General features: G+C 42.2%; 6 protein-coding genes and 1 long non-coding RNA gene across 12 annotated transcripts; 2 read left to right on the top strand and 5 right to left on the bottom strand.

The window, feature by feature from the left end:
* Positions 1 to 162,296: 162,296 nt before the first annotated feature.
* CPE (carboxypeptidase E) lies at positions 162,297 to 262,748 on the bottom strand. Its single transcript, XM_054030043.1, has 9 exons — positions 262,247 to 262,748; positions 185,561 to 185,757; positions 182,377 to 182,544; positions 181,171 to 181,288; positions 178,464 to 178,646; positions 171,193 to 171,332; positions 169,525 to 169,624; positions 166,995 to 167,113; positions 162,297 to 165,181 (listed from the first exon to the last, which is right to left on the bottom strand). Exons 1-9 carry the CDS (start codon positions 262,548 to 262,550, stop codon positions 165,083 to 165,085), a joined length of 1,428 nt encoding a protein of 475 aa, XP_053886018.1. The 5' UTR covers positions 262,551 to 262,748; the 3' UTR covers positions 162,297 to 165,082.
* A 9,024-nt stretch (positions 262,749 to 271,772) lies between these two features.
* Positions 271,773 to 294,226, bottom strand: MSMO1 (methylsterol monooxygenase 1). Of its 2 annotated transcripts, none has more exons than XM_054029956.1 (6): positions 294,153 to 294,226; positions 286,253 to 286,562; positions 283,947 to 284,095; positions 276,880 to 277,006; positions 274,527 to 274,681; positions 271,773 to 272,797 (listed from the first exon to the last, which is right to left on the bottom strand). In XM_054029956.1, exons 2-6 carry the CDS (start codon positions 286,505 to 286,507, stop codon positions 272,590 to 272,592), a joined length of 894 nt encoding a protein of 297 aa, XP_053885931.1. In that variant the 5' UTR covers positions 286,508 to 286,562; positions 294,153 to 294,226; the 3' UTR covers positions 271,773 to 272,589. The 2 variants fall into 2 exon arrangements, with proteins under 2 accessions (XP_053885931.1, XP_053885930.1); XM_054029955.1 differs by lacking the exon at positions 294,153 to 294,226 and adding an exon at positions 293,512 to 293,838.
* A 5,897-nt stretch (positions 294,227 to 300,123) lies between these two features.
* On the top strand, positions 300,124 to 307,258 carry LOC128838102 (uncharacterized). The gene is made up of 2 exons (XR_008445099.1): positions 300,124 to 300,216; positions 305,974 to 307,258. It is a non-coding gene; the product is annotated as an uncharacterized LOC128838102 (long non-coding RNA).
* KLHL2 (kelch like family member 2) lies at positions 307,059 to 429,583 on the bottom strand. Of its 3 annotated transcripts, XM_054029951.1 has the most exons (15): positions 429,381 to 429,583; positions 422,127 to 422,252; positions 410,237 to 410,343; positions 406,179 to 406,300; positions 362,422 to 362,584; positions 343,164 to 343,273; positions 336,457 to 336,573; positions 334,473 to 334,622; positions 332,227 to 332,344; positions 331,417 to 331,614; positions 330,574 to 330,675; positions 327,664 to 327,792; positions 309,346 to 309,486; positions 308,991 to 309,134; positions 307,059 to 308,190 (listed from the first exon to the last, which is right to left on the bottom strand). In XM_054029951.1, the coding sequence occupies exons 1-15, from the start codon at positions 429,401 to 429,403 to the stop codon at positions 308,162 to 308,164; spliced, it is 1,779 nt and encodes a 592-aa protein (XP_053885926.1). In that variant the 5' UTR covers positions 429,404 to 429,583; the 3' UTR covers positions 307,059 to 308,161. The 3 variants fall into 3 exon arrangements, with proteins under 3 accessions (XP_053885926.1, XP_053885927.1, XP_053885929.1); XM_054029952.1 differs by lacking the exon at positions 327,664 to 327,792; XM_054029954.1 differs by lacking the exons at positions 410,237 to 410,343; positions 429,381 to 429,583 and having other exon boundaries at positions 422,127 to 422,211.
* Positions 429,584 to 463,986: 34,403 nt separating this feature from the next.
* Positions 463,987 to 508,948, top strand: TMEM192 (transmembrane protein 192). 2 transcript variants are annotated; one of them, XM_054030419.1, is made up of 6 exons: positions 463,987 to 464,177; positions 484,999 to 485,145; positions 489,197 to 489,461; positions 494,038 to 494,172; positions 503,637 to 503,739; positions 508,451 to 508,948. In XM_054030419.1, exons 1-6 carry the CDS (start codon positions 464,133 to 464,135, stop codon positions 508,572 to 508,574), a joined length of 819 nt encoding a protein of 272 aa, XP_053886394.1. In that variant the 5' UTR covers positions 463,987 to 464,132; the 3' UTR covers positions 508,575 to 508,948. The 2 variants fall into 2 exon arrangements, with proteins under 2 accessions (XP_053886394.1, XP_053886395.1); XM_054030420.1 differs by lacking the exon at positions 494,038 to 494,172.
* Positions 508,949 to 521,381: 12,433 nt separating this feature from the next.
* On the bottom strand, positions 521,382 to 525,459 carry LOC128838385 (E3 ubiquitin-protein ligase TRIM39-like). Its single transcript, XM_054030528.1, has one exon. It carries the CDS (start codon positions 523,730 to 523,732, stop codon positions 522,308 to 522,310), a length of 1,425 nt encoding a protein of 474 aa, XP_053886503.1. The 5' UTR covers positions 523,733 to 525,459; the 3' UTR covers positions 521,382 to 522,307.
* Positions 525,460 to 531,298: 5,839 nt separating this feature from the next.
* APELA (apelin receptor early endogenous ligand) lies at positions 531,299 to 540,625 on the bottom strand. Of its 2 annotated transcripts, XR_008445172.1 has the most exons (4): positions 540,379 to 540,625; positions 538,529 to 538,618; positions 536,099 to 536,155; positions 531,299 to 532,262 (listed from the first exon to the last, which is right to left on the bottom strand). XR_008445172.1 is itself a non-coding variant. In XM_054030529.1 (3 exons), the coding sequence occupies exons 1-2, from the start codon at positions 540,452 to 540,454 to the stop codon at positions 538,530 to 538,532; spliced, it is 165 nt and encodes a 54-aa protein (XP_053886504.1). In that variant the 5' UTR covers positions 540,455 to 540,618; the 3' UTR covers positions 531,299 to 532,262; position 538,529. The 2 variants fall into 2 exon arrangements, 1 of the variants encoding a protein (XP_053886504.1); XM_054030529.1 differs by lacking the exon at positions 536,099 to 536,155 and having other exon boundaries at positions 540,379 to 540,618.
* Positions 540,626 to 576,716: the final 36,091 nt, after the last annotated feature.

Raw genomic sequence — 576,716 nt, forward strand, 5'->3', positions numbered from 1 at the left:
ACACTGTATAAAAACTTATCTCCTCAATTGGACTATATCATCAGAAATACAACAGCTCATCATTTAACCTCCCCTTTCCTTCTTCTCTTATCTCCTCTCCAAATTCTTATTCATTCATATTAGTTAAAATGTCTTCCATTTATTCTTCCATTTTTATTTTTAAAAGCTCATTTTATTTAAATTGTACACTTAAAAAACCCCTTCTCCTTCTATTCAGATCCTGTTCTCTGTGCCAAGACTACTAACAAAGTTAGCTGGCAAATCTGATGGGCCTAATGGGTTTACCTAACTATTAGGAGTTTGATCCTGCCCCATGGAATATAATGGGAATTCTGCATTGCCTGTAAGGGAGCAGGCTTACCTCACTCCAGTTCCTAGGGTCTATCAGCTCATTTCCAATATGCCATAAAACTGCCATAAGAGAATGGCTTTCAGTCACCACCAATCTGGATCAGATTTGAAACCAGTGAGGAGAAAAGTTCTGTATTGCCATTACTAGTCACTTAAGTCATTTGGTCCATGTAAAAAAATTATACGTATACACAACTATAAAATCTCAATAGAGAAACTTGAATTCAGACTGATATATACGTGGTTACCTTAGAAGTCAATGACTTAGTACGGTTCAGCATTGGGAAATGCACAGTACAGCAATAAATCTTTCATAATAAATTATTTTCTTAAATTATTGTTTTGTTGTGTATGCAATGTAATATAATTAAACCAAGCTGTTCCACTATTTATTGTATTAGCTATAGAGATACAACTAGCAAAATGTACTGATCATTATACATCAGCTGTTCTCAACCAGTCTTAGTTATATTATTTAAAAAATGTGTGTGGAAAGTCTGTATAAAAGAAAACAAACATGTATAATGCAAAGTGTGCATCAAATTTAATATGAAAGTGTATTTTACTTTGCTTTTGAGATAATTGAAATTTTTGCTGACATAGAAGTGTGTTGTACAGGGAAGCACATATTGCATCTGCCCGGACAAAGCTGCAACCCTTTCTGCTGAGTTAAGTGGAAAGGTTGGTTTCAGCTTAGCTCTGTGGTTGGGCTGTGCACCAAGTTAGCTGAAAACAGAACATTAGTTTGTGCAGTTCCTGTCATGGATTAATTTCTCATGTAAAGTGAGGAGGCTGCTTTGATTGAGAGAGGGAATGTCACAAGAAGACTGACTTCAAATTTATTTTGCTGTCTATTGGCATCGCAGTGACTCATTGAAACAATGCTGCACAAGAGACCAAGAGCAGGAGCAGATTCATTGGTAGCAACCCAGAAAAACCTTGAATATGCCATTCAAGTAATGCCCATACCCATAGTGTCTATATATCAGAGTCTGGGGGCATCAGCATCCGATGGAAAGGAAGGAGAGAGCTCCTAGAGGGAAAAAATGGCATATCAGTATATCACAGTGCCTAAAGAATGACATGGATAATACATAGTGGAGATACAGTTTTCACATTTCTATAAACCCAGACCATCTGTACTACATTTCTAGTGATTAAAACTATGATTTTGTTACAACATTTAAAACTTTTGTAACGGTCTTGTTAGCTGCTAACATAAATTAAATGCTATAAATTGACACACAGTTTTAATTACTGAAATAAAGTGCAGATGTTCTGGATTTACTGTAAAATACATGACATTTCCAGAAGCCAATAACTGGAGTCTTTTACTTTCATGACATGCTATGGTCAAGACCTAAGACAGACTATAGTTTGAGGGGAGTTTTCACAAATGTCATAGATATGAAAATAGCATATATTTCCTATGAGGAGAAGTGTTTCATCAGCTGATGTGTTATTGGTGCCCCTATTGTGCCTGTTAGGACCTATTGCTGTATCTCCTTTTCTAGGGCTCCCTTTTGTTGTATGTAGCATTCACTCCATTGTATTGTTGTGCAGTGTACAGGAAACATCTTGTACACCAAGCAGAGTGCCAAGGACAGTGCCACTAAATAGTATATACCCCAAACCTTGGAAACATATTTGTATTTATCAACAAAAGCTCAGCTCAGATAAAAATATTCCATTTTCAGTAAAGTCACTGAATTTACATCCAATTTTCAGCCGTGTTGAAAGAAAGGCAGGTAAATTGCTTAAGGCCAAACAGTGCAAGTTACTCAACTGGCATTTGGAATTTGGACTGAATCTGGTGTGGTTCACAACTGTGAGTACCAACTCAGGGCAGACCATCAACAGGTAGGGCAGACACCCCAAACTGCTTGTGTTCTCTATAATTAGATTTCACCCACCCAGTAACAGGTGTGAACTACTGAAGCACTATAACAGTCTTACCATGGTGTCACAAACAGTCTCCTTGGGCACTCCAGTCTATCTTGCCACCCAGGCAAGCTGGACTTAGTGATAGCTGGTGGCAATACACCAAAGATCACAAAATATTCAGGTTACTTCCAGTCCTAAGAGACAAGTCACTTTATCCCAGGACAATCTGTACCCTAGGTGTCTCACCAAAGACAACGCTTGTAGCCAATCCTGTTATAAACTAACTAAAGATTTATTAACTAGCAAAAAGAAATTAGGGAGTTATTACAAGGTTAAAGCAAGCAAACCTATATACACAAATGAGTTACAGTCTATGGTTTTAAAAGGTGACAGAACTGTAGTAAACAGTCAGCTCTGAATGGCTTTTAGGGCTAGCCTAGGTTGATCCTGGGGATCTGCTTCTGGGGATCTGCTTCTGTTTCATAGCTCCAGCCCTTTGAGTCTCTAAAAGAAAGAGGACATTTTTTCTTGTCAGCTATTTTTATTTCCTTCTTTCAGAAGTCAAGATGATGGGATGAGCCCTTTTGCACATAACATCTTTATGGCTGTGAAGGGGCAATTAAAGTATTTGTATTGTGATGTCCCACAATGGCCTGTTCAGTTGTGATAGCCCTTCCTGATGGGCAGGAGATGATTCAACCTGACCAGTTTCACAGTTTCAGAGCAAACATTTTTTTACAGTTTTAAAGCAAAAACTTAAATATTACCTTTAGCATGTGGTAAAGATATTATAAGTGAGATTAACAAATGTCGTAATTTACAAGCATTTCATAAAGTTTAAACATTGTTACAAGTTCACTACCCATCGTAACCATACTAACGCCCAGGTGAAACAGACTGTTTTCCAACAATGAATTTCTCAGTGCTTGGCTGGGGTCTAATGCCTTGGTAAGAGCCAGTCCCTGGTCTGCCAGTGTCAAAGATACTTCTAACTCCCAGCTCTTTTCTCTAACTACTGCAACACAACCTTATACAACAACCCATATGTGCACACAACAGTATGATCTAAGATAATACTGCTTTGTTTCCAACCTCACACCCATTTTACATGAGGATAACTCCATTTACCACAAAGGCATTTTACTCCTGATTTACAGAAATGGTAACCTCTATTACAGTCAGGTTCCATGGACCAAATTCTCTACAGGGGTAACTCCCTTGACATTAATGGAGTTATGCTAGCAGAGATTTTTACTTAATTTATCTTCTGTGAAGCAGTACCAGAACAGATGAATGAGTTCAAGAGTATCAGAGGGGTAGCCGTGTTAGTCTGAATCTGTAAAAAGCAACAGATGGTCCTGTGGCACCTTTGAGACTAACAGAAGTATGGGGAGCATAAGCTTTTGTGGGTAAGAACCTCACTTATTCAGATGCAAGTTCAAGAGTGATATCCTGTTGAAAGTTATGATGTTTCCAGGGAATAATGAAACTGAATAGTTTAGTTTATTTCTCAAATTATCTCAGAAATCTCTCTCACGAGCCACCCAAAGATTTTCATAGTCTTAGAACTTGTGTAGGACATGGACTGCATGTGAGATAACGTTCTTTTATCGAATCCACCTGCAACTTCAGCCTCTCTTACAAAGAAGCCAGTATTTTCTTTATGGCAAAGTTTTTAATCACACACATTTTTCCTTCTATCTAGTTACTTTAGCATATTATCACTTCCATATACATCAAATTGCTTATTTGTATATTGAACAATTAAAAAGAAATCAAGAGTAATGCTTCTTAAAGTCAGAATTTGATTTCCCTATAAAACTATTTGTCTTCATTTACATAAACATATTGCAATAACTGAACTGAAAATACTCATCCTCTCTTCCAAAAAAAACTCATGAGACTTATAAAGCAAAATTGGCAAGACATTGTTTTTTCTGCATTTTAAAAACATTTGTTAATCCTGATGTAATGTTCAATACATAATTGTTCCACTAGAGTAGCAACACTGGGAAGCTAACTCTAGATATAAAAAGGTTTCTCTTTCCTCGGGAGGGGGGGGGGGAAGAAATAAAAAATATGAAGAAAAAAAGAAGTTTTTAAAAAGTCTGACTATCAAATAGAAAAACTTGTCCTGTTTTTCAAAGGATATCCCTTGTGCTGACAGTCTTGCATGCTTGATCTTGCTAGTGTCAAGTCAAGAGAACCAAGTGAGCCAAAGAAAACTCAGCTGATACTGTATTTTAGCAGGTCACTGAGTTTTTCTGGTTAAAAAGAGGCTGTGAAGCTAATCCAGATGAGATACATAATCTCTTGTTTATGTTTCACTGTGATAAAACCATTTCAGAACAGCAATAATGAAAAGCTAGGAAGTGAAAGAACACACACACACACACACACACACACACACAGGATTATTTTACAATCTTATGGTTTTGGCAGATGCCAATGCAAAATTGAAGGTCCATGACACCTAAATAATTTTCCTGAAACAATGAAAATTTGATCTTTTATGAGGGAAATAGTGAAGGACATGCCAAATAGTGGGCAAAAAAGTGTTTGGAAAAGAGTGTCCATTTCTGCACATGAAATATCAAAAGTGGCAACAATTTCAAGGCAAAATTGCCTACCCTTTAATTATCTTTTGATTATAACATTCAAATCACTCACTCTCCCCCTTCCTTCCCATCTGCTTTTAATTTTTCTTTACACCCAAGTTGGTCAATAAATCAATCTAGAGCCAGCAAATGAGCACAGCTGGAAAGAGTATCTTAATAGGCTAGGTTTTGATGGCTTTCAGCACTGAATTCTTGCAAGCATTTGCAAGGATTTGTGGGCAGCATATCTTTCACCTACCATGATCCTGTAGACACTATAGTAATAATGAAAGCAGCTGAGCGCTATATAAACTATTCACTCCAAGTTCAGCCTTATGCTGTTCCCATATAAAGGTAGTGTATAGTAAAATTTTCTACCCATACTTAAAATTCCTGTTTAAGCATCAAGCCTGTTCAAGACAGGAGAGCAAAAGGTGCTCAGCATTTCTGGAAATCAGGCCAGTTCTTTCTCAAGATTGGTGTACATTTATTCTGGTTGGAAAAGATCCACAAAAAATCATGTACAGGTTTTCAAGAAACAAATGATTGAGACCACAGGCCAAAAATTTCAAATGTTGGTGCCAAAGTCTGGCACCTAAACCCAGGGTTAGTTGCCTTCCAGTAACTTGATTATCAACGTTACAGCAGTTCCACAACTCCCATTAACTTCAATGGGATTAGAAGATATTCTACATGAAGCACCTCACACATGAAAGAAAGATCAAGTCTCGGTGCATGATCATTCAGAAAACAGCAACCATACCTCCTAGTGATCTGAAGTACAAGGAAGCATGTTTTGTGGTTAACAATTTAATGTCTTGAATTATTATACAGGAATCTATCAACAGTCAGAGAATCTACTGAAATTAGAAAGACTTCTGCAGATACCTTCTTAGGCCACATGGGCAGACCCCTGAGCTTGTGTGGAGCATCAGTTACATCAATGAAGCTCTGTATGGGTGCAAGAACCTATCCATGGGGTTTACTTTGCAGGATCAAGGACTCAGTCCATAACAAGGACCATGGATGTGTTAACTGTAGCCATATTACAAAGGCTTTCCCCCCCCCACACACATGTAATCAGTTATAATTAAGTTGGTTAGTTCGGTGTGTCCCTAGTCAGGCACAAACCAGATCATGTGCCTAATATCACAGATTAACAGCTGTGGCTGTAACATGTCCAAAAGCTCAATAGTGTTTAGCAATTTATAGTGCATACTTGTTTTTAAATGTGGTTTGCTTTTAATGTTGTTGCCTTGATTAAATACTTTACCGGACATAAGAGAATTCTACTTTGATGGCTTTTTGGCATTTCTAGAACATTGATGTATGTGACAGAATCAAATATGGAAGTAAAAAAAAATTCAACCCTTATAAACAGATTTTTGTTTCTGAATTTGTCCACTGTTTTAGAACATTTTGCTGATTGGGAGCAGGGTGAATACTGCAAGGAAAGTACTTGGAAACATGCTTTAGAATGAAAACCATTAATTCACCTCAGTGGTATTCATGACCCTTTTGCACTTATTTTCAGAAAACATTCATATGAGTATTTGTTAGCAAGAATGCTAGTGGAAAGCATAAGCCTCGAGAGTGCTCATGTTTGTGCAAAGACTCATGCTAGGAATGTTCATTTCTTGAAACCTATGATTTTCCGCCTGATTATAAATGTTTCAGTCATTTAGTCAAGGAGTAGAAACAATACCATACACCATGAATAATGAACAGTCAAAATCAGAGCTTAAGTAAGTAGTTCATAAACCTCCATTGGCCCGTAGTTCCTGAAACATGGTCCAGGGACTATTTTTTCGTTATCCAGTGAGAGCTAGCTGGTCATATGTTGCTGGTTCTCTTTTTTCCAGCTGCTCAATTGCATTAAAAGAAACAAGAAATGTAGTAGATGCTTTTCTAATGTTACTTTTCTATTTAAACAGTTGCTATCTAGTTGTCACAGCAATGTAATTTGATCATAAATGGGAGGAGAGGTGTCCATGACACAATCTCGCTATTAAGACATGGTCCACATGAAAAAATTAGAAAACCCTCTGTCTTAGGTAAAATATGGGAGTTAAAGTTTTAAAAGTTTGGAAATAGTCTTTGGTTTTTACAGACAATTCACAAAGAGAAAAAGGGAGCTACTTTAACTGAATAAACCGTTTGTTACAAATAATTTGCCCAGCACTTTTTCTGATGAGCAGGGGGAGTCCTTTAAAAATTTAGCATCACCCAATAAAAGTAAGGAAAAAAACAGCAAGATGGTTGGGATTTGTTCAATGATCTTGAGACAATCAAGCAATTTGAATCAGCCTTTCTCACAGATTAACTACTTAATTCTAGCTTTTTATTTACAAATCTTACATCTGTTTTCCAGCACTCTAGCAAGAATTGACACTCAATGCATTTTTTCACATGTGCCAGTCAAGGTAGAATTACTTACGTTTTCAATTAAATGAGATATTTCGGGAGAGGAGGGATGATCTATGTAATTAAACTACAAAAGGAAAAAAGCTATGTTCAAATAGGGTAAATGTTCAGACAAACTCACAAAAAGGATGAAATTCAGGGTTGAAACTCCATCCCATTGTGCCAAAGTAACACAACACATATGGCCTGTAAGTTCATGCACTGTTTTGAAATGCTTGCATTTCTTATGTGAATAAGGTGGTTTAGGGTGTGCTCAAAAGTCAAAGAAAAAAAAGTTGGCATTAACATAATATAGAGTATAAGGTTTCTTTGGACCCAATCTCAACTTCGATAATGGATAATTGAATACAATTGCTGTCAACTCTTTGCCCAGCTCTAGCTTTTTTTTTTTTTGGATGGGGGAGGGCGGATTATGGAGATATACATAAGTAAATATCCTTATAAATTAGTTACTGCGTGTAACCACTTTTTAAACCTCACTTTCTTTGGAATGTTCAAATATTGCACAATAAAGTAAAACAGCAGAGTCCAACTTACTGGCAAAGTGTAGTAAATAAATTTGAAGGTTCACATTTTGAGAAAGGAGAACAGACTTAAAAGTGATGAACATTTTAAATTTACAGTAGTAAAAAATAAAAATATAGAAGTGGCAAGTTTGATTTAAAAAATCATAAAATCCCTTCCCAGTGGTAGTTTAGCATTCATTCCAAGATACAGCCCAGGCTGAATGTTTATAGCCAAGTTATAATAAACACCAGAACATAGAAATTAATCATGTAAAAGCGGACAGACCTTTAACTTTAGTGGCAGAGTTTGTGGTTCCTACAATGTCTGACACTGTGTGTTGATTTCTAAGTTACTTAAGTGGAGGGACAGAAGAAAAATGTTACCATTTTAATCAATGTAGTGCCACATAACCCCAGTCCCCAAAACTTTGCCAAAATTCTGTTCTGTGGGTTGAAACTACAGAATAAAATCAAATTCAACCTAGCTGTATCTACAGTGGGGCTTAGATTGGCCTAATGTAGGCCTGTAAGATACTTGAAATTTTATGCATAAACAAAACACAGATTGGTATTGGGTGTATAACAAGAACAGTTACCAGTCAGTACCTAACTGGTTATGTGTGAATGCAAATTCAAGCATGTGAATTGAACGTACCTAATTTTGACACTGGACTACAGTATACACCATCAACATTAGGAATGGACAAACCTGATATGAATAAAGTAAAAACTCATCTGAACCTTTACCCACCACTCATCTTTGAAAAATCTTCAATCATTTTAGTCTGTTTGTACTATTCCACCCTTTTACCTTAGGTTTTTCTTTAGTATCTGTTTTCATAGTAGCTGAGAGTTCCACCTGTAGTTGCTACACATCACCTATTCACACAGCTACACACTTTATCCTTCTCCAAAGGGCACCATAACAAGACTAGACTCGTTATTGTAGCAATCCTGCACTGATAGGTGTATGTCCATACAGGACTTTTCCATCTCTAAATTCTATGTTTCTATTATCCAAACAGTTTTCTATTATTATAAGAGAAAAATCTCACCTCTTTAAATGCAAGTAAAAGCATATTACAACTAGTTTTCTTTCAATAGACTTCACAGGACTTTGGACATCCACATTAATCACTAAGAAAGTCATCATGCCCAAATCCGGATGAGTAAAAATCTTCCATTCAACAGCTCAATCAAACCAGACAGAATGCTACCTAATACATAACTTAAAAAAATATTTAATCTTGACCTTAGATAATTGGCACTGACTACATTGTATATACCAGCACAGAAGGTATATCTACACTACAAGTGCAACAGTGACAGAAGGGGATTTTCCATCACTGTAGTAAATACACCCCCTTGAGAGGCAGTAGCTAGGCTGACAGAAGAATTCTTCCGTCAACCTAGCTGTGTCTACAGTGGGGCTTAGATTGGCCTAACTACATGACATGGAATTTTTCACAGCCCTGAGTGATGTAGCTAGGTTGACCTAAGCTTAAGGGGTAGATGAGGAATTACTGATTTCCTCTTTTCCCAATGGAACAAGTTAGAACAGCTCTTTCATATCTTGGGACACTGTACAGATGAGTTTAACAACCTCTCTCTCCTTAATCAAGTAAGCTGAATGGTTCCAGTAGCCAGGATAATAGGGGACTTAAGAACATGCAGGAATTAAAACTCAAAAACAGAAATGTCCAATTTAAACTAACAGGACCTAATTCTGATTTTTCATATCGGTTTTAAAATGATGTAACTCTACTAACCTCAGTGAAATTAATGTGGGTTCATCCTGTTATATGTACTGTAAGTCAGAAAATCAAAGACCTGTAATATGTAAAATGTTCCCCATTGACTGGATTTTGGGTATAATCATCATAAGTTACTAAAACTGAAGGAAGTTTTGGTAAAAAAATTTGCACTTCACCTAGGTGACTGGCACCAAAGAAGACAGTGCGGAAAATGCATCATTACATCATATTAACCTCGTCCAATAGCTTAAAAAAAAAAACAGACAAAATATGGGAGGGAGAGAGAAACGTAATCTGACCTCTGCTTTAGAGCAAATTTCTTAGAAATGAGAAATCAATTACTATTCCCTTTTTCTTCTTAGACAGATCTGGTCAGTTTTCAATGTGAAATTATTAACTCTTAGTTACTGCTTGGGCCTAAGAGGTTCAGATAATCATTGAAAAATCATGCAAACATTGGGCCCTCTAAACTTTTGAAATTTCTCCCACTGCTAATCAGAACAATCTCAGTTAGCCTAGTTCAGAAAAAAAAATGACTGTGGACAAACACAGGATCACATCATGTTGCAGCACAAACTGCAACATGACATTTTGTTGGGGGACCTTTTGCCACAACAGTGTTTTGTTGCAGAACATTTTATCAGGGATTGTCTTCCTCATTATTACATGGAGCAACCTGAAATGCACACTAGGCATAAAGTAATGTGGAATTAAAATACAATAATGAAAAATAAAACACTGATGAAATGTTGCTTAATTTGTTTTTCACTAAACTATTGTTCATCTCCCCAGTGCGTTCATGTGTGCACAAACACATTCTCTCTATATATTCTCACACAAAAACTTTGTTGACTTAGAGTTGGAGTTGCTGAAGTGTATTTCCTTATAAAAAATACAAACAGTTAAAGTTATAAAGTTATAAAGGAATAATAAATTAAGGTGACATCTAACACAAGACTAATCAAACTTAAATCTACTATCATCATAATATTCAGCCAGTACAAATAAGTGATGGCCAAGTTAACACCACCCTATACCGAAAACCCACCGACCGCTATGCCTACCTTCATGCCTCCAGCTTCCACCCCGAACACACCACACGATCCATCGTCTACAGCCAAGCACTGAGGTACAACCGCATCTGCTCCAACCCCTCAGACAGAGACCAACACCTACAAGATCTTCACCAAGCATTCTCAAAACTACGATACCCACACAAGGAAATAAGGAAACAAATCAACAGAGCCAGACGTGTACCCAGAAGCCTCCTGCTACAAGACAAGCCCAAGAAAGAAACCAACAGAACTCCACTGGCCATCACCTACAGTCCTCAGCTTAAACTTCTCCAACACATCATCAGTGATCTACAACCCATCCTGGACAATGATCCCTCGCTTTCACAGACCTTGGGAGGCAGGCCAGTCCTCGCCCACAGACAACCTGCCAACCTTAAGCATATTCTCACCAGCAACCACACACCGCATCATAACAACTCTAACTCAGGAACCAATCCATGCAACAAACCTCGATGCCAACTCTGCCCACATATCTACACCAACAATACCATCACAGGACCTAACCGGATCAGCTACAACATCACCGGTTCATTCACCTGCATGTCCACCAATGTTATATATGCCATCATGTGCCAGAAATGCCCCTCTGCTATGCACATTGGCCAAACTGGACAGTCACTACGTAAAAGGATAAATGGACACAAGCCAGATATCAGGAATGGCAATATACAAAAACCTGTAGGAGAACACTTCAACCTCCCTGGCCACACAATAGCAGATGTAAAGGTAGCCATCTTATAGCAAAAAAACTTCAGGACCAGACTCCAAAGAGAAATTGCTGAGCTTCAGTTCATTTGCAAATTTGACACCATCAGATCAGGATTAAACAAAGACTGTGAATGGCTATCCAACTACAGAAGCAGTTTCTCCTCCCTTGGTGTTCACACTTCAACTGCTAGCAGAGGACCTCACCCTCCCTGATTGAACTAACCTTGTTATCTCCAGACTGATTCTTGCCAGCATATTTATACCTGCCCCTGGAAATTTCCATTACATGCATCCAACGAAGTGGGCATTCAGCCACGAAAGCACATGCTCCAATACATCTGTTAGTCTTAAAGGTGCCACAGGACTCTCTGTTGCTTTATTCATATATATTACATCACAGCCATGAATAGTGAGATGTCATCAATCAAAACTACTGGGAGAAGAAGATGAAAGTTATTTCACCTTTGCAATAAAGAGTGCAAAGAGAGAATAACTTTGATGCTGAAGGACTTGCCACTGCAATGGAAGGTGGAGGTCACTCTTCCATAGAAGGAAAGGTCACAAGAGCTGGTCCATGGTGGTTTAAGAAAAACAGATAACAGCTATCATGGAGAGAGAGCAGGAGAGGCAGATTGGGGAGTTTGTGCCAAAAATATAGATCTAATCCATTTATTACATAAAATTAAAACCTGTGAACTTTGGAATTATGGGGCAATAATTCCATTTAAGAGTTCTGTTAACTACACAAATCACTCAAGCTTTGATTTATGATATCACCAGAAACTTTAGATGGCATTATAGCCTCCTATGTCAGAATTGTCCATTTCATATATATCTCTATATAGAGACTCCTATGTTGATTTTAAATATTTTACAACCCTAATTTCTCAAGATATATTCCAAGAGAAGCAGAGAGAGAGAGATTCAGGCAAACAAATATTCTATATAATATTCTTAAATCGCACTGATAGAACAGCAGCCTTTTCTTGCATAATTTGACCACAAAATTTAAGATGAACAATTCAATTTGTTTTTCATTAGCACATCCTGACTGGGTAACACTAATTACCATATTTACAGCCTGACAGGAAGGAGGTGGAAGAAGGGAATAATTTCCATTAATGCTGTCTTGCCTTCGTTTATTTTAATTTATAGATTTGGCCAATTTATGACAAATGGATATAAAACTAAATCCCATTCTAAAAACATGTTACATATTGTAGTCCATTTTTTTTCTAATAGTGGGAGCATACTATAGTTGATAGAAAAAAGTGAAATTGAATATTCCATATTCATTATCCACATTGAAAGAAATGCAAAAAGTAAATAGCATAAAAAGTGAAAATGAAATTTGAATTTTACATTTTTCTCAGTTTTAGAAGTTTCAGATGTTATTTGTAAGATAGTGAAAGGAATTTTTAAAAGGTATCACTAACTTATTCAAAATGCACATTATTAAAATAAGAAAACAAGTAGAAGCATCAGAGTAGCCACAGAGCAATAGATATGTTAGTAATCCTATTTTTATGGTTAACAGAGAACCCTTTCAGATAGCCAGTACTGTATACAATGTCATTTGGGAAAACTATTATTAAAAGAGTAGTGAATAAACATTTAACATACCCCTCCACCACCACTTCTTTTGGCATAAAAATTAATTCATAAATTAGATGTATAGACAGTTTTCAGGTGTGCTTCCGGGAAAGAAGAAAATATGTTAGGAACTGCCAAACAGTTCAGTTGTCTTCACCATATTCTTAAGATGTCTTTATCCCTTTAATGATATTTGCTTGACCCAAGAGTAGGGTGAAACTTTGATATGCTGTAAGGAGAAGAGAGATGACAGTATCCCTCTTGAGCTCTGACCCTGCAAATTCTTCAGCATGTATGTGACTTCACTGAGACTACTCATACAAGCAAAGCCACGCACATGAAGCATTGGGCCTTTAGTAAACTGAAGTCTGGGCTTGGCAAGGAATAATCTGTGACCTCAGACAGGGTTGTAGTGATTTTATATATATAAAAATTACAAACCCAAACTGTACACAGTGACTCATTTAGTGCCTGATAGTGGAGTCTCTGGCTGCAGAGTCCTAAACTGTAGGCTCTGTCTTCTGCAGAGCTCCAGGAAGTGTTCTGTACCACACTGCCTGTCATACCTTCTGCCTAAAAACAAAAACTGGCCAGAATTCCAAGTTCTCTAATTAGTGAGTGGCTACAGGTAAGTCCACACACCTTACCTGCCCTGAGTTGTGAACAGATGGCTAACAACATTGTAGGAAATCTAAATCATTATGATGATTTGCCAAATGTCCAAGCTGTGATAAGTGCCCCCTTGATACATGCTGCAGCTCAAACTTCCAATTTTAAATGTTATTGACATTTAAACCTAAAGTAATTTTTTCCAGTGTGGTTTTGGTAAGGGTGTTTCATGTGTCTACTGAATGCAGTTCTTTGTCTAAATTAAGTGTGTATGAGAGGGAGAATGACCTTGTGAATTATGAAGTTATAAAACATAATTTTGGATAAGATTTCATACCGCAATCAAGCCTACAGACAATTTGGCATGAATTCCCCAAGAGATTTATTGTAGTTACAAATTAAAACACTTTGGCACTTTTCCCATTAATAATTTATCTTCCCTGGGTGAATCATTATATTTGCTTTGCTTGCATTACACTGTGCATTTATGTGGTTATTTTTAAACATTTGGATTCCCCAATCTGACTAACAGTTTGCATTCATCGCAGCTGGCACCAGATATAATACCAAAAATCCTTTTAGTATTGGCTACTAATTGGAAATGAGCACATTCTTTTTATCAATTTTATAAAATTGTTAAAAAAGAGAGACAGGCAACTTCCATGGTTTCTCAAACCTTTTTAAAACAACAGCGTTTATCTTCCCAAACCATAAGTGAAGAGTTAGCAGTATAGGGGCTGACCCTGATCTTCTCTGTATATTCTCTGCTTAAAGGACATTAGCAGGAAATGGTCAGCTTGAGGACACAATGAAAGGAAACACAGCAGCAAAGGTTTCACTGATAACATGTGATTTCAAGTCAGTGAACAGATTCAGCCAGCCATCCAGCTGTTCAGGCCAAAGTCTATATAGCACTCTGCTGACTCCAACAAGACTGTGTCATGAAACCAGGGTGGAAGACTGACACTTGACATAGCAGGTGGGGGAGGCGGAATGTTTTCACACACCACCAGGTTCCGTGGCTGAGTTATTATTTTATGTCATAATCAACGAAAATTATGCTGTTTCAGTTATATTTATTTTCTGCAGATTTATTGGGTCGAATTTAGAGATTATAGTGATTACACTGCATGTCAGTAAATGAGGGTAAGTATGTATAATGAAGTCCAGGTCAATGCAGTCTACACACAAAAGCCAGATTTTTCAAAAGATCTGAGCACCCACAACCAGGGACAGATTTTCAGAAGAGCTCAACTCCCATTTAGCTACCAAAGTCAATGGCTAAATTTTCCAAAGAGCTCATCACATTAGAAGCTGGGCTCTTTTGAAAATAGGACCACATGGGGACAGCAGAGTGTATACAATAACTTCTGCTTTAAAACTTACAGCCTCCTATTTGTTGTCTTTCCTGCCCTATGTCCTAGGCTCTCAGCATTAGTTATACCCATTTAGATTTAAGGTACTTCTGCACTAGCCATTGTACACATGGCCATGTGCATGGTTGTACCATAACCCCCCTATTGTTCACATCTATGCCCCAGAAGCACATTTCGGAAGGCAGGTAAGCTAGCATGCCTGAGGGGGTGTAAGTACTTGCCTCAGGCTGTGGCATGGCCCCGTATGGACGGGGGCAAGGGGCATACATCTGGTCTCGAGCTTCAATAGTCCTCCACTCCCATTCCCACAATGCACTGAACCCTTTTCTTCCTGACTCTTACCTAATCTATAAGGGTCCCTTGTCTCTCCCACCCCCATTTTTACCAGCAGTAGCAAGCTGTATTGACCACTTCAGAACAACTTTCTGCTGCACTCTCTTGATCAGTACAGGTGAACATGGATCCTGCTCTGAGAGCAGCTGCCTGACCCGTGAACCACACCATCCTCCACAACTTCATCACTTGGAGGAGCAGGAACGTACACCTGCACTGGGAAATTTCACACAGGCTGGAGCAGGCAGCCATTTACTAGACTCTGTCCCAGTGCCAGGAATGCATTAAGTGCCTGAGGTTCCTGTACAGGAGGGCAAAAAGACTCAAACAGTTGCTCTGGATGGACTTGTCATACATGCCCCTTCTATGATGAGCTGGACTGGGTGCTGTCAAGGGCTTCTCCTACAGAGCCTGAAGTGGCTCACAATTCCTCCACTGGCCTCATAGTCTGATGGGATGCCAATAAGCGCCAGGGCGAGGAGGCAACAGGGACCGCAGGGGATGTCACAGAAGACCTGGAGGATGAGGAGTATGTGATCTGTACCTCTACCCAGAGAAGCAGATTGAGGAAGCCCCCCAGCAAACCCAAGGAGGACCCCAAGTCCTCGCAGGAACTAGAATCTGAGGCTGGTAAGTTACAATGCACTCCCACGCTCCCAGCCAATAACCCCTCTTGCCTGGAGCTAAATTCTTGATTTTAAGATCCAGGGTATTTGAAGGATCATACATTGACGTTTCCCCCCCAGACAATATGCCATGCATTGCTATGTCTCTGAGTTTGAACAGCAGTGCTCAAGCCATGACATTGTCATGCCTCATCCCCTTACCAACCTCCTCCAACTCCACCCTGCATCCAGCCCCTGCTCTGCTCCAGCCCTAAATGATCCCAGCCAAGATACTCCTATAAATCAATGATTTTACTGATTTCTGATGAACCACTGCTATGCCTTTGGCTAAAGCAATGTCTTAAAATCAGAATATTAATGAAAACTCATTGTTCCCCTGTGTCTGTACATGTTTCAGGCAGCAATGATCTTGGGGCCAGGTGGACTGGGGCAAGAGTAGTTGGGTTAGAAAGGTCCTGGTTGGGGATAGGAAAGTTGTAGAAAACTTACAGTGGGTTGTCTACGGTTAGTAACAGTTGCCTTTTCTCTTGGAAGATTACACAGTTTCAATGTTTCTCCCCCTCCCTTCCCATCCCCCACAGTCCTGATGTTACCATCCCCTTACAAGTGGGAGACATGCAGAAGATTACAACATTTTTACCATCCTTGTCCATGGTGCCTTCACTTTCCCCACACTGAGCCATGCTGCACAAACCAAGGGAAACAACAGTGGGGGACGGATCCGGTCTAGTGGTTGGATAAACACAGTGCAGAGTCCCTGTGCAGTGGGGAGGCAAAGGGCTTGTGATGCTGATCTGAAACTTCAGGGAATGAAATAAAGTTGTGGAGTGTCTCTTTCTTTCTCTAGAAAGACAAGAAAGAACTCATCTGTGTAAGCTCAAAAGCTTGTCTCTCTTACCAACAGAAGTTAGTCCCATAAAAGATATTACCTCACAGAACCCTGTGCTACTGCCCCTGCAATGGTAGCACTAACATCACATAACAGCAGCAATGTGCACACCACTGTAAGTGGGTGCACAGCATTATACCTGTGTCTAGCACAACAATGTGGACAGTCAGTGTGGGTCCTGGCAGCATGTATACAGTCCCAAAATCAAGTAAGTGTACCAGTTTAGACAGACTTAGAGAGCTAAATTAGGATGAGACATACAAGGGAATGTAAGCTACAAGTAAATGTTAATCTAAGTAAGTCTGTTGTGTAATTTACACACTGAGGGAGCCAGAAGAGCCATTAAACTTAGCCAAGAAAGTGACAGCAGGCCAAAACCAGAAATGAGTCTTTGTTGTGTTTATATAGTTTTGTAAAGCCTCTTCTGGGCATGACTTTGCTCCGACAATCACTGCATCCTCTACATTTCTGAGAACAGAGAGAACTGATTCTTGTGTGTTGAGTAACACCCACGTTACGTTTATAAAATCTTTAGAATAGAACCTGTTGGGAATTTTTCAATACTACTTTTTCTTTGGACAATGCCAATATGTCAAAACTAAAGCTTTTCGTGCAAACATATTGTTTTCTATTAAAATGTCTTTGGGAAGATTTCTCACATCCAGGATGGACTTTCTGGTCAAAGTTAGAAAGAGGGAGAGATGCACCTCAGAATAGCCAATATCATGGTGGGATGTGGGATTCAGAGCAGGAATTTGAACCTAGATCTCCCATATCCCAGGTGAGTGTCTTAACCACTGGGATATTGGCTAATATGGGATATCTTTCTCTCTGGGTTTTTCATTACTAGAAGTCTCAGTTTGTTCTGCTGTGAAATAAAAACAAATTTCAATTCCTCAACCTGTTTTGCAAAATGAGATTTTTTTTTTCTGGTCACCACCTACTTTAGGGCTCTTTTCTTAAGAAGCCACATCAGTGTGAAATGAACTGAAATAGCGGTTTAGTGTTATTTTCTGCTGGTAGTGATAGTGTTCTGCATTATATTGGATGTACTGAAGTACAACAGCATTCTATGACTACTGTCCCCTGGGATCTTCACATATGTGAGAGTCTAGTTTTGCACACATCTCATGAGGTTCCCTCAGACCAGAAAATAATTAAAACAATAAATGAATGTTTGTATGATGAGGACTCTTAATGGTTCTGGGGTTTTGCACCCTGTGAATGAGTTGCCACCCTTGGGCATCCTCTCGTGGCCTCAGGGAAGCCCTGCAAGCAGCCCCTTGCCTTGGTTTTCCCCTTCAAGTGGCTCCTTAGGTAAACTCCACCCAAGCTTTTTGTTTACTAATGCCCATTTTCAGAGGGTCTAATTTATTGGCAGAAAAAACTCAGCCCTGAGACATCTCTTCTCCCTGCCTCAAGTCTGCTCTCTGCAGCTCTTCCCTGCTTTGGCAGGCCACTCTCAGCCCTGCCTGGCTGGACTCTTTTCTTACTTCTGCTTCTCTTTCCATCCAAACCAGTTCAAAATAAAGTCTCCTCAAGTCTGTGCATTTACTAACTTATCAGGGCTCCTCCCAAGCCTGTCTTGCCAGTAGTCTCAGTCCCAAATCCCAGGTCTCTCTGTTGGAGCCTGCTTGCTCCTAGCAGCCTCTAATCTCCCTGAGCATCCCCCACCCTCTGCAGCTTCTACTGCTCTTTAGACGGGAAACCAGGTTATCCCAGGTGTGCCTCCTTAGTATTCAGCATTGGCTGGCCTCTAGCCCTTAAGTGGCAAGCCATTCTGTTGCATGCTCCACAATCAATAATAGGCTCAACATTGAATTTACAAAATAGGAGGCCAGGATCTACTTTGGAAAAAAAAATTTAAAATATGCTGCATCGAGCCTCACAGCCTGGGGGAACTGACTTGGGCTTTCAGGGCTCATGCTACAGGTCTAAAAATAGCAGTGTTGATGTTCCTGCTTAGGCTGGAGCCCAAGCTCTGAAACCTGGTGGGGGAGGTGGATTAGGGGGTGAGTCTCAGAGCCCAGACTGCAGCCTGAGCCCTGGAGCCTGAGTCAATTTACCTGGGCTCTGATTCTCACTGCCACAGGAGTATCTTGCTTTGTAGATGTATCCTCAGATCCCACATTAATACCATATTCATTTTATTTATAACATAAGTCTCCTAAAACTGGAGGTATCACCTTAGTTCATGATGGATCTGATCTGCTGGGGTGCCAGGTGCTGTCATTTCTGCTGAATTTGCAAAGGGGAGGGGAGTATGCTTGGATGCAGCAGAGACTGAATGGAGTTTTAGATGCTCCACAATTCAGGTGAATTTTCAAAGCTAAGCACATAAAATTGTGGAAACTCACCTCCTGTTATGGGCACCTGTAAAATGCAAAAGCATCTCTCTATCTCTCAGAGCCAAGCTCCAGGCAAGTCCAGGTGGGGTCCATGTCGTGACCAGTGGGTAATAAAACCCCAAACAGACCCAGGAAACACACGAAACATCAGAAATGTCAAAATTTTTGGTAACAAATTTAGGATTCTTCTCAACTTCAATATTCTCAACTCTACACCTGCCTACATATGTCATCACCTCCTCCTATGCCCTCTCCATTCCTTTCCCTTTGTATCCATTGCCAGTATTCATCTCCACATCTTCTCCTACAATATCCAATATATCTGAAATAGCTTCCCTGTTAGCATACATCAAGCTCTCACTGTCTCCTCCATCAAGAATCTTCTAAAAACCTCCCTGCTCCATAGAAAAGCATTCAGGCTCAAATGCCACTCTTCATTCTGTGCTCTTTCTTCTCTTGTTTTTGGTTTGTTTGTCCCTTTAGACTGTAAATCCTTCAAAGGAGAAATGTGTTCTGTTTGCCACCAACCTCCAATGGTACAGTGCTATATAAGTGACACATTGGGATACCCTTATTCAGTCTGAGCAGTACCTTACTCCACAAGTAGTGCCATTGAGCACACCAGGACTATTCATAGCATACAGTATTTTTCAGCATGCCTGAAGGTTTCATAGAGATTGACTTGCATAGGAATCCTACATTCAAACCCCAATGCCTTTAAACTTGAGATAAGTTTGGATATGAATTCAGGGTAGCTCAATCCCACTAAAACAGGCATGAATCAGAAGCACAAATCTGAGCAGCCTCAAACCTTCAAAAAGTCTGAAGGATTCGTAGCTAAGTCCAGATGAAACCTTCATGGCTGGATTCCTGCTTCTATGTCCAGGGAAGGTTTTGAAAGTTGCTAAGGATTCACTAAGAAGAGAAAGCTCAAGGGTCTAAGTTCCATAGAAAAGGGGGAATACGCTAATGTATTTGGAAGTTTTAAAAATCAAGTCCTTCCCTACCACAAACTAAGTGTGGGGAGAAGTGAGGAGAAGCTTCCTTGCACGTAGCTGATAATTTGCATTCTATTTCAGGCACCCCATCTCAGCTTGGTAGAGCCAGTGTGACATCATTTAAAACCCCGTTTGAGAAGTAAGGCAAAGCTGCTAAATAAGGACAAATTCAGAAAAGGCATTGGCCACTACTAGCACACTATGTCGACGCTTGAGCTGTGCAAAAAGCAAATTGATCGAAAGTACAAAGTGTTGCCAGTGGTTATTGAAAAGAAAGGTGCAGCAATTGGAACTTGATACTCTAGGAAATACAGTAGTTGGTTTATAGTGCTTTGTAAAACTGTTAATATATTTGGTTTAATGAAGCGGACAATAAGAATTATTTCATTTGACTAGATCCTACTTGTTAGACTGGCATTAAACAGCATACAACAAATGGTGCACAATTTCTTTCATAACTTGAATGGCCTTTATTAGCCTTTTAATTTCAAAGATTTGCAAAGTGGGCATGGAGCTTGTTGAAGAACCTCTTTGCAAAGCTTCCTATTTTTCCATTTGTCATGAAAAGGGGCATAAGACTGCATGACAGAACACACTAACAGAACATAATCACAATTAAATCTTACCTTCAGTCCAGCTCCAGACAAGACTGAGATAATATAGGTAGATTGCGGGAAAAGCCACAGGGAAGGACAGAAACGATTCAACTCTCTGACCGAGAGGATGCATCCTCCACTTACTCAGGTTTGCCATTTAATGATCCGGGTTGCCAACTTTTGTGCTTTTAATCATGACTCTCAGAATATCTGGTGTTTTCATTAGGATCCGAGCAACATGAGAACCTCAGCTTTCATCTTTAAAAAGTTTCAAGCCCTCATGATTGAGGAGAAAAGCTTGAAAACATGAACCCCAAAGGCTCAAAATCATAATGCAGATTCAAAGAACTGAAAATATATTTGTTAAAATCTCATGATTTGGGGGGTCCTAACTCATGATTTTTGAACACATGGAGTTGGCAATACTCCATCTCATTGGATCTCCAGCTGCTCCTGGGTACTCAGATAAATGCTGTAGCCATGACCTTCCTACCCCCCGCCAAGTACTTTTGGAATCACAGTCAAAGGGATACAGCTTTTCTTTAACACGTGGCCCTCACTGCAGTTAGCCATGCCTTTATCACTGCCAGATTAGACTACTGCAATAGGCTATGGGGATAATAATATTTTCCTATCTCCTAGGGAGGTTAGGAGGCTAAATTCACTCATGTTTGTAACACATTTTGAGATCCTGTCATAGATGGTACTATAGAGGTGAAGTATTATTCGCAATTTGCAATTACAATTCTTCTTATGTTTCCATGCTTTCAATTGTAATGAATGGGGGGGGGGGGTCATGTGGAAATCCCTTAACAATAAACAAAGTTTATTAGTCAATGGGAGTTGAGGATTTTGTAAGATGGCACCATAGCTATTACAACAAATGGCAGATAGTTTATTGGGCTGGAGCTCTTACAGTTGCTTTAGTAATATTATTTGATTTTGGGATCCAGCACTTATGAAGACTTTAGCTTGTGTAAAACTGGTTATAACATTTCAGATTGCACCCAAAAAAAAAAAAACTGTTTGATGGATCACAAAGGCAGACAATTATTGATAGATGGAGCCTTCAAGCCAAGAGGAGTTTAACACATCCAAGATGGTAGCACTGGGATTCAATGGAAATCCCATCAGTCATCAAAAGGCAATCTTAAAAATGTATTTCAATGTAAAATAAGTAGTCCTCCTCTGCCTGTGCATCGCATGGGGGCCTGAGGATCACTCTGTAGACAGTATCAGAGGGGTAGCCGTGTTAGTCTGAATCTGTAAAAAGCAACAGAGGGTCCTGTGGCACCTTTAAGACTAACAGAAGTATCGGGAGCATAAGCTTTCGTGGGTAAGAACCTCACTTCTTCTGAAGTGAGGTTCTTACCCACAGAACCCTCTGTTGCTTTTTGTAGACAGTGTCCTTCTCTTCTTAGCAAGCTAACCAGAATGCTCTGTTTTATCTGCACAAGATCAGATCTAGGTCAGGCTGCCCAATGAGGCTTTATGCAGCTCAGAAGTCACTAATAAGGAGTTTTCATTTTTCGTGCTAGCAAATATAATGTCCAAAACATTGAGTTTACTTTGGAGCTTTCTCAGAACTGTCAGTCAAGCAAAGCTCTGTGAACTTTCATCTGTAATGGAGCTTATAACCTTGTGCCAATGAAAGGACGGCAGATTTGTGGAATGAAATGATGATCCCAGAGAGAGGTTGAATCCATCTTGGCTGGATGCCTTGAAGTCCTGGGGTCTGAATGAGAAAAGAAGGGAGAGGGAACAAACACAGAATAATACAAATTGTATTCTGCCTTTCTAGGACAATGCTCTGTTTTGCTGAGTTGCTGGTGATTCAATTCCAGTAACTGCTCAAAAATGTGCACCAGCTACAGTGTGCTAGTTCCTTAGCACAGATGACTGTGTTATTTCAATAGTGTTTTCCTTGTTGCAATGTATCTTTTTTAAAATGTAAGAGAGGAGGGTTTGGATTGTACAAAGAGTTGAAAGCAGGATAAAGAGCCTCTTGAGATTAAGAGTGTACATTCAATTCCAATCAAGCTCGGTAATGAGCAAGAGTTGTTACCCTCTAGTTTTTATTTGATTTTCTATGATAAAATGAGTTACTGTACTTAAAAATACCCAATATGTAGGGCAAAACCTGAGGTGGATTTTCCCCCATGTACTAGATAAATTCAGCAGTACCGCAGAGCTTAGTAAACTAAAGAATCACTTGTAAAGAAAGCCAGCCTGGCAAACTCTGCTAAACGAGCCTCTTGGCACTGGGTGGGCCAGGAGCTCTCCCACTGGTATTTAATCCCTTTTGCATTGGTTCATCGTGTCAGGAAATCCCACTTCCTTGCTGCAGAGAACTAAAGCAAGGACTGCTGGCATACTGGATTATGGGCACCATGCCCTATCAGTCAAGATCTGCTGTTTTTAAAGGGAAAAGGTGTATGAAGTGCAGCCTAAGAAGTCCTAACCCACAACCACCCTCTGTGTAACTGCAGCTTTTAATGTTAAAATGGATCAACTGCTGACAAACAGAAACAATTTCTAGAAGAAGATGCAAGTAAACTGTATGTTTGTGTTCACTTATTTGCAAAGTGGGTGTGTATCTCCACTCCTGGTAAGCTGTCAATATAGCCACGAGTGCCACAAAAATTGGGCATCCCTGTAAAGAGACTACACAGAGAGAAAACCCATTAGACATGTTTTCTTTTTCCTTTGAACTACCTGCCTTACACTGGAGAACAGTCAAAGTTTAACAGAATAGAAGCTTTATGCTACGTGCAGGGATAAACTAAGAGGACACTCCAGAAGGAACCTAAATTTATTCAACATATACTTTGTTACAGCCACCCTAGTGTGTATATCATACCTAGACTCCCTCAAGACAAATGTAGTATTATTTAAGATTTATATTGAAATAGCACCTAAGTCCACAATCGGGTTGGGGCTCGTTGTGCTAGATGCTATCACAAACATAATAAATGAGAGCCCCTCTCCCAAAGACCTTGCAATCTAAAAGACAGAGACTTAACAGGTGGAGAGACACGCAAGCAGGCCAGGGTGGGGCTGGTGAGACAGGTAACAAATATAATAGCATATGTGCAATTCTTAGCCAGACATCCTCATTTTAGAGCCACCCTTACTCATATTACATAGTATTTTACTCCTCAGGTAATCCCATTAAAATCAGTAGGACTATTTGAGGAGGAAAGTACTAAATGTCTTGTAAATTACACCAAGTAAGGGCATGTCTACACTGGCAGAGTTACACCGCTGGCAGTTACAGCACCGTTCAGAGAGTGCTGAAGGGAAACCGTTGTTGTGTGTTCACATTGTCAGCTGCCCGCACAATAGCATGTTCATGCTTGCGGCACTTGCAGCAGCATTCAGAGCGGTGCACTGTGGGCAGCTATCCCACCGAGCATCTCTTCCTCTTCTGCCACTAAGAGTCGTGGGAAAACAGAGGGGGTCGTGGGACATCCTGGGGCCAGTCCCAATGCCCCGTGATGCATTGCGTCACATCCCAGCAATCCCTGTGCTTCCATCCACATTTGGCGCCATCTTTCAATGGTTTGTGTAATGTGCACTCTGCCTCTTCAGTCTGCAGGAATGGATCCCAAGCTGTTGTCCACAATGCCTCTCGCTCTGACCAACACGTAGTGAGTGGCAGTGGAGTTATTCCTTAAACTACAAAGGCAAGAGGAGTGTGACATTGATCTCACCACGTGTACTAACTATGACAGGAGGTTGCTTGTGGCATTCACAGAGGTGCTGACCACATTGAAACACCACTTTTGGGCTCAGGAAACAAGCACTGAGTGGTGGGATCACATCATCGTGCACATCTGGGATGACTAGCAGTGGCTGCAGAACTTTCGGGTGAGGAAAGCCATATTCGTGGGACTGTGTGATGAGCTTGCCCCAGCCCTGCGGTGCAAGGACATGAGAATGAGAGCTGCCCTGCTGTTGGAAAAGCACGTGGCAATTGCACTGTAGAAGCTGGCTACTCTAGACTGCTACCGATCGGTCGCTAACCAGTTCGGAGTGGGAAAGTCGACCGTTGGACTCGTGTTGATGGAAGTGTGCAGTGCTATTAATCGCATCCTGCTCCGAAAGACCGTGACTCTGGGCAACGTGTGTGACATTGTAGATGGCTTTGCGCAAATGGGCTTCCCTAACGGTGGAGGGGCGATAGATGGCACGTATATTCCAATTCTGGCACCTAGCCACTGAGTACATTAATCGCAAGGGGTATTTCTCAATGGTTCTCCAAGCGCTTGTGGATCACTGAGGGTGTTTCACAGACATTAATGCAGGCTGGTCTGGAAAGGTGCATGACGCATGCATCTTTCGGAACACTGGCCTGTTCAGGAAGCTGCAAGCAGGGACTTTCTTCCCAGACCAGAAGATCACTGCAGGGGCAGTCGAAATGCTCATTGTGATCCTGGGAGACCCCGCCTACCCCTTAATACCGTGACTTATGAAGCCATACACGGGGCAAGTTGACAACAGAAAGGAGCAGTTCAACAACAGGCTGAGCAAGTACAGAATGACAGCACATCAGGTGACAGTTCCTGCCACAAGGCAGTCATTGTGACCAAACCTGTCACAGTAACAATGTAATAAAGGCCAATAAAGATAATAAAGACCACATTTTGGAGCCCTTATTAATAGATATATAGATAAATCTACACCCCTACTCAACCTGAGTAAGGGTCATAGATGTGGAGCCATATACCAAAATTTTAAGCATAAAACCAAATATAATAGTACAAGCCAGAGTGGCATCACTAAAAAGGAGGAATGGGGATGATCACCCAAAAGGAGCCAACAGTGATTAAAATAGAAAACACTTTTAGAGATGAACCCGAACGCCTGTAACCTTGCAGTGTTCACACTCTGGATCTTAATTTTCTGACTTCAGCCCATCTCTAAAACAAAATCCATACAATGTCCATTTCAATACAGATGAAGCCATAATGTATAAAAGGAATTTTTAAAAGAGTCAGTGCCAGTTCACTGGCTCTCAATTCTTTACATTAGAATAATTTGTAGTATATATAGTAGAGCGTGATTTGAAAGATCATTCACTAGATTTAAGGGAAATTTATGAGGAAGGAGTTGCTGTTCCATCATTTTGCTTTATGTGTTGATAGAGGTGCTAGAGGGCATAGGAGGAAATTCTGCTTATCCCCCTGAAACTCCCATCACTGCAACTGACTTTCTACAGCCCTGATCCAAATCCCTTTGAAAGCAATGGGAGTTTTTCCACTAGCCTCAGTGGACTTTGGCTCAAGCCCTATGTGATCTTGGGAAGGTCAATTAAGGGGAGACTTTCAAGGCACAAAGGTGAGTTAGCACTCCCATTTTGTGCCTTTGAAAGTCTGCCCTTAACTTCCCCATATATCAGTTTGACCACCTATAAAATAGGGGAAATAATGCTTAACCACACTATAAAACATTGTGAGAACTACAGATGAAGAGCTCTATACAACTGTTGAGTATTAGTAGTAGAAGCATTTTATTATTCTCTACCTTTTGAATTAATGTTCAGGGACCTCCTATTTTTAATTATTGCAGGACACTCATATTGTACACAAATCCCTTTATAATAATCATCCAGGGGGGAAATGATTCATTTGATTATTTAATTTGGGGTATGATTTACTGGCTGACACAGCCTGAATTTCATAAAAGTGGCACATCCATCACACTCGAACATGCCAGTACAATTAAGTTACGAGGATGCCAGCAGTAACTCAAACTGGGTGGCAATATTAGACACTGTGCAGCCAAGCCTGTTATTGTTTTATTCTTAAAGTTGGATTTCAAATAATCATGTCAGCATTAATTCGGAGTCTTGATTACAGCTCTGCTGGTGCTTTTTTCATTGCCAACTTTGCAGTCCTACTGCTGACCTGAAATATTGGACTTCTGCAATTTTGGATTCCACTTGCAATTGTAGACTTTGCAAGGCCGAGCCATATCCCTTGGCAGGGGGTGCAATAAAACAGTGGGCAGTGGGTATTCATATCTTATTGAATTAGTCTCCTGCCAAATTCCACTTGCGAATATATGTTCACCCTTTTAGTGGGTAGAAAATTACATTTCCCCCTGCTCTCGTTTGAAATGTCTGTTTATTTGAAACTACTCTACAGGCCACCATTCAATCAAATATATTAAGAGTAGAGAGTTATGCAAAACTATGGCAAGTTCTGTAAATTAAATCAGACAATCTGTTTTTAAAATAGTTTTGCGAAAAAGGCAAAGTAACGCAAATCTTTTGTTTTCAATCTTTCATTGTGGGCAAAAAGCTGTTTTAAAAAACAAATATTTTTGCTGAATTTATCACAATAAAAGGATGAAGGTGAAAGATCAAAGTTCAAATTGAGTTTCCTGTGTCACTGTATGTCTGCATATGTCTAGTGTGCTAATTTCCATGCTAGTGAAGCGACAAACGCTGGGTGCTGTTAGATGTGAGATTTGAAACCATGCATTCAAGGGAGACTGCTAACTTCATGCCAAATCGGAGATCTCCTGGAAACCATGACTTTTGCACTTGTATTCAAAATCCATATCTTACCTTTGGGACAAATGGTACTTTTATAAAAGGGTGCAGATCTAGAAAAAGGAGGAAGTTTATGCAGGCATCAACTCAAAATAAAATCAGAAGTCAAATAAATTAATAGGAAATTGGCAAAAAAAAATCTGTTAAGCTCCTTGCTGTAGCTTTACTCTTGCATATACTGCAGTTTTTAGAATTACAATTATTAATATAACTATTATCCCACCAGCTGTATGATCCCTAAGCTGGGGCACCCAAACTTAGCCCAACTTTGGGCTTCATTAGTAGTTTCCCAGGAGCCCAAGGGTTTTTACTTAATTCATCTAAAATGGAGCTGATTACAGCTGTCCTCCCCTTCAATAGGGAGGCGTACTGTATGGATACAACAGATCACACATGCACTGACCCATATCACCTACTCACAATGTAGAACTTTGCATGCCCCATTAGACCCACTGACCACAATTTAGACACCCAACACTAGATGATAGGCATACAATGAACACGATGGTAAACTGATTCAATGCAGGTTAGTGTCTGTAGTTCAACTCGCTTGTTGCCGTGAAAAGTTGTAAGCCACCTGTGCAAGGAAGGCAGGCTTCTCGAGTGAGATCAAAATGAGAATAAGACAGAACTATGGCATCAGAGCTGCTATGGCTCATTGTAAATGTGAGGAAGTGCTGATTCACTTTGCTCTGGTCATTAGACGAATGTGATTTTTTTCATCATTTAACATAACTTTGAATATTATACTGTTTCATACATTCTGCATGTCCTGCAAAATGTTGTGTCATTACAAACTGGGGCCACCAATATTTCTGAAGATGGCTTCTGGAGTTCCACATAAAGATTTTAAAAGGTAGCATTTTTTTTTAGCCTAAATATGGCAGTTTGAAGAAGTTGAGTTAGGTGTGGGTGAAACTAACAATTGTGAATGCTGAGGAAAGAGTTTGGAGCAACAGGAACTGAACATTGGGGGTCCCTCATCATAAAAATGTGTAGCCTCTGAAAAGGCTTTCTAGTAACTGTCCTTCAAATGTTGCATTAAAAATAATTAAGAAAATAGTATCTGTTTGTCAGCGTACCGCATCTTTCAACAGCTGTTTAGAGCAGGAGGAATAGCAAAGGCCTGATTCACCGCTGACATAAGTGGGTCCAACTCTCTTAATAGTAATGCCAATATTGTGTATGCATAAAATGTATGAGCCTTTCATATTCAATAACCTATTGATGAATTCCCTAATATTTGGAGGTTAAATGATCAAAAAGAGGTAGAGGAAGGGAAGAAAATAGGTACATCCAAGCCTACAAAGGTAGCAGCTTAGATGCTTTCAGGCCTGCATGCACTTGGCAGATAACTGGCTTGACAAGTGAGCACAGTCGGGATTCTGAGCTGATAGGGTCATCACTAAAGTGAGGGCAGGAGCATTGTGGAACTGCCCTGGGGGACTAATTGCCCCCATTGCAGCTCTACAGGCAATGTGGTGGTGAATAAGAAGGTGCTTAACTTTTCTCAAAGCTAATGCAATCATAATAGTTGTTTGAACACTTGTGCACTCTTGCAATCACTTGTGTCATGCAAACGTGAAGCGTTGCAGGTACGGGAAGGAATTGCAGTGGCAATATTAACACTAGTGTAGATAGACGGGATGGGAGAAGGCTGGCTGGATTGGAGGGCTGAGATTCAAGTGAAAGGGAAACAGGATTTATAATAAAGGCTTGGCCCACATTTAGAGAGACTGATTGTGCAGTTTGAACACAAAAGGAAGAAATCATCCCTTAGACTCCAATAGCAACAAAAAAGAAGCTACTTCTTCATTCCATTTACTAAACACGGCCCCAAGGGGAGGACTCAATTGTAAAAAATAAGTGAGGTAATTTTAAATTTAATCTACTGTATTTAACTGCTGGGAAGGACCAATCATTACTGCAGAATAGGAGGAGGATGGGCCTAAAAGGTATAAAAACAAAATATTATGTACTCAGACTGTGTCAGCTTCCAGATGACATGACCTCATGAGATGCAGATGGCTAGATAAGATGTCAGAGAGAATGGGTTGTAGCGCGTCATAAAATGTACTCTCCTTATCGTTCCTTTGTCTCATAAATTTTCTGCAATGTAGATTCTGTAAAATCCTATTTTTGTCTTTCTTCCATTGTATTTTGGCCTTGTAAATAATGTAAGATACTCCATAATCTTTTCTGAGTGAACTGTGTTTCAAGGGAGTTCACTCTTGGCATGCTTCTTGAAGGCATATTACCAAAAGCACATCTAGTGTGGGTGGGTCTGTTTGTCCTCATTACTTGGAATAAACAAGAGAGTTTTGAATTGCAGAACCAGGGTGAAATCCTGGTTCCATTGAGGTCAATGGCAAACCTCCCTTTGATTGCAATGTAGCCAAGATTTCACCTCCAGTGACTAGGAAGACCCCCAGTTTTAAGTTCAAGGCAAGCCAGGCAGTTTTGAACTGCTCTTATATAAAATGGGACATCTATTAAAGCTTTCATGCAACAGCATATAGGCAGCTCTGAACAAAGATAGGTCTGAAGTTTTGAATGGATAAATCAAGATTTTTTTCACTAGTAATAATAATTAATAATATTTCTATTAAAATAATGCCTCTAGGCCCCAGCTGGGATCAGGACCCCACTACGCTGGGTGCTACACAAACATATCATATAAGATTGCCTCAGATAGATTAACAAGATGCTGAAGCCTGAGCTGCTGCACCTTCATTGCTATTTTAGTTGTGCTAGCAGGGGCTACTCTAGCTACAGGCAAACTAGGCAGCTGCCTAGGATGGCAGACTCTGCCTAGGGCAACAAGGATGACCAGGTCACACCTGAGCAGCATTGTGACTCCATATGCCAGGTCACAATGCCCCTCACTCAAATCTTGCCCAGCAGTCCCCGCCCTCCCAGCCACATCATGACAGGTTTCACCCAGCTGCCTCTTCTAAGTGAGTGGCGCTTGGCACCCTCAACTTCTACCATAACCATTAGAAGGCTTGCCAGGCACCCTCCCCCAAAAGTCTGACATGCCCCAATCCCAAGCGGGTGCCCGCCCCTCTGGTTGAGAACCTCTGTTTGGAGCAGGGGGTGAAGGTACACTGAAGTTTGGCCTAGGGGAGCAGATTGTCTTCAGTAGGCTGTGTTTGCCAGCCAAGCTGCAATCAAACCCCCTATTGACTGCAGCGTAGACAAATCCTCAGTGGCTTGCCCAGAATGAGGAGTTGAAGCCAGGTCTCCTTAGTCTCAGTTCAGTACTGTAAACACCAGACTATCCTTCCTCTCATACTAATGAATATCACATAGGTGTTCTGATACTACAATAGTGAGTGCAGTATAAGAACCTAAACATCCATCTATACAAGTGATTGTTATAAGTAAAACATTTTTTCCAATAATACATAAACCTTTCCTTTCTTGTTAAAAGAAAATATCCCTTTTTAAGCATGCAAAGGAAACTTGATGCTATCAGTTAGCTAACAAGATATCTCTAAAGAAATAGTATTTTACGGAAGCCGGAAACTGAGAAAGAAGACAGAGGAAACTGGTACTAGAATATTTCATTTAATGACTGTATGACAAGTCCATCGTAGGTCATTATTTATAGGTCACTTTCCTGCTAGCTGTAGGATTTCTGGCCTTAATCGTGTGTGTCAAAACACATTTCCGAATAAAAACTTCCAACATGATACTGATAATTCGGAGCAGGACAATGAACGTATTTGACCATGCCTCTCTTTCCTTTTTACTCTGAATATGCCAAGATATTCCTTGTTAACTCCATGGCCTTTTGTAGTCCCTACTATAGACATCAAGCAAGAGGTGTTGCACGAGGAAGATCCAGGCATGGACATGAAAGGATGAAAACCCAAAAGTCAGCATTAAGCTTAAAGAGACTAACAACTTATAAATATATAATTGTACTGTAATGCCTTTTGCATTTTGACACCTTCTTCAAACCTTGAAGATATATTTTCTGTCCCTACTAAGTTTCTGCTTTTTAGCAAAAATTGACTCTTGTTCTTTTTTTCCTTCTGTCCATATCTCATGACAACAGCACCCTCCCACGTCCTTAGTCAACAAAAGTGGAAAAATAAGGCTGAGAATTAGAAATCTGACCTATAATAAATTTTAAAAATCTAATTAGAGTTTTACAATAGAAGGTCTCAGATCTGTGGTGGAGATGGACACAGGAGACCTAAGTGTTGAAAGTCTCTGGGTTAGGCTAAAAGGGGTAAAAAACAAGGGTGATGTCATGCTAGGAGTCTATTACAGGGCATCTAAACAGGTGGATGAGGCTTTTTTTAAACAACTAATAAAATCATCCAAAGCCCAAGATTTGGTGGTGATGGGGGACTTCAACTATCCAGATATATGTTGGGAAAATAACACAGTGGGGCACAGACTATCCAATAAGTTCTTGGACTGCATTGCAGACAACTTTTTATTTCAGAAGGTTGAAAAAGCTACAAGGGGGGAAGCTGTTCTAGATTTGATTTTAACAAATAGGGAGGAACTCATTGAGAATTTGAAAGTGGAAGGCAGCTTGGGTGAAAGTGATCATGAAATCAGAGTTCACAATTCTAAGGAAGGGTAGAAGGGAGTATAGCAAAATAGAGACAATGAATTTCAGGAAGGCAGATTTTGGTAAGCTCAGAGACCTGATAGGTAAGGGTCCCATGGGAATCAAGACTGAGGGGAAAAACAACCAAGGAGAGTTGGCAGTATTTCAAAGGGACACTATTAAGGGCCCAAAAGCAAGCTATTCCGCTGGGTAGGAAAGACAGAAAATGTGGCAAAAGACCAGCTTGGCTTAACCACAAGATTTTGCATGATCTAAACAATAAAAAGGAGTCATATAAAAAATGGAAACTAGGACAAATTACAAAGGATGAATATAGGCAAACAACACAGGAATGCAGGGGCAAGATTAAAAAGGCAAAGGCACAAAATGAGCTCAAACTAGCTACAGGAATAAAGGGAAACAAGAAGACTTTTTATCAATACATTAGAAGCGAGAGAAAGACCAAGGACAGGGTAGGCCCACTGCTCAGTGAGGAGGGAGAAACAGTAACAGGAAACTTGGAAATGGCAGAGATGCTCATTGACTTCTTTGTTTCGGTATTCACCGAGAAATCTGAAGGATGCCTAACATAGAGAATGCTAATGGGAAGGAGGTAGATTTAGAAGATAAAATAAAAAAAGAACAAGTTAAAAATCACTTTGAAAAGTTAGATGCCTGCAAGTCACCAGGGCCTGATGAAATGCATTCTAGAATACTCAAGGAGCTAATCGAGGAGGTATCTGAGCCTCTAGCTATTATCTTTGGAAAATCATGGGAGACGGGAGAGATTCCAGAAGACTGGAAAAGGGAAAATATAGTGCCCATCTATAAAAAGGGAAATAAAAACAACCCAGGAAACTACAGACCAGTTAGTTTAACTTCTGTGCCAGGGAAGATAATGGAACAAGTAATTAAGGAATTAATCTGCAAACATTTGGAAGGTGATAAGGTGATAGGGAATAGCCAGCATGGATTTGTAAAGAACAAATCGTGTCAAACCAATCTGATAGCTTTCTTTCATAGGATAATGAGTCTTGTGGATGTGCTATACCTAGACTTTAGTAAGGCATTTGATACGGTCTCGCATGGTATTCTTATCAATAAACTAGGCAAATACAACTTAGATGGAGCTACTATAAGGTGGGTGCATAACTGGCTGGATAACCGTACTCAGAGAATAGTTATTAATGGTTCCCAATACTGCTGGAAAGGTATAACAAGTGGGGTTCTGCCGGGGTCCGTTTTGGGACTGACTCTGTTCAATATCTTCATCTACGACTTAGATATTGGCATAGAAAGTACGCTTAAGTTTGTGGATGATACCAAACTGGGAGGGATTGCAGCTGCTTTGGAGGATAGGGCCATAATTCAAAATGATCTGGACAAATTGGAGAAATAGTCTGAGGTAAACAGGATGAAGTTTAACAAAGACAAATGCAAAGTGCTCCACTTAGGAAAGAACAATCAGTTTCACACATACAGAATGGGAAGAGACTGTCTAGGAAGGAGTACGGCAGAAAGGGATCTAGGGGTTATAGTGGACCACAAGCTAAATACGAGTCAACAGTGTGATGCTGTTGCAAAAAAAGCAAATGTGATTCTGGGATGCATTAACAAGTGTGTTGTGAGCAAGACACGAGAAGTCATTCTTCCTGTGCTGGGTAGGCCTCAACTGGAATATTGTGTCCAGTTCTGGGCACCGCATTTCAAGAAAGTTGTGGAGAAATTGGAGAGGGTACAGAGAAGAGCAACAAGAATGATTAAAGGTCTAGAGAATATGCCCTATGAAGAAAGGCTGAAAGAATTGGGTTTGTTTAGTTTGGAAAAGAGAAGACTGAGAGGAGACATGATAGCAGTTTTCAAGTATCTAAAAGGGTGTCATAAGGAGGAGGGAGAAAACTTGTTCACCTTAGCCTCTAAGGATAGAACAAGAAGCAATGGGCTTAAACTGCAGCAAGGAAGGTTTAGGTTGGACATTAAGAAAAAGTTCCTAACTGTCAGGGTGGTTAAACACTGGAATAAACAGCCTAGGGAAGTTGTGGAATCTCCATCTCTGGAGATATTTAAGAGTAGGTTAGATAAATGTCTATCAGGGATGGTCTAGACGGTATTTGGTCCTGCCATGAGGGCAGGGGACTGGACTCTATGACCTCTCGAGGTCCCTTCCAGCCCTAGAATCTATGAATCTATGAAAAACTTTTGAACAAGTGAGAAATACAAAGAATAAGATAAAAACAGGATAGAAGGTTTCACTTTGTGATTACTCTATAGTGAACCCAGGTTGAAGAGCATTCAACAGTATCCAAGCTACAGGATGAGTGGGAAACAGAGTGCATTGAACAAACGAAACTAGAGGATCAGATGGAAGTACAACAAGATTATAGAATAGCTGGGAGAGAGTACTCTGCAAAGTAAGGAGGTACAGACTCTATGTCAGGATAGCTAGTAAAATAAGACTAAGTAAAATAAAGAGGAAGAATATTCCTTTTATCTGTGAAGAGAATGTAATCATTTAATGGGAGGTTCTGATGGTGGGATAGGTTTTTTCCTCTCTCATAAATGATGTATGAGGGGCATACAAGTTAGCATGAGACAAAAGCAGTTTAGAGCAAGTGTTCCGCTTTGCATGCTGGTGTTGATAAATTAAGCTAAATGTTAGTGTGAGACATCATGTCAATAAGGCCCAGTACTCCAAACCTGCACTCACGTCAGAGAAAGGATTTGCAGGATCAGACCCTTACTGGGTATATGAAATCACAAATCATCAAATCATATTAATTTACAGATGTCAGATCCATTCCACATGAATGACAAATGGCTTCCATGACCTCATTTAAAAACAACGCATTGCAGGAGTATAACAGCATTACAAACCGTTTGGTAAACAACTCTTTATGTTTTGTCACCTCTTTATCTAAATAATAGCAATGACATCAGAAACAATTAAATTATTTCTTGAACCAAGACTATTTGCCAACCTTAGCCCCCAAAATGTATTTACTAAGCTAAAAAGCCATAAAAAAAAAGTACAGGGAGTGCAGTGAAACTGCTGGCAGACCTTTAATTTCACAGAGGCTAGTAAGCAAGTATAGTAATGTTGGAAATGATAAATTAGCCAATTTTCTAAGAGAGCTGCCAAAGGGTTTGGGTGAACTAATTCTTTTGTAATTTTGTAATTCTTTTATAGTTTTGTTAGAATGAGCAGATATATCACTACTGCTACCATATATGATGAGATCTGCAGTGAGATCTGAAAGTTGGTTGTGATTTTTATTTTTGTAAACCTTCCCTTCAGAAAGAGAAAACACTTATTTTGTTGTGCTCATAAGAGACCTGAGGTGGTGTATATATATCTGGCTTCTGCATATGGCAAAAACAAATTAGATATAAAAAATATTTAAATAAAAGGAAGCCTTACACAATGTTGACTCAAGCTTTATTGATTCATTGAGTAATAATTTAAGACCAAACCTTCTCTCTCAAAGTTTAATTAGAAATTTAGATGAGTCTATGGATTGGAAGTGGAGATTTAGAAGAACAGAGAATTAACCTGCCAAGAACAGGCAAGACGTATCTCCAACCTAAAAATACTTACAGTATAGATATTTTATGTAATCACCTGCATCTCAATAGACTTATAAATTCTTACAATAATGATCCACTGACAATGGATATGGCAACTTCACTACACCACCACCATCATCTGAAACATTTAGTGATTCAGGATGATTAAGTGATTTTCCCATTGTAACTATACGATCAGAATTTAGTCCAACCCCTGATCCCTTTGGTGAATAATTGTGATGCTACCCAGGGCTGTGAAGCACCTTGTTACCACCTGCCCTTAACATGAGGAAGATGTGTCTGTGCCTGCCAGGGATCAGCTCCCCAATTCCACTAGCCACAGGCAACACAAGGACTCCCTCTAGGCTTATGTGGGCCCTGTTCTCTCGTTAAAGGATAACTGTAGGCACTCTCCAAACCCCAAGCATCTCCCTGGAGTGTCCAGCCCGTTTCACTGGAACCCACAGTATTTAGATTTGCTGCTTCCAAAGGAGCAGTACACCACAGCTCACCCGTTATACCTCAGATCACTGCTCTGCTTCACACACAGCACTTAGGTAAGTAAGTATGTTTAACAAAGAGGAAAGATTCAAATGGTAACATGTAGCAATATTGAAAACAAATGGTTGCATATAAAATCAAATCAAACACATTCTAAAACCTAGACCTATTTATTTAACTAGATACTTTAATGTCTTATAGCATAAAACTCACTCCAAAGTCCTTCCAGTATTTTTCAGCCAGGCCTGTCTGTGATCCTTTTTTCATGAAAGAGAACACATTGCCAGCTTGTCTTCTTAGTGAAGAATACAGGGCGTCTCTTGGTACCTGTTGCAGGATAGGTACCCCCCCATCAGGGGGCATCGGGTTGTGGGAGGATCTCTTGGAATAGGACTGTTACTGATTTTTTTTCCTCAGACATTTAAAATATATTATTTTTTATTTGAGGTCCTAAATGTAAAAGGGTTTAGGGACAAAAATACATTTATTCTCCTAATTTTAAATATAGTTTATTTGTCTCTATTCAGTAACAGATGCAAGAAGAATCTGAATGAAATACCATTAAGAAGATTCTTGTAGACACATCTGATTTAAATTAATTTTAAAAGATTTTAAATAATAGCTTGAACCAGCAGCAAATGTTTTGATCTAGCTACCATTGAAAGCTTTATGGCCCACTTGGATTTACTAATGGTGACAGCAGCTTTTTATTTTCTGGATCTAAGCCAAGTTATATTTTTTTAAATAAATTGATTTTTTTCATGATAAAGATTTTCTCCATCTGGGAAAAAATAAATGCTGTATACATGTGTGTCATTTTCAATGATGAATATACAAGATTACAGTGTTATAGAGAAAGTAATAGCATATGTAAAGCCATCAAAGATAAAAACAGTAGGGCAGATGCAGCACAAGTTTATTCATCACATTTCCTTTTGTAATTGCACCCCTGTATTCCTTGCTACCACATGCAAAGCACACCACCACCATGATTCATTGGGGTAAAAGGGACAAACACCAAAACTAAACTCTGTTTTCAGTTACACTACAGTTTATAGCCTCATTAAAGTCTATGAGCCAAACTCAATGCTGATATAGTTGTAACAACTGTCATTGATTTCAATAGGAATGGTATCCACTCACACCAAAACTAAATACACCTCTACCCCAATATAACGCGACCCGATATAACACAATTTTGGATACAACACGGTAAAGCAGTGTTCTGGGGGGGAGGGGAACTGTGCACTCCCGTGGATCAAAGCAAGTTTGATATAACGCGGTCTCACCTATAATGCGGTAAGATTTTTTGGCTCCCGAGGACATCATTATATCTAGGTAAAGGTGTATGGTGTGGTGGGGTTGCACAAGTAACAGAAGAATTTGTGCTCCTGAAACAAAATGATCACAATTATGTGTGCAGAAAGGGACTTTGATCTATGAGGAGGTCTTGAAGTGAGAGTACTCTCCAAACAACTTAATGTTTATACCCAGCACATTTTCCAGTGGTAATTGTGATAGTTTTGGGGTTAATTTTAGTCAGTCAATCTGCTCTCATCCCACTACTTATTTCATTGTTCAGTTAGCCTTCTTCAGGAGCTCAGTTTTCTTACATGGACTGTTCGCTCTTTGCTAGCTCTTGATCACCTTTTTATATCCAATTTTCTTTTAATAAAATATACACAATATTTGAAAATTATATCCAAAATCTTAGTCTGTGGTAAACTGGATTTACATTTTGCAACTGAACCACACTCACCCTTCCTACTAGTATCTGGAAACAACAATGGGACACCTACCTTCTAGAGGAGCAATGTCTTACCACCACTGATATTTGAAGGATTTAGCCCTTGTTTACAATACAGAATTATTTTGGTTATAATTATAATAATGTGAATAATCCACACCCCTAAGCGCTGGTGTAGACAGCACTATGTTGGTGGGAGAGCTTCTCTCACAGACACAGTTATTGCCTCTTGCAAAGGTACATTAACTAAGCCGATGGGAGAAGTTCTCTCCTGTCAGCTTAGAGCATCTTCATTAAAGCACTACAGCATTTTAAGTGTAGACCTGCCACAGGGATTGAAATACTGTTCTGCTCCAGCACAATGTAAGCAGAAGCTTTGTGTGAGTGAAAGTGAGGTTGAGCATGAGGCACAGTGTTCTGTGCAGAGCAGAAATCATTGACAGCCTTCTAACAAGTTCATAGTTTTATTATAAATGTACAAAAGGGGAGAGAATTGACATGTTTGAGAAGACATGGATTTGACAGAGCCTCACCAATGCAAACAAAGCTCATATAATATTGATATTCATGAGACACATGAATCCTTTACTGGACCAACTTCTGTTGGTGAAAGAGACAAGCTTTTGTGTTTACACAGAGTTTTTCTTCAGGTCTGGGGATGGTACTCATGGTGTCACAGCTGAATACAAGATGGAACAGATTGTTTAGTGTAGGCATTAACATGCTGTAAGAGACCATTAAAAGTGAAGTAGGCAATTAACACCTCTAAAGTCATAGGACAAAGAAGGATTAGAAGGTTATAGATTGTTGTAATAAGCCATAAATCCAGCATCATTATTGAGTCTGTGATTTTTAGTGTCTAACAGAGTTATGAATTTAAGCTCTTTTGAAGGTGTTATGCAGGTTTCCTTTGAGGACGAGGACTGAGAGGTCACATATGGAGTGATCATTTTGTTTATCCAGGGATGATGGGTGTTTGTGTCTTATTTTCTGTAAGAGTTCATTCAAGAATGTAGTCATTGTCTTGTTTCACCTATATAGTTGTTCATGTATTTAGTGCTCTGGATATGATACACTACATGTTGTTATAGGCACATGTGGGACACTGAAAGGTATGTTGTGGTGGGTATTGATCATCGTAGCCGTGGAAATATATCTGCAGGTTTTGCATCTGTTGTTATGGCAGGGTCTGGTGCTCCTTTAAGTTGATGAGTGCTGGTTTGTGGGGAACTTGCTTCTAATGATGAGCTTGGTGGAGTTGCGGGGGAGGAGGCTGTTTGAAGGCCAGAAGAGGGGGTTTGGCAAAATTTTCTTTCGAGATATGGTCCCCATCCAGTATGGGATGGAATTGTTTAATGATACTCCATTTGGGTTCCAGTGTGGGATATTACTAGTAGGTGACAACTAGGGGTGTGAGGTAATTTTTTAATAACCTATCCACTCAATATATTTCTGGAAATTCTTGACTAAAACTGATAAATAGATCTGGTGATCTTAGGTAATTTTCATTGCTCCCTAGCAAGGGCCCCCCCTACCATAACCACCACCTCATGGAAGAAATTAACATAATTTGTGTAAAATGTTACAAATACACTTACTTGAATATTAACAGTATGGTTGAAATCCAATAAAAACATTCTGCTGCTTAAGCAGTGATATATTTAGGCAGCTGCATGATGCATTACAAGTGTTTGATCGTGGACTCTTAGAATGTTAGTGGCAAAACATCAGTTAAGGAAAATGACCTCATCTCAACCTCTGCCAGTATAGCACTTCCACAATGCTTCAAGGAGATATTTGTGATTTTATATCTACTAACAAGCTACAATACTACAGCAAAGGTAGTTCAATGTCATTGTTCTGAATTAGTGCATAAAAATCTCTTTTTCAGATAAGTTGTTTATGAAATGCTAGTTAAGTACAAAGAAACAGTAATACTACATACTTTTGCCACATATTTTCTAATACAGAGAATTCTTTGCTCCCTTGGAATGCAACACGATTAAAGCACAGAACAAAACTAAAACTAGCACAAAATAATAATTAACATTCATCCTCATGAAAAATAATATCCTAATTATAAAGAAAATCCCCTGAAACTGATACACACAATAAAACCTTGAATAAATTTAATTGCTGAGGCAGACATCTGTTAAATAATGGATTTTGCAGATCTGGCTTGCATTGAAAAATGAGTATATAGAATTAATAACTAACGTATACATAACGTATTAACTGTATGATAACCACCTACGTACCAACCGTTAAAATTCAGCAAAAACAATAGGGTATGTTTTATCCCCTACCCGCTCCCTGGAGAGAGATTGTACCAATGGCTAAGTCTGAAGAAGTCTGCTGCTGGTGAGTCATTCAACTTTGTCAGCTTGCAACTTTGTGAAAAGCAGGCAGAATTTGTGAGCTAGAGCACATTCTTCATTCCCATAAATACAAGAAACAACTATTATCAGTAGTAGTAATTATGAAGAGAACTCTGGCTTGGTTTTTATTTATTTTATTTTAGGGTGAGAAGAGAGATTTGTAAAAAAATGTCTTGTCCAAAGGGAGCAGATCACTTAGATTTCAATTCAGATATTGGTGGTCTAAGTCATCAATTTAAATCTAAGCCAAGTAAGTAATGGCCAAAAGTTGCTACTATCTGCTAGCTGGTTGGCAATCTTCCCAAGTGGTCAATATTCATCCGGCAGAACCACATTTAGCAATTAAGTTGTATCCATTTTGACAGTGTCAGAAGAATGTCCAAGGATAGAATGAGTAAGCCAGAGAGACTGAAATACCCTCTCACTGCTTGAATTGCTGTCTTCCACGTCAGGTTTGAAGCAGGGAGAGTGGGGAATATACACTGCCAGTGTCTGTGTTGTATCGTTTTTATACATTATTGACAACATATTGCAGTTCTAAAGCACCTTTCATCAGAGGATCTCACTTTATCAATATTCATGACTTTAGAGTCTCATAACACTACAAGAAAGCCAAGTTCTTACTCAGACACATAACATTCATAGGAAGTCTGTGGCAGAGCTGCGGATAAATCACAACTCACCTAGCTCCCAATCAGTCATATGCTTTAACCACAAAGCTGCCCTTAATAAATAAATGTTTCAGTCTTGAAGACTGTCAATGGGAACCTTCCATGAGCTCATGAAAGTTTCTCATCAATAACATATATACAGATATGGATTTCTTACCAACCTTCCAGGGTCAATTTTTTTAAAAAAATCTATGGGTATGTCTGCACAGCAAAAGCTGTGCATGGGCTAGCTTACCTGAACTAGCTTGAATCTAGCTCGCTTGGTAACAACGGCCAGGCTTCAGGGTGGGCTAGTGAGCTAAGTACATATCCAAGGTCTGTGCAGGACTTGTATTACCCACGCTGAAGCCTGCCCTGTGCTGCGCTGTCTTCACTCATGCTGTGTTACTCACTTAGGTGCCTACATACCTTTCTTTCTTACAGGACGGAGCTCTCCTGCATTGAGAAAGTGTCAAAGTCAACACAGGCTTGGTGATTTCATGATTATTAATGCTTATTATACAGCTGGTCAAAAATAGCAAAAAAAATTGCAAACAAAAATAAAAATCTTCAAAATTGTTTCCGTTTCACAATAGAACAATATTGTGAGGTCTTTTCATTTAAAAATAGTTTTCAAAATTTTGGACGTTTGAATTTTTATTCTCGCCCCCCTTTTTTAAGATTATTCATTTTATTATTCAATTGCAAAAAGGAAACAATCTCAAAAGTTTTCTCTTTTCCCTTCACTTTTTCCATTTGCCACTCTGCACCTCTCAAAACTTCTCCCACTTTTCAAGTTACAGAATGGCTAAGGTACAGTGTTTCATTTTGCCACTTGAACTTTCCCCATCTTGAAGAAATTTGGAAGTATTAGAGTAGTAAAAGGAAAATGAAAAACAAAAAAAAAAGTAAGAATGTAAAAATACCCTAGATATCATTCGTTCTAATGCATCAAGTGACAAAAAAGGAAGAAGGGATGGGGGACACACAAAAAATTCAAAATCTTGAAAGATTTTGGTTTCCAAAAAGCAAAATGAAATTAAAATGTATTTCATTTTTAAATTTCCATTTGAAAAAAAAAAATAGTTGAAAACAGCATGTTCCCATCGAAGAAATAAACATTTTCAATGAAACCCTGTTTTTCAGTGATAAAACTTTTTGGTCAAAAAATTTCACCAGCTCTAGCTTACTCTGAAATTATATATATTTTAATTTGATCACATAGTATTAAAATAGACATATATGGGATTTGTATAGAACTTTTGTTCAGTGCATTTTTCTTCTGATCTGATGGGAAAGCCAGTCTAACACATCATGCAAATTAAAGTGATGAATGTCTCTTTAGTGACATTGCTAAGAAACACACACTGACCATGATTATTGTCACAGTGACAAGATGCTAGCCACTTTTAAAAGTAGAATATGTGAAGATACGTTATAGTCAATTGATCTTCTCCCCATGTGCATTTAGAATCCTAATTGCTTATTTAAGTGACCACAACAAATTTTAACTCTTGACAAAGGAAGCTGATTTCTCTTCTGGCATGTGCATCATCAAACAGATCTGTTAGCTAAATTCTAACTGCAATATCTTCATTACTGGTGATGAACATGTGACAAAAAGAACCCCACTTGACTTTCAGATGCTAACCAGAATTTGCAGAACTGACAGTTAAAAAAAATACATCTTTTTTTGTTTGTAAACTGAACACACCGAATCTTCAAGTCATTTGAATTTCAAACATAGAAGTCCATGATGTCCTTTGTATAGTCATTTGGTGTAGAACTGTACTTTAAGACAAATCTGAGATGCAGAGGGGTAACTATATTGACATTATTCAATGGCACAGAATTTGGAAAACTGAATTCCTGTAAGACTGAAAATATATACAATTCCCATTTCAGTATTAGCTAATGCACCACTACGGATGTGCACGACACTTTACAGGCAAAAGATATGTCCCCAAAGTTCCTATAATCAAGTTAACTGTGATAAGGTATCCTAAGTTTGCCACAAATCTCTTTCAATATCTATTTTCACATTAAGATGGGAGTATAGCATGATATTTATATTCATTGATTGAGCTGAAAATAGAATTATCAAGCAAAAAAATATCTCAGAGGACATGCTATGCTGCCAGCTTTGGACTGAATCCAAAGAATGCTGAACTCATTTTCTTGTCATTCAGAATTCAGTTGTTAACACTAGGACCTGACTATACACAGGGCCCTCCAGACCTACTTCTGCAGCAGTCAGATGGAAACTTTGGCAGAAAACTCCACTGCAATAGGGACACAGAGCCGCCACCACCACTCTTGGAACTACATACACAAGAACAGGGAGGGAGAGAAGGCCAAGATCCACCTTTTTCACTCAAAACCATTCCTACTATTGCTCAAGAAGATGAGACAAATGGTGACCGTCAGCCTCCCTTATTTGAACCAGATGTGGGAAAATTCTGTGGATATTTTCCAGTCAGTGGCTATGGAGCCACAGATTGCACCAAATTATCCATATGGAACATCCCTAAATCTGACTGAAATGAAGAAACTGGCTACAACATTACAGATCTACCATATTAAGCAATAATGTCCTTTGTATAATGATACTGAAATATTTGCACATCACTTGATAATGTATAAAGATCACAGACAGAACCCAGCATTAGAGTTGGTCAAAAATTTTCCAATTAAATACTTTTTTCTGGGAAAATGCCAATTTATCAAAAACAAACCATTCGATGGAATCACGTCAATGCCAACGGAAACCAGGCAGGGTTTCATCAGAAGCCTGCTCGGCTCTGTGGCAGTCTGCCTGGGCTGATGTGGAGCCAAGATTTTTGGAAGCGTAGGTTCATGGCTCCTTGAGAGCCTAGGCTCCTAGCTCCTGGGCAGCCTGAGCTCCCAGGCTCCAGGACAGCTGTTGTGATAATTGAGCCTACAAATTTACCATAATTAAGAGCTTAATTGTAAAGTAAGTGAGTGTAAGTTAAGATGTCAAATAAACTAGAACAACAAATGTTGATGGGAAAAGATGCAAAAGTGAGACAGAGAGTGAATGAGTACAAACACAGAGGCCTACTAATATAATTCAAGGACTGTGTTAAAATCGTGCTTTGTAAACAAAAAGTGTGGAACTGGAATCAGTGGATCAAAATTGGTGTGTTGGAAACTTGGCTTACCTGGTGGACAAAATAATGAGGGAATGAGCTACTCCACCTCTCATTCCCTTTTGGGAACTTTAAAATAGAAGACATTAGGGATGAAATTTAACTTTAGGAGAAAATTTACTACCCTAGCAAGCTTCACCATCATGGCCACCACTCTCCCATATCTCCCGGGACTCTACACCTTTTTCATCCTAGTCATGGAAGATGTTCTGACCAGATTGGGCCAGAAAGCAGGAGCCAGATGACATTGCTAACTCCACCACCTCTGGCTAAATCCCAAATGCCACCTGGATATGAGACTTTATCATCTTTCTTCTACCCAATGTATTGGGCTTTCCCCCCATCCCTCTCCTTTTTCCTTATGTCTAATAAGAGACTGGCTTAGCTGCCAAGACCACATATTTTGAAAGAAGCAGCCAAATGCAGTGCCCTACACTGCTTGATGCTGGTTTTGGAGTGGTTGATAAGGCAGTGCTGTGCCTGTGGTTTTCCAGCAGCAAAGCTGCAAGTGAGAGTCAACACCAGAGACGGAAACTGCATTTTCTATCTTTGCTGTTCTCTTCATTTCCCTCCCCTCTTGTGTGTGTTAATCTTGGTTTGTCTTTTAGGAAACCGGATCAGTGTTTAACAGCAGCAGCAATAATGACAGCCCCAGCCTATCTTAAATAACATTTCTTTTCCCCAACGGACAATTACCATGTTTAATACTGGGGGAGAGGGGGAGGGAGGAGTTTCCCTTCTAAAAACTTTCTCCAGATAAAGGTAAAAGGAACAAGGTATGTTGTTAAAATGAAAGTCTGTTGAATGTTTTATATTTTAACTACATTAACTCTTCGCCTTTTTATTAAAGATACAGAAAAGAAGGTAAAAGGATTTTTAATGATATATTCGCCATAGTAATAGGACATGCTGAAGTCTCTATATACCAAATTCCACAACTTGCTTTATGCTGTTTAATGTTGGACAGTGACTGGATTATGTTAACACTATGGATTCTTTGGACCCATATATCCATCTAAATTAATACAAACACAGCCCACCACATGGACTGCCCCAGAGCCAGGGGTCTCAGGCTCCCAGCTCCTTGACAACCCTGTAGCTGTCTGAGATGCCTTTCAAAAAAGGAGAACATAAAGTGTCATTTTTACTTTTTCCAAACAAAATTCAGAATTTCCATTCCTTAAGAAATTCCATTTTTGGTCTGTTTTTTTTTTTAATTTATTTTATTTTGGAATTTCCTGTGGAATGGAATTCCAGTTTTTCCACCAGCTCTCTCCAGTGGAGAACCCTGGAGAATTCTCCAAGTAATCAGAAGTGCCTAACATTTTGTCCATAATCCAAAATTCCTAAGTAAGCGAATACCATATTTGTTAGGACACTGGCTATGGGGGCATTAGTCAAGGCCAGGGGTTGGGTTGGAGGAGACTCGAACGTGGTCCAAGTTCAGTCTAGAGGGTAAGGGCCAAAAGCAGCAATCCAGACTAGTGTCATGTGATAGGATCAGGTCAGAGTCAAGGTCAAGGAGCCTCAATGTGATGATCAGAGCCAAGTGAGTCAGCACACGTAGGGTTAGTGCAAACAGGCAGGATGAGAAGTCAGGAGCAGAGCAGAGGACCTGGAATGATGAAACAGGAGTGAGGCCAAGTAGCAGGAGTATGCAGCAGGGTCTGCTTCCAGCAGCAAGACAAGGATCCACCTAGTTGCACAGACAGCCTCTGGGTGTTTTCCCTAGGCCTTAAATAAATGTGCCTGGGCCAATGAAGGAATGAGGTAGGCTGTGCCAGTCAGGACCTCCATGGTTAGGACATCCATAGGGCTCATAGTTTGCTGTTCCCCACTTTGCCAGAATTGTGAGGTGGTGCTGTGGACATGGCAACCATCCAGCCTGGGCTGCAGACCCATGGATCCTCACAGAATCAGTCCATGATGAAATACTTGAGCCAAGAAGACCTCAACTTTGTAAAGTAGGTGTCTATAGTATCAAAGACCTTAGACAAATAAAAATTGCACCAAAGATTTGTTCACCATTCACTGCATTATAAGTGTCTTGTTACTCAAAGTAACAATGTAGCAGATCTTTTTCTTTGGCCCAAATCCAGACTGGAGTTATAATTTTAAACAAGTCAATGTTTGAATCATACCCTTGATAGGTATATTACTAAAGGTTTCCTGACAATGTCTAGAGCACAAAAATAGAAGGTTAATTAGATACAGATTTTACTTATTGTCCAAATATAAAGTTCTCCCTCTCCACTCACCCCCTACACCATATATCATAGTAGTTTTCTATATAGATGATCCTGTCCCTGATGCTTCAGGAAAAGTTAAACAGTGCACTCAGTGATCTTTAAATTGAACATGCAGCAAGACAAAAATAGAGGATCAATATTATAATTTACCACAGATTTATGAAGATTTGAAAGTAAATACTTTTCAAAACTGGAATAGACTTTAATAGCTTGTAGACATTTAGCTCTAAGCTATTTGAAACCTCATTGGTTTGTGTATATTGATCCAATGTAATTTTTGTATGTGGTTTTTAAGAATAATGTATAAGCGCCTAGTGCCACAGATATGTGCTCCTGATAAATGAGAATAAGAACATGAAATAAATACATTTAAAGCAGGTACCACACTGAAGTGCAACTTTAGATCAAAGTGTGACTCTGAAATTGGAGAAGTGATTTAATGTTGAAAATAGTTACAAAACCACTTTTTTTCGAGGTGTCTTTGACTAACAAATTTCTAGCATACCATTTAGAGCAGGGTGGGCAAACTATGGCCCGTGGGCCATATCCGGCCCGCAGAACCATCCTGCCTGACCCCCGAGCTCCTGGCCCCGGAGGCTCGCCCCCGGCCCCTCCCCCGCTGTTCCCCCTCACCTACAGCCTCAACTCGCTCGCTCCGCCGCCGGCCACAATGCTCTGGGCGGCGAGCTCCTGGGGCAGCACAGCTGCAGAGTCCAGCCTGACCTGGTGCTCTGTGCTGTGTGGTGGTGGTGGCGGCAGCGTGGCCCAGCTCCAGATGGGCGGCACGGCTGTAGCGCAGCCAGCCACTGGTGCGCCAGGCAGCGCGGTAAGGGGGCAGGGAGCAGGGGGGTTGGATAGAGGGCACGGGAGTTTGGGGTGGTGGTCAGGGGAGAAATAGGGGGTTGAATGGTAGCAGGGGTTCCAGACGGCAGTCAGGAAGGAGGGGGGGTTGGATGGGGCAGAAGGGGCCTGTCAGGGGCAGGAGTTCTGGGGCAGTCAGGGGACAGGGAGGAGGGGTGGTTGGATGGGGCAGAGGTCCCGGGGGGGTGTCAGGAAAGAGAGGAGAGGTTGGATGGAGCGGCAGGAGTCCGGGGGCAGTCAGGGGACAGGGAGCGGGGTGTGTGTGGAGGGGACAGTGAGCCCAGAGGGGCCATCAGGGAACAGAGGGGGTTGGATGGGGCAGGAGTCCCAGGGGGAGCAGATAGGAGGTGACCCCCTCCCCTAACCGGCCCTCCATACAATTTACAAAACCCGATGTGGACATCAGGCCAAAAGATTTGCCCGCCCCTGATTTAGAGATATTAATCTGAGAAGAGCCGTCTTTGAATCCTTTTGCCAGCTTCCACAATATACAAGGAAACAGAAGGACAAGGAGGGAGTGTCCAGAAACTAGTGCTGTGGTTTTGCAATACAAAGTAGGATCCATGAAGGGACTTAGGTGTTGCAACACTGAGCTTCATGGTGCCTAAATTTTTGGTGCCTACAAAATCACTGAGAGCAGGGCCGGCTCCAGGCACCAGCCTACCAAGCATGTGCTTGGGGCGGCACCTGGAGGGGGGCGGCGCTCACGCAGGGAGAACGGAGCCACAGCAGGCTCGCCACCCTCCCCCTGGTACTCTGGCCGGCCGGGGAGAGCGGGGCCGTGGCCGGGCTCACTGCCCTCACCCCGGGGCTCCTGCCAGCTGGGGAGAGCGGGGCCGCCCTCCCCCGGCGCTCTGGCCAGTCGGGGAGAGTGGGGCCACGGCCAGGCTCTCTGCCCTCCTCCCGGCACTCCGGCCGGCTGGGGAGAGCAGGGCCCCGGCCGGGCTCTCCGCCCTCCTCCCGGCGCTCCAGCCGGTCGGGGAGAGCTGGGCCCCGGCCGGGCTCGCCGCCCTCCCTGCGGTGCTCCGGCCGGCTGGGGAGAGCGGGGCCGCTGGTCTGCATTTGGGTTCACAAATCATGACTTACAAAGGAAAACTGTGCTGATTCTGATCTAAGGGGCCCACCAGCTTGATACATTATGAGAAGTATTATGCTAGGCCTGGTCTAGACTGCGGGGGGAGGGGGGATAATCGATCTAAGTTACGCAACTTCAGCTACATAAATAACGTAGCTGAAGTCGACATACTTAGATCTACTTACCGCGGTGTCTTCACTATGGTGAGTCAACCGCTGCTGCTCCCCCATTGACTCTGCCTGTGTCTCTCGCCAAGCTAGAGTACAGCAGTCAACGGGAGAGCACTCGGGGATCGATTTATTGCGTCTAGACTAGATGCGATAAATCAATCCCTGCTGGATCAATCAGTGCCCGCTGATCTGGCCGGTAGTGAAGACATACGCTTAGAGTCTTTCCATAGACAATGGCTCTGAACTTTGAGATGATTTTGCACCTTTTTCACGGTACACAGTCAATCATTATGCTTGTACTTAAAGACATTTACAAGATGAAAAGGCTAAATCTTGTCCCACTGAAGTTAGATTGGTCCTCCTTAAAATCAGACCCATCTGAATATACTTGTAGCTTCGTGAGCTATTGTAGCCCTAGTAGATTACAGATCTCAGCTCTGTAACAAGCTGACCCATATACTGAAGTAACTATTGTGCAATGAAAGGTGAGAACTTCGGGCATGTCCCGTCACACTAGGTTTTATAAACAATGTCTTTGGACAGTCTTTGCCCCACCTAGCTTCCAGAGTACAATATTTCCTGTCCCTAGTGTCACATCAAGAACACTGATGAGGGCAGTCTCCTAACCACTCCATTGCCCTAATGGAATGGATTAATTTTCAGGCTATGCGTGTGTGATAAATAAAGGTGGGAGGGGAGTAGCTCCCTATTATGGACACCCAGCCAGCCAGTTAGCTATAAAGTCTCTCTTGGTGGCTGCTTGCTTTACCTGTAAAGGGTTAAAGAGTTCCCCAGGTAAATGAAAGGGAGTGGGCACCTGACCAAAAGAGCCAATAGAAAGGCTAGAACTTTTTAAAATGGGAAAAAAGCTTTCCCTTCGTCTCTCAGTTGTTCTCTCTGGGCTGAAGTGACCGGGGGGGGGTGGGGAGCGGCGTGCTGGAATACTGTCTAAAGGTTGGGGAAGGTATGGAAATTCATCGTCGATACCTAGAAGGATTCATTGGGACAGGGAATGTTTAGATAGATGTGATTAGGGTTATTTCTTTTATTTTCTGTAAGGCTTGTGGACTCCTCTGTGCTAAGCCCAGATGCTTTTGTTTGCTTGTAACCTTTAATCTGAACTCCCAAGAAAGCTATTTTGGGTGCTTAATTTTTGAAATTGCTCTTTTAAAATCTAGCAAAAGCCTAAGTTCCAGATATATTTGTTCTTTTTGTTTTTAATAAAATTTACCTTTTTTAAGAACCTGATTCGTTTTGTGTCTTAAAAGGTCTATGCATATGTTTTTCAAATAGCTGGTGGCAACAGCTAGGTTTTCCTTTTGTTTGTTTTCTTTCTCGGCTTCCCTGAGGGACGGGTGGAAAAGTGAGGCCTCAGGGAAAACTTCCCAAGTGAGTTTTTCCAGGATTTGCAGAAGGCAGTTTTTCACTTGGGTGGTGGCAGCATTTACCAAGACAAGGTCAGAGAAAAGCTATAACCTTGGGGTTTAATACAAGCCTGGAGTGGCAAATATTCATTTTTTAAAATCCTTGCAGGCCCCCACCTTCTGCACTCAAAGTGCCAGAGTGGGGAATCAGCCTTGACAGCATGTTTTCTCATTGCCCCAACCAACCTCAAGCATGGAGTTGCAAACCAGGTAAGAGTGCAATAATTTTTGCACACGGCCTTTTTAAAACAACTTTGCCAGCAGACTAAAGTTCAAACCAGATGAGAAGGAGCCCCTCCTATGTTTGTAAGAGCTTTCCTATCAGCAAGCACGTGCGGGTCTGAGGTGTGAGGTGATGAGGACTGCCTCAGGTTGATAGTGATACCCTGACTAAGGCCTGGTCTACACTAGGAGGTTATGTCGAATTTAGCAGCGTTAAATCGAATTAACCCTGCACCCGTCCACACAACAAAGCTATTTAGTTCGACATACAGGTCTCTTAAATTCGATTTCTGTACTCCTCCCCAACGAGGGGAGTAGTGCTAAATTCGACATGGCCATGTCGAATTAGGGTAGGTGTGGATGGAAATTGACGCTAATAGCTCCAGGAGCTATCCCACAGTGCACCACTCTGTTGACACTCTGGACAGCAGTCCGAGCTCGGATGCTCTGACCAGCCACACAGGAAAAGCCCCGGGAAAATTTGAATTCCTTTTCCTGTCTGGGCAGTTTGAATCTCATTTCCTGTTTGGACATTGTGGCGAGCTCAGCAGCACTGGCAACGATGCAGAGCTCTCCAGCAGAGATGTCCATGCAATCTCAGAATAGAAAGAGGGCCCCAGCATGGACTGATCGGGAAGTCTTGGATCTGATCGCTGTGTGGGGCGATGAGTCCGTGCTTTCTGAGCTGCGATTGAAAAGACGGAATGCGAAGATCTATGAGAAGATCTCAAAAGCCATGACAGAGAGAGAGGATACAGCCGGGATGCAACGCAGTGCCGCGTGAAAATCAAGGAGCTGAGACAAGGGTACCAGAAGACCAAAGAGGCAAACGGACGCTCCGGATCCCAGCTTCAGACATGCCGTTTCTACGAGGCACTGCATTCCATCCTAGGTGCGGCCGCCACCACTACCCCACCACTGACCGTGGACTCTGAGGATGGGATATTGTCAATGCCCGCTTCCTCGGAGATGGTAGTGGACGGGGAAGATGAGGAAGGAGATGAGGAGGACGAGGCAGTTGACAGCGCTTACAACGCTGATTTCCCTGACAGCCAGGATCTCTTCATCACCCTCACAGAGATCCGCTACCAACTGTCCCCAGGCGTTAACCTGGACCCAGACTCAGGGGAAGGATCAGCCAGTAAGTGTTTTAAACATGTAAACATTTATTTTGAACAGAACATTAATATTAACTGTGGGTTTTTCATGATTATATTGTCCTAGGCACTTAAAGTTTTAGTCTTTGGCAGTGCAACTGCTGCAAAAAAATCAAACAATGCCCGGTTTCTCTTGATTGGTTTGCCCTAGGCGCTCTACTGTTTAGTCCTTGCCAGTGCAGCTACAGTAAAATTCGGTCTATATGTCCAGGGATAGAGCAGAAATCCTCATGGGACATCTCCATGAAGCTCTCCTGGAGGTAATTGGAAAGCCTTTGCATGAGGTTCCTTGGGAGAGCGGCCTTGTTGTGTCCTCCGTAGTATGAAACGTTTCCACGCCAGCTATCATCAAGTACTCCGGTATCATTGCCTTGCACAGCATGGCGGCATAGGGCCCTGGTCTTTGCAGGCTTTCACGAAGCATGCGTTCTTTATCGCTGTCTGAAATCCTCATCAGAGTGATGTCGCTCATGATCACCTGCTTTGAATTAGGGGAATGTTAGTATTGGGACTGCTTGCCTGTTCCTTTACAGAACTGCAACCAGCGGTTTACAACCATGCGGTGGAGGCGGGAGAGGGGCAGCATAGAGGGATCTTTCCCGGGGACAGCCACGAGGGGGTGGGACAGGGGCACAGTTCATGCTTGCCGGATTGCTGGCAGCAGGAACTGGCCAACGCTAGGAGCATTGCTTTGAACGTGAAAGTAGGGCAGTGATGTTATTAAAGTTTTAAGCTGCCACAAGTCTACGACTTACCATGTCAGCCTGCTACCCAAATTCCGCTGTCCTGTTCCGCTTGTGTGATCTGCACTGCAAGACCCCAGGGACTGAATACAAAGGCCGAAAATTCAACCTTGTCCTGAGTGCGCATGTGATAGGTGCTGTGAATGGTCTTGTTCACAGAGAAAGACTATTTTCTTTGTTCACCAACAAATTTATCTTTCTGAGGAATTCACTCCCTTTTTCCCATCCCACAGCTGTGACTGTCTCCCGACCTACCCGGTCATCAGACTCCCAGAGGCTGGCGCAGATTAGGCGTAGAAAGAAAAGGACACGGGACATGTTCTCAGAACTTATGGGCTGCTCCCGAGCCGAGGCAACCCAGCAGACCCAGTGGAGGGAGAACATGTCGCAATACCAGCGAGCACACAGCGAACGGGAGGAGAGGTGGCGGCAGGAAGACCAGCAGGCGATTCAAACGCTGCTTGGACTAATGAGGGAGCAAACAGACACGCTCCGGCGCCTTGTGGATGTTCTGCAGGACCGGAGGCAGGAGGACAGAGCCCCGCTGCAGTCTATCTGTAACCACCATCCCCCACCACAAAGTCCCATACCCCCCTCACCCAAATACCAAGAAGGAGGGGCTGCAGAGTCCGTGAAAACTGTCACTCTACCCCTGCAGAGTGCTCAAGTACCAGAAGGCTGTCATTCCCCAAAATTTGAGAAGTCCTTTCCTTCCTGCCTCACCCAAGCCCCCATCCCAGTTTCATCCCCTAACTGTCTAGTTGCTAATAAAAAATATGTTTCTGTTAATCACTGTTTCCATCATGTTTTTTTAGAGGACACTCTGTTTGAAGGGGGGGAAGGGGGTTGGTACAGACACGGGGGCAGGTTCAGCAGCAGGTCACACACACAGTGCAGTCACTAGGCACCCTGGTCAGTCTGGGAGGTGGTTTTCATTTTCTGGGCGGGAGGGAGGGGGCTATGTGACTTTGTGGCGGGGGAGGGCGGTTACAGATCTTATGCAGCGGTCCTTATCCTAGATCACAGAGCCATGCAGCAGGGGATCTGTAACCATCCTCCCCCTGCCACAAAGTCACATAGTCCCCACACACAGAGTCCAGAACGGGAGGGGTGGCAGGCTCCGTTGAAACAATCAGTCCACCAGTGCGGACCACTGTAGAAGCAGGAGCCTGTCATTCCTCGAGTTTAGAAGCGTCCTTTGCATCACTACACTACACCCGCTCCCCACCACAGTCTGCGTCCCAGTTTCAACACTTTACCGCAAAAACAGTAATAAAGAAAACGTTGTTCATTAACAAATTTTCAGTGATTTTATTTTTAAACGTGGGTTGGAAGGGGGTGAACGGGGTATGAAACTGGAGAGGATAGTGAACATTCACTGGGTAAAGAAACGGGGGCAGGTTCAGCTTCTCTGTAAACGAACTAAATAGTCACAGGTTACCCTGGTCACTCAGGAACCTAGCTTTCAAAGCCTCCCGGATGCACAGCGCATCCCGCTGGGCTCTTCTAATCGCATGGCTGTCTGGCTGGGCGTAATCAGCAGCCAGGCAACTTGCCTCAACCTCCCACCCAGCCATAAAGGTCTCCCCCTTGCTCTCACAGAGATTGTGGAGCACACAGCAAGCTGCAATAACAATGGGGATATTGGTTTCGCTGAAATCAGAGCGAGTCAGTAAGCTTCTCCATCTCCCCTTGAGACGTCCAAAAGCACACTCCACCACCATTCTGCACTTGCTCAGCCGGTAGTTGAAGAGTTCCTTTTCAGTGTCCAGGGCGCCTGTATAGGGCTTCATGAGCCAGGGCATTAGCAGGTAGGCTGGGTCCCCGAGGATCACTATAGGCATCTCCACAGCCCCCACAGTTATTTTGTGGTCCGGGAAGTAAATACCTTCCTGCAGCCGTCTAAAAAGACCAGAGTTCCTGAAAACACGAGCGTCATGAACCTTGCCCGGGCATCCAACGTTGATGTTGGTAAAACGTCCCCTATGGTCCACCAGTGCTTGCAGCACCATTGAAAAGTAGCCCTTTCGGTTAATGTACTGGCTGGCCTGGTGGTCCGGTCCCAGGATAGGGATGTGAGTTCCATCTATAGCCCCACCGCAGTTTGGGAATCGTGGCGAAGCCATCTATGATGACCTCCACGTTTCCCAGGGTCAGTACCTTTGACAGCAGTACATCAACGATTGCGTTGGCTACTTGCATCACAACAACCCCCACGGTAGATTTGCCCACGCCAAAGTGGTTCATGACTGACCGGTAGCTGTCTGGCGTTGCAAGCTTCCAGAGGGCTATGGCCACTCGCTTCTGAATAGGCAGGGCTGCTCGCATCCGGGTGTCCTTGCGCTTCAGGGCAGGGGACAGCAACTCACAAAGTTCAAGGAAAGTTCCCTTCCGCATGCGAAAGTTTCTCAGCCACTGGGATTCATCCCAGACCTGCAGCACTATGCAGTCCCACCAGTCTGTGCTTGTTTCACATGCCCAGAATTGCCGTTCCACGGCATCAACATGACCCAGTGCCATCATGATGTCCACGGCGCGGGGTCCCGTGCTTTGTGACAGGTCTGTGCCACTCTCAGACTTCATGTCCTCATCGCGCTGCCGTAGCCTCCTCACCCGATTTCTCAGCATCTGCCTCTGGAAAAGGTGGCTGATAAGGTGCGAGGTGTTGACAACGGCCATAACTGCAGCGATGGTCACAGCGGGCTCCATGCTCGCAGTGCTGTTGCGTCCGCGGTGTCACTCACCAGAAAAGTGCGCGAACTGATTGCCCACCGGCACTTTCAGGGAGGGAGGGCGGGAGTGACGGTTGGATGACGACAGTTACCCAAAACCACCCTCGACACATTTTTTCCCCAGCAGGCATTGGGGGCTCAACCCAGAATTCCAATGGGCAGCGGGGACTGCGGGAACTGTGGGATAGCTGCCCACAGTGCACCACTTCCAATGTCGACGCTTGCCCCGTTAGTGTGGACTCACCCAGTCGAATTACTGTCCTTAGTGTGGATACACACGTTCAACTTTGTAATATCGATTCCTCATATTTGATTTAAGTGAAATCGAACTACTCTTGTAGTGTAGACATACCCTAAGAGTTCAGGAAACAGCAAGTTCCAGAAGAAGCCATGTCCAATCCTCCTGTAATGGAGGGAAGTCACTGTGAGATGGGATCTTTTATAAAGGGCAGGTAAAGAGTGGGATGGCAGGAATATGAGTTACCTAAGCTCAGGACACTGTCCAGGAGAGAAAAAAAAATGGAAATCTTTTTATCTTTTTGAAGATTTTTTGAAATCTCTGTGGTTGTAAAGTTCAGGCAGCTCATGCAGCATCTGCAAGCCTATATAGACATAGAAATTCTGCTGGAGTGGGTCTGTGAGGGCTCTTACAAACATTGCAGGCATTTTCTTCATATAATTCATACATATGGATTAGATACTGAAGCGTACTGCTGTACTTTAGTTACATCTTGGTAGTAATTCTATAGTATTTTAAATTTCTATCATGGGCACATAGAACATATGGGATGGGTACTCTTTTTAGCATGTATATAAATCAAAAGAAATAATGATAATAGCTATACCTGGTTAACCTGGATTTCCCATGTAAATCCTTCATAGATTTTTACTGACATCCCTCTAAGAATAGTGGACATATAATAAATGCAGCTTTCAAAGGATGTGTGTGACGGCAAATTTGACATTACAATCTGGATCTAAATATGGACATTCCCAACCGGTCTAGTAGCAGCAAGCAGTTAAATCACAATTTGGAATAAAAGTTAAAATAAGTTCCCAAAGGAGTGTGAAAAAACCAACTGTTAATATTAGAATGCTTATAGATGCTTTTTTGCAAACAAATATTTTAAGAACCTTTATCTACAAACAGAAAATTTAGATGATGTAAATACAAACAACTTGAATAATAGACAAATTGAGATGAAAGATGTACTACTAAATCATAAAATTGAACAAAATTCTGGCAGTGACTTTAAGTGCCCCAAGCATCTTATTTCACAAGCTTCAGCCCAAAGGAATTTGAAGAGTAACTTAGAAACCCTTGCAAAAGTATATTATAATAGAAATTTTGAACAGCCCAGTAGATGAACTTTTCTCTGCATACCATCATAGTAGTTACAACCATTGGCCAGAATCACTAATGGTCACATTCAAACTGCTGAAACTATTCCATACTGATTGAAGAATGTGCCAATAATAATAGTTTGGAGTACAGAGAGACCCCAAGAGGAAGTACTTGATGTCAGATATGCATATGCCATTTTAAGAGTGATCAAGTTAGGAAACTGTAAATATGTATCTGACTACAGTGCAAAACCGCACATAGCTGGTGAACCTCAGGTTACAGTGGTGAATTTAGCTTTTGTTCCCAGTGAGCTTTGAACTAAAGGAGACCAAGTTCTGAAAAGGGTGAGTTTTTATTTGTGGGTGTTTATGGCACATACATCTACCCTATCACAATTGTGTGTTTATCCTAGTGAAATTGAGTTTATCCTTTTATATATGAGAGGTATTCTTTTCTGGGATTTTTCTTTCAGCTTTGCCTCCAAAAGGAAATATATATTGTGTGTATGCAGTGTGGGTGGCAGCATGTTTAAGTGCAAGCTCCTAAATCTCTAGCTATCATGTTTTATCACCCATTAGCACAAAAATAGTGGTTTACTGTAACTGACTGACACCCTTAGCAATTGTCCTTATTTAGGATTAATACATTGTTAATTTTTAGCAATTGGGACTTCTATTCTAGATAAGTTCTTCTCCTATGCTCACTGTAGTATCCGAGCACCTTCCAGTACTGCATTAAGCAACACAACCAATGTCTGTCACATTTGTTCTCTCATCCTCTCCCAAAGGGGGAAAAGTGTGTGCAGTGTTTTGTTTTGAATTTTTAAAAAGTTCTATATGTAGATATAAATATTAAAATGGCACATGTGTACACACACACACACAGCACTGTGTGTCACTGCCTATTGCTGTGGTCTTTTGAGGTGTCTCAGCTTCTCCTAGCTAACCCTCCTTAGTTTGTTCTCAAACAGGTCAGTTCCTGGACCCTCACCTCCAATTAAGTCTATCAGCCCTTCAGTTTTAGGGCTTGCAGTCTTCTTCAGTGTCCTGATTGTTTTTTGGAGGCAGCCTGGTGCAGAGCTGTTGCCCCTTTGCTATCCCAGGCCATTCTGCCTCCCTTTCCTTCTTTGCACTCTCCCCTTTAAAGCAGGTCTCGTTTTTGCTATCTGTTGCAGCTGTGGTTGACTGCCTGCATGATTGTCAGTTCTTGCAGCTGCATGGGGATGTGATCAAGCTGCTTGCTTGTAAACAGGAGAGACTCATTTCCCATCTGTCTATGCTCAGATCCCATAACATATTCTCCAAGGCTATGTCCCACCTTTGGCTAGCGTAGGCTACTTCCCTGAACAGAAAATCAGAATTTCGATGCAAATTTCCTGCCTGGTGCTGTATCTGAAAAAGCACATATTTGTAGTGAACGATACCATCTCATGAACCTTGGGTTTGTCTCCTCACATTTAGCCAGTGCAAGGAAACATAATCAATAACTTGTGTGAACTTGTTTCCTTGGAGATAGCATCATAGGCACTGTATTGCCCATTTGGCAGCCAAGCACTCTTTCTACCACGGAGTATACTTTCTCAAGGGTGAAGACTTACCAGCTGATATATACTAACAGGTCTCCATCTACCTCTTGAGAAAGGATTGGGGTGATTCTACCTCTGACGCATCCATTTGTAGTACAAATTCCTTTACAAACTTCAGGCTATACAGCATTGGCTGTCTGCAAAGTACAGCCCTGAGTTTTTAAAAGGCACTTTTGCAGGTGGGTGTCCACAGCAGCCGTCTTGGGACAGCATCCCTAGTTAGGTCAGTTAACGGGATTGTTACGGTGACAAAATGGGGTATGAACCAGCTGTAGTAGCCAGCTAATACTAAAAAGGCACACACTTGCCTTTTAGTCATGGGGGTCTTTTATGCCTGTAAGGCATGGACTTTATCCACCAAGGGGCGGACTTGTGTCCCAGGTAACTGGCTTCTTCCTTTCTTTTTGCAAATATAGCGGGGTTTGCCATTAACGCAACTTCTCACAGTGATCAGAGAACAGGAGCTACTTTGTCCAAAGGGGGGAGTCCCAATTCTTGCTATAGATAACTATGTCCTCCAAGTGTACCACTGCACATTGACTGTGCTTTTGGAGTAATCAGTCCATCAAACGTTGAAAAGTGCCCATTGTCCTGGGCAACTCAAAATGCATAGTCTTAAAATGAAATAAGCCGAGCAACGTAGAAAAAGCTGTCTTCTCCTGGGAATCCAGCATTTAGGGGATCTGCCAGCACCCCTTTGTCAACTCTGAAGTGGTGATATATTGGGCTTCTCTCAGTCAGTCTGAGTTCATCCATTCATGGCATAGAATAGGTGTCAAATTTAGAAATTGTGTTCACTTTTCTGAAATCTATACAAAAATGTAGTGAGCCATCTGGTTTTGGGACCAGCATAATAGGACTCCTCCAATAGTTCTGGGATTCTATCACCCCAAATTCTAACATGGTCCTGATCTCTCCCTCTCAGTGCCCCACAACTTGTTGAGAATTGATTGAAGCACTTCCCATATTACTTTACTTGGTTCTGTATTAATTCAATGTTGTGCCAGCAACATCGTCCTGGAGGAGCTACGAATACTTGTGGGAAAGCATCCACCAATTGGAGTGCCTGTTCCTTTTGTTTATGGTTTAGGTTTTTTTTCCCCAAGGGGTAATGAGCTTACTTTTAGGTAGTCATTAACTTGGCGTCCTAGTTCTGGTTCCTCAGGATATGGTGTAATGAAAAAGGTTCTCTCTTTCAAAACAAAAAGTTTTCCAGGGCTTCAACAAATTTACATGATAAATTTGTTGTTCCTTTTTCTTTGCTGGTTCCTTGATTAAGCAACCCACAGTCCTCACTTTATTTATCATCTCAAAAGGGCTTTGCCCCTTGTCCATTAACTTTGATTCTGAGCTTGGAAGAAGTAACAAGAGTCTGTTAGCCAGCTGGAAGATGCGTATCTGTGCCCCTTTATTATACTTTTGGTTGTTCCTGTGCTTCCTCGAAATTTTGTATTCCCCCCCCCCCTCTTCCCCCAATGTATTCCCCCATATTCTCCAGTATCTCCTGTAATTTTAAAACATACTGCACTATGTTTTCAGTTTTTGGTGCTTGGCTTTCCAAGGTTTCCAGGACCAGACTGAGAATAGCCCATGGTTGTAATTCACATAGCATTTTGGAAGGCCGAAAATCCTGTTGAGGCTTGGAACATACTTCTCTGGTGGCAAAGAGTAAGGCTAGGAGTAGTTGGTCCCAGTGTCAGGGATCCTGGACAATGAATTTTTTCAGCATCCTCGAATGTCTAATTGAATCTTTCTACTAGGCCATCCATCTGCACGTGGTACACAGATGTGTGTAATTCTTTGATTATGAATAGTTCCCATACTTCTTTTGTCAGCCAGGATGTGAAATTTGTCCCCTGCTCTGTCAGGACCAAGTTGGGAAACCCTACTCATGTAAAGACCTTCAGCAGCTCATTAGCAATAGTCTTGGCATTCACAGACCAGAGCGGTTTGGCTTCCGGGTATCTGGTGACATAGCCCACAAGGACAAGAATATGCTGATTTCCAGAGATGCTCTTCTCGAGGGGGTCAATAAGGTCAATTCCTATTCTTTCAAAGGGAGTCTACACCAAGGGGAGTCTCCACCAGTGGAGCCCTGAGGATTCCCTTAGGGACTGTTAATTGGCATTCAGGACATGATGCACAGAAATTCTCAACTTCCTTAAAGATCTCTAGCCAAAAGTATCAAGCCAGGATCCTAGACTGCATCATGTCCTTCCCAAGATGTCCCACATATGGGCTTGTGTATGCCAGATGCAGTAATTCACAATGATATACCCAAGGTGCGAGCAGTTGTGTCTGTAGCTCGTGTCTGCTTGTTTTGGTCTAATAGGGTGACCACCTTTTCAAAATGCAAAAACGGGACACATGCAAGAGCCCTGCCCCCTCCGTAGTCCCGCCCCCTGCTTCTCCTATTTCCTGAGGCTCCACCACTGGCCAGGCCAGTAGCTGGAGCTGGGCAGTATAAGAGCCACCCAAGGAGTCTGGACCACTGTGGGGAGCCCTGGACCCTCCACCTGCCCTGGGTGGAGGGGGGGGTAGGGTGCCCAAGAGAAGCCCCTGCCCATGTTCTTGCCCCCTTTAAGGGATCCATCTCTTCTTCATCTATTGTGGCTAATTGTTCAATGGCTCAACTCAAAGTTTTGCCATTCCTTTGCCCCCATGAGGAAATCCAAGAATTCTGTTAGCTTCTCCATGTTCAGTTGCAGAGGGGGTGTTGAATTTGGGCACGTGGACACCCCTTCTCCAGGATCTTCCATCCTGCCAGCATCAGCTCCAGCATCTGTGATATCTATTTTGCCTACCGAGCAGATTGTCTCTCTCTGCTCTTACCTTTCTATCCATTTTTCTTTCCAGGATTTTTTTTTCTTGCCTGGGAGGTAAGAAACTCAACGTCCTTAGAATGCAACAAGAACCCTGACATTTCTTCTAGCGTGTCTTCTGTGCGTTCCTGAGTTAAGGGGAGCTTATGCAAGAGCTCAGGGAAATACAGTCTCAGTCTAATATCACAGGATAGGGGAAGTCCAAAGACTTGCATATTGCAGCTCATCTTGGTTCTCACTAACAGTCAGTCTTATTGCCATGCTGGGATATCACAAAATATCTCCATTGATACATTTAACAGGGATTTCCCCTTTCTTGACTTTCCCTACACTTCAGCTATCCATTCCCAGAGAAGTGTCTAATCACACCCTGAGTCTATGATCCTCAACTTTGACTGGGATTGTGAGTTTCCCTTGGCTTTTTTTTCTGGGCCCTATTCTCTCCATGTAGGGGCAGGCATGAAATCTATGAACAACAAGGGCACAGAAGTAATAGGCTAGCACACCTGTCCCGTGTTTTCAGGTGGCTGGGTTACTCTCTGAATTTCCCTGGGCTCTTGTTCCTGTTTAGGCATAGGGCAGGGAGGTGAGGCAAGTAAGGGTGCGGACACTACTGTCATGGGAAAATATTATCCATGGATCTTGAGGTGTTTGTCTGCCCCCTATCCTGTCCATCGACTAGTCATCTTTCTGTGTTTTCTTGGGGTTTATCCAAGAGGGCCACCACACTTGGATCCCCATCTCATTTTTTTCCTCTCTGGTGTATCTGTAGCAGTTACTACCTCCATAGAGAGTCCCTGAATGGCTTGAGTAGCCATATATTCCTCCATGAGGCGGGTAGCCTTGGCTAGGGTTTCTGGTCAGTCTCTGAAAACCCTGTCTCAGCCATCAGGCAGAAGAATCTCTGTGAATTATTCCATACCTACAAGTTCAGTTATCTGGGGACCCATTCAAGACTCTGGCTTTAAACAGATATCCATAAGCCTTTGGGTGATTGCCCATGGTCATGCCTTGGGGTGTAGTGCTCGTGATAATGCACTGGCAGTAGGTCTCTTAATCTAGGCCTAACCTGACCAATATGGCTGCCTTCACTTGGTTGTAGTCCTAGACTGCTATGTTGTCAGTCTCTGGTATACTGAATAGGCTTCCCCAATGGGGAGTGGGGCGAGCCAGATTGCCCATGGGAAAGCAGTGGCTACACACTCAAAGGTTACCAAGAATGATTCCAGGTAATCATCTGTCATTATCTCAGTGAACATCATGGCTGGAGTGGTTCCCTGAATTCTGGGGGAGATGCATTCCCTATACTGCCAGAACTCTGAGGTGTAGTAGCTGGTACTTGTTCTGCCACCCATTACTACAACTGTTGTTGATGGGCCGCCATCTGTTCGAAAAGCTGTTGTTGTCTCTGTTGTGCTTGTGAGTCAGCCAGCCATTGCAGGCGATGATTCACCTCCATAGTTCTCGTGTATATAGAAAAAAGTAGGAGAGGTTTTTTTGTTTTGTTTTATGGCATCCCTTTTCTGCAGAGATAGTTAAATGAAATCCCACTTCTGGTACCACATTGAACCCATCTGTAGCTGAGACTCCTCAAAAGACAACAGCTTCTCCTGACTGATCTTCCTTAGTTTGTTCTCAGTCAGGTCAGTTCCTGGATCCTCACCTCCAATTAAGTCCATCATCCCTTCAATTTTAGACCTTGCAGTCTCATGGCTGTTTTCTTGCAGGCAGCCTGCAGTGTGGCTGTCGCCCCTTTGTTATCCCAGGCCTTTCTCCCTCCCTCCCTTCGCTGTACTCTCCCCTTTATAGGAGGTCTTGGTTTCCCTAGTGGAGGCAGGCACCACAGCTGCAACCAGTTTTGGTAGCTGCATGGGGGTATAAGCAAGCTGCTTGCTTGTGAACAGGAAAGACTCTTCTCCCACTTCTGCCCACACTCAGTATGGGGTTTATAGACACCATTATAACGTCTTTAACACCCTTGTGGGGATGGGGGTGAGAGAATATCAAATGCTGCTGTGGAGGATTTCTTTACCTTCAAAAATGGGAACTATACAAAAATGAGTTTGCTAGTTAAATGGAAATTAAAAGGAACAGTCACAAGAGTGAAATGCCAGCAGGCTTCATGGAAACTTTTAAAAAACACCTTGATAGATCTTCAAACTACACACACACACACACCCAAATAATAATAAAAAAAAACAGTAAGAGGATCAAAAAATGCCACCATAGCTAAACAGTAGAGTAAGAGGCAGTTAGAGACAGACAGATATCTTTTAAAAATTGGAAGTCAAGTCCTACCGAGGAAAAGAGAAAGGAGCATAAATTCTGGCAAGTCCAAGTGTAAAAGTATAATTTGTAGAACAACTAGCAAAAGACACAATAACTAATAATTTATTTGGTTGATTACATCAGAAGCCAGAAGCCCGCCAGTCAGTGGGGCCACTGGAAAATCGAGGTGCTAAAGTTGCACTCAAGAAAGACATGGCCATTGCGGAGAGGCCAAATGAATTCTGTGCATTGGTCTTCACTGCAGAGGATGTGAGGGAGATTCCCACACCTGAGCCATTCTTTTTAGATGACATATCTGAGGTACTGTTCCAGATTGAGATGTCAGTTAAGTAGTTTTGGAACAAATTAATAAATTTAATAAGTCACCAGGATCAGATGATATTCACCCAAGAGTTCTGAAGGAACTGAAATGTGAAATTGCAGAACTACTAACTGTGGTTTATAACATACCATTCAAATCAGCCTCTGTAACCAGGACCATCCCTAGTGGCGTGCGGGGCCCAGGGTGGAAGTGATGAAACTGTCACTTTCAGAACTGACCCTGCTGGCCAATCGCACCAGGCGCGGAGCCCCGAAGCGGTCGCCCTGATTCACCGTACCCAAGGGATGGCTCTGTCTGTACCAGATGACTGGTTGAAATGCCGATTTTTAAAAAATGTGAACCCAGAGGCGATCCTGGCAATTACAGAACTGTAAGCCTAACTTCAATACCAGGCAAATTGGTTGCAACTATAGTAAAGAACAAAATTATCAGACACATAGCTAAACATGATATGTGGGGGAAGAGTCAACATGGCTTATGTAAAGTAAAATCATTCCTCAAGTTTATTAGAATTATTTAGGGAGGGGGTCAACAAATATGTGGACAAGAGTGATCCAGTGTGTAGTGGACCTCTCCCGCTCGGAGGGAGGCCACTTGTTCTGGTTGCCTTCGGGCTTGTCTGGCCAAGGCACAAAGCTGCAGAACAGTCTAGGGCCCTTGTCTCCACTCGAGGTGGAGCAAGGCCCCCAGATCCTCTAGTTCCCAGCCCCACAATAGGGCTGGGCACCAGACAGTCATGGCCCAGCTTTAGCCTGGGCTTGAGGAGGCTCAGGCTGCTAGCAAACAAACAGTCTCGAGGCTGGCTTTAGGATTGGCTGCCCCTGCATTGGCGGGGATCCAGCCACAACACGCCAACTGAGCCACACCTGGCTCCGCAGTTGACTGCTCTGTGGCTGCCCTTGGGCCACTTCCTGCCTCCCCGGGGTTTGGTACCTCTGGATATCTGGAAAAAGGGGGTAAACAGTGAGGTGGGAAAGTTTGCAGACAATACTAAGTTACTCAAGATAGCTAAGTCCAAAGCTCCCTGTGAAGAGTTAAAGAGAGATCTCAATAAACTGGGTGACTGGGCAATAAAATAGCAGATGAAATTCATTGCTGATAAATGCCAAGTAATGAACAATGGACAACATACTCCTAACTGTATGTTCAGAATGAGGGAGTCTAAATTAGATGTTAGCACTCAAGAAAGATCTTGGAGTCATTGTGGATAGTTCTCTGAGAAACATCTGCTCAGTGTGCCGTGGCAATCAAAAAATCTAACCATGTTAGGAACCATTAGGAAAGGAATAAATAACAAGACAGAAAATATTGTAATGGCACTATATAAAACCATGGTGTACCCACACCTTGAAGACTGCATGCAGTTCTGGTCACTTCACCTAAAAAAAAAAAAAAAGGTATTGGAATTGGAAAAAGGACAGAGAAGGGCAAGAAAAATGATTACAGATATGGAACAGTTTCCATATGAGGAGAGATTAAAAAGACTAGATCTGTTCAGCTTGGAAACAAGCCAACTAAGAGGGAATATGATAGAGGTCTAGAAAATCATGAAAGGTATGGAGAAAAAGTGTTATTTATCCTTCCACATAAACTCAAGAACCGGGGGGGGGGGGGGTCACCAATGAAATTAATAGGCCATAAGCTTACAATGGACATGAGGAAGTACTTCTTCACACAACATGCAGCTAACCTAAGGAACTTTTGGTCTTCACATTGCTGGCAACAACTATAACTAGGTTCAAAAAGGAATTAAATAAGTTCATGGAGGATAGGTCCCTCAATGGCTATTAGCCAAGATGGTCAAGGATACAACCCATATTCTGGGTATCCTTAAACATCTGACTTGAAGACTGGAGATGGATCACTCAATAATTGCCCTGTTCTGTTCATTCCCTCTAAAGCAGCTAGCATCAGCCATTGTTGGAAGATAAGATACTGGGCTAGATGAACTAGACCCAGTATGCCCATTCTTGTGTTCTTAAGGCAAGGCCCAAAACATGTCTTGCACACCAAGTGGAAGGTGGTAAGGATTATGATCATCTTTTTTTTTCCCTGAGGGAATTCATTCCACCATCTTGAACATTCCTCCTAAGCATGAGCTTTCACCCTTATTGTAGAAAGTTCCATTGTGGCAGAAGAGTGAAGTTGTCAACCACAGTCTTCATCCCAGAGCTTTAGATGATCTTTTACATATCCTGAGCCCCGTCCATTGAGTACCTTGAAATACAGACTGATTCAATATTCCATTGAAAGCCATATTAGAGAGCAGAAGACAGTTTGATATATTAATTGTATGTTGCTGAGGAGATGCACTGCCGTGTTCTGTACTAGAAAACTCCAACTAAGTGCTGAAGCCTTCATGCCCAAGTATATTTCATTGTTGTAGTCCAGATGAGATGTGACAAAGGAATAAATAACTGAGGCCAAGTCATCATCTGCCAGGATAAGATGGAGTCTCCCAGCCAACCTAAGTTGATAGAAAGCTTTCATCAATGACAGAGCTGTGCAAATACCTGATTTTTCAGTTTGCTTGCTGTTCAAAAAAACTGGGCCAGAGGAGCAGTTTTAGGTGAACCAACAACTGGACTATTTTTAGAATTTTAAGCAAATCAAAAAGTTGAAGAAATGTATTTGTGTTGAAATAAAACATTTTATTACAATGTTGGGCATTTTTAATGGAGGCAGGATTTGTTTTGTTTTTAATAAAAGCAAAGGAAATTTGTAAAGAAAGGACTAGATTCACACTTGCGCATCTGACTCCAACATTTAGGCACCATTCACAAACACCAGGAGGAAGTGGTTGTGACACCTCCACAGATGCCTTACACCCAATACTCCAGTGTTAGAACACTTACTCAGGATGCAAGACCCCACCCCCACCCCGTTTCAATCCATGCATGAATTAAATATTCAGTGCAGCTGGGACTGGAACATACGTGTCCCCTCCAGAGGAGTGTCCTACCCAACAGGTTATGGAATCACTCTCACTCTCTCTGACCCAATTAACTTTAATTATTTATACAAATTGGAACAGCTTCAATAGGAGAAATTGAGTGAGCCCCACATCAGAATATACTACAGCCTAGTGGTTAAGGCACTTAGCTGGGGAGCGGGAAAGACTTGGATTCAAGTTCCTGCTCTAGATCAGGCAGAGGAGGAACTTGAACCTGGGTCTTCCACATTCCAGGTGAGGGCACTAATCACTGGGTTAAGTATAATGACATCTAAATCCCCTTGTGAATCTAGCCTGAAAAAAGTGAATAATTTAATTTTGAAAAAAAAAAGTGTCAAAAATGAACCATTTCAACATTTCCCAAAAAATGATTCAACTGAAACGTTTCACTGAAATCAACACAAATCTACAAAATGTTTTGGTCCACCCAAACCTACATTTCTTGATAAAAAAAATATTTCAGCCAAAAATTGTTGCCCAGCTGTATTCATGGATGTTGCTATGTGAAAGCTTACCATCACTGAGCAATCTAGAAGTATTCCTAACCTATGGGCTGAACTGACCAGTTGTGGGCACACAAGTTCAACCGAAGGAGGCTGCACCATAGTTGCTTTCCTCTGACTACAGTCACCACTTCTCTCTTGCTCAGGTTCAGCTTTCAGTAGCTGTTGTCTATAAACTGATCTTGTCTAAGCACTAGGCCATCTTAATGGTAGCGTGGTCATATGTGGTGACAGATCGGTAGAGTTGTGTGTCATATGCATATAGTCCATATTTTCTCAGCAGTTTACCTAGTGGTTGGACATAGATCTTGAATAGGACTAGAGACACAGAAAAGCAGACTTTGACTCCCTCAGGGAACAGATGGGCAGGATCCCCTGGGAGAATAACATGAAGGGCAAAGGGGTCCAGGAGAGCTGGCTGTATTTTAAAGAATCCTTATTGCGGTTGCAGGAACAAACCATCCCGATGTGTAGAAAGAATAGTAAATATGGCGGGCGACCAGCTTGGCTAAACAGTGAAATCCTTGCTGATCTTAAACACAAAAAAGTAGCTTACAAGCAGTGGAAGATTGGACAAATGACCAGGGAGGAGTATAAAAATATTGCTCAGGCATGCAGGAGTGAAATCAGGAAGGCCAAATCACACTTGGAGTTGCAGCTAGCAAGAGATGTTAAGAGTAACAAGAAGGGTTTCTTCAGGTATGTTAGCAACAAGAAGAAAGTCAAGGAAAGTGTGGGCCCCTTACTGAATGAGGGAGGCAACCTAGTGACCGAGGATGTGGAAAAAGCTAATGTACTCAATGCTTTTTTTGCCTCTGTCTTCATGAACAAGGTCAGCTCCCAGACTGCTGCACTGGGCAGCACAATATGGGGAGAAGGTGACCAGCCCTCTGTGGAGAAAGAAGTGGTTCAGGACTATTTAGAAAAACTGGACGTGCACAAGTCCATGGGGCCGAATGCGCTGCATCCGAGGGTGCTAAAGGAGTTGGTGGATGAGATTGCAGAGCCATTAGCCATTATTTTTGAAAACTCATGGCGATAGGGGGAGGTCCCAGATGACTGGAAAAAGGCTAATGTAGTACCCATCTTTAAAAAAAAGGGAAGGAGGAGGATCCGGGGAACTACAGGCCAGTCAGCCTCACCTCAGTCCCTGGAAAAATCATGGAGCAGGTCCTCAAGTAATCAATTCTGAAACACTTAGAGGAGAGGAAAGTGATCAGGAACAGTCAGCATGGATTCACCAAGGGGAAGTCGTGCCTGACTAACCTAATTGCCTTCTATCATGAGATAACTGGCTCTGTGGATGAGGGGAAAGCAGTGGATGTGTTATTCCTTGACTTTAGCAAAGCTTTTGATACTGTCTCCCACAGTATTCTTGCCGCCAAGTTAAAGAAGTATGGGCTGGATGAATGGACAGTAAGGTGGATAGAAAGCTGGCTAGATCGTCGGACTCAACGGGTAGTGATCAATGGCTCCATGTCTAGTTGGCAGCCGGTTTCAAGCGGAGTGCCCCAAGGGTCAGTCCTGGGGCCGGTTTTGTTTAATATCTTTATTAATGATCTGGAGGATGGTGTGGACTGCACTCTCAGCAAGTTTGCAGATGACACTAAACTAGGAGGCGTGGTAGATAGACTAGAGGGTAGGGATCAGATACAGAGGGACCTAGACAAATTAGAGGATTGGGCCAAAAAAAAAAAAAAAAAAAACCTGATGAGGTTCAACAAGGACAAGTGCAGAGTCCTGCACTTAGGAGGGAAGAATCCCATGCACTGCTACAGACTAGGGACCGAATGGCTAGATAGCAGTTCTGCAGAAAAGCACCTAGGGGTCACAGTGGACGAGAAGCTGGATATGAGTCAACAGTGTGCTCTTGTTGCCAAGAAGGCTAACGGCATTTTGTGCTGTATAAATAGGGGCATTGCCAGCAGATCGAGGAATGTGATCGTTCCCCTTTATTCGACATTGGTGAGACGTCATCTGGAGTACTGTGTCCAGTTTTGTGCCCCACACTACAAGAAGGATGTGGAAAAATTGGAAAGAGTCCAGCGGAGGGCAACAAAAATGATTAGGGGTCTGGAGCACATGACTTATGAGGAGAGGCTGAGGGAACTGGGATTGTTTAGTCTCCAGAAGAGAATAATGCGGAGGAATTTGATAGCAGCCTTCAACTACGTGAAGAGCGGTTCCAAAGAGGATGGAGCTCAGCTGTTCTCAGTGGTGGCAGATGACAGAACAAGGAGCAATGGTCTCAAGTTGCAGTGGGGGAGGTTCAGGTTGGATATTAGGAAACACTATTTCACTAGGAGGGTGGTGAAGCACTGGAATGCGTTACCTAGGGAAGTGGTGGAGTCTCCTTCCTTGGAAGTTTTTAAGGCCCGGCTTGACAAAGCCCTGGCTGGAATGATTTAGTTGGGAATTGGTCCTGCTTTGAGCAGGGGGTTGGACTAGATGACCTCTTGAGGTCCCTTCCAACCCTGATATTCTATGATTCTATGAAAGAGAACTAATCCTTATGGACTTGACAAATAAAGGGTTTAGAGGTAGAGGTGCAGCTCATTGGGTGTGCCTCCTAGAAAGGATTTAAAACATTTTAATATATTACCTGGGAGCCCTGCTGCCTCTCTCAGGTGAGACAGCAGTATCAAATGTTGCAGAGAGATCAAGGAGGATGCAAATGCATGTCTGTCCTCTATCCATTGATAGCAGGAGTTCATACTTAGTCTCTCTATGAAACAGTCTCTAACAATGGAATCCATCTATGCACATTCAGTCAGGACAGCCATCCCACCTGAGCTAGTCTGAAGAGCTACACAATGACTAACCAGGAAAAATTAAGGTGCTTAAGCAGGAGTCATTCTCTTGAAGGTTGGTCTTGGGTTCTGAATTTTTCAACTCACTTTTTGCCTTTCCCTCTTGGCAGTTCAATGTAGAGGCTCAACATTGGCTTCAGCAAGCATTTTAATTTGTTTCCTTGTTCACACATCAAGAAAGATTAGAAAGCCATTTACGATGATGAAGAAAAATAAAAAACGAAGTCTGTATTGATCCTAGCAAGGATGGTCAGTACTGGTGGGTTGACCAGCACCACTGATTTCTAACATATTTTTGCTTATAAGAACTGTGAACTTTGCTTCATGCTTTGGCCCACATCTATTTGCATGAGTGCTCCCAATGAAGTTCTAAACTAACTTCAAATTCACCACAGTTTCCAATAAATTAGTAACACAAAATGTTTTGGTGACTTCTAGAATTTATTTGGGAGCTTTAAACCTAGTTTTAAGCTCCTCACACCAATGCAGATACAGAAAAGAAAAACAGGCACAGGACATTATGAACAAACATCTGAAAAAGAACTGCCAACAGCTATCATAGCCCAGTGTGCCTGTGTGTGGGTGAGATAACAGAAAGAGAGGTGCCATTCTAGCAGTTTTGTCTCATTTAGGCAGAACACTTAGTTACTGGCTGAAAGTCAGTACAGATGGGATTCCATAATAGGAAAACCTGGTTTGACATAGTATTCCGACACCATAGTCAAATGGATTTGCTATAGAAAAAAAAATATATTCTAGGAGGGGTGGAGCTCATAACACTAAGGTACTTTGAAAGCATTAAAATATAGTTATAGGTTCCACTGTTTTCCCCCGGCAGATTGTATGATGCATCATTATAGAAATGTGACTGGACAACGCATTACAGATTTTTCTTTATTTTCTGTCTGTTGTGGGCTTCAGTAAAATATGGCACCCATTATGTAATAAGCTTTTCTTTCAGATAATCCTAGTACATTTAATTATTTAAAAAAAAACACGCACCCACACCCAAACACTGGTGTTTCAGAAATAAATATGTTTTGAAGTAGCACCATAGGGTATTAGATGGAATAAAGTAATATATTTTTTTTTTGCTTTGGGTTCCCCCACCAAATCTATGTCAATAACATTAACTAAAAACAGATCTACAAATATTTACTACGTAGAACAGAAGCACATACAAGATACTTCAGAGAACTCCATTCAGCAATATTTATGTTATTCAGTTCAACACTGATACACTGGGATCAGTGCCAAGGTTATGAATGTTGTTGAATGAATCCCAGAATGTCCTTTTCCACTACAGTTTGAATCCCCATTAGTTGGGTGTTCACTGCAACAATAAACCTCACCCTCTTCCCCCATCCTTCTCCCTATGGAACAATACATACTTTACTCTAGAGCCGTCATCTAAAGAGAAACATGTTGATAATATGTTCCCAGCAGGTGGCGACTAATATTGGGGCGAAAATAACAAGCCTTATATAGGCATCTGAGATAGTGACACAACAAATATTTATAATAAAGATAGCGCATATGTTTATAAACATAGTGCACCAAATTTGGCACTTAGTTACACCTGTGTAAATCCATCACCTCAGTGGGGTTGCATGGCTGTTACTGCGAGCAGAATTTGATCTAGTAACTATAATACCAGGAAACACAAGATATATATGTCTTATTGGTTTTCCCCAAGCATCAGACATTCGTGAAAGGGCTGTAGTTACTAAAGCTGGTCAGAAAACGTCAATTGTTTTCCCCCCATTTTAAAAGCAGGTCTAGTAAGGGCTTAGGACCAAATCCAGCCCTTTCCTCTGTAGGTATAGAGTCTCCCTTGGCAAATGAACTGGTGCTGTTCTGCTGTGCAAGGGTGCATCTGGACATCATCCTCCACACCCCCTGGACAACCAAATGGCTCTCACCACAAGCTCCTCTCATGATGGCGTACAAGAGGCTGAAGAGGGGACAGGGGATCTGCCACTTCACAGATGCTCTCGGCATTCTCTGTGCAAGGCAGTGTATAGGCTATTCCAGCCATCGAGTACAAATTAGGCTGGAGGACGCTTTTCAGGACAGTTGTGGAGCTTTTCAGTTGCTGTAGGACAGGATTCCTTCCTCCCTCCCCCATCTGGATACTCTGGACAGGTACCGAGCAGAGGATTCGTCCCTTCATGTCTCAATTCCTAGAATGGTGAATTATGAAGAAGCTCAGAATTCCTGGTCCAATTCCTATATTTGCATAGTACAAATAAGATCACTTCATACAAATGTTTCCATTCAAGAAGATAAGAAATTCTGCCTTACCTTGTATTAAGACAAGTTTTATAAAAATGCTTGACCTATAGATATAAAACCAATGGTCAGAAAAATCAATGCTCTGTAAAGTCTGCTTTCCTTATAAAGAAAAGATTATTTTGTTCCTTCCTAATTTCACTTACTTTTTTGGTTTCTTTCCTTTGAGAACATGGGAGCAGCAGTGCTCTCATGAACTTTTTGGGATCACTATCCAATTACCTATCAACACCCAGCAGTGATTCACACCCTGAAGTTAGATTTAGTAATTTAAAATTTTACTTCCAGCTTAGTTCAAATGAAACAGGTCAAGGGGACACATGGCTGGTAATTCTGAAAGCACAGATGTTTAACAGAGACAAGTTTAGACCTCAGCCTGGCAACATTGTAGAATTTGTACACATAACAGAGCTCAGCCTGGGTAGCAACAGCGTATCCATGACAAATTAATTTTCATCAGTTTGTTCTGGCTTGTAACACTTATGCCAATGGTGGTGTTCTTTTAAATCACCAAAAATCTACTTTGGAAGAAAACTGTATAAAATTAGCTTATTAGTCTTTGTAGGGGTTCCTTAAAACAAAATCAGAGACAGAGTAGCACACAGCCCTTACATGTGGTAATGTTTTTCCATCGTCTTAATGCTTCACAAATATTACTTAGGTATAGAAAGCACCCCTGCAGTACTGTGAGGGTTAAGTAGAGGGCTGACCACCATAACAAAATCTTGTAGTTAAGACACAGGAGTTGGGACTGCCAGAGACTTCTTCAGTGGCTTTAGGCAAATCACTTAGTGTAGATCTACACACGGATAAAAGACCCATGGGCAGAGCCGGGACTGGCCCAGGTCAGCTGACTCGGGCTCATACTGTGGGGCTAAAAATCACTGCCTAGACATTCAGGCTTGGACTAGAGCTCAGCCCCTGGGACCCTCCACCCTCGCAGAGTCCTAGGGCTCAGGCTGGAGCCCAAACCTGAACATCTATATTGTGATTTTTCAGCCCTGGAGCCTGAGCCCCGCGAGCCTGAGTCAGCTGAGCTGGGCCAGGCACAACTCTGCCATGGGTCTTTTATCCCTGTGTAGATATACACCAAGTGATTGCCCAAAGCCACTGAAGAAGTCTGTTGCAGTCTCAACCTTGTACCTTAACTACCAGATTTGATTATTTTGTTTTTATCCCAGTGTAGGCAGCCTTAATGTCTTTGTGACTCAGATTATTCCCCTTTAAAATGGAACAATACTTGCTTGCATCACAGAAGTGTTAGACTAAATAAACTAATATTTGAGATCCCAAAGTTTTATTTTAATAAAATACACCATTTAGGAGGCAATTTCAGGGGACTGAGAATTTAATAAAAACAAGTTTAATAAAACAAAGGGGGACAAACTGACAAACTGTGTGAAGTCTGACTGCCAAAGGACCTTTGGGCCACTACAATAGTTTTTCTGAAATTCAAATAAAACAAGAGACCCTTTAAATGTCAAAGCCATAGTTATAATAAATTATTCTGCAAATTAAAATGGTCTGGTTTACATAATGCAGGAAATCTGCCATTAATTTGCCTTTCTCCAATTAAAAACATATTATCCCATTCACATGAGATGTCAAAAACGCTGCAGCTTTTTTTTTAAATTACTTCAAACAGCTTTACAATAATTATATCATACGTAGATGGGAAAAGTAGGAGACCCTGCAGCTTGCAATATAAATTACTTTGCATGGCTTTTGTTTTTAAAAACACACCAGACCCAATTCTAGCCCCAAAAATAAATGCATGAACTATAATATGTGCCAATGGAAATTGTGTGTGTGTATTGGACAGTATAAATGGGTCCTCTGCGTATTTCTCTCTCTTTATAGTTGCCCTCTGATTAAACTTCAAAGGAGAACACGTACTGTGTTTGCTGGAGAGCCACAGCTTTAAATGGTCAATTTTACCTTTTTGTTCTGTGTGTGTTGTTTGTTCTGAAGGAAGGGAATGTGTGGAGAACATGAGAGTTTTGTTTTAGTGTAGGGGTAGAAATCAGTAAATCCAAGTTATGTTCCCAGCTTTGCAATAGACTTCATGTGTGACTTTGCTTAAGTCAGATTTCAGAGTAACAGCCGTGTTAGTCTGTATCCGCAAAAAGAAGAACAGGAGTACTTGTGGCACCTTAGAGACTAACAAATTTATTAGAGCATAAGCTTTCGTGGACTACAGCCCACTTCTTCGGATGCATCCGAAGAAGTGGGCTGTAGTCCACGAAAGCTTATGCTCTAATAAATTTGTTAGTCTCTAAGGTGCCACAAGTACTCCTGTTCTTCTTTTTGCTTAAGTCACTAAACCTCACTTCCTTATCCTCTCTCCATCTCCCCCCCACCCCATAAAATAGGGATAAATAATACATCCATTACATCTTACAGAATACTAACATTTTGCTGTAGAGTTCAGGAATTGGGCCCTATATATCACATTTGCTTTTGTAAGTCTTCATTGAAAAACAGTTTTTATGACTAACTCCAAATTGGAGGTATTTTTCCCATCCCTCACTGACAGTGTTCAGTTTACATTGACATATATTTCTGCAAGGAAAGTGGATAGGCTTTCCTTGTACACATCGGTGCCCATTGCAATTTGTCACCCTCCTTTGACACCAACAGAGCCAATGTGACATTCTTATGTTTCTATTTAAGCTGTTAATAACTTTATAAAGTTAGAATTTAAATAAACTTTATTTTAAGTATTCTACTATTTCTGTTCTTTTGCACGGTTTCTATCATGAGCCAGTGCCAATACACACTCAGGGAAACACATTTGTGTGACTATCTCTCAAGAAGTTTTCAAGAAAAGGACCAAAGCTAGAAGGCAACTGCTGTAGTCATCATCATCTCCTGGGAAAAGGATGGCACATCCATCAGAAATTCCAGAGGGAATTAAAACTGCATGTTGAAGCTCTGTGCCCTCTGTTATCCCCATCCCAAACAGGGCCGGCTCCAGGTTTTTTGCCACCCCAAGCAATAAACAAATAAATAAATAAATAAAAGCCGGAGTGCCGCCCCCAAAGGGCCAAAATGCCACCCCTTGAAAAGTGCCGCCCCAAGGACATGCTTGGAACGCTGGTGCCTAGAGCCGGCCCTGATCCCAAAGAAAGCTGGGTGAGGGATATGATACAGACATGGACACGTAGCCAGTAATAAATTCAGTGGGTCTGAATTGTGTTACCTTGGGATAGAGGCAAGTGCAAATTAGTAGCTAGGGGCTGGTTCTCCATGTAGATACCTCAAGATCAGTTGATTTGCACATGGATCTTGGAGCATCAGTGTGATTATAGGTTCTTACCACTCCCACAGGAAGGACTTGGTAGTCTCTAAAGAGCCGCAGATATTTGATTGTAATAAACCAAATATTTATTTTTAGCTAGTGAGCTGAAATGGCATCAGATTTGTTGCAAGAGTTAAGCATTTGAACTGTTTGGAAGAACCAGGGGTTAGGAATTTATCTTTGTCCTTGATCACTTTTGTGGGATAGGTATTCAACATGAAATTTAAAACGTCTTTTTTAGTAGTTCATATCTAATCAGCACTAATTTAATATGTATCTTATTTCATGGGATGTTAATATAAACACAGGTGTATAAGTACAGATTTTAAGAATAAGTACTTCCATGAACAGAAAGATAATATTAAGAAATAAAATATCCAGAAGCAAATGGGTTCTGATCCAGGAAAAACTAGGCTCTGTGGCCTCCAACCAATACAAATTCCTTGGGCTATGCATGTATAATGGCCACTTTGTAATCTGAAGACTATATCCATCCCCTTTCTGCAGCTAAGAAATTAATCATTTCACATAACCTTCTCCCTAAGGATGAATGTTTTCATCCACCCAATGAAAATTAAACTCTTGGAAACAATAGCCCGTGTATAAAGTTAAACTGAAATGCAAACTAAAATGTGGTTTGGAATCCAAGATGAAAAGGAGAATTACAAATATAAAAATGTAATAAAATATTTTTTCTCTCCCTCCTTTTAATTCTGGGAGGCAATGAAAGAACTGAATATTAATTGATTGCAAGGGAAATTTAGGGCATTCCACACCCTGCAGAATGCACTTTGCAAGATCTGGTCTTCTCTCTCTCCACACACAATAAATTAATTATAACTAGAGATGTGGGGGGGAAAACTGATCTTTTTAAATGTACCAGCAGTTCCAAAAACTCAAAAAGGCAGGTCACCTGAAACCAAATTCTTTGGGAATTTTTTGTGACTCAAGAAGTCAGAAAAAGATTTGTTTCAAGTTGAAACAAATGTTTTATTTGGCCTGAAGCTAAATGTTTCATTTCAATTTTGGACATTTTTAACCATTTTTTAAAAATAAAAGCAATAGAAATTTGGAAACAAAGAGCTAAATCCTCAAGGGGACTTACATTCCTACTGCCAATATTTAGGCACCATTCCCAAAAGTGACGGGGTGGGGAGAAGAAGAGGTTCCCTAGTTATACCTAATATGGCTGTGGTACTCACCTGGGATGTAGGAGACCAGGGTTTAAATTTTCATTCTGAAGCAAGCACTTGAACCCAGGTCTCCCCCTTCTGAGCAGAGTGCCCTAAATTATAGGCCTCAATCTCTGCAGCTGAAGCTGTTCCACTTTGTATAGATAATTATCTATTGATTGGAGCAGGGACCAGAACCCGGGTGTTTTCCTGCCAGGTGACTACCGTAATCAGCAGGCTATTGAGTCATTCACACTCTCTGGGCCAATTATTTATACAAAGTGGAACAGCTTCAACAGCAAAGCTTAGGAGAGCAGGAATTCACAACCCAGATCTTCCCTTCCACATCCCAGGTGAGTGCCCTAACCACTGGCATATTGGGGCCCATCAGCACCTCCTCCTCCTCCATTTTGTGAATGGTGCCTTCTCAAGGCTGATTCCCCACTCTGGCACTTCAAGTGCAGAAGGTGGGGGCCCGCAAGGATTCTAAAAAAATAATATTGGCCACTCCAGGCTTGTATTAAACTCCCAAGGTTACAGCTTCTCGCTGACCTTGGATGAGTAGATGTGCAAAAAACAAAACAAAAAAACCCTTTTGACCCAGGAAGGCGCACTTGGGAATTCCTCCCTGTGGGGGCCCTCAAGCCCTTTCAGCCCCCTCCAAGGAAGAGCTGAGAAAGAAAACAAAGGAAATCAGCTGTTGCCACCAGCTAATTAAACATATGCACAAACCACTTAGGACACAAAAATCCAATCCTTTGATTAAAAACTTTTGCTTTTTTTTTTTCAAAAAAAAAAAATCCTCTAATTAAAATGTATTAGTAAGAAACAGATGCTGATACTTTCCCTGAGCATCTTGCTCCACAAGTTGTCTCACTGACTTCAGTTAAGCTACTTGTGGAGTAAGGTGGTACTCATTGAATTAGAAGTCGGTAATGAGTATTTTTCAATAAAATTTCTCCACTAAATTTTACAATCTCATTCCAAACCATGGCCAAAAAAGTCAGCTTTTAGAAGCCATTATGAAATAGCATGTTTTGTACTGAAGCACAAACTACACAGGATTGGGACCCCATTGTGCTAGGATTTGGCAATATAGTTTCTGCCCCAAAGAGCTTAATTTTAAGCACACAAGTAGTCTAACTCAAGTAAAACTGAAGATTCCCGCGAACAACTAGTCAGAGAGCATCCTAGATAATACAGCTAATGAATATTAGAAATATGATACATTGAGAGACCCTTCACTTAATTGTTGTAAATTGTACTGGAAACCTTGGGTATACTTGAATGCTTAAAACAGGAAGTTGTCTATTGGAGATTGAAAGGAAAGGGTGAGCTGGGGGAGGTGAAATCCTGGCCTCATTGAAGTCAAAAGCAAAGCTCCCATTGATTTCAATGAAATGGTGTAATAGTTAAAAGGAGGAAGTGGATGAACTAACCTTTTTGGTGTTCCAAGCCGGGAAGTGGCACGGTAGGCACTAAGGGTGTGGACTCCATATTCCCCAAATAAGAAGTGGGTAAACTCTGTTTGCCTACATTAACCCACAACTATGCTACAGCTTCAATGGGGTCAGAACTTCACTCTGAATCTTTAGTGCAGCCTAGATATAGATAGATAGATAGATATTGTGTGTGCCTTTATATGCCACAATCATTTCTATTTAATGCACTTTGGAAACATTTTTGTAATGATTTATGGTACATCAGTTCTAGAACTACAACTACAATGTTGTGTGTTCCAAAATTCCTCTATCTGCAGTGAATGGTTTGAGATGTTCCCAAACCAGAATTTTACCCTGAAAACAAACATTGACTTCTGGCCTTTATAATTAATCGCTCTTTAAAACTCTGGTAGCAGAAGGCATGCTTAAGAAAATATACTTCTTTCATCTCTGTGTGGCGGTGTTACATAGCTTTTCCTGCAAAGCTGGCAGCTTCTGACTCACTATTATATTTATGAGAAAGACTGAGTAGGCAACTTCTAGCACTGGTTCTCAGCATTATATTTCCTTTTCTACTGAAAATAAGGAAGTGCATTACGTAAGAAAGCAAAAGATGAATAACTTATTGCCCTTTCAGCTAGTGTGGATATTTACAAATCTACATCCTTGCTGACACAGTAAAAAAAAAAAAAAATACAAACTCGTCAGGACTGGTAATTTTACTGGATTAGCTATCCCAAGGCTTTTGGTTGATCTACGCAGAGTAGAATTGTGGTTATGAACAGCTTTCTTCCATATGCAGAGAGATAAAATTCACAGTGAGACTTATACTTCAGTTCATGGGAGCCAATCCATTATTAAAAAAAGTGTGGTGTAAGTAGCTATATAATTGAAAAGACTCAGATGTCATTTTGTTTTCTGTGGACTGCCTTTTTAAATATGAAGGATTCCCTACACCACTCCTTTGCTACAGAGACAATTGCCATTTTTGTTTCAGCTCATTTGCAGAAAGTTATAGACAGTCACTGTGTTTTCCTTCTGCTTTTCTACACACTTTACATTTGTTCTTTCTCTGTCATTCTTTCAGTGTTTAAATCTCTTATGTTATTTGTTGTTTTGATACATGCTTCCAAGAGCTGGGACTAAATTTGGAATAATCTTAGCTTTCCCAAAAAAAAAAAAAGTTTCTTCGCCTTTATAGTTAAAGAGAAATGCTGAACAACATGAATCCCAATGTTTCAAACAACAGAAGACAAAACAAAAGGCCCAAAGATTTCACTTTTTTAAAATATCATTTTTAAGCCAGTCTCATGATTTTTGGAACCTGGATCATATCAGAACACTTGGGGCTGGTCATGCTGATCTCTAATATCAGATAGTGCAAAATATATATGGTAGTTAATTTTTCTTCATGGAGAATCTGAGAAATAAAAACTTTACTGTAAAATGAAGGTAGCATTCTAGTAGGTAAAGCATAGCACCAGATATCCAAAATCCTGATTTTCATTCCCAGTTCTGCCACTGACTCTCTGTAAGCTTGAGAAAACAACAAACTGTCTACATGAAAGTGACTCATCTATACCCTGGGTATAATATTTTTTCCTACTGCCCACATGAATATTGTGAGCCTTAAGTAATGTTTATAAAGCTAGTCACTGTGAGATCTTCAGATGCTACATGAGTGTATATTATTTTGGGTATTGTTGGAAAGCCTGCAAAGGAGAAAAAATGAGAGATGTCAGCACCAATAATTGTTTATTTCAACAATATATTTTTCAGTTAGAGGACTGAAATTCCCATGTGTAGTTATTTTTATAGACTTTTGATTAGAATGTAACTTTCAACTGCACATGCATTGAGTTGCACACAACACTCAACTTACCCCTTCTACTAAAACAAAATAGAGAATACTGGATTAAAAAAAAAAAATCAGGCTCTTTCCCTTTAGCCTTGGGAGTGCTCAATGACTTATGAGCAAACTCAAATGCCAAGCAAACCACCTTTCCAAGTAGCAACAATGTATGAGTTTTTCTGACTAGCTTCATACTAATGAAATCTTGATAACTGTATATTTGGAATGCAATAATAATCTAGAATTACCTGAAATAACTATAATCACTGATAACTCTTCTTATAACACAAAAAAGTTACCAATAGTGTCCCAAATTTTACACACCTACACCCCCTTGTAATAACTGTTGCAGCTAATGCCTATCTTTGCGGTTCCAGAATCCAGCAAGAAAATTGTTAAACTTGCTCTTCCTGAGTTCACAGACCATATTAACAACAACTAGAGACGGGCCAAAGCCACAAAATTTAGATCAGGATTTCAATTCACCAGAAACCCAAAGTTATTGAGGTCATTATAGAGATAGTGGTTACTCATAAAATGGAAACCCAGGTCTGGATTCAAAACAAACATCTCCACCCCTTTTAATGTTAGGGTGTGTTCAGATCCAGAGCTATGTCTGAAATCCATCTCTCATAATATTGCAAATTCTTTAGATCACCACCATTCACAGTCCAATTAAGGGCTAATCCAATTTCCATTAAAGTCAATGGAAAGACTCCTATTAAATTCAATAGGAAATGGATTAGGCCCCCATTTGATAGTGTTATCTAGGCTCAGTCCTTAAGCAAAATTCTCATGTTTCCATTTTTAACAGTATAATCTAACAAAAGCACATAGTCCATTTAAGAAGTCCGGTGTTCCCAATCCAATGCACACATCAGCCAATGCACACTAAGATACAGAATATGTTTAAATAAAACCCCATTTTTATTCATGCATTCCAGAAGAATATTAAGGGTTTTAGTTTATATTTCTGATGCAAGTGCCTAGCACAAATTTTCTGTCATCCAACTCACTAGAAACACTATGCACTGCAAAAAAAAGCAAACATCAACATTTTAAAAAGGCTCTGAAAGAAATAATTGTTCATTACAAGCTGTCCTTGTACAAATTGTTTTACTATTAAAAATAGAACAATTTTTTTCCCTTTCAAAAACTTTCAATGACCTGGAACCTTATTTTCTTCTTATTTACACCGGTTATTCCAGTGGAGTTGCTTCTGTGTACACTTAGGCCATGTCTACAATTACAAGCTTACAGCTATGTGTGCGGGAGAGCATCTCCCACCAACATAGCACTGTGCACATAAGCACTTATGCTGGCAAAACTTGTTGCTCGGGGGAGGAGGGGGTTTCCACTCCCCTCAACAACAAAAGTGAAATCAGAATCTCACACGGAGTATTCCAAAACAAACAACTGACATGTTTAATTCACCATCTACTTCACAGGCAAAATCAGCATATGATCAAGGTAGTAACACATAGTAGTCACCTCATTGGATCATGCAGATTATATTAATTTTTGTTCATATCTGCATTCCAGTGTGTTACATGGTCATATTTTTATCTTCATGAACACAAATGGTTCCATTCAAGAATTATTAGGTAGGCTGCAAGTAGGATCATCTTATTTATAGCAAAGGATAGAGTCTGCCCTTTGTTCATAGTGTAACACTGATTACTACCTTCCTTGATTGACATTAAATTCAGTATGTCTTACTTAAAAAAAAAAAATATATATATATAAAATATGGGTAATTAAATTTGTATTTATTTCAGTCAGAATCTGCTATACAAAATATCAGATCAAGAACACGTCGAACAATATTAACACTGAACAGGTATCTACAGGAGAAATATTATACGTGGTCATTATTAGGGAAACAATTTGGTCATGGAGGTTATGGATATTGTGATTTTAACAGATATCTGTGACTTCTTTGGCTTCAGCTTCAGCCCCATTTGGGCTCCAGCTATCAGTCCCGAGCAATGGGACTCGGGCTTCAGCCCCATTGTGACCATATCCCAATTTTCTACATTTTCTCCATGACTGTTCTGTGATTTTGCTTCATTTTACAGTGAAAAATCATATCCGCAGTCATTATACATGGTCAAAGAATGAATGAACTAAGAGCCTAATTCTGATCTTGGATACAATGCATGGGCATGCATATATGTACCTATAACCAGTAAACTCAGCTATCACACATTCAGTGTCTATATATGGTGATGCATGCCCAAGGCTGGCCTTAGGGTTTTTAGTACACCATGTAAAGCCAAAGATTAGCAACATTTCAGCAGGGATTTTCAGACAAAATTAAACTATTAAGAATTCACTTCACTACAAAAACACCATAGAAACTGGAGCCAAAAGAGACCTGTTTGGTCATTTTATCCATCCCCTGCCAGACAACCATTCTCCAGGCAGTACCATTTCTATCTTTTCATTTTGGAGATCATTGAACAATAGGCCACTATTAGGACTTTTAAAAAAAAAAATACTGCATTTAATTTTTCCCCTCAGTTTCTGTGACAGGATCTCTGGGGTACAATGTGGAACTGTAGGACCACTGTGCCCCCTTAACTCTCCAGGCTGGGCTGTCTCATACAGTATTATGCCAGCAGCCAACCTCCAGGTATGGTGATCACTCAGCCATCAGCATGTGGAGCCCCACATCGAGCTAAATTGCTGGAAGGCTCTCTAAGCCACTCATGAATTATTCAGTGAGGCACCAGCCAATCACTCCACCCTCAGCCTTACACCCCAGAAATATACCATCTTACACTGCTCAAGACTCCCTTGGACAGTACAAGCTCATTAAATTTGTTCGCCACTCCTACAAAGGGGAGTGGGCATGCAACAGCCTTTGTTAACCTGAGCTGAGATTCCCCAAGCACTTCAACCAAAAACCCACTGTTTTAGATAAAGTATAAAGCAGATTTATTAACTACAGAAAGATAGATTTTAATTGATTAGAAGTAGCAGGCATAGTTTGTTACATAAGAAATAAAAATAAATACATTTGCAGTCTAAATGCTACACACTAAGCCAGATTTTAATCAAGCAGTGTCTCACCCTAATAGATGCTACAGGCAGCTCACAGTTCTTAATACACAGGCTGTACTGGTCCCAGGCTAAGGAGGCAATCTCCCAAGTTCAAAGTCTTTGGCCTTGTCTAGACTACAGGGAAAAGCCAATCTAAGATACGAAATTTAAGTTACGTTAATAGAATAATTCAAGTCGACGTAGCTTAGAGCTACTTATCGTAGGGTCCACACTACGCTGTGCTGATGGGAGATGCTCTCCCGTCAACTCCCCTTACTCTTCGCATTCCAGTGGAGTACAGGAGTCGACGGGAGAGCAATCCACGGTCGATTTAGCAGGTCTTCACTAGACTCGTTCGATGCGTGGCGATCAATGCATCGACGGTCAATGTATTGATTGCCACGCGTCGATCCCCCAGTAAGTGTTCAGAGGGGAGAGGCCAAACGATGTCACTGTCCCTCTGTTATACTTTCTTCCAGCTGCTAGGAAGATCCTTGCTGTGGGGATTAGGTAGCTCCATTGCATACGTGCTCTCTTTGAGGAGTTCTCTGGGAGAGTGGAATCTTCTTGATGGGCCATCAACGCCTATCTGGCCTGTGATAAATGTTCCTTTTTTGCCACTAAAAGGCTGGCTGTGGGTGTCACCCCAACCTCACAATATATTTCAGTAACACACATATAGCAAAACTTCAGATACAATGATAATATATACAATTCAACAGGATATTAAATGTTCAACAGATCAAGACTTCTTAAATGGTACCTTACAAGGCATGCATTGTACAAAACATATCAGAGTGGTGAATACGGGGGTCTAGAGTGCTTTGATATACAAAGTATCACAGTTTCATTCCAATACTTCTAGCTACACTGCCTTATGGTCACTAAGGAATGCCACTCATTTGTATTCTGAAGATTAGTGTTTGCAATGCATTTTAAAGGTTAGAAGCTCTATAGAAGTTTTAAGTACAATATTCCTGCTTCTGCTGTGGTATACTTGTAGAAGTACCATATTCTGCTTTAAGGGACAAATCGTCCTGTTGCACCTTATAGACTAACAGACTTTCGAAGCATAAACTTTCGTGGGTGAATACTCACTTCGTCAGATGCAGGTAGAGGAAATTTCCAGAGGCAGGTATAAATATGCAGGCAAGAACCAGTCTAGAGATAACGAGGTTAGTTCAATCAGGGAGGATGAGGCCCTCTTCTAGCAGTTGAGGTGTGAACACCAAGGGAGGAGAAATTACTTTTGTAGTTGGCTAGCCATTCACAGTCTTTGTTTTAAATTTTTTTTATTTAAATTTGTTTGATTTAAAGGTAGCCATCCTGCAACAAAAAAACTTCAGGACCAGACTTCAGAGAGAAACTGCTGAGCTTCAGTTCATCTGCAAATTTGGCACCATCAGCTCAGGATTAAACAAAGACTGTGAAAAATCCATTGCTATCTACATACTGCACAGACCACAGTGAGAGATTATGCCATCAAAGAAACTGAAGAACCACCGGATCAGCATCCTATACAGCAAACAGGAAAACATCAAAAAAGAGCTCTCCAACCTGGAGACTTTCATAAATAACCAACCTTCCACACAAACGGACTTTACTAAAATAAGACAGGAGCTCTACATTATACACTTCACCTCTCTACAAAGGAAAAAGGACCATAAGCTGTCTAAAATTCTACCTGCCACATGGGGCCACAACAGTGGTACCCTTAACTCACCCAACAATATAGTCCATTTATCCAGCTACACACTCAACCTGGCAGAAGAGTCTGTCCTATCTCGGGGACTCTCTTTTTGCCCCACCACCCCCACGAACATGATACAGTTCTGAGGTGATCTGGAAGCCTACTTTCACCATCTCTGACTCAAAGAATACTTTCAAGATTACACTGAACAGTGCATTGATAAACAGATACCCTCCCACCAACAGCACAAGAAGAAGAACTCCCCATGGACTCCTCCTGAGGGTCGAAATGACAGTCTGGACCTATACATAGAATGCTTCCGCCGACGTGCACAGGCAGAAATTGTGGAAAAACAACATCACTTGCCTCATAACCTAAGTCGTGCAGAACTCAATGCCATCCACAGCCTCAGAAACAACCCTGACATTATAATCAAAAAGGCTGATAAAGGAAGTGCTGTTGTCATCATGAACAGGTCTGACACCAAAAGGAGGCTGCCATACAACTCTCCAACACCAAATTCTACTGGCCACTTTCCTCAGATCCCACGGAGGAATACACTAAGAAACTGCACCATCTACTCCGGATACTCCCTATAGTAACACATGAACAAATCAACATACCCTAGAAACCTGACTGGGGTTATTTTACCTACTACCCAAGATCCACAAACCTGGAAATCCTGAACGCCCCATCATCTCTAGAATTGGCACTCTCACTGAAGGACTGTCCGGATATGTGGACTCTCTACTCAGACCCAACGCCACCAGCACTCCCAGCTATCTCCATGACACCACTGACTTCCTGAGAAAACTACAATGCATCGGTGATCTTCCAGAAAACACCATCCTAGCCACCATGGATGTGGAGGCAGGGCAGCTTTAGCAAGAGCGGGGCCCAATTCCTGGGGGCGTGGCTTGCCGCAAGCCACGCCCCCAGGAATCGGGCTGCGCTCCGGCCGGAGCTCCAGCTGGGGTTGTGGGGCTTGGGTCTCCAGCTGGGGTCGGGCTGGAGCTGAGCCGGGGGGCTGGGCCCGAGCCGGACCGGACCCGAGCCGGGCCGGGGGAGCCGGACACGGGCCGGACCCGAGTCGGGCCGGGGGGCCGAGCCGAGGGGCCGGGCCTGAGCCGAGCCAAGCAGCTTACCAGGTGCTGCCTGCCCGCCCCTGCTTCTTTTCAGACTTCCCGCGAACCTCTGATTCGTGGGAAGCAGGGGTGGGGGGAGGAGCAGGGGGCAGAGCGTGCAGGGGAGGGGAGGAGGGGGAAGTGAGCTGGGGGCGGGGTGGAGAGCTGTGGCGCAGGGCTCTCTTAGCGCGGGGCCCAATTCAGCCAAATCGGCTGAATCGGCCTAAAGCCGGCCCTGTGTGGAGGCTCTCTACACAAACATCCCACACACAGATGGAATACAAGCTGTCAGGAACACTATCCCTGATGATGCCACACTATAACTGGTTGCTGAGCTCTGTGACTTTATCCTCACACACAATTATTTCAAATTTGGTGACAATATATACCTCCAGACCAATGGCACCACTATGGGCACCTGCATGTCCCAATATGCCAACATTTTTATGGCTGACCTGGAACAACGCTTCCTCAGCTCTCGTCCACTCATGTCCCTTCTCTACCTACACTACATTGATGACATCGTCATCATCTGGACCCAGCGGAAAGAGACTCTGGAAGAATTCCACCACGATTGCAACAGCTTCCACCCCAACAGCCTGGACCAATGTACACGGGAGGTCTACTTCCTAGACACCATGGTACAAATAAATGACCGTCACATTAACACCTCCCTATACAGAAAACCCACTGACTCCTTATGCCTACTTTCATGCCTCCAGCTTCCATCTCGGACACACCACACAATCCATCGTCTACAGCCAAGCCCTGAGGTACAATCGAATTTGCTCCAAATCCTCAGACAGAGACCAACACCTACAAGATCTTCACCAAGCATTCTCAAAACTACGATACCCACATGAGGAAATAAGGAAACAAATCAACAGAGACAGAAGTGTACCCAGAAGCCTCCTGCTGCAAGGCAAGCCCAAGAAAGAAATCAACAGAACTCCACTGGCCATCACCTACAGTCCTCAGCTATAACCTCTCCAATGCATCATCAGTGATCTACAACCCATCCTGGACAACGATCCCTCGCTTTCACAGGCCTTGGGAGGGAGGCCAGTCCTCGCCCACAGACAACCCGCCAACCTTAAGCATATTCTCACCAGCAACCACACACCGCACCATAGTAACTCTAACTCAGGAACCAATCCATGCAACAAACCTTGATGCCAATTCTGCCCACATATCTACAACTTACACCATCACAGGACCTAACCAGATCAGCCACAACATCACCAGTTCAGCTGGAGAGCTGGCTGTATTTTAAAGAATCCTTATTGCAGTTGCAGGAACAAACCATCCCAATGTGTAGAAAGAATAGTAAATATGGCAGGTGACCAGCTTGGCTTAACAGTGAAATCCTTGCTGACCTTAAAAGCAAAAAAGAAGCTTACAAGAAGTGAAAGATTGGACAAATGACCAGGGAGGAGTATAAAAATATCGCTCAGGCATGCAAGAGTGAAATCAGGAAGGCCAAATCGTACTTGGAGTTGCAGCTAGCAAGAGATGTTAAGAGTAACGAGAAGGGTTTCTTCAGGTATGTTAGCAACAAGAAGAAAGTCAAGGAAAGTGTGGGCCCCTTACTGAATGAGGGAGGCAACCTAGTGACAGAGGATGTGGAAAAAGCTAATGTACTCAATGCTTTTTTTGCCTCCGTCTTCATGAACAAGGTCAGCTCCCAGACTGCTGGACTGGGCAGCACAGTATGGGGAGGAGGTGACCAGCCCTCAGTCGAGAAGGAAATGGTTCGGGACTATTTAGAAAAACTGGATGAGCACAAATCCATGGGGCCGAATGCGCTGCATCCGAGGGTGCTAAAGGAGTTGGCGGATGTGATTGCGGAGCCATTGGCCATCATCTTTGAAAACTCATGGCGATCGGGGGAGGTCCCGGATCACTGGAAAAAGGCTAATGTAGTGCCCATCTTTAAAAAAGGAAAGAAGGAGGATCCGGGGAACTACAGGCCAGTCAGCCTCACCTCAGTCCCTGGAAAAATCATGGAGCAGGTCCTCAAGGAATCAATTCTGAAACACTTAGAGGAGAGGAAAGTGATCAGGAACAGTCAGCATGGATTCACCAAGGGGAAGTCGTGCCTGACTAACCTAATTGCCTTCTATCATGAGATAACTGGCTCTGTGGATGAGGGGAAAGCAGTGGATGTGTTATTCCTTGACTTTAGCAAAGCTTTTGATACGGTCTCCCACAGTATTCTTGCCGCCAAGTTAAAGAAGTATGGGCTGGATGAATGGACTGTAAGGTGGATAGAAAGCTGGCTAAATCATCAGGCTCAATGGGTAGTGATCAATGGCTCCATGTCTAGTTGGCAGCCAATTTCAAGCGGAGTGCCCCAAGGGTCAGTCCTGGGGCCAGTTTTGTTTAATATCCTTATTAATGATCTGGAGGATGGTGTGGACTGCACTCTCAGCAAGTTTGCAGATGACACTAAACAGGGAGGCGTGGTAGATACGCTGGAGGGTAGGGATCAGATACAGAGGGACCTAGATAAATTAGAGGATTGGGCCAAAAAAAACCTGATGAGGTTCAACAAGGACAAGTGCAGAGTCCTGCACTTAGGACGGAAGAATCCTATGCACTGCTACAGACTAGGGACCAAATGGCTAGATAGCAGTTCTGCAGAAAAGGACCTAGGGGTCACAGTGGACGAGAAGCTGGATATGAGTCAACAGTGTGCTCTTGTTGCCAAGAAGGCTAACGGCATTTTGCGCTGTATAAGTAGGGGCATTGCCAGCAGATCGAGGAACGTGATCATTCCCCTTTATTCAACATTGGTGAGGCCTCATCTGGAGTATTGTGTCCAGTTTTGGGTCCCACACTACAAGAAGGATGTGGAAATATTGGAAAGAGTCCAGCGGAGGGCAACAAAAATTATTAGGGGTCTGGAGCACATGACTTATGAGGAGAGGCTGAGGGAACTGGGACTGTTTAGTCTCCAGAAGAGAAGAATGAGGAGGGATTTGATAGCTGCTTTCAACTACCTGAAGTGGGGTTCCAAAGAGGATGGAGCTCAGCTGTTCTCAGTGGTGGCAGATGACAGAACAAGGAGCAATGGTCTCAAGTTGCAGTGGGGGAGGTCTAGGTTGGATATTAGGAAACACTATTTTACTAGGAGGGTGGTGAAGCACTGGAATGCGTTGCCTAGGGAGGTGGTGGAATCTCCTTCCTTGGAGGTTTTTTAGGCCCGGCTTGACAAAGCCCTAGCTGGGATGATTTAGTTGGGAATTGGTCCTGCTTTGAGCAGGGGGTTGGACTAGATGACCTCCTGAGGTCCCTTCCAACCCTGATATTCCATGAGTCACCTGCACATCCACCAATGTAATATACGCCATCATGTGCCAGCAATGCCCCTCTGCTATGTACATCGACCAAACTGGACAGTCCCTATGTAAAAGGATAAATGGACACAAGTCAGATATTAGGAATGGCAATATACAAAAACCTGTAGGAGAACACTTCAATCTCCCTGGACACACAATAGCAGATTTAAAGGTAGCCATCCTGCAGCAAAAAATCTTCAGGACCAGACTTCAAAGAGAAACTGCTGAGCTTCAGTTCATTTGCAAATTTGACACCATCATCTCAGGATTAAACAAAGACTGTAAATGGCTAGCCAACTACAAAAGCAGTTTCTCCTCCTCTGGTGTTCATACCTCAACTGCTAGAAGAGGGCCTCATCCTCCCTGATTAAACTAACCTCGTTATCTCTAGACTGATTCTTGCCTGCATATTTATACCTGCCTCTGGAAATTTCCACTACATGCATCTGATGAAGTGAGTATTCACCCATGAAAGTTTATGCTCCAAAATGTCTCTGAGTCTATAAGGTACCACGGGACTCTTTGTCGCTTTTTACAGATCCAGACTAACACGGCTACCCCTCTGATATTCTGCTTTATTTGTCATTTAGCCAAGTTCTTTAATTCTCAGCCTTTAGTCTGAAAAACCAGCCCTTGGATTTTGTTTTTACACACCTCTAAAATTTCCTTAGTTTTGTTGACATCTACCTGCCATTATGGAGCTCAGAACTGAATACAATATTCTAGGTGCAATCAGACCTTGAGTCACATAGAAAGGGACTGTCATTTCACTGCTCCATGACACTGTACTTGCATAAGCAGTCTAAATACAACATGGCTTTTCTTATCACATTGCAAGCTCATATCTAATATGCAGTCTAAGACGCTTTTTTTTTTAAAAGCATTACTGCTTTGCAATTTCTTCCTTCCACTGACTGTTAATTTGCATTTTTCCCAAGTTGAATCCCAGGGTACTATTTTATATACAAGTTGTTAACAATTCTAGGTCCCTTTGTATTACTCCTCTGTGCTCCAGTGGTGTTGCCAATAAAAGCATTAGACTTTCTTATTGCCTTGGTAAGATCAAATACCATTAACTTCGCTGACATGCAAGCCTTGGAAACGAGAGACCATAAACCTTGGTCAGTGTGATTATGAATAGACTTTTAGGCAGTGCCAGTGCATGAGCTATTTAAGCCTTCTTCTTAATGAGGCTTTTCCGTCTTTAACGTCTACAATTTTCTGATTTCTCAAAGTGTGATTTTTTGGAGAACTTTGAAATAGTGTACTATATCGCTACAGTATTGATGATCCAGTGCCATTATGAACAGCAAGTTCAAATAAGTGTTAAGATGATAACTGAACTTCCAGAGTACATGGTTTCACAGTTGGGTACAGTGTTATGATGGAATAATCAGTCAGTGGCGTGAGACAACAAACAGGGATTGGTTGCTGCAACACTGAATGATATTAGTTTCAAGTAAGTTCTAAGAAAAATGGTAAAGTAGAAACTAGCTTCAGGGTGCATTCTGTAGGGAAAAGGAGCAAACCAGCTCTGAGTTACCTGGAGGAAGCAATACTGGTGATGGTATTCTTCTCAAGCTGAGGGTGTCTGCAGTGTTAGCTACTGCCTGAGAGGCTCTATTTTGAAACAAATGGAGGAAGCTGATTAGTCAGAGCCTACCATGGGAGAAGCTTACATGCTATAAAACATGCTACTGCAGTCTTGAAAGATTCAAAGTTGTAACATGCTTCTACATAGCCCAGATTCTCAAGCTGAATGAAAGTCAGTTTAGCTTAGCAGAAACTGGCTGAAGAGATTTTCTTTAGTCTGGACAAAGGCTTGTTCTAATGCTGAAGGTTGTTTGCTTTAGCTAGGAGCTATACTATTGTGAAGTTGCTATGAGATTTTGTTTTGTTTTTTCAGTTCCAATAGGACCTAACCGTGACACTGCACCCCATATTCTTCACAGTAATATTATGATATAATGATAAAATTATAATGCATTTTGTACAAGTCAAGTCATGTAAGGTGTCATTGAAAAGGTTATGATTTGCTGAATATGATTATCCTATTTGCATGCATGTATCATTTTTGTATCTGAAGTTATGAATATTGACTATGTATCTGTATTTCAAATGTAGTTACACCTGGGTAAGGCCCACTAGACAAGATGCTTTCAGTCTAGATAGCTGGTTGGGAAGGGCTTATTCAGGGCAATGAGCCATTAGAGAGAAGCTTATGTCCCACCTGATGAGCCTCTCTGAACATGCTAAACAACCTGTGAGTGATGACTGCTATGATTCTACAAGGACATGTGACCAGGCCACATGATGCTGGACTCCATCTTGAGGTGTCAGTATTTTTCCCACACAGACTGGTCTGGGAACAAAGGGTCCCCGCCCTATGCAAAAGCTATATAAGGCAGGGAGTGAAATCATCTAGAGTTCTTCACTCCCTGCACAAGAAGACTCCTGAAAACACCTGAGGACCAAAGACTGAACTGGGGGAAGTGCTGGACCCAGGCTAAAGGGATTCCTAGCCTGTGTATGAAATACCTGGTGATTCCAAGCAAGTGCAGCTTGCTCCTTAAATACCTTCAGCCTGCTTATATCATTTCTCGGGGTGAGAATCTGTTTATTCATATCCAATCTATTTAGTATATTAAGCTTAGTTGGCATGTTTTTATTTGCTAAGTAATGTGCTTTGATCTGTTTGCTATCATTTATAATCACTTAAAAAAATCTCTCTTTTTAGTTAATAAACTTGGTTTTGTTTTAATCTAAACCAGGGAGCTTTAACTGGAGTGCTTGGGGAAAATCTCTGCTTAGGTACCAAAAATGTCCATTGTTCTCATTACCTGGAGGGAGAGGCGGACCGGGTATTAAACCCATATACTGGCCAGATTTGACCAGAGTAGGAGGGTACTGCTCTGGGGTCCCAGGCTGGAAAGGTGGTGGTTAGAGAACCTGTGTTTAACTGCAGCTGGGTGTGTCCCTACCTGTATGAATGTGTAGGCTGGTGGGCTTTGCAGCTTGTCACAGCAGTACAGTGTGAGAGGGAACCCAGGCTGGTGGGTCCAGGGGCTCAGTGGTACCCCAGTTCTAGGTAGCACCCTGGGGGAACCCATCACATTAACATTTTAAAATCTACATCTATATTTTAAATGCTCTTTGGTCTTTTTTGGCTTCTTTGTCCTTCAGCCCAAAATTCACACATCACACTGTCAGATGCCAACTTTTTCATTTTTATTTCATCTTGTTTGAAGCTGGGTTTCATCATTGGGCTTGCAGTGGTCAATATAGTATAGAGTAGGGAAGAATAATTCACTCTAGTGAAAGAATTACTGAATGACATTGTAAAGCCTGTGTTATGCAAGAGTTCAGACAAGATAATCCTAGTAGGTCCTTCTGGCCTTAAAAATTATTAACTTCTGCTATCTTATTACAATCTCTACTTCATTTTGGTCCATTGTTGGTTCCAGGTCCAAATGGGTAAAATTGTTTAAGAATAATTTTCATAGCCGTGGGTTTTGGTTTGTTTGTTCAATTGGTTGGGAAAGAGAGTGGGCTCCTCTTTCATATACTCTGAAAAACTAAATTGTTATGAACTACTGTTACTAGCCTAGCAAGCAGCAGTATTAACTGAATTTCAACTCCATCCTCCTATTCCCCCTAAAAAAGTACCCACAGGCAGATTTATACTCCCGAGATTTAAATAATGTAGGTCAAATAACTATGGAGAAGTTGCTTCAATCATGAAAAGGTCAGTCATGGGGGCAATGGTACTTACCTTTATAAAGTGTTTGAGATCATTGAATGAAAATTATAAGAGTTCAGTGTATTAGTATTATGGGTAGATGGAACAAACAAAGAACAATATTGACAAACTCAAAAATTATTTGTTGTAACAAAGTTCTTATTTTGAAAGAAAATTTCTTATGAGCAGAAAGAACATTGGGTAATTTATTATTATTTGCAGTGAGTTACCCAAAGGTACCAAGACCTGTGCTTTCCTTCTTCACAGGCATTTCTGCCAAAAATATTAAGGTGAAAAGAGAGGGGGCCACTGCTTTATGGTCAGCAGATAAATACTGATCCCACCTCCGCAGACTCTCTGTATTTGTCTACAACAATAGATTCTTCATGCATTTGCTAATCTTTAAAAGCCCTTTTACTAGAGCTACGTTGTCAAGGCTGCTTCCCCACTCTGAACTTTAGGGTACAAATGTGGGGGCCTGCATGAAAACTTCTAAGCTTAACTACTAGCTTGGGAATGGTGGCAGCGGACCAGATCTAAGTGGATTCCCTTCCCTGGGAAGCCTTGAGAAACTCTTCACCAATTCCCTGGTGAATACAGATCCAAACCCCTTGGATCTTAAAGCAGGGAGAAATGAACCATCCCCCCTCCTTCCTTCCATCAACACCTGGTGAATACAGTTCCAACCCCCTTGGATCTTAAAACAAGGAAAAAATCAATCAGGTTCTTAAAAAGAAGACTTTTAATTAAAGAAAAAAGATAAAAATCATCTCTGTAAAATCAGTATGGAAAATAACTTTACAGGGTAATCAAACTTAAAGAGCTCAGAGGACCCCCCCTCTAGCCTCAGGTTCAAAGTACAGCAAACAGAGAAACTCTAGTAAAAGGTACATTTACAAGTTGAGAAAACAAAGTAAAACTAACACGCCTTGCCTGGCTGTTTACTTACAAGTCTGAAATATGAGAGACTTGTTTAGAAAGATGTGGAGAACCTGGATTGATGTCTGGTCCCTCTCAGTCCCAAGAGCGAACGACCTCCCAAACGAAGAGCACAAACACAAGCCTTCTCCGACCCCACCCCAAGATTTGAAAGTATCTTGTCCCCTTATTGGTCCTTTGGGTCAGATGCCAGCCAGGTTACCTGAGCTTCTTAACCCTTTACAGGGAAAAGGATTTTGGAGTCTCTGGCCAGGAGGGATTTTATAGTACTGTACACAGGACAGCTGTTACCCTTCCCTTTATAGTTATGACATATGTAAACACTACACAAAGAACATTTGAATAAAAACATGAATTCACTCAGTATTTATGACTCTTCTTTTCATTCATTGTTTCCCATGAATGCAGTGACTTTGTTTACAATAATATTCAAAGAAAGAAGAAGTTTTGTTCATGTGTTTGCACTGGTCCCATTAATTCCAGTTTGAAATCTCCAATTTACTAACATTTCATTTATCTAATCCAGGAAGCAAAGTAACACAAAGTGACCTAGCTGGCAAATCACACAATAATAATCTAATGCAAAATTTAAAAAATTGTTTAAAAAGTCAATTATGTAACAAATTCTTGCTAAGCAAGATAAATTTGAATTTATGTACTTATGTCCTGGCTTTTTAGTGCATGGGTTTTATAAGAGGCATATCCAATAAATATATTGTCACTTAATAACCTTAACTTGTTTGTGTAATGATGTTTGTTTTTGAAGTTGTCCAGAGTGGCTGGAGATGTTTTGCACTAACCCCTTGTTTGTGTTATAGTTTTTAAAATTTAAGTGAGGTAACCAAGTCAACAGATTAATAAATTAAAGGAATGAATGCCAAAGTAATGGCCACTGTGGAGCCATGTCTCATTCAGTGCACTCCTTACAAGATGTGTACATTCACTATGGCTAAGTTAGTGACACATGCATGCATAGCTTTTATCTAACATATAACCCTCCACCCACCATGATATAGGAGCATCTCCCCCATCTTTGGATGTATTCTTCCCCTCACAGCACCCCCGAGAGGTAGGGGAGTGTTATTATCATCCCTATTTTATGAATCTTAAGGGGGTCATCAAACAGAAACAAAGTGATTTACCTAAGGTCACGCAGGAAGTCTGAGGCAGAGCAGGGAGTTAACTCCAAGTCTCTTGCGTCCTAGGCTACTGCTCTAACCATTTGGACCATCCTCTCTTTAATTTTAAGAGTAAAACGTAGTTAAAAGTGCCAAGCTTGGGGCAGGAAAATGGGAGCGTTCTGTTGCTGTACAGATCTAGAGAATGATCATCAGGTACCAACCGTCATCTGATGAAGTGCAACTCCTGCCTAAACAAAGGGGCAACCAATGGCTCATTTTAGTTACATTACATTCTTTCTTTAGTAATTGATTTATTTTACAGTTGAAATGCTTGCTTTGTCACGCATTTTATCCAGGAATCTGAAGGTTTCCATCTGATTTATGAGTACTTGTCTATCTACTCCTCTTTGTGTTTCTCCTCACTTAATGATTCACCTCTGGGAACCAAACATTAGATCATAAAATAAGTTTGAAATATTAAAGAATCTCAATGTAAGGATTCCATTTCCAGGCTGTAGTTCTTCTAAATACTTTGCTAAATCTTTAACCTCATAAAAATGTTCATCGTTCAAAAATCTAAGTTTACGCAAGATTGACAATAGTTGGTTTACAGTAAATCTGTTTCTATGCTAGTAAATTAAAATGACTCACTCTCCACAATAAGCTTGTTCCCAGGAATATTTGATTCTTTTGATTAAGCAACTCGTTATGACTGTATAACATTCATGTTTAATTATACTATACCCTAGCAAGCTTTGTAAATGTCACCAGGAAAATGGACATGTAGCAATCTGATAGTCTGAGGACTGATGCTCAAACTCCGATAAGCAGTGGAAATTAAACAAGTCACAGTTTAAGACTTGGTCACATTTCCATGATAACAATTAGAACTAAGAAGTAGTATGCATGCATTCATGGACAGATAGTTTAGGTGGGAAGAGATAGATATGGGGGAAAAGTGAGCATTCAGCTCCGAAAGGCCAAGCTCAGTTTCTGATTAATAAGAACTTGGGTTTTACTCATTCACTGATAAAACTGTCTTGCTCAAGGGGTGAAGGGTTCTTTAATATAACTCAAGCACCATGAAAATGGGATAAAATACAACCCCTTAATTATTGTCAGGTTCTTACAATAGTCAAGTTTCTACAGCTGTCACATTCACCATTCAAAACAGCAAACAGCCAAGTAGGCTATCCAGAGGAACAAAAGTAATCATCACATCCTTCACTAAGGATCTGAAAGGCTCCCATTAACTTCAATGGCCATTAAAATTAGACCTTATCCCTCTTGTGCTTCCACTGTGTGTACATCCCCTATTGACTAGTAAAATTCCTTAGAAAATGTTGATGGTAAGTCTGTTTGAGATACAAAAATTTGTATCACTGATCACGGTAATCTTGTTTTCAGCAATATTTAAATAATAATCTTGTTTCAAATGTACATCATTCATGTTTAAATCACTATATCACAAGATTAATAATCTATATCACAGGAAACAGAACAAGGATTTGAAGACTTGTTGGAATGGGGGTACTATCCAACCTGTTACTAGTAGTTCTTGCCTGGGAGGGCAACACCAGGTCCTTCAGCATCTTTCCTGGTCCTTTCAAATCTGTAAGGCTGCATTTCAGAAGAGGACACTACTGTGATGAAATTGGTGATTTGCTGGCATTGTGATGTGCTTCCCAGTACTGGCTAGTGCCTTCTAGAGACCATAGTTTCAGGAACAACTTCACAGTCAGATACATGGGTGTTTGAGGAGTACTAATACAGCAGCTACAGCCACACACCAACATGCCTCTAAATTAGGAACTTTGGGTTTGATTCTCCTCTCAGACTGGCGTAAGTCATCCCAGTGTAAAATCAGTCTGAGAGCAGAACCAACCCCATTGTCTTTGTTTATTTGTAAGAAATTAACAAGGATAGAGAAATACTGGACTTGTTTACAACACATTGCTTCACAAAGTGCTACATTCATAATCACATGCTAAAAAGCTTTTCTCTACGTTTGATCCTTTTCACCTGCTTTCTTTCCTTTGTGTCAGACAATAGCGGAGTAAGTAAAACTGTTTTTTATTTCACCCTTTTCATTAAAGGAATGGCAAAATACCACGTAGAACTCTCATGCTTGTGTGGTTAGACTTTGGCAGAGGCTTTATTATCTTAGACCAAAACATTTACAGTGAAGTTGTAAAAGGAACCAATAATTTTAATGCAACTAGCTTCTTTAGGATTGATGCACAGAAAATTAGGAGTTGTACAGGAAAGTTAATCTTTCTTGGGCCTCCAATCCATGGAGTAGGACCGGTTGCAAGTTGAAGACCAAGCTTATTTTTAAGTAGCCAATAACGAGGTAGGGTTTGGACAAATGAAACAAAACAGAGGTTACTGCCATTTATAGCTTGAAGAGATAGGCAATACTTGCCTATTGCTCTCGTTGCCCTGTGCCAATCTTTCAAAAATGCCAGAATCCCATTGACAGACAACACGGCCTGTACTGCAGTGATACATGTGAAATCTAGAGGTAGTGGGAAGTCTTTTTTAATCCTTCTGTGGTCTCATAACATTGTACCAGAGACCAGACTACTAATCTTTACTAATTCATTTGCTAAATAAATTACAGTATTTTCAAAGTCTATAGGAAATCTATAGAAAGTCATTAAATGTTTGATATACATTTAAGAGTGAATTTAGTACTCTCAAAAGTGAGGGATTAATAGTGCTGATTTAGGTCAGGTGTTATACAAGTTTCCCCACATGCTACTCTGTTTGCCACTGTGCCTTAATTCTTAAGTACAACATTCTTTACAAATGTTATAGGGTAAGGCCCCACAAAAGATGGACTCTTTGGGATTTAGCTATGACCCTGGGTTGCCAGGTGTCTGGTGTTTTACCAGAAAGTCCGGTCAAAAAGGGGACCTGGTAGTGTCCGGTCAGTACTGCTGACTGGACGCTAATAATCCAGTTACCGGAGTAACAACAATCAGCCTCCTGATCAAGAGGGTGGGACGAGCAGCAACTGCTGCCTGGAGTAGTGGCTCAGCTGCTGACAGAGAGAACTGGCTGAGAGGTAGGTACCAACGCTGCTGCCTGAGGGAGATCCTGTCCACCTCTCCCCTCCACCCCACCATGCCAACTGATTGCCCCAGCCCCTCGCTCCAGGGACCAACCCATCTCTGCCCCGCCATGCCCCCAACCCCTTGCTCCTTTTCTGAGCTAGGGTCCAACCACTGTGCCCCAACTGAGCAGGCAGGCTCCACATTAGCTCCTCCCAGCCGGGCTCTGCAGGTGTCAGGTGAGTCCCGGGGAAGGCGTGGGGGGCAGCGAGCAATGGAGTGAGGGGAGCCTCAAGGGAAGAGGTGGGGCAGGGGTGCCCAGTTTTAGCAATTAAAATTGGCAACCTTACCCATACCATGAATCAGATCAATAAACAGTTTATTCAACCTAGGTGCCATTTAGTTCGGTTTCAAACCTTCTAGTCTGAGCTGAATGGGGCAAGAACATAGATGGACTGCCACTGGATCATAGATTTTTCTATTTCAGCCATCCCTTATTCCTCACTAGGAAGGGAGATTACCACCATATTTTCACCGGTGAGATCATTGCAATGCAAGGTAAGCAGAGAAGATTCATTTATCTATCACTGAAATACTGCTTCCTTCAGGTGGAACGCAGCAACAGAATACCACAGCAGCCTAAGCTTGACTAGATAATGGAAAGCACACACTGCACAGGTACTGGCCCTTATTTTTCTGGGAATAAACAGCTACTCTGAATCTGACAGCTACTCTCGTGCTACTACAGTCTTTATGTAAAAGAACAAACAGTTGGGTGTGAGAGATCACAATAGGCAGCAATATTGAAAAAGTAAGTTGAACAAATCTTTTATTCTTCCTGTTATTTTCAGGACAAAAACAGTGATCTCAAACTGAATCAAGATGACAACATATATGCTTTGTCTACAATCAGATTTAAATTATTTTCATATTTGCTCAGTTACTTTTTTCTTAAGCCACAGAAAATATAGGATGGTAACTAAAGGCTAGTTAGCATTTTCTTAATAAACTCGTCAAGACCAACAACAAGCCTTTAGCAAGTACTGAGCATTCAGATATTAGCCAGCTGAAATAATACCACATAAGAACATGGTAGCATCTCATACTTCTGCAAGTTAAAATTACTATTTCTATAAAACATCTGATTATTAAGAAGAGACATTTCCCTGCCCTCAGGAGCATGCAATCTAAGCTAATGGTTAGCAAATCATAGAAATGGAGTACTTCCTAAGTATTGCTTATATTGAAGTTGTGGTACATTAAAATACGGAACCAGGAGATAAGTAGCCTGAAAAAGATCCCAAACTAGCAGATAAGACTCAATCCCCAAATGTGTTTCTGTGCAGTGGGCCTAGGATTTGTTTTTTTGGTGATGACACCCGTTTGTTGTAATGGATAGGAAATCCATTTGCACACATCTTACTTTAAGGTAAAATCCTTCCTGGCTGAAGTAAAGAGGTATCTGACAGATCTGATACACAAGCACATGTTGCTAAAATAAATTTCACACTCTTGTATTAGGTTCACAGACTTAAGCTGCCAGAAATACACACTCACATATAAAAATGTGTATGTAGATATCTAAATTAGTAACAACCACCCCTGCTAGTAGACTCTCAAATGCCAATTAAAATGAAAAGTGGGGGGGAATGTACATTTTAAATTTTAAAAAGTCAGTTTCTTCATAACAAGTGATTCTGTTTACCCTTTGAATTTCCAGTTTCCTAACTAAAGAAAGATGTAATTTTTCTTTTAACCTTGGACATGCAACTAGTTTCCTTGTATACTGCAGACAGCTGAACTGCAATGCTGAAGAATGGTAGGAAAGGGTTTCATAATCTACTATTTGTAAAATAGTAAAGGAACACTTTACTTTGTCTGAAGTAAACTGAATACAGCCAAAGCCAAACTAAAAAGTCAACCATCAACTACATTTGCAGCTTCACCACAGGATGAAATGCAGAGGATATTTGCTGACCATAGTACCCCTTATCTCTGATCAAATGAATGGGACAAAGAAGGGAACCACTGAGAGAATGGCACACACATCCATTAGCAAAGACAAAACAAACTCAGTTCTAAGCAATACATGAGTGGAATGCTAAAACAGAGAGAGAATCTCACAAGAGTCAGGAAATTCAGAGATAAGGTTGCTTAAATTCCAATCTCTCTTATATTTCCCTCTGCTTTAGTAGTTCTCCATTTTGCCTTAGTTTTTTGTTTGTTTTAAATAAAGGAACAAAAGAAAGAAAAGACAAGGCCCAAACTTTTCTAAGTATTCCACAAAACCATAGAGAGTTCTACATTATGTATGTTCAGGACTGTTCACCATGCAGTAACAGCAAGCCTCCTACAATCCATCTTTTCACTTAAATACCTCTTTACTAAAAAGTACAAACCAAAATTAACAGCAAATAAATGTGTCTATGGCAATAAAAGTAAATTATATGATCATGAATAGCAGAGGTCGTCCGAACTGAGGGACAATAACCAAGCAAATCAAGTGAAGAATTATCTATATTTGGCTTTTTAAAAATCACACTCTTGGGCTAACTTCTGTGCTCAGTTAAATCTGTGCAAATCCAATGAAGCCAATGGGTAAGACTGGAGGCAACAGTTCATCTCTATAACTAATTGTAATGAAATTCTATGAAACAATTTTCCTCATCTGATGTGTCTTTACTTGGTTTCTTTGGGTTAAACCAGTCCCAGAAGCAACCTAACCTCATATCTTCCCAAAGGAGCAGCTTTACCTGTTAAACTAAAGAATCTCTAGTTGACATTAGTGGTATAGAATCATGACCAAATTACATTCTGCATACCTATATTCAAGTTGGGAATAGTATTTGTATCACAGTAATACCCAGAGAATCAAGAGTCCATAGTGCTAGTCATTCTACAGTATAGATACATAATATAAGAAACTCCTTGCTCTAAGAGTTTACAGTCAAATTTAAGACAAGATGTAGAGCTGATTGGACAAAACAAATTTTCCTATGAGAAATCTGAGTGAAAGCTCTTCAATCAAATTTTTGCACTTGAAAAAAAAATGTTTGTTTTCCCATAGGAAGATTCAAACCAAAATGTCATTTTGGGTTTTTTTTTTAAATGAACAAAACTAAACCAAAATGTTTTAAATAGAAATGAAAATCTTCATTTTAAGATTTTCTACAAAAAAGCCAAAATTTAGACAAACATTTTTCAGTGAAAAAAGCTTACTGTCTGAAAAATGCCAATCATCTTAAAACAAGATGTAAGAAGTTGATGCTATAATGAAATAGAGGGAATGAGAAGGCACATAGTTGCTGTGTGACGCCACAATGCACTTCATGATTGAAATGCAACTATCTGACCAGGTTGTGGCCTAACAAGTGAATTGTGGCTTTTTCTGGATATGAAGCCTAAAACACCAGACTCAAACGTATCTCTAATTGATTGAAACAAAACCTTAGATCCGAACCCTCCCAGAGTTTAGTGTCCAAAAATCTAGATCTGGACCCAGAATTCCCAAATGTTGATGTTTTCATATCTGACTCAGTATAAAGTAAATGATTCTTTCCTTGTGCTCCCTGTCTGTCTATCTGTATTAGCCTCTTGCCTTAGAGACTACAAACACTTTGGAGGAGGAGGCTCAGTCTTTGTGTTTGTATAGCACTTAGCATAACGGGATCCTGCTCCATGACTGGGGCTCCTAGGAGCTACCATAATACAAATGAATAATACATTTGATTGAAACTTAGATCTAGATTCAGGGTTCAGAACCAAGGTTTTGGTTCTATTCATAAGACATTGTTGTCCCATTTTGACCTGAGCAGGTAGTCAAAGTTCAGGGCACTGGGGTTCCAGCTGAAATTGATTAAATCTGCTTTAAAATAAATAAATAAAAGTACAAATTTCTGCTTCTCCAAATGCAGGAGGAGCCAAGGGAAAAAGGCTTACAGCCCTAAGCCTCTTCAGCCAACAAACCCAAATGCTGTTTCTCTAGCTTTTTCCAGGGTCACACAGTGCTCACTGGCTAATGCTTGGCTTCCTTGCTTCTTGCCTGTGGCCCCCTCCATTTTCAGTCTGTGTGTGTTTTGCCTTGCCTCAAATACACCTGGTCACATTACCCAGTGCAACTCCCCACCCTCATGGTGCTAGTTTATGGGCAGACTATTAGACTTTGTTATAGGGTGTGGCCCCATAAGTGTTTCTTACAACTATCTTAAGTGAAAGTTCAGTTACATCTCAGTTTGAACAAGTTTTTAACTCAATCCATAACAAGGTTTGGCTCAGCTCATAATATTATGAAATAAGAAAATAGGCTTGCCACTGTACTAGCACCGACTCATGTTAAAATATTAATAACTTAAAGAGTTTCCTCCCTCCCCATCCTCCAAAAAAGTCAAAGCAGTTGGTTCTCACTGGGTACTAATTACTTGTAAAGTTTGGATTTGAAGAAGAAAGCTGTCTTCAGCAATGTGCATGCCAAGAAAATCTGAACCTCTCCAAAAATACTGTACCCTTATTGTTAAAGTATGACTGAACCCTACCTTTTTTCATACTTGAGGGTCAGAGGGGAGTTCAACCCTACCCTGGGTTGAAGTTTTAAATTATCCAAAGTGGATAAAAGGTAGCAAAATGATCATATTAGCGTATGATGTAAATGTGGTTTATTTAAACTAAAAACAGTTGATTAAGCATTTAAGATTTCTGGAGAGGTTACACAATTGTTTTAGCAACAAACCAGAATCATCTTAAAATGAAGAGACATGCATCAGGAACTTTTCTGGGTAATTTGGATAGGAAATGGTCTTTTGTCCTAGAAGAATCTGGTTTAGGCTATGGCTATACTTAAAATGCTACAGTTGCACAACTACAGCTCTACAGTTACACCACTATACTGCTTCAGTGTAGACACTCACTATAGTGATGGGGGGAGTTCTCCCCTCACTGTACTTAATCCACCTTCCCAAGAGCCAATAGCTAGGTCAACAGAAGAATTTTTCCATGCACCTAGTGCTGTCTACAGGGGTGATGTTGCCACAGCTATGTCTCTGGGGGGTGTGGATTTCTCATGCCCCTTAGAAATGTAGCTATATCAAAGTAAGACTCCAGTGTAGACCAGCCCTTAGCCAGTCCAGATTTTACCTTGCAACAGTTGGCTGTGACCATTTTGGCAAGATAGAAGCAGCACAATCTCAAGTGAAGTGTTGCCTTCCACCAACTGGCAAAGAGACAAAAAGCAATCTAGATATGTATTTTGTAAAGCCGGGGTCCCAGAATGTTTAATTTGTTAATAGGTGCTAGAAGATGACCAGATGAACTACAAACCAGACATAAATGCTGTATTTTCCTATTCTCTACCTCCCCCAACCCCAATTTGTGGGCATCTCTCAACAAGAAATTGAATCAGACTTTAACAACAACAGCTGAAACCTAAGGGCTGACACCTAAAATTGACTTTCCTTCATCAACAAGGACATTTAATACCATATAAGGGACCAGCAAGCCAGTTGTTTCTAACTTCTAAAGACTGTGCAATGGGCAAGAAGAAATTAAGAGACTGCTAAAATAAAGATTTACTTAGGGGTTTGTGCTTAAGTGTTTTACTTGTTATATTCTCCCCCCACATATTCTTCAGGTTTCATAAATGTTCTAAAGATTTTCTTCTTTGGTGACATACAAACAAAACCAAGTTCCTAGTAACAAATCCTTGAACAGAAATTACTGTTAACTGTGTCAGAAAGCTGATCCTCAATGGGGGAGTGACCACATGTGTGTCAAATTTCAGTCTCAAAGCTGGACTGAAACATTAGGTTTATTATGAAAGTTCTGTCAACCTAGCACAGAGCTAAAGGGAGAACACTACTGTGCATACATTTTGTCTCATTGCACAATGAGAAGATTTTTTTTTTTAAAGCCAGTATCACAGACAACAGGAGGAAAAAGTCCCTGTTAACTGACAATTTGTCCAAGAAGAGAAGTTACTTTCTCAACGAATAGTTATTGGTGTCACCTCTGCAGTCACATTACCTGCCCATCTTCCCCTCTACCTAACAGTTCTAAATAACATCAAAACTACAGATAGGGAGAAGGAACTGAAGGGGCTGGAGGCTCAGAGCTCTCCTTTTACGTAGAATAGAGTGAGGATATTATTCTTGTGCTAAATCTCTCAGGCATCCCCCACAGACATGGCTTTTCAAGACAGTCCTGAAGCTTGACACCAGCAGTGCAATATCACAGAAGCGGGAGTAGACAAAGGGTCCCAAAGCAGAATCAAAGCTTTCATGAAGACAGCTCATGTCCCAAGCATTTGTTGCCACACATTTAATGTACACAGGCTTTAAACAAACAATCCCCAGTTGTTTATAGCCTGGAGTCTCTTGAATTTAGTCAATTTTAATAACTATGTGTGGTGATCACCAGAAGTAACCTCAGGATTTGTAGCCATTATTAAAAATAAAAATGGCTACCACCCTTCTTCTCAAGGGGAGAGAAATCAGGGGGAGGGATAGCTCAGTGGTTTGAGCATTGGCCTGCTAAACCCAGGGTTGAGAGTACAATCCTTGAGGGGGCCACTTAGGAATCTGGGGCAAAATCAGTACTTGGTTCTGCTAGTGAAGGCAGGGGGCTGGACTTGATGACCTTGCAAGGTCCCTTCCAGTTCTAGGAGATAGGATATCTCCATTAATTTATTTATTTTTATTTTATTTAGGCTGCCCTCACTTACAATGGCTACCATTTCCCTAAAGACTTTTCAGTCTGCAGTGAGGCTGCCATGGTTTCCAATAGGTTGAAAGCCAGGCTCCCCTTACTTATGATGTTACCCCTGTGCTGATAGTGGGCAGAAAGGGACACTCACCATATGTCCACAGTGCAGCTGAGGGCATGCCTCCCAGCCCAGATAGACAGACACACACATGCTAGTTCAAGCAGAACTAGCACATTAAAAATAGCAGTGTAACATGGGCTAACCACCAGACTATGGACACAGGCAGTCAAGGAGGCTTGTACCTGATGGGGAAGAACACACGGGCAGAGAGAAAGTAAGATGGCAGGTTCTCCATGTCAAGGAACATGAGCAGCCAGTCAAAAAATCTCTCATTTTAAGTCAGTCTCATGATTTCATGGGATCTCACTCATGATTTCTGAACTTTTAGGATGGCAACACTGTGCCTAATTCTAATAATGACTTCATTAGGACTACCTCATTAGACACATGCTTAAGTTGAAATGGGGCCATTGTTATCACTTAACAGTCTAGAAAGATGACAATGTTTCACTCCTGCTTTTCCCTATGACTTTTTAACTAAAACATAAAAACAAAAAATCTCCCAAGCATTTTTCTTTAAACCATTTTACTTTTCTTCAGTCAATACTTTGACACTGCTAGGGAAAAAAATGCACTTCTTGCTTTGAAGAGAGCTTTTCTTAGAAAATGCAGGGGATGTAAAAATGTACATCAGAGGTTTTTCAATAGAAAAGGCAGATTCCTCCATTATCCTTTTTCTATACTATACTGCATTATTAAACACTTAAAACACAGCTGATGGAATGTATTGTATTAATAGCATTATGGGGGGAAGTTCTACTTTTTTATTCAGGATAATTTATTCCATATTGGGCTAACTGGAAACCTTTATCAAGGCTGTCAGTATCATTAGCTCTTTTATTCTGAGGCAAAAAGCGAGGGCATTGGATGCTTATTGATCTGATGTTATTCCAAAACTTGGACAAGATTTGTAAATTAGAGAAGATAATTCACATTATCCAAACTTTGATGCTAATTTGATTTGGGATTTCTCATCCACAAAATTTTACTTTTCTTGATATTATTCAGATATGTGGATGAAACTCCAGCAGTGCAAGAGAAAAATAAAGAATGAGAACAGGGTGTTAACAGCAGTCTCTATATATTTCATACGTAGCAGTCTCATGAAAATTCATAGGTACAAATTATTAATGGGCCCCCTTAACTATGGACATAATAAGAGATTGTCAATTTGCAGGTGAAAACAGCATGCTTACGGTTCTGTCTACATATGCACTTACTTGGGCCCACTCCTACAAACTCTGATTTACAGAAATAATCCATATCCAAGTAGTCATGTTTGAATAAACAACATTTTTAATTACTCATCAACATTTATATTGCACATTTCATCTGAAGATCTCATATCACTTTGTAAATGTGAATACTATCTCCCTTTTGTAGAGGGGGGAAACCGAGGCAGAGACCTAATGATGTGCCCGATGAACTCAATTACGACCGAGAGTAAGAAGTATGCAGAGTCAGGCCCAGATATAGTTTTTGGTATAGGCAAGTAGATGTGCTCTCAGATAATGCTTGATCCTGCAAGGTGGTGAGCACTCTGGCCCCCATCCAGCAAAACACTTAAGCTCATGCTTAATTTTTGATACATCCATAACCCCATGGATGTCAATGAGATTAGGCACATGTTTAAAGTTAAACATGAACTTCAGAGTTTTGCTGGATCAGGGCCAGTGTCCTGAGCACCTTGCAAGCTCAAGCCCATATTGCAGATGTTGAGAATTTGGCCTCTACTATATAGTTATAGAATACTCTGAACTGAACTAGTTTGTGTGTTTAAAAAAAAAAATCAAGTTCAATCATAAAACATTCTGAAAGCCAGCCAATCCATCATCCTGTCAAAATGAGACTATCATGACAGCTTTGAACGCTCCTTTACCTTTTAGCAGTGCTGTTGAGTACTGAGTGTGGAGTTGGTTTGTTTCTTCACCTGTTCAATTGGTGAGATTTTCTGCAGGCTTCTCTTTGTTTTTTAATCTTCTCTTCATCTGAAATTAAAAGGATGTGATTAGGCTCATGACCAGCAAAAACTCAAGTGTAAGATTTTGGAGGGGCTTCAGAGCTGGCAAACAACTTGCTGCAGCTTTAACTGATTTAAGCATTTGGTTGAACCTTTCAAAAAAAGTGAAATTCTGAATCTTTCATCCAATTTCAATAAACTATTAGGAAAGCGGTACATGGACAATGTTATACCATGGAATCTCTGGCTAAGTGAGAAATTAATAACTATTCAGGGCCAAGTTTTTCTGAAGTTGCCTGCCTGCACTTTCACCATTTTGCATACATACAACTTCCTTAGGCATGCAGAAAAGGGGTGAGCCAAAGCACATTGAAGTCAAGAGGAGTCTTTCCACTGACTTCATCAGGCTTGGATCAGGCCCAAAATGAGCATTTATTCATTCAGTCACCCATTTTGCAGCTGTAAGTGTAGCAAACTTAATTTAGGTTACCAGGTTGAAAAGTTGGTCCTTAGGAGTCACTCTAAGTTTCTCAAATATTTTAATGACACCTATTTTATATACTATACTTGTTCTAATGTGGTCTAATAACTGTGCAGAGCCATGTGATGAAATCTTCTCTCCATTCAAGTCAATGGGAGTTTTTCCATTGACTTCAATGGGTCAGGATTTCACTCAAGCTCCCAGCTTTCAGTCTTAAATTAGACCAAAAAAGTAAACACAAGGATCACAGACAGCAGGTTGTGGGAAACCAATGGCAAGTGAAAGAAAGGAAATAGAATTGTTTGGGTTGGGGGATGCAATCCCCCACAAGGCTTTCCAACAAGGAAAGTGATCTGAAAGCTACTTTAGTAGCTTATAGTAGTACTGCTTTAAATCCCCAAAACTGGCATTTAAAAATCTAATCACCATTGCTGAAAGCAGTATCTTTATATTTAATAATTAAGTTATATGTTAAATATTTTACTATCAAAATTGTATTGAGGTTTTACATCTCTATAGTAAGATATGTATATAGAGTTTTATATATTGGGAGTGTAATCTCAAATATACTCTTAAGAAAGAGATTTAAAAAAATATAAATTAAATTACTCATATAATTTATGTACTTAATCATATTTAGGACACTATATCAAGTGTCTCCCAGTTCAAAGCTCACTGAAGTAAATTAAAGACTCCCTTGATCCTTCTGACATACTATCTTTGAAAGTCTCTCCCTTATCCAAGAACAAGAACGGGTAGATAAACTAGATTATGGAAACTGGGTCAAATACAGCTAGTGGTGCCGTAGAAACTGAAAACACATGACAACTCTGGTCTTTCAAATGGTTGTTCCCTGAAGCAAGTCAACTGATGCATAGCTAGTAAAACCATTTGCTTCATTATACAGTCTGGAAAGAAATACATTAATAGACAACATTTGTTTAGCATGTTGTTGTATGCCATTTTCTTTTGCTGTCCAAGTGATTTTATCAGGAGTTTTTAAAAAGATAATCAATTTCCAGTTATTAATACTGTATTGCTAAAACTTAGGATAAATACAATTCATGTATGCATTACTTAGAGATAAGTACCACAATGTATAGAAAGGAACTACCCTAGGAAGCAGCAAATTGAATGGACAAGAACAGCAATGGATGAAAAATGCATATGCGTGTTGTTGGTTTTTAGATACACTGTTGTTCACTTGTTCAGCATAGTATGTTTCACTGGCTCTGCCAATAGTTATGTTTAAAAAAAATCCCAAACAATGGATTAGCAATATATTGTTGAGGGAGGAGCAAAGGGTACTTATTGGGGTTAAGGACAAGATGAATTAATTGATGGCCCTGTGCCTGAGACTATTAAAGCCCAGCATGTTTGAACCACAGCAAAGATGGTTATATTTATGACACTGTAACCTTTTTTTTAAAGCACCTTTGTGTTTTTTGCTGTGTGTCCTGTTGTGAACAAGTTAGGTCATTGTCACACATGTGACCTGTCGCATGTTAGGTCGCATATGGCATTGACAGAACTTGAATGCTCTCTTTGTTGGCCAATCTCATTGTGCAATTTGTTTTCAACTGCACCCTTCTGCTTATAATTAATAATAAATAAAGTTAGTTGTCTTTTGAAAGTCTTACAGCTGGCTCTTTGTAAATCTAAAATGCCAATAGCTACTTAGTTTTGCATTTACACTTTAGTGACAACAACCCAGCTGTTTAGTTCCTAGGTTTTTGTTTGTTTGTTTGTTTTTGTTGTTTTGTTTTGTTTTGGGTATTTTTTTAGAAATATGGTTTGAATATGGTTTTATTACAGAAAGATAATTTGTGTTTTAAAAATCCAAGCAAAGTTAAAAATATCTGGGAAACTAAATAGAATTTGCATTGCTAAAAGTTCTCTATACCATTGGCACTGTTTCTAGTATTACCATAAGCAAAATCAGAACAGTTCTTCTGACCCATTTTAATCGAGTTTCCACCTACTGCAATTTTAGAGCAAAAAAACAAAAACAAAACCACCAAAAAACCACCAAAACCTCTTGAAAACAACATGATAAAATGCTGACAGACCTTTAAAGGGAGCAATATAATGGTCTATAGAAAGGAAAGATCAGTCTAATTACTATCATACTGCAGAAAAGGTAAAAAAAAAAACCTTCCTGTTAAGGTTGATAGACAACTCTAAACCTGTCTTCACATTTTCTTATTTTCAAACTATGCTGTACAAATTTTCAGTGCTCTCTCCACGTCATCTGAAATCTGAGTCAGTACCAAACCTGAAATATAGAACTATTCTCTTAATCTTCATTCTTCTGGTACAATATCCAAGGTCCCGATGACAACTGGAAGTCAAAGACCTCTTCACTTCTATTGCTAAGTGGACTATAGGCACTAACAAATGTTCTGCTGTACAAAGTATTCTTATTGTGGGTACACTGGGTCATGTCAAGAATATGGAATGATTCTGAATTACTTACCTGACATGTTTATGAGTTGCTTTGGTGATTAGATTATCCATCTATACAGCAATTCTTTAAAAATGGGGATCCAATATTCCACAGGATTTGCACATAGAGCACATTTACAGGGCAAAGATGGTGATCACCACCAATTACATTTTCGGACTGCCCTTAAAATAAGTCCTCAGTGGAAACAAAGGGGACAAGAGACAAAGTGGGACTCTGGTGAAAAAGAAGGGTAAAATGCAGATAGGACAAAAAAGAGAGAAAAGGATTAAAACTAAAAGGAGAGGAACAAAGCAGAAAATAAAAAGGATAATCAGAAGAGTAGGACAGAAAAACAAAGCAACAGTTCTGGAAAAGCTGATTCAAGCAGAAGCTAGCAGAGGTGACCTGAATCATCTGACAAAGAAAGGGCAGGGGGACAGTATAACAAGGAAAATGAAAGACAAATGAGGGGACGGAGAGCAGAAGAATGTGTGTCATGAAACTTGGTTTTAAACTGGCTTTAGAATTCTTTGCCAGACCAACTTGCTCTTTAAATCAGTTTTGTATAAGGGGAACTTTGAGAAAAAACAGCATGGATTAGATTTTATTGTATTGTTTCCAAATTGGAAATAAAATCTTTGAGCACCATTCCCCACTTCATCTGAGCTGCATGCAGCCAGAGAAGATGGGAGGACACACATTTAGGGCCTCCACGGGCAGCTTTATATCAGAGTAATGGAAGATCCGGGGTAATGGAGCTCCTCCCATATCTGGCCCACCTATTCCACATGCCTGACATGCCCCTCCTTTCCTTTACACTGAAGCAGGAGGTAGGAAATTTCCCTGCACCTTCTCTAACCACTTGAACACCACTATTGTGCTTAAAATGGCCTTACCAGTCTGGAGAATCTGGCCCTGTTTTTGGAATTCCTCATTTGCAGTCATAATTAACAATGGAGGAATGAATGCCTGGCCAGAAGGAGGCTGTTTTCAAAACAAAGCAAAGTTGATAGTTCAAAGTTTTGAAAGAATCCAAGCATTAATTCAGGGCAAACAATAGAAGATTGCATGCATCCCTGACTTGTCTGTGCATAATTGTGTGCACGTGCCACAGATTAGCTGTGCAGTATTGTCTTCAACTGTTTTTCTGGGAGCTTTTCCTTAAATTAATATTGCTAACAATCATGTGGATCCTCCAATCATTCTCCATTGCTTTAAAATATAGCTTGTAACCTTGAAGATCCTGCAGTATTTCTTCACTGCTTGTCTTGCACATTCCATGGAAGCTTCTAGTAATCCTCAGCTAGTCTTGAGTACAGTCACCCAATCACTGAGGTTTGCAAATGTTCCATGGTGTAATGGTGCTTTTAAATGTCATCCAGACATTTTGCAGAGTACCTGAATTCTGATTATCAGATCAGAGATCCCCAGCAGCAAGACAAGGAGAGGCAGTAATATGTTGTACAGGCAGCACTGTTCCAACCCCTGATGCAGCACCAGATTGGGCAAAGTGCTCTGCAAGATGCTTTTTGTTTTAATGACATAATGGAAGCCAAAAAGAAAAGAGGGCAGGGGAGAAGAAACCCATGGGAATAACTGGTAGAGAGGCAGTCAGTTAAGTGTTCAGAAGATAGAAACAAGCAAAGTACACTAGTTATCTAGTTCATGTCTGCTATCTTGATTATACCACATGGCTCCCCAAAAGTCTAAAAAACCTGTTCTTTGTAGAGTACTATTCCTCAATGACACCATGCAAACTAATCAGCAAGAACCCAGTAAGCTTAATGCAGACCAAAGCCCAAATTTGCAAGAAAGGAGTTAAGGGTGGGGGGCGGGGTAGAGGGGGATGAAGAGGCTGAAGCAGAGTTCCTCTATGTCCAGCCTCCCACATAGTTCAGCCCACATGAACATTATTAATGATATTCTATAGCAGCTTTTCTTGGACAGTCAGAGCACTTTACAGACATCAACAAAGTTTCAGAAGTTCCTTGTGAGGTAAGTATTTAAAAACTTCCCCATCTGTAAAATTGTGTCTAAGCTCAGCAGAGTCAAGGGATTCTCTTAGGGTCACACAGTGAGTCAGTGGAATGAGTTAGGATCAGAACCCAGATCCTCTTCCTCCCAGTCCTCCCAGTCCTACCACTCCACACTCCTAAATTCTGCTGTACTTAATTTGGCCATTTCAGAAGAGGAGTGTACTGTTTATATGAACAGCACTTATGGGAGAAATAGAAGCTATGACTCTCACACCGCATGCTTCGAGAGATAAGATTATCACTAGTTATAGGCATAACTGAGCTTTTCCATTGACCACTGTCCTAAAAGACTAGTTAGGCCATTGGTCTGTTCATTATACCAAATCTTGCTTTATTAATATTCTGTTCTTACCCACTTTCAGATTGCACCAGTCTCAACTATTTAGATTTGGCGCTCGGCACTCAGGAAAAAGATTTCCAATGGCATTTACAGCAGCTCTAATTTTAGGTGAACATTAACCAGACAGCGACAAAGAGTCCTGTGGCACCTTTTAGACTAACAGACGTATTGGAGCATAAGCTTTCGTGGGTGAATACCCACTTCGTCAGACAAAATAACTGTTCTAGAAAAATTACTAACAGGAAACTCATTCACTGTAGTCAGACGGGGGAAAAAAAACCCATCAACAGCGGAATCACCTTAGTTTTCCCATTAAAAAAAACTACATTTAAACAAGAAATGGATACAGTTGCTTTATATCTTCCTGTTCTTTAAAAGTTCTATTATCACACATTGATGTTGCTTGCTTGATGATAAAATAGGACAGTGAGGGTGCTTCCATAATATCACCTTGACCAGCAGTTTCCCTAGTAACAGTAACTATGCTACTTGCAAAACAGACTCTTGAATACACCAAGTACTCTTGAATACACCAAGTTATATCCAGTGCTGTATTATCAAAGTCAGCATATAGAAAGGTAGCCTGTCTGGAAATCATGGGTGCCCAGAATCCATTAGGGGATATTCAGCTGTTCACTGGCCTCAGGTCAAAATCATCTCACAGAAATGTGAAATCATCAACTTAGCATACATGCATGTCTCCTGAATAGGTAAACGTTTGAGTTAGATATTGACTTCTGTTGAAGTGAAGATCAAATAGCATTTATCAGTTTATCAGAAACTTTGCAGTGGAATCCAGAACTCTGGACAATGGGAATAATTAAGAATTGGTTTAGCTATTGTCAACTTATGTTTAAGAGTACTGATGCAAATACATGTTGAAGGGCTGCCAGATGCAGTACCTGCTGGACCTGTCCAAGTTTGGATTCTATTGCACATTCATTTTGCTGCTACAAACCTTTGGTGAAAGTTGTCCCTGTACTCACAGGATTAAAAGAATATACTATCTGCACTTAGAAATCACCTTGGGAATTACTCGTGTCATGATTCTTCAAATACTTTTGTTACTAGACTTGGATGAAAACAAAAACCACTTTTCTTTTAATATATTTGCCTACATGCTAAAGGATCATTATATAACTGCATGTGTCATTCACCCTTCTTCTAATGTTTTAGGTCTCATCGTACGGAGCTGTTAAGCACCCTGACATCTGTGGGAATGCAGCATCTTGCAGGAAGCATGCATCACTTCCCAAGACTGGGAGGGACACCCAGGGACCACCCAAGCAGCAGACTGTGTGCTGGGTATCTCTGGGGGAATCTTCCATCCCAAGCTGTGAGCAATGCTGCGATCCTGCTCCATGGAGGCTATTTCATCCCCAAGGCACCAGCCCAGTCTCACTGTCATTGAGCAACAAAATATCCTTTGGTTCCACCCATGCCCTACATCCGCCTGCCCCCTAAACATTGATGCTCAGGTAGCCTTGAGAACTGAGCTTTTTACCATACAAACATGAGCCCTTCATGGCACCCAAAAAGCTAACTCCCCAACTACCTCACAGTACAGTGGAAACCAACCAGATCTGCTATTGTGGTACCTCCATAGATGTGGAGATGGGGTCTGGATTTTCCCCTTATAAAACATTGCATTTAATTGTGAAAGTTTGAAACCCTAGGTAATAGCCATCCACTAATATTTTGATCAAACTGCCATGCTGATTACGCAAGTGTCTTTAAGCCTGTTCCTCCACCCCATCCCCTCTCTCACACACACACTTTTGAGCTTGAGTTTAGTCACTCCATGTATCAGAAGAGCAGGTGTAGAATCAATTTTCCTGTTAAACCAGGACCCATAGCTATGTGGTAACTCAAATTGAATGGAAAAATATATGACATACAAAAATGTTTAACTTTTCCAATAACCACTAGGAAACAAAAACAGGCATGACAATATCAAGAGAGATAGCAACTTCTCTTTGAAAAGTATCACCCTTTATTATCAAGTAAGCAGGAGCATCTGCTTTCAGGAAAAGAAAAACTTTAAAAACTGGTATCTGGGGTGGGGAGGGGGATGTCATCTTGACTCCTTCAAAGGTCATCCTTATAGAGCCTGTTAACAGACAGCTTTCTAAAAATAATAGCACAGCTAGAATCACTATCAGACATTTCATTTCTCAGAGACTGGTAGAAAATAATCCTGATGCTAGTCTATCCTGCTCAGAACATCATTCTTAAATTTACCATCCAGATGAACAATTCTGTTAGCATTTAAAAAGAATTGAAAACATGCAACTTCCCACCACCACCCTGCCCAAGAAACTGGAACTTAGATCTGGCAGGCAATACACATTTGTCCAGTTTAATTCTGTGCTGGCAGCCACACCAGTTTTTACCTTGTAGCAGCAGAAACGGCTACTGAAAATTTATGATTATTCATAACACATGTTCAGTATATTTGATGAGATTCCCTTCTTTTTTCCATTCCATTGATTTTCTAAATACACCCAAGTTCAGAAGATAAAGTGGTAAGTGAATAATAATTGTATTATACCATGGCACCCTGCCAGCTACTACATATTTAATGTTGACATGGTAGTTCCATTCTAAGGGTCCACTCCTGCAAGGAACTGTGTGCCTTCGGCTCCCACTAAGCTCTTTGAGTGTTGAGGATATTCATACTAACAAACCAATAAGTACATACACCTAAGAAGCTGGAACTAGAACACTGATCAGTCTGCTCCTTACATACAAGACTGTCATCTGAGCTATAGAAAAACTCCATTGTCCAGCTCAGTAGACCCCTTAAACTCCATGGACCAGCTACTAGAGGACATCACCACCCATATACACAAAGGCACTACACTAACACCACCTTCCAAGGACGTGCTCATCACCTCGCATGACTGGGCCCCAAAGCACTATTTGCAGTTCCTTAAAACTTTGTCAAAGAATTACCTTTGACATTGAAATTTCTTACATGTGGGTCTCCACTCCAAAATGGACAATCTGTCACAGGAAAAACGTTTTATAAAAACCTATTTGGCCATTTAAGTTATTTGGGCCATGAAAAAGGTGTCAATTTTTTCCACACACATGGACACAGAGAGAGAGAGAGATGCTATTTATTGTATCCCGGTAAGTACAACATAGAATTGTGAGTGTCCCTGAAGGCAAAAATATTTGATTTTTAAATACTCAATCCCATAAAATGTTGGTGTATAGTTAACCTCAGGATTCAGTGTTCCCACTGTTTGCTGGTGCACATATCAAATTACTTAAAAGGTCACAACAGAGAGAAATTAGAGATTAGGTCCAGAGGCCTTTCTAGAAACAGAAAATGTACAAGCCTCTAAACATCTTAGGCCTTTTGTTTAGAATACAAACGTCACATTGCCCTGCATCTTGTCATCTGTTCAGCAATTTATGAACAGTTTAAGGTAATGGTATAAAAAACTTGAACCCCAATCCAGCAATGTGATGCATGCAAATGTGGCCCTGTTGTGGCACCCCAGTGAAGACACACAACTGTCTCTAAATACATGGATACCTATTTCGCATGTTCATTAGTAATACCGTGTGAAAACAGAGATCAAATTTTGATTCACATATGCACATGCCTGAGGCCAGGTAGGTGAGGTAATCACTTTCATTGGACTAACTTCTGTTGGAAGAGAAGTTTTTGAGCTACACAGAGGTCTTCTTCAGGTCTGGTAAAGGTACTCAAAGTGTCACAGCTAACTACAAGATCAAACAGATGACTACTTATGCTAAACTAGCACACATTCTAAGGGACCATTCAAGGTGAAGTGGGACCGACACAGCTACAACAGCCCTGCATACATAAAGTGAATCAGTACCTTGGCTCATGTACGTGCATCAGAGTGTATATGCAACTCAAAGTGTCTCACAATTCAAAATTTGAATTTTCAGTATATAATCTTGACGTACATGTTTAAATATACCAGCTACCATAGAATCATCCTTTACAATAGTAATGCACAGTCAGCAATAAAAATAATTCCCTCAGATTCTCCCATTCCTTTATTTTATAGGAGGAAAACAGATGAAAATCAGGCTGTATATATAAAAGCTGCTAGTTCTACAACTTATAGAATATTTGAGTTTATAGTCTCTTTCATACTCAGAGTAATATGAAAAATTAAAGTTCAAGCACCACTATTTTCTAGGTGAGAGATCAAACTTTCAAAACATCCAAGACTGAAACTTGACTTGCTTCCCAGCAGCAAGTAGTAGATACAATGGAGACTGCTTTAAAATGTTGACCTGCATTGCAGGATCTGAGGATTCTACTGAAAAAAAAAATATCAAAGAGAATCTGTTACAATACATGTGTCTTGCTGTGATGGAGCTGCAAAACAGACAGTTGTCTCCAGTGTGCAGAACTGATATGGATGAAACCTCTCAGAAGCAGCACTCAGTAGTTCAACCAGTGACGCCTAAGATCATGTTCCAGCAGTTTCAAACAAAACAATTAAGTACAAGATTTTACTTTTCTTCTTTCACTCTTGGGGACCTTTTTATGGGAACAGATGACTGTTCATTGAAAATAGACTATTTTGTATCAACTCTCAGGGGATTAAGAGATTTGTTAAAAAGACCTTTTCTTAAAACACACACAAATAAAATTTTATTAGAAAAAATTATTCAAAGTGGCAAAAGGCACACTGCCCACAAACTCAAGTTAAAAAAAAAAAAAGAGAGAGACCGACCCTAAATGTAGTTTCCGTGGAATCAGTGAAAGGTACTGACATAGGAAAAAAAACACAATTCCAAAAAAATAAAGTCATCTCACCCAATGATATGTAAACCTAACAGATGCCAAAGAATATCAGAAGGAGATGACCATACCACTCTAGGAAGTCCTGAGTGAGGACATTGCATCAAGACTGTTAGCAAGATTGAAATGTTTGAGACTGCAGTGGCTCTTCATTCCCATGAATCACACAGGAGTTTGTTATCTGTGAGAACAGCTTTCTCCCTAAGAGAGGAGGAATATACAGGAAGCACATGTCCAGGCTATTTCTGAGGATGTTGCCAGAAACTGGTGTAACTCTGAACATGTGAACCCAAAACCTAGACAGAGTGGACATATCATAGGGATAAAAAGGGGACATACAATGGATATAAAATTCTGAGAATATATGGTAATTGCCAAATCTTTATTTCATCGGGAAAAGATTACCCATCTTACTGCAGCTGTTTAACTCCCACCTTGCTCTTCTCTCACTCAGAAGCAGTAAATTCAACACTTATTTGGAGTTGCAGATGCTCAACGCTGCTGAAAGTGAATAAGGAATTACTAGAGCATATGCAATGCTAGGTTCTAAATTAATAGGAAGCTGCAGATACTTAGCATCTGAAAATCATGCCAGGAAGTATACTGCTAGATATTTGTTTGTGAAAGGTGTCATTAAGAGTAAATAATATGTCAGCTTGCACAGACTTCTACACAACTGATTTCTATTTAAGTGAGCAAGAAAAAGGTCAACTAGCTGCAATGTGATGGGTAATTAAAATGCAATATACCTTTTTTCCAGTTAAATAAAAAACAAGAACTACTGTCAATATAACATCCACTATGTGTCCCCTTTTGTCCCTACTATATATTCCCTTTTATTTAGTTTTTTGCTTGAGATCGGAGATACAGGTGCTCAGCACCTCGGAAGAACATATCTATGTTTATAATTAAACTTTGGCCCCGCACCTCCATCCTACCCAGACACTGAATTTGAACATTTTTAGAAACTCAGGTTCCCAACAGATGGATTTCAATTTCCAAATGTCAGTGTTGTTTCTTGCATAAATATCATTGTTTTTTCTTTGGCTCGCAGATCAGCTGTGATGCATTAGTTAAAAAAAGGATTGTAAAGAACCTGAAAGGTTCTAAATTATAAAAACCAAAAATATTTAACAAAAATTGAATAGGTTCTAAAGTGAATATGTCTCAATAGGCTACTCTATATGGAGAGCTAGAACTAGAATTCTCATCCATGTGGTTTGCCATTAAAAAAAGTCTTATCCTGTTGAACTGATCTAGATACGCTAGTCAAAACTCATGAGCTGTGCATATCAATTTTTTTCTGGATTGGTTGATCAATTGGCACTACTGATTGATCATATAGTCTTCTTTATGGTCAGGCAGTTTTACTTTGCACAAGTATACTAAGCATAAGTTTCTGAAATAAAGCCACAAATAGCACAGATGTGGATTTTAGCAAGAAGGAACTCTGTTGAGTCCTTCATTCCATTTACTTATTATGGCAGAAACAGATGGAATTTAATTTCCTATAAACTACTATGAGCCATGAATAACTTTTCAAATCAGTACTGAGTAGTAAAAGAGATACAAACGAAACACTGAAATATAGAAATAGGATTCAACATGCAGAATAACTGCAACTGCCATATGATTTATTGATTTCATCATCCACTTCCCTCATATAATAGACAATCAGCTAGTAAAAATAACTTAAAAACTAAGCTACTTTACATATTCTGGCATAAAACAAAGTTCAAATCAAATGGCCTAACCCAAAACCCACTGAAATCAACAGGGGCCTACCAATTGACTTCTGTGCATTTTGGATCAGCCCGAGTGAATTGGTTTCCTGGTGTCAGACTCCTTTATGTTGGTTTTTCAGGTAATCTTGGTCCTCTCCTTTTGCCCATGGCTCCCTACTGGAGCCTCTGTCTCCTCTAAGTCCTTTTCCTACTGCCAGGACCCCTTCCATAATGCCAGTTATGGCCTTTCTGAATGTGCTTCCAATTGTTCAAATTCAAATTCCTGGTATACAGTTTGTGACTATTTCTGCTTAAGCTACCACCATTTCTAAGGCTATGCCTCTACACTGAGCTCGTATGTATACATGAGCTGGGAATCACTCCCCTAGCTTGTAGTGTAGATGCCTAAGTTACATGTACACCAACTTTAAGGTTGGGCTAGAATTTAGCTAGTGTGGCCTAAGGGATAGAGTATGACTCAGGAAACCTGGATTCTATTCCTAGTTCTGCCATTGGCCTTCTAGGTGACCTTGGGCAAGTCATTTCACCTCTGTGGCTCAGTTTCCCCATTGAGAGATGGGAATAAAGATACTTGCCTCCTTTGTAAAGCACTTTGAGATCTGTTGACGGAAAATGCTATATAATAGCTAGGTATTATTATAAGGCCATTTTACACTACCAGAGTGCTATAAAGTATCAGAGGGGTAGCCAAGTTTGTTAGTCTGTATCCACAAAAACAATGAGATGCAAGAAGTGGGTTTTTTACCCACGAAAGCTTATGCCCAAATAAATCTGTTAGTCTTTAAGGTGCCACCAGAGTGCTATAAAGCAACTTTAATGAGAGACTCAGTCCTAGTAGGGTTTAGGTTGAGTACAACTCAGGAGCCATGCCAGCTCAGGAGAACTGATCATGCGAGAATGGAATATGGCATTGCAACTTCCTACTCTGCAGTAATTCCTTACTCATTTTATAGTAGCACAAGATTTAGAGCAGCTTCTTCAACCTATGGAGACCTACCTTTGCTCTATAGTAATTGTTTTCTTGGGCTATTGCATGGGGGGATAAAAATGAAGCGTTAAAGGCATTTATCATATAATGTGAAGTTCTAGACAAAATAGTTCTGGACAGTTTTCTAACATGAGGGGCAGAGCACAAATGACCACTGAGCTACAGTCATATTTTTATGCTGAATATCCCCCATCACTAAACCGTGGAAGGCTACCAGAGCAGAAATGCATTATGTTTAATATTTCACAATTCTTTTTCCTCCTCTCTGTGAATGCTTCCTTCTGGATGACTTCATGAATTCTACACTATAATATCAAATACAAATAATGAAACTTGGTATTTGTGATGTTACCTCATGAACTATAGTTTGTAAAAAATGTTTCACAGAAAGGAAAAAAGAATGCTTAAAAAGAATTAGTTAAACTTCTTTTGGTTCTGAATGCCCCCAGAACCTGCCTAACTTATGCACAGAAATATCAGTAATTCTGTTTTCAGTTTTGCTTTACACCTCACCTATAAGTTTTAGCTGCTTTAGATGTGTTTCATATTTTCACTTAAAAAATTAAATTTAAAGTTCAGGCTTTAATTTCTTTGTGCCGGATTCTTCTCCCATTGAAGTCAATTGGAGTTTTGTCACCCACTTCAATGGGAGATGGATGAGGCTCTAAGTCAACCTTTTCTGAAATGTAACCCCAGCTCAATATTTTTAAAAAATATATATATCCAATTATTTTTCAGCCTTTGATGTTAACATTTTAGTCTAGAGTATAAATCAAAGGGTTTCTTTTTGTTTATACATCACATCATTTCCTGGAAAAATCTGTACAAATAATTTCAAAGAAAGGTTTATAAGAATATTGATGGCACACAGAAGATATGTACACACATTTTCTTTACCTTCATTTCTAAGGTGGTCTTCACTATTCCAAATTTTTTCCTATTGTATGCTAAGTGACTCATTCCAGACTTGGCACCGTTCATTATTTTCCTGCTGTTTGAGAGAAGTGAGTCTAGCGGGGCCAGTACAGACTGGCTCCATCTGTGCTTCCTCACTGACTCCTGAGCTGTCAGAATGTCAAGGACAGCCAACACTCCTGATGTTCCAGTATCACTTACTCTTTGGGCCATTGTTTCCCCACACGGCATTATTGTTTTAGGTTGTAATTTAAAGTTGGCATTACATTTATGGTTAAGTCAATGGCTTTAAGTCACTGTGTCTTCATGGGGCCCAGGTAGTGATATACTGTCACTTAAAGTCTACTCCAAGTTGTGGTTAGTTGACACTGCTGTAAACTGCACTTAAAGGATAGTTTTAAAAGCCACAAAAAGTTATAAACACATTATTTCAATATGGTAACCACAATATCTTGGGCTAAATAAAGTCTGAGAGCAAAGGAGGAAAATCAATACCTGGTTAACAACCAAAACGGACGTAACAGGAAATGTCCTTGAGTTATGATGTTGGAATGTGCTCTCTAGCCTGTCAGGCTTCTTCCTCAGGAATCATCATTTCACCACGAAATGGTCACAGCTACTTCTTTCTCCACCATTTCATCAACTAATTCCAGGCTTTTCGCTGTCAACTCACTGTTCTACCTTGGTCCTTAAGTAAAGCTTAGAGTGCCATATCCATCACAACTGAGTAATTCTTTTTTAAAATGATGCTTAATATCTAGGGTTCAAAGGAGTCAGCATCTGAAGCTACCATATGATGCAAATACATGTTTTGGGAATCTGCATGGAGATGTCTGTAAGCAGCAGCCAATCACGCCAGAGAAATTTGCATAGTTACTGTATAGTTTAACTAATTACAGCTCTCTTATATTAATAATAAATCTGCAAGTCAGATCTACTCAGCCAGTGCAGGAAATTGTATGACAGAAATAATTGTACAGAAGAGTCAATAATTATACAGTATCCCTTTGATCTGACTGGCTCAGACAATTTTACTTCAATACAACTAGATATTCTTGGAGTGACTCAAGTACAGGTAACAATTTATAATGCTTGTGGACAAAATAAAAAGCAGATGTTCCTGAAGTTAAGTATAAAAAAATAAAGAACTTTAAAAAGGAGATAAAATATTTTCAGTCTACAATAAATTAAATATTGAACATTTTAAAATTTGCAGGAGTTGCAGAATTGCAGTTTTGTAAAGTATTTTTTCAGCCTCTTTATACCAGGTTTTCAGGATGCTTGGCTTACAAGACCATAGCGTGAACCAACCACATGAGTTTCTTGCCCAAGAGCTTTCAGCTACTTTGAGCACCAGTTATGACTGTTTTTGTTCTTCTCTGAAATATATGTCCACGTGCAGAGGAAAAATATGTGCATTCGTATGACATGAAATTAATGAAAAAAATACTAATTACTATTCTTACATACAGGGACCATCAATAATAGTGATAGAAGCTGTCCCATTAACTTCATAGGACTTTGGAACAGGCCTACATTTGTAGAAAGCTCACTGTGCCTTTGGTTGGCTACATGTTCAAGTGGGAAAGCAATCCCATGCTCTGGATGTCCCTAAACCTCCAACTGCCAGAAGCTGAGACTGGATGACAGAGGATGGATCACTTGAAATTGTCCAGTGTTGTTAAATCGCTCTCAAGCCTCTGGTACTGGTCACTGTCAGACAGGATACAAGGCTAGATTGACCATTTGTATTGTTAAGTTTGCGGATGATACCAAAGCTGGGAGGGGTTGCAAATGCTTTGGAGCATAGGATTAAAATTCAAAATGATCTTAAACTGCAGAAATGATCTGAAGTAAATATGATGAAATTCAAAAAGGACAAAGGCAAAGTACTCCACTTAGAAAGGAATTATCAGTTCTATATTCTATGAGTTGCACACAGACAAAATAGGCAATGATTGCCTGGGAAGGAGTACTGTGGAAAGGGATCTGGGGGTCATAGGGCATCACAAGCTAAATAAGAGTCAAAAGTGTAACGCTGTTGCCAAAAAGAATGAACATCATTCAGGGATGTATTAGCAGGCGTGTTGTAAGCAAGACACAAGAAGTAGTTCTTCCACTCTATTCCTCACTGATTAGGCCTCAACTGGAGTATTGTGTCCAGTTCTGGGTGCCACATTTCAGGAAAGATGTGGACAAATTGAAGAAAGTCCAGAGAAGAGCAACCAAAATGATTAAAGGTCTAGAAAACATGACCTATGTGGAAAGACTGAAAAAACTGGGTTTGTTAGTCTGGAGAAAAGATAATAAGGGAAGACATAATCACCGTTTTCAAGTACATAAAAGGCTGTTATAAGGAGGAGGGAGAAAAATTGTTCTCCTGAACCTCTGAGGATAGAACCAGAAGCAATGGGCTTAAATTGCAGCAAGCCTGGTTTAGGTTGGACATTGGGAAAAGCTTTCTAACTGTCAGGGTGGTTAAGCACTGGAATAAATTGCCTAGGGAAGCTGTAGAATCTCCATCATTGGAGATTTTCAAGAGCAGGTTAGACAAACACTGTCAGGGATGGTCTAGATAATATTCAGTCCTGCCATGTGTGCAGGGGCTGGACTAGATGACCTCTTGAGGTCCGGTCCAGTCCTATGATTCTATGGTGCAAAGACATGAATTTAACTACTAATGCAACACCAAAGAGCTAGATTACTGCCACAAGAGACTCCTTCACTCATGAATATAAGTGGCAAGATAAAGTATCCAGCAATATTGTGGTTTCACAATCAAGCAATTCTGATGAAAGTTTCATTTGACTGGACTGCTCATGTCCACAAATGGTTAAGAAGAATATATCAAAGCAACTAATTTATTGTAAACTGGCTGTCAGAAAATCGATGTCAGCTGATCAAATTAAATGTCATAAAGCTGCTCTCAAAAAAGCCTTATAGTTATGTAATATTGACACATAGATATTAAGTTATAGCTGCCAATTGAACTAATTGGCAATTAATATTATGTGATGGAGTGAAGTTGTTTGAAAATAACCTTCTATGTGATCAAGGAAAACTCCAACTGCACCTGCAGCATTTATCAACCCCAGTTTATCAGCCTCACACTATTTTGTGCACCTGACAGCCCATTTTGAAGAACAGAGTGACAGTGTAACTCAGTTTTTTAAAAAAAGGGTACAGACAAGTTGAGCAGAACATCTTTGCTTGAACTGCACTTTGCAACCTTAATTATAGCTAAATTTATGGTTTTGAAATATTGAGGACCCTATGCTCCCCTCCAATTTGAAGCATGGAGCAGAACAAAGGGTAAACAAGAGAAGAAATACCATTGAACCTGGAGAAGTGGGGAGCAGAGGTAATTGAGAACCTGTGAAGGCCCTTGGTTCTCACATGGAACATTCCAGGCTCCACAGATCTGGAGAGGGAAAGCCATTGTGCCTATGAAGCAGCTGCTGTATGTGGGATATGCCCATTTGACACAGGGGCTGTTTCTGCTTTAAAAATCCAGTGAGCGTTAATGCTGACAACAGCTTAACTTCCACTCCATGCTATCCACTCACACATTTGATGTACATGTTCCTTCACCATTACCGTATTTGTACAAATGCACAATCTATGTACTATTACTTGCACATGCAAATGGTTATTTACATTAAAAATTCCATTTGCATGGAGTTACCTTGTGCTCTCCGATTCTCTTGTATCCACTCATCTTTCATTCTGTACTTAGGCCATAAGCTCTTTGTGGCAGGGACCATCTTTGTGTTAGCCATTCTGCACACACAGCAAAAAGGAATTGCCATGCTCCAGGTTTGACTGCCACAGGTCCACTAGATTTGGGGCAGATTGTTGCCAGAGGAGTTCTTTAAACCCTTCCTTACTGGGATGGGAATCTGTCCTACCACAACATAAGTAAGGAATTGAGCAGCAAAATAATTGATAATGAATTTAATGAATATACGCTTGTCCAATAACACAAATGATCTAGATGAGGCACTAGAACTAAATTAACACAATATTGCCAATTTCCAAGTATAAAGAAGAGTGCAGGAATTCATGCAGGAAAGACTTGATGTTAATCAAAGGAAACTTGCTGAAGCAGAGACACATAGATGGCCATAATTCAGGGCCCAAACACCACAGAATAAGTCACTACTTGGGTTGAAATGAAATTTCTATGTATGCTGATCTGCCCTGTAAAGGACAAAGAGCAATTGTGCCTACTAGGAAGAAAAATGACATGTTAGAAAGACTATGTGCAGCAGATTTGGAATGTGCCCAGAGAGGGCTCAAAATTGGCTTCTCTTGCCAGTAATGAGCAAGCAGATTGATATCTTTGTAGCAGAGTGTTCAGTCAATATGAAGTTAAAACAAAGTTCCGAGGTGAAAAGATTTTGGTAACTGAGATAGTAGTAAATGTAATATCTGATGCTATTGGATTACTACTATACACATTTTTGGTATTAGATATAAATTGCCAAACAAGATGCAAAACTATTCTCACTTTCACCTGATGTTAAGAGGAAATTACCAAATGTTCAAACTAGAAAAAGGGTTTTGCAAAGGAGGCACTTAACTGGATTCAAGTGATCTGGGTTCTCTTCCCAGTTTTGCAACAAACTGCTTATGTGATACCGGGCAAGTCATTCAGTCTCTGTGCTTCAGTTTTCCCTCTCTAAAGTATAAATAGTAATAATATTTCCTTTCTCCTGCCCTTTGTTGGTCTTGTGTATTTCTCCTCTTTAGATCAGGAATTATCAGTTGCTATGTGTAAGTATAGCACCTAGCACCATGGGTCACCCATCTCAGTTGGGTCCTTTAGGTGACATAATACAAATAAATAAGATGGTTATTTTTGACACTTTACATGGGTGACAGAGAAGGCAATTAAGACAGCAAAAGATTGGCCTAGTAATGAAATGTTAGGACTTCTAACATTGGCACATGCTGAAGGGAAAACTATTGTTTAATGATTCTTACCATGACATTTAAATGGTGTTCTTAATTCTGGTGCAACATGTTTTGACCTTACATTGTGGAAGGACTACTTGTTTTGAGCAGGGCACTACAACTAGTAGAAGGTAAGAGTGGTTCTGGCTTGTGAAGATTATATTGAGAGATCATGCCTTTGAACAGATCCCCCGAAATCAAAGAGAAGCAGGTTTGCCTGGCCAAAAATCATAAATACTATGGTTTATTAAGGTACAATTGCTGCTGCTTTAGAGTGAGAGCTATTTCCCTTTGATGTCATTTTATGTTATTGTACTACATTAAACTCTGATCAGTGAAATAAGGTCTGAGGCAGGCAGACCAGAACTGGTGTGTTTACTTAGAAACAGAAGTAGGGTCAATACAAAGTGTACTAGCAAGCACTTTCTATGCCATCAGCACATTTTCAGATTTATTCCTCAACAGTGGACGATATTACATTGTCACAAGTTATCTACACAGGATGTGTCAAAAGTACCTATATCAAGTAAACACTGGCATGACTTTTTTTAAACAACCGCTTCTCTTCCTTTGCTTCAGACAGAGGAGGAAACTGTAAGTGCCACATAGACCTTTAGAAAGAGGATGCTGTGAATTAAGAGCTTTAATTACTGTACAATTCTCTTTATTAAAGGAGACAAAAGCCATCTGTAGCTTCCTTGTCATTTCTGTCTAGAAATGATTCAGGAGACATGGAAAGTTTTACAAATAGCAGTTCAAAATTATATCAATGGCTGCAGTAGTGAGTAGTTCACTGCTCTCTCCGTTGCAGCCAAGGGATTTTTACCATATCAATTTCAGTTTAGGCTCATAATTCAAGGAGGTCTAGGTGCTGCAGATTAAGATTTCCCAGTAGAATCCTTTAATTTGATATCCCTGGCTCTCTGTGAATACAACTGGTAATGAAATATGGAGTCAGTCACATAATCCACATTTGATTATTGAGAGAGTCTTGCAACAGTCTTGTTCACTGCCAAATATCCAGAGCAATGGGAGCGGTTAGAATTGTATTCAGATATCTAAGCACTTAGGGCTACGTCCACAAAAGGACATGGGCATCTAACTGCCCCTTCAGGTATCTAAATCCAACATGAAGGTGCTACTGATATCAAAAACTACCATTCAGCTGCCACCTCACCCCACAGACACCTAAATTTCTGTTGGTGGGCATGTGCTAAGCCGCATAAGTGCTGACGTTGCCCCAGGGCTAATAAGCTGCTTGGAGCCCTTGCTGAAGACAGAGCCCTAATGTGACCCCAAAGCAGGATTCTCAAACTAGGTGTTCTCCCATGTCTCTTACTTGTGAGGCCCAATCCCATAGGCATTCTCATGTCATGCCTACAAGATCAGACCCTGCATAAAAGGCAACCAGATCAAGAATTTTGGGGACTAACTAGTATGTTCTGACCTGATGGGAGACCCAAGTTCAAGTTGCTGCTCCATCTGATTTGGAGCATAGACTTGAACCCTCATCTCCTACATCTGATGTGAATGCCCTAACCACTGAGTTATTGGCTATCATCAGTAGGGGGTGGGAGTGGTTCTCTCTGGTTTTTCACAAGAGAAGTCTGGGTTTCATGTGCTAGGGGACAAGCTGATCTGGCCTAGGCACCCAACTCCAGGAGAGGGTTCAGGGCCGAGAATTCTAACTCTTCCATATGAAGAGCCTGGGCACCTAAGGGCTGAGGATTCCATGAAGTTATAGGGTGCCTAGGGGTTAGGCATTGCAACATTTAAGTATCTTTGTGGATATAGTCTTTAGTGCCTCATTCAAAGCCCACTGAAGTCAACAGGAGTTGTTCCACTGACTCCAGTGAGATTATGGCAATGAACAATAGAAAGGCTCTAAACTGGTCTTTTCAGTTTTTCATAGTGTTATCATCCCAATGTTCTCCAAGATTTTTCTATCTCATACGCCCATAAAATTAAAGGAGCCTGTCACAGACATCTCAGTACTCCCTCCGTGGACACCCCTTTCAAGTTACAGACTCAATACGTACATTTCTCTCAGAGTGAAATCTCACAGCTCACCCCATTTTTAGACTGGGTTATAACATCCCTGTTTATCAGCTTCTTCAAAAACAAAATATTTATTCATAGGAACAGAGTAAACAGAGAAAAAATGTTTAAAACAACCAAAGGGTTTCACATACATTAGCATTACCCAACAGCTTAAGTAGACCTAGTTTACCCAGACATGGTCTCTCCCCTGAGCTACAGGGAGTGTGCATTTTTAAAATAAGGCAGACCCCTTTGTTCTTTGTCTGCAAGCTGGGACTCTTGCCCCATGTAAACCCATCTGGTGAGCATGCCAGGGTGTTGAGATAGGACAGTTCCCTTTGGTCTGACATTGTCTTGTAAGTGCTGGTAGACAGCAGACTATCTGAAGTTATCATAGTCCTTTCCTGAGGATGTGTGAGGTAAGCCTCATGGAGGTTAAAATTTTAGCTAGCAGCATAATTACCATCAAACATACGTAAGTACACAATGTCATGGTGTCTGGAGCAATTAATGACCATGAGTTCCAAACTCAGGGCAGACTGTCAAAAAGTAGGGCAGACACCCCAAACTGGTGATAGGTTCTAGAATTAGATTTCAGCAACCCACTAACAAGTGTGAACTCCTGGATCACTATAACAGTCTTACTACGGAGCCACACACACACACAGTCCTCTTGGGCACTCCAGTCTATCTTGCCACCCAGGAAAGCTGGACTTCATGATAGTTGGTTGCAATACACCAAATATCACAAAATATTGTTGTTTCTAGTCCCAAGAGACCAGTCACTTTCCCCAGGTGAATTTGTACCTGAGATCTCACAAAGACAATGATCATAGACAATCCTATAGTAAGTGAACTAAGGATTATTTAACTAGGAAAAAGTGAGAGTTATTACAAGATTAAAGCAGGCAACATCTATACACAAATGAGTTACAGTCCATGGTTCCAAAAGGTGACAGAGTTGTAGTAATCTGTTAGCAGTGAATGTCTTTTAGGGCTAACCCACATTGACTCTGGAGATCTCTGCTTCTGTTTTGTATTTCCAGTCCAAACAGCAAAAGGAGGAGAGAAAATTTCCCCCCGTTTTATCCCCTTCTTCCATCATTCAAGCTGATGGGCTGGGCTTTATTGCACATAGTGGCCCTCTCACACTCTTAAAGGGGCTAAGTCTTGTATTGTGATGTGCCACAATGGCTCATTTAGTTTTGATAGTCCTTGATGGGTGCTGGACCATTCCTCCTGACTGGGTTCACAGGTTCAGAGCAAACATTTTTACAGTTATAAAGCAAAATTTGTCTAAACACATTCTTCTAAGTCTAATACCCATCTTGAACAATACTAACTACGTGAGCTAATCTGGTTTCCAGCTATGAATTTGTCAGTGCTCTGCTGACATCTACAGCCTTGGCAAGAGCTGGCACCAGATCTACCTGCATCACACACACACAATAATTAAAACAACACAGATCTCCCCCATGTTCTTTACAGGGATTTGTAACACTGATAATATGAGAACACTCCTGCTATGTGAGGGAAACAACAGTATCCTGGACTAAAAAAACTCCAAGGTCAAAAGCTAAGATATTCATTAACTCAGGCTAGAGTTATTTGTGTCAACACAGATCACTTAAAGTAATAACTTTCAAATGTTTCCTTTCCTTTCCAACCTGTGCTGTGTTTGGCTACTAGAAAACTCTTCCGCCCTCAAAATGCTCCATCAATATGCCCACAGCAAGCAAAGCAACCTCAATCTCAGATACCCATCACATTCAGATCAAGATTTTTATTACTATCCTCCTCTGCCTTTTCTTGCCTCTTGAGTAAGGCCCAGGCTATCATCTTCCACTAAGAGTAGCTACTTTAAAAATCAATATCTGGGTTTAGGCAAGGTGTAAAATGGGAATGGTAATTAAGAAGCCCAGCTATGTTGTGGACATGTGGTTCTGCAGCAAAAGCCAATCACCGTGCAAGGGCATATGGTAAAGAGGATAGAAATACACAAACTAGTATTAGTTAATATTTGAATGCTAATTATTAGACAAACTGCTGCATTCTGGTTGTTAATACACCTCAGAGTATAAGTATTCACATATTGTGTTTTTGGTGATAAATAACTTTGTAGTCATACTAACCAGCCAAACTCATCTAATATGCATGTGGGAAATTGTGTAAATGAGCTATCTGCAATTTTGGTTTGGTATCTGTGCAGCATCCAGTGCTTCAAACTAGCTAAGACAATTCAATTTTGAAATAATCAAGGTAAGTTCTAAGAATGTAACTGAAATATGCTTCAGACTTTCTGGGCGTCGCCAATGATGATGAGATGGGAAGTCTGTGCAACAATGGGTCGTCAGGTTTTTTTGTTTGTTTTTGTTTGTTTGTTTGTTTGTTTTAAAGAATAGGCATCAGTGGTTCCCTGAAATGTCATTACTATTTGAAACTTAAGAGTACAATCCAAAACTGCATTGATTCAGGCTTATGGCTGGTAGATCACATTGTCCTTGTTTCCAGACTTGTGTCCTTGGTATCTTAATAAAGAAAACATCACTACATTTAAGAATAGGCCACTGAAATTTTGACAAGATAAAAACCACTTTTTTACTATCCACTGAAAATATCTATTGTTTGAATGGTTTCATCTCTGGAATACATCAGCTATTTGGTTCCAAACTTCACTGATCATATTTTTGTTTTCACCCTGTTGTGTGAGCAAAACTATTCTGTAGAAAGCAGTACAATGCTAGTCAATGTACAAATCAAGCTTTAGTAGCAAGTTTCCAAATTTGTTACTGCTGCAGAATCTGTATAAACAATTGTGCATGACTTTATACCCTCTGAGACTTACAGGATGAAAGGGTTCTAAAGGCATATTCAACACATAGGTAGGCCAAGTCATTAAACTATTAACTTTGAATCCAACCCTAGTGTTGATTTCCCAGAATTCCTGCAACCTATTCACTCTGCCACACCTGTGTTAACACTGCAATGCAAGTAAGTGTGCTAACTTAGTATAGCCAACCCTGTCGTTTCTTCACAGATAGCCTGCAGCCACTTCTAAAAGAAGGAAGAAAAGAATTGACTGAGATTTTAAAAAAATGGGTTACATGTATTCACTTGAGAGCAGGGATCTCCAATAATGTTCAAAGGCTGGTTGGCAAGGAAAGCACTGACGTTTACCTCATCTGGCTTCAAACAAGTGGGTGGTGTCTTTCATAATTCTAAAAGTCTTGCCACTGAAAGTGCTAATTCCACAAAATATCTCTTGAACAGTGAGGAGAGTCAATACAGCAAACCCAAAACCATAAACATACTTGCCAGATCCAGATCTACATTGATTTACACCAGTTGAGGATTTGGCCTACTATTTACACAAGTGCAGATAGCAAGATGGAAAAATGGAAGAGAATAATTTACCTCAGATCTCGGACTGCAAATTTTAAGCACAAAAATAAAACTTGAGAAGTTGTGTTATGAGTGTATTATTAATAAATCATCATATTCAATTGGCTGCCTATAGTGAGACCAAGTCTTTTTCAGCATTATTGCTTTCCTGGTTTCTCTCCTATTGAATATTTTATCCCTCAGTACTTCCCTCCTTCTCTCCCAGATGCCCTGCAAAATTATGACTGTAATCCTACTCATTAAAGTCAAAGGGAGCTTTGCCACTGACTTCAATAAATGTAGAATCAAGCCCTATGCCAAGTTCCATAAGCTTTCTCCCTCTTCCCTTCTCCCCAGTTCTCTTCATTGCTTATTATTTCTCTGCTCTGACATCTATTAATCTCCACACTCTCTTGATCCTATCTGTTATAACCATCTTTTTTGCCAGTTATGCTGTCCCAGTTCTAGGGCTGGAATTAGTAGAAGAGTGTGAACTCAATTCTATAAAGTGTTACTTTTCATACTGCCAAGCGTATGTCACTACATCACATAACAGGAGCCCAAAATGGCATACAATTTCTCCTCAAGAATCTGGATCTGATTTTAACTTTACTTCTAAGTCTCACTTGAAAAATGACCAATGTATATAATTTTTCTAAATGTTCTCAAACCTGAGTGTTAAATCTTTGCCCTTTGCAATTCCTTGAACCCTGGCATTCCCAAATTTAACAATTGTACATTATTATTTCTGCCAAAATGTTTCTATGTACAAACATTAGCAATTCTTCATTCCCCCTGCCAAAACCACCCTTGGATTTTTCTTTTAGTCTTCACAAGTTTAATTAAAGCTGTCTCTACTGAATATGCCTATTAAGGCAGGTAAAGTAATGAAGCTATTTTAGAAAAACATACGGCTCCAGTTGTAGATTAATAGTTGTCATTCAGAATGAATGTGAAGAGTATTGCTTTGAAAAGCCTCTGTTGACAATATTAAATATTGATTAAGCATGAAAAACCCCTAAACAAACATTAGCTGGTTATTGGATCAAGACCTGCTGTTCTCCCTCTTTTATATACTCTGCTATTTGTTAAAAATCTTGCATTGGTTGTGTGAATGTACTCTGTTATCTTATCTCCAAAATGCACTACTTCCCAAACAGCAAGTGAAAGGGCAATCTTTATTCGGTTTATGGTGACCTTGACTTTATTAACAGTAATGCACCATGCAGTGTTCAAATTAATAGCTATTCTAACAGCTCTGTTGTATGGTTTGATTTTGTTATCAAGTACTCTTGAATCTTCCTGCATACAGAAATGAAGTATACTGCTATTATCAAAAAATTGAGTCCCTTCCCTACTACATTTGTTCTGTAGATGCCAGTTTTTTTAATTGTAGATTTAAGAAGTAAGATCGTCTCTTTGTTCTTGACTTCTCTTAGGCAAGAAAAATATGAGCAGCTACAGTACTAACAAAATATAAGAACATTGTACCTCCTTTGCAAATATAGAGTTGCATATACTCAGTGCATAGCATCCATTCTAGATAAAAAATTGTTCTGGAAGGTGGATGGTTATCCAGGAGTTACTACAATATAGAACACTAATAGTGTCTTTACAGGTGAGCACTTTTGCCTGTGCCACAATCAGGCAGTTAATCTGGATGTGGGGCAATAGAGCTATCTGTGTATAGACCAGGATTAAAAAATGAACACTGAAGGGGGAAAAAAGAGGAAACTTTGCACACCTATGTGGCAAAGCTTTTTAGTCAAATCAGTGTAGTGTATATTACACCTCATCCTCTTCTGCCTACCCTTTGGTTCCAAAAATATGAAAATGCTAACTTGCTCTGTAATAGATATTCACTGAGGCAATGGGATTAACTACTATTTAAGAATATGTAAATACTTATGATTTACAGCATAAGGCAATGCATATAAAGTTATTATCCCCTTAAATAGATTCATCATCTGGTACAGTAATTGAAGAAATTTCACTCCATTGGTTTGTTTTTGCTTGTTATTCACTTGGAGCAGCCTATACAATATTGCAAATTCTCATGATTTAACTGAGTTTCTAATATTTCAGACATTTTAAGGTCTTCATTAATTTCTGCCTTCAGTCTCGCAAAGTTTTGCCCTTACCTGAAATGGCCACCATCTCCCATGGGACTGGCTTCCCTCAGCAAGATAGCTACCATCTCATTTGAACCTCTGCAGATCAAAGTGAGGCTGCTCCGGGGGGGCGGGGGGAGAGGGGGAAGGGGAGGCCAGCATCTACCAAGGTTTCTGGTGGGATTAAAATCAAGATGCTCTCAGTCAAGATGGTGGCCCCTTAGTGGACACACAAGGGACAAGAGAATGTTGAAGTCCAGGGAATAAGACTGAGGGGGGGGAGGCAGCAGCCCTCTACTACTTGTGCTAAAGTTATAATTCTGTTGGCTGGTAGTAGTTACAAGGCTTTATGAGGACATCTCTGAGAATCAATTACTAGACTGGGCCAAGGTACATACAGACCCCGATCTAACAAATCTGTGAGGCATATTTCCAAAGGTATTTAGGCACCTAAAGATGCAGATAAGTAAGCATCTAGTAGAATTTTCAAAACCAGCTAAGCATGTTAAGTGCCTAACATGCTTAAGTGTTTAGCTGAATTGGGGCCTTAATATGTTATACATAGCACACAAGATTATTCAGTAGATACTGAGATTTTTATGATTACACTATTCTGAACATAATTTATCCATCTGTTATTATATAGTACTTCATTTATTTATTTTACACCATTTTTGTTATGGACTTGTAAACTCAATTTTGGATGATGCTGTGACGTTGTGCAGTCTATATGGTTTTATAAAAACTTGATAATAAGTCAATATAATGTAACTGAGATAGTTTTAGAGAAAATACGGTAATAAGTGAATGTAAGTAACTGGGATATGCCTCATGCAAAAGGTCTCTTGTAAGGTATCATTACAAAGTTTATAATCTACTGAGTATGATCATCTGATTTGTAGAAATGTACCACTCTTGTATCTAAAACTAGAAATATAAAATGTAACTCTGAGGGCCTATTGTAATTGTGTAAAGTGTGGACCATTAATGATGGTTTGGAATCTTGATGACTCCCATTGTCTGCAGATGGCTGTATTTACCTGTGAGTCTTCCTGTATATGTGTGTGCTGGCAAGTGAGTAATGAAGTCTTGCAGTGACATGTGATCATGTCACCTGACCTGGAATCCATCTTTAACCTGGTGCTTTTCCAGTGAGGGGGGGTGGAAAACCAGAGAGACAAAGAGTTCCCGCCTTATGCAAAAGATATATAAAGAGGGGAAGAGAACAGAGAGGGGGAGGAGCCATCATGAAGAATCCCCAAGCTACCACCTGAGCTGCAACAAGAGCTGTACCAGGGGAAAGAATTGTGCCCAGGCCTGGAAGGTGTCCAGTCTGAGAAAAAACTTACTGAAGCATCTCTGAGGGTGAGATTATCTGTATTCAGTTTGATTAGACATAGATTTGTGCATTTTATTTTATTTTGCTTGGTGACTTACTTTGTTCTGTCTGTTACTACTTTGAATCCTACTGTCTGTATTTAATAAAATCACTTTCTATTTAGTAATTCACTCAGAGTATGTATTAATACCTGGGGGAGCAAACAACTGTGCATATCTCTCTATCAGTGTTATAGAGGGCGAACAATTTATGAGTTTGCCCTGCATAAGCTTTATGCAGGGTAAAACAGATTTATCTGGGTTTAGACCCCATTGGGAGTTGGGCATCTGAGTGCTAAAGACAAGCACACTACTGTGAGCTGTTTTCGGGTAAACTTGTAACTTTGGGACAAGTGATTCAGACCCTGGGTCTGTGTCTGGAGCCAGACGGGAGTGTCTGGCTCAGCAAGACAGGGTGCTGGAGTCCTGAGCTGGCAGGGAAAACAGAAGCAGGGGTAGTCTTTGCGCATCGGGTGGCAGCTCCCAAGGGGGTTTCTGTGATCCAACCCGTCACAGATGCTTAGATATCTATGTGACACTCTAGATACATCAGAAAGATCTATCTGATCTTTACTATCTCAACTTGGTTTATTCCTCGTACCCACTACTCTGTAAAATAATAACTGTTTAAATTGTTCTTGTATATTTTCTCCTAAAACTAAGTTATTGTCTACATTTCTGGGATTCAAACTTGGGTAACTACATTGATGTTGTTAGACTGGGCCAAATTCTCAATAAAAATGCACTGAATTAACACAATTCAGGGCTTACACCAGTGCTGTTAATTTTGGTATAAACCGCATCTGTATAAATCCCCACTTTGCACACTGATGTAGTGATACTGATATGAATTAGTATAGTGTAGACAGGGCATAAATCCTCTCAATCTAATGAGGATAGATTATGTAAATCATTCCTCAAAGACTAAAATGTGCATAGGTAAGGCATTAAATTTCAACCATCACTAGCGTAAATGCTGCAGAGAGATTTACAAATATAAGAATGTTACAAGCTTGCAAATCACCAAGCCTGGCAATACCACTAGCCATTCTTTGTAAATGTTCTCTCAGCATTCTGTAGTGGGTATTTTCCATTTTTAATCTTTTATACCATTTTGAGTTCTATACAGTTTGCTAGGACACCGCCCATTGCAGCACAAGAATTCATCAGAGGAAATTTAAACAGTATTTATGTAAGCAGGGTCTGAATAAATGCTTCCCTGACAGCTAGCTGGGAGGAGGGAAGAGACCCTGGGTGTGTTTATGTAAATACAGTTTGATCCTGCTTTGCTTAGATTTGCTAGATATTCCGCTGATGGAGCAGTGTTTTGCTCATTGTAATCAACTTGGCTGGTGTTGGGTCACAAATTATGTTAGTACTGAATGCAGGGGTAGTGCAATATGCTTACCAATGTTTGTAATTATTGTGGGAATACAGAAAAAAAGGACTGTGCTTAACCTGTCCCAAAGGAGGGAGTCAGTTTAAAGAACCTTGGTAAAACAAGGGCTTGAATATCCAAGACCTGTGAAAGTAAGGGGGGGGGAGCAGATCTCCCCAGCCAGGAGGCTGCACACCCTCAAACAAGGTCCTCTGTAAGACTGGTTCAACCTGTTCCTCCCCACTGTTTAAAAAATAGAGCTAAATAGGCTTCATTGGGAGTCACTTTTGTTATGTTAAATGGCCCACTGAGAGCTGAAACCAGTTGTGGGGAGATTGTGTTCCTGCCCGAAGTTAAAATCACTTGTGGCAAGACTGTTTCTGCCCAGAGCTACAATAACTAAGAGACTGCCCAGCGGCAGCAGCAGCAAGCAGGTGGCCGGCGGGAGCTGCCAGCAGGGCGGCGGCAGAGAGGCACAATGAGCGAGTAAGATGCCTCTTATCCCCCACCTAGGCTGGCAAGTGAACTCTGCAGATTCACCTCTGAACTCTGGGTCTGCACTGACCAAGGGCAGCAACTACGAGTGGGGTGCAGAGAAGGGTTGGGCATCTAAAGGGGACTTTGGGTTGCTGGACTTAAGAACCTGAGGGGAAAAGGACACTGCCCAACCTACTTGGGGTGGGTCTTTTACTCATGGTTTATGTTTATGAACCCTGTTTGTGGTGTTTTCCCAAATTAATGCCAAGTTTCTTCCCTCCTTTTATTAAAGTTTCTTTTCTACATTCAGACTCTGTGCTTGTGTGACGAACTGGGACTGTTCTTAATGTGGTCTTTGAATGCTGAGTGGGGAGTGTGGCTAGGATGGTCTGCATTGCAGGATGGGAGACTGGCCTTGAGGGAGAATACCTGAGCATGTAATATGAGAACCCAGGAAGGGGTTAGAGGCCAGGTGACACCTTGGCCTGGGAAACTGAACAAAGGCTGGGGAGAGAGTTTTCAGGAATGGGCTGGTAATGGAGGGAGCCCAGATGGGGCTATGCCCCCCCCAATGGGGCTGTGGTGCCCCTGGGACCCCAAGATGGACCTAACTGGGGGGTCCTGTTGTCTGTGCCTGCAAGACCTGTCTTGGACTGTATTCCTGTCTTCTAAATAAACCTTCTGCTTTACTGGCTGGCTGAGAGTCATGGTGAATCGCAGGAAGCCAGGGGTGCAAGGCCGTGTGTCCCCCCACACTCCGTGACAGCTTGCAATTGGGGAAGTATTGCCTCTCAGAGGCGCCTAAAGGTTATGTGTAAATTTCCCAGGTTACTGGGTGGGGGGTCAAGCTGGTTCTATGTTGGATCGATGGAAAGGAACCTCTAGATATTGAACCCAGTCCCGGCTGCTGCTGGTTCCACCTGGCAGAAGGGTTAAACTTACAAAATGTATCCTTTTTGATTTAAGCAATGTTTTGTAATTACATAACTTTCCTGCTGCACATTGTCATATCCCGTGTTATTCTGAAAACCTGCTATCCAGATCTCTCTGGGGAGATCTAGATAGTAGGAATTGACCAGTCCCACCACCCAGTGTACTGTAGAGTTCATTAGATTCCTTTTTTAAAGTGGCACAAACAGCAGAGTAACTTTGCCAGAAAAGTCAGGGGGGGTGGCAGAGAAACTTACAGTACCATGTGCCTCCCCTTATCTACACCTGCTTACCCCCCCCCCAAAAAAATGATGGTTCTTCCTTTGCCTCCTAGTGATAGAGCGGGGGTGGAGGTGTAGGAGCGTTTACTGTCTTGTCTTTCCCGAAACATTCCTCCCCTCTCTCCCTCCAAGCAGGGCTGGCTCCAGGCACCAGCGCAGAAAGCAGGTGCTTGGGGTGGCCAACGGAAAGGGGCGGCATGTCTGGGTCTCTGGCGGCAATTCGGTGGCGGGTCTCTCAGTCCCTCTCGGAGGGAAGGTCCTGCTGCTGAAGAATGAAGCGGCAGCGGTAGAGGTGCCGCCGATGTGTCGACAATCGCGGCTTTCCCCCCTCCCCCCGCCGTGTGGGGTGGCCAAAAACACAGGAGCCAGCCCTGCCTCCAAGTTTCCAGTTTCCCTTCCCCACCAAACTACTTTCATTTCCCATTCCCTCTCCCATCACCTCCCCCAAAAAATCCTCCCTCTCTCCCATAACACACTTCATCTTCTCTAACCCAAGACTTCCCCCAAGCCTATCTTCCCTAAAGGAGTCTTGTGTTCTGACAATGGTGGTGTCCCCCCCAAAAAATGCCCCCCATGCTTATGTCCACAGCAAATCCCCTCGTCAAGATATCTCATCAAGACTGAATTCCCAGTAAGCCCACCACCACCAACACACTGCCACCACAAAACTCACTCCTGACCTAAGCTCCATTCAGCTCCCTGCCATTTGTCCTCCTGTGTTGAGTTCTGTGTGCTGTCCTAATACCTGAACCTCCTTCATGGGGTAGGAAGGGAGTGGAGGAGCTGCTGCTGGGGATCTGGGATCAGTCTTTCCTTTGGAGGCAGTTCAGCCCCCTGCCTAGCTGGGTTCCCTGCTCTGTAACTTAGAGCTAGTGAATAAAAGGTTGTGGTGAGGGGGCCAGCCAGTGAGTTGTGACTCCAGAAAAGTCTCCTGTCTGTTCAGCAAAAGAGATAGACTGGCCCCTAATATTAGAGGCCATTTTACCTCCTCCCTGCACATCTAGTCATCTCAACAAATCAGATGGGGAAGGAGATAGATAGAGCTGCATGAAGCAATGGGCTCAGACTGCTCCCTCCTACTGCCTCCTTCCCTCACCTCCAAGTGGGGGCTGAAAAGTGGGTGAAGTTACATTACTTCTGAGTTCTGCACGTACCCAGACTAGATCACCACACTGGTCCCTTCTGGCTTTAAAAATCTATGAAATCCTAAAGATGTCTCTGCCCACAAAGTCTAAAGGGAGAGCTTATTAAGAAGAATGATAACATTCACAAAAATGCCATCAAAACTTTTCCCATTTATTTTTCAAAATTTAGAAAATTCATAATTCAAAATTTTCACCGAGATTACAAATGTCAACAGAGGTTGACTATCTCTATTCCAAAGGTCCCTCCATTAAGAGACTCAACAAACAAGGTAACTGTGCTTGTTCTCCTCAAATAGAGACTGTCTTGGCCAGTTGCAGCACAAAATCGTTATCTATTTCCTCTCAGCCCAAGAATCTATCAGGCCCCATGGATTGCAAAGAAGCCATCCTCGTTTTGGACCTTTTTTACTTCTCTTTCCCACAGAAGCAATCATTTCTTCAGCAGAGATTAAGACACAAAATTGAAGTAATACACATGGCCAGGATGTAATTTTCAACAACATTAAAAAGAAAAGGAATTCTTCAGATATGTCAAAGGGACTTCTCACTGAGGTCTAAAGGCCTGATTTTTAAAAGGTATTTAGATGCCTAACGAGCAATGGGAGTTCAGTGCAGATAGGTGCTTTGTGGGATTTTTAGAAATCCCACTAAAAATCCCACTAGGCACCTATCTGCATCTTTAGACACCTCATGCTTTTGAAAATATGACCCTATGTCCACAGCAAGTAAATCTGAAAACTAACTCACTTTAAAAAAATCCAAGTACAAAAAATTCTTTATAGAAAAAAGGAATTGGTCTCCTTACTAAGAGGTCTAAAACAGTTGATTTCAACCATTAATAAGTGATACCAACTGTATCCCCAGTGTTCCATCATAGCCTATAATGTGGTGTTAGTAATGTCACCCTAATGGCCAGAAACTAACTCTTAACACTTATTCATCAAGGTAATCCTGTTGATTTAACTGAGGTGTTAAGTCAAAGGGACTACTCACTGATTCAGGATTGCTTGTGGGTTGCAGTATTTTCCCTTAAAATATACAGATCAAATTTGATAGAGAAAGATTTTTTCACTCTTAAAATTCAGTACTGCTTACTTTTTTCAGTCTATAGCTGTATAACTTTTTTTTGCTCTTTTGGAATGTTTCAAAAAAGTTTTGTTTTTAATATGTTTGGTGAGAGACCTTTGCAGATCATGTTTGTAACCCATGTATTTTTTTAAACTAGATTCATCAAGATTTGCGGTAATTCCAGAATTGACCCATGTTTCTCCTGGGCACAGAAAAACAGATGGGACGGGAGTCTGATCTGGACGTTTTAACTGCTTGAAAGGGGAACTCTGAAATCACGTGGCTGGGTGTAAAAGGATTTTAACCAGGCATGATTTTAATAAATATTTAGAAATTCACTCTTTTTAACTATAGACCCATCCTTTAAGTTAAAAGAAACCTTTTAGAACTTAGACCCACCCTACAAAGTAAGAAAAAAAAACACTCCACCTACTTCAGAACATTATAGGCCACTGTGAATCCAGAATAACTCCTTTGGCTTCAATTGAGTTATTCCATATATACATCAATGTAACTGAGATCAGAATCAGACTGTGTGACTAACTTAAACCAAAGAAGAACAGAAAAATAAAGCCCACAAGAGACAAACTGCAAAATGTTACTCCTTCTTACATAATGCTTTGGAAACAACAAAGCAATGAGAACAAAATTTCAGCAGGAAATCCCAGGGGAGTAATGGGATAAGATTTTCTGTAGAAGCCTGTAACTGTAGCAGTGTCCCAAGCTGGCTTGAATTCCATTGCAAAACAGTTAGATATTTTAGCACTTAACCATCCAGAACTAAATAGATGCTTCTAACTCAGAGTGTTGATGGAATTGTGCACATAGAGAAACATGTGCATGTGTGTGTGTTTTGGTTCTGCCCCAAAATTCAGCCTTTTTGGAGCCAAATCAATGCATCACTAGAACAAGTTTTCAACAGTGATTTTCCTCTCTCCCTTGGAGTTGTTTCTGAAAGCCCTTCTGGAGAATTTGTCAATTTATACAAAATAATATATAATGTTGCACTATTCTGAAACTTAACTCAGTACTTCTTGCTCCTTCATCTAACCTACCTCTTTATTTATAAAAATGGAAGAACATACAGAATAACTCCTATTTTGGTTAAGAAATGGTACTATGCTGTAACTCTGAAGCACAAGTTTCACAACTTGTGATATATCTCCATTGTCATTTGCAGTGTTGTTGTAATCGTGTTGGTCCCAGGATATTAGAGACACAAGGTGGATGAGGTAATAGCTTTTAGTGGACCAGCTTCTGCTTGTGAAAGAAATAAGCTTTCAAGCTAACAGATCTCTTCTTCAGGTGCCTTACCCACCTTGTCTCTAATATATTGCCCAACAGTGACACACAAACAATGGGTATGCACAGGTTCTGTTGCTTTCTGCAAACTGAAGATCACTACTCATCTGTGAATAAGTGTAATTCCACTTTATAAATATCTAATTTTATATACAGGTCTGGATAAGATGTCTTTTTGAGATGGATTATTTCGATACAAGACTGGTGGCACTTTTAGGGACATCTTTAATTTGGAGAATTAAGAGGACAAAATTTCATTTCTTAATATTAATAAACAAACAACACCATCAAAGAAAATTTAAATTGAATTAATCCCAGAAATGTGCAAATACCTCCACTAGCCAGGCTGTGGGGGCATTAAACCAGAAATAAGTCGTAATAAGCCTTTTAAAAATTCTTATTTCCTGTCTGTGCCATCTTTTGTACTTCCTTAGTACTATCACACAATGGAACGTCACAAATGCCAAAAATGTTTTACAGCCCATGCAATCTGTGGTATTTTTGGTATCACAAGTAGATGCATTGTGGAATGCCTTCAGCAAATCAAAGTTCTAAGCGGGTTTTCACAGAGAACTTTTTTAATGACTTAATTTAAGCCGCCACCACCTGGCTAGGGGAGTCATTTAGCATGTATTACTGGCTTAACTCCATTTTCACTTTTGCTTTGTAGGTCACCTTTTAAAAAAAATGAAAATTAGCAATATTATGGTACACTGTACTGAGAATTACAATGAGGGGAATACCCTTGTGGGATATTAGAGTGGCAGACATCCTATGGACAAGTATCAGAAGTATTGAAGTGGACTATAGGTGCAGCAAATTGATGTGAGGAATTAGGAAACTGGAGTAAAGAACAGATTCTCAAGGCTTGTTTTCACTAGTGTGTCAGACAGCAGAGTTGGGGAGCATCAGCATGTCAGATGTATCACATGAACAAAGCACTGTGTTCTGGTCTGTGACCCAGACAGCCAGGCCCTGATTGGTGTTATGTTGAGGAGAGGACTGTAGATCAGAGATCTGAATGTGTGGCTGAACAATGGGCACAAACAGAAGGAAACTTTGTTTTGGGGGGCATATAACAGTTGAAGAGGTTTATACTTGTTGGAGGTGGTCTAAATCTTTTAAATGGTCTAAGATGAGGAGTTATATAGAGGAGACAATGGGCCAAGGCTATGCAAACGCTACAACCTAGGTCAATAAGTTTCCTAAACCACGTGTGCATTATGTGTGTCTAGTCCCTGCTAATGAACTCATACATGATGGTTTGTAATGGAGGCTCATGTTCATACAGCTCTTAGAACCACCAGTAAGAGCATGACCTTGAAGTGGGTGGAGGCTAAGGATGAAGCATGGATCAGTGAGTTTGTGTGATATATTAGAAGACAAGGAGCATATTCTGTTATTGGGATTCAGTGCTAAGCAAGGTATTACAATAACGTTTATACTGATCTCTTGATTAATATTCAGGGACATACTTAAGGAAACAAATGTCTTCTTGGTCCCACACCAGAGGCAAACAGTCACCCCTCTTCCTTCACAAGCCACACTAAATCTTGAGCGAAGAAAATGAGTGAATTCTTGTCTGGGTTCCCTCAAATCAATCTGCTATGTAAGCCCCTGGTCCCTGTGAGTAAGTTCCATACAGAAGCCAGCAGGGAGGAAGGAAGAAGTAGCTAAAATAAGCAGATGGGTGGACAGGGCGGAAATAATAAACAGTGAAAGAGACTTCTATACTGGGGAAGAAACTAGAAGAACTAATCACCGACAGAATAAATGAACACTTGGAAAGTAAAGATAAATTAAACAATGGGATAGAATGCAGAATGGCATTTGACAGAGTGCCTTTTTGAGAAGCTTGGGGTGATTATTGCTTAGATCTTCATACCTGCAGCCACCAAAGAAGTAAAATGTTACTCATAAATGTTGCTGTCAAGCACATTTTGTGGTTTCTTTAAAATAACTGAATTGAAAATTCAAAACAACATCTCTCTAAATAAAGATGTTTCATACAGATTATAGGATGAGAATGCTGCCCGTGGAAAAAGATACAATGTATTGAAACAGAACAAAATGATGAAACTCCACACACTCTAAGTTTTATGATTTAGAGAATATGTATTTTGGGCTTATAAACACAAGGGCTATCGTAGAAGGGTTTCCCTACCTGATTCTTTTTGATATTATAACGCTGTCTTCAGAACTATCTGGACAATAATCAGGTGCTCTGCTGTGAACCACAGGACAGCAGATCACACTATAATATCACTTAAATAATAAGCGAGAGCCCTTAATACCACCAAATAGGCAAATAAAACTTCTAAATATATTAAAAGCATCATTGAACAGTTGCATACATAAGACAAAAACTTGTCATAATATTCAGTCAGCTGAGTGAGATGTTATCTGAACACACACAATCTCTTAGTTATTGTTGTTAAGTTAATTATCAGTTTTATTGAGCCCCAAACCAAATCCAGAAAACTACAGCAAGGGGAAGAAAAGGGTGGGTAGACAGAGTATATCAGCCACATAGCCTCCTTATATATCCCAAAATGCTACTGTGCTATTAAATAGGCATAAATTCACCAGAAAAGAGGAAATGAAAAGAGAACATCTGTGATGTATAAAAGATTCTAAAGGGTATTCACAGAAGGATGTTACAAAGCTATTTGAGCTAGTGTCAAATAGGAGTAGGGGATACAAACCTAAATGAAGGATTTTAGGCTAGATTTCTGTACGCTGGTAGCAGTTAATATGTGGAACAAGCTACTAAGGGCCAATAGACATGAGTAGCATAGATAGTTCTGAAAAGAACTAGACAGAATCATATTAACGCAGTCACAAGCAGACACAACTGCATCAGAATCAAGAGTTGCACCCTCTTATGCCTGGTGGGAATTTGACCCATATTAGAATAAGATAAAATACTGTAGTGCACAACTGCAGCTTCAAAAGAACTTCGCAGAATCTACTTGAAAAGAAAGTCATGGTGTGCTGTTAGTAGTAATTTCTTTGAACAGGTGTTGTACTGCCATCTAGTGATCACTGTGTATACTGTGTACAGGCCAATAAAGAAATTAACAGAACGTCGCTAGCCGTCACCTACAGCCCCCAACTAAAACCTCTTTAGCGCATCATCAAGGATCTACTACCTATCCTGAAGGATGATACCTCACCTCTCACAGACCTTGGGGGACAGGCCAATCCTCACAGACAGCCCCCCAATTTGAAACAAATACTCACTGGCAACCACACACACCACACCACACAACAAAAACACCAACCCAGGAACCAAACCCTGCAACAAACCCCAATGCCAACTCTGTCTGCATATCTATTCAAGGGACACCATCATAGGACCTAACCACATCAGTCACACCATCAGGGGCTCGTTCACCTGCACATCTACCAATGTGATATATGCCATCATGTGCCAGCAATGCCCCTCTGCCATGTACATTGGCCAAAGCAGACAGTCTCTACGCAAAAGAATAAATTGTCACAAATCTGACACCAGGAATCATAGCATTCAAAAACCAGTAGGAGAACACTTCCGTCTCCCTGGTCACTCAATAACAGACCTCAAAGTGGCAATTCTTCAGCAAAAAAACCTTCAAAAACAGACTACAACGTGAAACTGGACACCATTAGATTAGGCCTGAATAAAGACTGGGAGTGGTTGGGTCATTACAAAACCTAAACCTAATTTCCCCAATACTAATTTCCCCCTACTGTTACTCACACCTTCTTGTCAACTGTCTGAAATGGGCCACTTTCATTACCACTTCAAAAGTTATTTTTCCTCCCTTGGTATCCTGCTGTCACTTGAATTGTCTTGTTAGACTGACCTCACACTTGGTAAGGCAAATCACATCTTTTCATGTATTTATACCTGCTCCTGTATTTTCCATTCCATGTATCTGATGAAGTGGGTTCTAGCCCACGAAAGCTTATGCCCAAATAAATTTGTTAGTCTCTAAGGTGCCACAAGGACTCCACATTGTTGTTGTTTTGTGTATACTGTGAAACCCAGGAATCACTAATAATCACACATCTAAATCACTTCAGGCCTTGCAAAACTGAGTGCAGCAACACATACAAATACCTTTAAAAATCTGGACATTAGTACACATATAGATCTGTACTTGTTGAATAATCTGTACAAACCTTAATCTTCACAACATCCCCTGTAAGGTAGGAGAAATACCTGCTTATTTCACAGATGAGGATGGGTGGACTAGCTTGTTTCAAATAAGAAATTATATAAACCTGAGACAGAGGTTAACCCTGTGCTTTATCCAAGGCTACACAGTGAATAAACGGAGGAGCCAGATTAGAACCAAGGAGCTCCTAGTTTCCAATTCTACATGTAGTCCCCTGTTCATGCTGCTGCTCTAGTAATTGAGTAATCTCATCCTCCTATCAGGACCTCCCCGAATGTTGATATTCATTGAAATACCCAAGTCAATGACCTTTGTCCAATTGTCCTGTATGGCAATTGGCCTAAAAGAGAAATATATCCTGCACTGGAGATAGGGAATGGGAAAAAGTGCTTCATGTGGCCAAAGACAGAATTTTTTTAAAATGAAACCAAGGAATCAAAGTCAGACTTTCTGGCTGTGCAGCCAAAGAACCTACTATGATTCCATCACTTAGTTTCTACCATTGGCTACATATGCACACTTTCATAGTGGTTTTATACTGCCTCATATAACCGGTGGATTTTATCATCCCACCTCTACCTCTTATTGCTTGTACTAATAGTTTGCCTTGTTAGCACACTATTTTATTTTTTCAATTTAATTCTTTACTTTATGCTGTTGCATAGGTTGCAGTATCAAGAAATGTATTTCATAGCCTGTTTTCTGTTATTCAGTCATCCTATTTTTGCAATTGTATTTGCTATTACTGCAGCTAATATTCAAAATATTTGCCCTTACCTAAATTCAATTTCAGTTTACTACTCAACAGCACACACTGCTTAAATTATACTTCATAAAATTACAACACAATTTATGCTGTGGTTTTAGTAGCAGCCCACTAGACTATAGGAGACATTTACATTATGTCCTCTCTATGGGAAGGATGATCTTATGCTTAAGATACATGAGTGGGACTCAGGACACTGATATTGTCTGTGCTTTTTCCACAATCTGCCTGTCTGATGCTGGGTATGTCACTTAGACAAAGGCTTTTCAACATGGTGCCCTTCAGTTAGGTACTAACATCTCTATGTAGGCACTGAAAAAAAACAGTGCTCTTATTTAAGAGGTGGAGAACCAAATCAATGGGGAGTTCTGCATTAGTTGTGATAGCGTGATATGACACTATGACAAGGGGAAAATGTCCTGATTGTAAATTAAGTTTCAGGATGGATAGAAGTTAATTCTTGTGTACCAGATGTGTTAGGCTCTGATTCAGTAAGCTACGTAGGCACATGCCTACCTTTAAATGTGTGAATAGTCCCATTCATTTTAATAGGACTACTCATGTGCATAAAGTGAAGCTTGTGTGTACGTAGCTTGCTGAATCAGAGCTATAATCTTATGAAAACATAAAAAAGGTAGATTATTTAATTAAAAATGGGCAAAGTAAGCCACTTGCAAAGATTAACTTATTGATATAGTAATTACATGTTTTATCTAGTGAATTGAATACAGAGACACTTAAGAAAATAACATGGGTAACAAAAAATGTTAACTGCCATATTTTTGGTAAAAAAAGTTGTTTCCTAAATAGTCAATTGGAATGGTAGTGTAGGCCTGAGACCTGATCAACCTCATCCCCCACCCCTGCCATTAAACTAGCCTTGGGTGAAACTCAGGGAGTTCACCACTAAAATTGAAAAAAGGAATGTTCTGCTACTGATAAAGCACCCCCACCCCAGGAATGTCCCTAACGAGAGTTATAACCACCAAGGTTGTGAAGACGCTAGGAAATTAGGGAGGATACAGAAAGAGACTCAACAAATGGCAAGATAAGCTCTGACTAGGGTTACCAGATAGCAACTGTGAAAAAAACGGGACAGGAGGTGGGGGATAATAGGCACCTATATAAGAAAAAGTCCCAAAAAACATGACTGTTCCTTTAAAAATGGGACATCTGGTCACCGCTCTGACCACCGTTTTATACTGACCATCTGCACAAACTGAGAAGGTCACAATTAAGTTATCTTTCATGGCCAAATTGTAAAATGTAAATAACTTGGGCAAGAAGGAGGATACATAGGTGCCAGTGCATAATTGGTTAAAAAAAAATTATTTAGGAGTGTGGGATAATGTGAAAGGTTTAGTAAATGTGAAGGAAGGAGCTAGTTTTACCTATATAATGTAAATGAAAAATAAAGCTCTTTGGGAACCACTTCCAGACTGCGGTTCAACATCAAACTGCTGGAACTCTGACCCCTCTGCACGACCATGACGTGCAGAGGCATCGCCGGGAACCCCCAGATGAATGAATCCTGACTGGCCATCAGGTGAAATTTGTCTGTATATTGGGAGTGGTGAGCATAAGAGATTTGCTTGGTCTATGTATTCTGTGTGTGTTGCTCACAAATAGATGTTTAGAGCACAGCTGTGTAAGGCTCTTTCACTGGGAAAAGGTTCCACAGACCCGTAGAGCCCTGAGCCCCGAGGGAAAGGGCAGGTACTTATATTGACCAGGTTTCTTCCTGAGCCCTGTGGGTAAGGATAGGTGCCTTACACCCTGAGCCCTCAGAAGGGAAAGGATGTGGGGTGCCTAAATTGATTGGGTAACGCCTTGAGCCCTCAGTAGGGTATAGGCTGATAACTTAAGGTGGGTAATGAGAGGCTAGTTATTATAACAACACTATTTGGCACTCAAACTAGCAACCAATTTTACCACTTTTAGGCAATTGTTACAATACTGTACCAGCATGGTAAGGATGTGTGACTCTCACAATCAAGAATTAGGGCAAGAAGCTTCTCAGTATTAGCAGGATATTAAATGCTTAATCTGTTTTAAGACGGGTAAAATATGATGAAAACTGACCCCAAGTGTACCTTTATGTATCAATTTTGCATGTCCACCTTCACCAGCCTTTTTCACTGGATTCAAGGAAAAGTTCTTAGCCCCTCTAAAGCGCATATGTATGCAAACACATACATACACACCCCTGCACTTGAAGGGACCTGTTAGTTTTACACAACTCTCATCAGTTTTCATTTTACAGAATCCAGCATGCAAAACACATATGCTACAAGAATGTCATTATTTCCACCAGTAAAGCATTTTTAATGTGTGAAAATTATGAATTTTGTTCAGTTTTTAACCATTTGGCTCAGGTGTAAATTGGCCATTTTCAGAAAAAAGTCATTACTTACTCAGCAAAATTTCCACTGAGTTCAGTGGTTGGCAGATTAGACCCTTAACTGGGAAAACAGTCTTGTATTGAAATAGAAGATTTTTCAACTATTCAAAGAAAATAAATTTGAAGTTGAAACCCCTTATTAAAAAACTAGGGTATTCTAAATTGTAGTCCTAAACACTTCATCCCAAAGCTGTCCTTCTGTGGTGTTTCAGGTGCTTACTGTCACATTTCTGTTTTATAAGGGAAACAGTCAAATTTGAGATGAGAGTAATATATTTAGGAAAACAGTGTAATTTCGAAGAACAGAAGTACTTGTGGCACCTTAGAGACTAACAAATTTATTAGAGCATAAGCTTTCGTGGACTACAGCCCACTTCTTCGGATCTTCTCTGTGTCAAGGTGAATTTTTTCACCACAGCTCCAGTATCTACACCAACTGATTCTGATAACCAGTTGTTTCTGGAACATTGCTCTTTCAAATATTTCAGGCATGTGGCACTTTCACAACATGACACATTAGGCCAAATCAGCAAAGAGTCCTTTGGCACCTTATAGACTAATAGACGTATAGGAGCATGAGCTTTCGTGGGTGAATACCCACTTCTTTGGATGCATGTAGTGGAAATTTCCAGAGGCAGGTATAAATATGCAAGCAAGAGTGAGTCAGGCTAGAGATAACAAGGTTAGTTCAATCAGGGAGGATGAGGCCCTCTTCTAGCAGTTGAGGTGTGAACACCAAGGGAGGAGAAACTGCTTTTGTAGTTGGCTAGCCATTCACAGTCTTTGTTTAATCCTGAGCTGATGGTGTCAAATTTGCAGATGAACTGAAGCTCAGCAGTTTCTCTTTGAAGTCTGGTCCTGACGTTTTTTTGTTGCAGGATGGCTACCTTTAAATCTGTTATAGTGTGTCCAGGGAGGTTGAAGTGTTCTCCTACAGGTTTTTGTATATTGCCATTCCTAATATCTGATTTGTGTCCATTTATCCTTTTACGTAGGGACTGTCCAGTTTGGCCGATGTACATAGCAGAGGGGCATTGCTGGCATATGATAGCGTATATTACATTGGTGGACGTGCAGGTGAATGAACCGGTGATGGTGTGGCTGATCTGGTTAGGTCCTGTGATGGACTCCTTTGATACTATTATGCCAAATATTCATACACAAGAGGAAGCAGGTAATTGTGAGTGCAATATGCCATGCCTGATTACATTTGAAAACTGGGAAGGTGGATGGTTGTAGGACAAAAATATGGACACAAGGTCATTTTCTGCTCTCAGTAATAGCATTGTAAATCCAGAGAAGTCTGAAAACTGAAGTTGATGGATTTACATATATAACTGAGAGCAGAAGTTGGCTATTTACTTTGATGGGAGCAAGATTGGACCATAGGTCTTGATCCTGTGATATGCAGAGTCCTATTAACTTCAGTCGGAGTTGGGGAGCACAGCATTTTGTACGGAAGTGAGCAACAGCTTGTTTGCTTTAATATCACCCCTCTTTCTATGATGAGTTAATGATTAAATTAAGTTTATCCTCCCCTGGCAGATAGCTAAATTTCTCTTTTCTTTACATGTTTTCCTCAAACAGTAGATTTGGGAGAGCAGGGTGTGAGTTTTTGGGGGAAGTGGAGAATTTCCCTGGCCCTCCCAGCGGGGGTCAGGATCTGGGAGTCACTGCAGGAACCAGTTCAGATGGTGGAAGTTTCCCTCACTTGAGAGAACAAGGTCCCAGAGCAAATGAGAGATGCATGTGTGTTTGTTAGTACTGCAATTCTAGCAGTAACAGTTAGACTCACAATATCTGACACCTTCTTTAATCTAGGACATGGAGTCAAATACCGAGTTTAAGGGCCAGATTAAGCCATTTGAAATACAGTATTTATGTAGCCCACGACATTTAGATTCTCCAGCATCTATCCTTTCAATATTTTTTAAGTAGTTCGTTAGCCCTTGTGGTTTCAAAATAGAGTGACCAGATGTATCGATTTTATAGGGACAGTCCCGATATTTGGGTTTTTTTCTTATATAGGCTCCTATTACCTCCTACCCCCATCCTGATTTTTTACACTTGCTATATGGTCACCTATTTCAAAAAGACAAACTTTCCGACCATCACCTGACTGTAACAAATGCAGATACCCTGCAGAGGGCTGAATCAAATGACCCATTGCGGGTATTTACTCGAACACCCAATTATGGCACTTTAACATAAGCATTAACTATTTAAATTGCTTATTGTTTTAGCAGACAGCAGAGGGAAGGAGGTGGGAGGGAAGCCCACAGGGTGTTCAGATTTGAAAGTTGCTTCAGGAGAGGAAACGCAGAGGGATAAAAAGAGGACTAACACCAAGACAGGGAAGAGGGAGTGAAACAGAAAAAGATCGATGGGGAAGTAAAAGAAGCAAAGGACAAAAATAGCATTGTTCCTAAAGGGGAGAATATTTTCCCCATTGAATGATGCTGAATGAGACAAAGTACAGAACAAATAATGAAAGTTTACTTTCCACATAAAGGCTATAATTTACACTTGATCTAAGTCCCATTGACATTAAGGTGAGTGGGTTGTGGAGAAAGGGTGGTATCTACAATAGCCCTAAATTGATGTTTTGGTCCACAGATAATTAATAATGCAATTGGGCCCTCTATTATAGGTCATACTAAAAAACATATCCCATTGATATCTAAGCACTACCAGCATTATAATGGAGGCAGATATATAGTCACTTGGGTATTATTATTACAAGCTGTATTAGTAAAGTGTTAGTTGATAGTCACATGCAGAAATTTCTTCAGTTTCTGAATTTTGAAAGCAAGATTTTGATCCAATCAAATCCATTCACAATTTATAATAGTCACAGAGATATCATCCTCTCTCTGACTGGGAGTTACACAAGCAATAAAAACCTACATGCCCACATGGGGACGACAAGATAAGACTTCTTAGTTGAGCACAATGTATATCCTCCTTGTTTTTCTATATGAACAGCTTCTGGCAATGCATTCATACAATGTTAAATTCAGAACAAACAAACAATCTAACATTTCCATATCATCTGCTAAAGCAGCTAGACAGGAATTTGAATCCCAAGGGCCATCCTTGTTTTACATGAGAAAGTAAAAGTGTCACATCTAGTCTGCTTGTTAACTACTTTACTCCCATGTCAAATTTTAAAAAGTACAGTTCAGGGAACATTGCAGAAGGGAAACTGAAACCCCACCTAACCCATTCCATTTCACCTTGAGTGACATTTAAAGAACCTTGACAGTAAAGAAATGCATTGAGGAGATCCCTTCGGGTCAAGCTAGTGAGCACTGAGTTTCAAATTTTAGTATCATTCTGAACATCTTTAAAAGAAAATGTTATCCCCTATTAAGTCTGTGTGCATGGGGAGGTATAGTGAATGTAAACAGGGGTTTATAGTGAACAGTATATATATATATAACAGTTTATAGTGGGGGGATAGCTCAGTGGTTTGAGCATTGGCCTGCTAAACCCAGGGTTGTGAGCTCAATCCTTGAGGGGGCTACTTAGGGATCTGGGGCAAAATAAGTACTTGGTCCTGCTAGTGAAAGCAGGGGGCTGGACTCGATGACCTTTCAAGGTCCCTTCCAGTTCTAGGAGATGGGATATCTCCATTATTTAAAAAAAAAAAAAAAAAAAAAAAAAAACAACACTGTGTAGCCTCAACTAAATACATAATGTTTGCTACTGCAAGGGTTAACATGATAATGTACTCAAAATAATAGAATCATAGGACTGGAAGGGACCTTGAGAGGTCATCTAGTCCAGTCCCCTGCACTCATGGCAGGACTAAGTATTATCTAAACCATTCCTGACAGGCGTTTGTCTAACCAGCTCTTAAAAATCTCCAACAATAGAGATTCCACAACCTCCCTAGGCAATTTATTCCAGTGCTTAACCACTCTGACAGTTAGAAAGCTTTTCCTAATGTCCAACCTAAACCTCCCTTGCTGCAATTTAAGCCGATTGCTTCTTGTCATATCCTCAGAGGTTAACAATTTTTCTCCCTCCTCCTTGTAACAACCTTTTATGTACACCTCTACCCTGACATAACGCGACCCGATATAACATGAATTCAGATAGAACGCGGTAAAGCAGCACTGCGGGGGGGAGGGGCTGCGCACTTTGGCAGATCAAAGCAAGTGCGATATAATGCGGTTTCACCTATAACGCAGTAAGATTTTTTGGCTCCTAAGGACAGCGTTATTTTGGGGTAGAGGTGTACTTGAAAACTTATGTCCCCCTCTCAGTCTTCTCTTCTCCACACTAAACAAACCTCATATTTTTCCAATCTTCCCTCATAGGTCATGTTTTCTAAACTTTTCATCATCTTTGATTAATCATTAATGATTGTTTTATCATTGCAGAAACAGACTGTCTGAAGCAGTCTATGAACTTTGTTGAACAAAATGGTTAATTTGCCTCCCCAGGTGGAAGTATAGTTTCCATTACCATTAATGGACATTATGAGAGTTTAATTATAGTATACACATGGCTAGGTGAACCCCAGCATTAGGAACTTCAAAGGGGGATTTGAGTTGGAGGCAGGCACATTGTAGGAAATACATCTCTACCTAAAGGAGGGGGTGTAAGTAAGGGCAAGCAGGGAGAAACAGTTCCCCGTTCTGCTAAAAGATAGTTTTGTGGTTAAGGCTGTGACAGGGGATTCAGGAAATTTGAGGTTTTGTACTGATTTAATTCTCACTCCCCTCACTGAAAAATTACATGAGTAGCACCCTTAGTGTATATGGACATGTGTTATTCAGAGATAGAATAGAATTTTTTTTCTTTAAATATTAGCCATCAGCTTTCTACCTAAATTTCTGCATGCTTATTGTGTTCAGTTCCTCATTTGTCTCTGTAACTTCAGTATACTTGGGCCAGATCCACAGCTGGTATTAACTGGGGTAGCTCCTTTGACTTCTATAGAGAAGGGCTTCTTTACATCACCTGAGGATCTTTATCCTATACTCACATCAGCATAGTTTATACTGAAGAAATGTTCACCTAAAAATATAAATTATATAAGCTTAAAAAAAAGTAGCTACTAAATGACAGCCTTTCTGAGCTCTGAGTTAGGAAAGTTGGCTCTGCGAATTATTAGTTGGTAAACCGAGATGTTTGTAGGTGCAATTTTTTTTTGTTAAAATCACCATTCTTAAAATGATATGTCTTACTAATATTCTAGTCAGTTGTGAAAATTCATGATATGATTGTTTGATGACCCCGAGTGGAACCTCTCTTTGAAGGAGAAGAATTAGTCACAGATTAAAAATAATAGTACAACCTTATATTTTCCTTAAACTTTATATTTATGTCCCTGTCAGGAGGTTCCACTCACCCCTGGGGCACGTCTTCCTGGCCACTACCAGGGATTAACTCCTTTCAGTTGTTACACCTTCCTCTGGAGATATCTCCAGATAACACTGCAACACCAAGGGCTCCTTCTTCATGATGGCCAAGTCAATATGCTTGTTTACCTCTTCCAGAGGTAGCAAAGTCTGGGGGGGAGTAGGAGGGGGAAAGAGAGCCGGGGAGGAGGACAAACTATCTCAGTCTTCCCATTCACTACCCAGCCAGTACCACCTCCCTAGTATATTCTCTGCAGGCCCTTTCTGTACTCAGCTTCTGGGCTTTATATAGGCCTGTAGAGGAGCAGACTCACCCCTGCAGCGCCTCCTGCTGGTCATCTCTGGGAACTAGCTCATTTCAGTGTTGGAGTGCCCCCTGCAGGCCGGTGGTCCGCCTGTCCTCTGCCCCCCACCATCCCTCCCTGGATCCCACTGCCCTTGTACCTGGGGTGCTGCCCCCTAGCAGTAACCCCTTTCTCTCAGGGTCTCCCCTCCCTGGGGAACACCCACCCACTACTCCCACCTCACCTCAGTATAGGGCTATTACCAGTCATCATCTAGCCCCACACCCTGGGGCAGACTGCAGTATCAGCCTATTCATCACTGGCAAGGAGGGTTTGGACCTGCTGCCTTGGCCTACCCCTGGGCTGCCCTCTGCAACCCCCAGTACCTTTTAGCCCAGGGGTCGGCAACCTTTCAGAAGTGGTGTGTCGAGTCTTCATTTATTCACTCTAATTTAAGGTTCGCATGCCAGTGAACATTTTAATGTTTTTAGAAGGTCTCTTTTTATAAGTCTATAATTATAACTAAACTATTGTTGTATGTAAAGTTTTTTAAATGTTTAAGAAACTTCATTTAAAATTAAATTAAAATGCAGAGCCCCCCAGATTGGTGGCCAGGACCCGGGCAGTGTGAGTGCCACTGAAAATCAGCTTGTGTACCACCTTTGGCATGCATACCATAGGTTGCCTACCCTTTTAATAAATGGAGATATCCCATCTCCTAGAACTGGAAGGGATCTTGAAAGGTTATTGAGTCCATCCCCCTGCCTTCACTAGCAGGACCAAGTACCGATTTTGCCCCAGATCCCCAAGTGGCCCCCTCAAGGATTGAACTCACAACCCTGGGTTTAGCAGGCCAATGCTCAAACCACTGAGCTATCCCTCCACCCTTGTTTTAGCCCATTGCTAGGCCACAGCCTGGGGCTTTCCAGGCTGGAGCTCTGCAACTCCTCTGCCTTTCCCCAGCCCTGCTCCACTCAGCTATCCTGTCTCTAGCTTCCAGCAGCCAGTCCCTTCTCTCTCTGAAGACAGAGAGAGGCTACTGAGCTCTTGGCTTCTAGTCTTTTTATACAGGCTAGCTGTGACCTGATTGGGGTGTGGCCCAGCTGCGGCAGCTCCCAGCCACAGCCTTCCCCCAGGGCTGTTCTAAGCCCTTCAGGGCAAGAGCGGGGGGGCCACCCCACTACAAGGCCCCTCCTGTTTTCATCCAGCTGAGCATCATTTAATCAATCCCTGCTCCCTGCCTCCTCCTCCTCCACCTGGAGAGTTAATTGGTCCAACTAGCCATCTTAACCCCTCCAGGGCTTGTAGGGGGTGGCTACCCCATCATAAACCCCCAACATTAGAGTTAAAGGAGTGGAGAGAACTCAAATTCCCAATACTACTTAATGACTGAGAATATAGTCATGCCACTGTAGCCACCTGGCTGCAGTTAATACACTGTCTCCTACTATTTCCCCCTAGAAAAGTTGTTTGGTTTGGACCTGTGATCCAAACTATCCGAAAGGCCCAAGGCAAAAAAAAGGAGCAGTTTAAACTACTCAAAAGGACTGTTTTCGTTAGGTGGAAAGGACGGTGGATTAGAGACTGTGGGCTGATGGAAACCATTTTGAAAGGTTTTTCTCTCTTTAAGACAAATACATCTTGCAAGGTAAGCTGAGAAGTGTAATACCAATAAAAACGTGGTCAGCCATTTTGAAGGCTAAATTATCCATTCCTGAATGGAGTGTGCTAGAAAATTAGAGGCAGCATTTCAGCATGGTTGACTTAATGATTTTCACAGGGCCTTTTTGTAAACAGGACCCCTTTCCCTGTAGACTGGTTCAGTGAGGAACAGGACGGTGGGTAAGCCAAAGAGCCTATTGCTGCCCAAACAAAGAACAGAAGCTCTGAGGCTCAACATCAGATATGTTGTTTATTTTAAGTTCCACACAAAATCGTAGATTAAAAGAACATTGAGGTTGCAAAGAAAAGCACTCAAAGTCAGAGAAAGCTGAAATTAAGGATGTATGCATGACTATCTTTGCTTTCCTTGTGTGACTCTATTACCACATGGCCTACCTATTTATCTACCCCAAAGCTTATATACGAGCTCATACTATAGTTTGCCATGACATTGGAGTCTTGATGGTGTAGGAAATTGTGAGTAAATGGAGACAGAAAGGGGGATCCACAGTGGTCTGTAAGGACACGAAGGAACACATCATTGCCCATATCTGCCATCTGCATCCCCTCATCCTAAAGAAGCTGCCCCATCCCTCAGGAAAAAAACAACTTATTAAATCAGGATTTTTTAACTGGACTTACTTTTCATTAGAAACCAGGAATCATCTCTTTAATAATTCTTGCACAGAGGCCCAGAATAATGCACCACTTCTTACAAATGCTGAGAAGTGGATGTTCTGTGACTGTTCTGCCTACTGCTACCAGCATATCCCCACCTTTCAGATGCTAAATTTGTCACTAGCAATAGATTCCATCTGCCTACCCGAGCAGCTAGAATCCAGAACTAGAGATGCTACCTGCCTGAGCTTATAGATGTTAAATGAAGAGGAGACCATTATGCTCATGTAGTCTGATTTTTGGCATAACATAAGCCATTGAATTTCACTACGCGGTTTCTGTGTCAAGTCCATAACTCATGGCTAGGTTAGAGCATATCTTTAAATCAAGGTTAGATGTCTTACTAAAAGACTTCAAGTAATGGAGAATTCACCACACCGATTGAGTTGTTTCAATGGATAATTACCCTTAGCATAAAGAAATTGTGACTTGTTTCTGTCTGAATTTGTCTAGCTTCAGTTTCCAGCCATTGGATCTTGTTATGTCTTTGTTTACTAGACTGACCAGCCCTCTTTTATGCTTTGAAAGCTTTGTTAGTGAGGGTACGTCTTCACTACCCGCCGTATCAGTGGGTAGCAATCGATTTATCCGGGATCGATATATCATGTCTCGTTAAGACACGATATATCAATCCCCGAAAGCGCTCACTGTTGACTCCAGAACTCCACCAGAGCGAGCGGTGGTAGCGCAGTCGATGGGGGAGCCACGGCCATCGATCCCGTGCCATCTGGACCCCAGGTAATTCGATTCAAGATACGCAATTTCAGCTATGCGAATAGCGTAGCTGAAGTCGAAGTATCTTGGATCGATCTCTCCCCTCCCTCCCCCGCTCCAGTGTAGACCAGCCCTTAGAGAGAGATTTCCCATTCACATACCAGGGAACACTGATGGAACTAATGAAAAAACATTTTGCTGCTTTGAAAGTTGTGTTTTCACTGTACTCTAGCAGTTCAGAATATTTTTTAAAATTTCAGATTCTTGTTTAAAAATAAATGAGTCAAATTGAAAGAGAATTGGGCACGGCCTCTTCCCAGTGGGGGGGAGAGGGCTGAGGTGGGCCTTAGCCCCCCTTCACCATGAGACCCCAATCCTGCCCCTCCCCTCCCCATAAGGCCCTGGCCAGGCCAGAGGCCGGAAGCTGGAGCCAAGCAATGCGCGATGTTGTCTGATTGCAATTGGTAAGGCCACCCGTGCAGCGGGACCTGGCTCCAGGGCGGACAAAGCCCTTGCGGTGCTCAGGGAGCAGCAACAATGGGGCAGGGCCCAGGGGCAGGTCAGTCCAGGCCAGAGCAGGTTAGTACAGGCCACTGTGGGGAGCCACAGACTCTCCACTGCCCTTGGTGGCGTGACTCGGTGGGGTGGGGACATGTGCTGCGGCCTGCCCTTGGACACCCCTGCCCCCCTCCCCCAGGGCTCACTCCTGTGCTGCTGCTGGAGCTGCGTGCTCAGCCAGCAGCCACTGCTGCCTCCGCTCTGCTTTCAGAGTTGGGCGGCCAGAGAGCGGCAGCTGCTACAGGGTGGCTAATGCACATTTTTGGTGGCTGTAGTTTCCACAACCCCCGCCTCCCGTCCTCCAAATACCACCCCTGGATTTGGGTATTTTATTTTTTCCAGCCCTGTCCATTGAGTCATTTAACAGCCTGTCCCTCGAACCTAGGTTATATATATACATACATAAAATATAGGGAAATATGTACCACAAAGATTGATGGTGAGGTTAGAAAGGGAAGACCTTTGAGAACTACATAGTTCTCATGTAAATTTTTCAAAAGCATTATCTTTTAATAATATGCACTACAGTAAATATTTGTTTGCCCATGCAGTGGACTTTCAATTTGACTTAGCCCCTAAATCACTTAGGTGCTTTGGAAATAACTCCCCCCCCCCCCTTTTTTTTTTTTTCCCTTTAATCTGTGTATTTCTGTCCTAGGAATATTTGTAGGTTAGAAATCACAATGCTTTATAGCTAAGATGAAAACAGAAATGTCTCAGATATAAAGTAAGGAGAGAAATTAATTTCAAAAGTCTATGTGAAAAAAATTTTGAATTTAGCTGCTTTTCAGAAGAAAACTTCCATTAGATCAATTTCTATATTTCAGTGACAGTTGTTCACATTTAAGTGTGCTCTGTGTGTCTGGTTTTCCAGGAGACTATTAACTAAGCACTCTTGTAAGGTAATATGCCAGAAATGTATGTAAAGCTATACCTAACAGTAGTGAATACTTGTCTTGTTAATTTGGGTTTATCCTGGCAACTTGTAATACCATCAGCAAACAAATATCCACTGCCCTAATTGATGTCTTCCAAATTTTTTCCTTCTTAAAAAAAAAAAAATCTATTGCAAGCTATGTCTAACTTTTAAGATATTACAAAAATGATCACAAGATTGTGCAAATGTTTCATGTCTTGAAACTGAAATGGCATATAATCATATATACAAAAAGGCATTTGATGCTGGGGTTGTAGTGTATATTTGGGTCTAGATGGAAGGAGAGAGCTCAGGATGGTGTTTCTGCCTTTATTGGGGCAGGAACGTATCATGTGTTGTTGTGATATGGTTTAGCAGTAATTTCCCTCTTCACTCAGTCTTGCAGTCTGCTGCAGAAGGCTCAAGACAATTATTCCCTTCTCACAATTCAAAATCAGCACCTTAGTTTTCTCCCTTCCATTTGCTCACCTGTGCATGAGAAGCAGACATGCAGAAAGTTCTAACATTGGCAGGCCAAGTCGGAAGCCACGCCTCCACTCCGAAGCTTTCCTTTTCAGAATACTATGGTATCAAGTCAACAAAGCATTTACACATGTAATTAACTTGAAACACAAGAGTAGTCCCACTGAAGTCAATGAATTTTGTTGGATTGGGACCAATGTGATCTGGCAGTCACACAAACATGCCTTTCAGATGACTATTTTTAATAAACAAGTCTCATTAACAAATTCCTATCTCCTATCTTACCATTACTTACAATCCTTTAGTGTTTGGAGTTTGTTTACCTTCTCTTGGGTGCTAATGTTGTTGGAATGTGGAAGAGGTTTGTTGATATTGCACAGCGGGTGTTAGATATTTAAGTCACAGAATGTGCTGAGTACAGAGCGAGAACTTGGCCAACACTGCTCTCTCTGTGCAAGCGTGCTGCTTTTGCTTCCCTTCACTATTGACAGTAACTGCTCCTTCTTTATTATTTACACTGTTTTACAGCACGGTCACGAGGCAATGTGGTTTTCCTATTATTGCTTAGTATTTCTACCGAAGTAGCTCCCAGAGGCCTCACACAGCACCCTTCACTAGGTTCTGTACAAACTCGTACAAAGACACGGCCCTAAGGAGCTTATGTTCTAAGAAGTGGTCTAATGGACTACGCATAAATTAATTCATCGATTAATGAATGCTTGTGTGCTACTCTGTGCTATCACAATGACTACCTCTTCAGCCTTGTTAAGGGTCTTTGGGCAAGATTACACACTGTGCTGATGCTCAAGAGCAGAGGGAGGGCACAGGGTGCCTTCTATTTGTACCCAGGTGTGATGAAGTAGGAATTTTTTGTAATATTTTGATGAATCCTATGTGTACCTCAGTTTTCCTTTGTGCACTGCATTGCTATCCAGAGGTGGGGGAAAAAAAGGTTAAATAAATAAATTAATGGAGATATCCCATCTCCTAGAACTGGAAGGGACCTTGAAAGGTCATTGAGTCCATCCCCCTGCCTTCACTAGCAGGACCAAGTACTGATTTTGCCCCAGATCCCCAAGTGGCCCCCTCAAGGATTGAACTCACAACCCTGGGTTTAGCAGGCCACTGCTCAAACCACTGAGCTATCCCTCCCCCCAGAGTTAAGTCTGCTCTCGGGGCAGCACAGGAGGCATGAAAATGTATGTTGCCATCTCTCTGGGCACAATGAATGGGTCAGGAAGGAACTGGCTGGAATGTGCTGAAAGTGACCCATATCAGTACAGAATCCAAAAGAGACCATGGGAAGCCCCAGTGACCAGAACATCCTAGCAATCAATGACAGAGAGGAAGGACGTCCCCCCAACCTCTCAGCAGGACACTGAGAGGAGACCAGCAGAGGTGCATTAGACCCTGAAGTGTGTACAAGCCTCTGACTAGGAATCTATCTCCATTGGCCTCACTGGGAAGAGCTCATGATACAGGAGTTTCTTGAGCCTCAAGCCTCAGTCTCCGAAGCATTGAAGCTGCATCAGTGCTGTAACTACACATTTTAGTGCCCAAAGTAAGCAAGCATATTTGCGCTCCCTCCTAGACCTAGACATGGGATTTTTTTTATTCCCGCTCCCATCCTGTCCGTGTCCCACCCTGCAATTCCCACTCCCACTTACATTGTTTGGAGAATTTTTATCCCACTCCCACTATTATGGCAATGGGTCCTGACAGTCCTGCAAGACTCTACCATTTTTCCATTTTCCCCCACACACACATTTTTGCACCAGGGGGGTTGCCCCACTCACCCCACACTGGTTACGGCTCTGGGCTGCAGCCTGCATGGCCTATCCTGAAGGAAGAATGAGATCCCTTAGGAGTTTTTATGATTGAAGTGGTTCCTCCAGAGACTGTTGAGTCTGGGGCCTACCACTGATCCTGTGGATCCATGACATCAGGGTTTGGTTCTGGGCACAGTGTGGTTTTTGTGTTCCTGTGAGCCCAAGGACTATGCAAGACTACAACCCAAAGTGAATGGGGAGATGCCAGGGCCAGAGCCCCCTTCTCTCTGTTGTGACTGGCCCCCGGCTCTAGAATGCACTATGCATATTTCAGTATATTGGGTGAAATTCTGGCCCCATTAAAGTCAATGGGAGTTTTGCCAGGGACTTCACTGACATCAGTATTTCATCTATTGTCTTAGTAAGCTCCCACTGGGATGGTGTACCACCACAGTGCCCCCAGTGTGGGCCCAGACCTTAGGAGCACTTAATAAAGTCCTTACCTATTCTGACTTAATTTCCCCCATCTGTAAATGCATATAATACATGCCTAAGAGATATTGTAATAATTAATGAGCCAAGGTTTATAAAGCACAAATTATTAATAGGAATAAATGGGAGACCACTATCAAGACAATGGGAGAGATGGTAATCCAAAGACACTCCTTCCTTTGCTATAAAATTTGACAGTTAAATTGTTGCAGAGGAGGAGAAGGCATGCATTTATTTTGCTTACCCTATAAAAGTCTAGTAGGTAGCAGGTATCCAGTTCTCTGATGAATCAGACATGGAAGTGGGCTTAGGGAATGATGTCCCCTAAAGAACCTGGGGAATAGGTTTGGGGGTCCAAATATCTAGAACAGCAAGGAGATAATCCCTCCTTCCCTATACACTCAGCCCTCTTATGAGGGCGCATAGTAGGGTTCCAGCAATGGGCTGAGACCAGCTGTGGTGGGGTAGGGGACTAATGGCAAACTTCACCAAGTGGAGGGTTCCATGATTAAGGAAGGAATCATGACCTGTACTATACGAGTTTTTGCTAATTAGTTCCCAGATGAGTGAAGCCTAATTAAACCACACAACCCGTCCATTTTGTATTTCTTCCCACATGTCTGGGACGATCATGTAGATCTCTGACTAGGAACCTGAAACAAAGTCCAATTAAAGGGGTTTCTATTGATTTCTCTCAGCTTTAGATCAGGCCCTAAATGTACAGATAAGATATTGATTGCACTGATTCTAGGGCTCCAATCTGCTTGTAGCATTTTGTTGCTGAATATTTAGCAGAAATATCTAGCTCAGGGTTTCTCAAACTGAGGGTCGTGAGCTGTCAGCCTCCAACCCCAAACCCACTTCACCTCTAGCATTTATAATAGTGTTAAATATAAAAAGAAGTGTTTTAATTTATAAAGGGGGTCACACTCAGAGGCTTGATGTGTGAAAGGGGTCACCAATATAAAACTTTGAGAACCACTGATCTATCTAATATCACAATGCTGAACTGTTTCCAATAACCTTCCCAGATGCTGACTGCCCCAACTGTCCCCTACACAGTTCCTAAAACTGCCAGCTTCTCTCCTAGATGACTTCTTCCAGGCAATCATGTCTTCAGTATAACAATCTGTAGTACCTTGAGATAATAGAAAATGTAATATAAAGGCCATAAAGATACTATACAGAATGCATTATTCAGTCTTGCATTTAATTCAGTGTAGATCTAGATCTGTAATAAAAGATGCTTATGTGCTGGTCGTAAAAATTAATGTTGAAATATAATATCTAGGGCTCAGAGGAGCAAAATGAAGGAGACAGGCTGAGCAGAAATCAGTGTCTGAAGGCCACACAATACAGTTATACTATAAGCCCCTTAATCACTATTGCAAAGATATACAGCAATATTGCCAACTCTTGCAATCTTGTGGTGTCTTTCTTAGAGCCTTTGCTCCTGGAGGCATAGGATTATGTGAGACCCTCTGTTTCGTTTTTCTTTTTTTTTTTTAAAGTAAGTTTCTGGCCCACATGGTTGTGTAGAAAAAGCTTGGAAACATGAACTGAGTGCATTTTAGAAGTTCAGAAACCAAAAGGTAAAGAAAAAGAACCCAACATGTTTTTTTTTTTTTTTTTTTTTAATCTCATGACTTTTAAAATTCATGATTTTTGAATGCTGGGGTTGGCAATACTGAAATAGTGAGCATATTACTAGCTGGACATTTGTCACCTGCAGTATTGTTAACCATGGTATCTGCCATTCTAAATATAGGGATTCCCAGAAATACTGCAGTAAGGTAAACACCTGAAACATGGCACACATTCTGGGCCCTTTCAGCATTCAGGAAATGAAAAGGGGGCGGAAGTTGGCCATAGAATGTACTCATACATTTTACATTTTAAATAGACCTATTTATTGTACAATAGTACAGTATGTGCCTTTTTCAACCAAAGAACTCTGCATCACGTAACACACTTTTAATCTTCCATTGCAACGTACACAATCCTACAGCACAGATCAGTTCAGCTAGAGAAGCTACATAAACTATTTACTGACACTCCTGGTTCTGCTGTTCTTAAGCATTTTTACATACAGTAAGAACAGTGGCAGTGGTTCTGGTGCTGTAATATTTAATTACTTCAGCCTGTTTCAGTACAACTAATAGCAAGCAGACAACTGAAGTAAAACAATGATAGCTTAGGGGACATTACATTTCATTTACAAATGCATAAAACAATAGACCAGATAATGGCATGCATGGAATACAAGCAAGGCTTAGAAATACATTATGAGATTCAGTTTGATGTAATGTCTGCACTATATCACAGAATTCCCTATGCAGAAAAATTGGCTACATGATAGGAGTTGCACCATATAACAGCACCTTCTGGCCTAACATTATGCTGTTTTATGTTGTATTTTGTACAAATGTACACTTGCCTTATTACAATAATTTACAGGCTGAAAGCAACTCTGTAGCCATTGCCAAATGCCAGCACTCCTTTGTTTTAATTCATACCATTTTTTTATTTTGCCCATTTTATCTAAACCCACTATCAGTTGTTCCATACATATAATCATACAGTCAAGTGGTTTTGTATTTAATGTCTCTACATTTTAAGCTACTATGTAGTAGGTGTTTGTGTCTATGTGTCTCCTCGACTTTTTACACACACTGGGGTGGGAGGTGGAGGTTACACAGAGATTTTGGTAAAAAAAAATGTATCAATGTTTTTTTTGTGTTTGTGACAAAGGTTCTTCAGCATGACTCTTACTAAAAGAGTTCCCTTGGGATTTGTAGGCCAGTGTCTACTACTTTACTGTAGCAATGATCTACATGTTACACAGTCATTTTTTGGTTCAATAGGAATCAGGTTATTCGTTTTCATTACTGTTCAGTATAGGAACATATGCAGTATCTTGGGCATTTTATTTTAAAAGTCAAAGAGCTATGTTTGTTTAAGAAATGCAGGAAGTCCAAGGACACAATTTGCTGTGAATGTCAAGCTAGAATCTTAAGCAGATCAAGTTGGGGCCTCTTCCTGAACACATGAAGTAAATGGTAGTGTTCATATTGACTTCAATGGGAGCAAGACTGGGCACTGATAATCTAATTCTGAATCCTGCAACCCCCATTGACTGAAAATACAGGCTAATAAAACTACAGATTTATTTGAGAGAGGATGATACAATATTCTATTTTTTCTGTTCCATTACTTGTTGGGGGGGGGGGGGGGGGAGTCAAACACCTGATCCTAAATTAAATGACACACAGCAATACACTCTAAACTTTGTCAGATCCTAGCTGGTATAAAGTGGCATAGTTCCATTGATTTCAATGTACCATGTCACTTTACACCAGCTGAGGATCTGGTAGTCTATGTTTATACTTTTATGTTTAGACACCTGAAAGTTTCATTTTTCATGGACTAAATAATGAAACAAACTGGTGCAGATAATTAAAAATAAATTGGAGGTCCAAAAATTTGTCCAGAACTGAAATGTATATTTTTTCCTTGTAAAATATTTTGGTAAAATTTTAGTATACATCTATATTTCACTTTTACCCACCTGTGTTTCTCCTAGATTTAGACAAGACCAGCAGCAGAACAAACAAGAGTTTCAAACAACACTACTACTGCCTGGCTCAGACCATTGAGCATTAGAAGGAATGCCTGTCCTTAGTAGATTTCCAACCCATTTTGTAAATTGAAGAGGGTCAGGTGGCTTTGAATGAGCACTGGAACTTTTGGCTGCTCACCCAAACCACACTGAAACCTTTGGCAGTTCTTCCATAACTGGGTGTCTAGTAGTTATATATCAGCTGAAACACTGAACGTTTTCCTCACAGGAACACCCCACAAGCACAAGAAGCATATTAACAAAATGCACACTTTGCAGCGTTTCTTTTTTTGCCATTCAGAATTTTAATTTGGTTAGTGAGTGACCGAAAAACCTCAAATCCAACCTTGGAGTATCAGTAACAGATTAAGGGATAAAGTAACATTATCCCCTGTTATTAATATTGGGTCGTCTTCAGTAAAAATATGTATACAAGTTCCTTCTACATTACTAAAATGAAGCTATAAGTTTGTTTCTTATTTATTTAAATAGCTTCCACCACCAAAGACAGAGAATTTTATACTGGATTTTAATTCTTGTAAAACATTACTTACAACACCAAACTGTTGTTATATACCTTTTCGACTACATTCATTATAACTCAATACAGAACATCTTCTGCTCATATGCATTGCCAGACATTTCTGGCAGTATCTGAAACTGACTAAGAATTATGGGTATTTTTAAATCCAGAGTTAACCTACAAATTCTGGACTTGCAAATTACACATAGAAGATTGTATTTCCACTTTGAATGTCTCAGCAGCCTCTTTTTTTTCTTTTTTGTGTGTGTGTGTGTGTGTGTGTGTGAATCGTATATGTAGGAGAGTGAATTTTCTATAACAGTATGAAATAAAAATTAATAATTTTTATTTGTCTAGTTAGTAGCCTAGTCATTTTTTTAACTAGTGCTGGTACTAATCAAAAGATTACTGAAAAAAATCAAAGTTAAATATTGTGAACTGCACAAGATCTAAAATATAGGGTCTGTCCACAGCACATTATACTAAGTCAACACATAATAGATTAAAAGCTGAACATTCAAATACTTCATTTAGAAATTTAAAGTTTCTGACATCATCTTCCACCACTCCATCAACTCTTCTTTCTCCTCTTCTTTTCTTTCAGACAATGACTCCAGCTCGAAATCAACCTGGGTCAGAGAAACAATCCAAAAGGTGAATTTTTAAACAATGCTGCAGGGAATGTAGGGCAGGGAAGGGAAGTCCATGTTTGGATTAATTAACTGAAAGGAATTATAGGAGAACAAATATTTATTGGGGGAAGTTCCCTCATTTTAGGCTGGGTTTTTCAAAAGACTCTAAAGGAGTTAGGTGCCCAACTTCTATTGAAATTCAATGACAGCTGGACACCTAACTCCTTTAGCATGCAATGATATGAATTACCATTGTGGCTTTGCCCACCACCTACCAGTACAGGGAGAAAAACACCAAGATCAGAATTCAGGTAGTTGTCTGCTGCATGGCAGAGCAACACATATGCTACCTTATGCCACCACAGAGTTCCTTCTCACATACATCACATTATTTTAGCTATGTAATAGGGTGACTCGCCCACTGAGGGCTGGAGCTAGCCAAGGCTGATTACAAAAGCAGACACTTGGGAGAGAGTAGGGATTGCCCTAAAAAGAGCAGCAGGAGGAAGTAATGAAGTCTTGAAAACTGTAAAGACTGCAGTGAGTGTGACAGGCTTCTGTAGGGAAGACCTTGAGAGTGCTCCGGTGGCTCCTATTAGAGCCCTGATTGAGAGAATGGTTTGGGCCTAGAAGCCAGACCAGAAGGCTGAATTTTAGCCAGGTGAAGCCTGAGAGTACTGGGCCCAGCTCCTTCTAGACACCCTGAGTGGGAGAAGGATGTGGGGGCCTGGAAGCCAGAGAAGGCAAAGCTCCTGCCGGATACAGCTAAAAGACTGAATTGGAGCTAGATCTGGGAAGAAGGGCTGAGGTATCTCTACCTATAGGAGACTGACTAGACTGAGGTTGGGGCTGGAGGGGAACATTTTAATTACCTATCAACTGTGAGTTATTAAGGGGTCCTGAAAAGGGGGACGGGACATTGGTAGCAGGATACGGTGGGCCATGAGAGGACACTCAGTAAACAGCAACCCTACTGAAATGTACTGCAGTATATCCTAATAAATGATGTCATATTAGGTTGACTCACTGTTTGTCTACCAGAAATAATTTTAAAGAGAGGCACTGATCTAAAATCTTCCCTGATGCATCTTCTACAGAGTTACATCCAGGATAGGTTTGTCCCACTTTAATTTTTAAGGGGGAAATTTACCTTTGTGCGGAGGGTCAAACCAAAACCCATACATCACTTACGTCCCACTAAAGTGCCAAATAAACCCCAAAGTAGGACTTAAGTGGTGTAAGTGTTCTAGTGCTGGCCCTCTGCACAGAGGTTAAGGAGATTTTCACCTTAACTGAATATTCAGTTGCCAAAAGAACATAAGAATGGCCATACTGGGTCAGACCAAAAGTCCACTCAGCCCAGTATCCTGTCTACTGACAGTGGCCAATGCCAGGTGCCCCAGAGGGAGTGAACCTAACAGGTAATCATCTAATAATAAACATCAAATCTAAACAAAAATGCTAATGTCCATCCGTGTGTGTGTGTGTAATTTTTACCCATCTACATGTCTCCCGCTTGGAGACAAGACCAGTAGCAAAAGAAATGAGACACCTTCAAACAACACTACTCTTGCCTGGTGGAAGCCAACAAGCATTAGAAAGAAAGAGTGCACAGTCTGACTAGATATCCAGCCCGTTTTCTAAACTGATGAGGTTTGGGTATATTGAGAGTTATGAATGAAAAGCAGCTAGGGTTTTGCTTCAGACTTGACTTTATGAAATATAGGAAAATACATATAATATAAATAACAATACTCCACTATTCTTTTTACATAAGGAAAGACAAGCCAACCAATGAGGAAGAACTTACCCCAATGGCAGGGCTAAAGGGAACAGCCACTTTTTTAGTTATTGCTAGATAGCCTGGTGCTGAGGCTGTAAGTTTGTAGTTTCCTGGTGTAAGCAATCTCCAGTAATCACCATCGTTGGCTGAAGAGAAAGAAAAACATTGAATCTGAAGAAATGAAACACATTATCCCAGGCTAAAAAAGATGGGCTGTAAATGCCATTACAATATAATTCCAGAAATATCAGCCTGGATTTCAATATCCAGGCAATTATACAGTGATATGAGCCAATTTTAATTTATTTATAAAAAGTTGTTTTCAACAAATATAAGTCACCCTTCACTACTGATACAGCTCTTGTGGAAATAGATAAGCTGAGAACTGTCACCATGTAATAAGGAATCTCTTTAGGTATATAGTATCTTTTTATGTATATAGTTTGTCTTGGTGTTTCCCATCAACATGTGTGTGAGTTAAGGAAATAAATCCCCATCCATCAAGATTAGAATACTAGAGATTATATAGCCAGGTGAGAGAAGCATCATTTTTATCAGGCTGACCAATAAATGAAGGGAGGGACCAGATTATTCTATGTAATCTTTCCTTACAGTGAACCAATGAAGGGAAAAATAAAAAAAGTACAATCCCAAAACTGCACAGTAGGACTAACCCTTTACTCCATTACATCAGTTTTACACCAATGGGTGGATAATGAGGCCCACTGGGCATTGTTTATAGTGTAGTACTTCTTCAGAGTTTACAAAAGTCACTTTGACAAAAATTCTCCATCCCTGCATACTACACAGAGTTTAGAAGAACCTTTGGAAGGTCACTCAGCAATGCCACTTGAAATCACTGCCATTTTCCTAAATGCTTGCTGAGCAATTCTGCAACTACACCAGCACTTTTTAAAAAAACATCCATGCCTAGAGGGGAATATTATATAATTGTTCACAAATAAAATTGACAGTGTCAGTACAATCGGAGTTGGTGAAAGTTCTATTGAGAAAGCTTCAGGAGGCATCAAACTAAAGTGCCCTCCATATTTTTTCTTTAAAAAGACAGATTCTGTGAAAAAATATGATCTATTATATTAGCTGGCACTGTAGCAAGACTGTATGTTAAACATACACAAAGGAGCAGAATTAAGGTTCACCATTCACTTTTGAGATTTCCTGACTTTTGACCACTTTATTCCTAAACCTTTTGATATTGCATTGCTGCTATCTTTTTGCGAATATCCAGCGATATGAGATGATGGGGTGATGGCTATGTGCATTTATCTACTATAGAAGTGTGGGGTGCAATATCAGACATCTTAATCTCCTAGCACTGCAACAGAGAATAGGGATTAGATTTTGACCTTTCAACTGGAGGACATAATCCTCTCTCTCTTCCCCCCTGGCTTCTTTCCTTCTCTCAATCCCTATGCAGCTCAGTTCTGGTTGGTAGCACTGCTGTCCACTTTGCCTGTAACATGTGGGCACATCACGAAGGGAAATACTACTCGGACTGGGTGGAATAATGGGATTCAATGCCAAGGAAATGACTGTAGCATACAGTCTGTAGCATATAGTCCACAAAATATGGGAAATGTATTTATTTAAATTAGCACCTTGCACCAAAAAAAATTCTGTTTAAAATTACAAACAATGAATGTATAGGTAACACTTCATACATTGTCAACATGAAACTACCTCTGAATCTATCTCTAGGGTAAGATTCAGCAAAGATAAAAAGGTACAACACTACTAAATAGCATGTTTAGAACAGGAAATGAAAAAGTACACCATCTCGCTGAAGCAGCAAGGAGTTTATCTAGGCAGAAAACAATTACCCAAATTGGAATTTGGCAAGGAGATTAGGTGTTAACACTCCTAATCCTACAAAAGTACAATGGAATCTTTAATGATCATAAGGGATTTGGACTAGAGTTTTAGGTTTCATCCTTGACATGGCATTTCCAAAAGTACATTGCTCAAGAACACAGTCTGGACATACCCCAAGTCACTATGGAATTGTCACTGGTGTGTTTGCAGCTCAAACCGACATATCCAGACTAGTTTTAATCTTGCTAGGTCATATCCCAGAGCAGTGAAGCCACAGCAGCTAGCTTGGAGATGTCAGCCTGAGCTGCAATCACACCCCGTGATTACAGTCTAGACATATTCTCAGAGAGAAAGGTGTCATCTACTGAGTCACCAATAATACTTCATATAGCATGTGGGATTATGACTAAAAGTATTGGCTCATTGGATCAGACCAGTGATTTATTTAGTCCAGACCAGTCTCCAACTGCAGCCACTATCATCTCCTTCAAAGAAAGGTACAAGAAATTCTGCAGATGGCAGATATGAAATATCCTGCCCACAAGGAAAACTTCTTCCTAACCCCAGGATATCTCCCATCTAAGTACTGATGCAGCCTGACCACATTTAGCTAATAATATCTGATTAGATCTGAGATGCTGTGACTCCAGGTTGCATGCTACAGAGGCATAGCAATACATTCTAGCACTCCTCCTTAGTTAATCACCTAAGGTGTGACACCCACCTGATGTAATGTCATGGTTTATTCCCTCCACAGAAATGGTAGCATTTGCAATCGGGTTTCCCTGAAGATCTCTAACAAATCCTTTCACTCCCCGATGTATCTGAAAAAAGCCAGAGATACATGGGAAATTACTTATGCTTGTTTTCTAAAGGAAAAGGCAGCTGTTTTAGTCAGTAAAATATCTGAAACTGCATGTTATCCGCCCCATAGCTACATGCTGAAAATAAGCAGCAAGGATAATTTCTAAACCTCAAACTGGAATATTACAAAGTGATGAGCCAACGGAGTTCAGCTGTTGATATGACTAATTTGTTTTTTTGCTGTGCAGCATTCATCACAAATGTGCAGCAAACCATGAAGGGAAGTATGCATTCCCTTGAATCCTTCTGTTACTGAATATTCTCACACTCGATGAAAAGTGTTGAGAGACAGCCTGATGCACATCTTTCCCACAGGCTGGGAAGTTTTTGCAAATATAAGAATTTTTGGTCTGATCCTGCAAGGCGTTAAGAACTTAAGATGAGGTGTGAGCAGCCTCAACTCCCAATGAAATCAGCTCGTTTACATGAGGCAATCAGCCCCTTGGAGGACTGAGCCCACAATATCCAATCCTGCTCCTATTGTAATTAATGGTAAAACTCACATTAACGACAGTGGAGCATGAATCCTCATTTGGAGACTGTACCCTGGGTCCTCTGGTGCGATGTGGCCCTTTTGTGTTGCAATACCATTAGACTGTGGCTCTAAAAGCAGCATCACCAGCCAGTATAGGGCATTTAGCAGACATAGCTACTACCAGGTGCAGCAAGTACAGGTGGGGATAGGGTATGCAACCGAGGCTTCTGTACACTCTGTTGATCTTCAGCTGTGCTTTAGGCACCATTAGCAGCTGGTATAATTTAGACAAGAACATCCTTTAGACAGCTCTAATTTATGACAAAGGATTAGCCTGGCACATAGCACAGGAGAGCAGAAAGGCCATGTACCCTCTACTGGGTAACACTACACTCTCCTCGGCCATAGCTGAGAAACTGACCAGTAAGTATCATGTAGGAAAGTCCAGAAGGTGAGTAAAATCCTCTACCAGATGAAAGCAACTGAACTTCAGTGATCTAGCCAACAGTTCAGCAGAAGCAGGCAATTTAAGGTGTCACGGTATCTACAGTTCTGAAAATTCCTTGTCAGGCCATATTTTAATTAAAATTAATCCATGTGCAAAGCTGAATTTTTTTTAGACAGTTAATTGGGGGATCCTGTAGCAAAAGGGTGAAATTCTGTAGTGCAATTATACTACCTCTTCATCCCACATAAAACTAACAGGCAAAACTCCGTGATTTATTCATTGCAAATATTTGATCTGGCAAACTTTGGCATTTTTTTCATAAATAAATTATTCAAGAATAAATGTGTCCCATTCATCAACAGCTGTACTAACAGGCTAATTTTCTCATCATAATCACAGGCATATACTTGTTAACTATAGCATATCAACCAAAAATCAGGTCTAGATCCAGATGGGTTTGAATTTTTAACAACCTCTTAGTTCTGGATTTACCCCAATGGATGTGTGTGGAGTAATCGTAATTACAACATATAATCAGATTAGCATAGTTGGCAGTTTCTGTTTAGTTGCATTACTCTACAGACAACTCTATTTTGACCATTTACCTGCTCAATATAATTGACAAGTGAGTTCTTGTTGTCCTCCCAGTAGGTCTTCAGAGTTTCCTCTGATGGGAATTTTTCACAGCTGAGTTCCACTGTGATTTCAAAGCAGTTGCTGCTGAGGTAATTGAAGTCCTGCATTCCTGCAATATCAGCATAGAGGTATATTGACACTGTTTGCATTGCTCTGAGGTAAGATGTACTGACAGTGTCCAGTGTGGAAAGTGGAACTCCTGGCAAGGAGGGACTTATGAAATGCTATGGGGAATTAGGAGAAATCTGCATTAAACACAATGGGCCTAATTTTCCTCTCCCATTGGTGTAAATCTAGAGCAGTGGTTATCAACCTGCGGCCTGATCAGCACACGGCTGTGGCCCATGGGACATCCTTGGGCCATATGGGTAGTATATATATTGTGTGTATACGGCCCACATAACAGAGAGCTGTATACATGGCACACAATGGTAAATAGGTTGAGAACCACTGATCTAAAGTAATTCCACTTAAGTTACTGGAGTATAAACCAGAATAAGAGAGAGGCGAATCAGGCCCAATATACTGTTCTCAGGGCGGAAAAAAGGGAGTTCACTAAAAATGCTCATTTAACAGAAAACACTGAATTTCTTGGCAGTCATGACTGCATGTAATGATTGTACCAAATCTGACCGTGCATCTGGCCTGCATATTCCTATGGGACACTTGGCATGGAAAGCCCTTTTTTTCTTCCATAGGAACTAAAAACAATTTCCAGGTGTGGTTCAATTATTTCCAGATGAAAAAAGAAACTGACCATTATGTGCACTGTAAGCCTGTGAATGACAGCTAATGACAAGGCAAATAAAACATCACATAAATACTTTGAAAGAGGTATTTATTAGGGCTGATCAAATTATGCTTTTCAGCAAAAAAATTGCTTTTCATCACAATTTTTAGAGTCTACTTTCCATGGAAAATTTTTTCAATGATTTTCTGCAAACAAACAACCCTCACCCCCAAAATGAAATGTTTTCATTTTCACTGAAATTTTCAACTGCGGTGGGAGAATGGGGAAGGGAGGCCCATAATTTCCAATCAGCTACAGCATTTATTTTTCTTGTTTTTTGTTTGTTTGTTTGTTTGTTCTTTCAAACTCAGCACCAGAGTAAAAGAAATGGGGAATAGACTTGAATATGATAAATGAAAAACATTGTTAATGCAACTTTAATTAGGAGAATTTAAAAATGTACAGTAGTATTTTTGATTAGCTATGCATTTATATGTTCATCTGCCTGACCTCAATGAGTCATTATATTCACTGAACCAGTTTCTGGGACACCCACTCCACTTTCTCTGCACCACTCAGGCAGCACAAAGAGGAGTGGAAGCCAGTCATGTTTCCCAGGATGAGGATTCTCCCAGTGTGGGGGAGTTCCCAGAAAGCACAGGGTTTGTATAGCCAATTCCTATGCCGCCTCTTTGTGGTTTTCAGTGTAGGGGTAGGAAGAAGCCTGACTGAAGTACAGTATACCTTGGCAATCCCCTGATGGATTATTGCCAAAGGGCAATTACAGTAGTCCCTAGGCGGCTCTAAATTCCCCTGTGACTGGGATCTCAAAACTAGTCTCAGACTCAGGGAACTGCAGTCAGCTTCCTGATGCCATCCTGCCCCTTCTTGGTGGGCACAGTAGAGAATCTGGTCCAATACATGCAATGTGACTGAATTCATGTTACCTGTCAAGCTATGACTTTCAAATGTCATGACTTGTTTGTAGCCTACTTCTATAGCCTCTAGTAGCTGGGCAAAACCTTCATTTATTCCAAAGTCCAATTTACTTTCCCATGATTATATTAGAGACCATTTGGACACAACAGAAAATATCTGCTGTACAATTTCTGTTTTTATTTTATTGCCTAAAAAATAGGGGCGAGGGGGTTGCTGTTTTTTACCCAAAGCTCTCAGCTGTGGCCCAGGACTGCAAAGGAATCTGAGCAAATAGACTTGTATAATTCAAAACTCATACACACGTAGGAATTGCAATACTCTACCAGGCTGTGCTAATGGGTTACACAGACTAACTGTGTGTTGTGTGAAAGCCTTTTCTTTCATACAGTTTTGAATCTGCCACTTTTCAACTGAAATGTCCTCCTTTATTTGTACTGAGGTTGCACCTAAAGGCCCAAATAAGATTTGAGCTCATCATGTTATGTGCAGTACAGACAGAAAGCGACAATCGAGAGAGAGAGAGAAAGTGGGAGAAAGTATCGTCATCCCTATTTTACAGATGGGGAATCGACACACAGAGACTAAATGACTTACAAGGAGAGACTGAGGGAACTGGGGTTATTTAGTCTGCAGAAGAGAAGAGTGAGGGGGGAATTTGATAACAGCCTTCAAATACCTGAAGGGGGTTCCAAAGAGGATGGAACTCGGCTGTTCTCAGTGGTGGCAGATGACAGAACAAGAAGCAATGGTCTCAAGTTGCAGTGGGGGAAGTCTAGGTTGGATATTAGGAAACACTATTTCACTAGGAGGGTTGTGAAGCACTGGAATAGGTTACCAAGGGAGGTGATGGAATCTCCATCCTTAGAGGTTTTTAAGGCTTGGCTTGACAAAGCCCTGGCTGGGATGATTTAGTTGGGGTTGGTCCTGCTTTGAGCAGGGGGTTGGACTGGATGACCTCTGGAGGTCTCATCCAACCCCAATCTTCTATAATTCTATGACTTGCCCAAGGTCACACAGGATATCTGTGGCACAGCCAGGAACTGAACCGAGGTCTCCTCAGTCCTAGTCAAGTGCCTTACCCATGCACACATCTTTCTAGTTACATTTTTAAACAAACTGCCCTTAACCATTCCCTCCCATTGTCTCTTTTACCGTAGCTGACTGATCATTCCATCCCCATTCCATCCTACTCACCTCAGAGAGAGAGAGACACCTAAAAATAAAAAAGTGAATAATAAAAGATCTTTGGTGTGTACGGTAACTGAAATTCTGGAGAGGAAATGGCCTCTCCTATCCAGCTGTCCTGTATCACTTCAGCCCCTAGCCATGACCTCTCACCCTCCTGGAAGAGAGGGGATATTAGGAGGCTCTGTGCATGGGGGACAGACTTTACCTTTTACTATAATGCAGTGGTCATATTGTACATTAATGGTGGGAGGGTCATTGCAAACTTCACACTATCACCTACAACTTTGATTCACGTCCCTCATTGCTGGTTCAGAGTGGGGATTTTCTAGGGAACCAAGTGAGTTGAATGTCCCTTTGTTCTTTTATTCCACTCCCTTGTAGTTAAGGGCGTTTCACAGGATTTACGTTGGAATAAATGAGTTTAGAATCTGGACAAAACAAATTTTCTTCCAATTTAAAATTTAAATATTATGTTAGGGGACAAATCCTCAGAGCTGCTGAGCATCTGCAATTCCCACGTACCTCTGTGTTCCTAGTTAATATATGAACTAGTAGTATAATACTTTATTAGTATGTAGGGGTAGTATATGAAGACAAAGCACATCAGAGCATTCGTTCTTAGGATGGTACAAACTAAAGCTTTGGGGGTGATATGCAGAGCATGAGCATTTTACCTATCTGCCTCATGGTAAAACCCAAAAGAAAATGTCCTCGGCTTTGATTTAGCAATAGGTAACATGAAATGTGATTTATGTCAGCAATGAACTGACGAAGTGCCAAGCACAACTTACAGCACGCCTGAGAATAAAAAGACATTTAAACAATAGACTAATTACAGAGCAAGTTAAGCTGCTTTGAGATGCTATTTTTATGCTCATACAAGAATCTGATCAGACTCAGTTGATCAAGTGCCCTTGCACGGCTACTTGGAGTACTGTATTGTACATATTACAGTGTTAAACTGTAATGAGTGAATAACTGCCATAGGAGACTTATGCTTGGGAATGATTTGCTATTAGCTCTTGATCTTGCCTATATTATACTGTATATAGATATTACACAGACAAAAACTACTTTAAGAGAACATTATTAAGATGGCAGAGTCAAGCACTCAAAAATTTTGGAAATGCCAGAATTAAGGTTCCTTCTGTAAGCTTAATTCAGCCCCCTTATGTGTATGTATTATGATACAGTCTTTAATTGCAAGATCACACATTATTTTTTCCACAGGGCCACACCTCATTCAATACACAGGAAATGAATCAGGATTTGCAATGAAGAGATTTTTCATCCTTCATCTAATCTCAGTCTCCCCCATCGACTGGCTCCAGTCTTCATCCCCCATTTCCTTCCCTGGCTCCCAGTTCCAGTCTCTTTGCCCAGTCAGTCCTACTCTTCCCCCTGGATCCTAGTCCCATTCCCAATCTCTCCCTTGCTTCTAGTTCCCTGTCCTAATATTCTTGACCAGCAAGTCAGTCAGTCTTCCCCAACCCCAACTCCACCAGTCTCCAGTTTTCACACCCCCTGGCAGCTCCTCCCAATCTGTTTTGCCACCTCTGAAAATCTAGCTGTTGTCCCCTCCACATTCAAACCAGGCAGCTTCCTCTTCTATGCTTCCTGAACCCAGTAGTAGGGGCATTGTGAGTGTATGACAGACATGTTCCCTATTCTAAGTTCAGATGCCTGGACCCCGCCCAGCTCACAGCAGCCCAGAGCTGCAATTGCAAAGTCCTGTGCAGTCCTGGGCTCCAGCATATCCAATGTGGATGGAAGCATTTGGAATCTGCAGGTGGGCTGCCCTGGAGCTGCAAACCCTGGAATTGCCAGAGAGCTGGGCAGACAATCTGGCACACAACTAGGCAGGTTTCCAGAGGAACTTAATCAAAACTGAACCCTCTCTGCCAAATATTTCAATAAATATGCAAATTCTGACCAAAGAAGTTTCATTGGAATTTTTCCAACCAGCTCAAGCTTCCATTGACTTAAATGGGAGTTTTGTCTAAGCAAAGAACTGAGTTAAAACTAAAGTCTAATTCATGCCCATGAGGCCTACGAGTGGAAGTATTTCCTTTCCCCACATAGTAAAGGGGGTCAACGACCTCTACCACATTGTCCCGCTGTGACGTTGCACCCCATAATGCTTTATGGAAATATGCTTATGAATGTATATATGACATAACATATTCCAGTTATGTGGCATATTTAGCATAAAACATATCTGTAAAGGTTATTATCTACTGAATATATTAATCCTATTTGTATGCATGTATCATTTTTGTATTCAAAGTTATGAATATTGGCTGTGTACTTGTTTGATTTTAAGTAACCTTAGTAAGGCATTTGGGAAGCTTCTTTAGAAAGGTTTCAGAGTAGCAGCCATGTTAGCAAGAAGATATTTATATTTATACATACAGAAAACATGAAAAGGTGGAAGTATTGATTGGCCTGTTGCAATTGGTATGGCTACTTCCACCTTTTCATGTTCTCTGTATGTATAAATATCTTCTTGTTGTATATTCCCTTCTATGCATCCGATGAAGTGGGCTGTAGCCCACGAAAGCTTATGCTCAAATAAATGTTAGTCTCTAAGGTGCCACAAGTACTCCTGTTCTTTTTTCTTTAGAAAGGAATTTGCAAGTTAAGTGCCCAATCAAGAAGCACTTAATGGACAATGGATCTTGGAAGGCTTCAATCCACATAAGAAGTCTACTTGAGGATGTTCAAGGTAGCATGTGAACCATGTCTGCTACCTGTAAGTTCTGAGTCATGCATGGACATGTGACTCCAAAACTCCATCTTGGAGCTGGACTTTGCATAGGAGAGAGGAGGGGGTCTCCACCCACAAGAGAGTCTATTTAAGTCGTTGGAAGACCCCTCCATTTTGTTTTAAGCTGACTCAAGAGATAGCCTCTCACCCCTGAAAGAAACTGGAACAAAGGACAGTAACCATGGGGGTGTGAGTGATTGCTGGACCCAAACTAGAAGGAGGCTAGTCTGTAAAAGAGGCTTATTGGAACAACTCTGAGGGTGAGATTTTATCTGTATTCAGTTTCTTACTGTATTAGGCATAGGCTTGCATGTTTTCTTTTATTTTGCTTGGTAATTCACTTTGTTCTGTCTGTTATTACAAAAAGTAGGATTTAAGTGGTTCCAAGTATTTAACAAAATCACTTTTAACTTATTAATTAACCCAGAGTATGTATTAATACTGGGGGAGAGGGTGCAAACATCTGTGCATCTCTCTCTATCAGTGTTATAGAGGGTGAACAATTTATGAGTTTACCCTGTATAAGCTTCTTAAGCTGCTTTCAATTAAGCCTGTAGTTTGTGGGACGTGGTTCAGACCTGGGTCTGTGTTTGTAGCCAGCAAGCGTGTCTGGCACAACCAGGCAGGGTTCTGGAGTTCCAAGCTGGCAGGGAAGGCAGGGGCAGAAGTAGTCTTGGCACATCAGTTGGCAGCCCCAAGGGGGTTTCTGTGATCCAACCCATCACACCCGCCACCTCCACTGGACCCTGCAGAGAGCTCTGAATGAGTCTGGGGATCCACTGATAGGGAGGAGACAAGAAGTGAGAAAGGGATGCAGGAATCTAAGGCGCTGATTGGACTCCCATTGAAACTGATGGCAAAACTTCCGTTATCTACAGTGGTGTAAAATCAGACCCTAAACACCTCCTAGAAGGCACTCTGCACCTTTCAAGATTGGGCCCACAGTGAATAGCAGTCAGCAGTCTGCCATCCCTTACCAGGTATCTTTCTTTTTTCTCTGAGATAGTCAGTAATGATCAATTACTCCATACGCCTATAAGCAATAGTGTAACTGTGTTTAGTGTCCATTTTTCTACTGTGCATGTGTAAAATCAATATTTTGATTGTTTATACATCCATTATTTTTTAACATTTATTCTCTGAATTATCTGTTCCAAACCTGGAGATAAAACAGTTTTCATACCTCTTGGGGGAAAAAGGACAAAATTTTTAATTGCTTTCTAACTGTAGAAAATGGCTTAATTGCCGTTGTCTGAGAACTGAATTGCTTAAACATTCTGAGTCTGCTGGGTGTGTAGTGTGAAAGATAACAAATATTTTAACAGGCATCCTGGTCAGCTTCCCTTTTCACTGTGTGTATGTTCTGAGCTGAGCACATAAGGAGTTCCATGCTTACCTCCCATTTGCTTCATGGGAGTCTTGTGGCTACAGTAGTTAAGAAAATATTCCCTAAGGATCCATCTGAGATTCAGCTTGCATTACACCAGCAAACACTGAAGAGCTTTGCAATTTTGTTCTATTAATTTGTCACTGAATATCTGATTTTAAAGTAACCACAATTACTGACTATCCTCAAAAACAACTGAATCTGTATTGTACCATGAAGTGGCACTGACCTCCAGGAACACTGTACCAAGCACCACCGTTGGTTGTTCCATCTACAAAACTACTGTCGTCATCATTCTTACGACATGGTGGTCTGTTTTGATCAGACATGGCTGGGTTAAAAGATGAATAGCTCCGAGCTAAGCTTTGAAAAATCGCATCATCAGGGCAAGAGCTGTATTCATGAGTGCTACCTAGAATAAAAAGTCAGACACATGGATTAGCAGGTTAGTCTTACAGACTAGGACTACTGGATTATGAACTCATTAGGGCAGGGACAGTGTCTTTTACTTTTCTGTAATTACCCAGTGCACATATAGCAAAATAAAATTAATATTTAATAATAATACTATTACTTCAAATGTTAATACTATCTGTATTGCTGTCATTTAAAATATTCATATCAATATTAATAATATTCCTTATTGATGTACCAGTATTAATATTATTATTATTATTATTAATTTTACAGTACCAAACACCCCCAACATGTGCTAGGCATTTTATAGACCAAAGAAACAAAAAAAGTCTTTCCTTAAAGAGTTTACAATCTGATACTGAATGATATGATGAGTGAGAGTAACAAACAATAGGGAGAAAGTGAGTTGAAGAAGGACAAGGGTTACAAATAAGATCAGATGGTTATTCAATTTAAGCCTGTGCACATGTTAGTGGTTGAAGTAATAAAACAATAATAATACTATGTGCAAACTGGTAAAATGATTCTGCTGGAGAGTGAACCATTTTATAACAGACTACATAGTGCCAAGCAGTGATAGTGAAGGAGAAACTGCAATACAGTTATTTTCACTAACATACACATCACTTCCATGACTGCATTTATTAAAGTACCAACAGTTAACTCTTGACATCATAAAGAACCCTTTCAACTAGGTATGTCACGAATGTCTTAGTTTGCAAGCCATAAATAAACAGCCTCTGCTTACTTGTCAGCTATTGTACATACAACCGCTGGTTCATTGTCATGTAGTAGTTACCAAATATGTGGACTATACTTCAGACAGATGATGAGGATGATATGGAGAGTTATACATTGTGGACAGAAAGGGTGAAATCCTGGCTCCACAACAGTTAATAGTAAAAGTCCCATTGACTTCAGTAGAGGCAGGATATCACCTAAGCTGCGTTTGCTATTATACCATCTAAGTCACTTTGCTTGGGAAGTTCCTAGACTCATGACTCAATATTTAACTACCATTTCTTCACTGACAGGTGTCCAGACCCTCAAAACCCATTCCCCTCTCCCTAATTAGGAAAATCTGGTGTATGACTAAAAAGGATATAATGTATGGCAATGGTCCCCAAACTGTGGGGCACGCCCTCCGAGGAATGTTTGGGGAGGTGCACTGTGTAGCGGGGCTGAGGCCAGCCCCTACTGGGGACAGGGAGGGAGTGCCACTCCAGTCCCAGACCAGCTTCGTCCCCACCCTTGCTCCTCCCCTAGCCCCATTCACCCCACCGTCCTGCTCCGCCCCCCGACCAGCTCCAACCCCAGTCCTAGCTCCACTCTGCCCCCAGCCAAGCTGTGCCCTCATTCACTCTCCCCAGACCACCTCTGCCCCCAGTTCCAGCTCCACCCCCCACCCCACCCCCGCTCAGCTCCCAGCCCGGCTCTGCCCTCATTCCCTCTCTGCCCCCAGACCAGCTCCCCCTTTAGATCCAGCTGCTCCCCCATCCCTATTTCTGCTCCCAGCTCCATTTTCAGCCTACACTCCACTGCCTTGGCTGTGCAGTAATGGGTGGGGCATGGACAGATTCCAAGAATGGTAAGGGGGGGGCACAATTGTAAAAGTTTGAGCATCACAGATGTAGGGTAACTCTTTCAGGATCTTTTCAATTAATTCATCATTACAGGTTTGCACTAAAATTATAGTGCAAATGGATAAAATTTTCTGAACCTAATTCTCCATTGTGTTATACCAATTATATGCCAAGTAATCCCACTGAAATCAGGCTCTTCTAACTGTAGAAAATGTATCTTCAAAACTAGAGTGAAAGATTACATGTTAACTATCTTTGAACCAATAAATATAACTAATTAATGAATAATCTACTTGAATGGGTCATTACTATATAGTTACATGGTATTTCCACTCCACTCCTAGCTGATTAGGCCTCAGCTAGAATATTGTGTCCAGTTCTGGGCACCACATTTCAGGAAAGATGTGGACAAGTTGGAGAAATTCCAGAGAAGAGCAACAAAAATGATTAAAGGTCTAGAAAACATGACCTATGAGGAAATATTGGGGAAAAAAATGGGTTTGCTTAGTCTAGAGAAGAGAAGATTGAGGGGGGACATAACAGTTTTCAAGTACATAAAAGGTTGTTATCATGAGGAAGGTGAAAAAAATGTTCTCATTAACCTCTGATGATAGGACAAGAAGTAATGGGCTTAAATTGCAGCAAGGGAGGTTTAGGTTGGACATTAGGAAAAACTTCCAGTTAAGCACTGGAACAAATTGCCTATGGAGGCTGTGGAATCTCTGTCACTGGGGGGTTTAAAAGCAGCTTAGACAAATCAGGAATGGTCTAGATGATACTTAGTCCTGCCATGAGTGCAGATGACCTATTGAGGTCCCTTCCAGTCCTACACTTCTATGATTTGGAAAGTGAATCTTAGTTAGCAGCCATGGAAGGATAGCGTGTCTACATCCTATTTGTGTCTTTGGACATATGAAGCTAATGTATAATACACACCACTGCGCGTTTCATCATATGGATAGTTTGCAACAAGGTCTCCTCCATGAAGATTGGCTGAGAGGACAAAGGGAATATCCATAATCCAGTGAATGATACTTTTAGTTTCAGGAGCAAGCTATAACAAAACAGATATTTTCAGCAATTAACCTTGATAGTCCATGTAGTAACATACCCAGCAGTCTAATGCCTTTTAAATACAAGTTACAGGCTTGATTCTGATCACACTTATGGCTGGATCCATCTAAGTCAATGGGAATTTTTAAACTGGCTTCAAGGCAGCTTATTGACATTAGGCCCTTGCACAGATGTCAATCTGGAGTAGCTCCATTGACTTTGGTGGATTCACATCAAAGGGAAAAGGTGTAAATTAGATCAGAATTAGACACTATATTTATTGCATCTCAGTGTTTGACTTTACCCTGCTACACATAGCATAGGAAATATTGCAAATATTGTGATAGTTTTGAAAACCATGAAAAAATTAATGTTGATTTCAACAATGTCCACTGTACATTCTATGCTGTACAATGGATAGATAGTAAAATTAAACCTGTGCTGAGCCGGTAGCCACTTTTCATCAACAGGTTGTCAAAATTTGTAATCAAAAACTGGCTTTTAGAGCCATAGCCACTTAAGAGTGTATGTCAGTGTACCAGGAGTAGTTCCTGAAACATTCTGCATGTGAAGAAGTAGACAGAACCCCTCCAGATGTGTTAAACCCATATATATTTAAGAATATGGGTACATAAACAAGAGCTGAGTTTCCAGCAGGGAAGATCAATGTATAAGTGAATTCTGGCAGTGTTCCACAGATGGCAATACCAGGACTGTCTGATCGACCAGGGAAATGTAGGAGACAAAGTCAAGGATGACGCCATAATCTCTGGTTTTAAAAAATTAAGGTTGGAGTTAAGGAGAGTGACTGTGAACTAACAGAATGGACCAAAGAAGACTTGCTACAAAAAAGGAGGAATCCAGTTTATGAAATGTTCAATAGAAGGAAATTAATGGTGCACGAGGAGCTGACAGATTTAAGTCCAGAAAATAGATTAGTTTAAGTAACAAAATAATCCAAGTCCAGAACATTGTCTTATTTATTTAAAAACATAGGCTTCTTGATGTAAGAGCCAGCAAGAGAGCTCTCTATGGAAAAGGATGAAACACACTCCAATGATTTGGTGGAAAGTACAGGACATTATTTACCTTAGGATTCTGGTCCACAGCTTTCCTCATGTTTTTCAGTAGGTGATTGTTTGGGCCACCTTCTCTCTCATTAATGTAAACTATTCTATCCAGGTCAGGGAAATTACGGTTCAGGTCTATTCCTTGAGCATTACTTCGGCCAACAAACCAGTCTTTGAATTCACCAGGCTGAAAGGGAAGAGGGAACAGAAAAGGAAAACAAAAGTAATTCAGGCCATCTGTACAGACCAACACATATGTATTAATATTATTTATTTGTATTACTGTAGCACACAGTGGCCCCAGTCCTAGCCCAGGACCACAATGTACTAGGCACTGTACAAAACAGAACAAAAAGATCCTGCCCCAAAGGGCTTACAATCTAATTATCAGAAAGAGACAACAGATGGATAAAGATGGGGGAGTACAAGTAAACGAGATGATATAGGTGACAGGCAGTGGTCTTTGCACAATGGCAGCCTAACCATTGTCATGGTTTTTGTAGACATCATTGCAAAGGAGAGTTTTGATGAAGGAGTTAAAGGTAGCTTTGTGAATGTTTAAGGGAACCACCTTCCAGATGTGAGGGGCAGCATGGAAGAGGGCATGAAAGTGCTCGTGATGGTGGAGGTCAGCATCATCTGCAAATCAGAAAGCAGCAACAGGTGGATAGTGAAAGAGAGATGATAGATAGGGTGGGATTGACTATGACGTGTCTGGAAAGTGAATACTAGCAACTTATATTTGATGTGACAGGGAAGGGAGAGGCCAGTGGAGAGATTCAAAAAGAGAGGTGACATGGGCTAGGAAAATGATCTAAAGAGCAGCATTCTGAATGGATATGAGCAGGGCAAGATTGCATTTGCCAAGGCCAGAGAGCTCCGGCTGTTGCAGTAACTGAGACACAAGATGATGACAGCTTGGATGAGAGCTTTAGCTGTATGATGGACAGGGAAGGCTGTATCTTCAAGATGTTATGCAGACAGAATCAGCACAAACCTAAAATAAATTTGCACTCTGGACCAAAGCCTTTAATCGTCAGTTACTAAGGCAAAATTCCCACTGAAGTCAACAGTGTTTTATGTGAGTTTGCACTGTGTGAGGAGTTCGGGATTTGGCCCTAGAGTTGGATTATTGCAGATCAGTGAGTGTTAGTAGCTTAAAGCTGAGGTTAAAGGCAAATTCTCTTAGGAAGGGCAGCCTTGCATGGCAGAAAGTTCAGATTTGTATTATCATGCTTCAGGTCACATTATTTCTAAAAGATCAAATACTGAAGTTCTTATGCAGACAAACTCCTATGAAAGTCAATGTTCCTCATCCAGAGGAGAGCTGTAGTTGTTCAGAATGTCTCAGGGATCAGGAACAATGTGAGTTTTGCATTAGCAAGAACTTCCAGATTTGGCTATGATGCTTTCAATTTGCATTAAAAAACCATATCAGTTCCCTGAAGCTGACCAGTGACAGCATGTACTCTCTGATGATTATTTGTATTCTCTCTCATTATGACTTTAGCTAATGGAAAATTCATGGCAAAGATATCATTTTGGTTTAATTTGTAGGGTGTATCAAACCTGTCATAAATCTCTGTGTACTGTAGCACTATACAAATAAAATTCAAGTAACACTAAAAGCAATACATGTAAAGACCAGTTTCTTTCCGAAGGCAGGAAAGAGGTTCTTTCCCATTTTAAATCAAAGTTTTACAAAAGGTGATTTAACATGAGTAGTACATACGGCCACCAGCTGGTAATTTATGGGAAATATAGCTTCCGCTTTGCTGCCACTAGAGGGAGTGCTACTACTGAACATTTTTTAGAAATAGTGATGGTAGCTGATTCAAACACGACTGTTTCATTTCCATGAGTTAACAATATTTTAAGACACAGAATCTTGCTTATTTAATAATATATAAGCGTTCACGTGGTAAGTTTCAAAATTACTATAGTAGTAATCTTTACAATTTAATGTACTCAAAATCTAATAAAAATATATTTTGTTGGTGACCTAAACTATAGCTATTTGATATTTTATATTATAAATCATAATAATGATCACGTCTTTATTAAAGGTGGAATTATAGTTCTGAGTAGTGACCATACACTAAAGCCCCAATCCTGAAAACACTTCTGCAGATATTTAACTTTAAGCATGTCTGTAGTCCCATTCATTTCAATGGGTATATTCATTGGAGTAAAATTACCAGTGTGCATAAGTGCAGAACTGCAGAAGTGCAGATGAAACATCCATGAGTAATCCATTAATACAATTTTAGATCTGCATGATAAGATCACAATTTTCTTGACTGTATTCATTATCCTAAATTTGCTGAATAATTCTTGGTCAGTAGTCGGTTTAGAAGAAGCTTGTTCAGAGTCTTTGATATTTGAAATTAAAGCAGTTTTATGAGACATATAGGTCACGTAATATGTTTCTGTTCCCTGATTGGATGTATGTAATTCTTAGAATCAGGTTTCCAGTGAGAATACTCTTAATCAGGGCTGGCTCCAGCTTTTTTGCCGCCCCAAGCGGCGAAGAAAGAAAAAAAAAGAAAAACCCGATTGAGCTGCCGCCAAAGTGCCGCGGAAGGGGAAAAGAGGGAGTGAAGGACTTGCCGCCGAATTGCTGCCGAAGACTGAAGTGGAGCAATTGGGCTGCCCCCCGAAGTGCTGCTGAAGAGGAAGGACCCGCTTCCGAATTACCACCACAGACCCAGAAGTGCTGCCCCAACAACGGACAGAATGCTGCCCCTTTCTATTAGCTGCCCCAGGCACCTGCTTCCTTCACTGGTGCCTGGAGCTGGCCCTGCTCTTAATTATTACTTAAACTTACCCTTCCACCAATATTTTGCAATATTCCATTAAAATTTGCTGTTTGGGGGGAAAACATTCTGGTCAGTGAACTTATTTGATAGAATATTTATGAAATGTGACAACAGACAGGTCATGAATACAGTGAATTAGTTAAACTAAAATGAATATTTGGAGACAATTTTTTGGAGTATTTGCCCAGCTGTATCATATACCTTATTAAAGGGGACAGCTACAATGCATTTTACTATTAAAAATAGTGTTTAAGCTGGACTAGTCAAAAGTCATGCAGTGAAAATTCATATATTTATGAGCTTGTTATATTAGTGGTGTTTTTCACTGAGTCTGAGGTAGATACAGACAGTGATTACAATTCTTATATACGTTGGCTTACAAACCTGGGATGCTGCCTTCTCAAACCCATCTGGATTAAAGGATGGCATGATATGGATGCGTGTGCTGTGGATCAAGTTGATAATTGTCTCGTTTCCCTTCTGGTATTCATTACATAGGTACTGAGCTAAGAAAATAAGCAGCTCCCTTCCAACGGCTTCATTCCCGTGCATATTCCCGATATATTTAAATTCAGGCTCCCCTGCAACACAAAGAAGAAACATCCCTTAGACAGATGCAAAGAATATTCACCAAAGCCCATGGAGAAAGTGTGAATCAGGTCCATATTACAGCTGTTTCTAACACTATTATTATAGTTCTATGTTCCCATCCTTTGTTCCTGAAGATCTAAGAGAGAGAGATTGAAAATTTCCTTCAGGACAGTGAATTTAGATTTTCAAAACAATCCAGCTAATTAAATAAAGTAATCCTTATTCAGGAGTTGAGAAAAGACACCAAATTCTGATCCAGTATACCAGTGTAAATGCACCATTAATATTAATGGTGTGTCTCTGCATTTACATTGCATAACTGGTAAAATCCAAATGTAGCCCATACATTTATTGTTTATAAAGAATAAATTCACTTTTCAAGAAAGGAAAAGTGTTGCTAAATGAATCTTTTAATTGTTAATGTCATTTTAGGGCTAGGTTAAAACACCCACTACTTGCAAATATTTTAAACTGGAATGATATTTTTTATAACACTCCCAATGAATAGCTACTGCTCCTAGTGGTCTGAAAGTCCTATTTAACAACTGTCTGGGACATTCACTTCAGATTTATACACTTGGTGCATTACCTTGATGAGTAGAAGGTGTGTTTTTTCCTTAATTAAATAAAAACTCCAATCTTCCCAAATTATGCTTATTGGTCATTATCATTGCAGCTCTAGATACAAGAGGAATGTGCAGGAGAGAGTTTGTGGTCCCTAGAGGCATGAAGAATTTATATGTATTTATTATTTTTAAGGTAATATCTTGGGCCCTGATCCTGCAAACATTCAGGCATGTGTTTAACTTTAAACACGTGCGAATTCTAACTGAAATCAAGGGGACTCTCGTGCTAAAGGTATGCATATTCCTAAGTGTTTGCAGGATTTGGGGTTTAATTTTCTTTTGATCTGTGTTCATCTCTAGATATGAATATTTAATTTTTTATTCCATTATAATGCTCTCGTTTGATCAAGGAGTATTTCAATGATATGCTTTGAATATCTAATTTTGAATACTTGATCTGATCTGTATTATCCGGTGTGTCATATGTAAGATATAGGAGGTAATTGTCCCACTCTATTTGGCCCTGGTGAGGCTCCAGCTGGAGTATTGTGTCCAGTGTTGGGCATCAGGAAAGATGTGGACAAACTGGAGAGAATCCACAGGACAGCAGCAAAAATGATCAAAGGTTTAGAAAAACTTTATCACTGAACCTGTAGCAATTTTAAAGGTTACTACCACTAAACCCAAACATTCTTGTTAAACCCTCTAAAACCAACTCCTCTTCTTCTCTTCATTGCTTTATCAGTTTTCTATCAATAACATTCCTCTTGACAGTGTCCATTTGGTACTTCAAGCAGAGGAACGTGAGCAGTAGCACAGTGATATCCGAGGCAATGTAGCCAATCATCACTCACTCACGCCAATGACCCTAATCTTTAACCCTAACCCTGCTGCCTGCCTGGGTCATGTCTCCCCTTAACAATGCCCATTTAGTGCTGCAGGCGGAGGAATTTCTGCCTATAGCACTAAGTGGGCATGGTTTAGATGAACTAAAACAGTTTTGAGTAGGCAAAGGTAAATGATCTTGCCTAAACCAGGCATAGTGTGGAGGGGGCCACAGTGCAAATCTCTAGTCTCTTTCCTACTCCACCTATATAGCAACTGATCTGAAGCAGCCCATTATTCCTGTCCTGAACTCTTTCAAAGCGCCTCAGTCCTGACCTGCAGTTTCATTTACTGAATCATTTCAAGCAATGGGATTGAAGTATGCTAATGAACTGGAGGGAGAGAGTGATGGCTGGCTGAGTTACCTCTGTTGTAACAATGATCCATTCAGTGGACTAGATTCAGTTAGCGGTGGCTCTAGGCACCAGTGCTCCAAGCGCATGCCTGGGGCGGCAAGCCGTGGGGGGCACCCTGCCGGGCCTGCGAGGGCGGCAGTCAGGCAGCCTTTGGAGGCGTGCCTGCGGGAGGTCCGCCAGTCCCGCAGATTCAGCGGCAATTCGGCGGCGGGTACGCCAAATCCATGGGACCAGGCACCTCCCGCAGGCGTGCCACCGAAAGCCGCCTGCCTGCCGTGTTTGGGGCAGCAAAAAAGCTAGAGCCGCCTCTGGATTCAGTGATGAATCCTGATTGCATGCCACCTGAGGCACATTGCGCATATGCTAAGACTTCATTTACCAATGTGTTTTTCTATGTGACATGATAATAAACCAATGTTCGGACCCTTGCAGTTTACTGAATATTACACTGGAGTATTTTAACTGCATAGCTCATTCACATTAAGCACACGAACATGCAATTTACCTGCCGGAAACAGAATTATTTTCCCTATAATTTCAGGCAGGAAAAGGTAGTAACTTGTCAGTGTTTTAAGGTACCACATGTCTGTCTGTCCAGAAATCCTTTAAGAGCCAATAGAGGTGTCTGCTGCTTCCTTTCTGAATACAGCTACTACAATTATAATCCTTCATAGAACATCATGTTTTTGTGAAAAGACACTGTCAATTCAAATTTGATGTAAAATGTTGATTTTTGTAAAAATTAACTTCCCCCAAACCAAAGACCAGTGTAAGTATTTCCATGTTGTTGATTTTTTAAAAATTTGTAGACAAGTTTTCAATGAAGAATTCCAGTGTTAGCAATCCAAAAACCTAAAAGTGAAACAGACTAAAAACAAACATGAAATTGACTCCATTGATTCCCAGGGCTCAGGATCAGAGAAATGCAAGAGTAATTTCAATTAATTTTCAAAAACAGCATCTAAATTTGAGCGCTCAGTAATTGGATGTCTAATGTTAGACCTCCCTAGATATCTGAAGTTGGGCACTCAAAATTAGAGTTAATTTCTGAAAATGTGGCCTAACCTCTCTGTGCCTTAGTTTTACCTATGGATGAAAAGTCCAATATAAATGCTATTATTATTAAAAGATAATCTTATTACCATCATCATCATCTAGTAAGGTCATCACAAAACAGAAGCAGCTTGCCTCAATTTCTGCTTCCAAAGAATTACTTTTTTTTAGGACTGGCTCTTGATAGTAAAAACTAAATGAAAAGGTGGCAATACACCTCTACCTCGATAGAATGCTGTCTTTGGGAGCCAAAAAATCTTACCGTGTTATAGGTGAAACCGCGTTATATCGAACTTGCTTTGATCCGCCAGAGTGCGCAGCCCCGCCCCTCCCGGAGCACTGCTTTACCGCGTTATATCAGAATTCGTGTTATATCGGGTCACGTTATATCGGGGTAGAGGTGTATTTTTGTTGGCAATCCAGTACTCAATATTTCTAAAATAAAATAACTTTGGTAAAGCACAAATTCTTTCAGTTACTCTGGCTTTTAGAAGGCTTTTACATCAATCCTGAACTGACCTCAGAGTACATTAGAGCCTGCGAACTGATTAAGGAAGAAGTGTTTTAAAATGTTAAGCTTTTCAAGTGACAAATTGACAAGCACTGCTACATGTTACTAACCACTTCTAAAGACACTGTCACCTAAGGTCTTGTTCAATTATTTCCTAGAAACACAACGTACGGAACTAATGTTAGATTGACCAACTAAAGATAATTTATACAATAACCACTTATTTTCAAATAAGGCTATATCACAAATGCAAGTTTAAAAAAAAAATAAACACATCCAGATAATTCTTTGAATGCCTGTTTAAAGGCAATAATGCTATTGGTTTGGGAAGTTCCTGAGGCTTTAAAGTGTTTGAACTCATAGATGGACAGATGCATTTGGCATCTATTAATCAAATAAATTATGAGTCCAGAGGATTCCATTCAGTTACATTTGTTGTAATGTTAAGAGCTAACATGGAAGAAATGTATAATAACTCATGTCATGGAATGGGGGGGGTATCATATGAAGAAAGAGTAACTGCTGAAAGATTAAAGTGGTTTATAAATGGCTTTGCAAATGAGTTGGAAATAACCTTAGAAAGGACAGACTCCTTGTTCTGCTTTCTCATATCCCCCGTGGAAAAGCTAGCAATATTTCTTAGGTAACAGGGTTAGTGTTTCTGATTACTTCCATTTGCCTGTCATTTTTAAATATCACAACCTGTAAACTATTCCTGCAGCTACACAATGTTGCAAATCTTGGAAATCTTGCCAAGAGGAAATTCATTACTCTAACTGTATTTGAGGACTTTTTCATGCTCTATGATTTTGTTTGTAGTTCAGAGAGACAGAAATTCTCTGGGGATCAATTAAATGAAAGATCAGGGAGTTATGTAATGGATTTCTCTGGTCCATATGAAAAAAATGAGATTGAAAGAAAGATTTAGAGAAGGAGAAAAAAAGAGAGGAAATAACTAAATGACTGCAACCTGACTGATCTCTCTCTGTGAGTTGTGTGAAGTCAATGCTAGTATGTTTCACTTAAATTCTGCAATGCAATGTTATTTTCTAAATCATTATATATTAGCAGCCACAGATAATTTTAGGGTAGGATTTTCAAAAAAGCAATGTTAGCCTAACTCCACTCCCACTGAAATTAACAGGAGTGTTACCATTTAGTTAAGTGAGAGCCAAGTTAGGTCAACATGGAATGATTTTGGAAAAATCCCATCCTTCATACCCTTGTAATTAACCACCAGAAAATAGTCAGAGCAGAAGACAACAGAAACAGAAAATTCATGAAGCCCTTGGCAGATGGCTGCTTTGAAGCAAAGTAACAGATCCATTCTTTTTATCTCATTGAACTCAAGACAGGTCCCAACTCCCATATCTGAATTTGAAAAGTAAATATTAAAATAATCCTAATTTAATATAAAAGTGAAACTATAACTTTGTTTAGCATATTAAACTATGAGATAAAGAACAGCTGAACTTGTACAGCTCATCTTGGCATTTATAAGGTAAGAAGCCTCCTCAGTACTATTGGATGAATGAACACCCAAAAAGGTCAGAGGGCCTAATTATGCCTGTAAAATGGTGTCTGAAACATTAGCCAAACCACTTTGGTTTGGAAATGAAGTTCACAAAATTACTTTTCTCAGTGTATTCCCACCTCTTTCACCACTGAACCAAACCAGGAAATGCAGAGGTGCATTGTGCTTCATATTCAAGCTAGTCATCTCCACCATAAAGGGTCTTCATGACTCTGTGCTTTTCTGCCTTACAGCTCTTCTCTAATAACCTGTCACTCACTGCTAAGGGCTTGTCTACACTTGAATGTTATTTAAGATTAAGATAGTGTGTAAATTTAAAGCACAATAGCTATTCCTGAATAACTTTGTTTGTGGACACTCTTCTTCCAGAATAAGAGTGCCTGTAGGAATATAGGACCACATTAGACCTGAGTAAATTGAGTTTGGATTTTGACATAAGCAAAAGGCCAAAAGCATGTGCACAAAAAGAATGAATTTATGAGAAAGAAGAATTGTTTGTGTCAAACTTGTAGTGACCTTCAGAATATCAGTATGATCTTATTTTAAGATTTGGGCTAAGCAATAGAAATAAAGAAAACATTGTCAATTGGGCACCAGGTGCAGAAAATTGGTTAGAAATGTGTAGTCCAGCAGCTAGGGGAAAATACTGTCAAATAAGATAAGAAGAAAACCTTGAAGAAAGTAGAGTATAATCCTAAACTGATTCAGCTGGCTTTAAAGTCCAATTACCAGTAATGACATTGTTTGTTACAGTGTATAAAAAGCAAGATTTTCTAGGGGTTCATCAGAGCTTTTCCTTACCCCTTTGGCATCCCACCATGATGGGAAGGTGTCCCCAGGCCCGATCTGACTGTGAATATTTGGCCAATGCTTATAATTGTATTGTTGCTAAGGTATAGGATATACAGGTGTATATACTTATATTCATATATTGAAGGTAACCAACACCAAATGGCCTTGGAACTAATAAAAGAATGCTTGTGTGGCAGCTGAGTCATGGTAAACCCTAACATACATATCGGAGAAATTATTTCCAACAGTGCCTCATTCCTATTAACTATGGCTAGGTCTATACTACCCGCCTGAATCGGCGGGTAGAAATCGATCCCCGAATCGGCGCTCTTACTCCACCAGCGGAGGTGGTAGTAAGCGCCGCCGACAGAAAGCCGCAGAAGTCGATTTTGCCGCCATCCTCACAACGGGGTAAGTCGGCTGCGATACGTCGAATTCAGCTACGCTATTCACGTAGCTGAATTTGCGTATCTTAAATCGACTCCCCCCTGTAGTGTAGATGTACCCTTAGTCCACTTTCAAACCTATTCCAGAATAACTCCATATGCAGACAAGCCTTTACTATGCTTAGAACAGCCTCCCCCATGATGTGGGCCAAGCATCCTCTCGCTCTGTTTCTAGAATCCCTCCTTAAGACCTATTCTTTCATGAACATTCCAAGGCTGATCTCTCCCTGATGATGTGCCCTCTGGTACTTACACTTCAAGTGTTAATTCAGATGGGTACATCAGATAGACTGTCAGATATTGTGGACAGGGACCACTTACTTTAATGGATGAAAGGATCAAACTATATGTTTATTACGTGTCCACATAAGCCTTGTCGTCACTGCTAAAAAAGGTGTACTTTTTACCTCAGGGTAACTAACACACATGATCTGTCCTGAAATAAACACACAATGCAGACCAGGCACTTCAGTTTTACCATGAGGTAGACTCACCTTGAAGAGAGTAAAGGGCTGTTTACTTTGCAGTTTATCTCATGGTAAAACTGAAGTGCCTGGTCTTCACTGTGTTTTTACCTTGGAGAGATCATGGATATTATTTCCCCATGAGATACAAGATGTGCCCTTTTCTTAATTTATTTTTTAGCAATGAAGAAAGGGCCATATTGCCTTGTGAACACTTCCGGTGCTATGTAAATGAATAACCATGCTTTCACATTATAATAAATAATTTGAAATAATTTCTAGCTGCATTAATTTACTGAAAAACTTCATCTAAATAGGAAGCAGTATAACTCAATAGCCACAAAGTCCTGGTTTCTTAAAAACTGAGAAATTTAGTAAATGATGGTTAGAATTGTTTATTTTAATTCAAAGCAGATAAATAATGAGTAAAAATTAAATTAAAATTTTAAAAGCAATAAATCTCTCTCTGATGGGTTTGACCAAGAGACTAGATTAATATTTGTTTTTGTATTGGATTGATCATATTCAAATTCTTCCCAAATGCTTTAGAAAGAAAATTTATAACAATACTTTGCACTCATATTATGCCTTTATCCGCCATATCCTTATGATGGCAGGTGTTATTAGCGCTACATTAAGGATGAGGATAGTAAGGAAAACAGAGGTTAAGTGACTTGACCTGGTCAGTGGCAGAACTGGGAACAGAACCCAGCTTTTCTGTCTCCCACTCCATTGTTCTAACTGCTAAACAAGACTGCCTTCTCTGGAGGTAGATGCTGGTAGTGCAGTGACTGTGTGAGCAAGTGTTCACATATCACCATGAATATTAGCTGTGGAATACAACAGGTGCTGCTCACCTTGTCCTCTCTGTTTATTAATACCAGCGAACTTTTAAATTAATCACACAGTCTGCACAGTGGTTAAGTGTCATTTCAAAGGGATTGGCTGTATTCCTATAGTTTGGCTGGCACACATCGCAAAGATATTTCTTTAATCAGTCAATTTATCATTACAATGTATCTTTTTATTACAAGGAAGTTAATACATATGACAGGTTTAGGTGGGTGTATGCAAGATGGTTCATTATCAAGTTCATCTGACAAGCTTTTATCTCTTCAGAAGACTCTGAAGTATCAGTGATTTTATTTCAGCTATAGAAATGTCTGACACCATCACTGTGGTTCAAAAGAATTGGATTAACAATTCCATTCCTTATTCTTGGGGTAGATACGTAGGAAATTTAAAACTAAATTGTAGCTCAAATCCTTTTTATAATACACTGCAGCTGTTACCAGTGGGAGACATTCAGAACTTCGGGGTCTATTCGCCTATTGTTGTGCATTAATGACTGATAAGACTAAGAGGATAAATCACCCTCACTTTGTTCATGAGACAAAAACTTAGCTGAAATAGTCCATTCTGTTCAGATGCAATCTTGTGTGAGAGGCATCAATAAGACAACGGACAAAGAAAAACAGCAAGAAATTAAATGAACTCTCTCTACTATTTTTGTAAGTTATTCACTGGAAACAAAGAAAATCGCTACTTACACCAAAATATTTCCTATCCAGGAGGGACCCATGCAAAGGGAAAACATAACCAGGAAGTGGTGCAGGCCCAATTTAACATTGCCCTACAGTTTCTTTGTAGCAGCTAGGCTGGCAAAAAGGGCAGGGACAAACCAGCTCACGGAATTTCTGCATCACCTCCGCAGCAGCCCCCGGAGCAGTGGGACCAGAGGAGAGAAGGAACATAGTGAGGGAGTAGGGGGAAAAGTCAGGGCATTCTAGGGTTGCCACCCATCCAGTTTTTACCCGGACAGTCTGGTTTTTGGCTTGTGTGTCTGAATGCCATTTAGGGTTACAAGGTGCCCAGTGTTTGGGGACCTGGCAACCCTAATTTATAGCATCCAAACCCAAAGTCCAGGTACTGCAGGGCAGGGAAAGGCGCCATGTCATTAACCCATGCCAGTCCCTGCTCAGCCGAGGCTGCCTTCTACCTGCAGGCATGCTTCTTGGGACAATCCTGTGAGCAATGGGAAGAAGGGAGAGAGGAGTGAGCGACAGGGACCAGGCCTTTGGGGGAAGAGGTGGAGCAGGGGGCAGGGCCTCAGGGGTCCGGTTACCAGCCCTTAGAAAGGTGGCATTCTCATGCCTCAGTAATTCTGTGCCCCTGGTACAGGCCCATAGGCATCACTGCAATAGGGATGAGTTAGGGCAGCCTTCAGTACTGCTTTAGCCTGAGCCTTCCACTGCCACTACTAGTGCTACAGCAGCTACACTGTTATTTATACTCACGCTAGCTTGATGAGAGCTAGCACAAGTATGTGTCCATGAGCAGGGACTAGAGCAAGCCTTAGAGGAGCATTCTTAAAACTATAAAAAAAATACCCACCTGCTGAAGTGAAAAAACAGATTGACAGAGCCAGACAAGTACCCAGAAGTCACCTCCTACAAGACAGGCCCAACAAAGAAAATAACAGAACACCACTAGCTGTCACCTTCAGCCCCCAACTAAAACCTCTCCAGCACATCATCAGAGATCTACAACCTATCCTGAAAGATGATCCTTTACTCTCACAGATCTTGGGAGACAGACCTGTCCTCGCTTACAGACAACCCCCCAACCTAAAGCAAATACTCACCAGCAACCACACATCACCGAACAAAACCACTGACCCAGGAACCTATCCTGTAACAAAGCCCGATGCCAACTCTGTCCACATATCTATTCAAGTGACATCATCATAGGACCTAATCACATCAGCCATACCATCAGGGGCTCGTTCACCTGCACATCTACCAATGTGATATATGCCATCATGTACCAGCAATGCCCCTCTGCCATGTACATTGGCCAAACCGGACAGTCTCTCTGCAAAAGAATTAATGGTCACAAATCTGACATCAGGAATCATAATACTCAAAAACCAGTGGGAGAACACTTTAACCTGTCTGGTCATTCAATGTCAGACCTGCGGGTGGCTATCTTACAACAGAAAAACTTCAAAAACAGACTCCAACGAGAGACTGCTGAGCTGGAATTGATATGCAAACTAGACACAATCAACTCAGGATTGAATAAGGACTGGGAATGGCTGAGCCATTACAAACATTGAATCTATCTCCCCTTGTAAGTATTCTCACACTTATTATCAAACTGTCTGTACTGGGCTATCTTGATTATCACTTCAAAAGTTTTTTTTCTCTTACTTAATTGGCCTCTCAGAGTTGGTAAGACAACTCCCACCTGTTTATGCTCTCTGTATGTGTGTATATATATCTCCTCAATATTTATTCCACTCTATATGCATCCGAAGAAGTGGGCTGTAGTCCACGAAAGCTTATGCTCTAATAAATTTGTTAGTCTCTAAGGTGCCACAAGTACTCCTGTTCTTTTTCCTTAGAGGAGAGGGATTTGTCACTTCAGGGAAGTGAAACAGCCATCAAATCCTGCAGAGCCTGAGAATCCTTGCTGAAAATAGACTCCAAACCTGAGAATCCAGGGGCATCCCTCCAAATCCTGTTCCTTCCTCCAGATTTCTTCCCCCATTTCCCTGGTTGCTCTCTCAGGAACCACAATGGCAATTTTGCCCACCACTGCAGCAGCCCATTCCTGATCTTCCTTGTCCTTGGGGAGCTAATGCTGATTGGACCTAACAGCCGCTTGTCCTGCAGTTTACATCCCATTTTCAGTGGTGCATGCCGAGTAAAGCAACTGCTCCTCAGCTTTATCCCTGCACCCTCATCCCCATCACACCCCAAGCTCCAGCCTCCAAGTTCTAGTGCTGGGGGGATTTCTGCTAACTTTGGCTGCACTTTCTTTGCTGGTTTCAGGGTCTTTCTTATTCCATTGCTTCCCTTGCCCCTGTAGGAGGAGTGAGAGGAATCTGGCCCTCAGAGATAAAAACAGAGCAGCACAGGTAAACCACCTTTGTAAGTGAATTGTAACTAGTGAACAGGGGCTGGACTGGCAGCACTGGAATCCTGAAACAAGCCCACAGAACAAGTACAGCACAGGAGGCAGCAAGGGAGGCTTCCTGACACTGCCCCAACAATATGCCTCAGATGCAATCATGGATGGACTCTTACTAGCAGTGACGGCAATTTGTCTCTATGGCAATTCAGTGTGTTTTATTGAAAATAATCTCTATCTTCCTCTCTCCCTCCCTATTGAAACTCTGCATTTCAGCAGCATGATGCATTTTAAGATAGTAATTGTTTCTGGAAATTGCCAATGACTGAGGACTTGTTTACCCAGGGAAATTGACAGTATAGCTCCCCTGGGTAGACACTCTGTTCTGGAATAAAATTTACTTTATTCCAGAATAATTATTCCACTTTCCCCACATAGACAAGCCCTAATGCTCATTAGCTTTTGCTTGAATTTACTGTTATTTGTCAGGAAGTTTGTGAAAGGATTTTTAAAGTGAAAAGCCATCTTTATTTAATCAATTATAGGAAAAGCAAGCTGACAGAGCAAAAGCTGACCAGTAAAAAAAAAAAATCTACCTTTATGAACCACAAACCTTTGATGACTAACAAAGGACACACCTCAGAATATTACCTCCGAATATTAGGTTTTATGATTTGATGTGCTTCAGTACACACAGTGACCAAGAAAGATTGAGGGGTAAGTTATCTTCTTGTAACATCCAATATCTTTTGGGGTACTTTGTGATGCTCTCTTAAAAGAGGAGGTCACATAATAAGAGTGGTCTCTTGCACACTTTTCATAGTACCAAGTAATATCATGTAACCACTTCAGAGGATTCGTTCTTCCTGTCTTCACTGTCAGTGGTTATTGCCACATTACAATGCTAGAACATATCTCTCTTTTTTTTAAGTCCCTACCAATTGCATCTGCAGACCCCTTTTGGTTTAAAAGTGAAGAATCTTCAAAATCAGAACCCTTTGCTTGTGCAAATTGTCTGACCCTGATTCAGGAGCTAAAACCTCAGCAGCAGTGCAGGAGTCAAACCTAATGAATTAAGTGAAATCCCTGTGGGACACTATGCCCCCATATTCTTCATAGAGATATTGTTACAATATGATTATGGTGTAACTATGATGTATTTTATACAAGATAGTCACGTGACATATCAGTGATTTACTGAATATGATTATCCTGTTTATATGATGTATCACTTTTGTATCTGAAGTTAGGAATATTGTCTATGCATCTATTACAAATGTGTTTGCATTTGTCTAGTGGGCATTCCCCAGGTGTAATCAGTTTAGATGGCTGGTTGGGAAGGGCCATCTGGGAGAACAGTAGGTCATAGAAGATGCTAATCTCCCACCGGGGAGCCTTCCTGAGAAAGTTACACACAGCCTCTGTCTCATGATGGCTGCTATAGAGGCATGTCACCAAGTCACCTAGTACTGGACTCCATGATAATACTAGCGTTTTTCCACTGACCAGGTCTGGGAATCAAACTGGGAGAGACAAAGGATTCTCGCCATATGCAAAAACTATTTAAGGCAGGGGAGTGACATCACCATGGTTGGCTCTTCACTGACTTCCCGCCCAAGAAAGAAGACTGCTGAAAACACCTGAGAAGAAAAACACTGAACTACGGGAAAAGGGCTGAACCCAGACTAGAGGGTTGTCTGGCCTGTGAAAGGAATAACTGCAGTTTTAAGCTGTTGCAAGTGCAGCTTTCCTTCAAGAATCTCTGCAATCTGCCTAAAACAACATTTAGGGTGAGAATTTGCTAAACATATCCAATTTCTTTAGTATATTTAACCTTAGGTTGCGTGTTTGTTTTATTTGCTAGGTAATCTGTTGTGATCTGTTTGCTATCCCTTATAATCACTTAAAATCTATCTTTTGTGGTTAATAAACTTGTTTTTGTCTTGTCTAAAACCAGTGTGTGTAGAAATCATAACTTGGGGCAGAAAGCTATTCCTCTCCATGTTGAGGGAGCGGGCGAATTTCATGAGCTTACGCTGTACAGTTCTCTGTGCAGCGCAAGACAGTATAATTTTGGGTTTAACACTCCAGATGGGGTGTGCACCAGAGTAATTGGGCAGTTCCTTAGCAGAGCTGATCTCAGCATCTGTGTGCTGGATGTGTTCCTACTTTTATGCGTGCTGGTAAAGTGCAGTCTGAATCCTGGGGAAGGGCTTGACAGGCTGCATAGCAGTATGGTGTAAAGGGAACCCAGGCTGGTGGGTCAGGCAGGCTCAGTGGTACCCCAGTTCCAAGTGGCATGGGGGTAGGGGAGGGAACCCGTCACACCCTTCTTCTTAAATCAGGTTGTTTGTGATCAATTCCAGCATGTTTTAGCAGCTAATATTCTCACAAGCTTCTGAAGTTACAGATGAATGTTTTATGCTTTCTGAAAACTGAGATTAAAAGCTTTTAGATAATGTGCAGCTTCGATAATAGCTCTAATCATTCTTGAGACAGAAACCACTACAGCAGGCCAGAATTGAAGTGGAAGGAAAAAAGAGGCAAAATGGTAATCAGAATAATATGATTTTATGCTCAAATACTATATCTTCAAATATCCTGTGTGATACACTATTGCAACATTGGGATTCCCAGCCTCCATACAGTATGGAGCATTTGTTTTTAACCTCTTGGTTAACTTGATATCCTTCCTCAAAGAGTTATTTACCACTCACATTAGGCAGAAACACAGACCTGGATGGCCAGACCAACATGCAATGCTTCCTGGGCCGATATGTCCCTACTCACATATCTGTTAGGAACATGGAAACCCTTTATTAAATGCCCTCCTATGTTCCTGTAAACAATAAGACAGGAAAAGAAATGATAATTTAATGTAAGCCAAATCTAAGGAGAGGAAGCCAGTCTGATGTAAAAGCTAACTTAATCAAGCTTGGTGCGCAAGAGGAAGAAGTGAATCGTATTACAGTCTGTTGACTCAAGAATAATGATATCAGCCTATTGAGCTAGGTAAACTCTTTGCCTCAATAGCAAATGGAAAAAAGGAAAAGAGGCTGTTTCTAGAGGTTTGTTTGTTTGTTTTTCCTCCTCACACAAGGGACTGCCAGACAGAGAATGCCAGATGGACAGTGACCTTGGAACTGGAAGCTGGGACACAGCATTGCAATTGTGAGTCACTATAGGCCATTAATATATATGGATTTCATCTTGCTTAACAAACAGTCTGTAACAGCTTTAGCATCTGCTTAGGGAGACACATCATAGTGACCTGCTAACAGCCAGATTGTTCGCTATACAGGAAAAAATGTCAGGGATTGGTAAATTCCCTCAGGTTTCCCTCACAGAATTTCCATTGGAGTTTGTCTTCAGAGGAGAAAGCAGTGAGTTCTAAACTCAGAGAAGGCTGAGTCAGGCATGGGATTACAGTCCAAGTACCCAGGAAAGGACAGCAGAAATTGCAGTATCCGTCACATCTATGGGGATGTCTACACTGCAACATAAGCCTGTGTTTAAGCCCAGCTCAAGCCTAAACCCCTTGCGTCTACATTGCAATTGTGCTAAGTCTCAGGACCCTGCAGGGCTGGAGAATCCGAGCTCAATTTAAGCCAGGACCCAGCATCCAAACCTTATTGCTTTGCAGTGCAGACATAGCCCCACCTGACTCAGGTCTAAAGAGTCAACCACAAATATCCCACAATTCAATGGGACAACTTCCTTAGTCCTCTCTATCCCAACAATCTACTCTACTGAAAACAGAAGCCACCCCCACCGTTTGCTAATGGCAGCAGCTGAGGTCAGCATTAATCCATTTTCTTCTGATCTCTGATCTGCAAGCACACTGTCAGAGCACCTCCTAGATTTGCAATGGAGAGTGAACCTATCAAGCCTTTTGCAAAGCAAGCTGCTTCCTGGCAATGTGCAGCGTGGGCAGCAAAGTTTTCCCACAGTGCACCATGGTCCTAGGGTTAAAGTGGCCATATTTCAAGGCGGCAGCACTAGGGACTATGGGATATGGTTACTTTGACTTGGGCCTGTGCACAACAGTGTGGATGCCATAACCCTAGGTTCAAGCACAGGTTAGAACAGTGCTAACATAGGGTTAAAATACTGTGTAGATCCTCAAACCCGGGGTTCCCTAACATAGGTCAGCTGACTCAAGTCCCACTAACCCCAGTGTATACATTGCAATGTATACATACCCTAAGAGAGTAGTGAATGAACTCCAGGATGAACATCATGAAATTTATAACTAGACAATTGCATGGTGATCTCTGCATGTGACAATCCTGTTTCATGCAATTTGATACAATATAAATCTACATGATTTATACCCCCCAGCTGCAGACAGGCAGAAGGGCTAGTTAAAAATAACAAGGCATATTCTTTACAAAAGGATGACTAATAACCATTTCCTACAGTTATAGCCAGTCTGCCTCCATTAGACTACGCATATCCAAGTACAGGCAACAGCAGGATCAGGAAGTGAATCTCTCTTTCCAGCACCATCTGATTTTTTAATTCCGCAAAGAAACATTAAAAGCTACAGCAAATCCAGATTTTGTGGTCTCTTTCATCTTTTTCAAAAGTTTCTATCCCTTTTATGTTGTTAGCAACACATCACAGAGGCTTTTTCTTGCCAATGCATCAAAAAACAAGTCAAGCTGGTGAGAATGAACATTTTCTTTGCCGTTATCTAAGGGCACAATCCTGCACCAATAAAATCAAGGAGAGTTTTGCCACTGGACTTCAGTGGCAGCAGGATCAGGCACTTTGGGCTTGATTGGTCTTCTACCTTGCATCTAGTGCAGTCTTAAACACCCATGACAAGGGAGTGCAGAACACTATGGGCCTGATTCTCCAGTCACACTAGTGTCAATCAGAAGTTCTGAAGTCAATGGGGTTGTGCCAGACTAAAATCACTGCAAGCAAAAAGGCAATTGTGCCCTACCATTCTGATCTGATAGCGTCTTACACTCATGTTATACAGGTATAAATGACTACACAAGATGCAAGGCAGTAAAAAATCAGAGCCACGGCCCTTTTAATGTGCCTGTGGTGTATATTGTATGCCTGCATACATTAATAAATATTCAATATTAGAGCTGGTTGGAAAAGTGAGGCAGGGATGTTTCCCACAGATCATTTTGATTTATTGGTGACAAATCAAAACCCAAGCTTTTTTAGCTGAAAACCAATGTAGTCTGGCCGGGAAGCCTGGCCATTGAAGAGAATGGGGCCACAAGGCAGCTGAACTACAACTCCCATGAAGTACCAGAGTGGCAATTCAAATCAGCATTTTTGGTTTTCAGATGTTTTGGGTTTTTTGACAAAACATCAAAATTATCCAAAGAAAGCAGAAAAATTTCATTTAATTGAAAACCAAGTTTTCCATTGAAATACAAAAATTTTCCATCAAAACTGACCAGCCCCATTCAATAAAATAAGAATAATACCATTAATTATCCACCTGCTTATTGAACAGCAAATTGGAAATGATTGTTCCCTGGTTATAGTATTTTCTGCTTCCTCTGCTCTCTAGAGATACACATACCACCCTGTTTTGCCTAAGTCTCAAGTAGACGACAGTATAATTCATTTTTTTATAATTAAAACAGGAACTTGATGAAGTGCAAACCAGTAACCAGTGTGACTTATGCAAAACCTGTACAGGAAACAAACATGGGAGCAGATTTTGATTTTAAATTTTTATGATTGGTCTTTGTAAGTTTTGCTATTTTGTCTTTTTTTTTTTTTTTTTTTTTTTTAATTGTAGCTCTAAGAAGCAAATGAAAAATGGGAAAGACTTTTAAGATACATAGGAATAGGAGACGTTCTAGGAGCCCTTTAATCAGACTTCATTAATCACCTTGCTTCTGAACAACTTTTCCAATTGCACCTTTTGTACACAACAGCAGAAGAGAATTAATAGATATGACGTGTCTCCGGAAACTGTGTGGGTGGAAAATGTCAAACAGCACCAGCAGACAAAGAGAAGTGTAAACTGTAGCTAAAACTTCAATGCACAGATAAGGAGATACAGCATGCAGATGGCCAAATAATCTCTGTAAGCAAAAGTGTAAATTCATCAAAGCTGTATGAACAATTTCTTCACAAAAGGGCCTAATCCTGAGAAAGCCGCAGAAATCCAATCTGGAAGTGACAGCTTAAAGGCCAAACAGATTTACCAAATACTTCTAAAGCTTTAAAAATACATGTACATGGACCACCACACACACACACACACACACACACACACACACAAACACACACACACACACAAAGATCACTATCTTTTTGGGTTTGGTTAATACAAAACCAACAAAATGAACTCCAGACTCTCAGCATGTGGCTGAGAGCACTGTGGAGATGATGTCGTCCAAGCAGCATTGTACTTATGCTAAGACTCATCTTAGGTACTTCTAGAAGCAACCCTGGTACTTTTCATGATGGACTGCCAGGTGAAATCAAAGTGGGCCTTTTTCCCTAGTTGGCTCTGTCTTTATCCTCCTTTTCTCTCACTTCTCATTCTATCTCATCCCAGCCTCTAGCCTGGACAAAGCACTAGTAAATATAATGGATTAAGTCTTGGTCCTACTGAAATCAATGTCAAAACTCCCATTGACTTCAATGGGGCCAAGATTTCACCCACTATTGGGAACAATCCCACATTAGCAGGGGGAGAATGAGATGATCTAATAGATCATTCTGCCGCTGCTGCTTTTTCAGTCCACTTCTCTGCAGTTTTTTTCTTTAACACCCCCATTGCTTGCACTACCCCAGCCAGATGACTCTCTTCCCCATATTTTACTTCTCTCAGACTATTGGGGCAGAGAATGACATGGTTATGGGAGAAGCACCGTATTCCTAATGTGAGTTGAAGAGAAAGTTTACAGAAATCATTGCTTAGATCAAGTAGGAGGAAAGGTGTGGTGTATGGCTAAATACACATTTGATTAACTGTTTAGCCAAAGCCAATAATTTATAGAACAAAGAAAAATTGTGGAGTAGTGTGAAAACTGAAATCCATCTTTTTTTCAACCCACTGGTCTTAGATACATGTTTATACATTATTGGATTTATGTATTATATGCACACATACCCGATGTCCTTCACTCTTCTTCTCAGGAGTTAGGAAGGTCATTCTGAGTTCATGTAAATATGTTTTATACCATGCTGTTCACTAAGTACTCCTTATATATAAAACAAACACCTAATTTTAAACAAAAGGAGTAGCATTTACAGATATTTAAAATGGCAAGAAAAAGAAAAAAATTGGCACATTTTGAAAACTAAATGCAAACCACATGACTCCAGTGGAGAAAGAAATAGAATTCTTTTAGGGAACAACCCAATAATCACTGGTCTTCATTAACCCCCCTATGCCCTCCGATTGAGTGGTTTGTTTTTATTTAATTACACAATGTGAAAGAAAAGCCCTATGTGCCAAGCTATTGTTTCAGTATATGATTAACGTAAAACTGCTGGGATCATTTTATAGAATGTTATAAATCTGGTTCTTGACATATTTTTATTTCTTTTTCCTTTTTTAAAATGCACTTTACTTAAATTTCTCTAATCTTGAACTTAAGTTTTATGACTGAATCTATGATGACTGCCAAAAGCATGTTTCAGTATATTTTATCCTGCTGTCTGCCAAGCCACAAAAGGAAAAGAGAACTTGGGCTCAAAATTAAAAGTAAAATTTAAAAAGCATTCAAATTATAGGAACACAAGAACATGAAGGCTAAGGGGCACAAGATTACCACATTGTCCATTACACCCAGTACTGAATGGAATATCACAAACCTACGAAGGAGAAATCAACATAGATCTTATCTAAACACTGTGTTAGCTCAATAGGCAGTGATACGCACAAGCAACTCAAATCAATTTCAAAAGGAGTAGCACAGCTGTAGCTAAGGGCAAAATTGACTCCTAGGAGCCTTATTCCTTTTCTTATAAACAGGAGGGAGCTGAGTTCTCCAGGAAATACCCTGGACTTTACAACTGCTCTCCTCTTGATCTGCTGGAGCCAGGACTGGCTCCAGGGTTTTTGCCGCCCCAAGTGGCAGGGAAAAAAAAAATGCCGAGATCGCAATTGCAATCCGCGGCACTCTGGCGGCAGCTCCACCACGCCGCTTTCTTCTTCAGCGGGAATTCAGCGGCAGGTGCTTCCCTCCAAGAGGGACCCCCCGCCGAATTGCCGCGAACAGCCCGACATGCCTCCCCTTCCCCTTGGCCGCCCCAAGCACCTGCTTGCTGGGGTGGTGCCTGGAGCTGGCCCTGGCTGGAGCTTAGCATCCTGTACAGTCCATCTTTTTTTCTCAGGCTTTTCTGGAGGGGTTGATCTGAGGTTTGGGTTTATCAATAATTGGTCGACATTGATTTCTGCACAAAGGTGGGGAAAAGCAGTTCTCTGTGTTCTATTTTGTATTGTGTGTTGTAGTTGTATATAAATCTAAATAAATATTTCTGCATTCATAGCACACCCAAAGCCCACTGAATTCAATGGGTGTGCTTGGAATATAGGATTGAGCTCTGTATCCATGCAATGTGTGTGAGGACATTATGACAACTTTAATTCAGGCCTCTTGCATTCTTGTATCTTCTGACTTGTGTGTGTTTAAAACTGAAACCTAAAATTACTTACATTTAATTTATAATTAATATACAGAAATTATACACCAGCTGCTTCAAAATTAAAGCTTAGTTTAATTTTAATTCATAGTCTCCTCTTAGCTTTTATTTTTCCAAATTAAATATAATTTTCTTTCTTTCACAATTTGTATTGCAGTTAACATCTACAGCTCAGATGGCTGGAGAACTTACAGAAGTTATTCATTACCACTTCCAGTATGGGAGAGGCAGATCACAATCTACCAACTGTAAAAATGTTTGGCTATTATTAACATAAATTATGTAAAAAACTTCACTGGTTACAAAAAAAAAGAAGAAAAGTTAATATTTGTCCCTCAGCTGGTTGACTCTACCAGAAAAGTCTGAGCATCTGAATCCCACGTTTTTGCTGCTGATGTCATAGGCAGTTCCTAGTTCCACATTCAAAAAGAGCTGCAGTAGCACTGTGAGGTAAAGTACACTTCATTAACTTTCTTTTTGCAATGTTGAATATATTCTCAACTTAATTTCACTAAGCAGTTGTAGCTCTTTTTGAATATGGAAATCGGAACTGCTTATAATGCCAGAAACAGTAGCATAATCATCAAACCTAATAAATGAGATGACACCCAGACTTTAAAAATCAGGTCATTCTGATCACTGGCTTGTTGCAATTTCAGCACGATTTAACAGTCAGAAAGGAAGGTTAAAAACTGGGATTAGAAATTTATAGATGTGCAGCATTGGTTCATCAGAATGTGTTATACTGAGGTCCAATATCTTGCAAACCACCAGGTTACAAGCAACACACTACATAACATGGAAGAACTGGTATTATCAGCTTTACCTTGGAAGGTATTATTAGTTTCTATGCATGGTAGTTCATGAGATATCAAACCTTAAAGTATTCACTGCTCCCTGCAGCCAGGCAAATATATAGATCATTCACCAGAGAGAACAGGATGTTTTCCTACAAATAAAAAATTGCTAGTTGGAAGCTAGGGATTAAATAATGGTATGCACAAATATGAATTAACACAGGGTAGTCTACACATAAAGTTCCATGGCAGCAAATCTCAGACAGTCTCCGCTTCATGGGGTTTGTGCTATGGACTAAAAAAGCAACGTAGACATTCCTTCTCCGGCAGGAGCCCAGGCTCTGAAATCCAGAGAGCAGGGTAGGTCCCAGAGCCCAGGCTCCAGACTGAGCAGGAACATCTACACTGCTAGTTTTAACCCCATTGTGTAAGCCCCACAAGCCCAAGTCGGCTGACCCAAGCTCTGAGACTTCTTGCCGCAGGAGTTTTTTTGCAGTGTAGACTTACCCAGTTTTTCTTTTATTGCTATTGAAACAATGTTCTCTTCTTAAAATACTTGACCCATCCATTTGCCCAGACTCACTGTCTGTCTGTCTGTCTGTCTCTCTCTCTCTCACACACACACACACACATACTCTCTCTCTCTCAAAATTATATAGCTTTGTCAGATATATTTTATGTTCTTCCCAAGACTGCCACACTAAAGCGTGATGATTTCAGTGTTATTATTATTATTTATTATTTGTATTACCGTAGCACTTAGAATCCCCAATCCTAGACCAGGACCCCATTGTGCTAGGCACTGTACAAACACAGAACAAAAACATGGTGTCTGTCTCAAAGAGCTTATCATTTAAGTATCAGACAAGAGACAACAGATGTATATAGCAGGCATACAAGAGAGTACAAAGAATCAGTGAGCTAATATTTGTCCGCATGTTAGGCAATGTTCTCAATGCAACAGCAGCCTCACTGCTGTCCCATTTTTATAGGCATCGTGGCAAAGGAGAGTTCTGAGGAGGATTTGAAGGAGGATGATAAGGCAGTTTTGTGGATATCTACAGGGAGTTCCTTCTAAGCATAAGGAAAGGCACAAAGGTGTTGCTTTGAGATTGCCCAGAGATAAAGTGTAGAGGGAGAAGAGACAGGGACCAAGGACAAAGCCCCACAAAACCCTCACAGAAAGTTGGAGAGGGAATAAAGAGTATAACCTCTAAAGGACACATTGAAGGAGCAATTAGAGAGGCAGCAGGAGAACCAGGAGAGGACAGAGTCATGGAAGCTGAGGGGCAGGGATTGTGTTGCAGGCAGCTAACAAATCAAGGGGGAGGGTGGACGACTACGAGAACATACCCTCTTAACCCCCAACCCCCCTCCCCCCCCGTTTTGATTGACTGTACCAAAAATTTGGAAACCATGAAGCCTATAAAAACAGTACAGGAGTAAGCCAGATATTGCACTGAGAACATTGCCTATCATGCTGACCAATATTAGCTCATTGATTCTTGTACTCCCCTGTATACCAATAAGGGAAGATTCAGAAATTGGGGTTTGTTTAGTCTGGAGAAGAGAAGACTGAAAGGGGACATAACAGTTTTAAAATACATAAAAGGTTTTTACAAGGAGGAGGGAGAAAAATTGTTCTTCTTAACCTCTGAGGATAGGACAAGAAGCAATGGGCTTCAATTGCAACAAGGGAAGTTTAGGTTGGACATGAGGAAAAACTTCCTAGCTATCAGGGTGGTTAAGCACCGGAATAAATTGCTTAGGGAGGTTGTGGAATCTCCATCATTGGAGATTTTTAAGAGCTGGTTAGACAAACAGCTGTCAGGGATGATCCTACCATGAGCGCAGGGGACTGGACTGGACGACCTTTCGAGATCCCTTCCAGTCCTGCCATTCTATGATTATTATTAGTATGAATTATTTGAATTCCAGAAGTGCCCAGAGGAGCCTCAAGCCCCATTTGTGTTAGACAGTGAACAAACACATAGTAAGAAACAGTCTCTGAAGAGTTTCTAAAGGAAACAGATGAGACAGAGAAAGGGAGTATGCTTTACCTGTTTCTAAGCATATTGTACTACTCTAATCTTTGGGGTAGGAAAATCTGAGTTAACTTAATATGAAAAAGGGCAAACATAGAATTTTTTTTATTGAAACCATATTTAGAAAGATGATACAACTACATTTTGTGAGGAGCAGCCAATATTTGCATTCACTGAAAGAAATAATAATGTTCCAGTGAAGACTGAAATCAAACAGGATACTTGAAATTAGACCAAGAATGCAACTAAATGTAAAGGATTTCTGAGATGCACATTATCCAAGTCTGAAATGAGCTTATTGAAGTTATGACTTTTCAGCTGGAATAATGCTATTGTGGGCCAAATTCATCCAAAGTATAACTCCACTGAGTTGAGGGAGTTACATGAGTGATGAACTGGTCTGCTATGATTCAAGCTCCTTCTCACTTTACTTTGCAAATTCTTGTCTGCAAAAACTGAGGCATTTGTATGCTTTTCACAAAACTTTGAATATTTCCCCAAGGGCAAAATGGCAATTCATTTTTCACCCCCAACCAGCTCCAGTCCCAAACCCAAATGATGGTCTAAATCTTTACATTGGAACCCAAAGAAAACACAAAAATAAAGGGGAGGGCAAAACAAAGCACAAATATAGCAAAGAAAATCAGTGTAAATACAGACAAAAATGAACTGAATGGACAAATCATTCCTGAGGGTCGGACTGTGACTGGGACGGTAAGGTTGTGTTGCAAAACTCTAGCAAAATTTCACTGAAGTCAATGCAAGTTTTGCCTAAGGAAGCAGAGAGAGACACAAGGAGAACTCTCATTTACATGAGACTAAGTAGGTGATTACTGGGGAGAGAACCAACTTGTTTTCTTTAACAGCAATTGCTTCATATTACTGCACAGTATGTACCTCTGGGAATCAAAGCAGCTTCTTAAAAGAAAATTAACATTGTTTCTATAAACAAAGGTTTCAAGTTATTATTCAATTTCGTTTAAAAAGTTGATCAACAACTGTACTGTTAAGCCGTTTTCTATTGCTTTTGTTGTCTTGTTACAAAGATTTTCATCAAAACAAAATACACTAAGAGCTGACATTTTGAAAGCACGTTGATGTGCACTGGTGAAAGTAGGGTCACTTATGATATTGCAGTTGCTGTTTTCTTCTGTTGGTCTTTACAGCTAAAACATAACTTTTTATTATTTTAATAAATTCAGACCCAGACAGATCAAGCCTGGAACATAAGTACTTTATGCGAAGGAAGAAAAATGTGTTATGAGTAGGTTTCTTTTAGGATTTCTGATCTGTAATCACACCCACACAAATCTACCTATATCCCACTAGGCAGATGATGTGAGAAGCAATGTCATTTGCTCAACAGAACACACAAAGTGAGTCATTGCAAAGTGATACTTGTCCAGGTAAATCAAACTAAACCAGGAAATAAGTCTGTTGTGTTCACTGAGCCCTTGCTGAACAGTTTTGTGTGATACCCTTTGAATTATCTGAATCCCAACACACACACCCTTCCCTGCTGAAGGGAGACTGAGAACAAACCAAGTTCTTTTCAGACACTCAGTGAATGAAAAAGACAGGAATCAAGAAACTAAAGAGAGAAAAAAACATATTAGAACACTGTGTCTATCTCCCTGCTAGCTCAGGATTCTTTCCTAAAGTATTCTCAAGAGTCTATTCTCAAGAGTCTATTTTTAAATGACTAGCTATGGAGCTCTCATAATTTCCCTGGGAGACTATTCAACAGTCTAAGATCTGGCAGGATATTTTCCTTTATTCCTTTGACCTCCCTAAACAATTCCTCTGACTACACTCTTGGCATTTGCATCATTTAACATGGTTCTCATATTTCCCCTTAGTTGTCATTTAGCCAACCCAAACACAGACCCTTTAATTATATTTGTTGCTTTTCTCTGATTTCCCTCCAATCTGTTGTCATCTTTCTCATACTGAGGTGACTATAACTGAAAACAGTATTCTAGGCATTCCCATCAGTGCTACAGAGAGAAGAAATCTCACCGTTCTTGGTGATAGAGTGTGGTTTCAGAAGTACTGATCATGCAATAGTAAGGGACCCCTGTATAATCAGTAATGTGACTAGAACACTATTGTGATCTGCCAACTAGAGCCAGCAGACACAGTGATGGGTGAGCCTGGTGGAAAACTGAACCACCAAGAAAAATTATGGGCCACTTTCTGCCACCCTTACTCATATTGAGTAGTAACTGATTGGTCTGTGTTTGTTGAGTGCCCACAATGCGGTCTGGTCCATGTCTGGGATTGCTAGGCTCTATGATTATATAAATAATAAATAAAATAATAATAATAATAATTCCACAAATAGCCCCATTGATTTCAATGGGGCTGCTTGAGAGTAAGGTGAAAACCAGTGCAAACTAGTATATCAGAATCTGGCCCTATGTTTGTAAGTTACAGTGTAGGGTGCATCCTGTTCACTGAGGCAAACAGTTCCTGTGCTATAGCTACAAGTCTGTTCTATTGTGAACTTAATCTCCACGCCTAATTCTCTCTGATAAAGAGTCTGTTTTATCTTAACATCTGTGTGTAACCTCTTCCTATTCTAACCAAGCACCCTACCTAACCTATCTAACCCAATTACACTATTATCATCAACATCCTTTCAAAGCAGTGCTGGGCAGGGACCTTCCCTTTTCAAAACAAGCAGCTGCTAAATGTAGCTAAACCATTTTATACATATAGAAAACAGAAGAGAAGGGACATAAATAATGTTTTTGAAAATGCTGCCCCGATGGACATATTATTCCAAGGGGGCTCACTCCTGGTCTGTGTGCTGCAGGTATAAACAGAGCAAGTGATTATTAGCCCGGAGAGCTAAGCATGAAATTGTGGATGGTTTTGTTGTTTTTACAATCTAAAATGGACAGATAAAGAGTGAGATTCCTGCAAGAGGCACTGCACAGAACTCAGCCCAACAGAAGAGTATCCTGGGGTGACTTTAAGCCATCATTGTGCTCTCCCAATCCTGGCTATTCTAGGGGTTGCAAAGGCCCTTTGGCGTAACCTAGGCTGCCCTATGGGCCACAGCACTGCCCAGAATCTCCCCATCGCTGCACATCCCTCCCAACCCCAGACTCAGCATGTCCCCCATGCCATGGTTTGCAATGGTGTCCTCAGAGGCAGCCTTATGGCTGTCCTCCATACTGCCTGCACTGAATGAATCCTCCCTCCATCTGTATACAGAGCTTATAGGGCTCATTTAATCTGGCTATTTTACATGGTGTAAGGGGCCACAGCTGGGCTGAGAATCTCATCCAAAGTGTAAGTAGGGTTTTGTTTTTTCCATAAACAAATTAAAAGATTGTGTTCAGCCTGAACTTTCAGTATCCAAACAAATATGTATCAATGGAGGAGGAGTACATTAGATGTTGTCATTGTACTTGCAATTTCCTACAAATTTTATCTGGATCTCTCTGCTAAAATCATCATCAATACAATAGCTAACAATGTTGATTTAGCTGTGACACTCTGAGTACCTTTCCTAGACCCGACAAAGAGCTCTGTGTAAGCTTGAAAGCTTGTCTCTCTCACCAACAGAAATTGATCCAATAAAAGATATTACTTCACCCACCTTGTCTCTCTAATATCCTGGGACCAACACTGCCAATGTTGGGTCCTGTGGCACCTTTAAGACTAAGAGAAGTATTGGAGCATTGGTGCTCCAATACTTCTCTTAGGCCTGGTCTACACTACGACTTTAATTCGGATTTATCAGCTTTAATTCGAATTAACCCTGTAACCGTCCACACAACGACGCCATTTAATTCGATGTAAAGGGCCCTTTAAATCGATTTCTGTACTCCACCCCAACGAGCGGAGTAGCGCCAAAATCGATTTTAGCAATTCGAATTAGGGTTAGTGTGGCCGCAATTCGATGGTATTGGCCTCCGGGAGCTATCCCACAGTGCATCATTGTGACCGCTCTGGACAGCAATCCGAACTCGGATGCACTGGCCAGGTAGACAGGAAAAGCCCCGCGAACATTTGAACTTCATTTCCTGTTTGCCCAGCATGGAGAGCACAGGTGACCACAGATACCTCATCAGCACAGGTAACCATGCAGGCTGATAATCGAAAAAGAGCACCAGCATGGACCGTGAGGGAGGTACTGGATCTGATCGCTGTATGGGGAGAGGATTCAGTGCTTGCAGAACTTCGTTCTAAAAGACGAAATGCAAAAACTTTTGAAAAAATTTCCAAGGGCATGATGGAGAGAGGCCACAATAGGGACTCTGAGCAGTGCCGCGTGAAGGTCAAGGAGCTCAGACAAGCCTATCAAAAAACAAAGGAGGCAAACGGTCGCTCCGGGTCAGAGCCGCGGACATGCCGCTACTACGCCGAGCTGCATGCAATTCTAGGGGGGGCTGCCACCACTACCCCACCTTTGTTCGTGGATTCTGGGTCGGGGATAGTCTCGACGCCTGAGGATTCTGCCGATGGGGTAGAGGAGGAGGAGGAGGAGGATGAGCTTGCAGAGAGCACACAGCACTCCATTCTCCCCAACAGCCAGGATCTTTTTCTCACCCTGACTGAAGTACCCTCCCAAGCCTCCCAAGCCAGTACCCAAGACTCTGACCCCATGGAAGGGACCTCAGGTGAGTTTACCTTTTAAAATATAAAACTTGTTTTAAAAGCAAACGGTTTTTAATGATTACTTTGCCTGACTTTGCATTCGCGGTCAGTTCAGCTACTGGAAAAGTCTGTAGCTACTGGAAAAGTCTGTTAACGTGTCTGGGGATGGAGCGGAAATCCTCCAGGGACATCTCCATGAAGCTCTCCTGGAGGTACTCCGAAAGCCTTGCCAGAAGGTTTCTGGGCAGTGCATCCTTATTCCCTCCTCCATGGTAGGACACTTGACCACACCATGCTTGCAGCAAGTAATCTGGTATCATTGCCTGACAAAGCCTAGCAGCGTATGGTCCCGGTGTTTGCTGGCATTCAAGCAACATCCGTTCTTTATCTTGTTGTGTAATCCTCAGGAGAGTGATATCACTCCTGGTAACCTGGTTGAAATACGGGAACTTAATTAAGGGGACAGAGGTGGCCGTTCCTACTGGGCTGTTTGCCTGTGGCGGAAAATAAATCCTTCCCTGCAGTTAGCCAAGCGCAGATGGGAAATTGGCCCTGAAGTTTTCCGCGTTTGGCTAGCAGGGTTCTTCCCTGTTACCAGCCACACGGTGGGGGGAGGGTACCGTGATCATCCCAGAGAATTCATGGCGAGGGGGGGGGTCGGCGGCGGGGGGGGGGGTAGTTTGGTGCCTGCAGGGATCTTCCCTGATACCAGCCATGCGGTGGGGGGAGGGGTACCGTGATCATCCCAGAGAATTCATGGCGGGGGGGGGGGTTAGTTTGTTTTCTGGTGCTGCTGAATGTTAACAGAAAAACCGCAGCACTCTACTTGCCTGAAGGGGCCCAGACAAGCCCCCCCACACTGCCCCCCCCCCAACTGGCTGAGATTGGCCAGGCTTCTGCAGCACTCTACAGGCTATGCTTGGTATGTGGGAAAGGAGGGTGCAGAAGCTGTAAAACAATGGCTTACCATGGCCGCATGCAAGCCGAATTCTGTTGCCCAGACCTGTGATCTCTAGCAGCAAAGCCACAAGCACTCAGCATTAAGAGGCAAAATGCGACCTTGCACAGAAATCACATGTGCTATGTAATGTGAACAGTGTTGGTCACCGTGAAAGAGTATAAGCATTGTTCTGCAAAATGTAGCTTTTAAAACAATTCTCTCTTTTTTCCCCTCCCTACAGCAGCTGCAAATTCCTCAAGCCTCCCTCCTCCATCCCGAAGGTTATCACAGATAAGGCGTCGTAAGAAGAAGACGCGGGAGGACATGTTTTCTGAAATTATGCAATCCAGCAGGAGTGACAGAGCTCATCTGAATGAGTGGAAGGAAACAGTTTCAAAGTATAGGAAAGAAGTCAGTGAACGTGAGGAGAGGAGGGACCAACGTGAGGAGAGGAGGGACCAACGTGAGGAGAGGAGAGACGATCGAGATGAGAGATGGCAGCAGGAAGACCAGAGGATGAAGGATGCAACGCTGGGGCTGCTCCGGCGTCTGGTGGAGGTTCAGGAACGGCTGCTGGAAAACAGACTGCCGCTTCAGCCCCTGTTCCACCCTCCCCCCTCCCCATGTTCCGTATCCTCCTCACCCAGACGTGTAAGAACGCGGGGGGGGAGGCTCCGTACACCTTCCCATTCCACCCCAGTAGACAGCCCAAGCAAAAGGCTGTCATTTTTTTAACCTTTTCTTTGTGGCTTTTTCCTTCCCAGCAATCCTCCTCCCAAATACCACCCGGGTTCCCTCCCTCTTTTTCTAATCTATTAATAAAGAATAAATGATTTTTAAATGATAGTGACTTTATTTGGTTTGAAAGAAAGCTGGGGGAAGGGGCAGGGTGGGTTCCTTACAGAAAATCAGTCAGTAAAGGGGGAGGGTTTTCATGAAGGAGAAACAAACAGATATTTCACACGGTAGCCTGGCCAGCCATGAAACTGGTTTTCAAAGCTTCTCTGATGCACAGCGCTTCATGGTGTGATCTTCTAATCGCCCTGGTGTCTGGCTGCGCGTAATCAGCAGCCAGGCGATTTGCCTCAGCCTCCCACCCCGCCATAAAGGTCTCCCCCTTACTTTCACAGAGATTGTGGAGCACACAGCAAGCAGAAATAACAATGGGGAGATTTCTTTGGCTGAGGTCAGAGCGAGTCAATAATGAACGCCAGCGACCTTTTAAACGGCCAAATGCACATTCTACCACCATTCTGCACTTGCTTAGCCTGTAGTTAAACAGCTCCTGACTCCTGTCCAGGCTGCCTGTGTATGGCTTCATAAGCCATGGCATTAAGGGGTAGGCTGGGTCCCCAAGAATAACTATGGGCATTTCAACATCCCCAACGGTTATTTTCTGGTCCGGAAAGTAAGTCCCTTGCTGCAGCCCTTTAAACAGAGTAGTGTTCCTGAAGACGCGAGCGTCATGAACCCTTCCCGCCCAGCCCGCGTTGATGTTGGTGAAACGTCCCTTGTGATCCACAAGTGCTTGCAGCACCATTGAAAAGTACCCCTTGCGGTTTATGTACTCGGTGGCTTGGTGCTCCGGTGCCAAGATAGGGATATGGGTTCCGTCTATTGCCCCACCACAGTTAGGGAATCCCATTGCAGCAAAACCATCCACTATAGCCTGCACATTTCCCAGAGTCACTAACTTTCGTAGCAGCACCTGAGTGATTGCTTTGGCTACTTGCATCACAGCAGCCCCCACCGTAGATTTGCCCACTCCAAATTGATTCCCGACTGACCGGTAGCTGTCTGGCGTTGCAAGCTTCCACAGGGCTATCGCCACGCGCTTCTCAACTGTGAGGGCTGCTCTCATCTTGGTATTCTGGCATTTCAGGGCAGGGGAAAGCAAGTCACAAAGTTCCATGAAAGTGCCCTTACGCATGCGAAAGTTCCGCAGCCACTGGGAATCGTCCCAGACCTGCAACACTATGCGGTCCCACCAGTCTGTGCTTGTTTCCCTTGCCCAGAATCGGCGTTCCATGGATAGAATCTGCCCCATTAACAACATGATCTCCAAAGCACCGGGGCCTGTGGTTTCACTGAATTCTGTGTCCGTGTCCATGTCCTCATCATGCTTGTCGCTGCGCTGCCGCCGCCGCTGCCTCCTCGCCTCGTTTTTCTGGTCCTGGCTGAGCATAAACTCCACAAGAACGCGCGAGGTGTTTGCAATATTCATGAGTGCTGTCTTGACCTCAGCGGGCTCCATGCTTGCCGTGGTATGGAGTCTGCAGTGTTCACCCACCCAGGAAAAAAGGCGCGAAAATGGTTGTCTGCCGTCCGTTGCTTTCATGCAGGGAGGGAGGGAGGGAGGGAGTGAGGCTGTACCCAGAACCACCTGCGACGATGTTTTTTGTCCCATCAGGCACTGGGATCTTAACCCACAATCCCAATGGGCGCAGGAGACTGCGGGAACTATGGGATAGCTATGGAATTGCTACCCACAGTGCAACGGTGCAGAAATCGACGCTAGCCCCGGTACTTGGACGCACACCACCGAATTACTGTGCTAGTGTGGCCGCACTCATTTCGACTTTATACAACCTGTTTCTCAAATCCGAATTATCTAAATTCGGATTAATCCCGTAGTGTAGACATACCCTTAGTCTTAAAGGTGCCACAGGACCCTCTGTTGCTTTTTACAGATTCAGACTAACACGGCTACCCCTCTGTTACTTGACTGCCAGTGTTGGTATTTAAACTCTCATCACTAGGATTTAGAGTCAACTCCATGTTAAGATAAAAGTTAATATCTATTAGAGCTATTGCTCAAGTCTGTAGACTCAGAAAATCAGTACTGCTTTGGTTCATACTTGTAAAGCTATTAGCACAAGAAGAAGGGCTAGCAACTTAATTTTAATGAAAACTTAAAATTCTGCAGAAATTGAGAACTCTGCACACCAGAAAGGTGACAGGATAGAGTTCCTTCCCAGCCAAGCTCACTTCAAACTCTGCTCCTCACCCTTTGTAAAAGAACAAGGAGAGGATTGTTGTCTGAATAGAAGTACTATGGCTGTGATTTAGCATGGTACTTAAGTCTGAGCCTAACTTTCAGCATTAAAGTACTCCAGTGAAGCCAATGCAACAACTCAGATTGGAACCACCCTATTGCATCAGAGCAGTGGTCCACCTACTCCAGTATCTTGTTTTCAACAGTACCAAGTAACAGATGCTTCAGAGGAAGGTGCAGAACCCCACAGCTAACATGCTTAATGATAAACATTTAAGTTCTATGGTGAATCAGGGCAAAATGTAGAGTATTACCTTGCCATAACAACAACTACTTTAGTTTATATACAAAGAAGGTCTGTTTTATTTATTTGGTTGATATGGTTTGTGTTTTGCTGCGCTTGTTTCTGTTTTGTTTTTTGCTTTATTTTTGAGGGGTTTATCTGTTTTTTGTTACTATCAGATATGATTGTAATTATACATAAAATCTAAACAGATACTAGGCATAAAAAAAGAGAGGCTCTGCTGTTTTCACATGGCAGAACATGCAGAATGTAGAACCTAACTATGCTAGTGAGTTAACCATATAAAACAGATGTTTCTCTCATAAATAATTTACTCTCGGTGACTTTTTAATTTCAGAACAATAAAGAAGAAAGACAGAAACACACACACACCCCCCAGGACATGTTCTATACATTAATTTTCTTTCTGTCACATTTACAGAATTTCAATTCTGCTTTTGCATCAATATACTTTTGCAACAATATGAAGAGTTATTGAGCCTGGGAGTAAGCACTGTGCTCGATATTTTTTGCGGGCTTGGTCCCATAATTAATTTTTTGTTTCAGAAACACTTACCTGGGCAGATACACTAAGAGGCAAAGTGAAGCCCACTAATCCACACAGGCAAGGTGAGATGGACCAAGACAGATATAGTATTCTTATAGGAGGGACTCCAACCCCATTCCATGCAGAATGTGTTATATTATATATTTTGTTCTAATTATTCTCTGAGTTTTGCCCCACAGATATGTAGTGGAGAGTGTGAATGAAATGTGGGCCAAAATCTGCCCTCAGTTACATGGTGTAACTTCCATTGTCTATAAAGGGAGTTTCACCATATAAATGAGGGCAGAATCAGGTCTTAGTCCTTTTTGTTTTGGTCAAGAGCATAGTAAGGTTTTTGACAACTGTGAAAATTGACATATATTAGAGAAGAAAGGGGTTTTAATCACTTATCTTGTACAATTTAAGTGGTAGTCCACCCGCAAGTCATGGGTAGTCGGGGGAAAGGTGAGATTAGGACAGAGCTAGGGGATGCTATGGATTGTGATCTAAAAGCTCTCCGGAGTACAATGCATAGTGCATGCTGATTTCTAAAGTTGTCACCATCCCATTGGATCTGCACAGGTGGATGTTTGATGGCTGGAGTGTTCATAGCTGTACAGCAATCACATGCAACCATTCATAGACAATTAAGTCAGGAGGTGAATTAGGGTTGCCAACTTCGGTTGGACAAATTCCTGGAGATTTCATTACATGGCATAATCTTTAATTAAAGCTTAATCTTTGATTCCTGGAGACTCCAGGACAATCCTGAGGGGTTGGCAATCCCAGGGTGAATCCAGCATACCCACCCCACCTTGCTGAAGGTTACATGGTCTCTATTGACCTAAGTTTGCATTGTTGTGCACCCAAAACTTCCTAAGAGTTTTGAATAGGCCAGGTATGCAAGGCCCAAATGGATGAAAAGATAAATCTTTTGACCCTTTAGGAATTAGGAACATGGAATTATCACCCATCTTTATTCAGAATTAGACTGATTTATACATTGTTGTATTAAACACAAAAGGTGTTTCTTCTATGCACGCCTAGCACATGCCACCTACCTGCCCACCCACCATCAGAATTACCCTGGTCATTTTTCAACGTATTCTCCTTTTTACAAAAAATAAATAAATAAATCTATATTTTAAAAGGAAAGGAGCAATTAAAATGCTAGCTGAGGGGATAGGAGAAGCAACTGTTTAAGAAGGACCTTTTTAAAACTGAAGAAAATATATTAATGCTTTCTAGGGTTGTATTGCATATAGTTATGCATGTTATTATAAAAAACATTTTCCTTTGGAAATTACTGTAGAAAACACTTAAGTCACAATGTCAATGTAAAGTTTATGTCCCCTTCACTCTTTGGTGCCCGGGTCAGGATTTCCTGAAGGTAAGAGATGATTCAAAAGATATTTAGGCATGGCTTTGGGAAAAGGAAAGCTTTCCTCCCAGGAAGCAGAGCTTCAGAAGGGGCTTTGGACTTCAGGGAGAACTAAGCAAGTATTCACGTGGAGGCAACTGATAAGAGAATTATGAATGGGGTGAAGGAAGTGGCTTATAGAACAATGGAATATCTGATCAAATGAGAGAGGGGTGAAGTGGAGGGGGAAATAGCGTGAACTCTCTCAGACTCCAGGTGGTGTAGGTTCAATTCCGCCTTGTGGTTTAAACGTGAGTGAACATAGTTGGTTCATAGAATCATAAAGCCTGGAGATGGAACTGTAGATTCCATCACTAATCCTGGGAGACTATTCCCTAATATAAAACAGTGGGGTGGAAATGCGCTCTCCCCGCCAGTGTGCTGAGAGGGAATGCCCAGTGGAAGAATCTTACGCTTCTTAAGATCCAAACAGTAGCCCAGGCAAGGAGAGGAAGATGCAACTCTTTCCCTCCTGCTACTTCCCCCTTCATGCTCTGACCCCTGGCCCAGTGACACTGGGCTCTCTCCCTTCCTCTTTGTACCCTCACGGTGCTCTGGTCTGGGCAGGGGAAGAAGAGATTCTATAGGCTGTGAAGCCAGTTTCACAGAGTCATAAAGTTTAAGGCAAGAAGAGACCACCAGAACATCTAGACTGACCTCCTGTATATCACAGGCCACCGCCCAGCACATCACACTAACTCCAACAAACCCATGCTCCTTTGTACCACCTTAGATTAATTGCCTCTTTGGAGTCACGCCCTTCAAATCTGTACAGATGATTTTCATGCCATTCTCCTACTTAGTGTTTTGCTTATTTAGTTCCTTCAATCCTTTCTCAGAAATTTTTTTAAAACTTATTTTTGCTACTCATCTACATTTCCAGCAGTTTGTCATCACCTTGCTGTTATTAGTGTGTTCAGAACTGAAAGCTGTACGTAAGCGTGATCTCACCACAGTCTCAGCCTAGTCTTTTGTTGTGATTTATCCACATGAAAAATTACTGCATTTGGTACAGTAATCAGTGTCTACTTAATGGAAATCTGTGGTGAAGTAGCATATATTCCACAGCTCAGACATGGGTATCTATACCACTGTATCTGAAACTTTCCCTTCAGCAATACTCCATGGCTCCTTTTCTTTAGTGAAAATGACACGATTCAAATGCAATAATTGAAAAAAATACATTTTTTCCCACAAAGAAAAATATACATTCTGATCACACTGGGTATTAGTGCCTTGGGGATAGACTAATTTAACATATGTTGCCCCTCCTAATATGGCAAATATATTAATTTGTGAAATTCTCTATTTTCTGATAGCCTGTGGATGATTACTGGTATTCTTTATTTATTCGGTAGTGGAGCACGCCTCAGGTGATAATGTGTATATGTTTATTCTATTTACGTCTTTCAGTAAATCAAGTGTTTGTTTTAAGCTGACTCTAGCCAAGATTGGAGAGGGGGAGGTGGGGATGCAGCACTGTAATATAGAAACTGCAGTTACATTTAGAAAGTGACCATACAAATGTTATGAAGTTCAGAAGAGATTTGGGTGCTTCCCATATGAAGCACAAGTTTAAGTGTGTTACAGGACTTCTAAATGCGCCCTTTTCTCATTATCTGCAACCCCACAACTCCAAAGCACATCCACCTGCTTTCGTGGGTTCCATAGTGGACCAGTACCTTACTCTTGGCCTTGTTTGCTGGCCATCCACTTTACTCCTCTGTTGGTTCCCCTCAGGCTCCAGCACCTTCTCTGCTCCCCCTAGTCTCTATCTCCAGTTTCCTACAGTTTCTTTCGCTTTAATTACCCCTAATATCTATTCCTAGTCTCTCCTCTGTCTCTCCCCCATCCCCTCCCTCAGTCAGTGCCTGCTCCTTCTCCCCTCACACACTGCTACTCATTGAGTTTGCCAGTTGATTCAGCTGACCCTGCATTGTTTATGCCCACTGGAAGTACAGGGGGAAAGACGTCACTTTTGCTGCAGTGCTCAACAACTATCAGGTGACCAATAGTTGGGGTACCTGGTAAACACTTTAGCACACAGACTTCTGTTGGAGAGTAGGGTTACCATATGTCCGGATTTTCCCAGACATGTCCGGCTTTTTGGTCCTCAAATCCCTGTCCAGGGGGAATTGCCAAAAAGATGAACATGTCTGGGAAAATACTAGTCACCTGCTTACCTTAGAACGGCTCCAGCAGGCTGCGAGCTGCAGGCGGATTCCCCCACGGCGGTGGCTGCTGCTGCTCCCCCCAGACACCTTGGCTTTGTGTAGCGCTCGGGCAGCTCAGCTCTTCAGCTGCACAGAGCTGAGGTGTCTGGGGGGAGCAGCAGCAGCCACCGCCACCACCGTGGGGGAATCCGCCTGCAGCTCCCCCCAGACACCTCAGCTCCGTGTAGCTGCCCGAGTGCTACCGGCTTCATGGTTTGCCAGGCAGCCCTCAGACCTCCAGACCCTGCGCCCCCGGCCAGGCGCTTCCCCTCCCGGGCTCCGGCTGCACTGGGGAAGTGCCTGGCCGGGGGCGCAGGGTCTGGAGGTCTGGGGGCTGCCCGGCAAACCGTGAAGCCGGTAGCACTCGGGCAGCTGTTTCGCCTGGCTGGGAGGGGGGAAGAGGGAGAGGGAATGCGGGGCGCTCAGGGGGGGGCAGAGTTGGGGCAGGGAAGGGGCGGAGTTGGGGCGGGGCCAGAGCCCCGTGGAGTGTCCTCTTTTTTTAATTTTTAAATATGGTAACCCTATTGGAGAGGAAAGCACTGAAAATCACTAGCATTGGGCCTGCCACAAGGCCTCAATGGACTCCCAGTATTCTAAGTACTGTGCAGATTCTGGGGGCCTTATTTACACATTGGTGGGCAGTTTGTAAAAGCATTGCTCAGGTTACATATCAAAAGATGAAATTTTCCCCAACTGCCAGCCCTGCACATTTAAACTGGAATCTAAAAATTAAACTGTGCTTTCCATACCCTATCTAATCCATCTCTGTATTTTCATATTACACTCATCACCAGGATGTCATTACCAGTAATACAAATTTTGCAATCAAAATTTAGCACTTAATTTGGTAGATGCTTCACAAGCCAGAATAGATCTCAGCTCATTCTTCCACAGCTGGGTTGTCTCTGCTGTGCTAACAAGACCAAAAATCTGTTTGTCATAAGTAAGCAGCTATAATGTGTATATTTAGTCGGAAGATACATTTTTGAAGCCACATTTTGGTACATAATCTCATTTACAAGGTAAAAATAATTTATGGGACAACTTGTCTAACACATATCTAACAATCATGTCAAATATTCCTTTAAACTGGTGCCACCATATTTCACTTAAGGGGGCACTTTCAAATGTCAAATTAATCAACACACTGCATATACTGTGATTTCATCCTTATGAAAATTATTAAAAGGTTTTTCCAGGTCTTCCTCTTCTGGTTTGTGCCAGAAAAGATAATGCTTAACAATTTACTCTAAACACTTCATAATTCATTGCTTACATTCAACATGTCAATGCAATGTAATTCCACAAAGTATATCTGCAACTGCAGTTCAGGATTCCTAGTTCCTCAGGAAATCCCATGGAGACAAGTATTTGGAACTGAAGATTTGACTATTTGTTGAGTCATCAAATGGAAAATCAAAAGGATAGGACTTTCCTACAAGTGCAATGATAAAAAAATTTAAAAATGGGGAGAAGGAAACCCTGAACTAATATGAGTAAGGTCTGTGTATTAATTTCCAAAATCGTGATTTTTCCTTAGAGAAAGGAAATATTAGAACTAAATCACATGTTCAGCACAATAAAACTAATTTTAATATTTATTTGGACTAGTCCTTGTAAAATAATATAGCAGTAGTGCAGCATCAATAAGTTATCAAGGCTCTTCCATTGTATCTCTGTGGTATTATCCAGGGTTAATATCACAAAACCAAAGAGGGCTTACAGTCATTCCGTCTCAGGCAATGAGCTCATCAGCTCTCAGAAGGAAAGCAGAGTGTGACCTGGTTATACTAGCATGCTTCCAAAGAATACCTTGGTGTTGTAATAAGAAATGTTAATAATTCAGTAGATGACAATTTTCTCTGATAAATTTTAAGCCAATCATGTTGCATGCTCTGTAACTGAGTTTAACACCTTTCAGATGAGCTGTAGACTAAGAATTTAACCCACTTTTGCTCCTTAAAAATCCCATGGCACTTTGCACAAGAATAGGATTCCTAACCCTGGTCTACTGTCTAAATTCCACTTTGAGCAAGCACACTGCATGAAGACTTCCTGTTTTGTAGCACCCTGTGCATTCCTGTGATGAATGAAATTATTCTTCCTATATATAATACTTCACATATGTGTCACTTTCTTTCCAAGGATCTCAATGTGCTTTACAAACTTTAATGAGGTACATAAGTATATCCCATTTTACAGAGAGGGAGACACAGAGATTTAGGAGTACATTTTTATTTCAAGCCTCCATTTAGGCACCTAAGTCACTAAGTCACTTTTGAAAATGGTATTTAGGTGCTTTAGAAAGTTTTACCCAGGGTACCTAGATATAGTGTAACAAAGGAATGCATAAACCAGAGTAATGATAGAGACTGAACATACAGGAAAAATTGTCTGACAATCTGATTTCCAATTCAACCATGGAAGAGTCTCCTAATGAAAGAGATGGAAGCTCCTGCATGTGAGTCATTTAAAACAACTCAGAACTAAGCCCTGAAGAACACTGTAAACTAAGCAACAGAGGGTCCTGTGGCACCTTTGAGACTAACAGAAGTATTGGGAGCATAAGCTTTCGTGGGTAAGAACCTCACTTCTTCAGATGCAAGTAATGGAAATCTCCAGAGGCAGGTATCTGAGTATTATCGGGGATACTGTTCCTGATAGCTTGTAGTCCATCTTTGTGTGGAATATTGGTGTAGAGGGCTTCTACGTCCATAGTGGTCAGGATGGTGTTTTCTGGAAGATCACCGATGGATTGTAGTTTCCTCGGGAAGTCAGTGGTGTCTCGAAGATAGCTAGGAGTGCTGGTAGCGTAGGGTCTGAGGAGAGAGTCCACATAACCAGACAAGCCTGATGTTAGGATGCCAATGCCTGAAATGATGGGGCATCCAGGATTTACAGGTTTATGCATCTTGGGTAGCAAATAGAATGTCCCTGGTCAGGGTTCTAGGCATGTGTCTGTACAGATTTGTTCCTGTGCTTTGTCAGGGAGTTTTTAGCTGTGACAGTATCCCCGATAATGTCACAGCTAACCTGGTGGCTGAACTCTGTTACTTTGTCCTCACCCACAACTATTTCACATTTGGGGACAATATATACCTTCAAGTCAGCGGCACTGCTATGGGTACCCGCATGGCCCCACAGTATGCCAACATTTTTATGGCTGACTTAGAACAACGCTTCCTTAGCTCTCATCCCCTAACGCCCCTACTCTACTTGCGCTACATTGATGACTTCTTCATCATCTGGACCCATGGAAAAGAAGCCCTTGAGGAATTCCACCATGATTTCAATAATTTCCATCCCACCATCAACCTCAGCCTAGATCAATCCCACACAAGCGGTCCATTTCCTGGACACTACTGTGCTAATAAGCGATGGTCACATAAATACCACCCTATACCGGAAACCTACTGACCGCTATACTTACCTACATGCCTCCAGCTTCCATCCAGGACACACCACACGGTCCATTGTCTACAGCCAAGCTCTAAGATATAACCGCATTTGCTCTAATCCCTCAGATAGAGACAAGCACCTACAAGATCTCTATCAAGCATTCTTAAAACTACAATACCCACCTGCTGAAGTGAAAAAACAGATTGACAGAGCCAGATGAGTACCCAGAAGTCACCTCCTACAAGACAGGGCCAACAAAGAAAATAACAGAACACCACTAGCTGTCACCTTCACCCCCCAACTAAAACCTCTCCAGCACATCATCAGAGATCTACAACCTATCCTGAAAGATGATCCTTTACTCTCACAGATCTTGGGAGACAGACCTGTCCTCGCTTACAGACAACCCCCCAACCTAAAGCAAATACTCACCAGTAACCACACATCACTGAACAAAACCACTGACCCAGGAACCTATCCTTGTAACAAAGCCCGATGTCAACTCAGTCCACATATCTATTCAAGTGACATCATCATAGGGCCTAATCACATCAGCCATACCATCAGGGGCTCGTTCACCTGCACATCCACCGATGTAATATATGCCATCATGTGCCAGCAATGCCCCACTGCCATGTACATTGGCCAAACCGGACAGTCTCTCCGCAAAAGAATTAATGGACACAAATCTGACATCAGGAATCATAATACTCAAAAACCAGTGGGAGAACACTTTAACCTGTCTGGTCATTCTATGACAGACCTGCGGGTGGCTAACTTAAAACAGAAAAACTTCAAAAACAGACTCCAACGAGAGACTGCTGAGCTGGAATTGATATGCAAACTAGACACAATCAACTCAGGATTAAATAAGGACTGGGAATGGCTGAGCCATTACAAACATTGAATCTATCTCCCCTTGTAAGTATTCTCACACTTGCTTCTTATCGAACTGTCTGTACTGAGCTATCTTGATTATCACTTCAAAAGTTTTTTTTCCTCTTACTTAATTGGCCTCTCAGAGTTGGTAAGACAACTCCCACCTGTTCATGCTCTCTGTATGTGTGTATATATCTCCTCAATATATGTTTCACTCTATATGCATCCGAAGAAGTGGGTTGTAGCCCACGAAAGCTTATGCTCTAATAAATTTGTTAGTCTCTAAGGAGCCACAAGTACTCCTGTTCTTTTTATTAAAACTGAAGCACCTTCAGTTACACAATGAAACTGTCAGCATTTCTTTAGCAGCTTTGAAAGGTCTTGTCTGCGCTGTGTAAGTATGCTTGTCTTGACTTACTCAAAGCAATGTTCTCCAACAAATTTCAGATCTTTTTAGAGGGCATCAAAGAGACTATTCCTTATCCTCTGATACTCCTTACAGAAATCCCCCTTAGAATAGTGAGTACATAGTAAACACTTTCAGTTACTAAATTACAGTTGTTCACATAGCGACACACTAACACTCTCAGTAGAATTCTTTTGTTTCTTTTTAATCTAAAGAGCTTTCAAACCTTAAAATATGTTGATTGTTTATTCCCCCATAATTGTTCGTAAGAAATAAAACAAAATGCTTATTCAAGATACACCTTACGGTTTAACCCATCTTCAACCTACCTACATTTACCCCTTCAGCATATGAGAAAACTTTAGAAAGTTGTCCTTTTATATTCTGTTCCCATTCTCTGAGACCCCTTTTAATTTTCCAGCAATTAGTCATACTTTTCCCTTTGAAATCACCAAATTACATACAAAACTCTTTACTTTAACATGGTTTGTGCTTCATTTGAGACCTTGTAGGCACAAAGAACATTTTAATTCCAATTCCTATTTGTCTCCTTCTTTGCCGCCTGGCAACTGTGTAAAATCTTGTTTATTTCTTTAAACCCTTTTATGACTTCCAACTTCCTGAGTAGCTCATCCAGGGTCTGATCCAGAATCCACTGAAGTAAATGAAAGAATGCCCTTTAACTGCAAAAGCATTGGATCAAGCTCCCTGTCTCTGATTCACACCAATGTGTTCCATGGCTTTCAGCTCATCAAGAAACCTATTTTCACTCACTCATGACATTATAGAATCATAGGGTTAGAAGGGACCCCAAGGGTCATCTAGTTTAGATGCAGAATAAGTTATATCTAAACCAGGCAGATGGTTAACCAGCCTCCTTTTGAAAGCTTCCAGTGAAGGAGCTTCCACAGCCTCCCTAGGCAGTCTGTTCCATCGTCCTACTGGTCTTATAAGAAGTTTTTCCTGAAATTTAATCTAAATCTGCTACTATAGTTTGAACATTAGCTCTCATTCACTAACGGTGCAGGCTGTGCCTCCTCTTGTGTTCACTCTTCAGTTGCAGCCAAACTTTGGCCTTGGAATTTGGTTTGTTTCTATTTGTGATTATGTATATTTCCATCAGGCCGGGTTCTGAATGAGCTCCTGGAATTAGTTCCATTATTATTATTTATTTGTATTTTAGTGATACCTTGAGACCCCAGCAAAACTGTGGCCTCATTGCCTTATTCAATATACAAACGGAGCCTGATTTTCAGAAGTGCTAAACACCTGCAACTCCCTTGACTTCATTTGGAGTTATATACGTGCAAAGTATTACTGATATACTATCTCCCCTACTTTAATCCTGATGTATTCTTACAGGCACATGGCCATACCTGAGTCTTCAAACATATCCTGATTGACTTCCTTTCTGCCTCTTAATGCTTGGAGGCCTTACACAATTGGTAAGCTAGCACTTATTAATGTTTTATAGAGATCCTTTATAGCATACATTTTTAGACTACCAATGCATATACACGTGAGTGTCAAATGTATCCTTCCAAATAAAGAGCTATGTGTTCATTCTACCTCAGTATATCTCATCTTCTAAACTAATGTGAATCTTAGAATCCAAAGCATGAGCTACAATGCGTAATGTAGTAACTTGTATGTATGTGTAGTCTTCATGCTATGACAACTGAGAACTGCCTGAGAGTCAACAATGACCACTAAAGGAATTACTTATAAAATATGCCTTTCACAAAAAGTTACCAGATATGAAAAAGCACACTGTTTCATATTGGATCACTCTGGGATAGAGTATGTGGAAAAATAAAAAAGATACCAAGCCTAGCAATAAAGTTTCAAGGTTGAATTCAAACGGTTACTTAAATGGAAATACTTACATTAATTAGAGAACTCCTCACTTATGTGCACTACACAATGTCTAGGGACTCCTACTTCTAAGCGCACTGCGTCTGTTGCCATGGAAAGGAGGCACAGTCTCCTGAGAGTGTGGACATCATGAATAAAACATCCACAATTAACAGCACTGGCCATAATATGAGAAAAATAGCTTTAATCACAACCAAAAGGAATAGGAACTTCTAAATTTGCTTTATTCTATTTAGCATTTGGAAACCTCTAGCTTCATTCAAAGAATTATGGAAGTAAAATTATTCCAAGGTTTAATTAAGTGATTGATGCTCAAAACCCTGTAATTTGTTTTTATTTTAGAAATAAATATGTAGTTTCTTTAGTGATCATTGACTTCAACTAGCTCTCTCCATAGTGCTGCATGTATTAGCCTTGATCCTGCAAGCTACTCCACATGCGCTGACCCCAGAACCCATGCAGAACCCCACGGACTTCAATGCTACTGGATTCCAATGCAGCATTGCAATAAACTAAAGCATACCTCTTGGTTTTATTGGGACCGCCCTGGTTTTCAGATGATGCCCCAATACCCTAAGTATGTCTTCTCAGATGTCCCAAATGTCCTGGTTTTTCATTTCATCAATCAAAATGTTCTGTTTCTTTGTAACTCCCTAATGTTTGTTCAAGACATATTGCTGCACTGATATAAATATTTTCAACACCCCTGCTTCACCCTCATTACATAGCAAGTAAGTGTTTTGTGCAACGCATTGTTCAAAATCAAAGTCTGTGATAACCTGTTAGGTGACATCATTGTAACACGAGTTTTATGAATTGATGAAGCCTCCCAGGGGGGGTGGGAGTGTGTAGAGGCAGGATGAGCACCTAGTGATCCCTCTGTACCGCCTCTCTTTGACCTGATATATTGCTCCTGGTGGAGCTTTTCAAAACAGGATTGAATGAATCAAAGAAAGGAGCCAGAATGCATAGCCCTCGAGTATACCACAACCCTAAATGTGTTGCCACAAACATGTACTGGCTTTGATTTTGCAGATATAGCCACCTTAGATTAGGTCCATAGCCTCCAGTCCACAGTGAAAACAGCAGATCATCATCAATCCACTTTTCTTCCCCATATACAATATATGGGCAGGACTTCCAGATCTTCAAAAGGTACTTATGCATTGCTCTGTTCAGCAATGCAACATCTAAAGTTAGGTGTCCTGCCACCCAATGGAATCCTCAGCCCTGAGTTAGGTGCCCAGGATCCCTCTACAATGCATGGGGAGAGTCAGGCACCTAAGAAAGGAATCCTCAGAAGCCAGCAATCTGACCAGGGAGCCATCTAAGCTAGCCAGGAGTGAGGAGAGGAGAGGGGCTTAAATGCCTAAGTGTCTGATCTGGTGCTCTTGGCTGGCAGGACAGAAATAGGCACCTCCCTCTGCTTGGGATCCTCAGTCATCAACACTAACCTGAACTTAAGCACCTAAGTCAGCTGCTTAGGTAGCCCACAAACTAGCAGTCAAAATCATCTCTCCCTCTCTCTCCTGCTCATGCTCAATACCTCTCTCACACTGACCCTCTGTGTTCCCATGACCCCAGCTATCTTGTTTTTTTATAGGTGCTGTGCTGCCCCTCCACAGACACACCTATCAATGGCCTACATCCAGCTCTCCTGCTGTGGGGTCTGGCAAATATCAGGTCTTAGACATGCTCAGAGCATGATGCCTAAAGAAGGCCTAAAACATTTTTTTTTTTAAGTAATGGCAGGGTTTTACATTAGAAATCCACCCATCTATAAGACTCTATGGATAACTGTAGAATTAGCAGGATGATGACATCACATGTACCGAGGAATTGAAAGCCGATTAATCAAGAAGGGAAATTATTTTTATTCAGACTATTTAAAACTGTCTTTTATTGCTTGGCTGGTTTGGTTTACTTGTTTATTTTTGTTAAAACCCATTTAACTAAAACACTTTAAAAAAAAAAAAATCTTTCTTCAGGATTCAAGCTCTTCAAAAAAAAAGGTGGGAAAAGCTCCCAATAAACAGTTCTGAGCCATTCATGAAGTCAGCCAACAAAACAAAACAAAACGAGAGGCAAGACTTGATATCCCCAATATTTCTTGGGGAGCAAAGGGACCTTTGTGTCCCTCTTTAAACATCATAAAGATGAAAAAAAGGCTCAACCCTTTTTTCTTTCCTGGCCAGCTTTGAAAGGGCAAAATCCAAGGGAATAAAAAACAAAACTTCTGTAAGGATTTAAAAATAAAAAGGGTCTTTAAAAAGCTCAGTAGAAAAGACTGCTTAATCTTTAAATGGAAAAGGAGATTTGGAAGTCCTATGGAAATTGGTTCTAGAAACACACAATCAAACAGCATCAAAACAAATAGGGGTCGAATCCTGGCTCCAGTGAATTCAATGGGTGTTTTGCCATCAACTTCCATGGGCCAGGATTTTACCTATGAGGCATATTATTAAACAATATAGTGGTGAGAAGAGTATGATATACATGTACGTTCATCCAGTGCTTAACACTGCCATGCAAATTATATTTTTACTACTTATGGGCCATCCAAAGCCCGCTGAACATACTACTTATCCAAAGCCCATTGAGCATAATGGAAAAACTCTCATTAATTTCAGTAGGCTTTGGATCAGGTTCTATATGCCCCATGCAAGGCCAGCTCCAGGGTTTTCCGCCTGAAGCAGCAAAAAAAAAAAAAAAGCAGCGATCACGATCTGCTCTACCACCTCCGCTTCAGTCTTCGGCGGCAATTCGGCTGCGGGTCCTTCGCTCCAAGAGGGAGCGAGGGACCTGCCGCCGAATTGTCGCCGAAGAGCCGGACGTGCCGCCCCTCTTCGGTGGCCACCCCAAGCACCTGCTTGCTGGGCTGGTGCCTGGAGCCGGCCCTGGCCCCATGTATTAACAACATTTGAAATTATAGAATCACAGAAATGTAGCACTGGAAGGGATTTCAAGATGTCATTTAGTCCATTCCCCATCACTGCATCAGGACCAAGTAAACCTAGACCATTCCTGATAGATGTTTCTCTAATCTGTTCTTAAAAACCTACAGTGGTGGAGATTCCACAACACCTCCCTTGGAAGTCTATTCCAGTTCTTAACTATTCTTATAGTTAGAGAGGTTTTCTTAATATCTTACCTAGATCTCCTTTGCTGTAGATTAAGCCCATTACTGCTTGTCCTACCTTCAGTGGACATGGAGAACAATTGATCACCATCTTTTTTATAACAGCCCTTAACAATCTTCTTTTCTCGTGACTAAACATGCCCAGTTTTTTTAACCTTTCCTCATAGGTCAGGTTTTCTGAACTTTTTATCATTTTTGTGGCTCTCCTCTGGATTCTCTCCAAGTTGCCCACATCTTTCCTGAAGTGCGGTGACCAGAACTGGACACACTATTCAGGGTGAGGCCTCAACAGTGCTGAATAAAGCAGGACAATTACCTCTCACATACAACACTCTTGTTAATATACCCCAGAAGGATATTAGCTTCTTTTGCAACAGCACCACATTGTTGAGTCATATTCAATCTGTAATTCACTATAATCCCAGATTCTTTTCAGCAGTACTACCGCCTAGCCAGTTATTCTCCATTTTGTTGTATATTGGATTTTTTTTTCCTTCCTAAGTGTAGTACTTTGCATGTCTCTTAAATGAATTTCATCTTGTTGATTTCAAATCAATTCTTTGATTTACCAATTTCTAATCCTATCGTCCAGAGTGCTTGCAACCCATCCCATTTTGGTGTCATTCATAAATTTAATATGCATACTCTCCACTCCCTTATCCAAGTAATTATTGAAAATACTGAATAGTACTGGACCCAGGACAGACCCCTGCGGGACCCCACTAGATAGCCTCCCAGTTTGACAGCAAAGCTTTGATAACTACTCTTTAAGTATGGTTTTTCAACAAGGGATGTTCCACTTTATAGTAATTTCATCTAGACCATATTTCCCTAGTTTGCTTATGAAAAAAATCATGTGGGACAGTGTCAAAAGCCTTACAAAAATCAAGATAAATCACATCTATAAATTTCCCCCCACCTCTCCCGCATCCATGAGGCCAATAACCATGTCAAAGAAGGAAACTGGTTTGGCATGATATTTTCTTCACAAAACCATGCTGCTCTGTTATCCATTAGGTGCTTATAAATTGATAATTTAATGATCTGTTCCAGTATATTACTAGGAATTGAAGTTAGGCTGACTGGTCTATGATTCCCCAAGTCCACTTTGTTCTCTCTTTTAGAGATGAGTATTATGTTTGCCCTTCTCAAATCCTGAGACCTCCCCGATTCTCCATGGATTCTAGAACATAATCACTCATTGTCCCAAGATTATTTTATTTATTTAACAGGAAGGAAAAAATCAAAAGCTCAGCAGGATTATTTTAAATTAAATATGTATTAAAAATTCCTCTCTATCTGAAGTAGAAAATATGATTATAAATAAAGAAACAGGTACTCACTGGAACATATGATAATTTGTAGTTTTTCAAAGGGCCCTATACTGCAAAACCTCATGCACAGAAATAGTCTTTACTAACTGAAGACATGTGATTACTCATGGGATAAAGGACTGCAGGATCCATCCCAAACATTTTATAAATGCATTAAAAAAGCATGGCAGCAGAAATCAAGTTCTTCTCTCAAACTTTCAGTGAGACAAGGAGCTGTTCATTCCCCTCTGTTATATGCTCTGACATTTGAGATCAGTAGCAAACTGCTAGCCATCTTGGCAATTAAGGCTGTATTGATCAATATGATAATCAATCAGTTGTTTTGTAAAAACTAATTTGAAAGCCAAAAGGACCAAAGATTTTTGAAACACTAGTACCAATTTCTTTTCTAAGATTTTATCATAAAAGCAGTTCCCTGGTAGAAATAACAGTAATTTTTTCAGCCATTTCATTTTTCTGCTGCCATTATATTACACTGAAAAAGACTTTCAAATTATAAAATATTAGTCTTAGTCATGCAGTACTTTTTCAGCTGATTTAAAAATTCCAAAAGAGATCTATTAGAAGCTTCTTTTCTAACAATATTAAGAATACCACTGACAGCTCTTCTGGAAGATAATCACTGTATAATGATCAATGTAAGACAAAAGAAAAACAAGAGTATTAAGAAACAGTTGTGGGAAAAATAACTCCATATACATTTAAAATAATATTGTAATGTAGTCTACTGTGCCATTATTACAACTGGCCCAGGCCCTATAGTTAAAATAGGAACTAAAGCCATAAAGTCCAGAAATCAGAATAAAGTCCAAATCAATAATACTTATTTTTAAAAGGGCCAATTTCACAAAGCTCAAATCAATTATGAGCCAGATCAGCTGGGACAAAGAATTTAATCAGAATAATGTGAATGATAATTTGGAATTGTTTAAGAACACTTTACTGGATGTCCAAAAAGTCACAAACAAGGAAGAAGGCTGTACTGTTTAAAAAACCAACCTGTTTTAGAGGGGAAGTGAAGGGCAGCTATAAAATATAATATGTAACAAATGGAAGAAATGGGAAGTTGATAATAATGAATATAAATCAAAAGCTAAGAATTTTAGAAAATTGTTTAGGGAAGCAAAGGGACACAAGGAGAATTCTATGGCTTGCAGAGTTAAGAATAATAAGAAGCCTGTTTTTAAGTACATTAGGAACAAAAAGAAACCTGACAATGGTACCGGCCAATTACTAGATGGAAATGGTAGAATCATCAATAATGATGCAGAAAAAGTAGAAGAGTTCAATAAATATTTATGTTCTGTATTTGGGGGAAAACAGATAATGGAGTCTGCTCATATAATTATGATAACACTCTTACCATTCCATTATTATCTTAGGAGGATGTTAAACAGCAGCTCCTAAAATTAAACATTTTTAAATCAGCAGATCCAGATAACTTACATCCATGTATTTTAAAAGAACTGGCTGAGAAGCTTGCTGGACCATTAATGCTGATTTCCAATAAGTCTTTGAACACTGGGGAAGTTCCAGAAGATTGGAAGAAAGCTAATATTGTGCCAATATTTTAAGAGGATAAACAGGATGATCTGGATAATTATAGGCCTGTTAGTCTGACATTGATCATGGGCAAAATAATAGAGTGACTGATATGGGACTTGATTAATAAAGAATTAAAGGAAGGTAATATGATTAATGACAATCAACATGTTTAAGGAAAATCAATCCCATCAAACTAACTGAACACCTTTTTTGGATGAGATTATAAATTTGGTTGATAAAGATAATAGTGTTAATGTAATATACGTAGACTTGTGTAAGGAATTTGACTGGTGCCATTACATTTTGAATAAAAATATAGAATTATATAAAATTAACATGGCACGCATTAAATGGATTAAAAGCTGGCTAACTGATAGATCTCAAAATGTAAATGGAAACAGGGAATCATCACTGAGTGGGTGAGTTTCTAGCTGGGACCCACAGAGATCAGTTATTGGCCCTGCACTATTTAATATTTTTCTTAATGACCTGGAAGAAAGCATAACATCACTACTGATCAAGTTTGCAGATGATACAAAGATTAAGGGAGTGATAAATAATGAAGAGGGCAGGTCACTGACACAGAGGATCACTTGCTAATCTGGGCACAAGCAAACAATGTGTGTTTTAATATGGCTAAATATAAATGTATACTTCTAGGAACAACGAATGTAGGCCATACTTATAGGATGGAGAACTCTATCCTTGGAAGCAGAGACTCTGGAAAAGATTTGGAGGTCATGGTGGCTGATCAGCTGAACATGAGTTCCAGTGCAATTCTGTGGCCAAAAGGGCTAATCTGATCCTTGGATGCATAAACAGGGGAATCTTAAATAGGCCTAGAGAAGTTATTTCATCTCTGTATTTTGCACTGGTGCAACTTCTGCGGGAATACTGCATTCAGTTCTGTCGCCCACAATTCAAGAAGGATGTTGAAAAATTGGAGAGGGTTCAGAGAAGTGCCATGTGAACAACTACAGGATTAGAAAACATGCCTTATAGTGACAGACTCAATCAGTTCAATTTATTTATCTTAACAAAGAGAAGGTTAAGGGGTGATCTGATTGCAATCTATAGATACCTACAAGGGAAACAAAGATTTGATAATGGACTCTTCAATCTAGCAGAGAAAGATATAACAATCCAATGGCTGGAAGCTGAAACTGGACAAATTCAGGCTAGAAATAAGGGGCACTTTTTTAATGGTGAAGGTAATTAACCACTGGAACAATTTACCAAGGGTTGTGGTGGATTCTTTATCACTGACAATGTTTAAAATCAAGACTGATTGCTTTTCTGAAACATATGCTCTAGGAATTATTTTGGGGATGTTCTATGGCCTGTGTTATACAGTAGGTCAGACCAGACGATGGCCTTGGAATCTATGAAATATAGAATAATAACCAGTCATTTCCACAGCTGGAAAAAAAATACTAAAATGAAGAGCTTTCATTATCTGTTGTTTTTACTGTGCATCTTACAGATTAAGTAGAAAGAACATGTCCCTACCCCAAAGAGCTAACAATGACATTTTAGATATGACAGGAGTAAAGGGAGTAACCCAAAGGCAGGGAAAGGAAGAGGTGATGGAGGACAAGGGTTACAGCAATAAGATCAAAGAGTTCTTCAGTTCAGGTGGATGAAAGTGGTTTTCCTTCACTTGAAGTAAGTTTTTGTAAGAAATTCACAGTAAACAAATCAGTGCCATCTTTACCAACATGACAAGTAATTCTTCTGCTCTACTCCATGCTGATTAGGCCTCAACTGGAGTATTGTGTCAGGAAAGATGTGGACAAATTGGAGAAAGTCCAGAGAAGAGCAACAAAAATGATTAAAGGTCTAGAAAACATGACCTATGAAGAAAGATTTTAAAAATTGGGTTTGTTTAGTCTGAAGAAGAGAAGACTGAGACGGGACATAATAATTTTCAAGTATCTAAAATGTTGTTATAAGCAGGCGGGAGAAAAATTGTTCTCCTTAACTCTGAGGACAGGACAAGAAGCAATGGGCTTAAATTGCAGCAAGGGAAGGTTAGGGTGGACATTAGGAAAAACTTCCTAACTGTTAGGATGGTTAAGCACTGGAATAAATTGCCTAGGGAGGTTGTGGAATCTCCATCTTTGGAGACTTTTAAGAGCAGGTTACACAAACACCTGTCAGGGATGGTCTAGATAATACTTAGCCCTGCCATGAGTGCAGAGGACTGGACTAGATGACCTCTTGAGGTCCCTTCCAATCCTACGATTCTATGATTTCCTGTAGGAACTCAATACACTCAAAGCTAGCACACAGGGCTGGTGCAAGGATGTTTTGCGCCCTAGGTGAAACTTCCACCTTGCGCACCCCCCTCCCCGAGCCCTGTGGCAGCTCTCCGCCCCCGCGCTCTGCCCTAAGGCGCCCCCCCGTGGCAGCAGCTCTCCGCCCCCGCGCTCTGCCCTAAGGCGCCCCCCCCGTGGCAGCTCCCCACCCCCCCCCGCAGCAGCTCCCCCCCTCTACCCTGAGGCACCTCCCCCCCACGGCAGCTCCCCCTGGCCCGGGGAGCCATGCGGCAGCTTCCCGCCCCAGCTGACCTCTGCTCCGCCTTCTCCCCGAGCACGCCGTCACCATTCCACTTCTCCCGCCTTCCAGGCTTGTGGCGCCAATCAGCTGTTTGGCACCGCAAGCCCGGGAGGGAGAGAAGCAGAGCGGGGCGGCGTGCTCAGGGGAGGAGGCGAAGCAGAGGTGAGCTGGTGCGGGGAGTTCCCCTGCATGCTGCCCCCCCCCTTACTTGCTGCAGGCAGCCCTCCCCGCACCCCTCTGCCCCAGCTCCCTCCGCCTAAATGACGACGACGACCAGGGCGGCCGAAGATCCGGCCGCCGCGGTCGCCACCGAAGGACCCAAAATGCCGCCCCCCAAATGCTAGTGCCCTAGGCGACTGCCTAGGTCGCCTAATGGGTTGCACCGGCCCTGCTAGCACATGCTGTTTCCTAAAACTCACTGTTTCAGTGGGTGCATAATAGGTAAGTCTTGGACACCTCATATTCTCACTGCCTTCAGTGTGATTAGGGAGGCTTCTATTAGGGTACTTACTAAAATAACAGATTCCGGAATGTTATAAACTGCTGTAATCATCTGAACAGCAGTTGTTATTATGTCTATTTCCAGTATGTACCTTAATGTACAGGTGTGATTTTTCTTTGCTCAGATATAGGAATAGAGCCTTTAATAACAGAACTATTACTGACTGTATTTCTTGGCTGCCTTGTCCAGCATTTTTCATGTACACTTCCTTCTAAAATGTTCACTCAGAGCTGCTCTGAGTTTCCTTAGAATCCACTAATGAGCCTCCTTAGAGAAAAGGTGCATTCTGCTCTAAACTACAATGTTAAAAATTGATTACTTATTAGCTCGCTTCTTTCTGGTTCTAAACTATAGTTATAGCTTCCTTTTAGATAGCAGAATTCTTGATAAAGGGCCTGGACTTTTCCTCCATTCCACACCATCTACTGCAGCATGGAAGACTGGCTGAAACAGAAATCAGGGCCTGCTTTGATAAGTCTGTAGAATCTGCAGCAATGCTTATAACTTGTTCTTTTCAATCTCTTCTGCTTCTTCTCCATTGTCCCAACTTTTCTGCATTTTGGAGAGGCTTCTTTATGAACAAGAGGAGAAAGGGTAAAAGAGGAGTTATGAAAGAGCAATGGAGATGGAGGAAAAAAATGGGAGGAAGAAACAGAATAGAAATATTCTAATTACTTTTAAAAGTTAAACCTTCCTTCCCATGAATAAATGCATACAGAACAGTGGCTTCTAGTCTGCTCAACACTTAATTTAAAAATGGAACTGGGAGTGCATAAAGGTCACACCCTAGATTTTTTGACAGCAGTAGTAGGTGAGGTCTATTCAAGTCAATGGTCATGTAATTAACACGTTATATTTGCACAGACTGGGGAGTAAAGCCCTGTGCGGATACAAATTTATATCCATGGATGCGGATATCAGCGGATATAAATCAGTATCCATGGAGGTGCAGGGCACTATCAGGAACCACAGCGGCGAAAGGAGCAGCATATCGGGGTGCTGCTCCCAGGAGCCAGTGCACCGTGCTGGCCAGCCCCACCCACTGAGGCAAGCACCAGGCTCACCAGCAGCTGTCCCTGGTCGTGCTTGTGTGTTCAAGCAACTCGCACGCTCCCAGACAGGAGTCCCTTCCATGCAGTGGTCTGCGTCTCCTGTCTGGGGCATGCAAGGCACTTGAACACATGGGCATAACCAGGGACAGCTGCTGGTGAGCCTGGTGCCCACTGGGCGGGGTGAGGGGACGGGGCTGAAGGCAGTACAGTGGCTCCTGGGAGCGGCACTCCGATGTGTTGCTCCTTTCGCCGCTGCTGTTCCCGGTAGAGCAGAGACTGATTTATATCTGCGGACAGGGCCGGATTAACCTTTTGTGCCCCAGCTCCAAACATATCTGTGGGCCCCTATGTAGTCACTGTGGGCTCCAAGTGTGGGCCTGGTGTGGCAGTGCCATTGATGCCATAGTATACCCGGTACTGAATCTCAGAGACATTTCTTTTTTTGATTAGACACCTCTACATGATTATATGCATTGCCATACACAGCTCCCTCAGCCCTCAGTTTTTCTCAAACCCATGTGGGTTTACCAGTGTTCGCAGTGAGTAGAACTTTCATAGTGATCAGGGAAACTCCCCACAGATTTATCTCCTTCCTCATTCAGACCTTCTATAGGCATGTCTCCAGTACCACCCTATGTCACCAGTCACTGCATGTGGTCCTAGTCTCAGCTCAAAGTTCTAAAGCCAGCAGATACCTGATCAATTCTGACAAATCCTTCCCTCAGCATCCATCCTGCCATTTGAGCAAGCCACCTGCAAACACCATTTCCCCAAAGTGAGGACTTAGCTCTTGGGAATCTGAAGACACCAGCCTTTCTCCCTCTGCTCCCATCTACATGCTAGTCTACTACCTAATCACCACTACCTCTCGGATTTTTTGATAAAATGCTTTTTGAGGAAAAAACCTACCTAAAGATAGTTTTAAGTAAGATACATTATAGCTCAAAGATATCTCATCATGGAATAGGGATTATAAATTCTAATTCTATAGTATGAGACAATATACTCATGTAATGTTTAAGAAAAGTTTTGTAAATGAGTTCCAATAGTTCATGGATTAGGGACCCAATTTTATGGAGTTCCAGGGGCTTCTGTATAGATTATTTAGGTTAATCTTTCTATCTACCCAATGGGACTCAGTGCTCAGTGTAGAAGATACCATTAGAGATGCTTAGTTTTGCAGTTCTCAATCTGTGGATTTGTCTCCAGAGATAACATGCTTGTTAACAGCAAAAATGTTTTTAAATAAATAAATATATAGAGGTAAGAAATAACAGACCTCAACCCTATTGTCCCTCTGCAAATTTGTGTACACAGAGTCAATCCCTTATCTCTCTCTAAAAGTGCAAAGTTTCAAAAAGTTCAATGAATAGAAGATTGTTGTGAGCAGAATAGATCTGGACAAGGAGAAGAAGTCTGGTGATAAATGTGAGAAGGGAGGGACAGGCAGTAGAAACAAAAGTGAAACTGTTTGAGCAGCATATTCCAGAAGTCTTGAGGCCTTTCTGAGTGTAGCCTTCATTGATTTGAGATCTACCATACCATTCTCTCACTAAAAGAGAAAACCTATAATGGCAGCAGGCCATAAGAGAGGCCCAGTTTGGGAATATTTTAATGAAGATCTTCTACCTCTGGGTAAGGCAGGCATGAGTGCAAAATGCAAACAGTGCAACAAAGAAATGCAAGGCCTGGTTGCCTGAATGAAACACCATCATGAGAAGTGTTCCTTCTCAGGAGGAAGCTGCATTGAAGATGATGAAAGGAACGTGTCTGAACATGTAGGATCTTCAGGTTGGTAAACTTTTTTATTTCATACTTCTTTCTTAAGGACTGCCTGTCTTCCTTCTGGACTATTCTTGAATTCACCTCTACCTCCAATATAATGCGGTCCGCTATAATGCAAATTCAGATATAACGCAGTAAAGCAGCGCTCCGGAGGACGGGGCTGCTTCACCTTGTTATATACAAATTCGTGTTACCGCAAGCAGTTCCTCTGCACCCGCCTGTTACTTGCTGCAGCCCTCCCCAGGGCCCCCCCACCCCAGCTCACCTCCGCTCCACCTTTTCCCACTGAGCGCGCCGCAGCTCCGCTTCTCCTCCCTCCCAGGCTTGCTGCGTCAATCAGCTGTTTGGCGCGGCAAGCCTGGGAGGGAGGAGAAGCGAGCTGCAGCACACTCGTGGAAGGAGGCGGAGCGGTGAGCTGGGGCAGGGGGGCCGCAGCAAGTAAGGGGGGCGCAAAGGAACCGCTTCCCACCCCAGCTCACCGCTCCGCCTCCTCCTCCTCCCATGAGCACGCCGCTCAGCTCCACTTCTCCTCCCTCCCAGGCCTGCCGCGCCAAACAGCTGATTGGCATGGCAAGTCTGAGAGGGAGGGGGGAGAAGCGGAGCTGCAGCGCACTCATGGGAGGAGGCAGAACGGAGTTGAGCTGGGGCGGGGGGGCCCTGGGGAGGGCCACAGCAAGTAACGGGGGGCGCAGAGGAACCGCTTCCCACACCAGCTCATCTCCGCCTCCTCCCCTGAGCGCGCCGCTGCTGCTCTGCTTCTCCCCCCCCCCCCGGTCCCTTTCCAGGCTTGCTGGGCCAAACAGCTGATTGGCACGGCAAGCCTGGAAGGGAGGGAGAAGCGGAGTGGCAGCGGCGCGTTCAGGGAGGAGGCAGAGGCAGAGCGGAGGTGAGCTGGGGCGTGGAGCGGTTCCTCTCCCTACCCTGATATAACGCGGTCTCACCTCTAACACGGTGAGATTTTTTGGCTCCTGAGGACCGCATTATATCAGGATAGAGGTGTAGTTGTTACTCTATGGTACTAGCATTTTAGATGCAGTTGTGATTTAAAAAAAAAAATACATAGCTGGAATGGGCAGATCTTCCTTTCACCTTTAAAGTAGTACTGAGTGTCAGTGAATGCAATGAGTAATACTAAATGAGCAGTATGGTAATAATAATTAAATAACTCATTGGCTTATTTGGTTTAGGAGGATCCATCCTCAACATACAGGATTCTGAAGACTATCCACCTTCAAAATCACCATCATTTTCTATAATTTCAGAGTTATCTGCCAATGATAGTGTTTCAGTCACATCATGTATGTCACATAGTCACAGTATATCACCTGTAGCAAAAAGAAAAAAAAATCTCCATCATCCAGAAACAACCATAGATAAGTTTGTGATCAGAACCAGCAGATTATAAAAAGAGGTAATTGATGAAAAAATTGCCCGGTTTGTTTATGCAACAAACTCTCCTTTCCGTATGATTGAGAACCCACACTTCATTAATATGGTTCAGTCATTAAGACCAGGATACAGTCCACCCAACAGAACAGATGTCGCAGGCAAATTGCTGGATAGAGGGTATGAAAGAAAAATTGAGCATTGTGCAAAAGGTCTAGAGGGTAAAATTGTTAACCTGAGTCTTGATGGGTGGAGCAATGTCCACAATGATCCTGTTGTATGTACTCGTGTGACAACAGAAGAAGGGAATGTCTTCCTTACAGAAACAATTGATACATCAGGAAATGCACACACAGTAGAATACTTACAAGAAGTAGCAGTAAAAGCTATAACAAACTGTGGGGAAAAAAATTCAAATGTCCAGTACGAAGCTTGGTCACGGACAATGCCACAAATCTATCCAAAATGAGAAGAAATTATTTAGAAGAGAGTCCCAAGCTAATAACATACGGTTGCAATGCTCATTTGATGCACCTCCTAGCCAAAGACTTAAGTGTTCCAGAAATAAAGGCTAATGTTGTTGAAATTGCAAAATACTTCTGTAACAACCACTTTGCAGCAGCTGCTCTGAAAAAAGTGGGAGGAACCAAGCTAACTCTCCCACAAGATGCGCGATGGAACTCAGAAGTGGACTGTTTTGAGCACTTAATCAAGAACTGGCCTAATCTGATGACAGTTTGTGAACAAAACTGTGAAAAAATAAATGGCACTGTCACAGCCAAAGTTCTCAATATTGGACTTAAGAGAAATGTTGAACACATGCTGAGTACCCTGAAACCTATTTCTGTAGCCTTGAACAAAATGCAGGGAAATAGCTGTTTTAGTGCTGAAGCTGTTACAATTTGGAAGGAACTGACTAAAATCTTAAAAAGAGAAATATGCAATGATAGAGTTAAATTACAAGTATTAAAAAAAAATGCTTGTCCTATTTGAGCTCCAGCTCATTTTCTTGCAAATATTCTCAATACTCAGTACCAGGGTCAAACCTTAACTGCTGAAGAAGAGGAGTTGGCTATGACATGGACACCCAACAATCATCCCTCCATAATGCCAACTATAATAAACTTCAGAGTTAAGGGTGAAGCATTCAAGAAATATATGTTTGCTGCTGCTGTTTTAAAGAAAGTCACACCAGTAAACTGGTGGAAGTCACTTAAGCACTTGGATTCAGAGACAGGTGAAGTGATAATCTCACTTAATAGCAGTAGCTTCTTCTGCCAGTGTAGAAAAAATATTTTCTTCCTTTGGACTGATTCATTCCAAATTGAGAAATCATTTGGGACCTGAAAAAGCAGGAAAACTAGCTTTTCTTTTCCAGATTATGAACAAACAGGAAAATGAAGATGAAGACGACTGTGTTAGCTGCAGAAGTCAATATTTTAAGTTTCTCGTGTCTATTTAATTTTTGTTTTGTTTTTAATTTCATTTAACTATTTTAGTTAAAAACAATTTTAACAAAAACAAACCTGATTTTTAAAAACTTGAATCGTTTAACTAAAATGAAAAATTCATATGCTCGTTTTATTAAAATATGTTTGCTATTGAAGAAAAAAATCCAGAATACATAATGGTGTTATTTTAGTTAAATAAAACAATTTAAATATCTGTCTGGTGGTGATCTCCTCCTAATACAGCTTGGCAAGAAAATCCTCCAAATATTAATGATTAACTGTTCAACTGGAGATAGTTCACCTCCCAATGACTTCATAAATAGCTGCTTCAATTACCTTTGGTAAATGAAATAACCAATCATTCATTTTCTGATATAGCTGTAAAAGTAATCTGAAAAGTTTTCAAAATAAATCATTTTAAAAATGTATAGTGTACTTTCTAAAATTGAAACCTAAGATCTATCTCTGAGTTGTGAAGAATATGTATTAAGGTTATAACAACCAACAAGACTGCACTTCTATGTAGAAATCCATGGTTAAATTTGAGTCTTCCTGACTAGTGATTTAAATCATGATCTAAATAATGATTTAAATCAATTCAATTTAAATCAAATCCACCCTGGCACCCCCACAATAAAAATTGTTCCAGCACCACTGACAACACTACCCATATATTTACAAGGAACACTCTAGCATTTGGCCAACAATCTGCACAATATGATTTCAAGCATGACAAACAGCAATCCAAGATTATTTGCTCTAGAACTAAAGCAGTTAAATGTAAATTAAGTTCGGATAACAAAATATAACCTTTTGCTGTTATACACTGGAAGTCAATAATTATAATTAATATAGTAGGAATAATGCTAGGGCTGAGTTGTGAATACAATAGGGATCAAAAATGATCCTCTTTAAAGCCTTCTGAAGACAAAACAGAGCACCTGTTATTATGTAAAGCATCAACAGGCTTAACTATAAGGCCTTGTATTTCAAGTGTACTTTATAATCAATAATAATTTTGGCACTAAAGCCAAAACTTCAGCAAGAAGACTTAACGGTAAGGATCTGTGAAGTAGCTCCGAGACCTTTTTTAGTATGTAACTGCACTATTGCACACTAAACCAAAAGTGATTACCCCCTGTAAAATGCATTGAGTCAAAGTGCAAAGTAGCATTATGAAGTGTCATTGTTAATAAGTTTAGAATATGAAAATGTTTCTATCATACTATATAATGCCTCTCATATGTTCATAATCAAGACTGAAATTGGTTTCAATACATTACAGAAGATGAAATTCTGTGTTGATTTACTCCCCCTGCAATCCTTCTTTGACATCAAGGGTGTAAATCCACACAATGTTTGGTCTAAAGAGCATGTTTCAAAACTGTAATGCTTAAGTTTTCTATGGGAGCTGGTTTTATTCTAAATTTGATACCGCTTGATTCATTCATCTAGTCCTATAGTCTTGGGAATAATAAAACACTATAATATAAATCACCAGGAAAAAAAAATCAATGGAAATTCAAAAGCATCCTATGTAAATCAGTAGTGTACTATAAATATGTTTTAGGTAAATCAGCTCTTCAGAGGATAGATTCATGCTTATTAATAGATGAATGGCATTTGGGATTTTATCTTATTTTTAAAAATCTTTTAAAATGTTTTTCAATTCTGTAGATTCATTCCAAAATAAAACGGGCACTGATTCTTTCTTGAAAAACAGACCCTAAAGTAAGTTAATTATAGGTTATTGTTTTTTTAAAGCTAAATTGATATGCTTTACTCTAACACAAAATAACAACACTTAGCACTTTCTGGGGACTTTTCATGTATAATTCTCAAGCAAGAAAGTATCTTCCAGTGTACATTGACAAGAATTCCTATTGAAAAGGGAAATGTGGCTGTAAATGCACAAGCCCCAAAGAAATGTGCAGGAGTGTGTTTGCAGTGAATATTTTAAAACGTGCATTGACTGAATATTAAACAAATCTCAGAAATTCTCTGTGCTGCTGCCTAGAACTGGCATCTCATTCTCTATCACTATACGTGCTGTGACTTTTTAGAATATGTTTAAGGCATGAGTACTCTTTTTAAATACTTCTTTACTCTTATAAGATGCATTTTAAACATAAATCAAAACACGTTGGCCAATTCTTTCTGCAACAGAACTGCACCTTTAAATACAACCAACACCAGATGGTCTCGGCATATAAAGCAGCAGGAGACAACATATTAATGCTACTCAAACAAGCAACTTGTGCTAGTAACAGACCAATGAAATCAGTCTCAGACGGCTAATCCTCTCTGTCACCATGGCAACATCTATTTCAGACAATTCTTCAATTTTCAAGTCAAATGAGCCTGCCTGCTCTAAAACTTCTCTAGCCAAGGGTCTGATGCAACCAGGTGCATTTTTATTTTGCATTGGCTACAGCTACAGAATTTCATTTACTTTGATCATCACATGAAGCGCCAGGTGAAGTTTTGGTCTTTCCGTCTGGTGGTTTGTTTAATTATAGGCATTTCTATGGCGCTCATCAAGGTAGTACTGAGTGTTCCACAAATATACAGGGCTAGATTGTGACTTGAAATACCTGCTCATATAGGGGCATAAGGGAGAAGAACCTCCCTTATATTCCTGTTCAGGCTATGGAGACAAGTGTTCAAGAGAAGGACGCTATGCACTTGCTAATCCCCCTCAAATAGTTGGTGGGCAGGGCGGGGCAAGGCTTGGCTCCTCTCTTTCATGCGTCAATCAATGTAGCTGAGCCAGCACAAGAGTTGTCATCATTTGCTAACAGTATAGGCCAGGAGTAAATTACTACTCCCACCCACCGCAGCAAATAAGAAGGGAATTGTGGCTCTCAGCAACATCCCATACACAGGGCTTACAGCCAAGCCACAGATGAAAGTTCAAACCTTCCTTCGTCAGTGATATACAAAGAGGCAAGCTCTCAAGAGGATACCCGTGAGTCAGGCACCGGGTCCCATTCTTCATCATTTGGATTTGTGTGCCTCTGGCCCGATTTTCAAAAGTGCTGATTATCTGCAGCTCCTATTGACATGAAATGGAATTGTGGGTGCCCAACGCATCTGAAAGTCAGGCCCTAGCTAGCATGGACCTTTTAAAATCTGCATATAAAGGCCTGATCCTGTATTTCTCACATAGGTAAATCTTCCATTAAAAAAAGAGAGTTTTGCTTAAGTAAAGAGTTTTGCTTAAGTAAAGTAAAGTTTGGATCCTAGATTCATTTGAATTTTATGTATGTTCCTAGAGCTGTTTTTCTAGCACTAGCATTATGACCAAAAAACAGAATTGGCCAAAACCAGTAAGTGCTTTCTGCTTTTCCTGTTGAAAAAATTAAAAAGTTTAAAAAACTTAAAGAATTTTTAAAATTCTTCATTACAAAAGATAAATGTGCTGTGAAGATGCAGTTCATGCCTGTGAACCAGTGCAATGTATAACTCAGTGTGGGCTTCTATTCCTTTATGAAGGAGTCATTCAAGTTACATGATTTACATCTAGAAACTTCCTGAACATCCAACAATTCATACTTGTTACTTATCAGTCATTAACTGCTGTGAAAGTTATTAACATTTAAAATCTTTTGCCCTCTTTTCTATTTTTTCAATATTAATTTTATTTTTAGAGTAAAAATATTCAATTCTTTTTGTTTTACATCTTTTTTGAGGGGGTGGAGTGATTAGAGAACTTATCTGAAGAAGGGTCGGTTACAGTCACAAATTAGTGTTACAGGATCACATTTAGATATAGAAAATCCTATAAAGACATAAAAGTTCATACTCCTGCAAAGACATATCTGCCAAAGAAAATGTATCAAATATTAAACTGTGACCTCATTAAATCTTAGCCAAAGGGCCCAAATCTCACCAGATCAAACAACTTCTTTCTATCTGGCTTTAATACAGATCTGCACCTACAGCATCTGATGAGTACTTAGACCATATGCACATTCTGCAATAAGAGCAAAGTCTTTATATAGTTGCAAATTAGGCATCTTATATTCCATGCCAAATGATGTTTCCACATAAAAGCTGCCTCTTGGTTTATCTCAGCCTACATCTCAGGATTTAGTTTATGAGTAAACAAACAGACCAGATTAAATGTCTTGGGCCAGATTAAATAAGATTGCTAAAAAGTGACTGATTTATACAGTTATAAAAGCCTGCCTGGCTTTGGGAAAAGATTGAACAGCACTGTTGTTGAATTAATTTTAAAACAAAGTGTACTGTCCTGTATTTCAAAGGGTTTATAATTTACAGATCTATTCTGACTATTTAGTGTTATCTACATTTACCTCTAATGAGTGGCCACATGTTGGATCAAATACTGCAGTGCTTCCTCAAACAAATGTCTTGTAATTTACCAATGACAAGATTTGGCTAGCCATACACAGGTACACAAAAGGAAAGGAAGGACAGAGGAAGCCTTCTCTCTGTGGGCAGGGACTAGACACAGTAGCAACAGGGAGTTGAGTCAGTCTAGCATCCTTGCCAGTATTAGACATCTCAAAGAGGTGAGGCAAAGCCCCATCCTCAATCTCCTATACCAGCCATAGGATGGCAAAGCTCCCACTCCACAATGCACTCCTTCAGTAACCCTCGAGGCATTCTGGGTAAATCAGCTCATATGTTTGGGATTATTGATCCTGCAGATACTCTGAACCCCCACCCACACATCCACAGTATGTCAGTGCTTATTCATCATATAGATTTGTCATAAGAGCTAACAATGATTTATGTTGTTTTCACTGCAAAAAAATACCTACAAACCCTGCTACCATTCTATTTTCTGGGCTCAGTACTGTCCAGGTCTCAAGCCCTTCAAGTCCCCACTGTCTTCTAGTAGATGGCCTCACTCAACCCACAATACTCTGAAGTAGGTTACCACAGATTGGGAATGAAATTCTACTCCCACTGAACTTAATGGGAATTTTACCATCAACTTCAATGGGGCAAGGATTTCATCCCAGGAACTTGTTTCAAAATGAATACATCCTTTTCACTAATGCCCAGTACTTCTAATCATCATATTGATTAACTGAATTGGCAGCCTTAAGTTACACACTTTTCTTTTCACTTCTTTTTCTTGATTCCACGTACATTTGGTAGCTGCAATCCCCTTTCCCACTGTACTCCATCTTCCCCATTGTATATCTTTAGAAATACCTTTGTTAGAGCTCTATCACACCATGCATGGCAGAATTTTGTTTAAAGAGATCCTGCTAAGAAAAAGGACATCGGATATAGGATTAAGAATTTACCATATAGAGAAAGTATCATACATGGTTTATTAATAGCATGCAGCCCAAAGCAAATACATAAAGCAATATTATTTGTTGCTTTACCTCACCACAAATGTGTTGCATGACTATAGGTGTAGTGCCAAATTTCCAGACGGGGTTGCCTGGCTTAACTTGGGCTCCATTTTTGCAGACACAAACTTGTACCCCCCTTTTTCATGCCAGCAAAAATGAGGGCCAGACTTTCAGGCATTGGCCTCGTGTCTCATCACACGCCTTAATTAAAGTATCAAGAAACTGATCAAGTAATTATGGAATACAGAACTGCTCCTGGATAAAAGGAATTAATTTTTATAGCAGTAAATTTCTCACATAAGGAAAATTAACACAATAGCAAGATCATATTCTATGAAACACATAACTGTATTCTGCTGCTTTTCATCAAGTGCTTCATGATGCCTTAGAAAATCATCACACTTTATAAAACTCATGCTACTAATGACCTAGAGTTCACATTAGTCTAACCACTGTACAACACCAGGTTTGTCCAGCTCAATGACACAACAGGCTTGCCTTTTGTTTTTTGTTAGAAATTCCTAATGAATTCTGCAGATATGGAGGTAGTGATAACTGTATCACCCCTGAGAAACCAAGTCAACATAATCAACTCTTTCAAAAACCATCTGACTATCAATAGCAGATTCTGAACAGAGAACTCACAGTTCTCCATAATTTGCTAGGGCCTAGACCTGATTTTTATGAATTCTCTAGCAAAATCCGCACTGGAGTCAATGGTGCAAAGTAATGCCCTTTATAGAGATCTGGGCACTGATTCTTGGCTACAGTCTGTCCCCCCTTTATGCAGCAAAGTAAAGGGGCTGTAAAATGGTTGGATTCAGCCCCTGAGAAATACGCCAGCCTAGGGGCTTCCCAAGTAGCATACAGAGCTGCCAATATGGCTCTATGATCCCTTTTTCATTATGATCTGAATAAAAATTGAGGTAATTAAACACCTTGAACAGAAGTATAACTTGGGAATAAAAATACTAGGCCCTGATCCTGCAAAAACTTATGTGCAGGCCTAACCTTACACATGGTGAGTAGATTCACTGACTTCAATGGAACTACCCCTAGTACATACAGTTAACCATGTGTGTAAGTCTTTGCACAATCAGAGTCCTAAATTGCTCACTTTGGTTGAAACTCTGCACACAAATATGCCTTTCATGGCCCCTGGATTTGAGTGGGAGTTCTGCAAGTCCATCCCAGCACATAGTTTGGCTCTTGAAATTGTCATGTGTTCTACATACTTCTGTTTTTAATTGAACTTTAAAAGTGCTCTTACACTACAAACAATAAAACTTTTGGATGAATTCACAAATGTTTAAAAACAAAGTAAAATAATGCTTAGCAATGTCTAGCTCTTTCCCTTTCCTTGATGGGCTGTTGTGGGGAGAGCATTACTGAAAGTACCCCCACACATACACTTTTTGTTCTGATAAAACTATTTTCCCTTTTTGTTTGAAGGAAAATGCCTCTAAACTTACAAAACTTTCTAAATATGTAATTTTTTTTCAAAAAGCAATTAAGTTGGCATTTCTTACAAAATTAAACTACATTCACCACCTCGCTCAAAGGGGTGCTGGAACAATTTGTATAGCTGGGGTGCTGACAGCCATTGACCCAAACTGTAAACCCTGTATATGATGGAAACCACTTCAAGCCAGGGGGTGCGGCAGCACCCCCACCACCTCTAGTTCCAGCACCTATGCTCATTCAACACATAGAATCATAGAACTGGAAGGGACCTTGAGAGATCATCTAGTTCAGTCCCCTGCACTCAAGGCAGGACTAAGTATTACCTAGACCATCTCTGACAGGTGTTTGTCCAACCTGCTCTTAAAAATCTCCAATGATGGAGATTCCACAACCTCCCTAGGCAATTTATTCCAGTGCTTAACCACTCTGGCAGTTAGGATGTTTTTCCTAATGTCCAACCTAAACCGGCCTTGCTGCAATTTAAGCCCATTGCTTCTTGTCCTATCCTCAGAGGTTAAGAAGAACAATTTTTATCCCTCCTCCTTGTAACAACCTTTTATGTACTTGAAAACTGTTGTCACGTCCCCTCTCAGTCTTCTGTTCTCCAGACTAAACAAACCCAATTTTTTCAACCTTCCATCATAGGTCATGTTTTCTAGACCTTTAATCATTTTTGTTGCTCTTCTCTGGACTTTCTCCAATTTGTCCACCTCTTTCCTGAAATGTGGCACCCAGAACTGGACACAATACTACAGTTGAGGCCTAATCAATGTGGAGTGGAGTAGAAGAATTACTTCTTGTGTTTTGCTTACAATATTCCTGCTAATACATCCCAGAACGTTTGCTTTTTTTTGCAACAGTGTTACACTTTTGACTCATCTTTAGCTTGTGATCCACTATGACCCCCAAATCCCTTTCCACAGTACTCCTTCCTAGGCAGTCATTTTCCATTTTGTATGTGTGTGACTGATCATTCCTTCCTAAGTGGAGTACTTTGCATTTGTCCTTATTGAATTTCTTCCTATTTACTTCAGACCATTTATCCAGTTTGTCCAGATCATTTTGAACTTTAATCCTATCTTCCAAAGCACTTGCAACCCCTCCCAGCTTGGTATTGTCCGCAAACTTTATAAGTGTACTCTCTATGCCATTATCTAAATCATTGATGAAGATATTGAACAGAACCAGGCACAGAACCAATCCTTGCAGGACCCCACTTGTTATGCCCTTCCAGAATGACTGTGAACCACTAATAACATCTCTGGGAATGACTGTCCAACCAGTTATGCACCCACCTTATAGTAGCTCCATCTAGGTTGTATTTCCCTAGTTTGTTTATGAGAAGGTCATGCAAGACAGTATCAAAAGCCTTACTCAAGTCAAGATCTACCACATCTACCGCTTCCCCCCTATCCACAAGGCTTGTTACCCTGTCAAAGAAAGCTATTAGGTTGGTTTGACATGATTTGTTCTTGACAAATCCTTGCTGACTGTTATTTATCACCTTATTATCTTCTAGGTGTTTGCAAACTGATTGCTTAATTATTTGCTCCATTATCTTTCCGGGTACAGAAGTTAATAAGACTAGTCTGTAATTCCCCGGGTTGTCCTTATTTCACTTTTTATAGATGGGCACTGTATTTGCCCTTTTCAGTCTTCTGGAATATCCCCCATCTTCCATGACTTTTTAAAGATAATTGCTAATGACTCAGATATCTCCTCAGTCAGCTCCTTGAATATTCTAGGATGCATTTAATCAGGCCCTGGTGATTTGAAGACATCTAACTTATCTAAGTAATTTTTGACTTGTTCTTTCCCTATTTTAGACTCTGATCCTACGTCATTTTCACTGGCATTGACTATGTTAGACATCCAATCGCCACCAACCTTCTTGGTGAAAACTGAAACAAAGAAGTCATTAAGCACGTCTGCCATTTCCATATTTTCTGTTATTATCTTTCCCTCCTCATTGAGTAACAGGCCTACTCTGTCCTTGGTCTTCCTCTTGCTTCTAATGTATTTGTAGAATGTTTTCTTGTTTCCTTTTACGTCCCTAGCTAGTTCTCGTTTTGTGCCTTGGCTTTTCTAATTTTGTCCCTATATACTTGTGTTATTTGTTTATATTCATCCTTTGTAATTTGACTGAGTTTCCACTTTTTGTAGGACTCTTTTTTTGAGTTTTAGATCATTGAAGATCTCCTGGCTAAGCCAGGGTGGTCTTTTGCCATACTTCCTATCTTTCTTATGCAATGGGATAGTTTGCTCTTGTGCCCTTAATAATGTCAGTTTGAAAAACTGCCAACTGTCTTCAATTGTTTTTCCCCTTAGACTTGCTTCCCATGGGATTTTGCCTACCAACTCCCTGAGTTTGCTAACATGGTGGCAGTCATCTTACTGCATAACAATATAAATTATCTCGCTACTAAGTTCAATAGGAGAAACAGAGCACTCTGGATATTTTGTTTTTAAGCAAGTTAGAATCTGTCCTGATTATTTCCCCCGATGGTAGAATGGTCTTTCCTTTAAGCATATCTGGTTTAGTCATAGAGTTTAATGCCAGAAAGGACCACCAGATCGTCTAGTACAGGGGTCAGCAACCTTTCAGAAGCGGTGTGCCGAGTCATCATTTATTCACTCTAATTTAAGGTTTCGCGTGCCAGTAATACATTTTAAATGTTTTTAGAAGGTCTCTTTCTATAAGATATAACTAAACTATTGTTGTATGTAAAGTAAATAAGGTTTTTAAAATGTTTAACAAGCTTCATTTAAAATTAAAATAAAATGTCAAGCCCCCCGGACCGGTGGCCAGGACCTGGGCAGCGTGAGTGCCACTGAAACTCAGCTCGCGTGCTGCCTTCGGCACGCATGCCACAGGTTGCCTACCCCGGTCTAGTATGACCTCCTCTATATCATAAAAAGAAGAACAGGAGTACTTGTGGCACCTTAGAGACTAACAAATTTATTAGAGCATAAGCTTTCGTGGACTACAGCCCACTTCTTCGGATGCATCCGAAGAAGTGGGCTGTAGTCCACGAAAGCTTATGCTCTAATAAATTTGTTAGTCTCTAAGGTGCCACAAGTACTCCTGTTCTTCTTTTTGCGGATACAGACTAACACGGCTGTTACTCTGAAACTCTATATCATAGGCCACCAGCACCACCCAGCCAGCCCCACACTAAGCCAACAACCAGAACTAGACGAAAGCCCCCAGCAGCCAAATTATTGACAGAGAACGGGACTGGTGGTGAGGCACGCCAATGCCTGAGGACCCTGCAATCAGGGCTGTCCCTAGCTATTCTGGGGCCCTACGAAGCAGGGGGCAGGTCTCTGTAGGGGAGGAGCGGGGAGGAGCTGGCTTAGGGGGCAGGAGGGAACCAACCCCCAGCACTCACTGGTGACATGGCTGGGGCCGGTTCTGCACTTCCCACCGCCAGTGAGTGCAGACCCGGCCATGCTACTGAGCTCAGGGGAGTGGGGACGGGGCTGGGGCAGAGCAGGGGTGGGAAGAGGTGGGGCTGGGGTGGGGCAGAGGCAGAGCAGAGCGGGGGCCCTGCGGAAGAGCCAGAGCAGGATCTGGAGCAGCACATAGCTGCGCAGGGCACCAGGAAATTTGGTAATAAATTTTCTGGTGCCCTACGCAGCTGCGTACTTTGTGTATGGGTAAGGGCGGCCCTGCCTGCAATGGCAAGGAATTAATTAAATGAGACATGCCCAGATGATCCTACTAAGTGACCCTTTCCCACAAGCTGCAGAGGAAGATGAAAACTCCCAACGTCCCCAATAATCTGATCTGGGTGAGAATTCCTTCCCAATGCCACATATGGGGACCAGTTTTCTTCATAGGCAGATGATGTTTAGGAGTTTTAAAAGAAGACAAATAATATGCCCCAACAAATCTAGTGTTCCTTCAACTCCATCCCCCTGCCTCCCCTTCCATCTACCATACACTTAAAGCTTTCCTTAGCTACCTCTCTCCTTTCACCAACTAACCCTAACTATGTCTAAGATTTCCAAAGGGATCCACACCTCCATTTGAAATTTTTTAGGGGTCCACAAACAAAAAAAGGTTGAAACCACTGATCTAGAGATTTCAGGCAGAAAACATGGATGAAGGATTGTGCTGAGCTACACAGAAAAGGGGACTGAAGCTGGAGGTGCACAAAATCTTTAGGTAAGGGTTGCATATTGCTATCTGACTACAGAGAAAACAAAAACAAAGATATATATAGAAAAAAATAATTCAGTACAGAGTACAACTTATCTAAAAGGAGCATTCAGAATGACCTGTTTCCTCTTATTGGAAGTGAATTTCTTTCTTCCTGTCCTAATTTGTCATCAGGCAGAAAGACTGGGTCCTCCATGGAATAGCAAGGCTGCTACCATGTGTCACACATTCCTGCAGCCCAACTGAGATCCTATATATCCAGCTGCGAGAACGAAATGGCCAAGAATTGCTGCAAGCAACTGGGATGGTGCCTACTAAGCAAGCAACACGGCAGCCATATTTCTCTCATCTCACTGCTCCTCCTGCTGGATGTGAGTATGGGAAAAGCAGCAAGCCCCAGGAAGGGAAGGAGGCAGCAGGAGCAAGCTGAAGAGTTGGCAGAAGGTAAAGGCTCACTATTGGCCCCATCCGTTTTCAGGCATCCACCTACCTACCCCAGCTACGACTACAGCTGCCAAATTCTGTGCTGCTTCATGACTTACCCTCACCACTGTTTGGTGCAGGAAGCGCTGATCATAAACGGAAGTTTATTGTTATATGCAAATTTTAAAATATGCAAATTATCTCATTAAATAATTTGTACTAAATGTTTCACATGAGGCTGCTCAAAATTTGACTCCAACAGAACTGGAATAACTAAACCTCAACAAGTGTTACTAAAACATTATGGGGCAGATTGTGACTGTGTGGAAATATCCATGTAAGAGCTTGGAAACTCTGCATTTCCCTTTTTGGAGTGAACTCCACACTTCTCTGTTGCAGGGGGGTTGTTCTTTCATTGAAGAAACCAGGAGTCTGGCTCCCAAACCCTGCAGATCTCAAGAGATCCATGTACATTATGGAATCTGCTAAGGATATACTGCCATCCCACACTAGTTCTGGGATCCATTAAAACCATGCTGCTGGGAACTCTCCTTGCCAATACTTGCCCCAGGACTCCCCAGTTTACTCAGTTGTGCCAGCACAGAGGCGGTTTCACAGGAAAGTTAATACAGCTGCTGGTTGTTCCCCTGAGGCCACAGACTAGCCCTCCTCATTTTCAACTCCCTCACAATGAACAAATTCTCTGGACCTGCAAAGTGCTCTGCAGGGGTGGGTGGGAAAGAGAAGAGGACTTCCACAGAGATAGTAACCTTCTCCTTTCCACACAAACAAAGGAGATCCTGGTGCAGATCCTTGGGTATGATCTGGGCCTGTATTATTGTAGGATTTTATTTCTATAAAGACAAATCTCCAGTTTAATTGGGAACTACAGATGCTCAGCACCTCCCAGGCTTTGGTTGATTTTTTCCCCCCAGACAATTCTGGTGCTTTCTTTTAAATGAGAATGAGACTGGATATTTTTGGCAGTGGTACCATTTTCAGAGCCTGTGTGTGTCCGTATGACAACAAAAATGTTTGCCTTGGAATTATTTTCAGTGAAAGTAGGGAAGAATGGGGGGTGGGGGAGAAACAGTGTCCCAATTCAGAAGAGGGAAGATCAGCACTAAGAAACAGGAAGGTGGAAAGAGTCACTGTGGGGGATGTTGGCTGAAGGCTGGCACATGTTTTAAGAGGATTCCAATTGATGAGGTGCTATAGAAGGACAAACTGAACAACAAATTACAGAGAAAATATGGAGTAATTTGGTTACTCTGTAGCACCTCTTATACTCAAGATACGTCCAAGTATTTTCTTTGTGTTCCTGTCTTTATTGTATTTGTAATCTCCCCGGCTTTACAGTGCACTTTGACAAATATAACCTCAGTTTCCACCATAGGTCCTCTTGCATATAGGAGACTGGCCCCATGTTCTCCATGACCTCTCTGCAGCAAGATAATGCTAAACACTATCACTTAACAAAAAGTGTTGTCTATTTAAACATTAAAGATATAATAAAATGAGCTTTCTCTAATGTCCAGTGTTAAAAACAAGTCACTTGCCATATTCAATTTGCATTAATGCTTCACCAAAACAGGAGATAATAATAGATCTTATCAAATAACACATGGGATTTCTATTTCTAGATGGAGAGCGACTGACAGAGACAGAAACAGAAAGGAACAAAATACTATACAATGAAGTGCAATTAACTGTAAACAATAAAGCTATAAATAATATCTGATGTTCTGATGACTTCATGGTAACCAAGAAAATGAGGCTTAAGTGGTTTCTATTGTCAACATTAGCCTAAGATGATGTATTCATTATTGCCTAATTCAGAGTTTTCCTGTAAGATGTTTTATACACTTCTGATCAATTCAGTCAAGATTTTAAGAAGTATTTTAATTCAATTCACAGGTGGGATCCTAGTCCCTTCTAGAGCTGAGTGAATCATGGTAATTTAAAAAAGTCAGAAAAAAAAAATTCCAGATTGGACTGAAAACAAAAATTGTCCAAAATGTTAGTGTATCAAAAACATTTAAAAAATCATTTTGAGTTCAATTAAATGAACTATTTTGTTCAATGTGGACCATTTTTAAATATTTTTCTATTTAAAAAAAACATTAAAGGAAATTTTGAAACAAAATGTCACTTCAAACCAAAAAACTGAAAATTTTCATTTTGAAAATGTTGAAAGGGCATATTTTGATTTTTTTTTAATGGGGGAGCTGGGAGATTTAAATGAACAATTCGTGGAATCTTCATGAATTTGCAAAACACTTTGGTGTTGCTGAACCTGACATAAATTTTGCCCAGGTCTAGCCCCTGCCTTGGTACATATACACTACTCCGGCAGTGGATAGCAGCTTTAAACGGGTTAAATGGGCCAAGGGAGAATTTCCTCAGTTCAGGAGCAGCATAAAGCCAATTTAAGTGCCCTCTCAAAAAGCCCCAAAGTAGGTGTGGGCCTAGAAGTAGGAGATGGTGGACCAGGGGATTCCTGGCTGCAGCCCAGCCCAGAGGCAGCCAGGGGAAAGGCTCCCATAAATTAAAATAGGCTGCTTTAATTTATGCTGGATGCATTTTAGCCCCCACAGCAGCACATATGACACAAAGATAGCAAAAAGCCACCTTCCACACACATACCCCACCTCCGTTCCTCCTGTGCTACATCTCTTAGGAGACACAGCACAGAATATTACTCATACAGTGTGCTAAAGATCATTCTGTCCTCCCCCATATTTGCTTGTTTTTTGTCTGATAAAACTTATCACCATTTTTCTAAAATTTGTGTAGTCTTTTAAACGTACAAACTGATTTAAAATCATTATGAAATGGGTCGTTAAGCAGTAAAATTCTAATGTCACAGGCAATTTTGCCAAGTAATCTATCACTCACTATCAACTTTACAATCTTTGGGAGAAAAGGTTGTATTTTCTGCTGATGTCACAATTGTGAAATAGACTCTCTGATGACATCTTAAACATCGGGTATGTGCTTTTTTGCTGGCTGGCAGTAGCTTTATTTGCTCTGTTTGTTAAAATATATTGTAGGCCTGATTTTTAGTCCAGCTTGAAAGAGGCTTCTCTTTTTTTGTACCTAAAATTTTGCAGGTGCAAATAATTATAGTGCCCACATTTAGGTTTTGTTATTTAGGGTCAAGGCTGCCAAAAAATGGATGCCAAAAGTTAGACTCCTAATCCACATTTAAGCACCTATACGCGATCTGCTGGTTGCTAAGCACTTCTGAAAAAATCAGGCCACTTATTTAGACACAGAGACACCTGTGCCCCAGCCTACCCATTTTCTCAGGTGCACTAAACAGAGCAATAAGGTACAGAGCTAGTTCCTGTTCCTGCACTTTCTTGTTCCTTCCTCGGGCAAAATCCATGGTGAAATCACTAAAAGCTTTGCCTCAGTGAGGACTAGGATCAGGAGATTAATGGTTGAGAAACAATGGAAACAACTTATTAACTTAAATTTTAGTCACAAAATGCTGTAGTAATATATTATTAGTTAACTGTACAAGTTATGGTTACAGGGCCCAGAAACCTATTCTCTTGGATGATATGGATCTGATCATGCTCTCATTGAAATCAATGGTAAAATTCCCATTGACTTCAATGGTGCAACACCAGCCTCTCTATATCATTACTATTACCAGATAAAATCTTCTGCATAGGATTTGACTATCCCCAGTCACAAAGATTCCATCTGCATCTATTGTGTTTGTCCCCTTGGAGATCATATTTCCAGAGGCTAAGCTAGGTGCGCTGCCAGCTTTTTTCCTGCCCTCAGTGGCGGAAGGTCCTGCCCCCAAAATGCCGCCCCCAACAGAGGCGGTGGAAGGTCCCGCCCCCGAAATACCGCCGACGACTGGGGCAGCCGAAGATCCGGCCACCGTGGTCGCCGCCCCCCAAATGTTAGCGCCCTAGGCAACCACCTAGGTCGCCTAATAGGTTGCACCGGCCCTGAGCTAAGTCCATCAGTTTTCTTTTTAAACTGAAGGGAAACCCTGTAAAATCCTTAGAACAATACGCAAATTTATTCTGCAACTGAATTACAGCAAAATACTGTTAGGTTTTTTTGTTTGTTAGTTTAATTAATAAACAGAATGCTTTTTTCATACACAAGATGGAGAGAGTACAAACAATCATTAAAGAAAAAGCAATGCCATACTTTTTCCTTTCACCTTGCCTCCTTTAGCCTCTCAACCAAGGCCCTCTATATAATAAAATAATGAGGTACCCTTCACACACACCTTTCATCTGAAGATCTCAAAGCATTTTACAAAAGAGGGAAGAAACATTGCATGAAACCCTAGCCCTTTTGAAGTCAATGGGAGTTTTGTCATTGACTTCAATGGGGCCAGATTTTCACCCGTTATCGCCCATCACAGTAATATTCAATTATTTATTGTCAGCTTCCCTGATAGTTTCAGGCATACTATTCACCAACCATTGCCCCAGAATTTCCCACACCTCACTACCTACTGTCCCATCTTCACTTTTACCATTTTTAGCAAGAAGTTGGAGAAAGTTGTCTTTTCTCACCTAACCAATTCTCCCAAAACAATGTCCTTGATCATTTCTAGACTGGGTTCAGCTTCCACCACCTTAACAGCAATAAAACTGCCCTTCTAGATCAATGGTTTGCTTTCAGCTGACTCTGGTTCCTTCTCCATCTCCTTTAGCATACTGCTGTATTTGATACTACCAATGTTGACTCCGCTCTCTATCTGAAACTCTTTGCTAGAGTTCCAGGAATTTTCATCTCCTGGTTTTACTTCTCCTTATTCAGCCATGCCTTTTCTGACAGTGGCAATGGGCTCTACTCTTCTGTTTGAGTTCTGTAGTACTCAAAAAGGAACTGCCACCATCAAAAGAACATTTATTTCCCTTTTAGACAGAATCCAGTCTCATGGTCATGGATCACAAGAGAATCACAGAAAAACATTTCACCCTAAATCGCTTACGTTGTATAGTATTCAGGATTGCACAAAATGCAACACATTCTGCTAGTGTTTAATTCACAATCAGAAACTTTTGGCAAAGTAAAACCTGGCATTCTCCTACCTTTAACATTTAGCAGATCTATGGGAATAGTTCAGAAAAAGTCATTCTTGTTTTCTAGTGCATAATCTGTGCTTTTTTAAAGGATTGCCAAGATACTTCCTACACTTATGCAAGAAACCAGATTTGTTCCTAAAGAGCCATTCTTGTTTCTAATGTGCATATTATGGGTTTTAAAAAAACCTCTTAATTTATTTTTATCCCAGCAAATATGAGGTCTTAAGGAATCATTCCAGTTGCTTGAGTAATTTAATACAGGCTTACATAAATGTCCTTTCCATTTTTCACATGTTTTTTTATATTGCACCTAAATTAAATTGTTTCCTTTCATGAATAATTCCTTAAAACCACAGGTTGATGCACATGCTTATGCACATTGTGCCTGTGTGCATATATTGATGCCTGTGTTTACATGACATCTGCCTGCTGATGTGTGTTTATATATATAAACATTTTGACAAAGATTATGGTTTGCCAGGTGTCCAGTTTTCAACAGAACACCCAGTCAAAAAGGGACCCTCCCCAGCTCAGTGCAAATGAGCGAGTGAGTGAGAGTGGAGGAGAGCGAGGCAACGGAGGGAGTGGGGGATGGAGTGAGCAGGGTGGGGCCTCAAAGAAGGGGTGGGGCAAGGGTGTTCGGTTTTGTGCCAGTAGAAAGTTGGCAACCAACCTTTTGGTTCAGCTTCACACAATAAATCAAAGGGTGTCCTGTTTTGTGCTTCTTTATTCCTTCACGGTCATTAAAACCAACAACACAAATAGATTCTGTACAGCTTTTACTTATAAAAAGATACTAATTTTGCAACTCAAGGGTATAATCAGAGTTTCTTTAAGAAATGTAAACTTCCTGAAGTATGCACTCAGACAGAAAATGTTTGTATTGCTGCAGCAGCTGACTGGATAATTCAAAGGGAAGCCTAGCATTCTTATCAGGTCTCTACAGTTATCAACTCTCTGCAGATCACTGCCCTATTGGCCACTATGTTTAAAAAGAAAAACAATGACTCAGAGTATTTTTATTGTAAAGACAGGCTGGATCACAACTCCAAAGTGTGTCACAAAATTCTGTAAATCGTAATTTAATGATAGCTTAAAATAAATCAAATAGTGCCTGATCCTGCAAGCCTTAATTACATGAATAATCCTTACTCATGTGACTAGTCTTCACCCTCTAAAGAATTCAGTGGGGACTCCTGATGTAAGCAAGGATTACTCACATAGGTAAGGGTTGCAGAATCATACTCACATTTTCTGGAAGGGTTGATACAGGGCTCCACTTCTTTTGCTATATATATCACAAAGGCATACATAGGAAAATAAAAAGTGACATTGTTTACTAATCTGAAGACAGTTTCTAGCATTTTTATTATTACTGAACACATTTCTAAAATGCCCATTAATAGTATTTAGGCAGTCAGGGTCTGATCCAAAGTCCATTGAAGTCATTAGTAGTTTATCCAATTATTTCAATGGGCTTTGGTTCAAGCCCTTAGTTACTGTATATCCAGACACAAGATATTACTCTCTAGACGTCCTAAGAAAATCCAGCAAGGTGTCGAGTGATTCTTGAATGCAACTGAACGTAAAGGGAGCTCTGCACCTTTTAAGAGGTGCCTTAGCACCTTGCAGAATCAGACCTTAAGGCTTTTATCCAACAATAAACTCTCACAGTTTAAATCCTGGTTAATCTTTAGGGAAAAAAATACACATTTTCAGCATTGGCTGTTACAACTTGCTAGGATATGTCATATTACACATATATGAATCAGAGGTTCTCAAATAATATGTTCAGTGTGAACATTTTAATTACAGTAAGGGGATCGCCCTATGAGGTGGTGAACATCCTCAGTGTTCATTGCAGTCATTTACAGGAACAATCCCAAAGAAAGCTCCCTATCCGTGATCTATTAAAACATTTTTGTTAAAGGACGAAGTAAGGAACTGATATAGAGCCTGATCCTGCTTCCACTGACGTCAGTAGCAAAGCCTCCAGTGAGTTCAAAAGGGGCAGGATCAGAGCTTCCATGCGAATTATATTCTCCCACTCCACAATATGTAAAATTGTCTTTTTCTTCCTATTTTAAGTAGATTGAATGAATGCTGGATAAATACATAATAATAAAAAGCAATAACTCTAAGAAAGCCATACTAACATCTGCACATCATTCAAATGTGTACATTAAATAATAATCATCAATGATACTTACCTCTTATTTTAAATATCATGCTTGCTGTCAAGATGGCCCCCAAACCAATGATAAAATACCTTAACTCACTTCCAATTTTGGTATTTATATTTTATTCCAAAACTATAGTAGCATTATCCTGTATTTCCCCCTTATTTTGCCTTTTTATTATGTCAAATATCCTACCACCTCTCATTTTTAACATGGTTATCAATAGTCATGGCGCTGTCAAAAGCAATGTAACTCCTAAAGAATGCTAGGCAGGGGTATAATTACCTGAGGTCAAAAAGACAATTAAAGATAAAGCTCAAATCATGTGGGGCCTGAACCTGATGGGTGCTCAGCACTCATAACTCCCATTGAAATCAGTGCTAATGTGGGTGGGCCTGCCCCCAATCCTAATTAAGTCAATGGAAAGACTCCTATTGACTGCAAAGGGCTATATATCAGTCCTCAGCTCTTTAGCACCTTTCAGGGTTAGGCCTTTAAAACCACAATATTTGGAAATAAGTGTTATACAAATGAGTAAACTTGCACTGATTAGAAATGCATTGTGTATACGTATAAAACCAATATACTATAAACGTCAGTTGAAATCACCTGCTTTAACTACCTCAAAAGGTAAGTACAAATAATAACAAAGTGTTAATTTCTCTCCCCAGAATATAATTGGTGCAACTGCTAATCATTAGCTGTAACAATATGTGCTTCTACCATTCCCACAGACAACACAGCATTTTACACACTCAAAGGTAACCCAGATTTCTGCACAGACATGTTAGATTTTAAATTGTAATTTTGTTTAGGTCAGAAAAAAAATAAGGTAATTTCCAACCAATATGCCTGAACATGGTAGTCCCTCATAAATCAGAATTAAAGGGAGATCTTTCAGCCCCTATCAGGGTCATTGCTTTCTGGGATTTCTAATATGACTTTTATTGGATGTTAATCATACAGCATTCATTTTAATGATAAAATTTAAAACATAAACAACTAAAAGACTGATAGAAATTATATTGATCCCTGCTAGCAAAGCGAAGATTTTAATAATAATGTTATTACTAGGCTTTGAAAATTTAAAGCACTGTGTCATTCTATTTTGTCTATAGCACTACAAGTAACTATTATGCCTAATCTGATTCCTATCCCCTATAAGAAATAATTGTTCAATGATTCATGTAGCCTTGCTATACTAATTACTATTTCCACAGTCCTAATATTACATGATTGCTATTGCCCTACATGTATTATTATTGCATTCCTATTGCCCAAGAACTGCGAATTAGTATATTCTTCCTATCTCCTTATCAGGGCTAGGGATGATGCCTATCCCCCCATGGCAGTGCTAAGCCTGCCGTTATTCCCGCTGCCCTGTAAGCGATATTGACGTGATCCCCGCGGCTCTGGCAGTGCCTGTCCCTCCTCCCAGCCACGCAGGGCTAATGCTGGCTCAGGCAGAGGGGATCTCAGGGCGCAGAGGGCTGCGCAGGGTGGGTGGCAGTTACCAGGCTCGTGTCTCCCGGGGTTATCCGAAATCTCGATGACCAGCAGCTCCCTGCCCTCGAAGCTTCGCCCCACGGTGTAGATCCTGCTGATGGAGGGACACTGCAGCCACACGGCCACCAGGGCCTCCCGCAGCTCCGGGTAGCGGTGGTACTCGAAGGAGATGCCGTCCTCCTGGCTCAGCCTCCGCCGCCGGCTCGCCCCGGCGGCAGCCTCCTGCTCAGCCGCCCCGACGCACAGCAGCCAGCAGCAGGCACTGAGCGCCCCGCACAGCGCCAGCAGCCCCCAGCCCCTTCCCGCTGCCATCCCTCAGCCGTCTCCTGTGCCTGCTCGCCTGCAGCTGCCTCTGCGCTTTGTTCCCCTCTGTCTCCCCCTCTCCGCCTCTTCCCCGGCTGCGCTGCTCGCACCTTCCCAGCCCGCTAAACCTGAGCCAGCCAGGAAGCGGGCAAAGCCAGGAGCTCCGCAGGCTGCACTACTCTCCGCAGCGCGACGGGGAGATGCAGGAGATACCACTGCACGCAGGGAAGGAGGCAAGGGATGGAGACGCCGCATACCCTGCGGGGGTGGCGTTCACGGGATCACTCCGCTTCTTCTGGTGCAGAGACGGGGTCGGAAAGGGGATGGAGTGAATTTATGCAGGGACACCACGGGGGCAGTCACCCTAGGGCTGATATTGCTTCTGTACAATACAATTCTATATTACAGATAATCAGCAAGATGGGAGACGGTCACCTAGAATTGCATTTAGGCTAAAAACGGGGGACAGCAAGACCTCTAACAAGACTGGTGTTCTTATTATGGGGGCATCTAGGGCCAGATTTAGGGGCACGTGACCCAGGTGCCTGGCTTGAGGGGCGCCCAGCTTGGGGTGCTGTTCTTGTTGTTAGCGACAAAAGGGAAAATAGAATGTTTGAAGTAACATGTTTCAGGTATTCCCTATGTGGATTCATTGTTCACTAACCTCCTAGAATGTTCTGGACCTTTATAGAATCTTGTGGAACCTTCCAGACTTTCTGAGAACAACATTTTCCTCACACCTCCTAGACTGATGATGGAGTACTGCAAGTTTTCAGCATCAGATATCAAGTAAAAGATCCTCATGGACAATGTTACAAATCTGACCGTGAAGCCACAAAGTGACTCGCTGGGAGAGCAGCATTGACAGTGTAAGGCCAGCGAGGTACCAAGTGACTGAGGTTTACAACGCCCTGATGGAACTGGCACAGTCGAATAAAGCCGAAGCCAGAATCGGACCTGAGGCACAAAGCCTGGCAAACCATATAACTGACTTCAAATTTCTGGTCTCAATTGTGGTTTGGCACAATATCCTGTTCCAAGTAATCGTTGTAAGCCAGATATTACAAACTCAGTGGATGGACATCGCAACTGCTCATTTTGATGAGAAGCTGCCCTCGTTTCAATGTGGCCTGTAGTGACAATGGATTTGAAGAGGCCACCACTGCTGCCAAAGAAATGGTAGAAAACTTAGGAGTTGAGCCTGTCTTCAAGGAAACTTGTATTCATCCACAGAAGAGACAGTTTGATTACAGAGGGCAGAGATGAAGTGATGGGAAGCTCTGAAGAAAAATTCAAGAGGCAGTTTTTTTGCTCGCTTGTTGACACTGCTTGAATGTCCATTGAAGAAAGGTTCAGACAAATCAAGCACCATGAAAAAACCCGGGGGCTTTCTTGTATGCCAGCAGACAGGAAAACACTCTTAAACAATTTTACAAGTCTTCACTGGACGCTGACACCTGGGGAATAGTTCAGACGTCAACGATAAAGATATCGAATTGGACAACATCCATCACATTTTGCCAAATGGGAAGCACTCTCCACTCCAAGTTCTCCAATTCATTCATGATGCAGAGCTGAAGGACACTTTTCCTAGTGTGGATAGCTTTGAGGATTCTGCTCATGCTGTCGGTCACAGTCATGAGTGGTGAGCACAGCTTTTTGAAGTTCAGGCTCTTTGAATGATGATGGCTGACGAGACACTGACATTGCTTTCTATTTTGTTGCTTTAAAGAGCCATTGGCCAGTCTTTGGATCTCTCTGACTCTATGCTTTGTGAGGGCAAAGGTGCGAAAAGCAACCTTCTGAACTAAAGGACTAGGGTTAACATTTTAAGGCTGTCACCTACTGTAACACTATTTAATACTAGTCCACCCAATGTGGTGCACAGTTCAATTTATTGATGTTAGTACATTCAGTTACTCTTAAAATTAAAAAGTTTCTGTAAGCTTAGAGGAAATGAATTTTTTTATTTGCTTATATATGGCATGAATAAATACAGATTTACAGATCATAGTGTGCAAATTTATCATCTTCTATGACAGGGATGAATCACGCGTGCAAATCGTGCATCAAAGTCATGAAATGGACTACAAATGCAATAAAAATATGTATTCAAAAGTTTAACCAAATGGGAGGAGGTGCCAAAGACGCTCCTCACCTGGGCTGCCATTTGGTCTACGGCCAGCCCTGAAAGCATCCTGGCACCATTATACTGTTCCACAGTTAAGATTTACAATTTAGTTATAAAAATTTGTTTGAAATCAAACTTTTCCATACAGTGACACAGCCTTGGAGGTACATTTATTTAGGTTTTTTAAAAAAAGTTTTATTCCATCCTACCACCCCATTAGATCAAAGTGGTATTGGCTCTGATCTTGCAAACACTTTACTCAGGGGAATAGTCACATTGACTCACAATACAACATTGAGGACTGTTTGCACAAGTAACAGTAAGTGCAAGACCGGAGCCATAGACTATTTCTGATTTTCCATGCATTTTGTGCACACTTGAACAACATCCCAGAATTGTCTCCTTTTTGCAGACCACAATGTCCTGCAGAGTGTAGACTAAGCTATTTTGGTCACCAGAGCAGCTGTGTTATTGATGGTTGTAAAACCACCTACTATGCTGTGCATGCATAATCCAGTAACCTGTTTTCATTAACTGCTTTCAATATTCAGATCATGGGTAATATCAGAATAGCCCAGCAAAGGATGTATACAACACTTAAAAAAGATATTGGACTACATTGTGCCCTCCTTAATACTCATGCAACCCCATTTAAGTCAATCCAGTGGCAAGAATATAAGTGACTGCAGAATGCTGAGGAATGGGGGAAGGACAGTGGTGTGTATGTGCTCTATTGGACTCCAAACAGATTTTGGACATGAACTACCAAACTTTTAAAAAATATTGCAAAATTTAAATGTATTTGATTAAGTTGTTCTAGCAATAGACAGGTCTGGCCAGGGCTGGCTCCAGGCACCAGTGCAGCAAGCAGATGCTTGGGGCAGTCAACAGCAAGGGGCGGCACGTCCGGTCTTCGGCGGTAATTTCTCAGAGGGAAGGCCCTGCCGTCGAATTGCTGCCAATCGTGGCTTTTTTTTTTTTTTTTTTTTTGCTGCTTGGGGCGGCAAAAACGCTGAAGCCGGCCCGGGGTCTGGCAAATAATATTAACATCCAAATAGCTAATGATCTTTAAAAATAAATATTTGATGGCTCATATCATGCAAGGAACAGAGTGTGATTTTCTTACTCACATGGAGGAGCATTTATTCATGTTCAGTGGGACTCCTCATGAGTAACTGCTCACCAATGTGAGGAAGGGGTCACAATATGGAAATTACAGGACCTCTTAAATTAATGTAATTCATCTCTTTGTCAATGCAGGAGTGTCCTCTCTGTTATAATATCTATTTTTTCCTAGACTTATTTACTAAGGCCCTAAGAGATGGACCTCCTCCCCCCAGTCTTACCAAACACATTCTCAGAACATTTTTTTAATATTTGGCCTGTGTTATTCTTTTCTTAATTTCATCCTCATCATTCCTAGTTACTCCTCAAACCAGGCCCTAAGTAATTAATCTCCTTTAAAAATTTGTATGGCTGTGTCCTCACTTGAGGTAACCTGTAGTCAGCCAGTGAGAACTCTGTTTCATATCAGTTCTCATTAACTTCCATTCATGTTTCTTTCCCTGCAATACAGTGCTGCTATCAAAAACCTAAAATACAGTCAGACCCCATTTCCTTTTATCTATTTCAAGAAGTGAGTTAATAAAACTTTGCACTTACAGCTCCTTCTATTAAAGCATCTCAAAACTCCTTACAAACATCTGTCCACACAACACCCATGTGAGGCAAGTTTTAGATTCCTCAGTATAGGATAAGGAACACAAGACATTAAAGTCAAAATTTAAGTGTGTAAAATTAGGGCTGTAAATCCATCTTTAGTCATCTAAATAAAAGTGGCCTGATGTTCAGAGGTGCTGCCCATCCACAGCTCCTATTTACTTCAATGGGATCTGCAAGAGTTCATTATCTCTGAAAGGGCCTGATACAAAGCAGATGGAAGTCAATGGAAAGACTCCTCCATGAGTGTTGGATCAGGCCAAGAATCAGGTCACTTATTTAAGTATCTAAATAAGGATGTGGTTGCCTAAAATCAAGTATCTAGGATCCAGGTTTTAAAATGGTAGCCCAAGTGACTTGCAGGCAGTCTGTGGCAAAGCCATGAATAGGATCCAGGTTTTCCAATTCTCAGTCTTGTGCATTAAGCACAAAACTATCCTTCCTTTGTGTCCATTTTCCCTATGTCAGGCATAGATACCGTTGCTGAATATTTTATTTTAGAAGGAAAGATTGTCAGAGATAAAAGGCACAATCAGATACCACCATAACTACTCATGGATTAGGACTTTTAGGAAGTTAAAAACAAGGGTCAGAGTTAAAGCTTAAACCCTAGTCTTAACTCCTATCGTGCTAAGCATTGCAAGAGTCTCCAAATAGCTCATTTTACATAACCATATTGCATGTGCTGTAGTAACTAGTTCAACAGGGTGAGCTAAATACAGAGTTTCATCCCTGTGATGCTGAATTTCCATATTTTGTGAGCGTCTGACCCTTAACATTATTTAAACACACATAGTAGTTTGTGGCTTAATACATTAGAACTGCAATTATGTAGAAGATCACACACCCGTCCTGATTGCAGGTTAGAACTATCCAGCACCAAGTCTCTCTGAGTTGTACTGTATCTGCTTTACCAGCCTATAGCACTCTGTACAGTGTGATGATGCAAAGCTTCCAGCTGTGTTCTTAAAAGCATTTAAGAAAAGGTTTATCTTAATTCATTTGTATGAATAAAGTTTACTTATGTCAGTGGATGCATTTCAGCTTCTCATGTCACACCTAAAGTGTAAAGCTCTTACATCATTAGGATAGCAAAAACAATCAGCTTCCCTTCCCTGCCCTCCTGAGAACCTATTCTTAAGGCAACATCCAAGATCATGTAATACGGTAATATTATTATGTGATGACAGTAATATTGTTTTGTAGTTATATAGGAAATTACATGTAAATGATCTCAAAGCACTTTACACTCATTAAACTTCAGGTGTTCCAGTGATGTAAGTAAATGAGATTAGCCCCCTTTAACAGATATCATTATCACTATATTTAGTACCATTAGTGTGGTGTAATATACTTTCGTAAATCAGAGAACATCTGCATTGCCTTACCCAAAGCACAGACTAGGTCACTGCACACTCATGATCCTAACAGCATATAATATTACACTGTTTAAAATAGAGTTTATTTTTTCCTTTATTTTCTAATTTATGCAGTATCCACTACAATGTTTCTTTGTGCTAATGCCAGCACAGGTACCCTGCCTGGCCAATGGGATGAAATGATTACTTTTCCTCCCTTTCAAGGAGATTTATTATTTGCCACACACCAAAGGAATTGTACAAGATGTTAGCTTTCACACCTTTATTAAAGAAGTAAGCCTGAACAAAAAGCCTTGGGCCACAGGAACAATTGTGGATGTTGGGGGAAGAGGTGGGGCCACACTCTGCCTAGATCCCAGCTGAGATGATCTTGCCTGTAGGACTGGGTGCTGAATAGCATGGCGTAGAAGAGACCCAAATGTAAACTGGCTGTTTTCTGTAGCGTTATGTGGAGAGTCAGGGATGGTTTTTGGATGGGGTTGAAATTAAAAACCTCTTACATGCTGCAATCATTCTGTGCCTTAATGTCTGAACCCCAGTGAACCCACTGGGCCTACTGCACATGACACCAGAGTGGCATTTAAAAAAATAATCCTATAGGTGAAGGTGAAAGTATTTGACAGTGGCAGCCATAGAGCTGGAATAGCTACTACTATGGTTAGTTGAAAACTGAACTCAGCCGCAATAGACAATTCACTAGCAGTAATTGATGGAGAATGCCATACTGCAACAGCAGATAATGGCAGTGCTGGACCTTCCTATTCAGGCACCACCCCTGCCTTCAAGACACTCCGGTGTAGTCCCCAGACTATCGCTGATGACAGCATCTCTGACCACAATGCTTCTGGAGGACAATCTAGAGTAATTTCTTGTTACCTTTTCAGAAGGTGACCATCAGAGGTACATGCACTCATAGGGATGGGTTGCAGAGCATTTTTTCATAGAAGCTCATTAAGATTGGAATTCCTTCCTACTCTTCATCAGCTGGAGCTGAAGTGTGATAGGTTTTTTTAGAGGAGAGACTTGTTAACTCTGAAATCTAGATGGAATATCTGCTCATGGTGTTGGGGGTCAAGTCTGGGCTGAGAGAACTAGATTGGGGTGTGGATGGACATTTGTAGTAGGTCTGTCAGCTAAAACCACCTCTGAGAATACAGCACTATCAGAATGATTGTGACTTTGACTTTTGCTGTTGGAAATCCCACTGAATCAGTGGAAAGGCATACAAGAGGGCATCAGAACACTGCAGAAGGAATGTGTCCAGAAAGGACTCTGGACACATACTATCTCTGGAACTAAAGTTCTGGCATTGACATTGGTGGTGAACATGTCTATCACTGGGGTTCCCATACACAGGAATACCGGCTCTGTGGTAGACTTCCACAAGGATCACTCACGTATGGCAATTAGCTCTCTGCTAAGGAAATCTGCCAGGTTGTTGCTGGCACCTGGGAAGTAGAGCGCCATAGTTATCTTATGTAAGTGGCACTATGTCAAGATTCTGATGGCTTCCTGGCAGAGAGGAGACAAGCATGGTTTAACTTAGTAAGTAAGCTCAGTAAGGTTTAACTTCATTCAAACACAGTTTATTCTTAATTCCAGGTATTTATTCACAGGGATATGCTGGAGAAAACAGCAACAAATGTTTGAATTACATAGTATTTCAGTTGCATGGTGCCTGTTCTCTGCTATACTGCACCAGCCCTTTAGAAAGCATCACATTTTGTATTGAAATCAGTAATCACATGCTACGAGGAAGCTCATCTATCTGATGTGCGAACTCAGTGCAGTGGGACACAGTTTGAAAGTGATGGTGTATTCCAAGTTGAATTTAAAAGAGATGATTATGCTACTGATGTTGAATAGGGGAACGTGAAGGCACTAAAAATACCACTGTCAGATTTGTGTTTTCAAATGATTTGCTCACTAGAGCAGCAGTGGGATGAATTATTTTACCTGTGAAGGAAAAATTTCATCTCAATGATTTGTGAAAATAACATTTCCTTTTGTGCTATAAAGAATAAATAGTGTTAGTGCACCTAGAGAGTTAACTGAACATCCAGAATATATAAGAACATTCACCTTTGAGAAAATTTACCTTTTTCAAGAAAAATAAAGCAATGCAAATCCTCAATGTCCATTTTAAAATCTGAAAAACCTGCAGAAAGGTGCACTGTAAATATAGCAATGGATTTTCAGAACCAGGAAGTAGTTGGGTAAAAGAATTTTCAGGTAACCTTACCCTCATTCACCAGCTGGAGCTGAGTTTCATGAAGCAGAGGAGTTGGCTAGAGAAAGAGCTCTTCTAGTCATCCTACATTGCCATTTTTAGATCTCTGAATCTACCCGGTGGGGTAACCCCCTCATTTTTACTTCTAATTTAAAATGCCTATCCCAGGGTCTAGGCTTTTTTGTTTGTTATGCAAGCCTTGCTCTTTGTCTTTTAACCAGCTCTCAGATAATAAAGGCTATTTTGTTAGGTCTGACTGTGTGCCTAGGAGCTCATCTCCAGAGGTGGTTCTAGAGACAGGGTGTGGTGGGGTGTTCTTTTGTTTGTTTGTTTGTTTTGAGAGAGAGGTGGTCCCTAAAATCACAATGGTTTCTCATGGTGTACAATATGACATTACACTTCCTCAACTTCACAAGGGCACAAACCCCACTATGAAGGATGACAGCAGTAGCTCAATGCACACAAGAACTTTTAGTGTGCATCAGCAGGATCCAGACAGATAGCTGGCATGCAACAAGCTGGAGTATTATAGATTTACACCAGCTTGTTGTGCAGAAAGTGCTTGTGTAGACATGCCTTCAATCCGTAAGCACAGTTGGGTGTTGGGCAGAGAGAAAAAGTGTACAGCAAGAATCTTAAGAGCCTGGAAACAAATCTTTTGAGAGGTATTTCTAAGACATGTCCCTTTACTGAGAACCTTGTGCACGGTCAGCTAAATTTATAGACAGGTGTTTTGTTTTGTTTTTTGGAGGGGAAAAATGCTAAGGGGTGGGTGGACAAAGGAGTTGGAAGCATTTCTTCTGGGGTACAACAGTTACACTATGGATTTATATGCCCTTGCCACTTATAGCATCAGAGAATCTTCCAAATATTTAAAAATAGAAATCAAGCTGTTTGTCTCTCCCTGCCTGGCCTGTAGATTATCTTAATTAGTTTATAAAGGTTTTGATTGTTTTGTTTGTGTGGGAAAAAATAAAAAGAGGAAAATCTATGTCAAAGATGTTTGCATTTAATTCTTAAAAGGCTAGTTCCATGGTTCTCTTCACTTTTGGGAGCGCATTGGGCTGGCATATCTAAATATTTAGATTGATATAACCACCACCATTGAAAAAAATATTGGTTCTGTATGCTGCATATGGTACAGTAGAACCTCAGCATTACAAACACGTCAGGAATGGAGGTTGTTTGGAATTCTGAAATGTTCATAATTGAACAAAACTTTATGGTTGTTCACTCAAAAGTTTACAACTGAAAATTGACTTAAAAAAAAGAAAGGGAAAGTTTCAGAGCTGTATTTAGTAGTTTATGTTTAACACTGTACTGTTATTTATTTGCTTTTTTTGTCTTTGTTGCTGCCTGATTGCGTACTTCCAGTTCCAAATGAGGTGTCTGGCTGACTGGTCAGTTTGTAACTCTGGTGTTCTGAACTCTGAGGTTCTATTGTAGACCTAACCATGTTCTGTCCCTGAACCAAGCTGCAGCCTTAATTTGCCAAAGCTGTAGCCTTGCTTGGGAAAAAGTTAGGTCCGTATACACTACAAGTGTGTTTTAACTATGTTGGGGGACAATAATATTGTACAAGTCCCAAGTTCCCCAGTTATTCTAGTGTAGACAGTTATTCAGATGTATTGTAGAATTGTTACCCTACACTGCTTGAGTTAATTAATTTTAGAATTAACTCTGCTCATATATTTTAAAAGTGAATGGCAATCTAGGGCAATTCCTTATTTGTTTTACATTAAAAATACGGAAGATACGACACACACACTATGTCAAATCAACATATTTATTGTACTTTGTAATCCACTAGTGCAACTCTAGCAACAAGTCAGTTTAGCAAATTACAACACACTGAAGGAAATGTAATGTAAATACTAAGAACACTGACAAAGTAACTTAAAGAGCAGAAAAAAAAAAAAGGCTTCTCAAGGAAAAACAAAACCACCCTTTTCTAACCCTATGTAAAATGTACTACACCCACGTCAGGAATGTTACTGAACATATAGCCAGCTCTTCTGGAATTAATAGTTTGCATTATTCAGTGTGCAAATGGCTGGTCCAAGCTCCTTATCAACTGATGGTATTTTGGTTTCTAAAGCAAATTCTGCCCATTTGCTCAAGGTTTAAATATAGTGCCAGTACCAGTTTTAATGGGGCTGCTGTATTTGTATTACAAATTTAAGAATATATTTATAAAAAACGAAGTCCAATTTCAGTGTATTATAATGTACATAATTCTACCTGAATCCAAATAGGGCAGCATAATAGATACTTTAAAAAAAATTAATAAAATTCTTGCAACAGACAAAAACTTTCAAGTCACCTATGTAATTTTTAAATTAATCTTTAAGTACTGCATATCTACTTTAGAGTTGTGTATAAAATAGAAAAGCATTCCCATTAGGTAGATAATTACATTGCAGTAAGGATTTTCCCTACCACTTAGTAGCCAAGGGACAAGGTATATGCTTAACTTTTGCTTTTAAGAAAATTAAAATATTGCTTTAATTTGTGATCAGGTGTTAATTACCAGTTTGAGCCCAAAAGAAAGATGGAAGAAGTTTGTCTGTAGGAGGTTAAATGGGAAATTTAGTTGGACTTCTTTTCTGTTAACAATTCTTGATTCTTCTCTTTCTCTTGGTATGAAACATACTGATAATCTGTACCAAAGATTCTATCCCACCATGTGAAGGTTGAAGCATAGTTGCCAATAAAGTTCATGTGATGGAAATCATGAAAACGAGCCCCAGCATAGAAGGGCACTAGATGCAGGGGGTTCAGAGGAATATCGTAGCCACTAGAGAGAGAGAGGAAAAAAAAAACCAAAATTAAAATACTGAAGTTTTTAACATTTTGTTTAGAAACTGACAATGCCAGGCACCACTGATTACTTCTTGGTTTTCAATAGGCTGCTAAAATTAAAATATTGACTATCAACTACAGTTAAACTCTCTGAAGTAGTTGCATGAAGAAATTTATTCCATTGCAAGACAGAGAGAAACCCATCTATTAGGGCCATAGCTCTAAAACTAGAAATTGTAGAATACCTATGGACTTGGAATGCTTAAGATGCTGTTTTGTCGGATGCCATTATCTGTCTATTCCATTTCCAAATCAACGCTTAATTTTAAAAAGGCAGACTGAAAAATGAAAGCCAAAACACCCAAAACATCAGTACAATGATGAATATAGAAGAAAGTCTTTTGTGTGGCATCTGAGCCAGAATGTACAGTACCAGATTGAGAAACACATATTAAATGTAGCTAAAAATCTCAACCTTTAAGAAGTACCGCAGAAAGGGAAATGACATTAAAGGATTTCAACATGTTCATATTTTGTTGGTACTAGAAGCATCTTACACCACCTAGTGGCAAGATAGTGTCTAGATTTCATTTTGTTACAATATTCCTGTCATCCCACCCCTGTTAGTGTGACCACTTTGGGGAAAAAAACATCCACTGACAGTTGTGGTTTCTATCTGCTATTCACATTGAAATGCAATACTTCGATTTAGTTTTAGCCATTTTTATTTTATTTACACTGTTGTAGTGTTGCATTCCTCAGTTCATAAGGCATATAACAACAGCTTCCTCAAATGGAAGTAAAGTAAAATCACAGAAAATGTTAAAATTGATACAATGAAGCTATTTGACCACCTGAAGAATGAGTCACTGTTCTAACCTATAATATTTTATAATATTCTTGATCTTTTAGTTTCTTGCCTATAAGTATGTTATAACTACTTGTTTTTAATTAACCTAATCTCAATGTAAAGGTTGCCCTCCAAGCCCCACAGAAGTTTTAGAAAAATGTAGACTGTCATTATTGAACACCACCTACATGCAATTTTTCTTGGGAGCCAAACTGGGGCCGCTTAGGTTAAGAAAGCATTGGTTCTCCAAGACAAGCCTTCCTGCACAGGCAAGCCTATTGACAGAGAAGTTTAAGATATACTATCTTGAGGTCCCCCTCCATTTTAGTAAAAATAAAACCCCACTTATTCCATGTTAGCAAACATTAGGTAATTTGTGTACTAAATATCTGATATTCTCTCTCAGGCTCTAAATTCATCCAAGTGACGTGTAAGAGCTTCACTGGTGTCTGAGATTTACCTTTCCTAAAAACAGATCACAAAATGTATAATCCTGCCAAGAATCCCACAAGCTGTGTTTCTAGTTGATGCTTTATGAAGTTGTTTTAGTGAGTGCCCAATCCTCCCACCCAAGGAGTTTTGCTATTAACATTGCCAAAACAGAAAAATTATTATTTTGAAAAAGATAAATAGCCGACTACAATACTGAAATGAAAGAAGCACCACAATCCTTCTCTGGCAGGCCTACACTATCTGTGGACTTCTATTTGTTGTGTGTGTGTGTGTGTGTGTGTGTGTGTGTGTGTGTGTGTGTGTATACACACACACACACACACACACACACACACACACACACACACACACACACAAGCAAAAAGATAGGTGGAAGAGCCAAGTATGGAAAAATCACTAACACGGAATGAGAGGATTTTACCTGTGTACATCAATGGTTTCCATTAAGCGACATATTACCCAGGCCCACAGAAGAATCATATGGTTACAGAAAACAATAATGCCGATGAAAAAACCAGTTCCAAGGATAAGCGTTTCCAGTGGATGTGCATACTCTGCTTGCATCCCAAAAGGAGACTGGGAGGGAAAAAAACAAAAAACAAAAAAATATACACACAGTAAAAAAAACACAAATATATACAGACAGTAGTATGCCAACACACTCAAGAGTCAGACAAGTTTAGAATAGAGGCAACTGTAACTCGGATGGTCTTGCGGACAGGGCACTCAAGAGACCGGGGTTCAATCCTTGGTTCATCCACTGGCTATAAGTGATTTGCTCAAGGGGGCACATGATCAAGTGCTTCAGTTTCCCAGGAGTGTTCCCCTACGTCAGTGGGAAGGACAAAAACCACTGATGATTTTGAGTCACTACAGTACTATGGTGATGACAACCTTCCAAATAAATAAAAGAAAGCTTTTCATTTCTATATATTAGTTGCAAATGGTAGGACACGTATTTCCCCATTTCCCTGTCCATTATCAACTTCCCTGAACCAGAAATTTGTAGTAAATCAAAATGATCTCATTAGGGCAATTACAGCAAGTTTTTGAAAAAGCCTTAACATTTTTAAATACCTTCCACAACACAGGAACACATATATAAATTTATAAAAATTTGTATCTTGTAATATTAATAACATTATTCATAATGTATTGCTAGATCAAAACAGTAATTTGACTGCCAACCAGAATCAATAAAGTAAAATCAAAGCAGTTCTCAAATGAAGAGTGTGGGACCCCTTTTTGTCCCTTAGGGACCAACGAGGTCTAAAGTAAGGAAGTGAAACAGCGATTAGGTTCTCTTACCACAGGTAAGATGGTAAGGGCCTAAGAGTATTTAATGGATCATATTCATTACATATTAGATAGTAGCATATAGCAGAAGAATTGTTGGCCTAGTGCAGTTAACAAGACCTCTGAATAACCTTTTGGAAATAAGAAGTGCAAACAGAGCCTTTTTGGCTTACTAGATATCCTGTTCAGTTTTTGGACTGTCCCATGTTTGGGTACAGTAGACCTGCCAGCTATAATAAGGATAAAAAAGGAAAGTCTCCAAAGTCCCTCTCAAATAATGATAGTAATAGCTTTGTTATTGCTAATAAGTAGATAAAGGTTATATAATCTATTGTGTAATGCAGAATTTCATATTTGGTCAAATTATTATATAACAAATCAGAATAGCATGTTGATAAAGGTAGGATGCCATCCTGGGTACACAAAAATGCACTGAGACTTAAGTGTTTGCCTTGTTTATGTACAGTCTTGTGTTTGTGTAGATGCAGCCAATTCATTGGCTATCATCCCTATCTAATCACTGGGTGTGGCATTCTGTACCCATGCTGAAATAAACCTGTTCCTTCGATTTAAACCTGGAGTTCACAAGTGGGTATTGTCTGCTACACCAAGCAGTGGTTGTGTTTGCTAGGTTCATAAGGTAACCTGTGGACCTGGTTGGTAGTCCTGAAACATCCTTACAAAAATGAGAATTATATATAAAATATACTAATTCACCACATCTAAGTTCAGGAAATACAACACTAAAAACTGTCAACTTGAATTTTGTAAGACTACTTTTGGAATGATTTTTTTTTTTTAAATCAATCCTTAAGAGTGAATAGGGTTTTTTGCTGCCCTACTGCTATTTATAATAAAGGGCTTTTTAGGACTTTACCAGACAAACAATTAAAGTAACTATATTTAGAATGTTAATTGCCCAAACCAACCTTGCAGCTATAGAAATCTTAGCTGAAAGTTTATAATAATCTTAGAGTACAATAAATGTTATGGCATAGTAATTATAAAATTACTTGATTATTCATTTGTTGTACTCAATAGCACACTGTCAGTTTGACAATCACATTTGTTAGAAGATTTTTAACCTGCTATAAATTTCACTACGATTATAGTAGACAGTCACCATCCTGGCAGTCAGATGATATAAGGCAGGTATTAGAATGCGGCTGCCATTTGAGTGAAAGGGAGAGAAGAGAAAGAGTTGTTACAAGACATGTTCCATTATATCTATGAAATTTGGGTTAATTTAATAGTTATGGAACCCACCTAGCAGTGGTTTACCCCAGTATTTGTAACTGTGTTTAAATGATATAATAAAAAACAAGCTAGGTGTAAAAATATTTTGTAAGATTGGCTGTTCTCCCTATTTCCAAATGGACGCAAGAGCTATTTAAATATGCTGTATTAATACAGTTTTTAATATAGCCAGGAGGCTTACAATAAACACATAAGGTTGAAATCATTAAAGTAGTACGTACTACGAACTCATGATGAACTTTATGGATGTACTTGTATATTCTCTTGTGATGCAAGAGTCTATGCAGGAAATAGTGCCAGGCATCCTCAATCACTGCACAGCCAAAACACTGGGCAAGTAGCATGTACCTTTTAAAAAAAATAAATAAAAAATAAAATAAAAATTGTTAGTTACAGCAAGATTAAAATATATGAAAGAAACAGTACTTTTGTTATCAGGCCAAATCCAGAAACTTTTATTAAGGAACACACCATTCTTTCTCCAGGATGTATGTGCAGAGAGAGGTTCTGGAAACTTGGTATGTACATTTAACTTTAGATAGTTTTAACAACCAGATAAGAGGGGAGGGATAGGTCAGTGGTTTGAGCATTGGCCTAATAAACCCAGGGTTGTGAGTCCAATCCTTGAGGAGGCCACTTAGGGATCTGGGGCAAAATCAGTACTTGGTCCTGCTAGTGAAGGCAGGGAGCTGGACTCAATGACCTTTCAAGGTCCTTTCCAGTTCTAGGAGATGGAATATCTCCATAACCGCATATTCATGTGCTCACATTAACAGCTCTTTTATTGATCTACTACTAACAAATACTACTGAATATAGTACATAAAATTGTACATATATTTCTTCACTAACATAATATATATGTACAAGTTTAAATACTATACTCAGTGGAATTTGTCAGTAGCAGATCAATGAAAGAGCTGTTAAATGAGTTAACGTGCAATACAGCAAACTTCTTAGTTTGGCTGTTGTCACGTGCGTGTGCTCTCTCACACATCTGTATATAAAGATAAAGCAGCATTAGCACTAGAAAGGAGATAACTTAGTACCTACCAAGAAATTGTAATTATAGATCAATAAAATTACTGTATGTAATATTTCTCCTGACACGAAAACTAGGAAAAGAGGCACCTGAAAAACATACGGGTTGCGATTTTAAAATGTATTGGTTTGCAGACAGAAGTGTGTGCACATGATAGTCTCTCTTCCTAAGGTACATAATGCAGTATGTGGGTAGTGCTTCATCATGTTATTTTTGGAAGTGAGCCAGATGGCTCAAAAAGCGTTAGATACTTGCTGTAATCAAGCGTGGACTCACCCCTGCGGCGCCTCCTACTGGTTGTCTCGGGAATTAGCTCACCAGCATCCGGAGCGCCCTCTGCAGGCCAGGCCGCCTGTCATTGGCCCCGTGTCCCTCCCAGACCCCAGTGCCCTTGGCTTGGGTGCTGCCCCCCGGGCAGTACCCCACTCTCTCTCTGGGTCTCCCCACCCAGGGGAACCCCCACCCCCTATCCCAATCTCGCCTCAGTCGTGGCTAATGCCAGTCACCATCTAGCCCCCGCGCCCTGGGGCAGACTGCAGTCTATCAGCCAATCATCACAGGCAACAAGGGGTTTGGACTGGCTGTCTTTACCCACCCTCAGGTTGCCCCTCTGCAACCCCAATACCTATTTGAGCCTAGGACCAGGCCCTGCAGCCTGGGGAGTTGCTGGCCTAGGGCTTCCCAGCCCCCAAGGCCTTTCCCCATCCCTGCCTCACTCTAGGTCCCTGGGTGAGCTCCCTGCAGCCAGGCCTGTCTGTCTCTCTCCTGTCAGAGGGAGACTCCTCAGCTCTGGCTACCCTGGCCTTCTTATAAGGCTGAGTGGCTCAGTTTAGGGCATGGCCCCAGCTGCAGCCACTTCCCCAGTCAGCCAGGATTTTGCCCCTTTACACAGCCCCAGCCGTCTGCAGGGCTTTTCCAACCCCTTCAGGGCTGGAGCGGGTGTTCACCCTGCTACACTTGCATATACAAGGATGCTAATGAGCCCACAGATAGTGTCTTAACTTCCAGCCACACTGTATCCCTTTTTGGATTTAGTTTTTCAAATCCTATCACTCCAGAATTTGAACAACGTTGCAGGCATTAGGCACAATATCAAATATAGGACCCTAGCCTGGTCCCATTATTGCAATGGGATAAACTTCAGTGAGAACAGGTTTGGGTCTATGAACTACACCAGGGATTTGGAGCAATCAAATTTTTCAATTGCCCCGCTCCAGCACCAATAGTGACTGCTCCAGCTCTGCTCTGACTCCACTTTGCGCTCTGACTCAAATTAATTTTTAATTAAATAAAAAAGTGCATACTGTAATTTTGAAAAGATTTTTATTCAGACTTTTAAAACAATTTAAATGTCATCAACAATGATACAAACTAGAATCATTCATAATTCATTCTGTAAAAAATGATTGCAGCAATCAAGTCGTCATTCATAGCCTGCCTCAAATCATTTAAAATTAACTTTAAAGCTGAAAACAGTTGCTCTACACTAGCTTGAGTTGTTGGCATGCTCAAAGCAATTCTACAGGCAGCCTGAGTGCAGTGTAGGTAGCTGTGAATGGCCTCAAAAACAGACTTAATTTTTAGCCTACCAATAGGCTCCATCGCCTCACAATCTTCCCAAAAGTTTCTCTCGAATAATGCTTCATTACAATTATGAATCGCAGAAACTCTGCCGGTGTCTTTCTTGTTTATCCAATTCCATTTCAAAGTCATCATCTTCTGAAGAATTGATGCTTGAATTATCTCCCTTTCTCCATGATGGTTGAAGACATCTCAGGGATGGACGCTCAAACAAGTTCAGAGTGGAGACAGAAGTTTGAGAACAGCCTATTTCTGAAGGATGCGAACTTTCCGAAGCCACAAATTCAATTGTTGATGACTCCTTTTGTTGTTTCATTTTCTTCAACTTCTTTCACAGAGTTCAAATGTAGCAATAGATTGTTTTTCGAGTCGTCAAGCAATATCAAGGAGCCCTTCCTTTGCCTTTGGTATTTCCCTTGAGGTAAGAAGAATTCAATACCATGGGTCAACATAAACTCCAGCAAGGAAATGAATATTGTCAAAAAGCTTCTCTTCGTGTTTCTACATGGAGGATAGAATTCCTTCTGCAATTTGTCCACCATTTTCTTGCAAGAATGTTGACATTTTTTGCCATTCCTTCATTAAAACTCCCAGGGTTACATTGGCAGCTTGAAGATTCACAGTTGTTTGGTTTGGTTTTGCCAAGAGATCTCGCAGGTTCTTCACTTCGTCCCATTCAGCTTTTGTTAACTTGAGTTCTCTTGTTCCAGCAGCAGCCACTTGTTCACAGTAAGATTGAAAAATGAGAAGCCGATCAATCATCGCAAATGTTGAACCCCAGCGAATCACAGTATCCAATGATTGAGTTACCCCATGTAGATCAAGCAGAACACTTTGAATACTTGGGGTTTGTAGTTTGACAACGACTTGTTGAATTTTTGCCAGAAATTTCTTCGGATGTTCTTTGTTCAGTCCATCCCAGATTGCCAACGGAAGAGTGTGAATACCACACCTCATCAGTTGGACTTTTGAGACTTCCAACATGGCTTCATGAGACGAATGAGGCTAGGGTCATTAACCCATTGCACAGCAGCATCCATGTTGAGTTTGATTTCATCTATTCCTTTAGTTCCTTCATCAGGCAAAATAGCTTCAGTCCTGTCCCCATCCTTGTTCTCAGAGGTAGAAACGGTTTCGTTGTCCTCGCTGAAATTTTTGACGGCGCACCACGTTTGCTGCATTGTCAACGCAGATGCTCAGCACTTGCATTTCACTGATCCCAATTTTTTACTTGACTTTTCACGTACGAAGAATTGTGACGCCCTTCAGTGTCGATTATGTCCAAGGTTTTTACCACAGCTTTATCTTTTCCTTCTTCGTAGTACTGAGCATTGATTGCAAGGAAATTTCTGTTTCCACGGGTTGCCACATCCATTTTCAGGTAGCACAATTTTTGCTCCAAAGCTTTCTTGAGCTCTTTGCGACCAGATGCAGCTGTGCTGACAACTAAATGATGAACCGCATCGTGCCCTGTCGAAACGCCAAGCTGCCGACCCATTTCACCTGCAATTTTTTGGAATCCTTTGTTCTTTAGCCTGAAGGCAGTGAGCGGTGTTGAACTCAAGCAAACCATTTCCATCAGCCCTTCACGGAAAATATTGGCATCCATGGTGACTGTAACCTTTGAGGACTTCAAATATGAGTCAAGTTTTGTTTGCTCAATTTTGGGTTTCTTTTTAGATGAAACTCTGCAAAAAATCTTTTCTCCAGGAGTTTTCAAAGAGCCAGATGAACGTCGTTTAGCCACATCGGCTTTCTGTTTTGCCTCATCTTCCTGGTCCTTTTTTATAACCAGAGCCGCATAGCTTTCAGGGTGGTTATGTTTCACATGCCGCCAAAGGTTGAAACTTTTCACGGCACTTGCTTCACTTGTCTTGAAGCTACATGGTTTGAGCTCGCCATTCACTTCCTTTTCCATGTTACCGATTTCTTGTTTTTCCCAAAAGCCTGAATTCGGGCTTTTCAAATTCAAAAGTAAAGACGTCGTTGAGATCCTTTTCCGTAAATCAGCTATCAATCATGGGGGGCTGATTTGATTTTTTAGTTGAAGGCATGGTCAAATCTTCTTGTGCTGCTACCGGATCCAAATATTTCTTGTTATGATTTTCGAAAAGCAATGAACAAAAGCAGTACATTTTTATATATATATTTTATATATATATAAAAATAACGTGCCTGCTTGTGATATCTTAGCCCAGGGGTCGGCAACATTCGGCACGCAGCTCACCAGGGTAAGCACCCTGGCGGGCTGGGCCAGTTTTATTTACCTGCTGACACGGCAGGTTCGGCCAATCGCGGCCCGCACTGGCCGCGGTTCGCCATCCTGGGCCAATGGGGGCGGCGAAAAGCAGTGCGGGCAAGCGATGTGCTGGCCGCGGCTTCTCGCTGCCCCCATTGGCCCGGGACGGCAAACCGCGGCCAGTGGGGGCCGCGATCGGCCGAACCTGCCACGTCAGCAGGTAAATAAAACTGGCCCGGCCCGCCAGGGTGCTTACCCTGGCGAGCCATGTGCCGAACGTTGTTGACCCCTGTCTTAGCCACTTACGGTACTTAGAATTTATTTTGGATTTTCAGGACAAAAATGATCGCATTTTCTTTTTACACAAAATTATTATTAAAGTATATTTTAATATTTTAACATTTCTTGCCATTTTAATGAGGTAAGAAGTATTTTTAATATACATAATATAAATTATTTATAAATTGTAAGTTAGTTTTTCTTATGAAATTTTGTGGTAAAAATATTCAAAATATTTGTCATTAATATCTCAAAAATGCTTTAATATAGATATATCAATGAAATTTGGTATGTGCCATAGCGTTAGTATGTGCTATCGCTGTTCTACAACATTAATTGTTGGGAAGTAATGAGGCTACACATTACAAGGTTGAAAATAAAGTTTAACGGGAAAGCGGATAACAGGTTCTATCTTGTATAATGTTTCCAGCCTGATGAAGGAAAAACATGTTCTGAAAATTTGCTCTCTTTACTAAAAGGACTGTGCTTGCAATTTGAATCAGCTTTCAGTTAAAGTTTATTTCCAACGTTCTATCATACAACATCATTCAAATAAAATTATTTAAACTACAGGCGTCGTGAACTGGGGGGGACTGGGCCAATTTTGTTTAATATCTTTTAAATCTTCGACTATTTAACAGATACTATACTGGAATATGATTTAATGCTAAAACATGCATTAAAATGGTACTCTTAATTTATTTTGTATAATTAACCGTTTCGAGAAAACTGTTTAAAATTTTTAATCTGCTTAGATGCTTAGAATGATACAAACAATTGTACTTATTATTTTTAAATTTGGAACCTTATATTTTAAATGTAATAAATAACCAAATATTATTAACTTATTATGGAACATAATATTACTGCTCATAGCCAGGGGCAGTCGATTACAAGTCTTTCTTGAAATATGAAATAAAAAGTGACCAATCGCCAGTTCAGGATGCCTATGGTTTAAATAATTTTAGATAATGTAATATGGTAGCACATACTAAATGCTAAGACACAGACATAATTTCATTACTTTATATTAAAGCGTTTTTGAGATATTAATCAGAAATTAACTTTTCATCACCTCCTTGGAGGGACAGTAGCTCCCTTAGGAAGAATTTTAGGACACGTGTTCACAGAAATGTTTTTTCTTAAAATGACTTAAGGATTCACTCCCCCCCCCAAAGTTGTGTTGGACATTTTCCAATCACTCTGGATATATCACAAAAATCACTCCTAATTTATGCAAAAATGTTTACTGTATATTTATATGCCTGCTGCATGCGACTTTTTCTGTAAATTTAAAATTACAAAACAACGCTACCAAAAGACCGTTGAACAGATGACATAAAATAAAAGTCCACCAGAATGATACGGGAGCATGTACAAATGAACCAGTAACGGGAGTCCGTGTGAGAAATGAGCTTAAGTGATTAATATCTCTTGCGATATCTTAATAAATCAATAAACAAAAACATTTTTTTTTGCAATATACCTGTTTGTAATATGTTAAATGTTGCATCTTGCATCACACTTTTCCATAATCGCAGCACTCAACGTGTCTCGTTGATCAACCCTTACAAAAGAAGTATCAACACATACTAATTTCACTAATCTACGCGAGTACGTACTCACCTAACCTTGGCACAAGGGCGGGAGCAGTCTGCAGTGTTGCCGGATGTCTAATAATCATCTGATTCTTTAATAAAACATATCTCCAAAAAACTTCGTAATTTTGTATCTGTACATTAAATCTTGATTTCGGCCGAAGTGAGAATAACTGACATATTACGTAAAGTAGAGGTTAATATCAATTGTTATAAAATCTGAAACTTTTTGGCACCTTTCGGACTTTCTTGCTAAATATCATTCATTTTGGATTGAAAATGGAAAAAAAACGGAGCAGTGGAGTAGTCAAGATTTTCTGTGCTCCGGCTCCGCTCCAGCTCCAGGCAAAAACCTACAGCTCCATTGTTCCGCGCTCCGCTCCGGGCTCCGCTCCAAAGCCCTGAACTACACATTCATTCAAAACAATCACATGACTGTGCAGCACACCAAGTTCCCTACCAGCTGGGAACATTTCACAGCTACCGTCATCTGTTCTTCCAACAGACAGTTGGAACAGAAGTACAAAACATTTCAACAGTTTCTACCTACCATCTTGGCATCCTTTCCCAGTCATAAGGGATATTGAAGTACTCTGTGAAATAGTAGGTACCACATATCAGAGGAAGCTGAATACAGAAGTGATTGAAGAGAAGCGTTTTTAAACACTTCCACTGCTTCTCCCATGTTTCTGGTTTATCCTAGGAAAAAAGAAATTTACAATCATCAGTCCTACTATGCAATATCATTGCAGAAATTCAGAAAAAGTAATTCTGAAGATTTGACTTCAAGCTACAAAAGAGAAAAAAGCATTCACTGAATTTTCTACTTTGCCAAGCTATGCTTTAGTATTACAGACATGTAATGCTGTAATGAGCTAGCTAGTCTTTAGGTCTACCACTGGATAGACCTGTTCAACTGTGTTTGATACATACTATACTGCTAAAAGCTGATAAGTATTTTCCTTTGCTCAGTAGTAGGGGCCTGTGCTTTTGGAGAAAGTTCTGACCACCAAGTAGTTCTAAGTAGTCTATGTGTGCATAACAGTGACAATTGTAAAATCTTAGGTGGTCACATTTGTTACCTAACATGCAACCATATTTTTAGGTGTTAGAGGTACATATGCAGTAAGTTAGGAGGAAGTGGATCCTTAGGTGATTTTCACTCTTTTAGTGGCTTTAAGTCAACTTGTCACATTATAAAGAAAGAAGAGCAAATGAACAGACTGATGTGTTAATTATGTGACCTGAAAAAAGTATAGACAAGAAGCAAAAGCCTGAAAAAGTGGGGTTTCCTATAATTCTTTTTACCTTTCTAAAAGAAAGAAAGAACAAATCAGGTCTTGTCTACCCTGGAAGCTTATGGGCCACTGGAGAGCTAGCAGGATGACATCACAGCACCAACCAAGTGAAAACTGACCGAGATGAACAGCGACCTAAGTCAATCTATTTGTTTTTGTTGACATCTATTTAACTCTATCACTACATTAACTTGGAGACAGGGGAGAGGGGGAAAAAAAAAAAAAAAAAAAAAAAAAACACACACACCTAAAATTTAGCATCCCACCAATTTAAGGACTGCGAAAATTCCTAAACCACATAAAAGAGATCCCCGGTTTTGCTGGAGAATGGGTGTGGATCAAACAGAAAAGGAATGGAGCTTATTCATATATATATATATATATATATCGGGTACAAAGAAGCTGGGGATTAAAGTCTGTTGCAAGGATGCGTTGGATAGATCATCCCATTTAACAGTCACAGCTATGACATCTATATTTACTTAATATTTTCCAAACCAAATTACTTAAGCATTTATATACTTAAGTTTCACAAGAACTTTTCAACACTCACTGTTTTAGAATAAGCTTGATTTTAAATCCAGTACTTAATATGAACATGTAAGTCAGGCAAGTGGAGAAAACAATCACCAGGTTGCATTGGATGGGCAGATTACCTATTATGGAATGAAATTCACTCAGATGTGCACAGCTTGCTCAATGTTTTCTGTATTACAGAAACTTTGCATTGCCCCTTCAAGGGGATGTGGGTGGAGATGTCCCACAAGGAAGGCCAGATGTGTGGCCCCCCCATCTTGGCACCTAACAAGCCAACATACGGAAGTACTAGGGACAGGGGAGGGGAGAGGTGTACAGCAGTGATATTTAGACTGAGGTACACAAATGGCTTTTTAATCGGTCTCCTGCAGTTCTTTGCAGCACATCATATTAAAGTTATTAGCCAACCAGGATGCTTTTACTGTTATTAACCAATTAAGTTATCAACTTGCACTAAGTTATTAAACTTATTTGCTATGAGACTGTATATACACACTTTACATATAAAAACGAAATATTTCCTCTGTCATATTGTTTAAATCTATATATACTACAGTTCTATAGTAAATGAAACAATGTACACTACTGTGGCTCTTTTGGGTAATGTTGATCGCTATTTTGGCTCCTGAACCACTGAAGTCTAAGTATCACTGGACTACAGGATCCAGAATTATACTTAGCCAAGAGCCCAAATCTTCCACACAGACATGTAGCCTCTATTCCAATCTATGTAATGGAACAGTGATTGAAGAGGCTCTGCTGCAAAGTTGTCCTTTGCATTCACTTTGAGAGCAATGGATCCCTCCCCCTCCCACAAAGCTGAAGGAGTTCCATTACTAAACCCAATAACCTGGGGCTTTGTATAGGTGGAAGTGAGGTGTGTGAGCCTCCCATAAAATATATAGATGAGTATATCAAGAACAGATATTTCTACATTCTAAGATTCCTGACCACTTGTAAAATACGAAGTTAGAATATCAAAGCAACCAGAAACCTGTGAATTCACAATTCTTTGTCTTACCTGCTGAATTTTATACTTTTGCATATAAGGTATAAACTGAAATATAAATCCAGGTAGACAGAGCAAAAAGTAGGAAAGTTCATGAACTATGAGTGATCCCCATGTTGCAATCTGGAACTTGGTGTAATTGTCCAGCATATAGTTCCAAGCATTTTTAAATGGTTGCTGCAGTGGATTGTCAGGCAAGAAAGAGTCGATGTATTCCACTGCCAGGTAAGCGGAGTTCAGGATGTCAACACTCTCATTCACTGCCATTGTTCAGATATAACACTTCACACTTGCAGTTTCTCTGCAGAATTCTAGAAACAGCCTGTAAATTTTAAAAGGTAAAATTGAATTCGTAACTGGCAAATTGATGCTATTCAAACAGCCGTCTACTTAAATTAAAAAAAAGGTTAAATTCAAGGGTTAACATGGACACTGTAAAAATACATTGTACTTTAGAAAAAGCACAAAACTATGTTGTAAACAGAATCAACAGGTCTAATCCTACAGTAAATCTGAAATCAGCTCAAGTGAGTAGAGGGCTGAAGGATAAACTCGAACAGGGGAGTGCACAAGGGAGTGCAAGCAGAGGCAGGGGCTCTACCCAATAATCGGCAGGGTCACAGAGCTCCTCCATCTCCTCCAAAACGGTCAACATAAGAACAGCCATACTGGGTCAAAACAAAGGTCCATCTAGCCCATTACCCTGTCTTCCAACAGTAGCCAATGCCAGGTGCCCCAGAGGGAATGAACAGAACAGGTAATCATCAAGTGATCCATTCCCTGTTGTCCATTCCCAGCTTCTGGCAAACAGAGGCTAGGGATACTATCCCTGCCCATCCTGGCTAATAGCCATTGATAGACCTATCCTCCATGAATTTATCTAGTTCTTTTTAGAACCCTGTTGTAGTCTTGGCCTCCACAACATCCTCTGGCAAGGAGGTGCACAGGTTGACTGTGCATTGTGTGAAGAAACACTTTCTTTTATTGGTTTTAAACCTGCTGCCTATTAATTTCTATTAGTGACCCCTAGTTCATGTGTTATGAGTAAATAACACTTCCTTATTTACTTTCTCCACTGATACCAGTCAGCTCTGTGTTTTTGGGGAACCAGGGCGCAGTGTCTGGCCTCTCTGACTCATGAGGGATACCCCACTCCCCTTCGCCGGTCTCTGCTTGAACCAAGACCAACAATAGAAAAGGCTTGCAGAGAGCAGTGAGGGCATTGGGAGACATACCTAGACCCCTCCTGACAAGGGTGACAAGATTAAGACATCTCCATTTGCAAACAGAATGGAGAGCAGAGACAACTCCCCTAGCCTCATCTGCATGAAAGATAGGACAGGGATTAGCATACAGAATGAAGAACAGAGATCCGCAGTGAACTCTGGGACCAGAAAAGCAGGGAAGCACTGCATCATGGGAATCTCTGCTCCAGATGTTAATGAACCTATGCCCAGCTGAGCAGTTATCAGACCAATTCTAGTAATGAATCCTTGATTGATATCCAAAATACTGAAGCAGCCTAGTTGCATTGTGAGCTCCCTGGAAGAAAACACCACCCATAGCCAAGAGTGATCAGCTCCTATTGTCTAGCCTAAAGAAAACCCTTGAGTCATCAGTTTACCCATAACCAAATCTAGTGTTCTCCCTTGAACCACTGTTGTTTCTCTACAAAAACCCCTACCTATGTTCAAGTAAGTGTTCTGATGCTTAGATCCAAACTATGCATCAGTTCCACTGGGACTCCATCTTCTCCTGACTGATCGTGCTGGGGGCTCTGTCTGTCTCCAGCATTTAGGACCCTGAGCTACCACCATCACCTGGGAACCCTGACCAGTTCAAGCCTCATGGAGTGGGTGAGAGCCCCCTCTTTTTCTCTCTCTGTTTTCCTTTCTACCTTAGGTATTAATCTTTAATAATGTATGTTATGTTGGTTTAGCCCTCCTTGTGTAGTTATCACTATTATTCAATTAATACTTTTATGGTTAAGCTGGTTGCTTCTCTCTCTCGCTGAACTTTACTCTTTTGTGTTTTTAGATTCCCCTATTTAATCTGCAACGACACTTCTTTTACCTAAGCTAAAGATCCCTGCAGTGCCCAAAATACTGTGGGGTTTGCTTATCATGTAGGCTCCTAATCTGGGACACACAAGGGTGGCAGCTTGACCCACTCCATTGAGCCCAGGGACATATAAGGGGTCAGCTTGAAAGTGCAGATTGACCCAGTCCACTCAGACTTGCTCTGTTAATGTATGTGTGTGTGTTCATCTAGTTCTGGGGCTGGACAAACCCAGCCCTAGGGAACCTAGGTCTTGCAGGATAGCTCCACTGGGAGGGGACTTGCATAAGGGAGAAGTAGAGCTCCATATGAAAACACACATGACACAAGCAGTATATTGATAGAATTACAGAACCCTCCCCCACCAGAAGAGTAACCCAAATAAATGAGCATACCCCAAAACAACGGGCAAATCTAGTAACAAATTGGTGGAGATACATGGGCAGCACGTGACCCTAATCACATGGTAATTGTTGAGTAGTTGCTGTGGAGTAGGGAAACTGAGGCACAGACCTGAGTAAGCTTTCTTTCTTTTCCTTTTTCAGACCAAGCTCCTTTAGCAAGGTCTCTCTCTCAGACTATTTGGTAACCTTCTGTTAAGAATTGTGCTTAAAATACCTGTAGAACTGTGAAATAAGGAGTTAAGAGTAGTGCCTTAAAAATAAAGGTTTTAGAAACAGCTGTTTGTGGGGATCATTATTGAAATAAGGAAATAGAGATGGCTGAAAAAGACCTTTTTGCTGCTCACTTGAGACAGGAGAAAACTAACAGGTTAGAGAGATGGGTAATGAAGAAGGGGAAATGCCCCTGGGAAAGGGGGTGTTTTAAGGGTGAAATCCCCTGACTGAAGCTAGTCTGAGCTTTGAACAACATTGCACAACCTTTAAGCCACATGGTAGTGCAAAGGATGCAGCTGCTGCATAGGCATTATTTTATGCATGCCTGGACATGGTTGAAACGGTAAAGAGAAGGCAGGAACTAGAGCTTGAGTAAAAGCAGTTACAACAGCATTTGAATAAATGTGAGACAGACGGGTGTGAATTGATAGCAGAAAAGCTCAGAATGGTGACTGTACTTAGAGATATACAAAGAGGGGAGAAGAACAGGAGTACTTGTGGCACCTGTCCTCGCTTACAGACAACCCCCCAACCTAAAGCAAATACTCACCAGCAACCACACATCACTGAACAAAACCACTAACCCAGGAACCTATCCTTGTAACAAACCCCGATGCCAATTCTGTCCACATATCTATTCAAGTGACATCATCATAGGACCTAATCACATCAGCCATACCATCAGGGGCTCGTTCACCTGCACATCTACCAATGTGATATATGCCATCATATGCCAGCAATGCCCCTCTGCCATGTACATTGGCCAAACCGGACAGTCTCTACGCAAAAGAATTAATGGACACAAATCTGACATCAGGAATCAAAATACTCAAAAACCAGTGGGAGAACACTTTAACCTGTCTGGTCATTCAGTGACAGACCTGCGGGTGGCTATATTACAACAGAAAAACTTCAAAAACAGACTCCAAAGAGAGACTGCTGAGCTAGAATTGATATGCAAACTAGACACAATCAACTCTGGTTTGAATAAGGACTGGGAATGGCTGAGCCATTACAAACATTGACTCTATCTCCCCTTGTAAGTACTCTCACACTTATTATCAAACTGTCTGTACTGGGCTAGCTTGATTATCACTTCAAAAGTTTTTTTTCCTCTTAATTAATTGGCCTCTCAAAGTTGGTAAGACAACTCCCACCTGTTTATGCTCTCTGTATGTGTGTATATATATCTCCTCAATATATGTTCCATTCTATATGCATCCGAAGAAGTGGGCTGTAGTCCACGAAAGCTTATGCTCTAATAAATTTGTTAGTCTCTAAGGTGCCACAAGTACTCCTGTTCTTCTTTTTGTGGATACAGACTAACACGGCTGTTACTCTGAAAAGAGGGGAGAGACAAGGCAAGCAGGAATGCAGAATAATATAGAAAAGAGTTAACACACACAAAAGTTCTGTTAGAAGAAGCAAGAGCAGCAACTCACTTCTTGGCAGAAGAGAACAGGGCAGCAAAGGCAGCAGCAGACCAGCAGGCGTGTGAGGCAAAGATTATATTAAATTGCATGCCCAATTTAGTGCCCATAAGGGGGTGGTAGCAGCTGTAAGGTTAAGAGAGGATTGTGATTTGCTCTGTTAATGTGTGTGTGTGGAGGAACCCAGCCCTAGGGAACTTAGGTCCTGCAGGATAGCTCCATTGGGAGGGAACTTGCATAAGGGAGAAGTAGAGCTCCATATGAAAACACATGTGACAAACAGTACATTGATAGAATTACAGACCCCCCCACCCCGAAGAATAACCCGAATAAATGAGCATACCCCAAAGGAATGGGCAAATATGGTAACACCACACTTGTCATGATTTTATAGACCTCTAGCATATCCCTACTTAGTCGTCTCTTTTCCAAGCTGAAAAGTCCCAGTCTTATTAATCTTTCCTCATACGGAAGCCGTTCCATACCCCTAATCATTTTTGTTGCCCTTTTCTGAACCTTTTCCAATTCCAATATATCTTTTTTGAGATGGGGCAAACACATCTGCACGCAGCTTATTATCGATCCCTTTCTTAATGATTCCCAAGACTCTGTTTGCTTTTTTGACTGCCACTGCAGATTAAGTGGATGTTTTCAGAGAACTATTCACAATGACTCCAAGATCTCTTTTTTGAGTGGTAACATTTGTATAGTTGGGATTATGTTTTCTAATGTGCATTACTTTGCATTTATCAACATTGAATTTCATCTGCCATTTTGTTGCCCAGTCACCCAGTTTTGAGAGATACTTTTGTAGCTCTTCGCAGTGTGACTGGGATTTAACTATTTTGAGTAGTTTTGTATCATTCTACAAATTTTGCCACCTCACTGTTTACCCCTTTTTCAAATTGAAATTGCTATGCATGCCCCTGAATCCAAATGTTTCTAATAACTGGTTTGGTGGCAAGCCACTTCAGAGAATCTGTACCTAAACTTCTATCATCATAAACTCTTAGTTCTTTTAGAAGTGTAACACGGATATCAATCACCATTATAAAATTCTGTTCATTCACTGAGCAAGGAGGCTTCTTTTCAAACGATGATTATTTCAGCCTTAAACAATTCCTCTAAGTAAACACACTGGTAAGTAAAGTGGCAGTTAGGGAGGCTGATATAAAAAATGTTCAGTATACTAAAAGTAGAATTTTTTGTGGCTAAGTACAGGTGAATTTCTTCAGACTATTCAGTAGTGTTGGTCAACAACTTTCCATTACATTATTATTTTGGGAAAAAAATGGGGGTTTGATTAAATAAGAATTTTCACAGAAAGTACCTGGTTTCCTCAAGAACTTTTGATTTTGTTGGAAAACCTCCCCCCCCTCCCCATTTTTGGCTGAACTTTGTCAGTAAAAACTTGATATTTTAAACTAAAACAAAAAGTTAATGAAAAACTACATGCAGCTTTTGGATAATGTTTTGGGTAAACATTGCTCAAGTTTAAGCATGACATGTAATGGAAAATTTACTTGCTTAAAATTATTAAATATTTTGACTCCTAAACACAAGGATCTTATGTGTGTTACTGCTAACACAGTGTGTATTTCCACACAGCAGAACAAAATGATTCAAACTGCAAGATTAATTATTTATCAGAGGTCAAACAATATATATGATTTAGAATCCAATGGCAAAACAACCTATATGTTAAGTTAGGATGTACTCACTAGACCCCACGGCATAATGTCTTTTCTTTTATAGTCAAGGAATGGAACAGTTTAGCGCAGATACTCAGATCTGAGTGGTTCAGGAGCCAAATTAACCATCAACATTACACAAAAGAGCCACAGTAGTGCGAATTCATTGTTTGATTTACTATAGTACTATATATTCCAATGATGGGGGATTTATATACATTAGGGTTACCATACGTCCGGATTTTCCCGGACATGTCCGGCTTTTTGGGCTCCAAATCCGCGTCCGGGGGGAAATCCCAAAAAGCCGGACATGTCCGGGAAAATTGGACATGCGGTCGGCGGCTCGGGTGCCGGGCCGGGGGCTCAGCCGGCGGTGCTCGGGGGGGCCCGGTGCCGGGCCGGGGGCTCGGGGGGCCTGGCCAGCAGTGCCTCCTCCCCCCCCCCACACACACCCCCTTACCTGCTTCAGGCTTCCCGCGACTCAAATGTTTGCGGGAAGCAGGGGAGGGGGCAGGGTTGGGGCGGGCGCGGGGGCGGGGCTGGGGCCCCTTTAAAGTGTCCTCCTTTCGGAGGCACTAAATATGGTAACCCTAATATACATATGTTATTCTCACAGTAAAATGACTAACCAAATATTTTTATCAACTACAACTGGTTAACAACATGGTAAAAACACCCTGCTTGGTTAACAACTAAAATCACACAGTGTTTTAATATCATGCTTTGGAAAGAGCCTTGCAATGGGGTCAGAGTATCACTGGCTCAGGGGTTACTTGTAAGGCTGCTTTTCCCTCTGGCTTTTTAATTGCAGCATGGCCACAGGTCTGGTTGACTGGCTCGGTAGGTGGCCCTGACATTAGCAATTTTCACAGTCAAATCTGTTCTGGTTCTTTGACAAAATTAAAAGCTTGCCAGCAGCAGGGCAACGCACCCAGCCGCCGAACAGCGCCCAGCCCCGGGCGAGGGGTGCCGAGCACACTGAACTCCTCCCGCTGCCAGGTAGGGTGACCAGACAGCAAGTGTGAAAAATCGGGACAGGGAATGGGGGGTAATAGGAGCCTATATAAGAAAGAACCAAAAATCGGGACTGTCCCTATAAAATCGGGACATCTGGTCACCCTACTGCCAGGAGACTGGAGCAGCGAAGCCCAGCAGCCCAGCCTTGAGACCCCAGCCCCGGGCCACCCCCGGCACAGGGCAGCGCACACCCAGCCTAGGGTGACCAGACAGCAACTGTGAAAAATCGGAACCCAGGGGGGAGGAGGAAGAGGGGGAGAATAGGAGCCTATATAAGAAAAAGATCCAAATATCAGGACTGTCGCTATAAAATCTTCAGATTTGCATCTGAAGAAGTGAGGTTCTTACCCACGAAAGCTTATGCTCCCAGTACTTCTGTTAGTCTCAAAGGTGCCACAGGACCCTCTGTTGCTATAAAATCAGGACATCTGGTCACCCTAACCCAGCCCCTCACTCACCTGCACAGCGACAGCACCTGCCCCTCACTCACGCACCTCAGCCGCGGCACCCGCTTCTCACCCATCAACAACAGCATCAGCAGCTCTCCACTCCGGTTTCTGAAGTGCGCTCTCCTATTGGCCGCACAACACCCCTGCGCCGCTTTGATTGGCTCCGGGGCGGGAACCGGTCCCTGTCAGGCGTGGGGCGGATGGGGGGGGGGACAGAACGGTCCCACCAGATGATGATTGGCAGAAGGGATGGAGTGAGCATAGTGAGATCTCGGAGCGCAGCCAATGAGGAGCGAGGAAGCCCAGGTGACGGCGAAGACGCCATTAGAATGAGACCGGCTGAGAGGTTCTCCCCAGGTATGAAGGAGAGGCGGGGCCGTTACCATGGTTACCTTTCCCCTTAGTCGCTTTCCTAAGCGCCTCAGGGGACTGCCGGGCTAATTCGACGCGGCGGCTTTGTAGCGCCCGGAATCCGCTTTCAACGTGGGGGTAAATGGGGTTGAGAAGAAGACAGCGCGTTTGGTGCGCGCCTTGGGGCTAGGGCAGAGGCCCGACCAGCTCGTGACGCCAGGGCCGCGAGAAGGCGCGGCGGGGGGTGGGCTATAAAGGAACGGACCCAGGAAAGCGCTACGGTCACCGGGCGAACCCACCTCACGCGAGCCGAGCGCTGCCCGGGAGGGAGGCCGGGCCGGGAGGATTCGCTGGCGCGCTAGCTGAAGGGTGGTTGTGGGACTCGTTCTGGAGCGCCCCGGCCGAGGTGGTTTTCCCTACCGCCCTAATTCGGACCTAATGGTAAACATAGTGGGCGTGTAGGTGCGAGTGGGTGGAGTGACTGCTTTCTTATAGGCCAGTGGTTCTCAAACGTCATTGCATCACGATCCCCGTATGACCAGCAAAATTACTACACGACCCTAGGAGGGGAGCTGAAGTCTGAGCCTGTCCAAGCCTCATCGCTCGGAGGGAACAAAGCCTGAGCCCCACTACAGGGGAAGGGGGGCAAAACCCAAGAGCATCAGCCCCAGACAGGGGGCTTGTGACCTGAGTCTTGCTACCAGAGCTATAACTAGGTATTTTTGTGCCTGAGGCAAGAGTATAAATAGGGTTACCATACGTCCTCTTTTTCCCGGACATGTCCGGCTTTTCGGCAGTCAAACCCCCGTCCGGGGGGAATTGCCAAAAAGCCGAACATGTCCGGGAAAATGGCGGCTCTGTTTAAGAGCCGGGCTGCCTGAACGCTACCGGCTTCGGGCAGCCCCGTGCCTCCAGACCCTGCGCCGCCGGAGCCCGGGAGGGGAAGTGCCCGGCTGGGGGCACAGGGTCTGGAGGCACGGGGCTGCCCGAAGCCGGTAGCGCTCGGGCAGCCCGGTTCTTAAACAGAGCCTCCAGCGGCTGCGGCTCTGTGTAACTGACACTGGGTCAGTTACACAGAGCCCCGGGGGCTGGAGGCTCCAGCCGCCCCCGCTCTGTTTAAGAGCCGGGCTGCCCAAGCGCTACCGGCTTCGGGCAGCCCCGTGCCTCCAGATCCTGCGCCCCCAGCCGGGCACTTCCCGTCCCAGGCTCCGGCGGCGCAGGGTCTCCAGGCACGGGGCTGCCCGAAGCCGGTAGCTCTGGGGCAGCCCGGCTCTTAAACAGAGCCTCCAGCGGCTGGGGCTCTGTGTAACTGACACTGTGTCAGTTACACACAGCCCAGGCGGCTGGAGGCTCCAGCCGACCCCGCTCTATTTAAGAGCCGGGCTGCCCGAGCGCTACCGGCTTCGGGCAGCCCCGTGCCTCCAGACCCTGCGCCGCCGGAGCCCGGGAGGGGAAGTGCCCGGCTGGGGGTGCAGGATCTGGAGGCACGGAGGCTGCCCGAAGCCGGTAGCGCTCGGGCAGCCCGGCTCTTAAACAGAGCGGGGGCGGCTGGAGCCTCCAGCCCCCGGGGCTCTGTGTAACTGATCCAGTGTCAGTTACACAGAGCCAAAGAGGAGCAAAGCCTCCAGCCCCCTGGGCTGTGTGTAACTGACACAGAGGCTCTGTTTAAGAACCGGGCTGCCCGAGAGCTACCGGCTTCAGGCAGCCCCCTTGCCTCCGGACCCTGCGCCGCCAGCCAGGCACTTCCCCTCCCGGGCTCCGGCGGCGCAGGGTCCGGAGGCACGGGGGCTGCCCGAAGCCGGTAGCGCTGGGGCAGCCCGGCTCTTAGAGCCTAAGAGGAGCAGAGCCTCCAGCTGCGGGGGCTCTGCTCCTCTTCGGCTCTGTGTAACTTATACAGTGTAAGTTACGCAGAGCCGCCGGAGCCCCGGAGGGGAAGTGCCCGGCTGGGGGCGCAGGGTCCGGAGGCATAGGGGCTGCCCAAAGCCCGAGCGCTACCAGCTTCACGGTTTGCTGGGCAGCCTCCAGACCCTGCGCGCTGGGGCTCCAGCTGCGCTGGGGAAGCGCCGGCCGGGGGCGCAGGGTCTGGGGGCTGCCCGGCAAACCGTGAAGCTGGTAGCACTGGGGCAGCCCTTTCCCCCTGGCTGGGAGTGGGAGGGAGGAGGGGGCGGAGTTAGGGTGGGGGAAGGGGCGGAGTTGGGGCGGGGCTAGGGGTGGGGAAATGGGCGGGGCCATGGCCCGTGGAGGGTCCTCTTTTTTTATTTATGAGATATGGTAACCCTAGTATAAAATTGTGCCCTCCCCCAGGGCCGGCAATTCGGCGGCGGGTCCCTCAGTCCCTCGCAGAGGGAAGGGCCTACCGCCGATAGGGTGACCAGATGTCTCGATTTTATAGGGACAGTCCCGATATTTGGGGCTTTTTCTTACATGGGCACCTATTACCCCCCACACTCTGTCCCGATTTTTCATACATGCTGTCTGGTCACCTTAGCTGCTGAATTACTGCCAAAGAATGAATGAAGCGGCTGCGGTGGAGCCTGTGATTTTGGGGGGGTCTAAATCATGATTTTTGACTGCTTGGGCTGGTAATGTTGCTTCCAAGATGGCCTTTGGTTCCAGTCCAGTTCCAGTCCAGAGAGGGACTCACAGGTTAAGAGAGGCAGGTGCTGGATATCAGCAGTGACCACTAGCGATCAGCATGTGTCCTGAGAATGTTGGGAGTTCAGGTCTGCAGGGCAGGATCAGGGGTGGCAGGTTTGTAAAAATTTTGGTGGTGTCCAGAACCCCGCCCAAGGCTCAGGGAGGGAGTTTGGGTGACAGAGGAGATCTGGGGTGCAGGCCCTAGGCTGGGGCAGGGGATTGAGGTGCAGGCTCTGGGAGGGAGTTTGGGGATGGGAGGGGGTGCAGGTTTGGGAGGGAGTTTACGGATGGGAGAGGTACAGAGGGATGGGGTGCAGGGGTGAGGGCTGTGGGTTGTGGCTGCAGATAAGGGGTTTGGAGTGTGGGAGGGGCTCAGGGTGAGAGTAGGGATGAGGATTCTTTCTGGGGCTGGGAATGGGAGGTTTGGGGTGTGGGAGGGGCTCAGGGCGAGAGTAGGAGTGTGGGGGTGAGGGCTCTGGCTGGGGCTGGGAATGGGAGGTTTGGAGTGTAGGAGGGGCTCAGGGCTGGGGCGTGGGGGGGATGAGGGCTCTGGCTGGGACTGGGGATAAGGTGTTTGGGGTGCTCGAGCAGAAGGTTGAGGGTGCGGTGGGGGTGAAAGCTCTGACTGGGCATGTGGGCTCAGGTGGAGTAGGGCTGGGGATGAGTTTGGGGTGCAGGCATGCTGCTCTGGGACAGGGGCCAGAGAGGAGGACTCCCCCCAGCCCTTTCCCTGCCGGCAGCAGCAAGTTCTAGGAGAGGAGTCTCCCTTTCCTGCCCCCCCCCCCAGCAGTACACTCACCCCCACCACTGTCACTGCATGTGCTCCTAGGGCCCCTCTCAAGTCCAGGAATCACCCTCGCCTCCCCCATGGTGGGTGGCAGGGGGCGCTGCATGCGCCTCCTCCCCTGCTGTTGCCCCTGACTGTAGCTTCACTGGAGGTGAGGGATGGGGCTGCCTCCTTGCCCAGCATGGGGCAGGAGCGGTGACTGTGGGTGGGGGCTGCGCTACTGGAGGGTCCCGTTGGAAAATGAAAGGGTCTGAGGGGGAAGGGCAGGCTCACAGTCAGTCTGCCCTGGCAGTGGAGGGCACTAGGACCCTGCGGCAGCAGTTGTTGCAGGGGAAAGACAGGGACTCTGCTCGGGGCGGGAGAGCAAGTCTGGGCCAGGAGACTAGGGTGACCAGACAACAAATGTGAAAAATCAGGACAGCGGGTAGGGGCAGTAGCGTAACTAGGGGGGTGCAGGGGAAGCAGCCGCTTCCCCTGCCTTTCCAAAAGCGGCTGGAGGAGCGAGAGGGGGTGCAGGCTGGCGGCCCACAGCGCAGCCAGCAACCATGGTGGGGGGCGGCGGGCGCGGCCGGAGGAGCGGGGGGGCGCAGCATGGCAGTCGCGGCCGGAGGAGTGAGCAGGGGGGGGCCACTGGGCCGGAGGAGCCATGAGGGGGGGGGGCGGGGCGGCCAGAGGAGGAGCCAAGGTGGGGTGCCTTTTTTATGTTTGCTCCCCCTCCTCTTGGAAGCTGGCTAAGCCACTGGGTAGGGGGTAATAGGAGCCTATATAAGAAAAAGACCCCAAAATCGGGACTGTCCCTATAAAATCGGGACATCTGGTCACCCTACAGGAGACACTTATGGGAGGCACGGGGGGGAGGGGGGAGCAGGTGGGAAATCACCTGGGTTATAAATATCTCCGTGCTAACAGCTTTTTTTTTTTTTCTCTTCACCACTTCCCCCCCCACACACTTTGTGTGCCCAAGGCAAGTGCCTCACTCGCCCTTGTTACGGCACTGCTTGCTGCCCAGGGCTGAAGCCCTCAGGCTTTGTCCCCAGCAAGTTTAAGCCAGCCCTGGTGACCCCATTAAGCAGGGTCCCGACCCACAGTTTGAGAACCGTTGTTATAGGCTGTCCATAGAATATCAGGGTTGGAAGGGACCTCAGGTCAGAGCCATTGTATAAAATACCATTTGGACTATGGGTTTAATAAAGTAATTTCTGCTTCAAATTAGTGTCTGGCCTCCCCTATTAATATTATAGCCATCACCTGGCCCTATTAATATTTCTTTCAAATATTTCCAACAGGTTCAGTCCCCCATGGAGCAGTCATCATGTGGTTCTACTCACTGCTATCCAGGCAAACACCTGGGTCCACTAGCTGAAGGGGGAGAGCTGTCCCTGCCTTTTACTAGGGCAACTGAGGCCACACAGGAGGGGATTTAGACTGATAGTTTGATATAGGCTTGGCCTGTTTCACACTTCTGCCAAGGGAGTTAACACTATTCACAGGGTGTGACCACTTAGATTTTCTGCCTTGGTGGTTACTTCTCACGTTTTAAATCATACTCCTTTGAGAGTCAAGACATACTTACCTGTAAAACTGGTTAGCTGCCTCTGCTGATTACATTCCAAATTGTCACCATATAGGAAGTAGTATTAGGTGTTATTTACCATGGCATCTATTTACCAGTTACAAAACTACAAATAAGCACAATATTTAAAATGAGCTTCCCTCTTCCAATGCTGGGGATTGGCAACTAACACCTAAACCACTAAAAAGAACAGGAGTACTTGTGGCACCTTAGAGACTAACAAATTTATTAGAGCATAAGCTTTCGTGGACTACAGCACACTTCTTCGGATGCATATAGAATGGAACATATATTGAGGAGATATATATACACACACATACAGAGAGCATAAACAGGTGGGAGTTGTCTTACCAACTCTGAGAGGCCAATTAAGTAAGAGAAAAAAAACTTTTGAAGTGATAATCAAGATAGCCCAGTACAGACAGTTTGATAAGAAGTGTGAGAATACTTACAAGGGGAGATAGATTCAATGTTTGTAATGGCTCAGCCATTCCCAGTCCTTATTCAATCCTTTGTTGATTGTGTCAAGTTTGCATATCAATTCCAGCTCAGCAGTCTCTCGTTGGAGTCTGTTTTTGAAGTTTTTCTGTTGTAATATAGCCACCCACAGGTCTGTCATTGAATGACCAGACAGGTTAAAGTGTTCTCCCACTGGTTTTTGAGTATTATGATTCCTGATGTCAGATTTGTGTCCATTAATTCTTTTGTGTAGAGACTGTCCGGTTTGGCCAATGTACATCGCAGCGGGGCATTGCTGGCACATGATGGCATATATCACATTGGTAGATGTGCAGGTGAACGAGCCCCTGATGGTATGGCTGATGTGATTAGGTCCTATGATGGTGTCACTTGAATAGATATGTGGACAGAGTTGGCATCGGGCGTTGTTACAAGGATAGGTTCCTGGGTCAGTGGTTTTGTTCAGTGATGTGTGGTTGCTGGTGAGTATTTGCTTTAGGTTGGGGGGTTGTCTGTAAGCGAGGACAGGTCTGTCTCCCAAGATCTGTGAGAGTAAAGGATCATCTTTCAGGATAGGTTGTAGATCTCTGATGATGCGCTGGAGATTTCCATCCCACCATCAACCTCAGCCTAGATCAATCCACACAAGCGATCCATTTCCTGGACACTACTGTGCTAATAAGCGATGGTCACATAAATACCACTCTATACCGGAAACCTACTGACCGCTACACTTACCTACATGCCTCCAGCTTCCATCCAGGACACACCACACGATCCATTGTCTACAGCCAAGCTCTAAGATAAGACCTGTTGGAAGACTACTTGTTGACTGAAGTCAAGAAGGAACTACCTGGAAGATTCTACCTGAGATAGTGGCAGTTGGTAGCACATGCTGAGTGGAAAGGTAGGCTTTACATCAGGGGTGGGCAAACTTTTTGGCTCGAGGGCCACATTGGGGTTGTGCAACTGTATGGAGGATCAGGTAGGGAAGGCTGTGCCTCCCCAAACAGCCTGGCCCCTGCCCCCTCCCACTTCCCATCCCCTGACTGCTCTCCTCAGAACTCCCAACCCATCCAACCCCCCCTGCTCCTTGTCCCCTAACTGCCCCCTCCCGGGACCACTGCCTCATATCCAACCTCCCCCCCCCGCTCCCTGTCCCCTGACTGCCCCAACTCCTATCCACACCCCCACCCCGACAGCTCCCCCACCAGGACTCCCACCCCCTATCCAACCACCCTCTGCTCCTCATCTCCTGACCACCCCCTCCCAGGACCCCCCACGCCTAACTGCCCCCCAGGATCCCACCCCCTTATCCAACCCTCCCACTCCCTGTCCCGACTGCCCTCCTGACCCCAGACACATCCCCGCCACCTGACAGGCCTAATCATAGAGGGTTGGCAGGGACCTCAGGAGGTCATCTAGTCCAACCCCCTGCTCAAAGCAGGACCAATCCCCAACTAAATCCTCCCAGCCAGGGCTTTGTCAAGCCTGACCTTAAAAACCTCTAAGGAAGGATATTCCACCACCTCCCTAGGTAACCCATTCCAGTGCTTCACCACCCTCCTAGTGAAAAAGTTTTTCCTAATATCCAGCCTAAACCTCCCCCACTGCAACTTGAGACCATTACTCCTTGTTCTGTCATCTAGTACCACTGAGAACAGTCTAGATCCATCCGTTTTGGAACCCCCTTTCAGGTAGTTGAAAGCAGCTATTAAATCCCACCCTCATTCTTCCCTTCTGCAAACTAAACAATCCCAGTTCCCTCATAAGTCATGTGCTCCAGCTCCCTAATCATTGTTGTTGCCATCCGCTAGACTCTTTCCAATTTTTCCACATCCTCCTTGTAGTGTGGGGCCCAAAACTGGACACAGTACTCCAGATGAAGCCTCACCGATGTCGAATAGAGGGGAATGATCACATACCTCAAGCTGTTGGCAATACCCCTACTTATACAGCCCAAAATGCCGTTAGCCTTCTTGGCAACAAGGGCACATTGTCGACTCATATCCAGCTTCTCGTCCACTGTAACCCCTAGGTCCTTTTCTGCAGAACTGCTACCTAGGCATTCGGTCCCTAGTCTGTAGCAGTGCATGGGATTCTTCCGTCCTAAGTGCAGGACTCTGCACTTGTCCTTGTTGAACCTCATCAGATTTCTTTTGGCCCAATCTTCTAATTTGTCTAGGTCCCTTTGCATCCTATCCCTACCCTCCAGCGTATGTACTACTCCTCCCAGTTTAGTGTCATCTGCAAACTTGCTGAGAGTGCAGTCCACACCATCCTCCAGATCATTAATAAAGATATTGAACAAAACTGGCCCCAGGACCGACCCCTGGGGCACTCCGCTTGACACTGGCTGCCAACCAGACATGGAGCCATTGATCACTACCCATTGAGCCCGACGATCTAGCCAGCTTTCTATCCACCTTATAGTCCATTCATCCAGCCCATACTTCTTTAACTTGCTGGCAAGAATACTGTGGGAGACCATATCAAAAGCTTTGCTAAAGTCAAGGAATAACACATCCACTGCTTTCCCCTCATCCACAGAGCCAGTTATCTCATGATAGAAGGCAATTAGGTTAGTCAGGCACGACTTGCCCTTGGTGAATCCACGCTGACTGTTCGTGATCACTTTCCTCTCCTCTAAGTGCTTCAGAATTGATTCCTTGAGGACCTGCTCCATGATTTTTCCAGGGACTGAGGTGAGGCTGACTGGCCTGTAGTTCCCCGGATCCTTCTCCTTCCCTTTTTTAAAGATGGCATTACATTAGCCTTTTCCCAGTCATCCGGGACCTCCCCAGATCATCATGAGTTTTCAAAGATAATGGCCAATGGCTCTGCAATCATATCCGCCAACTCCTTTAGCACCCTCGGATGCAGTGCATCCGGCCCCAGGAACTTGTTGCTGACCTTGTTTGTAAAGACAGAGGCAAAAAAAGCATTGAGTACATTAGCTTTTTCCACATCCTCTGTCACTAGGTTGCCTCCCTCATTCAGTAACGGGCCCACGCTTTCCTTGACTTTCTTCTTGTTGCTAACATACCTGAAGAAACTCTTCTTGTTACTCTTAACATCCCTGGCTAGCTGCAACTCCAAGTGTGATTTGGGCTTCCAGATTTCACTCCTGCATGCCTGAGCAATATTTTTATACTCCTCCCTGGTCATTTGTCCAATCTTCCACTTCTTGTAAGCTTCTTTTTTGTGTTTAAACTCAGCAAGGATTTCACTGTTAAGCCAAGCTGGTGGCCTGCCATATTTACTATTCTTTCTACACATCGGGATGGTTTGTTTCTGCAACCTCAGTAAGGATTCTTTAAAATACAGCCTGCTCTCCTGGACTCCTTTCCCCTCATGTTATTCTCCCAGGGTATCCTGCCCATCAATTCCCTGAGGGAGTTAAAGTCTGCTTTTCTGAAGTCCAGGGTCCGTATTCTTCTGCTCTCCTTTCTTCCTTGTGTCAGGATCCTGAACTCAACCATCTCATGGTCACTGCCTCCCAGGTTCCCATCCACTTTTGCTTCCCCTACTAATTCTTCACCGTTTGTAAGCAGCAGGTCAAGAAGAGCTCTGCCCCAGTTGGTTCTGTGACGGATTGGATCACAGAAACCTCCTTGGGAGCTGCCACCCGATGTGCAAAAGACTACCTCTGCTCCTGTTTTCCCTGCCAGCTCAGGACTCCAGCACCCTGTCTTGCTGAGCCAGACACTCCCGTCTGCTGCAGCACAGACCCAGGGTCTGAATCACTTGTCCCAAAGCTGCAAGTTTACCTGAAAACTGCTCACAGAAGTGTGCTTGTCTCTAGCACTCAGATGCCCAACTCCCAGTGGGGTCTAAACCCAAATAAATCAGTTTTACCCTGCATAAAGCTTATGCAGGGCAAACCCAGAAATTGTTCGCCCTCTATAACACTGGTCGAGAGATATGCACAGTTGTTTGCTCCCCCAGGTATTAATACATACTCTGAGTAAATTACTAAATAAAAAGTGATCTTATTAAATACAGAAAATAGGATTTAAGTGGTTCCAAGTAGTAACAGACAGAACAAAGTAAGTCACCAAGCAAAATAAAATAAAATGCGCAAATCTATGTCTAATCAAACTAAATACAGGTAAGTTCCTCACCAGTTCCAGAATGCTCCCTTTTACAGGCTAATCTCCTTTTAGCCTGGGTCCAGCAATCACTCACACCCCCTGTAGTTACTGTCGTTTGTTCCAGTTCCCTTCAAGTATCCTGGGGGGGTGGAGAGGCTCCTTCCTTAGCCAGCTCAAGACAAAATGGAGGGGTCTCCCACGGGTTTAAATAGACTCTCTCTTGTGGGTGGAGACCCCCCTTCTCCCTCCTATGCAAAGTCCAGCTCCAAGATGGAGTTCTGGAGTCACCTGGGCAAGTCACATGCCCCTGCATGACTCAGTCTTTACAGGCCGAAGCCATTGCCCGCATGGTATCTTGCATGTCTCCAGGAAGACTTATGTGGATTGGAGCATTCCAAGATGCATTGTTCCCAAAGTGTTTCCTGATCAGGTACTTAACCTGGTGAATTCCTCCCTAAAGAAGCTGACCAAATGCCTCACAAAGCTTACATAGGCCTTGGCTACACTCATGGATTCACAGCGCTCCCGCGGCAGCGCTGTGAAGCGCAAGTGTAGTCGCACCGCCAGCGCTGCGAGAGCTCTCTCGCAGCGCTGCAAGTACTCCACCTCTCCGAGGGGAATAGCTTGCAGCACTGCGAGCAAGTGTGCAGCGCTGCAGGCGCTGATTACACTGGCGCTTTACAGCGCTGCACTCGCTGCGCTCAGGGGGGGTGTTTTTTCACACCCCTGAGCGCAGCAAGTGCAGCGCTGTGAATTGCCAGTGTAGCCAAGGCTTTAGAAACCAAGCAAGCATACAGCCCATATTCTTAACCTCAAGTAGAAAATGACATATGTACAAATAGGATGAATAGATATAGTAGACCATAACCTTTACGGAGATATGTTACATGGTACAGGCAGCACAAAACATATTCCAGTTATATCATACATACATTTATAAACACCCCCCCATGAAGCCTTATGGGGTACGCTGTCACAGGTTCCTCCAGCACTTGCACCAGGAAACTGCAAAAACTTTCCAAGTTTCCAAAAACTTCCTGGATTGTCTGTGCACTGCTGTATTGCTGTCCCAGCAGATATCGGTGATTGAAGTCTTCCATGAGAACCAGGGCCTGTGATCTAGTAACTTCCGTTAGTTGCCAGAAGAAAGCCTATATTGCAGATATACCGATCTCATAGAACTGGAAGGGACCCTGGAAGGTCATGGAGTCCAGCCTCCTGCTTTCACTAGCAGGACCAAGTACAGATTTTTTTGCCCCAGATCCCTAAGTGGCCCCCTCAAGGATCGAGCTCCCAACCCTGGGTTTAGCAGGCCAGTGCTCAAACCACTGAGCTATCCCTCCCCCCATAGCCTTGTTCGCCTCATCCCCCTGGTCTGATGGTCTATAGCAGACTCCCACCACGACATCACCCTTGTTGCTCACACTTCTAAACTTAATCCAGAGACTCAGGTTTTTCCGAAGTTTCATACCAGAGCTCTGAGCAGTCATACTGCTCTCTTACATATAATGCAACTCTCCCACCTTTTCTGCCCTGCCTGTCCTTCCTGAACAGTTTATATCAGGGGTAGGCAACCTATGGCACACGTGCCGAAGGCGGCACACAAGCTGATTTTCAGTGGCACTCACACTGCCCAGGTCCTGGCCACCGGTCTGGGGGGCTCTGCATTTTAATTTAATTTTAAATGAAGCTTCTTAAACATTTTAAAAACCTTATTTACTTTACAATCAACAATAGTTTAGTTATATATTATAGACTTATAGAAAGAGACCTTTTAAAAACGTTAAAATGTATTACTGGCACACGAAACCTTATATTAGAGTGAATAAATGAAGACTCGGCACACCACTTCTGAAAGGTTGCCGACCCCTGCTTTATATCCATCCATGACAGTACTCTAGTCATGTGAGTTATCCCACCAAGTCTCTGTTATTCCAATCACATCATAGTTCCAACTCTGGTGGTGGTTTTGTGACATGGATACTTGTTCACTAGGAACTGGACAGAAACCACTTACTAAGGGCTTGTTTACATGAACATTCAGTTCACAGCACGCTGGTGTGTGACTCTAACCCACACTAGACTGCCTTGGACTCTGCTGATGCGTATTAACAGTTCATTGGTTCACTTTGGTCCTCTTTGAAATGGGACTAGATCAATGCATGTTACCCAACTGTTAATACATGTCTGCAAAGACCACACAAACAGTCCATAGCAGGCTAGCGTGGGGTAGATTTGCACCCCAGCTTGCCGCAACTAATTGTGAAGACAAGCCCTTAGAGCTATCAAACAACCAGCCATCAGATGGTGGTAATTTTCAGCTACTTATCTGGGGTGGATTTGAATTGATAACCTAGAAATGAAAGGTGCTATATTCCAGTACCTATTTCTTGAGACTGTGTAATGTTATCATATTAAACTATGACCATGTAGCTCATTGTTGCTAGCATTGTTATATAATTAAAACAAATCGTGTATAAATAATATCAAGTAAGGTGTCTATGGAAAGGTTATGATTTGCTGAATATGATTATGCTATTAGTATGCATGTCTCATTTTTGTATTTGAAGTTATGAATATTGACTCTATACCTGGATTTCAAATGTTTGCTCCTGGGGTAACGCCCACAAGATATTTAGCCTGCACATCTTGAAGGGACTGTTCAAATTAAGTGGCTCATCAAGGAACACTTAACTCACAATGGATCATGGGAAATGCCTATCTACACTTAATGGACTTCCTGCTATGACTAAGCAAAATCATGCATGGGCATGTGACATGTCCCTGGGACCCCAAACACCATTTTTTACCTGTAATTTTCCACAGTGAGAATAATGGGGATTCCCTTCACTTGAGAGAAGCTATAAAAGGTGCTGGAAACATCTCCATTTTGCCTATTTCTTGCTCAAACCCCTGGACTATGGATTTATGCTAATTGGAGCATTCTAACCAAGGGACTAAGGACCTTCCAATCATTTGGAAGCAACCGGAGACTTGACTTAAGCCAACAGTTTATTCCATCACTGCTACAAGCCTGAACCAAGAATTTTGCATTTATTGTATGTATTTGATTCCTTTAACCAATTTTAACTCTCACCTTTCTTTCTTTCTTTTTATAAACAAACCTTTAGATTTTTAGATACTAAAGGATTGGCAACAGTGTGATTATTTGGTAAGATCCGAGTTGTATATTAACCTGGATATGTGGCTGGTCCTTTGGGATCAAAAGAACTTTTTGTTTGATAAAAAATTGGTTTTAAATAACCACTCATCTTTAACTCTTGTGTCTGAGTGTTGAATCCAGGACTGGAATGCCTAAGGAAACTGCTTTTCTGACTTCTTGTTAGCTAGAGTGGTGAAACAGAAGTTTACTTTTGCGGCTGGTTTGGTATATCTTATGGGAGAATAACCACGAGTTTTGGAGTTTGTCTGCCCTATTTCTCAACAGTTTGTCCTGAATTTGGTATTCCCAGTTGTAACCCACAAAGGCACAGTTACAGCCTGGCAGTCCCCTCTTCAAATCACTTTCATTTTATTCTTGTATTTAGGTTCATACACGTTTTTCCAAACAACTTTTGACTGTTTGTTGATCTCTGAAAGGTATTTGTTGTGAAGCTTCTGTTTCTCAAAACAAGTTTTAACCAACTCATTAACATTATGAAACAAAAATACAAACTTTTATTATTTAAAGAAAATAGCTCAAAGATTACAATAGTTTTGGTCATATTTAAAAGGTCATCCATGAATAAAAAGGATAGTTGCTGTACAAACATGGGCACATACAGTAAGTTTTCATATTTGTTAACAGCAGCTAAGTTACACACAGATAGTTCTTAATACCATGCAAGCTCAGTTGAGTTCCATACATTCATTATAAACTTGCAGTTATGTTCATGCCAAATAATCACCTTTTGATAAAAAGGTAATAAAGGAATTCACCTAAACATGACCAAGATTAAACAAAGAAAAATCATACATAAATACAGGCAACTAAACTTTTTAATAAAAGATTTTGGCATTATACCATTCAAAAAATGCTGTGTCTTCTCCATGTTCTTTAACTGGCATTTAGTAGTGTTAAGCATTGTTATAAAAAAAAATACAACTCTGTTTTACAACATAGTACTGGCATAATTCAAAGTACTTTGCCAATTATAAATAATATAATCAAGTTCTGAAGAGTATTACTGGAAAGCAACCTATACTCTCACACACACACACACACACACACACACATATATATGCACACTATATTCATGTAATGAAAACTGTTATAAAAACAAACATGTTTACTCCCATGCCAGCTTGTACTACTGAGGTGGGATTCAATACCCATCCTGAAGACTTACAGTTCATGGATCTAGTCTCTGGGAAAAAATAAGACAAAAATTTACTTTCACCAGAATACACATCACTTTATCATTCTTCACTGAATAATCCATTTGTCAGTCACAACTGACATGAATTGGTCCTTTTGAAAGTGATTTTTTTGTTTGAAGGCCTTGCAAATAAAAACTGTGGTCCACCAGCATTTATAAAAATTCAGTCAGCTGCTGCTCAATGCAGAATAATCCTACACGTTGCTTCTACCTAGAGTAATCTTCATTATCTGTCATACGTAATTGCAGACCGTCACATCTTTCACTGTGACTTAATGTGCAGCTACAAGTAGAGAAGTGCCTTGATTCTCAGTCACTTCAAAAACACTTGTTGAAGCCGGCCCTTAGTACATAATTAAGTTGAAAATCTTTTTGCTGTTCATAATGGTTTGTCAATAACTGTAACACCTATAGAATAAGAGAATCACAAGATTAAAGTGTAAGTTATCTGACCATGTCTTTTCAAAAAAGACAACTTCCAAAAGTATTACAAGAAATACAAGACTTTATACAACGATTTACAGCTATCAAAAATATATATCTAAATGTGCATTAATTTAAGGCAAATGTCCAAAAATGTTCAAACTGTGTTATTCAACACAAAGTTGTGAAAGTTTCCAAGGTCTAATAACCTTTCGCCATCAACTCAGTTTGATTATCAGTAGCATAGGATCTCTATCTTGCACTTGTTTATATTACACACTTCGTTTTCCCAAAAATGTAAGCCAAGATCCTTAAAGGGGTCTGATTTTCAATGGGTTGATGGCCAGCACATCTAATAATCAGGCTCATTTAAAGAGTGTCAGAGACTGGCTCCTTTAAAGAGTGTCCTGCTCCCCACAAAGTCAGACCCTAAAGTAAGTTTCTAGCTGCTTTAATGTAAATTGTACTTCTTAGTGAATACCGAGGAGAAAATAAAGTGTGTTCTCCAAAACAACCAGATTTTTCATACAGTTTTAGTACAATATTTTGCTTTTAAATTCATTTAAGAAATAATATTTATTATTTATATTATGATCGTGCCTAGGAGTCCTAATTCTGGACCAGGATCAGGCACTGTACAAAAATATACTTTAAAAAACAGGTCTCTCGGTGCAATAGATTTTTACCTGGAACATTTTACTCTTTGGATGTTTTGTCACACCCCTCACTTGAGGTACTACTTTCAAATTAACTATGAGCAGTTTAAAAAACCATATACCCATTACCTGCATAGCTCCTTCCAGTACTCATACAAGAGGACACAACTGTCCATTTATCAGTTGTTGGGTTATAATATTCCACTGTTGACAAGTTACAGGAACCATCATCTCCTCCAACTACATACAACAGGCCATATACAGCACAAACCCCTATTAAAAAGGAAAATAGCTGCAATAAGACAGAAGTTGACAGAAAATGCACACCTATTTGCTTGCTTACAGAGTGAAATCATGCCTTCCATTTTGAGGCTTTAGTAAAGAAGCAGAAAATATTAAAGAGCGGTAGAAGCATGTATAGAACAGATACATAGCCACATTAATAGCATTTTAAAGAACAATATTTCTAAACTACAGTATATACCTGCATTCCTTCTGCACATGTTCATATCTGCAACCTGCCTCCAAGTATTGGTGGCAGGATCATATACTTCAACACTTTTTCTAACCAAAGGACCATCATGACCACCAACTGCATACAATAAGTTGTTTAACACACCAACACCTGCAAAAATACAAAAACACTCAAAATCAGATAGAAAAATGGCTATGACCTGGATATCAGGGAGAGCCAGTACACACTGTATTTACAAATGTAAATCCTATTTCACAGTCAGAGTTAGAAACCCTCTCAAAAGAAATATGGGTCAGAACATGTTAAACTAAAGAAATGATTACAAATTGGTAAAGGCAAGACATTGATTAGAGGCCTAGTGTAATGGGGCATATCACAGCATACAAAGATGAGAGTTGTTCTGCACAGAAGATTTGGAATAAGCAAAGAATAAATGTACTGAATATCTATGAAAATACAGAGTATTGGAAGTAAGCACCAATTAGAAATTATACTGAATTATGGGCTCTGATCCAGTGTAGGGTTACCATATTTTGTCCCTCCTAATGGAGGACACTCCCGGGGGCCCCGCCCACGCCCCCAGCCCCGCCCACGCCCCCGCCCCAACTCCGCCCCTCCCCTGCTTCCCGCGAACATTTAATTCGCGGGAAGCCTGAAGCAGGTAAGGGGGGGTGTGGGGGGGAGGAGGCGCGGCCCAGCCCAGCTCAGCCCAGGCTGGCTCCCGCCTGGGTCGGCTCGGGCCCTGGGGTGCCGGCACCGGCCGACCACCCCCGGCGGCCCGGCGCACCCCCCGGCTCCCCGACCCGCGGGCCCGGCCCCCGGCTCCCCGACCCACGGGCCCGGCCCGGCCCCCCGATCCCGGCCCGACTCCCCGACCCGCGGGCCCAGCCCGGCTCCCAGCCCCCCGACCCCGGCCCGGCCCCCAGCCCCCCGATCCCAGCCCGGCTCCCCGACCCGCGGGCCCGGCCCGGCCCCCCGACCCGCGGGCCCGGCCCCCCGATCCCGGCCCGGCTCCCAGCCCCACGGGCCCGGCCCCCCGACCCCGGCCCGGCCCCCCGACCCGCGGGCCCGGCCCGGCCCGGCACCATGCCTCCGGCCCCGCACAAAGAGGCCCCGGCCGAGCCTCCCGATTTTCCCGGACATGCCCGGCTTTTGGGGATTTCCCCCCGGACGGGGATTTGAGCCCCCAAAAGCCGGACATGTCCGGGAAAATCCGGACGTATGGTAACCCTAATCCAGTGGGCATAATGGAAACCAGGCAAGATGATCCTTATAAATGAATCTAAACAGAGCTGGGTACAATCTACACAGCAAAAAGAAAAGAAGTGCAAGAGTAACATTACATATCTATCAGAAGTATGTTGAAATAAGCTGACAATGAAGTTATGGAATACTTTACTGGGCATGAACATACAATGAACGAACAAACAAACAGCAAACTACAGTGGGCATCTGCTACAAACCACCAGGACTGGTGGATAACACTAAAAATTCCTTGAACCAACCCTGAAAGTGCTCAAAAACCCAAAGGATTCCATACTCATGGGGTACAGAACCCAGTTCTGTGTCAAATAAACATCTTAGTGTATATTTAGCTTTACGTTAAGAACTTTATCAATCTATAAGGAGGGAATCAAGGAACAGGTGAAGTCAGACTGGATCTACTTCTTACTGATAAGTATAAACCAACTGAAAATGTGAGAATCCTAGGAAACCTTGGAACCAGTGATAACAGCTGCTTATTCACCACTATAATAAGAAATGGGATAATAGAACATAATGGTATTAGCATAGTATATTTCAGAAAGGCAAGTTTTTGGAGTTAAGACACTAGTAAATAATGTATGATGAACAGAAATATTAAAATTCACCAGTACGGAAGTTGGTTGGGAAATCCCAGGAGACAATTATGGCACAGACTGCTAAACAAAAAAGTGTAAGCTATAAGAGTTGGCCAAATGTGGTTTCAAAAAGGGCTTCTCAAAAGATTAAGAATTTAAAATAAAACCTATATTGCAAATGAAAAGGGGGAGGGAATCAGTTATGGCGTTCAGAGAAAAGATATGGTTAGAAAAAGTTAATCATAGAATCATAGGACTGGAAGGGACCTTGAAAGGTCATCTAGTCCAGTCCCCTGCACTCATGACAGGACTAAGTATTATCTAGACCATTCCTGACAGGTGTTTGTCTAACCTGCTCTTAAAAATCTCCAATGATGGAGATTCCACAACCTCCCTAAGAAATTTATTCTAGTGCTTAACCACCCTGACAGGAAGTTTTTCCTAATGTCCTATACCTCCCTTGCTGCAATTTAAGCCCATTGCTTCTTTTTCTATCCTCAGAGGTTAAGAACAATTTTTCTCCCTCCTCCTTGTAACATCCTTTTATGTACTTGAAAATTGTTATGTCCCCTTTCAGTTTTCTCCTTTCCAGACTGAAAAAATTGGGTTTGTTTAATCTTCCCCCATAAGTCATGTTTTCTAGACCTTTAATCATTTTTGTTAATCTTCTTTGGACTTTCTCCAATTTGTTCACATCTTTCCTGAAATGTGGCATTCCAGTTGAGGTCTAATCAGTGAGGAGTAGAGTGGAAGAATTACTTCTGTGTCTTGCTTACAACACTCCCGCTAATATATCCCAGAATGACGTTAGCTTTTTTTGCAACAGTGTTACACTGTTGACTCATATTTATCTTGTGGTCCACTATGACCCCCAGATCCCTTTCCACAGTACTCCTTCCTAGGCAGTCATTTTCCATTTTGTATGTGTGCAACTGATAGTTCCTTCCTAAGTGGAGTACTTTGCATTTGTCCTTATTGAATTTCATCCTATTTACTTCAGACCATTTCTCCACTTTGTCCAGCCAAAGTGTGAGGTGAGTATCAAGGACTTTCAAAAATATACTTTGGGGAAAATATATTATATAGTAAGGCCATTAATACATAAAGAGGGACATGACCTCTGCTGAAATACTTAAATTTTAATGTCTGTCTTCAATAAGAAAACTAAAAAGGAGGGAGACTGGAATAATTAGGGAGTAATAAAAGTCTAAAAAAAATAGCTACCATAAAACATCACTATACCAACATTATAAAATCACGTTATCCATTGCTTTATCAGTGATACTCAGTATGGACTATCATTCAGTTCAGCTAATGGGTATTTTGGTTGCTATTGTTTATGGCTGCAACATCGATCATAATGCAATATTGTGTCACTTTTCTTTCTACTGCTCGGTGATCTCACTTTAGTGTAGAGTATCACACAGCATACATGTAATACAGCTTTCAATATGAGAGGGCTTGAGGAAGGATGAGATTTTTAGCACAAATTTGAGATGCAGTCATATAGCCAAACCAAATATATAAAAAGATTGGGTTTCGTTACTATTTTGTCCCATCTCTCTGACCTAACTCCACCCAACTGTAGCCGCCGGCCTTATTGTTTAGTATATTTGCTTCTCAAAACCCAACCATTTAACATATTACTTTTTAATATCACCTTCCACTCCCCTTTGGTCTATCCTTTATTACCCCTCCACCAACCCCCATTTACAAGTCATACCTCATTTCTTGCTGCTTTCATCTATATCTTCTTGTTGTCGTCCTCTTGCACTTCCTGTTCTTTTGTTTTCTTCTGCCCATTTTCCTGGTTCTTGTCTTACCCTTTACCCCTCCCAAAAGACTTGGCGGACATGGGATTTAAGATCCTCATCCCTGTGTGATGCAGCGCACTCCTCTCAGCTGTAGCCAGGAGCAGATATGACTTCCGTCCCTATGCTGATCAGCTGAGAGGCAGGTGGCTCTAAAGGGGCCAGGCAGCTGAAAGTCAATCTTTGTGTGAAGCCGACACAAGCATGCAGTGGGAATGGGCAGAAGTCCTTTGGGGTGACCATATATCCAGGAGGTTTAACTAAAACAAGATCAAACTCCTACTTTAATAAAACCTACTGTGACAATAGGACAAATCCCAAAATAGAAACATTCTGATAAGTCAGTATATCTGGTCACTATGATCATATTGAAATACAGCACAGTAATGCAAGCAAAACTTATTTTTTTTCCAAATTACTGATATAATTTTTACATGTATTTAACACTTCTTTACATATAACCCACTGAATTATGTTAGTAAAGTTTTACTTGAAGGGGATTAAGTAAAATCCTGAATCACTGACTATTTCTAGAAGTCATGGAGAACCAAAAAGGTAACAGAAGACTGGGGAAAAAAACAAATGTGGTACAAAACTTGGACAAAAGTGATCCTGGCAATTACCATCTAGTAAACTGAATTTCAGTCCTTGATAAAATAATGGAATATAAGAGGAAAAAAAGAATCTGAAATTTTTTAGAGCTAGATTCACAAAAGGACTCTGGTGCCTAACTACAACTTTAGGTGCCTAAATCCTAAAACCAGGTCCCACTGGGATTCACAAAACCCCAACTCAACTGCTGCGGATCTGTGCAGGTGCCTCTATTAGCTCAGCACCTAATTTTTTGCAGTAAAAGTTTCCTAGATGCCTATGTATCTGCCTCTGCTCATGCACACTGCAGCCCACTCTAGATATTTGGATGCCCAAGTCCCAGAGCGATGCTGTAACCAGGGGAAGAGAGTTGTTCCTCTACCTAACTCACTAGCAAGGCCCAATATAGTAGCTCCAAGCTTGTCTGCCAGATTGGGCCCCTATAAATGAGCTTCCACAAAACAGCAAGGGAGAGAAGAAGGAACTCCCTCCTAACTTTTAGTCCAGTGGTTAGGATACTCACCTGGGAGGTGGCAGACCTCTGGTTCAAGTCCCCCTGCCACCTGAAGGGAAGAAGGGATTTGAACAGGGATCTGTCATCTCTCAGGTAAGTGCCCTAACCATTGGACATAGAGCTATTTTGATGTGGGCTCCCTCAGTCTCTCCTGTTGGAGTTGTTCCATTGGGAATAAATTTAAAAAAATTCATTGGTGCAAGGGACTGGATTCTGGGTCTTCCACATCATAAGAGTGTTCTAACTGCCAGGCTACAGCATCAGTCTCATGCTTGCTCACTCTGGCTCCATTCCTTTAAGTGTTTATCCACAGTGGAGACACTCAGGAAACACCCCTCTCCTCTACATCTCCCACAGAGATATCTAGCATAAGAGACTCAACGTGCTGCCTTTTGTAAATCCCATTCTGATGTGCCTCTTTCTATCCATTCATTGTATATGGTGCCAAACTCGGGCTTTTGGGAATCCCAGTAACTTTCTAAGCATCTAATAAAGTTAGGAGTGACAATGCTCAGTGTCAGCATTCTTATGTTTCTTTGTAATCTAGCCACCGTTGGATAACTGGGCCATGGGCATTAAGCAACATTAGTTTGTAAAAGCAAATTCTAACTCCCCTTTGTACCATTGGATAAAATATATATGGGAGCAGATTGAAAAGTGAAATTTTGCTGCAATTCATCAATTATTATTACTCTTGTTAATGACTCAAATAATTAGCCTGCTTATATGCAAACATTTCCAATCATAAAATTCAATTACACCTCTACCCCGATATAACGCGATCCGATATAACACGAATTCAGATATAATGCGGTAAAGCAGCGTTCCGGCGGGGGAGGGGGCCGGGGCTGCACGCTCCAGCGGATCAAAGCAAGTTTGATATAATGCGGTTTCACCTATAACACAGTAAGATTTTTTGGCTCCCAAGGACAGCGTTATATCGGGGTAGAGGTGTATAAACTAGTGTTAGATATCACTAATATTTATTAGTGCCCTTTTTATAATCCTTTGGCCAGTTTTTAATCTACTTCTCATCTCCAAGCTAATATAAAGAACAGTTACCTACCTTTTGTAATTGTTCTTTGAGATGTGTTGCTCATGTCCATTCCAAGTAGCAGTGTGCGCGCTTGTGCACAGTCGTCAGAAGGTTTTTCCCCTAGCAGTACCCATTGGGTCAATTGTGGAGCTCCCTGGAGTGGTGCCCTCATGGCGGTGTATATAGGGTCCCTGCCAACCCACCGCCTCTTCAGTTCCTTCTTGCCAGATACTCTGACAGAGGGGAGGCAGGTGGGTCTTGGAATGGACATGAGCAACATCTCAAAGAACAACAGTTCTGAAAGGTAGGTATCCGTTTTTTTTCTTCGAGTGATTGCTCATGTTGATTCCAAGTAGGTGACTCCAAAACAGTCCCCCAGAGGAGGGGTTGGAGTTCACTGAGTTGCAGACTGTAGCACAGCTCTACCAAATGAGACATCGTCTCTAGCCTGCTGTGTGATGGCGTAGTGTGACATAAAGGTGTGAACAGATGACCACATTACTGCCCTGCAGATGTCCTGAACAGGGACCTGCGCCAGGAAAGCTGCAGATGAAGCTTGCACTCTCATGGAGTGAGCTGTCCACGGTGGGGCCGGCATCTTTGCTAGGTCATAGCATGCCCTGATACAAGCCGTGATCCAAGAAGAGATCCTTTGGGATGACACCGGTAGCCCTCTCATCCTCTCCGCAATTGCTACCAAGAGCTGGGTCGACTTCCTAAATGGCTTTGTCCGCTCGATGTAAAAGGCTAACACCCGTTTGACATCCAGGGAATGGAGCATACGTTCTCGGTTCGTGACATGTAGCTTAGGGAACTACACTGGCAGAAAAATGTCCTGATTCATATGAAATTGTGAAACCATCTTTGGGAGGAAAGTTGGGTTCGGCTGCAACTGCACCATGTCCTTGTAAAACACAGTATAAGGGGGCTCGTATGTCAGGGACTTGAGCTCAGATACCCTCCTAGCCAAAGTCAGCCACAAGGAATGCCACCTTCCAAGAGAGGTAAAGAAGAGAGCAAGTCGCCAGGGGCTCAAAGGGAGCGCCCATCACTCTCGAGAGCACCAGATTAAGATCCCATGGGGGAATCAGCTTTCTTACTTGAGGGTACAGTCTGTCTAGCCCCTTGAGGAAGTGTCCAACCATAGGGTTAGCAAATACTGAACGGTCCATTGAGCCGGGATGGAAAGCCGAAATCGCGGCCAGGTGCATTTTCATTGACAATACTGCCAGCCCCTGCTGCTTTTAATGAAGTAAATAGTCCAAGATGAAGGGAATTAAGGCCTGCAATGGACTAAATTGAAAATCTCTTCCACTTAGCTAGATAAGTGGTGTGCGTAGAAGGAGCACCTGCCTAATGGAATCCGAGCACAGGAGTTCTAACAGGTTCAGCCATGGCGCTTTCATGCTGTGAGGTGGAGAGACTCTAGGGTGGGGTGCTGAAGGCGGCTGTGGTCCTGTGTGATCAACTCCAGAATAAGGGGCAAAGTTATAGGCGTATCCACCGACAGATGCAGCAGTGTGGTGAACCAGTGCTGACGTGGCCATGCTGGTGCTATCAAGATTAACAATGCCTTATCTCGTCAGACCTTGAGGTGAACCTTGTGGATGAGTGGGAATGGCAGGAATGCATACAGCAGGTGCCTTTCCAGAACAGGAGAAAGGCATCCGCGAGCCAGCCCTGGCTGTGATTCAGGAAGGAGCAGAACTGCTGCCACTTCCTGTTGTGCCATGTCACGAATAGGTCTATCTGGAAAATGTTGATGGTGACGTCTGGGTGAAGAGACCACTCGTGGCCGTGAAAAGACCTGCTGAGATGAACCTTTCAGCGAACCCGGAAGATACGAGGCCTCCAATTGTATCGAGTGGGTGATGCAGAATTCCCACAGCTTGAGGGCTTCCTGATACAGGGGAGAGGAGTGAACACCACCGTCTGTTTATATAGAACATTATATAGAATATACCGATACACAGCTGCCCTGTAGATGGGTTTGAAACATCTGGCAAGTGAGGTGCACTGCACGCAGCTCCTTGACGTTGATGTGCAGCGAAAGTTCTGTCTGGGACCACAGAGCTTGAGTCCTGAGATCACCTAGGTGCGCTCCCCATCCCATCGCTGACACATCTGTGACTAGTGACAGCGTTGGCTGAGGTTTGGACAAATATATTCCCACACATACTGTTTGTGGGACGAGCCACCATCACAGGGACTCGAGAACCTGAGAAGTAAGAGTGACCAATCTGTCTAGGTGGTCTTGGTTCAGCCTGTAAACTCGGGCTAGCCATGCCTGAAGGGGACATAACTGCAGTCTGGCATGCTGTACCACAGACGTGCAAGCCACCATATGCCCAAGCAACTTTAAGCAATTCCACGCAGTCATCTTGGGAAATCTGTTGACATATTTTATGATGGCGTTCATAGCAAGGAAACAAGCTTCCGGAAGAGAAGCCCTGGCCAGGGTGGAGTCTAGGAGGGCCCCAATGAACTCTATCCTCTGAGTGGGAGTTATGGTTGACTTTGCCATGTTCAAGATGAGGCCGAGCCTGAGGAAAGTCATGCGGACGATGCTCACGTGGTCCTTCACTTGGGCCCAAGAATGACCCTTGATTAGCCAGTCGTCCAGCTATGGGAATACTTGCACCTGTCATTTCCTCAGAAAGGCTGCCATGACTGCCATGCACTTGGTGAACACCCAAGGGGCTGCCGATAAGCCAAAGGGGAGGACCGTGAACTGGTGGTAGATGTTGTTGACCACAAAGTGAAGGAATCATCTATGGGATGGGATTATGGACACGTGAAAGTAAGTGTTCTTCAAGTCGAAGGCGGTGTACAAGTCCCCCGGATCCAGAGAGGGAATGATGGAAGCCAGGGAGATCTTCAAGTTCTTCATGAATCTGTTGAGGTTTTGCAGGTCTAAAATGGGCCTGAGCCCACTCTTGGCCTTGGGGATTAGGAAATAATGGGAGTAGAACCCCCTGCCCCTGAACTCCAGAGGAACCTCCTCTACCACCCCACGTTGCAAGAGCGTTTGCGTCTCCTGAACTAGAAGTTACTCATGAGAAGGGTCCCTGAAGAGGGATGGGAAGGGTGGGTGGGAAGGCGGGAGGGAACAGAATTGGATAGAATATCCCAATTCTACCATGCTCAAGACCCATTGGTCTGAGGTTATTTGAGACCAGGCAGAGTAAAAATGGGATAGACGATTCGCAAAGAGAGGGGAAGGACCCGGGAGTTGGGCTGGTGCTCCATCCTCAGGTGTATCTTCAAAAGTTTGGTTTTGAGGCCGAGAGCTGTTTCGCCACTGCTTGGCTGTGGCCAGAGGAGGACTGAGCGGGGCGCCTCCCGCTACTCCTGCCCCGCTTCCTATTATAATCTTGTCTGGGAGGAGCAGAGTAAAAAGCATGGGGGCGGGCTGAGGTTTGAACAGCTTCCGCTGGGGGGTCAGCATGTGTATTCCCAGGGATTTAAGGGTTGCCTGCGAGTCCCCGAGCCCAGAAGCCAAGAGTCTCTTTGCTCTGAAAAGAGCCCAGAGCAGTGAAAGGGTAGGTCCTGGATAATATTCTGACCTCATGCAGGAGCCCTGAGACCTAAAGCCATGAGCTGCGCCTCATGGCTATGGCAGTAGCCATCGTGCGGGTAGTCGAATCTGCAAAGTCTAAGGCGGCCTGTGGCGAGGTCCTTGCGACTACCTTGCCTTCCTCCAAGACTATGCCAAACTCGGAGCAGGAGTCCACGGGGAGCAGTTCCTGGAACTTGGCCAAGGTATTCCAGGAGTTGTAGCAGTAACGGCTGAGGACCGCCTGCTGGTTTTGCTATGCGAAGCTGGAGCCCCCCAGTGGAGTACACTTTCCAACCGAAGAGGTGCAGCTTCTTAGCGTCCTTGGATTTGGGGGTAGACCCCGGCTATCCCTGCCGCTCCTTGTGGTTAGCCGCCTCCACCACCAGCATACCTGGCTACAGGTGGGTAAAGAGCCACTTGTACTCTTTGGATGGCACAAAGTATTTGCATTCCACCCCCTTGTCCACGTGGGGGGATAGAGGCGGGTGTGTGCCACAACACGTTAGTGATGTTTTGGATAGTCTTGATATGGGGCAACCCTACCCTTGAAGGTCCTTTAGGGGATCAGAATGTCTACCATCGGATCATTCTCCTCAGAGACCTCCTCTGCCTGCATATTTAGGTTCTGGGCCACCCTGCTAAGCAGGTCCTGATGTGCCCTGGAGTCTATAGCAGGCAGCATAGTAGAAGTACCCACCACCACCTCATCTGGGGAGGACGACGACGACGTCCTTGGGGGCACTGGGTCTTCTTGACCCTCTGGCTCACGAGGGTCATCCTGAGTGGTGACACCTTGAGCGGCACAGGGGATAGCGTTGGTGCCCAGTGCTGACCTGGACGTCCATGTCCTGCTCATGGGGAGACTCCCAGGTTACAGAGGTGGCTGAAGGAGGGATCCGAACCTCCGAGGCCACTGACAGGGATCTGGAGCCCAGCTCTTGGACTTGATGGTAGGCCCACGGTGTCCAAAAAGGCCACTGGGCTGGCCCCTGCCACTGTGGGGGCCAGGACATCACAGGCACCGTTTGCCCTTCATTCTGCCTCAGATGGTGCTGGGAACGGTACCGGCTAGCCTAGAGACATAGGAGTCTGCCTCCGCCTCCGAAGAATAGTCCGATTTTGGTGACCAGGGCGGTGCAGACTGAAACAGTGCCAGAGAATGGTGCCATGGCGAGGATGATTGGTGCTGCATCGATGCTGGCTTGCCTTGGCGCACATTTCCCCTCTGTAGAGCCAGTGCCAATGCCAGATCAGGGGACTGTGCTGTCATGGCGATCAAGTCCCTGGCCGTTTCAAATGCGTCCGGTGTGGACAGAAGACCTATGTCGTCCTCCAGGTCCTCGTGCACTAGGGAGTCCACCAGGACCAGACTCAATGGACCTCCCCACAAAGCTGAAGTCAACAGTGCCAGTATAGATGGGGCCGAGGTTGAGTGTCCCGATGTGGGACGCACCCCACTGGTGCCTGCTTGCTCCACTATTTTAGTGGGGGAGCACTCTGTCTGCTCTTTTCTTTTTGCACGGCACCGGCGAATGGGAGCCGTGCCTTGTGCTGGCACTGGAGGCGGTCTTCGGTGCCGGGGAATTATGGTGCCACCGAGATTCCTTAACCAAGTCCTTTCTCAGTGTCGAAGCCTCCTGCACCCAGGCCGGCGCGCTGTGCACCAAAGTACCGAACGTGGGTCAGATGCCATCTGGGCTGTCTGGGGATGAATGGATAACTCCATCAAGAGGAGCTTCAGCCGAAAGTCCCGCTCCTTTTTAGTTCTGGGCTTGAAGCCCCTGCAGATCTTGCACCTGTCGGCCTGGTGTGCCCCTCCCTGGCACTTCAGACAGGAGTCGTGTGAGTCTCCCCTTATCATGGGCTTCAGGCAGGATCCACACAGCTTGAAACCCAGAGGCCAAGACATGCCCCAGTCCCTGGCAGGAGCAAAGGCTGGTGTGGGGGGAAAACCCACAGCTAAAACCTAACTACTAACACTAAGGCCTGGTCTACACTATGAGTTTAGGTCGAATTTAGCAGCATTAAATCGAATTAACCCTGCACCCATCCACACAATGAAGCCATTTACTTCAACATAAAGGGCTCTTAAAATCGATTTCCGTGCTCCTCCCCGACGAGGGGAGTAGCGCCGAAATTGACACTGCCATTTCGAATTAGGGTTAGTGTGGCCACAATTCGACGGTATTGGCCTCCAGGAGCTATCCCACAGTGCACCATTGTGACCGCTCTGGACAGCAATCTGAACTCGGATGCACTGGCTAGGTAGACAGGAAAAGCCCCACAAACTTTTGAATTTCATTTCCTGTTTGCCCAGCGTGGTGAGCACAGGTGACCACGCAGAACTCATCAGCACAGGTAACCATGCAGTCCGAGAATCGAAAAAGAGCACCAGCATGGACCGTACGGGAGGTACTGGATCTGATCGCTACATGAGGAGAGGATTCTGTGCTAGCAGAACTACGTTCCAAAAGACGAAATGCCAAAACATTTGAAAAAATCTTCAAGGCCATGGTGGAGAGAAGCCACAATAGGGACTTGTATCAGTGCCACGTGAAAGTTAAGGAGCTCAGACAAGCCTACCAGAAAACCAAAGAAGAAAATGGAAGGTCCAGGGCAGAGCCGCAGACATGTCGCTTCTACGCTGAGCTGCATGCAATTCTAAGGGGGGCCGCCACCACTACCCCACCCCTGACCGTGGATTCCGAGGAGGGGATACTCAGCCATGCCTGAGGATTCTGTGGACGGGGAAGATGAGGAGGAGGAGGAGGAGGCGAGCTTGCGGAGAGCACACAGCACTCCGTTCTCCCCAACAGCCAGGATCTTTTTCTCAGCCTGACTGAAGTACCCTCCCAAGGCGGTATCCCAGATCATGAAGCCATGGAAGGGACCTCTGGTGAGTGTACCTTTGTAAATATATATAATATGGTTTAAAAGCAAGCGTTTTTTAATGATTAATTTGCCCTGAGGACTTGGGATGCATTCGCGGCCAGTACAGCTACTGGAAAAGTCTGTTAACGTGTCTGGGGATGGAGTGGAAATCCTCCAGGGACATCTCCATGAAGCTCTCCTGGAGGTACTCCAAAAGCCTTTGCAGAAGGTTTCTGGGCAGTGCAGCCTTATTCCGTCCTCCATGGTAGGACACTTGCCCACGCCATGCTAGTAGCAAGTAATCTGGTATCACTGCATGACAAAGCCTGGCAGCGTATGGTCCCGGTGTCTGCTGGCATTCAAGCAGCATCCGTTCTTTAACTAGCTGTGTTATCCTCAGGAGAGTGATATCGTTCATGGTAACCTGGTTGAAATATGGGAATTTAATTAAGGGGACAGAGGTGGCCGTTCCTAGTGGGCTGTTTGCCTGTGGCTGAAAAGAAATCCTTCCCTGCAATTAGCCAAGCGGGGGCTGGGGGGGGGGGGGGAGAGGGGGAATTGGTGCTGAGCTTTTCGCATTTGGCTAGCAGGGATCTTCCCTGATACCAGCCACGTGGTGGGGGGAGGGATAAAGCGATCATCCCAGAGAATTGGATGGGGGGGGGGGTTAGTTTGGTTTCTGCTGCTGCACGTTAACAGGAAAACTGCAGCACTGAACGGGCTTTGCTTGGTATGGGAAAGGAGGGCGCTGCTTTTATGTAGGTTGCAGAAGCCGAAAGACAATGGCTTACCATGGCTGCATGGAAGCAAAATTCTGTTGCCCGGCCCCGCGTCTGTGATCTCTCACACCAAAGCCGCAGGCACTCAATACAAGATGCAAAATGCAACCTTGTACCGAAATCACATGGGCTATGTAATGTGAATAGTGTTTTTCACCGTGAAAGAGCATAAGCATTGTTGTGTAAAATGTATTTTTTTAAATAATTCTCTCCCTTTTTTCCCTCCCGCAGCTGCAAATTTTTCAAGCTTCCCTCCTCCATCCCGAAGGCTATCTCAGATAAGGCAGCGAAAAAAAACACACGACACAAAATGTTCTCGGAAATCATGCAATCGACCCGTGATGAAAGAGCTCATCTGAATGAGCGGAAGGACACGGTATCCCAGTACAGGAAAGCTGCCAGTGAATATGAGGCCATGAGGGACGAACATGAGGAGAGGAGGGACGCTCAAGATGAGAGGTGGAGGGATGCAATGCTGGGGCTGCTGCATGAGCAAACGGACATGCTCCGGCATCTGGTGGAGCTTCAGGAACAGCAGTAGGATCACAGAGTGCCGCTGCAGCCCCTGTATAACCGCCCTCCTCCATCACCTTGTTCCATAGCCTCCTCACCCAGACGTGTAAGAATGCGGGGGGGAGGGGAGACTCTGTGCAGCCTCCCACTCCACCCCACTGGACAGCCCAACCAAAAGACTGTCATTATTTTGAACTTTTGAAGTGGCCTTTTCCTTCCCTCCTATCCTCCTCCCAAACCCCACTCGGGCTACCCTGTCATTTTCTCCCTCTTTTTATAATCAATTAATAAAGAATACATGATTTTTAAATGATAGTGACTTTATTTCCTTTGAAAGCAAGCTGTGACCGAAGGGGGAGGGTGGGTTGCTTACAAAGAATGAGTCAATCAAGGGGGCAGGTTTTCATCAAGGAGAAACAAATAGAACTTTCACACCGTAGCCTGGCCTGTCATGAAACTGGTTTTCAAAGCTTCTCTGATGTGCAGTGCTTCCTGGTGTGCTCTTCTAATCGCCCTGGTGTCTGGCTGCACATAATCAGCGGCCAGGCGATTTACCTCAGCCTCCCACCCCGCCATAAAGATCTCCCCCTTACTCTCACAGAGATTGTGGAGCACACAGCAAGCAGCAATAACAATGGGAATATTGGTTTGGCTGAGGTCTGAGCGAGTCAGTAAAGTGCGCCAGCAACCCTTTAAACGTCCAAATGCACATTCTACCACCATTCTGCACTTGCTCAGCCTGTAGTTGAACAGCTCCTGACTACTGTCCAGGCTACCTGTGTATGACTTCATGAGCCATGGCATTAAGGGGTAGGCTGGGTCCCCAAGGATAACTATAGGCATTTCAACATCCCCAACGGTTATTTTCAGGTCTGGGAAGTAAATCCCTTGCTGCAGCCATTTAAACAGATTAGTGTTCCTAAAGACGCAAGTGTCATGAACCCTTTCCGGCCATCTCACGTTTGGTGATATTGGTGAAACATCCCTTGTGATCCACCAGTGCTTGCAGCACCATTGAAAAGTACCCCTTGCGGTTTATGTATTGGCTGCCCTGGTGCTCCGGTGCCAAGATAGGGATATGGGTTCCATTTATTGCCCCACCACAGTTAGGGAATCCCATTGCAGCAATGGCATACACTATGACCTGCACATTTCCCAGAGTCACTACCTTTGGTAGCAGCAGCTCAGTGATTGCTTTGGCTATTTGCATGACAGCAGCCCCCACAGTAGATTTGCCCACTCCAAATTGATTCCCGACTGACCGGTAGCTGTCTGGCGTTGCAAGCTTTCACAGGGCTATTGCCACTCGCTTCTCAACTGTGAGGGCTGCTCTCATCTTGGTATTCTGGCGCTTCAGGGCAGGGGAAAGCAAGTCACAAAGTTCCATGAAAGTGCCCTTACGCATGCGAAAGTTTCGCAGCCACTGGGAATCGTCCCACACCTGCAACACTATGTGGTCCCACCAGTCTGTGCTTGTTTCCCGGGCCCAGAATCGGCGTTCCATGACTATAACCTGCCCCATTAACAGCATGATCTCCAAAGCGCCGGGGCCCGCGGTTTGAGAGAATTCTGTGTCCATGTCCATGTCCTCATCACTCTCGTCGTCGTGCTGCAGTCGCAGCCTCCTCCTTGCCTGGTTTTTCAGGTTCTGGTTCAGCATAAACTGCACGATATAATGCGTGAGGTGTTTACAATGTTCATGACTGCTGTCTTGAGCTGACCGGGCTCCATTCTTGCCATGGTACGGCGTCTGCACACAGTTCACCCAGGGAAAAAAGACGCGAAACGGTTGCCTGCCGTTGTTTTCACGGAGGGAGGGGTGAGGCTGTACCCAGAACCACTAGCAACAATGTTTTTTGCCCCATCAAGCATTGGGATCTCAACCCACAATTCCAATGGGCAGGGGAGACTGCGGGAACTATGGGATAGCTACCCACAGTGCAATGCTCTCGAAGTCGACGCTAGCCTCGGTACATAGACGTACACCGCCAATTTAATGTGCTTAGTGTGGCCGCATGCACTCGACTTTATACAATCAGTTGCCAAAAATCGAATTCTGAAAATTCGGAGTAATCCCGTAGTGTAGACATACCGTAATACTAATTACAACTTTTAAAACTATTTACAGAAAAATGGATAACAGCCCACTAGGAAATTACTTGCTAAATGCAAGAGAGAGAGAGAAAGTGTTATGTAAAGCCTCTGCTCAATTCAGTAGAATGGGATTGTAAGATTTGTAACTTTTCAGTCATTGCTAGTATGATCATTAAGTTCTGTAACCTTTTGGGAAACTTTGTAACTTTAGTTATTTTTAGCATAGCCTTTTAAGTTTTGTAATTTTTGCAAGCTTTGTAACCTTTTCAGTTACCACTTGTATAAACCTCCAAGCTTTGCAACATTCCATCACGCAATCAGAGAGTGTGAGAACAAGGAAATGTGTGGGGCAGAGAAGGGAGTTTATGTGGGACTGGTCGGAGAGGAACTGCAAGGAGAAAAGAGCCCGGAGCCAGGTGTGTCTGATGTAATCTGCCCTGAGAAGGCAATCATGGGGTGCTGTAAAGAAAAGAAGAACCTGGTATGCATGAAAGGAACGAGGCCTGGGTATGTTTCTCAGTGACGGACACAGAAGGGAAACTCAGGGTACGTGACAGGAGCCACCCAGTTCCAAAAAAGGAAAAAGGCATACACACAAGCCCCCTGGTTCTTGACCCGCTCGCCGGCCCGGATCCGTGAGCGCAGGTGGACACACCAGATCTACTATGCTTTGGCTTCTCAGCTTCCTCTGCTGTCTCCGGTAACTCTCCGCCTCTGAGAGTATGTGGGTGCATGAGGGTCTGAATGCAATGAATGCATGTGTGCATGAATAAGCTCCAGCCCTTTCCTGTTTGATCCAATAACGGCATTTAATAAAACCAATATAAGTGTAACCCTGGGTTGGTTTCTAAGGAAAGCTGCTCCAACGACCATCACTGGCGGTAAGAAGGAACTGAAGAGGCGGTGGATTGGAAGGGACCCATATACATCACCATGAGGGTGCCACTCTGGGGGCTCCACAGCTGACTCGACAGGTACTGCTAGGGGAAAACCCTTCTGACGACTGTGCACGTGGCGCACCCACACTTGGAACTGACATGAGCAATCACTTGAAGAAGAAGTTTAGTTAGTAGTATTTCATGAGATACTAAAATGCTTTACTAAGAATCCAGATATTTACATATATACTGATTCCTTGATGCACTAATTTTGTAATTTTAGGTAAAAAAATAATCAAGCTATTTTAAGCAAGTATGATATAAACAAATCAAATTTTTGTTATTTTTTAGCTAGAATTACAAAATAGGTCTCTGAATGGAACTCTGTAGATGAAGTATTTGGATTTTAGTAAATATTTTAATACAGTGTCATGAATTACTACTCAAAAATAGTTAATTTGGATTGGACTTAAGTACTGCTACACAGATTAGAAACTTGATAGAGTTCAATAAATAAAGATAGAATAAATGATAGAAGGCAAGGTATAATATTGGAAAAGTGGTAGAAAATGTATTGGGGTGCACCTAGGAATCCAAGTTCCATTAGGTCTTATTTACATCAATATTTCTTCTGATCATCAGGAAAAGGAGAAAGCAGCACATTAATGCAACTTCTGCTGGATACTAAATTGGGTATGCCTGGAAACACCATGGAAGACATTTAGAGTACAAAGGGACCTGAAGAGGCTAGAAATATACCAAAATTAAATTTGATTTGGAAAAGACCACGTGAAAACATCTGGAGAAATAAACTACTATTCAATAAGTTGGAAAAACCTAGAATACCAAAAGAGAGAGAGAACAATGATCAGCGAACTAGACTTGAGTTCCCAATTTAACAAGGCCTTAGGAAATACTTCTACAGCCCCAAAATGGCATTAGTATCTCAATGAACAAGAAGTAGATGTCACTCTGGCATTTTGAGTTATATTTAAAATCAAAAACACACACATAGCTCTTGGCGAGATTACACTTAGATTACTGTTTTAGAGTCTGCGCACTTCAATACCAGAAAGAAAAACTGAAGGGAGTTCAAAGAAGGATACAAGAGATTTACTTATGAAGAAAGATTAAAAGAGATAAATGTGTACAGCTTGACTAAATGATAGGGGATGGCGGCACATGATAGCCTAAACATATTTGAAGGGTGTAAACAACAGGTAATGAGGGGGTTATTCAAGATGAAACAAAGGTTGTATAAGTAGAAGTAATGGGATTAAACTAAGGAATGGAAATTTAAGGACAAATATAAGGAGAACACTTCCTAACAGTGAGATCAATTAGACTGCAGAACAAGTCTTCCAAAGGAGTTGGTGGAAGCCCAATCACTCTGCACAACTCAAGTTAGACTGAAATCCCTATTAGAGAAAGCAATCCTCCACCGACTAGATGACACAGGCCTCTCTCATCTGATTTCTGTGATTCAATGAACTGCTTAATGGAGTTCAGTTGGAAATGTAAAAGCACTGGATGTGACGTTCCATGTATATTACTCTGTATGATGATATCAAGAAGCCTAAGAAGTCTAGTAGGTAAATATGAAAAGGTACAAACAAATGGGGAAGAAAACCCCTGCATAGTTAACATTTGCCTAACTTACTGTATGGGACAGTTTTGCATTTGTAACCTTCAGTGCTTCTGTCAACTGCACTGTACAATAAAAGTAAATATACTGAAGTGTCCTATAAGTCAGCCTGTATTTTAAATTTTAAGGAATAACGTGTTTCTTTGGTTGCAATATAATAATTTGCTTTCATTTTGTTAATTCTTGTTCACTCACCTGCTCCACTCCGTCTAGTGCTCATTTCTGCCACATAGGTCCACTCATTTGTACTAGAATTATAGCATTCCACCGTACTAAGGCACTGACGTGACGCCCCATCATAGCCGCCAACAGCATATAGCATACCTAGAAAGGCAATTGCCAAGCCCCCCGCCCCACAGTATATACAGATTAATTTAAGTATTTTAACACACACACACACACACACACACACACACACACACACACACACACACACACAGAGGTATGTAGACTCTGATGTGCTATATATATGCAAACAGGCAAAACAACAATTCAGTTACACTCTAAATCAGACTACGAAAAACAACAGTAGAGTGATTATGGGGGATATCCTAATAAAAATAATTAGCCAAAAGTACTAGTCTCTGATCCCTGTTAGTTTAAGCGGATATGTTTCCATGATTCAGCAACTGTTTGAACAAAAAATGTTGGGTTGCTCAACTGAAGTACATGGTGCCACTCACCCGAATTTTAATCAAAAATTCCACAAAGGCAAACCATTTCAGGTTTGCACAGCTCTGAAAGCTAGCCAATTCCTTTCTTGGCAAATTACAGGGTGGAGAATTCTTCTATAGCTTAAATTTTCAGAACAGGGACAGCAGGAGGCTCCTGTGATGTTGCACTCCATATGATTTTATGAAAATATGCTAATGAGTGTGAATATAATGTAACTGGAATATGCCTCACGCAAAAGATCTCTTGTAAGGTATCATTATAAAGCTTATTATCTACTGAGTGTGGTCATACTATTTGTATAAACGTATCATTCTTGTATCTGAAACTAGAAATATGAAATATAAAACTCTGAGGTCCTATTGTAATTATGCAAAGTGTGGGCCATTAATGGTGGTTTGGAATCTTGATGGCTCCCATTAACCAGGAAAATTGACTGTAGATGGTTCCATTTACTTGCAAGCTTTCCTGCAAGTCAGGCCAGGAAGAATGAAGGCTTAGGGTCTCACAGGACATGTGACCATGTCACCTGGTACTGGAATCCATCTTAAACCTGGTGCTTTTCCATTAAGAAGGAGGGGGTGGGTACCCAGAGACAAAAGATTCCCACCTTGTGCCAAAGCTATAAAAGGGGGTGGAACAGAACAAAACAGGTGGCAGTCAGGAGAAATCTAGCTACCACCCGAGCTAACAAGCACTGTACCAGGGGAAAGGATTGGGCCCAGACTAGGAAGGAATCCAGTCTGTGAAAGAAGCTTATTGGAACATCTCTGAGGGTGTGATTTTATCTGTATTCAGTTTCCTACTGTATTAGGCTTATACTTGTGTGTTTTATTTTATTTTGCTTGGTAACTTACTTTGTTCTGTCTGTTATTACTTGGAACCACTTAAATCCTACTTTTTATATTTAATAAAATCACTTTTTGCTTATAAATTAACCCAGAGTAAGTAAGTAATTCCTGGAGTAGCAAACAGCTGTGCATATCTCTCTATCAGTGTTATAGAGGGTGGACAATTTATGAGTTTACCCTGTACAAGCTTTATACAGAGTAAAAACAGATTTATTTAGGGTTTGGATCCCATTGGGAACTGGGTATCTGGATGCTAGAGACAGGAGCACTTTCTAAGCAGTTTTCAGTTAAGTCTGCAGTTTTGGGGGGTGTAGTTCAGTCCCTGGGTCTGTGTTGGAGCAGACTGGTCTGTCTGGCTCAACAAGGCAGGGTTCTGAAGTCCCAAGCTGCCAGGGAAAACAGGGTCAGATGTAGTCTCAGCACATCATGTGGCAGTCCCAACAGGGTTTCTGTGACCCAACCCGTCACAGCTCCCATACAATTAAAACCACACCTCTAACAGAGTAGCTCAAATTGCTGTTACATCAATGAAGATCTATCAGAGAGATGACTATCTTTTTGCATCAAACTTTGCTAGCTTTGTTTGGAAACACTGAATTATAAATTTATGGAAATTTTTCAGTTTGCTTTAGGTGTACTAGGCCAACTATTTAATAGATGGTTTCCACATTACTTTGTGCACACTTCTCTAAAGGCAAGTTTAAGTACTATCACTTGTGTACACAACAATGGTTTGACATGTCCAAATGAGAGTACACAAAGAAGCTGGTGTGAGAGCACACAACTGGAGGCTCTCTTTGAAAACGTGGCCCACAGTACCTTTTTATCAGCTTCAAAGCATAGAGCTTCTGGACAGCCCTCCACTTCTGGGTTGTATCCTTATTAATTCCTCAATAGACAGGGTACAAATCTGAGTACACTATTTTAAAAATATTTTGTTTTAAATAAAAATAAACCATAACAAAAGCAGTTTCTACTAAAAGATGTGCCAGTGATAGTGGATGGATATAATCATCTACATGTTTCTTAAAGGCCATCTAAGATGGGGTAATAAACTAATCTCCTAGTCCAATGACCAAAATATTTCCTATTCTCAGATGGCTTTTAAAAAGCAAATTAGAACAGTTATGCCCTGTCCACACGAGCTGAATAATGATGTTCACAGAGGAATTTTGAAAAAATATAAACAAAGTTTAAAGTCTGCTCCCCAATGTGGCAGAAAATAGCATAGATGGTTGTGCTAACTTTTTCCCTACTTGCAGACATAAGGTTCTCTCTACTTTGTCACTGACTGAATGTGCCACTAATCTATCCTTTTAGTTGAGAATGTCCCATTCCCTACCCCGATTTTTGAACACTAGCAGAGAGAAAAGGCAGAAACTTTCAGAACTGTACTTGTCTTATTCTCAGTTAATAACAAGGACATTTGGATGTTTGCCATCCCTACTAGACTGCTATGCAAAAACCCTTCCATTCTATATATTTATTGTACATGTAGTATTTAAGAAAAAAAATCTTACAAAAATGTACAGATAGTGACATAGGCAGACAACTAACATTATCAGATGACATAAAAACTTACCTCCAACAACACCTACACCAACACTACTCCTTCTTGTGTTCATTGGAGCTACATGATACCATTCATTAGTCTTCATATTATAAGCTTCTACGGATGATAAACCTGTTTAAACAGAACAAATCTGTGATTGACATCTTCACAGTATCCAGTCTTTAGAAATTCTCTGTGCTAAGATTTGCAGTCAGGTTTTTTTCTAAGAACAATTAATGGCTATACATGTGGCCTGGGAAGTATCATTTGGATAGCCCACAACATACTGTGATGTTTGGAGAAGGAGTGGTGAATGAAGTCTTTGTAAGGAGTCAGAAAAATTTCTCCCTTTCTTTTTTTAAATGATGAGCTATATGGTACAGTCTTCTGCTCATCAACACTTACATGTATATACATACATACATACATACATGTGCACATCGCTTGCATGTGCGCACACACACTTCATACGTCACTAAGAGTTAGGAATAAGTGTGCATATTTACATTACAGAAAACATACGTGAATCTATTCTACGTGCACACAGGAAGGGGGCTCCTAGGCTCAGATTTTTCATGAGGGAGTTGTCAGAGTACTGTAGGACAGTGAGGAGGAAATTTGCCTCTCCAGTGGCTCAGATGCTGTTGAGTCCTTTTGAACCTGCACTCTAGCAAGTGGGGGTGCAGATCTTTGCTCCCACTTAGTACATGGTTTGTGAATGTTCAACTACACAAAAGGCTGGTTGGCTTTCCTGGTCTTTTTCATTTGAAATGCCAGGAACAATATTGAGATGCATAAGTAAATCTGACAGGATTATTTCAATAGTAGCTAAAACTATAATAACCAACACAGTAGTATTTAAAGATAAAATACCTGTACTCCCATCAAATCCTCCTACAGCATATAAGAGCCCATTTAATACAGCAGCTCCCAAGGTGCTTCTCCTATCTTGCATATTAGCAACACTGGTCCATTGGTCCTTCACTGGATCATAGGAATCGACTGTGCGAACTCTTAAAGAGCCGTTGAAACCACCGACAGCAAAAACCAGTCCACCCATGTACACCATGCCTTGAAAAAACAAGAGTTTACTTTCCCTTACCACTGACTTTCTTTTGTGCTCAGCACATCAGTGTTTAATAAGTAACAATTTATAATATAGATTGCATTATATTACCAGGTTTTTAGTGACAATTTATTCAGTTTAAGTGTTAAATTTTACATGTCATTAATGCAAAAATGTTCTGCAGGCTGGATTTAACTCTTACAGCTCCTCACGTGTATTACATTCAATGCCATTTTAAACAATATTTTTACCTAATGGTTCTCTCCATATTCTTTAAACATAAAACAAAGATGCTCATCACTGTAGTATCTGAACATCTCGTATACATTAATGGATTTATCCTCAGTATCATTGCAAATTCTATTTTACAGCTTGGGAACTGAAGCACAAAGAGACAAAGACCAAATGTTCAAACTTGGGTGATCTAAAGTTAGGCATCTAAATCCATATTTAAAAGGTAATTTAAGTAAGTGGCCTGAATTTTAGAGGCAATGAGCACTTGCAGCTCCCATTGAAATCAAGCACTTCTCAGGGCATGTAGAATAAGTAGTAAAGAAAGAATAAGCATGGTTTCAAATATTGCTTTAGACAGAGCCCTTAGGTTACATGTCACATACCTGCTCTACATCTTCTAGAAGGCAATTCAGCTACCTGATGCCAGCGCTCTTCTTTAAAGTCATAGCATTCCACGCTACGGATGGCCTTTGGTGCTTGTCCTCCAACCACCATCATCAACTGCAAGGGGATCAACGACATTTACTGTTTATTTGCACATATGGGAATATTTGAAAGGCTTTAAAGTGCTAAAGAAAAATATTTCTCTGTACAGCCAATAATCAAAAGATGTTTCATCCAAATATATGCCTAATATCTTACAAGTTAAGAAAAAATAAAAAGATTTCTGAAACATGCAATTTGTGATCTTTCCAGCAAAGGCAGTATTTGAGGCAGAACAGAAAGGAATTCAGGCTTTGTTATACATGCTGTATGGGAAAGATTCAAATTGCCCTGGCCACACAGGAATAAAGATAAGATGCAATGGATGTAGTTTAATTAGGCCACAACTTTAGTCACTTAATATATCTGGAGATAAATCACACAGTGCGGGTCATCATTCTTTCCTTAATAATTTCCACCTATTTTGGAGGTCGGCTGTCAGCCATTCCCCTTTCCAAGCTGGTTCCAAACTTATTGCTGGGACCTTGCCATGCTTTTCTCCTATGAAGGTTAAGGGTGGGTGGGGGGGGAGAAAAAGGTGGAGCTGCCTCCCCATTATACCAGGAATTAGGAGCCACAATCTCCCTTTTCCATTTCCTTAGGTGGTGCCTTCCTCTAAATCCACTTCCAACTCCTGATTATCAGTGAATAAGAACATAAGAACGGCCATACTGGGTCAGACCAAAGGTCCATCTAACCCAGTATCCTGTCTTCCAACAGTGGCCAATGCCAGGTGCCCCAGAGGGAATGAACAGAACAGGTAATCATCTAGTGATCCATCCCCTGTTGCCCATTCCCAGCTTCTGGCAAACAGAGGCTAGGGACACCATCCCTGCCCATCCTGGCTAATAGCCATTGATGGACCTATCCTCCATGAATTTTTCTAGCTCTTTTTTGAACCCTGTTCAGAGCCCCTCTGTAACAAATCCTGCACAGGACACTTGCTATATACTAAGTTGCAAACATCCTGACCTAACCTTACCTACCCCACCAGACATGCTGCAGGGAAGGTGACAAAAATCCACCCTGCATTGGCCAATCTGGCAGTGACGGCAAAATTCCTTACCAATCCCAAAAGAAAAAAGTTTACTAGTGCAATGTCAACAGCAGATCATAAAAATCTGGTTAGACTCTGATCCCCCATGTGTGGGAGGGTAAATGATGTGGATCAGTGACTGATGGGAGAGTTCCTTACCGAATGCATGGGGTATAAATATCTTCCCTCTCTCCACTGCACATGGTGGGTCAGTGCTCCCCCCTGGTCTGGCCACTTCCTGTTCCCCTCGAGGCTCCACTTAGGTATGACCCCTTTTTCCCTCCCTCATAAGCCAAATGTGGTCAGGACTCTGGAAAGAGCCCCATCTCTTTTTCTTCCTCCCACCCACCCATCACTTTCAGTTGTGGTAAGCACATTCTGCAAGAAGCTGAAGATAAAGATACTCTGGGAACTTTTGAGGGGGGATTCTGCCCTCAAGTGTGAGAATCCAGCTTCTAGATGAAGTCAGTGAGGATTGTGAATGTGCACCTGAGAGCAGAATCTAGCCTTTGATTTGGTCCTCTTGAGGGAAGACTAGTTGCAAAGCTTCACTGAATATGCAGAAGTCAGAGGAATGGCATTGACATCTAGCTCCTATTCTGCCACTGCTGAGTTGGAATAATAGTACTGTGATCAAACTTCTTCTGTATTTGGGTGAAAGAGGAGAGGAGCCTAGGTATTTAACACAAGTATTGTTAGTTGAAAACAAATGAGATTATTTAAAATACTCCAGAATTAGACATGACCACATAATTTTATCCAGGCTTACATTCCCCACCCCCATCCCAGACCCATAACTTCAGTTCTTAAGATGCTACAGCAGCACCATAACTTTTGTGGGCTCAAAACAGTACAGTTCTATAACATATTTTCCTTGAAGAGCCAAAACAGAGACATTTATGAGTTTTATACTCCATAATAAGTTTCCGTCAGTCAGTTTAGGATCTAAGCTTTTACCGTGTTGCACCCGTCTCAATGGTGAACAATTCTAGTAGGAAGACTGTGTAAAGGAGAACCACAGGTACAGCCCAATCCAGTGTTACACTTTCATCCCACACTTTAGACAAAACTGAATATTGAAGGCAGCAAGTTAGAAGTTTGAGGTCTTACCTTTGGAAGGCTTACAGGTGTTCTCAGTCTGGTTCGAGTACTTTTCATCAATGCTCGTTGCTCAGTTGGCAGTAAGTGATACTTCATAGCTTCAATGAGGTAATCTTTACATGCACTGCTGTTCTTTACCAGTGTCTCCTCTTCAACCCTCTGTGCATTAATGAAAGTTTGACAAGGTCTCCGCATTTTAAAGTAAAACACAAATTACAATTTGAAGTGAAATAAACCTACATTACAGGGAAAAAATAAAGTACGGAATTAGTAGATCATATCCCAGCCAGTTAAAGGCTGGAAACACCATGATGTTGTCTGGTCATTCAATGACAGACCTGCAGGTGGCTATCTTACAACAGAAAAACTTCAAAAACAGACTCCAACGAGAGACTGTTGAGCTGGAATTGATATGCAAACTAGATACAATCAATTTAGGATGGAATAAGGACTGGGAATGGCTGAGCCATTACAAACATTGAATCCATCTCCCCTTGCAAGTATTCTCACACTTCTTATCAAACTGTCTGTACTGGGCTATCTTGATTATCACTTCAAAAGTTTTTTTTTCTTTTACTTAATTGGCCTCTCAGAGTTGGTAAGACAACTCCCACCTGTTCATGCTCTCTGTATGTGTGTATATATATCTCCTCAATATATGTTCCATTCTATATGCATCCGAAAAAGTGGGCTGTAGCCCACGAAAGCTTATGCTCTAATAAATTTGTTAGTCTCTAAGGTGACACAAGTACTCCTGTTCTTTTTACCATGATGTTGATATGCCAAGTCCCTAGGGAAAAAATGGGAGAATACAGACCCTTCTAATTATTAAATGGAAGATATAATTTTAGGCAATGGCAAGTGGTTTTAGTCGTTTTCTTGATGGTCAAGCAGATTTCTAGTTTTTTCCAAATCACAATGTGAGAGGCTCAGATAAAATAAACTATTTGAACAAGAGGATCCCGTTAAACAGAAACTCAATACAGAAAAATAGCAAGAAACAGAGTGAAAAAATTTAGATCACCAAAGATTATATTTCCAACATAAATAACTTTTAGTTGACCAAGATGCCAATTATCTGTGATAAGCATCCTGACATTAATCAAGCCTTATGTTCAAAGTGATAACCTTACAAAATTGGCAAAACTGTGGTATATCTAAACTACATAAAATAGACTTCCCTTGACACTGAATTCTACATATACCTCTACCCTGATATAATGTGGTCCTCTGAAGCCAAAAAATCCCACCGCCTTATAGGTGAGACCATGTTATATCGGGCTCAGTCCGGTACGGTGTACTGGCAAGAACCGGTACACCGTGCCGGACTGGACTGGCTTCCCCGGCAGTGATTTAAAGGGCCCGGTGCTCCAGCCGCTGCGGGGAGCCCCAGGCCCTTTAAATCACCGCCGGAGCTCTGGCAGCGGGGCTCGGGTGGGGATTTAAAGGGCCTCTGGCTCCCTGCAGCAGCCAGAGCCTCTGGCCCTTTAAATCACTGCCTGAGCCTGGCTGCCGGAGCCCTGGGGCTCCACACAAATTCGGATACAACGCGGTAAAGTAGAGGGGCTCAGGTCGTGCTTTAAAGGGCCTGGGGCTCCCCGCTGCTTTACCGCGTTATATCCGAATTCGTGTTATATCGGGTCGCGTTCTGTCGGGGTAGAGGTGTATTTAAAAATGATAGAACATTAGCTACCATGTACTAAAATATAAAACATTAACTTTTAACCATTAAAATCATGAAAAGAATCACTAACAAAAAATGTGCTATTTAAGGGATTACATTACAAAAGGAAGTCAAAATCTAAAGTCAGATTAATAATCCCTTATTTACAATATGTATTAAGGAAGCATTCATTTGAAACTTTGTATAGCATTACAATTAGACTAAAACATAATTAAATTACTCGGATGTAAATCTGGCTGCTGACAGACAGGATCATAGTAAAACCAGTGTGTGTAAATTCTTGCTAGAATTCTTCTTCTTTTTGCTTACCTGAACTAAATATTCTCGGGAAAGCAAAGGCAGCCGAACATGTTCCATCAAGCGTGCCATTAGCTCCTGCCTCACATCTTTGTCATGATTTACCCATGCTATCACTGCTTCAAAAACCTTGTAGAAAACAAATACATGCCATGAGTCCCCACCTGTTTTACAAATTCATCAGTATGAAAGTACAAGTGTGACCCCAAAGCCAATTTTCACTTGGACTAAAGTTTTCAAAGCATAAAAATAGGAGGCCACATAAATTGGCCACTCCAATCCTTTCAACATAGTTATCCTATACAATATCTCCCCTGGGTATGTGAGCCAATCTCTTTTTGAATACATTCTCTACTGGTTCCTCAATGAGAACTCCCAGTAGATTAGGACATTGTCAAATTACTCTCACTATTATGAAAGCTGTCAACAAATCTAATATGAACTTTTCCAATAGGAACTAATTTAGTTAGTGCTGTAAACTCAATAAAAGCCTGCATCTAAGGGTATGTCTACACTACGAAATTAGGTCGAATTTATAGAAGCCGGTTTTATAGAAATCAGTTGTATACAGCCGATTGTGTGTGTCCCCACATAAAATGCTCTAAGTGCATTAAGTCGGCGGACCGCGTCCACAGTACCGAGGCTAGCGTCGACTTCCGGAGCATTGCACTATGGGTAGCTATCCCACAGTTCCCGCAGTCTCCGCCGCCCATTGGAATTCTGGGTTGAGATCCCAATGCCTGAATGATGCAAAACAGTGTCTCGGGGGGTACATGTCGTCAGGCCACTCCCCCTCCGTCAGAGCAACGGCAGACAATCGATTCGCGCCTTTTTACCTGGGTTACCTGTGCAGACAACATACCACGCCAAGCATGGAGCCCGCTCAGCTCAGCTCACCATCACCATATGTCATCTGGGTGCCGGCAGACGTGGTACTGCATTGCTATACATCAGCAGCTAACTGCCTTTTGGAAGTAAACAGTGCAGTATGACTGGTAGCCTTCATCACTGATCTGGGTGCTGGCAGACGTGGGGCTGCATTGCTACACAGCAGCAGTCCCTTGCCTTTTGGCAGTAGATGGTGTATTACGATTGGTTCGATCAGATGATGGCTGAAACTCCGTATGTCCCCCAGTCATATTCTGCTGCCTTCCCAATGATGATGGAGGCTATCAGTTGTAGTACACGATTTTCTGCTAAGCGCCCAGTATTTTCTGCCAAGCACCCAGAAGATGCCGAGGGCTATCAGTCATGCTGCACCGTCGGCTGCCAGCTTAAGATGTAAAAAATAGATTTGTTCTGTATTCATTTACTTCCCCCTCCCTCCGTGAAATCAACGGCCTGCTAAACCCAGGGTTTTGAGTTCAATCTTTGGGGGGGGCCATTCTGTGTGACAGTTGTTTGTGTTTCTCCCTGATGCACAGCCACCTTTGTTGATTTTAATTCCCTGTAACTGTACGCCATGTCGTCACTCGCCCCTACCTCCCTCCGTCAGACAATAGTTTCGCGCCTTTTTTCAGACCAGACGCCATAGCACTGGGATCATGGAGCCCGCTCAGATCACCGCAGCAATTATGAGCACTATGAACACCACGCGCCTTGTCTTGGAGTATATGCAGAGCCAGGACATGCCAAAGCAAAACCAAGACCAGCCGATGAGGCGATTGCAGCTCAGCGACGAGAGTGATGAGGAAATTGACATGGACATAGACCTCATAGAAGGTACAGGCCCCAGCAATGTGCAAATCATGGTGTTACTGGGGCAGGTTCATGCCGTGGAACGCCGATTCTGGGCCTGGGAAACAAGCACAGACTGGTGGGACCGCATCGTGCTGCAGGTGTGGGACGATTCCCAGTGGCTGCGAAACTTTTGCATGCGTAAGGGCACTTCCATGGAACTTTGTGACTTGCTTTCCCCTGCCCTGAAGCGCCAGAATACTAGGGTGAGAGCAGCCCTCACAGTTGAGAAGCGAGTGCCGATAGCCCTGTGGAAGCTTGCAACGCCAGACAGCTACTGGTCAGTCGGGAATCAATTTGGAGTGAGTAAATCTACTGTGGGGGCTGCTGTGATCCAAGTTGCCAGGGCAATCAAAGACCTGGTGATATCAAGGGTAGTGACTCTGGGAAACGTGCAGGCCATAGTGGATGGCTTTGCTGCAATGGGATTCCCAAACTGTGGTGGAGCGATAGACGGAACCCATATACCTATCTTGTCACCGGAGCACCAAGCCACCGAGTACATAAACGGCAAGGGGTACTTTTCAATGCTGCTGCAAGCCCTGGTGGATCATAAGGGATGTTTCACCAACATCAATGGGGATGGCCGGGAAAGGTATATGATGCTCGCGTCTTCAGGCACTCTGGTCTGTTTCGAAAGCTGGAGGAAGGGATTTTCTTCCCGGACCAGAAAATAACCGTTGGGGATGTTGGAATGCCTATCGTGATCCTTGGGGACCCAGCCTACCCCTTAATGCCATGGCTCATGAACCCGTACACAGGCAGCCTGGACAGTAGTCAGGACCTGTTCAACTATAGGCTCAGCAAGTGCCGAATGGTGGTGGAATGTGCATTTGGACGTTTAAAAGTGTGCTGGCGCAGCTTACTGACTCGCTCAGACCTCAGTGAAAAGAATATCCCCATTGTTATTGCTGCTTGCTGTGCGCTCCACAATATCTGTGAGAGTAAGGGGGAAGACATTTATGGCGGCGTGTGAGGTTGAGGCAAATTGTCTGGCCGCTGATTACGCGCAGCCAGACATCAGGGCGGTTAGAAGAGCATAGTAGGGCGCGGTGCGCATCAGAGAAGCTTTGAAAATGAATTTTGTGACTGGCCAGGCTACAATGTTTGTTTGTTTGTTTCTCCTTGATGAACCCTCCGCCCCACCCCCCCACCCGGTTCACTCTACTTCCCTGTAAACCAACCACCCCACCCTCCCCTCCCCCCTTCAAGCACTGCTTGCAGAGGCAATAAAGTCATTGTTACTTCACATTCATACATTCTTTATTAATTCATTACACAACTAGGGGGATAATTGCCAAGGTAGCCCGAGATGGGTGGGGGAGGAGGGAAGGAAAAGGACACACTGCAGTTTAAAACTTTAACTCTTATTGAAGGCCAGCGTTCTGATGCTCGGGCAATCATCTGGGGTGAAGTGACTGGGTGGCCAGAGGCCCCCCCACCATCTGGGTGGGCGTCTGGGTGAGGAGGCTATGGAACTTGGGGAGGAGGGCTGTTGGTTACACAGGGGCTGTAGCAGCGGTCTCTGCTCCTGCTGCCTTTCCTACAGCTCAACCATACGCTGGAGCATATCAGCAGCCGGAGCATCGACTCTTGCCTTCTGTCTGCAAGCTGACGCCACCTATCATCTTCAGCCTGCCACTTGCTCTGTTCATCCCACGATTCAGCCCGCCACCTCTCCTCTCGTTCATATTGTGCTTTTCTGTAGTCTGACATTGACTGCCTCCACGCATTCTGCTGTGCTCTGTCAGCGTGGGAGGACATCTGGAGCTCCCAGAACGTATCATCCCGAGTCCGCCGTTTTCTCCTTCTAATCTTCGCTAGCCTCTGTGAAGGAGACACATTTGCAGCTGGTGGAGGACAAGGGAGAGGTGGTTAAAAAAGACACATTTTAGAGAACAATGGGTACACTCTTTCACGTTAAATTTTGCTGTTCACATTACACAGCACATGTGCTTTTGTTACAAGGTCGCATTTTTCCTCTTATATTGAGGGCCTGCTGGTTTGGTGTGAGAGATCACTCACGCATTGCCAGGCAACAGATTTCGGCTTGCAGGCAGCCATGGTAAGCCACAGTCTTTTGGCTTTTTAACCTTCATAACATGTGGGAATGGTTTCAAACAGTAGCGCCCTCATTTCCCATACCAAGCACCCCCTGGGTTGGCCATTTAAAATGGGTTTGCAATGTAAAAGGAGGGGCTGCGGTTTCCGGGTTAACATGCAGCACAAACCCAACTACCCCCACACACACACCCAATTCTCTGGGATGAGCACTTCACCCCTCCCCCCTACCGTGTGGCTAACAGCGGAGAATATTTCTGTTCAGCCAAGCAAGAACGGGCACCTCTGAATGTCCCCTTAATAAAATCACCCCATTTCAACCAGGTGACCGTGAATGATATCACTCTCCTGAGGATAACAAAGTAACAAAGAGCGATAAGGAATAGAGGTTGTCTGCATGCCAGCAAACACCGGGACCATACGCTGCCATGCTTTGTTATGCAATGATTCCAGACTATGTGCTACTGGCCTGGCGTGCTAAAGTGTCCTACCATGGCGGACGGGATAAGGCAGCCCTCCCCAGAAACCTTTTGCAAAGGCTTTGGGAGTACATGAAGGAGAGCTTTCTGGAGATGTCCCTGGAGGATTTCCGCTCCATCCCCATACACATTAACAGACTTTTCCAGTAGCTGTACTGGCCGCGATTGCCAGGGCAAATTAATCATTAATCATTAAACACGCTTGCTTTTAAACCATGTGTAATATTTACAAAGGTACACTCACCAGAGATCCCCGGTGTGCCCTCAGGGTCTGGGAGCACGCCTTGGGTGAGTTTGGGGGTTACTGGTTCCAGGTCCAGGGTGATAAACATATCCTGGCTGTTGGGGAAACCGGTTTCTCCGCTTCCTTGCTGCTGTGAGCTATCTACATTTTCTTCATCCTCCTCTTCCTCATACCCCGAACCCGCTTCCCTGTTGCGTGTTTCTCCATTGATGGAGTCATAGCACACAGTTAGGGTAGTGGTGGCTGCACCCCCTAGGATTGCATGCAGCTCCACGTAGAAGCGGCATGTTTGCAGCTCTGCCCCGGACCTTCCGTTTGCCTCTCTGGCTTTGTGGTAGGCTTGCCTTAGCTCCTTAATTTTCACGCGGCACTGCTGTGTGTCCCTGTTATGGCCTCTGTCCTTCATGGCCTTTGAGACCTTTTCTAATATTTTGCCATTTTGTTTACTGCTACAGAGTTCAGCTAGCACTGATACATCTCCCCATATGGTGAGCAGATCCCGTACCTCCCGTTCGGTCCATGCTGGAGCTCTTTTGCGATCCTGGGACTCCACCATGGTTACCTGTGCTGATGAGCTCTGCGTGGTCACCTGTGCTCTCCTCGCTGGGCAAACAGGAAATGAAATTCAAAAGTTCGCGGAGCTTTTCCTGTCTACCTGGTCAGTGCATCTGAGTTGAGAGTGCTGTCCAGAGCGGTCACAATGAAGCACTGTGGGATAGCTCCCGGAGGCCAATAATGTCGAATTCCATCCACACTACCCCAATTCCGACCCCCAAAGGCCGATTTTAGCGCTAATCCCCTCGTTGGAGGTGGAGTAAAGAAACCAGTTTAAAGGGCCCTTTAAGTCGAAAAAAAGGACTTCGTCGTGTGAACGTGTCCAGGCTTAATTCGAATTAACGCTGCTAAATTCGACCTAAACTCGTAGTGTAGACCAGGCCTAAGTAAACTTATTTCCCCACACTGCTTTTTCTTAAGGTCCTGAAGTGCATAACTACCATCCATAACTAATTCCCTTGCGTCTTTGCTGGTGTCATCACACTTGACTCTCACTAAAGTCTATAACCAACCAACTAGGGCAACGCAAGTGTGATTTCTCTCCCACTGCACAATACTTCATTGTTTCTATAAAATCAGAGAATTAAAACTGTCTTTCTAGAGACAGACATTTATATATTAAAGTCAAGCACTTCTGTGTGTGAGAGAACTAGACTTTCACGATACCATAGGAATAGCAACATGGCATCAGTTCTAAGAGGATGGCTGTGCCCCTATGCTCACAAGGACTTTAAAATGTTTTTTAGTTTATATAAAGCATGTGTGACCATTTGGCCGTACATCTTATGTTAAAATATGCTTATATGCATTAAGTGCACCTGAACAGGGGGATTCAGCCTCCTCTTGAACAGATTTTATGGAATGGCCGCAGCTCTCCTTAGAGAGATAAGCACATTTTAAGGAGGGGGAGGGGGAACATTGTATGTATATGTTCAAAATGAAAATATTTGTAAATCAAATTAGTTAGGTATTTGTTAAGGGCTAAGTGTTGGTCCCATTGAAATTAGGGGGAATTCTGCCTTTGACTCCAATGGAACCAGGACCTGGCTGCATGGGAAAACGTAAAGATACCTTAAAGATGTTTTGGTCATACACAGCTAGCTAGCAATCTTTTTTGCAGCCCTTCCCCACTCTATTTTTTTTAAATTGGGACACTTATCTCCTAAATCTGAAGACCAATCTAGCTTGACAGCTGTCCACTTTGGTACCTCTTACATGAAAGGTATCAGGTATATAAAAACTCTTCAAAAACACTAATTTCACCCAGCTAAATTAAAGCAAATCCCAATGTATTGTATGTCCCCTTGTTAGCCAATTACTATGTACACGTTGCTGCATTAACATGTATTGATTGGTTTACCCCAAAGCTGGGAGCTTTAACCTTTTAACTGTTAGTCAACTGGTTAAATGCATTCTTAGAATCCTTAAGAGCTCAAATCTGTCAAGGGATTAATTTAAAGGTTTAACAACTTGACAGCATTTCTGTAAAACTTCCTTAAGTGCAGAGACTATGCGTGGGTAACAAATTGAACCATTTTACTGAGGGATTAACAAAAAAATCCATCCAAAAATTATGTAAAATCTGGGAAGAATGGACACTTTTTTTGTCTATCCAAAAGGAAGAAAGGATAGATGCATCTTACCTTTTCCTCTGATGCAATTGTAAGTTTGTCACTGGATATTAAACTGCACACCTGTTCTACACCAAGGTTGAGGAATTCTTCACTAAGTATGACATCAGAAAAATGCTGTTCTGTTTAGAAAAAAGTTCTCTTTAGCATACACCACTGAGCGTAGTTTATAAGCAGCAATAAAACAACAGCATGAAAAGCAAGATTGATTTAGCATACCATACGTGGCTAAGTCTATAAACAATACCTTATTTTACAATATTCTCTAGCACCTCAAGTTTTGATCATTGCCTTCACATAAGCAGAGCATGCAACTTTTATATACATTTTCAAAGAGGTAAAGGTTATTTTTAAAGTTAAATGCAAAAGTTTCACAAAAATAACTTTTCAGGTTTTACAGTAATGATACTGAAAACTTGCATTAGAAGTAATTTTCATAGTGATTAAACAGATTTTTTTCACTTAAGATATTCTTTGAAAGTCAAGTTAGCACACCACTTGCCCGTAGGGAATTTTAAGATCCCTTGTTCATATTTCACTAGTTTTTATATTGGAAGGTGTACACCAATGCTTCAAATACAACATGAATACGCATTTATAGATTGTTTGGCTACATACTTAGAGCCTGTAGTACAATCCTCAACATTAACAGTAATTTTACCCAGTCAGCATTCTAGAAGTGACCCCAGTGACCTGCATTTGAAGTGCACTTCAGCAAGCTTAAATAATTGAATTACTTTACACATCTTTATTTCCTTTCAGACTATTTCTAGACTCTTAAAAACATTAAATTAAGCATCACAGCCACCCCGGGAGCAACTCTTATAACCATTTTACAGATTGTGTACTGAGGCACAAAGAAGGTAAGTGACTTGAGCAAGGTCTACAGTGAATCAGTGGCAGAGCCAGACATTTTATTATTTATTATTTGTAATAGACGCCTGCCTCTCACTTTAACAATTACAGCATATTACATCTAAAAGCCTTCAGTTTAAGGAAGTACTTGACTGACTGGTTTATTCAGCCTCACTATGGTCATAACTGTCACCTCTGGGTCTGAAGTGACATGCATGGACTGCTTAAGCAGATGCAGCTTAAGCTATGTGTCCCTGGACTTGTAAACCCTGGGAAAGTTTGGCACACAGAGTATTTATCCAGGATGTAGCACTTTCCTAAGCAGAAGAGGCATCAGCTGTGTCCCTCCTGCAGGATTTACACCCTGAGGGTTTGGACTATGCCATGAGCTGTGGCGGTTGGTACGAAGTGCCTTGTCCCTCTGTATGGATTGGGGGGCTGATAGATATTTTAAAAATATCCTTTAGAGTAAAAAAGTACAAAGGTGGAATTCTTCACCTAATGGGTTGAAAGAACTGGTTTAGAGTCTTGAAAGTGACATGGTTGCTTATAAATAGGCATAAAAGGTAGCCTCGTGGTTATTAACTGGGAATTTTTTTTCATTGCCTATGCCTAACAGACAAGAGACAGTTTAATGTTAGGAATTTAAAAATTCATTTGAAGTGACAGAAAATAAAAAGACCAGCCAGGAGTAGACAAAACAGATTAAAACCAAAGTTATATTTTAAAGCCTTTTCCAGTATTATACGATATAGTACTTCATGCATGACATACATTACCACAGATAAAGATGTTTAAGACCAAGAGTTATAAAGAATACTGAAGATTTCTAGGTTGAGAAGCCTGATTTTTCAGTAAAGCGCATACATAAGTCTTCAGTAACTCCCTATGCTAAAACCTTTTGATGAATATTTAAACAGATTTTAACAAGTGAGCACAAAACATAGGAAATGTCATACTGGATCAAGACATCTAGTCCACTATCGTGTTCCTGACTGTAGGAGCACCAGATGCTTCACAGGGAGGTTCAAGAAACCTCACAATAAGCTGATGTGAGAATCTTTGCTCTCCTACTTCCCCCCTCACCCCACCACTCCCCACATTTGATCGTCTCACCTAATCCCCAATGGTTAGAGACTGGTTTAAATCCATCAGCATGCGATTTTACTTCCCTTCTATGCTCTTTAGCATTGGATAGTCTTGTTATAGTTAGAGTTATCATCAATAACAGCATCCAATCCCTCTTGGAATTTTCCTACATTCTTCACCTCAACGACATGCTGGGGCAATGAGTTCTGCAATCTAATTACAAGTTGAGTAAAAAGTATTATCTTTCATCATCTGAATTTGCCATCTCTCCATTTCATTGAATGTCCCCTAGTTCTTGTGATAGGAGACAAGGAGAATAGACATTCCTGATCTACCTTCTCTATACCATTCATTATTTTATATACTTTTTTCATGTCTCCTTTTATTCTTTCCCTAAGGTAATCAATGTCTCATTGTACCAGAGTTTCCATTCCTCTTATCATTCTCACCACCCTTCTCTAAACCTCCTCTAATTCTGCAATAGATTTCTGAGATGGGATAATCAGTTACACGTTACTCCAGCCAGGGCAGTAACATTAATTTATATAACAACATTGCAATGTTCTCTATTTTTCTCCATCCTTTTCTATATATAGCCTAACACGGTTTGCTTTCTTGACCGCACCTGCACTTTGAGCAGAAGTCTTACTTGAGGTGCCCAAAATGATGCCCAGGTCCCTATCCTGAGTTGATACAGTTAATTAGAATCCCGTAAGGTGTATGAGTATTGAAATAAGTGTATGTTTTCCACACATAGAACCAGTAAATAAGATGAACCAAAATAATTGTATGAGTTACCCTGTATGAATAATATGTATCATTTAAAGCAGTAAGCATGACAAGGCGATTTGAAACAGATCCTTCGCTTGCAAAATATCTTGTTTGGATTCAAGTAGATATTTCAGTGAAAGTTTCTGCTCCCAAGAAAATCTAACCTGCAAATCTAGGAGTAGGCTCGAAAGCAAACTGATAGATTTACCTTCTAAGTAAAATAAGGGCACGGAGGAATTTCCCACCTCTTCTGTTCTCTTTTTTAAGCCATGTAGGGATATGCTCAAAGTTTACAGAATCTTAAGACTTCCTAGAGAATGAAAAGGGTTGGCAGCCAAGGCCAATGGAATGAACTGAGGTATAAGCCAATTGTGGAGATGTACATAAAAGAGGTAGACAAGAAGCACTGGGATTTCAAGGGAGAGGAAGGAAGCAGAGCAGGAAAAGTGACTATCCTTAAATTAATCTAATCCAGTGGTTCTCAACCCGTGGCCCAATCAGCACACAGCTGTGGCCCATGTGACATTCTCAGGGCCATACAGGTATCATTGGATGCGGACCACATAACACAATGGTAACTAGGTTGAGAACCACTGATCTAATCCAATCCTTAAAGAAAGTTTAGGTACAGAAGCCCTGGTTTATCCTTCCCTAATAAAACCAATCAAGATATTTAAGCATCCATGCAATTCAAATACACAATATATTCTATAATCAATAGTAAACCATCAATCATGTAAACACCTTTTTAACAAGTGATTTGGAGTTATGCCATACCATAGATTTACTTAGTACTTTACAGAATAGGAAGAGACATGTTCCTTGCTCAGAAGAGATTGCAATTGGAACAAAAGATAAGATACACAAGATAAGAACTCAGGAAATGTTATCTATGAGAAAAATCAATGTAGGAAGGAACCTCAAGGAAAGAAACAGATTTTAGAAAGGAGCTGGACAAAAAGAAAGCAGGGGTTTGAAGAAGTGGAAGACTGTTTAAGCAAAGGGGTTAGCATGCGGTTAGGCACAAAATAAAGCATAAAGCCAAAAATGAGCAGATGAAAAGCATAGTGAAGAAAGGAAAAAATAGAACAAACAACCCACAAGATAGTCAATAGCTACAAGGATTCGGGTTCTTGAGTGCTACTGGTAGCAGAGAAAATGTATGAACCTGCAGTCTGATGCACTAGTGACAAAGGAGAACTTCTGCACAGCAGGTGGATGTCTGAATAAATTCTAGTTACCAAAAAAGGCTAAGCTGTTATCTGCTGCCTCTTTAGAGTTAGATGGTTACCAAGGAGATCTTGTTAGCTATTTGATACATATCCTGTTAGCAGAAGACAGGTGAAATTGCAGCTAAATGAATTATTGTAATGAGAAATCAAAATAGGGAAGAACACAGTAACTGAACGGGATCACTTTTAACAGCTCATCAACAATAATTTATCTAAAGATGGTACAGTGTTGAAGGTAGAATACATAACAGCCTTCACACAGTATATAATGCTTAAAAAACCTCTTGTGTACTGCTACAACCAGTCTGTATGCTTCACATTAACTAACAGAACCACAAGAGGGACAGCAGAATCTTAATTTGAAATTAAGTGAACAAGTATTTCCAACCCCATCCATTAAAAACTAATGATCCGTATTCCAAAAATGTGATTGGATTAAAATTTGTGATTTAAACAAAATATTAAAGGTTGGGGTCTTTTGATTTGCCTTCTGGTTTTGAGCCCTTAGGGTTCACATTTTCAAGCTTCTCTCCGCAACCACAAGGGCTAGAAAAACACATTTTTTTGTTTTGTTTTATTTTTTAATATAAAAGCTGAAGTTCTCATGTTCTAATGTCAGGATCTGGGGCTTTGTAAACACCCAATATCACAAAACAGGCAATGCAGCTGCAAGAGCTGACAACACTAGTGGTCCTAATCTTACTTCAAGGTGATATTCTGCACCTCTTGTACCATTGCTGCATTAAACCACAACTTGTGTGTGTTTTGGTTTTACCTATTTCATGGTAAGGTTTACCTCAATCTTCTACTCTTTCAGGTTTCCCAGAAATTTCTCATTCTAGATAGAGCAGCCAGAAATTTTCCAATGGAATGTTGTTTGATCTGAAAATGCTGATTTGTTGACATTGAAATGCTCCATAGAGATGTGCTGATTTCAATGAATTTCCATTCAAAAACTGCTCTAGTTTCCTGCCAGCTTCCCCAGCTCTCTGAGCTGCCTAGGAGCCAGCTGGCCCAGGAGCTGGAGGAACCACAGGTCCCAACTCCTCAGCAGCCTGCTTGGTGGACTGCTACAGAGCCAGGGCTTCTAGCTCCCTGTCAGCTGTCAGGCAGAATTTTGTTTTGAAATTCTTAAAATTAAATGTTTCTTTTTTACATGAATTTTCTTCAAATTTCTGTTTCTGAGAATTTTGAAATTTAGGGTTTTTATTCCAAACCAGAACAAAAACAAAATCTGAAATCCTCTGCAAAACGGAATTGCTGTTCTCCACCCAGGTCTAGTGGCAGGTCGTCTGCGGATATTCAAGAGAATAGCCTCCCGCTGAAGTATTCCATTCAACTGGGATTCTTCAAGAGCTGCCTAAGAATCAGGGAAGATTTGAAGTTGATCAGATCCAGAGAGGAACCAAGAGGAAGGGGAAGAACAAGAAACTTCTAACAGAATGCAGAGGGGTAGCAGCTGAATGATTGGAAGCATAAAAGCCAAATCTGGAGGGAGTGTAGCGGGGAACAAGGATGAAAAAAGAAAGGTCAAAGAGGAACTGAAGCTGCCCCTAGGCTCCCGCCTCTTCCTCACATTATCTGCTGCAGATACTGTGATTTGCCCTGCATATTCTACATCCAGAGGCAGCAGTTTTCCTGTTCCTGTACCAGCCAGAAGCTACAGGTAGTAATGTCTGACCTGCTGTCCTTAGGAATATGGACATCAGCAATCTCACTTCCCATGAGAAACTGTGTGTGTGAAATCTACACGAGAAACAGATTATGCATCAAATATTTGTATGCAGGAATCAATCAAGTATTAATAATGCATTCACTGTAAACATAATGTTAGACCTTGATTTTGTGGTACTTGAATTTTTTTTGCTTATTATTTGACTAACTACTTCTCTGTATGAGTATTTAATTTAGTAAAGATCTACTGAAGTTCTCTTGGATGAAAACTGATTTGCAGAATCTCTGTGGGAAGAGCGGTTTGGAGGCTAGCATAGCCCATCTGCTGCTTAGTTTATGAAAATTACTATCTGTCCCCTAAATTTGTCTCCGTCTGTGATCTGCTGTTCAGGACAGCATAGATACATGTTCTACCATTAATAGATTTCAACCATTTATGGCTATTTTATATGATTCTATAGTTGCATCTTAAAAAATATTTCAGAAATTGAAGGCATTGAGCTTATTTAGGATTTTGTAGATCTTCAGGAGACTTCACACAAAGGGTCTTCCCCTCACCCCAGCCCCACCTCACGTCCCAGCAAACTTTTCAGAAGAGGACTCCTCACATGCTAGAACATACTTCAGTTCTTCCAGAAGCATAACCTCTTATTAATAACAGTTTGCTTTATATATATTTGCATTAAGAGTTTAAGAGAATGCTATGTTAATGCTTCTCAAACTACAGGGTGTACTCTGTGCTGGGGATCCAAAGAATAGATCAGGTGGGCAAGGGCCAACCTCAATTATTCCCCAGAGCTTCAACTGTCATTTAAAATGAAGTCTCTAGCTGTTATATGTATAAAGAAAACCTTCAAAATGTGAAATGACTATAGCTGATATTGCGGTGTCTCACTATATTTGCAGAGAACATGAAACAATTGCTCAGAGGGATGAATTATTAATGTCAATAGGTGCTAACTCAGATGTCAATGATTACAGTTAATATCAATGTTTAAAATATTTAACTGCTCAAAGCATGTAGGAAAAAAGATCTACACGAGTGTTGCTGACAGAGCGTGCATGTGTGGGTGAGAGGCGTGCTGCACAGAAAATACAAAAAAAGGATACATTATCCTTTCCTATATCTCATACATCCCTCGGCCTGCGCCGCTTCCCCCAGCCCCTATTGGCCTGGAACGGCAAACCACAGCCAGTGGGAACTGCAATCGGCCAAACCTGCGGATGCTGCAGGTAACAAACTGTACCGGCCCGCCAGCAGATTTCCCTGATGGACCACATGACAACGGTTGCAGATTCCTGGTATAGATCATGAATTAAATCAATTGAACCACACTGCTCTTTAGCAATCATATGGAGTATCAATGGACTCCTTGCACCTATTGGACTCACCTCTTCTAAAATGAAGATGTTGCCAATATCATGGGTAATACCACAGCTTTGATACCTCTGCCTTTTTTCATTTTGATAGAAGACCCTTTTTTAAAAATCCTAGATTTGAAGATTAAGCAGTATCTTCCGTTCTTAATATCAGTCTCAGCAGATGAAGAGTACAAAAACTGGTGAAAGTTAGTCTTTAAAATAATTATCTGAATGTTAGGCTATTACCATAAAGGTATTAATGCCATTACTATAAAGGTACAAAAAGGTTTAGGTGATAGCCTAGCTGATGGCCATACACTAGTTAAGCAATAATTTAATTTACTTGACTTTTTTATGTTTAAATAACTGCATTCTGGAACACACGAAATCATAGCAACAAGGATAAAAGAAGCATAGCAACAGAAATTACTGCTCAAAATAGAATTAGAAAAATGTTTTTGCTAAAAAGGCGTCCTTTAAGTGAAGTGTACCAGATTTTACACAAGAATACTCTATTGAGAAATACACGTTTTCAATTCCATTCAGTGATCACGAAAAATGACAGATTGAGAGTACAGGAATCTGAAGTGTTTTGACCTAGAGAACTGGTACAAGACAGTGTAGAACATGCTGCAACAATACAAGCTTCTCACATTGCCCTTCCAATCCACTTAATCCCTAACCTGGAATGGCCATTCTCTAAGTGAGCAAATCATTCAGTCTGAATAGCCATTCACTCCTTGATCTCCACTGAAAGTGCCAGCTAGCTTCAGGAGACCATCTATTGAAAGCTCCCATCAGCTACATTCTTTGATTAACTAATAGGGCTGTTGAATTATTTACTTCATAAAAGAGTGATGAGTTGTTTCCACAGAATTTACTCCCTAGCCCAGTGATGGTTATGAGAGTCTGAGGCCTTGGCTACACTTGGGGATTAACAGAGCTGCCGCGGCAGCACTGTGAAGCGCGAGTGTAGTCGCGCCGCCAGCGCTACGAGAGCTCTCTCGCAGCACTGCAAGTACTCCACCTCTCTGAGGGGAATAGCTTGCAGCACTGCGAGCGAGCGTGCAGTGCTGCAGGCGCTGATTACACTGGCGCTTTACAGCGCTGCACTCGCTGCGCTCGGGGGGGGGGTGTTTTCACACCCCTGAGTGCAGCAAGTTGCAGCGCTATACAGCGCCAGTGTAGCCAAGGCCTTTGTAGGAATATATTCTGGATCTCCAGCATGGCTGTGACCAACTAATGGTCAGATTTCTTTACTGGAGAGAAAATTTTGGTGCAACAGACATTAACTCTAAATGGTTTATATCTAGGTCAACTATTTTAAAAGAGGCCTCACCCTATATGTCATTGTATGAATAAAGCAATTTCCTGGGGGTGCCACTCAATTTTAGTCTTATTGTTAATATTGAAAATTTCTAAAACAATTCTACTTTTCAACCTCATATCTCCTCTGCATTAGATCAGGGAATGAAAAGACACTTAACCTTAGTGTCTATAGTTGTAATACGTTATAAACCATGATAACTGTTAAACAAGAAATATGATAAGGAGCTTGATATTTCCCACTACAGTAAAGCCGCTGTGTGATATTAGTGTCATTGCAACCACAAAGACTGCAATTTCTGTAAGGGTGGAAGAATAGGCAGTGTCTTTCAGGATGGCAAAATAGCTCTGTAAATTGTTTTTGTATTTCAAAAGTGTTTAAGTGCACTTGTTCTTCATTTTATTCTAAATTCTAAGACTTTGACTTCCATAATTTTAGTCCATCATAAAAAGAGAACTGAGGATGGACCCAAGAATACTGCTAAGCCTGTGTCTCCCTATGCCAAAACACTAAACTATTCATGTCAGGAATAAAATTAGTGTGGGAACTCCAAAGAAATTCTTACAGAACTTAATTATAAAGGACTAATTTTTGAACCACTTGTCATTTTAACAGATTAGTCCTTTAGCAAATTAGTCTGTTTCTTATTGTTTTGTTGGGCTATTAGAAGAATGTACAAGCCAACAATTATGACCAAGGACGAATGGTATAAAGTAATCTAAATGTAGCATATTAGGAACTTGGATAATCAATAAATATATTACTTACTCGATGTCCTGGCGATGGCAAGATATATAAACAACTAACAACAGCTTTACAAGTCTGTAATAGTACAGTAACTTCAATGCAGGCTCAAATTATTTGAAGTGGCCTTATCTATAAAAAAGGTGTTTGGTATCCAGGAGTTTTCACTGACCAAGGCTAATTTTATTAATTCTAAAGCCTCACTTCTGTAGGCACTCTAAAAGCTATGCATAACCCGTTTTCTCAATGTTCAGAAGATCACAGAAAGACTAATACAATAGCTTTCAATGTGGCTAACATTGTGAAATCTCTATTCGTTGCTGGACAACAAATGTGGAGAAGAATGCCCATTACCCAGGCATAAGAGGATGGATGAAAATGGCCTGAAAGAAATTGATGTGGCTCCGAATCACTGAATTATGATGAAGACATGAGTATTGGCGAAATGAGATAAGTGCAAATGTAAATTTTAATTAACGCACCATACATGTCAAAACAATGTCATGAAAATTCAAAATATTTCTAGTTGGAAGAGACTCTTATCATTCAATATAATGGGATTAAAATGCTCACTAAAATTTGAACCATTTGGGGCAAAGAAATGGATTGCTTAAAATATAAAGCACCTAAATATTTTAACTGTATTTTTCAACAGTTGGCATTTCTTCCTGCTGTAGTGCACAAGAGGTGAAAAATAGGGCAGAAAAAGTTTTTGAAAAAAAAAAGTTAGAATTTTGATATGAGACAAAAATAATCAAAGTTAATTTGCACTGAACTTTTTGTAAAAGGAAATTCTCAGTGTAAAGCTCTTCTCACAGTAACATCTTTAGGCAATCAGATCTGTAACCTAATCTGGTTTCTTCACTGAAATACACATGATCAAATCCCAGAACTTTCTGGACCACAAATCCAAACATTGTGGCGTGGAACCAGAGTCCATTCTTTTAAAGGCCATATATAAGCAATTTCAATTAAAATAACACTTTATTAGATAAAAACAAAAATACTTCTTTCATGGAATAAAATTAGTTTTTAATTTTTATATTAAAGACAGTAGCTAGGGTCTTGCTAAGCATAAAAACATAGTGGTACTAGCTTGATGTTCCCCCCCTAATTTCTTTGCATGATTCACAATAATTGATAAAGGCATTATACTTCTTTGATACTAGAGGAATAATATGACTTATTTATCTAAGAAACAGGATCAGCTTCATTTCAACTTATTAATGAATTAAAACAAAATGACAGGTTTCAGAGTAGCAGCCGTGTTAGTCTGTATCCGCAAAAAGAACAGGAGTACTTGTGGCACCTTAGAGACTAACAAATTTATTAGAGCATAAGCTGCTTTCGTGGACTACAGCCCACTTCTTCGGATGCATCCGAAGAAGTGGGCTGTAGTCCACGAAAGCTTATGCTCTAATAAATTTGTTAGTCTCTAAGGTGCCACAAGTACTCCTGTTTTTTTTAAAACAAAATGTATCAATAGCTTCTCTTGAGGATGTCTCACTACAGAAAACATGATGTTTACTAGAGTTTACTAGAGGTGGAAAATACAGGCACATGAGCATCTGGATTGGACACTTATAGCTCTAACCGTTTCAGTAACCTCTCCAGTTTACACACAGCACTAATTAAGGATGCATATGACATTGTACATTTTAACAAAGTCATGACAAGTGATAAAATCCTGTTTTATATCAAATTTTGCTGTAACTAAGGCAAGACATTTTGTCTCATGTTGGGCTGAGTCTGCCTGGCAGAATTCCAAAGGCTGATGAGGGCAGTGCACATTCACCAAAAACAAAATGAAGTAGCTGGGTTGTCAATCCAATGCCCTTGGGTACATTTCTAGCTTAGCTGAAGAGTAAAATAAAGGTATTTGTGTGTTTCATTTTAAAACCCATTGCACAGACAGAGCACAATCAGCTGGAGTGGGCCTAGGAGCTAGCGGAAGAGCCCACTGAAATTCCAAGAATTAGATACCAAAAAGAATCCACATTTATGAAAAAAGTGAATTTTAAGGTGAAATTTAAAGGAAATGGTGGTGCTTGGATTAGGGAGAGAGGGAAGATGTCCCAAGCACAAAACAAATAGGAAAATTAATGAGAGTAATTAGAGAGGATATGAAAGATGAGATTGGGCCAGAGGTGTGCTGAATCTTAAAGATAAGGATGAAACGCTTAAACTCGATCCAGAAGAAAAACGAGCTAGTGAAAGTAGTGATGTGGTCTGAGCAGTAAGAGTTTTCAATACAACTGAGAGGGGAGAAGCATAGGCACCAACTCCGTGGGTGCTCCAGTCCTGGAGCACTCACAGAAAAAATTTAGTGGGTGCTTAGCACCCACTGTCAGCCAGCACCCCATCCCCTCCCCCGCCAGCACCTCCTGCCCACCTGCTGCCACACCGAGCAACTCCTCCCCCTGCCTCCCAGAGCCTACTGCCTGCCTCAATCAGCTGTTTCACGGCATGCAGGAGGCACTGTGGGGGGGCGGGGCACGCTCAGGGGAGGGGGCAGAACTGTGAGGGAAGAGGTGGGGCGGGGTGGGCGTAGGGGAAAGGGGTGGGTGGGGGCAGGGCCTGGGGTAGAGCGGGGGGGGGTGAGCACTCCCCAGGTCTGGCGGAAGTCAGCAGGGGAGAAATGACATAGAAGAGGAGCAGAGAAGGTGGTTACAGTAGGGAAAGAAAAAGTCCATTTACGGAAAGAAGCAACAAAACTCAGCAAGGGCTTGTATATGTGGGGAAGGGAGAAGGGAATTAAAGATGGCAAGTTTATTAATTTAAACAACAAGGAGGATACTGAAATCACCAGCAGTGATAGAAGGTGTGTGTGTGTGGGGGGGGGGGGGGGGGATTTTTATTTATTTATTTATTTTTGAGTGGAAAGCAACTCAGCTTTGGACAAGTTGAGTCTGAAATGGAAGTGAGACATACAAGAGACACTGAAAAGACAGGAAAAGACTTGTGACTGGAAAGATGGTGAGAGTTCCAGGTAAAGAGGTACCTTTGGGATGTCCTTACAATTCATGACAACTGTAATATGCAACAGAGGGTCCTGTGGCACCTTTGAGACTAACAGAAGTATTGGGAGCAAGTTCTGTTGTCTCAAAGGTGCCACAGGACCCTCTGTTGCTTTTTACAGATTCAGACTAACACGGCTACCCCTCTGGAACTGTAATATATATAAATACATAAAATGGCAACGTATGTTAGCAGATTTGTCTTATTCTTTGGATATACTATTTATAGAAGCATATTGATATAACAACATCACAATAGTCTGCTGACGGGTGAACTGGAAATTAGCCAGAGATATTTTGCTCACTATAGCAACTTTTCATTGATTTCAGCAGCCTTCAACTTCCAGATCAAGTCTCAGTGCCTCATTGTGCAATACACAGTATAAACAAGTGATACAACTGTCCCTCCCCCAGCTAGACAGAAATGTTAGTTTTATTAAAAATCGGTCTGTTCCGTAAATGTATTGTTTCAAAGCAAGTGAGAGCAGCAGAATAAGGACAATGGACCTCAAAAAAGCAGACTTTAACAAACTCAGAGAACTGGTAAGTTCTAAGGGATACAGGGAGTTCAGGAGAGTGGCAGTTTCTCAAGGACACAATATTAAAGGCATAACTGTAAACTCTTGATGCAAACGAAAGACAAGAAGAAGAATAAGAGGCAAAAATGGCTCCATAGGAGCTCTTTAATTACATGAAAATCAAAAAGGAATCCTACAAAAAGTGGAAACATGGACAAATTGCTAAGGAAGAGTACAGAAGACTAGCAAGAGCATGTAGGGACAAAATCAGAAAAGCTAAGGCACAAAATGAGTTACACCTAGCAAGGGACACAAAAGGCAATAAGAATAGGTTCTTTATATATATTAGGAGCAAGAGAAAGATGAAGGAAAGTGTAGGTCCTCTGCTTACCAGGGATAAAGAGCTAATAACTGTTGACAACTAGAAGGCTGCTTAATGCCCATTTTGCTTCAGTCTTCACTAAAAGAACTAAAAGTGTTCATGATGACCAGATACTCAGCAATAAATACTAACAACAAGGAATGCAAGACAGAATAGGGAAAGAACAGGTTAAAGAAGATTTAGGTAGATGTATTCAAATCAGCAGGGCCTGATGAAATTCATCCTTGGGTACTTAAGGACTAGCTGAAATAATATTGGAACTGTTAGCAATTATCTTTAAGAACTCATGGAGGACAGGTGAGATCCCAGAGGACTGGAGAAGGGCAAACAAAGTAGCTATTTTTTAAAAAGGGAAACAGAGGACTCAGAGAACTATAGACCAGTCAGCCTAATTTTGGTATCTGGAAAGACACTGGAACAAATTATTAAACAATCACCTTCGTAAGCACCTAAAGGATAACAGGGTTATAAGCAATATCCAGCATGAATATGTCAAGAACAAAACATGCCAAACCAAACTAATTTCCTTCTTTGACTGGGTTACTGGCCTAGTGGATGGGGGGGAGGGGAGGGAAGCAGTAGACATGATATATCTTCATTTTAGCAAGGCTTCTAACACTCCCAATCTCTCAGTGTATATGCAGTGTGCCCAGCCATTTGATAGAATCATCATCAACCAAGTGAAGAACCAGTAGCCAGCCATCAAAGTAAGTCAGAGGGAACTTGTTGAAAATATGCAGTATAGTCTGAAGTTAACCGCATCTACATCACGGGTTGTTAGAGAAACCCAATTTGAAGAGATGGGTTGCACAATTGCTCTGTCCTGTTTGAAATGGTTCGGGGATGACCACAGGTGCCGTGGCAGGTCAAAACCAGGTGGACAGATGGTTGAGTCAGTGACAAGATATTAACGACTGTTGTCGCTGACCACTTGTTATACCAAGAAGATTCCACCGTCATGTCTGTAATGGTATAAGTTACCATAAAGCGCGTCTAGAAGACAGGTGAACTGGCAGATGGTTGAAGAAGTCTGAGTACAGAGGTAAGTGGCTGTTCTCACGGATCTTGGCCAGGAGTATGATGGAAGCTGCCTCACAGCGAATATGGGGTGATGCTATGTTACTAGGTATTGGCAGCCATGGCTACGGAGTTGCATGTAAAGTCCTGGTATCAATGCATATAGCTTTGTTAAGCTCTACATCAAGCAGCCTCGTGTGAGATGAGCGACATCAGACAGGAGCACAGTACTCTGCTGTTGAATAGCAGAGGGCCAGGGCTAATGTTCTAAGCATCTGGGCACTTGCACCCCAGGCTGAGCTGGCCAGTTTTCTGAGCAAGTTGTTCCAAGTGGTAATTTTGGCTGCTGTCTTCGAGTGGTTGTGGTATGTCAATGGTTGCCGTATATCAATGAAAGTAAGACTGCTAGAATATGTGGTGAGAGACCATTTGCTTTGAATTAATTTAGCTTGTTAAGTTAGACATTAATTGCATTTTACCTTTTATTGTCTTGTAAACAATTCTGACTCTTATGCCTCATTACTTGAAATCACTTAAAATCTATCTTTCTGTAGTTAATAAACTTGTTTTATCTAAACCAGTGTGTGTGTGTGTGTTTGGAAAACTTCATTTGGGATCACAGGATTTGTGCATTTAATTTTCTGTTAATAAAATGACAGACTTTAATGAGCTTATATTGTCCAGGAGTGGCTGGGTAGTACAAGGCACACATTTCTGGGGGAAAGTCAGGGACTGGGTGTTTGCCGGTATTGCCCTGCAGTGTAATTCATGGATGTCTAGCTATAGCACTCACACAATATAGCTGGGCGTGATTTACATGCTGGAAGCTGTGTGTGGACAGACCAGGAGTAGTTGCTCTCATAGGAAAGCAGTCAAGTATCAGGGGGTAGCCATGTTAGTCTGTATCTACAAAAACAACAAGGAGTCTGGTGGCACCTTAAAGACTAACAGATTTATTCTTCAGAAGAAGTGAGGTTTTTACCCACGAAAGCTTATGCCCAAATAAATCTGTTAGTCTTTAAAGTGCCACCAGACTCCTTGTTGTTTTTATAGGAAAGCAGTGTAAAAGCACCCCATGTTGGAGAACTGAGGGGATACAGCTGTCCATCAGTCCAAATTGTATCGCTTTTCACAAATGCTGAAGAGGAACTAGGGATTATTTTGGATCACAAATTGAATACGACTCAACAATGTCATGCAGTTGCAAAAATTGAAATAGTCTGGAGTATATTAACAGGAGTGCTGTATGTAAGACATGGGGAATAATTATCCCGCTCTACTTGGCACTGGTGAGGCCTCAGCTGCATTACTGTGTCAAGCTCTCAGCATCACACTTTAGAAAGATGAGGACAAACTGGAGACAATCCAGAGGAGAGCAACAAAAATGACACGAGGTTTAGAAAACCTGATCTATGAAGAAAGGTATAAAGAACTGGCCATATTTAGTCTTGAGAAAACTAGATTGAGGGGGGACTTGATAACAGTCTTCAAATATGCTAAGGGCCATTATAAAGAAGACTGTGATCAATCGTTCTGCATGTCCACTGAAGACAGGACAAGTAACCATGGGCTTAATCTGCAGCCAGGAAGATTCAGATTAAACATCAGGAAAAAAATATAAGGATAGTTATGCTCTGGAATAGGCTTCCAATGGAGGTTGTAGAATCCATTCTCCTCACTCTGGCCCTGAAAGAACTGAATTAGACCAGGCACGCCCAATCAACCAATTAAGCTGCAAACAGAGTAGATTTAGGCTGTGTGGAAGAACCTTGCCTGTGAAGGAACAGGCAGGGCTTCTATAAAGCCAGGAGACTGCCAACAGTGTAGTGAGATGGCAGGGATGAAACTGCAGTCTCTCTTCTTGAGGTAAAGGAAAAGGAAGGGGGCATAGGCACCCCTGAGAAAAGGAACAGGAATCCACAAGGAAGGGTTTACCTAGTAGGGCTAAGAGAGGGATCTGACTAGGAAGGCTGGTGAATGAGAAGCTTAAAGACATATGGTAGGAAGTAGTCCAGGGCAGAGAGCAATAGGATCAGTGAAGACCCAGAATATAACTACTTTCTCTAGGGTCATGGACTGGCACCTGGAGCAGAGGGTGCCTCTGGGTTCCCCTACCAACCAAAGCAAATTGGTATTGCTTGGGGCACTGAACGGGAAAACTACGTGAGTCACTGTTGGAGTGACATAGCCAGGGCAACGGGCGGAGGACTGCCTGATCCTGCTTGAGGCCTCTGGAAGGGGAAATCACAATGTGACCTGGCCAGAGGGCTGAGTCACAAAGCAGCTGTAATGTAACTCCATGAACAGGTGGAGAGCTGCAATGCTGAAAGAGAAGAAAGGGTGTGCTGAACCAAATGGAACTAATCCTTAGAATCAGCCAAAGGGGGCACCACCCAGTGGTGAGCAGAGCACCCAATGACACCATCAACTGAGGTTTTTAAGAACAGATTAGACAAACACCTGTCAGGGATGGTATACGTTTATGCTCAGCACAGGGGGCTGGACTTGATGCCTTATTAATGTCCCTTCCAGCCCTACATTTCTATTATTCTATGATAACTTCAGAGTGCTTTTAGGGCATCTTATTATTATTCTACAGTTTGCAATTCTGAGAAATTCTCAATTCCATAATGTCAGGAAAACACGTAATGAAGTAAAAAGAAGTACCCTCCTTAGAGCAACAAGTACATGAATTAGACAAAATCATTAGACTGCCAATTGCTGATCTGGTGATGGATTCTGGAACTACCTGTATCTTAGCTTTATTAACCCTGGTAGACTTAATCTACAGCAGAAAAATTATGGAGTATATTCATAAATAGGGGGACAATGGTTTCAAATTTCAGAAGCATGAGAACCTCATTTTAGAATATCAAAACTATTTATCATATTATATTAGGATCAACACAAACTTAGTAAGAGGAAAAAATAGGGAAAGCTGAGAGTTCTAACCTTCCCAGCACCTCAGAGAAGCACCCCTACCCGGCAGATGTTCCTCCTGATAGCAGTTCTTGGGGTGTTTGCTTGGGCAGATAGCTGGCCTCCTGTAGTAGTAAGTTATATGATCAATTAGGAAATGTGGCCCCTTTCCATCTTGTGTTGAGGTGGGAGAGTGGCGCTTCAGGCACTCTTCTAGTAGCATTTCAAACTTTGGGCTGGACAGGCAAGATTTTGGGAAGAGAAGCAGATAGTAGGACACCCATTCAGTGTATTCTCTGCCTCACCTCATCATCCTATGACCAATCCTATTCAACTTATTCATAAATGATCTGGAGAGATGGGTAAACAGTGAGGTGGTAAAGTTTGCAGATGATACTAAACTACTCAAGATAGTTAAGACCAAAGCAGACTGTGAAGAACTTCAAAAAGATCTCACAAAACTAAGTGATTGGGCAACAAAATGACAAATGAAATGTAATGTGGATAAATGTAAAGTAATGCACATTGGAAAAAATAACCCCAACTATATATACACAAGATGATGGGGGCTAATTTAGCCACAACTAATCAGGAAAGAGATCTTGGCGTCACCGTGGATAGTTCTCTGAAGATGTCCATGCAGTGTGCAGCGGCAGTCAAAAAAGCAAACAGGATGTTAGGAATCATTAAAAAAGGAATAGAGAATAAGATGGAGAATATCTTATTGCCCTTATATAACTCCATGGTACACCCACATCTTGAATACTGCATATGGATGTGGTCTCCTCATCTCAAAAAAGATATACTGGCATTAGAAAAGGTTCAGAGAAGGGCAACTAAAATGATTAGGGATTTGGAATGGGTCCCATATGAGGAGAGATTAAAGAGGCTAGGACTTTTCAGCTTGGAAAAGAGGAGACTAAGGGGGGATATGATAGAGGTATAAAATCATGAGTGGTGTGGAGAAAGTGAATAAGGAAAAGTTATTTACTCATTCCCATAATATAAGAACTAGGGAGCACCAAATGAAATTAGTGGGCAGCAGGTTTAAAACAAAGAAAAGGAAGTTCTTCTTCACACAGCACACAGTCAACCTATGGAACTCCTTGCCTGAGGAGGTTGTGAAGACTAGGACTATAACAGGGTTTAAAAGGTAAATTCATGGAGGTTAAGTCCATTAATGGCTATTAGCCAGGATGGGTAAGGAAGGGTGTCCCTAGCCTCCGTTTGTCAGAGGGTGGAGATGGATGGCAGGAAAGAGATCACTTGATCATTACCTGTTAGGTTCACTCCCTCTGGGGCACCAGGCATTGGCCACTGTCGGCAGACAGGATACTGGGCTGGATGGACCTTTGGTCTGACCCAGTAAGGTCATTCTTATGTTCTTATCCTTACATGCAATTGGAGCAGCCAGCAGGGTACAGGAATTACACAACATGTCCCCAGTGTGCTTATAGCAATTTTAGTGGCAGTTGTAAAAAGAAAGTTCCACTTGTACAGCTGATGCGATCACAGCAGTAGCAAGCACATCTGCAATGAGGCAGCTACTCAAGTGAGCAGCATTCGCCTTAATGTTAATTTCAGAGAAGGCCAGCAGAAAGTTTTGCTGTGCCCATCCCTGAACATAATAGATTCTTGTCCCTTTTTTCCCCCCACACCACTCTGAACCACACCTGGCTAATAATTCTAGGGAGAGACAGTAAGATCATTCTTTGGGAAACACCACAAACTCATTTTCACCTTTGACTCATTTTACATATACAGTGTATGTTTGGTGAAGGGGACCCTTTAAGTCCCTCCAAGCCTCCTCGTGCTGAAGTAGTGCCCATATGTTATTTCCTTTTAGCTTTAGCAATTGACTTACGTTGGTTTACACTGATTATACTGTCAAGATTGTCTCCACAAGGAAGAGAACTAAAAGCTTAGTTTTTTAAAAAATGAAAGATGATATTCTTCTTCATAGTGCCCCCAAACTGGCTCAGTTAACTAGGGACTTGGATGAGCCCAAAAATGTCCCCTCCAATTTATCAATACAGTGCACAAGATAACCCTGAACTACAAGGATTACAAGCTAAGTGAATCTCTTGCTGGGTCACACATTTCATGGTTCTGGTCCTGACAATTACAGAACACGAAGATGCACTTCCCCTTGTGCCCACATAACCAATGTTTTGGCCAGAAGACTTTTTCTTCCTGTGATAGATGTTATAGATCCCACTATACTTTTTCAGAAAAAGTACCTATCCCAGCATCTTGGATAAATTTCTTTTTGTTAGGGGGCATATTAGAAAAAGCACCTTCCTAAAAAAACAAAAAAAAACCTATAATAGAGCAGGTTATTTTCTGTACCATGTTAGACTTGCCTGCATATGTGTTGGCCTTGTTCAATAGATCTGTGCATGCATGCATGTCAGCAAAAGCACGAATCCCTAAGCAGTTGATAGGATGAAGCTGGGATTCTAAAAACTCACAGCAAGTCCTCTTCACATCCTGCAACTGTAACAGACCAGCTGCTGGGAGAAGTACCTGTAAGAAGCAAAAACTAGTTAATATTCCATCTGATTTTATGCTATAGTATTATGACAACATCTATAAGACAAAGCAGAAAAATATAAAAATTTGACACAACAATGGAGAATGGAAAAGTATCAGAACTATGAGAGTTAGAGCTAGAAAAACCTACTAGGTCATTCCGATTCACCTCCCTGCAAACATGCATTTATTAGTGTGAAGTTTAGTTTTTAAGGGTCACAAGCAGTGGGGTTTTTGCCACTTTCCTTTGGAAATCATTCCACATACTAATCATGGTGTAAGTAAACTCTTCATAACATTCAGTTTATGGTTTTTTTTTCCCCTCTTACTCATCCTATTACTCCTAGTTATAGTCCTAACCCTTTTCACTAACCTAGACACTACTTTCCCCATGGAGTATTATACCCATTGAAATATTTGTAGACTTATGCCTCTTCTTAGTCATCGTTTAGCCACATTACATATATTAAACTCTAGTCTTTCTTCATCAGAAAGTTCTCCCCACTCCCAAGTAATTGTTTTTGTTCTCCTTCAGAGGAATTACAGTCAAATATGCCTTATTTATGGTATTTTAGGCTTGCCAGTCTTCCTTCTACAGTGGTGGATATTAATTCTGTCACTGAATGTCACTCATGAATTTCTCCATCTTTGTTTTCCTAAAAATCTAACACAACTGCACTTATATGATGTAAAAAAAAAAAACAAAAAACAAAAAAAACCACACCTCTTTACTATACTCAAGTCATACAAGACATGGCCATTAGTCCCAAATCTCCCTATTTCTCTCCTCATATTCTGATCAGTTGTTCCCCACAATAAGTAGCTGATCCCAGATGGCTTTTCCGCTGATCTGAGTTTAAGTTTTGGATCACAAAACTGTTTTCTATTTAATTTAGGAATTTCTTTTATGATGCATGTTTTACTATATTTGTTACTCAGCTATCACAGTAGTACAAATTACCCCACAAATTCTGTACATTGTGGTTTTGAGCATCTTGAAGTATCTTAGTACTTTAGATTTCTCACTCTCCCAAGTCCCAGTGATCAGATGACCACTGTTATTGTTTGTATGTTAATCTAAAGAATTTCATACCCATCGTTCACTGCTGAATTGCAATAGCTAGCCTTGTTAATAATTATGAATCACTGTCTAGTGCCATATTTGTGTGTCTGTCTTTTTGCCAACACAGGCTGTTACCCTCTAAACTGTTCCAATTACAAATGGCAACCCACCAGATCATAACTGAAGACTCCAGTAATAAATAAAAGCGCACTGTTAGCTTACATATACCAGATTACAACTTTCTAGATCAAACTCTTTCAGTGACAATCTTTCAGCAGAGCTTGTGTAAATTTGTTGAGTGAAACCATATGGAGCCAGGTAATTCTAAGTTTGGGCCTTGAATACACTATCCTTTAAAAAAAATATTTAGCAATAAAAAATGAAGTACTTGAAGACAACAGGAGAAACGTTTTATGCTTTTCAGCGGTACAGCAGAGAAGAAATAACTTAATGCCATTACACACACATTGTTCTTCAACCTTAAAACTGAACATGAGACTATTCTGTCCTAGAATTGTACCTTTGAGTGAAGTTTTCTTCTGCCATCTACCATTTCTTCATGAAGCATTTTTATTTTTATGTATAAATAGAAATCTCATTAAAATAAGTAAATGTGAAATGATTACTAAACCATGTCTATAGGCAACAGCAGCAACAACAACAATTGGAAAGATTTTAAAATTCAGAGTGGACTTGCAATTGTAAGTCATGTGGAGGGAGAATAAGTCCGTGGAATTCTTGTTCAGCCTGTAGGTAAGAAAGGTGCTAGTCACACTGTTCATACTGTTCCCTCATTATCTTAACAGATTCTGGAGAATGTATGCACTGTTGTTGTAGCTGTGTTGGTCCCAGGATACTAGAGACATAAGGTGGCTGACTTTTATTGGACCAATCTTGGAAAAGGAGGTAGACAGCGAGGTGGCAAATTTGCAAATGATACAAAATTACTCAAGACAGTTAAGTCCAAAGCAGACTGCGAAGAGCTACAAAGGGATCTCACAAAACTGGGCGACTGGGCAAAAAAAGGGCACGAGAAACTCAATGTTGATGCAAAGTAATGTACATGGGAAAACAATCTCAACTATACATATAAAATGATAAGGTCTAAATTAGCTGTTACCACTCAAGAGAAAGATCTTGGAGTCATTGTGGATAGTTCTCTGAAAACATCCACTCAATGTGCAGTGGCACTCAAAAAAGTGAACAGAATGCTGGGAATCATTAAGAAAGTGATAGATAATTAGACAGAAAATATTGTATTGCCGCTATATAAATACATGGTATGCCCACATCTTGAATACTACATGCAGATGTGGTTGACCCATCTCAAAAAGATATTGGAATTGGAAAAGGTTCAGAAAAGGGCAACAAAAATGATTAGGGGTATGGAACAGCTTCCGTATGAGGAGAGATTAATAAGATTGGGAATTTTCAGCTTGGAAAAGAGACTAAGGGAGGATATGATTGGGGTCTTTAAAATCGTGACAGGTGTGGAGAAATTAAATAAGGAAGTATTATTTACTCCTTTTCATAATACAAGAACTAGGGATAACCAAATGAAATTAATAGGCAGCAGGTTTAAAACAAACAAAAGGAAGCATTTCTTCGCACAACGCACAGTCAACCTGTGGAACTCTTTGCCAGAGAATGTTGTGAAGGCCAAGACTATAACAGGGTTCATAAAAGAACTACATAAATTCATGGAGGATAGGTCCATCAATGGCTATTAGAAAACTTTAGGGAAATTAAAAGTTCCAAGATATTTCAGAAATGGCAGAGTGTTTTATCAATGTTTTGTTTGTTTTTATTGATACATAACATTGACACTCCTGAATTAAAGTGTTTCAGTTTGATTTGTTGCTTTGACCCAAAACATTTCATTTTGAGTCAGTTCAAACATCAATGTTGCGTCACAGGAGTTGTCGTTTGGATTCCTGATGCCCCTGTTCTTCTTTGAGGGTCTGCCTACAACTGGCAAGATGCAATATGCTCTCCCTTCTGGTCACAGATTGTGTTGCTTTAAGCTCAATATAGGTCAGCCAGAAATCCCAGCCCATAAAGAGGAATGGGGGCATCAGGAATCTAATCTACAATACCTATGAGACAATGTACCACAATAGGGAAACAGAGTTTAATGTTCAATTGACTTGAAATGAAACTTTTCAAATAACAACAAACCTAAATATTCTAGTTCGGGTACTGAAATGAAGTATTTTGTTTTGGTTTGTATTGGCACATTGAAATTTTCCCACAGAACATTTCAATTGTGTAGAAACTCCATTTTCCATCAAAATATATTGGGATGGAAGATTTCCTACCATCTGTATTAACGGCCACTGCAATTTTGGTACAATTACAGTGCTATGATAAAAATAAAAAAATGATGCGCTTGAGCTTGCCCACTTCCTCTCTCAGGGGAAAAAAAAGTTTTATCATTGAGACAAAGGGAGGCAGATAACATCTTTTATTGGACCACTTCTATCAGTGAAAGGGACAAGCTGTTGAGCTTCTCAGAGCTATTCCTCAAGTCTGGAGAAGGTAGCCAGAGTGTCCAAGCTAAATACAAGGTGGGACAGCCTTGAGCATAAAGGATTCACACATGTTCTAGGAGATCACTTAAAGTGAAGTGGGCAATTAACCTGTCTGAAGGACAAAGACGGTTTAGTAGGCAGCAAGGTGTATTACAAATTATTGTAATGAGCCATAAAATCAGTGTGTCTGTTAAGTCGATGGATTTTAGTGCCCAGCAGTATAATGAATTTAAGTTCCCAGCCTCCTCTTTTGAAGCTGTTATGCAGGTTTCCTCTGAGAATAAAGACTGAGAGGTTACATATGGAGTGATCCTTTTGTGAAAAGTGTTCACCCATGGGTGATAAACACACCTTATTTCATCATTTCTCTGTGCGAGATCATTCGAGAGCATAGGGATTGTTTAGTTTCACCCACACAGTTGTCACTGGGGCATTTAGTGCACTGGATGAGGTAAACCACATGTTGTGACAGGCATGGGTAGCACTTATGTATCTTAAAAGGTTAATTGTTGGGGGGTGGGTATTAATCATCTTAGCAGTGGAGATATATCTACAGATTTTACATCTGTTATGGCAGGGTCTGCTCCCATTTGAGTTGGTGTGTCCTTGACTGTGGCAGCTTGCTTCTGATGATGAGCAAGGTAAGGCAGGGGAGGGGTGTTTGAAGGCCAGAAGGGTGGGGGGGGGGGAAGGGTTGAGACATTTCTTTCAGCATGTGGTCCTCCCCATTCTTTGATACACTGTATGGGTTCTAATGTGGAGCTTTCCCCCCTGTAGAGAAACAAGTTCTCTTGGAGCATTTGGGTGGGCCATTCCAGGATGTGATCTGCTTCCCTGGTGGAGTGTCCTTGTTTAGTGAAGTTGGTTTCAAGTGTGTATCCAGGACTTTCTTATTAGAGCATATTCTGTGGTATCGGAGAGCTTGATTGTAGATAAATTTCTTGGTGTGCCAGGTGTGGTTACTTGATCTGTGGAGGTGAGTGTGGTTATACATGTGGGGGGGATAGCTCAGTGGTTTGCACATTGGCCTGCTAAACCCAGGGTTGTGAGCTCAGTCCTTGAGGGGGCCACTTAGGGATCTGGGGCAAAATCAGTACTTGGTCCTGCTAGTGAAGGCAGGGGGCTGGACTCGATGACCTTTCAGGGTCCCTTCCAGTTCTATGAGATAGGTATATCTCCATATATTATTATATTACATAGGTCTCTTGTGTATAGATGTCTGTAGAGTTCCATTGCTGAACCTGATTATGGTGTCCAGGAAGCTGATGCTGGTGTGGGAGTGTTCTAGAGAGTCTGTGGAATGGGCGGTGGTGGCTGAAGTTATGGTGGAAACCTATGAAAGAGTTCAGGTCACCTGTCCAGAGGATGAAAATACCATTTATCTATACAAGATATATCATTGGTTTTCTAGTGCTTTGTTTCCAGGAATTCTTCCTTGAGGTGGCCCATGAAGAGACTGGTATATGGCTTTTCCCATGGTTTGGGCAAAACATTTGTTGTTCAATATAAAGTTGTTTAAGACCAGCCATACTGGGTCAGATCAACGGTCCATCTGGTCCATTATCCTGTCTTCCAACAGCGGCCAATGCCAGATGCTTCAGAGGTAATGAACAGAACAGGGCAATTATTCAGTAATCCATCCTGTCATCCAATCCCAGCATCTGGCAGTCAGAGGGGACACGCAGAGCATGGGGTTGCATCCCTCATCATCTTGGCTAATAGCCATTTTGGCTATTCTCCATGATTTACCCAATTCTTTTTTTAATCCAGTTATAGTTTTGGACTTCATAACATCTCCTGGCAAGGAGCTCCACAGGTGGACTGTGTGTGTTGTTTGAAGTACCTCCTTTTGTTTTAAACCTGCTGCCTATTAATTTCATTGAATGACTCCTGGTTCTTGTGTCATGTAAAGGAGCAAATAACACTTCTTTATTCACTTTCTCCACACCATTCATGATTTTATAGACCTTTATCCTATCCCCCACCCCCTTAGTCATCTCTTTTCCAAACTGAAATGTCCCAATTTTTAAAAACTCTCTTCATATGGAAGCTGTTCCATACCTTTAATCGTTTTTCTTGCCCTTCTCTGCACCTTTCCCAATTTTAATATATCTTTTTGAGATGGGGTGACCAGAACTGCACACAGTATTCAACATGTGGGTGTATCATGGATTTATATAGTGGCATTATGATATTTACTGTCTTGTCTGTCCTAATGGTTCCTAACATTATTAGCTTTTTTGATTGCTGCTGCACATTGAGCAAATGTTTTCAGAGAACTATCCACAATGACTCCAAGATCTCTTTCTTGAGTGAGAACAGCTAATTTAGACCCCATCATTTTGTATGTATAGTTTTCCAATATACATTACTTTACATTATCAACATTGAATTTCATCTGCCATTTTGTGGCTCAGTCATCTAGTTCTGTGAGATCCCTTTGTAACTCTTCACAGTCTACTTTGGATTTAATTATCTTGAGTAATTGTGTATCATCTGCAAACTTTGCCATTGTTTACTCCTTTTTCAAGATCATTTATGAATATTTTGAACAGCACTGATCCCAGGTCAGATCCTCGGGGAACACCTCTATTTACTTCTCTTCATTCTGAAAACTGACCATTTATTTCTATCCTTTGTTTCCTGTCTTTCAACCAGTTACTGATCCATGAGAGGACCTTACACCTTATCCCATGGATGCTTACTTTGCTTAAGAGTCTTTAGTTAGGAACCTTGTCAAAGGCTTTCTGAAAGTCCAAGTATACTATATCTACTGGATCACTTGTCCACATGTTTGTTGACCCCATCACAGAATTCTAATAGATTTGGAGGCAGGATTTCCTTTTATAACAGCTGCATTGATTCTTCCCCAACAAATCTTGTTAATCTATGTGTCTGATAATTTAGTTCTTTACTATGGCAGAGAATGAAATAGATGAGTTTGGTGATGTGTTTGGGGTGAATTTCTGAGTGTTTTCCATGGTCTTTTAGATATTTGAGGCACGCAGCAATGCCTCATAATGAGGGATGTTGGTGTATAGAGAGATTATGTCCATGGTGGCAAGGGTAGTGTTCTAAAGGAGGTTGTTAGAGTTGGAGTTTCTGGAGGAAACTGGTTGTGTGTGTGGTGAGTGGTTTGAAGATTGTTTCTATGGGTAGTGATACTCCTTCAGTAAGAGTGTTGTGGCCAAATATGATGGTTCTGCCTTGGTTCCCTTTTTTGTGTATCTTGGGAATCATGTAAAAGGTCCCTGTGGTGGGTTTGTGAGGGATGAAGTTGTAGAGTTTTTCTTGGGGTTGTTTGGAGAAGGATTTGATGATATCCTTAAACTCCTTTGTGGACTGTGGATTGGGGTCTTTTATTGAGTTCTTTATAGTAGGTGGTATCAGAGATGTCAGTTGGCTTTGTTGGTGTAATCATCACAAATGAGGACTACAATGGCACCTCCTGTGTGTGCTGGTTTGATCACTACTTGGTGGTTGGATTTCAGGGACTGCATAGCTTCCCTCTCAGTGGTGGAGATATTGTGGTGGATGTAATGTTTATTAAGGATTTCACCGTTGATTTTTTTTCCCTGCACCAGTGTTTAAATGATCAAATGTGTGGTTTCATCCGCTGAGGGGTGTCCAGTCAGTGATTCTTTTTTTTTTTTTTATGTCTGTTGGTGGAGACAGGGTGGTTGTGGGTAGTGGTGGTGTCTTTGTGAAATAATTCTTTGAGGCAGAGTTGGCAAAATAATTATCCTAGTTCTCCACATGTTAGTATGGTATCAAGTTCTGTAGTAGGGCAGAAGTTCAGTCACTTGGACAGCACAGGTAATGCTGTTCCAGTCAGGAGTAGTCTTGATAGGTTGATGTTGAGGTGTTGTGTAAATTCAATGCAGTGGGTCCTGTTTTTTTCCAGAGGCAGTGTTCTCTTGGTTGTGGTGGTGTTGTAGCTGGTTCCACTTTTTGGTTTTGTGCTGGATGGCTGTCGTCAGGATTTTTTGATAGTTCTGGATTTCCTGCACAATCTCCAAGTTTCCTGATTTTTTTTTTTTCAGTGTGTGGGAGTTGGAGGTGATTTTTTATTAAAAGTGATCCCTTCTGGAGTACATGAAGTGCAGGAGATGGTTCTTCAGTTGTGCTTCTGAAGAGCTGTTCAGCATATATGGAGCTCCACGTAGTGTTCAGAGTGTTATAGGTGGTGAGTCCTCTGGGGATGATGTTTTGAATCTTGCATTTCTCAGGAAGTAGATGTCACTCTTTAGTTTGGCTTCAATCTTCTTCATGTTGCAGAATTTCCATTGAAAATTTTTAAACATTATTTTAAGATTAAAATGTTTGTTTCTGGAGAAAAATACTAAGACAATCACAAACATTTCCCAACCTGAATTTTTACAGAGCTATTGCTAGTATATTGTCTATTATTAGGTTTTGGTTTGGTTTGGTTTGGTTGAAGGCACAAAATAAGCTTACTGTGGCCATTTAAGACAATTTTGGAACATCATTCACTTTCATAGATTCATAGATTCAAGGACTGGAAGGGACCTCGAGAGGTCATCGAGACCAGTCCCCTACCCTTCATTCCTTTAGAGTTACTGATGCCTCAGACAACTGAAGATTTGTTGGTTAGTCCTGCTTGAACTTATTTCTTCTCTTCCTTGCTCTCTCAAAGACCAGATTATTGTTACACATAAGATTTCTCATCTGAAGTTTTAATAATCCACTGTAATATCAAAGTAATCATCTCAGCAACCAAGTATTTAATCTGAGGACTATCACTATGAGTGTGAAATAAACCAAAGGTCAGATCTTGAACAGAAGTCTGGCTTCAAGCAAAATTAACAATTAAGGGGGGGGGGGGGGGAATTACTTACACTTTTGCTAAACATTATTTTTCAAAAATATCTGAGAAATCACCATTTCTTTAAATCAAAACAACTGTTGAATCTAAGTAAAAAGACAAGAAGATGTACACAGTCAGGTATAAAAATAATCTCATTTAAAGTCACACACCTCAGCTTCCTTAGAAAGATTCACTAATCACTAGATTAAGAGACTATAATGAGCTCATTTAAGTGAACATACAACATATGTACATGAAAATGTGAAAATTATAGTAATTAGAATAAGGTTTGTAACACTTTCTACTAATAGCAAACCATATTATCGTTCTCTATCATTTAGTGACAAGAGATGGTTTGATGATGAATTTTAGGATAAGATATGACACTGGACTTCTGTGGTATTTAGGATTAAGGCCCTGCTTCTGCAAGCCTTTATACAGATGTTTAATTTCATGTGAGTTATGCCCTGATACTGCAAGCACTTCACATGTGTTTAATTTTGCAATATTCATAGGAAGGTCTGTGCAAGTTTACCAGTATAGCTGAGCAAATAATTCTGTGAATATTTCTTGGGATTTTAAAATAACTTGCTTTCGATCATGTTTGCTCTCCCTGTGTTTTCTTTCCACTAATACTTGAATGACTGTTAAAAGACAGTGAATATTAAGAGTTTTATACTGAAACAGAATTTTCAATTTGCATGCATAAATATTAATATTGATGGATAGGCAAGCATTTTAAAACAGACAACAGAAATTATATGAAAGTTAGAAGACCAATCACAATTAAGCAATACCTACCAGATTTTGCATATCTGTAATGAGTTTGTACAGTAAAAGATTCAAAGACATTTTAGTTCTGTAGGAAATAAATGCAAGGAAGTTTCAATGGGCTCATGTATATTCCACCACTTGGGGAAAAGAAGAGGCTACATTCCATCAAACGTATCTAATTAGAATTACATGCTCAGCTCTAGTTACTAGGCAACATGAACAATGATTACATGTAGCTATTTGCAATTTTGCAACTGTAGAATTACTGGCCCTACAGCAACAAAGTCCTAAATGTTTAAAATGTTCAAGATATAGATACAAATTCATCAGAAGAGAAAAAATTAAGCTACTACTCTGGTAAATCCATGAATAAAGGATACAAGTGGGGGGTAAAAGTTTTATAGCCCTAACTATGATAAACTGCTGCCAGGATAACATTCAGAATAGTTGGTTCTTGCCCAAACTGCTACCATCTCACTCCTTTGCAGTCTACTGCTCAGGATGCTATTCCAAGGGATAACCAGTAGAGGACACTCTAACTTTCTCTACAGGTCACACAGTATCTCTCTTTTAATAAGCGAACTGCTCTGAAATTTGCTTGAAAATTTGGAGAAGATTATAATAAGGAAACATCTACTTCAGAGGTATTTTGTAATAACCCTTGTTATCCCAATATCTGAACACTGAGCACCACTGCAGATGGTTAAGTAGAAAATGCATATGCATTGTTTTATCTTGTAGTGCTGAAACCTGAAATTGTTTTAAGGTGTCCTGGGACATATTTGAAAGAAAAAACATCTAGCCATAGTGCACTGAAGAAAACGACTTGGTTCCCTCCTTTTAATTCTCCCTCCTAAATGCCTCATTTTGCAGTTACACGCCTTCCAGAGTCCTTCAGACAGCTAGAAGTATTTGCAAATAGGACACTGCTTTCCATTTCCAATTAGAGGCAGAGAGCTTCTATCCAGCAGGATGGGGAACAAGTTAAGAATCTAAATTCTGTGTTATACTACCACTAGGTACACCATGGTATCCTTCACTGGCCCTGTAATATCATGTTTTATACTCTCTCCAAATAATTTATACACACACAAAACTACATTAAAAGAACAGTATTAAGATTACAAAAGTCAGACACGCAAAAGCTAGGAAAACACCAAAATAAAGGTTGCCTTTACAACCTTTATTCAGCCCCTTTGTGCATATGTACTGATGCAGCCTTTAATTACATTTTTCCACATACTGTACTATTTTCCCCTGCTTCATTCAGTGCACTGGATATACCTGCTCTGGGGATGAATCAGGGTTATGCAATGAATGAGGCTGTTGGTCTGTAAGACCCCTTGTCTCATTTTTGCAGAAGCTAGAAGATATGTCATGCACAAGGCAGGAGATGGAGGAGAGGCAGGAGAGAAAGAATGGTCTCATGGTTAATGCAGTTGAATGCTGCCTTGGAGAATTGGAGCCTGTGCCATGGCGTTGCTGTGTGATACTGGGCAAGTCTCTTAAACCCAACTTTCCACAGGTGGTCACTAATTACATGTTCCTCATTTTCTGGGTACCAAACTTGAGACCCTGAAGTTTGACATGCTGAAGAGCTGAGCACTCACAGCTGCAACTGAAGTCAATGGGAGCTGTGCTTTAAATGTATGAAGTGCTATATAATATTAAGTATTCTGAAAAATCAGTTTCTAGGCATCTCAAATTGGGCACCTAAAATTAGTTGATACTTTTGACCTTAATGTCTCCATGACTCAGTTCCCCATCTGTAAAATGGGGATAATACTGCCTTCTAATTTCAGAAATGTTGTGAAAATAATTTCATTAGTGTTTGCGAAGCACTCGGACACTATAGTGATGAACATCATAAAAATACCCATGAGGAAATGAATAATTCTGTCTTCAAAGCAAGGTTTCAATAGCATACAGTAATTAAGACCTGGGGCCACACATTGAACAATGAAGACAAAACAAAACATTGAATGAAGCAGGAGTTCTGAAGAAAAAAATAGTATGTGATCATCTCATTAAAGCTATATCATAATACATATGCACCAGGGGGCTGAATTCAGATTGGACAACCTTAATTTTATCATTTCGTAACTTTAGAGTGCTTAACTTTGCAACATTAATATTGTTCTTTTAATGTATTTCATGTGTGCAATTTCCTAATTTAAAAAGCTAACTTAGTAAATAGAAAATTGCATCATGTGGCATCACATTGACATCTACCTAAATCATCAGCAGGATTGGAAACTTTAAATCCATGCCACAGTCCTCTGCCACTTAAGCTAATGGAATAACAGTTAGCAGTAGTAAGTTAGTGCTATTTGGACCAGCATTAGAGGGAGAAAGGACACTTTCCCAGTGGGTTTCACAGATATATGCTGACAGCAGAAAAATAGTGAGACTCAGATCTTGGGTTCCATTACAGGCTCTGGAGGGGAGCATACTCAAATGGGCATAGACTCCTCTTTCTGCCATTCTCTCCAAGCTTGACACCTTCTCCCCCATCCCCTCCAACCTGTTCATGCCCCAGCCCTAATTTCAGGGCCACCACTGACTCCTCATCCCAGGCCCAATCTCCTCAACTAGTCAGTCACACTCTCCACTCCCTGCCCAATAAATCCTAGTCTCCCCCACTTCCAAATCCCCTCCGCAACTCCCCAATCTCTCTCCACCCTGCCAAACCTCCACTAACTCTCCTCCCTGCCCACTTTCCCCAACCTCACTAGCTCTAGCCCCAGTCTCCCTTCCTGAGATTCTCATCCAATCTCAGTGCTCTTGGCTCCCCTGTCTTAGTGCCAGGCTTTGACCAGCCAGTCTTTGTTCTCTCCCCACTACGGCTCCTTATCAGATCTGTGTCCCCTCACCCTCACTTCTGCCTCCCCATTTCCCAACCCACAGGCACCCAGTCTCAATTTCCTCGCCCAGCTCTTTCTATGTTTTCAGTCCCCCTCTCCCCCCACCCAAACCAATGGCTCCTATCACTACCCTCTCCACTCCCTGGCTTCCAGACAATCCCAATCTCCTTGTGCCAATATGCTCCTCCAGCCTTTCCCAAAAGTGCCCTAGGTATGACTTGTTCCCTCTGCATTTGAATTAGATGGCTTCCTCCCACACTACCATGGATATCAGTAGGGAGGTTATCAAAAACACAGAAGAGAGGCTCCCTGCTCTCAGTTTCAGTGCTGGTCCCACCCTGGCTCTGAGCAGCCATTACAGGGAAAGTCTGGCTTTGCCCCTGTAATCCTGGGCTGAAGGGAGCATGCTTAGTCACTTTGCAGGAATGGCACATGTGCAATCCTGTTACATGCAAGAGGTGTGAGGGGGATGGAATATGCTCAGATGCTCTGCAGGGATGGTGCATGTAGTCTGGCCAGCACTAGGAGCTGAGACAAGTTTGAGCATGCTCAGCAAGGACACAACCTTTGGAGATTTTAGCTGTTACACCCTAGCAAGTCTCTACTGAACACATGCAAATTGATTTTTTCTAAGGCTTATAACTTTGCCAAGCTTGGCTGGATCTTCATAGGGACAGCAAAAGGCTCAGCCCTGACAGAAGGCCACTGTCTCCCCACCAAGTTTTAAGACTTGACTACAAAACATGGGTGAGATAGAGCTTTAAAAGTAATTCTGGTGACTTTTTTTAAAACGTTGTTTTTTCCTAGCCTCATTCTTAGAAGTGGCTGAACTGTTTTGGGCGAAACTTTCCAGAAAAATGCAGCCCGAGTCATATACCTGCCATGGAAAAATTCAGCAAAAACAGCTGAAGTTTGGCAAAGCTTTAAGCAACTGAAAGCAGGGTCTTACAATGGAAAGTGTCTGGCAACCTTAACGCTAGGTGCTGCAACCAGCCCCACATATAATACTTCAATATTGTCTCTCCATTTGAGTCCCGAAGGACTATCACCAGAGATGTTGCTCTGCCACAACCCAAACACTAGTCATGTATAGGAAGGGGGCGAGAGAAGACCTTAAAAATGGATCTGTCTTTGCAGACTGAAAGATTTGGGAAATTTCTGTGCACTACGAGACTTTCTCCTGAACTGCCATATCATACGGGGCCAAAATATGTAACAATGCTCCATGGGTTGCACTGGCTACCAATTAGTTTTCAGGTGTAAAGAAAGGTTTAACTTTAAAAAAAGCACTGTATGATTTGAGTCCTGTCTTATATTGTGCTCTCCACCCTCCTGCATACAATACTGGCATCTGAGAATTCAACTAGAGCACTCAGTCACCACTGTATTGTTTGCCTTACTCTAGCGCAGGGGTGGGCAAACTACAGCGCGCGGGCCAGATGTAGCCCGCGAGCTGTTTTAAGATGGCCTGGGAGCTCCCACTGGGGAGTAGTATCTGGGGCTTTCTGCGCTCTGGCGCGGCGCCGAGTCGGGGGCTGCACCATGTGGCAGAGCCCCACTCTGGCACTCCGTCCGGGGTGCTGGGTAAGAGGCCGCACCACAGAGCGCCGCCCCGCTCTGGCCGGGGTGCTGGGTCGGGGCCACACCTCGTGGCTCGGCCCCGCTCCAGCTAGGGCGTAGGGTCGGGGGCCACTCCCGGAAGCCGCAACATGGCCCTGCTCCAGCTCCTAAGCACTCCAATGGGAGCTACAGGGGCGGTGCCTGTCGATGGGGCAGCATGCAGAGCCACCTGGCTGTGCCTCCGGGTAGAAGCCAGAGAAGGGACGTGCCACTGCTTCCGGGAGCCACTTGAGGTAAGCGCCACTCAGAGCCTGCACCCCTAAGCCTTTCCCAATTCCCCAACACCCTGCCCCAGCCCAGATCCCCTTCCCACTCTCCAAGCCCCTTGATTCCATCCCAGAGCACCCTCCTGCACTCCAAACCTCTCATCTCCATCCCCACTGCAGAGCCTGCACCCCAAGCCAGAACCTGCACCCCTTTCCGCACCCCTGCCCCAGCCCTGATCCCCCTCCTGCCCTCCAAATCCCTCTGTCCCAGCCCAGAGCACCCCCTACACCCAAACTCCTCATCCGCAGACACACCCCTAGAGCCCTTACCCCCTCCTGCACCCCAACCCCAATTTTGTGAGCATTCATGGCCCACCATACAATTTCTATTCCTCAATGTGGCCTTCAGGCCAAAAAGTTTGCCCATCCCTGCTCTTGCGCCTAGCATTTGATTCAGTTTGGAGGGAAGCATTACGGAAAGCAGTAAAATCATATGAGTTCCAGATAACTTTCATAATTGCAGTTATACTATGTACCAAGACCCCTGTAGTGCTGTAAGAATTAGTGGAAAATTAAGCAACTGTTCAAGTCAAAGTCTGGTGTAGGACAAGGGGGCATGGAATTACTGTTACTTTTCATCATGTTCTTATATTGAAGTTAAGGATGGTAGTTGAGTTTGAGGGCATGATATTGGATGATCTACAGTTAAGCTCTTTAACTTATGCAGATGATATACAACTGGAGACTTATTTGAATTAATGATACTCTTCACTACCTTAAAAAATTGTGTCGTCAACTTGGACTTAAAATAAATGCCAAGTCAACAGCAGTTGAGTCTTGGAAAAGAGATAATAGATAAAATGTTGAAATGCAGCAGTGAAACCACAGAACAAATACAATCTTATGTGTATCTTGATCAGTGCCGCTCTTTCCCTCAAGAATGAGGTTAAAAGGCGACGTGCTTTTACAAGCATTGCACAGAAGTTGATGAAATTATAGACTGAAAAACATTGTGTTTGGTAATAAAGTGAAAATTTATCAAACCAGTGTACTAATAGTATTACTCTGTGGTCTGAAAGCAGTTGCTTTAAATACAGATATCAGAATGCTGGAGGTAGCAGGGAAGTTCTCAGGCTTAGAATCAAAATGAATGTTTGCTTTCCTGTGATATGAAAGTTTTCTCAAATATACTTGGGAAGCGGACACAAACTTAGGATCGGTAATGATTTTTTGGGGCCATTTGGACAGCCTCTCACACGGAAGATGACAAAGTGAAATGCAATAGGGATTGGGAACAAGATTCTATTGTTTTCACAACTTAAATTCCTCCCATTTCTTGGCACACTTTACCTGCCCAGTTCTTTTGCTTAAGACACATTTAAAAGTGCCTTACATACAAAACAGAGACCTTAAAATAATATAGTCAAAGCTAGGCTTCTTATTTACTTTTAAAATACTGACAAATGAATAGCATGGTAAGTGCCTAAAAAATACAAACATGACATCCTTCCTTTTATCGCCATGTGCAGGAGACAAGTCTGAATCAGCAACACTGGTGAAAGACTAAATAAGATGAGTTATCTTATAGGAGTTCCAATGCTCCACAGTCTAAAACATGAGAGCCCTACATACAGGGTCACATGCCTAGCAGTCTCAGATGAAGAGATACTCATGATGACAATACTGTGGCTAGTGAGATATCATTCACTCTTAAGAAAGACATGACTCCAGATAGAATTCAGATTAACTGATTAGTTTTTGTATGAATAGTTGATTGCACCACATCTGAACAATGAATCAATACAGAATTTTCCCATTGACTCCAGTCTTCACCTGAAAAGCTATTTAGGAGGAATTTTGATCTTTTGACCTCACTAGGCTGGCTAAATATTCTCAAGCTTTAGATATGTGTTTAACCTCTTAACCTCCAATAGCCACATGTGTTTCCCAGCTGGTAGCAAAGAGTTAGAAATTATGGGATTAATAGCATAGTGAGTAACAAAACAGAAGTGACTTTTTTGCCAGAAATTTTCTTCCTATGTAAAAATAACTGTTTGGTCTGATCTTGAATTTCAAAGGAAAACCTTCTGAGTTTGAAGTACCACAGCATTCATGTACTGTTAAAATGAGACCCACTACACAGAACAGTGGACAAGTAATGTTAATGCACAAAAAAGCCTACAAAATCTAATTCTTAAAATATTCAAACTCTGTACTTTTAATGGTTAAATAGTCACAAGTTCAGAAAACTGCCTTTTTTTTCCCCACTAAACCTGAAATATAGGTTCATATTTCTGACATATGAAGAGAAGAAAAGAGCTGCACTAAGACCAGGAAAGTTTTGTCCAGATTACGAGAAGAAGTTAAGGTTAGGCCAGGGTTAGCGAATACACTTAAACTAGCTCCAATTTAACCTAAGTTTTTAATCCAAATCTGGCGAAACCTGTACTGAAACTTAACATTTAGTGAAATGGGGGCTAAAGGCACATTCACATTTTGATATTGCAGTTAAATTACACTGCTACCAAGTATATTTATGCAAACATTACAAAGCACTTAAAGTATTTAAGAACTACATCTATGGGAATAATATAAGTGTTACAAACTTTGCAGTTCATCTCTTTCAGCATTTATGTCTGATAATTTGTCCTGGAATCTTTATTGAACATTTTCAGGGTACAACCCGTGTGCTGGATGCACTGGTGTGGTTTTAAAAATACATGTATGAAAATGCAGCTTTGGATTTAGAGCTGTGCAAGGAGCACAAAGGTTAGAACATGTGAGCTAAAGGACACGTTTATAGGGTTGACTGGTGTCTAAGTCATACTGCTTTCACTGATTTAATGGCAATTGGACAGTAGCCCTTAACACTACAAATGTATCCTGAAGCTTCATGAGCCTTATGCAATTCAAAATGGACAACAGCCTTATGAAGTGCAATCCGTGAAAGTCTCAGATAACTGAACAAAATACAGCTCTAGAGCTTGTCTATCTGACGCCCTTTAATGCGCACCAGATACCTTTCAGTGTGCGTCATCCACATGCGGCAGTTAGAGCACAACCTGTTCCATCGCTCTACATTTCACAACCCTCTAATTCGCACTACAGTGATGTACAGCCCCTTATTTCCCAACAGTTTTGCTATACAGCAGCCACAGTGTTCACAACGTATTATTGTTTCAGATGTAAATAAGCATTCAGCAAAATACCAAAATAAAAGATAATTACAACCATATGAAATGCTGTAATAAACATCAAGATGGCGAGGACTTGGACTATCTGACTAAACTGGAAACTAGAAGCCATCATGGTATTAAGGAAAGCAGTGAGTTTTTAGTTATTTCCTAAAATACATTTGTGTAACATTAACAGTCCATTGTAGGTCACCCAAAGCAAGAGTTTAGAGTTCTTGTTCATACTGTACTGCAATATTTGAAAGATTACAAAATATTGTAAAAAGCCCCTGAAATTCCTTAGGAACAACAGGGTGATTTAAGATTCAAGATTAAATTCACAGTCTGAATGGAGCTACCAGGGTTTCTCCAACCAGAGATTATAACGGTTCCATTAAAATCAATCCTATAAATACAGGACCTAAAATGCTAAAAATTTCAATGCTGTGGGAAATTCACCTTCCCCTAAGGGCTAAAAATATAGTTCAAACCGAAAGGGTGCTAGCGTAAGCCACACTAATAGTATGTATCTCTATCCTTCTCTAGACGCTGTCCCACGTTAGAGGTCTCTGAATCAATTGAGGCTTCCATCTAATGGGTTTAGTCATTTAGAAGCTCATGCTTTCAGTGCTGAAGGTCCTAGTTTCAAACCCATCTAATGGCCCAACTGGGGTTGATTATATTAACACTTATTGCTAACATCATATTTTTATGCATTGCTAATTATAACCCTTTCTAAGGGCTAGAAAATCTGACAAAGCAGCTAAAATGTTTATCATCTGTTTATGATAGCACCTACACTGTGTTAGGTGCTTCTCAGATGTTCAAGAACAGTAGTCCTTGCCCCAAGGACCTCACAGTGTAAGGACAGACAAAGGTTAAGGGATAGTTTCAAATACAAATCAACACATTTCACTACTGATAACATGATGGAAGTTTGTTTTTTAAGGATTTAAAATTTGAGAGGCCAAATGATTTGCAACTCATCACAGGAAAAAAAATAGCTCTATTTTTTCCATTTGGGCAAAAAGCCAACACAACACTGCAAGTCCACAACCATGTCTTAAAGCATGTTTCAAACATGGTTATTTTTATAGTGTAGGCAGACTTGGTTGTAATTAACAAAACTTGTTTCACTATTATAATTGAGTATTTGCTGTAAGCCTTTAAGTAAAAAAGCATCCACCATAGCCAGAAAACCGCAAAGTCTGGACTGAAAACACAAGGCACGCTTAATTCAGACAGCAGAGTATAGCACCAGCTCTAGCTGATGTACATTTCTCCCCCCACCACACCCACAGGTGGATGAATCAGCTATATCTCCCATTTTTATAGTAATACACAGCCCAAATAGCAGGGTAGTAGAAGTGCTTAAAGCTAAAATACTTTGCGTGTATGATGCTTGTCTTTCAATGCAAAAAGAATGAGTCAAGATCAACATCTGTAATAGTGGGTGGATGACATCTGAGCAGGCTAAAAATACATGTTGATAACCACAGCACACAAAGCTAAGACCAATACTTTACATTTCATCCACAAAACCTTTTAGCTATCATTCATCTAATCTGCAGTGGATTGTGTCTAAATTCTTCTAGGAGACATTTCCTTCCAAATTTTTTGGGAAAAGGTTTATTTTTAATGGCACTTCACTGACAGTAAAGGGTTGTTTAAAAATCAAGGTATCGTTACAACAATCCGATAACCAAGGCTGGGATTTTCAAAGGATTTGTGCCTTTGAAAAATCTCATAAGTAAATGAAAATTTAAAGTAGAGCAAGGTTATTATAATACATTTTCAAAGGTAGTGACCACTATGGAGAAGGGATTTCCTCTGATTCCTGTGAGCTTCATCCTTGGCACAGATAAGCATTGTTGATTAATACATGTGATAAGGTGGGTCAGAGAACAATACATGTTCTCTTATGTAAATGTAAGTTTACCATTCTAACAAAGCACCTTGAATTTCACCTGGAATTGGACAGTCAGTGCACAGTGAGAAAGAGTTTTAATATGCACTCACTGGTCTGGACACAGAAGACAGGAAAACACATTATGTATTTGAAATCTTCTAAGGGTGGCCCTTCAAGACTGGCCCCACGTAGAATTATTGCCAAGAATGAGATTAAAAGGTATGGATGCCCAGGGCAAGGTTCATAGATGAGATGAAAGGACAATCTTTCAGCCAGCCACAGGTATGGGGCATTTCTGCCTACAAAGCAACTTGGAAATAGGATGATTCTAGTAATATCTTAAGACTGAAGACCACCTGAACAATGGGGGAATTTAGTTGAGGAAGCAAATTAACCAGATACTGTTGAAGAAGACATCTTGTATGAGTAAACAGCAACTGGTTAACAGGAAGGTGGCATGTCTAGTGGAGAGGGCACTGGACTGGGAGTCAAACTTTTGTTGGTATTCCTGACTCTACTACAGGATTTGCTGTGTGGGCAAGTCACTTGACCTCTGTCTCTCTTGTATCCCCTCTCACCTTCTGTCTGGGTGGTCTATTTAGATTAGGGGTGGGAAAACTGTGGCCTGCAGGCCAGATCCAACACCTCAGGGCTTTGGACCCGGCCCGCGGGATTGCCCCGTGGCGCCGTGGGCCCCGCACCACTCTCAGAAGCAGCTGGCACCACTTCCCTGCAGCCCCCAGGCAGGGGGGCAGAGGGCTCAGTGCGTTGCCCTTGTCTCCAGGCACTGCCCATTGCAACTCCCATTGGCCGGGAACAGGGAACCCCAGCCAATGGGAGTTTCATGGGAGGCTCCCCTCCCCCAGGGGCTGCAGCGCTTCCTGGAATGGCCTGGGGCCAGAGGCCTGCCCTGGCTCTGGTGCGCACCGCTGCCGCCCTGGTACGCACCGCTGCCACCCTGGAGCTGCTTTAGGTAAGCGGCGCCGGGCTGGAGCCCAAACCCCGCCTGCACCCCGCCCCCCCAACTCCCTGCCCTAAGCCCCCTGCCTGCACCCCGCCCCCCAACTCCCTGCCCTGAGCCCCTTCATACACTCACACCCCTCCTACACCCCAACTCCCTTCCCTGAGCCCTCTCCTGCACCCCGCACCCCAACCCCCTGCCCCGAGCCCCCGCTGTACCCTGTACCCCAACTCCCTGCCCTGAGCCCCCTTGTACATCCTGCACCCCTCCTGCACGCCAACCCCCTGCCCTGAACCCCCTTCCGCAGTCCGTACCCCCTCCTGCACCCCTGCCCTGCACCCCCTCCTGCACCCCAACTCCCTTCCCTGAGTCCCCCCATACACCCCACACCCTTCCTCTGCCCCAATCCCTTGCCCTGAGCCACTTCCTGCACACCGCACCCCCTTCCACACCCCAACCCCCTGACTGAGCCATGCATACAATTTCCCCACCCAGATGTGGCCCTTGACCCAAAAAGTTTGCCCACCCCGATTTAGATTGATGATTCTTTGGGGGCAGGGACACACTCTCACTAGTGCTGGTACAGCACATAGCCCAATAGCGTCCCAATCTTCGTTGGGGCCTTTAGGCATTACTGTCATACAAATAGCAGGACAGTTATAAAAAGATTCTGCAAGCTATTCTATAATTTTAGTTTCAGTAAAAGATTCTAAAAAAATGGCTAAAATTTGCCTTTCATCTGACAATACAATCAAAGCTGTTCCACCCTGGTAAATTGCCTGGTGGAGCATCGTTCTGCTGAGAGGAAAGCTTCTTGATGATGCATTTTTGGGGAAAGCACCATTTCATGTGATCTGGAGCTGCTTTTTACCCACTATTCCACTTACACCCACCTTTTAAATCACTGCTAGGTGGCTGACATCTGACTGTAGGAATTCAATGCTTCTTAATTAGTCTCAATAAAGCCATTACAACAAGATGTTACTAGACAACAACATACAAATAACCATACCCAATTAGACCAATGGTCCACTTAATCCAGTATCCTGTATGACATGCTTAAAAGGAAGATGCATGCAACTCCAAAGCCTGCCCATTGGAGAAGTTTTTTTCCTAAACCATCTGCTAGAGCTTGGCCTTGAAGCATGAGGGCTCATAATACTTCTATAAGAGTTTTCATTCTACCTAATGTAACAATAAATGGGGTCATTATCCATATGTTTACTACAGTTTTGAATCCCAAGCAGCTCTTGAACTGAATATCTTGCAGCAATAAATTTCACAGGTTAATCATACATTGTTTAAAAAAAGAGTCAAGCTTTTAATTGGTTGCCTCTCTCTTTTGTTGAATGAAATATTCTCATATCCTGAGAGGGTAAATAGGAGCCTTCAGTTCACCTTTTCAATACTAGACATATACTAGATATTTTGCATCAATCAAGTCCATTCTTACTCATCTACTCTCTAATTTAAAAAGGTACTCATCTTTAATCTCTCTTTATTTTGAAGTCGTTCCATGCCTCTAATTATTTTAATCACCAATCTATGAACCTGCTATACTTTATTTGTGATCAGTTTACCACACAGGGGGAGGGATAGCTCAGTGGTTTGAGCATTGGCCTGCTAAACCCAGGGTTGAAAGGTCAATCCTTGAGGGGGCCACTTGGGGATCTGGGGCAAAATCAGTACTTGGTCCTGCTAGTGAAGGCAGGGGGCTGGATTCGATGACCTTTCAAGGTCCCTTCCAGTTCTAGGAGATGGGATATCTCCATTAATTTATTTTTCAATATTCCAAGTGAGGGCATAACACCAATTTACTCAATAAAAGTAAGTGTTTTCTAGCCCACATTTTTTTTACTTTTTTTTTTTTTTTTTTTTAACCACCACTGCACATTGAGCAGAGGTTTTCACTGAGGTATCTGCAATGACACCCAGGCTTTATTCCTTAGTGGTGACAAGGTGTTGCAGAACCCAGCAATACACCTCCAAATAATTCAGATTATTGCTTTCAACAGTCATCATCTTGCATTTCTCAATATTGAATTTTATCTGCCATCCTGTTGCCTGTACACCTTGCTTTAGGAGGTGCTTCTGAAGTTCCTCCATTTTCTCTTTTGACTAACCTAAATAATTTTGTCATTGGCAAATGTTACCACCCCATGGGCACACCCTTTTTCAAATGTAATATATTAAAAAGTAGTCCTACTTTGAAACCTCCTGGCACCACATCCTTTTGCTATGGTGAAAATGACCATTTATTCCTATGACCTCTTCCGTTTTAGTCAATTTTTGATCTATGATAATACTTTACTTCTGACCCCATGACAACTTATGAGAGACTGTGACAAAAGCTTCATTGAAATATTCTCCTTCAGATGGTTCTCTTTTATCCACTATTTCAACAATATACTCATAGAATTCTAGTAGATTTCAAAGACACCATTTTCTGTACAGAAGTTGTTCCAGTTTGCTCCATCATAGCTGTTAGAGGGCTTCCCCCCCCCCCATACACACACACACACACACACACACACACACACACACACAGGTTCTTGTCACGCAGACAGAAAGCAGAAGACCAGAAGTCCAAAGTGCAGACAACGCAATGTTTATTGGAATTAGTTCCAAGCAAATATATCCATAGCTCTACATGCCAGCAAGTCTGTTTTCCAGTATTTCTGAATGACTGAATGAAGGGGAAGGAGTGAACATCTCCATCATGGCTGCCAACCCAGCTATCCCGTGGAACCCTGCGATCCAGTGCGACACCACTGTGCTTTCCTCTTTGTGACCCTCAGAGATGTCCTAACCAGACTGGACCAAGAGAGGGACCCAGATGACACCACCACCTCCACTGGCTCCAGTTGAATCCCAACCATCACCTGGCACGTCAGTCTTTGTAAATCCCACTTCCTTCTGTCCTTTTCTCCCCCCACCTTCTCTTTTTTCCCCCCCCCTTATCTCTCTCCTTTTGCCTTCTGTTTAACAAAAGTCTGGTTTAGCCAGCCAAGACTGCATATTTTATGACATTCTGGAAGCCTAGGAGCAAAGAAGCAACTAAAAGTAAAGCCCTAACCAGCCCAATGCTGGCACAAGTTTACCAAGTCTCAGAACGGCTGTTAAGACCATGTGCTGTGCCTTTTTCTAGCAGCGAGACTGTAAGTGAGTCAGCACCAGAGACAGAAACTGCATTTTCTATCTTTTCTGTTCTCTTCTTTCCCAGTGTGTGGGTTCGTATTGTTTTGCCTTCTAGGAAACGGGACTGGACTTTAATAACAGCACAATGACAGCTGCAGCCCACCTCAACTAACTTCTTCTCTTTTCCCCATAAAGGATGGTTATTACCATTGTTGATACAGTAACTCCTCGCTTAACGTTGTAGTTATGGTCCTGAAAAATGCGACTTTAAGCGAAACCATGTTAAGCAAATCCAATTTCCCCATAAGAATTAATGTAAATGGAGGGGGTTAGGTTCCAGGGAAATTTTTTTCACCAGACAAAAAATTATATATATAATTATAATATATATATATATACACACACACACACACTAAGTTTTAAACAAACAATTTAATACTGTACACAGCAATGATGATTGTGTAGCTTGGTTGAGGTGGTGAAGTTAAAGGGTGGAATACTTCCTGGGGAATGCCTTACTGTTAAATGATGAACTAGCATTCGGCTTAGCCCTCAGGGATTAACACATCGTTGTTAATGTAGCCTCAAACTCTACAAGGCAGCATAAATGGAGGGAGGGGAGACAGCATGGCAGACAGAGACACTGTGTGAGTGTGAGTGAGATGCGCATTGCCCCTTTAAGTATGCTGACACCACTCAAGTACATTGCCTTTAAAAAAAAAAATCAGGAAGTTGAGACAGCAGCTGCGGCCAGCAAGCGCTCTCTGTCCTGAGCCGTGTCCTATATGGAGAAGGGGTAAGTGGGGGGCAGGAGTAGGGCGGAGGGGGACACTGACATTAGCCCCTCTCTACCCCCATCTTCCCTGCACAGCAAGCAGGAGGCTCCCGAGAGCAGCTTCAAGGCAGAGGGCAGGAGCAGCACATTGCAGTGGGGGGAGGGACAGCTGAACTGCTGGCAATTGGTAGCCTTCTGGGCGGCTGCTGCACAGGGAACTTAGGGGAGCGGGGAGCTGATGGGGGCTGCTGGTCCACCCTGGTTCCAAGCCCCCACCAGCTAGCTGCAACGGGCTGCTCTTCCTGCAAGCAGTGGACAAAGCAGGCGGCTGCCAAACAACATTATAAGGGAGCATTGCACAACTTTAAACGAGCATGTTTTCTAATTGATCAGCAACGTAACACGAAACAACGTTAAATTAACCAGGACGACTAAGTGAGGAGTTACGCTATCATCTAAGACAGTCAAACAAGGGTTTTTTCCCTTCTAAAACCTCTCTCCAGCTAAAGGAAAAAGGAACAAGAGATGTTGTTAAAACAAAAGCTTTATTTAATACTTTACACATCAAACTCAACTGCTTTTCCTTTTTCTGTATCTTCTATAAAAGGTTAAAAGGATTTTTAATGATTTTTGCCAAGGTACTAAGCAGACTGATGTCTCTATATACCAAACACTGTTTAATGTTGGACAGTGACTGGATTACGTTAACACGTTTGACTTTCTGGGCTCCCATATTTCATCTAAATTAATATAACAGTGCCTACAATGTATCAGGTGCTGTCAACAGGCACAAAAAAAAAAAAAAAAAAAGAGTTCCTGCCCCAGACTACTTAAAATTTTAGACAAAAATAATGTACAGGTTGGAGAAGGATGCAGTCAGAATATGTACAACTCCATACACATTTAAAAAAATGCATCAACTATTCCCACCTGCTCCTTAACCAATTGTTAGCGAATCAGTAAGAACAATTACCCTCAACAAAATTTTATTTTGCTGCAAACCTCCAAAAGTGTAGTTACATTAAGATATAAACCTTGATCATTTAAAGAAGATACTCACTGTGCTTCTATTTGTAAGGAAATATGCCTATTGGAAGACCATTGCCATCCAATGACAAGCAACCATATATAACAGGTGAGGGGTAGAATACCATGCAAAATACACTAGGATTTGTTCTCTGGAAACTTAGATCATTTACTGTTGCCTGACATTTCTTAAAATGCATATAAATTCTAGAATTGTGTGCCACTGTTTCTCCTCCAGCTATGTGGCATATTAAGTTATGCCTTCACACCATATAAATTCTCAAAGCTGTCATCAAAAATACCAAGACCTATGTCGCAAGAAGTACCCAGATGATTGCTGGAAGTATAACATATAAAATATGTACAACAGCAAAATACAGTGCAACTCTTATTCTCTCCGAGCACACAATCAAGCTGTTTAAAAAGAGACCATGTCAGGCAGTTCAGAACCAACATTTAGATTTTGAGGGGGGGAGTGAGGCTTAGGGTTAAATTAAAACCTTTTAATAAAATTTAAGAGTCAGAGAAGACCGCATAAATGTAAATAGTTCTCTGCAGTGTCAAGAACCCAAATATTACAGTACTGTAATAGTACTAGAGTAAAAGAATGAGACGGTGACAGCGAGCAGTCATCATTGTTCAAGCTGAGTGAGACGCAAAGAATAAAGAGCACAATCTGAGATAAGTGAGATTTTTTTAAGTCAGTTTCAATCATCTAAACTGTCATTACCGACAGATAAGGATATTTTAAAAATATTTTAACTTAAATGACTTTCTGAAGATAACTGGGAAAGGGGTGGGGAAAGAGAAACAAGACACCAACCACCAATAGGGCTTGACACTTAAGAGACTTCATAAGTAGAATACTATTAGGCTTAATTTAAAATAGCCTAATGTGCTAAGACATTTTAGTGATGAAGAAAAAAGATGGCCATACTGGGATCACATATTAGCCTTTTAGCTCTGCAGGGCCCAAGTTCAGTTTCACAGGTGAAAGAGTTAAATGGTCTCAGCCTAATTCTCTATGAGCATCCATAGCTGGCAAGTTTTGTGCAGCTCTATATATGACACTGCAGGCAAATTTGAGCTATTTGCATCTAACAAATTTCATCTTTAAAAGTTGTTTGGATTTTATGCTGGTAAAAGGCATTTGACTGACATCTGTGGTGAATGAAATCCCCTGTTTATCTCAGGATGGCAGCAGGGAACATCGTTCTGTCAGCATGCTTCAGCCCTGATAACAGGGACGACAGACTTCATCTGCAGGCAAGAGGGATAGTTCAGTCCTCATGGCCCATTCAGTGCTTGACCGCTACCAAATAGTCCAAGCATAACGATTAATTTGGTCTAAGAATGCTGGAACTGAACCTCCAAACTTATCTCATACAGGGGTCATCAAATATCCATTAAATGGGAATATCTTTTAATCCCTTCATAGCTAGGCTGCATTCAAAATTGGTGGCCTCAATGTTAAAGATTTTGTAGCTCACTGGTAAGGCCCTGAAGCATTCAACCCCAACTTAAGGGGTCGCAGACATATATTTTACATACAAATAATTATGATAAAGGAATGTTTAAGATTGCTAAATCAAGCTCTTAAATTAGAAAATGTCAGAATTGAGGTTACCTATGCAACCTTAATTTGACTCCCTTCTGCATATGCATGATGATAGTTTTTAGTTACATGATCACAAACCTTTTCTTCCCCTCACATGGATTTTCAACAGGGTTTGAACCCAGGACCTTCAAATAGACATCACAGACTTCTTCCACTTGAGTTAAAGGAACAAAAGATAAGAGAAGTAAGCTATTTTATCTTCTGTGGCTGAGCCCCTAATGGATATACTATACACACTTTTGCCAATAGGTAACCATTTGAGAGATAGCAATGGAATGTTTTGCATCACAGTAGGATTCCTGGGTTCTATTCTTGGGTCTGGGACCAGAGTGGGGTCTAGTCATCAGAGCAGTGGTTAACAACAGAATACCAAGAACACAGATTTGGCACCTTTATTCTGAGAGGAAGAGTGGCTAAGTGTTAAAACTTGGGTCTGTCACATCAGAAACCCATGTTTTATTCCCGGCACTGTCTGGTGTGATCTTGTGCAGCCTCTGTTACCGTATTTGGCAAATAAGTGAATGCCTGCCTCCCAAGATAGAAATGAGGGCTTGGCCAGTATATAAGCATTTGGAATTGCTCCTAAATATTAACAGCTGTCAATGGCATATGGAAGATCAAAACTCATTTCTCCTAGCTCCCAAGCCCTTTACACCTAGGCTAAAGATTTTTAGTTTTAGTGAGGCGGGGGGGTGGGGGGTAAGAGAGTCATTACCTGAATATTTTACCTGATATGTGAGCAGGTATGACAAAGCAGTTGTGAGTATCATGCAACATGCATAACACTTAGCAAGTCTTAACATCTGCCAAACCACTAGCAGATTCCGTTTACACTAGATCATGGTGAAATGCACAGGGAAATTGGTGCAAGATCACTTTCATAGGTGCTAAGACATTGGTCACTTTGGTAATTCAAATATCTGAAGTTATGTAAACTTAAAATGTAAAGCTGACTGATTCACCAATGTCACCAGTCAAAACTGTCCAGACTGCTAAACTTAAAGCAGAATGTTATTTGTGTGTTAGAACTCCCTATCAGTGCAGATAAGAGTGTAACAGCTTGAAACATTCTGTATGGTTTAGTGAACATTTGGCCAAACAGTTAATTAAAAATATTACATGCTGTACCAGATATTTAGCTGAGAGTTTTTTGGCAAGTCAAACCTAAATCATAGGAAGTAAAAATTAACATATTTCAGCACAAAAGATCCTTATATCTTCATCGTTGCTATTTATGAAAGAATTTTTACACATAAATCAATGTACACATAAAACATTAAAATTGCTTCGTCATTTGCCAACTTTTTTTTTAAAATAGAGCAACTAAGTTCTTGCACTCCAAGCAGTGCTTTCTGAAAAAAATGTGAATTGATACATTCTGCACCTGCAGTAATAACTTGCCATTAGGTAAAGTGATCTTTGAAATCCTTCATGGGTTAGAGAAACTCACCAGGAAAAGTGAACAACTGTAGGAACTGCTGCTGCAGTCATATTAAAAACCGTTTGGATTCCAATCTGTGACCAAAAACGCTGTGAGAGTAGTTCTCTGATAGATATCCTAGGGTTACCATATTTCAGCAAGAAAAAAAGAGGACGGGAGGAGCCCCGCCCTAGCCCCGCCCCTCCCACTTCCCGCCCCCCCAGAACCCCCAACCCTCCCCCCGTTCCTTGTCCCCTGACTGCCCCCTCCTGGGACCCCTGCCCCTAACTGCCCCCCAGGACTCCACTCCCTATCTAAGCCTCCCTGCCTCTTGTCCTCTGACTGCCCCAACCCTTATCCACACCCCCACCCCCAGACAGACCCCTGGGACTCCCACGCCCCATCCAACCACTCCCCACCCCCTGACAGCCCCCCCCAGAACTCCCGACCCATCTAAACCCCTCTGCTCCCTGTCCCCTGACTGCTCCGATCCATCTCCCCACCCCTGCCCCCTGACAGCCCCCCCAGAACTCCCAAACACTCCCCCCGCTCCTTGTCCCCTGACTGCCCCCTCCTGGGACCCCTGCTCCTAACTGCCCTCCAGAACCCCACCCCCTACCTAAGACTCCCTGTTCCTTGTCCCCTAACTGCCCCCTCCTAAGACCCCCCCCAACTGCCCCCCAGGACCCTACCCCCTACCTGTACCCTGACTGCCCAAAACTTTCTCCACTCCCCCCAAAAAGCCCCCCCCCCCCGTTTCTTGACTGCCACCTCCAGAACCTTCCTGCCCCCTGACCTCCTTACCCTGCTGCTCAGAACAGGGTGTTGGGCTCTGTGCAGCCGAGCCGGACACGTGGCTGAGCTCCCCAGCACAACAAAACCCGGTCCCTGGCCCTGCACAACAAAACCCGGTCCCTGGCCCTGCACAGTGCTGCCGGATTGGGCTGCAAGGGAGCTGCTGGCTCAGAATGCAGGGTGGATCCGGCTCCTCTACAGCTGCTCCGGAGTCCAGCCCGGGACTTCCCTGCAGCCCTCCCAGCCGCTCGCTCTGCTCGGCCGGGGGGGGGGGGGAATCCCGGACATTGTGAGTGCTTTACAAATTCCCCCCGGACGCTATTTTTAGCACAAAAAGGAGGACATGTCCGGGTAAATCCGGACGAATGGTAACCCTAGATATCCCATTATACAAAACACTGTGGTAGTATATGCACATGATTCCCCGGGGTGTAAATCAACTTTTCCAAAAGAAAAAATGTAATCAGTGATTTAAGGACATATCAAGTGTACAGCATAAGCCCAATTCCAGAGAATGAGAAAGAACATGGTGACAGGGCCGCCCAGAGGATTCAGGAGGCCCTGGGCAAAGCAATTTCGGGGGCCCCTTCTATAAAAAAAAAGTTTCAATATTATAGAATACTATATTCTGAAGGGGGCCCCTGTTGGGCCCAGGGCCTGGGGCAAATTGCCCCACTTGCCTCCTCCCCTCCCCCTCTGGGCAGCCCTGCATGGTGAATGTGTTACTTTGAAAAGTAACTAGAACTGGCATTGTTGATTTCCATGTTTATTGTTTCTCACTGAGCAACTGTGATCAGTTTACAAACAAATGGAAGATTCCTCTCTCTCTTTTTTATTTTTTATTTTTTTTAAATCACCACTTCTGCAAACTCAACCTGGGACATGAAAGTTAATTGAGGATGTTTCCTTCTGCATCACTACCAATTTGTCATGGACAAATTATGCCTTCCCTTATACCTGAATACCCTTTGTCTTCAATGAGCTGCATAACTATAATTGATTGGTCCTGTAATGATGTCAGCATCCTCTTGACACTGCACCACCTATTTATAGAAACAATCTTTACTAGTTATCAATGAAGGAGCAGATGACAAAACCCTTAACAGCTCCCCAGGATCCCACCCCCTTATCCAACCCCGCCTGCTCCCTGCCCCCTGACAGGCCCCCCCGGAACTCCCACTCCCAACCCTCCCTGTTCCCCATCCCCTGACCGGCCCCCCAGAACCTCCGCCTCATCCAACCACCTCCTCCTCCCTGACTGCCCCCCAGGACCCTCCGCTCCCTTACCCAATCCCCCCGCTCCCTGCCCCCTTACCAGCAGCAGGAGCTCACAGCCGTGACACCCGGCCAGAGCCAGCTGTGCTCTCCAAGCTGCCCAGCGGGAGCGGCAGGCCAGAGCGCTGCCCAGCGGGAGCAGCGTGGCTGTGGGGATGGAGGGGAAAGGGACTAGGCTCCCCGGCCGGGAGAGGGGACGGGGAGAGGCAAGATGGTCCCGCAGGCCAGATGTGGCCCGCGGGTCATAGTTTCCCCACGTCTATGTGGACAAGCTGCTAGAGGGAGATGAAGCACACATTTTGCCAGTCAGTGTCATAGCTATTTGCTGATAGTAAAGGAATGTTGAGACTCAGGAATCCTGACTTCTAGGTCAGATTCTGAATGGAACATGTTACAGTGACTGATTATAGACCCATGTTGCCCCTTTCTCCCCAATTGTAACCCCTTTCTGTCCTTGCCAACCCTGCTTCTATTCCTCTCTGCTCCTTTTGCCTCCCAGTGTATCCTTGTTCTCCCTTCTATTCCCCCTAAGCCTGCATCCCCCAGCCATTCTGTTCCTCACTCCCTTAGGCCTGGTCTATACCTAAAATTTAGGCCAACCTAACCCCCACTCTCGACACAGCTAGATTGACAGAAGAATTCTTCCATCAACCTAGCTACTGCCCCAGAGAGGTGGATTACCTACATCAACGGGAAAACCCCTTCCACACATGTAGGAAGCATCTAAGCTATAGTGGCTCAGCTGCAGCACCAAAGCTGTGCCACTGTAGCATAGACATAGGGCTAGTTTACACTACAAGCACTACATTGGCGCAGCTGCACTGATGCGAGAGCTTTCCCATCGGCATAATTACTCCACCTCCACGAGTGTCTCCTGCTGACATAGCACCAGTGTAGACAGCGCTTAGGTCACTGCAACTTGCGTCACTCGGGGGGTGGCTTTCACACACCCCTGAACAATGTAAGTTATATTGACGAGTGGTAGTGTAGATCAGGCAATAGTCTTGGGCAGCTTCTTTCTCATTTATGCTTCTTGAGCATCAGCACTGGGAGCACTGAAAGCACAGGAGAGTCTTCCTCCTTGTTTTGTGAAAAAAGTGTTGACCACAGGTGATAGGGTGTTTTTCTCATTTATCATTTTTCCGTGAGAGTTCATTCCAAAACATAGTGATTGCCTAGTTTCACCCAAGTAGCAGTTGTTGGGGCATTTGATGCACTGGATGAGGCATTTTACCTATTGTGATAGGCACTGACAGGACCCATAGATTTTGAAAGGTATGTGTGCGGGGGAGAGGGGGGTATTGATCATCTCATGGAGATGCATCTACAGGTTTTGCATCTGTTGGTATAGTTGGGTGTGGTGTCATTTGAGTTGGTGTGTCCTGGTCTGTCGGGAGCTTGCTTCTGATGATGAGCTTGGATAGGTTGGCGGGTTGTTTGAAGGCCCAGAAGTGGAAGTTTGTGAAATATTTCCTTCAGGATGTGGTCCCAATCAAATATGGGTTGCAACTATCTGATGATATCCCATATGGGTTCCAATATGGTATCTAGTTTTCCTTTACTGAAGCAGATTCTCTCCGGTAGATGAAATCTACTTCTCTGATGGAATCTCCTTGTTGTGAAGGTTGGTTTTAAGTGTATTAAGGTGTTTATCCTGGACTTCCTCCTCAGAGCATATTCTGCGGTACCCTAGTGCCTGGATATAGATAAGATTTCTTGGTGTGTTTGGGATCTGTGGAGGTAAGTGTGGTGATCCGTGGGGTTTTTTTGTACATAGTTATCTGTAGAGTTGCAGTGTTGAAGCTGATTCTGATGTATGGGAGTGTTCTCAACAAAGTTTGATGGATCAGTAGTGGTGGTTGACGTTCTAGTGGAAATCTATAAGACAGTTTAGGTCCTCTGTCCAGAGGATAAAAATATAATTGATGCATCACAGAACCAAATTACCTGATATACATTTTTCCAAAAATTCTTCCTCAACATGGCCCATGAAGAGGCTGAGGTATTGGGGAGCCATTCTATCATCCCTGGCTCTTCCTATGGCTTGGACAAAGTGTTTGTGGAATGTAAAATTGTTATGGGTGAGGATGAAATGGATGAGTTTGGCAATTTGTTTGGGGTAGATATCCCTGAGTGTTGTCCATTGTCTTGTAGATATTTGAGGCAGGCAGCGATTCTATCATTGTGAGGTATGTTGGTATATAGGGAGGCGATATCCATGATGGCACTGATGGTGTTTTGAAGGAAATTGTTAGTGTTGCAGAGTTTCCAAAATAAGTCAGTTGTGTCCTGGAGGAAACTGGCTCTGTGTGCGGTGAGTGGTTTGAATATGGTTTCTACGAGTCCTGATATTCCTTAAGTGCTATGGCCAGATATGATGGGTCTGCTTAGGTTCCCTTGTTGGTGTAGCTTGGGAAGCATTTAAAAGGTCCCGGGGGTAGGATCGTGAGGAATAACATAGTAGAGATTCTTCTGGAGTTGTTTGGGGAAGGATCTGATATCTTGAAATCATTGGATGAATTGTGGTGTGGGATCTTCTTTGAATTCTCTATAGTAGGTTGTGTCGGACAGTTGTCGGTTGGCTTCACTGATGTAGTTATCATGGTTAAGGACTGATGGTGCCCCCTTTGTCTGCTGGTTTGATCACTATCTGGTGGCTGGATTTCAGGGACTGTATAGCTGTTCTCTCAGCAGTGGAGAGATTGTGATGGATGTGATGTTTGTTAAAGATTTCACAATCAATTTTTCCTTAACCAGTTAGTATAAGATCAAGTACATGGTTTCATCTGCTGTGGGGTATCCAGTGACATGATTCTTTTTTCTTATGACTGTAAGTGGGGAAGTGGGTGGTGTTGTCATCTCTATTGTGAAATAATTATTTGAGGCAGAATTGGCAAAAGAGTTTTTAGTTCTCCACATTAGTATAGGATCAGGTTCCCTGGTGGCAGGAAGTTCAGTCCCTTGGAGAGTACAGATAATTCAGCTCCACTTAGAGGTTATCTTGATGAAGTTGATGATGATGGAATGTTGTGTAGTGTCCACGTAGTAGGTTTTGGTGTCATGGTTACACAGCAAACCTGGTACTTGAGGCAATCAAGAGAGGACAGGATCCTACTCTGAGGCGGATGGAAGGATGGGGGGCGAGAGTTACAAAGCAAAAGGCAAAGATGTACTTGTTATGTATACATGTGCTTGTTCACCTTATGGAAATTATCGTTCATGTATGACAAAGTTACAAAGTCTCAGTTGTGTGATCTGTGCAGGCTGTACCCTATAGTATCTTCTAATGATCACAAAACAGGAATACATCTTTGTGATCACTCAACTATTTGCGATTCTCTCTTCTAGCATATTCTCTTCTCTCATTATAGTTAGTATGGCAACACCCATTTTTTTCATGTCCTCTGTGTGTATATATATATCTTTCTACTGTATTTTCCACTGCATGCATCTGATGAAGTGGGTTTTAGCCCACAAAAGCTTATGGTCAAATAAATGTGCTAGTCTCTAAGGTGCCACAAGTACTCCTCGTTCTTTCTTCTAGCATTGTGTCTGCTGCTTGCAAATTGTTCATAAAGCAGTACAGCATGTTTGCCAATTGGTATGAGTATGTGTGTCCATATTCCACTTATCCTACAGCCCCTTCCTAAAAAGTGGCAGATAAGGCTTTGGGGAAAGAAAACAAACCCTAGGAGTAGTCCCTGGCTGTGTCCAAGACCACCTCCCTGAGCTCCTTTCCCAATTCATCCGTGCTCAAGAGTCCATTAAGTACAGGCCTGACTAAATATGTACCTAAATGCATATGCTACAGTGTGGGTGAGTTAGTTACTCATAAGCTTCTTATAGTAACTAACTCTCCCACATCACACTAAGTATTTAGGTACATATTTAATAATCTGGGAATTGAAAAGATGGATGTGAGAAAGTTAATTTCTTTTAGAACATTTAACTTTTGTTTTCCCGGTCTTAAAACACGTAACCTTAATACTTCATTAACAGTTTGATATTTAATTTCCTGATATTAAAAAAGAACATTCAGAAAGTTGAACATGTGGGGGGAAAAGCTGGTTATGACAGAAGTGCTAGAATAACCTGATACATAGTGACGGCTATTAGGAGATACACAACAAAAGAGCGACTCATTCTAAGCACCATGAAAGTTGTGTTCTTGATTTCTTTCTATGTCTCTCCCGCTTACACAATTGTCTTCTTTGCCTTGTCCCATCAATTGGTACTAGTGGCTCTTTCTGTTTTTCTCTAAGCATTCTTGTCAAGCGCATATTCTAAGTTGACACCAATTTTCTTCACATCATCCTTCAGCATCTTGAACAACCTTTTTCCTAGGTCTTCCTCACAATTTTTGTCCTGTGACTACCAGCTCTTGTACTCTCTGGCCAACATATACTCCAGCTGAGGCCTTCTCAGCACAGAGCAGAGCAGAAGAATTGCTTATTGTGTCTTATTTATAACGCTCCCGCTAATACATCCCAGAAAGATGTTTGCTTTTTTTGTTAGTGTTGACAAGGGCTGTCAAGCGATTTAAAAAAAATTAATTGCGATTAATTGTGCTGTTAAACAATAGATTTATTTAAATCTTTTTGGATGTTTTCTACATTTTCAAATATATATTCATTTCAATTACAACACAGAATACGAAGTGTACAGTGCTCACTTTATATTTATTTTTTATTACAACTATTTGCACTGTAAAAATAGTATTTTTCAATTCACCTAATACAAGTGCTGCAATCTCTTTATCATGAAAGTTGAACTTACAAATGTAGAATTATGTACAAAAAATACTGCATACAAAAATAAAAAAAGTGTAAAATTTTAGAGCCTGCAAGTCCACTCAATCTTACCTCTTGTTCAGCCAATCGCTCAGACAAAAAAGTGTGTTTACATTTGCAGGAGATAAATGCTGCCCACTTCTTGTTTACAACCTCACTTGAAAGTGAGAACAGGTGTTCACATGGCATTGCTGTAGCCAGAGTCTCAAGATATTCATAGATTCATATATTCTAGGACTGGAAGGGACCTCGAGAGGTCATCGAGTCCAGTCCCCTGCCCGCATGGCAGGACCAAATACTGCCTAGACCATCCCTAATAGACATTTATCTAACCTACTCTTAAATATCTCCAGAGACGGAGATTCCACAACCTCCCTAGGCAATTTGTTCCAGTGTTTAACCACCCTGACAGTTAGGAACTTTTTCCTCATGTCCAATCTAGACCTCCCTTGCTGCAGTTTAAACCCATTGTTTCTGGTTCTATCCTTAGAGGCTAAGGTGAACAAGTTCTCTCCCTCCTCCTTATGACACCCTTTTATATACCTGAAAACTGCTATCATGTCCCCTCTCAGTCTTCTCTTTTCCAAACTAAACAAACCCAATTCTTTCAGCCTTTCTTCATAGGTCATGTTCTCAAGACCTTTAATCATTCTTGTTGCTCTTCTTTGGACCCTTTCCAGTTTCTCCACATCTTTTTTAAAATGCGGCGCCCAGAACTGGACACAATACTCCAGCTGAGGCCTAACCAGAGCAGAGTAGAGCGGAAGAATGACTTCTCGTGTCTTGCTCACAACACACCTGTTAATGCATCCCAGAATCATGTTTGCTTTTTTTGCAACAGCATCACACTGTTGACTCATATTTAGCTTGTGGTCCACTATAACCCCTAGATCCCTTTCTGCCGTACTCCTTCCTAGACGGTCTTTTCCCATTCTGTATGTGTGAAATTGATTTTTCCTTCCTAAGTGGAGCACTTTGCATTTGTCTTTGTTAAACTTCATCCTGTTTAACTCAGACCATTTCTCCAATTTGTCCAGATCATTTTGAATTATGACCCTGTCCTCCAAAGTAGTTGCAATCCCTCCCAGTTTGGTATCATCCGCAAACTTAATAAGCGTACTTTCTATGCCAATATCTAAGTCGTTGATGAAGATATTGAACAGAGCCGGTCCCAAAACAGACCCCTGCGATACCCCACTCGTTACGCCTTTCCAGCAGGATTGGGAACCATTAATAACAACTCTCTGAGTACGATTATCCAGCCAGTTATGCACCCACCTTATAGTAGCCCCATCTAATTTGTATTTGCCTAGTTTATCGATAAGAATATCATGCGAGACCGTATCAAATGCCTTACTAAAGTCTAGGTATACCACATCCACCGCTTCACCCTTATCCACAAGGCTCGTTATCCTATCAAAGAAAGCTATCAGATTGGTTTGACATGATTTGTTCTTCACAAATCCATGCTGGCTATTCCCTATCACCTTACCACCTTCCAAGTGTTGGCAGATGATTTCCTTAATTACTTGCTCCATTATCTTCCCTGGCACAGAAGTTAAACTAACTGGTCTGTAGTTACCTGAGATTTTGAAAGGCACTTCAGATTCTTAAACCTTGGGTCAAGTGTTGTAGCTATCTTTAGAAATCTCACATTGGTACCTTCTCTGTGTTTTGTCAGAACTGCAGTGAAGGTGTTCTTAAAATGAACAACATTTGCTGAGTCATCATCTGAGACTGCTATAACATGAAATATATGGCAGAATGCAGGTAAAACAGAGCAGGGGACATACAATTCTCTCCCAAGGAGTTCAGTCACAAATTTAATTAACGCATTATTTTTTTTAAAACGAGCATCATCAGCATGGAGGCATGTCCTCTGGAATGGTGGCCGAAGCATGAAGGGGCATACGAATGTTTAGCATATCTGGCACGTAAATACCTTGCAATGCCGGCTGCAAAAGTGCCATGCAAATGCCTGTTCTCACTTTCTGGTGAGACTGTAAATAAGAAGAGGGCAGCATTATCTCCTATAAATGTAAAACTTGTTTGTCTTAGCGATTGGCTGAACAAGAAGTAGGACTGAGTGAACATGTAGGTTCTAAAGTTTTACATTTGTAAGTTGCACTTTTATGACAAGATTGCACTACAGTACTTGTATGAGGTGAATTGAAAAATACTATTTCTTTTGTTTATCATGTTTACAGTGCAAATATTTGTAATAAAAAATAATGTACACTTTGATTTCAATTACAACACAGAATACAATATATATGAAAATGAAGGAAAACACTGAAAATATTGAATAAATTTCTAACTGGTATTCTATTAACAGTGTGATTAAAACTGCAATTAATTGACAGCCCTACTAATGGCTCAGATAGCTCCTCAGTCAGCTCCTTGAGTATTCTAGAATGTATTTCAAAAGGCCCTGGCGACTTGAAGACATCTAACTTGCACTGCTACAGACTAGGGACCAAATGGCTAGGCAGGAGTTCTGCAGAAAAGGACCTAGGGGTTACAGTGGATGATAAGCTGGATATGAGTCAACAGTGTGCCCTTGTTGCCAAGAAGGCTAATGGCATTTTGGGCTGTATAAGTAGGGGCATTGCCAGCAGATCGAAGGACGTGATCATTCCCCTCTATTCGACATTGGTGAGGCCTCATCTGGGGTACTATGTCCAGTTTTGGGCCCCACACTACAAGAAGAATGTGGAGAAATTGGAAAGAGTCCAGTGGAGGGCAACAAAATTATTAGGGGGCTGGAACATGACTTATGAGGAGCGGCTGAGGGAACTGGGATTGTTTAGTCTGCAGAAGAGAAGAATGAGGGGGGATTTGATAGCTGCTTTCAACTACCTGAAAGGGGGTTCCAAAGATGATGGATCTAGACTGTTCTCAGTGGTACCAGATGACAGAACAAGAAGCAATGGTCTCAAGTTGAGGTAGGGGAGGTTTCGGTTGGATACTAGGAAAAACTTTTTCACTAGGAGGGTGGTGAAACACGGAATAGGTTACCTAAGGAGGTGGTGGAAACCTCTTCCTTAGAGGTTTTTAAGGTCAGGCTTGACAAAACCCTGGCTGGTATGATTTAGTTGGGAATTGGTCCTGCTTTGAGCAGGGGATTGGACTAGATGACCTCCTGAGGTCCCTTCCAACCCTGATATTCTATGATTCTATGAACTTGTTTAAGTAATTTTTAACTTGTTCTTTCCATATTGTAGCCTCTGATCCTACCTCCTTTTCACTTGTGTTCACTATGTTAGATGTCCGATTTCACCAAAAAGGTTAGTAGCAAACAGAAACAAAAAAAAACTTCTGCCTTTTCCACATTTTCTGTTATTGTTTTTCTCCTCTCATTAAGTAATGGGCCTACCATGTTCTTGGTCTTCCTCTTGCCTCTAATGTACATCTCTACCCTGATATAAAGCTGTCCTCGGGAGCCAAAAAATCATACCGTGTTATAGGTGAAACCGTGTTATATCGAACTTGCTTTGATCTGCCGGAGTGCGCAGTCCTGCCCACCCGGAGCGCTGCTTTACTGCGTTATATCCAAATTCGTGTTATATCGGGGTAGAGGTGTATTTGTAGAATGTTTTCTTGTTACCCTTTTTGTCTCTAGATAGTTTAGTCGCATTTTGTGCCTTGGTCTTTCTAATTCCGTCCCTACATGTTTGCAGTGTTTGTTATATTTATCCCCTTAAACTTGCTCCCCCCTTAGGATCTTACCTACCTATTTCCTGAGTTTGCTCAAGTCTGCCTTTTTGAAATCCATTATTTTCTCTGTGCAGTTTTCCCTCCTACAATTTCTTAGAATCATGTACTATCATTTCATGATTCATTTCTTCTTTCTGTTTCACTCTTGAATTTGTCAAATAACATTTTAACTTTAAATAAGATCTACCACTGATGTTAAAATAAGGGACTAAGAAAAACCTAAGCAAGAACCATCTTTTACCTTTAACTTACTATCTGAGGATTGGTCTACACTAGTGCAGTAAATCGATCTAAGTTACGCAACTTCAGTTACGTGAATAACATAACTGAAGTTGACATAGTTAGATCCATTTACTGCGGTGGCTACACTACGCTGTGTCAATGGGAGAGCATCTCCCGTTGATTTCCCTTACGCTTCTTCGGGAGGTGGAGAGTGCTCTCCTATCAATTTAGTGTGTCTTCACCAGACCTGCTAAATCAGGGGTGGCCAACCTGTGGCTCCAGAGCCACATGCTGCTCTTCAGAAGTTAATATGCGGCTCCTTGTATAGGCACCGACTTTGGGGCTGGCGCTACAGGTGCCAACTTTCCAATGTGCTGGGGGGGTGCTCACCAGGCTCTGCCACAGGGCCTGCCCCCACTCACCCCTTCCGACCCCCTACCCTCACTCCTCCTCCTTCCCCCCAACTCCCCAGAACCTCCTGCATGCCACAAAATAGCTGATTGGGAAGTGCAGGGAGGGAGGGAGGGAGGGGGAAGTTGATTCGCGGGGCTGCCGGTGGGTGGGAGGCACTGGGAGCAGGTGGAGGAGCTGATGGGGGGCTGCTGACGTATTACTGTGGCTCTTTGGCAATGTACATTGGTAAATTCTGGCTCCCTCTCAGGCTCAGGTTGGCCACCCCTGTGCTAAATCAACAATCGCCGCATTGATTGCAGCAGTGCCAATCTACCAGTAAGTGTAGACATTCCCTGAGTTTACCAGAGGAAATTTTGGAAGGCCAATGAAGTCTCAGATTTGCATGCAGGAAACAGTCTATGAACAAGTGTACAAAATGTACCTCTTTTACTAGTTCCTTCAATCCACCACCAATCCAAGCCTACAGGTGTTCGGTTTCCACACATTACAGGAAAATAAACTGATCCTTTTTTGGTTCACTTGATTGCTAAGTCTGACCTTTGAAGGAACATGTTCTCACAAAAGAAAGATTTTTCTAAAAAAAATGCTCTTTAACAAAGCCTAAAACACAAGTAATTCTTACACAGAACTTTTAATAAAGGGATCTCCTGCTCATGACCATCTCTAAGTCAAAGTAAACAAGGCAGCTTAGCACAATATATGAATAGCTAGTTAAAACTAATTTAATAGTGACTTAATACCAGCTCACACCATTTAGCCAGGCCCAAAAGACCACTACACTACAATGACTCCATTGTAGTATTTTGTACCTATTTGCAAAAACAAGTCAAACTCAGTACGTTTGTTTCAAATGGAAAATACATCATGTTCATGTAACAGCTAATGGCAAATCATGGCTATTTCAACTTTTTTCTACTTGCCAAAGCGAATCAAGGAAGAAGCTCAAACTCATTTTCCTGTTAACAGATGGACTGAGAGGACAGTTAGCATAACAATAGTATATATAGAATGGTCCTTCCACTATTAGGTATTAATCTATAATTATTTGCACATGTGCATAGCATAGCCACATTAGTGCAGTTGTGTATAGCTATTCTCCATGGAAACTGCAAAACCACACACTTTTTGAATATTTGTTCATTTAATAGATTTGCTGATTTAGTAGAGTAAGTTTCCTAACGTGATCTGAATATACTGACCATAGCACTTCCAGTCCTATTAAATGTATTACATGTAAATATCATAAGAAGCTACCTGTAAGTGGGAGCCTCTCAGGTGTTCAGTAAATCAGTCTACAAACACAGTATAACAGGATCTATTATATTATATCTTAGGTATTTTACAATACCTGAACATGAACATCTCACAATCATCAAGGTGTTTACCCTCACAAGACCTCTGTGCTATTTGCCCCATTTTATAGGTGGGGAATTGAGGCACAGAATGACTAAGTCTGTCCCAAGGTCACATAGATGTCTGCAACAGAGTAGGAATTGAATACCATATCTCCCACTGCCTAGGTTAGGGATCTAACCACTGGATTATCCTTCCAAAAGATTCAGGGTAGCCTTTTTTCATCTTAACTTTTAAATCTCTGGGGCAGGAACTGCCCATGGTGTATTTGGACAGCACTTAATGTGAGTATTAGCAGAATACAAATAAAATAGATTTTAGCTAAAATAAACATGAGGGTCACAGAGAAATATATTTCCATTTATAGCCAATTCCATGACACGAATGCATGTGATGACATTCAAAAGTGCAACTCTTATTTCAGTAAATCTAGTCCGAATCAAAGCTAGACTGTCTTTTCAATATACAAAGTAACTACAAACGGTAAGATCACTCACCAGGTCACATTATATAAATTACCAACCCCAACATCATTAGATTCATCTTCAAACAGCCAGGTAATCTGGAGCTGTGAAAATGAAAGCTGCATCAGACTCAGAAGCATTAAACCTGTGGATATCTGGCCTTTAACATCCCTCATACTACTACTAGAATACAGAAATTTTACTTCTCATGCCCATAAACACAAAAGGAAGCCAACACTGTCAACATCATACTAAAATATGTCCTCTCAGACAGAACTAGCATCCAAAACACACAAGGCTGCTTGCAGAGTCAGAAAGAAAACTCTAAACAAAAGCCCTTACAAGAAGAACTTCATTTTTAATTGAAGTTTGGCCATCCATCCTAATGTTATGTACTGAAGGTTAGAAAGATATAGAAACACAGGGTTGGAAGGGATCTTGAGAAGTCATCAAGTCCAGTCCCCTGCACAAGTAGTCATCAAGGTATATATGGAGAAGTTTTGCCCGAGGAATCAAACTTTCTGAATGGGCAAAAAGGAGCTGCCATGAACACGTGAGAAGAGTATTAATGAAACCTCTGTCATTTTTGATAGTGCAAGAGCTCTCCACAACAACATTAAGAGATCTGTACCATTGCTAGTTTGGCAGGATACAGCACAGCATCATCAAAGATTTATTATATGGCTGACAAAGCCCTCAGACAGTAATACCACAAGCCAACAATATCCAAAGAGAACTACACCTCTACCCCGATATAACGCTGTTCTCAGGAGCCATAAAAATCGTACCGCATTATAGGTGAAACCGCGTTATATCAAACTTGCTTTGATCCGCCGGAGCGCGCAGCCCCGCCCCCTCTCCCCCCCAGAGCGCTGCTTTACCACCTTATATCCGAATTTGTGTTATATCGGGTCACGTTATATCGGGGTAGAGGTGTAGTTAGTAAGATGTGAAGTTACCGTTTCAGAATGGGAACACGCGTGGCCTAGATTGCTATAGGGGCTGGTAATGGAACATTTATTTTGATTTGTAAAATGCAATATGAAGCCTATCACTTCCAGGTCACTGATTCAAACTGGCTAAGACCAGTAGTGACTCCAACTGATGGCTATTCTGTGGCCAAGAAAGAGCTGATAATCTCAGTCCAATGCCTAGCAGTAAACTGTTCATTTCTGGCTGAAAGACTGAAGCGCAAGTATGTGGTGCATATAACAACGCACAATTTTTTCCCCTCTGGGTTTACTGTGTGTGAATGGCTAGTGATCTAATGCTCAGAGCAAGAAAAAGGGGGAGTGGAGAAACAAAGGCAGAGGGTAACAAGAGCAACTGGAGACCTAAATACAGCTTACCAAACAGCACCTCTTATCAAACAACCAGCATTAACTCTCCAGAATAGCTACTTCAGATCTTAAAGCAGCAGAAGCAAAGAAGAGGGAAGGGCTGAATCTGATGATATATAGTAAGAAAATATTATAGTGGGAGGGATAAAAACTAAAATTTTTATCTATTTTTCATTGTTGATTAGACTCTTTCATTGCGACATTTCTAATCTCTTTGAAGTGTGTCTGCCATGAATGAGTCATAGGTAAGATCAGCTGATTGAGTGAGTGGGATGGGCAAAGTCCTTGAGCTAAATACTGATTGATATAAATATAGAGCTAACTAGCAAGAGTCCATCCTTGAGCTGAAAAAAAAAGCCAGACTTAGTAGGTCACTGACAAAGTGAGAACTTAGGAGCTTGGACCAAGTGGTAGTAGGTGACTTAGTGGACTAACGTAAAGGAAATGTTCAATAAACTAAACTTTAATTTAAAGGGGGAGGTTTATTTTTGTTTGTTTTAAGACAAAAACTCAGTGCAAACTAGCACTATCAGAATGAAAACTCCAAGGTAGCCTTGCAGGTAGAACACTAGCAGCAAACTGATGAGTGTGGGGGATATCACGTTTACTGCACTAATGATATGCTTCAAAGCCCACTGAAGTCTTTCCATTGACTTCAGTGATCTTTGGATTAGGCCCAGAGTACAGGATGTGTGATTACTAGCCTTGGGAGCATGAACTACCCTTCCATCACAAAGGTGGGGAATTTTTCTACATCAGCATAGAAGCAAATTAGTAGTGCAGAGGCTCTTATAGCTGGTGTAGCTATACTGTGAATAGAGGTCTTCACTTTGCAGTAATGGGACTTTTCTCAAGCAGGGAACAGCCACATTTCAGAACGAACACACACACACACACACACACTTGACTTTCACTAGCAAAGTTACATGATTTTAGTACAAAATCCCTTTGTTTATTTATTTAAGGGCTTGCTGATACTTTCTCTAGTAGACAGCAAGATTACTGTCAATCTATCATTCATGAGAAACTACAAACTAGTGACTGGTGTTTTCTTTGCAGCACATGCAGTACTGAGGATTTGAATGTAGGTAATCAATGTCTTGGGGAGCCTGATTTTGCACTTAAGAAAAAAGGAGAATTCTGTGATCACACAATTTCTTTCTAATATTTTTCTCTCTCTTAAGGTTAAGATTCTAGCAGTAAATCCTATTATCTTTGCAAGTATAAGAAAAAAATCACCTTATTTTGGAAGAGCAAAAAATGTCAGACACCACAGAAACACCACAATTAGGAGAAGTTCTTACTCTCTTACCTGTACATTTTCTTCTGTAACCTGAATTTCAGCAGTGTAAACATAATCAATAAGCATTCTCAGCGTCCAGCCATCTACTTCCTTTATTCGAACTCTCTTTGCTCGACTCTCACTCATTTCACCTGCAATACAATTTTGTAGTCTGATTAATTTAGTCACCGGGAGCTGCACTACTGTCAATGAAGCTACTGTCCCTTGTTGGGGATGGTTTTAATTTTGTCGCTGGAAGAACTCTCTTCCAGCGATAAAGAGCGGCCACACACAGCCTAAAGGTAGAGTAACCCACATTATCTGAAGTTACTAAAAGACTATCTAACGTACTTATGTGGCTCCTATCACCATAGAATCTGACAGTCTCTTTATCAGGGCTCCTTGCTTCTGCAACTCATTAGGTTCTATCTTTGGATGGGGGGAACAGACCAGGGCTAGGAAGGACAACGCTTCTCCACTCCTGCCTCTTCTCTTGAGTTCCTCTGTCAGAATTTAGGCTCTAGAGCAGTGGTTTCAACCAGAGGTCCAGGGCCCCCTAGGTGGCCATGAGCAGGTTTCAGGAGGGCCACCAAGCAGGGCCAGCATTAGACTTGCTGGGGCTCAGGGCAGAAAGCCGAAGCCCCACCGCATGGTGCTGAAGCTCAGGGGCTCTGAGCCCTGCCACCCAGGGCTGAAGCTGAATCCTGAGCAACTAAGCTTTGCAGGGCCCCCTGTGGCGAATGGCCCTGGGCAATTGCCCTATTTGGTACCCCCTAACGGCAGCCCTGGCTTTTATATGCAGAAAAACAGTTGCTGTGGCACAGGTGGGCCATGGAGTTTATATAGCATATGGAGGGGTAGCTCAGAAAGAAAATGGTTGAGAACCGCTGATCTACAGGAAACACAGGAAATGCCAAACTGAATCAGACCTGTGGTCCATCTAGCCCAGTATTGTGTCGCTGATTGTGGCCAGTGCCAGATGTTTGAGAGGATGGTGCATGCAACCTCACGTTATGAAAAGTGGGATAATCTGTCCCTCCACATTATATCTCCTCACAATCCCTAGTAGTTAGAGATTGATGTAAACCCTAAAGTGTGAGGTTTAATATCTTTCAAAATGTTAGCATTTACAATTATAACTCTGGATGGAGAAAATGCCTCCATTTTTCCCTTTGGTTGTAACCAGTTAAGTGAGTGAAACTTGCAGGTCAACAGGTAGAAATGTGGGTTATTAGAAGTGTAACATAAATAGGAATTAAAGATTAAATTTAGGACTCTGTCAGTGGAGAATGGCCACATAGCATAGGCAGTGTGGTTGGTTCTTATTGGAAGGAAGCATTTGTACCTGTAGCACACAGTCTGCCAATCCTTGAAGCAACACTGGGTGTTGGGTTTAAAACTCCCACCACACCGATTCACTGAATAAATGGTTAGTCTGTTTACATAGAGATATTTTGAATGTGTGACATAATACTACTCAGCATTTAAAATACAGCTAACTTAATAGGCTTGCATTTCTGCATTATCAACGAGATGGAAAAAAGCATAATAGAAAAAGTTGCTTTCGTTTGAGTTGAACAGAAAACTAGGATGATTTTTTTTAATCTGATAAAAATATCAATGCTTACTGGTAATCAGAGCCAGAAGGGTACCCAGAAGTCACCTACCTCAAGACAGGCCCAACAAAGAAAGTAACAGAACGCCACTACCTGTCACCTACAGCCCCCAACTAAAATCTCTCCAGCGCATCATCAAGGATCTACAACTTATCCTGAAGGACGATCCCTCACTCCTACAGACGTTGGGAGACTCAGGCCAGCCCTTGCTTACAGACAGCCCCCCAACCTGAAGCAAATACTCACCAGCAACTACACACCACACAACAAAAACACTAACCCAGGCACCAAACCCTGCTACAAACCACAGTGCCAACTCTGTCCGCATATCTATTCAAGGGACACCATCATAGGACCTAACCACATCAGCCACACCATCAGGGGCTCGTTCACCTGCACATCTACCAATGTGATATATGCCATCATGTGTCAGCAATGCCCCTCTGCAATGTACATTGGCCAAACCGGACAGTCTCTACACAAAAGAATAAATGGACACAAACCTGACATCAGGAATTATAACATTCAAAAACTAGTAAGCGAACACTTCAATCTCCCTGGTCTCTCAACAACAGATTTAAAAGTGGCAGTTCTTCAACAAAAAAACGTCAAAAACAGACTCCAATGAGAAACTGCAGAACTGGAATTAATTTGCAAATTGGATACCATCAAATTAGGCCTGAATAGAAACTGGGAGTAGAGGGTCACTACAAAAACTAAATCAATTTGTTAGTCTAAGGTGCCACAAGTACTCCTCATAGTTTTTACAAAAAATAATTTCCCTTTGCTAAATACTCACACTTTGTCAACTGTTTAAAATGGGCCACCTTGTTTATATTGGCCTCATTAACACTACAAAAGTGATTTCCACTCCTTGTCAACTGTTCAGAATTGCCTACTTCCAACTTAAACTGAACTGGCTCGTTAGCACTGACCCCCCACTTGGTAAGGCAACTCCCATCTTTTCATATGCTGTGTATTTATACCTCCCTACCGAGTGTTCCACTCCATGCATCTGATGAAGTGGGTTTTAGCCCACAAAAGCTTATGCCCAAATAAATTTGTTGGTCTCTAAAGTGCCACAAGGACACCTCGATGTTTTCACTGGTAATCTGTGTATCAACCACAACTGAACACTTAAGAATTAATAATTGGAGAATTATTTAAATGTCATTTCTATGCTGCACTACATGGATATTCAGCCAAAAACGTGGGGTGAAGGAGAGAAGAAAGCACAGAATGGAAGACGAGTCAGTCCTAGCAGAAAGAAAATGTTAACAGATTTCAGTCAATTCCATATCATAAACAAATCAAGTCTATCCTAAATTTACAGTTTAATCTCAGTAAAGTGATCCCTGTTTCCCAATACACAGTTGTATATACCACTAGAACTTCTGATCCTAATTTGAAACTTAGTTGTCAACATTTTATGTTTACTCTTTACCTGCATGCCCCATATCAGTAATGTAACTGAAGTTGTAAAATGCATATCACAGTGATTATTTCTGATGTCCCATGTCCTCAAGAAAAAAATAAGGAAACATTAAGGACCAGAGTATACCACAGGGTGGGAGGAAATAGCCAAGCAATTTTAAAATAAAATTATCAAATACACATTTAATAATAATTTTCATTTTGACAGCATCTTCCATGAGAGGGTTTCAAAGTAATTTACTACTAGTGAAGAAGTAAATCCTCAACATTCAAAATCCACTGGGAGACATTAAGGATCTAAACCTACTTTAGACCTACAAACCCTCTAACATGCCTGCTGTAACAACATAACTGCAATTTATTAGCATGGAGTGAGAAGAGGCAAAATCCAGCCTGCACAGAAAAGTTATGCCAACAATGCACAGCATCTCTGTCACTCAATTATCCAAAGAATACCAAAATACGCACTGCAGCTGCCAAAGCCACTGAAAGCATTCATGTCTAACAGCTTACAACATTATAGAACTGAGGAATTTACTTAGGGAAAAGAAGAGATGTTAAAAGGGACATCATCTACTTAAAGTCCAGAAAAAAGTGATTTAACCTACTGTTACATAGGATTATTACTACTGAAAAGGTTAGAGAATCTCTTTCTCCTTTACTTTGAACATGTGACAGCAATTTACATAGTCATTTTCTACTGTTTCCCCTGTTTGTGTGCATCTTTCACAAAGAAAAAGGAAGAGAAAAATAAAATAAATAAAACAAGATAGACAAATACTAAGCATTGTCAGGAGGACTTGGAAGAAAGAGAATCACCCAAACCTACTTTTAACTCCCTTTATACAAAGACACTGGATTTCAAGTCGACAGTGACCTTCAAAGTTAGAACAAACTAACAAAATATATAAGGTTCCTATAATTGTAATGTCTTATTACTATATAAATAAAGCATAGCAAAACAAAACTTTTTTGCCTGTGCACTTCAGCATAGTCTGATGATAGTTAAAAGTAACAAGTGTTAAAAATATTTAGTACCTGTAAACATGGCATGGAAGTAAGGGCTGCAAGCAGCTAGTACGACTCTATGAGCTGCAATTTCCATGTCTTCAGCTACTATCGTCACATCACACAACAAGTTTTGACTGTTTGAAGAAAAAAAAAAATATCAAAGGAAGAGTAGTTTTACATAAGAAAAACCATAATAGAAAAGCACATAACATTTACCTTATAGTAAACATGACTTTTTCCCCAACAAAAACAATATTGATAAAAACAAAATTTTTGACTCAGTTTCAAAAAACACACAGCTGTATACTTACAGCTGGTGCTTGGGTTCATGCAGCTACCTAGGCGCAAACTAATTAATTCTGCTTTCTTGCTTGGATAAAAGCAAATGCCAAATATAGAACAACTTATATCAGCCTGTCAGAGTTCGACGCTATATACTCTGGAGGAATCCTCTTTCCATGCCATGTATCAATATGGACAAATACTAAAAGGTTAAGATTCACTCCCATGTAGATCAGGGCTATGAGCTTCCCAGTCAGTGATAAGCCCAAACTTCAGAGTGGCTTTCTTTGTTGTATTACTTTGCAAGTTCATGCCTTGTTTAGTATTCAAAATCACCATAAAGTCTTCTTTGTTATTACTACTTTTCAAGTATATCTTCATCATCAAAAATCTCTGAACCAAGAAAAACAGCTTAAGTTTTTCTAGGATGAAACATAGCATGCCTGAATTTCCAACTTCTTTAGTTGGTAGTGTTGTTGCAGCTACATTGGTCCCAGGACATGAGAAAGACAAGGTGGAAGCGGGGGGTTGGGAAAGATTAATTTCAGTGTGCAGGCCCCATCTAGTATGGCTTGTAATTGTTTGAGGATATCCCGTCTGGATTGCAGTGTGGTGTGGTAGCTGAGAACTAGGAGTGTGCGGTCGGTGGATTTTTTTCCTGTATTCAAGCAGATTCTCCCAGGATATTTGGATGGACCATTTCACGATGCAATCTACTTCTCCAATGGAGTGTCCTTGTTCAGTGAAGGCAGTTTTAAGTGGGTGAAGTGTGTATCCCACAATTTCTCCTAAAAGAACCACCATGAATCCATTAAACTCTCTAGAACACTCCCCCATAAGCATCAACCTCCCTGGACACCACAATCAGCTTCAACAAGGAAACCCTACAGACAACTATATACAAGAAACTCACGGATCACCACACTTACTTTCATTTCTAGTACCCACCCCAAACACAACAAGAAATCTGTTATCCACTCACACACCACAGAATATGCTCCAAGAAGAAAGTCCACGATACACACTTAAAACTGCCTTCACCAAACAAGGACACTCCATCAGAGAAGTAAATTGCATGATGGAAATGGCCATCCAAATATTCCAAGAAAATCTGCTTCAATAAAGGAAAAAACCCACCAACTACACACCCCTAATTATCACTTACCACTCCACACTGGAATCTGTGTGGGCCATCACCAAACAACTGCAATCCATACTTTATGGGGACCACATCCTGAAAGAAATCTTTCCTAAATCCCCTCTTACGGGCTCAAACAACCCCCCACCGCACCCAATCTCTCTAAGCTCACAATCAGAAGCAAGCTCCCCACAGACCAGGACACACCAAATCAAATGACAGCAGATCCTGCTATGACAGATACAAAGCCTGTAGACATATCTCCACTGCTAAGTGGATCAATACCCCCAACACCTTCTAAGATCCATACATCCTATTAATGCCTACCACAATATATAGAGTACCTCATCCAGTGCATTAAATGCCCCAACAAGGACTTGGGTGAAGTCAGGCAATTACTATTTTCTCGATAGAACTCAGACTGAAAAACAATAAATAACAAAAACATCCTGTCACCCATGGGCAAACTCTTTAAAAAACGATCACTCAATATCTACCTCTCAGTACTTGACCTCAAAGGAAACCTGCACAACACCTTCAAATGACAAACCTGGGAACTTAAATTCATAACTTTGCTAGAGACTTAGGGCTTGTCTACACTAGAAAATTAAGTTGACTTAAGTTAAGTTGACGTACAGTCACCACAGTAATTAAAATGGTGATTCACGTCCACACTTGCTCCTTCTGTCAGTGGTGCATGCATGCTCACCAGGAGCACTTCCACTGACTGAAGTTAGGCATTGTGGGACACTAAGAGCTAGAGCCTGGCAGCCCTTGGTATTTTTTCATCCCCCTGGTAACAAAAGTTTTGCTGACATAAGTGCTAGTGTAGACATGGCCTCAATAGACACACTGGTTTCATGGCTCATTACAATAATTTGTAACCTACTAACCCTCCTTTGTCCTGTGACTGCAGAAGTGTTAATTGTCACTTCATCTTGAATGGTCTCTTGCAATGTGTTAATTTCTTATGCTTAATCTGTTCCACCTGGTATTTAGCTGTGACACTCTGATTACCTTTCCCACATCTGAAGATCTCTGTGTAGCTCAAAAAGCTTGTTTCTTTCACTAACAGAAGTTGGTCCAATAAAAGATATTACCTCACCCACCTTGTAACTTTTCTAGATCCATTTGTATTTCTCTCCTGAGTGTTTACAGTACACTGTTTCCTCCCTCTTCTTTCCGAGAGAAATTCTTTATTAACTTTTTAATTTAAAACCTGGCCTCATGCAGATCTTTGTAACACACTCACTAGATACCTCTGTCCAGTAAGATCCATTGCAATTTACCATTACTCTTCATAGTCAAATCTCTCAAGATCTAAGTTAAAAATCTGGCTATTCTCAGCATTTCTGATAGGCTGGGGGTGATCAATTGCATACTCTACCTACTGCTGCCACCAATGGCAAACTCCAGTCTCTCCCTGGCCTAGAGCAATATTTTGGCTCCAAGACAACAGAATGCAGCAGACAGTAGACAGAAAAAAAGACAGCCATGTTTGTTTTAGGTATGGGGATGTGGAGTTCTAAGGGCCAATGCATACCAGGGCAGAGGGAATTACAAGAAGGTGTGAAGATAGAATACACTTGCGTAGGACAACTTCAGAGAGTTCAATAGCTATATTCCGTGCTCATAAATTCTCTCAGCTTCAGATTTTAGCCCAGGATATGGCTGTTACTTCATCAATTGGATTTATCAATAAATCATTTAAATTAATCACCATGCCCAGAGGATACTCAGTGCTCAGAAGGAGCTGGAGAATTCATGTAAATTTGTTATTAACAAGAGCAAGCCGCTAACAAAGGGCCCTCCCACATCGTACCCATTTTTTGTTAAGAGCTGCTAACGCTTATCCTGGGAGTTACAGAACAGTGGGCCTTACACTTTGGTACCAAGAAAAAGAGTCATTGAAGCTTTACATATAGGCCCCATGTACACAGGGGCAAGCTGAACTTAAGTTCTTCAGCAAGGCCTGTGGGTTTCCACAGCAGCGCAACAGACTAGAATTCTGCCTGCTCAGGACAATTAAAATGGAAGTTTGTAGTAAATTAAACATGAAAGAAGTAATACAATCAGAACTGTATCCCATTTCATTACATTTTAAATATTCACTTTTACACTGCCATTACATTTGTTTTCAACATGCTGCAGATTTTGCATTAACACATAATTTAACACCTACATTGTGCTAGTTGCCACAAGGAGTAAGGGATAAGGTGGATTTTTTGGCAGTTTAATAGGAGACAACTGGGGTTTTGGGGACCTGAGAGATGGTTTGGTATGTGGAATACGTACAGTAGCTGAATGTATCTGCTTCTCAGCAATGAAATAGTCAAAATCTGTCAATCTTTAGGTTTGAGAATTAACTACCTACAAGTAGTGAGACCACTGGGGCAGTTTACCCCTTGTAGAACTATTATTTCAGGATGTGTACAGACATCAGTACATTGGTTATTTTCAGCTTATCTTTTGGAAGTCCGCACCATAATCACAAAGACTAGAAACTTTTTTTTTTTTTTTTTAAATAATGAAAGGATACACTGAAGCAATTCTGTGACAAGCTATTCAGCTGCAGAATCAGAGTCTACCAAGGGGCTCTGGCGGTAACATAGTTTGGTACATATGCAATATAAGAAACCAGTCTAGATTTTGTAATATTAACCATTTTCGAATTAGAATGCTTTTGGAAGTCCTTGTTTATCAGCTATTAAAGCAGTTTGGGAAGCATGAGTAAGAAGTTCCATCATGATAAAAACAGATTATTATGAGGCCTAAAGATAGGGACTAAATGGACAATTTTCAATTTTGGGGGGAACTTACATCTGCATAGCAGATCCACAAAATCCAGACCCCTGAGAGATGTAGTTATGCCATCCTAACCCCCAGCGTAAATAGTGGTAGGTCAACAGAAAAATTCTTCCATCAACCTAGCTACCGCCTCTTAAGGATGTGAATTAAGAACCCCCTCCCCCTTCAGTGTAGGTAGGGTATACCCCGAACCACTGCTGCAGCTGTGCTGCTGTAGCATTTTCAGTGAAGACATACAGCTGGTGTGTAAGAGTTAGTAGATTGGTGTCCCAGTGATCAACACTAGGATCGATGTTAAGCATATTTGACATCTACTTAGAGAAGATTGTGATTTATGAAGTGGTAAGATTTACCAAGGACAAAATTATTCAGATTAGTCAAGAAATGTAAGGATTGTGAAAATCTTTGATAAGATAGAACAAAACCAGGTAAATGGGTAACTTGACAGCAGCCAAGATTCAATGGTAGGCAAGTGAAAGGTTATACACATTGGAAAGAATTTCAGTGTTCATGCTGAGGGATTCTTAAATAGTTATGACCTTACAGAAAATGTCTACTGAAGCGCAAATATCTCAAAAGATATTTGCTTAGATTGCTGCCCAAATGAAAGAAAGTGAGCTTAGAGGCAGTATTAAAAAATACTCAATAGTACACAAAATGCCTACTTTAAGATACTGCCTTATTTTGAACAATATAATCTATTTTAGTCAACTCATTCTCAAAGCTGATACACAAGACCACAGAAGGACACTAAACAGAAGTCAGAGGTATAAAGAAGGTTTCCATAGAAAGATTAAAATGTTTAAGATAATTTCATTTGGAAAGACAAGCAAGGGAAAGCTAGAGGTATAGTAAACAATAATGAATACTTTCAAAGAGGATCAAATACCTATTAAATAGTTCCCATAATATGAAAACAGATCTTAAGTTAAAAAGCAACAAATTTAAAACCGAAGGAAATGCATTATGCAACATAATCAAACTAAGGTGCATTAATACTGAGTTTTTAATGCACCACTACCTCGATATAACGCGACCCGATATAACACGAATTTGGATATAACGCGGTAAAGCAGTGCTCTGGGGGAGCTGGGATGCGCACTCCAGTGGATCAAAGCAAGTTCAATATAACACAGTTTAACCTATAACGCGGTAAGATTTTTTGGCTCCCAAGGACAGCGTTATATCGAGGTAGAAGTGTACTTTCTATTACAGTCTAGAGGAAACAGTCAAATAAATCTAATTAAGCCCATTGCTCTGAAGTCAACCTTAAAAGTAATTCAGTTTATTATTTCAAATCCAAAAGAAATGCAAATACAAATATCATGTGACTTGACAAGGTCCTAATGTTTTGACTAAATTTTACTCAAACTGAAGCCACCTTTCAGTATCATCAGTAAACATTTGTGGCAGCTATGCTACTAAATGCAACTATAGTTGAGGTTTGCTTGGCACCATTCCCATTTAAGCCTCTCAATTGTTTATAAATACAAAACAAAAACTGCTTGTACTCTCTCAACAGCAATCCTAACTTTAATAAGTCCTGGAAATTGAAGTATATTTTTAAAATAATAATCCAGGGCCTTCAACAATGAACTCTGCTGGGAAGTCACCTCACTTTGTCTGCAATGCAACAGCAAAACTGAAATCGGGTTTGTTACTTCTGGGCACGATAAAACCTACGATTCATTCTTAGACATGACCTCTAATTCTACACTCTCCCTCATCTCCAAAAAATCACTCACTTGACCCTGCAGCTCTGCCACATTCCTTGACGTTGTGAATCTGGTTACCATAATCCTTGGAGAAGCAAGAAATGTGGTAGGGTGTAGCATGACAACCATTCAATTTGGTCAGCAGTGTAAGGATGGGCAGGAACACTTAAAAGGGCATAGCTTACTCTCAGGCTATGTATAATGTCTTTAACTAAACAGTCAGCGTGATGTAGATTGCAATCTCCATGTTTGTCCAGAGTAGCACAAGCTGTCAAAGTTCAATAAATAAGTATGGCCACAGTGTCGGTAGCAGCAAGAAGACATAGCCACATGCAACAAGTGAAGAGCAAATATAGAGGCAACTTTACTGAGAGATACAGATTGTTGTTTTATGCCAAAAGAGGTTAATATTTTTAGGTAAGGTAGGGGGAAAAGGTAGGGTATATGAAGTTTAAAATCTCAGGGCAGGTTTTCACTACAGGTTGGGGGGGGGGGGGGGGGAAGGGGCGATTTAATATACACAAATTCGACCTATCGGAACCGACTTACTCCACTGTGAGGACAGCGGCAAAATTGACCTCCGCGGCTCCCCGTCAACGGCGCTTACTCCCACCTCCGCTGGTGGAGTAAGAGCGTCGATTTGGGGATCGATTGTCACATCCCGACGAGACGCAATAATTTGATCACCGAGAGATCGATTTCTACCCGCCGATTCAGGCAGGTAGTGTAGACCTAGCCTCAGGCTTTGTCTACACTAGGGAAATTCTGCAAAAATTTTGCATCATTGTCAACACTTATTCAGCTGAACCTGTTGTAAGACCAGCTATAAACAGTTTTGAGTACCACATCACCTAATTCTCTTACTAAATAGTCTAATTGACATGATACTAAGAACAGTATCAACACAGGGATTCCAGTGTTGCAATGATGGGAAACTTAACAAAGAGCTTTTCCTAGTGCATAAGAGGCCTATGTGAAAAGTGACATCTTAACTGAACTTATTTGAAATATACTATGCAACAGACAGTGTCACTGAAACACAAACATAATTCTTCAAATACTTTTCATACCCCATAAGCAGGCTTGGAAGGATTAGATTTTTTAATCAGTAAATGTTGGTAAGCATCGATTTCACTGTACACACCCAAATCAACAAATGAATATCTCCATCAATAATAACTGAAATTTACAAAAAGCAACAGAGGGTCCTGTGGCACCTTTGAGACTAACAGAAGTATTGGGAGCATAAGCTTTCTTGGGTAAGAACCTCACTTCTTCAGATGCAAGTAATGGAAATCTCCAGAGGCAGGTATAAATCAGTATGGAGATAACGAGGTTAGTTCAATCAGGGAGGGTGAAGTGCTCTGCTAGCAGTTGAGGTGTGAACACCAAGGGAGGAGAAACTGCTTCTGTAGTTGGATAGCCATTCACAGTCTTTGTTTAATCCTTATCTGATGGTGTCAAATTTGCAAATGAACTGGAGCTCAGCAGTTTCTCTTTGGAGTCTGGTCCTGAAGTTTTTTTGCTGTAAGATGGCTACCTTTACATCTGCTATTGTGTGGCCAGGGAGGTTGAAGTGTTCTCCTACAGGTTTTTGTATATTGCCATTCCTGATATCTGACTTGTGTCCATTTATCCTCTTGCGTAGTGACTGTCCAGTTTGGCCAGTGTACATAGCAGCGGGGCATTGCTGGCATATGATGGCATATATAACATTGGTGGACGTGCAGGTGAATGAGCCGGAGATGTTGTAGCTGATCTGGTTAGATCCTGTGATGGTGTTGCTGGTGTAGATATGTGGGCAGAGTTGGCACCGAGGTTTGTTGCATGGGTTGGTTCCTGAGTTAGAGTTGTGATGGTGCGGTGCGTGGTTGCTAGTGAGAATATGCTTAAGGTTGGCAGGTTGTCTGTGGGCAAGGACTGGCCCGCCTCCCAAGGTCTGTGAAAGTGAGGGATCATTGTCCAGGATGGGTTGTAGATCACTGATGATGCGTTGGAGAGGTTTAAGCTGAGGACTGTAGGTGATGGCCAATGGAGTTCTGTTGGTTTCTCTTCTGGGCCTGTCTTGTAGCAGGAGGCTTCTGGGTACACGTCTGGTTCTGTTGATTTGTTTCTTTATTTCCTTGTGTGGGTATCGTAGTTTTGAGAATGCTTGGTGAAGATCTTGTAGGTGTTGGTCTCTGTCTGAGGGGTTGGAACAGATGCGATTGTACCTCAGCGCTTGGCTGTAGACGATGGATCATGTGGTGTGACCGGGGTGGAAGCTGGAGGCATGAAGGTAGGCATAGCGGTCGGTGGGTTTTCGGTATAGGGTGGTGTTAATGTCGCCATCGCTTATTTGTACGGTGGTGTCTAGGAAGTGGACCTCCCGTGTAGATTGGTTCAGGCTGAGGTTGATGGTGGGGTGGAAGCTGTTGAAATCATGGTGGAATTCTTCCAGGGTCTCCTTCCCATGGGTCCAGATGATGAAGATGTCATCAATATAGCATAGGTAGAGAAGGGGCATGAGTGGACGAGAGCTGAGGAAGCGTTGTTCCAGGTCAGCCATAAGAAACTTCCTCATGAAGAAACTTGCACAAATACAGACAGATATCTTCCTTTCCAAATGGAAACGGATGGACATCATACCAAATGGACTGAAGGTGAAAAATCCATTGCTATCTACATACTGCACAGACCACAGTGAGAGATTATGCCATACATTATCAAAGAAACTGAGGAGCCACCTGATCAGCATCCTATACAGCAAACAGGAAAACATCAAGAAAGAGCTCTCCAACCTGGAGACTTTCATAAATAACCAACCCTCCACTCGAATGGACTTTACTAAAATAAGACAGGAGATCTACATTACACACTTCACCTCTCTACAAAGGAAAAAGGACCGTAAGCTGTCTAAAATCCTACCTGCCACATGGGGCCACAACAGGGGTACCCCTAACTCACCCAGCAATATCGTCAATTTATCCAGCTACACACCCAACCCAGCAGAAGAGTCTGCCCTATCTCGGGGACTCTCCTTTTGCCCCAGCACCCCCACGAACATGACACAGTTCTGTGGTGATCTGGAAGCCTACTTTCGCCGCCTCCGACTCAAAGAATACTTTCAAGATAACAGTGAACAGTGCACTGATACACAGATACCCTCCCACCAACAACACAGGAAAAGGAACTCCACATGGACTCCTCCTGAGGGTCGAAATGACAGTCTGGACCTATACATAGAATGCTTCCGCCGACGTGCACAGGCAGAAATTGTGGAAAAACAACATCGCTTGCCTAATAACCTAAGTCGTGCAGAACGCAATGCCATCCACAGCCTCAGAAACCACCCTGACATTATCATCAAAGAGGCTGATAAAGGAGGTGCTGTTGTCATCATGAACAGGTCTGACTACCAGAAGGAGGCTGCCAGACAACTCTCCAATACCAAATTCTACAGGCCACTTTCCTCAGATCCCACTGAGGAATACACTAAGAAACTGCACCATCTACTCAGGACACTCCCTACACTAACACAGGAACAAATCAACATACCCTTAGAGCCCCGACTGGGGTTATTCTATCTACTACCCAAGATCCACAAACCTGGAAATCCTGGACGCCCCATCATCTCGGGCATTGGCACTCTCACTGAAGGACTGTCTGGATATGTGGACTCCCTACTCAGACCCTACGCCAACAGCACTCCCAGCTATCTCCGTGACACCACAGATTTCCTGAGAAAACTACAATGCATTGGTGACCTCCCAGAAAACACCATCCTAACCACCCTGGATGTAGAGGCTCTCCACACAAACATCGCCCACACAGATGGAATACAAGCTGTCAGGAACAGTATCCCTGATGATGACACAGCACAACTTATTGCTGAGCTCTGTGACTTTATCCTCACGCACAATTATTTCAAATTTGGTGACAATATATACCTCCAGACCAGTGGCACCGCTATGGGCACCTGCATGGCCCCACAATATGCCAACATTTTTATGGCTGACCTGTAACAACGCTTCCTCAGCTCTCGTCCACTCATGCCCCTTCTCTACCTACGCTATATTGATGACATCTTCATCATCTGGACCCATGGGAAGGAAACCCTGGAAGAATTCCACCATGATTTCAACAGCTTCCACCCCACCATCAACCTCAGCCTGGACCAATCTACTTCCTAGACACCACCGTACAAATAAGTGATGGCCACATTAACACCACCCTATACCGAAAACCCACCGACCACTACGCCTACCTTCATGCCTCCAGCTTCCACCCCGGTCACACCACACGATCCATCGTCTACAGCCAAGCCCTGAGGTACAATCGCATCTGTTCCAACCCCTCAGACAGAGACCAACACCTACAAGATCTTCACCAAGCATTCTCAAAACTACGATACCCACACAAGGAAATAAAGAAACAAATCAACAGAGCTAGACGTGTACCCAGAAGCCTCCTGCTATAAGACAGGCTCAGAAGAGAAACCAACAGAACTCCACTGGCCATCACCTACAGTCCTCAGCTTAAACCTCTCCAACGCATCATCAGTGATCTACAACCCATCCTGGACAATGATCCCTCACTTTCACAGACCTTGGGAGGCAGGCCAGTCCTCGCCCACAGACAACCTGCCAACCTTAAGCATATTCTCACTAGCAACCACACACCGCACCCATCACAACTCTAACTCAGGAACCAACCCGTGCAACAAACCTCGATGCCAACATATCTACACCAGCAACACCATCACAGGACCTAACCAGATCAGCTACAACATCTCCGGCTCATTCACTTGCACGTCCACCAATGTTATATATGCCATCATATGCCAGCAATGCCCCTCTGCTATGTACATTGGCCAAACTGGACAGTCACTACACAAGAGGATAAATGGACACAAGTCAGATATCAGGAATGGCAATATACAAAAACCTGTAGGAGAACACTTCAACCTCCCTGGCCACACAATAGCAGATGTAAAGGTAGCCATCTTACAGCAAAAAAACTTCAGGACCAGACTCCAAAGAGAAACTGCTGAGCTCCAGTTCATTTGCAAATTTGACACCATCAGATCAGGATTAAACAAAGACTGTGAATGGCTATCCAACTACAGAAGCAGTTTCTCCTCCCTTGGTGTTCACACCTCAACTGCTAGCAGAGCACCTCACCCTCCCTGACTGAACTAACCTCGTTATCTCCGTACTGATTTATACCTGCCTCTGGAGATTTCCATTACTTGCATCTGAAGAAGTGAGGTTCTTACCCACGAAAGCCTATGCTCCCAATACTTCTGTTAGTCTCAAAGGTGCCACAGGACCCTCTGTTGCTTTTTACAGATTCAGACTAACACGGCTACCCCTCTGATACTTTGCCTATCTGTAAATTTCAAGTAAGAAAAATACTACTAGATATCTTTAAATCAAATTCAAATTTATTTACTTTGTATATTTTGATGTGATGTTAACAATTTCTTTTAATTATTATAAACTAACTTTTGAATCTCAATATCTACTGTCATTAAATAATTATTGTCTGACACCCCCATAATTTCATGCAACTGTGAAAATTTAAATATACAAAAATAAAAAATGCTTAAAATCCATAATGTTGTGCAACTTTGAAAATGTATATCCAGAAAAATAGAAAAATGCTTAGATATCAGTGGTTTATTTTTGTTGAAATTATAAAAAAAATAAACATTGAATTCTGCCAAGCCAACACATAAGCAATAGCTCTGACTAGCTTGTTAAGAGTAATATGAATATATAGTACAGATTCCATCAGATTACTTTAGGACTATCAATAAGTTACCACTTTTTAATTTTATCATTCATCTTATTGGTTTACCTGGAAAGCTACGTTCATGGTATTACACATCCTATTTACAGCAGAAACTTAAAAAAAAAAAAAAAAATACACTTGTGAACAATTGAAATTGTTTGTCCCCCATACATGTGCATAAAATGAACACAATACATACCTTCTTAATTCATTCATAACTTTGAAAGCTTTCTTCATATGCCAAGGATTCACTGTAACAGGGCAGTGTTTTTCAGTATTATCATCTTTCAGATCCACAGGCTTCTGATGGCAAAGTTTTGTACATCTGTAAACAAACAAGACAAACAAGTTTAGTTAACATTTCAGTCTACTTGAAAATCATGGTCCCAATTCTTTTTGCCAAACTCACTTTGTACTCAGAATGATTTCAAATTCCACATTACCAATACCCAGTACGTGTTTTGGAAAATATACCATGCACCTAATAATACTAGTCAGAGGAATACATCCAATAGCCAGGTTGATGATAAAGAAGAATGTTAGCCCAGTAAGCTCCATGAGCAAAGTCACTACTGAGGAGCCCATCCTCCCCCCTACCAATCCTCAGCTTCTGGGAAAGGAATGGGTAATGGAATTTTTGCGTAGGTGCTGTCCCTGAGTCCAGTCAAGGCAAGGTAGAGCATCTTTCATCTAAACCTATGATTAGTTGTTCCCTGATCATAGCTGAGGCCTGGCCTGACATGAGTGATTAACAAATGAGGGAGACCTCATTTCTTGGATAGAATTAAGGAGGTAAACAGATTAGGCTGAAAACAGAACTTTTGTGCTAAATAAGATAAGTAAATAGGTCAGTAGGCTAAAAAGACAATGTCTGTGCCAGCTAAGGTAAGAGGCAGAACACACAGAGCACCATTTACTAACAATGGGTAAAATAAGTTAGAAATGAAGAGATGAGGTTGAGCATGGGCAATGCATGGACAGAGCATGCTGCACAGGGATTGGTTCCTGCAAAGTAACCAAGCCAATCGAAAAACATGTGATGCAATGTAATATGTAAATACATATAAAGAAAGAGGCTTTCTATGTAACTTTGGATGTGTGGGATTTCCTATATCCACCTATACTTGAGCCTGATCAACTCAGGGTAGATTCGCTTTGTGACACACACCCCCCCAAAAAAAAAAAAAAAAAAAAAAGAATCTGAGTAACAAAATCTGGAGTCAAACTGAGAATTAGATGAAGTATTCTCCCAGAACTGGACAAGGTGTTCTAGATAAACTGAGTGGAAAAGATCTCAGACGTAATCCCAGTACTGATAAATGTTTAATCTCCCATACCCTTACCTGTCTGTTGGAAGAGAATCAGAGTTCACTCCCTTTCCCCCAGCCCTAGGCTGCTGCAACACAACATCTCCCACAGCTTCCAGGTCATCCTCCCCCTTTGAAAACTCCAATATCTGCTACTGTTCAGTTTTCCACATCAGCAACATGAAACTGACATGACTATGGGCAATTACAGGGCTATCCAGGAGACTTCTGAAGACAAGGAGTGAAACTGACCAGACTTTTTTTTAATGTGTTACTGCTGCTTGAAAAGTCTCAGAGTAGCAGTAGAGACAGCAAAGCTGTCTGAAGAACAGCATCACTTCTGTTTAGATTTGGCAAGTGATCTCACAACCATAAAGTAAAAAACTTAACTTTTTAAAAGAATGTTTAAATTCTACAAACATTGTTTATACCAGCTCCTTTGCTCAGCTAAGCTAGCCAGTAATGACTTGGCAAGTAGATTTTCAAGCTATGCTATTGCCTATAATGTCTAAGGGCTGTGCTGCTATTCCCACAAAGGAGACAAAATACCATTTCACTCTGTTATACAATATTTACTAGCTCTCATATGTTCATCTGCACTACACAACTTTATTCCCTAACCTCAAAATTTCCCAACAATCAAGCATGAGTATTTGCCATTCAAATCACTTGTCGGAGGCAATTCACTCTGACACAAATACTTTAAAAGTTTACAATATCTTACACTGAAGATTAAATCACTGCTTATAGTTTGTTATGTTTAAGGTTTATTTTACCAAATTAGGAGGGTCAAATTCAACGTAAGATTTAGGGACCTAGAGCTCTGATCTGTTTTTTCCACTGCTAGAGCAGTGGTTCCCAAACTGGGGTTCCTGAAATGTTACAAGGCGTTCTCAGGAAAAAATTCCCTAATGGCGGACAGAGCTGTCCCTAGGGGCCCCGGGCAGCACGGGACCAGCAGCCTGGAGCCCCTGGACTTCCAAGAGCTAAGCAGATCAAAGCAAGCATATCTATCACACTGAGGAGATTTAAACTTCAAGACTCTTTATAAGAAATGGAAAGGGAGGTGGACATTTTTTGCTGTTTTTAAAATTAAATAGGCAACTAGTATTGTTTTTAAAATTATTATGAAGAACAAGTTTAAGCTTTGTTGTAACGTGCGTTGTTTGCCTGAACTGCTCACGACCTGAATGCTCTTTGAGTTGGCTTCTTAAATACCTTCATGCTGTTTCACATCTGATACACCTTGATGAAACATAGGAGCCTTGTCTTATAACAGGCTTATTCAAAGTGATACAAGCTACGAAAGTGAGATCTTGGAAGAATGTTGGCATTTTCATAATGTAATAAAAATACTGTAATGATAAATAATTAATAATAAATAGTGTGTAATAAGAATGCCAAAAACAAATGTTATATTTCCAAGATCACTGCTTTTATAATTTATACTCAGGTAAAGGAGAAAATCCCTGGAAATATTCATTTTTAAGAGGGGGTTCGTGAGACTTGACATTTTAGTGAAAAGGGCTCACAGGTTGTTAAAGTTTGGGACCCATTGCGCTAGAGTATTTTTCTGAGCATGTCTGAAGCAGCTTTTAAAAAAAAAAAAAAAAAGATAGCACATACATGAATTTAAGATTTAAACCTGTAATTCTAGATGTGCTGTATTCCCACAAATAGGAAAGCAAAGCAACCTTTATTATACCATTCAGGATTTTGGGTCTAGTAACATAACATTTTGGACCAAACTGCAAGAAAGACAAAAAGCACTGATCCACAAAGCAGGGTGGATAAAAATCAATGATTTAAAAGAAAAAAAAAAGAAAAGAAAAAAAAATCGCATTTTTTTATTTAAAATGCTTTTTGAGGAAAAAACCTACCTAAAGATAGTTTTAATTAAGATACATTATAGCTCAAAGATATCTCATCATGGAATAGGGATTATAAATTCTAATTCTATAGTATGAGACAATATATTCATGTAACATTTAAGAAAAGTTTTGTAAATGAGTTCCAATAGTTCATGGATTAGGGACCCCAATCTTATGGGGTTCCACAGGCTTCTGTATATATTATTCAGGTTAGTCTTTCTATCTACCCAATGGGACTCAGTGCTCAGTCTAGAAGATACCATCCGAGATGCTTAATTTTGCAGTTTTCAAACTGTGGATTTGTGTCTCCAGAAGTAACATGCTTGTTAACAGCAAAAATGTTTTTAAATAAATAATAATATATAGAGGTGAGAAATAACAGACCTCAACTCTATTGTCCCTCTGCAAATTTGTGTACACAGAGTCAATCCCTTACCTCTCTCTAAAAGTGCAAAGTTTCAAAAAGTTCAATAAACAGAACATTGTTAGGGGCGAAATCCATCTGGACAAGGAGAAGAAGTCTGGAGATAAATGTGAGAAGTGAGGGACATATGCTTGTTTTGTTAAAATGTTATATGTTTGCTGTTGAAGAAAAAAATCCAGAATACTTAACACTGTTGTTTTATTTAACTAAAACAATTTAAATGTCTTTCTGGTGATGTTCTCCTCCTAATATAGCATGGCAAGAAAACCCTCCAAATATTTATGATTAACACATTGAATTGGAGATAGTTCACCTCCCAATGACTTCATAAATATCTCCTTCAATTGCCTTTGGTAAATGAAATAACCAAACAATCATTCATTTTCTGATATAGTTGTAAAACTAAACTGAAAAGTTTTCAAAATAAGTCACTGTTTAAAAATGTATAGTGTGTACCTTCTAAAAATGAAATCTACATCTATCTCTGAGTTGTTTCGAGTATGTATTAAGGTTAACACAACCAACAAGAATGCACTTTTATGTAGAAAACCATGATTAAATCGAGTCTTCCTGATTAGTGATTTAAATCAATTTTATTTAAATCAAATCCACCCTGCCCCAAAGGAAGAGAGAATCATTGATAGAAAGAGGTCAGCAGAAAAATAGAGTTTTCTACTTCAAACCCCTAGCAACTTTAACACTTGCTACATTCTAGAATTTAAAAGTTTGTTTTACAGCTAACTTTTGGGAAGTGTCCTAAACGAACAGTTACAATTCAAAAAGTGGTTCCGGGGGTAATTAGTAGAAAAAATTTGCATCAATGTTCAAAAAAACCAACATTAGGAAATATTTCTTCTTTACATCTATCACTACACTACAAAACACCTAAATACATCATCTGTAGTGCATTTCTTTTAGAGTAAACTTTAATTTTCCAATTTATATGTTGTATATAAGGATCATAATTCAGAAATAAAAGCAAGCAATCAAAATGATATACTGAAGCTACAGGTATTATGCAATATATATTGCACCATAAGATAATTAACGGTGAAGTAAACATTTACCCTTTTACTTCTCTGCTTGCTTACAACACACATCCAAGTCAGCAATACCTCTTCTACCATAACTTCTCACACTCCAACACAATACACCACACGCTAAAAACTTTAAGATGATTCCAAATGCTGTCTTTGAGGGTTTCCAGACACACTGGCTAAGGTGGAGGGGTTGATTACATATGAACCATAAATTCGTAAGGAAGTGATGTAACGGTCAGATTCTAGGTTACAAAACAGCAATGTCATGAGTTGGCTATTATGTTATAAAGACCACAATGAATTAAAAAGCCCTCCTTAATATGCATCCTATTTTGGGGGCTGCTTTACATACTTTAAATTACTTTGGATTTGTTTAGTGGTATCTCCAGCTGAGCTACAGTTGTTTGTGACAGCAACTCTATTTTAGTTTTCTAGTGGTCCCATATCGGTGGCATCTGAGACTATTCTGTAATGAGGAGGGTATGATGCACGTACATTAGACCACAATGTAGACAGCCGGAGTGAATCTTAACCTAAGCCTGGTGGAGGCATGTGGTTTGAATCTTCGATACACTGATGCTATAAAAGATCTTCCAGTTGTCCTGATTATCATGGTTAACTAAATAGGGTGAAAACAATGTGGTTGGCTGAATCAGAGGAATGATCAGACTCATACTACCTTTTCTCTGCCTATTCTATTCATGCAACCCTCCCTGTTTGATGATCCTTGCTCCTCCTGAAATTCCAGGACTACAATAGCTACACTTTGGTGCTCCTGAGAAGTAGGTAAAGTTTAAACATTCAGGGGCAATATATAGCCTCACTTGCATGTCAGATTACAACACACATGATAATGTAGGGAGAAAAGATATAATGCAGGATCTCTTACATTCAATCCTGAATTGGTATAAAAAATGGAAGTCTAGATTTGTATATGGGCATGCAACACATTTATTGAATACCAGAAAACAACAGATGGGACCCAGTTGTCATTTCTAACTTCATATGTCAAAGTCTTCACCTGTCAGATCTTGGAAGAGCAGAAAGTGCTGCCATGTACACTGAATAAAGTTTTCATAAGCATATTCACTTCCATTATCCCATACACACCACCCCATCATGATTAATTCCTTCTGTCCTCAATCTTCTGCTAACTCCTCCAAAATCCAGGCTCCTACAAGCAGCAAAGGCTGCAAGATTTGTTGCAGACAGGCCTCTTTTTGGAAGACAGCTTGGGAAAGCACAATTTTACCATAAGAGATAAAGAACAGCAGGTGGTATATTTTTCCATTTATGCATAACAGTGTAGGGAGAAGGTGTCTGTACCAAATTTTTGGTCAAATGCTTAGTAACTGCCAAACCCTGGGTATTAGAGAGAAAAATAAGTGAGGTAATACACTCCAAATCCTGGGTACAAAGGAGGTAATATGTTGCTTACCTTAATACAAAGAAAATATATTGTTGTTTGTTACAAAAGTAAAATTACTGCACCAAGGAGGAAAAGGGGTTTGCAAGTACCATGGGCAAGGAAGGAGTTACACACTTATACATAATACTATTGCTCAATCACTGGAACACTTGTGCTTCACATCTGAGGAGGTTTGGAACTACGGAATTGGTAACGTGTTGTAAAATACTGAGAAGCAGAAAATATACATACCTGCATCAGTGGTTTATGTAACTACTTATTGCTTAGCAACCCTGCTTTTTAAAAAAGCCACTATAGCCACATGCCTTGAACACTCTAGAAATCTCTTAATGTAGTAATACATCTCAGTGCATGCTCTAACAGGTGTACATGCATATGTATGCATACACAAAGCCAGCAAATGAGCGTGAGTGATACTTTAAATGTTTCATATTGTCTGCAAAACCATTCTTAATAAAACAGATGCTATAAAAATGTCTATAGGTAATGCAAAAATGAGAGAATCTCAGTCAAGATGAGGGAAATCTAACAGGGTGGTTACACATTTCCCTTGAAGGCATCCTTAATGAGGGTGCTAGTCCCCTCCTTGGGAACAGATTTTAAGGGCATTCCTTAGCATCTCCTCTCCTGGTCTTATGGAATGGGAGTGCATTTTATCATGTTTTCTACTGACCATTTTTAATCTTACTCACTTTCCGCAATCTCCCTCATTCACCGGTCTCTGCTTATGACAGCCCTTAAGAGTTATTTATGAAACACTGCCATGCTTGGCGCTGTACAAGGTACAACGAGACAGTCTGCCCCCTGAAGATCTTACAGTACTAGTGCAAAACAATAAGTATTATTAAAATCCTACCGACACCTTGCCCACTGCTACGTTTTACCTGTTGGGTTCTTCTCTTTTGAGACCAATCCCGCTAACCCAGGCGAGGAATGGGATAGCAGCATTCACACGACCCAACAGGGCTGTAACTGTGCCAGGCTTTAACGTGTCCTAACGCCACCAGGGCAGACGGGAGGGATCCAGAGCCAGCCGGCAGGTGGGAGACGCGCATTCTGCCGGGTCCCTGGCAGCGGCGTCCAGGGCTCCCCTGCCAGGATCGCGCTGGCACAAGCGAGGGAGCGGGAGGAAGAAGGGGGACGAGCCCGAGAAATGGGCACTCAAGGCACCGCGGTACCTGGGCACCAGGAGGGAGACCCCGAGCCACAGCTGCCACCTCCCTCCAGGCAGGGGCTACCGGAGACCAGGAAGGGGGGAAAGGGGCCGCTCCCCAGCCCGGAGGCCATGGAGGAGATATCGCCGGGGATTCCCCACGTCATCAGCAGGGCGCGCCCAGGGCATCCCCGAGGCCCCCCTCTCTTGCCCGCCCGCCCGCACTCACACCGGCGGCAGCAGCATCTCCATCGCGGCTCCGCGCAGGCTTCCTCCTCAGAACGCAGGCACCGCACGCTGCCGCCAGCACCATTCCAGCCGTGCGCGCCCGGACACCCCCGCCGCCCGCGCCTCTCCCCTGCCGGGGCACCCCTACCGCCGCGCAGGAGGAGACGGGCTCCCATCCATCTGCCCACCAGAGCCGGGCTACGCTGCCCCTGCCGGGTGCCACTAGCTCAGCCCACTTCCGGGTTCCATCCAGGAGGGCGGTGACGGTGCAACGTCAGCACGCAGCCTCGCAGTGAGAATAAGAACTTAAGTGATCTCTCTCCTGCCATCCATCCCCACCCTCTGACAAACAGAATCTAGGGACACCCTTCCTTACCCATCCTGGCTAATAGCCATTAATGGACTTCATCTCCATGAATTTATCCAGTTCTCTTTTAAGCCCCCTTATAGTCCTAGCCTTCACAACCTCCTCAGGCAAGGAGTTCCACAGGTTGTGCACTGTGTGAAGAAGAACTTCCTTTTATTTGTTTTAAACCTGCTGCCCATTCATTTCATTTGATGGTCCCTAGTTCTTATATTATGGGAACAAATAAATAAGTTTTTCTTACTCACTTTCTCCACACTTCTCCACACTACTCATGATTTTATATACCTCTATCATAGGGTTACCATATTTTGTGCCTCCAAATGGAGGACACTCCAGGGGACCCCGGCCCCGCCCCCAGCCCCGCCCATGCCCCCGCCCCAACTCCGCCCCCTCCCCAAAGTCTCCGCCCCCTCCCCTGCTTCCCGCGAACATTTAATTCGCGGGAAGCCTGAAGCAGGTAAAGGGGGGGGGGAGGAGGTGCGGCCTAGGCTGGCCCTCCCGCGGCTCCAGCCTGGGTCGGCTCGGGCCCTGGGGTGCCGGCCGGCCCCGGCCGACCACACCCAGCCCGCCCAGCACTGCCGGCCGGCCCCTGGCGGCCCGGCGCACCCCCCGGCCCCGCGACCCCGGACCGGCTCCCGAACCGGCCCCCCGGCTCGGCGCACCCCCGCGGCTCCGCGGCTCGGCGCACCCCCGCAGCCCGGCGCACCCCCCGGCCCCGCAACCCCGGACCGGCTCCCGAACCGGCCCCCAGGCTCAGCGCACCCCCGCGGCTCGGCGCACCCCCGCAGCTCCGCGGCTCGGCGCACCCCCGCAGCCCAGCGACCTCGGACCGGCTCCCGGACCGGCCCCCCGGCTCAGCGCACCCCGCGGCTCGGCGCACCCCCGCGGCCCCGGACCGGCCCCCCGGCTCAGCGCACCCCGCGGCTCCGCGGCCCGGCGCACCCCCAGGCCCCGCGACCCCGGACCGGCTCCCGGACCGCCCCCCCGGCTCAGCGCACCCCGCGGCTCCCGGCTTGGCGCACCCCCCCGGCCCGGCGCACCCCCCAGCGACCCGGCCCGGCGCACCCCCCAGCGGCCCGGCTCCGCGGCCCGGCGCGACCCTGGACCGGCTCCGCGGTCCGGCGCACCCCCGCGGCCCGGCCCGGCGCACCCCCCAGCGGCCCGGCTCCGCGGCCCGGCGCGACCCCGGACCAGCTCCGCGGCCCGGCGCACCCCCCGGCGGCCCGGCCCCCGGCACCGCGCCCCCTGCTCCCCGCCCGGCCCCGCGACCCCGGCCCGGCCCCGCACCGGCCCGGCCAAAGAGGCCCCGGCCGAGCCCTCCCTCCCTCCTGATTTTCCCGGACATGCCCGGCTTTTGGGGATTTCCCCCCGGATGGGGATTTGAGCCCCCAAAAGCCGGACATGTCCGGGAAAATCCGGACGTATGGTAACCCTACTCTATCATATCCCCCCTTAGTCTCCTCTTTGCCAAGCTGAAAAGTCCTAGCCTCTTTAATCTCTCCTCATATGGGATCCATTCCAAACCCCTAATCATTTTAGTTGCCCTTCTCTGAACCCTTTCTAATGCCAGTATATCTTTTTTGAGATGAGGAGACCACATCTGTACGCAGTATTCAAGATGTGGGCATACCATGGATTTATATAAGGACAATAAGATATTTTCTATCTTATTGTCTATCCCTTTTTTAATAATTCCTAACATCCTGTTTGCTTTTTTGACTGCTACTGCATACTGCGTGGACGTCTTCAGAGAACTATCCACGATGACTCCAAGATCTCTTTCCTGATTAGTTGTAGCTAAATTAGCCCCCATCATATTGTATGTATAGTTAGGGTTATTTTTTCCAGTGTGCATTACTTTACTTTTATCCACATTACATTTCATTTGTTATTTTGTTGCCTAATCACTTAGTTTTGTGAGATCTTTTTGAAGTTCTTCACAGTCAGCTTTGGTCTTAACTGTCTTGAGCAGTTTAGTATCGTCTGCAGACTTTGCCACCTCACTATTTACCCCTTTCTCCAGATCATTTATCAATAAGTTGAATAAGATTGGTCCTAGGACTGACCCTTGGGGAACAACACTAGTTACCCCCCTCCATTCTGAAAATCTATGATTTATTCCTACCTTTGTTCCCTGTCTTTTAACCAGTTCTCAATCCATGAAAGGATCTTCCCTCTTATCCCATGACAACTTAATTTATGTAAGAGCTTTTGGTGAGGGACCTTGTCAAAGGCTTTCTGGAAATCTAAGTACACTATGTCCACTGGATCCCCCTGGTCCACATGTTTGTTGACCCCTTCAAAGAACTCTAATAGATTAGTAAGACAAGATTTCCCTTTACAGAAACCATGTTGACTTTTGCCCAACAAGTTATGTTCTTCTATGTGTCTGACAATTTTATTCTTTACTATTGTTTCAACTAATTTGCCTGGTACTGACATTAGACTTACCGGTCTGTAATTGCCGGGATCACCTGTAGAGCCCTTTTTAAATATTGGCGTTACATTAGCTGTCTTCAAGTCATTGGATACAGAAGCTGATTTAAAGGACAGTTTACAAACCATAGTTAATAGTTCTGCAATTTCACATTTGAGTTCTTTCAGAACTCTTGGGTGAATGCCATCTGGTCACGGTGACTTGTTATTGTTAAGTTTTTCAATTAATTCCAAAACATTCTCTAGTGACTTCAATCTGTGACAATTCCTCAGATTTGTCACCTACAAAGGACAGCTCAGGTTTGCGGATCTCCCTAACATCCTCAGCCGTGAAGACTGAAGCAAAGAATTTGTTTAGTTTCTCCACAATGACTTTATTGTCTTTAAGTGCTCCTTTTGTATCTCGATTGTCCAGGGACCCCACTGGTTGTTTAGCAGGTTTCCTGCTTCTGATGTACTTAAAAAAATTTTGTTATTACCTTTTGAGTTTTTGGCTAGCTGTTCTTCAAACTCCTTTTTGGCATTTCTTATTACATTTTTACACTTAATTTGGCAGTGTTTATGCTCCTTTCTATTTACCTCACTAGGATCTGACTTCCACTTTTTAAAAGATGCCTTTTTATCTCTCACTGCTTCTTTTAAATGGTTGTTAAGTAAGCGGGACGCCCACAACTCATGCCTTCCCCTGCCATGTCCCCGCTGGAGCATGGGGCACGAAGCAGGCGGGGGTGCGAGGGCCTGGGCTCTGCGGGGCCAGGCGCAGTGGCGAGTCAGGAGGGCTTTGTGGGGATGGGCCAGTTGTGCTGGGGAAGGGTGACCCCCACCAAACGCTGCCTGGGCCAGGGCCAGCTCCAGGTTTTCTGCCACCCCAAACAGCGGGGAGTGGGGGAGAAGCCGATCGGCGGCACTTCGGCGGCAGCTCAAAGAGGAAGACAGGGACTGAGGGACCCGCCACCGAAGTCCCGCCTAAGACCTGGACGTACTGCCCCAATGGCAGACAGAGTGCCGCCCCTTTGTATTGGCAGCCCCAAGCACCTGCTTCCTTCGCCGGTGCCTGGAGCTGGCCCTGGACATGACCTCTTCACAGGCTGTTCCTTCATGTAAATGGGCTTCAGTTAATGCAAATTAAATATGTCTCTGATAAGCTCCCAACATGGTCCTAAGTAAGTGCCCATTCTGTTAGCTGCCTGCAGCTAACACTGCACAATCTGAATCAGATAAAAGTTTTGCTAAAATTCAGAGTACAAAGATGCTGTTAATTTGGCCTTTGCTGGGGTTCCCTGAAAAGACCTGAGGAGGATACTCAATATGTGTCTGTGGAAATGCTGGCTGTTAGCCTTAAACATGTCTCCTCATCAGGTGTAAATAGACAGGAAAGGTTTTCTTTCCATTTACACCTGCATGGAGGCATGTTTCTCCCCAAAAGCTAGTGTTTACTGCTGTGTGTTTCATTCCTTTAGATCTCTTCAATAATGCCAGCCAGCCGCTGCCTTCTTCAGATCAATTTTCTCAACTGACATAGATTCATAGATTCATAGATTCTAGGACTGGAAGGGACCTCGAGAGGTCATCGAGTCCAGTCCCCTGCCCGCATGGCAGGACCAAATACTGCCTAGACCATCCCTAATAGACATTTATCTAACCTACTCTTAAATATCTCCAGAGACGGAGATTCCACAACCTCCCTAGGCAATTTGTTCCAGTGTTTAACCACCCTGACAGTTAGGAACTTTTTCCTAATGTCCAATCTAGACCTCCCTTGCTGCAGTTTAAACCCATTGTTTCTGGTTCTATCCTTAGAGGCTAAGGTGAACAAGTTCTCTCCCTCCTCCTTATGACACCCTTTTATATACCTGAAAACTGCTATCATGTCCCCTCTCAGTCTTCTCTTTTCCAAACTAAACAAACCCAATTCTTTCAGCCTTCCTTCATAGGTCATGTTCTCAAGACCTTTAATCATTCTTGTTGCTCTTCTTTGGACCCTTTCCAGTTTCTCCACATCTTTTTTAAAATGCGGCGCCCAGAACTGGACACAATACTCCAGCTGAGGCCTAACCAGAGCAGAGTAGAGCAGAAGAATGACTTCTCGTGTCTTGCTCACAACACACCTGTTAATGCATCCCAGAATCATGTTTGCTTTTTTTGCAACAGCATCACACTGTTGACTCATATTTAGCTTGTGGTCCACTATAACCCCTAGATCCCTTTCTGCCGTACTCCTTCCTAGACAGTCTTTTCCCATTCTGTATGTGTGAAATTGATTTTTCCTTCCTAAGTGGAGCACTTTGCATTTGTCTTTGTTAAACTTCATCCTGTTTAACTCAGACCATTTCTCCAATTTGTCCAGATCATTTTGAATTATGACCCTGTCCTCCAAAGTAGTTGCAATCCCTCCCAGTTTGGTATCATCCGCAAACTTAATAAGCGTACTTTCTATGCCAATATCTAAGTCGTTGATGAAGATATTGAACAGAGCCGGTCCCAAAACAGACCCCTGCGGTACCCCACTCGTTACGCCTTTCCAGCAGGATTGGGAACCATTAATAACAACTCTCTGAGTACGATTATCCAGCCAGTTATGCACCCACCTTATAGTAGCCCCATCTAATTTGTATTTGCCTAGTTTATCGATAAGAATATCATGCGAGACCGTATCAAATGCCTTACTAAAGTCTAGGTATACCACATCCACCGCTTCACCCTTATCCACAAGGCTCGTTATCCTATCAAAGAAAGCTATCAGATTGGTTTGACATGATTTGTTCTTCACAAATCCATGCTGGCTATTCCCTATCACCTTACCACCTTCCAAGTGTTGGCAGATGATTTCCTTAATTACTTGCTCCATTATCTTCCCTGGCACAGAAGTTAAACTAACTGGTCTGTAGTTACCTGAGTTGTTTTTAGTTCCCTTTTTATAGATGGGCACTATATTTGCCCTTTTCCAGTCTTCTGGAATCTCTCCCGTCTCCCATGACTTTCCAAAGATAATAGCTAGAGGCTCAGATACCTCCTCTATTAGCTCCTTGAGTATTCTAGGATGCATTTCATCAGGCCCGGGTGACTTGCAGGCATCTAACTTTTCTAAGTGATTTTTAACTTGTTCTTTTTTTATTTTATCCGCTAAACCTACCCCCTTCCCATTAGCATTCACTATGTTAGGCATTCCTTCAGACTTCTCGGTGAAGACCGAAACAAAGAAGTCATTAAGCATCTCTGCCATTTCCAAGTTTCCTGTTACTGTTTCTCCCTCTTCACTAAGCAGTGGGCCTACCCTGTCTTTGGTCTTCCTCTTGCTTCTAATGTATTGATAAAAAGTCTTCTTGTTTCCTTTTATTCCCGTAGCTAGTTTGAGCTCATTTTGTGCCTTTGCCTTTCTAATCTTGTCATCTCTTTGTGTTTTTGAGCAGGAACTTGAATTCAAGTGTCAAATATTTTACCGATTTGAGAAGTCTCTCTCACACAGTCAAAATGTATGAAGTTTTAAGTGAGAACTGAGGTTAAGATCACCTTTGTCTGTTTTCTAGAAGAATAAAATAAGACACCAGAAACTTTTGCTGAGAATAAATAAGAGACGACACCAAAGTGCAGAGGAAGAATTTCTATTTTTGATTATGCCTTAAGGCAACAAAGGAAATGTAATGGCTACAATAGCACAGTTAATGAGTAGCTATACAATATTTATTGTGTTAAGTGTAATACTTTAAACAATACATCTACTTATATTTTCATAGCATCTGTAATTTAAAACATCTAATTTTCATAACATCTGTAACTGAGTTGCATGCATTTGTACTGTGATCAGAACATGTATCTAATTCCATCATTTTTAAGTTGGAGTATATTTACTGAGATGGTTATATATAGGAGCTACACTACAACAGCTTCCTGTATTCACGTTGGACATTCCGATTAATTTTTACCATCTGCCCTACATATGACGCTACCTAATCTATAAAGCACTATGTGGGATTTGCAGGTATTTTTAGATGACTGTATTTTTTCCACTGCCTGATGGGCTGATCCAGGTGTACTCGGCCTGCACTAGCTTTTTGTGGGATTTAACTGGCTCTTTCGGCTCCTAGTCACTGGTTCAAATCCACCTAGTTTGGGAATAACCAAGAACAATAGCCAATGGTTGTTTATTGGCCTTTGTGAAATGAGTTGGTGCATTCAACAGGGACACAACTGACACCCTTGCGTGATATCTCATCACAGGATGCCATAGATGGAATAGACACTCGAAGTTGGTCCCATTGCTCAGAGTGGAAGCAAGTTGGTAGGGCAGAGGAGGAAGCTTACCCCATCAAGGTGCCAGTCTCTGTAAAAAGGACTTCAATTTCTGGGGCTGGTACCTGGCACCTGGCACCAGCCCTGCAGTCACTTAACATATCTTGCTCAAAAATATAAAATAGACACCTGAGTACACCGAATGATTACACTTCGCTAATGCCAGGATCATGCTTCCACATCAATAGAAAGATGCCCATTAACTTTTCTGGGCTTTGGATCAGGGCTTTGGGGCAGGGGAGTCACAGAAGAATTTAGTTTACCTCACCCTTTGATACTATTTAAATAAAAGGAAAAGTTTCCATAGGATTTTAAAGTTCAATAGCTCAGCCCTGGCCAAAAGTTGCCTGCTTTCCCACGCTGCTCTGTCAGTTGGAAAACTGCCACCTGTAAATAATGCTGAGCCATCCCATACAATGTGAATTGGTATTTTGTTAACTCACTCATTTCTCAGTTTCTTCTTGTTGCAAAGCACCTTGTTTTAGCAGTCACAGAATGAAGACCCCAGGCTAGACTTTAGCCTAGACTTCACTACAGATCTTAATCAAGACTGGCTACAGAGACAATCTGAGGATTTTAGAGATGCCCCTGAAAGAAATGAATCTGAGACCTCCACTGAACTCTTACCTTCACATTGCACAGCTGCTCCCTGATCTAGAACCAGTGAAGTCTATGGGTGATCCGCTTCTTTGGGTTTGGATCGGGCCCTTAGTAGCTGGTTTCTATGCAACTTGAGCAGTCCAGCAGGCTCTTTAGCGCATCCATCAATTACACCAGAAAAGCTCTTGGCCTCTGATGTCATTAGTGGGTGTTTAAAAAGCTTGCTGGGTAGCCAGTCAGGCAGGAGTCCTGGTGAGCTGTGAGGCCAGGTAGGGGATAGACAGCAATAGCTCAGATTGTGGGAGAGGTTACCACTGAAGAAGGTGAATGTGACAATAAAATGTAGACAGCGAACAACAGAATTTCAGTGATTAAACTGCAGAATCTAGAGTAGCTAGCTAGCAGTGTCAATACAGCACAGATACTTGGAACAGCCATCCCAGTCCCTTCCCCCAAATGGAAAAAGGGCTATCTGCCTGGAAAATACTATGGGATTTCACCCTTTGTTTCTCTTCTTCCATTTTGGATTCATTCTGTCCTTTCTTTCCTGATTTGTAAAATTCTCTTCTCTTATGTTCCTGGTGTGTCTCTTCTTTCTTTCTCTCTCCTTTCCCTTCTTTCATTTTTTCTTGCCCATCCCCTTTGCCCAAGTGATCCACATTATCTCACCTTTGACTCCACTGCACCTGTTCTCTGGTCCATTTGCTCACTGATCTCTCCATTATCTTCCTCTCTTCTCCTTTTTCTCTCTTGGAATCTCCTAAATATTTCTCATTTGTTCTTTCCCTTGATTCTCTGGGTTTCCATGTTTCTCTCTCCTTATGGCCTCTCCCAGACCTATCCCTTGTCCCTTGTTGCTCCCCTTCTCTGTATTCTGTGTAGTGTTCTCCCTTTTGCCACATAGCCTCTCTATTCCCCTTGTCCCGCACTCTAATCCACTCTCCAGCTCGTGCCCTAGTTCCCATTCAGGTCCCCAGTTCATCTCTCCTCCTCAACCTCAGACTCCACCTGTTATCTCCCTACAGTTCTTCTTTCCCCAGCATCTCCCAACTGCCTCTTTCCTTCCTAGTTAATCTCCAATTTGTCCCCTTCCAAGTCATTGCTCCAGCCATCCACCCCCAGTTGATCCCTCCAAGCCTTCCTTTTCCCAGTTCATACCTCTCCAAGTCTCTGTCAGTTCATCCCTTCAGCCTCTACTGCCACCGCCTCAGTTCAGGCCCTGCCCTCACCCTGCCCCCCATTCATGCAGGACCCCTCAGTTCATCCACCACCCATAACTTTCCTAGTTTATCCAAACCCCCAATTCAGATGCTGTCTCCAATTACACACACACACACACACACACACACACACACTCGTTCTCAGTGTTTCTTCCCTAAATCCCACCATCTCTGAAACACGGGAAAGTAGGAAACATGCTGCTACTTGTATGGGATGGGACCAGGGCCGGTGCAAGGAAGTTTCACGCCCTAGGCGAAACTTCCACCTTGCGCCACCGCCCCACCCAGCTAACCCCACCCCCCGCCACCCCCCGCGGCAGCTAACCATGCCCACCCGCCCCTTCCACCAGAGGAACCCCCCCCCCCCCCCACGGCAGCTAACCCCGCCCGCCGCGGCAGCTAACCCAGCCTGCCACCCCCCCGCACCTGAGGAGCCCCCCTGCCGCAGCTACCCCCCCTCCCCCGCAGCTAACCCCCGCCCGTCGCCCCATGCCCCATAGGGGTGAGATGGGGGGAAGGCCAAGCTAGTCAGCTCCAGCTCTCAGAGGCCCAGCCCCAGTGCTTCCCTCAGGGTTCAGCTGCCCTCTGGTGGCAGATGCAGGGAAAGAGACGGTTTAAAAGCGACCAGCGTGTCTCATGGGAGCAAAGTGGGGAAATGCCCCGGGGCCCGGTTCCTCCGTGTCGCCAGGGATTATCTCGGGGGTGACGCTGGCCAGTCCACCCACGCTCCCTCTGAGCAGCGAGGCCCACGAGCTTGGGGCCGGATTAAGGCCTGGGCGCTCTAGGCCTGTACCCAGGGCCCAGCTGCTGAAGTCACAAGGTTAACGCAGAAGCTCAGCCTCCATTTTAATAAGTGCATTTCTAGCCCTTGTGGTTGTGAAGAAAAGCTTGAAAAATGGCCCAAGCATGGCTAACACAGCCCCCATCTGCCTGAGTCTGCTGAGAGCCTGAGCCCATCGCCCTCAGACGGGTGCGCTGCCCCGAGTGTAACTGACACAGTGACACTGCCTGAGTCTGCAGAGAGCCTGAACCCATCACCCTGAGATCAGGGAACTGCCCCGAGTGTAACTGACACAGGTACGCTGCCTGAGTCTGCTGAGAGCCTGAGCCCATTGCCCTCAGACGGGCGCGCTGCCCCGAGTGTAACTGACACAGTGACACTGCCTGAGTCTGCAGAGAGCCTGAACCCATCACCCTGAGATCAGGGAACTGCCCCGAATGTAACTGACACAGGTACGCTGCCTGAGTCTGCTGAGAGCCTGAGCCCATCGCCCTCAGAGGGGCGCGCTGCCCCGAGTGTAACTGACACAGTGACACTGCCTGAGTCTGCTGAGAGCCTGAGCCCATCGCCCTCAGACGGGCGCGCTGCCCCGAGTGTAACTGACACAGTGACACTGCCTGAGTCTGCAGAGAGCCTGAACCCATCACCCTGAGATCAGGGAACTGCCCCGAGTGTAACTGACACAGGTACGCTGCCTGAGTCTGCTGAGAGCCTGAGCCCATTGCCCTCAGACGGGCGCGCTGCCCCGAGTGTAACTGACACAGTGACACTGCCTGAGTCTGCAGAGAGCCTGAACCCATCACCCTGAGATCAGGGAACTGCCCCGAATGTAACTGACACAGGTACGCTGCCTGAGTCTGCTGAGAGCCTGAGCCCATCGCCCTCAGAGGGGCGCGCTGCCCCGAGTGTAACTGACACAGTGACACTGCCTGAGTCTGCTGAGAGCCTGAGCCCATCGCCCTCAGAGGGGCGCGCTGCCCCGAGTGTAACTGACACAGTGACACTGCCTGAGTCTGCAGAGAGCCTGAACCCATCACCCTGAGATCAGGGAACTGCCCCGAATGTAACTGACACAGGTACGCTGCCTGAGTCTGCTGAGAACCTGAGCCCATCGCCCTCAGACGGGCGCGCTGCCCTGAGTGTAACTGACACAGTGACACTGCCTGAGTCTGCAGAGAGCCTGAACCCATCACCCTGAGATCAGGGAACTGCCCTGAGTGTAACTGACACAGGTACGCTGCCTGAGTCTGCAGAGAGCCTGAGCCCATTGCTGTGACGGGGGGAGCTGCCCTGAGCATTACCGATACAGCAATGCTTCCTGAGTCTGCAGGGAGCCTGAGTACATTGCCCTGAGGGGGGGGGGGGAACTGACACAGGGATGCTGAGACAGTCTGAGCCCATCACGTGGGAGAGGGAAACTGCTCCAAGTGTAACCAACACAGCAACACTGCCTGAGTCTGCAGAGAGCTTGAGCCCATTGCAGTGAGAGGAGGAGCTGCCCCAAGTGACTGACGCAGCGATGCTGCCCGACTCTGCAGACAGCCCGAGCAGGGAGGAGCGCCCAGTGAATCTCAATGGAGCGATAATACCAAGCAGCCCCACCCCAGCAGCAACAGCCCAGCTCCTGGGGGGAAGAACTGGGGGCCCCTGCTGCTCCCAGCGGGGCGGGGGGGGGGAGCTACCCATCCTGGGGGGAAGAAGGAACCCTGTGCAGCTGTACCTGCCTCTCCAAGATGTTTAGCTGAAGTCGATTAGGAACAGGTTGGAATTAGTCTGTCCCGAGCCCCGCTGAAACCCAAATCAGAGCGTCCACATGGGGTTTGCTCCACTTTCACTCCATCGGTTTCAATTGGCCCCATTAGTCAAACTGGTGCCACTTTCCCATGCAGAGAAGGCCTGAGAGTAAAGGCTTGAAACCCTGGGGCGCCCCGGGCTCAGCGAGGGGGCTGGCCGTTCTTGGGGTGCCTGGGAACCACACCCCCACGAGTCCCGATGTCCCTCTGCTCTGCCCATGGGGACGCACCGCTCTGAGTCGGGCTGGAGACTCTTGCCTATATGCTCGGGGTCTTACTGATCGCCACATTTGGGGTCGGGAAGGAATTTTCCTCCAGGGCAGATTGGCTGAGCCTCTGGAGGTTTTTCGCCTTCCTCCGCAGCATGGGGCAGGGATCTCTAGCAGGAGGGTCTCTGTTGATTGAAGTCACTAAAAACAGGATTGGGGACTTCAACAGCAGAGTCCAGGGAAGGGGTAGGGACGGTTTTATGGCCTGCAGCATGCAGGGGGTCAGACCAGATGATCATAATGGTCCCTTCTGACCTTAAAGTCTATGAGTCTATGAGTCTATGGCAGCTAACCCCACCCGGGGAGCCCGCCCCAGCTCACCTCCGCTACGCCTCCTCCGCTGAGCACGCTGGCACCGCTCTAATTCTCCTCCCCTCCCAGGATTGCGGTGCCGATTGGAGGAGAATTGGAGCAGGGGCTGTGTGCTCAGTGGAGGAGGCAGAGTGGAAGTGATCTGGGGCGGGGAGAGGTTCCCCTGTGCACTCCCCCCCGTTACTGCGGGCGGCCCTCCCCGCGTCAGCTCACCTCTACTCCACCTCTTTGCCTGAGCGGGCTTTTAGGTGCCCTCAACCACTAGGCGCCCTAGGCGGCCACCTAGTTCAACTAGTGGTTGCACCAGCCCTGGCCTGGGCACAGCCCAGGGTTTATTGCTTTCCCACTGGGAGACTCAGGTCTGGAGTCAAAGGAAGAAGGAAAATGACCCTGCAACTGCGCTAACAGGTCTCCGCTTTCCCTGTGTCCTTCCCTCTGGTGCCACCACTGCTGGAATAGTGCGTCCAGTTCTAGAGCCCTCTGTTCAAGAAGGATGTTGCTAAACTGGAAGGGGTTCAGAGAGGAGTCGCAAGAATGATGAAAGGACTAGAAAACATGCCTCACGGTGACAGACTGGAGGAGCTCAGTCTATTTAGCTTAACAATAAGAAGAGTAAATAGTCTATAAGTACCTACCTGGGGAACAAATATTAAGTAACGGGCTCTTCACTCTAGCAGAGAAAAGTGTAACACAAGCCAGTGGCTTGAAGTTGAAACTACATGGATTCAGATTTGTAATAAGGTGTAAATTTTTAATAGTAATTAACCATTGGAACAGTTTACCAAGGGACATAGTGGACATCACTGGCAATTTTTAAATGAAGATGGGATGCTTTTCTAAAAGATATACTTTAGGAATTATTTAGGGAAGCTCTTTGGCCTGTGTATACAGGAAGTCAGATTAGATGATTACAATGGTCATAGGCGACAGCTACCTCCGGCCCCAAGGGGGTGCTTAATCCCTCACTCCACCCCAGGTCCTGCCCCCTTTCCCCAAACCTTCAGCCCCATCCCACCCTTGCTCTGCCCCAGGCCCTGCCTCATTCCACCCCTTCTCCCAAGTGCCCACCCCTGCCTCTTCCCGTCCCCACCCTGCCTCTTCCCCTCCTCTTCCGTCAGTTCTGCCCCCTCTCCTGAGCGTACCTTGTCCCTGCTCCTCCCTCTCCCTCCCAGAGCCTCCTGCATGCTGCGAAACAGCTGATTGCAGCAGGCAGGAAGCACTGGGAGAGAGCAGGAGGAGCTGATCAGCAGGGGCTGCCAGCAGGCGGAAAGCACTGGGAGGGTGGGGGAAGCTAACTGCCGGTAGGTGCTAAGCACCCGCTAATTTTTTTCCATGGGTGCTCCAGGAGTCAGCACCTATGACAATGGTCCCTTCTGGCCTTGGAATCTCTGAGTCCTTCTGAGGGGCTCAGAGCCCTCTACAAAAGATGGGTATTATCCCTATTTAAAAATAGTCATGATTTTCAAGTTGTATAATAAATAAGCATGTTCCAAGAGAACATAAATGAACAGCCCAACTAATTTATCTCAACAATTACATATAAAAATCCTAACAACCTAACCAGCAACAATTAAGTCCACTAAGGATTTTGAGGAAGACAAATCTCACAGAAGAGAATTTTAAAATAAGACTCATCGTTAACTACATTTTAAACCTACATCAGGGAGGGCCTCACCCTCCCTGATTGAACTAACCTCATTATCTCCAGACTGATTCTTGCCTGCATATTTATACCTGCCTCTGGAAATTTCCTTTACATGCGTCTGACGAAGTGGGCATTCACCCACAAAAGCTTATGCTCCAATACATCTGTTAGTCTTTAAGGTGCCACAGGACTCTTTGTTGCTTTTTACAGATCCAGACTAACACGCCTACCCCTCTGGTATTTTAAACCTACAAGACTAACTTATGGGTATTATTGGTCAACAGCAGGCCTCCCCTAGTTAAGATTGCAACTGAGTTCACATTATTCTCTTGATTTTTGCACACCCCATTCCAAAATCTTGATTGCTTTGTGGCAAATGGGCCTCTGTGATACTGGCAATTATAATCTTATAACAGGTATGTTTTTTGACAAGAGCTGTCTTGCACCCAGTGCCATTCAGTATTAGAACGTTTCATAAAGGTCTGGTTTGGATTCCTAGGAAGTTGGAGTCATCAAGGCAGCACTTTCTGTAAACAGGGTTTGGGTCACACCCATCCTCACATGCAGAGCACACCTCTCCTGGTGCTGTTTTTGTGATGAGTCATGGCTGCTTGCCCTCCGTTTCACTCTGCCCCCTTGAGTCCGGGGACACATAGAAGGGTTTTATTTTGGGGGATACTATTCCCCCTTCTCAGTAACTCTTCCACCAGATGTTCTTGGTTCCTGAGGGTGTGGATGACCATTATGAAGTGCTAGCTCTTCCATCTGATGTGGTCCATGCATCCACTGTTGGGGCTCATCCACCTTCATCACTGTTGCGGAACTTGGTCCTCATCCACAGTGTCAGTTGTTGGCATTTGCTCATTACTCTGAGCAGGAGCCTTTATTAGGTATAGTCAGACACAAAGCTCGTGTGGGCATGGATGACCACATCCTGAAGAACAGCAGCTTATGCCTCTACTACCCATTACTGTGGAGGAGCAATCTTCCATCCACACCAAACTCAAGGTGTGGCACTTGTTATTAGACAGCTCTAGTACTGACTTTAACCATGTGAAACCTCTGTTCTCTAGGCTTACTCTATACTTGGCTCCAACATCATTGTGGACACATCTCTTGTTGTGTCCCACGCGCCAGGTGTGGAAAAGGACCCATTCTAGTACCAGCTAGTAGAAACATTCCGGTAACACTGCCAGATGACACACTGTTAGTGCTTGGCGATTTCAATTCTGTGACTGGCTGCAATCAAACTAAGTATGAAATCCAGCAATCCATAATGGGCCCCTTTGGTTTGGGTTCTCAAATGACAACACTACCTGGCTTTTCACGTATACCACCTTGTCTGTGGGTCTTTGGTGGTTCAGAAGCACCAGCAAACTCAGAATGCAGACTGGTTGTCACTCAGCTCTCACTGCATCTTCCAACTTTTTGCAAACCAGATGTTTGCTACCAATACAATGTCCAGAATCTTTCTGAGGATCTTGTTGAAGCCACGAAATACACTCAGGCCAGCATGGATCACATATGTAACCTCAGTACCAGCATGGATGATGTGGAGAGCACCTAGAATAGTATATGTAACACTATATCATATTCCACCGCTGGAACAATCAGTGTCAGATGGTTAACCAAGACACTTTGGCTTTCTGAAGAAGTCTTTGTTATATTATCGAAAAAGGTAGAAGCACGTAAGCAGACAGATGTCCAAGAATGTAAACTGCTGAAAGGCATTTTCCGGACCATGGCAAAATGTAACCATGAGATATGTGTAAAGTCCCTCACTGACGAAGCAGAGGACAACCTAAAGAACAATCTGCATCCTGCCTACCAAGCCATCACCAACCTGGCTGGCAGCCATGAACAGCCTTCTAACATCCCCATTATGAAACAAGATGGCTCTCCCTGCTCATTGAGGAGGTGCTAAACCAAGGGTGGCCAACCTGAGCCTCAGAATTTACCAATGTTCATTGCCAAAGAGTCACAGTAATACGTTAGCAGCCCCCCACAACAACTTCCCCCACCCGCTCCCAGCATCTCTCATCCACCAGCAGCCCCGCCAATCAGCGCCTCCTGATCAGCTGTTTTGTGGCATGCAGGAGGCTCGGGGGGGGAGGGGGAGGAGTGAGGGCACGGCAGGCTCAGGAAAGGAGCGGGAAGAAGTGGAGTGTGGGCAGGGCCTGTGGCAGAGCTAGGGGTTGAGCAGTGAGCACTCCCGGCACATTGGAAAGTTGGCACCTGTAGCTCCAGCCCCGGAGTCGGTGCCTATACAAGGAGCCACATATTAACTTCTGAAGAGCCGCATGTGGCTCTGGTTGGCCACCCCTGTGCTAAACAGATGGAAAACACATTAAAGCATGCCGAAGCACAGACCTGCTAATGACTGTCTAGAGCTACATGACCTGGCAAACCTCACAGCTGTAGATCCAGGAACAAATATTGATCTTTGGTAACTCAAGGAAGTATGAAAGGCCAACCGAGAGTTACACAATGGACATGCTGCTGGATCTGATGGTATTTCATTGCAGCTGCTCAAAGGTGCCTTGGAACCAGTGAGCATCAGCCTGCATCAACTGTTCTTAAAAGTGTGAGCATCAGGCAAAGTACCAACAGACTGGAAAGACAGCATCATAGTGTCCTTATATAAGGGCAAGGAATCTTGCACCAATTGTGCCAACTACAGGCCAATATCATTTTTATTGGTCCCTGGAAAGGTCTTTGCTCACATTCTTCTTGGTAGGATGCAGTCGTTCCTTAACAGACATTGTCATCCACAGCAGTCAGATTTCACTGCAGGGCAATAAACAATGCTGGTCTTACCCTCTGGCTCCTGGCTGAGCTGCATCAAGAATTTAACAATATGCTTCATGTGGCATTTTGATTCAGTTGACATGTAAGCACTTTGGCTTGCACTGAAAGGACTTGCTGTTCCAAATATTCTGCTAACTCTGATGCGCGATCTTCACACCTGTATTGGTGGGAGAGTAGGCGCTTGTTCCTGGCCCTCACTGTGTTTCTGCACAACCTCAGGTGTGCAGCAGGTATGCAGTCTTGTGCCAGTACTATTCTGTCAAGCTATCAACTGGATAGTAATACTTGCTGCTCCATACATTACAATCAAGTTTGGTCAAGAAGAGTTTAGCGTCATCAGCAAAGTTTTGGTCAGTGCCTTTTTCATGCAGAATTCAGACAATTTCAGACCCACCCTCCAAAGCTTTCAAGTGCCTGCAATATGGTGTTGAATATCTCATGGCAGAAGACCAAGCTCCAGAACCTTGGTGCTAGGTCACCAGAACCTCCAGTGAAGGTGGGGTTGCATACTGTGGAGAGTTGATGAGTTTATCTAATTAGACCACAAACAGAGTTCAAATGGTCACAGCAAAATAGACGGGCTTTGACAAATAGGTCTCACCATTTCCTGCATGAAGTCCATATCTTACTTATGAACACAAAAATGTCTTTGCACTGAGACAAAGTTCAGGATCTATCAAACCTGTGTATTGCCTGTATTGCTATATGGGTCAGAAACCTGAACCCTCTTCAGGCAGACTTACAGAGGCTAGAGGCATTCCATATGCATTGTCAGTGCCAAATCCTCAGCATAAAATGGTTTGACTTTGTGCGAAATATCACAATCTTGCAAAGATCTGGCCTTCCTTCAATTGCTCACTATATGCAAAAGTATCATTGCATGTTTTTCATCCAGGTCACAAGGATGGACTAAAACACTACAGCACACTGTACCCTCAAACTCTCCATTGACGTGTGAAGGGGTGCCTTCCCTGAACCTACCTGGTGACACCCACAGGGCTGTCCCAGAGATTCCTGGCTTTGCAGGAGTGAGCTGGATCTGGGAACTTTACTACATGACACCTGGTGCGATACCATCAGCCATGGTCACTCTGGGTGGCACAACGGCCCTCAGTAGACTATGTGTGTTTGATCTGTCCCCGCAAAGTCGGCTCTGTCTCAAAATTGGTGCATAACTTCTGGAGTTAAGAGGGAAGTTTTCCACAACATTTGAAATGAACTAGACAAGAGGTTCCTGAATTATGACATCCATAAAAGTGTTCAAACAGAACTTAAAAAGGCTAATAGCCTGTTGGACTTGCTGCTGAGTGTTGGAGATCATGAAGAGTTCAGGAACTCTGGCACTTGGTAACAGATTAGTCTGCCAGAGGCTGAGTATCCTAGCCTAGTGAAACAGCTGCCTTTTGAAAATCCCTGAACCTGAGTACTCATCAAGCATCAGATCATGCAGGTTCAGACAGCTAGAGAGTCCAGAGTTGAATTTTCAGAACTTCTCAAACACTCACCCTCAACTTTGAAAGCTTTTCTTGCTGTAACAGCATCCAAAACAGAGCACTCTAATTCCCTACTGTGTGCCTAAATGGCCCCCTTTGAAACTGACTTACATGAGTCAGTGGTAGATCCAGAAATAAAACCCAGAGCTACACACATATACCATTAGATCATGCAGTAAGAAACAGCCAATAGCAAATCATTTGTATTATGTATTGTTTTAATGTGTGTTTAGATTATATCATTGCTTTCACTTGCTTGTAAAGCATTGTGTACTTAAGTGGTGCTGTGTAAGTGAAAGAACGACAATGTCTGGAGAGAAATCCCTCTCAAAAGTTTGGAACAACAAAAGAAAAAGACAAACCTTCCTCTCCTTTCTCCAGAGAATCCATCTCAGGATTTACACTGGAATTGGTGTATTCTAGAACAAGACTAAAGATAATCAAATGGTGAGGGCACTAGCTTGGAACTCGGGAAACCTTAGTTCAGTTTCCTGCTTTGCCATAGACATCCTGTGTGACCTTAAGACTTACTCTTTCTCTGCCTCAATTCTCCATCTGTAAAATGAGATAATCACACCTTCCTACATCCTAGGGATGTTATGGGGATAACTAGAGTAAAGGCTTGGTGACGTTCAGATACTACAGTAATGGGGATCATGTAAATACCATAGATAGTTGTATATGTCACCACATAAGGCTTGATTTCCAAAGGTGCTGAGCATCATCCACACTTTGAGTTGGAAATCAATGGGAGATGTAAGTGGTCAGCTCCTAAGGAAATTCAGGCAACAGTTAGTTCATTCAGTATTGAGTTAGAGCCCGATTCTCAATTACACTAAGGGTACTTTACACCAATGTGGCAGAGTAGTGTAAAGGATCTTAGTGTAGCTGAAAATCAGGCTTTTTGTGTTTTAAAAGTGTACTAAAACCCGAAAATACTGGACTTATACCCTTCTTTTGCTTTTTTATGATAAAGAAGGTCTGAAAAGATTTTCTCAACAACAGGGAGTTTCCTCTTTAGCTTAGAAAGTCATGTTTTGCCTATTCTAAAGGTCTCTATGGAATCTGGAGAACTAGTGATATGATCGCATTACAAGAGTTGAGAATGAAAATTAAGCATTTGAAAGGGTCAGGGACTTTTAGTCAGTCTATTTAAAACTTATTTTTGTTAACACTTATTTCATTTCAATGCCTAATTAACATTTTGGAGAAAGGAGGTCATTTAAAAATATTTAACACACCAGTCCTTCAATTAAGGTTATTTTTATTAATGATTGATATTGCTGTTACATCAATAAACTACATTAAAAGAATGTTATGGTTGCAAAAATCAAGCACTGAAAAGTTAGGAAATGCCATAATTAAGGGTTCCCTGGGCAATCTTCATTCAGCCTTCCTATGTGTATGCATTATGATAGTGTTTAATTATGTAATCATATACGATTTTCCCCTTAATTATGGCATTTCCTAATTTTTTGAAGGCTTGACTTGCAACTTTAATGCTCTTTTACAGTATTTTTTATGTGATACATCATAAAGAAGCAAAAAAAGGCATAAATCTGTTTTAAAAAATCATACATAGGTTATTTTTAATTCAAAAAGCTGTCAGAAACCCAAGATACTATGCATAGCTGCTTTCAACCTGGAGGATTCCAGGAGACTTTATCCTACTTAAACCACTGACATTTACCTCTAGGTCACACAGAGAAAAGAATGTAATGGAAATAATGCTGCATCTCAGAATGGACAAGGTGAGGGAAGTTTTAAGAAGCCTGAGAGGTTTTAAGTGTATCTGTAAAAACAAAATCCTTCAGAGTGAAAGAGTAATATCTGCTTTAAAATTAATCCAAAATGAATCAGTCTCCCACCAAATGACCAAGGCTTACTAATTCTAAAAAATCTTTTTGTAAAAAAAGTGAATGGGTGCATTAGAGGAACACATCCTAGGAAGAAAATGTTAGATGCCACTTGAGTGAAGAATAAATAAAGGGATACAACAATCTTTACCTATGTTTCTAATAACACCTGAGATTATTAAGACTAAAAGCAATTTAAAAATATACCTCTACCCTGATATAACGCAACCCGGTATAACATGAATTCAGATATAACATGGTAAAGCTATGTTCTGGGGGGGCGGGGCTGCGCACTCCAGTGGATCAAAGCAAGTTCGATATAACGTGGTTTCACCTATAACGCGGTAAGATTTTTTGGCTCCCGAGGACAGTGTTATATCGAGGTAGAGGTGTACAATTTATTTTTGACTATGTTTGTTAATCTTAAAAATTCCTCTCCACTTCAACAATGAAAGTCACTGGAATCATTTTTGCTTCCACTCTGTTACCAGGCTGGGATAGTTAATTTGCTAACAGTGCAAGGGAACATTTGAGGGGAAGGGATTAACAAATTTCCATTGGAGTTTTTATAAAAAATTGAAACATTTGTACTAATCAAGCTCCTTTTTACAGTCTAAATTTTGAACACCCCACAGTTTTGAAGCTACCCCTGCTCATGAGGTACCCAGAAATGTTTGCATATTAGCAGAAGACAGGCTGCTTGCTACAGCTTTGAAAGAGCTGTTGCAAAATCTGCTTGCTAGGCAATCTGTAGCGAGTGGACTAGGAATAATGCTAGCAATAATGCTTTCTGAAGTGCAGATTTAACAGTGTTCCTTCCATTCTGTTCAGTATAGCATATATATATAGGTGTTACATAAGCCATTCTTGCTTCAGTATATTAGATTAGTACAATTCCCTGTTACATCAGACCTTCAGGTTTCCACATACAGAAAGTGAACAGGTATAGAACTCACTCTGCCAGGGCAGAGCATTCTTAGTCTCACTGGGTCACATGACCTAATTGCATCCAGCCAATCCATAGTTAAAGGGGCCTCATCAGGCTATCTAATCATTGAATGATGTGTGGAAGCTTAAGCTGCTGTCTTCTACATTGTGCTAAGACAGTGGTGACCCACTCAGTTTCATAACTCCTAAATGTACACACTAAAACTTTTCCACTTTGTTAGGGTGTAGCCAGAGCCGGCTCCAGGGTTTTGGCTGCCCCAAGCAGCCAAAACAAACAAACAAAAAGCCGCGATCGCGATCTGCGGTGGCAATTCAGCGGGAGGTCCTTCGCTCCCAGGCGGAGTGAGGAACCCTCCGCCGAATTGCCGCTGAATACCTGGACGTGCTGCCCGTCTCCAGAGTGGCCACCCCAAGCACCTGCTTGACAAGCTGGTGCCTGGAGCTGGCCCTGGGTGTAGCAGAGTAGTCTGATTCTGCCCCTTATTAACAAGACAGAATTGAAACATTATATGAACCATTTCACATTTCCAATTCAGCCACATGTTTCATTCTTTTGCAGTATTCATTTCCTTTTCACCCTCTTCAGGCTCCATTTTTAATCTTTCGTGTTAGTTTAACTTTTAGAAAGCTTGATTCTTTCTATAATGTTTTCTTTGAATATGAGCACATTTTTGAAGGGCAGCATGCAGAACCAGGGTCATGCAGAGGTTTATGGGGGCCCAGAGCAAAATCTGAAATTGAGGCCTCCCCCACCCTTCCAAAAAGAATTACCACTGAAGAGGGGCTGGGGTGGGTTAGAGAACAAGCCCACACTGCACTCACCCTGCAGTGGCAGATCCTGTCCCACAGGGTTGGGGCTGGCTCCCTGGTCCAGGCATTGCAACCTCTCACACGGGGTTGAAGTGCCACTCAGATTTGGCCCAGTGGTCCCTCAATGATGATGAGGGGCCACAGGGCCAAATTTCAGTGAGTGGCATTGCAATGCTGTGCATGGGGGCATTGCATGCTGTGCATAGCACCACTCTGGTTCAGAGGCCTACTCAAACAGGAGGCTTAAGGCAAACTGCCCATTTTGTTCCCTCACACACACCTTCTAGGTCTCCGCTCAGAGCTGTAAAAGTAAAAATAATTGTACCATAACCCCAACAATGTAAAATTGTCATGACAGAGCAATTGCTTTTAAGGCTTCTCTAACCGTTACAAGATAATTCCCTTAAATAAAGTGTTTGGATTTTTTGGGGATTCGGTCTGATCAGAGGGTTCACATATGGGCTCATATTTGGACCCTTTACAAAACCTTTTAGGCAACAACTTGATTCTTGAAGACGTTTATTATAAAGGGAATTGAATGATTTACTTATCTGAAGAAATATTTAACAGAATGCTTTCTAGAAATTGATGAGACTCAGTACTCCACTTAGGTCTGCCCTGTAACACCCCTTTGTCCACCCATAAGTGGGGTAGGTAGTTCCAAAGGAATGCTGGCACCCTGAACTTGCAATGCCTCTTAATTGTTGCACAGTACTTAGCTACCATGGGGTTAGAAGCCTTAGCAATATATCTAATATAGACAGATAAATTACGCAGGCATCTTCACATGGAAAGAAGAGACCAATGTGGAAGTTATATTTAATGTTTTATTGTTGTCAGTTGAGCTATTAAAAGTCCCAGCTATTTATATCATTCTGCAGGGCCCTTGTAAGAGGAAACAACATAAGATGCTACCGCAAGTAACATCCTGGTGGAAAACTGTGTGAGTGAGAGAGGCTGCACAGCTGACGATGAAAAAAATACCTCACCATACCTTGTTAGACTATTCATTATAATTTTTTTATTATTGCTTAATTTATTTTCCTGGATTTTGCTCTGGATGTTTTATGTAACTCAATGTGTTTATTATAGTTTTGTTTAGGAAGATTCTTCCTAATGAAAATTTTTCTGCATTTTGACAAAAACCTTTCAAGGCTTCTTTATCCATCATAAATTAGCAAAAAGGGGACAAGCCTACTTTTTCTCACTGCATGTCATCCTTAAAACACTACTGAACCAATCCTTCAATAGGTTCTGCACAGGCAAACTCCTGCATGAAAGCTGAGCTACAGGGATCTGCATGCAGAGTTAATTGCAGGATCAACAATGACATTTCTAACTATTGCCTCCTTTATTTACCATCTTGTCATCCTATGGGTATCTGTCCAGCACTAACAAAACTCCCAGCTTCTTGTTCCAGAATACAGTGTAAACCCTGAAATGGATTCTTTGCAGAGGATGGAAATCTCCCAGGGAGCAGAGAATCAGTCAGGCAACAACAGGGCTGAGAAGGACCTTCCAGTAGGAAAATATTCAAGGGGAGAGCAGGAAAATATGTGTAGAAGATAAAGGAGAAGGGGAATAAACTAGTGGAGTGGTTTTCAAACTTTTTTTCTGGCGACACAGTTGAAGAAAATTGTTGATGCCTGTGATCCAACGGAGCTGGGGATGAGGTGTGGGAGGGGCTCAGGGAATGGGGCAGAGGTGTGGGGTATGGGGATGAGGGCTGTTGGGTGGGGCTGGGAATGAGGGGTTCAAGGTGTGGTAAGGGGCTCTGGGCTGGGGCAGGGGGTTGGGGTGCAGGAGGGGGTCAGGGCTCTGGGCTCAGGGCTGGGTGCAGGCTCTGGGGAGGGACTGGGGATGAGGGGTTTGGTATGCAGGAGGGGGATCCAGATTTGGGGGGGGCTCAGGGCTGGGGCAGGGGATTGGGGTGCTGGCTTACCTCGGGAGACTCCCAGTAAGCGGGGCAGCGGGGGTGCTAAGGCAGGCTTCCTGCCTGTCCTGGCACCACGGACCACACTGCACCCCAGAAGCGGCCAGCAGCAGGTCCTCTTACTATGTTTTTTAATTTGGGTTATACATTGATTTTGCATCTCTATTATGGTGTTTTTTAAAAGTTTCCATGCAGCTTGCAGGCAATTTCACTCTTGTGACTGTAGCTTTTAATTTCCATTTAACTAGCTTCCTTATTTTTGTGTGGTTCCCCTTTCTAAAGATAAAACTTAGAGAATTTTTCACTTGACCAGAGCTCAAAGAGCCGGGAAGTGGCTAAAATAAAATGCTGTATTTCCCTTTCTGCGCCTTTTCAGAAGTGAACGGCGCTATGTTTTCTTCTGTGTGTGGGTTAAACGCATCTGTGATGCCTGGAATTTTAATCTCTTACCTATGGTGGTGGGCTTCTTTAGTATTTCCTTTCCCCTCCTCCCCCAGTGATGTTAAATACAATTATATTATGGTCACTGTTACTGAGTGATGTAGCTATATTCACCTCTTGGACCAGATCCTGTGCTCCACTTAGGACTAAATCAAGAATTGCCTCTCCTCTTGTGAGTTCCAGGACTATCTGCTCCAAGAAGCAGTCATTTAAAGTGTCAAGAAACTTTATCTCAGCATCCCATCCTGAGGCGACATGTATGCAGTCAATATGGGGATAGTTGAAATCCCCTCTTATTATTGAGTTTTCTATTTTTACAGCCTCTCTAATCTCCTGGAGCATTTCACAATCACCATCACGATCCTGGTCATGTGGCCAATAGTATATCCCTACTGCTGTACTTGTAGAATTCAAGCATGGAATTTCTATACATAGATATTCTATGATATAGTTTGATTAATTTAAAGTTTTTACTGTATTTGACTCTATGCTTTCTTTCACATATAGTGCCACTCCCCCACCAGTATGACCTACTCTGTCATTTCTATATATTTTGTATTGTGGTATTACGGTGTCCCACTGATTATCATTGTTCCACCACAGGTCTCTGTGATGCCTTTTATATCAATATCTTCATTTAACACCAGGCACTCAAGTTCTCCTATCTGAGGGCTGGTCTACAATGGGAGGGGGAGGGATCGATCTAGGATATGCAAGTCGAAGTATCTTAGATCGAATTACCTGGGGTCCACATGGCGTGGGATCCACAGCTGTGGCTCCCTCATCGACTGCGCTACCGCCGCTCGCTCTGGTGGAATTCCGGAGTCGACAATGAGCACGTTTGGGATTGATATATCGCGTCTTAACGAGACGCGATATATCGATCCCGGATAAATTGATTGCTACCCGCCGATACGGCGGGTAGTGAAGACGTACCCTTAGTATTTAGACTTCTAGCATTTGTGTACACTTATAAAATTTGTCACTTTTTAGTTGTCTGCCATTATGTGATGTAATTGAATGGGACTCTTTTACATTTGACTATTTCTCTTCAGTTCCTACCTGTATTTTATCACCTTCTATCCTGTCCCCTTTACTAGGATATAGAGAATCTCCATTAATAGAGCCTCCCCTACCGGATGTCTCTGTCCGAACAACGTGCTCCCTTGGCACCTGTTAGCTTTCCCCCAGCCCTTAGTTTAAAAAACTCCTCTACAACCTTTTTATGCTTACATGCCAGCAATTGGGTTCTATTTTGGTTTAGGTGGAGCCCATCCTTCCTGTATATGCACCTTCTTTCCCAAAAGGTTCCCCAGTTCCTAATAAACCTAAAACCCTCCACTCTACACCATTGTCTCATCAACACATTGAAACCCTGCAGTTCTGCCTGTCTAACTGACCCTGTGGAACTGGAAGCATTTCAGAGAATGCTACCATGGAGGTCCTGGACTTTAATTTCTTACCTAGCAGCCTAAATTTGGCCTCCAGGACTTCTCTCCTACCTTTTCCTATGTCATTGGTATCTATGTGTACCACAACCACCAGCTCTTCCCTAGCACTGCACATAAGCTTATCTAGATGTCTTGAGAGATCCACAACCTTGGCACCCCACAGACAATTCACTGTGTGGTTCTCACACTCATCACAAACCCAGCTATCTATATTTCTGATGATCCAATCCCCTGTTACTTTTACCTGTCTCTTCCTAATAACTGGGTTTCCCTCCCCCAGAGAGGTATCCTCAATGCGAGAGGATATCATGAAATCATCTGGAAGGAGGGTTCCAACTATAAGATTGTTACCCTCTGCTCCAGTTCCCTGAGAATTTCATCCTCCTCAAGAGAACAGAGGATGTCAGATTGGGGGTGGGACCACGCTACTGTGTCCCAGAAAATCTGTTATATGTACTTCTCTGTCTCCTGCAGCTTCTCCAGTTCAGCCACTCTGGTCTCCTGAGCCCATACCTGGTCTCTGAGGGCCATGAGCTCCTTGCACTGAATAGCACACATACACCACCTGGCCACATGGCAGGTAATCAGACATGCTGCATTGGGTGCAATAAACTGGATAGCCCCCACTCTGCTGCTGGACTGCCTACACTCTTTTTACTCCTTCAACCTTTTTGGTGGGGATTAATTAGCCTAAATTCAGAGAATGTTAATCATCTATATCTGGCTCTCACACTTCCTCTCTAAAACTCCCTTGCAAAACAGCCCTGTTCGCTAGCTCCTCTGGAGTTTCATTAAGATAGCATTTTGTTAGCACTGTTTTAACCATCTTTGTTAGCAATGCAGAAAATAAATATAACTTTCTGTACTATACTGAAGGTAAACGAGTATATACATATGTGTGTGTGTTTAAACTCAGTAATAAATAAGTGCAATCAATTAAAATTACTATTTTTCACAAATCATTATAGTACCATCCAGTGGTCAGTGAATAAATGTTTGAAGGGAAATTTTGTTTAATTATAATAGCAGAATGTGGCATGTGACAATAAAGGGAGTACAAAGTCATCAGCAGTATGGACTCAAATGTGTAGTGAACTCACCTGAAAACAAAACAAAAAATAATAAGTGGAAACAGCTAAAAATTATGAAAAGTGATGTGGAGTGCTGAAAGGATCAGTACTGGGCTAATTTTGTTCTATTTACATATAATTTGGATTCAGGAAACACCATTTGCAGATGATATGATATTTGGGGATCAGTCAGTAGAGAAGACAGGCAGCCAAATTTAGAAAGCTTTTGTGGGTCAGGAGCAATTGCTGACATGCGGCATATACAATTCAGTGTACAAAGAGCAACAACAGGCAATGAAGTTAGGGACAAAAATAGGAAAAGAGAATATAGACAAATGATCTTGAGGATGAACATTCAGCTGTGTGCTTAGTGAATATAATTTTGGAGTCTATGAACAGAGGTATGAACACAAAAGGAACAGTAGATACAATAGAAAGAATTGGGTAAATGTGTGTTTGGAATAACCTGTTAGATTTTTAATCATATAAGAAGGATTGGAATCGTTGGTTATTTAGAAGAGGCCCTGGCCAGGGCAGACCCTGGGGGATTCTCTAACCTTTGTCAGTTGATAGCAGTCCCCAAAGAACTGTCTGCCGAGTGAGGATAGTCATAGTAGAACACTCAGGCCACCTCTTTATTCTTCCTTGCCCTCAACAGACCGTTCACTATTACCAATGCACCCCCTGCAGTAAAGGCTGCAAGGGAGGTGGGTACAGGAGCTGGGTACAACTAATAGTTGACTCCCTAACACTGGGACAATCCCTATTAGGGAAGATAGGCTTCTAACATTCAGGTGACAACATTTGCAGGCGACATTTGCTAGAATTAAGTATCAAAGGGGTAGCCGTGTTAGTCTGGATCTGTAAAAGCAGCAAAGAGTCCTGTGGCACCTTATAGACTAACAGACGTATTGGAGCATGAGCTTTCGTGGGTAAATACCCACTTCTTCGGATGCATGTCGTGGAAATTTCCAGAGGCAGGAATAAATATGCAAGCAAGAGTGAGTCAGGCTAGAGATAACGAGGTTAGTTCAATCAGGGAGGATGAGGGCCTCTTCTAGGAGTGGAAGTGTGAACACCAAGGGAGAAGAAACTGCTTTTGTAGTTGGCTAGCCATTCACAGTCTTTGTCTAATCCTGAGCTGATGGTGTCAAATTTGCAGATGAACTAAAGCTCAGCAGTTTCTCTTTGAAGTCTGGTCCTGAACTTTTTTTGTTGCAGGATGGCTACCTTTAAATCTGCTATTGTGTGGCCAGGGAGGTTGAAGTGTTCTCCTACAGGTTTTTGTATATTACCATTCCTAATATCTGATTTGTATCCATTTATCCTTTTACGTAGGGACTGTCCAGTTTGGCCGATGTACATAGCAGAGGGGAATTGCTGGCATATATTACATTGGTGGACGTGCAGGTGAATGAACCGGTACAACAGGGATGGAGCAGAAGAGAGAGTCTGCCTAATTTATATCACTGTAGGCTGTCCCAGTTTAGTTATCTACAAGGCTGGTAAATCAGTAATTACACCTAGATACAATGGTGATGGGTGTGGTATAAGAACCAGAATAGAATAGGATAGATACTACAAAGATTGGTGCTTTAGATAAACTGATTGAAACAAACCAACCAACCCTGAACTGCTCTTAACAACAGTTGCAGTTTTTGGAAACACGAGATAACCTGTAGTATGTACAAGAAATGTTTACTTTTGTGTGAAAAGTTTACAATAAACTTTTAATTCTATCTCCAAAATATACTCTTTAATAACTGATTGAAAGAACTATTTCAGTTTACATTCAGTGGAAACATTACTTATTATACCATGTAATTTTGCATACTCAAGCCAATATTGATAGATGCACATTCACTAGGTTTTAGGACATCTTTTTTTATAACCCATTCAACCTAAGGGCATGTCTACATCATGGTGTTGCAGCAATGCTGCTGTAATCCATAGTGTATATGTTTTCTGCAACAATGGAAAGGATATTTCTGTCAAAGTAGGTAATCCACTTCCCTGAGTGATGGTAGCTAAATCAACAGAATAATTCTTCCCTCAACCTAGCCACTTCTACACCAGGGGTTAGGTCACCTTAACTACGGTACTCCAGAATGTGATTTTTTCACACCTCTGAATGATATAACTAGGTCAATCTAAATTTTAACTGTAGACCAGGTCTCAGATAGGCAATTGCATAATAAGCTACACCATGTAAATTCTCTATTGCATATCCCTGTGCAACCTCCTGAGTAGATTCTTCAAATTATGCAGCAGTGTGCATTAGTAGATTAGAGACTAGACTCAAATTCTAACTATTTGACCATCTGGGGCTAGTATCACAAATTTTCCACTGAACTGGCATAGGAAAACAGACAGCTACTTAGCTACTGTATTAGTATATTTTAATTTGCTGCTGACATGAATCTCTATAAAAGAATTATAGGTATATTCTCTTCTTAAAACATTGTAAAAGATACATGTAAATACTTACATTTTGGGATCAGAATATACCAAGTAAAAAGCAACTTTTATTGAAGGAGGCAAGGATGAAAAGAAATGCTTCTAAAAATATTATTGTAATTCTAATAAAATTGGACTTACAAGGGGAAAAATATTGTGTCACCTAGTGGTGAATCAGGCCCCAGGATTTCATCTTCTTTGTTCATAGCTTTTAGAACAACTGTGCTAAACCACTTAATCTCTTTGATTATCTCTCATATTTCTTGGCATATATTGGCATCAGCTCAAATGACACCTATATTAAATTCAGAATCCAAATCCAAAGCTGTTCAGCTGTGAGCTCTGTGCTTTTACAAAACAAGTCCTAAATTTTTTCATAGGCATAGAAAACATAAAAGTCACCTAAAGTGGTACCAGTTTCCTGTCCATAGTGGCTCACACTGACTATTAATGCTTCTGTTTAATCTGAACCACTGATAGTAACAGTGGGATTTTGTGTGTGTGTGTGTGGCAAAAAAGCCTGATACAGGCACCTACAAACGCTGCTGCTACTACCTGTGAACAAGTGAATCTGAAATGGTGATAGATCACTTGCTTAATGTAATAATAGTTTTTTTTTTATTCATATACTATCTATCTGCACATGTAAATCCCCAAAGCACTTTACAAATATTTATTAAGCCAAACTTTGGTTCTCACTTTTTGGCTATGATCAAGTAGAATTAAACTTCACAATGGTTTTAGGAGGTATGTATTATCCCCATTTTATGGATGGATAAACTGAGGCAGAGAGCGTTTAAGTGACAACCAAAGTGGCACAAGAAATTAGGGGCAAATCTAGAAGTAGTATCTAAGAGTCCTGACTCTCTGTTCCCTAGTCTAACTACTAGACATACTCCATCTGCAGACTCTCAGGCCTTGATTTCAATAGGAGTTAGGTGCCTAAATACCAATGAGGATCTGGGCTTACTCTGAATTTATCAGTACAAGACTGAAATAATAAAAAGCCAAACTTCATTAATAAAGAACAGTTCCAGCTACCAACTAATGTAAAGTATCAGAGGGGTAGCCGTGTTAGTCTGAATCTGTAAAAAGCATTTCATACCTCCTTCATATGTTTGAATCTGAGTCTCATTTTCACTAAGGCCACTGCTCTTACTTTCACTGCAAAAAGAGGCCTTAAAGTAGATATAAATTACATTTACACTTACTACTGCCAGAGCAATGTTAGGGGGCCTTGGGTCTTATCTGCAAACAAAAGTTGTATCATTTTAACTAAATTAGTTTAGAAATGTTCTTCATTAAATTGATGCAATTCCCTTGTATAGAAACTCTTAAATTGGTTTCAGACTGCCCCATATTGATTTGACAAGTCAGTAATTAACTGACTTAAGCTAAACTAAAATAATGCACTCAAACTAATTGAAAAGTACCCACATCTCCAAGAACATCATAATAATTGGCACTAGTTGGAATCCTTATTGGGCTTCTTATTAGCTGCCTCATCTGAATGAATGGGTATGGAAATGTAATGACATCTCAAACTAGTAGTTCTGATTGCTCCAGAACAGGTATGTTGGCAGGTATGGAAATGTGCACTACAGTTGCCTGTGTTGTAACTATAAATACCTTTCATCTCCATACCTATCAACCCATGCAAGCATCATGCAGTGGAATTGTGTCATGGTCAGGAAGGATGGAGGAATCCTCCAGTGGGTGACAGATCACCTATGCAAGAGCTGCATGATTGGGGTTGTTGAGTCTGCTGAGACAACCCCCCCCCCGCCCCCATTCAGTGAGTGGATCTGCATAGTCGAAGACCCACTGGCCATGCCACACATAGCAGATGGTGATCAATGGGATTTGCCCTCTAGCAAGGAGTGAGAAAGCATATCCCTCCTGTGGGGGTGATTGAGCTGGGCAAGGGTGGATGTAGCCTCCTGATTCAATGTGTGCCCCATCCTGTAGTAAAGGGGGAACAGAGAAAACCCACAGATGTACCCCCTCCACCTCTAATCCCAGCCTGGTATGGGGAGGAAGGGGTCAGGGTTGGACAACAAACCCTCTACTGCAGGGCAGAGCTAGGCCCAGCTCCCGCTACCAGGCTTTGCTACCTAGCACACAGGGTTGGAGCAGATCACCACTTGGATTTGGCACCCTGGGTTTCATTAGGGTTACCATATTTCCACAAGCAAAAAAGAGGACACGGGGGGGGGGGGGAGGAGCCCCACTCTAGCCCCGCCCCACCCCATCCACTCCCTCCCACCTACCCCCTGATTGCCCCCCTCAGAACTCCCAACCCCCCCCTCGCTCCTTGTCCCCTGACTGCCCCCTCCTGGGACCCCTGCCACTAACTGCCCCCTAGGACCCCACCGCTTATCTAAGCCGCCCTGCTTCTTGTCCCCTGACTGCCCCCTCCTGAGAACGCCCTACGACCCTACCTGTCCCCTCACTGCCCGGACCCTTATCCACACCCCCACCCCATATTCACACCCCCGCCCCCAGACAGACCCCCGGGGACTCCCATGCCCTATCCAACTGCTCCCTGCCCCCGACAGGACCCCCAGAACTCCTGACCCATCCAACCCCCTCTGCTACCTGCCTGCCTTGACCCCTCTCCACACCCCTGCCCCCTGACAGCCCCCCCAGAATCCCAGACCCATCTAACCCCCCCTGCTCCCTGTCCCTGACTGTCCCAACCCCTCTCCACACCCCTGTCCCCCTGACAGCCCCCCCAGACCCATCTAACCCCCCCACTCCCTGTCCCTGACTGTCCCAACCCCTCTCCACACCCTTGCCCCTCTGACAGCCCCCCCCCCCAACTCCCAACCCATCCAACCCACCCTCCCTGTCCCCTGACCAGGGCCGGCTTTAAAGAGCCCAGGAATTGGGCTGTGCTCTGGCCGGGGTTGCGGGGATTGGGTCCGGGCCGGAGATGTTCGGCCGGTGCTGCTGGGGCCCAAGCCAGGCCGGTGCTGCTGGGGCCCGAGCCAGGTGGGGTCCGGGCCGGGGGTGCTGGGGCCCAAGCACCTCCGGGGCGGGGGTGCTGGGGCTCGAGCTGGGCCGGAGCCGCTGGGGCAGCCGTGTGCCGCTCGGCCAGGGCTGCGCCCCCCCCCCGCCCCAGCTTACCTGCTGCTTCCTCCCGCTTGCCCCTGCTTCTTTTCAGACTTCTCGCAAAGCTCTGATTCGCGGGAAGCAGGGGAGGGGGAGGAGCGGGGGGGGGTGGAGTGTTCAGGGGAAGGGAGGAGGGGGAAGACAGCTGCGGGGCCGGACAGCGTGGTAAAGCTGCAGGGGATGGGGGGAGCTGGGAAGGGGCTTTGGGTGCCCAGCGGCGCTTGGCCGGGGGGAAATTCCGGACATTTTTAGATTTTTAAAAATCCCCCCTGGACGGCTATTTATAGACTGAAAAGCCGGACATGTCCGGGGAAATCCGGACATATGGTAGCCCTAGTTTCATTTCCATGGGTGCACATGAACCCATGCTAAAACCAGCCCTGGAGCTAAGGAACCTTGAGCAGTTTCCCTTAATGGGAGCTTAGTACTCTGGGGTTTGCTTTGATTTTGTGAGAGTCGCGGGGGAGGGATAGCTCAGTGGTTTGCACATTGGCCTGCTAAACCCAGGGTTGTGAGTTCAATCCTTGAGGGGTCCACTTAGGGATCTGGGGCAAAATCAGTTCTTGGTCCTGCTAGTGAAGGCAGGGGGCTGGACTCAAATGACCTTTTTATATAGTGCCCATCTATAAAAAGGGAAATAAAAACAACCCAGGAAACTACAGACCAGTTAGTTTAACTTCTGTGCCAGGGAAGATAATGGAGCAAGTAATTAAGGAAATCATCTGCAAACACTTGGAAGGTCGTAAGGTGATAGGGAACAGCCAGCATGGATTTGTGAAGAACAAATCATGTCAAACCAATCTGATAGCTTTCTTCGATAGGATAATGAGTCTTGTGGATAAGGGAGAAGCTGTGGATGTGGTATACCTAGACTTTAGTAAGGCATTTGATACAGTCTCGCATAATATTCTTATCGATAAACTGCGCAAATACAATTTAGATGGGGCTACTATAAGGTGGGTGCATAACTGGCTGGATAACCGTACTCAGAGAGTTGTTATTAATGGTTCCCAATCCTGCTGGAAAGGCATAACGAGTGGGGTACCGCAGGGGTCTGTTTTGGGATCTGTTCAATATCTTCATCAACGACTTAGATATTGGCATAGAAAGTATGCTTATTAAGTTTGCGGATGATACCAAACTGGGAGGGACTGCAACTGCTTTGGAGGACAGGGTCATAATTCAAAATGATCTGGACAAATTGGAGAAATGGTCTGAATTAAACAGGATGAAGTTTAACAAAGACAAATGCAAAGTGCTCCACTTAGGAAGGAAAAATCAGTTTCACACATACAGAATGGGAAGAGACTGTCTAGGAAGGAGTACGGCAGAAAGGGATCTAGGGGTTATAGTGGACCACAAGCTAAATATGAGTCAACAGTGTGATGCTGTTGCAAAAAAAGCAAACATGATCCTGGGATGTATTAACAGGTGTGTGGTGAGCAAGACACGAGAAGTCATTCTTCCGCTCTACTCTGCTCTGGTTAGGCCTCAGCTGGAGTATTGTGTCCAGTTCTGGGCGCCGCATTTTAAAAAAGATGTGGAGAAATTGTAAAGGGTCCAGAGAAGAGCAACAAGAATGATTAAAGGTCTAGAGAACATGACCTATGAAGGAAGGCTGAAAGAATTGGGTTTGTTTACTTTGGAAAAGAGAAGACTGAGAGGGGACATGATAGCAGTTTTCAGGTATTTAAAAGGGTGTCATAAGGAGGAGGGAGAAAACTTGTTCACCTTAGCCTCTAAGGATAGAACCAGAAGCAATGGGTTTAAACTGCAGCAAGGGAGGTCTAGGTTGGACATTAGGAAAAAGTTCCTAACTGTCAGGGTGGTTAAACACTGGAATAAATTGCCTAGGGAGGTTGTGGAATCTCCATCTCTGAAGATATTTAAGAGTAGGTTAGATAAATGTCTATCAGGGATGGTCTAGACAGTATTTGGTCCTGCCATGCGGGCAGGGGACTGGACTCGATGACCTCTCAAGGTCCCTTCCAGTCCTAGAATATATGAATCTATGACTGTCTCCCCTGTTTGTACGGCAAGTAGCACCCAGGCTTGAGCTGTAACCCGGTACTTCAATACAAAGCTTAGACGTTTTTAAAGCCCAGCTTGACAAAGCCCTGGCTGGGATGATTTAGTTGGTGTTGGTCCTGCTTTGAGCAGGGGGTTGGACTAGATGACTTCGTGAGGTATCTTCTAACCCTAATATTGTATGATTCTAACACTATAATAAATATCAGCTGGATCAAACCACCGGCAAAGCTCAAAGCCAGTTGCCGGGTGTTGCACGCGGTTTCCCAGCCAGCCAAGACATTACAGCCCAGGCGTGCGCACCAGGGCCGAGCCCCGACCTCCCCGTGCGCTAGCTAAGACAGAACCGCTGCTGGCTCGGCTAAAGCAGCCGCGAGCCGGCGCAGAAGAGGCAGGTGGGACCCAGCTACCTAGAAATCACCGACAGGGAGCGCCGGCCGGCGGGTGGGGCGCGGCTGGCGTGGGGGCGGGCTTAAAGCCGCTAGCGGCAGGGGGGCGGACCTAGGCCTTAACTGCACCAGCAAAACCTCGCCCGCCCGCCCCTTGCGGGAGGGGAGTCGCCCATTAATAGAGCTGGGGACGGCAGTGGGGGTGCTACTGCCGGGGGAGCCCAGCCTGGCAGCTGGCGGAGATGGCGGTGGAAGCAGCTGCGGGGCCGCAGCGGGACCTGGATAACGTGAGTATCGGGGCGCAGTCTGGCAATGAGGGCTCTGCCCGGCTGGCGCAGCACGCGGGGGTCCCCGAGGGGTCGCGGCTGTGCGGTGTGCGGGACCCCGGGCTCGGTGGCAGCCCCCTATAGCGTCCATTCCGCAAATGCAGGCTTGGAGGCAATCGTTAGATTCCCTGGGTTTTCACTCTTGGCTGCGCCTGCCTTGCCTCTTAGGAGCATGGGCCCGTGGGTCGGGACTCTGCACGGGAAGTCACGGGGCTGGGTCCTCTCTTGGCCAGCCCCGCGCAGACTTCTCATCATGTGACATGTACCTCAGTTTCCCCAACTGCACAGTCAGACTAATGATTCTACTCTTGCAAAAGTGCTCTGGAGGCTTTTTTAAGAAACAGGCGAGAAGTTCCTATAACAACAAACTAGCATCCAGCAGGTAATGTTGCTGATTTACTCTCTCCCCCACCCCCTTGGTTTTTTAACTATTAGTTATTTTGAAATGACTTAAGAAATCTTCCCCACAACGTGGGTCCAACGGAGTACAAGTAATTGACACATGTCTTTTAAACTGATGTGTTGGAAAACCAAAAGGCAGCCTGAATCTGTTTGCTTATTAGAAAACCAAACAGATTCATTATATATACAAATTATACCAAAGTTTATTCAACGAAAGACTTCTCTGTTTGTGGTTTTGTGTAGCTCCTCAGTTTTCAGAACACTATATGGGCTCAGGAGGCCTGTGGGGATTGATGCAAGGGGGGAACTCCCATAGTGAAGTGAAATATATGTGGTGGGGTGGGTAAACAGGATTGAGAGCAGCTAAAAGATAACTGTAGGTGGATCAAATGGGCTTTTGTACGAAGGAGTGGTGGTTATGTTAAACTCCAAAACTGAACAATTTAAAACTCATTCTGAAAAGGCTTTTAGGACAGAGGCTTTTTATTTATGTTCCTACATAATCTTTTCCTGTTGTCCCATTTGGGCTCTAATGGGGAACACTATTTGCGCTTTTTTTTTTTTTTTTTTTTTTTTTTTTTTTTTGTAAGCATGTAAAATACTGATTGGTATTTTGATGCATGATTGATTTTTTTCAAACAACATCACTTGTAGGGGATACCACTTTTGTGTGTGTGTGTGTGTATATATATATGTATGTATGTGTATGTATGTATGTGTATATAAACACAGAAGCAACTTCACTGCATAAACTTAAGTAACACCCCCAACCCCCACCCAAATTATAGATGATTATCTATAGTACCAAACTTGGTAATGCTGCTTCCTTAAGAAGGATGTGGAGGAAGTGGAATGGCCATGAAACTTAAGTTCTCTATTTAATACACAAAAACAACAAGGAGTCTGGTGGCACCTTAAAGACTAACAGATTTATTTGGGCATAAGCTTTCGTGAGTAAAAACCTCACTTCGGATGCATAGAGTGAAAGTACTTTCACTCTATGCATCCGAAGAAGTGAGGTTTTTACTCACGAAAGCTTATGCCCAAATAAATCTGTTAGTCTTTAAGGTGCCACCAGACTCCTTGTTGTTTTTGTAGATACAGACTAACACGGCTACCCCCTGATATTTAATACACAAAAGACTCTGACCTTAAAATGTATAAGCTGTTGATATAGTACAGTGCCCTTCGAGAACAAGACCCGGGCCTTCCACGATGCCTGAGCTCAAAAGGTAGAGAAATAACCTACTGACCGCTATATGTACCTACATGCCTCCAGCTTCCATCCAAGACACATCACACAATCCATTGTCTACAGCCAAGCCCTAAGATACAACCGAATTTGCTCCAACCCCTCAGACAGAGACAAACAGCTACAAGATCTTTATTAAGCATTCATAAAACTACAATACCCACCTGGGGAAGTGAGGAAACAGATTGACAGAGCAAGACGGGTACCCAGAAATCACGTACTACAGGACAGGCCCAACAAGGACAATAACAGAAAACCACTGGCCATCACATACAGCCCCCAGCTAAAACCTCTCCAGCGCATTATTCACGATCTACAACCTAGCCTGGAAAATGATCCTTCACTCTCACAGACCTTGGGAGGCAGGCCAGTCCTCGCTTACAGACAACCCCCAAACCTGAAGCAAATACTCACCAGCAACTACACACCACACCACAGAAACACCAACCCAGGAACCTATCCCTGTAGCAAACCTCGTTGCCTACTCTGTCCCCATATCTACTCTGGCAACAGCATCAGAGGACCCACCACATCAGCCACACCATCAAGGGCTCATTCACCTGCACATCCACTAATGTTATATATGCCATCATGTGCCAGCAATGCCCCTCTGCCATGTACATTGGCCAAACCGGACAGTCCTTCTGCAAAAGAATAAATGGACACAAATCTGACATCAGGAATGGTAACATACATAAGCCAGTAAGAGAACACTTCAATCTCCCTGGTCATTCTATTACAGATTTAAAAGTCACTATCATTGAACAAAAAAACTTCAGAAACAGACTTCAAAGAGAAACAGCAGAACTAAAATTCATTTGTAAATTCAACACCATTAATCTGGGCTTGAATAGGGACTGGGAGTGGCTGGCTCATTACAGAAGCAGCTTTTCCTCTCCTGGAATTGACACCTCCTCATCTATTATTGGGAGTGGACTACATCCACCCTGATTGAATTGGCCCTGTCAACACTGGTTCTCCACTTGTGAAGTAACTCCCTTCTCTCCATGTGTCAGTATATAATGCCTGCATCTGTAACTTTCACTCTATGCATCCGAAGAAGTGAGTTTTTTACTCACAAAAGCTTATGCCCAGATAAATCTGTTAGCCTTTAAGGTGCCACCAGACTCCTTGTTGTTTTTGTAGACACAGACTAACACGGCTACCCCCTGATACTTGAGAAATATGCTCCTTTGGCTGAAACCTTGAGAGCTAAGGATTACCAGGTCCAGAAACCTGCACTGATTGTCAGCTTTAGGCGCATGGGACCCCAGTAAGGAGTGAGTGCTGAGAGAATGTGGAATTGGTCAACACTCTGCTCAGCTGATGCAGCAACTCATGGTGTCCGACACAGTCAGGTGGTCAAGGGACATCTACATAGAACACATCACTGGACATCCTCAATACCTGGAGGGATGAGCTGGAGTGCTGATGAGAAGTACAGTCAGGAAAGTAACCAATACTTTCCTCATGGATTGTATTTTCTAAATAACCAACTAACTTAATCCTCAATTACTGAGGGACAATCTCTACTCATTGATATATTTTGCTTTCCACAGCTAAATCCCCGTACAACTTTTCATGAATGATGTACCCGAATATTTGGATTCTATTATCTAAACTGTATTGTTAAATCTATTGACCTAAATTTGGATTGTTGCTAATTATGTACTCTTATGTATCATAACTTTTAAAAACTAACTTTATATTTGTGGATAATATAAGCACTATACCCAGATGTACAGACACTCTTTTCCCAACCTATATATACATATTTTTTTTAACATTAGCTTTAATAAAATTTTAAAATCTGTGCATTTGGCTATCCAGATGCACAATCGCTGCAAACAAAATGTAGATAACTTATGATTCTGGCATGGAAATATGGCTGGAGGGTTTTGGAAGCTGGGGATCTATGGTGTGAGAGTAACTAGAATTAGAATAAAGAGATGCTTTTGTACTCTTGAAACCATAACTGCAGTAGCAAGACACAAATGTGACTTCCCTGCATCTTTCTCCTCCTGCGGGTGCCCCCCCCCTGCTTTGACCTAGAAAGGTAGCCCAGGCCTCAATAAGTGAACTGCACTGTAATGATACCTGTTCTCATAGATCACTTGTCATGCCATCAGGGTATCTTGGAAGCTATCAGATTTAGCCATTCATGTAGAAACTAAGAGTACTATGCTGACTACAGTAGCAAAGATTAATGTTTGAAAACATAGACTTGTCATGGGTTAGTAGCCCTGGTAAGAGGGGGAAGTGATACATACTCGTAGGTATTTTTTGCTGTTAACATGAAATTTGCAAAATTACACCCACATCTTGTACTCTTCAGTCAGTTGAAGTGTGAATATTCACCTTCTGATTTCATTTGTATTATAGTAACATGGGAGCACAGTGTTAGTGCTTTTATTTTGACAGAATGAGTGGCTAGGAAACAGGATGGTAGCTGGAAAGATCTTCAGAGTTGAGTGTTTGTTGTCCTGAAATATAGTGTGGCCAATGCTCATTTTTCATGGAGTTTGATAATGTGTTTCTCTGAAGGAGCATTGACTATTTGTTCTTCACTGGTTTTCACCAGCTGGGAGATGCATAAATCAGTTCCTCAGATTGAGGCTCTAATACTCTCTTCTCCTCACCTGCTCTTCCCCCCCCCCCGGCTTCTTTGGCCCCATAACACATGTTGAAGCTAAACTCAGTTAGAAAATGCCATCCTAACCAGCATTCCTATCCCAGTTAGCTCTCTGTGTACTTCATATGTTACCCAAGCATCAGCCACAGTGAGAGAGGTTATGGGTTGACTTAGCGAGTTGACCAAGCAATATAGTTCTGCTTGTTGTGATTCTGCCATGTTAATTGCAGAGGCTAGTTTTGCTTTCTTTAAGGCAATGATGCAGTCATGTAAGTGTCTGCTCTATTGGCAGAGGAGTTCAGAGTTTTGTGTGGGGTTTTTCTTTCCTTTGCCCCAATGGCTTTCTAAACTTCTTACTCTGCACTTTATCTCCCACAGTTCATCTGTGAACCTTGGTGATTTTCTTGGTTGATGTGGAGTGCTTGGAATGAAGGTGTCTGGATTAGCTTATCAAACCTTGACCTTATATTTAGAGTTGAAAACCTAGGGGGTTCTGCAGTCTTTAGGGACAGACCAGCTTTGGTTGCTCACTGTCCTGGCAGGATGGGTTTTAACACTGCCTGGACAAGATGAGATCAGATCAGCTATTGAACCATTGAAACTGTATGTGACGGTTGAAGTTACTGGGCCCAAGAAATCTGTGGGATTCTGGTACTATGTTGGGCTGCAGCTCCTAGGCCTTCCTGGAAGGCCACATGGTTTCCATCTGAAGGTCTGTTCACCCCTAGAAGTGCTAGGTTCCTGTTATCCATCACTTCATAGCATATGTATGCCCTCCAATGTCTTCTGTAGCAGAAATGGGGAAGGGGACCAGGACTGCGTCTCCGTATTTTTTTTTTTTTTTTGTGATGCATTCTGAAGTCTGTCTTGGCTTGTGACACAGTGTGCTCGGGGGACTAGCTGTATTAGGGTAGGGTTGGAGACATGTCTCAGTATTGTGAGAGAGTCCAGGTGCTTCATATAAAATTATAGTGTAGGTTGTGCTGGTTTTGTTGACTGCTAACCTTACAGTCAGCAGTAGAACCCAGGTGATCATTTTCTTCTTATCTATTTAAGCATGTTACTGATTGAGCAATTCACTACAGATGCCTCTTTAAAATTTATCCTAATGTGGTGTTCTAAGCGGGATAATATCAGAATCTACTGGTAGGGAGGGGAAGAATTTTGGAAGGTGTAGGGTAGTGGGATTCCAGATCCTTTTTAAGGGTGTTGGTGTCCCAATTCTATAGATCCTGAAGTCCTGGCAGTATTATTTTGTGGTCCAGAAGACCTGCATAAACAGACACAACTGATGTAGGGTGATGGTATAATAGTGGACTCGGGGGACGGGGACATTTCTTCTCTTTTTACCCTCTTAGTCTTAATCAACTGGCACTTCTACTTCCCATTCCTATGTGGGCTGCTGTTGAAGGGAGGCTGAGAGGGCCAGGTGGCAGTAGGAGTGGGTAGCCAGCAAGGTGGGTTTGGCCCTTGATATAGGCTAGATCAGGGATGGGTAAACTTTTTGGTCCGAGGGCCACATCTGGGTATGAAAATTGTATGGTGGGTCATGAATGCTCACGAAATTGGGGGTTGAGGTGTGGAAGAGGGTCTGGGCTCCAGCTGGGGGTGTGGGCTTAGGGTCGGGCCAGAAATGAGGAGTTCAGGGTGCAGGAGGAGGCCCCAGGCTGGGACAGTGAGTTGGGGTGTGGGAGGGGGGTTAGGGTTCTAGCTGTGGGTGTGGGCTCTGGGGTGGGGCTGGGTATGAGGGGTTGGGGGTGCAGGAGGTTGCTCTGGGCTGGGACTGAGGGGTTTAGGTAGGGGGATCGGGGCTGGGACAGGGTGTTGGGGCCCGGGAGGGGGTCGGGGTGCAGACTCCAGGCAGCATTTACCTCAAACAGCTCCTGGCAGCAGTGGCATGTCCCCTCTCCGGCTCCTACGCAGGGGCGCGGCCAGGCAGTTTTGCGTGCTGCCCCGTCCCTGCAACATTGGCTCCCAGCCAATGGGAGCTGTGGGGGCAGCATTTGGGAAAGAGCAATGTGTGGAGCCCCCTGGCTATCCCTACATGTAGGAGCCGGGGGCGGGGGACGACGACATGCTGCCGTTTCTGGGAGCCGCACGGAGCCACTGCACACACAGAGCAGGGCAAGCCCCGGACCCTGTTCCCTGGCAGGCGCTCAAGGGCAGGATGTAGCTTGCTCACGCTTGGTCTAGATGCTAGAGTTGTATATAATCCTAGGACTATTGTGATGTTTCATTGCCTATCTTTATGAAAATAGGCTTATAATATCAGTCTGACATAACTGAGATACTTTATGCAAGATGGCTCATGTGAGATATCATTGGAAAGGTTATGATTTACTGAATGATTATCCAATTTGTATGCCTGTATCATTTCTGTATGATGTATCTGTATTTCAAATGTTACTTTGTTACCCCCAACCAGCCCTTCAGGTACAACAATGGAAAACCAGACAGGGCTAATAGGCCATTAGCAGAGACAATAGACTGTGAAAGAGCTTAATCTTCCTTTGGACACTCCAGACAGCCTATGAATAATGGCTGCCACAGCCCTGCAGAGACATTGGTCTGAGTCACCCGTTACTGGACCCACCCCTCAGAATGCCAGTGTTCTTCCACTGGGAGACAAAGGGTTCCTGCCATACACAAGGGCTATATAAGGCAGTGGAGTGACCTCATCGGGGTTCTCTCTTCTGCCTTCCCACCCAAAGAGACACTGAAAAATACCTGGGGAAGCAAGAACTGAACTGGGGAGAGAAGAGTTGAGCCCAAGCTGGAAGGGCGTCTAGTTTGTAAGTCAAGGGTAGGCAACCTTTCAGAAGTGGTGTGCCGAATCTTCATGTATTCACTTTAATTTAAGGTTTCGCATGCCGGTAATACATGTTAAGTTTTTTAGACGGTCTTCTCTATAAGTCTATATTGTATAACTAAACTATTGTTGTATGTAAAATAGACAAGGTTTTCAAAATGTTTAAGAAGCTTCCTTTAAAATTAAATTAAAATGCTGATCTTACGCCGCCAGCCTGCTCAGCCCGCTTCCAGCCTGGGATTCTGTTCACCTAGGCCTGCAGCGGGCTGAGTGGGGCAACTCGAGGTCAGGGCAGAGGACTGGGGTTTGTGTGGAGGTGCAGGGCAGAAGGCTGGCTGTTGGGGAGAGGTCAGGGCAGAGGGCTGGGGGGAGGTGTGGGGGGGTGCAGGGTAGAAGGCTGGGTGTTGGGGGCAACTCAAGGTCAGGGCAGAAGGCTGGGGTGTGTGTGTGTGGGGTCAGGGCAGGGGGCTGAGGTGCTCGGCTCATGGGGTGCTCCCAGCCCCATGCCCTGAGCAGCTCATGGCAGGGGGCTGGAAGGGATATGCCCTGTTCCACCCCCTTCTCCAAGGCCCGTCCCTACCTCTCTCTGCCTCCTCTATAGAGCAGGGAGCATGCTGCCGCTCGGCTCCCCCTCGCAAGGGCTGTCGCCAGCAGGGAGAGGGGGGAGGAGGAGGGGTCAGAATGCACCACGTTGTGGGGAAAAAACTGGGGAGAGGGGGTGCTTGGCTGCTGCAGGACCAAGCTTCTGCCTCCTGTCCCCACAGGGAAGAACGGTGGGCGGGGGGGGCTGAGTGGGGCAGGGGGCCGGGACCCCCACCACCACTCTCCCCTGCAGGGGCAGGAGATAGAAACTTGGTCCTGCGGCAGCCAAGCTTTCCTCCTCTTCCCCCAGCGTGGCGCTTTCCGGCCCCTCCGCCCCCTCCTCTCACTGGGCAGGCAGCGTGCCGCTCAGAATTGGCTCACGTGCCGTAGGTTGCCAACCCCTGTTGTAAGTAATAGTACCTGAGGTCTCAACAGGGAGACAAGTGCAGCTGCCTTTTCAAGACTTTCTGTAATCTGTCTGCAATAATATCTAGGGTGAGAAATACTATCTTTAGGGAAACAAGCTTAATTTGTGTGTTTGGTTTTATTTGCTTAGTAATCTGCTTTGTTCTGTTTGCTATCTTTTTAACCACTTAGTTAAACTTTTCTTGTTTATAATATAACCCAGTTTATGTAATTTCTAACGGGGTAGGGGGCAAGAAGTCATGCACATCTCTCTTCAAGTTGAGGAAGAGGGCAGGTTTTTCTATAGCACAAGACTGTATTATTTTGGGTTTATCTCTCAAAGGGGGTGTGCACGTGAGTGCTGGGGGAGTCCTCTCACACAGAGGTGACTTCAGTTTGTGTCTGTAGCGGGGTGTGGCATTACCTGTGTGTGTGCAAGAGGCCGGAGAGCCTAATTCAGCAAAACCCAGGATGGTTGAGCAGGAGAAGCTCTATGAAATCCCAGTACGTCAGGTGGCATCCCAGAAGGGGGTCAAACCAGTCACAACTATAACCATTCCTTAAATTTGGTTATCTTCTACCTGTGACTTTACTTACTAGTAGGCCTGGCAGAATTGGGTTTATTTGTTTTTGATGTTATCTGCTTAAAACATAATCACTTTTTTATATTTTTCTCAATTTATTCAGTTGCATGAAATCTTGGGAATTATTTAATAGATGTTGAGATTCAAAAACATAAATATTTGTAATGGTTAACAAATTAGCATGTCAAAATATACAAAATAAATATCTTTAAATAGGATATCTCCATTAATTTATTTTATCTCCTAGAACTGGAAGGGACCTTGAAAGATCATTGAGTCCAGCCCCCTGCCTTCACTAGCAGGAACAAGTACTGATTTTGCCCCAGATCCCTAAGTGGCCCCCTTAAGGATTGAACTCACAACCCTGGGTTTAGCAGGCCAATGCTCAAACGACTGAGCTATCCCTCCCCTCAGGCAAAAATAAGTGGTTGTCTATAAATTTTAATTATCAATGGAAATACTTTCTTGGCTTTTGTGTGTACAATGAAACCAACCTTTACTGATGATCTAATTCTTTGTATCCACATACACCTCTACCTCGATATAATGTGACCCGATATAACACGAATTCGGATATAACGTGGTAAAGCAGCACTCCGGAGGGGGCAGGGCTGCACACTCTGGTAGATCAAAGCAAGTTCGATATAATGCGGTTTCACCTATAACGCAGTAAGATTTATTTATTATTTTTTTTGCCTCCTGAGGACAGCGTTATATTGGGGTAGAGGTGTATTAGGAACTCTTCTATAGGCAACACCAGTGGTTTAACCAACCTGGTGCATGAGCACTCTTAACTTCAATTTAAATGGTTTATTTTAGTTTAGTTTAAACATGTTTGTAACAGGCTCAAGATGAAACAAAATAAGCCTCATATAAATCAAAATAAGCATGCATACTGCCTCTTGTGCTTATTTTTATACAAAAATAAAACTTTAGATAGTGCAACTCTGGGTAAACAAGCCCCAAATTGTTGTAAAGCTCAAAGTTCATCTGACTCCTAATCTCTCAACCTGATTAATGGACAAACCTCAATGGGTTGTATAGGTTCCTTAAAACAAATATTCTGTAAATTCTCCTAAATGTATGTGCAGCATAAGACTAATTTCGGGTGGTCTGGAGTATAATTAATTCTTGAGTAAATTTAACCTTTTTAATGTCTTATGTAACTATTTCTAATCTTTATTTAGTAAGGGACTGTGACATTGTGCAGTCTATATGGTTTTATAAAAATATAAGTGAATGTAATGTAACTGGGATATGCTTTGTAAGGTATCATTACAAAGCTCATAATCTACTGAGTGTGATCATCCTATTTGTAGAAATGTACCACTCTTGTATCTAAAACTAGAAATATAAAACATAACTCTGAGGGCCTATTGTAATTATGTAAAGTGTGGGCCATTAAGGATGGTTTGGAATCTTGATGACTCCCATTGTCTGCAGATGGCTGTCTTTACCTGTGAGTCTTCCTGTATATGTGTGTGCTGGCAAGTGAGTAATGAAGTCTTGCAGTGACATGTGATCATGTCACCTGAACTGGAATCCATCTTTAATCTGGTGCTTTTCCAGTGGGGGGGGGGGGGTGGAAACTCAGAGGGACAAAGGGTTCCCGCCTTATGCAAAAGATATATAAAGGGGTGGAAGAGAACAAGAGGAGAGAAGAGCCATCATGAAAAATCCCCTAGCTATCACCTGAGCTGCAACAAGAGCTGTACCAGGGGAAAGAATTGTGCCCAGGCCTGAAAAGTGTCCAGTCTGAGAGAAACTTACTGAAGCATCTCTGAGGGTGAGATTATCTGTATTTAGTTTGATTAGGCATAGATTTGCACATTTTGTTTTATTTTGCTTGGTAACTTACTTTGTTCTGTCTGTTACTACTCTGAACCACTTAAATCCTACTGTCTGTATTTAATAAAATCACTTTTTATTTAGTAACTTACTCAGAGTATGTATTAATACCTGGGGGAGCAAACAACGGTGCATATCTCTCTATCAGTGTTATAGAGGGCGAACAATTTCTGGGTTTGCCCTGCATAAGCTTTATGCAGGGTAAAACTGATTTATCTGGGTTTAGACCCCATTGGGAGTTGGGCATCTGAGTGCTAAAGACAAGCACACTACTGTGAGCTGCCTTCAGGTAAACTGTTTTCAGGCAGCTTTGGGACAAGTGATTCAGACCCTGGCTCTGTGTTAGAGCCAGACAGGAGTGGCTGGCTCAGCAAGACAGGGTGCTGGAGTCCTGAGCTGGTAGGGAAAACAGAAGCAGGAGTAGTCTTTGCACATTGGGTGGCAGCTCCCAAGGGGGTTTCTGTGATCCAACCCGTCACAGGGACTATTAAACTTTCTCTAAAAGTGAAAAATACATGGTTGCAGGCGCAGGGCTAGTAACTTCCACCAGTTCAGTTCGGCTTTCTTGAAAACTTGGAAGCAAACATCTTATTTAATTGAAACCATTCTAACATCTTATAGTGAACGGCTTACTATGGGTTGTCATAATTTAAAAAATATGCTTATTTAAAGTAATCTTGTAATTTACATTTTTAGAAATGGCTTTTTTATCTATCCTGTCTCAAGGGGTTAAACTTAAAAGCACTACATCAGACCATCTAACTAGCCCATGCATAGAAGTACTTAAGTGAAAACATTTGTATTTAAAATTCTAAAAGCAGTATTGAGCAGAAATTTGGTATGCATGTGGGGGGGGGGGGGTGGCAAGTGAAGTAGCAAACTTTCCCTGGCAAGGAGAGAGAAATGAATCATAGCACCTACAGACTCTATGGCCACGTCTACACTAGGGTTTCTGCTGGTATAATAATGTTGGTTACTGGGGTCTGATGTTTCCATATCCGCACAGGCCCTAATATAAATGTAGCTGTACCAGCAAAAGCACTTTTATGCTGGTATAGCTACATCTTGCTTTGCTTGGGCAACTGGTATAAGATCTTTTGCCAGTATAAACTGCTTCTACATGAATAGTGTTTTCCAGTATAGACCCGGCCTAAGTGAGATTTTTTTTTCTCTTGGTACATGTTGACTTGCATATACTTAAATGCATCTGTACCTACTGAAGACAAGGCCTAAGGGAAGGATTCTCCCTGCAGGGGGCCTTTCTGGGCTCAGGACCCATTTTGAAAACCTTGATGGCCTGTCATGACCCAGTGCACTCCTACAGGAGATTTGGGGTGGGAGGGGGTGCAGAGCTAGATTCCAGCCAGATGTTAACAGATGGGGAACCCCCTCCACTGGGAAGTGAGTCTGGGTGGTAAGCTGAGAGATCTCTTCCCCCCCCCCCCATACACAGCTCCCTGCATCCCATGGGGGTGGGGCAAATTAAGGGCTGGGGGACAGAAGGGGCTGAGGTGAAGTAGGGGAAGATCTAGGGGCTGGGAGTCACAAAGCTGGAGTGGGGGGGGGCAGGGCAAGTTATATGGAAGATGTGGGTGTTACATGGCTAAGGGGGGGGGGGGGGTCTGTTGTGTTGGTACATTGGGGGCCAGTTTTTACCAGAGAATGTGACATGGAAGCCAAAGCAGGAGACTACTCTTCCCCCATACCTGTAGAAAGAAGGGGCAGGTTAGGAGGGAATAGCCAGGACCCCCAGAATCCCCACCCACCCCCCACCATCCAAGTGAGCTGCTACATCTAATGCAAACAGATCTACCACTTCCCCCTTGGCTCCTGTCCTGTGGCTTCCCACTGTGGGCTTTGGGACCTCTGGAGTTGCAGCACAACTCAGGTTTGGCCCAACTGCCCCATCATCATGGCAATAGCGGGCTGGCCAGGCCAAATTTGTGTGAGTGGTGTTACCCAATGCACCAAGTTGTAACAATGCTACTCATACAGAGTTGGCATGGCTGCCCCCTCGCCCCCATTGTCATGATGAAGAGGCAGCTGGTCCATATTTGAGCAGTGATGCAAACCTGTGCACCAGGTTGCAGTGCCTATAGCGGAGACCTGAGCCCAACCAGCCCCAACACCTTTGAACTAATTTTGATGACCCAATTTTGTGTTGAAAACCAGCTGTAGGCTCTTATAACCACATACATGAGCCATAAAACCCTTTTGTTTGTCGGGGCAGAATTCCCCTTGCAAACCCTGGAACAGGGGTCAGGAGGGAAGTTTTCTGTTGCTTGCGCTGTATGGTAGGCTTGGCCAGATTAGTCATCACAGGTTAATTTCACCTGGCATGCTGAAACTGAGTGGGGTGGGGGGGAGAGAAGGGAAGGGGTGCCATGGTAACAGTTGACCAAGCACAGCCTTCTCCACACCTTGCATCTGTAGGTATCTGGTGTCACTGGCCACCCAGGGAGCTCTCTGCAGGCCTGTCGTCACAGCTCCACCCGCTGGCTGGGTGTGCGGTGGCCATTCCTGGGCAGGAGCTTTTTACCAGTGGGCTGGTCTCCCTCACAGATGGGGTTTGTCATCCTCATGGCCCTGGCTGGGGATCTGATCTGCCCTGCCAAGACTGCAGCCTTTCTTGTGCCTACAGGGATCTGGTGTCACCAGCTGTGTAGAGCCTGTGCAGTGCTGCTGCAAAAATCTACTAAAATAGATACAAATCAGGAGAGGGAGGAAGGCTAAAAATAAAAACGGATATTAACAAACACATTCTGCCAAGTCTAGGTAATAGGGTTATCTGGGCTGCTATCCAATAGGGCAGCCAAGATTCTTTGTTGGGAGCATCCCAGAATTGGAAAGGGGCTTGCATCACTGCACCCTCGTCCCCTAAGACTCCTTTCTGTGAACCTGCAGGTGCAGCCTAGAATCTCTGTTTTTATTCGTTTGCTTTTAGCATGGCTTACAATAAAGTGAATCAGTAAAACTTCTAATGTAGACAAGGCCATGAGTCTCTTTACAGGTGACCCTGTCCTTAGAAGACCAGACTTCCTCGATCTTCAAAGGTAAAACTAAAGCTGGAAAACTGTCATCTTAAAAAAAAAAAGTGTGTGTGTGGGCGGGGCCACAGATATGCTCATAAAGACCCAAAAAGGCATGTGCCCAACCAGGTTGGTTTCTAAGAAGAATCTCTGCAGTTTCTCCTAATGATACATTGCTAGTACTTTATAGCTGCAAAGAATCTCTTGAATATGAAATATTATGGTGTGTCTAGCTTCCTCAAGTGGAAGAACTACTAAATTGAGAGAGAAGTCTCCTTATTTTCCCTGATGTGGCTTCTATACCACTGTTGCTTGCCATAGCTTTGAGTTGTAAAGTGGCTGGAGGGTTTGATCTCACTGACTTAAATCACCTGGCTTTTTAAATCTTTCTTCAATCTGGTTGAGGCGCTATACATCTAATCTGAACCTATACTTTTGCAATGTTAAATTTTAAGTTGCTGCTTTTAATCACAGTTTACAATCAGTAAAGCAGGGAACCTTGATTTAAATAAGTGACTTTAATCTTGTGTTGCCTTCGTACTTCAATTTCCTAAACAGATCATTCTCATTGTTTGGTATAATCATTAAAACTCATCAACTTTCAATTAAAAATAGCCTTTACTATAAATTTGATAGAGCATTTACTCAGACTCCTTTTTTACTTTTTAATGTTAAATGGTGAATGACATTTTTATTTACTAGATTATTTTTTTAACTTTGAATTTGTCAAGCTACATTTAAATGGAGATCAAAATTCAATGAAACACATAAACAGCATTTTAAAACTTTAAAACGTAGACCAGAAAAATGGCCACACTGAGTCAGACCAATGGTCCAGCTAGCCCAATAGCTTGTCTCTGACAGTGACCAGTGCCAGACACTTCAGAGAGAATGAACAAAACAGGGCAACTTTGAGTGATCCATCCCTGTTGAGCAATAGCAGATTCTGGCACTTGAAGGTTTAAGGATATCTGGAGCATGGAGTTACATCTGTGACCATCTTGGCTAATAGCTGCTGATGGGCCAATCCTCCATTAACTTAACTAGATTTAGAAAAAGAATCAGATATATTTTGACATCACCTGGCAACAAGTTCCACAGGTTGACTGTGCTTTGTGAGAAGAAGTACATCCTTCAGTTTGTCTAAAACCCTGCTGCCTATTAATTTTCAGTGGGTGACCTCTGGCTCTTGTCATGTGAGGGAGTAAATAACACTTCCTTATTCACTTTTTTCCTCACACCATTCATTATGTTATAGACCTCTGTCCTATTTCTCTCTCTCTCTCTCACGTTCATTCACTCTCTTCTTTTTTGCTAAGCTGAACAGTCCCAGTCTCTCCTCATGTGGAAGAGGTTCCATATCCCTAATAATTTTTTGCCCTTCACTGCACCTTTTCAAATTCTAATATCTTTTTTGAGATAGGGCAACCGAAACTGCCTGCAGTATTCAAGGTGTGGCTGTCCCATGGATTTATATAGTGGTGGTATGATATTGTTAAACTTACCTTTCTATGTATCAAGGCATTTAAGATACTGTCATTAAACAAATCAGCTCTTGACTGTAGCTAGTGAATTGATTGTTTCTGGTCACCATAGGCAAGATTTTCAAGGTACTTGTGTTCTTTTGCATATCCCAGTAGGCACTTATCTGCATGTTTAGACCCCTAAATACCACTGAATAAGCATCCAGATTGTCAGGTTTTAGAGGTATTAGAGATCCTCCTCTCCCACCCGATTCCTCTTCATACATTGGAAGAAAACAAACTTTGCAGCTCTCTCAATTCCTGATTTGGTTTTTCAGTTTCGAATGAATTAGTTCAAATAGGGGGTGGTTGTGTGGGTCTGCCCCTGAAACTGACCTTAAAAGTAAATAAAGCAAAAGCTTTCTGTCCAACACAAACTGAGTACTTCCTTTTGGAAAAATGTAAATGTCAGCACTTGCTCCATTGCAAAGACTGAAAACAATATAGCCGCTTATTGCAAAACATGACATGACCGATTTATAAAATTTGAATTGATCTCAGAAAACAGTTGTTTCCCCTTTCTTCATATAATTAAAGCACATTTTGCACACAAATTGAGGGCTCATTAATGCTGCATGTTTGTAAAATTATTTTAATTATAGTATGGTTAAGCCTGAACACGGGTTGTCATAATCTTAAAGAGGCATAATCTTTTAAAATGTATTAAATAAAAAATCCAAAATGTTGGCTATCCAGGCCTCAGAGGTCCATGTTTGTTGTCCTTGCTTAAAATTGATAGGGCTTCTAGAGTTTTATCTTGCAGGGAGAGAAGAAACTGAACAGTCAGTGTGCTCTGGTCTAGAACAATTGTTTGACGTCACCAGTGTGCTATTAAATGTAACTAGTTTTAAAGGTCCTGCAGTACTTAGTGTCTTGGGATAAAGTTTGTCACAGCCCATGTGACCTCTCAAAATGGATTCTAATCTCAAAGGTGAGGAGTTGCTAACAGCCGAATGGCTTCCGTTATCCTCATAATTAAATAGGGCTCTTGGAAGCCTAATGTGAGATGCTACATAAAACAAATCTTGTTGACCTCCTGTTTTGTGTAAAGGTAATCTGAAAACTGGTGACTTAGCACATCCATATTAACTGTGCTGAATCTTGTTTGCTCCACTTCCGTACTAGCTCTGCCCTGTGCATTTTAGGGAACTCTGAAGGGCTGCTGGTGCCCTGTGGGACAGTGTGGGGAAGACTAGCTGAATAGTTCTAGCTAATGTTTGTCCACACTGGGACTAGAATAGTTGTGGCTGAAATAGGGCCAATAAGGACAGTCTGAACTATTGAAGCATAGTGTACTGGAGATGGTGAGATTTGGGGAATCTGCCTGTACAATGTAGGAATTCTGTATGAGATTTTGAACTCAGTATGTCTTGACCAGACTGTAGACTCAATTTTGGATATGGGTCTCAAGCAGTCTGGAGTGGCTCATGAGTGGGAGTACCAACCTCAGGATAGACTGCTAAGAAGCAAGGCACAGACACCAAGCTGAGATTTCACTAACCATGTATCAAGTGCGAATTCTGAAAGCATTATAATAGCCTTAACATGGAATTGCAGACAGTCCCCTTGGGTATTCTGATCTATTTTGCCACCCAGGGAAGCCTGTCTTTGTGATAGGTGGTCCCTAAATCACAACAATATTCAGGTTACTCCTAGTCCCAAAGGACCATTCACTTACCCCAGGTCAAGTGCACCTTATTATCTCTCACCAAAGACAATGCTTGTAGCTAATTCTATAATTAAAGGTTTATTAACTAGGAAAAAGAAATTAGTTATTTACAAGGTTAAAGCAGGTGAACATGTGCGCGCACACACAAATGAGTTACTTTTTGAAACCTAAGACTAATAGAAGCTGCTGTAGCATGCAAGCTCTGTATGTCCTTTAGGACTAACCCACGCCAAACAACCAGGGATCTCTTGTTTATGTTTAGAAGTCTTGCCCACTCCCTGAAGTCCAAGCAGGACAGGGATAACAATTTCTTCTTGACAGGGATTTTTATTCTTCTCCCCCCCCCCCCCCCCCCCCAACTCAAGATGATGGGCTGAATGTTTATCTCCTCTTCATTGGTCTTGAGGGAGCAATCAATGAAGTCTTTTGTCCACTGATGTGCCATAATGGCTTGTCTGATGTTTACAGGCTTTCTTTTGTTGGGCAGGAGATGACACCTCTTGTGGTAAACTAGTATTTCCCACTTGGTAATTCTTCTCTCCTTACTGTGAGGGTTTAGTTTTAGAGCAAACACTTAAATATTTACCTTTATAACATGTGGTACAGCTGTTTATAAGCAAGCTTAATACATGCAGCATCCTACAAGCATTTCATTAAAAACTAGGGTGACCATATTTCCCTATGCTGAATACATGGCCCCTAGTAAAATTACTCGTATTTGGGCGAGTTCAATGGCAATCAATCAGAACTATGCCGTACAAACTTTCAAATTAACATGAAGTTGACTGAGCCCCAGTTAAAAAGAAGTACTGTGTAGTTGGATCCTTTCTATTTACCTTCTTATCTTTAAGGCTTTAGGCTCACATGGGGAGGGGTGACTGACCCTCCTTGCTGAGTGCTCTCCACCCTCCATGCCTGGGCCCCCGGGACCGACCCACCTCACCTGGTGCCATGTCTTCCTGAGGCAATGTGTAGGGGGGCATGCAGGGTCACATTTCTTCCCTCCCCCCCCCCCCCCCCCCACACACAATTTCTGCCAGTGTTCACACCAGAAGATGGCCAGCAGCAGCCTTTCAGCACTGTGCAGGAGGGAAGGGATGGGGGCTGCTTCCAGCTGCAGGGGGGCATAAGGGAGGACCTGGCCCATGTCTTTGCAGAGTTCATCTCTTCCCCTTCTCCTCTTCTTCTTCTTTTCTCTCGCTCTTCCCCTCCCCCCCTCCCCAAGCTGAAAGCAGCTTCTTTCTTTCTGCCTGCACAATGTCAAAAGGCAGCTAACACCTCCAGGCTGCTGCTGGCCACTGACATAACCCAGTCTCCTGTGTCCCTCCTCCCTCCCCCACCCCCCTGGCTACAGCGTAATCAGGAAGGGGTTAAGCCCTAAGAATGCATTGTGCACCAGGGCCCAGGGAACTTGATTGCAGGGGTTTCAGTGAACCTGACCAGAGAGGTGGAGCAGCCCCCTGCTCCCTGGGGGTAGAGGGTGAAGAAGGTGCTATGTCCCTGCCCTGGGGCTGGCTGCTGTGGAGCTTGCAGGTTCAGGGTGGGAACAGATTGGCAATTGCTTTGCAGCGCGTCCATCGCTCTCTTCCTCTCCTTCCACCCCCCCCACCCATCCAGAGTTTAGCTAAGAGGTGGAGAGGCTACCCCATGCCAGTACTGTGTGAGGCTTTGACACATGCAGAGCTCAGCTTCTCCTGGAAGGGGGCACTGGGCTAGAGTGGTCTTCAGCTTTCCAGCCAGAGGCAGTGGGGGGGGGGGGGGGGAAGAAGGAGCCTGCTGGTGAGCCAAGCACTCTGACCAGGGGCTGGTTCTCCACACAGCATTGGGAGCAAGATGCGCTGGATATGGAGGAGCAGTGGGGTGAAGAGGGAGGGGTGAAGGGGTAAAGCAGGAAGAGGACAACAGGAGGGGGAGCACACAAAGGGCTGATGGGTTGGCAGCATGGGTCTTGCACCCCCCTCCCATTGTCAGCCCCTGGACCCACCCACATTCACTGCTGGTGGGTGGGCAGCTGGTGAGCAGGGATCTGGCCTGCAGCAGGACCTGCCGGTACTGATTTGGGGCGGGGGGGAGGGGGAGGAAATATGGGACAATTTGCCTGTTTTTAAGAAAGTCAGGACACCTGCAGGAGGGCTTTAAAATGGGATGTCTCTTTAAAAATGGGATGTCTGGTCACCCTGAAAGACTAAACACATTCTTAACTCTAATCTGTTTTACTAATACTAACACATGGGAGCCAGACAGGCTTCCAGCTAGGCATTTGTCAGTGTTCATTTGAGGCCTAGGGGCCTTGGCATGAGCTGATATCTAGTCTGAAAGCATCACAGTTGGTTTCTTTACTTTTGACCTGTTGAACTAGATTTCCAAAGGTTAGGGGGGAAAGAGATAATGGGAGAGGAGTTGACTTAAATGTACCACCATTGAAATATAATAATTGTAGACCAAAATATCTCCCAGCAATAAACCAGTTCTCCTGGTTGGGAGCCAACTTGCTTAGCAACAGTCACCTGGTATGCAGTAAGTCACCTGGTAAGTCACCTGATCTGTCTGGGATCACCTTGGGAGGCTGACCATGGACTTGTCTGTAAGGGGCAGAAGCTACTCTATTTGGTCTAAAGTCATTTTTTACCAGTTTAAGATGAGGGAAATAGCGGTAGGGAGAGGGAGACCCTGCCTGAACAGTCTCCCAAGGGAAGGGTGAGCTAGAGTGAGAGGAAATGTATGTAGTGTTTATTTTGTAGAGACCTGTATCTTTCTCATGCTGTTGAAGAGCAGTGCTGTGTTCAAGTCTGTATATCGGGTCAGCAACCTTTCAGAAGTGGTGTGCCGAGTCTTCATTTATTCACTCTAATATAAGGTTTCGTGTGCCAGTAATACATTTTAATGTTTTTAGAAGGTCTCTTTCCATAAGTCTATAATATACAATTAATCTATTGTATGTAAAGTAAATAACATTTATAAAATGTTTAAGAAGCTTCATTTAAAATTAATTTCAAATGCAGAGCCCGCCGGACCGGTGGCCAGGACCTGGGCAGTGTGAGTGCCACTGAAAATCAGCTCGTGTGCCGTCTTTGGCACACAAGCCATAGGTTGCCTACCCCTGCTGTATATGCTACACATACTATGTTCCCCCTGAAAAACTTAAACTGTAACTTAGAAGGCTCACCTTCAGTAGGAGTCTGGGATAAGGGTTGTTTGAGTTACTGAGCTACCTTGAGGGGGTTCAGTGCTTTATCTGGGGGCCAATGCTGAGGGGCATCACTTCCATGAAGGAGTAACAGATGAAGAGTGGTGTCTAGGAAATGTGCCAGAGACCCAGGGAGGAAGCAGTGCTGCAGCCCGCAGAAATCTAGAAGCTTAAAAGATGCAGGGATCCAGAAGTGGGATTCCGCTCACAGCTGTCTGTCTGGTGGCCGGCAGGGGGAGCAGATCTGTGACATTTTCAAGCGTGCCCCATCTGGAGTATTACATGTGGATGCAATGTTTTACCGTTCTAATCTAGAGGGACTAGATAATATTTAACATGACAGACTTCTAGTGTGGACAAGGCATGACATTCTATTAACTTATTATAGGATAAGCATGCTAAAATACAAATTCTAACCTCATCCAAAGTAGACCAGCTTAGTATATGGCAGCAGGCTACTTCGCTTTTCACTATTCCCTGAGCTGGAAGCAGTAAAGTTATCTCTTGTGGTGGTGGTCTTTTCATTGGTTGAGATTTCAGCGTGGTTGAAGAGGTGTTCCGCTTCTTCTTGAATGTGGAGGTGTCAGAAGTCTCAATTACACTCAAATATTTGAAAAGTATTTTGAAGACTAAAGGCCCTCAATAGCAATACAGCCATTCTAGAACTGGCCAAATAGCATATCTGCCATGTCCGTGCTTAATGACCTAATGATTAGTTTGTTAAATTACTTAATTCAGTGTTCTCCCAGAAAGTTAAAGCTGCTTGAAATTTTGTGGTACAAGAAGATGGCCTGCCTTGGAAACACCCATTGAAAGAGTAATGTGGGAAAATTAATCTGAAACTCATGATTAAATTTCAGGGTTCCTTGGAGATAACGCAGAGCACAGAAGATGATCCTCTACTCGATGCACCACTTCTTCCACCTCATGCGTTGCATTCCCAATTGAGACCGAGATTCCATGCTATTCCTACAGTCTTGGTTGCCAATTTTCTGTTGCTTATACATGTAAGTTTGGGGAAGAATCATCAGATTTTTTTTTTATTATTATTAACTTGGGTAGGAGGAGATAATGGGAAATTCTGGTTCTCCAACTGTGATGTATTGGATCTAAAGCCGGGATTGTGGGGATGGAGAGAAGTAACTTGTGTTGCATACTCCTCTTACCTTGTATTTTAAAAATTCCATCCCAACACTACAAGCTTCTCACTCTCATGGTTATGGCAAGTAATCTTTAATCTAGTCAGATAGGAAGTCATTTAGGTTGAGTGTTTTGGATCATGTCAGTGCTACAAAATGACATTTTAAATTAGGATGTTGCCTCAGGACCAAGAAAACATTCCTGTACTTAAACTTTTGTAGAATTGATTTAAAAGATTTAGTAATATTTCATATTAAACACTAATCAAATCTAAATTTTTGACTTGCTTCTTAGTTCTAGTAAATTTAGCCTTGTCTGTACTCACTACTTCTAGTGCCTGATAAAGATTCCTGAGTTGTTGTCCTAGTCCACCTTCCAGCTGCTCAGGTTAGGAAAAAAGTCTTGGGCCTCATATGTAAGGAAACTTGGATTGATGTAACTACATCAGTCCGTTTAACAGAATTTGGGTAGATCTAATGTGGACAATGCATTAATGTCACATCTTCAGCACTCCTTCCCTTTTTTGTTTGTTTTAAAGGCTCAGTCTACATATCAACTAAACCAGTTTCCTAAAATGGACTTCACTAGATTTGAGCAACCCCTTTGTGTGGAGACTCTTAAACCAATTTAAGAGTGCATAAAGTCAATTTAGAAATCAATGTAGTTGGTGTAACTTCCTTATGTAGACAAGCCCTAAACTCCCTGTATGTTGATAACTAAAAACATTAAAATATGGCTTCTCTCTGACAAGCTTTAGCTTGTATTCTCAAGCACAGCTCCATCTGAATTTTTCTCACCATCCCTTTTTCACACCACCCAGATACTCATCACTTGGGACAGAGGGGTCTTCTCAAGCTTGGGGGAGAATGGCAGGAGCCTACCAAGGATGGCAAGGGTTTTGGGGAAAATGGTGGCAACCAAATGAGTGTCTTAAAGATCATATCGTCGAGGCAGGAGGGAATAGGGAACATTCATTCCCCAATAACTTGTACATGTCGCTCTTAAGCTGCTAAGTTTGGGGTGCAGAAAAGACTGGGGGCGGGGGGGAGGGAAAAGGAAGGAACACTCAATCACCTGGTTGTCTGAAGGACTCCAAACCAGATGTCCAGAATGCTTTACCTCCTGTCAAACTCAAAGTCCTCTTGAAATCAATTTTCACAAATTTGCATGCTTAAAACTTCAGACTTACTCCCTTTGCAACCTTCTTTTTGCTTTTCAGAGACTCCAGCTCCATTCTCACCTATGCATTCATAAACATTTAACTTTCCCTTACCTCAAAACTGAACCTTCACTGAGTATATCAAATTGATCGGTTGACCTTCTGGAATATTGATCTATCTATTTCACTCCATTACCATATTATCCAAGCACTTGACAAATGCATTAAAAATTGTCCTTGATAGGGAAGTGCTATTATCACCTTCTCACAGATGGGGGACTGAGCCACAGAGAGACTAAGTGACTTTGCAAAGCTCACACAGGAGGTTTGTGGCACAGTAGGGAATCAAACCCAGATTTCCCAAGTCTCATCACCATAAACGTTAGGCCATCCTTCCCTCTCCAGTCAGTTCTGAGGATGTACACACTGCATAATATTTGCTCAGTTTCCATCCTAATCCTGGTAATTTAAAATATACATACCTATAGTTCCATGTTGGAATACCTGAGAAACAGCAAAGGTATTAAAAATACCGCTTAAGTAACTAGACAAAATAAAAATGACAGTGGCATTCTAAATTACCTGTCCAGTGGACAAGACACTGGGCTGGGAGATGGAAAATCTCAATTTTATTCACAGCTTTGTCACTGACAGGCTGTGAGACCTTGGGCAAATCCCATAATCTTTCTATGTGCTTTTTTTAAATCTGTAAAATGGAATGGAAACTTTTTTTAGTATTCTGAAGTGCAAGGATGAATTTGGAAATGGAAGGATGAAGAGCTATGAGTGTAGGTAATTATTATAATGGGAGTTTAGTGGCATAACTAACTTTCTCAAACAGATGCAGGGTGAGAAGTCCTATCCACTCTTCAGACATAAACAATTTCTGGCTGATCTCCATTACAAGGGGTTCTTTTAATGAGTGGATCCAGTTCAAGTGTTGTATAAAAAAGTATTGTTCTTGTCCAGAATTAATTACCTGGATTTAAGGTAGTAGAGATGTAGTTATTGGACACTTAATTAAATATCCCAGACAAAAATAGCTAGCTATTATCTCTACCTTATGATTTCTAAACTGAAATCACTTGGATTGTAAACTTAAATTAACTTTTGGCACCATCTCTTAAAAATGGGAATCCTTAACTGAGTTTTTTGGTGAGGAGGAAGACTAAACTACATGTTAAATCCACATGCTTTTAAATGTCAAAAATGTGCAGAACTCGGTCCTATTAGTTCTCTATCTAGAATGCATGGGCTTATACTGTGAGCATTATTGTAACAGGATATACACTACTGTTAGTTTGATATATGGAAGATCTAAGTCATGGGGGGAGGAGGGGAGGGAATGTAAGGCATTTACTTTCTTCCCTACAAACTTAAGATCACTCTGAAGTGGACCTACTATTAAATGGCAGCTTAGTATTATAAGTACTTGTGGATAAAGGTTTGGAGAGCTTGGAGTCCAATTGTGTGTGTGTTTGGTCTCCTCAGAATTTAAAATGCTCTTATTTAAGATTTTAGTAGATCAGGGAGGCTTAGAATCAAAATCTCTGTCACTCTTTTGGGTTTTTAATTGTGTAGACTAATTTTGTAAGTACTTGGTATACACAGTATAAACTAAAAACAAACCACCGTGTTATCTCGCAGGATAATTGGATTTGAGCACTCTTACGGGATTGTGGTCCCTTCTGCTACAACTAGTTTACTGTTGACTGTGACAATCCCATGAGAGGATAAGGCAGTAGAATAATAACTTAAACAAGGCTTAAATGCCTCCTTTAACAACTTTTTTTTTTTAGGCCACTATACCTATCCTCTTCAGCTTTGTGAAAAAGCCTGAGTCACCAACTTAGTCTGCAAAAAACATCTTGTAGACACTACAAGGAAGGATGTTTGACTTAATACCCTTGACTAAAAAGCTGTGTCCTCTTATCTGATTCTTCAGCCACTCAAGGCCTTGGGCCACTAAGTTGCTTTTTGCTTTTTTTAAAAATGGCACTAATAAAAGGACTGGAAGTTGGTGGTTACCTACAGATCAGCTGTCATGACCAGATTACATTCAATATGGGCAACCAGAGGACAGTCCCAAACAGGAATGTATACTTGGTGTTCCAAAAGGGCTAGTTTCCCAAAGCTGAGGAAAATTATGAGCAATGCTGATTGGGAGGAAAAATTAGAAAAATGGGAGAGTCCTTTGAGTTTATTAGGTGGCCAAAAAGCCACAGCTTCACAAAGAGGACAGCTTTGGCTAAAAGCACATCTTGGTACAGTGAAGGCAGCGATTATAAATTACAAAAGGAATATAGCACATCTAAAGAGAAATAGATGGCAATTGACATAAATTAGAAATCATTAAATGTATAAAATAAGGGAAGCTAAAGACATAGGAAAAATCCATAGCTGGTAAAGCTGAGGACGACAAGTAGTCTTAGTACTGTATATTAGGAACAAAAAAAAATCCTAGCAATGTTATTCCTCCATGGGTAGATGGAGGTGGTAAAATTAATAATGATGCAAAAAAGGCAGAACAAATATTTCAGTTCTGTATTCAGGAAGAAGCAGCATGATGTACTTATTGTACAAGGATGAAGTATCTTCTAGAAAACTGCATTAGGGATTCTAGGGATTTTTTTTTCTCTCCCCCCACTCCCTTCCATTTGAACCAATCCAGAAAATAAGGTATAGTAGTTAAATTTTGGTAATATTGCTTATATTTGAACTATTAACCTTCAGGTTTTCTTCTTTCCCTTCTTTCACAGGTTGCTTTTGTTGTCTTAGTATTTTTAGCAGGTATATATTGTTCTTATGTAAACCCAAATGAGGATGAATGCCCTGGAAACTACACCAACCCATTTAAGGTGCAAAGTGTCATAATCATTGCGAAGGTAATTCTGTGGATTCTGCATGTTGTCTTTGAACGATATGTTCAGCATCATCACGGTAAAGTCAGATGCAGAGGATACCTCCTGATCTACCGATCAACAAGACATCTTAAAAGGCTGCCGCTCCTTATACATTCTATAGGTGAGATAAACCGATTTGAATTTTTCTCTTTTATGGATTCTGTATCAACAAATATTGTGAACTGAACTACTTCATCTACTCTTTAGGAACTCATAATTTTTAAGGTGTGACATACTAGTTTGTGCGTACTGTGCTTAATAGTTAAATACAAACCTCCCTACTCTGTTTTTATCACTGGCCAGAATGCACCTGAGTTGAAATAGATTCAGAAATAATAGCCTTTGACTGGGTGTCTTGTCCCATCAACTAAATGTGGTAGCCAAAATGTCCTTAGAGCGAACCTGCGCTGCATTTGGCTGCTAGTAATTTTTCCCTGTTTCTAATGGACTGTTGGCTGTTTAAATGCTGACTTGCATGCATCCATAGGGCCCCAGGAATGCTCTTGTCTAACTTTTTACTTTTCTGAAGCCATTGTAGACTTCATATAGTAATAAGAATCTGCACTACTTAATCAGTGTGCAGGCTTTTGATCTTGACTCTGCAGTCAAACTCCAGAACTTAAGAGCAAAGGGTGTTCAGGTTGGAGAAAAGCAGTCATGTAACATGCCCCACTTTACAAAAAGGGCTGGGGTGGAGAACAATTATGTGGTCTACTCTGTATCATTATGAAACAGCACAGACTTCCTCATTTCCATGTATGGAGAGATCATGTGCATGTGTGGAGAGTGTTTCCAAGGGGTGCATTCCATAACTGCAAAATGGAAGAAAAGTCTGAAGAGGTCTCATCCCCCTTTACCATTTTCCACATACTCCAACTTCTAATATGTCTTAGGACATACGTACCCTATAGCGGCACAGCTACAGCACTGCTGGTGTGATGCTGTAGCATAGATGCTTCCTATATTAGAGATAATGAAGGAAACCCCTTCCACCGAGGTGGTAACTAAGTCGATGGAAGAACTCTTCCATCAATCTAGCCATGTATAACTGGGGTTAGGTTGACCTAACTGTGGCACACAAGGCATGATGGTTTTTCACAGCCCTGAGTGATACAGTTAGGTTGACCTGCTTTTTTTAGTGTAGCCCAGGCCTAGGTTGCATGTTGCTGAAGTTTCAAGCAAAATAAAACTCCTTAATTTGCAGCAGGATTCATGTTATGAATGCTACTTCATCCCTACTTTCCCTGGGGCAAAGAGGATTCTTGGCAGCATTTTAACTCTGTATGTTCTTTAGTTTTACTTTTTCTTCCTAGTGGCGGCAAGCATATAAGGTGTTTAACTAGCAGCAGCTGTCCAGCTGTTTCCAGAAACTGAAATTAATTCTTGCCTAAAATCATATGGTCATGGCTCATTTTTGAATAGGGGGTCCTTTTTTATAGAAAGGCGCTGATTGTGGAGAATAAAACCTAAGCTGACTACATAGTGTACTTCAAATAGCTGAAATGAAAACTTCTGTTATCTTGATAACACATATGTGGTCTTGCACTTTGATGTACTAATTTCCTTATGTTAGTTTAATGTTCCTTTTGCAAGCTTAGGGCTTCTAGTATATGTAATGGTTAAAATTCCGAGTGTGTAAACATCCAAGCCAAACTTCCTTGTTGGGGATGAAGGTCAACTTCCCTCAAACACTACTGAGAAGTGAAGGTGGAAATTAAATGTAACGCCACATGTCATAAAGTGGCAATTTGGCTTTGACAGTTCAATCATCCATCATAGATTCTAGGACTGGAAGGGACCTCAAGAGGTCATAGAGGCCAGTCCCCTGCCCACATGGCAGGACCAAATACTGTCTAGACCATCCCTGATAGACATTTATCTAACCTACTCTTAAACAGGGCCGGCACCAGGCACCCAAGCACATGCTTGGGGCGGCACCTGGTAAGGGGCGGCGGGGGGAGTGCGGCGTGGCGCGGCATTCCGCAGGGGGGCGCTCCAGCGGCGTGGGCACGGCGCTGGGGTTCCGGCGGCGCTGGGTGGGGGCGGGCTCCGGCGGCGCGGGGCTCGGGGCTTGACGCTCGGGGGGGTGGGAGGGGTTCCAGGGGGGCGGGGGGGGGAGGGGGAGTCCAGCGGCGCTCGGGGGGGGGGGCGGGCTCCAGCGGCGTGGCGCTCGGGGGGGGGGGGGTTCATGGGGCGGCACTTCTTTTTTGCTGCTTGGGGCAGCAAAAGAGTTAGAGCCGGCCCTGCTCTTAAATATCTCCAGAGATGGAGATTCCACAACCTCCCTAGGCAACTTATTCCAGTGTTTAACCACCCTGACAGTTACGAACTTTTTCCTAATGTCCAACCTAAACCTCCCTTGCTGCAGTTTAAGCCCATTGCTTCTTGTTCTATCCTTAGAGGCTAAGGTGAATAAGTTTTCTCCCTCCTCCTTATGACACCCTTTTAGATACCTGAAAACTGCTATCATGTACCCTCTCGGTCTTCTCTTTTCCAAAGTAAACAAACCCAATTCTTTCAGCCTTCCTTCATAGGTCATGTTCTCATCATGTTTTAATCATTCTTGTTGCTCTTCTCTGGACCCTCTCCAATTTCTCCACATCTTTCTTGAAATGTAGTGCCCAGAACTGGACACAATACTCCAGTTGCGGCCTAACCAGAGTAGAGCGGAAGAATGACTTCTCGGGTCTTGCTCACAACACACTTGTTAATGCATCCCAGAATCACGTTTGCGCTTTTTTTTTTTTTTTTGGCAACAGCATCACACTACTGACTCATATTTAGCTTGTGGTCCACTATAACCCCTAGATCCCTTTCTGCCGTACTCCTTCCTAGACAGTCTCTTCCCATTCTGTATGTGTGAAACTGATTGTTCTTTCCTCAGTGGAGCACTTTGCATTTGTCTGTTAAACTTCATCCTGTTTACCTAAGACCATTTCTCCAATTTGTCCAGATCATTTTGAATTATGACCCTATCCTCCAAAGCAGTTGGTATCATCCACAAACTTAAGCGTACTTTCTATGCCAATCTCTAAGTCGTTGATGAAGATATTGAACAGAGCCAGTCCCAAAACAGACCCCGGCAGAACCCCACTTGTTACACCTTTCTAGCAGGATTGGGAATCATTAATAACTACTCTGAGTATGGTTATCCAGCCAGTTATGCACTCACCTTATAGTAGCCCCATCTAAGTTGTATTTGCCTAGTTTATTGATTTAAAATATCATGCAAGACCATATCAAATGCCTTACTAAAGTCTAGGTATACCACATCCACCGCTTCTCCCTTATCCACAAGACTCATTATCCTATGAAAGAAAGCGATCAGATTGGTTTGACATAATTTGTTCTTTACAAATCCATGCTGGCTATTCCCTATCCCCTTACCACCTTCCAAGTGTTTGCCGATGATTTCCTTAAATACATAGTATACTGTTCATGCTCTGCTTCAAAGTAGTAAATGAGTTCTACACCTACACCTACACCTACCTCACAGCTGAAAGTTCTTCACAGCTCGATGTTCCCTAGAATGTTGTAAGAACTCTACAGCACAAAAGAAGGACATGGTCCCTACTCTGAATAACTTAATTTCTATTTTATATCTGACACAAGAAGTGCATGGGGACGGAGATTATGACACATGGGAGGGGAATGGGAATTCAAATGTCTCTTCTGCCTGGTTTTGGAACAGGGATTTGATCTTGGTATCCCTCGTCCTAGGTGAGTAGCCTAGCCACTGGATATTCTGGGGTGGGTCTCACAATTTCTCCTGTTGGAGCTGTTGCACTTTATATAAATAAGAAGGATTTAAATTAAATGAAGCTAGTGCCTTGGTAGACTAGATTTGGGAAATAACTTCAAGCATCACTCAAGTAAAAATCATCATATTTAGATAATGGGCTCTAATATGTACAGTTGTACTCACTCAGCTATAATACATGTATTTAAAACTTCTGATCTGTATGTATAAAAATGTGCACATACTTACCTAAGAACTAAATTCCCTTAAATATTTGCAACTCCTCTTCTCAAAGTTAAACTGAAATGATGTGTTTTGTAGTACAAGACAGACCCATAATTGGAGTTCTATATTGGATATGTAGAACGAGATTGATGTACTGAAAGGTCAAATATTAGACAATAGGTCTAACATTCTTGTCAAACAATGACAACATTACTGATTCATTGTATATGTTAGCTGTCACTGAATTTTTTGTGCATTCGCTTGAACGCTTCAGGAACTATAGAATGAAGCATTCTGGTCCTGTAGGATTTCTAACTTAACAGTTTCACAAATAACTGTAATTACGAATAGCTTTCTCACTCTTATGCAATTTAAATCACACATCAGTTATGTATTAGAGGGATAGCCGTGTTAGTCTGGATCTGTAAAAAGCAACAGAGTCCTGGGGCACCTTTAAGACTAACATGCGTCTGACGAAGTGGGTATTCACCCATGAAAGCTTATGCTCCAATACATCTGTTAATCTTAAAGGTGCCCCAGGACTCTCTGTTGCTTTTTACATCAGTTACGTTTTTCCATTTCATAGCTATAATCCATCTAGCCTAACAAACAAGGGTCCATTGGGATGTAGATATCGGAGGGAGGTTTTTTTTGGAGTCATTTTTGGTTATTCACTAGACTAAAACACGTAAATGTCATGTCTGTGGTGTTTTGTTTTTTTTGTTCTTTTAAGGAAATGCAGCCCTGCTTCTGATACTGTCAGCTCAGCATTCATTTCCTAACTACAGTAAAAAGTATCTCTACCTTATCCTTGGAGTCTTGTGTCTGGAGCTGATTTGTTCTTTGACGTGCATAGTCGTTTACACAGGTAAAAACTGCAATTATTGCCTTGTTCCGTGACCACCTTACAATAGGTACTAAACTCTCTTTCTCTGATCTCTTAGTGTAGTACAATAACTTTTGGCACCAGAAGACTTGTTTGCAGCTATGACTGTAAAACTGGCTTCTCAGTATATGTACCCATTGCGGACAATCAGATGTTCTTGTTTAAAACAAACTGGAAAGTCATTGTCATGGCTTGAACTCTAAATGTTGCCAAATAAAAACTAGGCTAGTTGTTAGAGTTTAAGGCACTTTTCCATGAAGTTAGTGATGTAGTGAAACTGAAGTAGTTAAAATAGAAGTAATTGTCTAGCACAAATTGCTAGTGTGCTTTCATGATGGTTTTGTCAAACGCACAGATATGGTGTGTGTGTGTGTGTGTGTGTGTGTGTGTGTGTGTGTGTTGTTTTTATACTGTGACTTGAAGAGAAGTAATATTTTTCTTGTCTAGTCAAAACCACTTTCCTTTGGCATGTGGAACTTAAACATTTAAGCTGGTATATGGCATGTCTCAATCTTCAAACTTGCAATGTCCTTCCAGTTCCTCTTCTCTACCTCTTCTCCCAATCTTATCTCCTGTAGTATTTGTTGAAGGATAGTAGTTTGTAAAGTGACACTCAGACTCTTGGAGTCCCTACTTACATATATGAAGCAATATATATCTCTAGCCCATGTTCACTATAACACTAACAGCTAGTACAAAATAATTTAATGTAAAATACTATATAGTATTACTGGCCTGATGGGTTTGGCCTAATCTTCCAGGGCCATGTTTTGTTGGTTTCTGTCTTGGCTCGTTCTATTAAACCATCACAATAAAACTCAAATTTAGTTGGCCAGATTGCTTGTTTGCCAGGCTAAAAGATCATAGGGGTGACCGAGACAACATGAAATAAACTTCTACTCCTGGCTACCACTATTAAGGAAAACAAAAGGTGTTAAACACAACAAATCCAGATAAACTAGTGTTTGATTTTTTTAAAAGCCGAAATTAGGTCTCATGCTCTTAAATAAGATTATGCACTTGGTTTAAATGTTTTTTTTGAGCTGTTGCATGTGGATTCTTTATTGCTACAGTGAAATACAGACAAATACTACAAAGTGGTATCTATTTTTATATCTTGAACACTGTGTAAACATCATTGTCCTTTAACTCCTGGGAATCTGTTTTCTTTACACAATTTTTTTTAAATTGGAGTAATGATTTTTTTTTTTTTAATTTAAAAACCTAGTAGGCTTTCATCAACTGTACTTGCTTCCTAATGGGCTGGTGTACACAGCTTAGTGTGAAGTGAGACAAACCAATTGACTTCAGCAGGAATTGAGCTGCACCAGTGTCTCCTACACAACAAAATGAATGCTGAATGAAGTAACAGGTGGTTGGTAGTAGCTCAGCAAAACTACTGTGGTAGTGGAATTCAAGTTCTGGATCTCCTCCCAGTAGTTAGAAAGGAAACCAATTGCAAAACTAGAAGTGTGGTGTTGACAAAGAAGGGCAGGGATGAGAAGAGGTTGAGTTGAAAAGGGGAACAAAGTAGTTTCAGGGAGGGGAGAGGAAACAGCTGCTGTAACATTATGCTGCTGATTCTCATGGGACAATGCTGAATGCCAAAGCAACTTCCTAATAGCTAGTGTTTGTCAGTAACTGACCCATAAGGTATCTCAACTTAAAACTACTCTAGGAGAAACTTCATGACTAGAGAAAAGCCTAGTTAGTGACTTGCTATAAAGTTGCCAAGTGTAGTTATTCCCAGTGTAATAGTACACTACCAAATTCTAGAAAAGTTTTGAATACACGGTTTCAAGATCTGACTTACTATTTTCTTTTAACTTGTGTTTGTAATAGTATTGAGACTACAGTCTCAAATGTACCAATCTACCTCCCTTGGCTATAATAGAGGCTCTGACACCAGGTTTGTTTATATGGGAAATTTGACCAACATAGCTGCAGCAAAGTATTCCTGTATAGCTATGCTGGTATAACTTCCTCAGGTGAACGCTCTAGTCTGGAGCAAATGTAGTAGACTTTGGAAGTAGAGTAATTACTCCAAAATAAAATCACTATTCTGCTATAGTCAGTATATTTTCCATTCTGGATATCTACTTTTAATAAGTGGATATTGTTGAAATAATAGTTTTCTCCATTTAAGCACATTAAAGTAAATCCAATATCCTAATGGAAAATAGTGAGAGTTGATTTAGTTTAACACCTCCTCCCCCCCACCCCCCCCAAAAAAAGCTGGAACATAGTTACAAAGACTTGCATGACAGAAACAGCCATCATTCACTGCCTTGAAAACTATAGCACAGATGGTGCGCACTAGCAATAAGATTTCTACCACAAGCAGAATAACCCAGTGGGATGCCATTGTTCCCCCCCTCAATTACCCAACTTGCACCTTTCATCCTGGGTATGGGGGAAGGGAAGGTGATGAAAACACCTCACAGGTCCTGTTCTCATGGTGGTTGCCTCCAGTCTTTTGATTTGGGCTTTCCACAATAGCACTTGTTTTTCCTAACTGTCTTCTGAACTGTCACATTCCTCAAACTTCTTCAAACTGCTTGATAGACCTAAGGGTTTTTTACTGCAAACGTTACATTCTAAACAAAGTATTCCATTGCTTCCCTTGCACACACTGATATTCAAAGAGCAAAGAATTGGGTATTTCTTTCTCAGCCTTGATCTGTTGTCCTATTCCAACTGGATAAACAACCAAGAAAAAGCTGGTCTCCATACTACTGTTGGAAGCTGAGCTTCATTCTCTAAACCAGGGGTCGGCAACCTATGGCACACGTGCCAAAGATGGCACGCAAGCTGATTTTTTTTTTTTTTTTTAATGGCCCATTGCTGCCTGCCAACTCAGGCAGGCAGCAGCATGCTGTTAAAAATCCTGCCTGGCCCACTGTTCTCTGTCCCCTGGTGGGGGGGGCGGAGGGTGGAGAAAGGGGCAGGGGGCAGAAGCTTGGTCCTGCTGGCTCCCCTGCCTCTTCCCGCAGTGTGCTGGGTTCCTGCCCCTTCTCCTCTTGGTCCATCCCTCCCTGCTGGCCGATCAGCTGATTGCCCTTGCAAGGGAGGGGTCGGGGAGGAGTAGAGTCAGCCTGCTCGCTGCTCCTGGCAGAGGTAGAGAAGAAGCGGAGGCAGGGCCTTGGGGAAGGGGGGTGGTTGAATAGGGACATATCCCCTCCAGCCCCCTGCTGTGAGCACCCCACAACCCCAGCCCACACCCCCAGCCCTCTGCCCTGACCCCCCCCACACACACACCTGCTATGAGCCCTTTGCCCTCCCCCCACACACACACCCAGCCCTCTGCCCGCAGCCCTGCACACCCCCCAGGCCCCTGCCGTGAGCCCTGTGCCCCCCCACCTCCTGCCCTGACCCCCCCCCCACACACACACCCTGCCCTGAGCCCTGTACCCCTGTCACACACCCAGCCCTCTGCTTGATTCCTTCACCCCCCCCATGACCCCAGCCCTGACTCTGGCATCCCCACACATACCCAGGCCCCCCACACCCTATGCCCTGACACTTGCACCCCCCCACATGCCCCAGCCCACTGCCCTAACTCTTGCACCCCCCCACAGCCCCACCCTGAGCTCCAAACGGGAGCTCCTGCACCCCTCACACCAAATGGGAGCTGCCCAGGTAAACGCTCCACACCCAAACCTCCTGCCCCAAGCCTGAGCCCCCTCCCTCATTCTAGCTCCTGGCCAGACCCTACACCCCAACCCCCAGCCTGCTCCTTCACCCCCAGCCCTGTGCTCAGTGCACTCCCACCCTCAGGTCAGTGCAGAGAGAGAGGAAGAGAATGGGCCAGAACCAGGGAGATGGTAGGTACCCACTGTATGTGGGCAGGGCTGGGACCCTAGACCGGCAGCGGGCTGGGCAGGACCGTCAGCCGGGATCCCGGATGGCAGGAGCCAGCGGATGGAACCCCTGAGGGGCAGTGGGCTAAGCCGCTGCCGGCCTAGATGAACAGAACCCCAGACCAGCAGCGGGCTGAGCAGGTTGGCGGCATAAGATCAACATTTTTAATTTAATTTTAAATGAAGCTTCTTAAACATTTTGAAAACCTTGTTTATTTTACAATACAACAGTAGTTTAGTTATATAATATATAGACTTATAGAGAGAGACCGTCTAAAAAACATTAAAATGTATTACCGGCACGCGAAACCTTAAATTAAAGTGAATAAATGAAGGCTCGGCACACCGCTTCTGAAAGGTTGCCGACCCCTGCTCTAAACCTTCATGTGCCTTAACACAAATATTCGTTGAAACTGAGCTTCACACCCCTTTAAAAGATGACGAGTCTTTGTAATCCCATCTAATTGATGTCCATTCAAGATGTACTGCAAAATTGGAAAAGCAAGTGAGGGCTTTTTGGGTGTGGGGGAGCAGGAGAGACTTAAATTGATACAGAACCACACATAGTAACTTCATGCACAAATTCTGTTTAAAGGCCAAACTCCTGAAGTAAAATGAATTTGTAATGGGTTACAGCACTGAAAAGGTGTAAACTAAATGGTGGGATAGCCCCTCAGTTTCTATCTTGGTATTTCTGACAGAACAGCACTACCTGAGTGCAAGCATTAAGGCTCTCTGTTAGGATGTTTGGTTTTATCACAGAACTTGGAGCATTTTTCTCTCAAATGCTTGAATTCTCCTCCCCCCCCCCCCCCCAAAAAAAAAAAAAAAAAAAACCAAAAACAAAAAAACAAACACTTGCCTGGCATTCTTTCTAGTACACAGGTGTCTGTTAAAGTATGTCTTTCTAAGATCAAAGTAGTGTTGATGAACATTTTAAGTCAGTTTGAGGACAGGTGTACATTAGACACTTTTGCCAGTATAGTAACATAGGCTGGAGGCATAATTTTCTTACAACAGGTATATACTAGCAAATCCTCCTATGGAGATGCAGTTTATACCAGCATACAAATGTTTTTGCCAGTACAGCTTTTCCCTCAAATGAGCATAAGCTAGTATAAACTGCGTCTACACTAGGAGGGTTTGGTGGCAAAACTATACCTGTCACTATAGCTTCAAGTGTAGACCTGGCCTAAGGAACTCTGAAGCCTCTCAGGTTAGGTAATTCTCTTATGATAAACTACTTTTGGTAAGCTTTTCTTCTCCCCTCCAGAAGTGTTATAGTTTAATCTATTCCTGATGTAGCCTTCTTATTTGTTTTTAAACTAAAGCAATCTTTTCACTTATGAATTACACTAACTCAGCTGAAAGATCATAAACAATCTCAAACAGGGTTATACCAGATTTCCTCTTCTGGCACCAGAAAGTAAATTTCTTATTCTCTAACATGTGTGAGCCAGAACGGGTTGGTAGATTTTTGTATTGTTAGCAAACCACTTACATTGTCACTTGAAATAGTCCCACAACACTGGCTAATGATTGTCTTGCAATGGTCCTCAAAACATACTGGGGACTGTTCCAGTCCCAAACATTCCCTGCCCTGGAGAGTTTACACATGTTTTATTCAGTGCTGAACTTAATTTAGTTCTTAATGGAGCATAAAGTAACTATACTGGCTAGGCACAAATGTCTCTAGTCTGCATCTTTTTGTGCTGTGGAGTTCAGTTAACTATATTATAACTATATAATTCCTGAGCCAGTTAACTATATGGCTCAGGAATTAAAACTGCCTGGAAAAAGGTGAGATGGGAAGAAGTCAACATGTTTGTATAGCTTAAAAAAATACAGCCCTGAAGCCAGAAAACTCTAGTACAGAAACAAACAGCACTGAGTCATAATTGTCCTGTTTTCTTGTATTTGTTAGCTATACAGTTCATTAGTATATTTAGTAATCTGTGAAGCATCGATGCATTTGTATGAACACAAACATTACAATCCAGTATGCAGAAGTAGATGTAAAGCAGGTTTTACATAGGTACTTGAAGTCTGTGATATCCCACTTTTTGCTATTGGTTAAACATGTTGTTCTGGCACAAGCTTGTTAAGGAACGAGTAGCTTTGTATTCCTAGTTGACCGCCACTCTTGCTGCCATGGGAGACAATTGATATGGAATCAGTATTGACTATCATATGCTACATAGTAATCCCCAATAGCAGAGAATCTCTTGGATTGAGATGTTCTTGATTTATGGGATACAGTGTAATGTAAAGAACTCTATAAAAGCAGGCTAGCATTGAATGAATTACTCTGGAGTCCAAATTCTGAAAGCTCGTTTCTTTCACACCAATATTAAATCCTCTTTTAAAACACTTCCTAAATACAGGCATTAGAAGCTTCTGGTTACACCCTACCCTATCCTACATACTACTTGCTGCACTGTTGAATGTCTGTTCAGAGGCTTGCAGTGTCCCAGACCAATTTGTCTTCCTGCAATGAATCTTTAAACCTGCTTCTAGGCAGTCTACTCTTCTGTATACAAGGAATTGTGATGTAATTTCATGTCCAAGCAGAACAAACTGGGCTGTAATACTATTTTAATGCCTAATACCATAGGCCAAATCAAATTTGCCTACATGAAGCGCTCCTTGTTCCCCTGTGACACTGACACGATACTGTAAATCCTCTTTCTACAACCCAGAAATGGGCACTGAAAGCCAGCTTTCCCTTCTCCCCTGTCAATATGCCTCCCTCTTCTTTTGGAGGAACCACCTCCTGGAGGGTGTGACCAACTTTGTATCCAGTGCCATTAATTCCTTAGCTGCTGATTGGTGACTCATCTTGAAGGATGCTAATAAGTACTAGTTGCAATGGGGGAACCTGTCCACCAAGGCTTTGTCTAAACACATAAGCTGTACCACTTCAACTGCACTGGCAGGAAAAATCACTTCCCCTAACCAAAATAGCTACTTACTTGTCTGCAGTTTTATGCTAATTTCAGTCCTTAATTAGGTCATTGAATGAAATGGTGGCAACTTACTGTCAATACAGAGCTGATGTAAAACGTAGTGACACATATGTGAGACTTGATATCTGATCCTCCTGAGTTGGTGGGGGGGTGAGAGGAAACTTCAAATCTATATTCAACTAAAATGAACTCTTCTTGGCTATTCTCTGCTCTTGGCAGCAATGGGAGGCACCTTATGACTTGTCTCTATTGTCAGCAGAGATGTAATTCTTTAAACTCTGCACTTATAATACTGCCAAATTAAAAAGATTAATATTGTCATGGACAAGTCATGTTGGAAATTCCTGGTATCTCCTTAAGCTGGTTTTCTCTGTATAATACTGTGATAGATGTGATAACTTCCTAGCCTGATATGGCTAATCTCTTGAGGGTCTTGTCTTATTCTAGCAAAGTGACCTTTTAATAAACCCTACAGCATTCTTGACTGGTAAAGGACAATTTCTTCCACATAGTTAGGTGCCAAAGTAGCTTGATTCATTTTCATAGATCCAGATTGTGATAACCTTCCTCACAGGTAGTCCCAGTTACTTCAATAGGGCTGCTTGTGGAGTAATGTTAGGGTATCTGGCCTGTAAACAATATATTTTCCTAATGGTCTACCTCTGCTCAGAGTGTAATCATGCTAAGATCTACACATCCCCATCTCCCATTGATTTCAAAGAGGATTGAGGGTGCTTGGCACCTTGCAAGATTGGACCATATGTGGGGGATCAGATCAAAGCCTTCTATGTATCCAGTGTATATGTAACAGGCATGACAAATTCTATGCTTTCCTCTCAATTCCATATTGTTCTGTCCCCCAATTTAAATATAATGAAGATGACTATTTGAAGGACTTATTTTTCCTTCCTCAGTGCCTGTGAACTTACAATAGGCTTAAACTTCATTCACACACTTGAATGACCCTTCTCAGATAAAGTTTGAGGTGGAAGCAGACCACTGAGGGACAGTCTGGTTTGATGACTTTACAACTTGCTGAGACACTTCAGCATTAGTTATTCCTATGATCAGTCAGACAACTTGCTTCTGTATAGCAGGTGGCCTAGGAAAACATCCTTTCCTCGCTAGAGAGGCTGGAATAGAAGAGAATGGACCATTACATAAAGTAGGTCATCCAAACTCTTATTTTAATGTCTGTTCTCTAACCAGATATACTGTGTGATACATCTCAAGGTCTGAGTCCACACTAACCTGGATAGCCCAGAAAGGATCAGATACTGGGGCTCAGTTCACTTTCAAGGGGTATTATTTTCAAAAAGGTCTGTTACAATTATTAGCTTAGTTTTTAAAGCTGAATGTTTAAAGTCATTTTGATCTCTCTATACTTGTAAATTAGTAGAGATTATACTGTTTCACATGCATTTGCATGATACTGCAGTATTTGAGTTGCAGAACTGCTGGGGAATAGTATTAAAAATGTACTAATTTTTCCATGATAGTTTAAAAGACAAGTTATACATGCTTAATCCTCATGGGGGACTGTTCTTGCACTTGGACTGAATTTGTAACCTAACTATTTCTGGATATGTTAGGAAGTATAGATTATGGACATTTTTCAGTTTCCAACTGGCACCATTAATGGCAGTCTTGTCAGCAAACTGTGTGTATTGATTTTAGGCATGAAGATTGAGCTACCGTGTTATCCCTGTAACTGGTCCTCTAAAATCAGATGGAGGCATACTGGCCCCAACTACACTACCCTTCCCTGTGTTTAAAAATGATAGCAGCTTCTAACAACTGTTACAGCCAATGTGAATAGGGTAAAGTGCATCAAGAACTGACTAAAATCTGCTTTTAGTTTAAAGCATATTCAGCATGGACTATGATAATGGAGACTCATTTAAGTGGTATCCTATAAATGCACACATAGGGCGCACAATCATAACTCTTCGGGAATTGACACAATCTGAGCAGCTAGTAAGTCCTTAAATAATGTGCGTTAACAATACAGAGTGAAACCCCACACAAATATCAGGACTTTCATGGGGATTCTCTGAAATGTAATATAGTTATTAGGACTGGTTGATCATAACTATACAGCACTCTCACACAAGATACTGCTGTACATGAGATTGGAATGCTGAAAATAGAAAAGGAAAATGACCACTAATGATACAGACAACATGGCTCCTAGCCTGCTCTCTAAAGAGTTGTTTTGTGAACTTGGCAGATTTGTACACCATTAAGAACAAGACAGTACAGACAGGTGAGCAAGCGAGTTTCATCTTACCTTTCCTGAAAGATACCGGAACATTCCCCACCTCCCCAGCTCTTGGGGTAGGGTGCCCGGTAACAGCCTTAAGTGCAAGCAGAGTGCTGCTTGGGGTTCTCGCAGCTAGTGCAAGCGCCACAATGCTAGGCATGCCCTTATGCAATTTTGAGCAGCAGGACCAACGGAAATGCCAATTCTTAACTTGTAACCTGACCCTCTTGTTGGGTTCCCTGGTTCTCCCTTAATGTAACCTTTGAGGCAGGTTTTAACCCTGTGTAGGACTCTGAGTTGAGGAGCCAGACCATGCTATTAAAAACTGTCTGCATTAACTACCTCTTTTTATTTCAGTGAAAATAAGCAATTTCAACAAGGCCAGGCCAAGGCCTGATATAATTGAAGAAGAAAAGATGTATGCTTACCCCAGTCGCATTACCTCGGAGATTGGATTCAGGTAACCTCTTCTGTTATCTTCAGTTAGTTTATCTGGGTAACTTTGTAAACACTTAGTATCAATTTCTGTACAGAATGGTGTGTGGGACCTTAAAGCTGTAAGGAAAAATAGAAAGGTGATATTAAAATCCTTAATGGACTTCTGTAGCGTTTCAGCTGCTGTATTATAGAGACGAAAAAATCAGAAACTGTCAAGATGGTCCCCCTCAGCAATGGTAACTTGATAAATACAAAAATACTTAATCATGAAAAGGGTATGTCATTGCCTTAAAAGGTACATAGGGGCCATATGACCATTATTGGAAAAATTTTATATGAATCTCTACTATGATGTGCTAAACATAACTAGCTGTGTTTATTAAACTAGCTGCACTTAATCTCCTAACATAGTTGGTTTTAAGCAGTCTGTGGAGAAATACTGCTGTCTTGGATGTTCTTTCAAATGTGTCTTAGTATAAACTAAGAAGCTCTTGCCCAGAATGAGTTGGGTTGTTAGCTGGGAGGGAAGTGAATTGGGTGCTCTTTGCTAGAAGGTCAGAAGTGGTGTGTGGGGGGGTGTAGTGTGTTCTTTTGCAGCTTGAGGTCAGGGATTTCTCTCTTAGGCTGGGGTCAGGAGCATCTGGCAGCTGGTATAGGGTGAGAAGTATATTTCCACTTTTGGAGAGGAATTCTACAGATATTGCATATTTTGTGTGTGTTGGCAGAGGGCAGAGACCATGAATAAGCCTATTTGCAGAGACCAGTCATTCAGCCTGCTCATGTTAACCTGACAAACACCCTGACCCATGTACTTTTTTGACTACTATATATTTCAGCAACTGCAAGGTGTTCAAATGTTTGTATTAAAAGATTAGGGTACTGGTTGTGGGGGAACTACTCCCCCTCCTTGCATCGAAGCTAGACTGCACATGTAGATCAAATCTGTGACTAAATACCCCATAGGTCATGGCATACTAGCATGGAAACAGTCTGGTGGTGGGGTGCTGAGAGAAAGATCTAACAATTCTGCTAGTCAGTCTCTTCTGAACCTTGATGTTCACAATTTCAAACTTCTATGCACTTTCTGGAGAAACTGATGTGCAGCCCCTCCCCACAAACGAGCAGCGCAGAAACCCAGGATGTAGGGAAGGTCTTCAGTGGTGTTATCTTATCACAATGTCTGCCTATTTGGGTCGGTGTCTCTCACTCACTCCTGTGTGTGTGTGTGTGTATATACATTATATATATATATATATATATATATATATATATATATATATATATATATATATATATATATATATATATATATATATATATATATATATATATAATGTGTGTGTGTATATAATGTAATGTATAAGGGATCACAACGCTTATTGATTCAACTCCCCAGGGGCGGCTCCAGGCACCAGGGCAGCAAGCCGCTGGGAGCAGCCTGCCGGTTGCCGTGGAGGCGGCAGTCAGGCCACCTCTGGCGGCGACATGCCTGCGGCAGGTCTGCCTGTCCCGTCAGTCCTGCGCCTTCGGCTTTGCCGCCGCCCAAACTGCAGATCTCCCACAAGCATGCCGCCAAAAGCTGCCTCACTGCCGTGCTTGGGGTGGCAAAATACATAGAACCGCCCCTGCAACTCCCCTCTTGACTCAGTCTCAAACATTCTGAGAACATTTCTGCACCACTCTGTAATAAGACCACCTGTGCTGAGCAAGAGACTTATTGACCCCTTGATTGTTTAAAGAGCAGGTCTACTGTGAAAAGTTCTGTAAAAGGAGGACAGATATTGGAGAATTCCACGCTTTCTTGTTCTTTCTCAAATGTCTACTTAAGAATAACTTTGCAGGGCTGACAATTCAAGTTGGGATCTGAGAAGAGCTGTTCCCTTTCTTCTCATACTTACCCAATAGTAAAAGTCCTGCAGGCTGTCTTTTGCCCTCAATAACATGTGCAGCCCTGTTGGCTTAAGTGGATTTGTACTGGTGTAACTGACAGGCCTGGAACTGTAACTATTAAACAACTCTATTGATGTACAAGAAGAGACTGCAGCTCCATTCTCAGGGCTGCGCTGGCTCTGTAGGGTTAACAAGAATACAAACTAGTGAAGCTTCTTAAATGTGGCACTTTCTGTGCCAAGTTACTCTACAGAGTAGAACTGCACTCTAGTACATGTAGTACACCTCTACCTCGCTATAATGCTGTCCTCGGGAGCCAAAAAATCTTACCGCATTTTATAGGTGAAACCATGTTTTATATCGAACTTGCTTTGATCCGCCGGAGTGCGCAAGCCCCTTCCCTCCCCCTCCTCCCCCCCCGGGAGCACTGCTTTACCATGTTATATCTGGTCGCGTTATATTGAGGTAGAGGGGTATTGTACTCCGAAGTACACAAAAGTATGTATTTGGGTATATGTGGACAAGACTCTACGCATGTTCAATCACCCGTTTCAAGCTTTATAAAAGGCTTAAGTTTATTAGAGCCCAAATTCTAAGATTTAAATGTGAAGTGCTCCTCCTAATGTGTTCTAAATAAATAATAAAAAAAAAAATCCTTTTGGATTTCCAAAAGTCCTCTCTAGGCCAATAAGAATGAAACTTCAGCCACCATGTAATCTTGACTGTTACATGTCTGAAAAAAGGCCAATGGATGGCACTACTCGTACCAATTATAGTTAAGGTTGCAAAACATTCTCCATTAAAGATCCTGTTTTCAGTTGTATAACTACTAGACTTTTGCTGTTTGGGCTGAAATTTTCCAATTCAGATATCTGCCTCTGAACTTTTGGAACATTTTCAGCAAACATGGTTCAGCCATCTCAAAGAAAGAATGTGGGAAAGATTCTTCTTATCCATGGCTTATTTGTAGGAATTATTGTTTTTTAATTGTGTGGCTGACCAGCTGTAGCATTTCCATACTCTGGAGGGACTCAAAACTTGGCACTTTACTGTCAGGGGTTTTGTTCAGGGGGCGGAGGGGAAATAATACTATATGCACAAGGAGTTGAATTAAAGTTGAACCAGGTAACCTTAAATCTGGCACTTGCTAGTCTAGAGTGCTTGACTTTGTAACTTGAATGTTTAAATATAGTTCTTTTGGATTTACTTATTAGCATAATGGTGTTGGTGCTGAACTGCAAAGGAAAAACCGATCCAAGTAATCACTTAGTATGGAGGACACTGCTTCTTGAAGTCTCCTGTGAACTATTTTCAACTGCATCATACAAACAAGTGCTGTTCATTATTAGTTTAACTGTAAATTGGAATGCATTTTCCAGGGGTCTAAATGAGGCTAATGACCACTAAATTATAAACCTTCCTATCTATTCTTCTTGACTTTTTATGGTAAGTAACTTCTTAATTCGGGGTATAGGAAGAAGCCATTTATAGCATTCTTTAGTACAAAAGAACTGGCTAAATTCTAGCCAACAGCCAAGCACTTTGCATTTGATACTTTTGTAGGGTGACCAGATGTCCCGATTTTTTTGTAGGGACAGTCCCGATTTTTGGGTGGTCTTCTTATATAGGTTCCTATTACCCCCCCCCCCCACACACCTCCTGTCCCGATTTTTCACACTTGCTGTCTGGTCACCCAATACTTCAGCCTTTTTCTTAACATCAAGCCATGTAGTGTATTTATATACATGTTCTATTTTGGTTATGATTTGATAGCAATATATTAGAAGGCATTTCAAAGAAGCCTATCCAGAATAGAGTATTTCAGTGCAAGTATGCTACATGGCTTGAAGCTTAAAAAGCTCCATGCAAACCAGAGCAAACCATATTAAGCCAGCTACAACAAAATGAAACAAAACTTGTTGATGTACACTATTGAGGCACCAAAGAAATCTTTGAATGATGAGTACAACACTAGTTTATAGCTTTTACCAAAACTCTTCTGTCCAAATAACTCCTGAATATTATTGTAATGTGGTCACGTAACCATGTTGCGTTTGGCTGAAGATGTTTAACGCTAAAGGTAAACTATTTGCCTCTATAAACCAGGCCCTGGAAGAAGGCCTGTGTTTAATGGCTAACTCCCTACCCTTACCCTCTGACCCTTTCCCCTTAGGGTAATTCTGTTAAATTTGAGACCAGGTGGATTTTTAACCACCTTATTGAAAACCACAATAGAATTCAAATGAATGCTTACTTTACTTGCTGTATGGCATCCTGGGATCAATTTCACTCCCTGCTGGGTGGCCCCGGGCAGATGAACCTTCCTCTCTGTTCAGAATCTGTCTCCTCTTCACTCAGAGAAGCTTTTAACTTGAGAGAGAGAGAGAGTGGAGTTATGCATGTGCCTTGTAATCGTCATATGCATAGGCTTCCCAGACCGATCCAACCACAGCTTCTTTTGCTATCAAAGAATATGGAACTCAAACATGTACTACAACATTAAACAAAACACACGGTAAAATGCTGATGGGATGGACATTGAAACTAGAAGGGCAAACGTGCCTTGCCCCAGGGACCCAGGAAGATCTAAGGGTGCTGCCTGTATGGGGCCTCTCCAATCCCCTAACACCCATATAATTTTGCTAAAGGCTCAGATATTCCTCTTATGGCCCAAACTATTGTCTCAGAGTAGGAAAGTAATCAAGAGGAACTAAACCAAAGGGGTTTGTAGAAGTATCATCAGTTAGCTCCAATCTCCTTTATGAGTAGTGATAAAAAAAATTGTAATATAATCGTTTAACGCACATTGTGAATGACTTTCCTCCTTTTCTTATGTCTTCAAGGGAAAGCTCAAGTTTGGAAGAAATAGTTGAAAAGCAAGGAGATGTGATAGACTATCTCCAACGACACAATGCGCTGCTCAGCAAGAGACTACTAGCACTAACATCACAGCAAATCAGAGGTTAGAAATATCCAGGAAGCTGCTGCTGCATTTTAAGAGGAATCCAAAGCAATGTAATTTGATTTGGAGGATGGACAACTCCACTTGATTACTGTCTCTAATGGAAGTAATATAGCTCTCAAGTTGGAAGTATGAATTCTATTAGAAGTGTAAAATCTGCAGCTGGAGATATTGTCTATTTTGAACAAACTTTCTTTGAGGATGTTAACTTTTGCTGGGCTGAAGTTGGACCTGAGCTCCCTGACTAAACTTTGTTTTAATGTTGTTCAATTGAGACTTTTTTGCACTGTTGTAACAAACTCCAAACTACCAAAGTCTTCTGTGCTTCTAGAACTCAAATATTTGTTTTCCCAGAATGAAACATTGCAGGGTATGGCTCCTTCTGACTTTCTGGATTTCTTATGGTAGAGGTTGTGATGAAATCAAATATTGTAACATGCTATAACAACTGTGCTCATTGTCTACCATGTTAAATTTTTAAAGGCTATTTATTTCAATATTCCTTAAACACACTTCTACAGTTGGAGTGGAAGAGTCTATAGGGCAAATTGAAGAGACTCAGTTTCTGGATCAGTGTCTTTTGCTGTTGTGTGTTAAAAAGAGTAACTACACAAATGGGGAGATGAAGCAAAGATGAATAATCAGGTGTTTTGGTCTAAAACACATCCAAGTCTCTTTGTATGCAGGAAAAATAGGATTTCACGTCACTAAGCATAGTAAGTAAAAACTAGGCTCGCAGACATTTGATCAAATTGTTGGCTGATCAAGCATCTAAACAGAATTTCAGTGTAAAATGTCTAAATCTGATTTTTAGAGCTGTCCTAAGTATTTGTGGCTTTTTTGATGAACTTTTTCCCAAGAACTATAAACAGGAACTATTCTGCATTAAATATTTATATTTGGAGAGAGCATTTTTGTAAACTACTCTCTAAACTTGTTGTTGACTCTTTAGTTCAATACAATCTCAGTATAATGCTGGGAGTGGTGGTCATCTCAGAACACCAAAGGAAAATTACCCCATCCTGTCTTGGTTCTGGGACACAACTTTAGTGTCCAATTCTATTGTAATCACTCAGAGTAATTAATAACATACGATACTTGTAGTTGAGGGACAACGGGAAAACTGGAGACTTGCTGCTATCTAACATTATTATTTTCTCCCTAGCTGTATTTTTCAAAATACAGCTGATTTTATCTGAACATTTGAGGGATAAATGAGTCTTTGTTTTTAGAACACTCAGGTTTTGATGTAACTCCGTATAACCATTTGTACATATATCTGTCTGAAAAGCTGAGAATGTGACTGAAGTTCATGCACAATAAATGCAATTAAGGAAAAGTTTAAAGCCTTTTATTACAATGATTTAAAATGGGATATCTTAATTTAAGGATTTTGGACCAGTCTGGAAAAGCAAGAGTTGGATATTCCCTTTTAATATGTAATACCAGACAGCAGCATTTAGATGGAGAAGGCACTTTTCCTAAACTGCTGATCACAGTAAAACCCTGCAAAGAGGAAGAACAGGATCTACTAATTTATGAATACTCCAGGTGCTTATGTTCTAAAGGTAACATGAGGGCTAGTAAAAACTTCTTAAGGGTGCCTTTCTCCAGCAAGTTCCTACAAAGGTGATAGCAGCCTTATCTATCATGGATAAGTTGCTCTAAATTCCTGCTGCCCAGAAAACAGTAAGTTTGGGTTAGCTTGATACAGCTGGTTCCTACTGGAGCATCCCGCTGAAGCTAGGTTGTAGCAAAGTAGTAGGTAATGGCATCGTCACTTACTTGGCTGTCCTTAAAGCAAACTTCTCCACTGCATCAGTGGAAGAAACTAATGGGCCATGGTGCAATAGAATAATACTTGGTACTAAGCCATGTGGGAAACCTACCTAAGTGAGAGGATAGTCCAAGCAGAGCACCTGATGGCTTCACCTTCAGTGAATCCTCTAGCCCCACACCATTGGGGAAACTTTGAGATCTGAATGAAGTGCTCACAGACTAGAATCTAGCGCTTCTTCACAATCTCACTGGAACTAGGGCTCGGTCTACACTTGGAACCTATGTCGGTATAACTACATTGCTCGGGTGTGGAAGATCCACACTCCTGGGCAACATAGTTACACCAATCTAACCCCCGATATAGAGTGTTATGTCAGTGGGAGGGCTGCTACCACCTCTTGGGGACATGGAGTTCCTACGCCAACAGAAGTAGCTCTTCCATTAGTATAGGTAGCATCCTCACTAAGTGCTACAGTGGTGCAGCTTCACCACTGCAAGTGTAGACAAGCCCTTGGTTTTGCTATTGCTGCCTATTGATAGGGGACAGAATCTTATATTCAGATTTGGTTCAGCTATAGCTGCCTTCTGTGACCTCAGTTTCTTTTCAGTCCCATTCTGAGACTTAATTGCTCAATCTCCTAGAAGCTTCCTTTAGAGGATCCCAGGAAAGCAAATCATAAGAGGCCTCTGAGCCTTGTGAGGGGTGAGTCTGGTGTCTCAGACAATGGCAGAAGACAAAAAGGAACAGGATGGGCCAGGTACCACGAGATTTCCAGCCCCCAAAGGATTTCCCGAGTGGGCTGGAGGTCTTGTGAGATTTGGCAGGAGATTTGGAACCATGATAGGAGCTCTGTACTTAAGGCCACTTCCTGTTGTTGTTGTTGTTGTTTTTTTGTTTTTTGTTTTTCCTAGTAGACAGAATATGCAGATAATCACATGGATTAGAGGCAGCAGTTTGGCAATGACCAAAACCAACTCAATTATGCAGGGCATGTGGCTGGCCAATTGCAGCATTGGGACCAAGAACCTGTGGGGCAGCAGAATGGGCTAACAGACCTGGGGCAGCTGCTTGATGCAGGGGGCTGTGTTGCCTATCCCAGGTGGGAAAGCAATGGGGAAAAGTCAGGAAAGTGAGAGGAAAGTCAGCAAAAGGCTAGGAAGGGAACCACATCCTAAGCAGCCAGGGGTAGGGCAACTCATGGAGATAATGTGCAGCTGGAAAACAATGCTCTGTCCTTGTAGCAGAGTGATTCACAAACAATTGGGGCCCACTGTGAGGGTGGGGGGAGGGGGCAGGCCGTAGGTTCCAGCCTCCTCAGTGGGTGTGTTTTGGGGTTCAGCATATTCCTTCAATGTGGCCTTATGGTCTCAGGTGAGTGCTTCTGGTAGAAGTAATGGGAGGAGCTCTAGGTGACTTCAGGGTCTGGCCTGTAGGGGACCATAAGAGGAATGTGAACAGTGGGTCATAGAACACACTGGCTGTCTTCAGGTATTGGGGATGGAGGAGGGGGAACCCAAGGCCTGAGCCTTCCAGCATCTCAGCCAATAGCCTTACAGATTTCAGCCAGCAGGCTCCCTCATTCCCAACCCTACAGCCTCGGGTCCTCTGTGTGTCTGTCTGCATCTCCCTCTTCCCTCCCCCCGTTGGCTCTCTACAGCAATCTATTGGGTCATAAGAATGGTCATATTGGGTCAGACTCAGTGGTCCATCTAGCTCATTATCCTGTCTTCCAACAGCGGCCAGTGTCATATGTTTCAAAGGGCATGAACAGAACAGGGCAGTTATGGAGTGATCCAAGCCCAGCTTTTGGAGGTTTAGGGTCTACTAATATTGGTCTGAATCCAGTGTCTTATACAGCTGTTTCTGATCAGTTGGGGGCCCATCTTCTCCAGTCAATGTGTGAGAAGATAGGCAGGCAGAGTATATGAACAGCAGCTGAAGTCCACTCAGAGGGTGGCTGGGGCCACACAGCTGAAAAGAGCAACATATCCAATTAACGAGTGTTTTAGCCCCCCTTTTCAGGAATTACCCCAAGGAGGAGGATTCCATATATCTGTGGAAGGTTTTGTTCAGGGTTTCAGGATCCTGTATGAAGGGGAGAGGGTGCATGTAATGGCAAATAACTTCAGATCTGTTAAAGTAATGGAGGGCACTGCCAGGGATAAGATCTAGAAAGGGTTATTTTGAGCAGGGTTGTGGGTCCCTTTTGGCTATTGCCACAGCCTAGTCTTCATATCTTCCCCTTGGGCCTTGTCACGTAAGTGTCCAGTGAGTGTCGTCTTATTCATGATCTCTTGTACCCAATAGGAGAATTATTGACTGATGTGATTAACCCCAAGCTGTGCATTGTGCCCTATGCATCACTTGATGCAATGGTGCATGTAGTCGGCTTGTGCACCACTGTACCCTTGCTTGCAAAGACTGACAAAATTGGCATTCTGCCTCCTCCTGGTCTACCCGACAGACTCTAATCTCTTGGGGTTTTCCTTCAATGGTCAGTTTTATGTGAACAAAGCAATGCCCGTGAGCTGTGCTATTTTGTGTGCAGTCTTCAAAAAAAAATTCAGTACAGTGTTGGACAGGTCAGTTAGGAGGATTGCAGGATGCCAGCAGGCTTCCACTTGTTCCATATAGGGTCTGCAACTGTGGCTACCCAGTTGGGTTTGGGTGCATCAGATGTCCAGGTTATAGGACACTGGTAATCCAGGCCTATACATTTTTCATGTGCTTTCCTGGGGGAGAGGTGGATGCAGATTGGGGGCTATAAGTGCCACTGGTTTTAATAACGTCTACTTCTTTCCTATGTCTATTGTATATAATGCACCAGTACAGTCAGTTTACAAGGCAAGGCCCAGCTACAAGTGACAAGCTTGTAGCTGGGCCTTGCCTGGGATATGATTTTTGTCTTGGCACAGTATCTGGGGCATGTGCTGGGAGCAGCTCATGTCTCTCTTGCATGGGCTGGCATGTTGGCCATTATTGTTCTCCCCATAATGACCTGAGAACCTAATCCAGGCTCAAACTGACTCGAAAGCTCCCTGGGATGTTGGGCGGGAGGTGGCTGTATTTCCTGGCATGGGGATAGTATGGTTGGTTGTTCCTGGATAATCTTGGTAATGGGTCGCCTGAACTCATGTGTAGTGCACATGCATGCCCCCTACCCTGAGCTTCCTGGCTATGGGGTATTCTGAGGCAGATTTTCAGTATCTGTTGTTTTGGAGCGGGTCTGCAGGGCATAAACTAAATATGGATGGGGCCAAAGACAGTGATTATAGCCTAATGGTTAGAGCACTCTGCTGGGAGGTGGGAAGCCAGTGTTCAAATCCCTGCTCCATATCTGGAAGTGAGTCTCCCACATCCTTTGTGAGTGTTCCAACCTGTGGGGAAGAGGGAGGGGGCTGCACTACTTTCTCCTTTGTGGGGATAGATATGCTACCTAATCACGCCCTGCAGGCAAAATAGGGGAACATCTAGTTTGAGAATCCCACTGGGTCTTAGGCCTGAGACTAGCAACTGGGTACCTGGACTCAAGTGACTGCATGTATGCTCACAAGCAGAAACTTGGACTTGAGGCATCTACAGTGTTAGGTGGCAGTTAACAGGAGTTTAAAGATTCAGTGATGCCTAAAGCAGCAGTTAAGCACTTAAGGCTTTTGTGAAGCTAGCCCAAACTTAATTTCCATAGCCATTTGTACCCACTTTTAAAAGTCAAATTTGTTTAACATCAATAGGAATGTTAAAGCTAATGCTGAGCACCTCTGAACTCCCACCCAACAAACTGAGCTTCAAATAAAACACAGAATCCTTATAATTCCCTATTTTCATAACTTGAATCTCTTCTGCTTAAATTTGAGGGTCTGGTTTAACAGGATACAAGCAGCAATTCATACCAATGAACACTTAGTAATGCTAATTGTGTAACTGAAACTCAGTGTTCAGATTATGAAGCTTTTTACCTTCTTGCCTCTGGGTGGAATTCAGTGCTTTCAGCTTGCAGTAATTGAGCAAATGTATTTGTCTTTCTTCAATAAGGAGAAATAGAATGAGGGAACCTCTACTTTCATGCCATCTATGGCTTTGCTGCAGAAACTTGTGCTGAGGCATGTTATACAAAGTAGACGGCTTTCCCACAAAGCAAATGGCATGACTGGTAGATCATGGGTTTTGATCTGATGACCAGTTTTCTGGCTTTAATTAAAGTTCAGGGGTGTGTGTGTGTGTGTTTTCAAGTGATATAGTACCCATCCAACTTGGTTCAGCACACTGCACGGGGGGGACACAACAAACTGGCAACACATTCAGTTTTAAGAAGTTCAGAATTCAAAGTTGAAATTAGTTCTATTCACAATTAATGTGGGAGATAACTTCACAATATGCTTTTTATTTTTTCCTACTTCTAGACACTGCCACATCAGCAAATACTTCAGATTCAAGTGCAGCAACGCAGCAGGCAGAATAATGTTATACCCATGTTTAGTTAGCATGTTGTACTCACTGCTCTGGAAACTCTCAAACTCCAATTTAAAAGCACAGATTTGCTACCTTTGAAAATAAGGACACTTCAGTGCCTAAAGATGGATTTAAGAACCAACCCTGAGCCTCCCATTTTTAGAATCTCAGCTGTAACGTTTTACAGAACTGAGTAACTGCTTTTTTTTTAATTCATAAATGCTATGGTGGAGTAACTGTCCACTAATTTTCATTTAGGCTTACATTTCCATCTGCCCTACACTTCTTTTCCTCCCACCACTACCACCTATTCCTTTGTTTCCATCTCCCCCAACTACTATTGTTTCCCCAGTCTCCTGTCTGTCTCCAGGATGTGAAAAAATATTTGCACAGCCTAGTAAAAGATTAACTTTACTGCTCTGAGGGAAATTGTTGTTGAATTAGTAGGACTGATGCGTCTCTTTCCACTTCAGGGGGAGAAAGCTAGGCCTTCCTTGTGGCTGCATACACAAAGTGAGGGCAGTATCTGCAGTTTCCCCCAGGAGTCTGAAATATTGTAACTAGAAAACATGGTTACATGATCATACAAAACCCTACCTTCTGATCTGCAATTGTTAGTCTTCCCCTTCTTGCTTCCCTATTCTTCAACCTTCAATAAACATAACTTTCCCAAATCTTCACCACATTCGTTTGTATTTTCATCTTTTCCCTTAATTTTTGTATCATCTAGAGTGGAAGCCTCCTGCATAAGGATTGGTTCAGGTAGGTTTGTACAGCATTGAGCAGAATGGGGTTTCAATTCTCATTCACCCTTTTGGACACTACCATGTTTTCCACTGAACAAAGAAAAATAGGAAAATACAGCATCTTTGGAGATGCAATGTCTGCACATAACTCATAACTTTTCTGGCCTCTAATTTTCAGAGATGCTATGTACATTATTTGAGCATAATTAATGGGCTTTATATTTTGGCTTTTGGCAAACTTAAGTTTGAGTTATGTAAAAAACCTAATGTTAATATGACATGACATGACAATGTAAGAGCAACAACAATTACTAAACATTTTTAAATTTTATATCTATTTTTAATCCACATAGCACACATTAGATTAAAAGCTGGCTGAGAGGCCTCAAAATGTAACTTTCAACAAGGAACCATCACTGAATGGGTGTATTTCTAGGGGGGTTTGTTGGCCTTAGCTCTTTAACATTGGAAGAAAACACATCACAAAGTTTGCAGATGACACACAAATTGGGGGCGTGGCAAATAATGAAGAGGACAGGTCACTGAGTCAGTGACATTTTAATATGGCTAAATGTATATGTCTAGGAATCAAGCATGTAAGCCATACTTACACCCTGGGGTCCTCTATCCTGGGAAACCGTGACTCTGAAAAAAGATTGAGGAGTTGTGGTGGATAATCAGCTGAACATAAGCTCCCAGGGTTGATGCTTGGATGCATAAAAAGGGGAAGTGCAAGTAGAGTGATTATTTTACTTGCGTATTTTGTCGTGGTGTGACCACTGCTGGAATACTGTGTCCATAATTCAAGAAAAATGTTGAAAATTGGAGAGGGTTCAGAGAAAAGCTGAGACTAATTCAAGGATTAGTAAACATGCCTTACACTGATAGACTCAAGCAGCTCAATCTAGTTAGTTTAACAAAAAGGTTAAGGGGTGGCTTGATTGCCATCTAAGTACTACCTGGGGAATAAATATTGAACAATAGGCTCTTCAATCTAGCAGAAAAATTAAAAAAAAAAAAAAAATCCCACGATTCAGTGTCTAGAAGTTGAAGCTAGATATTCAGACTGGAAATAAGGTGTACATTTTTAACAGGGAGAGTAATTAGCTGTGGGAACAATTTACTAAGGGTCTTGGTGCATTCGGTATTACTGACATTTTTAAAACAGGAGTGGATGCTTTTTAAAAATATATGCTCTAAGAATTATTTTAGGGAAGTTCTATGGCCTGTATTATATGGAAGGTCAGACTAGATGATCACAATGGTACCTTCTGGCCTTGGAATCTATGAATTTATAACACTGTTTACTTAATCTGTAAATCTGTTTATACTAACCTTTAACTATAAATGCTTGTCATATCAGCTTGATGTTTGTTTCCAGAATGAAGACTGCTCTGCATATATATTTATGCTAATATGCAGCACATTCGTAGAAGTGATTTAGTATTAGGTTATATGGGTACTCTAAGTCAATGGGGACAAAGCTAAGGCTAGCATCGCTGTTGCAATTTACACCAGCACTCAATGTCTTGCATCTGAAGAAGTGAGGTTCTTACCCACGAAAGCTTATGCTCCCAATACTTCTGTTAGTCTCAAAGGTGCCACAGGACCCTCTGCTGCTTTTGTATTACTATTCATTTCTGATTTTTGTGGCAGGCATTGTGCTGCTTTTTCTTAAGATTCGTACTTCTCTTACTTTTCATGGAGAAGTCTATTTCTTTAAGATAAGATACGTTTAAAACTGCAGGAAGAGGGAAGCAATCTGTGTGCCACCCTAACTTAAAGGGTACATGTGACAGTAACAAAGAAGAAAAATGCTCTGCAGAACAGAGCTGTCCAACTCAAGACATGAAATGTTCACCTAAAGCTAATCTACCTGGAGTGTCAGATGAGTCAGTTCTTAGTTTTTTTCAGATCCCTTTCCTACTTGAAACAATTGCCATCTTTGGTGACCAACAGAGATGTTAATTCAAAATCACCTACCACCCTATTCCTATCCAAGTGCTGATCTGCCAGGGAAAAGGTTAGTCAGACCCTACCTTTGTGAAAAAGGCCCTGATCCTAGTCAGCATCAACTCTTAATGAGGTCAAGGGTTGGGGGAGAACAATGTAAAATTCTCTTCCAATGCTCCAACTAGAAAGTTAAATCCCTAATTGGATGAAGACCATCCAAGCAGAGACAGAGTACTTCAGCGGGAAGAAAGGCTCTAAAAATCAGACCTTAGTTGTGGCAGTGGGTTACTTTGGCACATTTAGACTTTTACTACACTACCCAATCAAGGAAACACTAATACATTTTTGAAAATCTTTGGAAAACCTCCTCAACAACCCATAGCTGCCTTTTTGCCACCTGGTGAGGTGGTAATAACAGTCAATCTCTCCCCCTCCTGATGATTTCAGAGCTCATCAAAACTTATTGAGGAGACTGGCTGCTGCTCTGGATATCCAACCAGAAAAGGTGTAGGAAGAGTCTCTGACACATGGACATTTTAGCCTCTGCAGAACCCTCTTGGGTAGCTCTCCCTATTAGGAACTGACAAGGCTTTATGGCTGACCTCATCTTCCATGCCTCCCTCTGCTAGAAGGATGGAGAAAAGAGATGTTTCTTCACAGGGATTTGAGCACTTCTCTAACCACCCTTCTCCATGCTCCCTGCTAGTCACTGCTGCTAATGAAAAAGAGAGACAGGGACACCAGGCTTCTACTTCCAAAAGGAAAGAAGCTAAAAAGCTAGATCTGGTCAGCAGGTAACTTTATTCCACAGGTTTACAATTTAGGATTGGGATTTGCAAACCAAGAGGCTGTGCTGGGTTGATAGGATAATATCCTGAAGTTCAAAGACAAGCTTCTTGATAAGGCAAAATACAAATTCACTGCTATGGTGTAAGAGGGCAAATTAGTAGCCAGAACAGCACTTCAAATAAGCCTGGATAAAGCGGACTCTGTGGCTTGAGCTATGGCTTCTGTCATTGCGATGCAGTGTTCATCTTGGCTGCAGTCATCAAGTCTTCCCCCGATGTGCAAGAAACAATTCAAGACCTCCCATTTGAAAGCCCCTTGCTGTTTTCCAAGAAGGCTTTATAGTCTCTAAGGATTCATAGGTGACCCCCTAAGGCTCTGGAGATTTATACACTGTCGACAAAAAGAAAACTATAGCAATCCCAACAGTTTCAGCCCCTCTTGTCACATACCCAAAAAGAAGAGCAGAAGTTACAAGAGGCATCTCCCTTCTTCCCCCTCTTCTGCAGCTGCCAGTTCTCCTAGTCAAACTGGGTCCTCAATCATTTTGACCTGTTGGTTGAGAGCAGTCTCCCACTTATCAATAAGTACCATCTTTCCCCACCCCACTTTTTCCAACCACCTTTCCCACTTCTTAAGTGCTTGGAGCTGTTGTGCCAAGAGGCAATTCTCCTCTAGATTTTCTGCCTCCAGTTCCATCAACCTGAAAGCTGCTTACGTTATGGGAATTCAAAACACTCTGGCAGACTGTTTTGAGCACAGAGGTGAAACATAACTGTTGATAGTGGGGGGACAGGGAGGACTGGTATTTTTGAATCAAGTCCCCACCACAAAAAAAAAAGGGAAGAAAGAGAAAAGGTATAAACCATAGCAGAAATCTGGGGGCTGCCCATCCCACATGTCACCTCTGCTTGATTGGGTCATGTGCAGGTCACCACTATGAGTGGTCTCTTGACCCAGATGTATCCAGGGCCATTTTCCACCAGTGAGGAATTCCCTAAGTGGACCTATTTCTAACAAGAACAAACAAAGTCTTGTTTTGTTTTTGTTTTTGTTCCTGAGCAGGTTACAGCCCAGGTTCACTGATTGATACTTTCCTCATACCCTGGTCAAAAGGCCTGCTGCATGCCTTCCCTCCACTTCTTCTCCTGTCCAAAGTCAAAGTCAAGCAAGGGTCTGCTCACCTTATTCTAATAGCTCCAGCGTGGCCCTATCAACCTTGGTTTTCGTCTCTACTAGCTCTGTTGCTCAGATCTCTGCTGTTGCTCCCAAGAGATGTGGATGTGATCTCCCAGGACTACTGCCACCTCCTTCACCCCAACCTTCAGTCAGACCCTACACCTGACAGCGTGGATGCTTCATCGCTAATCTCCCAATACATTTGCTCTAAGGGATGCAGGAAGTGCTGCTAAATTGTAGAAAACCTTCAACAAAGTTTACTTAACTTGCTAAATGGAGGAGATTCTCTGTCTCATACAAAAAAAGTACTGCCCTTCAGCTCAGGCTCTGATTTGCCATATCTTGAACTATCTTTTGTTTCTAAAACAGCAAAGATTAGCTCTTTGTTCCATCAGTGTCCATCTGGCAGCTCTCTCAGCTTTCTACCCTCCTGTGGATAACTATCAATTTTTTCAAAACCTATATCCATCAGATTTCTAAAAGGTTTTCTCAGATTATACTCACATGTTTATAGCCTGGTTCCACAGAGGAGTTTAAATTTAGGTTCTAGCAAAGCTGGTAGGTCCCTTTTGTGCCTCTAGTGACTTGTTTGCCCCCTGTCTATGAAGGTGGCTTTCTTGGTTGCTATAACCTCAGCCAGAAGAGCAAGGGAGCTGGAAGCTTTAGTATCAGAGCCTCCCTATACAATTTTCTTCAGGGACAAGATTTTCCTTTGACACTACATTCCTGTCTGAAGTGGCTTCTGATTTTTCATGTTAATCAAGCAATTTCTTTACAGACTCTTTCCAAAGCCACATTCAAGTATAAGGAATGAAAAACTTCATACTCTAGCTGTTTAGAAGAGCTTTGGCTTTCTACCCGGATCAGACTAAACCATTCAGGTCTTCATTGTGGTTTCAGACAGAGTAGGGGCCACCCTAAACCGCCCAGAGGTTCTCTTCCTGGATTTCCACCTGTATTCGTTTATGCTACTGATTGACTGATGTGGCTCACTCAACTAGGTTGCAGGCAGCTTCCGCATCCTTTCTGTACCCATATTGGACATTTGTAGGTTGGCAATCTGGTCATCAGTCCATATGTTTGCCTCCTCTTATGCCATCTCTTATCAACCTAGCCACAATAAAAGATGTTGAGGCTGACCTCCAATTCAAACTGCTTGTGAGTCACCTACAGGCGAATGCATATGTAAAATTATTTGAAGAAAAAAATTATCTACCTTTCCTTATGTGTTCTCTGAGATGTGTTGCACATGTCCATTCCAGTCTTTCTGGTAGGAAAGTACTGAGGAAAGCAGCATGGCCCTTTATACCTGGGTGCAAGGGTGTGAGGCATCAGAGGGCACTTACACATCCCCAGTGGTTACTGCCAAGGGAAAAAATTTCTGATGACTGTACATGAGGAGCACACATACCCAGAGTGAAATGGACATGTGCAACACCTCAAAGAACACCAGTTAAGGAAACATAGGTAACCTGTTTTTACAAAAGCTTAGCATGACTTTGTGTCCCCCTCACTTCTGTGCATAGTTAAATTGTGACCTTAGTGCTGCTTTGATTTAGGGTTTTTTCCATTTAGTTTCCTTGGTTGGGGGTGTGGAATCCATAAATAATGTCATAGCATTCCTGCAGCTCCAAATCAGACTTTAGAGATCCACAACTTATCAAAAGTAATGGAATAAGGAGAGATGAATCCTGGAAGAAGAGTATCCACAGAGCAGTTTATACCAAAGTTACTACTCAGTAATTATTCCAGAATGGGCATTTTGATAAACTTCCAAATGTTGACAAGCCCTAGTAGACTACTTGCATTCTCTTGCTTTTTTTCTTTTTCAGTTTACCCTAAGCACAGAACTTCCTGTAAGATTTTTTTTTGTTTGAGGAGGGAAGAGGAATGGTTGATGCTGTGAATGTCAGTCTGAGTGTGGTGAAACAGTTTTATTAACATTTCACTTGGAGGAACAAATTCTGCCTTCAGTTACATATGTATACAAACCACCTAAAGATAACTGAACTGGATCTGTAATAGGATTATAATTTAATCTGCAGAATCTTTATTTGATTATGCCTAAACAAGAGAGAACCCAGATTGATTGTCAGTGCCCAGAGATTGAGTTTGCAGGACTGACAATTTAAAAAAACCCATTTTATTAACTTCTAAACTGAGCAAATTTGGTCTAGAATTAGTAAAAGACATGAAAACCCATTATACCATTTTACAATCACCCAAAACTAATACCATGTTTTAGGGTAGAAAACAGTCATTTTATCCCCAAACTCTCATAAATTAAAAAACAAGCTGACAGATTTGAAAACAAGAACTTATACTGGAAGCCTAAATACAACTTTAACTGCAGTTTGCACTCCCAGCAAAAAAGTTAACATATACCATTCCACTAACAAAAAAGCCATAATAGCATAAGCGTGTGTAACTTTCTATACATCAGTGTTGTTTATAAAACTTTCAAACAATGTCATCTTGTATCAATTTACTCCTTGATAACCTAGGCTCTCCCTTCCACTCTGGAGAAGAATGGGATATCTACCAGCAGCTAACAAACCAATTCTTCCATTAGTTAAAAGAAAATATGCCTTCAGTTTGTAGAAAGAAATTACTGTGAGAAGGTCCACAACTGTTCTAATGGTTTTGAACTTTTTTTTTTAAGTTCAATGTGTGGGTACTAGGTGGAGTTGGTGGCCTAGGATGTACAGGAACTCAGCCTGGATGATCTGATGGTCCCTTCTGGCCTTAAACCACCAGGTCTTCAGTCCATTACTAGAAGTGAAGATGACCACTTTAAAATAAAATAAGTTTAGAAAACCAGGATTTTTTTAATGTCTTGATTTCATTATTCCCAATCTGTAACTGGTCGGATTATCAGAGGAGTTGTATGGACTCCGGGATAGAAAAAAGGGCGGAGTTTCTCTGTAAAAGTTTCAGTGAAAGTGTAGATGTGAGAATGGTCATTCAGATTGTAAAATGAAATCTCTCCCAGTTCATAATCCAGGAAAATCCCAATCCGTTTAGGCTTCACTCTCAACAATAGGGGTGTGGGACTGGAAGTAAGAGCTGTGTAAACATCTTTATTCCACAGCCTGAGTCTCCAATATCCATCCTCAGGTGAGGGTGTAATCTTCCCTTTCCTAGTCACAGAGTCCCTACAAACTCCTAAAGTCCACTGAGTCTTATCTCCCACCTCCACCTCCCAGTAATGTCTGCCTGAGACAAATCCCTCTGAGCCCAGAACAAATGGGTAATAAGTAAATCTCTCAGGATTGTCAGGCAGATCCTGCTTGGCCTCTCCAAACCTCACACTTTTGCGGTCTTCGGACAGTATAAGATTAGGATGAGCTGTTTTTGGATCCAGAGTCACATCTGCTTTGAATTTCTTTATCATTTTCTTCAGGGCAAAGTGCTGCAAGGGAAAACTGCAACTGTCCTTCTTCAGTTCAATGGAGATGGCCTTGGGGATCCTTATGTTTTCACACCTGTTCAGAGTGCTCCTGATGCCCTTCAGTAGGTCAATGGCTGGTTGCTGGCACCTCTCCTCAATCTCTGTGATGAGCTTACTGAGGCTGGTGCTGTGGTCAGCAAGCTTGGCAGCGTTCTCGCTCAGCCTCTGCAGAATCTCCTTCTCCTCATCCTCTAGCCGCCGAAGCACGGCCTGCTGCTCCTCCTGCAGGAATTGGTGCAGCCTCTCAAACTCGGATGCAATTTTCTGCCGCCGGCTCTCAATTTTCTCCCTCAGCTCAGCCGGCTTCTTCTGCTCGCTGGAGAGGAATTTACGAGCATCTTCTACCTGCCTCTTCAGGGGACCCAGGTAGGCACGCAGCTTCTTCTTATGGGCCAGGGCGGCCCTGTCAAGGGAACCCACGGCATGGTCACGGTGGTGGCAGGAGATACGGCAGGCTAGGCACACGGCCTCCTGGTCCTTCTCGCAGAAGAGACTGAGGACCTGCTGGTGCTTGTGGCAGAGAGCCCTGGCGGCATCAGGGCGGGGGCGCCGGTGGCGCTGGCTGCGCTTGGCACGGAGCTGCCTGGCAATCTCAGCCACATTGCCCAGCTGGCGGTTGGTACGGAAGCAGCGGAGGTGGAAGCGCCGGCGGCAGACAGGGCACGGGAAGTGGCCTTCCAGCTCCTCCCAGCAGCGGGCAATGCAGCCCCGGCAGAAGTTGTGGCCACAGTCAATGGTGACGGGGTCACTCAGGTAGTCCAGGCAGATGGAGCAGCTGGCTTCCACCTGCAGGCTCTCCAGGGCCTGGGCCGTCGCCATGCTCAGCCCCGCCCAGCGCCCGCGCGCTCACCAACGGCCCCCAGACCAACAGTTCCTGAGACAGGCCCTGCCACGTGACGCTGCCAGCGGGGGCCCAGTCGCGGAGTCTCCAGGGTTTCGCTCGTGCCGGCGCTCACGTCTCCTCGGGCCCAACATCTATCCCTTCCTTCCGGGGAGACGCTGCGGCCCGCAGCCAATAAGGAGAGGACTTTCCACCCCTGCATCCACGTCGGCCTCGGGCCCTGTATCCAATCAAAATGGAGAGCGGCCGGGGTTAAGGGTCTTTCTTCCCGCCCCTCGCTTTCTCTTCAGCCAATCAGAATTACCCTCTTCCCTCCTCCATGGCCTCCCGACGCCGCGGAAGTTGTGAAAGGCGGAGCCGAGCTTAGTTGAGCCTTCGCGGCAGCGCCAAATAACGTCCTCTCCGCTCGGTACTGGGACGGAGCCGCCCGCCATGAGAACTCCCCAGCCGTGCGCCTTTCCACGGGGAGGAGATTACAACGGTGACACATCCGTGCGCCGGAGACTACAGGTCCCGGCATGCAACGGGCACAAGTCCCGGCCGGGCCCATGACAGAGCATTGCCTGCCGGGAGCTGTGGTCTCCGTGCCGCGGGGAGCTGTGGTCTCAGCGGGGCTGCCGGAGTAACGTTACGTTCTGCTGCCCGCCGCACGTCGCTGCTTAGCTTTGGCTGTTACTGAGCTGGTTTGGGCCGCCAATGGAGCCTGCGCAGTAACTTCGGCTGAATGGGGTGCCTTGCCGCTGCTGTACGCGGGGTCGGGGGAGAAGGGCAAGCAGTCGGGACTGTGAACGAGGCACTGCGGACGGTAGAGGGGATAAGTTACCCCAGCTGGCGAGGCGAGCTAGCTGCAGTGGTTGCAAACATAAGATGATGAGGACCAGAGGCGTCTTTTCACCCTAGCAGGATGGTACAGCTCAGCACCCCTTTCCCCAGGCTGTGTGCATCCCTGTGCCTAGACAAGGCAGCTCTTCCCTGTCGGAGGTGATGTTGGAGCTGTTCAAGAAGACCAGTGAAATAGTTACATGCATTCTCCCTCCCCGTCCGAGCAGTTTCACATTTATACATGGTGGTAGTATTTACAAGAATCCTTTATCTGTTCCTATGATTGCATAAAGCCTCACAGCAATTCCCAAATGCGTTTGAGCTGCTGTTCTGATGGCCTGAATTGGATTGCCTTTTTCTTATGATGCACTGTAAATGTGGTTTTGCTCCTTTAACTTGTTTATTTTGTAAAATGCATTTCTTACTTTTAGCATGTCTTCATCATTTACATTTGTTACTACTGGATGGATATAATTGTGCATAGGTTTAGTAAGAATCATTGAAGTTACTGGAAGCTTCAGCAATCACATCTCACAGTAGTTCTGGTACAACACTTCCTGTTTATATTACTATATTAATTTTTAATTCTAAATGCTAGGGGGTTTTCCTCATGTCTGATGGGTTGTCCCCTCTTCTAGGGTGCCACCTGATGTACTGGGCTTCCACTGAGCCTGCCCGTTCCACCAGCCTGGGCTCCCTCACCGTGTCCTGCTGCTTACACACAGGTAGGGACACTCCCAGCTGTAGCATCATACAGAGTCTGTGTGGGAAGACAGCTCAGGGATTGCCCTGCACTCAAGTGCCCACACCCTCTGGAGTGTAAACCCCAAATTATATTGTCTTGCGCTGTACAGAGAGCTATACAGCATAAGCTCACGAAATTCGCTCCCTCCCTCCATTTGGAGGAAGATATGGACATTTCCCCCCCCCCACTTATGAATTACACAAACTAGTTATAGAATAAACAAAGTTTATTAACTACAAAAGGTAGATTTTAAGTTATTATAAGGGATAGCAAACAGAACAAAGCAGATTACTGCGCCAATAAAACAAAACACACAAACTAAGCTTATTACACTAAATTAAGTGCTTAATAGTAGCAAATTCTCACCCTACGTGTTGTTTTATACAGGTTGCAGAGTTTCTCAAAGGTAAACTGCACTGCTTGCAGCTTAAATCTCCAAGTCTTCCTTTCACAGGCTAGACCTTTTTGGCCTGGGCTCAGCCCCTGCCTCCCGCTTAGTTCCTCTGTTTCTTCAGGTGTTTTCAGCAGTCTTCCTTCTTGGAGAGGGGGGCAGTGGAGAAGAACCAAGATTAACTCAGTCCCCAGCCTTAAATAGGATTTGCGGAAATCCTTTGTTTCCCAGTTTGACCCCCACCCTCTCTTAATGTAAAAACTAGAAGTCCAAGATGGTGTTCAGTACCAGATGACATGATCATCTGACCCTGCACTGTTAAAAGCAGCATCCCTGGAAACTTCTCAGGAAGGAGGGAGATTAGCATCTTCAGAGTCCTATTGTCCTTCCTAATGGCCCATCCAGGCTGATTGCATACTGTCTGGAAGGCATTCCCCAAGTGTAAACAGTTGTAAATTTCAGAGTAGCAGCTGTGTTAGTCTGTATCTGCAAAAAGAACAGGAGTACTTGTGGCACCTTAGAGACTAACAAATTTATTAGTTGTAAATTGTTACATAGTCATTTCTGTATCTGAAGTTAGGTATTGATACCTGCATACAAATAGGATAATCCTATTCAGTAAATCATAACCTTTCCAATTATACCTTACATAACCCATCTTGCATAAAACATATCTTAGTTATGCCATATTCATATCATAAGCATATGTCTATGAAGAATATGGGGCATGGCGGGGTCTCAAACTCAAATGACCACAAGTGCCGCATGAGGACTAGTGCATTGGCCTAAGGGCCACATCATTGACACCCACCTCTTCCTGCCCCTGGCCCCACCCCCATTCCACCCCTTCCATGAGGCCCCAACCCTGCCCTGCCTCTTCCCTGCCCCCATTTCAACCCCTTCCCCAAAGTCCTCACCCCAATTCTGCTCCCTCCCTGCCCCCAGGGGTGTGGGGTGTGGTGGGGGCTCGGGGCAGGGAGTTGAGGTACAGGAAGTGTGCAGGGTACAGCAGGGAGCTCAGGGCAGGGAGTTGAGATGTGGGGTGCAGGAGGGGTGTGGCAGGGGGCTCAGTGCACAGAGTGCAGGAGGGTTGCAGGGTGTGGCAGGAGGCTCAGGGCAGGGAGTTGGGGTGTGGAGTGCAGGAGGGGTGATGGGTGTGTCAGGGGGCTCAGGGCAGGGAGTGCAGGGTACGGCAGGGGGCTCAGGGCAGGGAGTTGGTGTGGGGTGCAGGAGGGGTGAGGGGTGTGGCAGGGGGCTCAGGGCAGGGAGTTGAGGTGTGGGGTGCAGCAGGGGGTTGGGGTGCATGAGGGGTGTGTGGGATGTGGCAGGGGGCTCCGGCCCAGCGCTGCTTACCTAGAGCGGCTCCGGGGTGGCAGCGCTGCGCACCGTGGCCAGGGCAGGCTCCCTGGCCCCGCTCTGCTCCAGGAAGCAGCCGGAGTCCCGGGGGCGGAAGAAAACGGCACCATGTGCTGCTCTTGCTGCTCCTCCAGGTACCTCCCCCAAAGCTCCCACTGGCTGTGGTTCCCCATTCCCGGCCAATGGGAGCTGCGGGGGGCAGTGCCTGGAAGTGAGAGCATAGAGCCCTCTACTCTCCCCTCCGCCCTGCCTGGGGCTGCAGGGCCATAGTTCCGGCCGCTTCAGGGAGCTGCGCAGGGCTCGCAGCGCCACGGGGTAGGCAAAGGGCACGTGGGGAGCTTGGCGGGCCGCATGAAAGAACCCTGCAGGCCGCGTGTTTGAGACCCCTGGGGTATAGGGTCACACCATGCACAGGTTTATTCTTTGGGATGGTGTGACTTTAAGGCTGACTGATTTCCAACCCAGGAAATCCTGGGTTGGTCTCCAAACTTTTTTTTTTGTTTTTGATTCACCAATGGAGATTGTTTTTGTTAACTATTATCTTGCCTCTGTCTAGCACCCTAGTGTTTTTTTTACATGTTGCAATCTGTGTGTAGAATTTGGGTTTCCAAATATTCACTAATGACCAGATTTTTAAAAGTTAAAAGCATCTAGATGCTTTTGAAAATCCCTCTAGTTGCCTAAATACCTTTAAAGATTTGGCTCTGACACTCTTGTATAAAATCCTTCTCAAAAGCAATTTTATACGGTAATTTTTATTAAATATAGATCTAAAACCCCAAGATAAATTGGCAACTATAAGAATTAAAAAATCGTGAGTTATATACCTGAAAGTCATGAAATTAAAAAAATAAATAAGTTTTTGATTTCTTTTAATTTGCCTTTTTGTTTCTGAGCCTTCAGGGTACATCAACTTCATACTTCTGTTACCTCTCCCAAAGAATTCGTATACTTAGAACAGTTGTATATTCCTACAATAGTTAATATCATTTTGGGTATCCAGTAACATGATTTCCCCACCGCCCCCCTTTGTCAGTTGAGCAGAGGAACTAGTTTTAAGTGCAGTATACTACCCCGATGAGCCACATGGTAGAATAATGGTTGTAAAAGTATTCTTTTGTCTGGTGTCCTTCAGTGAAAGGGGAAATTCCACCTTTCCCCATCCACCAGCACAAACCCGGATGATTTTCTGAATGTATAAAACAAGATGTTTGGTCATCTTTAGTTTGGCCACCAAATCCTCTTTCCCCTTGCTAAAAATACAAATATGAAAACAAATGAGGGACTAAAAAGAAAACAATCTAAAATACGGTAGTGGAGAAATACTAATTATACTGAATCACTGCTTTATAAACCCCACAGCTCCTGGCTTTGACGCTGAATCAGCTGGTCCATTTCTTTTTGTTTCTCGTGCATTTTACATTTAGATAGAACTCTTCATTCCAGAATGCTCTGCTCATTTAAACTATACACTGGTCATTTCATCTGCTATTGAAGTGCAGTCAGTTTTGGGACCAGACATGCCAGCAGTTCAACAGTGCACAATTGAAAACACAGGAAGTATTTGGTTAGGCAGAAAGTCATTAGAGTTTATTCATAACAGCCAGGTGAACACCTGTGCTCTTGTGAAACATGCACTAGGATAATTAATGACTGCAGTGATCATGCTCTGGGTTTAATATTTTAGCCAAAACAGAAAAACCTCCAACAAAAGTATGGGGGCATAGTTTCTATGCTTAGACATGGGCAAGAGTGGCATCTAATGAAGTACAAATACTGCTTCCTTTTGCACTCTACTTGTTACTCAGAAATCTCCTATTTAGCCCAACTCTACTTGGCATGATCCTGCCAGCACTTACACACAAGTAACTTTATGCACATGAGTAGCTACAGAACTCATTGGCACTAGTTTTGTGTATACAGCTACTCACATATTTGCAGGTCTGAGGCCTTAGATTGTGTGATCTGTAGGATCACAACCAGAATAGTCTTGAGCATAAACATTAAGAATTAATCATTAACACTGAAGTGGTGGCTATGAAGTAAATTACATAGTATGTATTTTGGTTTGCAGTTAATAAAAGCTTTGTGTCTTTCAGGATTTTTTACTGTTTTTTAAAATGTCTTTATTTCTCCTGAAAAAATAGTGCTATAAAAACCATGCTAAAAGTACATACAAAATCTAGTTGAACCAAAATGCACATATTCTATTAATATTATTGTTTATTATTTTATTATAGTTTATTTGAGGTACTGCTCAGATGTGTTAAGCACTTTCGAAACATTCAACAAGGGATATTCACTGCCCAAAGGAGCTCTCATGTATGCATGCTAGGTAAAGCAAAACAAATTTCCCCCTCAGTAGACATTGGTGTACAGTTATGTCTTTGTGAATAGTGCATACATTTTTCTACCTAAACTGTTGTTCATGTATCTTGAATGATCTCTTGCAATAAATGATCTTTTTTTACCAAATCTCTACTATTTCAAGACTATGTAATCTGCTCAGGACTAACCCAATTTAATGAACAGTAATCAAGGAATAAAGCCATTCAGCTGACAAGTCTATCAACAGCCTAACTCTGAGAGTTAGGCAAAAAAGCATCATCATTACTGGATTTAGCTAAGCACTTAGGCATTGCTCCTGAATAAAAAGGTATGTTACAATGTTTTTTGTATCAGAATTGTGCTATGGTTGACAAAAAATATATTGATTGCTGTTACTAGAAAGAAATAAGATAAATATTAGTAGCAGATCACTATACAAAGTACTGGTCTGTAGCAGTTTATGTTTCACTTGTGCTATGGAGTTAAAATATGAGTTTCGCTTACTAAACCTAGCATTTTTGGGTCAAATTCTGCTGTAGGTTACACTGGGATAAATGTACTGCGACCGAGAGCAGAGTGAGTGTGTGTGTAAGAAAAGCATTACCAGACTTATTCTTCTATAATTTCCTTTGTCTATACTGGAAAGGGAAGAGGTGAATTGTTTATCATTTGTGAACATACCGCTTTGCTGTTTCTCACCACAGTCTATTTCCTGCTGACCTGGTTTTATATTATTTTGTATTTCACTCTAAATAGCTAATGTAATTTAAAGAGTTGATGAAAGGGAGTAGGATATAAAATTTGTTAAATAAATAGTCCAACATAATCTCAGATTCTTTCTCTATTAGGGGATATTTATTTAGGTTTCAAAAACCCACATTTTGACTGTGTCAGCTTGAGAACTAAATACCACTTAGTTAAGGTTTTTTAAAATTCAAGTTAGGTTAGTTCCTTATGTAATTGAGTTCTGATTTTTCAGCAGCTTTCATTTGCATGTGTGCAGCCCTGCAGGTGTATACACACACAATGGCGAAAATCCTGTTAACACCCAGGCAGATGAATAATTTGATTCAGTTCAGTCGGATTACCCATAGGGGTTTGTTGTGGCAGGATTGGGACCCAAATGTCTCCTGTTTTTGTAGGTGATACCAGATTCTCACATACAAAAGCCCATTTGTCTAAGTGGGCTTGCATCTATATATTCTACACTCCAAATGAAAGTGCACCTTAAACAAAAACAAAACAAACAAAACCAAACCACACACACAAAAACCTGTACGTAAGTCAAGTGTGATTTGAGGCTCAATTGAATATCGGGCCTGTTAGTCCCAGTTCTGCTGTCACTAATGTTGATGGCAAAATTCCTGTTGACTTCAATGGCTACTACCACTTTTTTCCATTTTAGACTCAAGCACCATATTGTTATTTACTTGTTGTATTCATCCTTTCCAGGAATGAGTTAATGCTGATTTTGACTTTTGCTCTCAATTTGGAAATAGGACCACTTCTTTTACTGCTGGAGTTGCTGCTTGCCCTAAAACAGGGCAATGACATTTCATTTTATTTGCAGGAAATTTTCAGTTTTCAAGGTCCAGTGACATTTCATTTTATTTGCAGGAAAACTTCAGTTTTCAAGGTCTAGTGTAGTTTATAGGACAGTTAAAGACTCACATTTATTTCAGACTTAGAGATGTGGAATCATGTCTGCATCCCAATGCAAATCACATTGTTTTATCATATCAAGTGACATGACACAATATAATGCTTTAACTATACTGTCCTATAGGTTAAATGCAAGAATCTCATAATAAGTTGTTTCTATGTATCAAAATTACTAGAATTATTTTAATACTTTCAGAATGCAAAGAAAAATTGGGGAAAAAATCTGCTGAAAATGTAACATCAAGTGAATAACTGAATTTTATTTAACTGTATGTCAGAAATTGAGTAGGAAAAGTTTTACATTGATCCCTTATGAAATTTACAAAAGAAATTAGGTACATTCTTAATTTTTCTTTGGGTGCAGGACCCTTTACACATAAGGAATATAAAATTAAAAACAAAAATTGTACAAAGTTTATTTAAAATGAGACATTAATTGAAGAGCATTTTTTTTTATTTTTACAAAATATACAGCCACATAGGTATTTTATAAACACAAATAACCGTCAAAGATCATGACCTATGTTTTTGTGGTATGCAACATGATTTATAACAGAGCTAAGACATTCAGGATTCTTTTCTAAAGTCTAGATTGAAGATTTTTGCTTCCTAAGAGAGGTTAGCACTTACAACTTTCTGATAGATGCATTATGCTTTTCTTAAGAATATAGTAAAGTTAATTGCATAATTATGGCTACATATAAACATCCAATACTACCATAAACATTAAAACCCATATATTTGTCCATAAAATGTAACTATTAAATATTTATTTTTCACCATTCTTTTCATGTTCTTTACTAGGTATTATATCTAAATAGAAATACACAGACATATGTGAATGGTAAATAATAACTATTAAAATAATAGCTCTTTCAGTGGTATAATGTTGGTCTAATTTTTGAAAAATTTCAAAGCTACAATGCTTTGCTGTTACCCACATGGCTATTTGTTGGTATGTAGAAAAGAATGACTTATCTTTTTATGGCACTCTTGATTTTCCCAAGTTCCTGAAAGGGGTCCTTTGAGATTCCATTGTTTTTCCCAACTTAGAGAAATCTGAAACTCCTGTGAAGTTGTTCCAGAAGCAGTCTGATAAGGTTCTGAATGTGGTGATGGCTTTTACATGGACACCTGCACTGATTAGAATGCTGCAGCTATCACATTGCATTTTCTTGACTGGTTTCCTCTTTCATTCTTCTTTCTGTTAGAAAGTATGGTTTGGGAAGGCAAAAATCACACTTGATTTAAAATCATTGCACTATCAATTCCATTAATCTTTAAAGAGGTTCATGGATGTTCAGTAGCTCCCTACATTTTGACACAGAGAAAGTGTATTGACTTTACAAGGCCACCATAGTTTTTGTTTCTGTTTATAATCGTTACCAGAATTTCATCTCATTATTTTGATTGCATGAATTAGGCACCTCACCTCTGCTGATGTGTGATTGCAAGGCGCTGTGAAGTGTGTGGATTTTAAAAAAATCAAATGCATTCTTGACCTCTGGCCCAGGAAGGAATAGCTTTCTTTTTATTTAAGTTTCTCTTTCACTATGGTGCCACATTCCAAATATTGTTTTCCTTTTAATTAGAGGACCTGATTACTACAGAAAATCAAGGTTAATCAAACAATGATTTTCTCTGGTGGTTTGTTTATTTGTACTGGTTGAACAGGGTGTTTGTAGTGGAAGCCAATATCCTTAAATGCAATGGTCATAGTTTGCTTATTCTGCTTCATTTGAATCAGGTAAACAGTAGATATTCACCCAGTGGGCCTCATTTTGTTTAAATCTGTTAAATAAGTAAATCATTCAACAGCCATTGCTGTTTGTATAGGCTTGGAGGAGCCTGTGAGTCTCATAATTTTGTTTCAAGTGGTCTGCTAGGAAGGGCTAATAGATCCCAACTACTGAATTCCCAGATACATTACAACTGTCTCCTGTGACAGCTCAGATTCCAGAAAACAAATGGTAAGCTTTGCAATAACAGCTCATTAGATAGAAGGAAATATGGTCTGTGCTTAAGGCACTGGAGTGGGACTTGGAAGATCTGGGTTGAGTTCTGCCCCAGATTTTTGTACCACAATGGACAACTCACTTACGGCCAGATCTACAGAGAGATTCAGGTACCTAACTTCCACTTTTAGGCACCACTGTGAGCCACAAAATCCCCAGTTAGCTGCCACCTAACTCTGTAGGGATCTAAACTCACACAGGCCTAATTTTTGCTGTAAAAAAGTCTCCTAGGTGCCTAAGTTTCTGCCTCTGGGCATGCACGCTGCTGCCTCAGGCATCCTGGTGCCTGTCTATCTCCCATCTAAGCCCCAGTGCAATTCTCAAATTAGGGAAGATAGGTGCCCATCCTTCTAGCTCGCCTGCAGGGCCTGATCTGGTGGTTTACTTAGAGCACACCAAAGGGCTGGACTGTACTGGAAACTTACATTGGCAAAGCTACGTGTCTCAGGGGTATAAAAAAATCCACACCCCTGAGAAATGTAGCTATGCTGTCCTAACTCCCAGTATAGACTGTGCTAGGTCAACAGAAGAATTCTTTAGTCAACCTCAATTCTGCCTCTCGGGGAGGTGGATCAACTATAGCAATGGGAGAACTCCTTCTGTCACAGTAGTGAGTGTCTACATTGAAGTGCTCCAACGGCGCAGCTGCAGCATTTTAAGTGTAGGTGATAGCTACGGCCCTACCAAATTCACGGCCATGAAAAACGTGTCACAAACCGTGAAATCTGGTCTTTTGTGTGCTTTTACCCTATGCTATACAGAGTTCACAGGGGAGACCAGCATTTCTCAAATTGGGGGTCCTGACCCAAAAGGGAGTTGGGGGGTTACAAAGTTATTTTAGGGGGTGACGGTATTACTACCCTTACTTCTGCACTGCCTTCAGAGCAGGGTGGCTGGAGAGTGGCAGCTTTTGGCCAGGGCCGGCTCCAGGCACCAGCCCACCAAGCTTGTGCTTGGGGCGGCACCTGGAGGGGGCAGCGTGGTGCGGCGCTCCGGCTCTGGCCGCCGGGGAGAGCGGAGCCCCAGCTGGGGCTCGCCACCTTCCCCCTGGCGCTCTGGTTGCCGGGGAGAGCGGAGCCCTGGCTGGGCACTCTACCCTCCCCCCGGGGCTCCGGCCGCCCTCCTCCCCACCCCCCCGCGCCCTCCTCTGCCGCGCTGGGGGGGGCGGCCGGAGGCTTTTTTGCCTGGGGCAGCAAAAAAGCCAGAGCCGGCCCTGCTTTTGGCTGCGTGCCCAGCTCTGAAGGCAAAGCCGTCGCCAGCAGCAGCGCAGCCACCCTTACTCCTGCGCTGCAGCCTTCAGAGCTGGGTGGCTGGAGAGTGGCAGCTGCTGACTGAGGGCCCAGTTCTGCAGGCAGCAGAGCAGAAGTAAGGGTGGTAATACCATACAATGCCATCCTTACCTCTGTGCTGCTGCTGGCGACGGCTCTGCCTTCAGAGCTGGGCTCCCGGCCAGCAGCCGTCACTCGCCAGCTGCCCAGCTCTGAAGGCAGCGCTGCTGCCAGCAGCCAAACAGAAGTAAGGATAGCAGTACCACAACCCCCCTACAATAACCTTGTGACCCCCTCACAACTCCTTTTTGGGTCAGGAGTCCCATAATTACAACACTGTGAAATTTCAGATTTAAATAGCTGAAAACATGAAATTTGTGATTTTTCAAATTCTTTGACTGTGAAATTGACCAAAGTGGACCATGAATTTGGAAGGGTCCTAATGATAGCCTAACTCTGTGCAAAAGGGTGGGGGGAGGAGGCAACAGCAGTCACTTCCCTTAAAACTGTTAGTCCAGGGGTTAGGGCACTCTCCTGGGCTGTGGGAGACCATGGTTCAATTCCCCCTTCTGCCTGATGAGGAAAAGGGATTTGAACAAAGATCTCTCAGGAGAGTGCCCTCACCACTAAACTATGGGATATTCTGATGTGGGTCTCTCTTGCTAAAGCCTGTCCATTGAAATTAAATATTAACTGGGCCAGAGAGAGAGAGAGAGAGAGTGTGTGTGTGTGTGTGTGTGAAGGTGAAGCATTCTGCAGGCCAGTGGTTACAGTATTCATCTCCTCATCAGGCATAGGTGAGAATTGAAAGTGGGGTCTTCCGTATCCTGGTTGAGTCACTGGCTTGTGTAGAAGCAGGCAGGTGCCTAAGTTGGGTGTTGCATGAACTGGCTGTTTCAAGGCCTAACTTGTCTGATTCCAGGAAGGAGGTTTCCAGCCGTGGATCACTAGCTAGATTCCTCCCTGCAGCTGGACTTAGGTGCTGAACATTGTCAGGGGTAGGGCTTAGGATACACCTCTCTTGTCAGCACCTCCCATTGGCTAGCTTAGGCGACCCCTGCCCAGCATGCTGGCTTTTATGGATCCCATTCTAAAACAACTCTCTGTCTCCCCCTTCCTTGTATAGGGAGCCTAGGTGCCTCACTGCAACTTGTATATCCCAGTGATTTTCAAGACACTTAAAGTTAGGTTTTGCAACACACCACATTGTATCACTTAAGTCTCTCTGTGGATCCAGGCCCCAATTCTCTATCTGTGAAATGGGAATAATAATACTTGCTTTGTCTCTCTTGTCTGTTTAGACCAGGGAGGGCTAACCTGTGGCTCTGGAGCCATACGTGGCTCTTCAGATGTTAATATGTGGCTCCTTTTATAGGCACAGACTCTGGTGCTGGAGCTACAGGCACCAACTTTCCAATGTGCCAGGGGGTGCTCACTGCTCAATCCCTGGCTCTGCCACAGGCCCTGCCCCGACTCCACCCCTTCCCGCCCTCTCCCTGAGCCTGCAATGCCCTCCCTCTCCCTCCCCCAGACAGGTGATTGGCAGGTGGGGGGGGCGGGAGGGAGAGGTGCTGATCGGCAGCTTTGCCAGTGGTCTGAAGGCGCTGGGAGCAGGGGAGTTAATGGGCGAGGGGCTGCTGACGTATTACTGTGGCTCTTTAGCAATGTACATTGGTAAATTCTGGCTCCTTCTCAGACTCAGGTTGGCCACCCCTGGTTTAGACTGTAAACTCTTTGGGGTTGGAACTGTCTCTTACTATAGGTATGTCCAGCTACAATGTGGTCCTGATTGTGGTTGGGGTCTCTAGATGCCACTGTAAATAAATAAAGATGCTAAATTACAATTGTGGTAAATACACAAAAATAAATTTCCAGTTTAAAACTGGAAAGGAAATGGAACTCAAAGGTAAAGCCCACTTAAGATATAAGGCCTGATTTTTTGCAAAAGCACTGAGTATCCACAGCTCCAGCTGAAATCAGTAAGAGCTGCAGATGCTAAATCCTTCCTCCCCCCAAAATCAAGCCCTGTAGATTTCTAAACAGCTTGACAGAACAGGATTATAACAATCTTTAGCTAAACGCCTATAAAATTGGGTATGAATTAATGAGTACATTTTTTTTGCTATGTCACTGACTTTTTGTTACTAGAAATTAGCTCCCTGAACTAAAGCAGATAACTTTGAAAATAGCTTTTAGTCTGGCAAATTGATATACTGAATGGGAAAGAAGGGAAGAAAAAACCAGAGTAAGTGCATATTTATCATCCAGACAGTGCAATCTGAAGCCAAATGTATGATATACTATTTCGGGGGCACATTAGAAAAAAAGGAGATAGTCTGTTCACAGACTCTCTCTAGTCTATAAATGCAGGATTGGGGGAAAGGGGTGTTGAGTCCACTGTCTTAATCAGAATTGAAACAAGTCATTCAGGAGTGACTCAACAAGCCCCCTGCTCCTAAACTAAAATTCCACTATCCCTCTCTACATTCAGCTCACTTAGCTCCTGTCTGCCCACTGAGTGAGCTGATCTGATTGCTTAGCCGGTTATGTTTATGCTGCTACTGATGAGGGAACTTGTCTCGACTATCTCCTTTGAAATGAGCAGGCAGGTTGGCCTTGGTGCTCAATACTGAAGCACCAGTTAAGCAGATCTCTCTTTAAACACTTTAATATGAGCATGTTTTTAAACCTGCACCCTGAAAATATTCTAGTTACTGCCTCAGTGCAGTGTTGGAATAAATCTGGGGTTATGCTGAAGAGACCTCTTAATCATTCCTTAGGCTTGCAGTTTTCCAGCTTCCTGTGCTTTTCCTATGTATGTCATATACACATACCATTGTGTTTATAGACCAGTGTAGCCAGTTGCTACTTGGTTGTGGTAGCAGCAGGGAAACAAGGATGCCCTTAGATAGGTAGTTTTGGGTGTGGTGTGTGTTTGCTTTATGCAAAATAGAAATTATATTCATGGCATTGTCAGAAGCTCTGCTTTGGTCTTTGTTTTATACAGTCAAATGCTTGCTTAGATAATTGAAACCTCTTGGCTCCTCCTAGTATAGATTTTGTCATTATTTATTAATTATGCTGACATGCCTGGGCCTAGCACATTATCTTGACTATAACAAAGAGTTTAAAAGATGCAAAACTATTGACTGCATGTTTTATTCATTCTTAAATTTATGAATGTTTTATTCATTCTTAAATTGCATGCTTCCCTGAAAGGGAGTCTTGGTATCCTTTTGATGCCTACCCTACTATATTTACATATGCTACCTGTATGCTTCTGGAGTCACAGGAATGCATTTGAATATGCACGTATTTGAATGCATATTCTGTAATCTGCTATAGAGCATTAATGTTTTCCCCTTGCATAGCCTTTCATCCAAGGATCTCAAAGCCCGTTGCTGACATTAATTAAGCTTCGCAATCCTCTTTGAAGTCCGTAAGTAGTATCTCCGTGTTAGTGATGGGGGAACATAGGGCAAAGAGTAAGAGAGAACAAGTGACTTGTCCCACCTCACACAGCAAATCAGTTACAGCTATAACCGAGTTCTCTTGGTGCCTAGTCTAAAGTTCTCATCCCTGGCCAGCGCTTCCTTTTTAAACATTTGGGGTTAGCTTTTCATATAAAGAGAAATGTCCTCAGAACTACAATAGTACAGTGGGAAGTGTTTCTAGTCCAGCAACGTTTCAGATATAACAGATTCAAGAATTTTCAGCCTGTGTAAGGAGAGGAGGGAGTTTGAATTTGCCTAGGGGAGAAGTATAAAGGAATGCTAATGTGGGACAGCACGTTATCCAAAGGAGCTAATTTCTTGTGCAGAATCTGCCATACTGAAAACACTGTAATCAAGTGCAATAATCCTAGCGCATCTGGGATCCTGCTCTGGAGTTTAAATAAAGCATACTTTTCTCCCCTACTGCTTTTGTTAAAGCCCTGTTTTTAGAACAAAGAAATCGCAAGGACTCGAGACCAAATGCAATCATGTCTGTGGTTTGGTTAGTAAAATGCAGCGCAAACTGTTTTGAAATGTAAGCAGAATTTGGAAATGTGCTTATTCTGGAGAGCATGTTCAGCAGTGTTTCCAAAGAAATGTACAGGGAAGCTTTGATAATTACATCCTCCTTGGCGCCTGGTTTTATTACCGAATTCTCCTAACTTTGGCAAAGTAAGGTTGGATTTCAGATACCTCAGGGGAAGGGTACTCTGGAGTGGAGAGGCATACATCGCCTGTGGGAGCAGTTGTGTCTGTGCAGCTTTCTGCGCAGGGCCAGGTTAGCTGAAAGGCAGAAGCGGGAATTGAAACCACACGGTTTGAATCGAAAACTTCAACAATCAGACAATTATTATTACACCTGTGTATACTGAGAACACAGCATGCAAAAGAACCTGATATCCAGGCATCACCGCGGGCATTGATGTCCTACACCAACCTGTTTGTTTTTGCATTTTTCCCCCTTCTGAATTTCTAAGAATTTCCGGCAAGTGCTATTGGACATTAAGCAGCAAAGCAACGGAAAGAAACACAAACGTCTTTTCACTGAACCATACAGCTTCTTCCATATTCGCCCTAGTTGTCCTCACAGCCTTCCGCTCCCCCTCCCCCCACCTTTTTGGGTTAAAAAACATCCCTTAAAATTATAGATTTCTTCCCATTTAAGAAATAGCGTCCGTCCCCCACCCCCATGTGCCATAAGCTTGTTGACCGAGCATATTCAAAAATTGCAGTCACCATTCCTGGAGCAGAAGGTATATCACCCCCAAACATTTTGAACAGTTGCGTAAAATAAATGCATTTCCGAATCGGGGCCATAGTGCTCTCTACCTTACAGGATGAATCCCTTCCTTATATACTTTGTATATCGAGCCCCTTTTCTATGTGTTCTAATTTCAAGTTAGGGCGCAATCTGGCTCTACAGCGGGCGTAGTAGTCATGAAGTTTGCGTTGATTTCTGCATCGACGAAGACAGACATAGGGTCACATTTGAGATGTTCTCTTCTCTCCCTTCCCCCCCATTGATAAAACTCCCTTAAGCAAAAAGAAGAGTCAGAAATGCAACCAGCAGTGCGGCGCGTTGATACCTTCTCTGCTCCTGCTGACAACTTTTTTTTGCCTTAATCAGGAAATAGAGTGAAATTAGTTTATTTTGGTGTAGTTGCTACAATTGCCTAACTTAAAGACTATAATTCTACTGCTTGGAATTTTGCTTCCATATTTTGTTCGTTCAAAAACCTCGGTAAGTTTTCTTTCATAGGTGTGTGTGTGGAAGTTTTGAATGGCTGGTTGTTTCAGATCCGTCTAACAATAATTGTACAGTAAACAAGCTGCTTTTTTTTAACTACCGCTTTTTATGATAAATCTGATCAAAGCACTGCTTTAAAGCCGTCATAGGAAACACTAACATTGCAATCAACATAGATAGCAGATTTGAATGATAGGTTACCGTCAATGCTAAGTAGTAAACAAAATTACATCGCAGCAAGTGTAGAACTCGTTCCCTCCCCCCATCCAATATTCGTAAAGATGCTACTTGCAACCTTTTAAACATATGTATTGCTCCTTAAGTGTCCGAATTCATCTCTATCACCGCCGTGATTATAGCTGTTGACGTCTTAACAGCTTCATTTGGTTTCATCGTGATTTTTATCAGGGCGTAAACTCAGCCTAGTCAAGTCAATCATCAAAGCTAAGTGCTGTGGATCCTACATACCAAGGTACGTTTGATGTAGCTGATATAACATTGTCTGATCGTGTTTTCTCATGAGCAGGCATGGAAATGCAACATCTTTAGATCTGGTTTAAATTAATTTCTTTAGACCTTTTAGTAGTTATCCTGTATACATGTATATCTTTATTACTATTAATATGTCTATAGATCCAGGGCTTTAAAAATTCTGCAAAACAAATAGCAATGGAAGTACAATAACTAAGAATCCATAAGTGTTTGGAACAAAGTCATAGCAATAAACTTAAACTGTATAGTCGGTACTCATATAAAATATACATATTAACATGTAATGTGAAGACACAATTCTTACCTGGCCTCTGTCCATTTATAAGGAGTAGACTCATCAAGAGAAAAAATAAGATATAAAGGAGCTGTTGGAATCTCATTTTGCAGTCACACAAAATAGGTGAAATATTTATAATATTTGCAGCAAATCAAAAAATCCTTGAAATGCCTCTGCAGTATCTGTGTCTCTGCTCACATTCTAATGACAAGCTCCAGAGTGCACTGCCAGATGCATTTTCCAGCAAGGTTAATGATCACATAAGACAAGGTTATTGGGTGGTTCTGCACTATGGTCAGTGCCTCCCTCTTTTCTCTCTCTCTTTCCCTTCTCTTTTTTGTCACTCCCCCTTATTTTCCATAAGCAAACAATGAAGGAATGTAAACAGTAGCTTCTGTCAATGTATATGAGGCAGGGAGCCCTGTGAACAATGGAGCAACTTCATGTTAAATTCAACGCAGTCAGGGAGAAATATGTAAAACAAGGCACGATGTTCCCTCCCTCCATTTGCAACTGTTTAAACTCTGCATTGCCCATGTTGGTCCCACATGCAGAAAGCAATGGAAATGACAGGAAGTCCCCCCCCCCCCCTTTTCCCTTCTGAAAGAATTCTGAAGCACAAACTTAAGCTCCCCCAAAGCATTGTGGTCCTTGTTGCTGCCCAAAGGCTTTATCTCTTCTAAACTAGCTGCAAAGTAGTGTCTATTCAAGGTGAAACTGTAAACTGTTAAACCTAATGTGTGGCTTTTGTAACATCAAGTGTTCCTAGAAGCTCAGAATATCCTGGAATGAATATATAAGACTTTTGACACTTCTTTTGGTAAAATGAAAAGGTAGAGATATGGCTTTGTTAAACGATATTATTAACTGTGCTGCAACAATTTGAATATGGGGAAGAGATTAAAAAGGATTTAGTATTTATAAAACCCATCTAGATATTCATTACATTCTTTACTCAAATAAGGTGATAAACTACCTTTAACAAAACTGTGCTGAAATAATCTGATATACAATAAAAACACAGCTATATAGAGCTCTGAGAAAAGAGACAGTCCTAAGGACTAACCCTGCAAAACCCTTATTGAGACACATAGTGTCTTTGAAATATTGACATGAGTTAAAATTTTATTAGAGTGATCCTTATTATTTATTCTCAACCTGCTGATTTGCTGGAGGAATACAGACTAGTACCATAGAAAATGGAAATTTGACCCTTAGGGAAAATATCCTATAGATTTTATAGAGAGACTTTTCTACAGAAACGTTTACCCCATCCTATTATGTTTAATAGAGAATTAAATCCCTGTTAAATAATTCTCTAAGATTCTTTAAAAACTGTATTTAGTTTTCCCCCTATTAAATTCTATAGAACTTTTTTCCCTAGGAGAAAGGACATTGTTATGGGACTAGTGATCTGATATGAATAAGGGATGTGTGTGTAAACCACATCGAATAATAAAAATGTAACTTGCAATTTGATCCAAATAATTATTTGAAGGTTGAAACTTATTGAGGAAGGTGCTAGACTGACAGCACTAGAAAATGAAGTCCTCTGTTGATGGATAGAATCATAGAGCTGATGTAGTTACAGACATTGTTATCTTCCCCAGATTGCTCTTTAAAAGTTAGGGTATATCTACGCAATGGAAATGATGCCCACTATGGCAGTGCGGAATAGACTCAGCCTACACTGACAAAAGGAGTTTTTCTGTTGGTGTTGGAACACCACCTTCCCCAGTGACAGGAGCTCCGTTGATGGAATACTTCTGTTGAAATAGTTGCATTGATACTGGGGGTTAACTCAGCATTGGTCATTGGTGTGTTTCCCCCGCCCCCTCAAACCCGACCAATATATCTCTATGTCTTTTAAGGATAAACCAGGTCTTAGAGGTTAGTTCATTCTCTTTGTCCATTCAGTCCTTAACCCTCTAGATTAGACTTCCAATTATTATTCTAGTGCCTAGAAATCTCAACTGAAATCAGGGCCACTTCTACTAAATGCTGTATAAATCCCTATTGGCAGATACTCCTTGTCCAAGGGTTTACAATCTAAAAAGACAGCTGAGTGGGGAACTGATTTGCCCAAGATCACACAGCAGATCAGTGGCAGAACCAGGATTAGAAACCAAATCTTCTAAATCTCAGTTCAGTACTCTATCCACAGGACCACCTTTTTGGTGGTGTGTATATCTGCTCACTAGGAATTAGAACATTGTGTCTGACTCCTTTCATACAGGCTCCTAAAGGATAAAGACTTTCAATCAGCACTGATCTGCCTTTGATTCAAACCAATAACTTAGAGGTGAAAAGGGCTTAAGTTCCAGGGTGATAGGTACTTTGTAAATACTTAAAAAGATAGAAAGACTATTGCCGATTTCCCCAGGCTATCCAGTCCTTTCATGCTATAGAACCTACAAATATTTTGATCAGAAGTACTTAAAGATACAACTGAAATATTTGAGGCATAAAAATAGTATACAGAATTCTAGGCTCAATATTCTTACCTTTTCTGACTGCGTTATTTATTCAGTATACTATATAAAATTATACAAAAATTAATTTACATGTCTGGTCCATGCCATTAGATTAGAGAATTCCTTGACATGCTCCTGCTGTAGAAATTTGGTGACAAACCAATAGTTTGAGTTTTGCTGTACAATTCTTTTGAAATTTAGATTTATTTCAAATCTACCCTTAATTCTCTTGTCATATCTAGTGCTTGAACAGACACAAATAAAACAAAAACATGATGGTGCATTTCTTCTCCCCATCTTTTTTTTTTTTTTTTTTTTTTTAATTGGCCCAAAAGAAATGGGAAAGCAATCAAAGGTGCATTGGAGATCTAGACAAATGTAGGGTATGTTGCTGGCAGATGTGCTCTGTGCTGTAGGGATGGTTCACTGGATCAATGGATTTCTACCCTCAACCCCTTTAGTTGTTGAGAAACAGCAGCAAAAGGAGCAGAGGTTGACTTTGTCATTCATTACCTGGGTTGTTGCTGCTGCTACTCCAACCTAGGGTTCTCTCATGTGAAAAATGTTCGGAGTTATCTGCTCACAAATCAATCAGGAAGTAAAGGTGCCATTAGTGTTAGAATAGTGGAGACTAGAATAGGTAATTTTTTATTTATTTTAAGGAAAAGAGCAAGGCTTGTCTTTTACTTCCCTTCTTTGATCTTCCTTAATATCAATATCATTATAGACAGTGCAGGTAGCAATGCCTAAAGTTAAGGTTGCCTGACTTTTTCCAGTATAAGACCCTGTTTTCAGTTGTTTAAAGCTTTCCCAAACTTAAACCATTCTGGCAGAAATTTTTCTTGGCTTGGCTGTCTGCTTAAGACAGATTTTTTCCCCCCCTCCCAAAAAGTTTCTAAAATCTAAAATGATTCAGTCATTTCTGAGAGCAAGATTAGAGGAAAATACATTAATTTGCCTATATTGTAAAAAATTACAAGCATTTCATTGAGAAGCTCTGGCAACTCATACTTTGGAGCAAGAGCTTAAAATTTGGCAGTGGGTTACGGTTAGGATCACCCTACTGTTAGGTGCCTCCGTTGTAAAGAGCTTTAGAAATCGATTGATGAAAAGTGCTATATAAGAGCTAGGTATCATAATTATTTATTATTTTACTGTCTCCATGAACATATGCCCAAATTTGGCCAAGTTATCAATCTCTGAAGAAATCTCAGTTCACTCTACTAAGAGACTTAGGGCTTGTCTTCACTACCCGCCGGGATCGGTGGGTAGAAATCGATCTCTCGGGGATCGATTTATCGTGTCTCATCGGGACGCGATAATCGATCCCCGAATTGACGCGTGTACTCCACCAGCCCAGGTAGGAGTAAGCGCCGTCGACGGGGGAGCCGTGGTGGTCAATTTGCCACCATCCTCACAGCGGGGTAAATTGGATCAGATACGTCAAATTCAGCTACGCTATTCCCGTAGCTGAATTTGCGTATCTGAAATCGATTTCCCCCCCCCCCCAGTAGTGTAGACGTAGCCTTAGTGTTCGGTGGCTACATTCTCTGAATATTTTTACTGCACAGTGGTGACCAGATTGAACATGAACCATCCCTACTGTGTGAGGGTTTCATATCAGATCTGCAGGGGCTGAGCAGGATACTGGAACTGGAGCAAGAAGACTGTTTTCTGTTTTCAGTGCTCCCCCTGCTGGCACCCAGAGAATGCTGAAAAGAAGTATGAGGCAGCCTGACCTGAATGCAGAGGTATGATGAATGGTGCCGTACATAGGTGGGTGGGTGGGGGACTAGGAGTAGGAGATGTAGAGTGAGGGGTGGGAGCAGAAGCCTTGGAGAGGGAGACGATAGAAGCAGAGAAGATAGGAGCAGGGGTGAACAAAGGTGTGGGGTGGGGGAACAGACAGGAGTTGAGGGGAGAGCAGTAGTGAAGGGATAGAAGAGGAGAGGAAGAGAAGATGGACAAGGACTAGGGGTAGGGGGCAGCAGGGATGCGGTGTGGGGGAATGGACAGGAGTTGGGAGGGGATGATAGTGGGGAAGGGAGGGAACAGGAGTAGGAGCTGAAGAAACAGGGATTAGGAGCAGAAGGGAATTGGGAGAAGGTGGGTGGACAGAGGCAGAAGGGTCGGTAACTGTTACAGAACACTCCTATGATGTTGAACCCTATTCCTGAATTTCAACATTCCTTTACTAGCTAGCAAATAGCTGTGAAACCCACTAGCAAAGGGACTCCTTCCCCTAATGGCAGGTCCACATAGAAGATAACAACCTTCTATTGCTACCAGTTATTCTGTTAGCTCAAGTGATAGAGGACTGTTCTATGGGGATCAATATGATTCTATGTCATGTAATTTAATTTTTATGTTTTTAAAACAACTTAGATTTTTAATGTAATTTACTATGTTAAAGAATGTTAAGGTTGCAAAGTCAAGCCTTCAAAACTTGTGCCACCTTAATGCAAACTCCGTTGTGTGCAGTGGTGCTGGAACATTTTTAGTAGTGGGGATGCTGAAAGCCATTCCCCCTACCCCTGTCTGTCCCCCCTCCCCTTCCTAGCTGAGGCTGGGAGCAGGGGCTGTGTCTCTGGTAGGGGGGAGAACCGGACAGGGGTAAGGGGGTGGGCGTCGGGCCAGGAGCGGAGCCCCAGGCAGAGGCTGGCAGCTGGGACCCCACGTGCGGGGCCAGGAGCAGAGCCCTGTCTGTGGGGCTGTCTGCGGGGCCCCGGAGTGGAGGCCTGGGAGCGGGGGGTGGGGCTGGGCACGGAGCCAGGAGTGGGGTCCTGGGTGAGGGCCCTGGGCACAGGGATAGCAGCTGGGGTGTGGGGCCGGCAGCTGGGACCCGAGCCCCAGGTGCAGGTTGGGGAATGGAGTGTGGGGCACAGGGCCAGTGGCTGGGGAGCGAGGTGGTGGCCGGGCCTGAGCCCGGGACGCAGGGCCAGGGAGTGGAGTCCCGGGCGGAGGGCTGAGAGCAAAGCCCCGGGCATGGAGCCAGCGGCTGGGGAGTGGGGCACTGGGCTGGCTCCCAGGACCCAAGCTGGGGAGTGGAGTCCCAGTAGGATGACCAGATGTCCCGATTTTATAGGGACAGTTCCGATTTTGGGGTCTTTTTCTTATATAGGCTCCTATTATCCACCCCCGACCCAATTTTTCATATTTGCTGTCTGGTCACCCTAAGTCCTGGATGCAGGGCCAGCGGCCCCTCATAAAACCTGGGGGGTGCTACAGCACCCCTACTTCCTGCACCTATGATTGTGTGTATGTATTATGATATGGTCTTCAATTATGTGATCACATACTATTTTTTTCCACAATTCATTCAGTGCACAGGACTGAGGGTGCTATGAAGATGAATCAGGGTTGTGTAAGGAAGGAGGCTGTTGTCTGTAGGATCCCTGCTTCATTTGTTGAAGGAGTGTAATGGAGTTGAAGGAGTATAGGAAGTTGAAGGAGTGTAATGAATGAGGCAGAGAATTGCAGAAAGAAAAGGGATGGCATCCTGGTTAAGGCAGTCAAATGCTTGGATAACTGGATTTTATCCCTGCTTCTGCCAAAGTTCCTGTGTGATGCTGAGCAAGTCATGTAAATCAAACTTTTGAACGATGACCATTATATGTTCCTTATTTTCTGGTGCCTAACTTGAGACATCTGGGGTTTGCCTTGCAGAATTGCTGTGCACTCACAACTGCAACTAAGATCAATGGGAGCTCAATTCTGGACATGTGAGATGCTATAATGCTTCAGTTCTCTATGTGTAAAATGGGAATAATATCGCCTTGCCTCACAGAGGTGTTGTGAAGATACATTCATTAGTGTTTGTAAAGATCCAAGATACTATATTGAGAGTACCATAATTTTGCTCCAAAGAGTCACTGAACAAATGGAGGTCAGTATTTATTTTGTCTTATTGCCTTCAGATCAGTTTGTTAGTTTACATTAAAATTGGTTTTCTTAGGCCTAGTCTTCACTTACCGGCTGGTCCGGAGGCACGCCATCGATGTTCTGGGATCGATTTATCGCGTCTGGTTAAGACGCGATAAATCGATCCCGGATCGATCCCGGAAGTGCTCACAATCGACACCGGTACTCCAGCTCGCCGAGAGGAGTACGCGGCGTCGACGGGGGGAGACTTCCGGCCGCGTCTGGACCGCGGTAAGTCCGGAGTAAGGTACTTCGAATTCAGCTACGTTATTAACGTAGCTGAATTTGCGTACCTTAGTCCGAAGTCCGGACTAAGTGTAGACCAGCCCTAATTCTCAGCCTGGGAAGTGAAAGACTAAAGATGCAAATGGAATTTACTTAAGAATTCTGTTGATGTGGAAGCCAGGCCAGAAGTCACCTCACTGACCAACAGAAGTGTTTGGCTCTACAGTGCTAGCAGGTGTGAAAATTGGGGGATAATAAAATATTCAACCAAATAATTAGATCTGATGCCGAGTATTCTCCAGGAGAAGCTCTGAGTAAGGAGGTGCCTGTTTGACATAGCAATAGGGCATATGAATTGTGCAACAAGGGAACAAAAATGCAATGGGCCTTTCTGTGGATTGCTGTTTTGGGATGTTTGAGAGGAAATGTCAGCAAAAAATGTCTGAACAGATGAGATTTAAAAATGGTGCTTGGGCATATAAAGTGTGTGTGTGGTTTTTTTTTCTTCCCCAAGCACAAATTTCATTGGGATTATTATCCCATGGTTTTACTGGCCATTGTGCCAATTGGAATTATATGATATGAGGGCATAAGGGCTACTTCAGCTAGAAAGCAGGGCCAAAATACATATTCCTGCAATAGTCTGTAACACTAAGATCCCTCTACAGTGGAATTTTAACTCTAGGGACCTAGTCTAGGGTATTTCTTGAAGATGTAGTTTTGAAATACTGTAGTTTGGTCCTCATCCACACTGTGGGCCCAAACCTCATTAGAAAGCATTTTAGCAAGAACTGTCCTTTAACTGAGTTTAAGCATGGTCCTAAAATATATTTAAAGCCCAGGGCATATTAGGCCTAAAAGAACCATGTGTCGGAGTCTGTGTACTAACATATGTTGTACTCCTAAGCATTCACTTGACTGATATTCTGGTGTATGCTTTTTGGGTGGGGGGGGGGGAGGGGAGGGAAAGATGCATTTTCAGAATTAAGAGGCAATACAAATTAAGGGCCAGATTCCATATTAAAATCTACACCTCAGAAAAGCCTAGGCAAAGTCTGAAAAGTTGGCTTTTAGTTTGTACATGGCATGGATGGACTATTTAACTGTGATAGTTCTTGGACATGTGTACAAAGTTAAACTGATGGCCAAATTTAAGGTTAGGAAGTGATTTTCTTTCCAGGCCTTACCAGCAGGGACTCCGAGGTGTACTGGAGGGGATTTCAAAAGTCCTTTGTTAAAAATTCCACTATCAATTTGAAAGGCGAGTTAGGGATATTTTCTACCCTCTGATGAAGGCTCTTTCTCCATCCGGAAGAGAGCATCATCAAATCATGACTAAATCAACTCTGCCAGAGATGCCCTCATAAAAATACTTCTAAAAATTCAGTGGTGTTCTTTGGAATAGCTCAGGTTGCTCCAAATATCAGGTAATTAAAAATATGTCCCTGAAGGGGGGTGGGTGGGTGGAATATTGCCCTCCTCTCACAGAAAGATCTTTACACAACACCAAATTTTTATACAAGCGGAACACTATGCTATCAATATCAGGGCCGACGAGATGGGGGGGAGGGAGCCGGTACAAATTACCGGGGCCCAGCGGTCCGGAAGGGGGCCCGGGGCCCGGCTTCCCCAGCTTCCATCCGCCCCTCCCCAATCCCCCCCCCTCCCCCCGTCGGCCTAGTTTAGCCGGTCCGCCCTTGCTGGGGGGCCCGAAAAATTTTTTCACCGGGGCCCGCTCTTGGCGGTCCTGATCAATATATGCAATGTACATTTCGGGAGCAAAGTACAGTAAAGATTGCCTCCTTCCTTGGTTATAATTATGGAGAGTTTTTTGTACCTAAAAGGTGATCATCAACTTGAAAATCGCACTTCCATCAGAAATGTTGTACTGTATCTACAAGTGCCAACTAAGACTACTTCTACATTTCGAGCTAGCAGTGTGCTTCCTAGCTCACGTAGACATACTTGTGCTAGTTCTCATCTGAGCTAGCACACTAAAATAGTAGTGTAGCCATGTAGCACAGGAAGCAGCAGTGGAGGCATGGACTAGCCATCCCACATACAAACCCACCTGAACCCTGTGGGTATATACTTCTGACTGCTATCCCATACTACTGCAGGAATGCTACTATTTTAGTGTGCTAGTTCAGATGAGAACTATCATGAGTATATGTATGTGGTCTGGGAATCACACCTCCAGCTTACAGTGTAGATGTAGCTTAAGGTGACTAAAACCAAAGAGGATTGGGGGGAGGGGAGGATCTCTTTCCTACTCCCTTTTCTTGTTTTTCTTGGCGTTGTGCATTTGGAAGCATTTTGTATAAAATCAGTTTCACTGTCTGATGGTCAGCTGCACTTCCTATCTGAACATGAACTAGCATCATGACATCATGCTCAGGTGCTACTCTGGGGAAAATTCATTTTCATAGTGTTCCCCAGGCCCTCAACATAACAGCAGTGACAAAGCTGAAACTGAAGATGCAGTAGGAGAGTAGCAGTTGGGGGGATGACTCAATCATGGGGTGAAACCTCTGGGTTTCCCCTTTCCTTTGGAGCACTGAGAAGATATCAGTGTAAGGTGCAGGCAGGTACAACCTACACATAGTACACTTCCTGCAATTGTGGATTGTAAGCTCTTTGGAGCAGGGACTGTCTTTTGTTCTGTGTTTGTACAGTGCCTATCACAATGAGGTCCTGGCCCCTGACTAGGGCTTTTGTGCGCTCCTGCCATACAAATAATAAATACACCTCTACCTCGATATAACGCTGTCCTCAGGAGCCAAAAAATCTTACCGCATTATAGGTGAAACCACATTATATCGAACTTGCTTTGATCCGCCGGAGTGCGCAGCCCCACCCCCCTGGAGCGCTGTTTTACTGGGTTATATCCGAATTTTTTTAGCATTTTCAAATTAAACAAACATGTATGTTGCTTGGCACTAATAATATTCCATGAAAAATGCTAAGCTTATGCAGCAATAGTAATTCTGAATCTGATCGCTTGTTAACCTTCAAATGAGACACACCTTAGGCTTCTGGGCTTGTCTACACCACGCAGCTTTTAGCAACAAGGCTGTGTTGACACTGCCTTGTTGCTAAAAGTCAGCGTGTGTAAATGCTTTGTCAGTACTTTGTCAGCACTTCTGCCAACAAAATACTTCCAGCCCCGCGAGCAGCATTAGCTTTGTCGGCAGGACAAAGCCGCGTTCACACTGCCACTTGCGTCTGCAAAACTTTTGTCTTTCGCTTGGGGGGTGGGGGGGGCCTTTTTTAAGTACCAGTGAAAGACAAAAGTTTTCTTGATAACTTTGCAGTGTAGACATACCCCCCAGAAGGGAAAGTCTTTAAACAAATTATCATTATACTATAGTGAAATCTGTCTTGAATGATTATCTAAGGGAACAGCAAAAAAAATGTGCCTTGTTGAGATGATCTTTAATGTGGTTACTTAAGGCAGGGAGTTGCTTATTGCAGACTTTAGTTCAACTTTGATTCATATTTCCCAAGAAAAAAATCAGTGAATAATTGCGGAGTTTTTTATTCTTACTCCTAGTTTTTAGGGCTGCTAAGAATAAAAAATGATTAAATACTTTTACAATGATATGTTGTTTGTCTTGAGTATACCTGTGTGGCTACAAAGTAATTATTTTTTTAAATGTATTTATTTAGGAAGTTTTAACAGGTTTACAAATCCTTGCCCTGTAAATATCAGAAACAATACAATAATAATTACAACAGTGAGTACAAAATAACTGTTTTTAATAAACCTACTTTAAATCAATTAACTTCTACAGATTTCAGCTACTTTTCTAAATTGCAACTTCAAAGTTCTTAAATGCCATTTTCTATTTAAGACATACCTCACCCAGCTTGTCTCTCTAATATCCTGGAACCAGCCTGGCTACAACAACACTGCATATTTTCTGGTTAATTCGTCCTTTGTCTCTTCTGGATGTGGGCAGTCATTCGCAGATACAACTTTCAGTAGGGGAAGAGTTAGGACGTTCCTGGTGAATTTCTTGTGTTGACAGGAAGAGACTAAAGAGGAGAGAAGTCCATCGCTTCTCTGCTCTCTATGAGGTGAGGGGTGAAAACATTATCTGAGAGACAATTTCAGATGACTCTCTCAGGTTCTTTGCTTGTTTACAATTCTGACTTTGGAGACTAATTTGGTATGCAGATTTAATTGAAACCTTTAAGTATTGCTGCAAATTATCATAGGGAATATTTTTGTCATAAAGCAACATTGTAGTAACATATAGTCATTTAGTTTCCCTACTGAGTCAAGCATGGTGTACTCATATTAATATTTTGACCAAGGACTTTAAATCTATAAAAGTCTATGCCGGTCAATTTGAAATATTAACCCTTTCAAAATCCTGCAAACAGTTGCCACCTCTGCACCAAGGTGCTGTATGTATTTTACATATGAATCTTCTTCCCGGGTTGTTTTCCTTTAACCTGATGTTTTCCTTTAACCTCTTCCTCCTGACAAAAAGTGGATTGAATCTTTGGCTTTAGTCCTCTCGAATCAACTGCTGAACATCTCTCTTTTTTTTCCTGTTTGATTCATTTAGTTAGCTGCCATGGGCAAGAAGGTTAGTCTTTTTACTGCTGACACAGCAGGAGAGGAGAAAATTGCAAAGGCAGAAGAGAGGTGTATGATATTTTTCACGTTGGTGACCTCTCTTCTCACTGAAAAGCAGAAGCTTCTCATTCCTTAAAAAGTATAAAGAAAGGAGGATCCAGGTTTAGATCTATCTAAAAAGAACATCTAAGAGAGAGGGCACAGGCAAAAACTGCAGTAGTAAAGCATTTAATTCCTTAAGAATTACTGAGTTCCGCTTACCCTTTGTTCTGTGTGTACGCATATGCTGTTAGGCTATGACTATACTACAGCCTATGTTGGCAAAACATATGTCGCTCAGGGGTGTAAATATTCCACCCCAGAGCAACATAAGTTACACTGACATAAGCGTTTGTGTGCACAGCACTATGTCAGTGGGAGAGCTTCTCCCGCTGACATAGCTTCTGCTGCTTGCAGAGGTGGATTTTTTTATACCGACAGGAGAGCTTTCTCCTGTTGGCATAGAGTGTCTTCACCAGATGTGCTGCAACAGCAGAGCTATATCACTACAGCTGCACTGCTGCAGCGCTGTATGTATAGACGTAGCCTTGTTATGGAATGGGACAGTGCCTTAAAGGTAACATACTAAATATCCTTGTTTCAGAGTAGCAGCCGTGTTAGTCTGTATCCGCAAAAAGAAGAACAGGAGTACTTGTGGCACCTTAGAGACTAACAAATTTATTAGAGCATAAGCTTTCGTGGACTGTAGTCTTCGAAGTGGGCTGTAGTCCACGAAAGCTTATGCTCTAATAAAATTGTTAGTCTCTAAGGTGCCACAAGTACTCCTGTTCTTCTTTTTGTAAATATCCTTGTTTAGTGAAATGAGTCAGATTGCCCACGCTTAATTTGGATAGTAGCAAAGGCATGGTGGTAGCCTGGTAACAGCTCCCAAGTGGTGTAGGGGTTTTGTTAGCTGGTGTGGATATTTCCTGTTTCTAAATAATTATGGATACAGCCTCGCCTTTTGTGTATCCAGTTCAAATGGATTCCAGGTAAATAGTGACTGAAAGATGTTAACATCAGAGGCTTTGTCTATGCTAGACTATTCTGGTTCATTTTGTTTTTTCCTTAAAATTGCTTACAGCTGTTAACACTGGGATGATCCACCAGTGATAGCAAGTGGCTACACTATTGTAGACTGCCCACCAGCAGCAGTCAGTGTTTTAACCTCCGGATTGTCTAGACTTGCTGGGAGCAACAGTGCTGGAGTGATTAGGGTTACCATATTTCAACAAGCAAAAAAGAGGACGGGAGGAGCCCTGCCCTAGCCCCGCCCCTGCCCCTCCCACTTCCCGCCCCCCCAGAACCCCCAACCCTCCCCCCGTTCCTTGTCCCCTGACTGCCCCCTCCTGGGACCCCTGCCCCTAACTGCCCCCCGGGACTCCACTCCCTATCTAAGCCTCCTTGCCTCTTGTCCCCTGACTGCCCCAACCCTTATCCACACCCCCACCCCCAGACAGACCCCTGGGACTCCCACGCCCCATCCAACCACTCCCCACCCCCTGACAGCCCCCCCCAGAACTCCCAACCCATCTAAACCCCTCTGCTCCCTGTCCCCTGACTGCTCCGATCCCTCTCCACACTCCTGCCCCCTGACAGCCCCCCCAGAACTCCCAACCCATCTAAACCCCTCTGCTCCCTGTCCCCTGACTGCTCCGATCCCTCTCCCCACTCCTGCCCCCTGACAGCTCCCCCCCAGAACTCCCAGCCCCCTACCCCCCGCTCCTTGTCCCCTGACTGCCCCCTCCTGGGACCCCTGCTCCTAACTGCCCTCCAGAACCCCACCCCCTACCTAAGACTCCCTGTTCCTTGTCCCCTAACTGCCCCCTCCTAAGACCCCCCCCAACTGCCCCCCAGCACCCTACCCCCTACCTGTACCCTGACTGCCCAAAACTTTCTCCACTCCCCTCCAAAAGCCCCCACCCATTTCTTGACTGCCCCATCCAGAACCTCCCTGTCCCTTCTCCTGCCCCCCCTTACCCTGCTGCTCAGAACAGGGTGTTGGGCTCTGTGCCAGCCGGACACATGGCTGAGCTCCCCAACACAACACAAAACCCGGTCCCTGGCCCTGCACAGGGCTGCCGGAGCGGGCTGCAGGAGGAGGAGCTGCCGGCCGGCTCAGAATGCAGGGGGGGGTGGGGTGGGAGGAGGAAGCTGCTCCGGAGTCCAGCCCGGGACTTTCCTGCAGCCCTCCCAGCCGCTCGCTCTGCTCTGCCAGGGGAGGGGGAAATCCCGGACATTGTGAGTGCTTTACAAATTCCCCCCGGACGCTATTTTTAGCACACAAAAGGAGGACATGTCCGGGTAAATCCGGACGAATGGTAACCCTAGGAGTGGTACTAATAGTAGCAATGGAAGAAATCTTAGCGGGGAGGGGAGTCTAGTGCAACAGAACCTTACAACCTGCTGAGCCCTGCTGTGAAGTGCTAAACTCCCTTAAGGTTGATGAGAACTGAGCCAGTCAGGACTCTGTAATCAAGCTCCAGTGGCTTTTGGTACTAATGGGTATCAATGTTAGCTGCCTCCATTGAGAGGCAAAAGATTGAATCATCATGGGCATTGAGCTAGATACTGCTAAAATGCCATAGTGATGGGCACAATACAAGAGCATGAATAGAATTGGCTTTCACATATTTTAGGAGTTGAGGCATGGCAGGGAGCATTGGCAGGGAAAAGTTTGTTTGTTTCTGGAAGGGGAAGGGTGGCATTTCTACTGTTACTGCTCATGCTGTACCTGTTCCCACTCAAAGGCTATTGAAATCAATGGGAGTCTTTCTATTGACTGCAAAGAGGTTTGTATCTGGCCCCAAGAGAGGACTTCAGTCTCCATGCCAGCCAAAGATTTCTTTTTTATGGGCATTACAAAATAATTATATACAGGGATAAAAATCTGATGCACTGGGTACCGTGAGTATGTGTGGAGAGGGAAAGCAGGGGGAGAGGGGTTACATTAGGTTACACTGCAAAATTTGACCTAGCATTAGGAAATGCAGCTCACGAGACATGTTGCATCACATTTTTAGAGAGACAGTTGAATTTGGCAGTTACCCTGTGGTGTTCTGTTTGGTTTTTGTGGTTAGTAAATACTCTTAAATTGCACATTTCTAGTAAATAGTCAGCAAATTGTGTGGCTTGAGGTCCTGAGAAATTCTACCTTATAGAGTCCCACTTTTTTTTTTTTTTTTAAGTATATTTTGCAAAGGAGATGCAATCCCTTCCCCTTTCATCTTGTTCACTTTTGTGGCTTCTGCGTCTTTTGAGAAATACAGGGATGTTTTCTATTAGTACAAAAGATAATTCTGATGTACATCAGATCTGCAGGCTTTACTACTTTTTTTTTTTTTTTTTAAAGAATTCTTCAATTAGGTAGTAAAAGTCTCTGAATAGATGTGTATCCCATTCATACACTTGATTCCTTAATTTTTGGACATGTCTTTATAAAGGAAATGCACTTTCTGTACAGAATGGGAAATCATGTTTTCAGATGAATTTCTTCTTGTTGTTGTTTGTTCATATGCGAAATCTGTGTTAACCCTCTCTACATAGACCAACAATTAAATCCTATGCCAGAAATGTTTACAGTTTTACAGCCTGCGAAGGCTTATACACATGCTCAACTTCTTTGCACAGTCAAGCATGTAAGTAACTTTTTGCAGGACTGAGACCATAGGTACCTCACAATCCATTGGCCTGATTTTACATTCTGATTTTATAGCCTTCAATCATGTGAATAGTCTTTTTACTCACTTATTAATTTAAATAGGACCATTTGCATTCCTGATGCTTGCAGGACTGGGTTTTATATGAGATTTGCAAGTATAGTGGAGCAAGTATGTCCTAGCAAACAAATTAGTTAAGGAATCCTTCAAATTGATATGCATTAGGGATCAGGGGCTAATTCTACTGATCAGATCACACATTTCCTTGAATCATTATTCGTCTTTCAAATGTATTTAATAAATAGCCATTTTGTTGTTGTTTTTTTTACTCTATGGATTAATCATGCATAGTCTAAATACAAGCTGCGTTGCTCAGTTGTGATTGGTCATAAAAGTCAGATAATATTGTTTGTTTTCATTGATTGGGTAAATACACAAACACTAAAATTCAGTTTGAAATTTGCTATCCATGAACATTTGTATCAGTAAATTTGGATTGTTCAAATGTTTGGCAAAAAATTGACATAACGGAGTTCAAAATGGTTTCATTAAAAAAAAGTCAAGCAAATATTCATAGAAAATGTATTTGGATTATGTCTCAGCTCTAAGTAAGAGCATATGAATTTCATTTAGTTCAAACTATGAAATAAGAGCAAGTTCTTAGAATAATTTTCAAATGTAGTAGTATGATTACAAATACATTTTAATTGAAATGACTGCCTATATTTGAGGTTGCACAAGCAGTTTCTATCTTTAAGCTCCTGTTTTCATTGGATCGTAGCTTTTTGATACTATTGCCTCTAAGAGAAGCACTGTCCAGGGTTGGTTTCTACCAAAAGATAAATTCATTTATTAAAAAAAGATAGTAAATGGGAGAGAAATAGTGGAGGAATTTTTTTTCAAAACAAACAAACAAAAAAACAATCTCTCTTGTGACTGCTTTCTGAACAGCTCTATAGTTAGAATTAGGAATTGCAAGTTGAAGCCTAGTACAGAAATAGACCTAATTGAAAAGTGCACTTGAATGTTTGTTTGAAAATTAGTTTTGATTTGACTAAGTTTTGAACTATTCAAAGTTGTGTGCCATGCATAGTATAGTACGTTGAGTATTTTTTCCATAGTTTTCTGTTAAGGTGATTGTGTGTGTGTGTGTGTGTGTGTTACTAAGCTTTCAAGGTGTATAACTCGGAGGGGGTGTTGAACAGATGTAAATGAGGGCATAATTTGGAGATAATGGGGGTTGCATGGGTTAGATAAGAGTGCACTGTAATGGTCTTGTAGCTTTATTAATAAGCAATAGTATTTAATTTTCTCAGCATACAGTAGATAGAATGGCAGAGCTACGGTATGAAGGTGTGAGGGTAAATTTTGGAATGTCTGTACTATGGGGAATCTGTCTTAAGAAAAATCAATACTTTTTTTTTAATCCAAACTCAAGATTGAGGTTTTTTTTAACAGCATTTCTTAAATTTTAAAATATCCAATTCACCAAAAATGTTAATGATCAAAAGTATAATCAAATAGTTACTTTGGATTTGTTAGAATTGCAATATCTGGTTGAAATAAATTGTTCATAATATTGTTACATTGCTGCAACTGTTACACATTAACTAGTGGTGTCATAAGGGCCAAGTAAAGATTTGAACAGAATCAAGTTGAGATCATCACATGCAGAAAGGTTCTGAGTGCCTGTAGTTCCCATTGACTTCACTGTGTATTGCAGGCACTAAGCACCTTCATAGCTCGTGGCCCTGATCCAACAACACAATGAAGTCTCTGCATTACTTTAAAGCAGCGGTTCTCAAACTTCATTGCATCGTGACCCCCTTCTGACAACAAAAATTACTACAAGACCCCAGGAGGGGGGACCAAAGACCGAGCCTGACCGAGCCCCACCACCCTGGGTGGGAGGGCAGTGGGTGGGGGTGGGAAGCTGAAGCACTAGGGCCTCTGCCCTGCTTGGGTGGCATATAGCCTTAGCCCTGGATGGTGGGGCTTGGGCTTCAGACTTGCTGGGGCCCAGGGCCAAAACCAGCCTTGGTGACCCCATTAAAACCAGTGTTCCCTCTAATTTTTCCGACCCATGTGCAGAATGAATTTTGTTATGTGCACCAATATGGAGGTGATCTGTGACACATCACCTTCATGCACATAACAAAATCATGTGGTGGGGGTGGTGCTGAGAGGTTCAGAGTGTGGGAGGGGACTCAGGGCTGGGCAGAGGGTTGGAATGCAAAGGGTGTGAGGGCTCTGGCTGGGGGGGGGTTCTGGGATGGGGCTGGGGATGAGGAGTTTGGGGTGCAGGAGGGTGCTCCAGGGCTACGGCGGGGAGAGAGGACTCCCCCCAACCCTCTTTCCCCGCAGCAGCACCTGGGCTTGGGGGGAGGGGTGCCTCTTCCCACTGTGGCAGTTGCAGGATAGGCAGCTGGCCCCTGTAGCTCTGGCTGGAGCTGGGTCCAGACCGGGCCACCCAGGTTCAGGGTCAGGCTGGGCCACCATGTCTGGGTCCGTGCTGTGCCGCCCGGGTTTGGGCTGGGCTGTCCTCGCCGTGTCTGGGTATGGGTTGCGCTGCACCGCGCCACTCCAGCCGTGGCAGGGCCGGGCTGTGGCATAGTTGGGGCCAGGGAGCTGCCCCAGCCATGGCAGGTTGGGGGCTGGGCTAGGTTGGGGCCGGAGGAGGGGTGCCCCTCCCCTGGCCGCAGCAGGTCCCTGGGCAGGTCCCTGAGCACCTGCATGGCGCTAAATAGGCTGCTGCATGGCTGCACAACTTACAGGAAACTTAGATCATGACCCACTTTGGGGTCCTGATCCACAGTTTGAGAACCCCTACTTCAAAGCATGAGCAACCCTATAGGCTTAAAGTTATGCACAGGACAGAGCTTTGCAAAGTTGAGGTGAGAGAGAGCAGAAAAACAGCTATTGGGAAGGTTTCAATATACACCTCTACCCCGATATAACGCTGTCCTCGGGAACCAAAAAATCTCACCATGTTATAGGTGAAACCGCGTTATATCGAACTTGCTTTGATCTGCTGGATTGCACAGCGCTCCCTCCTCCCCCTACCCCGGAGCGCTGCTTTACCACGTTATATCCGAATTCGTGTTATATCGAGTCACGTTATATCAGGGTAGAGGTGTATGTGAAGAGGCTGTTGAAAATTTCCTTTATCCAGCATACTAAGTTGTGGCTCGTTGATTTGTATTATCAACATTTGATTTAAAACTGTCTTTTGATTTGACTGCTGCATACAATAGCACCAGAAAACCATATTTAATACTATCCTTGTTGTACCCTTGCCTAAAAATTATGCTTTGAGCTGATATGATGCATGCAATGCCAAGAAAGAAATGAGATTTGCCCAATAAACACATCTCTTCTCATGTCAGCTTCTTAATACAAAAGCACCCCTGCATTTCAGTAATCATGAAGGGATATTTTGCATTCATCTCACATTGTCTCTGGTAGTTTTGATATAATTTGGATTGACAGCTACTACTGCATTGCAGTGGTTGCTAACAGGAAAGCAGGAGAATGTTAAGCAACAGCCCATAAAGGAAAAGAAATACAATCTTAAATGAGAACTTATAGGAGAAATATCTTCTTCTGGACCACTTAATTGGGGGATGGCAGAGGAGAGGTGCTGTCTGGAATATTTTTTGAGAGCAGTCTTGGTACTGAGTGTTGAGGATTTCAAAGCCTTAACACTTTGAGGCTGGGATGCTGATCACCCATGCATTACACAGGACAACATATTTAATGGAAATGGAAGTTACTTAGACATAGTATGCAGACCTTGCACCCAGTGAATGGTAATAGGCCACCAAGAAATACTGGATTTAGAGAAATTATTGAATCCTTCTTCAGAGATTACCAGCCTATTAGGTATCTCACTCTCACTTCTTTAATCAGCTGGAAGTAATGCCTTTGCTGTAGTGGCCCCTAAGGTGTGATCCTCTCTTGACCCTTCGTATCAATCTCATCTTATCTATTCCAACTTCTAGGGCCTGACACAGAAGTTAGCCTTGAAGGAAGCAAGCTGTATCCAAACTATGTTTAGCATGCATATAGAACATTGGGAACACAAGGGGTGAATTCTTGATTCCACTGAAGTCAATGGCATAACTCCTGTTGACTTAATTGGGGCTGGATTTTACCCAAGATATGTTATAAGTGTGCTATGAAATTAGTACAGGAAATGTCTCTAGTATAGACAAGCTATTATGTTGTAAGCTCTTCTGGGCAGGGACTCCACCCTCCTAAGTGTCTGAACAGTGGAAAGCACACTAGGCTCTACTGTAACAGATTTTACTAGTGCAGCATAGATTGAATGTTGAGCACCTAGAACTAGTCACAAAATGGATTTTATTTTCCATTAAAAGTTAGTTTTATTCCAAAGTTTTTTGTTTATCAGGAAAAAAGCTGTGGAAGTTAGTTTTTTTTAAATTATTTTTATTTTTGTTTTCAAAAGAATGAAAACCATTTTTTTTTTTCAGGGAAAACTCAAAAATAGAATTTTTTTCACAAAAATCTCAATTTTATCAGAAAGAAAATTTTTTTAATAAGTTTTTGACTAACCCTACCTATAACCATTGTCTCCTGATTGTTGTATGACAATTCTGAGCCCCATATTTAGAATGTCCATAATTATTTGTTGCCTTTGTAGTTTCAAAGAGCCACACCTAAACTCGTCAGTTTAAAAATAAAAGTAATTTCCGTTACTAAACTCGCGTGCTATCTTTTCTGGGTGGTTTTTCAATTATATTTTTTTTATTTATTTATTCTGTCCCCCTGTTGCTGTGTGAAAGACCTATACAAACAGGAGAAATGGGCTAAATATGGATGAGTTACTGTAAACACTTAGTCCCATTGATTTCAATGTATATTTCTTTACATAAAGTTAAGCATGTGCATAACTGTTTGAGGTTTAGGGCCTAGATACAAGGGAAACTATAGAGAACAGTCACAAACAAAATGGAAAAAAAAATCACTGACTTTTTTTCAGTTCAGTCCTAGGTATTCAATTAGTAATAATGGATGAAGCATTTTCAGACAGAACTGTGATTTTTTTTTAAAGTTATCAGTTTAAGAGCATGGTTTTATTTCTCAGTATTTCTGTGGGTTTTTTTAACATTCTATCCTGAGTTCATATACAGTACCATGTGTGACATAGGCTATGGAACTCTTTATATAAATAGGTTTATTATTATCAGGAAAGAAAAAGAAATATATGCAACATATGTGTATTTTTATTTTTACCCTGGGGAAGTTATAATGGCTCCTATTTTTGCAAGACCATATCAGACTGGAAAGCCTTGCAGAGGAGAACATAATTTCAGAATGGTTTCATGTACTACATATAGATATTTGTGCCATAAATATGGCAACCAAGGTATAACTCATTTAGGGATCTAAACAGCACAGTGAAGATGTTCATTTGAATTGTACTTAGATAGATTTTGAAGTCATTCTGCTCCCTCTCTAAAAGCATTAGCTTTGCTTCTTGATTGTGCAAGATTTCTTAGCCCCTTTCCACCCATAAGCCCATTGGACGTATATTCAGATAACCTTCTGGTGTTGCCTCTGTTTTCAATTTACTCTGCAGACGTTTCCAGCTAATAACAACAGACCAGCCAGTAGTTTTTGAACCTTTTGAACACTGTGTGTACTCCTTCTGTGTTCATAGATCCAAAACACACTCCAAAGCTGACAGAGCCTGCCTTTGTCCCATTGAGATGTATGTTTAATTTATGCAGCCTTATAAATCTTGACTTTATGGGACTATGTGCTTTACAACCTAGAGTAGACAAAGAGTGTCCCCTTTCAGAGCTGATTTTGTAAATGCTGAGAAACAATGAAGTTCTCTCCCCATAACTTCTACCCCACCCCAGTAAAAGACCCTGCTTTAAAGCTAATGAATTATCACATCAGTACCAAATATCTTCATTTTACAAGTCAATACAACTTGCCACCTACATTGTTTTTCAGAAAATAGCATGGTACTTCAGTACAAGTGGCTGGGAGGAGCAGGGAAGAAAATCGTGGCAAGGTAACCTTTATGGAAAGTCCTATAGAATTTTTAATAGAAAATAATAGCCTTTGTATAAGTGCTGGTGTGTTTTGTTCTTTTGTTTTAAGCCCTTATGTAGAATTAAACAGAATTATATCTCTAAGAGCGTGTCAATCCCTAGTATATTCAATAGGTTTCTATATAGGACCAGAAGTTCTCATATGTACTAGTGGTGCTAACATTTATCTTTTTTTTGTGTATACTATGTACTAACACAGTTAGCCCTTGTCTACACTACAGAGTTTTGTCGACAAAAGTCATGTCGACACTCAAAAAGCACATAATAAAAATTGCTATTGCTATTGCATGTTCACACTTGCTCCCTCTGCTCCCACACGTCCACAGTTGGGGCATTATGATCGACAGTGTGAGCAATGCACTGTGAGTGCCTATCCCACAGTATAGCTCGATATCTTCTGCCGGTAGGTCTTGTGGGAAGGCAGAGCAGATCACGGAGCATGTTGGGACCGGGCTCAATGTCCCATGGTGCATTGTTCTCTGTCCCAGCCTTCCATGAGCTTCCAGCTTTCTTTTGTGGCATTTTTCAATGGCCCTTGTTTGCTGGTGCACCCCAGCATCTTTGTGAGAAGGGATGATCCCGCACTGCTCTCCTATGTACTGCGGATGGCAGTACAGTTAATCACGAAGTTCCTAACTGAAGAAGACTCCCATTTGCCTGACATGCTGTGTGATATGGGTAGGAGCAACTTTCGATTGCTTTTGGCATTCACGGAACTGCTGCAGATCGTGGACTGTCGCTTTTGGGCTCAGGAAATAAGCACTGAATGGTGAGATCATATCGTCATGCAGGTCTGGGATGATGAGCAGTGGTTATTGGTACCAGCTTTGCCCGTTACTTTGGGGTATGCTCATTTATTAGGGTTACTCTTCGGTGGGGGTGGGGGTCTGTACTTCTATCAATGTACTGCTTCTGTCACTTGTGTTCCCATACGGAGTTCTACTTCTCCCTTCTGCAACTTCCCTCGCAATGGAGCTATCCTGCAGGACCTAGGTTCCCCAGGGCTGGGTTTCTTCCAGCCCCAGAATCAGACTAATATATGCGCGCGCGCACACACACACACACACACACACACATTAACAGAGCGTGTCTGAGAGGACCGGGTTAATCCGCACTCCCAAGTTGACCCCTTATATGTCCTGGACTCAGTAGGCTGGGTCGAGCAGCACCTCCAAGCTATCACCCTCATATACCATCGGTACCGCACTGGAATAGAGCACGCCTGAGCAGGCTGGGATGAGCAGCACTTTCAATCTGCCACTCTCATATGTCCCTGGTTCAGCATGTCTCTATCCCCACTTTCATGTTACAATTGTTCTGATAGTAACCCACTTGATGAGCAAACCCCACAGGATTTGTGGGGGCTGCAGGGATCTTTTAACTTAGGTATGAGGAGCATTGCTGCGGAGCGAATGAAGAAACCAAAAAACACCCATGGGGGGGGGGAGGGGAGAGAGAGAGAGAGAGGGGCAACCAGCTTAATCATGAAAGTTATCTATTGCCAGGTAATAACCATAGGGGAGCCAAACAAACAAAACAGTTCTAATATTAAATCTAACTTAAACTTGATTATAAAAGTCAGGTTTACAAAACTATGACTGATCACACAAGTCAGGGTCAGAAGGCTATACCTAGAGCAAGAGAGCTGGGTTCTCACCACTCCATGAAGCTTGAATCGATTGGGGGTCTCAGGTGGTGGTGGTAGCTGAGGGAGAAAGGCAGAGCCCCCAGCATGATCAGTCAGGAGAAGAAGTCCCAATGGAACTGATGCAGATTTTGGATCCAGGCATCAGAACACTTACTTGAGCATGGGTAGGAGTTTTTGTAGAGAAACAACAATGGTTCAAGGGAGAATACTAGATTTGTTTATGTGTAAACAAGGGAGAATACTAAAGTTGTTTTGTTCAGGCTAGACCAGGGGATCTGATCATTCCTGGCTTTGGGTTGTGGTCCTTGGAGGGAGCTCACAATGCAATTAGGGAGCTTCACTATTTTGGATACTAATAAAAGATTTATTACTAGAATTGGTCTGATGACTACTGAGCTGAGTGTGTGCAGGCGTAGGTTCATTAACATCTGTAGCAGAGATCCCCCATCAGGCAATGCTTTCCTGCTTTTCTGGTCCCAGAGTTCCATGTGGTTCTTGCCTTGGAATCTCTGTTCTCCATTCTGTATGCTAATGGAGATGCTCCTTGTCCCATCTTCGATATAAATGAGGCTAGGGGAGTTTCCTTAATTCTGTCATCCTTATCCCGGGAGGGAGTGGGGGTGTCCCATTGCCTTTTCATTGCTTTTTTGTAAGTCTTTCTTCTGATGCAGATTTGGCTCAAGCAGGGCTGAGGGAAGAGGGGGCCTTTCATGAGTCAGACAGGCCGGGTACTGCACCCTGCCCAAGAACACAGAGCTTCTAGGTAACACTACAGAACTTTCAGATGCGGAAAGCCACCTTCCTGGAACTGTGTGCAGAGCTTGCCCCAGCACTACGATGCAAGGACACCAAAATGAGAGCTGCCTTATTGGTAGAAAAGCGCATGGCAACTCCAAACTGCTACCAGTTGGTCATGAATCAATTTGGAGCGGGGAAGTCGACTGTTAGTGCTGCATTAATGCAAGTGTGCAGGGCAATTATTCATATCCTGCTATGGAGGACCATTACTATGAGAAATATGTGTGAAATAGTGGACAGCTTTGCAGAAATGGGTTTCCCTAACTGTGTAGGGGCGATAGATAGCACACACATTCCAATTTTGGCACCAGACCACCTTGCGATGGAGTACATCAATAGGAAAGGGTATTTCTCCATGGTGTTGCGGAAGCTTGTGGATCACCGTGGGCATTTCACTGACATTAACACTGGGTGCTTCAGGAAGGTGTATGATGCACGCACTTTCAGGAACACTGGTCTGTATAGAAAGATACAAGTGGGGACTTTCTTTCCAAACCAGAAGATTACAGTGGGGGATGCTGAAATGCCCATAGTGATATTGGGAGACCCAGCGTACCCATTACAGCCATGGCTCATGAAAACTTACATGGGAAACCTGGAAAGCAGTAAGGAGTGGTCAACAACAGGCTGAGTAGGTGCCGGATGACAGTGGAATGTGTGTTTGGCAGATTAAAGGCACACTGGCAATGCCTTTATGGCAGTTTAGACCTCAATGAGGATAATATTCCCATGGTCATAGCCATGTGTTGTGCATTGCATAATCTTTGGGAAGCTAAGTTTGAGAGGTTTGCTCGGGGTAGTGTGTTGAGCCAGACCATTTGGCTGGTGATTTTGAGCAGCCAGATACCAAGGCTATAAGAGGGACCCAGAGCGGGGGCAATTCAAATCAGGGAGGCTTTGAGGCAACACTTTTTGAAAATGAGAACCAGTAATGTATATCTCTGTGATTAGTGCTGAACTGTTACATTATGTGTAGTTTTCCTAGGAAGCGATGGCGAAATTTGGGGCCTTACATTCCAGTAAGCAAATGATTAAACTGCCTGTGTATGTCTTTGGTAGAGCCTGCTATCTCAATTTGTAGGAAACAAATAAAGATGAGTTACCATTCAAAAACTTTGCTTTTATTGCACAAAAAACCACTCTCTCTCTCTCTCTCTCTCTCTCTCTTGGTGGGAAAGGAGGTACCAGGGAAGGGCAGACTTTCAGAGCTGTTTGTAGGTCCAGCTATCATTATGAAAGTTGTCCAAGGGGGTGGAGTGAAGGGGAAACCAGGAAGGCCTGGGAAGTGGAAAGGAATATGTGGGTGGAGTTGGGGGAGGGGCACAGAAAAGAGTTCTGAATGTGCTGCAGGGGAGGATGGGCATGCATCTGCTCAGTCTGCAGCATTATTAAGGACTTCAGCATCTGTTTGCTCCTCCATGACTTTAGTAATCCGCTCAGTAGCATCCTTAACAAACTCTTCATTTTCTTTTCTGTCCTGCTTTTTGACTTCCCTCCATTCCTTGCATTCCCTTTTCTCTGCATTGGAGAAGTGCAGTATCTCCCGGAGCATGTTTTTGCTCCATCTTCAGCGTTTTCTTATCTAGCAGAGATGCTTGGCCAGTGTGTTTGGGGTGTTCCTCAAGGCCACAGCAGCTGAAGCACAAGGAACAATGCACAGAAGCATGATTGTTAAGTTCATGCACAGCAATGAAACGTTTCAGTAAAATATACTCTGGTAACATAGCAATCACTTTCTCACTGACCCTTGGCAAGCACACATCTTGGCGAACACCCAAAGCATGGTGAATGTTGGCTGTGGAGGGGGGAGGGAGTGGGGCACTCTACATGGGAAAAAGAGCACTCTGCAAGGGTTGTGGTGCAGCCAAATAGGGAAAAAATTATAAAATTCTCCCACACTTTTTCACGGGCAAGGGTCATTGTAGCAGATATCTCATTGCTGAGTGTAAGCAGGGAACTGAGGGTACATCTACTACTGCTCTGGTCCCTGTGCTGCTCACCTGTGTACTGCTTTGGTCCCTGCACAAGTGATTGCCGAATGGCGCAGGAAAGTTTTCTACCACGGGGGAAGGAACAAAGCAACTCTGTGAAGGAACCTTTGGTAGAGGATTGCCAATAACCTCCAGGAAACTTTCCTAGAGATCTCTCTGGAGGATTCCCGTGAGATCTCAGCTTGCATCGGCACCCTGTTCTGCCATACTGATTAGCTGCACAGGGAAATGTCCAGCTCACAGAAACACAGCCAGCCTTGTACACTTCTATATCCAGAATCCACGTCTGTACTACACAAACCACAGCCACTTACCAGGCATCTCCTCTCCTGCTTCTTGCTCGCCAGAGAGTGACTGTTGAGATTGGCTAGACACCTAGTGTGAACAGTTCCTGGCTGCCTGTCCCACTGAATCACTCTGCTGGGAGCTCCACATTGTCATCTAACTCCACCTCTTCATCAATGACTTTGTCCTTCAGGTTGGGTCCTCTTTCTGCCACCTCCAGGCCCGCCGATGTTTCCATGGGGCTCTTGGCGGTGGCGGTGGGGTCGCCACTGGGGATAGCGTCCAGCTCTTTATAGAACCGGCAGGTCTTAGGTACAGCACTGGGGTGACGGTTTGCCTCCCTTGCCTTATGGTATGCCTGCCTCAGCTCCTTTATCTTTGCTCTGTACTGCAGTGTGTCCTGATCATAACCCTTTCGCACAAGCCTCGAGAAATATGCCCGTAGCCTTTCTATGGCTCAAGCGCAGCTGAGATTGCACAGCCTCCTCTTTCCATATACTGAGCAGATCCAGCAGCTCCGCAGTGGTTCAAGCGGGAGAGTGTTTGCTGCGATAAGCCACCATGCTCACCTGGGAAGATGCAATGAGATCTCTCCACGACGAGCCAACAGGAAATGGAATTTCAAAAATTCCCGGGGCTTCTAAGGGGGAGGGGTGAATGGTTGTATACCTGGCTGCAGGGCAGTGGAGTTCAAACTGCTGACTAGAGAGGTCAGGATGGGCATTGTCGGACACTTCCTGGAGGCCAACTAAAGGTATAAAATCAAGTGTGGTGTCTACACTGGCACTTGTTGACAAATCTTTTGCACAAAAAGTCTTATGTCTCTCGTTGAGGTGGTTTTTGTTGCCAAAATGGCATTTTTGCTGCCAAAAGTCATATCGTAGCATGTACATGTTCACTGTTTTGTTTACAAAAGCTGCCTTTTTGTCAACAAAACTCTGTAGTGTAGACAAGGCCTTACTTTATCCTTCTTCCCCCATTTCCCTGGATCGTTTGTTACACCTACTTTTTTCCTCTTGTTGTTAGATCCTGTCCTTAAAAGAATTACGCACATACGTAACTTTATATTCCATGGAACTATTTGCAGTGTATAAAGTTAAACGTGTATAAATCTTTGCAGGATTGGGGAATAAGATTGTAAATATTTTGGGGCTGAGACAATCCTTTAATACATATTTGTGTAGCTTCTAGCACAATGGCAACCCAATCCTGACAATTTAAAAGACATGCTTGTCTCCCCAGCCCATGCAAAACTCAATTTGTCTCCCTTTTCTTTGATGTATAACGAAGTCCAAAGAGAGAGAGAGAGAGTATTCTACTTGGTTTCTACTCAAGAAATTCAGGTTTTGTCTAACCTCAAAGGCGCTATGGATAGGTAGCACATTGGAAGGATAACATCAGATACCAAGGAAGTGAAGCCTGATTAACTGAAAAGTGTATTAATTTTTTCATTGAGAATGTTACAAACCTATTTTTGTTAACACTTTTTGTTAACTTTACCTCTTGGCAGAAAATGCCCTTTCACCATCCGCACCCTTTTAACTAAGGTATGACAGAGTTTCCAGTACACTTTTCTAGTCATCCAAGAAATCTTATAGCCAAAAAGGTGAGGACCAGCTTTACTATTCCTATGTCAATGGAAAAATAAGCATGGGGAAAAAAACTCTAAATTACATGAAGTAAAAACAACAATAACCTCTTAAGCAGTCTTCATAACTCAGAAAGAAGCAAGAAAGGGGCAAACATCAATTATTTCTTCATTTTTCAGGTCACCTTTTAAAAACAAGTTTGTGGCTGTATGTCTCCTGGTTCCACTCCTTCCTTTACTAGTTTACAAAACTCTACAGTGTTACCCATCTTGACAACTGAGCTCAATCTCTGAAGGGAATAAAGAGTGTTAAGTGTTGTTTTGCAATAAGCCTGGTCTCTAAACAAGAGTTATACTGATTTAATTAATTTATTCGGAAACTGATGTAGTTAAATTGGTACCACCCCCTCCATGGACACCCTTAAATCAGTTAGAGTAGCTTTTTATTAATTTAATTTAAATTGAGTTACAATTAGAAATTGATGTCAGATTAGAATTCCACTTTTTTTTCCCATTGCTTGTGATTAATTTTCAGATTTTTGGTAAAATGGAGTGACTGCTCCTTGGCTGTACTAGCTCAAAAATCATTCATTACTATCAGAAGACACCTTACTTCACAGCTATCATAGGAGTTACCTACTAAGAACAAATCTGTGATCTGTCTAGTCTTGTTTTCCACAGAGGCCTAGCCTGGATCCAGAAAAACCATAGAGAATGGAGATGGAAAAGAACTATTACATCATCTAATCTAGTTTCTTGCAAGTGCAGATTTTCTAGGTCTTGATTCAGTCTGTTTCAGAAAAACACAAAACCAACCTCACCTGGCCAATTGAGCCACTAGGGTATGGAGTAAAGATTTATTCTTGATCGCAACTGGTAATCATTTTATACTGTGATACATATCCTGTGTTCTTTTTAGCTTCGCTAGTGTAAATGTAGATGTGATTCTTATTCCTGTCAGTGTTTAATCTTACTAGATCTTCATTTCCATAATATCCTACAACTGTGTATGTATTTCCATGTCTGCATCTTAGCTCCTTAGATTCTTAAAATATCAGTAGAAAATTGTGGAGTGAGATCCACAAAGGGGATTCATTTGTAAAATCCTGCTCTCAGAATTTGCTAGATAATGGGCATTGTGGCCCCAGATTTACTGTTCAGCCAATGAAAGTTTATTCAGAATAATAATATTAATTATTCACACAGCAACTGCAACTTGCTTGGCACATTATAAAACAAACAAACACACACTGACCCAGCCCAAATTGCTTACATGCCATTGGGTTTTATCTACATTAGAAAAGTTAGTACCTGTACTACAGAAATGGACATCAATAGTACAGCTGAACTCATGGTAACAATTGTGTAAGCACTAATGTGGACAGGACTCGGTGTATTTTTACCATTGTGACATGAAACTGAGTTCAGAACAGGCATTTATGATATGGTAAAAATGTCTAAGCCCTATTTATTTTTTCAGCCTAACACCAGTGCAGCTTCACCTTTACTGGCTGATATTGTAAGATGGCTTCTGGTTTTTCTGGTATAGATGCATTCACTCATCTACAAGCAAAGCAAAGTAGAGCAGACACATAGCATGCAGGCTGGTATGAGCTGGAGCTAATGGAAAATCTGGCAGTGGTCACTTTTGAAAGGTTTGCAGAAGAGTTGTGTTTGAAGGTGGACAAAGCTGGTTTGGTATTCAAGAGGGTAGCGGATGTTTCAACACATGAATGTGGTAGAAGGATACATAATGGAAGATAGGAAGGAAAGACACTGATACCATTTTATGACTATTTGTGTGGTTCGAGCTAGTAGTGCTTTACATGCAGAAAGAACAACAGAAAATTGCCTCTTGTGCCGCAGCTCAAAAGAGCTTAATTAAACAGTATACTGTAATAATTACTGTATCGTGACTACCTAATCCAGGCCTATTCTGCATTTTTCTGTATGTTTGATGTTCTTCGTTTATCAGCTCTGAGCTGGTCAATTCTGGTGTATAAATTCTCTTCTCTCTCACGTATTCCATTTTTAATCACTAGTGTCATGGATGAAATGGTGAAATAAATTACACTGAGTAAATAAAGCCAAATTGCAATAAATTAACATCAAGGATAGGCTCCCTGAATGTAATAAATAAAATAAATAATAATTAATGGAGATATCCTATCTTCTAGAACTGGAAGGGACCTTGCAAGGTCATTGAGTCCAGCCCCCTGTCTTCACTAGAAGGACCAAGTACTGATTTTTGCCCCAGATCCCTAAGTGCCCCCCTCAAGGACTGAACTCACAACCCTGGGTTTGGCAGGCCAATGCTCAAACCACTGAGCTATCCCTCCCCCTGCAATGGGACATTATTATAATTCTCTAAACAGACACAATTCCTTTCTACCTCTTTAATGCATTTTGACATTTACTAGAGAACAATGTCATCTGGTTATTTTAAAAGTAAAATGTTAAATTTTCTGCCAGATGGCTTAGTGAATACATCAATGTCATAGATTACATTCACCATTCATCCACTTTTCTGTGTCTCTTGCTTTGGACATGTATTTCATTAATGCTTTCTCCTCCCATTTGTGTTGTATCACATGTCTTCATTATGCTTCAGTTAAGAAGCTATGAAATATGAGTGTCATTAATAAATGGCTATATAGAAATTTGCTATGAAGTTGACATAGGTCTTTGTTAACAAAAGTTTTTTTGTTTTGTTTTGTTTTTGTTTTTAAACAAGTAACCTGAAATGAAATGCCAAGACGTTTCATTTGTACTGTTACATTTTAGAATAAATGGAAGCAAAGAAATGTGGTGCTTGTGTAGTGCCAACCATGGGGTCTGGGTCAGGGATCTTTGTGTTCATATCTGCTGTAAAGAGGGTAAATTCTAACTGGACGACAGTAAAGGGGAACAATAAAAGCAATGTGACTAGAGGTTTGGGGGTTGGGGGTAGTTAACTTAGGATGGCATTTTGTTAGTTCTGTGTATGTTTGACGTTTGTGCCTGAGCACATACATGCTCTTTTTTGCTTCATAAGCTTTCCTGAAGTGTGTTTACAGGATATACCAGAAAGAGAAGATAGATGTTTGTTGGATCAGGTCAGGGAGTGGATTTCAGGGTCCTGCGTAAATATAAACATGGGAGTGTCATAACTATAAAGGGACGGGTAACAGCCCTCCGGTGTACAATACTATAAAATCCCTCCTGGCCAGAGACACCAAAATCCTTTTACCTGTAAAGGGTTAAGAAGCTCAGGTACTTGGCTGATACCTGACCCAAAGGACCAATAAGGGGACAAGATACTTTCAAATCTTGGTGGGGGGAAGGTTTTTGTTTGTGCTCTTTGTTTTGGGGATTGTTCGCTCTTGGGACTAAGAGGGACCAGACATCAATCCATGCTCTCCAAATCTTCTGAACAAGTCTCTCATATTTCAAACTTGTAAGTAACAGCCAGGCAAGGCGTGTTAGTTTTATCTTTGTTTTCTCAACTTGTAAATGTATCTTTTGCTAGAGGGTTTACCTCTGTTTGCTGTAACTTCGAACCTAAGGCTAGAGAGGGTTCCTCTGGGCTCTTTGAATTTGATTACCCTGTAAAGTTATTTTCCATCCTGATTTTACAGAGATGATTTTTACCTATCTTTCTTTAATTAAAAGCCTTCTTTTTAAGAACCTGATTGATTTTTCCTTGTTTTAAGATCCAAGGGGATTGGATCTGGACTCACCAGGAATTGGTGGGGGGAAGGGAAGGAGGGAAATGATTAATTCCTCCTTGTTTTAAAATCCAGGGGGTTTGGGATCAGTGTTCACCAGGGAATTGGTGGTGGAGTCTCTCAAGGCTACCCAGGGAAGGGAGTTAGCACTTGGGAATGGTGGCAGCAAAACCAGATCTAAGCTGGTAGTTAAGCTTAGAAGTTTTCTTGCAGGTCCTCACATCTGTACCCTAAAGTTCAGAGTGGGGAAGGAACCTTGACATGGTGGCAGAGCGGTGGGATCATTTTAAACCAAAAGCCAGTAAGATTTTTTTTTCTCTCCTTTCTAGCTGCTTGGAAGGCAGGGAGAAAGTCACAAAGGGAGATGTTAGTTCTGCAGCTTCAGCAGGCAAGTGAGAAGCATGTAAGAATCGGGCTGTAGAGAGTGCTGAAGCCAAGGACAAGGAGCTTAAATTTGAAGTACAAGCCATGGAGAAGCCAGTTAAGGGATTTGAAGAGGGTCCCAACAGCCTGAATGGACTGGATGGGGACAGCCCAGAATAAAATGCAAAAACTTGGGTCTGATGATCAGTATACATCATTAACAGGCAAAGCAGGGCACCAATGTGATTGGCAAACTTGCTTGGAATCACAACAAGCAAGCCTCTTTGAGCATATCAGTCAAGAGAACTTCAGATTTAAAGTTGGCAGTTTTTAATATATTGTTGTTGGCCATGCAAGTTATTAGTAGTCATTGTTGCATTTTTATTTAAAAAAAGCTATCTGGCTGGATTTTCAAACAGGAAAATCATGTATTGATCAGAGTTTAATTCTTAGAATGATCATTGAAAGGTGACAAACACTGATTTTATGAAATCATGTCACGATTCATTTTGGAACATCTTTAGTATTATGTATCAGAGGGGTAGCCATGTTAGTCTGAATCTGTAAAAAACAACAGAGGGTCCTGTGGCACCTTTGAGACTAACAGAAGTATTGGGAGCATAAGCTTTCGTGGGTAAGAACCTCACTTCTTCAGATGCAAGTAATGGAAATCTCCAGAGGCAGGTATAAATCAGTATGGAGATAACGAGGTTAGTTCAATCAGGGAGGGTGAGGTGCTCTGCTAGCAGTTGAGGTGTGAACACCAAAGGAGGAGAAACTGCTTCTGTAGTTGGATAGCCATTCACAGTCTTTGTTTAATCCTGATCTGATGGTGTCAAATTTAGTATTATGGTATGTTAACAAAAATATTTAACATAACCAAGTCTTTATATCAATGTGCTATTTGCCCAGGTAAAGTAAACACAGATTTGAGTGGATGGTTTAATGTAGGCACTGGTGTCAAACAAAGATGTAGTCTCTCTCCTCTCCTTTGGCATGGCCATTGATTTTTATTATGAGAAAAAAGTGTAAATGGCTATTATGCAGGCATCACATGGTTTATCAACTGTGAGCTAGAAGATTTAGATTTTTCTGACAACATAGATCTTCTAAAATGACAGCTCAGCCAACATGCAAGCAACGACTGAAAGACTGTCCACCACAGCAAAAAAAGATTGAGTTAATAATTATTAAAAAAAAAATATAATGAGAACCCCAGCAAATCCCAACTCAAGTGTTACATTAGAAGACAAATGAATACAAGAAGTGAGTGAAGTCACATACTTTACAGCAACAAGAAAGCAAATGGGAACATCCAGAAGGAAATTATGTCACAAATTGGCAAGGCGGCAGCTGCATTTGCCAGATTAAACACTGAAAATCTATAACTTAAAGACCAACCTACAAACCTTCAACTCTTACGTTTTATTTCCACTTTAACACTGTGATGCTGGCAGGCCAGGTGCCAGCTCATGCCTAGGCCTAATTGAACACTGACAAATGCATAGCTGGAAACCAGTCTGGCTCACCCATGTGTTAGTACTGTTAAAATAGATATTAGAGTTATTAGAATGTTTAGACTTTATGAAATGTTTGTAGGATGCTGCATGTGTTAATCTTACATATAATATCTCTATGCCATATTTTTAGGTAATATTTAAGTGTTTGCTCTGTAACTATAAACACATTTTCTAAGACTGTAAACTCCACAGTCAGGAGAGAGGCATTACCAATTGTGAAATACTAGTTTACCACAAGAGATGTCATCTCCTGCTCAACAAAAGGTCTACAGACATCAGACAAGCCATTGTGGAACATCAGTGGACAAAAGAAATACTTTGTTGATTGTGCCCCAGATGCTCATGAAGTGGAGACATGCACAGACCCTCGTCCCATCAGCTTGAGCTCTGGGGGGAAGGAGATAAAAATCCTTGTCAAGAAAAATTATCACTATGCTGCTTGGAATTCTGAGAGGGCAATATTTCTAAGCATAAGCAGGGGACCCCCAAGCTGTTTATTTTGGGTTAGCCCTAAAGGACATATTGAACTTGCATATATAGCAGTTACTGTCACCTTTTGGAACCTAAGACTGTAGCTCATTTATGTATGTATGTGTACCTGCTTTAACCTTGTAAGTAACTTTCATTTATTTTTCTTAGTTAATCTTTAGTTAATTATGGGGTTGGCTACAAGTGTCTTTGGTGAGAGATCTGGGGTGCAATTTGCCTGGTGTAAGTGAGTGGCCCTTTGGGACTGGGAGTAACCTGCATATTGTTATGATTTTTGGTGCAAGGGATCATCTATCACAAAGGCAGGCTGCCTGGGTGGCAAGATAGACTGAAGTACCCAAGGGGACTGTCTATGACTCCATGTTAAGGCTATTTATAGTGCTCTAAAAGCTCACACCTGTTTGGTGAAATCTAATGATAGAACATAGAGCCAGTTTGGGGTTTTTGCCCTGTTCCTTGACAGTCTGCCCTGAGGCTGGCATTCACGGCTGTGAACCACTCCAGACAGCTTGGGAACATATAGCTGGGAAAGGTGGAAATTCACTAAAGGTGTTTAAATGTCTTTGAAAGCAAATGCCTCAGGAAAATACTAGGTATTAAATGGAATGAATTTATAACAAATACTGAAATTCATCAGAGTTCAAAAACTTATAGATGTTATCCAGAAAGGAAGATGGAGATATCTGAGGTGTGTTAAGAACAAAGCCAAAGTGTCTGCTATGACAGGCATGCTACTGGGAAGCTGAAAGAATGCATAAAAAGGACCAACCAAAAGAATAAATGCCCTAATAGCAACTATGTGGGAGAAACCAGACAGTAACTGCACTCTTGAATGTACTTACACAGGAAATTAATAAGATGGAGAACCCCCTATCACCTGTAGGTGACCACTTTTCACAAAGTGATCACTCTATATCTGACCTATCAGTCCTCATCTTCAAAGGAAACCTGCATAACACTTTCAAAAGATGAGCCTGGGAGCTTAAATTCTTTGCAAGACACTAAAAATCATGGACTGAATAGAGACACTGGATTTATGGCTTATTACAACAATCTATAACCCACTAACATCTTCTCCCTTCCCCACCCCAGCTGTTCCCCAGACCTTCCTTTACTCCCTGTGACTTGAGGGGCTACTTCGTCTTGAATGGTACCTACTTATGCTAACAATCAGTTCCACCTTGTACTCAGTGCTCCACAGCTAAATACATTTCCTAGACCTGAAGAAAAGCTCTGTGTAAGCTGGAAAGCTTCTCTCTCTCTCATCAACAGAAGTTGGTCCAATAAAAGACATGACCTCACCTACCTTGTCTTGCTAATGTCGTGGGACTGACAGGGCTACAACAACACTACGTATTTCTATTTCAGCAGAGTGGAAGATAGTTTAGTCCCTCAATGTGTCCATTACTACATTTATAAGTAAAGTGTGTTCCAGATTTGAGTATCATGTTTATATAAAAAATATTGGCATCCTCTTGATTTCAGTATGCTTACAATATGTTACCTGTGTGCCTTTTGGCAATGTTTGGGATGACAAGAGGTCACTACTGTCTACAGTGGAAACTTTACACCCATGATGCTGGTGTTCAGAAGTAGACAGTGGATACAGTGTGCAAAGTATTTTGAGGATATTGTAGAGAGTTACAAAAATTGTCCATGAGATTATGTGGCCATTTCAGATGGTCTGAATTATGATAGGCTATGTGGTGTCCAATGCTTGAGAGATCTTGGCCAAGGTCTGGTTCCAACTGCTGTGCATAACAACAAGAACTTTATAGCGCCCTGCCCAGAATCTGTCTGGGCATCTCAGCCCTTAAAGGTACAGTCCCCAATACCACAGGCTTTACATTAGAAGCACTACAGCACCATAGCTTCAGTGCTGCAGCTACGCCACTGCAGCATGATAGTATAAACATGTAAGCAGAGTGTGAATGAGCTCTCCCCTGACATCTAGTGGTGAGCTGTGGAAAAGGACGTCAGGAGCTGATCTTGTTTGAATGGACACACCCACCCTGCCTAGGTGCTCAGCATGATGGGATTGCTTGCCCAAATGATCACTTGTGGCTGTTGTTGGATCCCCAGTCTCTTTGTTATTGGGGTAGGAGTAATAAAGGATTGTTATCCTTGTTGTGTGAACCGAGGGCAGCAGAACTGTACCTGGCATACCCCAATGGAGGGATTCCCCCTCAACTGAATAGCACTCGCTAGGCAGGGGACATGGGTTCCAAAGCCCAATGAAGTTGAGAGAGGGTGGGGACATGTACTTGGTTGTGTGGGCCCTGTTTAAGGGCCCTAAACACCATTTGACCCTTCCTCTCTCCATGGTATAATAAAAGAGATAATTTAGACTCAATTGAGAGTCTTGTTATGTGCTGCAGAGCTGAAATCACTGATACCTAGGTCTAATATTAGACCTGCTTTGGGACAGTGTTTCTATTGCAAGAGACAATCACTGAGAGCTATGTTAAGTTGGCGGGGGGGCCTGAAGACATCTTACTGCATGGCCAGCTGGGCAGAGAGGTGCGGCCAGCAGGGTGGCTGGTGGAGAGCACAGCAAGCAGCTGTCAGGGCGATGAGCGAGTGCCCGAGCAGTGGCGAATGTAAGGTGCCTCCTTACCATCTCTTCCACCCAGGGTGAGAGGTGAACCCTGCGCATGAACCTCTAAACTCTGGGGCTGCACTGGCCAAAGACAGGAACTGTGAGTGGGGTGCAGAGAAGGGCTGGGCATGTTAAAGGGGCTTTTGGGTTGCTGAACTTAAGAACCTGAGGGGAAAAGGACACTGCCCAACTTACTTGGGGGTGAGTCTTTTGCTTATGGTTTATGTTTATGAACACTAGTTGGTGTGTTTTCCCACATTAATGCTGAGTTACTTTTATTAAAAGTTTTTGCTAAGTTTCTGTGCTTGCGAGAGGAGAAGTATTGCCTGTTGGAGGCACCCAAGGGGTTGTATGTAATTGTCCCAGGTCACTGGGTGGGTGCTTG

This window comes from Malaclemys terrapin, chromosome 5 (assembly GCF_027887155.1).
Source record: "Malaclemys terrapin pileata isolate rMalTer1 chromosome 5, rMalTer1.hap1, whole genome shotgun sequence".
In the NCBI taxonomy this organism is placed as follows: Eukaryota; Metazoa; Chordata; order Testudines; family Emydidae; genus Malaclemys; species Malaclemys terrapin.

What these genes read in the sequence shown, in the direction of transcription:
- MSMO1 (XM_054029956.1), bottom strand. Translation starts at nt 286,507, where the DNA reads ATGGCAGTGAATGAGAGTGTTGACATCCTGAACTCCGCTTACCTGGCA. An exon ending in AAAAGTATAAAATTCAGCAG is followed by an intron (nt 284,096 to 286,252) that starts GTAAGACAAAGA and finishes CTTTTTTCCTAG; the next exon opens with GATAAACCAGAAACATGGGA. An exon ending in TGGGAAAGGATGCCAAGATG is followed by an intron (nt 277,007 to 283,946) that starts GTAGGTAGAAAC and finishes TTTTTTTAAAAG; the next exon opens with GTACATGCTACTTGCCCAGT.
- APELA (XM_054030529.1), bottom strand. Translation starts at nt 540,454, where the DNA reads ATGAGATTCCAACAGCTCCTTTATATCTTATTTTTTCTCTTGATGAGT. An exon ending in TATAAATGGACAGAGGCCAG is followed by an intron (nt 538,619 to 540,378) that starts GTAAGAATTGTG and finishes TCTGCCTTTCAG; the next exon opens with CTAACCTGGCCCTGCGCAGA.
- KLHL2 (XM_054029951.1), bottom strand. Translation starts at nt 429,403, where the DNA reads ATGGAGATGCTGCTGCCGCCGGT. An exon ending in GTTATGAATGAATTAAGAAG is followed by an intron (nt 410,344 to 422,126) that starts GTATGTATTGTG and finishes TTCTTCAAACAG; the next exon opens with TCAAAACTTGTTGTGTGATG. An exon ending in CACTAGACGGAGTGGAGCAG is followed by an intron (nt 309,487 to 327,663) that starts GTGAGTGAACAA and finishes GTATTTTTGCAG; the next exon opens with GTGTTGGTGTGTTAAACAAC.
- TMEM192 (XM_054030419.1), top strand. Translation starts at nt 464,133, where the DNA reads ATGGCGGTGGAAGCAGCTGCGGGGCCGCAGCGGGACCTGGATAAC. An exon ending in ATTTTCTGTTGCTTATACAT is followed by an intron (nt 485,146 to 489,196) that starts GTAAGTTTGGGG and finishes CTTCTTTCACAG; the next exon opens with GTTGCTTTTGTTGTCTTAGT. An exon ending in GTGCATAGTCGTTTACACAG is followed by an intron (nt 494,173 to 503,636) that starts GTAAAAACTGCA and finishes TTTTTATTTCAG; the next exon opens with TGAAAATAAGCAATTTCAAC.
- LOC128838385 (XM_054030528.1), bottom strand. Translation starts at nt 523,732, where the DNA reads ATGGCGACGGCCCAGGCCCTGGAGAGCCTGCAGGTGGAAGCCAGCTGC.
- CPE (XM_054030043.1), bottom strand. Translation starts at nt 262,550, where the DNA reads ATGGCAGCGGGAAGGGGCTGGGGGCTGCTGGCGCTGTGCGGGGCGCTC. An exon ending in CCCCGGGAGACACGAGCCTG is followed by an intron (nt 185,758 to 262,246) that starts GTAACTGCCACC and finishes TTTGTGTTGCAG; the next exon opens with GGGAGCCTGAATTTAAATAT. An exon ending in CTGTGGACCAGAATCCTAAG is followed by an intron (nt 181,289 to 182,376) that starts GTAAATAATGTC and finishes GTTTTGTTATAG; the next exon opens with CTTGCTCCTGAAACTAAAAG.